The following is a 576,716-nucleotide window of genomic DNA, read 5'->3' as shown; positions in this document are numbered from 1 at the left end:
CTTTCTAGCCCAATTTTGAGTTTCCCATACTATTTTGGCACTTGCGGGTGTATGGTCTTAGCACGTCTTCTGCGCCACAATATTTCATCCATGATGTCTCATCCTGTGACGAGCTAGTCTCCATGCCATTTCCTTGCACTACACAGGTTGCCTCCAGAAGAAAGACATGGGGGCTGAATAGAGAAATTGAAAAACCAGTACCCCAGTGTATATGCAGTTGTAATGAAATATCAGTAACCAACCTGGCCAAGTGATGTCTCATCTGAATCTGCTGAAGGGACACAGATTTTGTGGCAAGTGCCTCCCACCCCAGCAGACTAATCATTGAACCTCTGGAAGGGTTGGTTTGATTCTTACATTGTGCAGCCATTAAGGCAGTTTCACTTTCAGCCTTTCCTGCAGTAATACAACACAGAATCTGCCCAGAGGTGTATCACCTCTAACAGACTGACTTTGTTGGAATTCAGAACAATGCACAAGAATGATTGCTGTAACTCCTCTACGAGAGGTTCACCACCCGAAACCTACCTCCACCAATACCTTAACATTTGAAATGTGAGCAAACTGGAAAGGGAACTACACAGCTGCATTGCTGGCAAGCACAATTTTTGTTCACTGTTAGATGATTTCCCCTGACCCATAACCAGAATCCAGCCTACACATTTCTGAGGTAGGCCTAGTATTCACCGCACAGGGCAGGAGCTCAAGAGGTACAAAAGTCTCTGCCGTGCTCAATGGTACCCATATTTTTCTTCATCTGCTGAAAACCACTTGTGCTGCTAGAGATGGGTAGCTTTTACTAATATGTGCATGGGCAAGGTGCCAGTGTGCCTCCAAAGGGAACAAAAGCTGCCCAGGTCGTGCTTTCAGAGCAACCCACTTGACAAATGGTGATTCGGAGACAACTGGGAACGAATACAGGATTGCCTTTCAGACCTACTGGTTATGACAAGAAGGCAGACAGGGTCAAGAATTATGTAAAAGAGACTCATCTCTGCCTTTAATTGAAACCTTAAAGGCTCCCATAGGTCCAGCTGGCTCCACTGAAATGTCATCTTCTGTTTCCCAACACAGTATCAGTGCCGCATCATTTATGGAGGTATATTTGTTTAAGAGCCATCCTCATTAAAATTCAATTACACTGAAGCTGTATAATCCCTCATTGTAATAACCTGCTAAAAAGCCCTTAACTACCACCTCACATGCCCATTTAGCAGGGAAATTAGCTCCGCAAAAAACATGGTCCTAATTCAGCAATTAGGGTGCAGTTTGCATCCGCCTATTGCAATAAGATTGGAAGGCAATTTACAAGGGAGTATCACTCATCGCAAACGATTAGAGCTGCATTTGCAAAGTGAACAGAATTCCCAGTGGGAGTGTGTATAGGAAAGGTCTGTTTGTGTTTCCAAAAAATAATCAATGATATAGATGATATCAAGAAGAGTGAGACTTTTTCCATAGTCTTATTTCTTAAGCTACTGTATTATTTTCCCATCACCTCAAATAGGTAAATAGGGCCTAAGCTACTCAACATGCATTTTTAAGGTGAAGTGGAACATAGTGGAAAGGGCACTTCCCTAGAAACTAGAGACAAATATCTTTTAACTTTGGAATGTACAGTTAGGCAGGTAAATCCATATCTAGAGTCCTAAATAAAAGGGCTGATTTTCAAGGGTTGTGAGCATTACAACTCTCATAAATTCATATTTAGATACAGATTTCACACTTGGCCCCTTTTCTTATAATGAGTCAAAGTAAACCCCTAGGAGATCTAAACTCCTTGAACTTGGGGAAAGTTTGGATTTGGATCTAAAGCCTGGGAGTCAGGCCCAGCTCCACTTGCTGCTTTCTAAGGAAACATCCAGCAGAACCAGGGTCAGAAAAAAGCAATACATTCTTTTAAGTTCCTTGGTGAAAGGGCTCTGGGTCTGGTTTGGCTACATATGGCTAAGGGAATTCTAGTTTCCATTTAGCCACAGTAGAGAATTGCTAATGCAGCAGCAGCTCAAGCTGTTACCTTGCCAATGTCTCCCAGACTTACTTTTTCAGGGACCACCCTTAAGGATTAGGCATGGGGTGGCCAACCTGTGGCTCTGGAGCCACATACGTCTCTTCAGAAGTTAATATGCGGCTCCTTGTATAGGCACCGGCTCCGGGGCTGGAGCTACAGGTGCCAACTTTCCAATGTGCTGGCGGGGCGGGGGAAGCGGGTGCTCACTGCTCAACCCCTGGCTCTGTCACAGGCCCTGCCACCACTCCACCCCTTCCCGCCCCTCCCCTGAGCCTGCTATGCCCTCGCTCCGCCCCCTCTGAGCCTCCTGCTCACCACGAAACAGCTGAGCGGGAGGTGCGGGAAGGGAGGGGGAGGCACTGATTGGTGGGGCTGCCGGTGGGTGGGAAGCGCTAGGAATGGCGGGTAGGGGAGCTGCTGCTGTATTACTGTGGCTCTTTGGCAATGTACATTGGTAAATTCTGGCTCCTTCTCAGGCTCAGGTTGGCCACCCTTGGATTAGACCATAGATCAGTCTCCAGACCTTTTAAACCTTTGGCCTCTTTGCTGAAACTAACTACAGTAATGACCTTATTTAGTTGATTTTTGTCCAATATCAACCAGACTGAGACCATGAACTCGTTTCATATAGACCACTGACCAGGCTCTGTGACTTGCACTACCTACCATACTGGGTCAGGCTTGAACTGGTGATCTAGTGATAAAAGCCAAGGGTCTATTTCCCGTTACTAAGTCCCAGTGCTATCAACTGTACCAGTGTTTCACGATGACTCATCCCAGTCCCTGAGATGTCCCTGACACAGTTTAGGAAGGCAGCAAGACGGTCCCTGGTATCAAAAAAGTTGAGAAACACTTAACTGTACTAACACATAATAAGTGTGATACACCGGAGCATTACAGTTCACAGCTAAAGTTCACTAGAAATAAAACTAGACGGTGTATTCCAAAAAAATTTTCAACAGCTGGAACATACTGGTACCCAACAGTCCATGCAAGAGAGAAATGGGTTTTGTGGATCTTGTTTTTAACATGTCACCCAAGATAAATCCAGCAGCAATTCTTTGAACCAGGCTAGGTTCAGTACTGACTCAGAGGCAACAGTGTTGACTAGGAGAAGTCCAAGGAACAATTAAGGCTCCAACTCTTGGGTCCAGCTAAGCTGTATGTGATCCAGGACTCGAGATGAGGAGGGCAAATGAGGCTTTATGGCATCTTTTCAATAGTCCAGGCCACAAAGGGGCCAGTGCACCAGCTGCCATAAGTTAAAGCCGACTCTCAACTGCTCAAACCTATACTAGCTTTTAACAGACCCCGATGACCCCAGCGCCTGTAAAAAGGTCATTGGAGTGCAGGACTCTCCAGCCACATGCCCCTAGTTCTAGCCCTAGCACAAACCCTCCACAGCAGGGTGGCCTAGAAGAGCTGGCATATACAGATGACTATGCAACCAGTGCAATGAAGTGGCAGAAGATCTGGCCTGTTGGTCAGACCCCACCCTTTCTTCTAGCTCTCTTTCCAGTTTATTTTCTGCTTCGTCCTTCCCCCTCCCTTGCTGCTGTTTTTGATGCTAAATGTTAATTGTTTTCACTATAGGGCACGTATGTCTCTTATTTGAATAACTGGCATGCCAGCTGTGTTTGTACAATTGCACCTGCTGTGCTGTATGTTATACAATGACATCTGTTATTACTGTCTCCAGTTTTCTTGGTAACACCTTTCAAGAACAGTTAAATTATAAACAAATTGTAACTTTCAAAAGAACAAAGAGTCAATGCATATACAAGCAGCTACCAGCACAATACTAGACAGGCAACCTAAATTAAGCCTGCAGCACAGTTAATTGCACACACTAAGTAACTGCATGCACAGATAAGATCATGTGCAAAAGGCTTATTTGGTGTAGGCTTACCTGTGTGTGACTGTGAAAATGAACATTCCACGGGCAGCTTCCACAACTACATCTGAAACTGTGACCTGGGTCCTACAGCATTTTCCTCAATATTGGCAGGCAAGGGGTTAATTTCCCTCCCCCTGAAAAGTTGAGCTGTGTTGCAAGGAGGGATTGGAACAAGCAGATGGGAAGTGACGCACCCTACCAGGATTCCTTTAGGGAGCCCAGCATTGTTTGCATGATTTACAGTTTCATTTAAAAGGGGTGGGGGGAGGGCGCTAACAGACCAAAACAAAACACAAAACTCATTAGCCCTTTTTGTTGCAGAGAAAGCCTTCCAAATGCCACCCCAAGACAGTGCTGCAGCAGACAAGCAGCAAACGATGGGCCAATGTATCCCTGGTGGGTCTCCACTGACTTCAACAACATTACACTGGGATGTTAATGAAGTCTAATGATGATGTAACACACTGAATAGTGCTACAAACCTCAGGGGCTGATCCAGAGAGATTAATGAGCCTGCTATTGCTCCCACCTCCAGGACTTGGCTGTCTAGCTCAAGGGCTAGAGACATATGCTCTTAGCTTTGAAAATCGGTAGGTGGGGGCCAGTTATAATAAATGTTATTCATTAGGCCTCTTTGATTATTTTCTCAGGAACATCGGGCTATTCCTGGATCCTGGGCAAAGCTTGCGTTGAGTACCAACACCACTTTTTCCCTCTCCTACACTGATCCTTAGTTGTAGCAACCAGTTCTTAGCAAACTCCCACATTGTTTTAGCCTTTCCGGCTGCCTGAAACACAAGCACAAAGAAATTATATACATTTGCCCACGGGAGCCAGTGGCTTGTGCGGGATTGGATTCCAGGCCACTGTCTCCCAACTGTGTTGTAAGCAGTCACTTTCAGTGTACATACTGCAAAGAAGAGTCTTGAGACAGGGACTCATACTTTGATACAATAGTAAAAATCCAGTCCCGCATTTGTCATGGCCGGGGGAGGGGGGAGCAGTCGTTACAGCCCATGAAATCCAGCTATGTCCTCTGAATTTAGTGAGCAAAGATCAGAGCGATAGAAAATAGAGGTGTTTGCACAACGACCCATCCCCAGCTGATGGGATAAGGGGAAGAAGAAGATAGAGGTGGAATAGTCATTAGAAGCCACCTAATCCATAACTTGTTGCCATCACCCAGGGATCAGGACAAAACTGTTCCTCACTGTATATTATTCTCCAGTACTTTAGCCAGTCTACAGTGTGCCAAGGAATGGGGCTTCCACTGAAACTCTTAGGTGAACTAGTCCACAGCCTAACAAATCTGAGCCTCATACTCAGCCTCAGTGTTCCCACCATTTGGGGTTTTCTCCCCTGGCACCTTGTCTTACCCAGCCATCGTGTGAGAGCTGATCCAGAAAGTGATTTCTTCCCAGCAAGATGAACCTCTGCCCAGGATCAAGGTGAGTAGAAGTGCTTTACCCAGACTCACTGAAGGCTCCTGAGGGCAGGCACTGAGCCAATCACAAACATTGAGCCGCACCTGCTGTGAAAGGGCACAGCTGATACCTCTGTGTGTCAGCTTTGTGCATGTGACATCTAGCTGTCACCATCTTCCACTGGACAGCCTGCAGCTGCCTTCCACAGCAGCCTCATTCCCATTGCTTTTAATGAAATGCCTGATGTGTTGCTAGGGGTGGGGCCTGGAAGGGGCAGGGCCACATCCTTATAAATGTTTTCCTCTGCAACGAACCACTTAAGGGAAAGGGATTTGGGCCTGACATTTTTTTGTCACCAGCTGCCTGGCTGCTTCCCTACCCAGAATGTTTCAACTCATTCTGTCCCACGGAATATTTTGCATTTCTAACTTTTTGTTTCCAAAGTGAAAAAAAAAATGGAAATGTGAAATTTTCTGCAGAATGGAGAATCTGGGTCCTGCACAGCTCTCGCTCAGACGTCACTATCTGTAACAGGCCCTTTAGCAGGAAGAAGCGGAAGTGCGGGTAGAAAATTCTGAAGTTTGCACTGGTGACAGCGCGGTGTACAGGTTGGAGCATGAAGAGAGAGAAAGCAGGATGCTGGCTCTTTTCTGTGGGGAGGTTCATTTAAAGAAAAAAAAACAATTGGGAGGCTTCCAGAACGGGCAGCCATAAGTGATCACATCAAACAAATGACCTTCCCACAGTGATTTATGGGCTAATCTCTCACCAATGGTTACCACCAGGGCAGCTTATCAGTGAGTGCCCAGTACAATTAGCGCTGCGCCATGAATCACTCCCAGAGCTGGCTCCTCTGGAGGAGGTTCACATGCAGTTTGTCATTACAGCAGATAAAGACTTTGCCTGCCCCTCTTCTCTCCGCTGCCCAGACAGTACCGCTGAAGGCTAGTGGAACTCCTGTTAGCAGGCTTCTCTGGCCTAAGCAGGACTCCATTCAGTTGCTAAGTGTGCGTTGGAAGGCCGGGTGGTGAGGGCACACATTGAGTAGGGGGCTCAGGACTCCATTGGCAGGGGGAGCTGTGAGGAATCAAGGAGAAAGGCACTGAATAACTATAGAGCAAGGAAAGGGGGGAAACTGAGGATCATGTAGCTGCCAAGGAGAAGGGGTAAGAAGGGACTTGTTGGAGGTGTGATGGGACTAGTGAAAACTCATCTACGCTCCCTTTCTATGCTGCCCCATATGAATAGGACAGGAGCAGCACCCCAATTAAATTACTGGCAGGCAAATTTATCAAAAACGGAGGAAGCGGATGCTTTCTTGTGCAGCCTGGAGCCAGCCTAGGGAATTCACTGTCACACATATATACAGTAGCTGGATTTTAGAAAGGTCCAAATAGTTTTTAGACCAACAATAAAAGTTGTAGTTCTGCATGTGAGCAGAATCCACTCTCCAGCTTCAAGGAATAAGCTGATCATTGCCAGGGCCAGGAGCAAGCTTCTCTCTCCTCTGTCCTCACAATTTGTATGCTGTCATATAACGGACTTCAATTATGGGCACTAGAATAGTACCTAGGCTGCAATCCCTGAGCCAGCAAGGAGACAGAGGCGTTCTTCCCCTCCCCAGAGGCTGGTATCTGTAGCAATTACTACCATTATGGTTCCCACAGAGGCATTTTCTGGGACCTTCTATGGCTTGGAAGATTATGTAGTTTTACTCTCATTCTGGGAAGCTCTGGGCTCCAAGGACTGTATTGGTGGAATATGGATCTGAACCTCCTAAGAGAATCTTTAGGCCTGGTCACTAGTCTGTCACTATAGAAATAGAGCCCAGATCTGCTTTAGCCACTAGGCCATGCATCCTCCCTTATCGATTATAAGGACTTCTTCTTTCACAAATAATTTCTCAGCGACCATCGGTGCCTAAAGCAGCAGAACTAAAACAAGCTCCCTTGCACAACACATTGAGTTGCAAATTATGTGGACTCCCTACTCAGACTCTACGCCACCAGCACTCCCAGCTATCTCCATGCCACCACTGATTTCCTGAGAAAACTACAATGCATTGGTGATCTTCCAGAAAACACAATCCTAGCCGCCATGGATGTGGAGGGTCTCTCCACAGACATCCCACACACAGATGGAATACAAGCTGTCAGGAACAGTATCCCTGATGATGCCACAGCACAACTGGTTGCTGAGCTCTGTGACTTTATCCTCACACACAATTATTTCAAATTTGGTGACAATATATACCTCCAGATCAGTGGCACAACTATGGACACCCGCATAGCCCCACAATATGCCAACATTTTTATGGCTGACCTGGAACAACGCTTCCTCAGCTCTCATCACTCACATCCCTTCTCTACCTACGCTACATTGATGACATCTTCATCATCTGGACCCATGGGAAGGAGACTCTGGAAGAATTCCACCACGATTTCAACAGCTTCCACCCTACCATCAACCTCAGCCTGGACCAATCTACACGGGAGGTCCACTTCCTGGACACCATGGTACAAAGTAGTGATGGTCACATTAACACCACCCTATACTGAAAACCCACCAACCGCTATGCCTACCTTCATGCCTCCAGCTTCCATCCCGGACACACCGCATGATTCATCATCTACAGCCAAGCACTGAGGTACAACCGCATTTGCTCCAACCCCTCAGACAGAGACCAACACCTACAAGATCTTCACCAAGCATTCTCAAAACTATGATATCCACACGAGGAAATAAGGAAACAAATCAACAGAGCCAGACGTATACCCAGAAGCCTCCTGCTGCAAGACAAGCACAAGAAAGAAACCAGCAGAGAACTCCACTGACCATCACGTACAGTCCTCAGCTAAAACCTCTCCAACGCATCATCAGTGATCTACAACCCATCCTGGACAACGATCCCTCACTTTCACAGGCCTTGGGAGGCAGGCCAGTCCTCGCCCACAGACAACCCGCCAACCTTAAGCATATTCTCACCAACAAACACACACGGAACCATAGTAACTCTAACTCAGGAACCAATCCATGCAACAAACCTCGATGCCAACTCTGCCCACATATTTACACCAGCGACACCATCACAGGACCTAACCAGATCAGCCACATCATCACCGATTCATTCACCTGCACGTGCACCAATGTGCCAGCAGTGCCCCTCTGCTATGTACATCAGCCAAACTGGACAGTCCCTACATAAAAGGATAAATGGACACAAGTCAGATATTAGAAATGGCAATATACAAAAACTTGTAGGAGAACACTTCAATCTCCCTGGACACACAATAGCAGATTTAAAGGTAGTCATCCTGCAGCAAAAAAAATTCAGGACCAGACTTCAAAGAGAAACTGCTGAGCTTCAGTTCGTTTGCAAATTTGACACCATCAGCTCAGGATTAAACAAAGATTGTGAATGGCTGGCCAACTACAAAAGCAGTTTTCTCCTCCCTTGGTGTTCATACCTCAGCTGCTAGAACAGGGCCTCATCCTCCCTGATTGGACAAACCTCATTATCTCTAGACTGATTCTTGCCTGCATATTTATACCTGCCTTTGGAAATTTCCACTACCTGCGTCTGACGAAGTGGGTATTCACCCACGAAAGCTTATGCTCCAATACGTGTTAGTCTATACGGTGCCACAGGACTCTTTGTCACTTTAAACAAAGTATTGATTTTTTAAAAGGTCAAAACATTTAATTTGGAAGATGGCTAAATGAACCATTTTGTGTTTTTCAACTATTATTTCATTTTTTATTCAGCCAATACTATTTGCTGAATTCAACCTGAATTTGTGAATAGTTTTGTTTGACTGAAAAATGCCTTTTTTTGGAGAATAAACTAGTTGCCAAAAATAACTCACCTTGCTCTAATAGTGACCTTTACACCATTGATCACGTCCACCGGAATAAGTACTTTCAACTCAGGCTTCTATCAATTAAGCTAAAGGAGTAATTTAGCAGATAGTAAGAGAAGGCTTTTATTCTCTATGTGGACCAGCTATTACGGGTACATAAAACATGTAGCCAGTGAGTTACATGGGCAGATAGTGGGAAAACACCTGGACATAGGCCACTTACTGGACAGTTTTGTGGAATTGTCTTTTCTTTTTCCTTGTTGGAGGAGGAAAACATTATCCATTTTCACTGCAAGGATCCACAATCACTGACCCTACACTGGGATCAAAAGAATGAACAATGTTGACTTGTTGCATTTCTGTGAATACTGACAAAGCAAAAATGTCTTTGTTGTTGTGGTTGCAAGTGGTAGAAACAGTTCAAAGGACAGTCAGTGCCCATAGCCCACTCAGTACAAAGCCTAGTCCAGCTCCATTTAGAGACAGCATAGAGAGTTGGCCAAATAAAAGGACTTGCATTTTCTTCCTTATCTAGAACTGAACAAATTCACGTCCTGATGTGGCAATGGCTGGCATCAGAGCTGGGCTGTTTGTACCTGTTTATTAGCAAGTTTTTTGTGAATACTTCCTGGGTTGTGTGTGATATTTGGGACAGCTCTGCTCAGTGCTATTCCAAAGTACAGAGAGCAAGGGGAACTCAGGCCTGAATGCACGAAAGGAGTTACATGCCTAAGTCCCTATTTTAGGCTCCACTCTGATTTACAAAAGTGCCATTGAGTCATATAGGTGCTTAAACACACTCAGTGCCTATGTGTTGGCAGTAGGAGTTCCCTATGCACCTATGTTTCTGCTTCTGAGCATGCACACTGCTGCCTCCCTCTAGGCATCTGGATACCTATTTCCCACCTCAGCCCCACTGTGGTTCACAAGCCACAGGGAGATCGGCATTTGGCTGCCTAACCGGTGTGCAAGGTCCCATTTAGTAGGCACTGTCAGAGCACACCTAGGAGATTGGGCCCCTTGGGCTGCTGCCACCTCATAACTTCTATCCTGCTGGTTAGACTACACACCTGGCATGTGAGGGTCCCCCAGTTCAAATCCCTCCTCCGGCTGAGGCGGGAGAAGGGATCTGAATTGGGATCTGCCACTTCTCAGGTAAGTGCCCAAGCCACAAGGCTATGGGAGATTGTGATGTGGGGCTCCCTGTTGAAGCTGTTGCACTGAGGATAAATGATTTAAGAATCATTTGGGGGTGAGGGGAGGCGGGGGAAGGGAGAGAGAGCCAGGATAAGAATGACTCTAGAGCAGGGATGGGCAAACTATGGCCCGCGGGCCGGATCCGGCCCTTCAGGGCTTTGGATCCGGCCCGCGGGATTACCCCTGGTGGTGCTGTGGGCCTGGCGCTGCTCTCTGAAGCAGCCCCCGGGCCGGGAGGCAAAGGGCTCCATGTGCGCACGCAGAGCCCTCTGCCCCCCGCGCCCCACCCAGGGGCCGCAGCACTTCCTGGAGTGGCGTGGGGACAGGGCAGGCATGCAGGGAGCCTGCCCTGGCCCTGGTGTGTGCCACTGCCACCCCGGAGCCACTTTAGGTAAGCGGCACCGGGCTGGAGCTCAAACCCCTCCTGCCCCCCGCCCCCCAACTTCCTGCCCTAAGCCCTCTGCCTGTACCTCGCACCCCTCCTGCACCCAACTCCCTGCCCAGAGCCCCTTTCTGCACTCCTGTGCATTCCAACCACCTGCCCTGAGCTCCCTGCTGCACCCTGCACCCCGTGCACCCCAACTCCCTGCCCTGAGTCCCATCCTGCACTCCGCACCCCTCCTGTACCCCAACCCCCTTCCCTGAGCCCCCTCTTACACTCTGCACCCCTTCTCTGCCCCAATCCCTTGTCCTGAGCCCCTTCCTCCACATCCCGCACTCCACCCGCCCTGCCCCGGCCCTGCATACAATTTCCTCACCCAGATGTGGCCCTCACCCCAAAAAGTTTGCCCACCCCTGCTCTAGAGCCTGGTGGTTAGCACACTCACCAAGGGTGTGTGAATCAGGGTCCAGTCCCCCTGCTCCAATTACTCTAATTACCCACAGTGCAGCCACCCCAATAGCAGAGACTGCAGCACCCCCATATGAGACTATCCCATAGCCCAATGGCTAGGGCACTCACCTGAGGGGTGGCCCAACAACAAAGAGAGGTGTCTCCCTGCAGCCTGGACTCAGGCACTTAAATCTGAGAGAGGGACGGGGCTCACCCACACCTCACCTCTCAGCAGCATCTCCCATTGGCTAGCGTAAGCCACTTCCTGCCTAGCGTGCTGGCTTTTATGAATTTCAGGCCAGGGTACAAGTCTCTCCCCATTCATTGTACAGGGACCCTATGCTCCCAACTCAGGCTCTACAAATCACAGCGATGGTTGAGGTGCCTTAAACTTAGGCACCGTACTACTCAGTGCCACAACACCTAACTCCTGCTGTGCATCTAGGCCGCAGCGCCTGCCCCTCAGAGGTGCTGAACCCTCTCAGATCCTTGTAGGATCCCATTATTATTCCACAACACCCGTCGTCTCCCATTATAATTCAGTACGATTGTAACAGATACTCAGCAGCTGGGGAGGAGCAATGACTGAAAGGCTGCTCCTAATGCCACTGAGGTGAATCGCTACAGCAGCTTTGTTGACATCACAACAGCTCCATTGAATTCACGGGGCCGCACGGCGCTGACTGAAGTGGGAATTTGGGCCCATAATGGCCAGACAATGTAGAAATCTGACGGCTTCTTTCTGAGCTTGTAACTTTCCAGGCTGGAAATCTCTGTGAAGGTGACAGAACTGCAGCCTCCAGACTTTAAATCAGTCACCGAGACAAATGGCAGGAGAGCTGATTTGAGGATGTCATGGTTTGAGGAGGGGAAATACAAATGAGGCACCTATCCACCGTTTAACAGTGTCAATGCGTTGCTCATGCAAGATTTCCATTGCCAGTTGACCTCTGGGCCTCAGCCCTAATTATACTCTTGTAACCCTTCTGCCGGGCCAAAACGATAGCAGCAAGGGCCAGGTTCAATACATAGGGGTCCCTTCCCCACAACATAATGCAAAACCCGCTCGAGCCCCCACCCAGTGACCTGGGAAAATCTTACACACACCCCTGGGCGCCTCGAGGAGGCAATACTTCCCCTCTCGCAAGCACAGAGTCTTGGTGTAGCAGAAAAGGTTTAATTACATGATAAACAACAAGCATTAAATTGGGAAAATACCTCAGCTAGAGTTCATAGGTCAAACCGTGAGCAAAGACCCACCCCAGCAAATTGGGCCATGTCCTTCTCTCGGGGCCCTTGAGTCCAGCAACCCCCAAATCACCCACAGTCCCAAAAGTCCCACAATCCAAAAGTCTCTGTCCCAGGTCAGTGCAGCCCCAGAGTTCAAGAGTCTCTCTGCAGAGGTCCCCCTCCCCAGCCTGGGTAGAAAGGGGCACCTTACGTGGTTTCGGGGCCAACTGCCCTGCCTCTTCGTGGGGTTCTGCTTCCACTAGTCATCCCCGCAAACAGCTCAGCTCCGCTTGCTCTGTGGGCTGCTCCGCTCTGCCAGCTGCTCTGGTCCACCAGCTGTCCTGTGATCCACTCCAGCCGTCCTTGCGAGCTGCTTGGCTCCACTCACCCAGTGGCTGCACAAACTGCTCCACTCCGCTCTGCCAGCTGCTCTGCTCCACAGTATTGCTTCAGGCTCCCCCACGCATTAGCACAGTACTCAGTGCTCTCAGCTCAGCAAGTCCAGCTCTTCAGTGATTTCAGCTCTTAGTGATTCCAGCTCATAGTAGGGGAGCCCCAGTGCCAGTGAGTTCAGCTCAGTAACCTGTATCTAGACTCTTAAGGGAATCAAAAAATTAACTCTGACATTCCACAGTGGAGAGAGGCATAGGTGGAACTGGTGCTTCTGGCTCACACAAGAAGCCTGCACCACCCAGTACAGATATCTGTCCCCAGCCTCTCTCTCTTGACTGGGTTTTGGAACCCATGTCCCTTGTCTAGCAAGTGCTATTTAGTTGACAATGAAACCCTCTATCATAAGACAGTTTTGTAGTTCCTCATTTACTTAATCGGGATGACAACATTTTATTGCTCCTGCCCCAATAACAATGACATTGGGGCTCCCACAGTTGTGAAAATAACCCTCCCAGGATGCTGTGCAGTATGATAAGTGGGGTGGGAGTGCCAATGCAAATAACTGAAATGCTAATGCGAATACTTGAAACTTCTTTCTGCACTCCCCATAATCTACCACCAGATGCCAGGGTAGAGCTCATCGTGACTCTGCTTACACTCTGGAGACAACAGGGCATCACCAGTTCTTCCCCAGTCACACAAACTGCATTTCAATGGCTGCTACGGCTTGTACCCCGGCTAGAGACATCTTACAGGAAGCAGAAAGAGTGTGCATGTAGTTTACATTCAAAACTAAAGCTGTACAGTTTGTGTCAGAGGAAAGTGATTCACACAACACGCTCCCTTATTAGCTCCCTATTGCCTCCAGTGCTTGCAAGCCAAGTTCTGATCTCCCATACCCCTTTACATTCCCACGGCAGTCAATGGATCTGTAGAGGTGAAATGGAGAGCAGAATATGGCCTGCTCACCTGCACTCATTTGAGGTTCTTGTGACATATTATGCTCATTACCCTGGCCAAATTTCAGTTGAGAAACTACAGGGCCCCAAATTCTCTCTGCATTTTGGGTATGGTATTCTTCTTCAATACGGTATTCTGTCTTTAAACACCTGCCATATTCCACCTCAGGGATGGCTGAATTCCAGGGCTGGTTGATGCACACTATGGGCTCCTTTAAGGTGCTGTGTACCTTAGAGTAAAAGGCCTTATTCCCTGTGTAATCTGAATTCCAGTGTTTGCTGTTTGCAATTTGATGTTTATTCCTCCATAGGGTTAGGAGAGGGTGGAGTTTGGTGGTGGTTCTCAAAGATGGTTTATTGATGGGTATCACTATTTGACAGGAAAAAGATGTTTGACTTAAGTGCTCTTCTAACCCCTGGATGGCAACGATCATCCTGTGCCACAGGGAGGGAGAAGACGTCATTTGTAATTGTGCTTCTGAAGCATGGCTCAGCGATTGATACGAAAATAAAATCAGCAAAATCCTGCAATTTATTATTTCTATTATAGCCATTCCTAGAGGGCCAAGCCAACACTAGAGCCCATTGTGCTAGGCACTGCACACACACATTACACATGCTAAGAGACAGCCTCTGCGCTCAAAGAACTTGCAGTCTAAATAGACAAGCCAGGTCGTGAATGGAAGCAATGAAATAATCATAATCCCCATTTTGCAGATGGGGAATTGAGGCACACAGAGATTAAATGTCTTGCCCAAAGTTACACAAAAAATCTGTGGCAGATCTAGGTATTGAATCCAGATATCCAGGGACCCAATCCAGTACCTTAACCATAAGAACAACCTTCCTCTTAAATATCTTTCCCCCTCTTCTTCACCCCCTTTCCTTTCTGCCCCCTTCATCTGACTGTTTGCTACCATTACCCCTTTCCTTAACCTCCACCCCTTTGTTTTCCTTTTTGTATCTTTCACGTCCTAGTCTCTCCTCTTTGCTTCCAGCCTGTTTCCCCTCTTCTGTTCTCTCCCCACCTTCCCCATCACCTCTGCATAGGAAAGCTTCTGCAGCATCTCCCTGCCAGCCACTAGCCAGTTCTCTCGCCATGTTGGCCACTCAAGATACACCTTCATCACTTTGAAGATCACAGAGCAAGGAGGTGACAAAAATACACATCTCAGGGGAGATTAGCTAGTGCCATTATCTTATTTGATAATATTTTTTTTTGGAAGAGAGTGACACTCAGTGTGGGCCTAAGTGAGCATTAAAGCGTGAAATTAATTTCTGTTTGTCAAATAAAGAGAAGGATGGGGCTATATAAGAACAAAGTGCCTTCACAGTGAAATCTCTTTAGAGTTCCCTGTGCTCTTTCTCATAGTCAGTGACAAGGCTCTTTGTGTTCCTGTGACTCTTCTTAAATACCAGAAGCTCCTGTCTGCATTCGTGCAGCAGCTCAAACCACATGAACCCCTCTGGTGTCTTCTGTTGACAATCAAAAGTCACTGTGAAAAGACAGAGTCTCAGGGGATGTCTACTTTGCAATCAGAGGTGTGATTGCAGCACAGGGAGACATTCCCTCGATAGCTTTACCCATGCTACCACGGCTAAAAATAGCAGTGCAGACCCAGTGGCAGGGGCTTCAGCCTGCGTGAGTAACACAAGTACATACCCAGAGTCCCCAGTGTGTTTGTCCAGGCTGTGCTGAAGCCCCTGCCATCACATCCAAACTGCTATTATTAGCTGTGCTAGCATGGGTATGTCTAGCCGTGCTGCCATTGCACCTTTGAATGCAGCATAGACATACCCTCCAATACGAAACCATCTATCCAGAGATTCAGGTCAATTCCTGGTACCTAGAACAAGTATTAAATATTCATGGGGAGGCAGGCCTAGATCAAACTCGCACATGATAACAGCCCCAAGCATTAGGAGTGTGACATTCCCCAGGGGAAAGTCTGAGCTGTTGAACAGCCATGTCCCCTCAGGTCTCCAACCCTGTGTGACTCTTACACTGCTTTGTTGTAAGAAGATTCACTCCTGGCCTGTTCTCACACAGCCTCTAGCATGTAACTTGCTCCTAGCTGCACGATATTGAGTGCTACTAGTTAGCCACTCATGAATTAAACTGGAGAGCCACACTAACAAGTTCTCTAGCCCCAGACTTTCCCCCCAGAAATGTGTGTCTTGTACTGTCCAGCACACTAATGAACAAAGGAAGCTTATAGAAATTCCGTCATTTCATCAAAGGAAAATGATACGCAACAGCCTTGTTGTCCCAAATAGCATTTCCCACACACTTCAACCAAACACACTGGTTAAGATAAAACAAGAAGATACATTTATTAAGTACAGAAAAATAGATTTTCAGTGATTGCAAGTAATGATGCACAAAAGTCAGGATTGGTTACAAAAGAAATAAAAGAATAAAATGCAAGCTGAATGCCCAACTTAACAAGCTAAGTGATCTTAAAAGCAAAAAGTTCTCTCTCCATAAGCTTACAGTAGTCTGTACTGGCTGAAAAGCCTTCAAGCCAGGACCTCTCCCCCAGTTCAAAGATGTTTCCTTTCTCTTTCAAGCTTTGTATCTGCCATGAGTAGAGATACAGGGAGAGGGATAATTTGTGTTTTGTGTGTTCTCCATTCTTATACCCTAATCCCCTCTGGGAGGATTATCTCCAACTATGGTTCAGGTGACAGGCGATCTGTTACACAGAACGCCCCCACCCCCACTGCGTCTTTGCCAATATATAAAGTCCTCGCTCACACCCGTCTTCCTGCTAAGGAATGGCCATTGACTAGGTGATTGTCCAATTGATTATGTTGATACCTGGCTGGGGGCATCGGTGTGTCTTTGTCTCTGAAGAACTGGTTTGGGACTGCCTTTCTAACTCTGGAACATGTTACAGCAATATTATGCAGCTGAAATATATAACTTAACAGACAATGTTGAGACACATATTTACCAGGATAATAATATTCAGCAGATTATGATGTTTCAAATGCTACCTCACAAGGCATACTTTGTACAAAATGTATCATGGTCTTGTAGTATAGAGTAGACCATCACAAGGAGTGTTTCAGTTCTCAGACAGGATATGGATCTGTATTTTGCAAATGGCCACTACCTTCATGATGGGACAAATCCCAATCTTGGATCTAAAGACTCTAGCCCTTTGAAACACTGGAAATCTGGATTGGGAATTGGCTTGTGAGGTTTGGGTCCATCTCTACAACATAGTCAAACTAAAGACCTTATGTCCTGCCCTAATGCTTGTGAATGGAGATGAGAGATTGCTCTGGGAACTTACTATGAATCCCTTTGCGGATACTGACTATGAGCTAAGGTAGACTCAGACTAAACCCTGATCCAAAGGGGGATATGCTGTGAAAGTGGCAGAGTTGGTCCTGTTTCTTCTGCCTGCAGAGGGAGTGAAATAGAGTGGTTAAAAAAAAAAACATTGCTGCAGAGATGAGACAAGTTGCTTGGCATCCACAAGATCAGCTGCAGCTGTTTCTCTGAAAATGATTTTGACAGCCTCTCCCACTACCCCCTGCCTATGGCCTCACTCATGCATTATGCACCAAAGTGGTCACCCCCGCATTTGGTTGGTGGGATGGCTGCTATTGCTACTGCTGCTGCTGCTTTGATGTCCTCCAGGGGCCCTAGTTTCATTTTCTTTTGCTCTGCTGATATATCAGTGATTCAGCAAGCCTGGCCTGGCAACGTGTGTTTATTTCCTTGTCAGTAGAAAATCACCAATCTCTAAATAAAAATCAATGCAGAAAACATTCTTTCATACTATATATATATAGTTTTCCCTTTCCTCTCCCTTTGAAGCTTCTGGGCATGTTTGCACCACACATGCTGAAGGAACTTTGCTAAGCTTGGCTACTGTTACCGCTGAGGATCCCTGATGAAACCTAACTGCATTTAAAAACAACACAGCCGTTGCTTCCACTAGAAAAAATCAATCTGTTGTATAGCGATCAATTGTTCCACCACTGACCGAGTCTGTCTGTGTCCACAGGGGCCATGCTATACCAGTTCAAGGCCACAAGCAAATTTGCCCTGTGTCTTCACTTACAATGACCTGCACCAATTGAAGTGCAAGCCCAGAGTTCCCTGCACTCCTCCCTGATATCACTGGGTAGGAATGGGAACACACTGGTATCCACTTTGGCGCTCACTTGATTGAACTTGTACCAGCTGAGGCTTTACCCCTACAAGTTATGGGGGTAGTTTCTATAGGTTGTTTACTGGGCAACAATTGTCTGATTGTTGTCAATCTGGGTGTGGACACATGGTGCCCTTCAACCAACTGAATGCCATTATAATTGATTGATTACTTGAGTCCAGGTAAGGCCATGGTCTGTGGGCTTACCCCCAAAATACATTGTTTGCCTCCAATAAAAGGAACCTGACAAACAGAAATCCAGCTGGGAAGATATCCTCTTTCCAGGGATTTGAGAGGGACTCTACCGGTCGTGCTGCAGAAAGGCTGGCTTGTGAATCAGCCTGGGAAATGCGTAAATGGAATAGAAATCCATCCAAAATGAGAGGGCAGGAAGGCATAATAAACAGAGGCAGGTTTGTCACCTAATACATTTAACTCTAAACTGGACATAAGCTCTAGAAAATCAATTGTAGGGAACAAACCTGCATTGGCCAGAGGAGAATTAGCTGACCAAACTGGCAGTATTTGCAATTTCTGTGGCTGCTTCTCCCTCACTGTGCTATCTGAGCACCTCACAAATACTAATGAATTAAGCTTTGCAAATGCCTCTGAAATGTGGGAAAGTATTATTATCTCCATGTTTCAGACATGGAAACGGAAGCACAGAGAGCTAAAGTGACTTTAGCCACAGTCAATAGCAGAAGTAAGCAGAGACCACCATGCTTTGGGGCTCCTGGTGGATAATCAACTGAACATGAGCTTTCAGTGGGATGCTCTGGCCAAAATGTGATCCTAGGATGGATAAACAGGGGACTCTCAAGCAGGAGTAAAGAGGTTATTTTACCTCATTTTTTGGCACTGGTGCTACCACTACTGGAATACTGTGGGTTTAGTGTCCACAATTCAAGAAGGATGTTGACAAACTGGAAGGGTTCAGAGAAGAGCCACAAGAACAATAAATGGATTAGAAAACGTGCCATATAGTGACAGACTCAAAGTGGCAGTGTGAGTGCCACTGAAAATCAGCTCGTGTGCTGCCTTCGGCACGCGTGCCATAGGTTGCCTACCCCTGGACTAGATAATCACAATGGTCCCTTCTGGCCTTGGAATCTATGAAACTTCTAACTCCCCATCTTGTGTCTGGACTGCAAGGTCATCCTTTCCTCCCCCACCCCACCCCCACTCTGTTAGGTCTTTTCCATCTCTAACTCTTGGGTTCCTACGATAGGTATTAAAGGAAAGAGTGGAATCCTAGGGCTATTGTTGCCATCTGCTTCCCTAGCCACAAGGCAATGCCAAGCCCTGTGCTGGAAGCTGCTGTTAAAAGACAGCCCACATATCGGAATATATGTTTTATGCAAGAGGCCTAGAGAGAATCTCCCCTGTCAAACCATCTGTTCCTGCTTCAGTGGCAGAGTGAGTGCTCTCCTCTGCTGGGAACGTCACATTGATTTCAAATCCTGGCACAAACAGCCCTTGTGAGTGATCAGAGACAGACAGCCATGCTCACATATAGAATGTGCAATGAGTGAACCATTAAGTCTTTCTTTTCTTTTCTTTTTTCTTTGGAGTCGATGCAAAAGCAATTAAGAAACGTGGCATAACTTTCCATCTGAAAAAAACATTTCTTGCATACATAAAGCAGATGAACTCCATCTCCCTCCAGGGCTTTATTGAGAAGGGGCCAGAGATTTCTCGTTATTAACTACAATTGCCTTGGCTGTGTGGACATTATCAATAAAGAGCCATATTCCCCCTGCAATCCTTCCCAGTGTAAGTGAACACAATGTGTTTTAAAAGATATGTGATATATTATTAGCATTAGCATTATTGTGGGGCTTCTGTCTTTGGCTTTGTGTTTAATCAAAAAGGAATTTTAGCAGGTTGTTTTTGAAATCCGCCTCCTTATAAAAAAGTGTTTCATGAAAAGTAGCTCTGATTGTAAACATGTCGCCTTTGAAAATATCCTTGGCAAGGTTAATAAAGCCAGCCATGTAATTCAATGCTATTCTTTCGGAGTCAGTACTGAGCCAATGCCCCGGTCATGGGGTTATCTTTTCAATGAGCTATTAAACCAAAGCCCGTGCCATTTCCAGCAAATTGCTGCTGGATTCCTATTGCTCGGTGGTAACTGATGCATATTTTACCTTGAAATGTCCTGCCTTGTGCAGTGTGATGGGGTATACAAACCTCACACAAGACAACAAGGGCTAAGAAGTTGCTTGGGGCTTAGCCAGCTCCACCCCACCACACCTGCAAGGCATGCATTGGCTGGCAGAGGAGCTTAAAAGGGGAGCAGAACAGCTCCCTTGGTGGCAGGCTAGGGAAGAGAATAGATCTTCAGCCCCCCATTCCTGAGGAAAGAGCTGACTGAAGGTAGGAGCTACCCAGATGACGCTGCCTGAAGGCCCCACCCAGAGGGAAGGGAGGGCCAGTGTCTGACACACACTGAGAGGGAGTCATTGCCCTCTATTTTTATTAATTCAGTTTATCTGTGTTAGTTCCCCCTTGCTTTTTGTTCCTGGACAGTCTGCCCTGGAAGAGGGGAGACTTACAGAGACCTGGCCGGAGGACCAAGGCACAGGGAAAGGTAGGTCGCTTGCAGAGATGGAGCATCTGTTAGCAGGAGACACCCAGAAGGAAGAGATCTCCTATGCCTGGCCCGGCCCCCCAAGGAGACACCAGTGGTGAGTCGTCCCTTCACCGCAGATATACTATAAACTCTCACTGCATTTCCAACTGTTGTGGTCTCAGAGGCCAGTCTACGGGGAGAACAGTGTCCCCTGGGACCCAAGCCTTTTGAACCCTCTGTCGGCTTTGGTAATGTCGAGCTTTGGCACGCCATGCCAGAGGTCCCACTAAGCAGAAGAGGCAGAGCCAAGATGTATACTTGCCTGTGTATGGGGACAGAGCACTGCTGCTGTAGCCCCCAAGTTAGTTCAGCACATATCTCCAGAAAGGTTGCCTTCCCCATCCTGAAATTCTCTCACCACTGCTGGGCCCAGGTCTGCAGAATAATTCTTTCCCAGCAACCCTCGCTGGTTTCCCAAGCCCAGAAACAGTGCTGCTGTGAAGCTGCTCCAGGAGCCAATCCTCCTCTATCAGTGGCTCGGTGTCTTTCTCTTCTTCCTCGTCCACCTCCCAGTCCCACTGGATCGTGGCTGAAGATCCTCCTGCTGCTGGAGGAGCTGCTGCTGCTGCCACATCAGATGCTTGGTGCAGCAGGCAAAGTCCTAAGCTGAATTCTCTTGGCTCTGAGTGAGGATATAGAGCCCAAACAGCCTCTGTATATTCAGAGTTGTCAGCATAGTGGCACAGAGCATTTGTTGGGTCCATGCTGGTAGGCAGCAATTCAAAACCTGTGCTAGCTCACCCAGAAAGGAAATACGGGATGGAGACAGATGAATCATGGGATTTTTTAAAAAATGGAACTAGCCAGGCTTCCACTGAGCATCCCACAATGCACAGTAAGAAAAATCCCAGAATGCACGTATAAATACCAACAAACCACGGTCATCAGGATCAAACCTAGGACCTCTGGAGCTAAATGCATGAGCCTCTACTGCATGAGCTAAAAGCCACGTGGCCCTTAGCTAAGGCTGTAGCGGACTCATTAATCTCTCTCTAAGTGGTCTTGGTGCCACTGGATGGGACAGAATACTACACCCAAGAGGTGTGTGGGTTACACACACTGCTCAGCAGCCAAGCAAAGGTGCATGGAATATCCTCCAAGAATGCCACACCTTCAGTTTGCAGCAAACCATCACCATATGTACACAGCAATGTGCATTGCCAGATGTCCTGTATGCATGCTGGTCCTGCAGCTTGCATAATGCGTGTTACCAGATATGCAGCAAAAAAGCTGAGGATTAACGCCCACGCCCCCCATGTAAACAAGCCCTGAGACTCAGGAGTGGGTTAACTCTTACTCCCTTGAAGCTAAATCAGGGCTTAATACAGCCCATATTGTTAAAGTTCCTAGATACTCAGAGTTTCCTTGTTTCCCTTCAGAGTGTTAGCCCATCAGTGTTTTCAGAATCCTCCATTTCCTGAATCCTATTTTCCTCCCAGGCCCTAACTCCAGATGCTTTAGGTTTCATCTAAATGTTCTAACCCATGACAAGGGGGTTCCATGCTCAGCCACAACTTGTTGTTTGTGGAGTGGCTTGGGGCAACATAGTTACAGAATCATGTTCAGGAAGTGAGTTATGGGTAGAATTGTAGCCCTGCTGGAGAGTAGTGTAGCAGGGACACTCCCATGGGTTCCATTTGGCTTCTGAACAGCCTTCTTCCAAGTCCTCTTCTCAGTTCTTGCTACTTGTTTCACCTACAAACTGAATAGTGAATACTCTATATTTTGTTTATATTTTACAAATATGTAACTTTTGGATAGTACAAAACTGAAACCCAAGCCAGTTCAGAGTAACATAACTATATAAAACGATCATCTCACTAACCAAATGACCTTAGACCATTGCAAAAGACTTTAGACTAAAACCAAAGCAAAACCACTCTGCAGTGCCCTCCTGTGATGCTAATGGTGCATGTCAGAACTAAGCTTCGAATGCTCAAATAAATTTGTTAGTCTCTAAAGTGCCACAAGGACTCTTGTTCTTTTCGCGGATACAGACTAACACGGCTGCTACTCTGAAACCTAAGCCTCCACAGTAATCCTCCTACAAGAATTAGCAAAGGCGGACAGGTTCTGTTGCTCCAGAGAGGTTGCAATTGCTTTCAGAAGGATTAATATTCACTTTACAGCACACCGGGTAAAGGTTTTAAGGAGATGTGTGGAAAGAGCAAATTTTGTTGAGTGAAAAATAAATTTGAGAGTGAGAGGATACAACAATGTCCAGAATGATCGATCCAAGCCCCCAAATGGTACTTTATATGACATTTTTGAAAAATGGTGGGTTTCCCATCATGATATGTTACATTAAGAAATTTCATTGTAAAAACAGATCTTCATCAAAACAAAACAAAATTGAAATTGAAAAACTGAGAGTTTTGTTTGAAGGTAGGATCAACACAGAATGAAATTCAACAAAATTTCACTCAAAAGGATCCTGTTAACTACCACACAGCAATAACAAAACCCCTCAGTCAAATAAATAACCCCCTCACACACACACACAATTTGAAATTTCACTGGTTCCTTGTGAGATTGGACTCATTTTAAAAAAATCAAATCAAAACAAAAATTTTTTGTGAATTGTCGTGTGACTCTTTTTCACATCACCCTTTTAAAAAGACATTGTCAAGTACAACTGGGCCCAAACCAGAGCCTTCCTTGAAACTAGTTGAGTCTGAGTGGGAACGTTTGCTGTGGCACAGTTATTCCATTGGTTGCATGGGTACAATTGCAACTGCCACCGAATTTAACAGATGTGTGCACAGGTGTGGGTTGGAGAGGTGAGGACAATAGCCAATCTCAGTGCAGGATCGGAAGCTAAATATGAAGCACAAAAAGTCTCTTTCCTGTTCGTGAAGCAATGTGTTGTGGTTCTGTGGCTCATTTACAAACTGCCTCCCCCTCTCTTAGCCGGTGGCCTCTCCTCTACCTCCCTAGGCTTCCGCCTCTTTTTACTGTGCATCATTTTATTTGTTATTTGCTATTTTGATATTCTATACATAGTTCCCTTTGCCTCATTTTAAGGCTTCAGTTCACAAAGGGAATTAGGTACCCAATGCCTTCTGGAAACCCCTCTTAATTTTACTCCTAGTGTCTCTTTATTTTGGTTTTATTTTCCCACCTTCTTTTTGCTCCTCTTTTATTTAAAAACATAGGAATGGCCATACTGGGTCAGACCAATGGTGCATCTAGTCCAGTATCCTGTCTTCTGACAGTGGCCAATGTCAGGTGCCCCAAAGGGAATGAACAGAACAGGGCAATTATTGAGTGATCCATCACTTGGCAGTCCCAGGTTCTGGCAGTTTCACTTACTTGTTAGCTGCTACCTTCTCTCTTTTCTTCTGTCTATGGTACTTATATTTCCCCCATTGCTGTAGCTCCTGAACACACCCTTGTGAGGTAGACAGTGCTATTTATATTGAGGCACAGAGAAGCAAAATGACTTGCCCAAGCTCACACAAAATTTGTGGCACAGCAGGGACTTGAACCCAGTTCCTAAGCTAGTGCTCTAAAAATTAGATCCTTCTTCCTCACCTGATCTGAGTGTTCCAAGGGAACTGAGCCACTGAATAAAACTTTTCATTTTCTTTTGGTGCCAGGTTATACTCCCTCAAATTTCACTTTATCTGCAGTTTGGTAAAGATGGCTACTTTGGAATCAGAATCATACAGACACACTCACTTTGGGCTCTTTCCAGTGTAAAATTCATGACATCCAAGAGTCAGATGGTGACCCCCTCACTCCTACAGATAAGCAGCTACATACATGCATAGTGCCATGGACTTCAGCAGACTACTTGCATGAGTACAGTGAGAAAGAGGAAGTCACAATGTGGCTCTTGGTGAAATTGTCCACATAGATCCATATGGGCAAGGCAGCTTCAACAGGAAGTGAACTGAACACACTTGGAGAAGCATTTAAACTACTATCTGCTTATCCAATCGAAACCTTCCACTCTCTCTAGGGTTCATGCATCATCAACCCTGCGCAGAGCCCTCCAGGTGCTATTGTCTACATAGAGTCTGGGCTTAGATTTTGAAAGCTGCCTAAAGGACAGACATTTTTGAAAACCCACACCCTAAAATTCCTCCTTTAGAGCTGTGCTGCAGAGTGAATTCTTTTGAATACCATCGAGTTTCTAGTCAGATGAAGAGCACTGAGTCCCTTCAGGGTAGGTGGAATGTTAAAACTCCAGGACTGTGCTAAACAGCCATCACTGCAAAGGTAACTAGGAAATGCTTGCAACTGCAGAGAAATAAACCTATTAAAAAAGCAAAGCTCTGCCTTAGAGGAAGAACTTAATCTCAGTCTCCTAGATCACAAGCTGCCTGCCTTCATTCCCCTGCTGGGAAGAGCGGATTCCCACAGCCTGCTGCATCTTCTGCCCTTTCAAATTTGCTTTACTGTATGCAGACAAAGCTCTTCTTCCACTAGGGAAAGAGATTTTTCTCCCATTTCCTTTCTCTCCCCCTCTCCTCCCAATCCTTTAATGAAAAATAGCATCTACAGATAAAACCTCGTTCTCTTGCTCTAAGAAGAAAAAGATGTTTTCTCTATGCAATTGGGAAACATTTTCTGTAGATGGCATCGGAGTGAGAAACATCTTTTGCAGAAAAAGAAAAAAAATCTATTGTGTTATTCTCCAAGGGTGAACTTCACCCCTGTGCAGAGGGTCAAAATGAGGTCTATGCACCACTTAAGTACGAGGTGTCAGCATCAATCCATGCTTGCCAACTATGTTGCCTAAACTTGAACCTCAAGAACCTCCTCTAAAGAGTAGTTTCAGCCTCCAAAGCCATCAGTCCTTGACTTCTCTACTGAAAATGCCAACAAGGGGCCTAACTAATACAGACTGGGTAGGTTTAGTAAGAACAACTAGAATGAGATTCTCTAGTGCATTCCACATAGGCCACTGAATAACTTCCAGCTGATTGTAACTAGTGACCTAGGGCTACAGTTGAACCACTGAACTAGTGAATAAGGATTCTGTAGCTTGTTACCAAGCTGTTGAGCAATCTAGGAACATGAACACTTCTAGCAGTGGCAATTAAAAACAAATATTTCTACCCATTGGCACAGCTTGGATTCTTTCCCTGTTCAAATAGCATCTGCAGCTTATAACAGAAAAGGGTCAGGAACTGGTGGATGAAAAAAGTGAAATACCCAGTTGAACTCAGAAACTTTACGGGTAGACTAGTGATGCTGGATGCACTTAGAAAGGTTTGCTTCAGCTCAGCATCCACAGGCTCATGCAAATGTATATAGACCTCATTCGGGTATGTTCTCATGGGAATTTTGGTGCTTCTTGGGTTTGGTAGAGTCTGAAAGTACCTCAAGGCCAGTGTCTCTGTTGCTGTATTTCAGCAATTTTGTCAGGGATGTTCAAAGGAGCCTACAAGAGTTAAGTGTCCAAATCCCATTGAATTTCCATGGGGTTTGATCACCTAATTTCCTTAGGCTCTTTTGAAAATTCGAGTCTTTGCTTCTGGTCCCACACGGACTCCACAAATGCAAAGTAACATGCAAAATTTAAACAAACAGAAAATAGCCTGGAACTAATTAGCTCACTCAATATTTTGAAATATCAGACAACTTGCATTTGGTTTGAGGTTGGGGCATAGATTCAGACTGATTTTTATTTTAGCCAAACTATTTCATCTGCCATTCATTTGGGAATAATAATAATTAATAATCCATCTTCCTTACCCATTGTTATTACCGCAATACCATTATTTGACATCACGGAAATGATCTACGATTATGCTCTCAATGCTTGATGTGAATGAAAGGGAGAGCTGCAGAAAACCCGTGCTAATGGCAAGTGGTAGCACAGGCTGAATATTTCATCTATTGTGTACTTGCAGACAAATCTCCTGCAAGCTTGAGTATTTGTATGTAGGAAAGAGGCGGTCTGCATTTGTGTGATTTTTTCAAAATATGTTTGGATAATTCCCACTGGTTGTTAGCGCAGAGCCTAGGATGCAGTAAATGAACTATAATTTCACATAGGAGATGAAACCTTTCACAGAAATTAATGACTGACTTTGGGGAAAAAAGAGATGTTACTCAGATAAGGAACAAATGTAAGACAGAATGACTCTCAACCCTACTTTAAACCAAAGCTACCTTGTTTTTAAAACTGGAACATGGTAAGAGCTGCAGAAAATATAACAAGGACAATTTGGAGTTCCCTCACAGCATTGAACACTTTCCTGATACATGTTACCTTAATTTACTTACAGGAAACACCCTACCCTCACATATTTGAAAGGCTAATTTTTTCCACCTAATAGTTAATTGCCCAAATACCCTATGTGCATATTAAAGGTCTGTTTGCAACTCACATGCAGTAACTTCTCCTTTAAGAGTCCCACGCAAAATACAGCATGCACAGAATTAGGGTTTGCCATTTGAAAATATTAGTCCTTAATGCATCCTAGTCCTTATATAGTCCTTAATGATACTGCAGAAATGGGGAGAATCCAATGTTGTGCTCAGATATCACACTGATGAGCAAGGGAGAGAATTCAAAGCCTCAGTTTCACATCTAAGCCAAAAGAGAGCACCACCACAGCACAATGCCTCTGCTCTTAACACCATACTGGGACATTGGCATAAAGGAAAGAATCCCAACTACTCACTCGCCGACACCACATCCTGCAGCATGCAGGTGTCCCTTAGGGTTCTCCCATTGAGCCAAACACTGACCCAACTTGACTCTTAGTTAGAGAGTAGGTGATTATAGTGAAAAGTCACTGTTCAACAGGGTTGGAGTTCCAGGCTGCAGACTAAGGGGTGAAACAGCTGCCCCATTGAAATCAGCGGTAAAGCTCCCATTGACTTCAGTGGGGCCATGATTTCACTCAAGATCTGCAATTTGACTTGCTAGATTACGGTGGTGGGATTTTCCTCCAATATTCCTATTGACTTCAGTGGGATCAGAGTTTGACCAACACTGGGTTCTTTTGAAAATCTTACTCTAATTTACAAAGTCTATCAGTGTTACAGGTTAGAAGTTGATTGGTCATTTGGGGAACTTGGAGGACATTAGGAAACACTGAGACTTAAGAAGCTCAACCTATTTCTTTTATCCAAGAGAAGGTTAAGAGGTGACTTGATCATGGTCTACAAATATGTACATGGGGAAGCCAACTCCGACCGAAGGCAGCTTTTTATTCTAGCAGAAAAAGGGATAATGGTTTCCAATTGTTGGAAGCTGAAGTTAGACAAATTCAGACTACAAATAAGTCAAAAAATGTTAACACTGAGGGTTCTGAACTGTTGGGACAACTTACCTAAGGACACAGTAGATTCTCCATCACTTGAAGTATGTAAGTTAGTGGTTCTCAACCAGGGGACCAGGGCCCCCTGGAGGGCCCTGAGGAGGTTTCAGGGAGTCCACCAAGCAAAGCTGGCATGAGACTTGCTGAGGCCCAGGTCAGAAAACCAAAGCACCACCGCATGGGGCTGAAGCCCGGGGCCCCGAGCCCTGCCACCTCGAGCTGAAGCTGAAGCCTGAGCAACTTAGTTTCATGGGGTGCCCTGTGATGTGGGCCCAGGGTAGTTGTCCTGCTTTCTACCCCCTAACATGGGTCCTGCCTTTTATATACAGAAGAACAGTTGTTGTGGCACAGCTGGGCTGTGGAGTTTTTATAGCATGTTGTGGGGGCCTCAGAAAGAAAAAGGTTGAGTATTGCTGGTCTAAGTCATAGAACCATAGGGTTAGAAGAGACTGCAAGGCTCATCTAGTCTAACCCCCTGCCAAGATGCAGGATTTGTTGTGTCTAACCAGAGGCTTGTGGCCCTGAGGATGTCGTGTGGGTCACAGAGCTGTACTGATTGGGCCACAAGCGGCCCGTGGGCTGCAGGTTGAGAACCGCTGGACCATCCAAGACAGATGGCTATCCGGACTCCTTTTGAAAACCTTTGTCGAAGGAGCTTCCACAACCTCCCTAGGCAGTCTGTTCCATTGCCTACTGTTCTCACAGCTAGGAAGTTTTTCCTGAGATTTAATCTAAATCAAGGCTGGATTACTTTCTAACCGACATGCTATGGCTCAAACAGAAGTTAGAGAAGTTTGGGCTTGATACAGAAATTGCTCTATGAAATTCTATGGCCTGTGTAATGCATGAGGTCAGCCTAAATAATAACAACAGTTCCTTTTGGCCCGAAAATCTATAAATCTCTTAGTCAATTAGGGGTGTGAAAATCTGGGGGAAAGTACTCAGAACTTTTTGAACCCCTCCAGAATAAGTGGACGTGGTATTCATTCTGAATTTGGGGCCAAGTTGTAACTTGATTTTCTTTTCTCTAAATTGCTTCACTCATCCCTAAAGAACATAGTTTGGATTCTGCATTATAGTCTTTAGTTTACTTTTATCCTACTTTAGAAATAGAACTTCAAGTAAATAAATCCTCTCTAGTTCCTGGTCCCCTCTTTAACCATCTAAAGGTTCTCTCAGTTCAGCTCCTGGGAGACAGTTTAGTATTCAGTATAATAATAATTCTAATATGGTATTTATATAGCGATTTATGTCTTCAAATCACTTTGCAAACATCCACTAATTAATTCAATTAACTAAAACAATTACTCTGTAAAGCCACCATACACTCTTCAGATCACCCATATGTTACAGTATATAATTGAGTGTTTTGCTACTAACTTTTTAAAACTAAAAATGTAAATCCAACTTAACAAATTCATTTAATACCTGGCTCACTTATTCTGCAGCAATTAAGTGCTCACATATTCCTGTCTAGCAGCTTAGGGGGGAAAAAAGCAATATTGGTTTAATGTATTAAAGGGAATGTAATTAAATATTTGTTCAGGGGTAATTGTGCATAAATTGCACAACAATTGAGTTTTATATAATTAGTACATCTTAATTAGTCACCATCTTTACGATCAATGTTTAATTTACTCACAATTGTTTTGCTTAAATGTAAATTAAACACTTCTTCGTGGGCCTTTTACTTAAACCCATTACCCAGCACTTTATATAGGAACTGATGCTTTTTGCTGTTATTAAATGTCTGCCTGCAGACGCTTATGGTCCCAAACACTCGTAATGTCTCAACTTACTTTTTTCACATCCAGCGAAATTTACTTTATTATTTCCAGGCTGAGAGACTGTGCTTAAGGCCAGATTTTTAAATATGATGAAAAATAGGTGAAACAGACACACACACTCAGCTAAGAGCAGAGGCCTTTTTGGTTACTATTGGAACAGAAAGGTTCATGAATTCATGATGCCAAAGGGAAATATAATGTTGAATAATGGAAGAGGAAGAAATGAATACGATCAAAGCAACTTTGTCCCATCTATGAGTCAAATCTCTGTCTCTCTAGCTAGGAGTGTGTTTTATTTTTTTAAAACAGGTGCATCAGAGCCACTGCCTGTGCTGACACAATCACACTGCTTTTTTTAGGTGCTAGCTCAAGCAAAGATAGCATATGTATGTCTGCCCAACCTGGGAATACCAGCAATTGTGTAGATGTAACCACAGGGAGATGGTAGCAGAGCTGAGCACAGAATTTAGGAATCTTGGCACCCAGTCCTTTGCTCTAACCACTTCTACTTGGTTATATTACATTCATCTGTGGCCAGTGTGCCATTCTAGACACAGAGACACAAGTGCATGCCCTCTAGTTTTTTGCATGGCGTATTAGCTGCTCAACCAGATTAATACTTGCAGGTAGTAAGATATCAGTGTGCCTGGCAAGACTCTCAGCTGATTGGCAAATGCAGTCTTCCGCTCAACAGAGAATGCGCCTACAGAGATTATGCACGTTGAAATCATAGCAACTCAGGAACATAGCATGAGACTGCCTGATCTGCAGTGTTGATCGTGAGGGGAGGCAGGGTAGGAGAGAACGGTGGCACTGGTGTGTGTTCATTGCACCTCTGCTCTCCACTTCGATTTGCTTCAGAGCTGAAACTGACAACTGGGGACATTCTACCCCCATAAAGATTTCTTGGCAGCTACTCACGTCTATATAATCCTCCAGCAGAAGCAGAGTCTGTGTCCAGCAGCAGCTTCCTGCTTTGAGAGCAGTAAGAGCCTTAGCAGTGGGGTGTTTGATGAGGGTGCTTGTTTGATAATGACTGAACAGATGAAGCAAGACAGTAGCCAACCAACCTTGGACATGAAGCATGAGAGAACTACTGGCATGAGAAGATGTTCACAGAATAAGAACCTAAAGCTAAAGAGAATAAGCATTCAGAGAGCTAAATTCTGGTATTTATTAATATTATTGATTATACTCTTACAGTGCCATAAACGTACATGGTGTTTTACAGACGAATTGATGACAAAGTGGAAGCTCTTCAGGGTGGGGACTTCAAAATAAAAGCTCCACGCACATTTTCCAGTGCTCGGCACCCAGGGTTGGGACTAAATATTTTAAAATGCTCAGCAACTAGCCCCTCCCATTGCAACACTTCGGCCAAAGTTTCAAAAGGGCTCAGCATCCACCAGCTTCTACTGCGACACTTTCAGGCAGATATTCAAAAGCGCTCAGCACCCAGCCTGCTGGTGCTTCTTGGAGAATCTAGCCCCAGCTGTGGGTGCTAAGCCCTTTTGAATATCTGGCTCTAAGCACATCTCGTTCAAAGTGATTTAGATGCAAAAGGCCCAGTCCTGCTTTCAAAGTCAGCTGGAGCTTTGGCCTTGACTTCAATGGGAACACAATCAATCATAAAATCAATATTCAAAAGCAATTAACCCAGGTAGTATTTTTAACAGACAGCACTTGTTTTAGAAAAAGGAGGACAGGGAGTGTGATGATAGCTGTCTATAAAATACTTGAGAGGGGAAGAAATGATTGAAGGTGATATTATGGAGATAAGTCAAAGGGGAATTTCCATAAATTGCCAATGGAAAAATTCAATGTTGTTCTAAAAAAGGGTGTTGAAAGCTCTTCACTACTCCTCACCACCAAGTGGAATTCAAATAAAACACATCCCCATAGAGGATAATCTTGCACTAGTGTCAGAGTGTAGATAGACTACATAATCCATGGCACACTCTCCAGCCCCCGCATCTAGGAGTCAGTCTATCAAGTATATGTATTTTCCTCTTTTATGAAGTATGCAGTCATTATATTGTCCTGTGTACTTTTAATCTCACGCTACGATTTCTGCAATATGTGAAATCACTTTCTATGCACTATATATTTCAAATCTCTTCACTTCCAGGTAGATTTGTGACTCTATATAAACTTTTATAGAGAGTGCTGGAGAAAACAAGACATACACACAAAATGTTCCTTTTATGTGGTGACCCAATGCCTCCCAAGTCTACCTATTTGATTTATCCTGCTGGGGCCAAATGTTTGATCACTTTCTCATCAGTGACTAGTAGTAGATATTTGAAGGCAAACATTTCCTATGCATCCTATGATGCTGATGATAACAGTAAAAGGACAAGTAGCCATTTAACTTTTTTTTGAGGACTGTGTTATGACAGCTCCTGTATGGTTTATCAGTAGAGGTTGAACTCAAGATCTTCAGCACCACAGCTACATCTTGAGCTGAAGGACTAATTCTATTAGCTGGTCACAGTAGCAGGCTGATGTTCTCTGGACCAGCCTACAGAGCGGGAGAGATAACGTGCGTCACATGTATGTTACAACTACCAGGAGTTTGTTTTACTACTCCCTGCCACCCACCCACAGGCACCGACTCCAGAGCTGGAGCACCCATGGGGAAAAATTAGTGGGTGCTCTGCACCCACTGGCAACCAAGCTCCCCTCCCCATCCCACCTCACCCACTCCTTTGGGTCCTCCCCTGAGCGTGCCGCGTCCCCACTCCTCCGCATGAGTAGAAGTCAGTGCATATGCGTAGGTGCTCTGGGACTCAAGTACCAACGGGGAAAAAAAGTGGGTGCTCAGTACACTCCAGACACAGCTTTTCGGTGCCATTGCCAATCAGCTGTTTGGCAGCTGGTGAGGAGCGCTTGGGGAGGGCAGAAAGCCAGCGAGCGGCCGCCTCAGAGGAGGAGGCGGAGTGGGGGCAGGAAGAGACAGTGAGGGCATGGTCTGGGGGAGGGGGCGGGAAGAGACGGGGCGGTGGCAGGGCCTTGGAGTGGGGGTGGAGCACCCACAGGAAAAAATAAAAGTCAGCACCTGTGCACCCACCCCAAAACACACACAAACAAAACCCTAATAGAACAAACTGAAGAGAAGAACCTTCTCTGTGGTGCTCTCTACATATTTATATAGCTCCCTCACTCTAGTATCTGAGTATCTCCCGAATATGGTTGGATTTATGCTCAAAACACTCCTCTGAGGTCCGGAGGTACCATTATATAGAGGGGAAAATGCAGCCCAGAGAGGCCAAGTGACCCTAAGGTCATATGGAAAGTCTATGACACAGCTAGGAACTGAGCTCAGATTTCCTCATTCCCAGGCCAGCCCAGATTTAGCCACACACCCATCCTCCTTCTCAGCTACCACAGATGTCTGAACCAGAGGGAAGCAGTACCATGTATAGCATTCTGAACATGGGCAGACAAACTAACATAGGCATAGTCTTCATCACTGCTTTTGCTTTCTGAATACTTAAAGAGGCGAGTGTAGACGTGGTGTGTTCAAATAAAAATGGAGGTATGTTTTTCTACACATGCCTGCATGCCATTTTGTTCATTATCTGTTCCACAATCTTTCTTACTCTGCAGTTTGCAACTGCATAGTAACATTTTACATTCTAGCGTTTCTTCTGATATTTGCATGCATCAGTGTCTGGTGACCCCTGACCCTCTGTTAAGGACTGTCCATCTCATGTAATGGCTGCACTTGTAATAACTATTCAAACTGCCGTATATAAGGAATAGAATAATCAAAATAATAAAATTCTTCTACTCTATCGTCTCTTCCATCTCAGGATCTCAAAGCACTTTATAAACATGAAGGAATTAACCTTAACCTGACCGTTTTAGGTTGGGCACAGAGCAAGGAGATTTGTCAGATGACCTCTAAGGCAGAGCTGGAATTTAGACTCATTTCCAGATTTCCAGCTCCAGATTTCACTAGTCTAGACATTGCTTCCTCCCTGGGGAAGGTACAGCTGCCTAAAGTGTCTGCTGATAAACCATTTTGTGCCTGTACCTCTTGTTTTGAATATTTCAACAAGTTTGACAAACTAAGACCAGTTGCCACTGATCAGGCAATGTTTTCCTAAATCAGTGATCACATTTAGCTAAAAAACATAAATCCATCAAGGGCTTGTTTTCCCAGGAGTTCACTGTTTGAAAATATAAATATAGAAATTAAACTAAGCTTTCTCTACTTGATGTTTTGTAAAGCCTTGATGAGGACTCTTAGGGCATTGCTAAAGTTTTGGTTTTTTTAAATTCTCATAGGAACTGTAGTTGGATCTATGGAAGCTCTGTATCAAAATGATCTTTTTCTCTATCACATTTCTTTAAAATGTTATAGATTATTTCTCCTTAGAACTTTTCTTTTTACAGAACATTTTTACAAGTTCATTTCCCATTTCAATTGCCTTCTGAAAGTAAAGAAAGCACAACAGAAAAAGTCAAGGCCAAATTCCATTTCAAAACTCATTGTGCCTATAGGTGTGCAGACACATGCAAGAGTATATTTATGCACAAGCTTTCACACCCATACAACTAATACCTCCCTGCTCCTTGGTAGTATCTTCTGCACCTGAGACATACTTTTTCAAGTCACGCAAGTGTCTGTGACCAAAGCATCCGTCACAGGAAGTGCTGATCGGTCCTGAGCAAGCTAAGTAGCTGTGGGGAATTGTTATTAAGGGTGAGCAGTTTGCACATTCCAGGAAACTGAGCCAAATGCCAATCATTGCTTAGAAGGGCAGTCTGGAGAAATAGGTCTAAGCAACTGTATCAGCCAGACTCAGCCACTGGGTTTCTGCGGAGGAGAGGCATCCTCAAGAGTTAGCAAATCCCCAAATAAGTCCCCAGTGATGGGTGAACCTCACAAATAGGGAATCTTGTCTCAGCTTTTTCATCTGAAAATTCACATAAGGGAAGATAGGAGATGCAGACGCCATGGTGATATAAGCACCTTAGAACAACTTAAAATAGGAGCAGTAGACATTAGTACATTATTTGTTATTGTTATTCCTTATTCAGCGTTTCCCTCTTTAAAAAGTTTCAGTTGCCTAATCAAAGAGGTGAAACAATACCATGTGACATGGGTGACCAGTCACAAAACATACTGATTAGCTGAAATGAAAAGTTTGGATTATCAGTAGGCTGATTAGCTTTGGGTTCAATGTTTTATGGAATTTCCTCAGTTTCACACATGATTACACACATGATCTGCCAGTCCTTTATGGTGCACAAGTATATTTTCCAAGTGTCATCAGGCTATTTTACCCTGTGGTGGCTACAATAATTAAACATGGCATGTTTTGCAGTGGTTAGAACAGGGGTCTGGCAGCCAGAACTCATGAGTTCAAGTACCTGCTGTGTGACGGTTGGCTCTATGCCTCTGTTTCCCCTATGTAAGGTGGGGATAATACAGGGGTATGGTGAGGCAACACATATAAAGTAAAAAGCCACCTGAAAAGCTGTGTCCTCAGCCATCAAAATCTGCTTTTCATAGAATATTAGGGTTGGAAGAGACTTCAGGAGGACATCTAATCCATCTAGAGGTCATCTAGTCCAATCCCCTGCTCAAAGCAGGACCAACACCAACACCAACTAAATCATCCCAGCCAGGGCTTTGTCAAGCCGGGCCTTAAAACCCTCTAAGGAAGGAGATTCCACCACCGCTCTAGGTAACCCATTCCAGTGCTTCACCACCCTCCTAGTGAAATAGTGTTTCCTAATATCCAACCTAGATTTCCCCCACTGCAACTTGAGACCATTACTCCTTGTTCTGTTATCTGCCACCACTGAGAACAGCCAAGCTCCATCCTCTTTGGAACCCCCCTTCAGGAAGTTGAAGGCTGCTGTCAAATCCCACCTCACTCTTCTCTTCTGCAAACTAAACAATCCCAGTTCCCTCAGCCTCTGCTCATAAGTCATGTGCCCCAGTCCCTTAATCATTTTCATTGCCCTCCACTGGACTCTCTCCAATTTGTCTACATCCCTTCTGTAGTGAGGGGACCAAAACTGGACATAGTACTCCAGGTATGGCCTCACCAGTGCCGATAGAGGGGAATAATCACTTCCTTCGAGCTGCTGGCAATGCTCCTACTAATACAGCCTAATAAGCCATTGGCCTTCTTGGCAACGAGGGCACACTGCTGACTCATATCCAGCTTCTCATCCACTGCAATCCCCAGGTCCTTTTCTGCAGAACTGCTGCTTAGCCATTCGGTCCCTATTCTGTAGCAGTGCATAGGATTCTTCCTTCCTTCCTTCCTCTGCACTTGTCCTTGTTGAACCTCATCAGATTTCTTTTGGCCCAATCCTCCAATTTGTCTGGGTCACTCTGGACCCTATCCCTACCCTCCAGTGTATCTACCTCTCCCCTCAGCTTAGTGTCATCTGCGAACTTGCTGAGGGTGCAATTCATCCCATCATCCAGATCATTAATAAAGATATTAAATTAAATCGGCCCCAGAACTGATCCCTGGTATACTCCGCTTGATACCAGCTGCCAACTAGACATCGAGCCATTGATCACTACCCATTGACCCCAACAATCTAGCTGGCTTTCTATCCACCTTATAGTCCATTCATCTAATTCATACTTCTTTAACTTGCTGGCAAGAATACTGTGGGGAGACCGTATCAAAAGCTTTGCTAAAGTCAAGATATATCACATCCACCACTTTCCCCATATCCACAGATCCAGTTATCTCATCATAGAAGCCAATCAGGTTGGTCGGGCATGACTTGCCCTTGGTGAATCCATGTTGGCTGTTCCTGATCACCTTCCTCTCTTCCAAGTGCTTCAAAATGGAATCCTTGAGGACCTGCTGCATGATTTTGCTGGGGACTGAAGTGAGGCTGACCGGTCTGTAGTTCCCTGGGTTCTCTTTCTTCCCTTTTTAAAATATGGGCCCCATGTTTGCCTTTTTCCAATCATCTGGGACCTCCCAGATTGCCATGAATTTTCAAAGATAATGGCCAATGGCTCTGCAATCACATCAGCCAACTCCCTCAGCACCCTTGGATGCATTAGATCTGGACCCATGGACTTGTGCATGTCCAGCTTTTCTAATTAGTCCTCAACCTGTTATTTCACCACTGAGGGCTGCTCACCTCCTCCCCATACTGTGTTTCCCAGTGCAGCAGTCTGGGACCTGACCTTGTCTGTGAAGACCGAGGCAAAAAAAGAATTGAGTACTTCAGCTTTTTCCACACCATCTATCACTATGTGGCCTCTCCCATTCACTTTCCCTGACCTTCTTGTTGCTAACATACCTGTAGAAACCCTTCTTGTTACCCTTCACATATCTTGCTAGCTGCAACTCCAGTTGTGCCTTGGACTTCCTGATTGCACCCCCGCATGCTCTAGCAATATTTTTATACTCCTCCCTAGTCATCTGTCCAAATTTCCACTTCTTGTAAGCTTCCTTTTTGAGTTTAAGATCACAGAAGATTTCACTGATAAGCCAAGCTGGTTGCCTGCCATATTTGCAATTCTTTCTATACATCGGGATGATTTGTTCCTGCGCCATCTTCTCCTTGAGCTGCTTGTTGCAGGTGGCCCTGTGCGCAGGTTGGCTCTGATCGTCCCTGCTGTCTGCCATAAAACAAATGATGCCACTTCTGCAGCTGAATAATGAAAGCAGAGGCACGATTGATAAGAAGATAAACTAGCTTAATTGGCTTTATTTCAACAAACATAAATTAATGAAATTAAACACCAGAGGGAGGGCAGCTGCTCTTTGAAGTAAGCCCGGGATTTCATTTTGCCACTCTCTGCAGCTTGCTGAAAATGATGAGACTTGTTGGACTATCTCTGGGAGGAGCCATCTGATCATGACAATAGTACCCCATCTTGGTGCTGACATATGGTCAACATCCCTAACTCCCTCAGCTCCCAGCCGGCCGGTAAGAAGAGATAGCCAATGGGATTAATTCCTCCATCACTGTGAAACCTAATCAACAAGAATCTAAACATGAAATTCTGCTGGTGAGGAAAAAGTGAGAAATCTGCCTCCTGCAGCTTGACTTGCAGAGATGTTGTTGACATTCTTGTGAACTCTAGACCAGAGTCAGGGAAGCTATTAGCGGCTCTGCCTGCAAATGCAACACTGCCCTTGCTTCTCCAGTGCTTCATTCTATTCAGTTTTAAAGCTGCCCCAAGAGATGGGATTTCCAGCACTGAAAGTTTCTCCTCATTCTTTTACATAGAGAACAATACATGCCCACTGAAAGCCTCCCATTAATGCCAACAGGCTCAGGAGCAGGCCTCCTACATACATCATTTCTTTTATATCTTATCCTACAGAAAACAAAAGCCATTCTGAGGGGAGATCTCTTGCCAGACATTGTGCTTTTTCTAGGCACCTAAAAGTTAGGTGTGATGATGCTTAGTGTCACCATGCCTAAATTCTTTTGTCAATCTAGTCCATGAACAGTGTTCAAGGCACTTGCAAGAGATCTGCTATATTCTGTGTCCCGCACCAACTGGCTGTGCTTAACAAGAGCTTTGGAGTGCTGCACCTAGACTCTTTGCCTGGGAAACTCAGCCCTACAAGGCACCACCCTCAGTATCACAATACACACGTTATTCACCGGTGTGTGTTAATACCAAAGACACACAAGGTGGCTAAGCTAACATTTCAGTGGCTCAGATCTTTAACACTGGAACATCTTGATTTCTTTGCATTTAAATTCTCAGCTTCACTGTAGAGTTTCACATTTAATTTCACTCTCTATGCCTCTTGCTAGGGGAAGCTTCCTGAATAGCCTGGGTGCTTTCCATTCCATTCCTTTCTGTGCTTCTGAAGCATATATGTTCTAGGGGACAGTGATGTCTATTGGCTAGAGCAGAGGCCTGGGAATCAAGTAGCATCCCTGCCTCTGCCCTTCCATCTAACCTTGGGCACACTAGTGAACTTCAGCAAAGTAGGGTTAAAGTGGGGATAGAGAGGGTTAATGAGCCTAAAATACTTGGAGATCCGTGGCTATAGTAAAACAATGTATTGTTATTATGTCTGGGCAAAGAAGATGGAACAGATCCTCCTTCATATGGACTAAGCTGACAGGACCACTGGGTTGTGTGCTTGGCCCTCAAATTCCTCATGCGCTTTCAAATATCCTCCCCCACAGCTGCCTGTATTTGCTACATTACCTGTAGCTGACCCCCAGTGGGAGCAAATCAGAAAGCAGCTGAGGATGCATAATAAAAGGAAAAACAGAAAGCTAATGGATTTAATTTCTCTCATACACAACTGGAGTTATAGGCAGTTACCAGCCTCACAGAGGGACAAATAAATGTGGTTGGACATACATTATTAAATGTAATTATATTGTTACTTATAGGTTCAATTAAATATCTTGGAAATTTTTTGTAACAATTCAAGTCACAGTATGTGCTGTGATGACATTAACCTTCAATAATCATCCTCCTTTCCCGTGGCACTGCAAGAATGACTACATTTATTAGTAATTAAATGATTAAATATGAAGAGCACAAACCCTATCATGAATCTTGGCATGTGGACACCTTTCAAGGACCGACTGGCAAAGAATCAAATGCACCTTGAAAGATCCACCCTGGGAATTTTACTGCTGCAGGGACTCTACAGCTGGGAGAGTGAATGGGTTTCTGGTTTTGTAAACTGAATGGTCTAAAACCAACCCAGCTAGTTTGTACTGCCACTCTGGAAAACGTTAAGCCTTTCATCACCCTGCTCCCAGCTAAACTGTGTTCATCTGCCCTGCAGAGATCAAGCTCTGTCCTAATCCTTCAAATAAAACATCTTACAGCAACTTCCATCTCTTTATCAGAGGGGTAGCCATGTTAGTCTAGATCTGTAAAATCAGCAGAGTCCTGTGGCACCTTACAGACTAACTGACGTATTGGAGCATGAGCTTTCGTGGGTGATGCATCCGACGAAGTGGGTATTCATCCACGAAAGCTCATGCTCCAACACGTCTGTTAGTCTATAAGGTGCCATGGGACTCTTTGCTGCTTCCATCTCTTTGTGAATCTCTTCACTGCTGAGCGCACCAGATGGGTTGAGCCATTCTCAGGGATTAGGGACACAGCTAACACTAGATTTTACTAGCAATCTTGGGAGAAAGCCTGTTCTCCTGAGGTTAAAACTTGACTTCCTGGCCACTGAATTGCTGATAGATTTGAACCAACATCTTCCCCTTTGGGTACTGATCCACTTTGACCTCCAAACATTCTGGAGATGTGTTTTCCAGAGATTTACACTACCACATAGAACTACAGACCGTGAAACTACAGACTGTAAAGTGCATTGAACAAGGCAAGCTGTGGTCACACCATGCAGTTCCCATGTAGTGAATAGCATCCTGGGCCCAGATTCTGTTTTCAGCCACACCTGGGGAAATCTGGAATCACTCCACTAAAGTCAGTGGAATGACTCCAGATTTACGTTAGCATACACTTGGAGCAAAAGTTGCCCTCAGGGAATTTACAGTTGCAACTGTCCAGTAACAGTCAGTTTTTACAGGAACTCAGGGTGTCTCAACGGTATTATTCACCCTGCAGGGCAGAAAATCCCATGCACGGCATGCTCCCATTCTGCTCTGTGTGCTGTACCTATTTCCAGAACTGCCGCAAACTGAAAATCAACAGTGAAAACTCTCTCCTCTCATTACAGACCCAAATGACAGGCTTTTAGAATGATTAGCTGGAAATTGCCTTTTCCATCAGATACAAGCCCAGAGGAAGAGGGGTGCCAAAGAGAAAGGAGATGCTGATATGAGCTTCTTTGTAATGCAAATGTAGGAACATGCTTTTTATCTTCAGACAAGTGCAAGTGCCTCACAAAGATTTTATTTAAGGCCTGTGTTCTCATGCATTACAAAAGTGAAGCAAAGAGACGTGCCAACTTTAATGAACTAGGGGCCGTATTATTAGTTTCAAGAAAGAGAGAGAAGGAAAGAGAATACACAAGCAATTTAACATCACGCTTATTAAGAATATGCCATGCATTATGAGCCCTAGGAAGGTGGTGGATTTCAGTCACATCTCTATTTAATCCCAGGACCTCAGGTAAACTGTACACACAGCAACAATTCCATCTCCATCAACACCCAAATCACTCTCCACAGCCTCCTTAAAGATCCTGCTTCAACACTTTTCCTCCCATTTCCATATCATAAAGCTGTGATTGTCGCAGGGGCAGCACAATGCGGTTCAAGGGAACGCAGCAGCATGGAAGGCGCTTGCCTCGTACTATGCTTGCACGAGGTTGTTAACAGCCATGTCATAAATATGGCACGTCACTTCTTCCTTTTGTGTGTTTTAACTCTAGCACATAATGATGTATAGCCCGGGCTATATGTAATGGGCTGGCTGCATGAAGGAGAAAGCAAAGCTTCACAAACAAATCAATTAAAAAAACCAGGTGATAGCATTCCCCCCAAACCTGACGACTGATGCCTGATGCAGAAGCCAAGTCTCGGGGAGGGGAGAACCCCAATGCTCCACAGTATGTGCTGTCATTACATAGATTTCTCCTGCACTTCTTCATCTCTGCCCAAGCAAGGGCCTTTATCAGGGCGGCTCCAGACAACAGCATGCCAAGCGCGTGCCTGGGGCGGCAAACCACGGGAGGCGCTCTGCTGGTCGCCGCGAGGGCGGCAGGCAGGTTGCCTTCGGCGGCATGCCTGCGGAGGGTCCGCTGGTCCCACGGCTTCGGCAGACCTCCCGCAGGCATGCTGCCGAATCCGCAGGACTGGGGACCTCCCGCAGGTAAGCCACCGAAGGCAGCCTGCCTGCCTGCAGTGCTTGGGGCAGCAAAATACCTAGAGCCGCCCCTGGCCTTTATTCCACCAAGCAGTGACTTCCATCTCCACCTGGGCATTAGAAGAGTGGTGCACTACTGAGAAGACCCAACAGGGGAGCTTCAGGATGCCGGCACTTTTCAGTTGCCTTCTCAGGTGAGGGTGGATATTGACAGACTGGTAGGGGCATTGCAGGAACCTTAGGTCACAACCATGGAGGAGATGGACTCATCTTCTATCTCCTCATCTGGGCAGAACCTCTGAGGAACAAGCAAAAAGGCCCAATGGTATGATGGAAAAACCCTGCATCCCAGCATACTAGGATGGCAACAAGAATTCTTAATTAAGTCGACAAAGTTCCAGGGGAGAATGATTCAAATGGGAGTATCCAAGAACATCCATTATGAATGTCCATACAAAACTAAGCTTCCAGCACTCCAAATATTGACATTCACTCTCATCTTCTGAAAGTTCTGGTATGTAGGCACAACAATACTATTCTCACCAGATGCCTTGAAACCCGGGTTTTAGGCCAAACCATTTCTTTCAAGAACAGCTCTACAACACATCCTTATGTGTTAAAATTGACCCTTTTCATCTCCTTCCTCCCCCATTTTGTCTCAGCAATTAAAACAAGACGAAAAATCTAAGGCCAAGATTTATAATAATAAATGCCTAAATGTAGACTAAGTCTACACTCTCAGTGGCCAGTATCACAGGTAAGGGAGTACCCTCGGTTTATACAATAGTATTATGGTATTTTCAATCTCAAATCCCTATGAATCTTGACCATTTTGTTTGCTTCAAGACTGTGCTAGGCAAGGAGCAGAAGTTTCCATTGGGCTGTGTACATTGATGCCCAGGTCCTTTTCCTGACTAATTGCAATTAATTTAGACACCAGCAATGAGTACAAGTAGCTTAATTTTTTCCTTCCAGCGTGCATTACCTTGCTTTTGTCCTGCCTGTGGTAATGTCCTGGACTACACACAAAGAGACAGATGTGCAGCCCAGCCTCAACTGGGCCTCAATTTTTGTAGGTTTAAAACTGTGCTCATTAACCAGGCACTTAGGTATTTAAATCACATTAACTATGGGTGCAAAATTGTGCCCCTCAATAATATGCACACGCACAGACAATTTGTGCCAGCAAAACTGGAGGCAAAGGTTTGAAAGTCTGGCCTACCTAGTCATATAACTGCTGGAAAACTGCTAACCAGTTATCTGCTACTCTGTTGTCTGGCCTTCCTCTGGAAGATACAAGGACAACCTCTTTCCAGCTCATTTTCTCCCTGAAGGCCTGACTCCTAGGGCTGTGTCCTGACTGCTTCTTCATGTTTTTTTGCAGCTGTACATGCTTGCACAAGTGGATGAATTTTGCAGCATTCACGTGCATTACTCCACTGACATAGTTACCATTCCCTTCCCCCCATCCCAATATTCTTCCAGCACTGAAGGGGCTAAATGAAAAACTTTATTGTTTGACAAGTGTGTTTCACAGCTTATTAGTGATGAGAATGCATCTTAACGTTTGATCTTTGAGCCTGCTGCGCTGAGCTAAATGAACCAGCTTTTCCCTTAACAGCTTCCTCCAAGCAGGAGCTTTTGCGAATTCCATCAATCCATACCCATGCCACAGAGAAGGCTGGGTTAGCAAACAAGAGGGGGATGTGTTCTGAAACTGCTGATTGACCATGAAAAGCACATGCGAGGTAGAAATAAATACTGTGGGATTTATAGTAAAGAGAAAATCATAGTTATCTCAAATGACTGGGTCAGGACAAATGAGCCTTTTCTCTCCCTTCACACATTTAAGAAGCACTAGATGTACATGACAAATGCTGGATTTAACACTCTCACTGAACTTCAGCACTGAATAATTCACGAGACCCAGCTCTGGGTCTGGTAGAGCATCTTTGCTAATCACCAAGGCTTATTTGGATATTGCCTGGTGAAACACACTTTAAAAATACATTAAAATGTAAAGACCTTCTGAAGAATTAAAATATCTGCAGGCAGTGTGTGGCTCCCGAGTAATCAGAGTGACCTTTGTCTTCTTCTGAATTCAGTCCTGGAGCCTCAAAAATCCCACCTGGTCTGTAGGGAGGGAGGCTGCGAGTTACAGGAGTTCATTGTTATTCAATGGAATTAATTCTGCAGGGCAAGAATCCCCTGCAGGGTGCGTGGAATTTGAAAGCTCTGGGACTGTACCTGAGCAAAGAAGAGAGCAAACAGCAAAATATATATAATTTGGCTGCTACGGATCTACCTGGAAATCAAGTTTATTTTGTCTTGTTCCTTCACGTTTTCTGGCATGTTCCTCCTTTGTTTTTTCTCACTGTCCTATTGCAAGCCCTCCCATGCTACAGAGGTGTGAAAACTGAGTGCATTCTTCTTTATTGTTTAAAAACATTAAGGGCTCACAAACGATGGAGCAGAACCCAAATCCTTTGCCCTTCATTTGCTGCTGCTCTGCCTCCTATGGATCATGGTTGTTGGAAACATAGTACATCCTTCTTTCCAAGTAGGGCAGTGGTTCCTAACCTTTTCCAGAGTCCCCCTTGCACTGGACTGATGGATTGATGAACCCCCCTCAGCTTCCACTCACACCAGGCCCTGGTGCTGTTGTCAGCAGCTCTGCAGTTATCTCTTTGTCTTATTGCATTTTTGCTCTCTGTCCTTTTTCCTTCTCTTTGATTTCTTTTCTTTTTTTTTTTCATTCTGGGTTGTTGTTTGTTTGGGGGGTTGGTTTTTGTTTTGTTTTTTGCTTCTTTCCCATGCCCCCCAAAGACTCCCTGTTGCTCAAGACAGATGCCCATTAGTATCCCCATAGGGTTGAGCCAGCTGTGGTTGGTGGCCGAGCTGAATGTTGTGAGAGAAGAGACACGTGGGTCAATGAGCAGCCCATGACACAAAGAGCTGTTACTGTGGCCAAATGTGCAAAGACCACTATGGGAGCAGGGAAGGAAGGAAGTGGCTTTCAAGAAACTTGCATCTTTTTGACCTCTCAGATGCAAGGGCAGGTCTGCAGTTCGGGGTGGGAAAGATGCGGTTCCCAGGAGCGGCGCCAGGGTTTCTGGCACCCTAGGCAGAATTCGGGGGGCGCCATTTTGTGCGCTCCCCACGGAGCGCTCAGGAGCTTCCCGTTCCACTCCCGTCGCGCCGCCGAAGAAGGACCCTCCGCCGAAATGCCGCAGGCGACAGCGGCAGTCATTGAGCTGCTCAATTGCCTGCCGCTGTTTTCCACGGCACGTCAGCAGAAGGTCCTTGTAGCAGGGTGGACCCTGCTCCTGCCCTGAAGGGGTTTAAAAGTGGCTTGGCAGGGCTTGAGAGCTGCTGCTTTAGGTTGGGCTGATTGGGGAAGTGGCTGCAGCTGGGGGCCACGCCCCAAACTGAGGAACAGGGCCTTATAAGAAGGCAGGGAAGCCAGAAGCCAGACAGTCTTCCTCTGCATGTAGAGGGAGATGGGCCTAGCTGCTGTGAACTAGAGACCAGATACCTGAGTGAAGCAGGGCTGGGGAAGGCTGAGGAGCTGGGAAGCTCCAGCCTAGAAAGCCCCAGGCTGCAGCCTAGCAGTGGGCCAAAGGTACTGGGGATTGCAGAGGGCAGCCCAGGGGTAGGACAAAGCAGCAGGTCCAAACCCTCCTTGCCTGTGATGAGTAGGCTGATACTGCTGTGGAGGCCAAGAATTAATTAATGAAGGTTTGAAGGGATCTTAATGTGGTACAGAGAGAATTGTGTGAAGAGTCATTACGACCTTGTAAACTGCAGTTTTGTTTTCTGTTCTAGTATTGAAGACAAATAAGATAGCGAATAGGCTTATGTATAAACAAATGCAAATGTTTACTTTTTACTGTCTCCAGGTTTGCTAGCCACTGTCTGTAACAAAGGTATAAATAATTGCTATGATTGTTTACTAATTGAGAGAGATCCGTCCGGGACAAGGGGCAACCCAGTTCCTGACACTCTCTCCCTCTTGTGTTCACTAGAGAAATAAATAAAGTATTTGGTTTTGCTGTACCCAAACAAAAAAGCGAGAACTTAGTTTTTCTTCGACAATTTGGGGGCTCGTCCGGGATGGCAACGCCCACGGACACACAGACGGCTGCTACGGATCGTTCCCCTTCGAACCCCATGGCGCCACAATAGAGGTAAGAGACCTTTTGAAATCTCTATTGGGGTATCGGAGGAGGACTGTCTGTGGGGGATGTCTGTTTCTGCTGGGCTCACGCCATCTGAACTTATTGACTGTGCAGCAGGATCAAATGCAGAGTGGTATTGGGGAGAGGCCCCAATAAGGTTAGTTTATAGCAGTACTAGGAACTGCTGAGTTGGCCAACAGGTAATGCATAGGTAAATGCATTAGAATGCACCGGTGCTGAGGGGTTTTTACCGCCTCAAGAGGGGTTGTCATACCGCCTCATGGTATTGGTCCGGACCAGGTAAAGATGCATCTTGGTTAAAAAAAAAAAAAAAATTTAAAAAAAGAGATAAAAAGGTTTAAAAAAGGGTTAAAAAGAGGAAAAGAGGCCTTGGTGTGTGTGTGTGTGTGTACACCAGTGTGAGTGATCGTTATCGGAAGACGCCCAGAGTACCCTGTGAAGCGGAAGCTAATGATCAGGACTGCTCTAACGCAAGCCCGGTAACTAGTGGATCTTTAGGAGATCCGACCCACGGTGGGCTGACTCAGCTTGGCATAGTCCGGCGAGGAAGCTGCCTGGGTCTAGGAGTGTGTGAACCCATCTTCCCTCCCCTTTCCCTTCTGTGTGGGCTACTGACAATCTGATCGTCTCCCTGGAAGCAATTAGAGTACGCGGCTTTATCTCCCAGAGACTAGCCGACGCTCTTTGCTGAAAGGAGGTGTAAGAGGGTCGTAGTCTTTCTTGTGAGTCTCTCCTGTATGTGAGTACCCTGTAGGGAGAGATCCTTAGATTCTGATCCGTTAGCGCGGACAGGGACCCCCTCAGTTGGTGTGACTGGAAAATGGGGGGGGAACAGTCTAAACTTTCCACCTTACCCCCTAAGGGTACCCCAGCATATTACATGTACATACATTATGGTCCTAAAACCTGCAGGTATTTAAATGATTGGAATCTGTACACGCGTGAAAATTCATTTAAACAATGCCCATTAGAAGGTACCTTTGAGTTAGATAAACTTACATACCTCAGAGAAACCCTTAAATCACACGCCTCTGCTGCGCAGTGCGAGCAGTTTCTGTCTTGGTGGGAGGAAGCAACAAAGAGACTCCATGAGTCTCGGGTGCGGAGTCTGAAGGACTCCCAAGAAAAATTAAAAACTGAAGTACAGGATTTAAAACTTAAATGTAAGACATCCAAATGTCTTCCTGCTCCGGTGCAGCCCTCTGCTTCTCTTTATCCCCAATTAGTTAAGCCTGAAAGTGAGGAGGAGACTGCAGAAGACATAGTGGATTTTTTTAGCAGCATTCCACAGCCGCAGCCAGTTCCTCCCCCGGCCCCCCCTTCTCGGAATATGCAGGCAGTGATTGTATCGCCGCCGCATGTATCAACTGCACAAGTTGTTCATTCTCCTTCTTCGGAAGAATTATCTTCTTCCCTACTGACTGACACCAGTAGTCCGGTTAACCCTGCTTCTGCTGCTAATAATGCCGGCTACTTTCTTAGAAGCACGACACAGGCACTCCAGGCTCCTTTAAGAGACTTGCCTGGAGCTGGAGCTGTAGGGGGGTTCGTTAAGGTACATGCCCCTTGGACACCTGGCGATCTTAAACACGCCCCAAACTGAGGAACAGGGCCTTATAAGAAGGCAGGGAAGCCAGACAGTCTTCCTCTGCATGTAGAGGGAGATGGGCCTAGCTGCTGTGAACTAGAGACCAGATACCTGAGTGAAGCAGGGCTGGGGAAGGCTGAGGAGCTGGGGAGCTCCAGCCTAGAAAGCCCCAGGCTGCAGCCTAGCAGTGGGCCAAAGGTACTGGGGGTTGCAGAGGGCAGCCCAGGGGTAGGACAAAGCAGCAGGTCCAAACCCTCCTTGCCTGTGATGAGTAGGCTAATACTGCAGTCTGCCCCAGGATGTGGGGCTAGACAATGACTGACAGTAGCCATATACTGAGGCAAGGTGGAGATAGAGGGTGGGGGTTCCCTAAGGAGGTGAGACCCTAAGAGAAAGGGCTTACTGCCAGGGGGCAGCACCCCATGTGAAAGGGCACCGGGTCCAGGGAGGGACACAGGGGCCAGAAGACAGGTGGATCACCAGCCTGCAGAGGGCGCTCCGAACGCTGGAACAGAGCTAATTCCCGGAGTCACCAGAAGGAGGCGCCGCAGGGGTGAGTACCGACCTGTTACACGTGGTGGAGAATGCGGGCATAGCGGTCCGCCCCTGATACAAGGGGCCAGGGCAAGGACTGAGGACTATTGCCTGGAGTAGAGACTGGAGACTGAACTAAAATGGTGGAGAAGAAAATGAAAAGAGACTATTACTGGAGAGCCTGTGTGGCCCGGCTTGCCGAGCAGCAAGCATGGCTGCTTCAGCTGCTGCGAGGGCGGGCACATGGACCTCAACAGGGGCCAGGCACCTTGGGCTGGAGGCCAGTGCCGGGGCCTAAAGACTGTTTCGCCTGTGGGCGACGGGGACATTTCAGAAGGGAGTGTCCCTACAAGACTCGAGTGCCCTCTGTGGAGTTAACAGGGGGGCTCCAAACTTGTTGGGAGCCAGGACACCTGAAGAGAGTGTGCCCTCATGGAGCTCCCAAGGCCCGGGCCAGCCCAGAAGTAAGGGCTAGGGCCCATACAACCAAGGCTAGGGCCGTGGCAGGGGGAAGGCGCCAAGGGTGCTTCCACTGCCACACCAAGGGCCACCTAAAGAGGCATTGCCCCCTGAAACAGAAAGGGGGAGTGCCTGAAACCAAGGTTCAGTCTGGGACTAACCGCCAGGAAGGGGTAGTCCAGACTGGGGCCCCTAAAGACAAGGGGGCTGGGGTAGAGAGGCCCCACCTTAAACAGGGAACCCACACAAGGGCCAAGAGGGCTGAGGTGGGAACCCAAACTGATGTGGGAATCCACGAAGGACCAGAGAGGTCTACGGTGGGGACCCAAACAATTGAGGAAGCAAGCAGGCTGCTCCAAGTGCTGGAGAGCCTGCGAACAGAAAGAGATTCTCTGCGGACCCAGCTGAGGAGAAAGCTGGGCCGGTAGAGAGCACCCCACCTGCCCCCCGGTGGAGGGGTTCTTGAGGTGGGGGGTGTGTAGCAGGGTGGACCCTGCTCCTGCCCTGAAGGGGTTTAAAAGTGGCCTGGCAGGGCTTGAGAGCTGCTGCTTTAGGTTGGGCTGATTGGGGAAGTGGCTGCAGCTGGGGGCCACGCCCCAAACTGAGGAACAGGGCCTTATAAGAAGGCAGGGAAGCCAGAAGCCAGACAGTCTTCCTCTGTATGTAGAGGGAGATGGGCCTAGCTGCTGTGAACTAGAGACCAGATACCTGAGTGAAGCAGGGCTGGGGAAGGCTGAGGAGCTGGGGAGCTCCAGCCTAGAAAGCCCCAGGCTGCAGCCTAGCAGTGGGCCAAAGGTACTGGGGGTTGCAGAGGGCAGCCCAGGGGTAGGACAAAGCAGCAGGTCCAAACCCTCCTTGCCTGTGATGAGTAGGCTGATACTGCAGTCTGCCCCAGGATGTGGGGCTAGACAATGACTGACAGTAGCCATATACTGAGGCAAGGTGGAGCTAGAGGGTGGGGGTTCCCTAAGGAGGTGAGACCCTAAGAGAAAGGGCTTACTGCCAGGGGGCAGCACCCCATGTGAAAGGGCACCGGGTCCAGGGAGGGACACAGGGGCCAGAAGACAGGTGGATCACAGCCTGCAGAGGGCGCTCCGAACGCTGGAACAGAGCTAATTCCCGGAGTCACCAGAAGGAGGCGCCGCAGGGGTGAGTACCGACCTGTTACAGTCCTACTTCGGCGGTGCGACGGGAGCGGAACTGGAAGCTCCCGTGCGCCCCGTGGGGAGCACACAAAATGCCGCCCCCTGAATCCTGGCGCCCTAGATGACCGCCTAGGGTCGCCTAATGGAAGCGCCGGCCATGGGTTTCCCCCACCATTACTGCTCTCCTGATGTGCTCCATAACTCTCCTCTTGGATTAGTCTAGTCTAGTGCCTACCCTCAAGCCCTTGCCAGCTTTGGAAACACTGATTTAGGGGATGGAAAGTCTTGTGCATGAGCACAGTTATACTACAGATAAAGCTTCATGGTGAAGTCCCTTCAGACAGCTTGGCCAGTGGCTGCATCTCCTGCCTGCTCTCAGACAGCCTCAAAGTACCAGCGCCAATGTCACAGTGATTTAAAAAAATATGGAAATGCAGGGATGTGGCTAGCAGTGCTACTTATGGTTGTGATGGGGAATGTGAACAAGAATATCCAGTTATTTGTGGAAGGGATATTAAACCTCATGCTTCAAGTCCTAAACCAATCTCTAACTATTAGAGACCAGGATGAGACCTACTGTGGGGAGCAGGATTATCCCACAGCTACTACTGCAGGGTTCTGACACCTTCCTTTGAAGCATCTAGTACTGGCTACTGTCAGAAACAGGATACTGAACTAGATGGGCTTTGGGTCTGATCCAATATGGCTGTTCCAATGAACTGGCTGGTCATCATTGCAAGGGGAAAGGGAGGGGAACCAATGAACTCCTATTCCCTTTGAGAAAACAACAACCTAGGACCTAGGCATCTTAAACAAAGGCTTATAAAGACAGTGGCTGTACATAAATAAATTTGTCATTTGACCTTTTAAGAGCTGGGAGTGGGAGATGATTAAGATTTGGTGTCTGTTTGTTTGAGAGGCAGAAGACATAGAGGCCTGTAATTTTTTGGCTAGCTCCTCAGAGCAGGACTTCAGAACAATCAAGTGACTGAAGAATCCAATCCACACTCATTGACGAGATTCTTTGGAAGCAGCTAGTCGGTACTATGTAGACAGCCTGCCAGTGTTCAATCAAGTTGGTAGCTCTTCCTCTTAACACTGAGCCCATCTCCATCTAGGCATCAGGGCTCTTACCGTCTCTGGACAGAAGAGAGAGAGTGCTACCACCAGAGTCAAAAACTCCTTGAAAAGTCACATTAAATGCACATGCATAGTATTGCTAGACCAAGTCCCGGGGGGATGCGGGGAGAAAACACCAGTCCCAGCAGCATTTTCTGACTGTGGAAACAATATTAGTAATATCTTCCAGTTCACCGATTGCCCCAGTGTCAGGAAATGCCTCTTTCTTCTTCTGAATAGTGGTATCCTTCTCCATGTGTCCTAAAGCCTCTCTGCCTGGCAATGCAGATTGAGTATGCAATTCAACAGGAGGAGGTTTTTTCCATTCAGGAGCTTCTCTTTCCACTGACTGAAACTGTGAACCATCAGTAAGTCAGACAGTTAAATTCAAAAGCAAATATCTAGATTCTAGAATCAATGGAATTGAATTCCCATCCCAGACAGATGGAGAAGAAGTGGAAACTGCTTTGTTCTCAATGCCGAGGTTGAGCCCCAAACTGGAGAGCGCTCTAACAAGGAGTTACAGCTCAGAATCAGGTATGCTCCTTGCAGCGGGGCAGTTACCCCACTCCAGCGCTGAAAACCAGCCCTGGGAAAGGGCTGCTCTGGGGAGCCAATAGGGTAGGCTGAGTGGGGAAGCAGCCACAGCTGGGGCCATGCACCAATCAGGCCACAGCTGGCCCTATAAAAGGGATGTGAGGCAGCAACTCAGAGAGTCTCTCTGTAATGGTGGAGAGAGACAGGCCTGGCTGCTTGGGAACTCAGCAGGGTACCTAGAGTGGAGGAGGGCTGGGGGAAGGCCAGAGGAGCTGGGGAGCTCCTGCCTGAGAAACCCCCAGGCTGCAGGCCTTGCTGAAGGCCCAGAGCAGGTACTGGGGTTACAGAGTGGGGAGACCCAGAGACTGCAGGGGTACTGCAGAGGGCAGAACTCTGATGTAGAGGGGCATTGGTGTCCAGGAGGGACACGGGGGCCAGCGGCAAGCGGGACATTGGCCAACAGAGGAGGCTCCGGAGATGGAGAGCTAATTCCCAGGATGACCAGCAGGAGGTGCTGTGCCGGTGAGTCGTCGCCTCGCCACACTCCTCCATAGAAAGCTCTCTCTTATAGCATTCTCTCCTTCTGCAAAAAGCTAATACTAATACCTTAGAATATTACAGGAACATAAAAATCTGTTGAAAGTACTATTGACCTAATGACAACAAACACTCACTCCTGTCTTTACTGCTCTTTGACTCATACAGTCTTAGAGTTTAAGGCCCGAAGGGACCATCAGATCATCTAGTCTGACCTCCTGTATATCATACGGCACCAACACCACCCAACACCCGCACACAAAACCCAACATCAAATTTGTTCATGGATGGTTATATCCATTTGTTCTTGTGCCAACATCATCCTTTAGCTTAAATAGCCCTTCACCTTCTTAAGTATTTACCCCTCTTTCCCCACTGTATTTATAGGAAACAATCATGTGCCCTCTCAGTCTTCTTTTTGCTAGACTAAACAAGCCAAGTGCTTCTAGTCTCCTGCCATAAGAAAGGCCCTCCCATTCCCCTGATCACCATACTAGTTCTCCTCTGCACCTGTTCCAGTTTGAATTAATCTTGAGTGAGTTAAGTAGTGGTGAAAAGTGATGGCTTATTCAAACCCTGGGAGACTGAAATCTCTTGTTCCCAAAGGAATGAGTCAAGACCATATTGTCTAAAATTCAAAAAAACTTCACTGCAGCCAGAACCCTCACACAGCAGCATCTGCCTTCACAAGAGCTGGAGACAAGCAGCACAACACAACAAAAGGACAATTTGTTTCTTCTCCCAGGCTCTCTCTCCAACCATACCCACCTGCCACCCAGCTAACAGCAGGGAAGTCCATTACACTATGCATGTGCAGAACAGTGGCAGCACCAGTATAACCTTTCCCTAGGGTGACCAGATGTCCCGATTTTATAGGGACAGTCCCAATTCTGGGTTTTTTTTCTTATATAGGCTCCTGTTAACCCCCACCCCCGTCCCAATTTTTCACACTTGCTGTCTGGTCACCCTACCTTTCCCCACACCAGTATGCTTCATCCCTAATCTGGATTTTATCTTCACAAATCCCCTCTGAAATAGGAAAGTACTTACTTATTCCCATTTTTTAGATGGGGACCTGAAGCACAGAGTAAGTCACTTGCCAAAGATCATACAGGAAATCTGTGGCACAGCAGGGATTTAAAACCAGGTCTCCCAAGTCCCAGGGTAGCACTTTGACCAATGAGCTGTCTCTAACCTGGAGGGACCCACCTCTAGAGGTAAGGAGGAATATTAAGAGGATCTTCGTGGCTCCTTCAGTCCATGATCATCTTAACTCTGCGGTTTTGTCCCATGCACCTCTGGCCACTAGGAATTAGAGTTTTAGACTGAGACCACTAAACTCATTTCACAAAGCTGACAAGCATTATTGTGAGCTGGTAATGAGTTTCAGCTCCTGTTGGCCTGGAATAGGTTTGAATCAGCAATCTAGAGATGAGAGACTCCAAATACCATTGCCAATTACCTGAATCACCCAGTCCTCCACACCTGCAGTGGCGTCAGAACTTTCTACGTGCAAGACTCCCATCCTCTATATGTTGAGCCATGCTGTGCATCGCTATAATGATACATATTATACACAGAATATAGGAACCTAGGAACTGCCATATTGGAACCAAACAAAGGGCCGTCTCTTCCAGAGTCTCTCCGATAGAGGCCAATGCTGCATTCTTCAGAGGAAGGCATAACAAGTCTCCATAGTACATCGGGTGGTGCAATTCTATACCACTGGCCAGAGGGGTAAAGTTAATAACTGCCCCCACATTTGTGGACCCTGATGCACCAATATTTACTAAAGGGAAATAACTAGCAGAGGAAAGGATGGTAGCAATATTCAACTAATTTTGCAAGCTAACTTCAGCTTAGTCTGAGTCCCTCAGAAAACTGACCAGAAAACTGGTCTCAGAAAACTGACCAGGTGGGAAAGTAAAGCTGATCTGGAATTTTTCAATTAAATATTTTTTTTTTTGGCCAAATAATTATGATTCACTGAAAAGGTGGCTCAGGCTATAAAAGAATATTGGGGAGGGGTGGGAGGGAGAAAGAGATTACTTCTCACCCTAGAATAGTCAGCAGCCTGGTGGTTAGGATGCTCACCTAGGAGATCAAGGTTTAAACCTCTCCTCTCTGTGATTTACAGCGGAGACTGAACCCAAGTCTCCTACTTTCTAGGGAAGCATCCGAACCACCAGGACAGTTGTTATTCTGGGGTGGGTAGCTCTCATTTTTTCTCATGAAAAATGTCACAAGATCTAGTTTTTGTTGTAATTTAGAACAAAAACCAGTGCTGAATCCTTGCATTTCTTTTACGAAGTGGAATTCTTGTTGTCCGGCCAGCCCTAGTGAAAAGTTTGGAGGAGTTCAAGCTAGCCCTTGAGGCGCTAAGGCAGCAAAATGGTCCATCAGGCAGTTATGTCATCAGTGATGAAGGGCAAAACCCTATCAGCTGATTGTGATTTCTTCAGCCCATTATTTATTTACACAGATAATTAATTCCTCTGCAGTACAAACATTTATCAACAACTCCATTAACCAACTCTTCCCTCTTAGTTCTTTGTGGGGCTAGTCATGCTGACAGCTTCAGTAACCACAGTCTAATTAAAGTAATTGTTGGCCCGCATTTCTTATTCTGTTTCATGTATAATTATACTCCGTGGGAAGTCTTGTGGGATTAGAAACAGACTTTTAATCTATTCCACATGAATCAAAAACAACTCCCGAGAAAACAGTTTAATAGCCATGTTTAACAGTGTGCCACTATATTTTCACTGGAGATTTCACAGGCTCAGTGCTATTCGCAGACGTTTTCAGCCTTACAGAGATGACAAAAGGCTTTAAAAGTGATTTTTTTTATTTCCTTAAGTTAATTAACTTGGTTTTTAAGAGAAATCTTGGACAAAGTATGTGGTGCAAGTGACAGCTGCTGCTCCTCCAGTGTTCTGGGCGGCTATAAACTCCTCTCTTTGCCTCACCACCCACTTTTGAAATGCGTCTCTGAATCCACCTGTCCTATGCTACCTGATGTGAACCAATTACCCATGCTAGCACTTGCTGTCACCAAACCTTCATTGCTTCTGCTTGTCTCTATTCCCATCTACTCTCACACCTTCTTATTCTGGCATCGACATCGCCATGACTGTGTGGCACTGCAAGATAGTTATACTGAAGATGGCACAAAAGAAAATTGTGCTTCTTTGAGATCTGCTGTCACTTCTGTCCATCCTCCTGGCTTGTTCAGAAAGCAGGAATTTGGGCCCAGAATAGAAAGATTCATATGAACAGAAGAGATCTGCGGTTAGCTATTATTGGTCTGTAGGGCTGGTCAAAATGGCCAAAAACTCACTCATGACATTTCAAAAGAAAACCATTGCTAATTTAATTAGGGTTTTTAATTCCTCAATATTTTGCGAGAGTACACATTACATGGTACATAGATTTTGTGCTGGCCCTCTACACCGTGGTGAATTTCATCCATTGCTAGTATTTAGTTGATTAGCAGATATTAATTCAAAGTTTGCGGATGGCCAGTACAGTCACATTATAATATTTCTGTTCCTTGATTGGATGACCTCACATTTGCAAAACTACTTCTGCATCCATACAAAAAGAGTTTCATTTAATGCCAATGTGAATGTAGTTCTATGAGTACAAAATTAATTGTTTGCTAACATTTGCATAAGGCAAACAAAACTTCGGTTGCATGCATCTGTGCAAGAACTGTATAATAAATTGCCCCATTTCTAATTCAGTGAATTGTTTGTGAACAAGTTTCTACTCTATTCAACCAGCTCCAGCTGGAACTACTTGTTAGAAGGTTGGAAATTTTTCAAGCGAGTTGAGCTTACACAGACAGTGGACATAGCATAGTTCTGAATGATTCAAGCCAAAAGGCACTATTTTGTAAATTTTCTTAAAGGGCCAGATACAGGAATCTTTCAGAACCACTGTATTTCAGAAACTTTTTTTATACGACGTCACTTTTCTATTTTTTTTATTTCATCATTCTTTATTGATCAACATATGTCCAATACTGAAAAATATCCTTACTTTAGCTTCACGTTGTTCATCCACAACAAAGACGCTATCCAAGAGACATGTTTCAGTTGTCTGTTACATTGCTTATCATTTGCTCCATCCTTTGTAAGCATACTCTGCTTCCTATGTTCACCTGCTACCCAGTTAGCCACAGCTAAACTGCACTCCTGCAGTACATTTATCCTCAGGTAACGCTCTGTAGCTTTAATCTTTTCCCATACCCCACAGTACATCACTCATTACCAGACATAAATTATAGCAGAGAGTTTCAAAAATTTAATTAGGCTTCTAAATCCATCTTTAGGCACCTAAATGAGTGGTGTAATCTTCAAAAATGCTGAACACGTTGCAGTTTCTGTTGTTTCCTATGAACACGGCTGGGTGCACAGCTCAGCACCTTTGGCAATTGGGCCACTTATTAAGATGCCTAAAGATGGATTTAGGCAACTTAAGGTCAAGATTTTAAAAAATTAATGCCTAAGATCTTAAACAAGTTATAGGGACACATGTTTATATGAGCACAGGTATATGGCCAATTAGAATATTCTATTCTGTATAGGTTCTTATACCATGCTCACTGTCATTTCTGGCAAGTATCAGAGGGGTAGCCGTGTTAGTCTGGTTCTGTAGAAGCAGCAAAGAATCCTGTGGCACCTTATAGACTAACAGACGTTTTGCAGCATGAGCTTTCGTGGGTGAATACCCACTTCTTCGGATGCTCATTTCTGAGCATCTTCCAGGAATGCTTTAAGCAACATGACTAAGCATCTTTCATGTGTTTGTTCTCTCATCTTCTTCCCAGGGGGAGAAGCATGTGCGGTGGAGTGTCTTGTTTTGCTAGGGTTTTTTTAAAAAGTAAATATATCTGTTGATATATATTTTACATTAGTGGAGACAAGGTCAAAAAATGTGCCTTGCCCTTGTAGAGGAAGGTGGTGAGTTTTGTGATGATCTTTAGTTTCTGGAGGATTCTTTCCACAGTCTCTGACTGGCCACTGGGAAAGTTCTGTCTCCCACGCAGACTTGCTTGACTCTTATTGCTGGGAGTTACACTGAGGAGCAGTGTTTTCATCCTTGGTCTTCGTCCTGGAGCTTGAGATAGCCTTTTAGTTATCCTGGGCCTAGACCATGGAGCTCTTTGAAGAGAAGGACCGAGATTTTCAATTTGACTCAATAGTCTATGGGAAGCCAGTGTACAGTGTAGAGGATGGGTTTGATGTGCTCACAGTAGCCTATGCTGCTGAAGACATGCTACAGCATTCGGTACTAGCTGGAGGTTTTTCAGTGCTGAAGACTTCATGCCCAGGTATATCACATTTCTGTAGTCCTGCTGAGAGGTGATGGAGGCATGAATAACTCAGGTCATACCATCATCTGCAGTGATGGGACAGTCTCCTAGACATCTGGAGATGACAGAAAGCATTATTATGGTCTTTATGGATGATACTAAGGAGCAGTGAGGAATCCAATAATATTCCTAGACTATGGATTGAATCGACCAATTGAAGATATGCATCTCCAACCAAAGGAGACTGCATCATAGCTGAAAACTCCAAAATACTTTCCTCTGTCCACCAGCACCACCTCTGTCTTGCTCAGGTTCAGCTTCAGCCAGCTATTCTTCATACTTGAGCTGATCTCTGTCAGGAATCAGGTCCTGCAGCAGAGCCAGTCTCTGGGCAACCTAACAAGGGCAGCTGGCCTGTAGTAGGCTGCCTGCATGGCTACACCACATGATTGGTTGGAAGAACCAGCAGACCAGCATTGAAGCCCAGCAGCAGCAGCTGTTCAGTCATTGGCTGATCCAAAACCAAGTGCTGCAAATTGTATGTGGTACCTTCATCACACCAGATTGCTGCTGGGGAAATGCCCATTACTGTAAAGCTGAAGCTTTCGGACTTAACCTTTTGGGCTAAAGTCATAGGAAAGCATGAAGCTGGAAACACTGAGCTAATATACAATGAATGCTGAGAATTAAGTGTTTGACATGTAGGGCAAAAACTAAAAATGCCTCATTTTAGTAGGGTTAAAGCACAAAGGATCTTCGTGAAAAGAAAGACCTAAAAGAGATTAAAATCTATAGCTTTGGGAAAATGCATTATAATTGGAAAATTATACCTCCTGAGGTAGATATGGAATTGTATAAAGTTAGTTAGTTAATTGTTCTGTTAGTTAAACAGAAATTAAAAGGTACAGTGCCAAAAGTGAAATCCGTGCAAGCTGCATGGAAACTTAAATGTATACCCCAAATTTAAAAACATAGTAAGAGAACCAAAAAAGTGCCACCGTGGCTAAACAACAAAGTAAAAGAAGCAGTGAAAAACAAAAATGCTTCCTTTAAAAAGTGGAAGTTAAATCCTAGTGAGGAAAATAGAAAGGAGCATAAACTCTGGCAAATGAAGTGTAAAAATATAATTAAGAAGTCCAAAAAAGAATTTGAAAGAAAGCTAGCCAAAGACTCAAAAAGTAATAGCAAAAAAATTTTTTTAAGTACATCAAAAGCAGGAAGCCTGCTAAACAACCAATGGAGCCACTGGACAATTGAGATGCTAAGGAGCATGCAAGGACGGTAAGGCCATTACGGAGAAACTAAATGAATTATTTGCATTGGTCTTCACTGTTGAGGATGTGAGGGAGATTCCCAAACCTGAGCCACTCATTTTAGGTGACAAATCTGAGGAACTATCCCAGATTGAGGTGTCATTAGAGGAGGTTTTGGAACAAGTTGATAAACTAAACAGTAATAAGTCACCAGGACCAGATGGTATTCACCAAAGAATTCTGAAGGAATGTGAAATTGCAGAACTACTAACTGTAGTCTGTAACCTATCATTTACATCAGCTTCTGTACCAAATGACTGGAGGATAGCTAATGTGATGCCAATTTCTAAAAAGGGCTCCAGAGGTGATCCTGGAAATTACATGCCGGTAAACCTGACTTCAGTACCAGGCAAACTGGTTGAAAATATAGCAAAGAACAAAATTGTCAGTCACATAGATGAAAATAATTTGTTGGGGGAAAAGTCAACATGTTTTTTGTAAAGGGAAATCATGCCTCACCAATCGACTGGAATTATTTGAGGGGGTCAACATGAGTGTGGACAAGGGCGATCCAGTGGATATAGTGTACTTAGACTTTCAGAAAACCTTTGACAAGGTCCCTCATCAAAGGCTCTTAAGCAAAGTAAGCTGTCATGGGATAAGAGGGAAGGTTCTCTCATGGATTGGTAACTGGTCAAAAGATAGGAAACAAACGGTAGGAATAAATGGTCAGTTTTCAGATGGAGAGAGGTAAATAGTGGTATCCCCCAAGGGACAGCACTGGGCCCAGTCCTATTCAACTTATTCATAAATGAACTGGAAAAAGGGGTAAACAGTGAGGTGGCAAAATTTGCAGATGATACAAAACTACTCAAGATAGTTAAGTCCCAAGCAGACTGTGAAGAGCTAAAAAGGAGTCTCACAAAACTGGGTGACTGGGCAAGAAAATGGCAGATGAAATTCAATGTTGATAAATGCAAAGTAATGCACATTGGAAAACATAATCCCAACTATACATATAAAATGATGGGGTCTTAATTAGTTGTTACCACTCAAGAAAGAGATCTTGGAGTCATCGTGGATAGTTCTCTGAAAACATCCACTCAATATGCAGCAGCAGTCAAAAAAGGAACAGAATATTGGGAATCATTAAGAAAAAGATAGATAAGACAGAAAATATCATATTGCTTCTATATAAATCCATGGTACGCCCACATCTTGAATACTGCATGCAGATGTGGTCACCCCATCTAAAAAAAAATAAAAGATATATTGGAATTGGAAAAGGTTCAGAAAAGGGCAACAAAAATTATTAGGGGTATGGAACGGCTGCCATATGAGGAGAGATTAATAAGACTGGGACTTTTCAGCTTGAAAAAGAGATGACTAAGGGGGGATATGATAGAGGTCTATAAAATCATGACTGGTGTGGAGAAAGTAAATAAGAAAGTGTTATTTACTTCTTCTCATAACACAAGAACTAGGCATCACCAAATAAAATTAATTGGCTGCAGGTTTAAAACAAACAAAAGGAAGTATTTTTTCACACAACACACAATCAAACTGTGGAACTCCTTGCCAGAGGATGTTAGAAGGCCAGAACTATAACAGGGTTCAAGAAAGAACTAGATAAATTCATGGGGGATAGGCCCATCAATGGCTATTAGCCAGGATGGGCAGGGATTGGTGTCCCCAGCCTCTGTTTGCCAGAAGCTGAGAATGGGCGGCAGGCAGGGGATGGATCACCTGATGACTACCTGTTCTGTTCGTTCCCTCTGGGGCACCTGGCATTGGCCACTGTCAGAAGACAGGATACAGGGCTAGATTGACCATTGGTCTGACCCATTAGGGCCATTCTTATGTTCCTAAGATATAGCAAATCAGTATATTTCTGACTAATGGGGATGCTACTGTCAAATATATACTGATGCCTCTTATATATAAAGATGTAAGAATAGGAGGAGGGGGAACAGCACTCTGCCTTCCTACACTGGGAATCAATAAAGCTGTAAGACTGTCAAACTTTGTAGCTGTTTTGATGGCTGAAATGGCAGGGATAATGCTGGCATTAAATTGTGTCATAGACGTGTGCCCAGTCACTGTGGCAATCCTATTTGATTCTTTATCTGGGCTACTGGTGATTAGAAACACCTCTTCAGATAACAGAAATTATATATTTTGTGTAATAATATTAACAGAATTGACACAGTTGGGTGTAATCAGGTTGTGACGGGTTGAATCGCAGAAACCTCCTTGGGAACTGCCAATTGATGTGCCAAGACTACTTATTCCCCTGCTTTCCCTGCCAACCTGGGATTCCAGCACCCTGTCTTGTTGAGCCAGACACACCAGTCTGCTCCAACACAGACCCAGGATCTGAACCATGTGCCCCAAAGCTGCAGACTTAACTGAAAGCAACTTAAGAAGTGTTCCTGTCTAGAACACTCAGATGCCCAACTCCCAATGGGGTCTAAACCCCAAATAAATCCGTTTTACCCTGTATAAAGCTTATGCAGGGTAAACTCATAAATTGTTCGCCCTCTATAACACTGATAAAGAGATATGCACAGCTGTTCCCCCGCCTCCAGGTATTAAGTAAAAAGTGATTTTATTAAATACAGAAAGTAGGATTTAAGTGGTTTCAAGTAATAGCAGACAGAACAAAGTGAATTGCCAAAGTAAACTAAAATAAAACATGCAAATCTAAGCCTAATACAGTAATAAAACTGAATATAGATAAAATCACACCCTCAGAGATGTTTCAATAAGTTTCTTTCACAGACTGGAGGCCTTCCTAGTCTGGGCACAATCCTTTCCCCTAGTACAGCCCTTGTTCCAGCTCAGGAGGTAGCTAGGGGATTCCTCATGATGGCTGCCCCCCTCTGTTCTGTTCCACCCACTTATATATCTCTTGCATAAGGCAGGAATCCTTTGTCCCTCTCTGGGGTCCCACCCCTCCTTCCCAATGGAAAAGCACCAGGTTAAAGATGGACTCCAGTTCAGGTGACATGATCACATGTCACTATAAGACTTCATTACCCCCTTGTCAGCACACATGGATACAGGAAGACTTGTAAGTAAAACAGAGCCATCTACAGTCAATTGTCCTGGTTAATGGGAGCCATCAAGATTCCAAACCACCATTAATGGCCCACCCTTTGCATAATTACAATAGGCCCTCAGAGTTATATTTCATATTTCTAGTTTCAGATACAAGAGTGATGCATTTATACAAATAGGATGACCACACTCAGTAGATTATAAGCTTTGTAATTATACCTTACAAGAGACCTTTTGGATGAAGCATATTTTAATTACATTATGTTCACAGTCATCAACATACTTTCATAAAATCATATAGAGTGCAACATGCAGGGGTAGTAAGCAATGAGCTGGAATACAAAATGGCAAAAAATGCTGTTAAAAACAAGCAAGTTGATTTAGAGATCCTGTAAAATGAACTGGAGTTTAAAAATCTAATTAAAAATGAGAGGTATGGAAGAAATTATGGGCAAAAGAAACAAAAGGGAAAAGATTCCATGAAATATGCCTAAGAGTTGAAAATGCTGATATACACCAAGACTGTGAGGGATAGAAAGCAGTGGCACCCAGTGGTGAGCTGCAGGCGGTTCGCACTGGTTCACGCGAACCGGTTGTTAAATTTAGAAACCCTTTTAGAACCGGTTGTAAAGGGCTTTTAAATTTAACAAAAGCTCCAGCAGCTCTCTGCCCTGCCCCCAGCCCCAGCTCACCTGGCTCCAGCTCTGCCTTTGCCTCCTCCTCTGAAGGCTCCCCCTCCGGGCTTCCCGCCAATCAGCTCTTAGCGCGGGAAGCCTGGGAGGGCTGAAAAGGAAGCAGCAGCTTCCTGCAGGTAAGCTGGGGGGGGGGGCACAAGGAGGGCTCTAGGCGCCGTGCGTCCCTGGCCCTGACCCCGACTCCGGGCGGCGCAGCTCCGGCCCGGCCCCTGGCTCCGACCCCAACCCCGGCCAGGCGGCGCAGCTCCGGGCCGGCCCCCAACCCTGATGGTGGCCGGGCGGCGCAGCTCCAGGCCGGCCCCCGGCTCTGACCCCGACTCCAGCCAGGCAGCGCGGCTCCGGGCCGGCCCCCGGCTCTGACCCCGATTTCGGGCTGGCCAGTGGCTCTGGCCCGGCCCCCAACTCCAGCCCAGCGCCTGTGGCTCCCAGCCCCGGCTTTGGGTGGCACGGCCCCCATCTCCAGGCAGCGTGGTAAGGGGGGGCAGGGAGCAGGGAGAGGGTATTGGATAGAGGGCTGGGGGTGGATTAGGGTCAGGACTGGGGGCGGTCAGAGGGCAGGGAACAGGGGGATTGAATGGGGGCAAGGGTCCTGGGGGGGCAGTCAGGAAGGAGCAGGGTTTGGATGGGGCGGTGGGAGGCAGTCAGGGGCAGGAGTTCCAGGGGCAGTCGGGACAGAGAGAAGGGGTGGTAGGATGGGGCAGGAGTCCCGGGGGGCCATCAGGAATAAGAAGAGGGGTTGGATGGGGTGGCAGGGGGCAGTTAGGGGACAGGGAAGGGGGGTGGATAGGGCAGGGGTCCTGGGGGGCGGGGCAGGAGTCCCGGGGGCGGGGGGGTCACGACCCCCTCGTGGGGTGAGGAGGAGGGAACCGGTTGTTAATATTTTGGCAGCTCATCACTGGTGGCACCATTTAGAATTATAACTGCCCATTGTGGATTAGATAGTAATTTGTTTCTAATTAAACATAAAGATGGATTATGTGGCATGCACAAGGTCCAGGAAATGGTTGCTCATCTCCTTTGGGAGTGCAAAGAGTGCACCATCAAAAGAGGGTATCTATATGAAAAACTGAGGCCTTAAAGTATCAAAATGTTCACTGAAACACCTAGTAAGAGCACCAGAAAAATAGGAGCCTATAAGAAAATATTGAAATTAAATTGCCATAAAACAGAAGAAGCAGCAGCTCAGGGTCTGTTTAAAGCAGGGGCAGCTCCAGGCCCCAGCACGCCAAGCGCGTGCTTGGGGCAGCAAGCCACTTGGGGCGCTCTGCCGGTCGCTGCAAGGGCGGCGGGCAGGTTGCCTTCAGCGGTTTGCCTGCGGAGGGTCCGCTGGTCCTGTGGCTTCGACGGCCCTCCTGCAGGCGTGCCTGCGGAGGGTCCGCTGGTCCCGCGGCTTCGGAGGACCTCCCGCAGGCATGCCTGCGGGAGGTCCTCCGAAGCCGCGGGACCAGCGGACCCTCCGCAGGCATGCTGCCAAAGGCAGCCTGCCTGCCGTGCTTGGGGCAGCAAAATCCCTAGAGCCGCCCCTGGTTCAAAGCATTTGCCCAAGGCTGTGATAGCTCCTGCTCCTTGTTCCCAGCCCCACTCCTACCTTGGACCCCGCCCTGCTCCTGCCTTGCTTTGCCTCACTCTAGGTAACTCAGTTCCCATCCTCGACTCCAATTCCTGAGCTCTGACTTCAGCTCTGACCCCTGCTCTGCCATTTGGCCTCTGACTCTGGTTCTGACCTTGGGCTCCAACTCCTAGCTCCTGCTCTGACCACTAGGCATGACTCCTGTTCTGCCCATTGGTGTGACTCCTGCTCTGACCACTAGGCACAATCACACATATTACGGTCACTGATAATCTCATCCAAGTACAGGACCATCTTGGTGGGAGTGGTGGTGTAGTATGTGAAGGACAGGTAGTTATGTATCATCTGCATATTGCTGTCACTTGAATGAATTCTTTAGACAATAATCACTTATAATTTACATTTACACAGCAGGATCCCAGTGTGCTTTACAAACAGGACTATTGTTACGCACTTCTGAAGGGCAACCACTTCTGGTGTAGAACATAGCTTAGCAACACTTCACAACAATACAAGACAGAATGCAAAGAAAGTAACAGAATGCCACTAGCCATCACCTTCAGCCCCCAACTAAAACCACTCTAGCGCATCAAGGATCTACAACCTATCCTGAAGGAAGATCTCTCACTCTCACAGACCTTCGGAGACAGGCCAATCCTCACTTACAGACAGCCCCTCAACCTGAAGCAAATACTCACCAGCAACTACACACGGCACAACAAAAACATTAACCCAGGAACCAATCCCTGCAACATACCTGGTTGCCACCTCTCTCTGCATATCTATTCAAGGGACACCATCATAGGACCTAACCACATCAGCCACACTATCAGGGACTCGTTCACCTACACATCTACCAATGTGATATATGTCATCATTTGCCAGCAATGCCCCTCTGCCATGTACATTGGCCAAATTGGACAGTCACTATGCAAAATAATAAATGGACACAAATCAGACATCAGAAATGGTAACATTCAAAAAGCAGTAGGAGAGCACTTCAATCTCCCTGGACACTCAGTAACAGATTTAAAAGTGGCAATACTTCAACAAAAAAACTTCAAAAACAGACTTCAACGAGAAACTGTGGAACTGGAATTAATTTGCAAACTGGACACCATAAAATTAGACCTGAATAAAGACTGGGAGTGGCTGAGTCACCACAAAAAGTAATTTTCCCTCTGTTGATATTCACCCCTTCTTCACAACTGTTGAGAAAAGGCCACTTCCACCTTAATTGAATTGCCCTCGTTAGCACTGACCTCCCACTTGGTAAGGGAACTCCCATCTTTTCATGTGCTGTAATATATATACTGCTTGCTGTATTTTTCACTCCATGCATCTGATGAAGTGGGTTTTAGCCCACAAAAGCTTAGGCCCAAATAAATTTGTTAGTCTCTAAGGTGCCACAAGGACTCCTCATTGTTTTGGCTGATACAGACTAACACAGCTGCTACTCTGAAAACAATGCTCTGTCCACTTAAAAATGGTGGGGGAAATTAGAGTGGCAGAATTGCCATAGAGTGCAATTGCCATAGCAGGAATATGGCCAGGGAACTGAGGCAAAGCCCCCACTTACAGTATATTGGGGAAAAGCACTTAGCTTGTGGGAGTCGACAAACTTGCAGACACAGGGTGCACTAGCTCCACTAGATGAGTAAATAAACTCTAGATTCCTTTCCTTCTCTACTCAGACTATTTTAATCATAGTCTGCTGCAGATAGCATATCATTCGTGCTCCTTTGTGTGCATTACCAAATCCCCAGTGCTCACACCTGACTTCCTGTCGTCCCTTTTAGAAATAGGGAGTGAATACCAGCATTTCAGTATTCATTGCACTGCCTGTGGAACCGGGAATTGGCAGGACAAGAGGCCAGACATTCTATGGAAAGACCAGGACCAGGGCAAGATAAGCAGTAACACATCTAATCCCCACACAGATTGATAGGTTTGTGGGGAAGGGCTATACTCTACAAGTGACTGCTTCAGTCTGTGTTAGCATTGCTAGTTAAATGTTGAGCCCCAAGAAGCTACTCGAGTCTGGAAACTGAATTCCCCCCTTCAACTGTAATGTCTTCATTTTCTTCAGTTTATCCAGGATTTCTTCTTTTTTCCCCCTGCATTTAGGAGTATAGGAGAGTGGAAGGGAATTTTGGAGTAGTGTTATTGTTTTTCAGCGGGATTGTGGATATGCTGGTTTGCTTACCAGGGCGAATACAGTACCGACTGCAATGTCTTCACAATATTTGTGGGAGTTAGCTCTGGGATTAATCTGACACCTTTTTATTTTCTGTGTTCAAGAATCACAGAGCAGTTTGGAACATGAATTAAGCCTCACCAGATGCCTGTGAAGAAAAATCCAGGAGTACTGATTCCCACTTCTGTGCCCCAACTATGAGACAACATTACCTTGGTACTCCACACTATTGATCCATATTGAACATTAGGGAGTTTCCTGGTCATTAAGGACCAGATTTTCAGATTAGGTACTGAGCTCTTTTGAAAATCTGATCCCACCTGCAAAGAGACTGGTCACTACACTGCATTAGTAACCTACAAGATGTGATCATTGGTGAACTGACCAAGTTGAGACTCTCCCACAGGAGGAGCTGATCCACCAAGGAGTTTTTAAATAATAGACAATGAAAAAAAGCAACTGTGAAATTTTAGACTAACTTTATAGACAAGAATATTGATGGTTCTGTTGTTTTAATGTGAGGATGACAGACTTGCTTGGTTTTGCTTGCAAAATAAGTTGGAAGATTAATATCACCCAAGCAGTGGAGTGATTGAGCCTGCAGCCTCATCATCTTTTTTATTCCTGAGCAGTTTATCTCCTCATACACACAACAGCAAATGCATTATTATCTAATTAGAGATCCCGGGGGGGAGAACCCACCCAAACCCGCCCTAACTTGGGCCAGATGTGTGTCCAAAGAATTTAGCTTCACTAGCAGATTTTGTCCAGTGGTTTCAGAAATCATTTCAGCACTGCAGTATGTGGGGGTAATTTGCCTGCTCTCCTCTGCTGATCCAGCTAGTGCTGTTGCCTGTTATCTGGATTCCAGGAGGAAAGAAAGGCATTGAGAAGGAGAAAGAAGAGTAATTGCCATGCACACTCCTCTGCTTCCCTACAATGCTGCAAAAATATTTTTGATTGTTATTAAAAATCATTCCTGGCTAAATTCTATAAGCATTTCACTTAGAGAAACAACTTTAGCCCAGAAGCCAAACTTAGATGAACAGCAAAAATTTGCAACTCTGAAGACAAAAGCATTAAAATCTTTCCATAAGACTTACCTTTGGAAACCTTTTTGGCATGTTTATACGTAGTTAATTAATCTAAATTAAATTGAGTGCCTCCCTCCCTTAGTGACCTTTGAAAATCCCTGTCTCCACACACGGCAGTACTGAACTACAGCACCTAAAAAAAAGTAATTTTCCCTCAGTTGATACTTATCCCTTCTTGTCAACTCTTGGAAATAGGCCACATCCACTCTGATTGAATTGGCCTCATTAGCACTGACACTTGGTAAGGCAACTCCCATCTTTTCATGTGCTGTATATTTATACCTGCCTACTGTATTTCAGTCCATGCATCTGATGAAGTGGGCTGTAGCCCACAAAAGCTGATGCCCAAATAAATGTGTTAGTCTCTAAGGTGCCACAAGGACTCCTCGTTGTTTTTGCTGTTACAGCCTAACATGGCTACCCCTCTGAAACGTGTCACTACTTAACCCCAGGGAGTTGTGCCAGCAACCTTATGAGATTTTTTTAACACATGAGGGTGTGGAAGCTGAGCCCTCAAACACTGTTGCGACTTAGCTGATACCACCCCTTCCTTAACAAGTAAGGCAAGAACTATCTGTAGCATCAAGTCTTTTGCCAGTTGCCATGCTCAGGAAGCCATCAAGCGCTCTCTCCCTCTCTGCTCAGGAGCCTAGCCTATTCTCACAGGACAGACGGGAAGATGGAGCAGCCCGAGCCCTTCAGCTCAGCATGGCTCCACTCCCTCTTCCCCGCTCCCCTCCTGTCAGCAGAGACAGCTCCTCCCCACTCCCTCCCTGCAGCACCCAGCCCAGGGGAAGAGGCTGAAGAACCCCGGGGAAGCAAATGGGATGGGAGACCCTGTTGCAGCCCCCTTCTGCCCTACCAGGCCTGGGAGAGGGGGGTGAAGAATCCCAGCAGGAGCAGGTGAGACTGGGGTAAGGAGGGCACAGCTGATGGGGGTCTGGAAGCTCGGGGGTCTAAGCAGTGGCTGGGGCTAGCGGGCAGATACATTTCAGTTTATTTTCCCACTGTTTACCGTCATTCCACGTATTTAATTTCAAAACTTTTCATTTACATTTAAGCACATTGGAGTTGGAGAGTGTTGATACACTTTGATTTACAATGGTACGCTTTTAATCAGGCGCTTAATCAGACACTTATGCGACATGAAGCGATCTGTAATTGACATTAGTTAACCCGATTGCATGCTGCACAGTACTTTTCCTAAGGAACATTTTACAAAAATAAAAAAAAGACGGTGCAAGGGAGTATCAAAATTTCAAGCAAGAAGAAAGGGTAATTAGATGGTCATTCATTTCTGGTGAGTTTAACTTCTATTTCTAATTTCATAGTTTTGCCAGAATTAATATTAATAGCATGCTAGTTTAATAGCACAACAGTGTATTTTATAACTCTTTCTTTGCAAGATTTCATCGGAATATTGTTTACCGGCACACTGACACTTTTGAGATTAATAAATAGAATCCAGCACACCACTCTTGAGAATGATGGGCTTGTGGCAGGCTCACTGGAGAGCAAACACTTGGAAAGCTCTTTGTCCCTTGAAAGAACCCTTTGACCAACCAAGATTTGGCCAGTGCCTTATCCAGCCATCCAGAAATGTAACTGAATACCAGTGCTTTAGGTAATTAAAGCCATAGCATCACTATATGCATTACTATGAGTTACATGCCAAAATTAAAATGGGTTTTGTTTGAACTTTCAATTGATATAGCACAGGTAAAAAAACAGCACTGAAACAATCAAGCTGCTTTAAGAACATGGTGTTTGGCATCAGGCCTGGATAGTGGTAACAGTCAACGGAAGGACTGAATATGTACAGAGGTGGCCCCCAAACTATAACAAGCCCAGGCCTCCATCAAAGTTAATCCAGCCCTGTGCACAGGGGTCAGTTTGAACAATTTGAGTCAGGCAAAGCAAATGCTGATAGGGCGGCATTCATTCTTCTACTTCCCTCCCACTCAAGTCCTATTGAAGTGGTGCATTGACCTTTTGCTGCTGTCTGCACGGGGGCAACTTTCACCTCAGGGGGAGGATTGTGTTGCATTTCAGAAAACTAATGCTGAATGTCACAAAGAATCCGAGCAACACAGGATTTCTAGAAGGGTTTTACTTTGTTAATAGAACTAAGCCCACTCACTTCCTCCCTGGAGGGAAATGGGTTAAAGACAGGGACAAAACAGAATGTGACTAGATGAAGGTTCTTTTCAGAATTTCACCTTGCCTAATGGGTCCATTTCCTTTACCAGTTCCAAAAAGGGGCTTAACTTAAGGCTTGTCTACATTTGAAACATTACAGCAGCACAGCTGGAGTGCTTCAGCTGCACTGCCATAGCGTAGACACTACCTACACGAACATGCGGGGGTTCTCCTGTCACTGTAGTTAATCCACGTCCCCAAGACTTGGTAGCTAGGTCAAGAGAATAATTCTTCCATCCACATAGCACTGTCTACACCAGGGGTTAGGTTGGCTCAAATATGTTGCTCAGAGGCATGGATTTTTCATACCCCTGAGCAATATGGATTTTTCATACCCCAACCTAACCTTTTAGTGTAGAGCGAGCCTTATGGGGTATGTCTATATTGCAATTAGATACCTGTGGCTGACCCGTGCCAGCTGACTCAGGCTAAGGGCCTGTTTAATTGCAGTGTAGGCGTTTAGGCTCAGGCTTCTCCAGCCCAAGCCCAAACCTCCACACTGCAGTTAAACAACCCCTTAACCCAAACTCCAGAGCCCGTGTCAGCTGGCACGGGCCAATCACAGGTGTCTAATTGCAGTATAGACATCACTTGATCTCTTAGGGTATGTTCCAATAAATGTCAGGTTCCCTGCTTGCTGTTTGCAGCGTTGTAGCCGTATTGGTCCCATGAATTTAGAGAGAAAAGGTGGGTGAGGTAATGTAACAGAACCTGGTCTTTTAAAAGATATTACCTCACCCACTTTGTCTCTCTAATGTTCCCTAATGACGAGCAAACCAGGCTGTTTAAAGGATACATATAAAATGTGTCATGGGATGACCTTATTTCCCCTTCTTAGTAGTCAGAATTGCTTGCTATACTGTCTGACAGCTCTACTGATGAAAATGTATGAGAAGAAGAGGTGAACTACATCAGATGCCTGGAAAATGTTACGCCACTCACAAGATCTGTGACATTAGAAGATTGACTTGTGTCGATGCTTCAGGCATTATAGAATCTTCAACAGAGGCTATGGCAGCTAAAAGAACAGATTCTGGCCACTCTGAATGGCACTGAAGTTAAGATGATGCACAAGACAGGTGCAACCTGACAGAAAGAGACTTCAAAGATCTATGCTGTTGTACTCATCGCTTTGAGCTGATAGGCAAGTTATTCATAGTACAGCAGTGATGCGTCACTAGGGTGACCAGATCACAACAGTAAAATATCGGGACACACTAGGGTGCCGTCATCCCTGCCCAAAGTCCACTCCCACTCCTCCCAGGCTCCGCCCCCACTCTGCCCCAGGTCCCGCCCCTTCTCTGCTAACCCCACCCCCTTCCTCATCCCCCGGCCCACCGCTGGCTTGCTGCGTCCCTCCTCAGTCCTCTACCCACTGCTCTCCTCTTCACCCCCCCACCTACCGCTCGCTCGCCACTCACCCCTACGGCACCTTCTCCTTTATCCAGTGGGTGCTCGCCTACCCCCTCACCTCTTCTCGCCCCTGCACCGCCCTCACTCTGCCTCCATTGCACCCGCTTCCCCCAAGTCTCCTCCCCTGAGCGCACTGCATTCCTGCTCCCTCCCAGAAAGTCCTAAGTGCCGCCAAACAGCTGTTAGGTGGTGGGAAGTGCTGGGAGGAAGTGGGAGGAGTGAGGACATGGTGTGCTGCCGGGAGAGAAGGAGGCAAGGAGGGGGAAGCTGGGCTGTAATTTGTTGATTTGGAAGGGATCTTGAGAAGTCATCGAATCCAATCTCTTTTGCTGAGGCAGGACCAAGTAAACCTAGACCATCCGTGACAGGTGTTTCTCTAACCAGTTCTTTAAAAACTCCAATGATGGGGATTCCACAACCTCCTTTGTGTACCAGGATAGTACTTAACTATCCCTTAGAGATAGAAAGTTTGCGCTATTACAATTAATATAAAAGTCAAAACAAAATTAATCAAAACAATAAAGTCAAAATAAATATTTCTGACATTGTCAAAAAGAGAATCAAAATGAAATGGTTTGACTTTTTCCCTTTGAAAATTTCGTCTAAATTGACATGGTCCCAGGAAAAAATGTCAGTTTTCAAGACATAGCATGTTCTGATGGGAAAAAAGGTTCCATCAAAAAAATTTCAAACAACTCTACTGGTTATTTTGCATGTCTCAATTTTTGGGAGCCCAGTTTGAGACATCATAAAGGAGCATGATCTTCAAAAAGTGCTGTGCATCTACCCCCTGAAAACCTAATCCTTTTAAGGCATCACCAGTGAGATACTCAAAATCACTAATCACTTTTGAAAATTTGTCAACATTTTGCACAAGGAAATCAGTATAACTGGAGAAGGAATTGGCACAACTGACTTAAAAAAATTACAGCCATTAAAGTAGCAATCATGGCTGGTGGATTTCTCTCTTTGCTGTTTCCTTTAACAGGTAATAAAAGTAATCTAAACTAGTTGAATAATGTAATAGACTGTATTGGGGAGGAGGTTTAATTCCCAGCCTTTAGGGCATGGCTACACTTGCAGATGTAGAGCGCTTTGAGTTAAACAAGCCTTTGTAGAGTGCAGTAGGGAAAGTGCTGCAGTCTGTCCACACTGACAGCTTCAAGCGCACTGGCATGGCCACATTTGTAGCACTTGCCATGGCATTGGGAGTGGTGCATTATGTGCAGCCATCCCAGCATGCAAGTGACTGCAATGTGCTTTTAAAATGGGGTCGGAGCGTGACAAGGAGTGTGTTGTGTGTATGTGGGGGGGGAGAGAGAGTGGGTTGGGGGGGTGAGAGCATGTCAGCATGCTGTCTTGTAAGTTCAGACAGCAGCAGACCTCCTTCTCCCCCCTGCATCTCTCTCTCTCACACACAGCATTCCACAGTAATGGCTTGCATGCCGGCTGTCAGAAATGGAGCTTTGAAAGGGCATTTCTGCATTCCTACAGGAGTTCAAAACAATGACAAGAGTGGCCACTTGACTTAAGGGGATTATGGGGCATTTCCAAAGGCCGATTACAGCGCAGTAATGCAACACCTCATTCAAACTGGCGCCGCAGCACTCCAGCAGGGGCGCAGCAAACATTATTCCACTCGCCGAGGTGCAGTACCAGCAGCGCTGTAGCTGCGGAGTCAGAGCGCTCTACGTGCCTTGCCAGTGTGGACGGGTAACGAGCTAGGGCACCCGGGGCTGTTTTATTGTGCTGTAACTCACAAGTGTAGCCAAGCCCTTACTTCTCCCAGAATTTTTAGATAAGTTAATGGAGGATAGGTCTATCAATGGCTATTAGCCAAGATGGGCAGAGATGCAACCCCGTGCTCTGGGTGCCCCCCTAAGTGTTTGACTGCCAGAGATTGGCACTAGATGACAGGATCACTTGATAATTGCTCTATTCTGTTCATTCCCTTTGAAGAATCTAGCATTGGTCTCTGTCAGAAGACAGGATGCTGGCCTAGCTGGACTATTGATCTGCCCCTGTATGGGCAGTCTTATGGTTTTTAAATTTGTCTTCTAGACTGTAAATTCTCTAGGACAGGGACCCTCTTGATGTCTGTATGTTGCATAGCACTGGGCATTTAGACAACATCAATATTGCTAACCCTAAGTGTTTAAAAATTATGAGTCAGGCTAAAAATCACAAGATTTTAAAAAACAAAAAAACAAAATATTGGGGGTGGAGGGATTTGCTTTCTGGCCTCTGAGTCTCCAGGGTGCCGTTAGGTCATGTTTTCAAGCTTTTTTTTCCTCACGAAGGCCATAAACTTTACCTTTTTGTTTTAGTCAATGCTGAAGTTTTCCTCTCATCACACAAATCTAGTAGCTAGGACTTTAAGAAAGGCTCCAGATATTGTGAGAGTCAAGATAAAATTGCAAGAGTTGGCAACACGTAACCAAAAAAATACAAATATCTCCATTATAGAACCATAATCAACTGCCTGAGATGGAGCATTAGCTTATTGGCTGCTGCAAAGTCTATATCCAAGCAATCTTTCACACAGAAACCCAGGCTATGCTTTTGGAACTGTGACTGATGGTTTAGCCATGCCTCTCCCAGAGTGTCATTTCATGAGTCTCAACGTTTAGCCGAGGTGGGCATCATTATTGCTTTCAATGGGCACAAAGAGATCTGAGGAGAAAGCAGCCCCTTAGCCACCGTGATTTCATACTGATTTCATTATGCAAGAGTGCTGCACAATCCCTGCAGGTGAATCACCCTGGTTTCCCACTCAAGCTGTTTCTAAATCAAATGTCATTCGCTGCAATACACAGACACAGCATCCAAATGGCAGCAGAGCACTGACAGCCTCACAGATATAAATATTTACCCACCATGGGAAAGATTACCTGTCTGGATGTTGATAACTTGCTGATTTGCCTTAGATGTGTATTGTGTGATGGTCATTTCCTCCCATCGTCCTGCAGTCCTACCACCTCTGGTTGTAATATCTTCAGATCTCAAAAGCTAAGTGGGGTTGTGAGAGCTCCAAGGGAAAATAAGGTGCTGCCAGAAGTGATGAGGTTTTGATTCAGTAGGTAGAACTCTTCCACATAAGTACCAAACTAGTACCCCAGCATGGTGCTGCTTGAAGTGCCATTTTTGGGTGAGACTCACTATTGAGATCCAAATTGCTTTAGAATATCATTGCTGGCTGGTCTCTCTGTAAAGAGCCTCTAACCACCCTTTTTTCTTTAGAAAATTCAGAATCCAAAGCTATCTGGTAGGACTTGAGCCCACCTGTAGTGAACAAGCAGCAACATGCACATCTATTAGTCATAGAACAGGGTTGGAAGGGACCTCAGGAGGTCATCTAGTCTAATGTGTGGCTCAAAACAGAACCAATCCCCAGACAGATTTTTACCCCATTTCCCTAAATGGCCCCCTCAAGGGCTGAACTCACAACCCTGGGTTTAGCAGGCCAATGCTCAAACCATTGAGCTATCCCTATCCCCAAAGGTAACATGAACCTTTAGAACATTTCAGTGGTGATTCTATGAAAACCCAAGGGCTGAAGGATCAAATTACTTAGGGGTTGTGGAATCTGCATTCCTGGAGGTTTTAAAGAACAGGTTGGACAAACACCTGGCAGGGATGGTCTAGGTCAGCATGGGGAGACCGACAGACTAGCTGCCCTCTGGAAGTCCCTTGTAGCCTTACGTTTCTCTGATTCTCTGATCCTTACTTAAGTAGTTACTGGATCTTGCCAAGACTTACTACTGAGAACAGTGTTTAAAGCTAATGAGCGTACCCCCACTAGTAAGCACCACACTTGGCTGAAAGCATTTGCAGGATCAGGCCCTAAGTGTGTAAGCTCCTCCAGGCAGGGAGCATGTATCCATTTGACTTTGTAGGGCCATGCACATCTGTAATGTTTAGAGCTGGTTGGAGTGGTTCCGATAAAACAGTTTTTCATTGGAATTTGCCAATTTGTCAAAATTGAAACATTCAGAAGCCGGGCAGCTTTCAAATCCTACCTGCTGGACAGTTTTCTGAGGCAAACTGCCTAGTTTCCGACTAGCTCACCCAACTAGCTGCTCTGCTGCCTGCCTGGTGGGCTGCTGGGGAGCCCAGGCTTCCAGGGCCTGTGGCTTCCCTACCATCCAATATGCAGATCCCCCTGGGGCTGCGGACCCCAGGGTTTCCAGGATATGCAGCTCTGGGGCAGCCAGCCAGGACCCAAAGGCTTTTCTTGCTGTGGAGAATTAAACCAAATTTTGAAATACTGAAATCCTCAGTTAAATGTAATTACCTTTCTCCACACAGCTCTAATATTGTTGTATAATAATAGCCCCATTGAACTCACTGGGAATTGGTTACTCACGCAAGTGAGTGTTATAAAACTGGGCCCTAATATAAGTCAGCCTTCTTCTGAAGAATATGAAACTGTGATGGGGTTGGGACTCACCACCGTGGCGCCTCCTGCTAGTCACTCCAGGAATTAGCTCAGTCCATAGGTGTCTCATCAGTCATCTGTTCTCTGTTGGTGTCCAGACCCGTGTTGCTCCCCGCTGGACAACATCCATTTCAGGCCATTACCCTCCGGCAGTGCACCCTAGTCCATCCTCACCCCCTTCCAACGGGGGTTAACAACAGACTTTCTCTGTGCCCCAGCCACAGTGGTCAACCACACCCCAAAGTCTAACCCCTTGTGTCAGAGGTCTGGTGCAGTCCACTACTGACACATCCAATGGCTGGGTGTCCATGCAAAGGGGACCCAGGCCCGCCCTCTACATTGGCTCCTGACCCAGGGACCCTTTGATGGCAGCCTTCCTGCCCTCCTTCTCTCCCCTTGTGCATTTCTCTCCCTGGGCCACTTCCCCTTCAACCCCTTTGCACTGGCTAGGGCCTGCAGCCTGGCAGGGGTAGCGGGCTGGAGTTCCCTTCAGCTCCCCAGAGCCTGTCCTGTCCTGTCCTGTCCCAGGTGCTAGTCTCCTCACACAGGAAACAGTCCTTCAACCTTTGAAGGCCTGGGAAAGACTGTCTGCTCCCTTCCTGGGCAGCCTTTATATAGGGCCTAGCCTAGCCCTGATTGGCTGACTCTAATCTCAGCCCTGATTGGTTCTCAGTAGGCCCTTTCCTGATTGGCTGCCAGCCTGCGCAGCCACTCTGGCCTACTCTAGCCCCCTCTCGCATGGGGGTGGGGCAGCCGCCCCACCAAAGAAACCATTTAAAATTAATCGAAAATAAGCAAAATTACTAACAACACTTCTATAATAAAGAGAAGATTCTAATGTGCAGAGAAAACCCTTTAATAAAAGCGACTGATTTGTATCTTTCTCCTCAAAAGGGAACATGTCTGTATGTTTAATGCCAACTATAACTGCATGTGATAAATTTAATCCTTTTATGTTAGACAGAGAAGGGCAAGAGATAATTAGTTTATCAGCCTTAGATACACTTGATGGTTATAAAATATGACAAAATGCCAAAACTTATCAGAAGAAGCTTTTAAAAAAAAGTAAAAAATGATGTTTCAAATCTTCAGGCCTAAAAGGTGTTCTTAAAAGAGTCATTCATTGTCAAGAAAGGCTGGGAAGGATCTAAGTATAAAATTAGATTTAATAAATGGAGGAGAGGGCTTAACGAAGAGATGAAAATATAACACATGATGTGATACATATGACAACACAAGATATTATGCCTACATAAGGGAGTGATAGATGATAATTAAATCAGAGACCAGTGCAGGATGGAGTCAGCCAGGAAAATCAAGAATCCCTGAGACACTCTTAAAGGGTTACTGAAAGAAAAGAATAAGGGATCATGGTTTGAGCTCGGAGATAGGAAAATATATGAACGTGAAGATAGGTAGCTCACAGCTGCCTTAGTAATGGAAAGGTTGTTGTGTAACTTTCAGCTCAAACTCTACTTCACCGATCAACTTTAGTTCACTCACTCACACAGAGAGAGAGAGAGAGAAAAATTGACTCAAATACAATATGTTGACTTATAATAAGAAACTTGTATAATGTTTGTAGTGAGAGCTCCTGGAACTGAAATGCTAATGGCCTGATTGTAGAGATTCCAGTCAGTTCCTGCCTAGACTGATAACAGGGGTGACTGTGTGAAATCAGCCATCATTTGAAAATTTAGGAAAGGGGTGTAGGAAGGTACTGGCACGTCCTCAGTAATTATTGACACTTCAAGGCCTGAGCAAGGTAGGGCAGCAGACCAGTGGACTTACTTCAGGAGTCACTCATGAACATCAAAGCCAGTTCCTGAAACACAGGAAGAGGAATTACCAAATGCAGGAGGAGCACAGACAACTCTACCCATTACAGCCATTGTATCCTAATTAACCTTACCATCTTCATTAAAGGTGATAAGAGCTCTGCCATAGTGAGGAGACTATGAGCCTGGCTCTTCTTGGGGTAGTCTATTGGGTCTCACTGGATTTAGACTCAGGTGACCTCGGTTAAGGTCCCACCTCGGCCACAGACTCCCTGAGTGATCCTGCCCAAGTCAGTTAATCTGTCTGGTGCCTCAATTCCCTATCTGTAAAATGAGAATAATACCTGCCTACTTCACAGATGTGCAGTGAGGATAAAATCCAGTGATGCCTCTGCTCAGCAATGGTGATGAGGGCCATATAAATACCTTCATCAGACAGATCCACTGCCTTGAACCTTGTGCAATCATTTATACCTGGGCAAGGTGAAAGCAATATGCTACTAACTCAGAAGCATGAGCATGGCACTAGAGAGTCATGCCCCGTGTGCCTGTGATAGCAAAGACAGGAAGTTCCCTTCTCTCATATGCAGATTCACAACCCATGCCATTTCCAAGATCCTTGGTGCACATCTCAGGTCACTGTAAGCCTGTGCTAAATTCAGCCTTGAACTGCACAACATTGCATGAAAAAATATGAACTTCTTGATGGAAATGTCCTGAACACATGAAATTACCCATCAGAGAACAATCTGGCAATGCCAGAGAGGAACATTGCAGCAACTGTAAAAGTGGGAAGGATTCCCAATTCCAGCTTACATTAATGCACAAAGCAGTACATAGCTAGTGTGCTTACTCTAGACCGAACAGCTTACAGTTTAAAAAAAAAAACACATTATAGCTGTCCCTACAGTATCTGTGTAATAGCAGAGGCTGTCATCTCAGACAGGGTTAAACAGTCTTCAAATGAAAGATAGAAGGAACTCATCTTGACAGATAAGGAGTGAATGAGACTTTGAGAAAGTACCAGGAAATAAACATAAAGAGAAAAGCCTTGAGCTCAGCTTAAAGAACTCTTAGTTGAAAAATCAGAGACTGAACAGAATCAGAGATAAAGAGATGAGAGGCAGAGATTCAGTGTTGCTTCTAGTAAAAGGTCAAAAGATTCATCCAGATGTACAATACTTTTGGGGGGTGGGTGGCTTCTTATTCCTTTTAAAATTTTAGATGGAAATTTTCTTTGGAAATTATTTGCTCCAAATATTGTAGATCATCACTTGGGTTAGCTAATAAATCTAATTGTGGAGAATCCAAACTCAAATAGCTGGATTTATATTCCCTCCACCACAAAAGCCTCATTGCCACCTTCATCAACAGTACTGATGTGAAAAGTAAGGCCATATCTACACTACCACTTATGTCAGCAAAATTTATGTCACTTAGGGGTGTGAAAAAACATCCCTCTGAGTGCCATAAGTTTCTTCGGCATAAGTGGTAGTGTGCACAGCGCTATGTCGGTGGGAGAGCTTCACCCGTCGACATAGCTACCACCACTCGTGGAGGTGGGTTTCTGATGTAGATAGGAGAGCTCTCTCCTGTCGGCATCAAGCAGCTACCCAAGCGATCTTACAGCGGCACAGCTGCATTGGTACAGCTGTAGCAATGTACAGCTGTAAGCTTGCTAGTGTACACGGCGTAAGGAGGCACCAACTTATACATCGACAAATATAGTGCGGCTATTGGAAGACGTTAATGAGAAAATGGACCACAGAGAGATTGCAGTGCCATTTCTAAACACAAAACTGGAGCAAATAAATATGCCCACCCACAATGTAGCAAAGGTGGTAACACTTTAAAAAATATCTACATTTCAGACCATTTGTGGTGGCATGTAGGGTATGTTTAGCTACATGTCACAGTGAAAAGGCTGCTGCATCCAGACTGCAGTATGTAGCTACACTCAGCAGTGAAAGGCTCTGGCAGTGGGAACAGGCTCCAGTAGCGGGGAGCTGCCAAAGACTTTCCCCAGTGTCTCCCCCCTGCCAGACACTTTCACTGCTGTGTTGCCTCAAGACCATGGTGAGGCATCATGGGAGATGTAGTCCAGCCAGGAGCCCAGCCCATAGAGGATAATGAGGACGAGGCACCCAACCTACTACTCCCATCAGGCACCGAGACTAGACTTCCAAATCAAAATATGTAGTTTTAACCCAAGTTTTGAGCTGAGAAATTTCGTTTTTCAATTATTTTATTTATTTATTTATTGCTGAAATTTTTTGGCTTTGATTTTTTGCAAAAAGTCAAAATTTTCCATGGTAGAGTTCAACAAAAATCATATTTTTTTCATTGACATTTTCTACAGAAAAGAGAACATTTTTTAACCAGTTCTATTACTATCCCAACTTTACCGATGAGAAACTGAGGCCCATAGAGAATAAGTGACTTGCCTACACTCACATAAGAAGTCTATGGCAGAGCTGTGACTTGAAACCAGATTTCTTGATTTATAGTCTAGTCCCTCAACAAGAAAGAAAGAAAGAACCAAAACCCATCATTAGACACTGCAAGCAGAAAACCACTTGATAATTGCACCATCCTTTTTAGCATTAGAGATCACTGTACTTTCAGATAGATAAATCTTTAGTACCTTGTACACTTCAAAGTCAGGTGGCATAATAAATTTATCCTAGGGTTCTAACAATAGAACCTACAAGATTAACGACCCTTCTCAGCCACTAAAGAGAGCAAAGCTCCAGATGGGCAAAGTTTTATTAAGATGGCTAATCTATCTGAGGAACAAATCTGCTTGGTTTTGTGCCCCTATCCCTCCTATGATTGTTAGCTGTGGTGTATGGGGAATTTAAGTGGTCCCCTGGACTCTGACAATATGTCTACACTATAGCTGCACAGCACAGCTATGGTGCTACTGCTGTGCTCCTGTAGTGCTGTAGTATAGACACTTCCTACAGTGACAGAAGGGTTTTTTCCATTGATCTAGTTAATCCCCCTCTCCAAGAGGTAGTAGCTTGGTCTTCTGTTGACCTAGCCGCATTTATATCAGGGTTAGGTCGCCCTAACTATCTCATTCAGAGTGCAAACATTTTCACAGCCCTCAGTGACTAGCTAGGTTGATCTAGTTTTTAAATATAGACCAGGCCTGGGTCAACTAGATCCCACAATCCCTTACAGAATATGAGGAATGAGAAGTGTGGGAACCTTGAACAGGACTGCCCAGAGGGGGAAGCAAGTGGGGCAATTTGCCCCAGACCCCGGGCCCCGCAGGGGCCCCACGAGCCTTGGCCCTGCGATGGTCTGGGTCTTCGGCCGCCGGGGGGGGCCTTCAGTGCTGCCGAAGACGTGGAGCAACTGAAAGCGCCCCCTGCCGCCGAAATGCCCCGCGAGCCCTGGCCCAGTGGCGGTCTGGGTCTTCAGCGGCATTTCAGTGGCGGAGGGCCCTTCAGTGCTGCCAAAGACGCAGAGCGACTGAAGGGCCCCCCACCGCCGAAATGCCACCGAAGACCCAGATCGCCGCCGGGTGAGTACAAGCACCGCAGCTCCCCCGCTTTGCCTCAGGCCCCCTGAATCCTCTGGGTGGCCCTGACCTTGAACTGGTTGTTAGGTGGCCAGGAGGCAACTCACCAAAGCCAGTAAATAATTTTCATCATATGCTAATTCCTCAGGGCTTGGCTACACTTACAAGTTGCAGCGCTGGGAGTTACAGCGCTGGTCATGCAGCTGTGTAGGGCCAGCGCTGGAGTGTGGCCACACTGACAGCTACCAGCGCTGCAGTGTGGCCACACTTGCAGCACTTTCCAGCGCTGTATTGAGAGGTGCATTGTGGGCAGCTATCCCACAGAGCACCTCGTCCCGTTTTGGCGCCGTTTTGGCGCTGAGTATTGTGGGAAGGGGAAGGAAGTGTGTGGGTCATTCCGCTTCCTGTTCCAACACCCCGTGGTGCATCGCTTCACATCCCAGCATTCTGTCTTTCCGGCAACGTTTGGCGCCATTGTGAGTGTCTTTCTGCTCTGTGTGTGAATCGCGATTTCTGTGGGAAATGGAGCCCGAGCTGCTGAGGACTGTGCTGATGAGTGTCGCCAGCACAACACGTTTGGCAGTCGAGCTATTCCTTCAGCTCCAAAGTGACAGTGAGGAGTCTGACGATGATATCGATATGGATTTGCCTGCCGCGTGTGACACTACAGTGCTTGTGGCATTCACGGAAATGCTCAGCACCGTTGAACGCCGCTTTTGGGCTCGGGAAACAAGCACTGACTGGTGGGATCACATCGTCATGGAAGTCTGGGATGACGAGCAGTGGCTGCAGAACTTTCGTATGAGAAAAGCCACTTTCATGGGACTGTGTGCTGAGCTCGCCCCCACCCTGCGGCGCAAGGACACAAGATTGAGAGCTGCCCTGACAGTGGAAAAGCGGGTGGCTATTGCAATCTGGAAGCTGGCAACTCCAGACAGCTACCGGTCGGTCGGGAACCAGTTTGGAGTGGGAAAGTCGACGGTTGGAATCGTTTTGATGCAAGTTTGCAAGGCAATTAATCGCATCCTGCTAAGAAAGACCGTGACTCTGGGGAGCGTGCAGGACATTGTGGATGGCTTTGCACAAATGGGTTTCCCTAACTGTGGAGGGGCGATAGATGGGACGCATATTCCTATTCTGCCCCCCCCCCCACCTGGCATCAGAGTATGTTAATTGTAAGGGGTATTTCTCTATGGTTCTCCAGGCGCTTGTGGATCACCGTGGGCGTTTCATTGACATTTACACAGGCTGGCCTGGAAAGGTGCATGATGCACGCATCTTTCGGAACAGTGGCCTGTTCAGGAAGATGCAGGCAGGGACTTTTTTCCCAGACAGGAAGATCACAGTAGGGGACGTCGAAATGCCCATTGTGATCCTTGGAGACCCCGCTTACCCGTTACTGCCTTGGCTCATGAAACCCGATACAGGGAAGCTTGACAGGAGCAAGGACCGGTTCAACTACAGGCTGAGCCAGTGCCGAATGACTGTGGAGTGTGCTTTTGGGCGTTTAAAAGCCCGCTGACGTTCCTTGTATGGGAAGCTAGACTTGGGGGAAAGCAGCATCCCCGCGGTTATATCCGCTTGCTGTACCCTCCATAATATTTGTGAAGGGAAGGGTGAAACATTCAGTCAGGCATGGACCACCGAGGTTCAAGTCCTGGAGGCTGAATATGCACAGCCAGAGAGCAGGGCTAATAGAGAGGCCCAGCACAGGGCTACAAGGATTAGGGATGCCTTGAGGGAAGAATTTGAGGCTGAAAGCCAACAGTAATGTTTGCTGCCTTGCATGGGAGTGAATTGCACTGTTTACACTGTTATTCTATTATCCCTAAAATGATTTGCAGTGCCTCTTTCTTTACTGGGCTAAAGTATCTTTCACTATCTGCTATAATAAAGACTGTTTTCAAAGCCAAGAATTGTTTTATTGAAAAGAAAAAAACTTCCTTGACAGACAGAAACACAACATTTCATGAACACAAGAGGGCAGGGGTGTGGGTTGGTGAACTGCACAGTCACAAGTTTGCATACGTCCTGTCTGGAGTGCTGTGCAATGAATCCTGCACTTCAGGGTGCATAAACTGCATGGTGATGGGGGTTGAGTGCAGAGGGTAAGGGTTGTAGTTAGCAGGGCTGGTTGGTGAACGTACAGGTGTTGGAGGCAGCTGGTGGTGGTAAGAACCTGGATGCTGGGGAAGGGGGGTTTGAACTGACATTGGTGCACAAGGCAAAAAGCTTTGGGACGGGGGGGTGGGGTGGAGTAGCACGGTAGTGCTCTGCTTGCATGGCAACGAGTGACTCGATAGAGTCCGCTTGGCGCGACAGGATGCTTAGCAGCTTCTCTGTGCTTTTCCTCTTGGCCACTGCATTTCTCTGCCGGGTCCTGCTTTCCCTCTGGCGGATCCTGCTCTCCTTCTCTCTCCACTCCTGCAAGTTTTTACTCTCTCTAGCAGAGTGAGCAATAACAGTTCTCAGCATGTCTTCCTTGCTCTTTCGGGGATTTTTTCTCAAATTCTGCAGCTTCTGTGCTGTGGTACATCTGGTCAGTCCAGCAGTCAAGGTCACTTTAGAAAAAAAGAATTGACAACATTTAACAGGGAAGCATTGTGTTCATTATCTCAAGACTGAAATTCCCACACACTGAAGGAGTTCTCAGTCCTCACTTTAGCATTCTTTTACCACACACATAACACAGCAGAAGCCACAAAATGGTGAGTGAGGGGTGCTTATAGAGGGAGAATTGGGGCTTGAGTGATAGAGGGGTGCTGGTTGCTTTGGGTAAGCTTCAGTGATAGAGGGTTTGAGTGAAGATGCAGCTGCAGGGGTGATCTTCACTATCTCCCTATCTCTCTATCACTAGCTTCACTAAAGAGTCTCCCAACATTTTTCACAGGAGTTAATCCTGGAAGATATCTCCTTGCTGCGAGTCACTAGGGAACAGCGGGAGGCTCTTCTACAGCAATGTGGATTCTGCCCTGGACCCTATGCGGGTTGCCTGTGTTCAGCGATGGTCCGTCCCCCCTCGCGGCACAGTGGCGCGGACGCGTTAGCCTGACTGGGACAAGGACAACAGTGGCTCTCCCTATAAACCTGCGCAGGCATATTGCCCACGCTCTGGCTGAAACTTTTGCTGAGATAACTGCAGACGATTACCGCGACGTGATAGACCACATCAATGGGCTATTCCACATCTAGGCTGGCATGCATACAGCCCGAACCCCCCTTCCTCTCCAGAAACATTTCCACCCAGAAAATAAAAGCCGCTTACCGGTAACCCGCTGCTCTGCTTGTCCTTCTGCAACTGCTGGCTGCTGCGATTGGGTACTTTCCTCCTGGCTTGAGAAGAGCTCCTGGCTGCATGCCTCAAGGGACTCTGGGGTGTCTTCTGGGGTGTCACTCGCGTATTCCTCCCCCCCCCGCCGCCGCCTCCGCCTCCTCCTCCTGTCCCCAACCCGGCTCAGAAGTGTCCATCGTGGTCCTGGGATTGGCAGTGGGGTCACCCCCAAGTATCGCGTCCATCTCCCTGTAAAAACGGCAGGTCGTGGGGGCACCTCCGGATCGGCGACTACCCTCGCGGGCTTTGTAATAGGCACTCCGCAGCTCTTTAACTTTCACCCTGCATTGTAGTGCGTCCCGATCATGGCCCCTATCCAGCATGGACCTTGATACCTGCTCAAAGATATCGTAATTCCTACGGCTGGAGCGCAGCTGGGACTGCACAGCTTCCTCCCCCCAAACACTAATGAGGTCCTGCAATTCGCCAGTGCTCCATGCTGGGGCTCGTTTGCCGCGTGGAGGCATGGTCACCTGTAAAGATTAACTGATTGCACTCCACACACACCTGGCTGCAGCAAACAGGAAGGAGATTTTTAAAATTCCCGGGGCATTTAAAGGGCGGGTCACCTGAGGCAAGAGCAGTAGAGTGCAAACTGATGAGCAGAGTGGCTGAACAGGAATTCTGGGATAACTCCTTATTCCCTGGAGGACAATTAAAGCGCTGGTGAGTGTCCACACCTGCTGAGCAGCGCTGGATCACCAGCGCTGCACTCCTTATACCCCAACCCTGACGGGTTTTCAGCCAGCGCTGCAACCAGGGAGTTGCAGCGCTGGTTGTGCCCTGCAAGTGTGGACGGGGTGTAATTGCAGCGCTGCAACTTGTAAGTGTAGCCAAGCCCTCAGAGTCCTTCTCACCAACTGCTACTTGTAGTATGGTCACCAGGATTTGTGAGGAATACGTGAACGTGTTTTGTACTAATGCTTTGCACTGTTTTATTTTAACTGTTTAATTGATTGTTTCTCTATATACTATGGCAAACTGATCATCAGATTATCAGTTATGAAAATTATCATTCTACCTCTCTACTTAATTTTACTATTACTACTAATACGCTGTATTTCTAGGATGACTCCCATTCAATGATCCTAATGTGCTTGTACAAATAATCACAACATCCCCGTGAAGTACTGTAACAAATGTGGAAATGGAAGCCCATAGAAGTGAAATGACTTGCCCATATTCAAATATCTAATCTGCAGCTGAGTTGGGAGTAGAAATTAGATCTCTTGAATCCCAGTCTTGTGCTTTAATCACTAGCTGTGCTTCCGTTATTTCATTTTTCTTTCTTTCCTTATCCTGAACTTTAATTGCTGGACACCATCATTTACTGCAGAAAGCCACATACCTGCACCAGTGCACCCACAATGGAACAGTTAATTGACTTTTGAATAAAGTGTTCCTCTTATCTGTTTAACTGTGTAGCTGTTTTCCTTTTCTCCCAGGCAGGTATATATCATCTCTGTGTTTTTGATATTCATAATTACTTTTACATCAAAATCAATGCAATATTTGTTGTGAGTATTTTGGCCCGTGGATAGAGCTTACCATTCAGAAGGTATTTGAATTTATATGGAATACTTTTATTGATTGTGAACTGAAAATATGATCAAGTTTCTGTCCTCGCTTGCTTGACAATGTCAGTGCTGGAAAACTATCAGACTTAAGAATCAAAGTAATTTGTCTATAAACAAAGCCCTGCGGCTCTCAGAGGATCACAGCATTATGGAGGTGGTTCATCTTGGAGCAACATAAAGTCTGGCTTTCTTCGTAAAGAGAGCAACTATTCATCCCCAGTACATTTGACAAGGAAAAAACTCACATTTTCTAGTCATCTTAGCCCATAGCACGCTGGCATTTTGCAGACTGCCTGCTGAATGAATGCTGAGGAGGACAGAGATAAATAACATGTCCACAAGATTTTAAATGGCTTCTGCTGTACAGAATTTCAGGAGTAGAAAAGAAAATTGAATTCCAGGCGGTTCCTTGGTAGGCAGGGCTGGAGCGCCAATTTTCTGTCTCAGTTTCATCTCTCTTGTGGCTAATGGAATGACGAATGAGCCTACATTTTCTCAGATTTTTAAAAAGATTTTCAGATTAAAATATTTTTTTTAAAAAGCTAAAGTTAAAATTCAGGGATTTCAATCATATTTTCCATTTTTTCTTTTATTTACTTAGATATCAGTCTTATACAAACTCAGCACAAAAGGATGCATATTTAAAGCTCTGGGCACGCTTGATGTACATGTAAAAACTCAGTAACAAAGGAATTACAAAACATGAACCATCCATAGCAGCAGCATTTTGTACTGTTCACACCCTAAGCCCATATCCACACTACAGAGTTAAGTTGACTTAAGTAACATCATTGATCACAAGCCACTTTAATTACATCAGTTGTGCACATTCACACAACCTCCTTGTGTCAGCAGAGTGCGTCCACAGTCGGTGCTCTTGCGTTGACAGAGAGAGCGCTGCATCATGGGTAGCTATCTCACTGTGCAATTCACCACCCTCTGCTACTGGGAGATCCGGGAACGGATCGCAATGCATCATGGGGTCATGCTCCTATGATGCAGTTCTTTCTGTCCCATTGTTCCAAGGACTTCCGACTTCATTTTGCACCACTTTTGAACAACCCCTGTAAACTGTGTTCCTGCCCTCTGTGCCTGAAAGAAAGGATCCTGAACTAGTGATCAGTCTGGTGATGAGCATTATGTACATAGCACAGCTGGTCCTGCAGTATTTTGTAAGCTGCAAAACAGAAAGGGATTCTGTGGTATTTGCCCTGCTGTGTGCAATGGAAAGAAACAATTCAAGATTGCTGCTGGCATTCACGGAGCAGCTTCACATGGTGGACCATCAGTACTGGGCTTGGGAAACAAGCACTGAGTGGTGGGATTGCACCGCAATGCATGTATGGGATGATGAGCAGCAGCTGCAGAACTTTCAGATGTACAAAGCCACCTTCCTGGAACTGTGTACGGTGCTTGCCCCTGCCCTGCGGTGCAAGGACACCAGAATGAGCGCTGCCCTCACTGTGGAAAAGCGAGTGGTAATTGCTGTGTGGAAGCTGGCAAATCCAGAAAGTCCACCATGGGGGTTGTGGTGATGCAAGTGTGTAGGGCCATTAATCGCTTCCTGCTATGAAGGACTGTGACTCTGGGTAATGTGTAGGAAATACTTGAGGCTTTGTGGCAATGGGATACCCTAACTGTTCCAGGGCGATATATAGCATGCATATCCCAGTTTTGGCCTCAGACCATCTTGCAACAGAGCACATCAACACGAAAGGACTACTGCTCCATGGTCTTAAAGGCGCTGGTGGATCACCGGGGGTTGTTTCACTGACATCAATGTGGATTGGTCAGGGAAGGTTCATGGTGCATGCATCTTTAGGAACACTGGGACTTTCTTTCCAGACCATAAGATTCCAAAGGGGGAGAAAGTGAAATTAGCAAAAGTCTTCCAGGTGTGCAGCTGGGGAGCTGTCATTTAGATTTTCCTGACTGAAAATTTAAATTTTTTTCCCAAGCTGAACTTTTTCTATGGAAAATGTTTGATTTTGCAAAAAGGGCACCTTCCATCAGGAAAAAGAAATGATGGAAAATTCCCAACCAACTCTACTTAAAACCTTCACTGGATTGTTCCAACTAGTCAGAAATCCCACTCAGCTGTCTTAGCCCTCCATTAATCACCACTTAAACAGATGAGCTTTGAGACGTCTGGAAGGCCAACTAATATAGGCTATTTTGGACCTTAATGGAGAGAGCATTCAACAGGAAAAGGGGCCTTGCTGAGAATCCGCTTCCAGCAGCTCTCTCCCTTTCATAACAAAGGGAGAATCAAGCTCCAGGTTCTCTTCTGGTCCCAAATGTGGCCAATACTTCATTAATTTTAACATCAGTTTAATGAAGTTTTTTGTCTTTGAACCTTTTTAGGTGTGACCGAAGATTACCTCTCTTGTGCTAACCTAAAGATTTCCAGATGCTGTATTCCAGTTGACTATTAAAACCTACCTTGTTTTGAAGAGGATGCTCAGTGTCAAAGCAAATGCCTGAAGTGCATATCTCCCTGCGAAAACAAAGGAACTCTCAGGAGTTTGAGTTCTGTTGGATTTGCTCCAAAGAGTCATGGAGAGAAACAGGGGTTGCTGGAGTCTGAAGGCTCAGTCGCAGAGTTTTTGAGGCTATAGGCCTGCCCTTGTGGAAAGTGTGGATCCTTGTGGTCCAGCAAACTAAAGGGTCCCAGGAGACTATACAAAGGCCAAGTCATAGCCCAGACACTGTGAATCTGTGACAACATGACTCATGATGGTATGTTTCACATAACTAGCAACAGTATACACAGAACACTGGAGAAACACTGGTAGCTCGCAATGATAAGAACCAGATGAGCTATGGGTGGTTGCTGCTTAGTACATTACAAACTGTGCTCCAAAAGGAGTGTTCAGACATTGAGGAAACTCTGGACCAAATCCCACTGCAAAAGTGGATCAGACTCAGCACACAACAGGCCCTAAATCATGCTTAGAACAAAACATTTAGATCAGCTGGAGTTCTTACAAAACCTCTATTGCTCTTGTAATAAAATCAATGTTCTTTTAATACTTGGCCAAGCTTCCTAAATGAGTAATATCCCCAATAGCTTCTCTCAAGTTTCCAGCCACTAGAAAGGAGTGGGAGGCAATCATAATCTTCTCACAATCATGGACTTGCAAAAAATTTAATCCCTGACAATAGGACTCAAGTGATCACTGAATACAATCATGCCTGAACCATTTCTTTATTTTAGTTTGCTCTAGAAGAGTGGATAATTTGTAATCCTGGCATGTCTGCAGTGGAGACTCTCCTCTCTGCTAGGTTGTTCCAAACTCCTACAATTCATTGGGGAGGTAGGAATTCACCCTGTAATCACCAACACAGAGACCTATCCCAGTGCCTTTATTAGCATGTACAGAATCTCAGTGTCATTGCAAAGAGCAGTCAGACAGTGGGAATACAACATAAATCCCAGATGCCTAAAAGTAACTCTAGCTCCCTCAGTCAAAAGCCATCTTGACCTGCCCTCCAGCTGGGGCTCCTTAGTTCGCGATTAAAGCACCTCCTTCCCTTTGGGCAGTGGTCGATTCTTACATGTGGTGCAGGATCAAAAGGACCACACACTTAAACTGCTCCCTGAGTCTGCCCCCAACCTTGGGCTCAGACTCTTGGCCTACCACGTCCTTGGAGCTGCAGCACATGCACTTTCCTGCAGCCTTCACAGAGCATTCTTGAAAGGCAACCCCTTACTTTATTTGGAGAGCCGGTAGCAGGAAGTAAGGACTGCATTTCCTGCCAAGCTTCTAGACAACCAAGGCTCAAGGAGGAGAATGCAGATGCCAGCTTCTCCTCTCTGCCCACCTACTAACCAATCAGGGATTTGAGGGCAAAGCCTGCAGTTGCAGGGTTGCTACTGAGTTTTGTAGTGGGGGCTCCACACATCTCCTCTCTTGAATACCCATCCCCAGAAATGCCTTATCTTAGCTAAAACCAATGTTATCCTATCTTCTTCTGCCCAGGCCTCTTCCTGATGCAAACGTAGTTCAAATTTCTGCAATGCCTTGGCAACTGTCTTCATCACAACTCTGCTTCCCACTAACATGTAACGCTTTTACATATAACACCATTAGAACAAAGAACTTGGTATAGTGCAATCAATAACTGTGCTGCCCTCTGCACTGCCGAATCAGTCAGGGAGGAGATACCCCTTTATTCTGTCTGTGAGAGCACTAGGGTTCCTCTAAACCCTCTCTCAGACCCAGGGCTATGAGAGAGCGAGAGCGAGAGCGAGATGGATTCTGCTCAGACAGACCATAAAGCCTCCTGGATCCCATCATTGTCTGGTTTCACGTAAAATAAAAATTATACTATTTTCCTTATTTTAAAAAATGTTTGCAATCAGATTTTTTTTCAAACAGCTGAGAAAAGGGGAGGGATTTGAGAGGGTTAGAGGAGGGGTGAGGGTTGGCAAAGAGAAAAATCTGAGGCTATTGAATTTTCTCCTGTGGGCAGGTATGGGGACAGAGTTTCACAAAACACAAAAAATGCCAAACCAACTGGCTGGAGGGAGGAAAGGCCAAACAGAAGGTGTATCCTCTGCCTGGATTTTGCCCAGCACTAAAAGATGCTATCAGGGGGCTTTCAGATTAGTCCTTCCCAGCAGACAGAGAAATTGACAGGTTGTTTTCCTCTCTGACAAACAATGCTGCTTTGCTCCATTCACATTTACTCTTTGGACTGCCTGCAGAAATCTTCCAGATTGTGTTAGCTGAAGGGTGGCAATCCACACCTTCCAGATTGTTCCTTGTCATTGCTGTGGGACCATGGAGCTGGCTTTAGACAAAACAACCCTCTCTGACAAGGCAACAGACTGCTGAGAAATTTAGGACCTACATTTAGGTGAAAAGGGGGGTTGACTGAAGGCATTATGAATAGAAATGTTTTGGAGGTTTTAAAAATTATTTTAATTCCTGCGCAAACAATTGATTTTTTACAAAAATTAAACATTTCCCTACACTCTTGGGAATCTAAACACAGTTAGATTGTTCTAGTCCATGAGACCCACAAAGTGAAACTGACTAGAACTAGAAAGTGAAACTGACCAGCCTAGTTTCATTGTCCTTGCTGAGCATTCTAATCTATTCAGATTCTTTAAACCACTCTCATCACCTTCATATCAACAAGGAAATGGAATAAGTAGTGACAAGTGAATTAGATGTTTAAAGTTCTTTCAGTGTTAATAATATACACTAGAGAGATGAGGTGGGTGAGGTAATATCTTTTATTGAACCAACTTCTGTTGGAGAGAGAGACAAGCTTTCAAGAAACACAGAGCTCTTCTTCAGCTCTATTGTGCGACATGCTGTACAGGCACACAATGAAAAAACAATCCTTGCTCCAAAGAGCTCACCATCTAGGTATGACAAGATGCAACAGCTCGCTGATACAACTAAGGGTTAAGGGGGGGGTGGCAATGAGGTAACAATAAAGTGATTGAGTTCTCCTCGGGTAAGCAGTGGTCTCAACTCACTACTTGCCTAGCTATTGTCAGCCAGGCAAATACTATTTAACTAGCTTCTTTAATAATGCAGATCAGAACATTATACATACCCCCACACACATTAGATGAACAAACTTATGCTTATGTGACTTTTGTCTTGACAGTTTGAGGGTGAAGTGTTTCTTTTTCTGGATATGCTGCTTTAGTTGTTGGAGCAGAGAGCATTTCCCTGAGTCTTGCTAAATATCGTTGATTCTGAAGATGGCTGTATGTGAACTATGAAAAAACACCCAAACCAGCCTGGATTTTTGAAGCCATAAGTGTTTATCTGTTTGTGTGTATAAGATGCACAGGGTAAATAGTAATTTATCATAAATAGCATCAGGCTTCTGAGTTTAAAGGTATTCTTCCCGCAACCTGCAACCCCAGGCTGAGTTACTGACAAGTAATAAGAGAATGTGTGAGTTCTTGTCCATTTTAGATACAATAAATCCTCAGCAATTCTGGTTTCCAGGTAGTGCATACAGCACCATGACAACCCCTATTCACAAATGCATGTCTTCTTTGACTGGAAGCTGTGCCCTTAATAAGACATGCTGTGGCAGATGTTGCTTTTGTCATGAGGAGAAAAGCTTCTTTGTCCAGATAAAGACAACGGAATCCTCCTCAATGAAGGCCCTGTCTGAAGGGAGCAGAGCCAAACTGAACTCCAGGGCTCCTAATGACACCTGAGAGTTCCTGCTTTCAGTGACAATGTGGCCATCATCATTATCTCCAGCTCTTCAAGCTCCTGGCTCCTCCAGCTGAGCAGACACTCCTGTGGCCAGGATGGGGTTCAGAAGGTAATTAGATCAACAGTCAATGGGAAGCACAGCCAAAAACTCTCCACTGAAAGGCTCAGACATCTGAGAGCCATAGCAGTGTGGAAATTAACAAAGAAAGAACAGGTTTCAGAGTAGCAGCCGTGTTAGTCTGTATCCGCAAAAAGAACAGGAGTACTTGTAGCACTTGCTTTCGTGGGCTACAGCCCACTTCTTCGGATGCATAGAATGGAACACACAGACAGGAGATATTTATACATACAGAGAACATGAAAAGGTGGAAGTACACATACCAACTATAAGAGTCCAATCAATTGAGATGAGCTATCAGCAGCAGGAGAGAAAAAAAAAGGATGAATTGAATCTATTTCCCCATGTTAAGTTCTCCTCACACCTTCTATGGGTCATCTCAATTATCACTTCAAAAGTTTTTTTTTTCTCCTGCTGCTGATAGCTCATCTCAATTGATTGGCCTCTTACAGTTGGTATGCGTACTTCCACCTTTTCATGTTCTCTGTGTGTATAAATATCTCCCGTCTGTGTGTTCCATTCTATGCATCCGGTGAAGTGGGCTGTAGCCCACGAAAGCTTATGCTGAAATAAATTTGTTAGTCTCTAAGGTGCCACAAGTACTCCTGTTCTTTTTAAAGAAAGGACAGAGAACTATCTGTCATCCTTCTCTCCCTAATAATAATAATAAATAATGAATAACCTACACAGGTATCACCTGTCATTCTGTATCATCTCTGCAACCATTACAGGCTTAAATTGATTTGAAAACTATGGGCTCATGGCTGATACATCTGGGCAGACCCAAGTGCAGGATCTAGCCCTACGGGTGAGACTTTGGCCAGCCCAGTACAAGTGGGAGAAGGATGCAAGAAACTTCTTGTGCCACTGTGTTGGGAGCTGTTTAGAATCCTGATAGGGGGCAGGGAGGGAAGAAAAAGCTATATGTTTGCTATGACCAGATGTTAAGGGGAAAATATCAGGACCGCCGGGGGGGGCATTTTTTTTGTTTTTTACACTCAACTGTCCGGGAGCTCGGCGGCAATTCGGCAGAGAGCCCTTCAGTTGCAGACGGTCTTCAGCGGTTTTTCGACGGGGGTAATAAATCTTGCCGCCAAAGACAGAAGCACCCGCTGCCAAAATACCACCGAAGACCGTCCACGACTGAAGGACTCTCCGCTGAATTGCCGCCGAAGACCAGGAAACAAAATATCGGGACAAATGGCATCCCGACTGTACTCTGGTCGGGACGTGGGACAAACTCCTCAAAATCGGGACAGTCCCGATTTTATCGGGACATCCGGTCACCCTAGTTCGCACCTATAAAATAGATACCTAAAGGAGAAATGAGGAGAGGTCCCTGCTTCTCTGTCTCCCCCTCGCTCTTCCCTCCCTACCACAAGCATTGTGGGAAGGAGCATGCACCCTCTTGAAAGGTAGTGCAGCAGGCCTGCCAGTGTACACTACCTGGGAGCCCCAAGAAGGAATTCAAGATATGTCAGCACAGGGGCTCCAGTAGCTTTGTGGCCCTTTCATACCATCTCTAATGAACCAAAGGGTGCCTAGACCAAATTCCAGCCCTATTTGGTGGTATCACTTCACATGCTACTGAAATGCAGCTACCTCTGGGGCCAAACATGGTAGTTGTTCAACAGTGCATAACAGCACAATACCACAGTTTAGACTGGGCAGTCAAAAACAACTTTCCAGTTGAACTGCCAAGGAAATTTTGGCAGGAAAAAAGTAACTACCAAATTGGTATTTGGCCAGGACTCTGGGGTTAATAGCGCTACCTTTCAGAGATTGCCATGGGAACTTTCAGGGTCACACGTGGTTAGCATCTGAGTCTAATACATCTCATCTGAAAGATAACACTACCGCTGGCAGCATGGCACACTCCAGGGCTGTGCTGAGGCACTGATACAATATTAGCTCAGAATGCCCCCTAGTGAATCAAATAATGAAAAAAAGCAACTAATTATATAATGAAATGCCAGCAGCCTTTGCCCTTTCCAATTATGTATTTTATAAACTTATCATAGTGGTTGCAGAAGTACCTTGTACGGGGAAGCGCTATAGGACTTCAGAGGGATGAAGCCAGCAGAATTCCATAGAAATTAAAAAAGCGCTCCATAGAAAGTACTATTAAGAACCTGTCAAATGGAGTAGAGACTTGTATATCCCCTGCTAAAAAAATTGTATAGGATTGTTTTAAAAATCCTACTAGGAAGGTTGTAATCCTCTATTAATCCTATAGGACTTTTCCATAGGAGCAATAAGAGGGAGGCAGGTTAGTAGCAGAATGGCAGAGAAAAGAAGTGAGTTTAGAAGAGGGATATGAAGGGGGGGAGGGGACGTTGTTTGACATACTGGAGAAGGAAGGTCAATTGAGGCATGTACCTTGGTGTGACCTTTAAGGCTTCTGTGCTACTTGCTTCCCTTTGATTTCTTGGCTGCCCTCTGGTGAACTGCCCACTGCCACCTATTGCAAGTCACCCTTCCTTGGAGTGGATTTAGAGTGACCAGATGTCCCAATTTTATAGGGACAGTCCCGATTTTTGAGTCTTTTTCTTATATAGGCTCCTATTACCCCCTACCCCTGTCTCGATTTTTCACATTTGTTCTCTGGTCACTGTAAGTGGATTCCACAAGCCTGGTCCCCCTAGACCAGAACAACAGTAGGTGCCTAGGTCCACAGATGCCCTTAAATTTTCTGGCACATTAGTGGTAGGTCACCCACTTGGGTTAACTCTCCACAATGACAGAGGACAGTTTGAATTCTGCAGAAAACCAGCAGGTCTTTTTGAAAAACAAGTTGTTTTTATCTAAAGAATTCAAAAGTAAAAAGAAAAATGACTAAACAAACTTTAGCACACATCTGCTTCTATCTAGGCTAGAGGCTATGAGTTAAGCTAGATAAGGCTATTTCATCTTAAAATATAGAAAATAAGGGACACATCTTCCATTCTTACAAGCCAAAGTCCTCTCTGACCTATTTGTTGGCAGCCTGGCATAGGGTCCTGGAGTGGAACACCCATAGCCTCTCAGGTGTGAACCTGGGTCTGTGTTCCTTTAAAAGCCTACTCTCCTTGCTGTCGAGAACCTACACGCCAGTTTTTGTGTCAGGAGCAAAAGTCATCCCCCAGCCCACCCCAGGGAAGAATAGATTTCCTTTTTCCTAATCCAGTTATGCCTTGTCTACACAGGGATGTTTTTTTTCAGTATGAGCTAAGGTGTGAATTACACAGGTATAATCCCTCTGCATGGGAAAGCTTATTCCAGTAGAAGAAGGCCTTTTTGCCATTTAGCTTAAATCTCTTGGGACGGGATTTAAACAAAATTTAAAAAAGCTACTCTTATACCAGAATAACAGTATCCACATGAGGGGTTACACCAATATAACTATACTTGTATAGCTATAGCAGTATAACTGGTAAAACTTTCCCATGTAGATAAAGCCAGCTATTTCAGTTAAATATCAAACTATAATTAATAGATTCATAGATTTATAGATTCTAAAGGACCTCTGTGATCATTTAGTCTGGCTGACTCCTGCATAACACAGGTCACAGAACTGCCCTGAAATAATTCTTGCTTGAGCTAGAGTATATCTTTTAGGGGGGAAATCCAACACTGTTTTTAAGAATTATCAGTGATGAGGGTTTGAGAATTGAAATTTGGCTTCTATTTGTCACTCTTAAGCAGAAGTGCAATGACTTAATGGGGTCAGAGATTCAACACAGGGATCTAGCTGCAGGTGAAAGAATTTCAAATGACCATTGAATAGCATGGCAGAGTTTAATGTCACCAGTAGAGGGCTATGTTCCCTGCCAGCAAAGCCATTGCCTCTTTAAGAGCTATGCAGTACTGTCTCTTTGTGCTAAGGAGAATCCCCCATTCCAACTTCCCTTTCCCTCCCTTTCTAACTGCCAGTAGAACAACAGTGTTTCAGAAGATGAAATATATGTTTTTTTTTCATTCTTGTTTTAAAGAAAAACAGGGCAGTCAGTCTTCAAACTACCAAACAGTAAGTGTCTGGCTGGAGTGCTTCTCCCTACTGACCTCCTTGAGAAAGAGAAAGAGAGAAAGTAAGTGAAGCAAGAATAGTTATAAAAAGGCTGAAAGGGAACAGTAAATGTGTTCCCTAGTTTGTCTGACTGCTGGAATACGAGCAGAATTACATGACTAGGCAGATACACCTGAATCACCCACATGCCCCATGCATATCACCCTGGGACCTTTAACTCTTGATCAGCTAGCTTCACTTGCAGTGGCATTGTGTGTTGTCAGTCACCCAGCATAACTTGTATAACTCCACCTATTGTGCATGCATTGTCACAGGAGATCCTACTCCAAAACATGACAAGACAGTCTTGGAAAATGTTCATCAACATGTAGCAGGCCAAGCACAAAAATCAGTCAAACCTGCTCTTCAGGGGGTTACTTTGACAGGTCAGTTAACTCTCTGCTTGTTAAAGAAGTATACTCGTCTACAGGTTCCCATTGCTAACAAGAATTCCCCACACCATCACCCTTTCTCTTTTCTGTTACACTGAGCTGTCACTTATACTAAAAGATTTCAGAACGATGGGACAAATTAAGCCCTGGTGTATCACCATGGAATTCAATGGAGAACTTTAGATAAGCAGAATGTAATTTGTGCTGGACACTGAGGCTCACACCCATACTCTTTCAAAAATGCTATGGATTCTTGAAGGATCACAAGTGGCCAGGACCTCAATTTTATGTCCCATCTGAGGTCCTCATGAGATGATATCACATCACTGTGTGATGACTTAGAATCATAGAACCATAGGGTTAGAACGGATCACAAGGGTCATCCAGTCTAACTCCCTGCCAAGTTGCAGGACTTGTTGTGCCTAAACCATCCCAGACAGATGGCTATCCAGCCTCCTTTTGAAAACCTTCAGTAAAGAAGGTTCCGCAACCTCCCTAAGCCAGTCTGTTCCATTGTCCTACTGTCCTTGCAGTTAGGAAGTTTTTCCTGAGATTTAATCTAAATCTGCTATGCTGTAGTTTGAACCCATTGCCTCTTGTCCTGCCCTCTGTGGCAAAAGAGAACAACTTTTCTCCATCTTTTGATGGCAGCCTTTCAAGTATCTGAAGACCACTATCATATACCCCCTTAATCTCCTCTTTTCCAAAGTAAACATACCCAGTTCCTTCAGCCTTTGCTCACATGGTTTGCATTCCAATCCTTTAATCATCTTTGTGACTTGCCTCTGGATCCTTTCCAGTTTTTCGACATCCTTTCTATATATTAGTGACCACAATTGGATACAGTACTCCGGCTGAGGCCTAACCAGTGTCAAGTAGAGTGGTACTATCACCTCCCGTGACTTGCATGCTATGCCTCTGTTAATGTACCCCAAAATTCCATTTGCTTTTTCTGCAGCAGCATCACACTGCTGAATCATGTTCAGGTTGTGATCCACTACAACTCCGAGATCCTTCTCAGCAGTGCTGCTGCCATGCCAGTTTTCCCCGATTCTGTATTTGTGCGTTGTGTTTTTCTTCCCTAAGTGTAGCACCTTACATTTGTCTTTGTTGAATTTTTATTTTGTTGTCTACAGCCCAGTTCTCCAATTTATCAAGATCCCTCTGAATTTTAGCTCTATCCTCCAAAATATTGTCACTCCCCCTAACTTTGTATCATCTCATGGTGTTGCAATGGAATAAGGTGATTTTCAAAGGGGAAGGAAGATTTCTCCGTAATATAAATTCCCAGAAGTGGCAGCCTTTATCCTATCATCCTATTTCCTAATGAGGATAAACAAGCTGCATGCCACATGTGAAATGCACAAAAAGAAAGAGAGGGAGAGAAGAGGTCCCATGGTCTTTCTGATATGGCGTGCATGATGACCATCCATCCATCCATGCAACCTACTGGCAAGGACCATTATTATCCATTATATGTTCCTTTCACAGCACATGCCCTGTATTTTATGGAAAAGAGGGAAAATCATCTCCTTACTCTGCCAAATCTCCTTTGCTTCCCTCTGGTCCTCACTAAAGATAATTGCAGGGGTGATACGTTCACAGCATTACTAATTATGCTCTGTGATACTAATTACACACTTCCTTTAGTATTCAGCACTAGCAAAAACAAAAAAGAGGGGCCTGATTCTGATTTCTCTTAAACTAGTGACACTCAGGAGTCACTCCACTGAAGTCAATGGAGTTGCACCAGTGTAAAAACAGGGTGAGATCAGAGCTTGGCCACTGATATCTACACGACATCTTAAGAAAGAATCGCTTTAATTTAGTTCCTGTATTTTGAGATCAGCAAACCTTTTCTTATAATGCAAATTTGTTGAAAGTACTTTAACCCTTTCCTTGCTGGACCTTCCATCACCAAATCTGTGGTATTTCCTCTGCTACCAATGATGCAATGAAATCAGTGATATGTTAGGAGGAACCAGATATGCCCAGCAGCCTAGGAGACAAGTTCTATCAGAATGAAGCAGCACAGAAAGTGGTTTCTGCCCAGACATGCCTGGCATAATCAACAGCACTGCAGCAGGTACATTCTGCCTGGATGTACCTTGCACGTTCAGTGGGACAATAGATATATTCTACTTGGGTATCCCTACTGTACACAGCAATATAGATAAGTCTTTATTACCCAGACATACTTGGTACATAGCAGGCATGTTCTACCTGGTTGTATCTAGGAAATTCAGAAGCATGTGGGGCAAAGTCCTCAGCTGGTGTAAATCAGTGTAACTCTGCCAATACATCAGCTGAGCATCTCCCCAAAATGTACTATATCCAAGCTGCATCGTACCCGAACACACCTGGTATCAATTTAAAATTCCACCTGTCCTGGGGGGAGGGGGCATTTTCTTTTACAGGAACTCAGTGCTAGTCAATGGAATTCAGGCTGCAAGGTAGAAATCTACTGCAGGCAGTGAGCAATTTTAAAGGACCAGGACTGTACATTCAGCATGGCAGGTATGTTCTGCACAAACTAACCTGGTACATTCACTAGCAAAACTAGGGTGTTCCCTCAGCATGTACCTAGTACATTCAGCAGCAGGTGTGTACCACCTGAATGGACCTGGTTCATTCAACTGTACAACAGATGCATCATAACTGGCTGTACCTGGCCCATCTGGCAGCAGTCTAGCCGTTAAATCCCTTATTACTAATGCTACATAATCAACTCATTGTGTAATTGCCAATCTATCACTCTGGCAGTACATTTTGCGGTGTGTATGTTTGTGTGTTTTCATATTTCAAATATGAAACCCTTTCTTTGGACCATTGTTGTGTTTTTTATGCCTAGGCCTAGTGATTAGGACTCTGAGAATTGAGACCCACACAATAGGCCAAAAAGCTGGCTTTGTGTTGCCTTCATAGAAATGTCTAATTACAGCAGAGAACACATGCCACCGTTGATGGCAACACATCCATATTAAAATGCCTTTGTCCTGCTCACAGTCCTATCATTTATCTAAATGACTATTATTTTCTCTTTTTTCCCCAAAGCTTTTATTAAATCTATGAGCAATTTCAAGCCATTAGCCCACAGATATCAGCTTTATTCAATGGGCATGCATTACTGGCAGAGAGGTTGTGTGCCTAGCTTAGTCTCTGGCACTAGTCATGTCAGAAGGCTCAAATCTAAGGGGCACGGTTCCTCTGCTTTTGATTGATGCCCTGCTCCCTGTTTTTCTGCCAAGTGAGGTTGTACTTCATGCCCGGCCAGTTCAGCTGTCACTTATTTCTGCACGGAACGTCTATCTTTTTCTGGGTGAATTTTAATTTTTAGGGTTTATTTTCACTGCTGTCAGGATTCTTTTTATGCTGGAGGGACTGCTCCTCAAAGCAAACTAAGTCAACAGGAATAGCTAAATAGAAAGTTATTAGGGGGTAGGTGCTATCGTCCCCTCTATGTTTCTCTGTTCTGCCTCCTCTGATTTTAATTGTTGGTGAGGTACGTACATCTGCAACCATAGCTCCTCAGGCCGTGATCTAGTCAGTCCTGATGTGCCAAAAAAGGCTTGGCCCATTCGGCACCTCATCTCTCACTCTGTGTTTGTCTATTTACACTGTAAGCTCTGCGGGGCAGACATTGCATCTTGCTAAGTATTTGCACAGCGCCTAGCACAATGGAGCCCCAGTCATAGCACTGCTGTAGTACAAATATTAAATAGTAATGTATGTCATTAAAGATCCTGTGGCACTTTTTGCAGAAGTGGGGACATTAGCGTCAGTTTTCAGGTGCATCTTTTTCCCAGCATTCACCCTGCACTTTCAGTTGGATACTGTTGGCTTCACTTCCTGCCCTAAACAGTTTTGCTATGTTAGTGTGCCCTGTTCAGTAGCTATCATGCTCTGCCTCAGAGGTGGCTGCATGTCAGTCACTGGTGTAATGATTGCTTTATTTATGGTTTATAACGTGATTGAGGCTCCTTTAGAATCAAAAGTTCTTTGGACGTGTAGAGCCAGATTGTCTCCTGGTAGAAACTGGCATAGCTCTGTGGAAGTCCATGTGTCTACACTGATAGATAGTACCTCTAAGGATCTGGCACATAATGTGTTGTTGTTAGTATAGAGTTAATAGTGGACACATGTCTGTGAGTGTATGTGGGCTCATAACATCATGGGATGACAGTGAGCAACAGACAGAATTCCCTTTTTAATAGGTTGTTAGGCACATGAGACTTACTAGTGACACCCCAAAGACAGCTCAAGAATAAACCTTCAGCAGGTGTATTGTATGTCAGGGTGTACTCTGTGTCTGATTCAGGGCACCACCCTGAGCCTCCTCAGTTCTCAGTCAGTAAAGCCAAGAATATCCCTGGAATGCCAAGATAGCAACAATAGCAAGAAACACCTTCAGGACATGCTTTGGGGCCCACCTATTTACTAAAGAATTCCTGCCATAATAGATTAAAGGACAACACTAGCGTGGGCAGGGAAAGGAGAAACAAAACCTATGTGTACTCCTAGAAGCTGGGATAGATGAAGAATAGAGTCCTGTATGGAGTCCACTCTGGATCATGGTCTGAGGGTCTTATTGATCTGTTCAGAGCTTAGATACTGTGATGCTTGGGGTTCTAGCAAATCCTAACATAGATTACATTGCGCTCCATATCTTTGTCTCCCTCATTTTTCTGAGGTTTCTGGAACCAAGGAACCTGCTCTCTTGGTAGAAATGTCATGGTGCCTCCCAACACCTACCCACAGCAGGAAAAGCTGGATCTTGATGTGAGTGGGACGAATGAGCTTCTCTAAGGTTTAGATAAAAGGCCTCACCCCAAACTGAGCCAGCAATGAATCACGGCTTGGCAGAGATAGATCATCAGCAAACAACTCGAAATAGAGAGGGCCACCCAGCAGCCACTGTCTGCTGAATTCTCTTTGCTCAAGGGGCATTTTTTGGTTGTTTTCCCCACCCCCCACTCCTTCCTAGAGATGTGTCAGAGAGGTGACTGATGGGGGCCTTTATCTCTGATAGAGGAGACATCCCTCCCCTCCCTTACATATGTTGTGTTATCCAAGTCAGATTAATGTCACTGTGCCCAGGATTCTACCACACTCTTATCTACCTGTTAACAGCAGCCTGGCCACTATATTCTACCTGCCCTGGGGGATGCAGTGAGTACCTGTGCAAATCATCCTGCAGGAAAGCTACAAGTCAAACCCTCCTGCCTTTGCTCAGGCACAGAGGTGACATATAACTGTTGATAGCAGGAGGGGGCACAATTTTGAACCCATTCCCCACAAATAAATAAATAAATAAATAAATAATATAAACTCTGACAGAAATCTGGAGGAGCATGTGACCCACATTTTACCACACACACATCACCTCTGCTCAGGCAACACTCTCACTGAAGTCACTGGGAGCATTGGCTGAATGAAAGTGAAGTAGAGAGCTAAAGATGTGGCTTTCCATGTTTATTCACAGCTGCATTCACTGAGATAGTCTCAGGGGAGACAGGTCTTCACCCTGAGGAGGGTTGCAGGGCAGAGCAGTCAGACACTCTGATGCCACAGTAAGTTCAGTGCAATTAAACATTCACTCTCTTCAGCATCTCCTGATCTCTTCTCTAAATCTCCACTGCCACACATCACTAATTGTTGCCTGGGCTATTACAACCTCTTCCTCTCTAGCCCCTGACTCTCCCTTTCCTTCCCACCAGTCTTTCCAAAATGCAACTACTGCATCCCCTCCACCTCCCGCTGCTAGGGCCATGTCAGTCTCCTCCTCAAGGGCCTGATCCTGCTCTCACTCTCCCTGACTTACACCTGTGTGAATAAGATCATGACCAGGTCCCAAATCTTTTCACTGGCTCTGCCTACATCCAGGGGTGGCTCTAGAAATTTCGCCGCCCCAAGCAGGGCGGCACGCCGCGGGGGGTGCTCTGGCGGTCGCCGGTCCCGCGGCTTCGGTGGAGCATCCGCAGGCATGCCTGCAGGAGGTCCACCGGAGCCACAGGACCAGCGCACCCTCCGCAGGCACGCCTGTGGGAGGTCCACCGGAGCCGCCTGCCACCCTCCCGGCGACAGGCAGAGCGCCCCCCACGGCATGCTGCCAAAAGTGCGCGCTTAGCGCGCTGGGGTCTGGAGCCGGCTCTGCCTACATCCCAGTTAAGTGGCTTGCTGTCACCTTTGATGCTTACCACTGCTCTGGCTCACCTACACCACTGCCCATATACCTCCTCTGCCCCCATTCTTTGCTCCATTAACTTTGCTGGGCTACATGCACCCTTGGCCTCCTACTCCTGCTCGCACCTCCTCTAACATAGCTTCTTGGGACTGCAGCAGCCTCCCTTTTCCAGAGCATCACAGCCTTGATCTTGCATCCAGTGAACTCAGTGGGAGTGTGTCATGGGCTTGAACGGCTTCCCCCTGTGAATTCTAAGGGAATGCCACCTCTCCAAAGCAAACCACCTGACTCTCTCACTGTACCAAGAGGGAATGGTGCGGACCAGAAGGGCTGGGGTTAGTGCTCACAGGTGCTATTTATTACCATAAACTATTTCTACTAGCCCGTGAATGTACTTGACACTTAATAGAATAAGACATGGTTCCCTGCCCCAAAGAGTTTGCAATCTAACACAGACTAGACAAAATACAGCTGTGCACTGTACAGCAGATCACCTACATTCTCCTTGTGTTCTACTAGAGACTCAGGGTTATGAACCAAAGCCCCATTTGCCAATGGCCCTTCCTCACTCTTCATCTGAATTAACATTGAATAGGTGGGTCGGGTCCCTAGCATGGAAGACAGGAGACCCGGATTCAATTCCCTGCTCTTCCACAGACTTCCTGTGAGACCTTAGGCAAGTTACTTAGGCCCAGATTCTCAAAGGGATTTAGGTGCCTCAGTTCTCATGTGTGAAACAGGGAAAACAGCACTTCCAGACCTCACACAGGTGGTGTGCGGCATTCAGATACTGTGGCTATAGGGGGCATGTAGTCACATGAAACAGATAGAATAGTGGCCTTTTTTAGAAAAATCAATCCTCTCTGCAATTTTGTTTTGACCTATTTTACAAGATTGAGGCAAATAGCTTTAGCAAGATTCAAGAGTGAATTAGACACTCACATGAGTAAGATTTGCATCAGTGTGACACTAGTTGGGATGAGATTACAAGGACTATCAATCATAGATTCAGGGACATTAGAGATACAAAACATCGATTTTGTACATCATCTAGCTCATTCCCTGGCCAGTGCAGAATTTTCCATACCATATATCCTCTGGCTTTTTCATCCATCCTACTTCTACAATCTTCATGGCTTCAGGCAGAAGATGATCTCCAGATGGGGTCATAAAGAAATGTCTCCTTACCGCACTTCTGATTTCCCAACTATGTCTGAATCAATTTATTAATTTCCAGCAAGAGGCTCTTCTATTTCTCTTCCAGTTTGGAGCAGATGGCCTCCTCTGAAAGCCAGCGACCTGAAGATATGCAATTTGTTTTCCTTGGGTCAGCCACTGATCTTGGGGAGGTGGGGAGGGGGGGGGAATAAAAATGCCCAAACATCAGCTTTACTAAGGGGGAAATGAGACTGTCTCAAGTGACTGGTTCAAATTTAACCAAAGTTGGAAACTCACCCTAGAGACCAATCAGTTGCTTTACAATGAAGCAGTGTGTGTTATGTTTTATGATATGCCCCTAGAGACTCCACCCAAGAATGAGGTCCCAGGCACCATGCAAACAAATATCAAGAGACAGAAACTGTTCCAAAGAACCTGTAGTCGAAACAGACAAAGGAAGAATTATTATCCCCACTTTATGGAGTCACAAGGCAACTACGTGACTTGCCTAAGGAATTGAACCCAGATGTCCTAAATCCCCGTCCAGTGCCCTACCCACAAGACTCTCTGTCACAGACTGTCTGGCCCTTTAAGGCGAGCCAGACTCGTCCTTGCCTGTGACCAGACAACTATCCCCCAGCTGAGTGTGATGGACATTTAATTATAATGACTGACCCCAGCTATGGGGATCTCAGACGGGGGACTGCTTAAACAGGTGTAAATGTTTAGCAGTGAGGATGATTAACCATTGGAACAGTTGACGAGGGATTGTGGTGGATTCTCCAGCTGTAACCATTTTAAAATCAGGATTGGATGGGGTTTTTTTTCCAACAGAGCTGCTCTAGGAATTATTTGGGGGCAGTTCTGTGGCCTGTGTTATGCAGGAGGTCAGACTAGATGATCACAGTGGTCCCTTCTGGCCTTGGAACGTATGAATCTATGAACAGAGCTGTGAACTCAGCTTAAGGGAGGAGGCCCAGATGAGAGGATCCAGGGGAGTTCCCTCTGTGGGAAGGGCCTGAGAAGTCAGACTGGAAGACCCATTGGGAGTAGGTCAGATTCTGGTGGAAGCCCTGAGCTAGAACTGTAATGTGCAGGGAGGTCCCTGAGGGAAGCTGCCAGCGTTCTTGGGGAGAGACGTAGTGAGAGACTCTTGCTGGGATGAAGCAGCATTGGACAAGTTCTGCCCAGCCTAGGATTGGGGAAAAAAGGTGAGAACTTCAGTGTAGCCCAAGAGGGGCAGAATAATTGTTAGTTTAGATATTTATTTGGACTCACTACTGGACCTTTTGTTTCTCAAAATGGTGCTTGGACTTTTAAGTGACCTAGTTGGAGGGTGAGGCCATGGAAGACTTGGCCAGAGAAAGGCCACAACATATATTGTATAAGTAGGTGCATTACCATATAGCAGTTTCATGCTTCCTTTGCAGGATCTGACATTCCCCAATGCAGGAGATAGCCTGTATAGTCTATCATTCTGTCTAGTTTGGTGAGACCACCCCCTTTCTGGTGATCAGAACTGTTTTCTCCCTAGAAATCTATCCATAACTCACTTTGCAAGTATTTGACATTTTCCCCCCCAGCAAAAGGTAACTGGGGGAGCGGGAGGGGGGGAATTTCACCAGTGGCTTTCAGTGATGCAAATTGTGACAGTCTGTGCAAAAAGTTCCCACATATTTGCACTGGCTGGAAATCTGCCTTCCCCCCCCGTGAAAACAGCTTGTGGTCACTCTCCAGGCTCTGGACAACATTGTCCCTGCCTCGAACTCTACTCCCGTTCTCTCATTTCCCATGAATCTGCTGCTCTTGCCTAGCACTGTATCCAGTCCTCTCTTCTAACTGCTACACCAATATTCTTCTCCTACTCTCAACTTTGTACTATGAGCAGGGGGTGCGGCATTAAAGGCAAGTACAGATCCCCTAACCCTATCCACCAATGGCTGAATTTTCAAAAGGACTTAGCTTCCTAACTTCTGTTTAGGTTTCTAATGTCCATTGAAATCAGTGGAAGTCAGGAGCCTAACTCCTTTTGAGCATTCAGCCAAAAGACCTTAGCTTCTCCTCCTTCAAATCCACTTGTATTGCTTAGCCTTCCTATGGTCAGCATCTCTGCAGTGCTGAGTGGCCGCACCTAGGCTCTTCCATTTATAATGACACATAGTTTCTTGTTCATTTGCAGATGCATTTCAAGCTGCTGGCGATGATCATCAATACCCTGAGGAAATTATCTGCCAGACCATCTTTTACCTCATGTTTCATCTCTGCAGTTCAGATCAGCTGGGAGCCGCATGTTGTGAGTATGGATGTTTAAACAGCTTCAGTCAGATCCATCTCAGGTGTATCTCCACCTTCAGCGGCAGGATTTTATACGCAGAGGGATCCCACCTTTGGAGTTCACTCTTCTTGGCAAGTCTGTTACAAGCCAGATCATCAGCAGCTGTAAATCAGCACAGTCACATTGACATTGGATCTGGCCCAAAGTCTAGCAGCTTACAGGTCGTGATGTCATATTCATCTGTTTAGTAAAGCTGCATTGGGAGGACCAAAATCTTGTTTTGTGAGAAATTCTGTGATTTCAAATTATGGTTTTGCTACACATTAGAACAAAAACAAAACAATTTTTTGGGAAAAACTTCATTTTGGGTCCATTGAAATATTTTGGTTCATGCTGACTTTTTACAATACATTATTCATTTTATATTATAATTTATAACACAAACTGAACTTCTAAACAAAAAGTTATTTTGAAATGAAAACTCAAAGCATTCCATTCTGACAGTGTCAAAGTGAACGTGATCAAAACACTTTGTTTGAGTCAAGGCGTTCCTGTGGAAAGTGTTTTGCTTTTGACAAAACGGCACATTCTGATTTTTTTTTTAAAGAAAGTCCATCAGATTTTTGACTGGCTCTACTATTTAGGTTTAGTGTTTGATTAACCTATTCTTTGTGGTGCTTTCATTACTGGAAACACCTGGTTTCTTTGGCAGCAAGTGCTATTGGGTTGTAATTGATTGTAAGCTCTTTCAAGCAGGAGCAATGTCCTTTCCCATTTTTCTGAGAAGTCATGCCACCCTAAACATAAAGCAGCACTGAGTAAATATGTAAGATGTCTCATGGCATTTTGCAGAGTACCAAATACTTCTCCTATTGTGTCAATCCTGCTGACTCTTAGTAGCACGTCTTTTGTGAGTAGTCCCAATCACTACTGCAGTAAGTGAGATTCAATATGCGTAAGGACTCAGAATAAATACTTTATGTTGCTTTACAAATGTGATAATAGAAATGGTTTGAAGCCACAAAGCAGAGATCTGGATTTAGCCATGAACTTCTTCAAAGATGGATCCAGGGTTTTGTTTCAGAAAACAAGCAAAAACACTTCCGCAATTACTTGTATTGTTAAATGAACCTTCTTTTATTGTGCATAGGTCTCTTTTGTTCTCTGTCCATGACAGTTGTAGTGAATGAGTTTACTCACAGGAATGTTCATGGAAATAGCAAATGTTGAGTATTATAGAATGCCTGGAGAAAGCGAATGCTGATTCACAATCCCAGGTATTCACACTGGCAACTTGATTCAAACTGTTATGCTTATCCAATCAGGGAGCAGAAACATACCATGTGATCCACCAGCCTTCTCAAAATAGCTTGAATTGCAACTATCAAATACAATGAGCTAAAGACTGAAAATTATTTGCACAAAGATATTTGATGAAAACGATTGAATAATTAATAAATCTGAGAAGATTGTGATCTTTTCAAGGACAATTCACGAGCAGACAACAATGTGATACTCATCAGAAATTATTTTGTAGATGTTATTTGTCCAGTTCTAAAAAATGTGAATAGCAAAAGAATACGTAATTCCAGTAATGGAACATTACTCTGCAATAAAACCCCAGCTATGGGCCAGATCCTCCGCTGATGTAAATTAACATAGTTCCGTTGAAGTCAGTGGGCCGTGACCTCAGCTAGTATTAATGCAGCTCCACTGAAATGAATGAAACTATGCAGATTTATGCCAGCTGAGAATTTGGCCCTATAAGTATTAAAGCAAAGATACTAAACAAGTAAAAATAAATATCTCTGTCATTTCACACCATCCAGAGAGCTTCACAGTATCACTTTCTCCATCTGTTGTTATCAAACACTAGAGAGAGGAACACATTTTGTCACTGAGTTTAAAGGCTGCAATTTATCCACTCACCTTTCTTGCCACCTACCCTGTTCCAGCTGGGTCACTGATTTACTAAACCACTGGTGCTCCCTTGCCAGCAGGTGCTATTTCCAGATGTGCTGAATATTCATGAGAGCAGCATGTTCACTGGAGCTAGTGCTTGGTTTCTAATTTATTTTCTTACATTTATTCCTCACACCTCTGGACCAGTTGCTGCTTGCAGATCTATTTTGAGGGGCTTTCTGCACTTGTGTCTTTGTGCATATGCTTCCGTTCCATGTGTGCTCCCTTATTTACTAGAACATTAATCAGTGACTGACTTCCTTAATCTTCCTCTTTATTAGTATATTTGCTTCCTGATCCCAGAGACAAGGTCAAGAGAATTCAGGTGCTACAGAATATGATGCTGAGAGTTGGTATGGGCTGCTCTTCGCTCTGAATTAGTAAAGAGCCTAAGCCTGAGGTGCCGTGTTGCTGGTCGTGCCATCTTTTGGATGAGAGGGAAAGACAAGGTCTAGACCATTTATGATCATCATAAATCTCATGGCATTCTTCACAAGTGTAGTGATCTAACCCTGGTTCATTAGCCGAAATTCCAGTGCAGTTGGAGTACGTAAAATCTGAAGACCTGAATCGGATGCATTATTCTGTTCCTCATCTAAACTGCTGTGAAGAGTTGCCAAGTGCTGTCACCTGCTGTATTCCAGCCCAGACAGGGCTTTCAATGGGGAATGAAGTGATCCAGGTATGTACAGTTTGTAATGTTTGAGCTCTCATAGGTGAACTGGGGGAATGTGGCGTAGATGAAATTCCTATGAAGTGGGTGCACAACAGTTAAAAGACTGTACTCAAAGAGTAGTTATCTATCAAACTGAGAGGGTGTATCTAGTGAATCCCATGGGGTCTGTCCTATTCTCTGTATTTTCATTAATTACTTGGATCATGGAGTGGGGTGTATGCTTATAAAATTTGCAGATGACACCATACAGGGAGGAGTCGCAAGCACTTTGGAGGACACGATTGGAATTCAAAATGACCTTGATGAATTTGAGAATTGGTCTGAAATCTGCAAGATGGAATTCAATAAAGACAAGTGCAAAATACTATACTTAAGAAGTACTGCAGAAAAGGATCTGGGGGTTAGAGCGGATCACAAATTGAATGAGGCAGTAATGTGATGCAGTTATGAAAACGGGTAATATCATTTAGGGTTTATTAACAGGAGTGTTGCATATAAGACCTGGGTGGCAACTGTCCTGCTCTACTCAGCACTGGTGAAGCCTCTGCAGGAGTGCTGTGTGCAATTCTGGGCACCACACTTTAGGAAAGATGTGGACAAATTGGAGAGGGTCCAGAGCACAGCAACAAAAATGATAAAAAGTTCAGAAAAACTGACCTAAGTCAGTTTTGATAAATCTTCAAAAATGATAACTGTTGTTATAAAGAGGATGCTGATCAATTGTTCTCCATCTCCACTAAAGGTAGGGCAAGGAGTAAGGGGCTTAATCTGCAGCAAGAAAGGTTTAGGTTAGACATTAGGAAAAACTTTCTAACTGTGAGGATAATTAGGGACAGGACTAGACTTACAAGGGAGGTTCTGGAATCCCTAACATTGGAGGGTTTTAAGGATGTGGGATGGTCTAGACTTACTTGGCTCTGTTTCAGTGCAGGGGGCTGGGCCAAATGACCTCTTGAGGTCCCTTTCAGCTCTACAGTTCTATGATTCTGTTTGTTGAGTGATCTTTAGTTGAAAGGTGCTAGATTAATATCAGTGTGATGGGCTAGATTAACCCCTTCTTGACGGGTGGTGGGATTAAGAACTCCTGTGGTCACAATCTGCCTCAACCCACCACACCAGTGTGGCTTGTCAGACTTAGGTGCAGGCCTGTAAAAGAGAAGAACTCAGTCCAGTCGAGGTGGCCGTCTGAAAGAAGCAAAGCTAGAGCTCCTTGGCCAGGACACTAGGGTACATGCTGATGAATGGCTTGGGAGAATTGCCAGCTTGAGCCTTCTGAGAAAAGAAGATGGGCTGGTTTGCTTCTTTTGTTGAAATGCCCGGGATTAACTATTGGCCTTTAGCTGTGAAGGAGGGTGGGAGCTCAGATTTCCTGTGGAGTCTTCCTGTCCTTTGTGTAAGGGAGGGGCTCAGCTGCTCATGGGCCTTGGAACTATTTTCCTTTCTATTTGAACAGTTTTATAGCCCCTGGAAGGGGGTGGAATGCTGTGATGGACAGTCAAGGGGCTACACCCCCGACCACAGGACTGGCCCACAGACCTGCTCCTGTGAGAATGATGTATGGGGTAAGTGAATTGCCTGCCTTAACCTCAACAGGTTGATCTTGAGACATAACCTTTGATAGTCACTGTTGTATAGAAAGAATCAAACCCTATATGGAGGATTGATAAGAGGTAGTCTGGAAAGATGGAGGGAGAACTAATTGAAAATGAGTAACTACAATTAAAAGAGGAAAAGACTCTGGCTGAGGGAAGAGAGAGAAAACAGCAAAGAGTACAGTCTAAGGCCCTGATTCTCTACTTTGGTTGATCTGTGCTTGGACATAGTAGGCATTGGTGGCTGCAGGGAGCTGATTTCAGCCCTTGATCCTTAGCTGCCTGGCTCTGGAAGAAATTTGACCAGTAAGGGACCTACTCGAAATTATACCACTGAGGTCTGGACCAGATATTATGCCAGAGGAGGATCCTCTTCCACCCACGGCACATTCTATTACTCTCCCTTTCCTCCCCTTGTGCTGGAGTAGGAGGTGGCAGAGCAGATTGGCTGTCTGCTTTTCCACTAGCAGAACGTTCCCCCACATGAGGAGGATGCTTTGTTAGCTACTTCTGGCCATTTTGAGGCCACTTTGTAAAGTGCCTCAAAGGCCCAGTCCTGAAACACTTCTTCTCAAGCATAGACCTGCTGACTTAAAGAGCTGCAGGACCGAGCCCTGTGGGAGCCAGAAAAGCAGTATTCAGGATCATATCCTTTAGTCCTTACACAGGAAAAGCGCCTATAGACTTGTAAAAGCTAATCCCATAAGAGTAGGGAAATAACCATAATAGTGAAAAGTTGTATTCTTGTCTCTGCACCATGGTTAAAACATCAAAGTTCCCCAGAACTAAGCTGAGGTCTGGTAGAATAGAGCCCTCCCCCCACCCCTGTTTTTTTTGTGGGTTGGTGGGGTGGAGATTCCCCCATTCTTTTCTGATATGATACTGGGGTTTGGTTGGTTGGTTTATAGAGTCATAGCAATTACAGATGGGAAAAGACCCGGCAGGGCATCCTGGGCCTTACCTCCTGCATGCTAACACAAGTTTGTTTTCTGTATTCCCTGGAGCTTTGATTTGGGGTAAAACCATTGAGATTTTCAAATGCAGATTACAGAGAGAATGTATAAATTACCAATAATGTGTCTGTGATTGCAATTACACGTGAATTTGTTCTGCAAACAGAGAGGTGGGGTGTGTGTGTGTGTGTGTGTGTGTGTGTGTGTACATTCTGTCCAATGATGTGGGGCCTTGGCCTTCGATGGAGTCTCAATACGTTGGTGCTCCTGTAATAGCACTACTACTACTAAATGCAGAAAAAGACAATAATACATGTGTGACACTCCCCAGGAGCACCCGGGGCTGTGAGGCACCTCACCACCACCTGCCCTTAGCGTGCAACTGTCTTGTTTGTCAACTCTGTCTGGTTACAGACTTTAAAACGTGATTCTAGTATGTATGCACAACTTTTAGAATGCCATCAGGACATATGTTTTACAATGATATTAACGACCAATGTGATACCAGCTTTCATATGATACCTTACAAGACACAATTTCTGGATAAATACCATGAAGGCAGTGTGTTAGGTGTAGTGAGTTTGTCTGTCATGTTGGGAGTTGCTGTTACAGACCAGGGAACTCTTTGCCAGTTGGCTCAAAGGGGCTCTGAGTGTCACGCCATGGGAGTTGCAGAGAGACCTCTTTCAAATAACACCCGTTTACATCTCCCAAATCCGGTTCTCTCATCCTCCTAGATATTTATGCTGTTAGCAACAAGCTTGCTCCATCTGCACTTTGTGGGAATAGCTATCACTTCAAACAAGGCATTAATGAAGATGCAGTAGAATTTGTCTTCCTGGAGGTTACTGTCTCACGCTCTTTGCATTGGCTTTCACTTCCAGAGAGAAATGCATCTTTAATAAAATGTCTAAACTTGTGAGCTTTGATGTAATTATTTTATTTGTGATCAATAATTTTATTTTTCACAACCATAGAGATCTTGCTTCTGAAACTTGTAATTCCCACGACAGCTTTGATAATGCTAATGTTGATGGATTATCTTGCAAATAATGCCCATTTATCTTCAAAGGACACCCTGCTGCAGCTGATTATGACATCGAAAACAAGTTCTTCCCACAAGACCTGACCGATAACCTTGATTATTGTACACCACAAGCACTGCTCAGACGTTCCACAGCACAGAGTACAGTAGCTGATAGACCTAATAACGTAGAAGAGACCAGCATGCTTCAAGGGAAGAAGGCTGTGATGCCTAGTAGTTAAAACGGTGAGCACAGGAAGACATGCAAGTGTTTACAACCTTGGAGCAAGATTTCTTATGGTGACTAGCTGATTGTTTGGTTTGTCATCAATAAGGCTATGATTTTGGCATGGAAATTTTTTGTAAATTTCATGGCAAATATGCAGGAAAAAATGATAAGTTGCAGAAAGGTTACTCACCAAATAATGTAAGAGGGGGTGGGGCTGGAGAGTGAGCCCACCTGTGCTTATCCTGAAGCAGTGGCTCCTGTCCCACAGGGTTGGGCCTGGCTCCCCACCCCAGGCATTCAACCTGGTGCACAGGATCCCAGTGCCACTCATTTTTGGCCTCTCTGCCCCTCCATATCAATCTACAGAGGGGCACCTGGGCCAAACCTGAGTGGCATTGCAACCCCATGTGCCAGGTTGCAACACCACTTGTATTTCATGGACTTTATTCAAATTAACATTTGCATGACCTCTGACAAAATTGTAGTCCTAGTCATCAGGCATTTTATCACACACTATAGGCAAGTAGCAAAGTAATACAAGAAGCCTCCTAGTCTTGGAAATATAGCGTATCTGTACTTCTAAGTGCAGGATTCTGGGAGATTGCACCATCTTGATTCATTATTAAAAAGAATGAAAGAGAAAGAGAGACCATCTATGTAATCAGAATCAGAGATGGATGAGAATGGGGAACAAGATAAGAGACACAACACATGACTTGTTGGGTGCAAATGATCATGACTTTATCACACATGTTATGTGCAAACAGAATAAAGCCTCAGCCAAAAATATATATTAATTACACTTGGGCCCAGATCCTCAAAGGTAGCAGGAATCTGTGGAATTCCTGTGGAACTTTTAAGAAGCACTGGACCAGCTATTTTTTTTTTTGTGGCTGCAGACGCTGTACAATATAATCTGCAGAACACAATCAGTCCTGTCTGACTGACAAAAAGGCACCATTTTACCACTTTGGAAAAGTAAAGGCAGCAAACAAGTCAGTTGTAACCATTGTAGCATTACTCTTCTAAACTTGATAAGTTTATGGAGGGGATGGTATGATGGGATAGCCTAATTTTGGCAATTAATTTGGCAATTGATCTTTGATTATCAGCAGGTAAGTATGCCCAGTGGTCTGTGATGGGATGTTAGATGGGGTGGGATCTGAGTTACTACAGAGAATTCTTTCCTGGGTGCTGGCTGATGAGTCTTGCCCATATGCTCAGGGTTTAGCTGATCACCATATTTGGAGTCAGGAAGAAATTTTCCTCCAGGGCAGATTAGCAGAGGCCCTGGAAGTTTTTCGCCTTCCTCTGCAGCATGGGTCGGGTCACTTGCTGGAGGATTCTCTGCACGGGTCACTTGCTGGAGGATTCTCTGCAGCTTGAGGTCTTCAAACCACAATTTGAGGACTTCAGTAACTCAGACATAGGTTAGGGGTTTGTTACAGGAGTGGATGGGTGAGATTCTGTGGCCTGCATTGTGCAGGAGGTCAGACTAGATGCTCATAATGGTCCCTTCTGACCTTAAAGTCTATGAGTCTATGAGTCTTCTATCCATCCTGGGGAAGATTTTGCTTCTATCTTGTTGACTGATATCTTAAGGAGCAAGAGAAGACCACAACAAGCTGACTTCACTTCCGTCCACACAACGACAGCGGAAATCTTTCCAGGGCATCAGCTTATCGAGAAGATATAAGACTTCAAGTATTCCATTCACACTGCATTTGTGGGTATCAAGGCCACATTTGACTCTGGCAGGGAATCGCTTTGGCTGATCTTGAATGACAGAGGCCTACCCAAGAAGCTCTGTAGAATGTTAAATCTCTTATATGATGACTCCTCAAGCTATATTCTTGTAAATGGGAAAAGAACCTTCTTTTTCTGAAATAGGTCAGGCATTTGTCAAGAATGCACTGTCTCCCCAGGACTCCACAATGCTGTCAGACTACATGCTTGACCTGACACTAAGTAAATATATTTTAGGAATATGCCTTGATTATAAGAACCTTACCAACTATCAATTTTGCCAATGACATAACTCTAGTTGTTGAATCAATGGACAAGCTGGTTGTGTTACTTAAAGCCCTGGAAAGCTTAGCAGCAAAAGTCAGCCTGAAAATTAATTGGGGTAAAACCACATTTCTTCTTGTCAATGATTTCAAACATACTGCAGGCTCTAGCATCTTAGTGGGTGCTAAGACCCTGTTGAGATTGTCAGTGATTTCACCTACCTTGCTCTGGCGAGAACATGGGCAGCAACGAGAAAGAACTTGAAGCCTGCACAGCAGAAGCATCATATGTAATGCGGTGCCTCATCAAGAATGTATTTTAAGTTTAAAACTGAGCACCCTGATAAGCAGGGAGACGGAGGATATATAATGCTTTGGTGGTCCCTATTCTCAGGTATGGGACTGAGCTCTCTCTGTGAAGACTAAAAGGAAGCTGGACACCATTCAGATGCAGCATCTCCAAATAATCAGAAGAATCAAAAGGTATGAAGTCAAGTTAAATGAAGAGATCCACTTCCCAACAAAACAGGTCCTATTCTCTCAAACAGTCATCCAGCTGGTATGGTCATCTGCTGCAAATGCCTGCCAACTTCCCTGCAAGAATCATCTTTGATTTTGACTCAGTGACAGTAGGATGGAAACTGCCCCCCACCCTCTCTAAACACCTAAAACATGATGGCTGGAGGGCATCAACAGACCCTTGCCCTTCTCAGACATCCTGCCTGGGTAATGTGCCTGATTTAACCCAGGACAGAACACCACAGAGGCATATAACTTTTTCAGTGTTCTCTATGCTGTCCAAGTGACAGTATGAGAACTAACTTACCCAGATCCTCAAAGATATGTAGGTGCCTACCTCCCACGGAAAGTTAGGCGCCTCTTTAAAACGGCCAGTTTCAAAAAGCTGAAAACAATTATGAGTCAAGTCAGCTGGTGGAAAGAAATTTAAACAGCAACTGGGAATGATAATTGGGAACTGTTTAAGAACATTTTACTAGATGCCCAAAATGCCACCATCAAGAAAGAAGGCTACACTGTTTGAAAAAAACCCTGTGAAAGCAGAAATACAAAATAAAGAGATGCATACCATATTAAAATTTATATCTCACAAATAGAAAAAAGGGAAAGTTGATAGCAATGAATATAAACTGAAAGCTAGAAATTGTAAAAAATTGATAAAGGGAGGCAAAAGGTCATAAGGAGAACTGTGGCTTGCAACGTTAAGGAAGCAAGGTGGTTTTTAAGTCTATTAGGAACAAAAGGAATCTTAACAATCATATTGATCCATTACTAGATTGACGTGTTAGAATTGTTTATAATAAGGCAGAAGTGTTCAATAAATATTTCTCTTCTTTATTTGGGAAAAAGCCATATGATATAGTCAAATCAGATGACAATGATGAAATACTTTCCATTCCAATAGTAACTTAGGAGAATGTTAAACTGCAGCTACTAAAATAAGACATTTTTAAATCTGCAGGTCAGGATAACTTGCACACAGTAATTAAAAAAAGCTGATACAGGTGCTCTCTGGACCATTAATGTTCATTTTTAATAAGTCTTGGAACACTAAAGTTCCAGATGACTGGACAAAAGATAATGTGAACTATTTTAAAAGGGTAAATGGAATACCCGAGTAATTATAGACACATCAGTCTGACTTTGATTCCAGGCAAAATAATGGAACAGCTGATACAAGACTTGATTAATACAGAATTAAAAGAGGGTTTATCCAAACATGAATTTATGGCAAATAGAGCCTGTCAAACTAACTTGGTATTTTTTTGATGAGACTAGAAGTTCAGTTGATAAAGGTAATTGTGTTGATATAATAGACTTCTGTAAGACATTTGACTTGATACTTCATGACATGTCAATGAAGAAACTAGAGCAATACAAAATCAATATGGTACATATTACATAGATTAAAAACTGGCTAACTGATTGCTCTCAAAATGTAATTGTAAATAGGGACTCATTGTTCAGTGGGTGTATTTTTAGTGGGGGGCCTGCAAGGGTTGGTTCTTGGCCCTACACTATTTAACACTTTTTATCAATGACCTGAATGAAATATAAAATCTTCACTGAGAAAGTTTGCAGGTGACTCCAAAATTGTGGGAGCTGTAAATAATGAAGAGGACAGGTCACTGATACAAAGCAATTTGGATCTCTTGGTAAGCTGGGAACAATCAAATAAAATGCATTTTAGTGTGGCCAAATGCAAGATCATACATCTAGGAACAAAGAACAAATTGCTCTAATTTCTTAATTGACATATCATGTAGTACCAAGTCAGATGCCTTACAGAGCCCTATTACACCAACACTATCCCCTTTACTAACTAAAATTGTCATCTCATCAAAGACCAACACTTACAGGACTAGGGACTGTTGTAATAATTGGGCCTATACATTTACCCAAGTTGAAAACTCAGTTCTGGAAAGTAAGTGAAAGTTTATACAATGTCACAATAAACTGTCATAACAAAGGTTGATCAGAAAAGGGGCAGAAGGGAGACAGAATGAATTAGTACAAATAAAAAGGCCTCCTGAAAACAAGAAAAGTGTGGAGTTAGAAACCAATGGACTGAAATTGGTGTTTCGGAAATTAACCTTAATTTGTGAACAAAATAATGAGAGGATGGGGCTCTGCTGCCCATCGCTTCCTTTGCGGGTTCTTAAAAAGAAAAGACTTTTGGGTGGGGAATGGGCAGAAGGAGTTGTGTGCCATTACAGCTGTCCGCCCCCTACACACACACTCACACTTTCTCCTCGGACCCTAGGATCTACCATAATTCCTATGGGCATTCATCATCCTGAGCCTGAGAGAGGCCCTGTCCAGACCAGACCAGTGAGAGGGACCTAAATGATGATGGCACCTTCACTGGCTTCAGCTGATTCTCAACCACCTCCTGGGATGTGGGACGTTGAGCTCTTCTCTCTCTCTCACCCTACCCCACTGTGTGTCCTTCTCCTTCCCCGCCTTATTTCTTCTCTCTCTCTCTTCTCTCTCGCTGTAAAATAAGAATCTGGTTTAGCCAGCCAAGACTCTGTTTTGCAAGACTGTTGTCAGCCTGTGACCAGAGAGGCAGCTAAAAGCAATGCCCTAAACAGTCCGATGCTGGTGCAAGTTTGCCAGGTCTCAGAGGGGTGGATCAGACCGTGTGCTGTGCCTGTTTCTCCAGCAGTGAGGTTTCATGTACGCAAAAAATAAACTGGAAGCCACTATAGACTCCAGAATATGGGTGAAATTCACCCCTGTGCGGAGGGCCAGCTCAAGGGCTTCACTTAAGTCCCACTTATGTTCTCAATGTTCAAAATGGTGCTTAGGCCTGGTCTACACTAAAACTTAGGTCGACCTAGCTACAGCACTCAAAAGTGTGAAAAATTCACACCTGTGAGAGACACAGTTGATCAGACCTAAACCATGGTATAGATACCACTAGGTTGATGGAAGAATTCTTTGTCAGACTAGCTACTGCATCTTGAAGGGGTGGATTAACGACAGTGATGGAAAAATCCCTTCCCTTGCTGTAGTGTCTACACTATGGCACTACAGGAGCATGGCTACAGTGCCATAGTGGTGCCTCTATAGGGTCTGTATTGTAGACAAGCCCTTAAATTCTGTGCTGGCCCTCTCCATAGAGGTGAATTTCACCCTGAGCCAAAATCCTGAATCGGTGCATAGGCCTCATGCTGGCCTTCTGCTCATGGGAGAATTTTACTCACTGTGAGAAAGTTTCAGAGTTGGCAGAAAAGAATGCGTAGCTGGGTTTTCTCTCTCTCTCTCTCTCTCCCTTTTTTTTTTTTTTTTTTTTTTGTCTTTCCTAACGTCTGCAAAATTTCAGGATTATTTCAAAACAGCAGCGGTGGTGGTGAAAGGGAATAAGAAATGAAAGTCATGTTTATTGCTTCCGACAAAAGCTTATTCCTCTTCCCTTTCCACGGTGGCATACACACTTTCTTGGTGCTTTGTCACCAGAAAATATAAACAGCAGTTTGTATTTCTTTCAGGGCTGTTGGTTTTGCTTTTTATGTTGTTGGGGTTTTTTTTGTTTTGTTTTGCATAGATCAGGATTTTTATCCATGCATTTCAACCTAGATCTGCAGGACTGCTTGTACTTCGGGGTCTAACAAATTTGAGGCCGTGAAAATCGCATCACAAACTGTGAAATCTGGTCTCCCCCATGAAATCTGGTCTCAAGCCGCCCAGCTCTGAAGGCAGAGCGGAGAGCGGCGGCTGCTGGCCGAGCACCCGGCTCTGAAGTCAGCACTGCTGCTAGCTAGCAGCGCAGAAGTAAGGGTGGCAATACCATGACCCCCCTACAATAGGCTTGCAACCCCCTTTTGGGTCAGGGCCCCCTGTTTGAGGAATGCTGCAGATAAATCACACATTTTTTGTGGGTTGGTCACGGCATAAGTTGCAAATATTGCAGATATGTTACGAATCGGCAAAATTTCCTATTTATGCCATGACCAACCCATGAAAAATGAGTGATTTCTCAGCAATTTAAGTAGACCGCTACTTATACTATAAAAACAGAGCAAGGAAAAGTTTAAGCAACTTCCTTTTAATCTGTGCAGAGCAATGATTCAGGCTGCCAGTAGGAGTGCGATTTAATACCATGACAAACTCCTTGAAACATCTAGTGTGACTTGTATTTAAATGGGAGCATCCTGATGCCAATGAACCAACTCCTGCTATGTAAATGAGGCCAAACTTTCTTTACAAATGAGACTACTACCATCCCTAGTACGGTGTCATCAGCACGGTTTGAACCCAGGACTTTCAGCACAGACCTCTATCACTTGAGCTAAAGGAGTAACTCAGCTGCTAGGAGTAGTAGACTGTAATCCTCTAGCAAACTAGCCATTAGCAGGGGGATGTGGCACACACTTTTCCAAAGTCTCCCAAGAGCATCCATGTGGGTAAGTGGGACGACTCCCTCTATACGTGTGAGAAATCCGCTGCACAGAACTTTCATATCCTGATGAACCCTTACACATTATGTGCTCAGTTTATGTCCCGGTGGTGCAAGAGAGTGCAGTGGGAGTGACATGATCCTGAACAGCTTCAATGATACCACTTAGTTCCCTCAAGTGATGGTGTTCCCTAGCTCACAGGTATTTTTAGAGACACACATGGAATGAGTCAGACCTAACCTGGGATGGTTCCCTGCACCAGCCTTAAAGAGCCTGTGACACAGTCTCTACTGCTCATGCTGTCACTCTGTGCATCATACTGACCTGAGATTCAGCTGTACCTCATTGTAAGTCCAAGATGGCAGAGAGAGCTCTTCTGGGCATCTATGCTATGCCGTACCAATATATCTATTTGCATGAATATCAGCTTCCCTTTGAACATTTGTATGAACAAAGCTTCACATGCATAAATGTTCATAGAAAGTAAGCTAGACAAGGGCAGACTAAAATTGTCTTGAAATCAATTTAATGTTAGTAGTAATGTTCATGGAAATATTTTTCACTCTTCACGTTGCTCTAATTTTTATGCAAAGTGTGCACTGAGCATTTTAAATCTTATCTATCTATCTAAGCCTATGTAAGGCAGGCATCAGCATAGGCTCTGAGTGCCTTGCATGATGGTGGGGATGGACAAGCCAAAGGAATTTATCATCTCTCCATCATTAATTTCTATGATTCCAATACAGCTAGGCAGCAATTTGCCCATGGTGGCAGCCTCTCAATGATGTGTTACTTCCTCTGGCTTAATATTTTCTTTGACAGGGCATTAGAGGAGACAGAGCAGAGATATGGTGTTGTTAAAGTAGAATGAAGTGATGTCTGGGAACAAGTTTAATCAAAACGCCCTCAGTTTGCCCAGTAAGAGTTCTGGAAAATCTTGTCAATTTCACCTAAAGAAGCGGGGGTCGGGGGGGGGACAGAAGAAGAGGAGGAGCAGGAGAGAGATGGCATCAGCATTCTCCCCTAGAGAACCGAATTGTGCTACTGCTGTCATTTAGGCAAGACACAGGAAAAGGGGAATACATGTTTTCTCTTTGACATAAATATGGATTAATTTAGCAAATGTGGTTATTGGCTTTTTTTGTTATTCCTCTGAGATTCCAGTGGCTTCCTAATGCTATCATATACTGTAGGAAACAACTTAGCAGAAAAAAGGGTATTCATGAAAGCTGATGGATATCAAATAAGGAAAAAGTCAATAGACTTATTCTCCTCTCACTCCCAGTTTTACAGTGCATTACTTCTATTGATTTCAATGGAATGTGGAAGGAGAATCCAGACGAATGGGTTGACACATCTGTCCTGAGATTCAGAATCCCTCTATTTCTTTTTTCTTTTTATTGGCTGCACTATTGTTTTGTTTTTTGTTTGTTTTTTCTTTTGAGTTATGGGGACATAAAGTCTCAGAGAAGCATCATAATTTTTATGCTGTCTCTTTTCAGTTTTCATTTACATTTTTATTCTCTTTTCTCTGAATAAAAATTGTTCCTCAAGGGTAACGGGAGAAACAGCAAATTCATCTCCCACAGTCACTGTGGTCACATGATTCTGATGATGTACTGTGGAGGCTCAACCAGAGGAAAACTGTGATGCATCATGGGAGAGGTTGTCCAGTCAGGGAACTCAGCCCAAAGAGGAGAACAGGGACATGAGGCTGAACTACAATTCCCATGAGGCACCTCAGCCACTCAGGGAGATGCAGATTAATGTGGACCTGACCTAAAACTAAATATTTTGAATAATTTCAACAAAAAGAAATGTTTCAATTCAGGTTGTGCCAATCCAACACAAAATATTTTTTCCCATTTTTCCAAAGGAAATTTTTTTAAAAAGTAAAAATCAAAAATTTCTGAGGAAAATTTAGATTTTGCAGAAACTGCATTTTCCATCAAAAACACATTTCAATGGAAAATTTCCAACATGTCATTTTCAACCTTTCCACAATGAGTAAGCTTCACTGCTGTGCACTGGGCCAGCACAAGGCTTGTGCACCACTTAAGCTCCTGGAGTGATACCTTCATGGAGTGCTGTATGAATGACCATACAGTACAGATGTGATAATGAACCTGATACTGTAGTTATGTGCCTCACTAGTGAAGCTCAATGCCTTGATTTAAGGGGATAGTGTTTCCAATAACATGAGACACAACATTACACTCTTACTTTTCCAAGATTGAGTTGAGGCATGCTGGTGGGGTGGAGTGGAAGACATCTTGAATGGCTGCCTACCTGTTAAGTATCAGGGGGTAGTCGTGTTAGTCTGTATCCACAAAAACAATGAGGAGTCCGGTGGCACCTTAAAGACTAACAGATTTATTTGAGCATAAGCTTTCCTGGGTAAAAATGAACCTTGCATCTGAAGAAGTGGGTTTTTTTACCCATGAAAGCTTATGCCCAAATAAATGTTAGTCTTTAAGGAGCCACCGGACTCCTTGTTGTTTTTGCCTACCTGTTGTATATGTTAATTCAGGACTCTAATCGCCAGTGAATCCAACCCTCATTAGCACTAACTTGGAAAGTTAAACAACAAATTTTAGTAACTTCCATTCGTTTCTAACTTTTATACAGATCACTTGTAAGCCAAAAAAGGTAACAAATGTGGACAAAACCTAATTAGACAAACATTACTGTATTGAGAATACTGTGAATCAACTTCATACAATCATTATTCCCTGACCTAGAACTGACCTGAACAATTTAAAAACAAATGCATTGGATTTTACTATTCAACATCCATTAATGCTCATGGAAGGCAGATGGCTACCCTTTTGATTAAGTACTCCCTTGAGATATACAAAGCACTCAGCGCACAGTTTTGCTTTGATACTGAAACAGTTTGCAGGCTTGTTTGTTTGTTTGTTTCATGCAAAATTTCATCTGGTTTCTTTGACTTTCACTGGAAGTATTATAATTGTGCACATTTTCATTATTTCTGTGAAATTTTTCACATTTTTAGCTTTTGAAAATGGAAATGCATTAAACTGCCCTTCAGTCTGGGTAAAGTGAGATTCTTGACTTTGGCTCTTGCATTTTCATTAACTTTCCTCTATGACTCTAAGCAAATCTGGCTTTTCAGGTCCAAATGCTGTCACGGAGACTGAAATAATGCTCATTATTATAGTCATCAGTCGACTCTATCTGAATTATTCCCTGAAGATGTTGCATGCTATATATGCCAACTGTCCCTCTCAGGAAGTGTGAGTTGGTGATGAATTCTGAGCAGGGTTTCTAATTCATTTTATTCCCTTTAATTTAACTTTTCTCTGCATTTCCAGCTTCAGAGCCACCTATTTTCCCTGCTCACTCTCTTCACTCACTGCACAACTTTACAGTACATCCTCTTTGTCTCTTCCAAAGATTCCCTATTTGGACGTTTCTCTTTCACAGAGGAAGCCCTGTACCATGTGTGTGGAACTTTTCCCCCCTCTCTCTCCCTCCTTCTGGGCTACTTTATAGACTCATAGAAGTTAGAGGGGGAACAGACCTACTAAGTCATTTCGTCCGTCTCCATGGGCCAATGCAGGGCTGATCCCTAAAGTACACTTACTAGTGTTTTAGCCAGCCTAGTTTTAAAGGTCCTGACCTATGACGCTTCCAACACTCCCATGGGTTGACAATGCCACAGCCCACTAGATCTTGCTGCAAATACATTTTCCTGGTAACCAGCCTAAAATTTGCCTGCTTTAATTTCTTCCCATTACTCCTAGTTATTTACCCTTGAGCTCACCCCCAAACAATTCCTCCATCTCCTTCATCTTTACACCCTCCAGAGAGTCCAGATATTTGTAAACTGTTATCGTCTCCCTGGTTATTGTTCCCATAACCAAGCTATATCTATTTAGTTCCTCTAGGATTGAATTGCCCCTGTGCTCAGGGGAGCCCAAGGATTGCTTACTTTTTAACACCTCCTCCCCCAACAGGAGTACACATTGCCCTGAAGAGGGCGGAACGTGAAGCCATCTACAGATGAGGACTCCTGAGGCATGATCCGCTCCATGTGGGTCTGCCCTGCCCCCTATTCAGGGCTGGGGCTATTTAGCACAATCTAACCATTCCCTTTAGCTCATGAGGCAATCCTTCCCGACCCCTTATTCATGTCCCTCAATTTAAACCTCACTCCCTTTAGCTTGTGATCAGTTCTCTCTGTAAAATATTTTGTGAAGTATTCTACCGTGTATTAAAAGTGCTACATAAAAACACAATAAATTATTGGTATCTAGCCCTAAGCATTTCAACGGAGACCAGAGATGTGTGTTTATCTTCGCCCACTGTGCTCCAAATGCTACAGAGCCCTGAAGTGAGGCCTCAGACTGCTGCTTCTTTGATCATGGGAAAAGCAGGACTGACTTGAAGTCTGTTGGTTTTGATCCATCTGGCTGAGATGCAGTGACTCAAAAACGATGGAGCTAAAACAGAATAGGAAACCTTGTAGTGGCAGAATCCATTGCAAGGAATTATATGACGGGATGTAAGGATGGTAGCAAACAAGAACAACTGATAAAGATTAGACAACTGGTGAGTTGTCATGATCGTGGTTGCTGCTGCTGATTGGTTGATTAGGTATTGTACACAGAGCAGACCAGATCCTCAGCTGGTATAAATCAACCTCATTCTATTGAACTCTGCCAATTTATACCACCTGAGCTCCAGCTCATTTTGGTACCTTGTCCTCTTTCCCCAATGCTGCACACTTGTTTGTCTCAACTGCCTTTCAGTCTTGTTTTTCAGATGGGAAGTTCTGTGGGGCAGGGACAGATATTTGGTATATGTTTATACAGCGCATACTGTTGTGACTTTATTGAGAATTTCCAAATATTTGGTATTTTCCTTAAAGCTTCCAGCTCCTGGAGTCATGGGAATACATGAGAGAAACAGCTTCCCTTTTTAAAAAAGCAAGTTTCTAACCCTCATGGTTGCAGAATAAAGCTTCAAAATGTGAGCTGAGTGCAGCCTAAAGGATCGAAACCAGAAGGCAAATAATAAACCCCCCAAATGCATTATTTGTTGAAATCTCATGATTTAAAACCAGTCTCATGATTTTTGAAAGCCTGGGGGTGGCAATGCCTAGCACAATGGGGCTCCGTCGTGACTGAGGCTCTAGGCACTCTTGTAGTGATAAATGATAACACCAATATATGGATCTGTTACATGAGGAAATATTTTGTGCACTCTGGGCATAATTCGCCCTTCTGCAAAGGACTAACAAAGGACCTAGGTGATATTTAAATCCCATCTAAGCCCTCTGAACGCAAAGGTGAAATCCTAGCCCCACTGAAGGCAATGAGAGTTTTGCCATTAACTTCAATGGGGACAGGATTTCACCCCTAGTGCCAAACTGGAAAGCTATTCCTCAGTCCCTCTGGCTATAAGCGGGACTAAAGTGGAACATACAAAGGGGTGAAGTTCACCCTATGCTTAAACCATCCTGATAAAACAGCACAGCTTCTTGGGAGTGAATTCTTTTAACGGGAAAGAAAAGTTTCCCGTTCGGCAGTACAGCAAGGCTGTCTGTTGAACAGGTTTCTTATTGCCCAATCAACAGCCAGTAATAGCTGAACCACATGTGGCCTTCATTTCTTTGCCATCTCCTTGAAAAAACACAGGTGTTCACCTAGCGGAAGGACGAGCTCTCTGTGTGCATGATCAAAGGTGGTTTGGAATAGGAAACAGCTTTGCAGCTTGATACACCAGACATCATTCGTGGCTTTTAAAGTTTTACTTAAAATCCCATAAACATGTGTTTGTTTTGCTGGGACAATGAGGTGCTGTTTCGCTACTGAAGGCTCAATTAACTAAGATTCTGTGCTGGTGCAATTGATGTAAATCAGGCTGTTCGACAGGCAGTGCAAATAAAGAAGCAGAATTGGCTCCAACCATTTAGCTGGTGCTAATTGAGATGAAATGGAAGGCAACACATTGACTTTAACATTCTCTGTGTAGACAGTTTAGTGCATTTTTTTTATTGCAAGAATTTATGGACTGTGCAATGATAGCACCAGTGAAAACATGACAATGTAATGGTGTGACGCATTGTAACGCTTTGCTTTTTATTGTAAAACAATTGGGAAAGATGGGAGGTGATGCACCATTACTTCCCACGTTTGTCAATGAACCTGTCCATGCTACTGTGTCTCCTAGAACTACTAAACAGTGGCAGGGCCAGGCCATAAGAAGACCCCGGGAGCGTGGGATGGGGGGTGTGGGGTTACAATTTGTGATAAGAGAATCTCAAGGGTCTAGATGTTTATCTGAACATGCTTGGTTTGAAAAACCTCTTGAAAATCTCAGGAGAACTGCTTTTCTCAGGATATTTAGCATTTCAATGTCTGCAAGAAACCTGGAGATGCATGTACATTAAGAAAAAAAAATTCTTTAATGTGATCAGCCTAGTGTCTAGTGGTCATGTGTCCACGCTGAAAAGCTCATCACCGGAACTGGCCCTTTTGTTGGCGTCCATCGGCAGAATGGCCTGTGAAGGCTGAATTTCCTTCTCAGTGACACAGACAGCCCCTCCAGACCACAGGAAAGGCACATTCGAACTCACTTTGGGCTAGCCTGGGAAAATGATGTTTTTTGTTAAGACACAGGAGGTCTGGGTTCAACTCCTAGCTCTCCTATAAATGGCCTGTGTGATCTGGGGCAAATCACTTAGTTACTTTATGCCTCAATTTCCTAGGCCTCTAGGATCAAGCTTCTGTAAGAGGACCATAATAGAATTTGTCATGGCTGAAATTAACCCCAGGCACTTGAAAAGATGTACTGTCACAGAGAAAATCTACGAGAACACACACCTATTGAACATTTCCATACTAATCCATGTACATGATCCCATTTTTCACATCAATAAGTACAATCTCAGAGGACGATGTAGATAAGAAAAACATTTGAAAGGTGTAACATGAAGGACAGATTGAATGAATTATTTAATTTCACCCAAGTGGGTAGAAGTAGATGTGATGGAATGAAACTAAAGAAAGAAAAGTATAGGTGAAGAAAAGTGAGCAGAAAACTCTTTTATTTAGTGCCAGGCATATACTTCAAAAATACAAAAAAAAAAAAAAGTGAAAAAGAAATACAAAAAAATTCCAGTGTTCTTACGAATACTCTTCACTGGCGTTCCGGGACCTTTTGTGATCATTTTCCACTGACTGAGTTTCACTAGCATAACTATTTCCTGCAAAATGCTTTTCTTTTATCTTGCACACTCAAATGTTTGTGGGAAACAATTTAAAAAATTGGCTTTCAGCAAGCATTTGCAATGGCACTTGAGTTACATTCCGCCAGTCAGGGAATGGAAACAATATAATGTGACGTGATCAAACCTAGTTAAGCAACACAACTCCCAGTTTGAAGTTTAGATAGCAAGTCATAGAATAAAAAAAATGAGTAAAAAATGATAAAATCATTCAAATAATGATTGAATCTAAAGAAACTGTGATGTGTGCAGAGACATTCTTTGATGTGGCAAAATACACTAAATCAGCTATGCATTGCAAAATATTTGCTCAGGAGTATCCTAATGGTGAGAATTATCAGACAGTGAAATAGTCTCTATCACAGGATGGAGTTTGGACCCAGATTCATATCTGGTTTTCTTTGAATCATGGGACTGGGTTTGGGAGACCCCAAGTGAAGCACAACAGCAAGGGTAGCATTATAACAAGGAAGGGTCACATAACTGGGTCAGATGACTGCCAGTGTCACTGCTATATAAAGAGCTGCCTTTCTCTCAGTCTGAGAGATCGCAGTTGGGGTGAGGCTTGCCGCAGTGATCAGGCCTGAGGCTTAGGAACACAGCCTATCAAGGTCTTAGCTGTAAGTAAACTGGGGAAATCCTGGGATAAGGACTTAAGAGAAAAGCTGCCTGAACCATGAAGGAAGTAGCCCTGAGGGAATAATGAGCCCGGAACAGATGTTTTTTTCATTAGTTCAGGCCTCAGAGTTGGAGCCTAGGAGGAGAGGCCAGGATCTAATACACCCCATATTATACATTATTGCCAACCCCAAGTGTTCAAAATCAACGAGCCAGGCCTCCAAAAACCATAATACTGACTTAAAAGTCATAAGATAAAAATAACAAACAGTTCTTTTAAAATGTTATTTTAAATATTTTTTAAGTCTTTAGAGGTCAAGTTTTCCAGCTTTTCTCTACAACCATGAAGGCTAAAAAATTACTTTAATTTGAAACAAAAACAAGCAAACAAAAGGGCTGAGATTCGGTGTAATCACTTGACTCTCCAGAAGGTTTAATAAAACCTCATATATCACTACCCTGCTCAAGGGCAATGCATTAGATGTGCCCCTGGGAGTGGGCTGTGAGGAACCCCTGCACTAAGAGGAGACAAAGAGTCCTGTGGCACCTTATAGACTAACAGACGTATTGGAGCATGAGCTTTCATGGGTGAATACCCACTTCGTCAGATGCATGTAGTGGAAATTTCCAGAGGCAGGTATAAATATGCAGGTTGAGACAAGAATCAGTCTAGAGATAATGAGGTTAGTTCAATCAGGGAGGATGAGGCCCTCTTCTAGCAGTTGAGGTGTGAACACCAAGGGAGGAAAAACTGCTTTTGTAGTTGGCTAGCCATTCACAATCTTTGTTTAATCCTGAGCTGATGGTGTCAAATTTGCAAATGAACTGAAGCTCAGCAGTTTCTCTTTGAAGTCTGGTCCTGAAGTTTTTTTGCTGCAGGATGGCTACCTTTAAATCTGCTATTGTGTGTCCAGGGAGATTGAAGTGTTCTCCTACAGGTTTTTGTATATTGCCATTCTTAATATCTGACTTGTGTCCATTTATCCTTTTATGTAGGGACTGTCCAGTTTGGCCGATGTACATAGCAGAGGGGCATTGCTGGCACATGATGGTATATATTACATTGGTGGACGTGCAGGTGAATGAACCGGTGATGTTGTGGCTGATCTGGTTAGGTCCTGTGATGGTGTCACTGGTGTAAATATGTGGGCAGAGTTGGCATCGAGATTTGTTGCCTGGATTGGTTCCTGAGTTAGAGTTACTGTGGTGTGGTGTGTGGTTGCTGGTGAGAATATGCTTAAGGTTGGCGGGTTGTCTGTGGGCGAGGACCGGCCTGCCTCCCAAGGCCTGTGAAAGCGAGGGATCGTTGTCCAAGATGGGTTGTAGATCACTGAAGATGCATTGGAGAGGTTTTAGCTGAGGACTGTAGGTGATGGCCAGTGGAGTTCTGTTGGTTTCTTTCTTGGGCTTGTCTTGCAGCAGGAGGCTTCTGGGTACACTTCTGGCTTTGTTGATTTGTTTCCTCATTTCCTTGTGCGGGTATCGTAGTTTTGAGAATGCTTGGTGAAGATCTTGTTGGTTAGGTCTTTGTCTGAGGGGTTGGAGCAAATGCGGTTGTACCGGTTCATTCACCTGTACGTCCACCAATGTAATATACACCATCATGAACCAGCAATGCCCCTCTGCTATGTACATTGGCCAAACTGGACAGTCTCTATGGAAAAGGATAAATGGACACATATCAGATATTAGGAATGGCAATATACAAAAACCTGTAGGAGAACACTTCAATCTCCCTGGACACACAAAAGCAGTTTCTCATCCCTTGGTGTTCACACTTCAACTGCTAGAAGAGGGCATCATCATCCTCCCTGATTGAACTAATCTCGTTATCTCTAGACTGATTCTGGCCTGCATATTTATACCTGCCTCTGGAAATTTCCACTACATGCATCTGACAAAGTGAGTATTCACCCACAAAAGCTTATGCTCCAATACATCTGTCAGTCTATAAAGTGCCACAGGACTCTATGTCACTTTTTACAGTTCCAGACTAACATAGCTACCCCTCTGATACTTAAGAGGAGACAGTGTCAGCAGAGACCTGCATCAAGGGCTGAAGGACTGCTCAAACTTGGGGAAAGGGTTGAGGGCCTACGTAAGCCTGACAAGGAGGGTAAAGGAGAGTTTGAGCCCAGGGAAAGGCTATGAACACTATTGATCCCTGAAGGGTGGACAGAAGACCAATCCCAGAGACAAGGGGAACTCTGCAAGGACTAAACTGCTGCTGCAAAAGCTAGAACAGTGTGTGTTTAGAGAGGGCTGGAAAGACCATTGAGGCCTTTGACAGAGGGTGACAAGACTTGAGCATGTGTTTTGTTTGGACTCTTCTGTTTATCCTTGGAAGTGGGGATTGATGTCTAAGCTGGAGGGCCAAATCACCCCAAATCACCAAACCACCCTACCACTAGAAGAATGATAGTAGACCTGAAGGGAAATGACAATGCAAAGCAGAGAAATAACAGTGCAAAGCAGGGAAAGTCAACACACGGACAACTGGGCAAATGGACACCAGAATATGACAAACTGGCCATGTAACTTTCTTCCAATGGAAACTTCATTTCTGGAGTAATGTAAAACTGAACTTGACAAAGAACTAGAGAACACATATGTTGTGCAGGGAATAATGCTGCATTGGCAGTGAGATAGATTAGACAGAACCTGTCTATTTTCTGTTTTCCATATCTATTTTCTATGGGACAAAATCTGTTTCTATTGAATTCAGTGTCAAAACTCTCATTGACTCCAGTAGGTTTAGGAGTTGACCCTCTGAGAATTAGTAACCTGAGACTTCATTATGTACCTGTTACTTCAACTACACAGCAACTGCCGAGTGACCCTTTCGAGGCACAATGGGAGTATATGGGATTGTGGCTGTATTTGTTCTTCAAAAAGTGCAGGTTATGTTTGAGGGTGAGGGAGGAAGAAGATTCAAAGAGCTGTATCCATCAAGAACTTGAGTGGAAAATAGGACAGACTTCCCTTTCTGAAACTGCCTCTGATAGCAGAGTTCTTTGAAAAAGTGTGCTTCCGCCTCTCTAGTCTTCAATGGAGATGGTATGTTTGAAAGCAAAGGGAGAAGCTGAAAGATCGTAGCAGTAGCAGTACCAGGGATCGTCGCATGTTTGAAGCTTTATTTCAAAAGTAACTTGACTCCAGTGGAATCCAAGACAGCTACTCCGCATAAGTGAACTGTCATAATCCAACATGGAAGAGTATCTTTTTGAGTGAGACTTTCTTTGCCCAAACACCCTTGTATGATGTCCTTGTTGTCTGTCATCAGGCACAGTTGCCTCTCTAGGATCCTTCTTGTCTCCAAATACTCACAGCTCCACTTTGGGCTGGATCCTACAAGGTATGAATGCCTTCACCTTCCATTTTTCCCATATATTGCCTTTGGTGGGAGTTGAGGGTGCTCAGAACCTTGCCAGCCTGGGGCCTTTAGGAAGGAGGGAGTGGGTTGTAGGCATCCTTGAGGCCCCTTGCCCCATGGATACTGCTATCTCCAGGAAGGTGAGGAAAGGAAGTCATGATCAGCCTCACTACCCAATCTTTCTAAGTCCAGAGCTTGGAAGAACAAACCCAATTCTTTTTGTTTTGTTGCATATTCCTATCAACAAAAAGTGTGTGGGGAAGAAAGGGGGTGGATAGGAGGAATAGCCACACTGTGCTCTGCCCACCTTCTATCCATCTATCGCACTGTCTTCTCCTTGTGTGTGAAAACTAAGGGTGACATTCTGTACAGGGGGACCAGGGCATAGCCTGTGCACCACTTAAATCAAATGTAGGCCTCGTAGTTAGGGTTTAAGTGGGACTGAAATGGTGTATAGGCCTGGTGTTGCCCTGCTCTCACCTTAAGGGAGGAGAAGCAGACAGTGACTGTGGGAGGGGGAGACAGAGTGATGCACAGAGACAAAGGACAAGTAAAGGAGAGAAGACCCAGGGAAGAAGAGTCAAGGCAAAAAAAGGAAGGAGAGGCAGAGAAATCCTGCTGTGAACTGGGCTAGTATCTTCATAATGAAACCATCTCCCCAAAGTCTTGAAGTCCCCCACACCTGGAGCCTACAACAGCAACGATCCTGTCTAGTGTTTCACAGGAGCATGGTGATGACGAGGATGATGATCCTTCTGAAGCATTTTTCATCTGTGAGGCACTTTGCAATCCTTCATGAACCTTCACCACATCCCTGGGAGATGTGATTTGCCCCACACAGCACAATGAGCAGGTGAGAGAGCCAGGATTCTTAGCTTTTATTTCTCCACAATGAACACATTCCATTGCTGTCTCCATTTAAAGGGTCACTGTCTTGTACACAGATACTTTGCTTTAATTTCTCTTGATGGGAAAGAAAGTCAAATGGCAGCAAGAGCTACTAGATGAGAGATGATTAAGCCCAGTACACGAATCTGTGACTTTTTAAATTGACATTGGTTCTGTCTGCTGGGATGATATGATGGTTAAGAAAATGTACAGATTACTTCTGTTAGATTCCTTTATTGAGAAATAGCAGATAAGGGGTATCTTGGCTACCAATAAAAGAATCAGCTTCAAAGCAATACCCAGGATAAAGGTCACACACACACCCCTGCCCCTGTTCTAGCAAAGTATTTAAACACATGCTATGTGTCAGATTTTAAGCTCACCAAGGCAGGGACTGTCTCTTTATCTGTTTGTATAGTGCCCATCACAGTGGGACCTTTGAGTGCTGCCATAACATGTTGAATAATATCATATCATATCATATCAATCATATCAACCGGGAGATCGGAGCTAAAACTAAGTAAATAAGTTCACAAAGTTCCCAGCTGTCTTACTGAATGATGATCCATTCCCTCCCCACTCTCATGCTTGTTGCCTTAGACACTTGGTAAATGTAGGATGAAGATTTTCATTATTTATTTGCAATATGTATCCTCTGGATTGTAGGCAGCAAAGGGACAACCTGAAAGGAGTAGAGGATCGACGTGGACAAGCATCACAAAGTATTCTGGCTTCTCTGAATCATTAGAGCCTGGATCACTGGGTAGAAATTCACAGCATTCTCCTTGGAAACATGTTTCTTTCCAGTCACTCCATTTCTTGCTTGCTGTAGTGACCAACTTCCCACTGCTTCAGAGGCTCCACTTATAGCAGTTCCCTTAGACCTTCACAGAGAGCTTCATTCCCATGCATGCATAGCCAAGAGCCAGTGCAGTGAGGGAGCTCCCAGAGCTATTGTTCTTACCTGTGCTGGATGAGAAGATCAGTCAGCTGCATCTCACTACATAGGAGCTTCCTGGTGCCTTGGTTGAGAAAGTTTTTAGAATCCACTTTGAATACACTCTTCCCCTTTGGGTCAAACATTTACGGTTTTCATTTTTTTCCTTCCTAACTTTTCCCTCATGATAAATTCCTCGCAATGTGTGACTGTTAAAGGAAAGGTATTAACATGCCATATATTAATATGCATCTTGGTTAATGGTGTTATCTTAGGTTATACTTACATCAGAGGCTGATTAACTGCTCACTGAAATCGGATTGTGGGAATATTAAGGAAGAAGCTTCTAGAGTGATATCACCTCCTTTTAATAAAAGTATCATTAACACTTCTTAATTCACTACAATATGTGGTTCCCTTAGCTGGAAGGTCTGACTCTTTTAAACAATTTATTGCCAGTGAAGGCCAAGCTGGTGCCCTTTATAAATCTATTTCATTAACATGATATACTTAATGAGAAAAAGGTTATTCTTCAGAGTCCAGACTTGGTGAACATATTAGCTTTAGAGACTGTTAGACCTTTTCTGTTCCTACAACTTTTAATATTAAATTCTCCATGGCACATCACCCTGATCCTGTTATAGTTTCTACTTAACAAACCCCCAAGCCAACAAAACTCAGATGTAAAAAGTAGACCTGAGAGTTTGCATCTAGTGGCAAAGTGTTGTGTATTTGGTTGTCATGGTTTTTGGTTCCTATGGTAACTGAGTGAGATTATTAGGGGATAGCTCAGCCAGCTTCAGCCGGCTGGGTGAGTTCTCTGAGTCTGTAAATAAAATGGTGGTTTTGTTAGCTGTCTGCTGTCTGGCCTCAAGTGATTTCTTCCTAAACTGGCTGCCCCCAAGGATATAACAAGTGGCGACGAGGATGGGATCCTGGTGCTGCTCCAGTAACAGAAGGAAGTAGAAGTCAAGGTACAAAACAAACAAATAAAAATACTGCTTGTTTGCACTGACTGTGAAAGTGAAACTAAAATCATGGCTACTCTGACCAGGCCACTGGAACCTTTTGATGAGAATATAGAGCAATGGCATGTGTATACTGAGCGTTTTGAGCTTTTTGGTATTGCAAATGACATTACAGAAACAAAGAAGGTGCCAATATTCTTAAGTGTTGTAGGGGCTAAAACCTACTCCCTGCTCCGCAGCTTACTACACCCTGTTAAGCCTGAGACTAAATCTTACAGTGACATTGTGGAAATCCTGGGGTCCCATTTCTCCCCAAAACCACTGGTAATTGCTGAAAGATATAGGTTCTACAAAAGAGACCAAAAGGAAGATGAAACAGTTGTACAATTTGTAGCCATTTTAAAAAAGCTAGCAGAACACTGTGAATTAAAGGAGATGTTAAATGATGCCCTGCTTGACAGGTTAGTGTGTGGCCTGTACAGTGAAGCTATACGGAAGCGCCTACTGACAGAGGCTCAGCTTACCTTACAGAAGGCTGTTGATATTGCTGTCTCCATGGAACTGGCTACAAGGGAGGCACAATACATCGGTGCATCCCCTAGGGTGAAAAAAGTGTCACAAGAACTGACCCACAAAACGGTGCAGAGTCAAGAATGTTACCACTGTGGTAAGCCGGGTCACCAGGCATCGGAATGCTGGTGTAAGGACCTGGTGTGTCGACACTGTGGCAAAAAGGGACACATTGAGTGTGCCTGTAAACAAAAGAAAAGGAGGCCTGTGGTCTGGCCGACAAAAAGAGGAACCTTGCATACCCTAGAGCAGACCCAGGATGATCAAGGTGACAGCTCAGCGCAAGAGAAAGTGCCACTGCATGTTTTGTCTTTGGCAGTGGGCTCACATGAATACTGGATAACCCCGTTATTGGATGGCAAACGTGTACGCATGGAACTGGACACCGGTGCAGCCGTCTCACTGATCTCCGAGACTGTGTATAAAGAAAAGCTACAGCATCTTCCGCTTAAGGCAACAAAAACTGTTCTGAAGACGTATACGGGAGAAGCTGTGCCTATGCTGGGCACTATTGATGTTAAGGTGGAGCTCAACGGACAGGTGGCTAAATTGCCACTGTTTGTGGTGAGAGGTAACTACCCAGCCTTAATGGGTAGGTCTTGGCTTGGGAAGATTCAACTGAACTGGGCAGAAGTGCACCGGATGACTAAAGAAGAAACCAGTCTAACCCCTATACTAAGGAAACATGCTGCTGTTTTTGGAGATGATTTGGGAAGTATGAAGGGAATCACTGTGACATTGAACATTAAACCTGACAGTCCACCAAAATATCTGAAAGCCCGAACTGTGCCATATGCCATCAGGCCAAAAGTTGAAGCAGACCTGGAGCGCCTGGTCACCAATGGAGTCCTAATACCAGTTACCCATAGCTCATGGGCCACTCCTATCGTTCCAATAGTGAAGAAAGATGGCTCTCTCCAGATTTGCGGTGATTTTAAAGTCACTGTCAACCCAGTGTTGTGTGCAGAGCAATACCCGCTTCCCCGCATCGATGACCAAAGTGTGTAGGTACTTAATTCCCATTGAAATCAATGGGAATAAGGTGCCTAGGTGCTTTTGAAAATCCCAGTAGGCACCTATCTGCATCTTTAAGTGCCTCCATACCTTTAAAAATCTAGCCTTAACTCTGCAACATACACAATCCCCGTTTCCTGGATCACTCAGGAGTTAATAACCAGTGATGGGAATAGGAAATGGTGAACCCATCCCGCTGAAATGAATATTCTCCTGTTTCGTGCCTTGTCTCTATCTTCCCTGACAGATGAACCCGAGGACAGTTTTTTGTAAAGGTCCCTCGGGAGATATGTGCTTTTTATGTTCAAAGCCTTCTGAATTTGTTAAGAAAGTGGAATTGTTGGGGTAAGCTGTGAGTCAAGCTTCCCCCAGGGTACTGGCAAAACTCTTGCATTTAATTAGGCCACAGCTGGGTCCAATGAAGTGTGGAAAGAATAGTTTCCTGACTCATCAGCTGCCTTTATTTTGTGTTCCATTCTCTCTTCTTCTCGATTGGACCCGTTCTTTTTTGCAGATGTTGTGCAGGTTGCACTCTAAGGGCTGGTCCACACTAAGAAGCGGGGTCGAACTAGGGTACGCAAATTCAGCTATGTGAATAGCGTAGCTGAATTCGAAGTACCCTAGTTCGAACTACTCACCCGTCCAGACGCCGCGGAATCGAAGTCCGCGGCTCCAAGGTCGACTCCGCCACCGCCTTTTGCAGTGGTGGAGTACCAGAGTTCGAACTATCGCTTCCGGAGTTCGAACTATCGCGTCCAGATTAGACGCGATAGTTCGAACTCCGAGAAGTCGAACTCACCGGGTCGACCCGGCTCGTAAGTGTAGACTAGCCCTAAGCTATTCTGCAGCACGAAGACTGGCTGGATACTTTGAACAATTGCTCTTTGTAAAGGGAGATGATTGCTTGAATGGTCGTGCCAGAGTGAGAGTCAATGGGCTGATCTGTTGCTACTTTTGTGGGGAGGGAGACATTTAAAACTATGACAAAAACTTGAAAACATTTTTTAAATTATTTGTTTTAATTAATTAATATTTCTTCTTTAGTACCAGCAGTTAAAGTTAGGGGGAGCACAGCAGAGGACTGCCAGAGCTCAGTGCCACCGTAGCCACACCTTCTTTCTCCCTGCCATCCCTCAAGACCTGGATCCTGCAAAGAGGGTGGTTAGTGCTTGTGCATGGAGGGATCATCGGGGAAGGAGTGTTTGTTAAACCAGCTTTATAATGCAGAAGTGCTGCAATGGACCCAGCATGGACGTTTGAGCTCCTATGTGAAAGAAAGAGAATATGTGCTGAAACAGGGATGTGTGTGTGAGGCAGATGAGATGTTTGTGCTGAAAATTCACTTAGATTATTTATTTTTGTAAGGCAGACACGTTGGTGGGTGCATTATAAGAATATAGATAAAACAGAATAGAGCGTTTGAGAGAAGAAAAAGTGTGTATATTACACCTCTCTCACAGAATCAAGCTGAAAACAACAATAAATTAAGCAACAAACTTTAAAAAGACCTTCATCAGACCCTGAATAGTATTTCTGAAAATGATTGATAAACAATTATTAGGCTGCTGTCACACCCCTAAAGTCGTATTTCATTCAGTCTACCCAGTGGACTGTATAAATCATTGGCTCATGACAGGAGAAATAAATAAGAGTCTCATTTCTCACACAGTGCAGGGTCTTCTTTTTCTCCTCTGTTTTTCCTCAGCTGCATCCACACTGGCTAACAAGCCAAGTGGGCTAGTCAGCTGCAAGCCAGAAAGAAGTGACTGATAAGACTTGGCAGCCTGGCTTGATAACCTGTCCCATATTCTTCTGGGCAGGCTCTCTGGAAGGACTCTTAATTGTTGTTCACAGGCACTGATTCCCCTGGGATAGCTCCCACTGTTATGGGATATAGAACCAGCCGCCAGGTGAAAATATTGACAGCTCTTCCAGGGGAGCCTGCAAAGAAACATGACATTTGGGGACTAATATTTATCGCTCGACAACAGCTGGCAAATTGTTCTCATCTGATTCGGCTGGCTGCTCCTCAGCGGAAATCAATAGCAGATTGGAGATATTTCACTCCATCTATTAGGTGCAATAAAAAAAATATATAACCATCATTAAAGCCAGGGATTGCATAAAAATCTCATTTGAATTTGGGCTGCATTCCATAACCCAAGTTATAGCCCAGACACTACGGTGTATCTGGGCAGTAGGTGTTTGTGACATCTAGCTGGAGAAACAGGTGATGAAGTATATTCAGTGAGATATCTAGGAAGCAGTTTCTGTGATTTTGGAACTGAACAGCTAACTTTCTTAATTTGCTAATGCACTGAGATTATTCCATGACATCACAGCCTGGTTACCATGCACAGACATGAGGTGGCAGCATAAAAGAAAGCACCGCATGAATAACAGGCTTTTTCTGTTATACATCGCAAGGATGTGCCCTATGAAACTTGTCCAGACTTCAGAAAAGGTTAATAATTGGCTATAGTAAGGTTTGGGGCTGAGGGGCAGGGTTCTTATTTCCACATTATGAACCATTTCAAAAAAATATCTGGAGAAACTCCTTTCTAGCTAAGATGTGATCTAATAAGCAACCCTAGGTCCTAGATTCCAGAAGCTCCTCCAGCCATTACATTGTCTTTCATGTAGTGACTGTACTCTATTATTTGTCATCTCCCTCCCAGTTGTAACAGAATGTGATAATTAGGAAAGGGCTTCATTAACCTCACAGTCGTATCTCGTCCAATGCAGAATGAAGGCCTTACTATATCGTAGTTATAATCAGAGTTGTATATCGAGGACCATATGTATTGAAAGAGCTGTTCTAGGGAGGGGAGAGACCTGGACCAGCAAAGGATTGCAGGTCAGGATGGAAATACATTAGTTGATGTGTGTGAGTTCCTGGAACTGGAATAGCAAGCAATGCTGTGGGTCAGGACTGAACTGCAGTGGCAGAGCTGTGTGGCAGGCTTGCCCGGATAGCAAGCATTGTGGCAGATCCAGTTTCAGAGGTTTAATTGGCTGACTGAACAAATCCTACCCATGTTATTCTAGGCCAAGGGTTCTCAAACTGGGGGTCGGGACCCCTGAGGAGGTCACAAGGTTATTACATGGGGGGGTCGTGAGCTGTCAGCCTCCACTCCAAATCCCGCTTTGCCTACAGTATTTATGATGGTGTTAAATATATAAAAACATGTTTTTAATTTATAAGGGGGGGTCGCACTAAGAGGCTTGCTATGTGAAAGGGGTCACCAGTACAAAAGTTTGAGAACCACTGTTCTAGGCATTAGGTAGTGCAATCAGTTCACATGAGTTCTGAATCTCGACACAAAACATTTCAAAAGAAGAAAGTGAGAGATACCTTCACTTCCATCCAAAATGTCAGATTAGTGCAAATGAACATTTTCAACAGTTGATAATTCAGATGGCTGAAGTCTCCCTTCAAATGATACACCTATTAATTTGCTTCAAACCTACTCATTTGCTCTCTGCATCCTTCCTCAGTGACTCACTGATGGCTAAGATTTAAAGGAAATTGATTTCAAGAGAGAGACATGGTGTTGGATTGAAACCAGTAGAACTGATGTGAATAATCAAAAAGGGAAAGCCAAAATATAATGGACCTGAATTTGTTTTGTCATCATCAGCTGCCCTGGACTCCCCAGGGAGTGACAATTATGGCAACTGATTTAGACCATTATTCAGTTTTTACCAAAAACTTCCCAAAAATGCCATGATGTAGTATTTGAATTTGTCCATGCCATGTGCTTCTCAGGGCTTGCCTTTAGACCTTACTGATGGTCCTTTGGGGGATTTTGTGCAAAAGTTCTGGCCAGCTGCAACATCCCAGCCAAATTCAATCAACCTGACCAAGAAATATTTTGAGGAGAACAATGTTGCTCTTAACAAAAAAAATGAAGAGAGGTTGGCTGGAAATATGGTTAGTTCTTTGATTTTGATGAATCACCAGATGTTCTTGATCAATCTGTTATCGGCAATTTTGTTTTCATTGTTTGATTTTGTAGGGGGAAGTCTGCACTTATTATGGCAGATTTGAAGTTTGTAACTTCAGCAAATAGTCAGACAGTAGTAGCCTGTGTCAGTAAACTTTACATGAAAATGTACTACATGCAAGGCTATGGCAACAGTGAATTCTGACTCAGCCTCTTACTGCACAAAGTTCAGACAAGAAGTAAAGCTGTCTGAAAAACCTGAATTGCTTTGTTTGTCTAGCCCACGTGTCTCATGCAATGAGTAATCCAGAAACACCTAATTTAAGGAAGGTCATAATTGGTGCTACTGCAGTTTCCAAGCATTCCAGTAAATGCTGGATGATGTCTGTGAAGAGGGCAAATGTGAACGCAGCCTCCCAATTACCATTGTTCTGGCAAGATGGTTTAGTATTTAGCTGCAGAGTGTTCAGAAGGCATGAAGTGTCCTAATGCAGCTTTTAGATCAGCAGTGGAAAAGCTGAAAAGCTGAAAACTCAAGCAGCCACTCAAGAAACTTAGGCAAATCCTTCACACAACACTCAAATTTCTTACGGAAGCCCTTCAGCTATTGTATGAAGCACAGAAGAAATTAGGATCCTATTCTTCTACAAACAGAACATTTTCTAACACAGAGGTGTATGGAATTCTGGTCAATGATGTCTCTGTGGAAATTTGTCCCAAAAGCACATCTGGGAAGATTCCAGAATAAACAGAACTTTTTATGTCTATTTTGCCAATCAGAGAGCAGTATACAGTCGGAGAAGCTTTCCAAACTTTTAATGCAGAGACATCAGAGAAGTGGGAATGTATTGTCGCTCATAATATCTACCCTGAAGCTTTTAAGAGGAAAGTCTGGAAAGTCATTGTGCTGTTTGACCCATCACAAAAGTGTGGCCTCTCCTGATAAACTTCATGATTATGTTTATATCATATCCTCCTCTGTGGCTTTTAATGAAGAAAGCGCTAAACTGGAAAGCAGGTTCCATGAGTACACAGCAATGCCTTCTCCAGACAATGGCAACATCACCTCACTGAATTTTGAAAAATTCACTCCACCGACTCCCCAGATTTGAGCGGTGCTGCTTCTCACATCCTCAGTGACCAGCCTCACTCAGCTGAGGTGGAGTCAATTTTCTAAATTTTCTAAATCTGGCTATATCTAAGATTGCAGGAGAATAGGCCTTTGGAAAAAAGACACTTTGAAAATACTGTTGCAAGACTGCTACCCCAGACTTTTGGCATTCACACTGAATCCCCTTATATCAAATGTAACTGTGCAAATCATGAACAGTAAACTGTCCACTTTTTAAACAGGCGTTTTATTTTTGTCACATGGGTTAGAGATAATGGTTTAATAAACAGTAAGCTCCTACTTTTCTCTATTTTTTTGCTTTTTTTCTGTCCTCCCACCCCGCAGTATTAACCCTGAGATTTACCTGGAAAACTGTGAAGTTAATTTGTTGCACTGATTTTCACCCATTCAAAATTTTTTAAATGAACACTTATAAATTCCCGGGAAATTAAATAAATAAAAATTGGAAATGAAGGGGTCTTACGCATTGCATTTGATTCCATTGGGATTTCCCAGGGCTGTAAGACATCTGCCCTGAGGGACTAGTTCTTTGAGTGAAATTTTCCCTTGTGCAGAGATCTGGAGAAAGCCTATGCACCAGTTAAATCCCATTTAAACCCTATTTTGAGGGATTAATTAGGACTAACATGGTGCCTAGGCAGGGCCTCTGCACAATGGCGAATTTTACCCTTTGTTAGCAATTAATGGGCTTGTTCACTTTCAGTGTGTATGAGTAGAGTTGGATAAGTTGCAAATTTTAACAAATACTGTAATCAACGTGTGATTCCATGAGAGGGGTTCCTTTGTAGAAGCCTGGCCCCATGCAGGATGTGAAGCAACACGGTCAGCTGGGCTGAGGATGGAGTTAGGATCTTCTGTGTACTAATCCCGGGCCTGCTGCTAATTTGCTACTTGGAAGTAAATTTATTTCTCTCTGTCTGATTGGATTGGGGGCAGCAGAGTGGGGAGGCAATAAAAAGGGGCTGGTTTGGGGCAGAAGAAAGAAAGAGATTACATCCGGGGAGGCAATAGAAGGAGAAGGTGGCTTGTGGGTAACAGGCTGGATTTCGGGGGCAGGAATGATGACAGTGGAATAAGTAACTTCTCCCTTTGTCCGCTCCGTATGTTTCTCTGTATTTTCCACTCTGTTTTGCAATCCTGACAGGGTTTTTTCTTCAACTGCTTGTTTCTCGTTGTTCGAGTTTTACCCATCAGAGCCTGTTCTGAGACACAGACTCCCTCGCTGTCTCCAAAACGTGAACCATTTGTCTTCGTAATCCAGTTAACCCCCATGTCTGCATTTGGTTCTTGATGTGACATTTCTGACATGACATGATGCAGGTATGACAAGCCAATCTAGGTCTCATTGTCATGATGCATCAAATCAGACCAGCCTGGGAGGTGGAAAGAAAACTCCCAAACCCCATATAACCTTTGCAGACGGAGAGGCCCCTCATCAATTTGATGGAGGTAGCTTGATTAGAAAGACAGCCCAGGGGATGACAGGAGAAGGGAGACCTGTCCCTAGCTCACTGGAATGTACCAGGATAGTCCCTTTTTTAAGCCCTGTCCCAGCCATCCCAACTTTTTTGGCAAAAGTGGGGACTTGTCCTGTTTGCTCTTGCCAACTTGATCATTTGACAAGAGCAAACGGGACAAATGCCCACTTTTGCAAAAAAAATTGGGGTGCAGAGGAACGTGCAGGCAGGGGGAGCGAGTGATGATGGGGGCAAGCAGGGCTTGGGTAAGCAGCGACGCCAGCCCCAGCCTTTCACAGGGGACAGTCAAGGCTTGGGTGAGCAGCAATGCCTGCCCTGCGTGGCGTAGGGGTGGGGGCTCAGATGAGCTTCTCGACCAGCCCTGCTATCCCCCCTTTGGGAAATATGGTCACCCTACCCAGGTTCTCTCAGGCAGGACTGATCTGCCCGAGCCCCACCGTAGGCAGGAGCAGCTCTGGGCAGCTCTAACCTGTGCCAGCAGGTCCTCAACAGCTCCTGCCTAGCTGGGGATTACCAGAATCCTTTCCCTGCTCCCTATGCTGGGGTGGGGGCTGGGGATGGTGATGCAAAGACTAGCTAGGCCTGTGAAAGCTCCCTCACATGAGGACAATTTATGTGCGTCTCAGATCTGGCTGCTTTCCAGTGTGATGCAAAGAGACTAGAATGCCAGAGAAAATCTGGCCCAAGTCATGCAGGTAACCTGCAACGGCTGTCTTGGACGCTAGCTCGAGGGAGCTAATTCTGGCTGCTCCTCCCTGTGATTCATTAGCTGCAGATGCACCTTCACAGAAGATAAACTTGTTGTTGGTGTCCTGGTGCCTGTTCCGTTGCTGAGCAGTGGCGTTGCTTCTGTGGCAAACATGAGACGTGGTAGAGGCTAAAGCCACAGGAGGATGGAAATGGGGAGGAGCGACCGCGACCACAGAGAATCAAAATGGACAGTACGAAGAGGAACTTTGCCAATGAGGGGCAAAATGCAGCATTCCCTAGACAGGCAACACTCCTCCAAGACAAGGCTTAGCTCACTCAAGGTAGGTTATGTCGCTTTTGAATCTTCTGTGGCATTAGGATGCACTCTGAATATTTGTCAGTGGGCTTGTGTAGTAGGTCTCTCTCTCTCTCTCTCTCTCTTCCTCCCTTCCTCTTGTTGTCCCCTTTTTCTTCACTCATGAAAGTCTTGAATCTCTCCAGACTTAGCAATATAACTAACTAAAAGGAATAAAACGGGGAACGGAGCTGGAGGCTCAGGTTTCAGGTTTATTTGATGTACACGATTACTCGGTGAAATGTATCTCTAATTTTGTTTACTCTCTGGCCTGCTATTTGAAATGAGGATGTAGCCTGGACAAAGTCATAGCAAATGCACTTTCGCTGCATACACCCTTACTGCCATTCTGGACTGCTTTACAAACATAGGCAGCCCTCCAGCTTTGGAAGCCTGCCATAACTTAAAGGAGCCTCCCATGATGCCTATGTTTCGTTGGAGGCTGTTTCGGACCATGGAGCATTGCAGAATTGGGAGGGTGCATACTTAGCTTTGAAGCCACCTTTGTCCCCAGAGCCCCACTTGGTCTGTCCTGGGAGCACAGCATAGAATCTTAGTCTCATAGTAAAAGGTCATCTCCTCCCACACTCCACAGGGAGTAAAAACCTTCCAGGGACTGAATCCAGTCTATCCGGGCATGCTACACTCAGCCAACACAGGCCTGACAATCCAGATCAGTGCTGCCTTCACTGTCACCTTTCGGAGCATTCCCTTGAGCCTGAACACACAGTACAGTGTGCGCTTGAGCAGAGCTGTCATGCACTTTTCATTTTGGTAAATACATTTAGAATGGATTTTCAAAATGAGCCTGAAATTTAGTTATTTCCAACATGAGAGAACCTTAAAGAGCCCCCGTGGGCCACTTCATTGGCTGAGCAGTGACAATTATAAACAATAACTGGAATCTAAATAGAAAAACAGGCAGGATTGTAAGTGCTTCCCATTTTTCAAGTGGATGGAAATGGGGAACAGATGAAGAGATTCAGTCTGATGAAAAAGGATGCTACAAAACTTGATGAAGAGGCAGCAGACTAAATATTTCTTTATTGCCTCGTCAAGGTACTTGTGTCTCGCTAAATAGTGCACAATGTTATTTAACATGTCTGTCATTCAAGCCTTTGCCTGAGAACAGATGAACAAATACAAAGTTGGGAAGGAGACCAAACTGAGTTGGTCTGAAAAGACTCTTTTGGAGTCTTTAAGCTGCTTCATGTAGCCACACAAAAAGGAAAAATAAAGGAGGGAAAGTTAAAGGACCATTTTGGCACCTGCCAAAGGATTCAGTTCAAGGCGGGTTCAGAATGTGAAAAGGGCTGTGTTTGATTCTAGTTCAAGTGTGAGGGATTGGTCGGGTGTGGCTCTGGAAATGTGGGTAGTTATTGGTCCTGTTCCAAAACTGTGACTTTTTCAGTTTGGCTTCAGTTGTGGAATGGGTGAAGAGCTCTGTTCTAGAACCTAGAGAAGGTTTTGTTCAGGTTTGGTACTAGCATTGTGGGAAGAGTTGGTTCCTGTTCGATTCTAAAACCTGGACAACTTCTGTTTCATTCCAACATTTATTTGCTCTTCTTTTCTATTGCAGCAGCAGTCTAAGGGCACCAGTCAGGGATAGGTGTCTCACTGCACAAGGGACTATACAAACAGCACAGGCCATCACCTGCCCCATCTAGTATTTGGAGAGTTCACAACAGTATCCTTATACTTACATTGGACTGTCTTCTTGTTCTGTGTTTGTACTGCACCTAGCACAATGGGGCCCGGACGATGATGGAGAATCCTAGGCACAAATGCAATCATAATAATTAACAGATGAATAAAGAAACAGAGCTAGATTCTATATTGTACCTCTCAGAAGGGTCAGCACAAAAGGTACAGCCTGAGGGCAAAGAGGCTTTAAAGCACCTTTGTGCCTGCTAGATTCTGGGCTGGGGTTAGAGTAGCCATCACTTTGTTCATCTGAAGAAGTGGGTTTTTTACTCACGAAAGCTGATGCCCAAATAAATCTGTTTAGTCTTTAAGGCACCACTGAACTCCTCGTTGTTTTTATGGACACAGACTAACACGGCTACCCCCTGATACTTGTCACTTTGTTAGAGCAGCCTAAATCTAACTTAATGGTAGCCTCCCTACCGCTGCCTATGGATTCCTCCACAGCCCAGAGCACTCAGAGCAGTGTGCAGGGAACAGAACCTGGCCCACAAACTGAGAAGAGAGGGAAAGGACAACGTGACAGTAGAAATGGGTGTGTTTGTGTTTGGGTTTGCTTGTGGAATTAGTCCCATATTTGATTCACATCAGTTCTAGAACCATGTTGCAGGTACTCTTGAAATGAGACCTATAAAGATGTTCAGGCAAGCAAGCAGGGTTGTCTGAATTTTCCAAACCAGTTCACCCATCCCGTCTTCCAATATCATTTGACTTTACAGTTCAGGCTGAAAGCAGATGTTTCATAAGGTTTGTGTGACTGTAACACACTATCAAACAGAGGCAGGTCTCTTTGCAAGTTTGACTTACAGTCCTGCTTCATCAGGCAAGAGTCACTCTTTGCTGTTGGGGGGGGGAAGGCTTTTAGAAACACTCCCTTCCCTAGTAGAGCTTGACAGTTTTAGAATTTAAATTTTAATTGTGCTGACATTTCCTAGGCAACTGTAGTTTGGCAGCCCTTGAGTAAAAACAAAACAAAAAAGAAATTGAAATTTGCATTTAGATGGGGAGAATTTTTTTTTCTGAAGAGCATAACAAGCAACAAACCATGATAACTTCCAGTTGTTGAGATAACACCAGCTTGGAATTATGCCAGCCATGATCAAATTATGGGATTCTCTCTTATTTAAATATATTCTCCCATTCTGGGCACAATATGTTCCTTTTTCTCAATTTTGTACCTTGCCTGTAGCAACTGGCAAGAGAAACAAATCAAATCAGTTCATTTTGTGCCAAATCTGAGGAATGAATTGCTTTCAGTAATGCACCTACACTCTTGGGCTGAGAGAAGAAAATTGTTGGCCCCATGACTTTTAAAGCTGTAGAGTGTTTATGCTATATTTTAAGAAGCAGTCAGCCATGTACAGGTACTTGAACTGTGCTGTCAAGGAAAACAACACACTTTGATGATGCCGCTTTAAGTGATTAAGTAGCTTGGTGGATAAATGCTTCAAAGCTAGTTTTCTCAGGATGCCATAAAGATTTCTACTGAGTCGGGACTAGGTGAATTGGAAATGGAATACAACGGAGTGGATGTGAACAGAGCATTTAAAAGTATATTTAGAATTGTGAAAGATGCCAGATGAAGACTTCAGGTCCATTTTTATCCCACAGCTTGTAATTTCACTTGTGTGTACAGATGGTAGAGTTCACCAACCCAAAACCCATTTACATTCATTGTGCACAAGTACATCTATTTTGGCACATGTAGATTCAATCACTTGTGGACACAAGTAGTAGTGCTCAGAAACTACATGTTCAAAACAGCATGGGTGGAAAGAGGCCATATTTTGGAGACGTGGCTCCAACAGCTGACAGTTCATAGGTATTTAAACATTTTGCCATCTTCTGACACTCAGTGTCATATCTTTACTCATCAAGATGATTGGCCCCAGATAAGGTACCTTTGCATCTCTGGAGCAGCATAAAGTAGGGTGACCAGATGTCCCGATTTTATAGGGACAGTTCTGATTTTTGGGTCTTTTTCTTATATAGGTTTCTATTACTCCCCCCACCCCCATCCCAATTTGCTGTCTGGTAACCTTAGCATAAAGGGACCTTAAAATAACCCAAAAAGGGCTGATGAAGATTCCTCTAGTGTGGAATGGAATGACCTCTGTTGATCCTCAGCTAGCAGAATGGTCCATAGGGGGACTTTTCTATCTGGTGCAAGTTGAAGCAACCCTGTGACTACTCCAACTCGCCATGGGGGTTGGTTCAGCTCCTTGGCTAGCCCAGGATCAGGGGAGGCCTAAGGACGGCTTAGAACCAACTTTGCCTTCCCTTCTTTCAGCTGTGCCAAACATAAATTTATGCTTGGCATGGCTGAGGATTGTATCCAGACTGAGAATGTTGCAATACTTTTTCTTGGATTGAACATACACATCAGAAATTAATGGTCTGTTATTAAGGTGAAGGTCTCAGTCACCAGTAGTGGTGAAACCCCTTAACTTGCCGTGCCAAACCAATGTCAGGCATTTATCGGTGTCATTTTTAACCTGAATGGGATGCAACCACTACTGGTCTTTCATACTCAGTGAGCTATACTTGTGCTTCACCACTCAGACATCATGAGTTAAGACATAAAGACCTATTGCAGAGTAAGTCCCAGGGCATAAGTGATAAATACTATCTCTGAACCTATCGGTCTCCTTGAATGTATCTGCACAGGCTTAAGACCGCTGATATTTTCTACCTGTTTGGAACAGCTAGTTCAGAGGGAAAAGAAAACTTCTGGCAGATAATAATTATAATATTTTGTAAACCTAAAAGGAACGGTGCGTACAATATTGGAAACGTATAGATAATTCTTTATAACAACTATATTATGCTGTGATTTATACCAGCTCCTTCCAAATATCCTAAAAACAGAACACTAATTTTCTCTGGAAAAAATCATTTTTGGCATGGGTTGTCCTTAACTAATATTTGCTCTGACCTCAGCAATGCTTAACTAAGGTATTGCACAAATAAAGTCATATGTTGCACTTTTAAAGTACTTCCCATCTGAAGGATTGTTTTACAGAGCGCGGTGTAGCTGAAAGCTTGTCTCTCTCACCAACAGAAGTTGGTCCAATAAAAGATACTACCTCACCCACCTTGTTTCTCAAACATTAATGAATTCAGTCCTACAATACTTCAGTATTACTTGAGGCACATGTGCCTTGAAATGACTTGTCCAAGGTCACACAGGAAGTCAGCTGCAGAGCTTGGAAAATAACCCAGCTCTCCTGATCCCCAGACCTGTCCCTTTTTCCCCCTGTAACAACATCTTCTAAAGAGCACCTAGATTCAAGGCTCTCTTGAAACACTTTTCTATATTGCAAGACTGTCCTTGCTCCAAAATGAGAACAGTCACTCATGGGAATCAAGGCTTATCTCAGTTTGTAAATAAGGATGAACTAAGTCCACCTTCCTATACTCCTACTTGCCTGTGAATGAAGCAAAAGTGTCTGTACATTGAAAGGTGTAACTGGCCTTTTTTTAAAACAGCAGTAATCATGGCTTTGAAATCACCAGGCATCATCACATCCCCATTCTCCTCAATGACAGGCACAATTTGATCTGCCCTCTCCCTGACCTCTGCTTTACTTTTCATATCTGCCTTATTTTCTGGTCACTACATTGGCTCCCTGTTGAAAAGAAGGTCAGTTTTAAAGTCCTGGTGCTAATCTGCAAAATTCTTGATGGTCTGGGGCTGTGCTATGTGATTGGCCTCTCCTTTGCTGACAATGATTTCCCCTGACAGATATGCTCCTCGGGAACAATGGAGTTGTCCAAGAACAATAAGACTCACAAGAGCTGGAGACAGAGCTTTCTTAGCGGCTGATTTATGTCTAGAGAATACACTGAGGAGATCAGAATTATCCCAAACCGAACCTCCTCTGTGTCAGAGACTGGGACCTATCTATTTCCCACAATAATTAAGGAAAATAAAATTGGATGCATAAAACTGTACATTTAAATACATCTAATAATTAAGATGTTCCGATACCTTGATGAAGAATGCAGGATAGATAGATAAGATACAAGGAATACCAAGTTCTATACACCAGGAGGCCAAGAAGATTTACTGTAGCTGGAATGAACAATTCCTTCATGTTCTAACTTACCTTTGCAGCTACAGTGAATCTTTTTGGCCTTGTGGCATATCGAATTTAATGTTCCTTGTATACTGTAAATCTATCATCCAAGTTACTTACATGGCCCTCATTTCCATGGAATCTGAGTGTCTCACAGTTTTTAATGTATTCATCCTCACAACACACCTGCACGGGAGGGAAGTATTGTTCCCATTTTACAGATGGAGAACTGAGCACAGAGAGACGAAGTGACTTGCCCAGTGTCACACAGGAAGTCTGTGGAGGAGTAGGCAATTAAATGCAGATCTTCCAAGTCCCAAGGTAGCACCCACTGAATCCTCCTTCTCTAAATGTGACTTTCAGTATCAAGACAGCTGGTTGCATATCTTTTAATTTGTCCACACAAATGTAGCATGTAGACTTTCCAGAAGTCTGCTTGCACCACTGCCATGGTTGTGACGCTGCTTTAAAATTGGGACAGTCTAGTTTGAGATGGAATAGTCACCCCACATAAAAGAGGTAATTTCTGGTCTTTATATCCAGCTTCAACATTCAGACCACATGTTGATTAAAGGCCTTTATTTGTATTTTTCTGTGTGGCAGAGGACACTTTGACGTATACACAAGCAGAACGGCTCTAGATCACCTGTCATGTTCTTTCTGTGATGGAACTGAAACTGCAGACTGAAGCCGGTCAACATTTTTCTCCATATTGTTGTTCTGGAGGAAAATACTATTTTGTCAAAATCAAAATATTTTGCAGGAATGTGTTGGTTTTGACAGACAAATTTTGAAACAATTTGAAATCGAAATGGAATATTTCATTTTGTTTTTTCTCATTTTGTTTTTATTTTATGTTATACATTATGAAATGTTTAATATTATATATTACATATTTTATATTTATACAGATTGTAGAATTTCAACATTATCAACATAAACATTTTGAGAAGTCGTTTGGATGTTTACAAAATGAAATCGTACAGAATTTCCACTTCGTACAAAAAATTTAAAAAAAATTGACTTTTCATCCTGAATCAAGATTAAAACAAATTTTGAAATGTCAGAGTTTTCCTCAGGATGGAAATTCCATTTTCTGACCAGCTCTAATGCAGATTCGGTGTTCACTCCTTTTTAAGGGATTCCTGTCTACATACAATTCTGCATAAGTAATATGAGCTTTTCTGTACTTTGCTTATTGTGAATCTACACATTCTGGCTACATTGACACAAATACTGTCACTATTACTGGCAGAGGAGTTCTCTTCTACAGCCTGAATAGCTTTTACTACACCCTCAATGCAAAAGAAGTGAGATGGGACAGAGAAAGGGTTGCAGGCCAAACTGGAAGGACTATCTACATTTAATATCTTTCCACGTTAATGAAACAACTGCTTGTCTTCCATAAACCAAGCACTGATTTCCCAGCAGTGTGCACTAAATGGTATGTGATCCTTTATGGAAAATGCCTACTAGGATGAACCCTCAGTGTTCTACAGAAATCACTCCAAAACCCAATAGCCTATAATGAGGAATGAGATCCTTTCTATACATTTTTGAACCACCTACAGAGTTCTACACCGGGGATAATTTTATTATATTCTAGAAGTTGGCTGAAGCAATCTAAAAATGATTGTTTCTATATTCAGTTTTGTAGGACTTCTCCATAAGGGGTTGTGGAGTGAAGATGCTTTTTGGTGGCATGGGGCAGCGACAAAGAATCCGACCACTGAAAGACCGACTACCTCGATGTCACCTTGATGTACATGTGCTGAAAAAAATTGTTAGAGGGCCACATTTGGAATGGTGCTGAGCATTTACTACTCCTTCACTTTAGCGGGAGGTATAGGTGCTCTGCAACTCTCAAAAATTCTGCCTAGGAAATTCCAATCCAATATCACAAGCAGCATGGGCTAGCTGTCCTGAGTATAAACCTGTCCAGACTCTATGAGTACATAACTCGGGGTGGCTAACGCATTTTGCCGCTTGCTGCTGCCCACGCTACCACAGATACACTACTAATATTAGCCCGCTAACTATGTCTACAAGAGCTGGGAATCACACCCTGAGATTGTAGTGCAGAAGTAGCCAAAGACAGTAGGAGAAAAAACAGGCATGTCAATCAGATGAGATGTTTTTAGAAGCTGAGTGAAGTTGCAAATATCATGCTCTATAGAACTGCAGTCTGCCTTAAAAAGGATGTATTTATTATAGAAAACCACTGCAAACTATAGACCGGCTTTCACACAGCTTGAGTTCCTGCCTTGTGTCTCTTGTTTGCCAGGGACCACACCCTGATTGGCACTCCATACAACACACAGATACTTAATGGCTAAATAATATACCCTAGGGCGAAAAAGGGTCAGGTACAGTTGTATGAGGGGAGAATGAACATAAATATAAGTGGTCTGATTCCCAGAAGTCCTGAGCACCCCAAGGTCCTGCTGAAGTCAGTAGATTTTTAAATTGTGACCCTGGCAAGTGGCTTTATAGGCAGAGGGATACAACAAATAGTTATATAAACTTTTTTAAAATTCTCTAAAACATGCCTCAAATACTTTTTTTCTCCACTATATAAGGAATATATAGACTACACCATGTGTACTCCCTCTCATATATAGATAGATTCACATCCATTGTTTTGCATGTGTAATGTAATTATTGGGGCTGCCCAGTGCTGGAGTACACTAAACCCTGAGGGTATGTCTACACAGCAGAGAAAAACGTATGGCTGGCTTGAGCCAGCCAGCTCGGGCTGTAGGGGCTGTTTCACTGCTGTGTAGATGTCTAGGCTTGGGCTGGAGCCTGGGCTGTCAGGCCTTGCAGGATGGGAGAGTCCCAGAGCCCCGGGCTCCAGCCCGAGCCCAGAAGTCTACACCGCAATTAAACAACCCCGCAGCCCGAGCCCATGTCTGCTAGCATAGGCCAGCTGGGGCTTGTTCTTTGCTGTGTTGACATACCCTAAAGTTCCAGTTGTGTGCCCGATGGCCCATGACTTGGAGATAAGCACTGAGCAACCCCAGTAATTACATCACGCATGCAAGAGTGTGGTAGCCCTGGTGGATCCCAACAACCTCTCAGACCCATGGCGAGGAGAAAGGGTATTTCACTTGGGCTGGCAGGAAAGGGAAAGGTTGCAGATACTCTATGTACAGAGCTTAAACAGGTACAGTTCAAAGTGAGCAATAGAGGTTCTTGTTTGGGTCCCTGGGCAGCCCAATCAAGAATAAGGGGTCTTCAGGCCTAGTGCTTGGGGTGCCCTCTCCAGTCTCTTTTCCAGCAAAAAGGAGCTTGAAGGTTTCCAGGCCAGGCTCAGTTCATGTCTTTCACTGGGGTCCCTCTGCATGGGCACTTTGCCCAGCTGCTGCTGCTCCCCTATAAGCCACACATACACCTGCATCCAGCTGTAGCATCTGGCACCCATAGCCTCTTCCGCACGCTGCACTGCATATGGTTGGGGGGGGTTCCTCTCTGCATCCAGTTTCTCTGCAGCTTCTGGATCTGTGTTTCCCAACCCAGCCGGCTACTCCCTGCTTCGGGACCCTCCCCCTACCTGCCCGGGAGGAAGTGCTGGTGGGAGTGGTAGTCCCCTGCTTAGCAGCTCTATCACAGTAAGATATTTGTTTCTCTGTATGAACAGCTGGAGTGTACTATTTCTATAGTCAGGATATTTTCTTTCAGATCAACTGCTATAAAGTCAAAATGGTCTTTCCTTATTTGAATTCAGAGCAGGTGCAGGATTATTGCATAGCTCCCTTTTAAAGGTCATGATATACCACATTAGCATTATGATGACACAGTCAGACATGAAGCATCTACAGAGCAAGTGTCAACCAGGAAAGGTTAAGGGTTTGCTTCCTACCCTGATACCCCATATTAATCCCATCTGGAGAGCAAGCCACCTCCAGACAGGGGGAGATGAAAGCTGGGAGAATGCACAGATTCCCCAGCACCTGCAGTCTGAGCTAGTTCAGGAGGCCAGACTATTTTCAAGCTGCCTTATTATTTTTTCCTGAAGAAACAGGCAAAATGATGGATTGCAGGAGGATGGGGGCATAATCAGTGTTTGCTCTGCATCTAATGAGACACTGCAACAATGAGGCTTATATTCAGCCTCATAAGAAGAAAGAGAGAGAATTGAATGAGGAATTTCAAAACTATGAAGGCTATCGTGAAAACTGATTGGTCCCTTTTTTACATGTTGTCCCACAATACTTGGGCAACAGGGATGCTCAGTGAAGTTAACATACTCTGAAAAATAATTGTTTTTGTGAAAACTAGGTGTGTAATTGCACATGGAATGTACATGTGCAATTGCATGGGTATTTTTGCTCATGCAGTCTCTAAGATTCCAATGGTTCCTGTAAATGGCCATTTATGTGTGCAGGTCCTTGTTTGGCAGTTGTGGTAAGGAAACACACATGTTATGTTTGATTTTTTTTGTGTGCCCCCAATTTAAAACCAAGGAAGCATGAATAAATGGTACATATCATCCTCTGAGATTCATGAGGTCACTGAGAGAGATACTGTGGCTACACATAAAAGGTTACTTTATTATGACCAGTAATACATAGCTATGCAAGTGAATATAGCAAGAAAAGATCAAATCTCAGACTCCAAGGCATGAGCTGACCACTGTACTGACCAGGAAGGAATTCTCCTGCTGAATGCACAGCATCGCAGAACTCATCAAGAGAAGCATTTGGAGGGTTTTGCCTTCCTCCAGAGCATTAGGTACTGGTCACTGCCAGACCAGTTTGTCTTAATCCAGTGTTCCCATGCAGTCCACAAAAGAAGTGTACTGCAAGAAAAAGTATGGCCTTACCTTTAAACAATCTAGTCCACATGTACAAAAAAAAAGGGGAGGGTGTACTTATCCCACTGGCAGAATCTTTGCCATGGTTTTTCTAGAGCTTAATTCCCACTGAATGGTAAGGAACCGTTTTGAGAGGTATCCAGGAAATCTCATCCTCCTGATCTTTCCAAGAAAGATGTTCCATGGGATCAGTGCAGCGTGAACAAGAAGAGTGAAGAAAAAAAGCCCCCTTAGAGGAGTTTGATTTTAATAAGAGGATGATGAAGTTAATTAAAGCTCAAAGCCCCTGAGCAAAGATAGGACGGGAGTTCTTTGGGGTTCCTTTTGCTTTGCTCCAGCTGTACCTTTCTCCAAGCCAAATGCAGGAGCCAAAACACCACAAACGGGCAGCTGTTCACTGGTTAGGCTGTTTTTTTGTCATTAAATGGCAGGAAATATAGTTTCAGAATCCTCTGCAGGGATTTAGCCCAGTAACTACACTGATTCTTAACGGGAATTACACAATTCAGCCCCTCTCTCCTCAACACATCTCTCCTAGCTGGGTTATTCATCTGTTTCATTCTCACCTGAAACACCTTTAACCATCTAAATATCACACACAATCTGTGCTGTCATTAAAAACAAAATCCTGCCTGCGTGCTCACAAATGGACACTTGTACATGCAAATCGGATAATTACTAATGGGCCAGCTCTTGAGTGTTGTTAAGAGGTGGAGTTCAGCGTGAGCTGCAGTTGCTCAAAACATCTTTTGGATTTGGCCTAATAATACTTTCTATAGCACCTTACATCCAAGCGTTCAGCTGGCATCTGAGGACCTCGAAACACAGGAGTGAAATGTGACCCACTCTTTCTTCCCCTCTAGTAGCTAGATCAACAACACTGTCCTTTCCTGGGTTACTCACAGACCTTGAAGCCCTCACTGTTCCTTACAGAATTCCTGCTGCCAGCAGCTTGATGGGCTGATGACTTTGCTTGGATGATAAAGATATTTCTTTTCCCTTTGGGTCTGATCCTACAATGTGCTGAGCACCTATTGAGAGGTGCTGAGTGTGCTTAACTCTCTCTGAAAATGAATTGGAGTAGAGAATGCTCATCTCTTCTCAAGAGGCACTTAGCACTTTGCAGAATCAATCCCATGTGCTGCTTTTAAACCAGTCAGTGTCATTAACTTCAGTGGAATCACTCCTTATTTACACCAGAATACTTGAGAAGAAAATCAGGCCCATGCTCCCCCCCCCATCTGTTTGCTAATATCAACCACTGTGTGTGTTTTCTGAATTATTTCTGCCATGGTAGCTCCATTGGCATGAGGTGCTGACCAAAGCCACCAGGCTGCATGTACCTGCCATGTTGTACATGCAATGACCAGATTTGGGCATGCAAAGCTGTGGTTTTGCTAGTGCACCCATGTATAGAAACATGGTGTTCACTGGGAGAGACACCTCAAATGGGAAGCACCATCTAACTATGGAGTGTTCCACTGGAAATCTTTGCAGGGTTGAAATTAATTTCTGCCAACAATCTTTCATCAAGGTCTTTCAGACTCACACTCAGAACAAGATGCCCAATAGGCTCTGTTTTTTGGGATACTTTCTAAATATTTAACATGAGAGGAAATGAATAGTCCTTGTAAATATCCTACAAGGTACTGACAGCCCTCAACTCCCTCTGTAGTCATCAAAGGGAGGAATGAAGTTCCGAATGTCTAGGTGCTTGGGTGAACGAGAAAATTAGGTGACCTTAAAGGGTTGCTAACAAGAGCAATCTGTTGCATGCCCCACTGTAAATGAAGTAGCCTGGAGAGCAGATTAGTTTGCAATCTGACACACAGCAAATCAGGCAGTTTGTCAATGTCCCTTTAAATATTAGAGGTGCTAGCATCTGAAAGCAATTAATGGTGACATTTTGTGGGAAACAACCCCATTAAAATGCATTGGGCTCCATTAGGTGTCTGGAGAGGGTGTGACCAATCTGCATGGATGAAATGGTGTTCACAACAGTTGGAGTGAAAAGAACAAAGGTAATTGAAGCCAATAAACTCTGTTTGCTTTGCCATACCCAAACATGGAAACCAGCCAACACCTCCACCACCACCAGACCCCAAAGCAAGAATGTGCCCCAAACTTAGAGAGGAGTGGGTCAAATGGTTAAGGAACATCTTAACCATAGCTGTAAATAAGGACACCTATGTTCCATTCACATCTCTATCACCCTCTGTGATGGGGCAAATCCCTTATTTTCCCTGTGCCTCCATTTCCCCATCTATAGAAGGGGGATAATGAGCTATGCCAGAAAGGGACTGAAAGGTTTAATTTGGGAATATTTGTGAAGCAATTTGAGATTGCGAAATAGGAGGCACTGTAGAAGTGCAGCATCTTGTTAGAAGACCCAACTCAAATCTTTAGCCTCAATCTTTAACCCAAAACCCAACTGCGACCAGACATCATCATCACCAATGAGGACCAGAAGAAGATCATCATGGTGGATGTCACAGTGCTGTTCAAGAACAGGACCCCGGCCTTCCACGATGCTCGAGCCAGAAAGGTAGAGAAATATGCCCCTCTGGCTGACACCTTGAGAGCTAAGGGTTACCAGGTCCAGACACACACCCTGATCGTCGGAGTGCAGAGAGAATGCAGAATCGGTCAATGCGACGCTTGGCTGATGCAGCAACTCATGGTGTCAGACTCCATCAGGTGGTCTAGGGACATCTACATAGAACACATCACCGGACATCGGCAATACCAGGAGGGATGAGCTGGAGTGCTGATGAGAAGTGCAGTCAGGAAAGTAACAAATCCTTTCCTCATAGATTGTATTTTCTAAATGGACGACCAACCTAATTCTCAATTACTGAGGGACACTCTCCACTCATTGATATATTTTGCTTTCCACAACGAAATCTCTGTACAACTTTTCATGAGTGATGTACCCGAGTATTTGGATTCTAATATCTAAACACTATACCCAGATGCACAGACACTCTTTTCCCAACCTATGTATTATATAGTTTTTTTAACATTAGCTTTAATAAAAAATTTATATCGGTGTATCCAGGTGAAAATGAATGGCTTGTGTTATACAGGAGGTCAGACTAAATGATCTGATGGTCACTTCAGATTGTAAACGCTATGAAACTTCATTTCAGCCCAGAATCTTTTATGAGATCTGGAAAAAAAAGAGAGTTAATTCCCCTCCCCAAACATTCTTCAAAATGTTCCCCGCTATGGATAAGGAAGGTGTGGGGAACTGTGCTCATTCTGAGGGCTTTCCCACATTCTTAGAACACACCTTGTTATGGACCCTGGATGAAAATGGGCACATTGTGAGGGGTATCTATACTCCTTAGAATCTGCTCCCACTCTGTACCTCTGGGGCATTTTATGGTATACGTCACATATCTCTCAGAACATGCAACCATAGTTTCCTTTGCAAGCAGCTGAAGTGGCTGACAGGAACATTCTGAGGCAGGGAACATTCTGCTCTCACAGCAGCCAGGAGAGGTGGCTGTCCTCAGATGGCAGTGTGTGTTGCTGCTCTTCAAGGGGCATAGCAGCAGATACATTTCCAGTGTGTCCATGGAAGCTCCAGGAGCCATTGTGATGACCTCAGGCAGAATGTCCCCTAGAGGCCCCACTGTGGGGACACTGCTTTGTACCACACCCTCTATGTGCCACTCTGTGCCTAATAGGCAGGTGTAAGCCCAGTCAGAGTTTTAACTTTCCTCAAGTCCATGAGGTGCTTTGGGATTCTATGAGGATTCTGGTGGTGGCAGCTAGATAAACAAGTTGGTCTTTAGAGGTGAGAGGGTGTTCTGAAAAGGGGTGGCCACTGGTTCTGGGTCTCTATCTGCCCATGTCCTCAAGGTTTTGGGGGGGAGAATAGATGACAGCGATCTAATCTCACCTGGTGCAGAGCCAATGTCCCCTGTATAAATAGTAAGACAAAATTAGATGAATGATCCAAACCTGGATGTAGTCTTCCAAACTTCTTGGTAGTTTGGGGCAAAGTTTCTTATTCCTGTGAGGAATGAACATTCACAATTCCCAAACCAAATCTCCAGTATGAAAGATGATCAGATAGCTTAATTTCAAAAATCAACCTGGCTAAAAGTGTTGCCATATTCTGGGAAATATTCTCCAACTTCTAAACACCTATTTTAAACTATATTGGTGTGATGCTGGCAGACCAGATGCCAGCTCATGCTAAAGCCCCAGGTCAATTCACTTGTGTATTAGTATAAATCAAAGGGGTTAGTCCCTGGGCCAATCCCGAGTAGTGTATTGGGGATCATGGGTAAAGGGCCAGCAGTGGAGGGGTCCCCGATGGAAAGGAAGAGGGTCATCTAATTTGCTTTACCTGTGGTCAGGAAGGCCATAGGTACAAAGATTGTTCCCAAATTCAGTGTGACTATGCCCAGGCCTGTGCCTCAGAAGACCCAGGGGAGCCCCTTGGACCAAAGGGGTATGTTTTCCCAGTCACAGTAGACAGCACCACAGCACTGGGCCTAGTGGATTCTGGCTTAGGACAGAAATTTGTACAGGAGCAATTGGTAGTTCCAGGGGCTCCAAAGGGTGCAGAACGGGCATATGTGGGCTGCATTCATGGAGATGTCCAGTCTTACCTCACAACCAATGTTAGATTGACCACAGGGGGGCCAAGATTGACAGTGGTAGTAGCACGACATCTCTCCTACCTGGTGGTTTGAGGACAAGATTGGGGCCCACAAGCCAGACTTTTGAGGGCAGCATCTAAGGTGGGACCAGAACCCGCTCTTGACATCCAGGGAGAATATAAACTAGAGGAAGTTCTTCCCTTTTCTGACCTTGAGCTGTTTGGTCCAAGGCCCAAGTCATGCTGGGAAGCCCTTGTAGCTCAACTGCTTCACGGGAAAATGGCATTGGGGTGCAGTACAATTTAGACTTCCCTAGGAACCATCCACGCTGGCTGGTCCTAACCCAACCCCAGGGGAAGCCATGCTGGCTTTGGACCAGGGGAGCCCAACTTTATTCAGAGTCAGAGGGAGGATCCAGTGTTCAGCCCATTATATGGCCAACTGTTCAGGATTCCCAGTAACCCCATTATGAAATACAGTGGGATCTCCTGATGAGGGTAACCTGAGACAAACAGATGGAGCCTATAGAACCCAGCTCCTAGTCATCAGGCTACACCAGAATCAGGTATTAAAACTGACCCATGACATACTTTGGTCAAGACAGCTGGGGGCTGGCCTCCCTCAGAAGCTTGAGTATGGGGTACACCCCGTATTGTATTTGAGCAGAAAGCTCCTTCCCTGTGAACAAAACTATGTGGTGATCAAAAAAGAGTGCCTGACAATAAAGTGGTTCTTTGAGGCCATGAGGTACTATTTCCTTGGAGCACCCTTCACCCTCATCTTCAACTATGCCCTGCTGCAGTGACTGCATGCTATGTGGGAGACGAACCCCAGATTGATATGATGGTACCTAGCCCTGTGGCCACATGTCTTCACAGTCCACCACAGGTTTGGAGCCACCCTTGTGAACATGGATATTTTTTTTTCCACAGGAAGGGGGAAGTTTGGTGAACAAAGAGTGTGTCCCCAACATCACTCAGAGGGGAGGCGTGTAACAGGGAGATCTGCCCCTTTAATGGCCTTGCGGTGGGGTGGATAAGTCGCAGCCAACCCTGTGGCAGAGAGAAGCCCAATAGACAGGTGCTCGGAATCAGCTGACACAGTTAACAGCACTTCATGATTGGCCAATGCTGTCATCTGGGTAAGGATACTATGAAGAAGAACCCAGCAGCTGGAGATCAGAAGATAGTAGAGAGCATTTGCTACTGTAAGAGCAGGAGGCTGAAGGCAGGTGAGCCCTGTGGATTTCCCCCTGGATTGGGGAAGACCCTGGAGTAGCTGCCAGAGGGCCCAGTCTGATCCCTTACCAAGATTGTTGGTTGTGTTACTTTTTGTACATTTTTCTGTCATTGTTGTGAAGACAATAAACAGAGCCCCAAAGAAAGGGACAGAAACTAAGCTGGGCATGGCTGACAGTTTGTTCCCAGCTAGTGATTAGGACCACATATGCACACAGCCCTTTTTCATCTATGCTTATCTTTCATCTATGCTTATGTTGCTTATGTTATGTGGCACATTAACCAATTCCCATATTTTAATCAATACCTGTTTACCTTTTACTTGTAAGAACTGATTTCTCATTACATTCTATCCAGACAAACCAAGGAAGCAATTTGCATTCCTACATAAGAATGGCCATACTGGGTCAGACCAAATGTCCATCAAGCCCAGTATCCTGTTCTCTGACAGTGGCCAATGGCAGATGCCTCAAAGGGAATGAACCGACAGGTTATCATCGAGTGATCCATGCCCTGTCACCCAATCCCAGCTTCTGGCAAACAGAGGCTAGGGACACCATTCCTGCCCATCCTGGCTAATAGGCATTGGTGGACCTATCTAGCTCTCTTTTGAGCCCTATTATAGTATCGGCCTTCATAACACCCTCTGGCAAGAAGAGGTTGACAGTGCATTGCGTGAAAAAAAATACTTTCTTGTGTTTGTTTTAAACCTGCTACCTATTAATTTCATTTGGTGGCTCCTTGTTCTTGTATTATAAGAAGGATCCTGGTTAATTGTTCTGTTTGTGAAAGCTCAGAGTTACAGATTTTAGATAGCCCTGTTTCAGATATGGTAGCTGACATTGCTACAGCAGTGCTATGGTTTCACAAACTGTATTTTTCCACTTTATCTTTGCAACTAAGTCAAAGACATTCAATTGATTCAGTTGTCCAATTGCAAAGCATGCTGGTCCAGTTTGGTCTACTAGTGTCATGAAGCACGATGGGTTTTAACTTAGTTTAGTCAACGGAGAGGAAAGAGGAAGTTATAAATAAGAATATTTTGTTATTCCGTACTAATGTTTGTGCAGCATGGCAGCATGCTTCTTTTAATTCCTTTAAAAAATATGAATTATCCCTTATCACTAATACTGTGCTAATGCCATGATTTTCAGTACACTGCTAATGTTAATATTTGAGAACTGGTAACCAAATATTGGTGAGACAATGGCTTGGATTGTCATCTGTCATCCTTGCAGCTGAATTTCAGCAAAGACAAGGCAAAGTCTCCCTTTACCCTTCTGCCCCCAAAATTTTGCACGATTTACCAGTGCATTTCCAAATGTGTAGGAGCGCTGCATCCAATGGTGTTGTATTACATATACCAACACCACGTCAGTGTCTTGCAAAACGTGATTGTATCCTCAATGCAGATAATAAGTAAGTTCAGATTTCATAAAGGAGGTAGGACACCTCTGTTGCTATGGTAGAATGTCTTTACAGACTTTCAGCTATAGGTCCTGCTATTTTGTGATTATTTCTATAAAGACAATTAAATCCTGAGGAGAGTTGTCACAATGCAGATTATCAACTCATCCGTTAGCAAGCAAGTCAAACAGGGCCATCACTGCAGTTAAGAACTTATATTCATATCAGGTTATTAGTATTCTGGGCACCGTGGGTATAAAATCAGGTAGATACTCAGTGGATTTCTGCTTTATACAACTGGAGCAGATACTGTATTCCTATTAGTAGCCACTTCTGTTTCTTAACATTATCAATTAGTTATCTTGGGAGTCTTTAATTATGAGATACACATAATGCACTACAAAGATTGTAAGAAAAAGAGTGTGTCAAAGTTAGACTCAGGACTCACAGTTTGTCAGACCACTCTGTTTTATTAGCACAGCGCTTCTGCTAATAACACCCAGATAATGTGAGCCCCATGCAAGACACAAACTATCTTATTTATACAGATAAAAGGATGAGAACTTAACAAGATAACAAAGGGAGCAGAATCAGATAAGTTTACCTGGGTTAGGCATGCATATTTTATTCCCTTACTAACTACTACCCATCTTCTGTTAATGTTTTGCCATTAGCACCATTGTTTATGCCTAATGTTTCTTTTCCTGGCACCTGTATTTCAACATTTCTTATTTCTGCTTAAAGGTACATACAACATTTCTTTAATCCATTCTTATTTTTACAATATAATTTATTCTACTTTCACAATCCCTCCTTTTGGTCAAGCTTACGCCATGACCAAAATTTTACTGGGTTTTACATATTAACCGTTTTTTTATCTCTTTGTTCATTAGCAATATTTAAAATTATTGTATTAGCACTCTGTTCTGGGGCAGTTACCTGAGTAGCATGCCTTACACAATTTTGGGTACAACAGGAGACTAACTGAAAACATACAAAAATTATTAGGATTTCAAACAGGATAGTTAGGGCTTCCTGAAACAACCAGTTTCCTATACCACAGAATACTTAGCCACTTCCATAAAGAACTTGGCTTTTTATGGGGAATATATGCGATTTGTTCTAAGTGGCTAGCGTGATCTATTACCTTATTGGTATCGTCAGGTATAAACACACAACATTGTTTTTTTTTTTTTAATGAGAGCACAGGTCCCTCCTTTGGCCGCCAGCACTATGTACAATGCCTGACGTTTTTGGAGGGCCACCTGTCGGACCGCCCCTGTTTCTTTGGCCAGGGCTCTTAAAACTTTCTCCAGTTTTATTTGCCATTATTTTAACTACTTCTTTTAACCTCAGGAGCCTTTTTGCCCGGTGTATTACTCCCCCAAGTGGGTTAAAGGAACTGCCAATAGTCTCTTCCCAGGTGTCATTACTGTTCCATATTGTATTAAACGGACGAGGTCCTCCAGTGAGGTCTGGGGAATTGAGTGGGATAGCCAGGACAGGAACATCAGTTTGACAGTGGGCTGAGATGTGGCTGCAGACCCAGCATTTAGAAATATTAAGGGTCTGAGCTATCCACACTTGCTGCTGGATAAAAGAATTGTCATTGTGGACTCCCCCGACCTTCAGACACCAACAGCCGAGGAACAGGCACCACATGTTGGAGGCAGGGCCCTTCTGGTTCTGACAACCTCAACTGAGGGAACTGTAGTCACAGTTTTATGTCCACCAGGCAGCAGGCGCTAGGCTCACTACTGCTTTTTCTTGGGCCTTGCTTTAGGTAGTCGTCTGCTTCTGGCAACCCTTACGAGAACGTAGATTGTAAGGTATTGCAGGCTGTTCCTCTACGTCATCTTCTGGAGTCAAAATTGACTCTGCGTGGTCCTGAGGTGATGATTGGTTCGCTGGGGTGGTGCATTCTTACACGGCAAAGCATGTATTCATGCTGCGGATGCCAGACAGTTTAACAGCAGTTTGGGTAGTAAGCAGTGCCTGATGATTCTTTGATACTCTAAGTCTTTTTGCTTCTTTTCTTGACTCTGGCTATAACAATGGCCTTCACACCTTATCTTTTCCTGATGCATTCATTCCTCATTCACACAAACAGATTGAGAATACAAACAGTAGTATTTTATATTGAGCAAAAAGGCATTGCAAATTAAACCTTGCTAAGTTTTACAATTAACCAAGACAATTTACATTGAGACCCAGGCCTTCAATGTTTCTCTAATTTACTTAACATAGACACAATAGAGAATCCTGTCTCTTACTACCTAAATCTTAAAACAAAGAGTTAGAGAGGGCCCAATTTGTAATGCATATGGGAAAACAGAATCTTATAGTCCCAGAGGGTCATTTCTTTCTGCTATTCAAAAAGGGTGGCTGGTAGGATGAAATCAAATTATACATTATAAAGTCCAGCTCCTACATATCCCCCTTTTGACACTAAGATTATCAATCGCCAGTGTCACTTCTTATGTAGTAAAATACTGAGAGGTGATTTGGGCCTGTGGCTTTAGCTGTGCATACATTTGTTTTATTTACCAGCATATTTTAAACATTTTAATTAAACACATACAATTTAAAACCAAAAACAATTAGGGGTAGTAACATTAGTATGCCAGTAGTTGTGGGAGACCATCCAGATAATATGAATGGTTCTGTTTCCCACATTGTTTTGTTACCTTTTTAAACAGATAATGGGTAACTGTTTGCCATTTAATGCCAAGACTGATAGAGAACTCAGCTAAATCAGTGCTTACAGTAAGCTGAGACTTTTTGGTTGTGGCAAATAGTAAATGTGATTATTGGTAAACACAGTACTTACATTACATGTACATTTGTCTACTGGTGGGTTGCTAACACTTTTATTCTTTTAAAACACTTCTTTCCAAGAATTAACACACACATTGCCCGTTATACAATACTTTGGCCTAATTATTAATTTTATCCCACATACAGGATCCTAGTGAGGTGTCTTTACTACAGAGCTTTGGAGCAACAGGCATGGATAAGCATACCCACTTTTGAGGAGTTCACGTGGTACAACCTCTAGTGTCCAATAGTTTCCCTTCCTCCCCAGCCCACTGGCTTGAGGTTTGAGGTAGCCAGAAGGATCCCAGGTGCAATCTGTGGAGTGGGCTAACTTTTCATTTTTTTTGCTTCCAGAGCCTGTTGGTGTGCAATTTTAACAACAATTTCTTCACTTAACAAATTTTGTCTTACCGTACTGGAGTCATACTGCATCCAGTTATATTGATAGGTATTAAACAATAATCTTTTCCTTTGATTTAACAGATGCATCAAAACCTTAATATTTTCTGATATTACCCAAAACATCTTATGTTCTAATTATCTGCATTTTAGTACATTTCATAGCTATTGCAGTATGTTTTTTTTTTAACTTATTTGTTTTTGTAATAGGTTGTTCTGTAGCTGGTATTAGCTGTTTCTGATTTTCTGAAAGACAAAAATAACATTTTTCTACCCCTTTCAGGGTGGCATTGATTGTTGCTTAAAATATTCCTTTCTTTTACAAATACCCTTGCTGATTGCAGGCAAAACAGAGGAATTACCCCCATATTTTCCTGTGGTTTTTTTGTTCTATAGGCAGGCCAGGTTTTAATGGGTTCTACTTTTTAAGAGTTATGGGGAAATTATTCCACTGTTGAGGTATACCACCTCATGAATTTAATAACTAAAGTTTTTCTTCTTATATAGCAGACCAAGTTTGTAATGTTTTTCCTGCTGTGTTAAGCTTTAAGTTTATTCACAGGTAATAGCTGAGAAGCATTATTACCATATTACCTTCAAGGTTTTTTCCAAAAATCATACACACTATACGTTGTTACAGGGGTACTTACTAACATTAAATTTATTTCAATGTTTAATATTAACAATAACATTTAGCATCAAATCTCTTAAAGGGATCTTGTTATACCATGTCTTTTATTTAGGCAATTTCTTTTGTGCTGGCAGTTTTTACCTTCCTTTATCAGTTAGGTAATTTGCATTAACACAGGCTTGGCTTGTGGATTCAAAGCCATTAGCAGAGCTCAGAGACTTTGTCTTAAAAGGGACACAATTAACTTCCACCAGAGTTTTAATTTCTTTCCACTTTCAACTCCTGCTTACAAAACACACAGAGATCTGAAAAAGAAAACAGTCTATTGCGGCTCTTTTTGGAGCCCTAATAGGATTTTAATTCAGTAGCATATTTCATTTGTATTTCTTTTACCCCTTTTTACAATATACACTGCACATGTCCTAGGGAAAAAGCACATTCCTTCTATATTACAACTTTTTTTTTTTTAAACATTAGCCATATCAATTTTTACATACGATGTAACTGTTTCTTTTTTCTTACAGAGTTTTCATGTACCCTTATCAAAAGTGACAGTCTGATTACACAGAGCCATTTTAAGGCTCAGTGTTTTTAACATTGCTTCTTTTTGTTTTGTGCACCTCACCTCTGCTGTTGCTTCAGAGGGGCACTGTTAAAATATTTTAATTCTTTCACTACAGCTCTTATCTGCTATTGTTACCAAAAAAAACAACAACCAACCAAACAAAAAGACTCCAGAATCTCTCCCTATTCTCCTGATTTTGACTGCCCTATTGCAGCCATGACTTGGTTTTTATTTAAAAAAACATTTTAAATTTTATAAAGAATCAAGTTACCCCTTAAGGGTTAAATGCTAAATCCCAAAGCCAAACAACACTAATTACCTGTGTCTTGCAAAAAGGTCTGTCAGTTTTGCAACTTTGAATTAAGAGTCAAATGAATTTTTAGTGGCATTAAAAACAAAAACAAAACTAATTTATCTTACACCTACAAAACAGGAGTTTTACAAACCAGATGTGCTGGTTTAGATTCTTAGAACTTTACATATTTCACAGACAACTAGATACATACACATTTTCTTTTCCTTAACATTCCTTTGCACTGCTTTGTTTTTACATAGCTCTATATATATTTGGATTATTTACAGGCATTCTTTTGGAAAAGGGCCCATTTTCCCTTCAGAATGGCTGCAAAGAAACCAAGAATTCTCTCTCTTTAACATGGTCCTTTTTAACATTTTCACAAAGTTTAACTGCTTAATTCTCTCCAGCCTTTGTAGAGTTAACTTTTCACTCTCTTTCCTTAAATCACTCGTTTATCTCCCAAAATAACACCTTTATCACCTCAGATTTCACCATTTTAAGTATTGTTCCAGGGGTTCATGCCTGCACTTACTGCTTTTCTTACTCCTTACACTATGCCCTTAGGGCTTCCAACCTGTTTTTCAGTTGTTTTTTTTTATCTGTTGCTTGCCTGCTTTTCTGGGCCCGATCCTGCTTTTTGTCCTTTTTACAATGAGATGGGAGTATTAAGGGGGTTGGATCGATCCGGGGTGGGTTTTCTGAGAACGGGGTAAAGGGGAGCGCTTGGTCTGGTGGTGGGAGAGGAGGCTTTTAATAAAGCTTTCAACTTATTATTTGAATATTTGAGAGAGGCGAGTTTTTGATTTTGTCCAGCTACGATTTGCCTCTTCCCACCACTGAATGAAACAATTAACCTCTTCTTTAGCCAATTTAGTTTTAGGTTGGCCGAGTTTGTCCTTTAAGATGTCCACTCGGTCTTTGTTCCAAGATTTTAACAGTGGCCACTGAGTTTTGGGATCCCCCTGAGTTAGCCTAGACCATTTTTCCAGAAATTTACAGGAGTCTGGACCCTTCTTACAGGAGTCTGGACCCATCCTAAATACATAAAATGAGCTGGCGTTCGTTTAGGGAACTGTCCCTACTTAGACGTCTGGTTACCCATACAGGAGGACTTCACACACCAATCGCACAAGAAGGAAATTCGGGTTTGTCAGAGCAATGCCCAGTGCAACACACAAAAGGAGCCCACAGGCTACTGCCTCAATTGCCCTTGCTTTCACACCCAGGGATTTACCCAAAGTGTGGTGCGGCTGCAATTGTGCAGATTCCACTCACTCAGACCGCAGGGACAGGAACCCCTTGGTTGGCCGATCCCCGGACGGAGATGGCACCCAGACTCAAACACTCCACAGGAAGACGGATAGACACAGAGACAGAACAGTCCTCAGTCCGGACAAAACACAGAAATAATTACCTGACCAGATTCCTGATGTCAGATCCCGGGATCCCTACCAGAACAGAGTGGGAACCAACAGGTTCAATGGCGTAGACTTCACTGTGGTCGTGCACCTTTCCGTTCTGGTGGAGGACCGCTCGGGCCAAATGCCCAGGTGCCGGCTTCCACGGTCGTCCTACAAAAACAGTCAGGAATCACACAGCCCCAGTGAAGACGGTTGCCATCTCGGTGGAACCTCCAAATTGTCAAAGTTAGACTCAGGACTCACAGTTTGTCAGACCACTCTGTTTTATTAGCACAGCGCTTCTGCTAATAACACCCAGATAATGTGAGCCCCATGCAAGACACAAACTATCTTATTTATACAGATAAAAGGATGAGAACTTAACAAGATAACAAAGGGAGCAGAATCAGATAAGTTTACCTGGGTTAGGCATGCATATTTTATTCCCTTACTAACTACTACCCATCTTCTGTTAATGTTTTGCCATTAGCACCATTGTTTATGCCTAATGTTTCTTTTCCTGGCACCTGTATTTCAACATTTCTTATTTCTGCTTAAAGGTACATACAACATTTCTTTAATCCATTCTTATTTTTACAATATAATTTATTCTACTTTCACAAGTGTGATCAAATGGTTAGGAGACCAGACTAGGACCCAGAAGACTTGGGGTCTCTTCCTTGGTTAGCTACTGACCTACTGTATGTCCTTGGATAAGTGACTTCACCTCCCTGTTTTCTCTCCTGTCCTTTCTCTATATTGTCTATTTTCAGTGTAAGTTCTTTGGGGCAGATACTAGTTCTTAGCATGTATTTGTCCAGCACCTGGTGAAATGGGATCCCTCTCTAAGCTGAGGCCTGTAGGCACTAGTAGTATACAAATACATACGTGAGGTCTTATTCTGGGTGATCCCTCCAGGTCGTGTTGAAGCCTATCAGTGTGATATTATGAGGGATGCTTGCACTGCCTTTGCCTTTTTTATGTGTTTTCTGTGGACAAAGCGTGACATGGTCAATTCAGTACCTTTCAGCAATGCTAACTTTACTTGAAAACTAAAATCATGGCATATGGTCTATTGATTTATGGTAAAGTAAATGATGACCATAGAGTAATAAGAGCTGTGGATTCTAGTTATGAAGTGAAGCCTGGGAGTTATTCTTTTTCTGAATAATTCTTTAGGAAGTTGTAAAATTTACCCTTTCAAAGGTGGCAGGGAAATAACAGACCACCCGGGAGACCAACTAATTAATCCATGTAATGAAAAGGACAGTGTGAAGATGAAATAAAAGAACCCAAGACTGGTCAAATGAAGGAGAGTCAAATATAAGACTAGCAGAAGGAACACAAGGTCAGAAAATTTTCTAAGTTATTGTAGTGTGGCTTGTAACTCACCTTGTGAATTTAGGGGCTGGTGTGCACTAATTATTTCTTTACAATGCCACTTGTGAAATGAAACAGCTCGGAACTGATAAAAGCGTGAACTCCAAATCCATTGTGGATCACTGAAGCATTTAATCCATGTTTTAATAATCTTCCCATTCCATCTGAACTCCAGCTGGCTTCTCACGGTAAAATCAATTAAATAGGTCTAGCCATTAATACTGACTCCTCTGCAGCATGGAAATGTTTGGAGCTGGCATTGGGGTTGGAATTCAACTTTCAGAGTTAGGGTTCCTTCTTGAATGGCTGGGAGGTGTTGAGTCAGTCCACTGAAGGCCAAGCACAGGGGCAGATGAAAGCAGTTTATGATGTCCCCTATCTGGAATCTGGACTTACTGTGCACACCACATTGGAGCAGGGGGACTGAAACCTACGCTTCGGTGGGAGGGAAAACAGGGAGATGAAGTCACTTATCCAAGGTCACACAGCAGGTCAGTAGCTAACCTAGGAAGAGATCTCAAGTCTTCTATATTCATTGGGCCAGAGAGAGTGTGAGAATGGCCTGCTCCAGAATTTCCCACATCCCTTCTTCACATCAAGTGGGAGGAATTTAATCCAGGTCTCGCATATCCCTGGATGCCCTAACCACTGGTCTTAAGGTTATAAAGTGGCACCACCACCTCCTCCTGCCATGTCGTGTTGGTTTAGACATGCTCAGAGCATGTCTACTGGATCAGGCCCTCAAGGGAAGATAGGCAGGGAATGCCTAGCTTGTGAATCCCTAACTGCTGAGTGTGGCAGTACTTAGATAGCTATGTGCAGGCCCAGCTGCTGAAATTTAGGTGCCTGGGACTTTAACAACAAACATTTAGACACACAGGGATTTCAGGCACCTAGAGTCCTAGGGGAGCATCTGAGCAGGAGTTTCATGAATGTCAATGGTACCTAAGTTTTGGACTTAGGCTCTTAAAATAGCAGTTAGTACCTAAGTCGCTTTGTGTATTTAGCCCTTTGACTAAAATGTTGCCAGGACCTTAAGGATGTAGATATAATCAAAGAACATATGCCCCACAAAGGGACAGGAATTAGAATTGTTAAATCCCCCAGTCCTGCTTGAAACTTTTTGGACTAATGTGCCTGTAGCAGCTCATGTGCAGTACACATCTGCCTTCTCTGAGATGGAATATATGGGGAATTGGAATGCAGCACAGCACCAGGTGCTCTGCTCCTACTGCATCCCTCATGACTTCTGTTGTCCCGGGACCACATTCAAGGTCACTTTCTTGGCGGGCTGAACGGATTGCGGCCACAGTGCCACCTTGCCAGATGGCAGAATCCTCATGTAGCGTATGGCGCCCATCTGCAGTAAGGTAAATACAGCCATGATAAATGGAAGATCATTGATCGACACAGATGGGCCTTTGCAGATTTCTCTTGATGGAGCCTCAGTGCTGGCTATTCCGTCCATTAATCAGAAAGATAGTTAATCTACTGCCCTGTCTGAAGAGGAGACCAAGAGAGAGAAAGACTACAACACAACTGTTAACTCCTTTCTCAAGACATTATTCTCACTTAACTCAATGGTTTAATGCAGGAGTTTGCTCTACTCTCTTGTTATGTGGGCCGTATAATTATTACAAACTGAAGCTCTGGATTATAGTGCCTATATCTTCTACTGAAATAGATCACTGATGCATGACTCAAATGTCTGTTCTTGGTTCTTATTGTACATCCTCTTGTGCCTTTAAGAAGCTTCCTCTAGCGGTCAGACAGTGATACCGGGAGTCAGCAGACCTGAATTCTATTTCCAGCTCTGCCTCTTATTTATCTTGTGACCACAGGCCTGTCCCTTAACCTCTTGGTACCTCATTTTACTAACTAAAAGTCAACTTCTATGTCAAGGGAGCATACGTGGCTGGAAAAGTGAGCACTCTTTGGGTTTAAAAATTGGACAGAGTTGTTTATCTTCCACCTCCTCCATCTAAGACAAAGGACAAAAGCAGAGACGCAAACAATGGCTTCTCTTTCTAAGGCACCTTAATTAGAAATACGCCAACAAGTGCATCCCGTGTACCACAAAGCCTTTTGTACTAAAGACCACTACCCCATTAACTTAACAACAGAGGGATGGGATAGTGGCCAGCGTGTGAATGGTAAGTGCATTTTAACAGCTGCATATCTCTGACATCTTGGAAAATCATCCATTTTGATGCCCTTATTTCAAAGTGGATCTGCCTGAACTTATTTATTGCTGCTCTAAGGAACACGTTTTTAGTCTACGCTCCATTTACATCAGCATGAAAGACACACACACACACACACACACACACACAAAGACAAAAATCCTACATGTTTAAATAATCTGAAGGATTGATTTCAACTGACAAAAAGCCAGGAAATTAACAACTAAGAGCTGACACTCCATGCATAATGTACTGTCAGGTTCTATTCTGTGTGTGCATGTGACTTTTCTTTTGTGGGTTCTTTAATGTTAATTTTAAAGAGGCACTTCAATATTAAACAAACTTGAAAGACAAGAAAATTAACAGAACTAGACAGTGTCCTTATAAGCAATAATAGCAATACCAGCAGCTACTATATATTATAATCCATTTTGACATAATGCTGTACATCAGTTTCCTAGGGCTATTTACTGTGACCTTTATAACTACAATGCTAATGACTTTGTACCTTACTCCCCTCCCTCCTGTATGATGACATTCTGCAGTAGACCATTTTTACTGGTTGAAAGGGACTATTTCATGATGGTATCATCAGAGGGTGCAGAAGAGACAGCAGGGAGTATAGGACTTGGACACATTATAAGGTACGAACCACGAAGGACAATCGCGCTTTGCATTTCTATAGGGACTTTCATCCAAGGATCTCAAAGTGCTGTGCAAACATTAATCAAGCCTGTGATGATAAAACAACCACTGCTGAATTTCCCAATAAAATGATAACAGAAGCTGGGGATGTGATGATTGTCTGCTGGTATTTGGAGGGTATTAATATGGAGGAGTGAGAATTTTCTAGAATGGTCCATGGGGCCATAACTTGAAGTAATAAGATGAAACTATAGCAAAGGAAAATAACAGAGTCTTCTATTCTACATAGATTCTCTACCTTCCTCATCACTGTAGTATCTTCCATGGCAGCTACACTCTTCTAGAACAATGGAGCTGCCCGCAGTCAGAGTAAGACTGGTAAGAACTAGAGACATGGCTTTCTTGATGGCTGCCCTGTGGCTATGAGACTGAAGAATCCCAAATTACCAGGAATCTCACTGCTTTCAGGCCAAAAATCCATCTCCTTGCCTTAGCTTTCCCTCAGCAACAACAAAGCAACCCAACAGACAAACGATATCCTCTTTCTGGCTGGGGATGAGAGCACCACCCAGCAGTGAACCATATGGTAGGCACTCCAACACCTCAGTGGCAGACAACAGATACCACTGCATAGCAAGATTTGGTCATAGTCTGGATTTGAGGAGTGAATAAGATAGAGGAGGATTCCCAGTTTTTAAGTGATGTATTTGTGATGGGTTCCTCCCCCGCCCCCAGGATGCCACCTGCAACTGGAGTTCTACTGAGCCCCCTGACCCACCAGCCTGGGCTCCCTCTCACACTGTACTACTGTGGTAAGCTGTGAAGCCTTCCAGCCTGCACTTTCACCAGCATTCACACAGGTAGGGACACACACAGCCAGAAGTGAAAGTAAGCTGGTACGCCCCGGTACAGTGTACCGGCAAGAGTCAGTGCGCCGTACCGGGGCAGCCCAGCTTCCCCAGGCGGAAATTTAAAGGGCCTGGGGCTCCCAGCAGTGGCTGGAGCTCCAGGCCCTTTAAATTGCAACCAGAGCCCCGCAGCTGGAGCCCTGGGGTAGCGGCAGCGGGGCTCTGGGGGTTATTTAAAGGGCCAGGGCTCCCACTGCCTCTACTGCCCTGGTTTAGATTAAAACATAAAATAAGTTATTAACTACAAAAGGGTAGATTTTAAGTGATTATAAGTGATAGTAAACAGATCAAAGCAGATTACCTAGAAAATAAACAGAACCGCAAACTGAGCTTAACACACTAGATAGGTAGGTTATGAATTAGCAAATTCTCACCCTCAGTGATAAACAGGCTGGCAGATTCTTAAGGAACAAGCTGCCTTAGCTTTGCAGCTTGGGTTTTCCAGGTTTTCATACACAGGCTAGAAATCCCTCTACCTTGGGATCATCACTTCCCACAGTTCAGTCTTGTTCCTCAGGTGTTTCCAGGTGTTATTATAGGGGGAGTGAGGTCCCCCCATTATGTCATTTTCCACCTTTTATATCTGGGAGGCAGGGATAGCTCAGTGGTTTGAGCATTGGCCTGCTAAACTCAGGGTTGTGAGTTTAATCCTTGAGAGGCCCATTTGGGGATTGGTCCTGCTTTGAGCAGGGGTTGGATTAGATGACTTCCTGAGGTCCCTTCCAACCCTAATAATCTATGATTCTTCCCACTTGCTGGAAAGCTCTTTTGCTGTGGCCTGGGTTAAACAATTCCCATTGTGTAGTGCGATCTCTGAGAGGTTTCTATTGTACACAGTCCCTGGTTAATCCTGGTGCTTGTGTGCATTTCCTCAACAAGCCATTAACATTGTTTGGCCTTTTTACTGTTGTACCTGAAAGACTGCTTGTGGGTGATTTCAGCCTCACAATAAGTTTCAGTAACGCATATATAGCCAAACTTCATAACTTCACATACAACAATAGCACATACAATCCAATGAGATATTACTGTCTAGCAGATCAAGACTTTTAGAATGATACTTCCCAAAGCATACTTTATACAAAACATATCCTAGTTACATGACAGTGGTGAATATTGGGGTGCCAGAGTATCACAGTAGTGTCTAAACTTATACCTGGGCCAATCTAGTGACCTTTTTCTGGTATCTCCAGAACTAAATACGATATTATAGTTGTTGTTTCACAAGTGCCATATAGAGAAGTCCAGGAGTTGATGCATGTGATATGCAACCCACATTCAAATTGCATTGACTTTTTGCCACTATATCTCATTGTAAGCTCATCTAATTTGCTGTCCACAGTCATTTCGATGTCTTTTTTGACATTGCTGCTTTCCACGTATCGCCCTCCAATTGAATATCTTAGATTTGAATGATTATTCACCAAAGAAATTAGCTTGCATATTTCCTGTCCATATTTCTATCCTCTGAATCCCTTTTATGATTTCTTTGTCCTCACTGGCATTTGTAATAGTTTCAGTGCACTTTCAAGTGTTAATTAAATTAAGATGTGTTTTTTCTCTCATCTTCCAAATACCACATCAGTTGTTCTAGAGATAATTATGATTAACTCTCACGGAGAATTATGACCTCAGGTGAGGAATAAGCATCTGATAGAGATAAACTGGTAAGAAGCAAAGATTCTGTTTTCATGCAAATAACTCTGGTTCATCTGAAAATAACAACCAACTTGTCTGTAAAATGAATGTTGTTCATTTTTCCCAGAAGGCATCATTTGCTCTACTAAGGGCACTAATAATTTCTCACATTTCTATACCACCATTCAACCCCAAATGCATTATAAATTATTCAAAGTTTTGGTCCTCATCCTCAAAATCTTCCAGAGATTTGGCCCAAGATACCTGAGAAATTGCCTCACTCTGTGTGATCATGACCTTCCAGAATAGCTGGAACAATACAATTGTCAACCTCAAGAATGGGATTTGTATGTGCAGGCCACAGAGCTTTCTTAGCAACCGGCCCACAAATATGGAACTCATTCTCAAAAGAGATCAGTCTCAGCAACCCCAGAGAGAAATGCAGACCCACTTCTTCAATCCAGTCTTCCCACAATAACACTACTACAAAACCCCAAACCAAACAAAACCTGCAAAATAAAGTTCAGTCCTCGCTGGAAGGAAAAAAGAGAAATATATTTTTCTGTGTATACTTCATAAGTTTAGGAGGCACTCACATACCATTGTAATGGGGCTGCATAGGAACTCAGATAGCGGAAGCTAGGTGAGTGAGTGAAGATTGTATTTTCTGGGTTTTCTGTTTTTTGTTGTTCTTATAGTTATTGTTTGCAAATTGTCCATGAGGAAAATCACTATTTTCTTGACTATGTTTGTCATTCAGAATAATTCTTGGACCATTGCTTATTCACAAACAATTGCTTGCAAGCATTCAGTATTCAAAATGTAAAGTGTTTTAATTGGATACATAGATCATGTGATTTCTATCTGTTCCTTGATTGGATGAATGTGACTCTTGGAATCAGGTTTTTGCTATGACTATACCATCAAAATCACTTCTGTAACACTCACATAAACTACAGTGTTTCCACAAACATCCTTCCTGCCCGTAAACTCCTTTGTTAGAAATATAGGAGGAGAGAAGGGGTGGGATCCCAGCCAAAGCAAATTCATTTAAAATATGAATGAATAGCCCTGGAATTTTTTGTTTTGTTTGTAGTATTTACAAAAATATCCTATGCCATTGAAATCAGAATTCCCTAAATTTATTTTTTTTTAATAATTCTCAAATGAACTCCAGCCTCTGACAAAATCAGCTGAAATTAATATTATTCAGTGACACTATTTGCAAGGTTAGGTTGAACTTTCCTGAATTATATTGTGTTTATGGTTCTGCAATAAGATAAATAAATTTGTATGACTTTCAGGACTCCCACAAGTATCAGTATCACATAAGTTTCCCTAGATTATATTGCACTGCAGGATGCTGGCAAGCATGTGATTTCAGGGATCCTTGTCAGTATGTATATGTATCTCATGAAGCTATCACAGTTAGCACAGGTTAGAGAACTAGTCAGGATGACCTACTGTTTCCAATAGGTGCTGGTTTTGCGATAGCTCTGGAAATGTGATTACAACAATGTGGCTGGGTTCTTTTTTGTCAATCTTGTTTGCAAGTAAGATGCTAATTGAGCCATGCTGAAGGAGATGCTTCTAAACTCCACTATCGATGTAAGTGAGATGTGAGTGGTTCTTTAGAGCAAGAGGAATCTTTGGTCTGGGGTTTAGCAGTCCTGGAGCTGGAGCCCCAGGAATAGCCAAGAAAGGGGAGAAGGATTGGGCTGTAGCTCATATTATTTATTTTGGGTTAATAAAGTTGAACTCCAGGAATGGGAGATTTTTGCCACTCTAGAGTGGGTGTGGACTGTGTTTTGGGACTAGCAGGCTGAGAACACTATCTGTTCACAGGGATCACTGATGAGCACATTGTGATGTTGATTTACCTACTCTCTGTCTTTAAATTAGGGCTGTCAAATTATTTTTAAAAATTGCAAGTAATCGTGATATTCAAAATATAGTTGTGATTAATCACAGTTTTAATTGCACTGCTAAATAATAATGGAATACCAATTTAAATTTATTACCAATATTTGTGGATGTTTTTCTACATTGTCAAATATATTGATTTCACTTACAACACAGAATACAAAGTGTACATTGCTCACTTTATATTATTTTTATTACAAATATTTGCACTGTACAAAATATAAAAAAATAGTATTTTTCAATTCCCCTCATACAAGTACTGTAGTGCAATCTCTTTATCGTGAAAAGTGCAGTTTATAAATGTAGATTATTTTTTTACATTACTGTACTCAAAAACAAAACAAAGTAAAATTTTAGAGCCTAGAAGTTGAAGCATAAAGGGGCATACAAATGTTTAGCGTATCTGGCACATAAATACCTTGCAACATCGGCTACAACAGTACCATGTGAATGCCTGTTGTCACTTTCAGGTGACATTATAAATAAGAAGTGGGCAGAATTATCGCCCATAAATGTAAACAAACTTGTTTGTCTTGGAAGTTGGCTGAACAAGCAGTAGGCCTGAGTGGACTTGTATGAGATGAATTGAAAAATACTATTTCATATTACAGTGCAAACATTTGTAATAAAAAAAATAATGTAAAGTAACCACTATACACTTTGTATTCTGTGTTGTAATTTAAATCAATATATTTAAAAATGTAGAAAAACATCCAAAATATGTATAATAAATGTAAATTGATATTGTAATATTGTTTAATAGTGCGATTAAAACTGTGATTAATAACAACTATTTTTAATCTAGTTAATTTATTTTGTATTAATCACATGCATCAGTTGGGATTAATTGACAGCCCTACCTAAAATGAATACAAATGTGAATTGATTTATCTTCATTTGGAAAATAAACTCCCCTCTCCCTCTGCTCACTTGGGCTCAGCCTCCAGGAATCTCTATTTTAATTCCAAAAGCACCAGAATCCGGCAGATCTGACCTGTCTGTGCACACACGGTATTATTAAAAGAGCTGTGTGGTCAGATGTGAGGGCTGGTTCACAAATCACCTCAGCAGGTGTCAGCCAGTTTTTTTCTGGTTAGTACTCCAGCACGAAGGCTGGTAAAGAACAAAGTATAGAAGGGTGGCCAGAGGAGGGTGGAAATCACATCCAGAAGCCCCCCCTCCATGGTAAGTTCAAGCAGAGCTGTAAAACTATCTTTAGCATGAGACACAAGCCTCCCAGGTGGAAGAGGAGGAATGAGACGAGATGCCAACTCCCCTGGGGCCTACTTATGTCTTGACTGCAGAGGACGACCACACTAGTTCCAGTTTGATAGGTCTGAAGGCTGTGGGAATAGTTACTTAAATAGTTAATAAAAGGCTTCCTCCCTCTTCAACCATCCCACTTGCTGTCACTTAGAGGACAGGAACTCAGATCATCCCTAAACAGGAGGAGCAGCAGCAGCATAGAAATGCTCCCAGTAAAAGCAATGAGTCTGATTCTTTTCCCATTTACATCAGTATGACTCCACTGGGCCAGATCCTCCACTGGAGTATATGGGCATAGCTCCATTGACTGAAGTAGAGCTCAGCCAATTTACATTAGCTGACAAGATGACACCCCCACCCCACCCTTGACTCCATTGGAGTTACTGTTAGCTTACATTGAGATAAGTGAGAGGAAGATCAGGCCCATGTTTTCTGTCATTGGAAGAGTATGTGGAGGACCCCTGGAGATAGTACTAACGCTGATCTCATCCTAACCAGCCCTCAGGTGACTTTTCAAAAGAATTAACAGAGATTTCCTTTGACTCTTCATTAATTTTGGCTTTTAAAATAAGATGAGCTGTTTCTCTTTTTGGGGGTGTTATTTCAGGCATCTTTCTTTGCTGACCTTTAGTCTCTTTCCTCCTGTGTGCAGATGAGGGCTAATTTTCTTCTCTGGCTGCTCTTTTAGAAACATGAGACTCCCAGGGAATCAGACAGTTTGGGGGATTAGACTTTCAGCCTCAGGTCACCAATTCAAATTAGGTCCATGTCGTTAAGCCACTGATCAACCTGCATGTAGTCGTGATTATTCACTAAAATGTACTTACTGATCTCAGTCCACTAACTACTGAATCGATGCCCATATCAGAGAAACCACCATCATGAGTAGGATTAGTAAACTGGTTTACTGTGTCAGCACTAGCATCAAGGACAGACTAAACCATGGAAATAGACCTGCTTCCTCATCTCCAGAGGCGCTTCCTGCAATCCAAGGCTGAGGAAGGCATTTTGGTGGGAGGGGTGTGTGTGTTGGGGAGAATAGACACTGACACTGTCCATTCTGCACCTGTCCTGAGGATACAAAGATGAGTCAATCCCCACCGCTGTCAATCCGGCATCATTTACCAGCACCAAATCCACTTAAAATAGAAAAGAGAAAACTGACTCTTTAAGCCGTGACGTCTGACCTCCGGATTAAACAGGAGTGCTAAGATGTGGGGGAGTGTTACCTGAAAGGAGGTGAAGATGAACAGGGACCATTATCTGAACCCTCAATTCAAGAAAAGAAATAGTACAGCAAACATAGTGAATATTAAAAAGTGGAATAATTACTTTTTCAAGGCCTGAACTACTATGATCATATATTTTGCATGTCCATTGTGCCATCCAGCCAAGGATCATAAACCCCTTTGCAAATATTAGTGAAGCCTCACATCCCCTTCAACATAGATATTACGATGCCCATGTTCCAGGTGACAAAAGTGAAGCATGGAACAGCAAGTGACATGGCAGAGGTTGCTCAGAAAGTCATTGGCAGAGCTAGAAATGGAACCCAGATTGCCACATTAAACCACCCAGCACTGCTCTGTCTCCTTGTGTATACCACTGTAAACAATTATGTCTGTGATGGAGCAATGAGACTTCACTGAACCAGGGGTTAGTTTTAACCCAGCTTCCCTTCCTCTTGCTTGCGTGATCAGGGGAAGAGAATGCCTTTGGGAAGACCCAAGGTCAAATGAAAAGCTGTGACGTTTTCTGTTTATGTTATTTTACTTTCTTACTATCCCTTGAGGAAAAATACCCTGCTGATGCAACAGCTATTTTTTTTCTGCTGAATCATTTCCCCCATCTTACAGTCCCTAAGGTCTCTGAATCATTCAATAATTCTTTGAATTTTAGATATAGGTTTCAAGGCACAGAATAAAATGCAAACCATTTACAAGAACTAAGGGAATGTAATGCAGGTATTGACTATTTATTACGTTTCCATCACATTCCACTTGATTCAAATCAGGGATGGGCAAACTGGTTTGGCTGAAATAAGAGGTCTCCCCTTCCCCTCCCATCTCTTCTTTAACTCTGGAAACTTTGCCCCCAAATTTAGATCAAGTTAATTGCTTTCCTAGGGGTCTTTCAGATTGCTGAGCCTCAGCATTTTCAGATTTCATCTCAAAATGGAAGCACTGAAATAGAGAGAGATAGGCTGTACTTGTAAGGATTCTAGCTCAGGTGAAAGGTGTGTGGGTAATTCAGATAAACAGTTACTCAAAAACTTTCAACATTTTCATGAAATTTTTCATCAACATTTTGAATTTCCACCAAAATACAGATGAATTGTTTTTTGCATTTTTTGTGTGAAAATGACCTTTTTGACCAATTCTACAGATAAATTTTTGACATTTCGGCTACCCTTATTAGGGAAAAAATTGGAATCAAACAGAATTCCTGGATTCTATTCCTGGCTCTTCTACAGACTCATTGTGTGACATTGGGCAAGTCACTTAACCTCTCTCTGCGTCATTTTCCCTGTCTGCAAAATGAGTATAATGATTCTTTCCCATTTCTGTACATTTTGAGACTGATAGACAACAAGTGCTATGTAATTTCTAAGACCATTATTCTACCTGGACTGTATCTCAGAGCTTTCTGAGTTTTGCCACTCACTGCTTCCTAACCTCTTAATGATGCCTGCGTGTATAACTATTATTATGTATTCATAATTATTTTATCGTGTCAGGGCTCAGAAGCCCTAGTCAGGATCATGACCTCATGTGACAAGCATGGTACATACATGGCAGAAGACCCAGCTCCTGCCCTGAAGAGATTGGAATCTAAATAAGCAAGACAGACAAACAATAGAACAAAAAGAAAAGTACATAGTTTGGGAGTTGCTTACCCAAACACATTTGATAAAGCAAAGCAGGCTGCTCAACTTGAGAAATAGAATATGAATACTCGAGTAGCATTTATAAAGGAATTTTGAAGCATACTAATGTCAGCAGTGTCACAGAATACTAAGCAAGGCTTTATATATTTTTTTAAAATATATATTAGTACTTGAGGTTTTATTATTTATAAGGCTCTCATATGGCCAGATAGCAGAACACCACATAATTTCCTATTCAGCCTCACCACTGAAGATGAAGGTGCCCTAATAGAATTGACTTGCTCATCGAGGTGGCAAAATGTTAATTAGTTTTCATAAAAGATTCAGCTATAGAATTTTAAGTGAGCACATTTGCTGCCAGGGTGCTGGGGAAACTCACTGTAACACAGCTAGCATTAGCATGTGACATTGGTGTTGCTAACAAAGACTGCATGCTGGTGGTATGGCCTGCTTGGTATCCAAAAGGGTGCAGTGCAAGAGAGCAACATAGAGAGAAGAGATGGGGTGCTACTGTTTGGGTGCAGCATCAATGCATATGCCAGCTGTATCCATTTCCCTAAGGCTAACAGGTGACGGTGAGGAGCTAACAGAGAGCCTCCTTTGCCAGACTCGGTCCTGGTGGTCATTGCGTTTGATGAAGAACTTCAGTAGGTCACCTGAAGCTACACAAGTGAGGATTTTATTGACCTGAGGCCCAGAGAGGGAAGCTCAAGTTGCACTTCTAGGAGCATTGGTCTGGAGACACCTCCCACCAGAGAGGAAGAGCACAGGATTAACCCTATTTAGATCCTACCACAAGAACGTATCTCAGGAGTAAGGTTGGTGGAGGGGAAGGGAGAAGAGAATTTGACACTTACAGCCAGATATCTGCTGGAGTAAATCATGATTTACACAAACTGAGGATTCTGCCTACACTAGCCAGCACATTCTACCATCTTTGATATGACAAAGTGTTGTGGGTCAATCCAACAGCCAGCTGGCGAAGTGGTCAGGCAGTGGCTCCAGAGTTCTTTTCAGTCTACTTGTTCTAGACGGGGCCCTGCTCAGATGTATACAGCAGACCTCTCCCTCTGCTGTATCCTTTCTTCTCCCCTTGGCGTTCTATCACGACACATGGGGTGGGGGGCAGGGAAGGGGAACCGGGCCCTCTCATTCCACCAGGTCCTGAACCAGGCTCCTAAAGGAATGTTGCAGTTCCTCGATTATTTGGTTCACCCCAAGTTACATTCCCTCCTGGATCACTTCCTGCCGGGCTGTGGCTCCTCTGTCTGGGGTGTGATCACAGTCTTTGCAGTATCAGTGTAGTTTGTCAGTGTTCCCTCCTTCAAGGCCTCTCTTGGGTTCCTAACGCAAAAGAAGATTGGGCAGAATATGCATCATCACTTCCAGAGTGACCTTTCAAATGATGTAGTCTCATAGACTCACAGACTTTAAGGCCAGAAGGGACCACTGTGGTCATTTACTCCAACCTCCTGCACATTACGGGCCACAAAACCTCATCCACCCACTCCTGAAATGGACCCCTAACCTCTGGCTGAGTTACTGAAGTCCTCAAATCGTGGTTTAAAGACTTGAATTTATAGAGAATTCACCACTTACACTAGTTTAAACCTGCAAGTGACCCATGCCCCATGCCCCATGCTGTAGAGGGAGGCAAAAAAAACCCTCCAGGGTCTCTGCCAATCTGACATAGGGGAAAATTCCTTCCCGATCCCAAATATGGCGATTAGACCCATAGCATGTGGGCAAGACCCAACAGGCAGATACCTGGAAAAGAATTCTCTGTAGTAACTCAGAGTCCTCCCGATCTAGTGTCCTGTGTCCAGCTGTTGGGGAGTTTTGCTACTGGCAGTTGCCAATGGACCACATGACATCATAGACAGTCCCATCATACCACTCCCTCCAAAAACTTGTCAAGCTGAGTCTTACAGCCAGTTAGGTTTTCTTCCCCTACTGCTCCCCTCGGAAGGTGGTTCCAGAACTTCACTCCTCTGATGGTTAGAAACCTTCACCTAATTTCGAGCCATTGTTTCCACAGCTCCAGGAGTCAGCCTGGCTTGCTGTTGCAGCTTTAACTCCTTCCCCCCTACCCTAGGCTACCAATGTGCTTTTAAACTGTCCCTTCACCAGGAGTATACCCTGCAGCTGCTGAGGGGCAGGGCCTCCTTGGCCCAGTACTGCCCCATGTCTTGTTCTGGTTTAGTGTGGGGTCTGTAAGCCCCATCACACAAAAGTTGTTATATAATTAACCCTGAATTTCCTGGCTTCTGCCATCTTAACCCCACCTTTTCATATTTTGTTACCCCCCTGTCTGCTGGATTCCGTTGACGCCCCTGCATGGCAGTAGAAGGCAGTGGTGTTCCTTGAAGTGCCGGTGTTCCTTAGAATGGCAGGAGTTCAGTGGCTCTGTGTTAGGCAAGTGGGACAGCACTGGGGATATGTATTTAGCCCCTTCATACCTCGTACCTTACGCAGCAAAAAAGCCGACAACAGATTTTGGGGACAGGTTATTTATTTTAATACCTAGCACAGCACAGACCAGTCTGTGAATGCTACAAGATCATCTGTTCTTCACAATAAAGCAGACAACAGCTCCCATTTCCCCTTTCAAATAAAACTAGTCTAGTAAAACAAGCAAGGAGACAAAAGCACCTGCCCTCCTGTTATCTTGGCCATCTGTGTGCTTTCATCTTGGCCACACTCCAGACGCTTAAGAAAGACATTCCCTGTGAAAAGTTAACAGTTAATGCAAATTCACCAGAGCCCTCCCCACCCTATCTCCTCCTTTTCTTTGCCCAGAAAGAGACAGAATAATTCACTCTGATGAAATTGCATGTGACAGTTTATGGTACTGATTCTTCCCAAGGCTAGAGGCAACCCAAAATGAGTCTGAATGGCTGCCTCTCATACCTATCTCATGTGCTCCTTGCCGCCAGTATGATGTATACGACTCTAAGAGAAGCGCTCCAGTTCCATGGTGATGAGCATAACATGAATGCTGAGGCTGAGAGACCCAGGAGGGTAGGAAACTGACTGATCCTTTGAAAACTCCTTCCTTCAAACAGGAGTCCAGTAGTGTTGGAGTTTGGTTTTCAATATTTCTAGAGAAGGGGGATTGAAGGAGGCATTAAAGCTCTCTTTGCTTCTGTCCCTTCACTCCCACCCTGTGTTGCATCCACCACCCTTCACAAAAGTATAAAAGACAGGATTCCTTCTGGACCTGATCCCCACAGCTTTTCCATTGACCTCAAGGGTGCTGTTGAATAAGACAAAGTATTACCCTTTCCCCTGAAAGTTGAGCAATATGCCTGCGTTATTCCTGGCCCAGGCCAGTGTGGTGTCAAGGAACTGAAAATTAAAACAGCAACTCCCATATGGCAGGGTGCAGCGCATAATACTAAACCACTGACCTCATAGCAACCTTTCCCTTGTAAGTATAATACAGCATTGTACCTGGACATGGTACTTCACAGACACATAAAAAGACAGGTCCCTGCCCTAAGAATCTGGTCATCTACAGACTAAATTGTGAGGTAAACCACAGTCCATTGTAGTGCGTCTTTGAAATTTGCTCTCCTCAAGTGTTTGTGCCAGGAAAACTCCAATGAAGGATCACTGGTGCAAAACAAATAGAAAGGATGGGAGCAAACCTGGCGTGGCCTACAAGCAATGTGCCAGAACTATGCAATTTAGAACAATATGGCTTCACATGGCACATTTTCCCCATGTTCCCTCTGTATGTTTATTTACCCTCCCAACTCCCACTGAATCAATGGGAGTCTTTCCATGGATTCTAACAAAGATTGGGTTGATTCCTTTGTAAGTTCCTGGGGGCAGAGACTGTCTTTCTCTCCATCTCTTAAGAGTTGTGCAGATGTGTGATCCTATAGAAACAATAGATAATATAGTTAGCAATGTTTCTGCTGGCTCAAGTGAGCTAACCCAGGGGCTGACAGATTCTTCTGAGGGGTAAAAATAAAGATGCCCTTTTCTTAAACTCAGCTTATGTCAGGGGTAAGAAACAGCCCAGGAGACCTTGTATTCTCGATATTCAACTCCAGAGCCTGAGGGTAAACACATTCTGCTTTTGCCTGGGTGTTTGTTTAGAAATGATTGCTGAGCACCAGCTTCCCACCCAGCTGCTACCTCATTATTATTCTGCATTCATTTGAGTGAAGCTTCCCACCCCCTTACCCCACCTGAGATGCATTTACTGGTGTTCATGAGTAACATCAGAGTTTGTTTTGCTGTGATTATTCTGTAGTGATTTATTGTTCTATAAAACTATAAATTATCCCCTGTCCTTTACCAATCAGAGGTATGGGCAGGAAAGAAACATACAAAGCAGCTGATCCTGCAAAGGTCTGAGAGCTGGCAGCGCCCATTCAGCATCTTGAAGGATCAGGCCCAGCAGGAGAAGAGTGAACATTTCAGCTGGTTGGGAGTGTTTTTTAAAAAAAAATGCTTTTTTTTTTTTGGTCAAAAAAAGCCAATATATTGAAATGGAACCTATTAGCATGAAAGGGTCAGTTTCAACGAATTTCCCATTTCAAAAAACTTTTGAAAAAAAGAGTTTCAAAATTGTCATAACATAGAATCATAGAATATCAGGGTTGGAAGGGACCTCAGGAGGTCATCTAGTCCAACCCCCTGCTCAAAGCAGGACCAATCCCCAGCTAAATCATCCCAGCCAGGGCTTTGTCAAGCTTGACCTTAAAAACCTCTAAGGAAGGAGATTCCACCACCTCCCTAGGTAACCCCTTCCAGTGCTTCACCACCCTCCTAGTGAAAAAGTTTTTCGTAATATCCAACCTAAACCTTCCCCACTGCAACTTGAGACCATTAGTCCTTGGTCTATCATCTGCTACCATTGAGAACAGTCTAACTCCATCCTCTTTGGAACCCCCTTTCAGCTAGTTGAAAGCAGCTATCAAATCCCCCCTCATTCTTCTTCTCTTCTGCAGACTAATTTTGATGTTTTCTAAATTAAAAATTTCCATTTTAGGGTCAAAATGACGGTTTGAAATTGAAGTTAATTTATAGTAAAAAAAAGTGAACAAAAATATTGAAAAGGTCAAAACAGAAACAGAGCATTTCATATTTATCACAACAAAAAGTTTTGAATGAGCTGATTTGAAATGGTCTTTGGTTTGTCGGTGTGCAAAACGTTTGAAATTTCAGCTTTTCACCCTGATCTGGGACAGAAAAAAATGACCAACATCTCCACAATTCTCTCTAGATGGGAAAACAGTTTCCTGCCCAGCTCTAATGAAACATCCCTTCTGCCTGTTGCCACTTCTTTGCCACTGAGACAGACTTGGAGAACTGAATCATCCAGATTGTTCAGTCTTCTCAGACCCCATCCAACAGCTATTCCTCCTCCTTGCATTCAGATTTATTATCATGTGGCACTGACTTTTATGGGACTTTAACGCTATTGCCTTGATTTAGATTCTTTCCAAATACCACAGTCTATTAAAAGCATCACTTCATCAAAGTCCACAATGTTAATTTACCAGGAAAATTCCCACAGGATTTTTTTTAAATATTTTTTTATTATGAAATCTAGCTTCAGCTTGAACTAACAGAAACTTAATTATAAATGGGAGCATAGCACTAATTAAATCACCCATTCCAGTGTTAAGGCCCGTTTGGCAGTAATACACAGTGGTAAATTGCCGTGTGGGCTACATTGCAGGAGATAAGCTCCCAGTATTAGTAAACTCTATTTTCTTCACTTCTCTTTCCCCTTCTCCCCACTTCATCACAATGAAGAGTGGAAGGCAAGTAATCCAGGAATCTCTGAGCCACTCGAAATTCTTTCTACAAACAATAGATATTGCAATTACAAAAGGAAGGCTAAAAATAAAGAGAAGTCCTTGTGGCACCTTAGAGACTAACACATTTATTTGGACATAAGCTTTCGTGGGCTAGAACCCACTTCATCAGATGCATGAAGTGAAAAATACAGGAGCAGGTATAAATACAGTAACTCCTCACTTAACGTCAGGGGTGGCTCTAGCAATTTCGCCGCCCCAAGCATGGCGGCACGCCGCGGGGGGCGCTCTGGTGGTCGCCGGTCCCGCGGCTCCGGTGGACCTCCTGCAGACGAGCCTGCGGAGGGTCCGCTGGTCCCGCGGCTCCGGTGGAGCATCCACAGGCATGCCTGCGGATGCTCCACCGGAGCCGCGGGACCAGCGGACCCTCCGCAGGCACGCCTGCGGGAGGTCCACCGGAGACGCCTGCCGCCCTCCCGGCGACAGGCAGAGCGCCCCCCGCGGCATGCCGCCCCAAGCACGCGCTTGGCGCACTGGGGTCTGGAGCTGGCCCTGCTTAACGTTGTAGTTATGTTCCTGAAAAAATGCAACTTTAAGGGAAACAATGTTAAGCAAATCCAATTTCCCCATAAGAATTAATATAAATGGGGCAGTTAGGTTCCAGGGCAGCTTCTCCTACTCTGCAAGCACCAGGGGCAAGGCGCTCAACCCTCAGCCCACCCACTCCACCCCTTCTCCCAAGCCTCCACCCTTGACCTGCCTCTTCTTCCCCCCACCTCCTCCCCCTTTACTTCATATGCTGCATTCTGGCTCCTCCCCCTTCCCTCCCCTCCCTTCTAAGTGCCGCAAGCCAGCTGATTGCCACCGTCGGGAGACAGGAGAGGGAGGGGGGAGGCACTCCGAGTCCTCACTCCTCCCCTCTCCCTCCTGCCTCCAAAACACTGCAAGCCAGCTGATTGCCACCAGCAGGAGGCAGGGGAGGGAAGGGGAAGGCACGCCGAGTCCTTGCTCCTCCCCCATACCTCCTGCCCGGGGCAATCAGCTGGCTCGTGGCATTCGGGAGGCAGGGGATGGAGGGGGAGCCTGCATGCCGAGTCCTCACTCCTTCCCCTCTCCCTCCTGCCTCCAAAACGCCACAAGCCAGCTGATTGCCATGGGCAGGAGGCAGGGGGAGGAGGGGGAAGGCACTGATCTGCGGAGTCTGCCGGCGGGCGGGAGGCGCTGGGAGAAAGCAGGCAGCCAAACAACGTAAGAGTGGAGCATTGCACAACTTTAAATGAGTATGTTCCCTAACTGATCAGCAACGTAACAACAAAACAACCTTAAGCAGGACGACTTTAAGTGAGGAGTTACTGTACATGAAAGGACAGGGGTACTTTACCAAGTGTGAGCTCAGTCTAATGAGATAAATCAATTAACAGCAGAATACCAAGGGAGGAAAAATAACTTTGGAAGTGGTAAGAAAGTGGCCCATTACAGACAGTTGACAAGAAGGTGTGAGTGACAGTAGGGAGAAATTAGTATTGGGGAAATTAAGTTTAGGTTTTGTAATGACTCAACCTTTATTCAGGCCTAATCTGATGGTATCCAGTTTGCACATCAATTCCAGTTCTGCAGCTTCACACTGGAGTCTGTTTTTTAAGTTTTTTGTTGTTGAAGAATTGCCACTTTTAGGTCTGTCACTGAGTATTAGAGAGGTTGAAGTGTTCTCCTACTGGTTTTTGAATGTTATGATTCCTGAAGTCAGATTTGTGTCCATTTATTCTTTTGCGTAGAGACTGTCTGGTTTGGCCAATGTACATGGCAGAGGGGCATTGCTGGCACATGATGGCATATATCACATTAGTAGATGTGCAGGTGAACGAGGATAAAAGGAAGAATAAAAAATCAGAACAGTTCCCAAGCCTCATTCTCCATATGGTACAATGTTTGGGAGTAACCTGATGTGCTCTGTGACTTGCCTGACCTGTATGTCCCCACTTGCTAATTGAGATGCTCTAGTCTGACCAGGGGGTTGGGGAAGGTGGCTGCATGCTAGCTTACACTCAAAATTGAGCCCAATTACCAACATCCCTGAAGGCTTGTTCTGGCAGCTAGAGATATCTGGCAGCTGTGCTCCAGTCACACCCCCAGCCATGCCTTTACATGCCACCTTGCTGCTTTTTTGGCACTGAGGGAATCCCTAACCATCCCATTTAGAAGGTGGCATGGGAAACAGGATTGCTGTCATTGGTAGCTAACGGTATGTGTACTTAGCACCTCCTGTGCCAGATGGACCTTCAGCCTCAACTATAGAAGACAAGGTCAAGGCTTTCATGTTACAAGTTATCACTGTTTAATCAAGTCATGTGCCCTGCACTGGTACCTCCTCAATTACTTCAGTGGGGTTATTTTAAGGAGGAGGGAGATAATCAGAGTCCAGAACAGTCTACCCTCCACTGGGGGAAGAGGTGACTTATACTCTTGGGTCTCGATCCAGAACCAGGATAATGGTGTCTAAATTCTAAGCACTAGCTGACTTGCATTAAGGTGTGATAAGCCAGAGAGAGGGGTGGCTAGGTAGCCACCATAGCAATCATTTTTTGCTAAGCAAAGGTGCGTTGGTCTCTATGATAGGCAGAGCACAGATGAAGAAATTTGAGCAATTCCTCTCTGGGATTAAATCAGAAGTTTTATGCTCAGTGTCTGTGACATTTATTATTTTTCCAAGACAGCTTATGTTCTGGTTTTGATTTCTAATAATTACAGCAAAAGAAACCCTCATTGCTGGGCAGGTTGCTGCAGTGTGTTCACCTCTTAAGCACCAACAGGTGGCCCGACCTTAAAATGAATTTAACCAGTGAACGGAGTCCACATCTAGTGGTCGGATTTGTTGTGTGTGCAGCAAAGTCTCAAACTGAGACCCTCATGATCAGGAAGCAGCATTTCAAACAGGACACCTAAATATGTTCCCATAATAAAATACCTCCATTTGGCAATGCTATAAGCCTTAGAAAAATCTCAGTTCACACGTCCTCAGTAGAGACTTGTTGGAGCTTCACAGCTAAACTCTGAAGATTCTGTCTGCAGGGCAACAGGGGCCAAGCAGGACTCCCCCTGCAATTTCAGCTCCCAGCTGCTGCTGGTGGAGTGGGGCTGGGCACCAGAACTGAGAGCTGGGAGCCTGTCTCTCCTGTACGCTCCATGCCCCCACTTCTGGAACTCAGGCAGTGTGGAGGAATGTAGCAGGGACCAGAACTGGACCAGTGTGTGAGGAGAAGTAGTAGATTGGGGTAAGGAGCCTGCGGGCAGGGAAGTGGAACTGGAGGCTGGTAGGAGGGGAAAGAGGGGGACTGGCTGGGCAAGGAAATTGAGGACAAGGAGCTGAGGAGATAGAGCAAGAAACTGAGCAAGGAGACTGAGACTGCAAGTCAGTGAGGGGAACAGGGGTATGGGGGAACAACTGGAGCTATTCTGTGGGGCACATCACTGTAGTATCTAAGTGGTTCATTAATAATAATTGATTTATCCTCCCAACAACCCTTGTGAGGTGTGAGGCTATTCTTATCTCCATTTTACAGAAGGAGAACGGCAGCACCTATCATATATGAAGCCCACAGAAGCATTTTCCCATTGAATTTTGACCTCCAAGCCCTCACCCTCTGCCGTGCTGGCAGGATCTGGTGCAGGCATGACACTGTGTAAGATACTCATACTTACTCATATTATATGGATATCAGAAATGTTCACTAAAATGGTGTTTTCCACATATAATCATCATCATCCTCTTACTTAGTACTTCTATAACTCTTTTCATCTATAGATCTCAAAGTGCTCTACACAGGAGTGGTCGCAGCATAATCCCCATTTTACAGATGGGGAAACTGAGGCATGGAGAGGTTAAATAATGTGACCTTGTAGACAGTGCAGAAGTCAAGTTAACTCAGCATAATTCCTCAGCCTATTGGAATGATGGCCTCAGCAGACAGAGAACCTGCACTATAGAAAACTGGGAACACTGGGGAGGAATTCAGTGGGACCAAGTTGTTTCCTATTGTCAGGGCACATGGATGTTCTAGAAGGGGAATTCAGTGATTTGCTGTCCATCTTTTTTGGTCAGCACTGGGGTGAAGCCCTAAGAAATGTGGGGGACAAGGAGGAAGCAAATGGAAGTTGCCTGATGTGACTGACTCTAACAATGCATATGGTTTGTGTGAAATATGTACATTCCTGTGGTGTGTCATTTTATCTCAGACCTCCGAGCTGGCTCCCTTCCTTTTGCCCATTCAGCATTTAGAGCATAATTCACATCCTTGCTCTGATGGCTGTGGAATGGATGTGTTTCTGGCCCCTGTTGCTGGGAAGAGATGAATCTTACAAATGGGCAAAAAATGTAAATTTGGCTCCTTAAATTACATTTCGCTGAAGTCTTCCAGTGAAGCTTACTGAGCTCCTCTGAAGTAACCTCATGCTGGTTTCCTAAGGGCCATTCACCTACAAAATGCAAGGCTGCAGAATTCACATGGATGCTGGGGATCGGGAGGGTGAAAGGCAGCTGCTACATCCTAACAGTTCTGCCAATCCTAGAACAGTGTCAGTTCTCCAGAGGCACAATGAGCTGCACCTGTTTGCAACATGTTCCACTGTTGTGCATTGTTATGGACTAATTCACAGTGATTGAGACCACATTGGTTCCAATTCTTATTTACAATTGTGGCCCTTTACCCTGCTGTGGGAGGGGAAGGGTGCCTTAAAGTGAATGTAAATGTAATTTGATCCCCCTTAAAGGGCCCGATACATTGCTCAGAACATTAGTGCAAAGGAGAATCAGGTCCATCATCTCTGGGGCTATACAGTAGGTTCTGAAAGCCTCCAGGATAACCAGTAGGGTTGCCCAGTGTGAGAATGCAACTGCCACAACTGGGAGGAAGCTGGAGGAATAAATCCCTACTTCTATTCAGGTTAAACTCCATTTATGAGAGGCATAACTCCAAGGGGAGCCCCTCTACAGCCCAAAAGATAGGGAAGGAGATGGTGTCTCAGTGCAATTCCCAGTAGGTTGGGGTCCTTAGCATAGAATCTATCATCAAAACTGCCCTATGTGTTGAGAAAGGCCAGGACTGAAAAAGTTAAGTTGACTGAACCCCTTTTCTGACCTATAAAAATCATCCTTCCAGGTCAGAGTATTATTGTTTGTGTACCTTAGTGCCTAGAGGCCCTATTTTTTTTAGGTGCAGTAAATGCACATATTCTAGACGTTCTCAGTGCATATCCCCCAAAAGCTTACAGTCTACATGGACAAGAGACACAAATGATGGGAGAAGGGAAGTAACGTTATCCCTGTTTTACAGATGGGGTCCTCAGACATTAAGTGACTTGCCCAAGATCTGTGATAGAACCAGGAACAGAACCTGAGGTTCTTGAGTTCCCACCCACCGCCTTAACAGCAAGACCTCCTTTTGCTGATAAAGCCACTAAATAATGTGACTAGAGTAGAACTAATTAAAATACATTAGAATTAATGAGGATTGCCTTCATAAAATGAACTGTGGGGGTTGGTTTTTTGGCTTGGTGTGGGTGGTGGTGGGGGCAGATGACTGGGGATTTGGAAAGAGAAGTTAATAAATGTGCCCAGTTCTTCTAAAAAACAAATCTGTGTATCTGCTAATTATTAGTTGTATATCTAAATACTGTCGTTTTCGTTGCTCACATGAGTTTCTAGTTTATATACTACAGAAGCTTCATGAAGAACATCATCATTTGAATGATCATTACAGGCATTTATACGGCACTTGTCATCATATCGAGATGCATTTTATATTACTGACATGAGGTCATTAAGAATTACAACTAGGAGCAGAAAAAAGTCATCATAGTTCTCTGCTACACCACACAGCTTTCAGGCAGAGGAGGTGGGTTTGGCCAGGTGGCTAAAAGACTAGTAGTTCATAGCTTATGAGCAGGTAGAAGCCCAGACATAGAGATGCATCTTGCAATTCTTTCTGAGCATGGCCAGGTGGGTGATTTAATATATTTCTGGTAGATGCTGAAGAGATACAGACCCATTATCCACAATGCCCTGCTGCCAGCTACCAGGGCCTTCATCCTGGGGCTAGTAATTTCCAGCATTCCAGATAAGTGTTGGCCATGTAACTGGAATAACTTGAGCACCCTCTCTGACCGCAACATCTCATCGGGCAAATGAGAAATACGGAGCTGTTACAGAGTGGTGCCCAATAGCAGATTTAAATTCCCGTGAGCCCTTGGAGCTCAGGACAAGCATTGCCTACCTAATGGTTGCCGAAAGAATATGTAATGTGCTGTGTATGCGTCTGTGCTGTTGCTTTTTAGCAGCTGGCCCACAGAGTGGCTAAGCGATCTGCTGTTAAACCATATAAAACAGAGTGTTAGAAACCTGCCTCTTTGGAGCTGATGGACCAGGAGTCTAATCCAAATTGTGTCTGTTGTCTGCAGTGCAAGATTGCTTTCACTGCCTCTTCCTGAATTTTGGCAAAAGGCCTTAGGGTATGTCTGCAGTGGAAGTAAAAGCCTCTGTCTGGCTCATGCCAGCTGACTCAGGCTTGCTGGGCCCCGGCTAGAGATAGGGCTAGAGCCTGGGCTCTAGGACCCTGCAAGGTGGAAGGGTTCCCAGAGCTCGGGCTGCAGCCCAAGCCTGAACAGCTACACGGTGGTTAAACAGCCCCTTAGCTCAAGCCTCACAAGCCGAAGTCAGCTAGCATGGGCCAGCCACAGGTGTCCAATTGCAGTGTAGATATCCCCTTAATGGCTGCTGCGGACCTGGTTCAGTGCTCTGAAGAGCATCAAGAAGTGTGTAACAGGCTATCACTCTCCCTGCCTCTGTTTCCCCTGGCAGGCTGCATTATTATTCACATAATGATCCTTCCCCTGCATCATGCTGGACTTTCTTCTTCTTCTTTTAAGCGTTCACTAGTTTTATCTTGCAGTCTTGCCACTGTATTAATTCTGCTGGCTGCTTGGGAGAGCATACAGCATGTCTCTCTTATCAAACTGTAGCACAACAGAAGCCCTCGGGTAAAGGCATTTGGCTCATAGGATCCAGTTTCTTTTTGACCGTGACTCAGCAGGATTTATGGTTAAATACATCAGGACTTGCTCTGGCACTTTTTATCTCATTACCACTGGCACTTTAGGCCAAAATTCAACCCTACCAGACTTGAAGGAAAGTGGCATCTGCTTATGAGAGGACTGACTTTGATCCCATATCCTCCAGATGATGAAATACCTCAAAAGAAATACAGCACAAATGCAGTTACAACAGACTAGCTAACAATGTTGTCTCCCGATCTAGTGACTAGCCTATATAAGAGGATAAGAATCTACTACTGCCACTATTAAGAGGAGATACACCTTCAGCTCAAGTAGTGGCAGCCTGTTCTTTTAGTGCTGCAAATCCCAAATTCAGTCCTTCCTGAGTATAACTGTACAATCAAAAGAGTTTTTCCTCAACCCTTAATGCTTATAACCACTTCTTTACCACTCCCCCAATATTTGCATCATCTACAGACTTTACAGTAATGGTTTTATGTTTTCTTCCATGATTTTTTTCATGTTTAAAAATGTTAAATAATGTAGAGCCAAGAACAGATCCCTGCTAGACCCCACTAGAACCACACCCACTCATTGATGGCTCCCTATTTACAATTATAGCTTGAGATTTAACAGTTAGCCAGTTTTTAATCCATTTCATGTGTGATATAGCAGGGCCAGGGAGCAGTGGGAGAGGGGAGATATATAAGCCCTAGGCAAATTAAGGTGTGGTTCTCTGTAGACTAGGGAGGGCTGCTACAGGTTAATTAGAGCACCTGTAGTCAATTAAGGCCCTGTCAGGAACCTCTGCTTCAGGCAGACAGGGTGTATAAGGAAGGAGAGAGGACTGGAGTTTAGAGGTGTGTTGCTGATAATTGAAAGACCAGAGCACTTGAGGAAGGGGTACTCTGTCCTAGCATCAAGGACCAAGGGTAACCCTACCCAAGGGGGAAGAGGGTAAGAAACTCATAGGGGTTGAGAGGGGCTGGGACTCAGAGTGAGGAGCAAACCCAGACCCCTTCCCTGCTTTTCTCCTCTACCACCTTCCTGGACCGCTAGTGGGGCTTTTGGTACCCCAAGAGCAGGGGCCAGAGGTGGTGTCCTAGCACCCCACCAAGAAAAGTGTGGGACCCACATGGCCATTTTGTATGTTACTTTTGTATCATGCTAGTTTCTTAATCAAAATGTTGTGTGATGCTAAGTCAAATGCCCTACTGAAGTCTAAATATATTGGACTGTCTTTTTCCTCTGTGTCTGTACAGCTCCTAGTACAGTGGAGTTCTAGTCCTTGACTAGGGCTTCTAGGTGCTACTGCAATACAAATAAGAAATGCTAATAAGCATAATCAACATTAATACCTTTGTCAACTAAACATCTAATCTTATTAAAAAGAGAAAATAGTTTCCATCAACTAATGTTGATTGGCATTAATTATATTACCTTCCTTAACTTCTTTATTAATTGAGTCCCTTATTAGGTGCTCCATTATTTCCATAGAGAAAATAGTAAAGGGAAGCACAAGCTCACAAGAAGTAACCTATGGCCAGCAGAGTTAAGGAAATAAAATGGAGATATTAAATATATTAGGAACAAAAGGAATCCTAACAATTGTATTGGTCCATTAATGGATGGAAATGGTAAAATTGTCAATAGCAATGCAGAAAAAGGAGAAATGTTCAATAAAGATTTCTGTTCTGTATTTGGGAAAAAGCATGCTGATGTATTCATTTCATATATGAGGTTTCGATATGGATACTGAAGACCCACCCCTCCCCAGATTAAAATTGTGCAAAATTGGTAGATTGCTGGACAAGATATGTGGTCTGAATCCATTAGAAACTGGAAGTTTAGCATACTGCAAAAATCCAGCAGAGAAAAGGCAAATTCTGGTCTCAGAAGTACTGCCTTGGAAGCAAAGTACTATTACTTACTATACTAGGTGGTGGAGATGGAGAAATTGACATTAGCTGAAGTTTGGCTTTTTTTTAATTATTAATTTAAAATTAGCACAGGAATATCCTCTATTCTAGACAGTTTGGCCATTTATCCTACTGCCTGTCGTTCCTGTAAGAACTTTCACAGTTGGCATCCATTTTCTATACTTGTACCCTCCTCAATTTGATGCAGTGTCTTTGTACATAAAATTAAAATCCATGGAAATGTCATTCCACCACAGCTTTAACAAAAAACCAGCACTTCCCTCTGAAGAGCAATGTATCAGTAGAGCTAGAGAAATTATTAAAAAGTAGTCACTTAAAAAAAAAAAGTAATTTCTTTAGAAAGCCATGATGCCTTTTGTCTGGAGCCTCAGCTGCAGCAGTGACATTAGAAGAACCCTAAAAATAATTTTCCTAAGTGTGCAGCAAGAGAAACAGTCATATGTAACTGCACATTGAGTCAAAGCAAATTGTATTTGAAAGTGCCCCACGGTGGTGAATGGAGGCCATTATACAACTGGGCCAGCAGCTAAACATGAACGGTAGATTGGAAATTAAGCCAAAGACTAATAGGGAGACTGAAGATGGTTGGTGCAGGTCTGAAAAGTTTGTAGACATAGAAATTGGGTCAGATATTATGAGGGCTTCCTATCTTCATGCTTCAAGCTAGAGGTTGAGAGCTTGTAGGGGGTTGGAAAGGAATTCTCCACCCTGTCCTCCATGGTATAGGTACACAATAAGTTCATGTTGGCTTTTTGGATCTAGGACAGACCATACTGTAGATGGACCAGTACTCTGATTTCATTATGGAATCTCATGTATTCCTAAGAGATGGTCATGTCTGATCATCTTGAAGTAGGGGAAAGTATTCAGCCACTGAGCTTCCTCAGTTATGAGGTATAGAATATCAGGGTTGGACGTGACCTCAGCAGGTCATCTAGTCCAACCTCCTGCTCAAAGCAGGACCAATCCCCAGACAGATTTTTACCCCGGTTCCCTAAATGTCCCCCTCAAGGATTTAACTCACAACTCTGGATTTAGCAGGCCAATGCTCAAACCACTGAGCTATCCCTTCCCACTTAGTATAGGAGCTGAAGGCATGAATTGTAAACTATGACTGATAACCAAATGGCCTAAGCAGAAAATATGGCTAGTAAGAGAAACTGGAAGTCTAATACTAGGAATGGTCAAAAAATAAATGGGTGAATAGGGAACTAGAATCAAGATTTAGAACATCAGCTTGATCAAAGGATTCTAGGCAAGACATCTATGCCAAGCAGATGGAAGAGTACACAACCAGTAACCAGATGAGTAACCTTTTATAGAGAAGAAATGTCAGCAAACACAGATCTAATAAATACAGACATCTGTCAGAACAAGTAGGGTGGATCCAAGATGGGAGAAACTAGGGTTACAGAGGAGAGACCTTTGAAGAATTAAGGGATGGGACATGGCTGATATTAATGTTGTACATCATTGCTGCATAGTAAGTCTCGTTCTAGCATTGAATGCTACTTAAGGTTTCTTTCTGAGGACATCCATGACTTCTGAACTCCGCACACACATTAATGATATTTCTAGTACTGCCCTGCTGTAGCTCGGCTTCATGCAGGAATTACCAAGTGAAATTCTATGGCCTGTGTGCTACAAAAGGTCAAATGAGAGAATTTGGCCTTAATATCTGTAAATCTATAATGGGAGTGACAGGTGAACTTACGTTGGTTGACCGGTGAACTTAGGACATTCTCTGAGGTAACAGTTTCTGTGGCAGTTCAGGATTGGAGTACAAGGTACCTGTTCGCTGCATGGCCAGTGAGATGGCTACAGGAATCAATCTGTGGGCATTCACAATGTCAGCTTTTGCACTTCATGAATGCTTAACTGTGCAATCTTTACATTACATGCAAAAAATGACATCAAGATACAGTTATAGCTTGTAGGAGCCAGAAAAAGACCACTAGGACCACACAGTCTGAACCCAGATGTTCTGCAGAACTAGTCACTCCATCATTCTCACTAATGTCTCAGCTACTCTTTTCTTCAATCTCTGCAGTGATGGCACCTCGACCACCTCCCTATCTTGCTGCCAAGGAAAGAATTCTGCAGTCACTCCCTAGGGAGTGGAGGAGTTGGCAAGGGATGGGGAGTTCTAGGAGGAGTGAGCCCTGGGATCCAGCCTGGGAATGCAGACTCAGGCAAGAACCCAAGAGGGGGTAAAGTAGATGCAGAGACAGCTCCAATGGTAAACCAGATTGGGGGTGGGGGCATAAAATAGGGAAGACAGGTAAGAAGAGGTCCAGGGAGATAGTGACAGGGTCTGGGAGTAAGTGAACGCTCGCATCTTTAGGAACTCTGGTCTGTGTTAACGGCTGGAGCAAGGGACTTACTTTCCAGACCAGACCAGAAAATGGTTAACCGTTGGGGATGTTGAAATGCCTATAGTTATCCTTGGGGACCCAGCCTACCCCTTAATGCCATGCCTCATGAAGCTGTACACAGGCACCCTGGACAGTAGGCAGGAGCTGTTCAACTATAGCCTGAGCAAGTGCAGAATGGTGGTAGAATGTGCCTTTGGACGTTTAAAAGTGCGCTGGCACAGTTTACTGACACGGTTAGACCTCGTTATTAGTGCTTGCTGTGTGCTCCACAATATCTGTGAGAATAAGGGGGAGATGTTTATGGTGGGATGGGAGGTTGAGGCAAATCACCTGGCCGCTGATTACACGCAGCCAGACACCAGGGCAATTAGAAGAGCACAGCAGTGCATGGTGCACATCAGAGAAGCTTTGAAAACCAGTTTCATGACTGGTCAGGGGGCTACGGTGTGCAAGTTCTGTTTGTTTCTCCTTGATAAAAACCTGCCCCCTGGGTTCACTCTACTTCCCTGTAAATAAACCGCCCTCCCCTCCCCCCTTTGATCACTGCTTGCAGTGGCAATAAAGTCATTGTTGTTCAAAATTCATGCATTCTTTATTACTTCATCACACAAATGGGGGGATAACTGCCAAGGTAGCCTGGGAGGGGTGGGGGAGGAGGGAAGGACAAGGCCACACTGCGCTTCAAAACTTTATTGAATGCCGGCTTTCTGTTGCTTGGGCAATCCTCTTGGGTGGAGTGGTTGGGTGGCCGGAGGCCCCCCACCGCGTTCTTGGGCGTCTGGGTGAGGAGGCTATGGAACTTGGGGAGGAAGGTGGTTGGTCACACAGGGGCTGCAGCGGCGGTCTGTGTTCCTCCTGCTGCCTGTCCTGCTCAACAATACGCTGGAGAATATGAGTTTGATCCTCGAGTAGCCTGAGCATTGCTTCCTGCTTCCTTTCATAATGCTGTCGCCACATCTCCTCTCGCTGGACCCTCCTGTCCTCTCGCACGTCCCTCCTGACCTCACATTCATTTTGTGCTTTCCTACACTCTGACATTGCCTCCACGCATTCTGCTGGGCTCTTTCAGTGTGGGAGGACTGCATGAGCTCAGAGAACATGTCAGTGTGAGTGCGTTTTTTTTCGCCTTCTAATCTTCACTAGCCTCTGGGATGGAGACGATACAGCGAGTGTTGAAACATTTGCAGCTGCTGGAGGGGAAAAAAAGAGGAGAGTAGTATTTAAAAAGACACATTTTAGAGAACAATGGGTACACTCTTCCAAGCTGAACCAAGCTGTTAACATTACATAGCACGTGTGCTTTCTTTACAAGGTCGCATTTTGACTCTTATATTGAGGGCCTGCCAGTTTGGTGTGAGAGATCACACACACAGGGCCGGTGGGCAACAGAATTCAGCTTGCAGGCAGACATGGTAAGCCACAGTCTTTTGGCTTCTTTAACCTTCATAACATGTGGGAATGGTTTCAAACAGCAGCACCCTCATGTCCCATACCACGCACCCATTGAGTTGGCCATTTAAAATGGGTTGGCCATTTAAAAGGAGGGGCTGCAGTTTTCGGGTTAACGTGCAGCACAAACCCAACTAAAGCCCTCCACCCCACCCTATTCTCTGGGATGATCGCTTCACCCCTCCCCCCATTGCGTGGCGCACAGCAGGGATGATTTCTGTTCAGTCACTGGCAAACAGCCCAGCAGGAACGTCCACCTCTTAATGTCCCCTTAATAAAATTCCCCTATTTCAAGCAGGTGACCATGAATGATATCACTCTCCTGAGGATAACACAGAGAGATAAAGAACGGCTGTTGCTCGAATGCCAGCAAACACCGGGACCGTATGCTGCCATGCTTTGTTATGCAATGATTCCAGACTACATGCTACTGGCCTGGCATGGTAAAGTGTCCTACCATGGAGGATGAAATAAGGCTGCCCTCCCCAGAAACCTTTTGCAAAGGCTTTGGGAGTACATCCAGGAGAGCTTCACTGAGATGTCCCTGGAGGATTTCCACTCCATCCCCATACATGTTAACAGACTTTTCCAGTAGCAGTACTGGCCGCGAATGCATCCCAAGTCTTCAGGGCAAATTAATCATTAAACACACTTGCTTTTAAACCATGTACAATATTTACAAAGGCACACTCACTAGAGGTGTCTTCTCTGCCTTCAAGGTCCTTGAGCCTGCCTTGGATGGGTTGGGAGGGTACTGGGTCCAGGGTGATTAACTGTCCCTGACTGTCAGGGAAAATGTTTTCTCCGCTTCCTTGCTGTGCACTAACTTCAACGTCCTCCTCCTCCTCCTCTTCCCCTAAATCCACATCCCTGTTGCATGAGAGTCCATTGACAGAGTCAAAGCACAGGGGTGGGGTAGTTGTAGGGGCACCCCCCAGAATGGCATGCAGCTCATCATAGAAGCAACATGTCTGGGGCTCTGTCCCGGAGCAGCCGTTTGCCTCTCTGTTTTTTTGGTAGGCTTGCCTCAGCAACTTAGGTTTCACACGGCACTGCTGCGGGTCCCTGTTATGGCCTCTATCCTTCATGCCCTTTGAGATTTTTTTCAAATATTCTGGCATTTCGTCTTTTGGAATGGAGTTTGGATAGCATGGATTCATCTCCTCATACAGTGATCAGATCCAGTACCTCCCGTTCGGTCCATGCTGGAGCTCTTTTGCGATTCTGGTACTCCATGGTCACCTGTGCTGATAAGCTCTGCATGGTCACCTGTGCTGATCAGCTCGCCATGCTGGCCAAACAGGAAATGAAATTCAAAATTTCACAGGGCTTTTCCTGTCTACCTGGCCAGCGCATCGGAGTTGAGAGTGCTGTCCAAAGCGGTCACAATGGAGTACTCTGGGATAGCTCCTGGAGGCCAATGCCATCGAACTGCGTCCACACTACCCCAAATTCGACCCAGCAAGGTCAATTTCAGCGCTAATCCCCTCATCGGGTAGGAGTTCCGAAATCGATTTTAAGAGCCCTTTAAGTCGACAGCAATGGCTTCGTCGTGTGGATGGGTGCAGGGTAAAATCGATCTAACGCTGCTAAATTTGACCTAAACTCGTAGTGTAGACCAAGGCTAGGAGTCACCCCAGTGGTGAGTAGTGAATCCTATGACACAGCCAGATTTCATATTGTGGTTATAGCCACGTCTCTCAGATCCAAAGAAGTGCAAAAGAAAACAAATGCTGATGGAGACTTCAGGGGATGTTAGAATCACGGACACACTATGATCATCAAACATATCCCATTATTGATTTGTAGTATTTTACAGTAGCCTGCATGGTGTCTTCCATCAAACTTATTCTCGTGATTTCACACTGCAAATATTTATATATTTTGCTGGTGAAGGCATTTATAGACTGACCATGCCTCTTCTAGCTGTTGTTTTTCTTCTTCTCTAGACTATATAAATTTAGCTCCCTCTGTCTCATCTTTCAGTCCTTGAATCACTTTTTTGATGGTTTTCTCTGTATTTTTTTATCAAACTAGGGTTTATCTCTGCATGAAATGGCCCCCAAAAGTGATCCATTCTGTCATCAACTTACAATTCTGCAATCTTGCAGGTCTTTCTTCATTTCACCCTGTCTGACACAACAACTAAATGTCGGGCTTGCATATACTGTTCTGCTTATCCAATCATTTGAAAATGCTTTTTTCTCCACATTGCCCTGCCAATGTACCTCCGCCCAGACCCAAAGAAATCATCTCTAAGGGCGAGAGACTAGTTCGTCATTCATATCCATTCAGTCTCCAGCATCTTTGCTGAAACTCCCAACTGGGGTGACAATTAGTGTAAATTATGATGGCCTCTTAAGTGACGAAGATAGAAATCTAGTAGATCTAGCTGGGAATTTTCCATCAATTATTTTTCAAGGAAAAATGCAGTTTCTGCAATATTGAGATGTAGTGTGGCCAGGGTGCCTGACCCATAAAATAGAATAGGGACATGATACCTATAACTACAGCTCCCATGTGGCATGACAATGAAACCCAATTTAATGTTGATCTGATTCAGAATTTTTTTTTGTTTGGAGTCAGTTCAACAAAGCAAAATGAAACATTCCTCTTTGGTAATATCAAAATGGTAGAAATGAAACAAAAGTTCTGAAATGAAATGTTCCATGAAACCATTTGATATTTCAACTTTTTACTCAAATTCAGGTGGGAGAAATATCAAAATATACAAATTTCCCAGCAGATAGAAATTCTGATTTTCTCTTAGGCCTGGTCTACACTAAGGGAGGGGGGGTTGAACTAAGGTACGCAAGTTCAGCTACGTGAATAGCGTAGCTGAACTCGAAGTACCCTAGTTCAAACTACTCACCCGTCCAGACGCCGCGGGATCGAAGTCCGCGGCTCCAAAGTCGACTCCGCCACCGCCGTTCGCAGTGGTGGAGTTCCGAAGTCGACCGGAGCGCGTGGGGAGTTCGAACTATCGCATCTTGATTAGACGCGATAGTTCGAACTCCGAGAAGTCGAACTCTCTGTGTCGACCCGCGCGGTAAGTATAGACCTACCCTTAGCTCTAGTATCTAGCCTAAGAGCCATAAACTGACTCATTTCATAAAGCCACTGCCCAGGCATTAGAATAGAATGCTTGTCTCCACTGACCTGTGCTGAGTTAGAATCTATGGTCTAGATATATTTTGCAATCTATTCTGCAGACATGCTGAAGTACTTACCAGACAGACATTGTGAAGTCTTGGCTAACACAGCGATGGAATTCCTTCCAGGAAGTGATTCATGATCCAGTGAAAGGCAACAAGTTAACTGAAAATAAATTTCAACACAACTTAGTTAACCTGTAGAACTCCCTGCCACAATAAAGTCACTGAAACCAAGAGTGTAGTAGGATTAAAAAGAGGATTACATGGTCATATGAATGAGAACACCCACATTTATATTTGATAGGGTACACAAAATGTAAGGAACATAATTAACCTTCCAGCATCAGAGCATAAGCCCAGCACATACTCCTTGGGTTACGAAGAAATTTACTTTACAAGCAGGCTATCCCATAATTTCCCATCATAAGGAATCTTGTATCTTCCTTTTGAACATCCAATAATGACCTCTTCAGAAAGAATCTGCTAATTCCACAGTCCACCACACTTCACTAGTGTTTTTCCTCATCGTCAATTTAAATTTTCCTTAGATCAGTTTCACCCCTTGCTCCTTGTTTCCCAAAAAACATTTTCCCCCCTCCTGGGCATTCACATCTTATCAGTATCTCCCTGCCTACTGTACACTGCAGCACGCTGCTCTGTTTTGCAACAGATTGCCTCTGGCAGAGCATTGGAAAGATGAGGAAGAATATGATATGGTAATTCTATTTAATCACAAACTGAAGCATCACCTGGGTTTTCACAGCACACAGGGCAGTAATTCCACCATGCAGATGCTCAGATACCAATGTAATAAGCTAGTTTGAACACCTATATGTTAGACATTAGAGGAAATAGGTGGCTAGATGGAGATATCCGGTTCAATCAATTAGTCACGGTAGCCAATTATTTCACATTTTATTTATTTAATTCAAGGCTCTGTAGTTCCCATTGAAATGTTTTTCACTAGTAAAAATGCCCCCCATTATTAAAACCAGTCAGTGGGCAGCCTGCACCATTCTCAGTGTCTGGCGGTGCAATGGTGTAGCAGGAGCTAAGATAGATTTAAGAAGGTGGCTTGTTCTGATATCTAAAAGGTATAGCATGACGTTGTAAATCCAGCTTTCTCCTTCCACAGACACTCCAATGTAGAGCAGCGGCGCTGTATATTTGAAATAGCCAGAAAATTGGCCCAGCTCATAATGATTTTACATTTATTGGCTGTGCTTCAGATTTATTTTGTGTTCACATGCAGGTGGGAAATACATAGTGTCGGGTCCACAGAGAGGTGGAGGCCAAATGTGCTGGGTGTGGGAGTGTAGCAGAGCGTTGCAAGGTGTTGGGGGACTGGAAGGGCAAGAACATGCTGACATCCCAGCTGCCCTCAACCCAGAAGCAGGAATAATGCAGCCAGAATCCCTTTCTTTTCTTCCTCCTTCTCCAGCCACTTTCCCTTTACCCGATCACTCAAGCAAATTAAAAGGGCATTAAAAATGCAGGTGGGAGATGAGATGATGACCAACGGGGTTGGCGGGGCGGGGAAGGATCTGAGCAATTAAAAATTAACCTGCACTCCAGCAAATAATTTCCCTATAAAACATAATTTGCATTTTCCCCTGCTGCTCTGGTAAATGAAATTTAAATATTTAACCAGAGTCCCGGTGTCACTGGGGCTGCAGCATGTGCCATCCCCCAATGGGAGAAGGAGAGCAAACATTTCACTAACAAGATGAGCAATGCTGCTTGTCATTCGCTCGGACTGGTCCACTCCTTACACAGCTTTGCAATCCACTCACCCTTCTGTTTGTGACAGATCTGTAAGCTGCAGACGGACACACAGGCAACTGCTAAGATGCTTCACGCATGAGGTGCATGGTACTTCCACTGATGCACCTTGTGTCATCCTCCAAAATGACAATGGGCCAATGGGCCATCAGCACAGCAAAAAATGTCCTGTGGCCCACTGCAGCCAGGACCAGCAGTAAAACTCTTGGGCTGTTCAATGCAAACTAGAGATCACAGAAACAGCAATGGGATAGCTCCACGAAGGGATGGATAGTCTCATTTTCAGAAGTGTCCGAGTACCCACAAATCCTATGGAAGTCAATGGGAGCTGCAGGTGCTCGGTACCTTTGAAAAACAATTCACCAGTGACTAGGTCCTAGTCCATAACCCTGCTACGGCTACTGCAGTATGATTCCGTAGAGATGTTTGATAGTCCTTTGTCTAGATGGTTTTTTCGATGTCCAAAGCAATGAATCTTCCACCAGTTCCCCAGGTAACTATTCCATAGGCTTCCTGATAGCCACCCTAAATGTCCCTTTTCTTAATTCATCCTATCTCGCCTACTTCTGCACCCTTAAATTCACCCTAGATAACGCCTTTGTTCCCTTGAGGTTTACACCATTCAGGTATATTTAGATTGTTTTATCGACACATTTAAGGCTTAGTTGCTCCCTGTCCCACCCTCCACCCCTCTGCAGGGGCCAAGCACAGACGCCCACTGAAGATTCCAACCATGTCAGAACTGGTTCTGCTATGGACTCGCAGTGGGGAGGGTCCTTCCCTTCTGATCCCTGTGGAAATCCCCAAGAAGTGTGAAGATTTGGTCCATGCCCCCTGTTATTTATTTACTGGGCCTAACCTATAGTCAGTGTGGCCTTAAGGAGCGTGCAGGTATATGTGAGGTATGCAGCTATTGCTAGCTGAGAACAACTTCAGGCAGCATTGGCCTGATGTCAGGATGGAAGGAACAAGTGGGTTAAACAACAGTGGAAAATCTTCCTCGGAAGCCCAAGTGAAGACGTTAAGAAGAAAAGCAAAGCAGTGAATGACCTTGCTTCCTTTGACATTTCTGAGTGATGTCTCCCTCTGGAGCCGTGGCCCAAAGCCTCCTGTCTGAATATGCCGAGCAACAAGGAGAAGAGATCAGCATGACGCTGTAGCCTGCAGGGCCACTCGTGGGGAGAGAGTTGTGCTTCTCTTCATCTTAGTCAACGTGGAGCCATGGCAAGGAAACTGTCAGGCTCTTTTAAGCCCATTTCAATCAGGGCCTATATCTTGCCTTGAGAGAGGGGCAGAGGGGACAGCCACAGCACTGATGTGAATTGTGTGATGCAGCTACCGTAGTGAGGTGGGGACAAGTTGGATGTAGCTGAGAAATGTCGCCCCAAGAAGATAGAAATGATCTTTAGTGTTTTATTCTATCTCTTCATAGACCCCTTTGGGAGCAGTATTAATGAGAAATGTTATCTAGCCCAGTAGACGTAAAAGGAAATCCATTTAAGAAGCCACCATCTGGATGGATCGTTCCACCTCCAGAGATGTCTCAGCTTCAGCGGCCCAGCTACGGTGCTGCAACTGTGCCAGGGTAGTGCTTGTAGCATGGAGGCTTCCTACATCGGAGGCAGGGTTCTTCCGTCAATGTAACTAATTCATCTCTCTGAGAAGCAGTACCTAGGTCAATGGAAGAATTCTTCCATCGACCTAGCTGCATCTACAGTGGGGGTTAGGTCAACCTAATTATGTCACGCAGGGTGTAAAATTTGTTCACAGCCCTGAGCACTGTAGCTAGATTGACCTAAGTTTTAGGTGTGGACCAGGCCTCAGAAAAAGTTAGCAGAACTTACAAATGCTTAAATGTGGAGGAACTGGATGACTCAGGGGACTGGGTGCTGCTTCAAATATCACCTGGGCTGAGTATACCAAAAGCTATAATTACCTGGTGGCTGTTCAGTGGCCTGTGGGAAATTAGTGGGTGTCTCTCAGTCCCATTCCTCCTGGGCTGATGGAATAATATGATTACTTGGCTCTTATACAGCACTTTTCAAATAACAATCCCCAAAGACTTTGTATACATCACATCTAGTTTTAACTGGCAGTGTCAGCAGAGAGATCAAGAACTGAATGGGCCTGAACACCCCTTTAACTCAGATCAGGTTTGAAGAGAGGATTGGGCCATACCAGCTCAATCATTGGTCGGGCTAGACTGATATTTTGCTTCCAGCACGGGCCAGTACTTAATGCTTTAAAGGGAGGAAAGGAATCGGCTTTGTACACCCAGCTAAAGAACATCTTATATATTAGAGCACTGCTCTGACTAAGGGCTATGCAGAAGATGCACCGCCCTAAGGAGAGTTCTGAGAGACATCAATTGCTTCTGGAATTCCTGGGGAGCACAGCTGCTGCACCATCCCTTAGAACCTACAGGAAACAACTTGTACTTCCTTCCTCAGCCAGCTCTACCAGCTAGTGCAGAAAAGGGTTGGCTCTGCTTCCTTCCAACCCCCTTTGGAGAGACTAGCACCTACAGAGGCAATAACCCAGCCCAGCCCTTTGTTGTGGGGAAGCACAAGAGTTGCATCTGTGGCTAGCCCCTGTGAGCGGTGTGAAAGGGCAGAGGGCTCTTTGCTCCCTCCACTCCTATGCATCCACTCAGGGGACCAGCCACAGTCTGGTGTCAATGCTTTACTGCTGTATTTAGGAGGGGGTGTCACTGATGTAACCCTGAAGCCAGATTTGCTTACCTGTATCGCGCAAGACTACAAATGGTTATAATCTAACCAAGCCCTTTTGAAAACCCAGCAACACAACCAACAAAGTGCCTGGGGGGTGGCATGAGTGAAGCTTTCAGTACCACTCTCCCTGCTCCGTGGATAAAGAGGAGACATTAGTCATCAGCCAATCCAGGACCATTTACTTTAACCTCATTTAACACTAATTTCTAATATGAGTTTTTCATTGTAATCAAACAAAGGTTTTTGGGGGGGGTTAATTAAAATAATTACAGGGACATTTCATTTAAATAAATTGCTCCCTGGAGTTCAGTTAATGCGGGTGTTAAAACAGGATGATGAAGATGATTATTATGGACTTTGAAAAGAGATTAATAGGCAAAGGGCACAGAGAGAAAATGGAAATGGGATACAGTGAATAGATTATCTGGATGATCTGCTACGTGGATTAATGGACTGAATCCTTTACACTGTATCTACAGTGTGGTTTGCGTATATCACCTTCAATAAAGCAGATGCACGGAGTCCCTTTTCCCGCTCTTTTACAAGTTACTGGGCTTGTTACAGGAATCACGACATGAAATCTATGGCCTTGTTATATAGGAGGTCAGACTAGATGACCACAATGGTCCCTTCTGGCCTTGGAATCTATGTATCTTCAAGATCCTGATAGTCTGAGGTTCTGTCTCACTCTTTGCATATGAAAGTCAATAAAGCATCACACAGTGCTGGAGTAGAAACCAGACCATTCCTTCTCACCAGAAAGCATCCCAAGTGAGATTCTGTTTTGGCTTCTAGTTGATCTTTGTCCCAGACTCAAACAATGCTGTCCCTCTCTAAACAAAGAAAACTGAGTGTTGCCCTTTGCTCCTCAATGGTCAAGGTTTCCCAGGAGAGTCAAACAATTGCAGAAAAGGAACACCTGAGTAAACAAGGTGGCTGCTCATCAGGGGATGCCAGGTGTGAGCAGTCTGGATAGCCCTGCAAACTGCAGCTGCCTTTTCAAAGTCTGGAGAGGGCCAGGCAAAACATTCCATTGATAAATGAACATTCTATGATGCTGTCTAGGGTGACTAGATGTCCCGATTTTATAGGGACAGTCCCGATATTTGAGGCTTTTTCTTATATAGGCTCCTATTACCCCCAACCCATGTCCCGATTTTTCACACTTGCTGTCTGGTCACCCTAATGCTATCTGATCCTGGAAAAGTGTGAGTCTTTGTTCTCCTCTCATGGCTGGTTTACATATGAGAATAAGTGTTTAGTACAGCTATCCATTAAGGGAGTTACTCCTTGTGAAAGGGTGTCCATCCCCCACAAGCCCAGATTGGGTTAATGTGGACCAGAAGGGGCCAATTAACCTCATATGATGCACCTGGAGGGAAGCCAGGGATTGATAAACACTAATTGCAGATTAATCCTATCTGGGAGAGGAGCTGGAATAGGATTAGAAACCAGGAAGTGAGCGCAAGAAGAGGGTGCAGGGAAGGAATCTGTAGTCACTACCTGAGGGAAAGGGAGTAGGCCAGGGATAAGGAGGTGATCCAGGGAGAGGTGATCCTGGGGTCTTGCCCTGGACTAGGAAGTCTGGCAAGAGGCCAAGAAGGGTGAAGTAGCACCAGATGGGGCAAGAGCTAATTCCCAGATTTAGCCACAAGGAGGGACCCCTTCACACTCCTTTAGCTCCTGAGGTACAGGCTCACGCTTTTAGTACTGTCAGTCCTCTGTCCAGTCCTTGCTAATGGTGAGGGTTGCACTTGCCTAGCACTGTTTATCGCATGGCATTGCTATTCAAACATGAAGCAGACTGTTTTGGGTTATGCCCCATTAGCAGGCAAAGGGATGGAATATTGGACTCTGACAGTTCCCTAGCATTCTGTGGCAGTTGGGAGATGAAACGGGGAGGTCTAGGTTGGATATTAGAAAACACTATTTCACTAGGAGGGTGGTGAAGCACTGGAAGGGGTTACCTAGGGAGGTGGTAGAATCTCCATCCTTAGAGGTTTTTAAGGCCTGGTTTGACAAAGCCCTGGCTGGGATGATTTAGTTGGTGTTGGTCCTGCTTTGAGCAGGGGATGGAACTAGATGACCTCCTGAGGTCTCTTCCAATCCTGATACTCTATGATTCTATGAAGGGATAGTTGGGGAGAGGAGGAGCATGTAGTCACAGCAGCAGGAAGGGAAAGACTCCCTGGGACCTGAGGGATGGGTGTGACAAGAACAGTGCGAGGGGAAATGAAATGGAGCTAATCTAACCTCTGTGTATGACTGAAATAGTCCCAACCTGGGAAACACTTTCACCACACTCAAACTCAGGAGAGAAAAACACTCTGAGAAATTGATGAAATCTCTGTATCCAAAGCTCTGAAGATCCACTTGCCAGCTAAAGGCTGTGACCTGACTCTCCAATGCTGCATTCCACTGCTCACGTGCATTACAAAAACATCTCCCAGCCCAGCCTCCTCTGCACTGTCCCGGCCTTGCTGAAGGCCCAGATCTGGAACCTCATCATTCTTGACCAATGTAGGTTACTGGGAGCTTAGTGCTCTCAGCCAAGCCATTCTCCCTTTCCCCCATCCTTCTGTTCTGGTGCCTTCTCACCACAGTAGAGATCAACATCTCCAATGGTGAGACTCAGAGGTTCTCTTTACCATCAGACTTGCTGCCATGGAACTGTGACTCTGAGAACTTGCCAGGGCTAGGAAATGCATTACAGCTTGGTTTGAAACACAAATTGTCCTTATGCTACTGCCAGTGACAGGAGAACTACAAGAGTTAGTGGGTACACCTAAGCATATTCTTTTCTGTGATAGCAACTTGTGCCAACTACCTCCTTATCTACAAATCAATAAAAAGAGCAACAAGGAGTGGGTATTCAATGTGTATGCCATAAGGAACAAATTTTCTCCAACTCATCTCTGTAAGTGTATATGTGCAACATATATCATTCAATATGCTGTATGTACTATACTCGGTGAGCCAGATAGTCAGACAGTTTAGGCATATATGTGGACACACAAAATGCTCTTCAGTTGCATGTTTAATCTGTGCATTTGCACATTGGGTAGTTGTACACACCAAGGGTAATCAGTGCAACTGGGCACATTGTGGTGTGTTTACAAACCTACAATATCAGGAAATTAGACCCTTTGTGTGTGTGTGTATAGTGCATATTTTATACACTGCATGCATGGTAGGGCATAGATGTCAGATCTTCTAAACTTCACTACATATACAGTATCTGTTGGGTGGTTGAATTGTAAGATGAAGTGGGTGGGTGTTTTCAATATGTATTTCAATTTATTTTATTAAATGTATCAACTACACAGACAACAGAATGTACTGGTGTATTTATGTCCACAGTGTACATAAAAGTAATCAACAGTCAAAGCAGCTCACAAATCAATGAAGCACTTTCCATAGACTCCAACTTCAATATATTGAGCCCAAAAGAGGCAATACATTATAAACAAGTTACATTTTCAAAGACAAAGATGGAAGTCTCCACTTCCCTATTATGAGGGCAAGGAGTGAACATAATAAGGTCAGATTTTCAAAATTACTAGGTGTGGCTGTACATATATATAATTTGCATACACAATTATAAGCACATGTGCAATTCCAGTGACTGCACATATAAATTGTGTCTAGAGCAGTGGTCTTCCACCTGTGGTTCACAGGCTCCTGGTGACTATGAAACTAAAGTTTCAGATCCCAGAAAAAGGCATTCTGTTTTTCTGATCAATCAAAAGTATGTGATTCCCCCTACCTACAAGGACAAAACCCGAAAGTGTTGTTGCTACCATAGAAGCCCACAGTTTAGCGCCCTTTTTCACACTGCATCAAATATTGTGCTAAGCATATGCAACATTTATAGTTGAATTCTGTTCAGTCAGTTTTCAGTCTAAGACTTCTATGCCAGGGGTCCGTGGACCACAGGTTGAATTTCCAAAGGGGTCCATGCTTCCATTCGAAATCTTTTAGGGGGTCTGCAAATGAAAAAAGGTTAAAAACCACTGGTCTAGAGCATAGATTCTTCTAAACCAACTCGAGTGGGTGGGTATTATAAAATATGTATGTAAGGGATTCCCTGCTTGCCTCTTTTTGAGTCTTGCTCACGCTGGGTAATTCCAAGAACTCCTCAACCATGATTTATTTGTGAAATTCCTTCAGGAGGTGAAGGCCCCAAAGCTGCAAACCAAGGAAAATACTGTGATAAAATATCGTAAAGGAGAAAAATAGAAAGGGGGGACAAAACCAGTCCCTAGCTACAGAATGATTGCATGGAGCTCAAGAAAGGATACCAATAAGGTAGTGGGAAGTAGTGGTTAAAGCAGGAGGCTGCGAGTCCAAATACCTGGATTTTTTCCCCACCTCCTCCACTGATTCCCTGTGTAGCTTTGGGCAAGTCATGAAACCTTTCTGTGCCTCTGTTAACCCTTCTCCACGATGGGGATAGTGATGCCGATCCAAAATGTAAAGAACATTGAGATCCTTGGAGAGAAACTGTCATATACTACGAGTAGAAAAGTATCATCATTAAACAAGATGGGCCAGATCCTGAGATAGTATAAATTGGAATAATTCAATTAAAGTCAATGGAGCTATGCCCATTTACACCAGCTGAGGACCTGGCCCTGGGATCTTAAATATATACCGTGTATATCCTAACTGAGTAAATGTATTCCTCTATCGGGAATACATAAGACTTGATCCACAGCTGATTGAAATCAGTACAAAAATATCTATTGACTTCCCCGAGGTTTGGATCAGGTCCTCAGGCCTCGATTCAGGAAAGTACTTAAGCAGGAACTTAACTTTGAGGACCTGATGAGTCCCAATGATGCCAATAAACCTACTTACATGCTTAAATTATGCACCTGCTTAAATACCTTGCTGATTTGGAGCCTTACTGCTTGATCCTGCTAGTTGCTGAGCAATCTGTCTCTGATACAGCAGAGCACAGTAAGCCCATGCTTAACTTTAAGTATATGCATGCTCCCACTGAAGTCAATGGGCCTATGCACTTGATTAAAATTAATTATGTTCTTAAATGCTTTGCTAAAGCAAGACCAAAATGCTCAGTACTTTGCAGGATTGAGCTCTTATGGAGTATGTGAGAATATTAATAATTTAGGTTATCTAGACGCACAGGGCCAAACCCTGCTCTCACTTACACTAATGTAAATCTAGAGTATCTCCACTGAAGTCAATGGAGTCACTCCAAATTTACACCAGCATGCCTGAGAGCAGAATTTGGCTCAGAGTGTATTAACTGTCTCTGGGGTGTTCTGTAATTTGAAGGATACCTTCACTCGAGCGTCTAAGTTTCTCACTGACGCTGCAGAACTATCTATTGTTTTGGGTAATCAGGAGATTATTTTCCATCTCTGTAATATTAATTTCTTGGCTTCTATCAGCATTGCCCGGGGGAACAATCTTTCATCCTTGTTACACAGATCACCTATTATTGATAAATTCCCTAATATGTATAGTGCTTTTCTGTCAGCCTTTGAATTGAATACATTTATGCAGCAGTTACTGTTTTAATCTTTAAAATATACCCCAAATGCCAGGACGCTATTTTTCTCATGACTTATCTAATATCTTTTGCTTTTTTTCCCTAGTAACAGTTTGAATTATCAGAGGCAAACACTGACTCGAAGGGCTCTCAGAGGCATCTAGTGGTTCAGAGGAGAAACTGCATTTCATGGCTGAATTTTGTTCATCCTTCTGTATGTTGTAATAGTAGCCCCTGGAGTCGGTGGCTAATGATCACTGCTATGTGACAGGGGTTTAACCTTTTCCAACCATAATCAATATCATGTGACTGGGAGCCAGGGGAAAAAGATCAGTCTCTTAACAGTTCTCCTATGTGCCAAACCTTTATTACACCTGTGAAACTACAGCTGCAAACACAACAGGCTGGAGGAGAACAGGGACTGCTCTGCATCCATTCATGGAGTGCCGCTGGTGCGTGTGGGGAGCAGACTGCACCTCAGTGGGGGGTAGTAGCTCCAGGGTGATATTAGGTGCATAAAGCAACAGCCTGTGTTTAGGAGGATGAGTGGGGTTTTAGAAGGGGATGCATGTAACTGTGGCAGCTATGCTCAACCTGCAATAATTCTGTCTTTGGGATACTGTTCATATCAGAGTTTATATCAGAGTCAGCAGCATTTTGTACTGTAATAGCTTCACTTTTAATGTATGCCATTAAATCATACAAGCAAATTGCATGATGGGCAGAATTCAGCATCATACCTCATGTCACCCTAATATGAGGTATGATGAGTTAAGAAGCAATCAAAGGATTCTGCCTATATGGCCCACTAAATCTATACATAAAAGACTCATTTAAGCCTTCCTTTTTAAGTGTTATTATTTGTATTTCATTAGCATCTAGAGGTTCCAAATGAGAGCCAGGCCAATTGTACTGGTCACTGTACGAGCACAATTTACAATCTAAAGGAACCTTAGGAGAAAGGAAAGGATATTTAGTAGTATGTAGCATGTGTGTGTGTGCGCGCGCGCACGCATGCACACACATCCATGCACCTGTCACTAGTTGGGATCACAATTGCTCAGATGTGTGCCATCTTATAACAGGTCTTGACCTTTCCTCTAAGGGGCCTGTGCTTTCGGCAAATCAGCCTTTTAGCCCCACCATTCAACAATCTTTCAAGCAGCCCATGGTCTGGTGACATCTGGGGTGACATCTAGAGGGTTACAACTGTGTGCCTTGAAAGACAATTCTTATTTCATTTAAATATTGCAGTCCAAGCCTCCCATGCTAGAGACTGTTCTCCACCACGTTAAACAGTAGCAAGGGGAGAGGGGAAAGGAATAATGGGCCCAAGCTTATGCAGACATCAGTGATCAGCCTTTCTCTTGATTGAAGATATCACAGAGAAACAACAACATTGAACAGACAGGGCAGACTGAATGCACTTCAAGAGAAAATTATTTCAGGTAGCAGAAACATTTAAAGGGATCAAAAGATACATATCGTAGGCTAGGGGGAGAAATGATGCTGGAAATGGAGACTTCTATTGAAAGGCATGATTTGATCCCTGGAAAGCTACTTAAGGAAGATAAAGCGATTTAAGATCAAGTTAGAGGATAGAAAGAATACAATGATTCAGAGGCACACCTGAATGCTGGATGTCCCTGACTGGATGGAAACAAGGCAGAAAAAAATCACATTTTTGCTACAACTTCAGGATCCCTCTCCTTGTAACTGCAGTGTAAGGAAGCAGCTGAGCTGCTGCTGGTGAGCTCAAACAAGATGTAATTTATTTTCATGTCACACAGAGCTGGGTTAATGCTTCAGAAAAATCCCCATGAATATTCATCCTTGTTTTGAAACAGATTCTTTTGTGTTCCGTTTCTGGGGACTCTTTTGTGTTCAGCTTTCCAGGACGCGTGTGCAATTGAACATTGCAAGGACAAATATACACAGAAAGCGAATTGTAAGCTTGTATGCGTAGATTCTCTCAGAAAGCCATTGTAAACTTCCTTTCTATGAGCCTTAGGTATTTCCTTCTCCCCCCGCCCCTGTTTAACAGGAAATTTCCTTCCACTGTACTCCTAACTCCTTCTACAATCCCTTACTTATGTGCCCCACTTCTTTCCATCTTCTCCCTGACCCATTTAGTTGACTACTACTCCCTGTGGGCACTAGCAGGAAGCAGTCCCAGCACTCAGGTGAGCAGAAAAGCTACAGCTGTCCCCTCCACAGGGACACAAGAGGTGGGGAATTTCCTTGTGTGCTCTTCTCCAGCATTTGTGCCAGCCCTAACTGATGCCTATATTGGAGGTAGGATAGCCTAGTAGGATGACTGTGAATGAAGACTTGGAAGCTCCTGTGTTCTAATCCTTGCTCTACCACTGACTGCTTTCCTTTGGGTCTTGAGTGAGTGGCATCCCATTCCATAACTCAGTTTGCCCATCTGTGAAATGGGGATATGTGATAGGGCATGTATGCCACACAGGCTCCAGAAGGGTTAAGGGGGGGCTGAAGAGGCCAGTTAACATACCAGGCTGCATCTGGAGGGAGAGCTAGGCTTACCTGAGGGTGAAGTCCAGAAAGGGAGAAGCTGGGGGAGAACTATAAACAGAGGAAGTTGAGAGCAGAAGAGAGCTGCAGAGAGAGAGAGTCTGCTCTCATTCCCTGGGATTATCCAGAGCAGAGAAACCCCAGCGAGAGGAGTTAGGGAGTTTCCCATCTCTGAGAGGGGCCTGGGGAAGGCAGACTGCAGAAGGCCAAGGGATGGAAGGTGGGCTCTGGAAAGGGGGCAAGGCACAGAGAGGCAGACCTGAACGATTGGTGTTCCAGGAGAGACAGGAACTAGGAGGATCTAAGGAGAAGCCAGAGGCCCAGGAACCAGAGCAGAAGGTGTGTTAAGCACAGGCTGAAGGGAAGCAGCCTGTGGGGCCTGGAGGTAGGAAGTGGCTCAGGGAAACAACAAATCTAAAGGAGCAGACCTAGATGCTTAATACAGGGTCCCTGGGCTAGAACCCAGAGCAGAGGGTTGGATGGAATTTCCCTACCAGTCCCCGAGAAGGGGCATACAAGCCCAAAGTAAGGACTACAGAGCCCAGGGTGGGGCTGAAAATGACGTCTCAAAAATGGGCTGAGGAATAGCCCAAAGGAGACAGAAGGATCTTTTGTGCTGGGACACTTTTTGGACTTTTAGTTGGACTTTCATTATCCCAGAAGGGGTGGGGAAATAAACCACGGCCTGGCTGGAGAGCCAGCTCATGGGAAGAGGTGGACCACTGGAGGATTAACATGGCTGTCAGCAAGGAGTACCAGAATGGGGAGAGAGACACCATACCATATCCAGCCACAAGGAGGAGCTCTGGCAGTGACTCCTCCCTTCAAGGATAACAATTTCACTTCAGAGTTGTTAGTTAATATCTGTCAAGCACTTTGAGCATATAAAGCATTGCATACCGGTAAATGCTAAATATCTAATAACAAAGAGTGTTCTCCCAATTAGGGCCCCGAATCCTTGGGAACCAAGAAAACTGTAGTTTTTCTCAAAAAATGTAGTTTTTTGTTTGGTTTTCTTTTTTAAGCTCATCTAGGTCTCTTCTTCTGCTGCAGTCCCAGCAACCAATGGAATTGATGATGGCCTCAGATCTGCAAGGCTAATCAGGACAATAAAGAAATTGTCTTGTTTTTTGTTGTTGTTGTTGTTTTGGTTTGTTTGGTTTGTTTGTTTTAGTTTTATTTTAATGGCATAAACTGTTTTGTGTGGATTTCTGACTTTCTTTGACGTCTCTGGAATATATAGAACTGCCGATAATAACACACAGCGTGGGATCATAAAATGATCCTGCACCAAAGGGAGACGATCTAATAAGTCCCCATTGCAGAATCTAAAGAGACTTCGGCATTGCTTGTCTGCTGAGTGACAGCGCCTGATGAAAGGCAAGTGGACCAGTTCCAGATTTCAATGCCCCCGCTCCATCAGAAGTTAGGTGCTTCAATTTTATCCTCTAGGGGATTTATACAGACCCTGCTTCCCTCCATCTTTCTCTTTGACAGAGAACCAGAACTAATGACTCTCTAGAATGGAAACTGGCCATATGAGTCCATTGAGCAAAGATTCTGTTCAGCCCAGGCTCAGAATTCCAGTGTCATTCCAAAGTGTAACAAGTTCATCCATCCACTAAAACCTTCCTTCCTTTCCCTCTTATAAGACAGTTGGATGGTTATTAGAATATTATTCTGTACCCTTTAGAAAACATCAAAAGCGAGGAGAGTTTTGTCCAGGGGCTAGAGCTAGGGGGACAGGGCATCAGAACTGCTCAGTTCTATCCCCGTTTATGCCACTGTCTTGCCATGTTACCTTGCAAATGAGACACTTAACCTCTGTTTCCTCTGCTCGGGAAGCGGGATGTAATTAATAATATCTACCTCACAGGGATGATATGTGCTGCGCTATGTAATGACTTAGCATTTGCAAAGCTCTTTGTGAGCCTCAGATGCACGTCTCGATAGAGATGCAATGTATTGTTATCTCACAGGATAAATAAGCATTCTGCAGAACCAATGCTGCCTGATTCATGGCATATTCAAAACCATGAAATGCGGGAATTGATACATCACTGTAATTCAGACAAAGGGAAATCTGTTTGCTTGATTGCACTACTAATAATATCATCAATGTCTTTTGCTGACACCTTAACCTGAGAGCAAAGCTCCAAATTGTGTCAGGAAAATCCAGGACTCCAAGATGGAAATAAATGAAATTCCATTTAGGATATAATGGATCGCAGCTTTATTCTGGTTTGAACCCACTGAAGAAACTCCATCATTCCGTTCCATGTGCATAGGGGCTTGGTGTCTCCAGTGGTCTCCCTATCCACAACTACTGTAATGTCCTGCCTTTGCATCTGTGAGTGAATGATTTCTCCCTCCAGCACCTGGTATATGGAGAGCATAAGGGACCTACAGGAGCTCTCCTTTAAGTCAGCTAGTAAAGGCTTAAGGTTTTTTAGAGCTGAGGAATGACAGTTCTAGTCCCGGCTCCCTGCATGTATGTAACATGTGTAACAGTTGTGTCCACTGTACTCAGCATGAGGATTCTTTACACTGTTTCTCCTTAATTATCTAGCTGTAACCCTTTGCCATAGTTCATCTGGTAGCAAGCTACCTTCTTGCCTTCCCTACTAGAATATTAGTCTGGCAGTGTTCCCTGTCCTGCCTGAAACAGATGGGCAGACTGGGGAACCCAAGTTCTCCTTACACTGTCCAACACACATGAGACTGCTCCCCAAATCCTATGTTTTAGGCTGGATCAGGAAATTGTTGCTAGTCTTGTATGTATGTAATATGTGTAGCTTATCAAATAATTTCCTCCCATTCGTCCCACCAAATAATAATAACTAGCTCCTATATAGTTCTCTTCCCCAGTAGATCTCAAACACCCACATTTGTAAAGGTATATAAAAGTTGCGGTGCTGAGAGTGACAACACCTAAATCCCATTTTCAAGTGTTTTAGGCTCCTAAGTGCCTAAATCCCTTTTGAAAATTGGACTTAGGGTCCTAAATTAGTTAGGTATTCCCACGGTGAGCACCACAACACCTAAATATCTTTACAAATCTGGGCCAAAGTGCTTTCAGAAGGATGTAAGTATCATTATCACTGTTTTACAGATGGGGAAACTGAGGCACAGAGTGGTTTAAAATCACTTTCAAAAGGTCACCCAGCAGGCAAAGTCAGGACTAACCCAGGTCTCCAGAGTCTCAGGCCCTAGCCACTGGGCCATACTTCCTTCTCCTCCTTCATCTCCTTTCTTTTAGGCCTGGTCTACACTAGGGGGGTGGGATTGATCTAAGATACACAACTTCAGCTATGAGAATAGCATAGCTGCAGTCGACATATTTTAGATTGACTTAGAATCACTTACTTTGCGTCCTCATGGTGCAGGATCAATGGCCGCCACTCCCCTGTCAACTTTGCTTCCGCCTCTCACCGAGTTGGAGTTCAGCAGTCGACGGGAGAGCAATTAGGGATCGATTTATCGCATCTACTCTACACGCGATAAATCAGTCCCCGATAGATCGATCATTACCCGCCGATCCGGTGGGTAGTGTAGACGTACCCTAAACGTCCAGATTCTTTCTGATGATTCTTTCTAATGTGATTTTAATACATAGGTTCCCCCGTGGGGGCTGGAAGAAGGATAATGAATCATTTGAGAGCCTATTTCCTTACCATGTGAATGAAGGTGCCTTTTTCAGACAGCCTGCTTGATACTATGGGTCAATAAAAGCTGAACCCACAAAAATGCATACAGCAGGTATACAGTGCATTAGAGCCAGCTAGATACTGCCCTAGACAATAATATATTTCTCTACTGGCCACAGAAAGATTATTGTTCAGGGCCATGGTTTCTTCCAGAAAAGTCACCCCCCCACACACACACATCCCAGATACTGTGCTAGAGCAAAGTAGGAGGAGAAGGAGGTTTTCGGGATATTTTCGCCATGATGTGGGATATAAGAATCCACTTGGTTTCCTTTTTCCTTCAGTGCACTGCCACTGCACAGACTGGCAATTAAAGGGTTAAACCTGAACACCCACAAATGACCCCAGCCACTGCAATAATGGAAGGAATCTTAAAACTTACTTAAGCCATCCGATGAAGTGGGCTGTAGCCCACAAAAGCTTATGCTCAAATAAATTTGTTAGTCTTTAAGGTGCCACAAGTACTCCTGTTCTTTTTGTGGATACAGACTAACACGGCTGCTACTCTGATACCTTAACTATGTAACTTTTTCCATAGGGCAGAGAAGTGAGCAAGGCAGATGGACCTTGGCCCAGGGTCAGCAAAGCATTTAGGACCATGCTTCACTTTAAGCATGTGCTTATATCTCACTGACTTCAATGGGAGAAAAATCATATGCTTAAGTTCTTTACTGAATCAAGGCCTTTGTCTGGAATCGAATTAATGGTACACTAGAGAAGGCAAAACCTTTTATTTCATGATGAGTTATGTATTGTTCAGAAAGTTGACATCAGTGGGATTTCTCATGTACTTAAAGTTACTAATGTGGGTAAGGATTTTTCTGAATCAGTGCCTGTAATTGCAGTTTTAGTGGAGGCTGGTTCCCCCCCAGCAACATTCTGTAAATTTACCGCTCTCTGATTCAAATGAATGCTAATATTGAAACCTTTACAAAACCTTCCCTTGAACCTGAGCACAGTGGTCTATAGTTAGTGGTTTTGCAAATGGCTAGATATTACTTTGAAAAGGTGTTTACCTTGGTAATACAGATTGTACCAAACTCTACTGAAGTAGAGTTACACCCGGGATGCCTTTGGCTCACAGTGACAATGAATAGGGCCGCAAGGTATTGTGGAATTGGGACCTGCTCAGGAAATGGTAGTAGCTAGTACTGCGTTCTGATCTCATGCTGGTTTTACACTAGAGTTACTCCATTAACTTCTTTGGAATTGCTTGTGATTTATACCAATTGTAGAGCGTGTGAGAGCAGAAACAAGCTCGTAATCTTCCATATTACTGACATAATAAACACTTATTTCTTTATCTAAGGGAAAGGTAACTGGCATTGAATTCATGCATTTTTGCACAGTATGATGGAATGACTAACAGAGACTAGATTTTGGTCAAAAAGGGCATAAAACAGCATGAGTTTAACAACATGGTGTTAAACATGAGTCACAATTAACCGAGGCAGTGAGTGATTAACACCGAACAAAATGGATGATATTTAGCTAGAAAAACATACTCAATATTTTTTCCTTTAGTGTAGTTCCTTTTTATTTACTTCTTGGAATAGGGACACAGAAAGGCCCAGCTGGAACACTGTGATGGTGTATTCCAACAGCACAAGGCTTGGGCTGAGTGACTATACATGTTACGTTGAAGCTGTGACTGTTTGAACTATACACCAACCTCCAGTCTGCATGTGCAATGAGTTGCCATTACTGTTAAGTCTGCTTGGAGAGCTTCAACAGATGGAACCAACCTGTAATATCTCCAGTTGACTGATGCCCCATTCTCAGATGGGCAACAACACGCTACACCCACTCAAAGGTCTTTTCAGATTCAGGGGAAGAATCACACTCCTGTGGTTGAGGGTGTGACCCCAAGGCTGATCTCTTGACAGCTCTTTGCTCTGGCATGCCCCTTTGGTACGACTTTGCTCACACCATCTCAGACAAGAGCGCTACTGGCCCTTTACCATGCATGGATGATCAGCAGCGCCAGGGAGCTGAACAGTATGTCCTTACAGAGAGGAAACATCCGTGGGAAAGAGAGTCTAACACAGTAAGCAAATTCAGGAGTCCATCACTGCACTTGCCTCCTTGTCTCCTGAATTGTATATCCTGGACAGGGCTCAACAGCTGCCTTCTGGCTTCTCCAGAGTTGCTGTGGCCATGCACTGGCTTGGCCTGGTTTCCCCACATGCTGTGACTCTGAGGCAGTGTCACAGACAATAACTCATGTGGTGGAAGAGTGCCCAGCACATAGGGTGACCAGATGTCCAGATTTTATAGGAACAGTCCCGATATTTGGAGCTTTTTTTATAGGGCTCCTATTACCCCCCACCCCCTGTCCCGACTTTTCACACTTGCTATCTGGTCACCCTACCAACACAACATTTGGAGAGCAGTTTACAATGTTTAGCCTCCCTTGCTACAGAGGCCATTGTCTGGTTACAGAACCTGGACATCAAGCTCTGACATCTGCATACGAGAGAGAGAGAGAGAGAGAGAGAGAGAAGTTTTCATTTTAAAAGGACCATAAGGTTATGTGGGGTGGGGGGTTGAGTTTATGATAACCTCTTGAACTCTCAAACGTGAAATATATCCCCTGTTGTGTGCTATACTGCGTGCCTGACACTTTTATTTCAAGGCAAAGAATATGGAAATCATTAACAAAACTATCAGACTAGTAAAGAAACACACAGACTTTGCAAACTCATATATAAAACAGTAGATTGGTCCAATTTTGATCCTACTAACCTTGACGTGTATTGCGGGGTGGCAGGGAGTTAAAGCTGAAGCTAGCTTCCCATTATAAGCCTGATTTTCACACCCACCCACCTACCTAGCTGATCTCCCTGAAATGTTGTATGCCCCACTTTGTCACAGAGGGAGCTGTGTATGGAACGTGGCTTGGAGGGGAAGGATGGCCCAGCGGCTAGAGCCCTAGTTTCGATCTTGGAGACCCAGATTCAACTCCCTGCTCCACCTGTGACACCTTGGCCAAGTCCCTCTTTGTATGTTAGTTCCCCATCCCTAAAATGGGAATAATAGCACTGCCCTACCTCAGAAGGGTGTTGTGAGGATAAAACTTTTTCAGTGACCAAATATTACTGTAATAGGAGCCACATAAGTACTGTTAACCCTTTTGACTCAACTAGCTAGTCAAATATTGAGAGTCAAGTATGTAGTTCCAGTTAGGAAAGGAAATTGGTCATAGTCCAGTATTTCTCTGATGCAGTTGTGCTCATTTACAAAGGACGTACAAAATCCTGTTTCTCTGAACTCAGAAGGAATCAAATAGTAGGAAAAAGCTTCTTTTGCCCACAACTCCGAAAGCACTCATTTCAGGCTGCATCCCTGAACCAAAATCTTCTCCCCTGGTTTCTTCCAGAGTCAGCCTTCAGACTCTCTCTCTCTCTTTCCCAGTTGCTGGGGTTTTGTTTTTTGTTTATTCCACCTTCACACACATACATACCCTCAACCCAAAACAATATTCAGGAAAAGCTCCTGGACGGGCTCACATATTTCTTTTGTCTTAGGTGGGGGCTAATTCTGACTGTTCCATTAATTGAAGGAAAAGTTTACCTTCAACCTCAGTGAGGTTTTAACTCAACCCATAACCTAGCTCATAACAACATCATAGGTAGAAGGGACTCCTACAAGTCCCAAATGATGTGTAATGGAGAGCTCCATGGGGTGTCAGAAAGTGCTGCAAAACAAGATGAGGAGTGGGAACTTGCAAAGATCCCCCTTGCATTGAGCCTGGCCTGAGCCACATCAATCAGTCCCCTTGTTTTGATAATGATTCTAGAAGCCAAACCCCATCAGTAATGAATGATAATAAAATGCAAACAACTGCCTCTGATAATCCTGTTATGGGCGTCTGTGTGTTCTGCTGCGATTAAGGTGAAAGAGAAAGTGATTAGAATGAGCTGCCAAAAGCAGAGGGTGGAAGGATACAAAACTTCAGAGTTAAACATAAACAGGAGGTGAAGTGAACTAGCCCCGCTGAGATGATATCGTGTATATGCTTTTGCCATGCTTATAAATAAAATATTTGCTTATTATTGCAATCACATGGTGTGCCGATCCCTGAGAATTTAACATAACGATGCAACTTGTGAGAGCAGAACAAAAGGTAATGTGCCGAGATGAGTAACGCAGGACGTGGCCTTCACAAGGCATGTGGAGAAAATAAGGATGCCAGAACACAGCTATTGTTTCTTTTGTTTATTTTAAATGGGGATTTGGGCACATAAAGGATTTCTGATGGGTTCTAACACAGTGGGCTGCATGATGGGAGATAAAAGTGTCTTCATTTATTAGTGTCACTGCAACGTGTCAGTGGTTTGAATTCTGTTTTTACCACCGATGCGCTGCATTGAGGTGTGATGTTTTTAAAACATTTTCAGATGATGCCGCTTTTCCCCCATAAACACAAGACAATTCTTGTTTGTCTGAATAATGTGAAGTGCCTCATTTAAACCCCATAAGCACCAGGGTATTAAAAGGCAGGTACTCTCACTTTAACTCATGACATTTTGAAAGGAAGGAGAAACTCAATAGTGTACATTAAGGATAGAGTGGGTGAGCATTTGATGAATGGATAGAATACAATATAATGTGATCCTGTGGAGTGTCTTTCATGTAAAACTCTGTCTCAAAGCACTTCACCATCTTCAATCACAGCAGAAGGAGGTGGAAATTAAGAGCCTGGTGAGAAAAGATGCATTTTCAGCTGACGAGAGAGAGAGAGAGAGAGAGAGAGAGAGAGAGAGAGAGATGATAAGTCTGTTTCAGAGGGCTGGGGCTGTGAAGGAGATGGCTCTTGCACTAAAAGTGATGAGATAGTTTAGAGAGACAGATTCTAGATTGAAGTGGGGGGAGAGGGAGAGACCATAAAGGAGTCTGGAAAGGCTTTTAAAACAGGAAGGCAAATCTGAATGGGCTCCTGAAATGTTGTGGCTGTTCTACAAAGCCCAGAGGCCTTTGCAATGTTCCTTAGCAGCTCCAGGCATCAGTGGGAGGGAGCACCCCAGAAGGCCAAATAAGACTCAGATGGTCAGCATTTCAACTTGGCAGCCTCCCTGAAGGTGCCAGTAAAGTGGGTGGGAGAGTGGCCTGCTAGTGCTCCCTGAAAACCACCAGGGTGAGGGGACAGGTGGAGGCTGTGCTTTGAATCTATGATAGCTTTCACATTTCAGATTTGTGTCCAGATCTTGAGCTCTGGAGACAAACACTTCCAATTCAGGGTTTTGTCCTCCAGCTACAAGCCCATCTTTATTTCAGTCAAACTACTGTATCAGTTGGGGGTGGGTACATAAAGAAAACAGAAACATTTTTGTGGTAGCTGACATAATAATCACTAGCTCTTGTAAAGCATTTTTCATCAGTAGATATCAAAGCGCTTTACAAAGGAAGTCAGTATCATTAGCCCCATTTTACAGATGGGGAAAACTGAGGCACAGAGAGGGCAGGGATTTACTCAAGGTCACCCAGCAGGACAGTGGCAGAGCCAGGAATAAAACCTAGATGTTCTATATCCCTGTGCAATGCTATATCCATGAGGAAATGCTGCCTCCCTTAATCCCACACACGCTCTCATATACATACACATTTTTTTCATGTACATACACACCCTAGGTACTTAAGACTGGAGCAACTCCTGTGGCTGCTTTCACAGCTGAGCTCCAAGCCATATACAGGAACTAGGGATGGGTCACCTGAGCACTGTGGAAATGACAGATTTGAAGGTAATTCTGGTCATTACAACAATCAAGCTTTCCAAGAGGAATGCACTCACAATCTGTTTTGCCTATATGGGATGGTCTCAGTCTTGACAACATTTTTATTTTCATGGATAACAAAGAACCTCCTAGCTTGTATTAAGAACTGGTGTAAAGAGGAGCACAAAGGAAGCCATTTGCAGCGCTCTACCACAGCAAACTTTATTGGTCCTCAAAATCCCTAAACAGTGCTACATAGTCTTGACCACCATCTACTGGCACATTTTCTGTTGTGTACACACACACACACACACACACACACACACACACACACACAAACAGCACTCACAACTCTCATAATATCTCTCTGCCGATAATGGAAAATTATGAATTGATAATTAACTACACAGGCTTTGAAATTACTAGGCAACTTTCCTGCTTTTCCATTCTGTGTGGCTTTGATAGTCCTCCTGAGATTTCTAGGCTGCTAAATTTTCTGCCATCTTCTTTGCCATCTCATGGAAGTCCCTAATAGGTGAAGTCCTTTCATTGCCATTTTCCCCTGTGTCTGCATCCGCATGGTGGGCCTCATTTAAACAACTGTGTGTTGGTTTGTCAGGAAATAACAATTGAGACAGTGGAGTTGTCCTTTCACTCACTGGAGGTGACCTTAGTCTTTGCATACCTGTCCTTGCCCTCCATCTCTTGTCTCTGTCAGATGCTGGTAGTACTGTCTCTGGCTGTCCAGGAGCTCTGTGGTTCCTCTGTCATAGTAGTATTTGGCTTGCTGTCACCACAGAGTTATTTGTTCTGTCACCTTTTCCACTGCTGCTGGCTTCAGAAGTTTATTTGCTATAGGCAGTAGAGTCTTTGTAATGGACGACATGAGGTGCTGTACAGGGCTGCTGCCCGTGCCTATTTTTAATGTATTTCTCCAGTCCAGTAATGCAGTTCGCGGTCTTTGTTATCTTAGTTTGCCTTTTCTAAATAGTTTCTTGGCAGTTTTGACAGCGGCTTCTCTTTTGCAATTAGACTGGCAACAGTGCAGAGAGCCTGTGATATGGTCAGGTTCCACTGATTCTGTAAACTGTGAAGTTTCCCAACCGGCCTGCGTAGTGAGGTTCATTACCTGCAAGAACAGTCTCTGGAACTCCATGCCAGGAAAACAGAGCTTGGCAGTATTCAGTGTCACAGGCTGCTCTTGTATTTAAGGGCTCTATTTCCCAATAATCCAAAGAGCAATTAACTGTCACAAAGATATGCGTGAGTTCCCGATATCCATAAATCCATGAGGCCTTGAAGAATCTCCAGTTTTCAGATATCCCCCTGCATCTGCAATGTGGCAGGGAGCAGCAGGTTGCTCACAGCCAAAGTGGCTCAGTGCCTTGGGTCAGTTGCCACAAAAAATAAAGGAATAAAAACTCTTTTACATCTGATACTGTATTAAAAGCTGATGTAAAGATCCATACAGGGGAAGTCCTTTGCAGTGCACAGTAACAACAACAAAAGTTACTGGTCCTACAAAATCCATCAGCAATGCTACATATTCTTGTGTGCCATATACTGGCACACCTTGTCTTAACTCTACTAGGGGTGTCGATTAATCACAGTTAGCTCACGCAATTAACTCAAAAATAGTAATCATGATTGATTGCACTGTTATACAATAGAATACCAATTGTAATTTATTAAATATTTTTGGATGTTTTTCTACATTTTCAAGTGTATTGATTTCTATTACAGCACAGAATACAAAGTGTACAGTGCTCACTTTATACTATTTTTATTACAAATATTTGCACTGTAAAAATGATAAACAAAAGAAATAGTATTTTTCAAGTCGCCTCATACAAGTACTGTAATGCAATCTTTTTATCATTAAAGTGAAATTTACAAACACAGATTATTTTTGTTACATAACTGCACTCAAAAGTAAAATTTTAGAGCCTACAAGTCCACTCAGTCCTACTTCTTGTTCAGCCAGTCACTAAGACGAACAAGTTTGTTTACATTTACGCGAGATACCACTGCCTGCTTCTTATTTATAATGTCACCTGAAAGTGAGAACAGGTGTTCGCATAACATTTTTGTAGCTAGCATAGCAAGGTATTTATGTCCCAGATATGCTAAACATTTATATGCCTCTTCATGCTTCAGCCACCATTCCAGAGGACGTGTCCATGCTGATGATGCTTGTTAAAAAAATAATGCATTAATTAAATTTGTGACTGAACTTCTTGGGGGAGAATTGTATGTCTCCTGTTCTGTCTTACCTGCATTCTGCCATATATGTCATGTTATAGCAGTATCGGATGATGACCCAGCACATGTTTGTTTTAAGAACACTTTCACAGCAGATTTGACAAAACGCAAAGAAGATACCAATGTGAGATTTCTAAAAATAGCTACTGCACTCAACCCAAGGTTTAAGAATCTGAAGTGCCCTCCAAAATCTGAGAGGGACAAGGTATGGAGCATGCTTTCAGAAGTCTTAAAAGAGCAACACTTAGATGTGGAAACTACAGAACCCGAACCATCAAAAAAGAAAATCAACCTTCTGCTGGTGGCATCTGACTCAGATGATCAAAATGAAATGTGTTGGTCCATTCTGCTTTGTATAGTTATCAAGTAGAACCCATATCAGCATGGACGCATGTCCCCTGGAATGGTGATTGAAGCATGAAGGGACATATGAATCTTTAGCACATCTGGTACGTAAATGTCTTGCGAAGTCAGCTACAACAGTGCCATGCGAACGCCTGTTCTCACTTTCAGGTGACATTGTAAACAAGAAGTGGGCAGCATTATCTCCTGAAAATGTAACCAAACTTGTTTGAGCAATTGGCTGAAGTAGGACTGAGTGGACTTGTAAACTCTAAAGTTATACATTGTTTTATTTTTGAATGCAGGTTTTTGTACATAATTCTACATTTATAAGTTCAACTTTCATGATAAAGAGATTGCACTACAGTACTTGTATTAGGTGAATTGAAAAATACTATTTCTTTTGTTTTTTACAGTGCAAATATTTGTAATAAAAAATAAATATAAAGTGAGCACTGTACACTTTGTATTCTGTGTTGTAAATCGCTTGACAGCGATGTACTCTTTACATATGCACAGACATAGAGCACTCTCCAGACAGCTTGCAAGTGACAATCCAAAGCAATTACATTAGAAAAAACCATCAGTAATTGATAGAAATAACTGGCAAACCCAAAATCTGGCCATGTGGTAATACTGGGAAGTGGTCAAACTGAGTAACAGTGTATTATGCCTTGCAGTGCTATTGGGCAAGGAGTTACAGTGCTGCATGAAATCAGTGGGAGTTAGGCACCTAAATACTTTTGAGATCTGAGCCCAGATCCTTTCATTCCTACACAGTCCTTAATCAGGTCACATTCCCACAGAAGTCAGTATACATTTTGCCAGAGCAAGGACTGCAGGATTTGGCTATCACTGAGCAATAATAATGTGCAAGTGGGCAATGAGCTACAGCATTACAGCAAGTACCGTAAGAGGGTATTTCTTGGCAGGGAGTAGCAGTACTAGCAGAAGCCTTTCTCATTACCGTCTTCAGCTTGTAATCTGATTGTCCTTTTCAAGTTCCGTGTGATAAGGATAATGGAGTTTATCATGGCACTAGTCATTCATTTATGTTCAAGGAGTTTTGACTGGGAAAAGCATACAAATAAACAAGACACAGTACAGATAAGCAATAAGTAACAATTTTCCATGCGGTTGCTCTGTACATATTTCCACTGCAAAGATTGCTGTAAGAAAGAAATATGTCAACAGGAAACAAATAAAAACCTGGAACACAAAACAAACACAACAGCTCCTCTAACCCTGGGATCTAAGTTCACGCCTCCTGAAAAGAAGAGATGTGCCAATGGTCATTATTTCCACACTATAGACTGGATGATCAGTGATAATAAATCTCTCCTTTCTATGGTTCCATGGCATGTTGGGAAGGGTAGTATGGGGCTACAGATCCTAAGGAAGGAAAGGACGTATACGTAAGTGAAGGAACAAGGTAACCGTCATACTTTAATTTACATAGAGAAAGTCATGAAAGCTCTGTGATTTGGACACATCAATTCTATCCGTTCCTCCCTACTCATAGCTCTACAGCTATATAATTTGGGCACCTGTTCATCCAACTTCTCCCAAATGCCTTGCATTCATTTATTTAAGGTAAGCATTAGCTTTTCCACTATTGACCTACCCTCTTCTTAGCTGCCATTGTCAAAGGTAGCACAGCTCAGAGTAAGGGGATGGTGCTACATTTAAAAAAAAAAAAAAGAGCCTGGAGGTCATCTCTCCAGTCTGTCTGGCATTTATACCACAGTCATCACTAGTATAGCAGTGTCATGGTCATCATGTATTTTGAGCTGGCCTGTCTTTAGTACCTCTCATGCAGGAGAGAAAATGAAGAAGGTGGTAGTATTTGGGGGGGAGGTTGTTTTGTTTGTTTGTATTATTGGTAAAACCAGAAATCAAACAACTGACTGCTAACAGTCTTAGTACCATCCCTCCTTTGGATCCAGAACATCTGTAATAGCAGGGCAGAGCCAGCAGAAAAGTTCAAAGGACCCTAACCTTCCTTCCTGTTTCCAGCTGTCAATGGGTACCAGAATGTCCATTTCTATAGCACAGATCCCTCCTGACCTAATATGCATTCAGCATAACGTTTTTATTTATTTATTTCTGGATGTGACATGGAGCGCCGCCTTAGGTATCTCCATATTATCAATCTATCTGCTTCAGAAAGTTGGAAGTCAGCCAGGACATCATGACTAACATACCTGCTCTTATGACAAATGCTATAGCTTCTTGGACAACCACAAGACATCATGACCTTTGCTTTAGACTGTAAGCTGTTTTGAGAGAGGGCCCCAATTTTCATACATATTCATATAGCACAATGAGGCCCATGAGCGCTTCTGCAATATAAACATTACATTACTGATACTGGGATTCTAAAAACAAAAATAGCACCTCCCACAGTGTGGTATTTCACATTGTCAGTGCTAACTCAGAGGGAGAATTGACACCTACTGAATCATCAGCACCATATCTTGCAGGGCCTAGATGCTCCTTAAAGGTTATCCGTACAAGTACAGCCCTAGCCCACCACTGCTTAACTTTTGAGATCTGAGAGGCTCACACCAAAAGCTAGCTAGGCTAAAGTGAAGCTAAAGACCCAAAACACCTATTCTTTACTTATTCTAATAAGATCAAGCACGGCCATGGAATTTCCTGCAGCCAGTCTGGATGTACACATTTGCATAGGTGATCTGACTGGCTAATTTTGTTCCAGATCTTGGTATTATTGATTTCTGAGGAAATAAATAAAAGAAATGTAACAATTCATTGCATTACCTTTTAAAGCCTAGCATGAACAAGGATCTCTCTCATGTGTGTAACAGTGTTGGATAATGCACCACAAAAATGTACATAAATTAAGATTGCAATTCCATCCTGACATTCTGGCAATTCAAGCTTTACTCTTGGGATTTATGGTGTCACTTACTAGAACCCCAACACAGTATGACAGAGTCATTAAAAATACCTAGTGATATATTATGTCATCCATTAGCTGCCTATTTTGGGTTTCTTGCCTTGACTTGTCTCATAAGTGTACATTAGAAGTTTTGATCAAAACAGATGGGCCTATCTTTCTCATGCCTTTTTCTAAGCATATCTCATGGGAGCTCTATGTATCTCTGTTCATCTTCATATAACTCTCTGACATAATTAACACTTTGAACATTGGCATTTTCCAGACTTTCAGCCGGATAAATGCTTAAGAGGACATAATGCATGCACACATTCTAAGCAGTCAATTGCCAAGGTTTGGAACAAAGTTATCTTATAGATAAACCAGTCTGTAAAGGATTCACACTAACTATGATTCATTCATTAAATGAGTTATTTCCAGACCTGAACAAAATTCAGCATCTCTTAGCACTGGAGAACTCACTGATGGGAAGGATGTAGCCTCAAAGTTAGGACTGACACTATCTCTATATCAAAATCAGTCTTATAGTAATAGGGTTTCCACTTTTCAGATTTTATTTTTTCAAGTCAAAATTTGTGATACTGCATTGTGAGTGATGCAAATGTGATCACCCTGTGACAGTGCATCAGTACACAATGGCAGTTGCATCATATTGTTGTGTGCTCAAGTAAAGACACCTAAAATAAACCTGGAAACAGGGCTTAAATTCAGCCAGAGCTGTGCGGAATGGAGCTCCGGTAAACATTGTTAAACCAGGGCAGAAGCCGAGAGCCCGCCTCCTGAGGAGCTGAAGCATAAGCATAAGCATAAGCCCCAGCACCTCCCATGGGGCTGAAGCCCTAAGCCCCAGTGCCTCGTGAGGAGGGCCTGGGAAATACTCTTTGAGAATTTAAGCCCTGCGTGGAAATCCAGATTGTTTTTACAGAACATAGGAAAGACTCCAACGGAGACAGTCCCATGTATTTCAGGATGGGTAGCAAGACACCCCACCTGATGGCCAAGCTTTATGCATGTAGCATCTTATGGTTTTTCTCAAGCTAAATGAGATTGCTCTGGGGAATTTCATGGCACAATATTTGCTCCTTTTTACTTGGTCTTTCTTCTTTTCTTTTGGAGGAATCAGAGGAGTGATAGAACTGTAGCTCTAGAACTGGGTAACTATTATTGCTATTAAGGGCAAAGCCACAGATCTAAGCCTAGTGCACACATCTAAGAACATAAGAAAGGCCATTCTGGGTTAGACCAATGGTGCAGCTACCCCTTTATCCTGTCTTCTGACTGGCCGGTACCAGATGCTTCAGAGGGAATGAACAGAACAGGGCAATTATTGAGTGATTCACCCCTACATTGTTGAGTCCCAGCTTCTGGCAGTCAGAGGTTTAGGACACCCAAAGCATGGGGTTGCATTCCTGACCATCTTGTCTAATAGCCTATCCTCCATGAACGTATCTAATTCTTTTCTGAAGCCAGCTATACTTTTGGCCTTCACAACATCCCTTGGCAATGAGTTCCACAGGTTGTCCATGCACTGTGTGAAGAAGTTCTTCCTTTTGTTTGTTTTAAACCTGCTGCCTCTTAATTTCAGTGGGTGAACCCTGGTTCTTGTGTTATGTGAAGGGGTTAAAAAGCACTTCCCTGTTCACTTTTTCCACACCATTCATGATTTTATAGGCCTCTATCACATCCCATCTTAGTCGTCTCTTTTCTAAGCTGAACAGCCCCAGTCTTTTAAAATCTCTCCTCACATAGAAGCTGTTCCATATCCATAATCATTTTTGTTGCCCTTCTCTGTATCTTTTCCAATTCTAATATATCTTTTTTGAGATCAGGCAACCACAACTTCATGCAGTATTCAAGGTATGGGAGTATTATGGATTTATTTAGTGACATTATGATATTTTCTGTCTTATTACCTATCCCTTTCCTAATGGTTTCTAACAGTCTGTTAGCTTTTTTGACAGCCGCTGCGCATTGAGCAGATGTTTTCAGAGAACTATCCACAATGACTCCAAGATCTCTTACTTGAGTGGTAACAGTTAATTTACACCCCATTTTGTATGTATAGTTGGGATTATGTTTTCCAATATGCAGTGCTTTGCATTTATCAACATTGAATTTCATCTGCCATTTTCTTGCCCAGTCACCCAGTTTTGTGAGATCCCTTTGTAACTCTTCTCAGTCAGCTTTAGATTTAACTATCTTGAGTAATTTAGTATCATCTGTAAACTTTGCCATCTCACTGTTTACCCTTTTTCCAGATCATTTTTGAATATGTTGAACAGCACTGATCCCAGTACAAATCCTTCAGGTACCCTTACCTCTCTCTCCTGTAAAAACCCATTTATTCCTACCCTTTGTTTTCCTATTTTTTAACCATTACTGATCTATAAAGGACCTTCCCTCTTATCCCACAACTACTTCTTTTGCTTAAGAGCCTTTGATGAGGGACCTTGCCAAAGGCTTTCTGAAAGTCCAGGCACACTATATCCACTGGATCACTCTTATCCACATTTGCTGTTACCTTCAAAGAATACTATTAGATTGGTGAGGCATGATTTCCCTTTACAAAAGCCATGTCGACTGTTCCCCTGTGTATTGTATTCCTCTATGTGTCTGATAATTCTGTTCTTTACTACAGTTTCAACCAGTTTGTCTGGTATTGAAATTAGTCTTACTGGACTGTAGTTGCCAGGATTGCCTGAGGAGCCTTTTCTAAAAATCAGCATTCTATTAGCTATCCACCAGTCATCTGGTTCAGAGGCTGATTTAAGCAGTAGGTTACATACCACAGTTAGTAGGGCCAGGTCTATGCTGTAGACCTATATTGGTATAACTATGTCACTCAGAGGTGTGAAAAATCCACACCCCCTGAGCAATATAGTTATATCAACCTAACCCCTGTGTAGACAGTGCTATGTAGATGGAAGAGCTTCTCTCATCAACATAGCTACTGCGTCTTGGGGAGATGGATTAACTACGCCGACGGGAGAAGCTCTCCTATCAGCATAGGAGCATCTTCACTAAAATACTACAGCAGTGCAGCTGCTCTGGTGCCTAAAGACAAGCCCTAGTTCTAGTTTCATACTTGAGTTTCTTCAGAACTCTTGGGTGAATGCCATCTGGTCCTGTCAACTTATTACTGTTCAGTTTATCAATTTGTTCCAAAGCCTCCTCTATTTACCTCTCAATCTGGGACAGTTCCTCAGATTTGTCACCTAAAAAGAATGGTTCAGGTGTGGGAATCTCCCCCACATCCTCTGTAGTGAAGACTGATACAGAGAATTAATTTAGTTGCTCCTCAAAGACCTTGTCTTCCTTGAGCATCTCAAGCATCCAGGGGCCCCACTGTTTGTCAGGCTTCCTGCTTCTGATATACTTTAAAAAATTACTATTAGTTTTTGTGTCTTTTGCTAGTTAATCTTCTAATTCTTTTTTGGCCTGACTAATTATACTTTTCCACTTGGTTTACCAGAGATTGTTCCTTTCTATTTTCCTCAGTAGGATTTGACTTCCAATTTTTAAAAGTTGTGAGTGTTTGGTTTTTTGTTTGTTTGTTTGTTTGTTTTGTCTCAAACTGCCTCCTTTACTCTGTTATTTAGCCATGGTGGCATTTTTGGTGGGGTGAGGGGGTCTGCTACTTTTTTTTTTTAATTTGGGGTATATCTATGGTGCCAGCCTCTATTATGGTGTTTTTAAAAATTTCCCCACACCCTGCATGGAATGAAATCTGGAATGAAGGTCCCTTGATAGAACATAATAGATTTTTTTGTTGAGATTGATAGGTCAATGGCTCCATCTAGCTGTAATTACTTGATTTTCTTTTTAATTAAAAAAACCCACCCCATGAGTTAATTTAGCACCTGAAAAACAGAGAGCTAATACCATTATCTAGAGGTGCAGGTGGCTCCCATACTAGCTCTATCTGTTTACCTCTAATCTGACCTACAGCTCCCCTACTATTCTAGTACTGGGCTGCATATGCTGGCTTTGTTATTGTAGGCTTGTTTTTGAGTTTTCTGCTGATGACACAGATATGTTATTGTAGGGTTAGTCCTGAGCGCTCAGTTATAAACACTCATTTATTATCATAGGATTGTTCATGAGCTCGTTATATACACTAATTTAACATTATAAGACTGATCGTGTGTGCTGAGCGACTGCCTTTGATTCTCCCCTCCCCTTAACAAGAAAATAGCAGTGAAGTATTTGAAGTGAGAACACAACATACAGACATATGCAAATTCAAAAGTACAATCAGCTACAAGGAGAGAAAGGCTAGTAATGTACTAAGGATGTTGGAGACACAACAGTGCAGACATAGAGAACCTTAGTTGCACTTAATACACTTCCCACAAACCAGCATAGGAGATGTGAAATCTGACATTTACAAACTGGATATTGCATGAACTCAGTAGCCCAGGATACAGTTAGAAACAGGGCATCAGAGCAGAGGCAACGCTCACTAAAGGTCTCTATGAGTGATTGATCATTTCACCAAAGAAGACATTACTGCATTTGGTGGAACAATGGAAATTTGACAGTTATGCTTTCTGTATGTGCATTTGGGGTGCAGTTCAGAGAGGTTTTTTTCCTTAAAGATGATATTTCGGGCATGTCACTTTCCTTCTCCTTCTGCGGACAGCAGTGCAAGATTCACTTCAGTCATGACACAAAATCACTTAGAGAGAGACCTATAAACAATAGGACCTTTTCTCACCATGTCATCATCAAAGTCAGTGCAGAGAGATTGAAATGCCAACTCACTCACAGTTAGAAATGTGCTTTTCCACAGTGTCATTAGCTCCCTCACACACAGGGCCGGCTCCAGACCCCAGCGCGCCAAGCGCGCGCTTGGGGTGGCATTTTGCCGGCAGGGCGGCAGGCGGCTCCGGCGGACCTTCCGCAGTCATGCCTGCGGATGCTCCACCGGAGCCACGGGACCAGCGCGCCCTCCGCAGGCACGTCTGCAAGAGGTCCCCCAGAGCCGCGGGACCGGCGACCGGCAGCGCGCCCCCCGCGGCATGCCGCCCTGCTTGGGGTGGCCAGATTCCTAGAGCTGCCCCTGCTCACACACCTCTGTCGTTTTGGGATTCAGAACATTTATTTCAGGATTTATTGGAACCAGAGGGAAGAGAAAGTGAGCAGAAGAGAGGCCATGATCCCAGCACCTCAAATCTCATGCTTCAGACCTAGAACGTGATTGCCACGATGTTCAAGAAGGAATTCCTCCCATCCCTCCCCTCACACGGTGTTCAATTAGTAAGTGATATGGCAGGCAGAGTTGTAGGAAAGAGATCTTTATTAAGCATGCTGAGAGACCAGCGTCCTGCTCTGAGGTGCTGTTTGGGTAGTAGTGCCAGTCCCCAGCTTGCATTCCTGAGCCTGTAGTGCCACATCAAGCTAGGGCCATCCTGAAACCTAGCTTTCTTCTCCAGTTCCACTTATCATGCTATACACATGGGGCCTGATCCAAAGCTCACTGAAGTAAATAAGAATCTTTTCCTGCCTTTAATGGGCTTTGGATCAGGCCCATAAACCAATGCCCAGCTGGCTGGCTGCATTATGGGGAGTTTATATCGTCCTTTGACTCATCTAGTACTAGCCTTTGCTATCAGGATACCTGGACGGGGGGTACAAAGGTCTTATCCCGTAGTGCTGATGTGTCCGTTATGGACGGAACTGAGGCAAATTCAAAATTTCCATCCTGTGGGAAATGTCAAGAGTGAGGCCATTAGGAAAAACCCCTTTCAAGCCTGTACAGATGATGAACTGTGCTCTGAAATCGTATCCCTCCTTTTCACAGTGTCTCAGCATGGAGGAGGACATAGGCTGCACATCCCATACTTCTCGGTTCTTCAGCGGAGAAAACGGGAGGCGCATCTGCAGGAGCATGGGCCTGGGTCCTTCCAATTTTGTCACTGCTAACAACAGCCACTCCCCTTCTTCCCCCTTAAATGACAGGTTCAAAATGTTGATTAAAGGAAACTCTTTTGTTTCCCCCCTCTACCCTAATCTCTTCCAATCATTTTCTCTCAACCCCCTCTCTGGTCCTCTCTCTCCCCTATCCCTTGCCCTTGATACTGTCTCCCTTTCCCATCTCCAACCTATTCCTCTTGGGATAGTAGCTAGAGCTCAGTTCCTGCTGAGAATATTTTGGATAGTGAGTTTGCAGGTGTCGCCTTCCAAATGCAGGTGAGCTGACAGCCCTACCATCCTGTCCCCAGCTCCAAATAGCTCCACTGTGCAGAACCCAAACCAAAACTGAACACACGGGGTTGTGTCTGGGAAACGGTGCAGTTTGACAACAACAATGCCCCATGTCAGTTGTGGAGACACCACTTCTCTGCTGCCGACCCCTGTCAGCATAAGTGGCAGACACCAACCAGGGAATGCAATCTTTCAGCACATCCTTACAAAAGCTCAGTTGGTGCTTCTGCTTATTATTACTCATATAACAGTAGTGCATGAAGACCCCACTGTACTGAACACTGTACATAGCCCCTGCCCCCAAAAGCTAATTAGACTGAAGGTAGGAGAGGAACCAGGCGCACAGACAAAAAGTGTCTTGCATCAGGTACACAGTGGGTGAGCAGTTGTACTAGAACAAGAAGTTAAAGAACCCAAGCTGCCTGGCTCTTTGGCCTGTCCATTAGACAAAGCTCTCTCCCACTGCCTTGCAATGATGGATTCTAAACTCCTAAATGTCTCTTCCTTTTTACAGACACATACACATACGTGTTGGAGAATGTGACAATGTGAAGAACAGGCAGAGAGGTGCTAGCAGCGAGTGAGACAGTACTTTAAACCTGTGCTTCAGCCTCAGGACTTGTTATCATTTGGGGCGCTGGGTAGAGCCAGGCTGCATAGAGTGCTAGAATTACAAAAAGGTGGTGGGGCCGGGTGGCTTTGGTTTTGTTTTTTCTTCACGTCGCATCAAAATCCATGTTTAGAATCAGCTTTTTGCACCTTCTGATTGTCAATGCCCACAACCTGCCACCTGGACTGTGCAAAGTCTTTTTTTAAATTTTCTTAAGTCGTGGCATCAGTGGTCCAGTCAAGGGTACAGAGAGAATTTGGGCAGCTCCTGCTTCCATTAAGGCCAGTACCAAAACGTTCCACTAACAGGAACAGGATTGGAGCCATAAAGCTCAACGCAGGGTTGCCTTGCACCTCATGACACTAGTGCAAAGTGACTGCAAATTGTGGCATCAGGTGCAGGGCAAGGTAATGGTGAATTGGGCACTACCAAATGTAGAGCATGTTTACACCAGGGTGAATCCAGAGTAACTCTGTGGCTAGGATGCTGGCTGAAGGCTCAGGATACGTGGGTTCTATTTCCAGCTATACCACTGACCTGCTGTGTGACTTTTGGTAAATCATTTTTCCTCTCTGTGTCTGTTTCCATTCCCACCCCTTTGTCCACCTTGTCTATTTAGACTGTACTCTCATCAGGGAAAGGACTATGTGTTTGTTCAGTTCCTAGCACAATGGGGCTTCAAACTCAGGCCCCTATGTAGCAAGGTATTGAGCACATCCCTCACTTTAAAAGTAAGGGAGAAGTCCTGTTGAAACCAATAGGACTCCTCATGTGTAAAGTTTAGTATTTAAGTACGTTGCTAATTGGGGCCTCTAGGCATTACTGTAAAACAAATAATAACTGAGATCAAAATCTGTCTGGATGTCTCTTTGCCTTCCTCAAGCCACTGCCTTTAGTCTCTCTCTTTTCTGAGTACCAAATTCACTGGCAAACTATAAAAATAAAAGGTAAAGACGTGGTTTGTCATGTGATGACAGATACAATCTGCTGTAAGTGTCACTGCAAGTTGACACCTCCTCTGCAGCTGACTTAATTCTTTCTCATACCTGCAGTTGCTCATTCCTGACAGCATATGTCTAATCAGTTGTGAGGGTCCCACCTCTGATCTCTCCACTGTTCCTCAGGCCAGTAAAATGCTCGAGTCAAATCAACAGAGGGGCCAGCAGGTGACCTCCCTCAGAGCTTCTGTGTTACAGCAGCTAGTAGGCCTCCATACAGAGGAAGCTTCTGCAGGAGTCTTACTGTACGTAAGCAAAAGGGGACACTGTTTGAAGGCATTTAGATCATTTTCCTAATACAGAGGACTGAGAGTTACAAAATCTATGTTCTGGGCCCAGCTCTGGTAGGGAGAGTGTCTAGTTGTTAAAGCAGGGGGACCGGAAATTAAAAGATATCATGTCACTGCCACACAAATATGGCGCAGTAGAACCTCAGAGTTATGACCACCAGAGTTACGAACTGACCAGTCAAGCACACATCTCATTTTATAGGCACCAACTCCATGGGTGCTCCAGCTTAGCACCCACCGACGACCAAGCTCCCCATCTTCCGTCCCAATCCCACCTGCCTGCAGCCCTGCCGATCAACTCCTCCCTCTCCCTCCCAGCGCCTCCTTCATGCCGCAGCGTGCATGAGGCACTGGGAGGGAGTCGGAGGAGTGGGGATTGGGCATGCTCGGGGGAAGGGGCAGAACAGAGTGGGAAAGAAGCAGGGTAGAGGCAAAGTGGGGGTGGGAAGAGGTGGGGCGGGGGGCTGGGAGAAGGGGTGGAGTTGGGGCGGCATTTGGGGCTGAACGGAGGTTGAGCAGCCCCAAGAAATATTAGAAGCCTCATTTGGAACTGGAAGAATGCTTATAGGAGAAGATTAGGAGTAGGAGCCAGGAAAGGAGAACAGAGGCAGAGATGGGCAAAAGGTGGGAGAGAGTAGAAGCAGAGGGAGGGATGAGAGGGGTAAGAGGAGTGGAGGGGTGTATATGTGCAAGGCGACCACATATGGACGATTTTAATTCTGCCATTTACTAATTTTGGAGTATTTGATTTTGCAACGTTAATATTCTTTAACATAGGGAGGTTGTTTGTTTTTGGAGGGGCTGAAGTTGGGGGAGGGTGTTGAATGTAGTTTTCTATGCTTTTTTTAAAAAAAAAACAACCCAATCAAACAGAAATGCTATCATTTAACTATATTGACCTCAACTTGGAAGTCCGGGCACTACCTAATAGTAACTTTGTCCTGTCTGCCTAAAGTGACTCTGGGGTTTGAACTGTATACAATGTTTTTCTTCACTTTCTTAAATAGGACTGTTGAGCCCTGTTAAACAGCTGCCACGTTCCATCCCAGAGGTGGCTGCAGTTCTGCGGGTGTTGTGATCCCTGTGTAGAGAGCTCTGGAATCTTTGGGGATGAATGGCACTAATCTGATCTGGGTGTCACATACATCAAAGTTCCGGGGTGGTCAGCTCTGGGCTTTTTGATTGTTCTGATTGGCTTCAACAGCAGCTTTGTAAACTGATGGCTGACACCAAGAGAAAATAAATGTCTCCTTTTCCCTTCTCCTTCTATACTCTCCCCTCATTCCCTCCTTCCCTGCCACAGTGTATGTGACAGCAGAGCTCAGCCGGACCTTTCCTTCCACATGAATTGCATGCAAAAACATCACGCTCAGAGAGATGAAGGACACACAGCGAGAGTGAGATGCAGACTGACAGGCCAGGGCTGCCAAACACTAGCTGCTAGCAAATACCTTTTGAAGCAGGGAGATTTCACTGAGATAAAGTTGTTCTCCCCATGCCCAGAAAGAAGCAAAAAAGTAAACAACAGCAACACAAAAACCGTTCAGCTCAAATTTGTTTTGCTGAGAGAATTCTTATAATGTTGATCTCAGGGATATGCAACTAGATTTCTGAAATGGAAGGGGATATTAGAAAAACAGGAGGGTGATGAGCCTTTTTAGCAGCTGCCTGGTATGCTCACTTTTTCCAGAGTTGATGCCACAAGGTAGTTTTTCACCACCTGACTTGTGCCCTTGGGCAAATTACTAAATCTCCACAAGCATAAAATGGGGCTAACGATATTTGTTTTGACGGCTTGGCTACACTTACAAATTTGCAGCGCTGCAGCAGGGTGTGAAAACACACCCTCTCCAGCGCTGCAAATTGCGGCGCTGCAAAGCGCCAGTGTGGTCAAAGCCCCAGCGCTGGGAGCGCGGCTCCCAGCGCTGTCCGTTATTCCCCACAGGGAGGTGGAGTATGGACAGCGCTGGGAGAGCTCTCTCCCAGCGCTGGCGCTTTGACTACACTTAGCGCTTCAACTGCTATGTGATAGTGCTTTGAAAGTGAAAAGTGATAGCTATTGGCAGTTAGCCAGCTCCCAGGTGTGTCCAGTAACAACTGAAGTCAATGGGAGCTGCGGGATCTCAGCTACCCTGTAAAACAAACCTAAGGTCTCTCAAGTTTGGCAGCCAAATCAGTAGTGGAACTTTAAAAAATGTTACACTATGGGTACGTCAGCACCGCAATTAAAACCCATGGCTGGCCCCGACTCAGGCTAAGGGGCGGTTTAATTGTGGTGTAGACGTGTGGGCTCAGGCTGGAGCCTGGGCTCTAGGACCCTGCAAGGTGGGAGGGTCCCAGAACTTGGGCTACAGCCCAGTCAGAATGTCTACCCCACAATTAAACAGCCCCTTAGCCTGAGCCCCATGAGCCTGAGTCAGCTGGCATGGGCCAGCGTGGGGTTTTAATTGCAATGTAGATAGACCCTCAGTGACTTGCCTGAGGTCAGAAAGGGGCTGTCAAAGTCAGGCCTCAGTGATTTCTGGTTCTTAGGGTATGTCTACACTGCAGTGTAAGCTTGAGCCCAGGCTCAAAGCTAACCCCTCTTACATCTAAACTGCAATTGCACTAATCCAGTGCTCAGAGCCAGGGTCCCCAGGACCTGCATGGCTGGAGGGTCCAAGCTCAAGCCAGGACCCAGGATCTGAGCCCTATTGCTTTGCAATGTTGCTGCAGGTCCCAGGAGTCAGCTGGAAGTATCTGACAATTCCATGGGACAACTTCTTCAATTGCCTGCAATCCACTCTATTGAATCTGCAATTGCCTGCAATCTATTCTATTCTAAACGGGCCTCCCCATCCCCCTCTTGGAGAACAGCAGCAGCTTAGGTCAGCATTAACCCATTCTCTTCTGATCATAGAATCATGGTTCTGCAAGCACAGTATAAGAAAGCCTCCTGGGTTTGCAATGGAGAGCGAACCCATCAAGCCTTTTACAAATCAAGCTGCTTCTTTGTAATATGCAGGAAGGGTAGTAAAGTTTTCCCAGAATGCACCACGGTCCTAGGGCTTGAGTGGCCACATTTCGGGGTGGGGGATGCTAGGGACCATGGGATATGGTTACTTTGACTCAGGGCTGCTCACTGCAGTGTGAACACCAGAGCCCTAGGTTGAGCACAGGTTAAAAACGTCTTAACTTAGGGTTTAAATACAATGTAGATGCTCAAGGCCGTGATCCCCAAACAAGGGTCAGTTGACCCAAGTCCCACTAACCCTGGGCTTACATTGCAGTGTAGACATACCCTCAGCCATGACTCTGTCTCTAAAGTCTTGAAGCCTGATTCTCCATGGCCTTGCAGTGTATTTAGTCATTTGCTATACAGTATTTGTGAAAAGTGAATGCAAAGGAGATGTAAAATGCTATCACTTTAGAATGGCAGTGTCTGAGACCCATTTTGCATTGGTGTTTATGCCTGTACAAGAAGCAAGGGAGTAGAGAATTGAGCCCCTGGTTGGAAACACAAAGAACTTTAACTAGACATTATCGTTTGCCCATCATGTTTGGAAGTGTAGCTCAGAAACTGGTCAGAGGGAGGGTGGAAGGAGGAGCAGAGAAAGGCCATAGAATCAACTGGCAAAAAGCTCTATTGCTAGCATTCTTTTGTAAGACCTGATTGCCCAAAATCAGCAATATTTGACTGGGCTGATCACAGTTCCTTTTTATGATTTATTAAAACTGAGGCTGGAGTGAGCAAGAGGGAACAGGATGTGGAATGCTGAAATGCAGAAGTGTCTCTCAGGGTCTTTCAGCATCTGCAAAAATCTTCCCTTTTGCTATAAATATCTGCAAAAACCAAAACTGCCAGCAGCTCATGGGAATGCCCTGATTTTTTTGGTTCTTTTTCATTTTGCAACCTTTTAACACTTTTTTTTAAATACTTTGAATACTGAGTAACTTTCTGGATTTGGCATTTGTTACAATTTCACCTGCCCTGAGAGGGGAACTGCAAGTGCTTTAACAGATAGGTTGAAAGGTGGTCTTGTTTCACTGAAACACCCCCTAAACAAGGAAAGCACTCGAAAACAAACCACTGCTTGCCTATACTAAGATCCTACCTATAAATGCAATCAATTTGCTGAGCCGTGTGGTTAGATGTTTGTTTGGCTGCATGTGTATGTTCTCCTTGTGTGCTGCCCCAGCTCTGTGCAATCAGCTGTCACAACAGACCTCGAGTGAACCATCCAATGACCACAAGATCTGTTAAGGTACGAAGGCACCAGGCCATGTTTATTGTTGACAAAGCACAGTAATAGCACCTGGCAGACTCTACAAGGATATTAAGACATATATGCCCATGACAATGGACGCAGCTTAATGAATGGCAGGACTTTCCATTCCCCCCTTGGCTGGACAAAGATACTCCCTCTGAGATACATTTTTATACTCTGGATGCAAACCAGTTAGAACTGCCTCTGACTTAATTAGTCACTGCCCCCTAACGTGGCTAGTCATTATCTTGTAGATGTTGGTTCCATTAAAACATTTTTATTATGTGCTGTCATCCTCACCTTATCTTTTAGGAGGGGTCAGTGTGTTTCTGTAATTCTTGGGGAATGTTTTTGTACCATCTTTGATATTGGGCTGTTCTGGTACCACTTGATATCGGGATGTGTTTGCATGAGTAGTCTGTGCTTAGCACTTCTTAGGAATGTGTGTTTTTGCAATATCAGCCCTGTTCTTGCCAGACTCTGTGAGCAGGTCCTGCCTCATACCAGGGCTCTGATACAAGGGCTTATGTTTCAGGCTCTCTTCCTACTACAAGTCAGTTACAACACAGTTACAATTTGTGATGTAGATAAAACTTTATTCAGACCTTGGACTTCTCCAATTTTTGCAGGCCTGGTGAAAGCCAGGATGGTGCTGCGGAGGCATTGTGATGTGGGGTGTGAGGAAGGGGCATTATAATTTACTTACATGATCATCCCTAGACAAAGGATGTGGAAGCTGTCAGTAATATTTTATAAAATGTGGTATGTTTGGCTGTTTGTTATTGCGTGGTTGTGACTATAGTTACAGGGAGTTATTTCCAACAGTAGTAGACAGTGGATAGGCCAGAAAGTGGACAATAACTCTTGATATTCCCCATTTGCAGATATAGAAAAGGAGAAAGCAGGTGTCAATCCCTTTGAAACTTACCTCTGACCATGCTGAATTCAACACCACTGACTTGGTACAAAGCGAGGGAAATCCAGGCAGGAAACTACAGCAAAGAACTTTGGAGTGGATAAAGCTGAACCTCTGGTGCTCGGGGAGAGTGAGACACTTTGAAAAAAGTCAGTTGTATGTCTTTGTGTTCCCGAAAGGAAGTCTTGCAGGACACCCAAATTCAGTTGGGCCTGCTGAGCAATCACCATTGGTACACGGGATGCTGCACCTCATCCACACACCCCTAAAGAGTGGGAGAATTGTGGAATTTCACCCCAGAGAGGTGAAGGCACAGGGCTTGTCACCTGGAGCAGATGCACTCAGAAACTGAGAGAGGTCAAAGGTGCAGATAGCACTGAACTGGGACCCTATATGCATCATCATGTTGTTATCAGTGAGGAAGGGGCCTTCTTATGCCCTTTCCAGGGAGCTATCCTGGAAAAGAAGGAAATGGTTCTGCATAAATGAGAAACCTAGTCCAGGTAGGAAGGTTCCTGGCCTTGTTTTGTCTCCCCTGTTTCTCTCCTCTATCCTTTCTGTTGTCTCTCACCCTCTGTCTCATTCCCACTTTGTAGAGTGGCTGTATGAAGATGGGCAAAAGCAAAGGTAGTTTCCATTTCGGAGTGTCGGATGGTAGTCGGATTCATTGACATTTAATGGCTATTGCAGGGGTCGGCAACCTCTGGCATGTGGCTCGCCAGGGTAAGCACCCTGGTGGGCCGGGCCAGTTTGTTTACCTGCCGCATCAGCAGATTCAGCGGACTGTGGCTCACTGGCCGCGGTTCGCTGTCCCAGGCCAATGGGGGCGGCAAGAAGTGGTGCGGGCGAGGGATGTGCTGGCTGCGGCTTCCCGCCACCCCCATTGGCCTGGGACAGCAAACCGTGGCCAGTGGGAGCCATGGTTAGCCAAACCTGCTGATGCGGCAGGTAAACAATATGTCTCAGTCCGCCAGGGTGCTTACCCTGGCAAGTCGTGTGCCATAGGTTGCCGACCCCTGGGCTATTGCAATGAGAGTCTGATTTCCCTCTCATTTACATTGGCTTTATACCAGCATAACTTTGAGTGTAGCAGAGTTACTCCTGACTTACCCCGGTGTAAGTGAGAGGAGATTCAGGCCCAAAGAGGAATAAAGGGAAGAGGCAGAGGAGATGAGGGGGAGGGGGAGAGGGCTGTGAGCTTCCCCCCACCCTAGCTCCAAGGGAAGATAATGGGAGGTCTTGCAAAATCCTACCCCATCCATGTCCTCTGCTGAAATGTGCTATTGTGACTCCCTATGGTACTTAGAGAACAGCAGACATTATCCCTGTGCCTACTACAAAAGAAAGTCCCCCAGAGAGGCTTTCACACCTTTCTCAAGTGGAGGAAGCAGACTATAATCACAAAAAACCAGTTCTTTAGTACTTTCTACGCTGATGCCAATTAACTCTACTGCACCTGTAGTGTAGATCAGAACAGTAACTCTGGGGTGTGCGTCGCAGTGAAGAATGCTATGAAATCCACGTATAACAGAGAAGTGTCATAAGTAATCTAGTCATATTTTACATATGAGCCAGTGCTTGATATCGAATCTCTAATAAAGTGACATTGTTTCTTTAAGGGATTGTTGAAGTTGCTGGCAGGTTACAGGTCCAGTTTAGTATCTGATATGTCCTCTACTGTGTTCTACCCTTGCAATAGTCAGAGAGTCTGTTCCATCTCTAACTGCTGTGGTCTCCTGTAGCATGTAGACGCTGGATAGACAGGCTACAGATGCTTTAGGTGTTGCTGGAGTCCAGGCATTATGCTTGGTGGGGAAAACAAACAAACAAAAAAACAGAAGCTGAATGTGTAAAGGGGACAACTGGCAGGAAAGCAACACAGCTGGATCTCCATGAATATCAGTCACCCATTTTTTTGCCATGTGAACATTATCCTATGCTGGTTTAGATCCAGAGACACCATAGTGGGGTGTTATTAAACTGTGATACTGCAATGTTTGTGTTGTCTGTGTACTCCACATTTGACTGCTAAGCACTCTCTAAGTGTGCAGAATTCAGCAGCCATTCTGTACTCAGAACATAATGCTGACTGCCAGAGGAGACACTATCCAGATGTACACAAACACTGTCCTCTCTCCTGGAGACTTTATATTAGTTCTTTCTTATTTTGTTGTTCTCTTAATTTAATAAAAACACTCAGATTTAAATAATTTTGTTTATTCATTATGTATGGAAAAAGATAACAGGACCAGGACTAGCCAACCTTTTCTTGTATTTTCTCGTAAGGGCTTATAAAGTACATTGATCCATGGACTCTGCCCTTCAAATGTTCATGTGCGTTGTAATACATCTTGGCTAACACATTGATTTATCTGGATAGCACAGTGCAAAGTGCAAAATGTCTCAGTGTACCAAGAGTGTAATTCATCTGTGAATTTGCAACCAGAAATCGCTTTGCTGAATTCTGCACTGTGGTCAATGGGTTAAATAAGAATTCAGCCAAAACTCAGAACAAAAGAAATAACTAAATAAAAAGAGGGTAGGTCAGAACTGAAACAAGAATCACATTCCTTGGAGTCAAGGCTTTAGAATGAGTAGATGCAGGAGATAAGTCACACACACTACACAGCTGTTCCTATAACTGAAAGCCTGGTGATATAGAAAAATTTCTACAAGGATTCCCGTCTGTTGAAATAAGGCAACTGTCCTGAATGTTAAGGACTGACTATTCATCCTGCAGTAAATGGATCAATATCATGCCTTGCAGTGACATGATATTGTACCAAGACATAATAACTTGTGGTTACAATGTGAGGGCGCAACATAACACAGCATCGTGGGATGAAGATGCAAACCTCACACCTTCAATTCCTTACTGAGTTCTGGGCATTTGGAAAGCCGTTGAAAGTCACAAGGAAAACAGTCTGTCTGAGGCCCTGGCTACCCAGAATAGTCTATTTGGTATAAGCTAGGTGTGATTTTTGAGCTAATATATTTGTACTGGTATAACCTGTCTGTAAACACTCTTGTTCCAGTATAAGAAGGGCTTTTTTTCTTTTTGTTTGAATGTTGCTTGGGAAGGAGCTTAAGCTAGACTGAAAAAAGACACACATCTCAGAATAAGAATACTCATAGGGGGTTATGTAGTAAGACTATACTTGTATAACAGGAAATACTTTCCCATGCAGACAGGCTCTAAGGCCTTAATCCTGCAAACATTAATATATATGCTTAACTTTTCTAACATGCACAGTCCCATCAAAATCAATGTAAGTATAGTTTAGCACCTGCGTGGGTGTTTGTAGTTAAGATAAAAATCAAACTGTAGGGGAAGAGCCACCATAAGGGAGAGGAAAATAGAGGCATCATGGAAAGAATTCACAAAACTGCTGGTGATTAGGCAAGCCATAACTTGCTCATTTACCTTTTTGCAGTTGCACACAACATCAAGCAGTTTATGTTTTAGTTAAACATTATCTTTATTATTGAAAATATTTGTTTGCTTAGTTTGGTGCAACATTATATTAAAGAAAAGCAAAAATAGGAATGAAAGGTACCAGCATATTATCATCAATTGAACCAGAATACTGCCATCAATTGGCTCAAATGTGTGCTTTTGTGTGCTCTATAAAGCGAAATGGAAGCATAATTATCTGTCAGTCTCCAACATGAAAGGTTTTTTTTTAAATTTAGAAGTATTGAGTATGTAAAATTTTGTTTTCCCTGTTTTTGCTAGAGAACACCTTGGAGGACCCAGAGAAATGGTCTGGGAGATTTCTCAGACCTTTTGAAGACTTTGAATCTTTAACAAAAATATATTTTCTTGCAACTGTTTCTCATACACTTGAGCTAACCAGGAATTAGTAAAAAAAAATTTTAAACAATCCGAATAAAAATCATGTTGTCCATTTTCTGATGGTATTTCTGATGCCAAAATCCCTACCAGTTCTCTGTTTGTTCAGAGTCTTCCAGCAGGCAAAACCTGAAACTGTACTTCTTTCAGGCATTCTCTTGACATCATGAAAAAGAAAATAAAGGCCTTTTTCCTGTCATTAGATCTGAGTTGGAGGATGTGATCGCATGAGCAGGACCAAATGTCCCAGCCCCAGTTCTCTTTTGCCTTTGCATGTCACTGTTTGTTTGTAATTTAATTAAAACACACACACAGGAAAAGTGCCCCAAACCACTCCTCTGTTAACTGTAGCAGCAGGCGTAAGGAGATCAAGGACCTGGTGGTTCTGCCGGAGCCGGGCGTCTAGGATTAATCCTCGCCTGCCAGCTACACAGCGATCCTTCCCTGCGGATTCAGCCTGGAACCACCTGCGTCCTCGAAGCAAGCGAGGAACTACAACTCCCAGCAGGCGGCACGGCGGCCTCAGCCGTCCCCACACTGCGATTGGCTGGTTGGGCCTCTTCCCCCCACGTGACTCAGGCCGGCCGCCGGTGCTGTTGTCCCGGGCAGAAGCAGCCCGGGGTTCGCCGCAGGTGGCGGCTCCGCGCGGGACGGGCTCAGCCAGGGCTTATGGCAGCGGCGCAGGGGGTTCGCGGGTGTCTCCTGCGGGGGCCCCTGCGTGCCCGGCCGGGCAGGAGCTGCAGCTCCGGGGCTCCTGTGCGGCAGCAGCAGCAGCAAGCGCTGGTGGCTGCCCCCGCCCCGGCTCACGTGAGTGGGGGGCAGCAGCCTGGGGGGTTAATGGGAGCCCCGGGGGAGTCACGTGGGCGGGCAGGTGTCTGGCTCAGTAGAGAGGTTGTGGGGGGCAGCTGGGGAGGAGGGAGTTAAATAGGGGGACTGGGGACAGGGCCGTCTCCAAGTTTTTTGCCGCCCCAAGCAAACAAATTTCCTGCGCCCCCCCCCACCTCTTCACCGCCCCATTCCACCCCCTTCCCCCAAATCCATGGCTCTGCCTTCTCCCCCGAGTGCGGTGCATTTCCCCTCCTACCCCTCCCAGGCAAGCCTGGGAGAAGCGGAGCAGTGCCATGCTCAGGGGAGGAGGCAGAGGTGAACTGGGGGGAGCGGTTCCTCTGTGCCCCCCCCCCCTCGGTTACTTCCTGCGGCCCTCCCTGCATCCCCCACCACCACAGCTCACCTCCGCTCAGGGCTGGCTCCCGGCTTTTTGCACCCCAAGTGCTGCCCCATTGGAAAGTGCAGCCCCAAGCACGTGCTTGGAGCACTGGTGCCTAGAGCCGGCTCTGACTGGGGAGGGGGGCTGGTGGGGTGGGAGTTACCTAGGGAGAGGGGGCCAGAGGGTGACTGGGTTTGAGGATCAGGTGGGTGCCAGCCCCTGGGGATTATATGCATAGGGAATAATGGGGCAGTGGTTATTTACAGGGAGGGTGCCAAGGAAGAGGGTGATTTGACGGCTAGGGATTACCTACCTTTTGGGGGTGGCTGAGGGAGCAGGGCCGGCTCCAGACCCCAGCGCGGCAAGCACGCCTGTGGGGCGGCCCTTTCCCGGGGGGGCGGCAGGCTGGGCCGGCGGACCTGCCGCAGTCATGACTGCGGAGGGGGCACTCGTCCCGCGGCTCCAGTGGACCTCCCGCAGGCATGACTGCGGACGGTTCGCTGGTCCCGCGGCTTGGCTGGACCTCCCGCAGGCATGACTGCGGCAGCTCAAGCGGAGCCGCCGGACCTGCGAACCGTCCGCAGCTGCGGGAGGTCCAGCCAAGCCGCGCGACCAGCGGACCCTCAGCAGTCATGCCTGCGGGAGGTCCGCTGCTCCCGCGGCTCCGGGGCGCCTCCCGCGCATGACTGCTTGGGGCGGCCAAAAAGGTAGAGCCGCCCCTGTGAGGGAGAAATGGGAGATCATACTTTACAGAGCAATTAACACTGGCACAAGGCCACCTCTGGGGTGAAGGTGGGGGGTGTCAACAGCTGAGCAGAAAGGAGGTGAGGGCTTTTAAACAAGATACTGGCACAACCACTTGCTCTTAGCGAATGTGCCAGGAGACTTTGAACATCAGGATAGAGGAGGTAGCCTTGTGAAAATGCCTATCACGATGAGCTGCAGGGTGCTAAGTCTGTCTTTCTTGGAAAGCTGAGTCGCACAGTCAGCTACTTTGAGGGGGAAGTTATCTAGAAGAAAGAAAAAGATTGGGTGGATTGTAGATAATTTTTTATAAATCTGTTAAAGGTGCTCCTATTTTGCCTTTTCTGTCCCCTTAATACTGAAATGGGCAACTATTGTTTGAACACTGATCTTGGTTTTAGATAGCACCTTTTTTTCCCCCTTAAAAGATCCTAAAGTGCTTTACAGACATATTGTGTACAGAAATCCTTGCTCTCACCAGTGAAAGGTAACCACATCTGGACTGGAATGTGGCAGCTGGCTAATGGGGGACAACAGTGCCACATGACAGTTCACAACTGGAAAGAAAGGTGAAAACCATATCCCTCTAATCTTATCTATATTTTTAAAAAAATTGAGGAAATATCTAAGAATAATGTTCACTATTATCGTGTGAGTTTATTCAAAAGGCAGGTCCTTGTGTAAAGGGTGACTTTTTAAAACTGCTGTCCAAGTAATGTTTTATAACTGGAAGTAATGTCACACAGCTTAAGCTCCAGACTTAAGTGTTGTGTTTAGTAATGTACTACTACTTTAAATTTGGTTTCATTCAACCTTTTCTGATTTCTGCTTAAATATTCCTCTGAAGTAATTGCGACTATAATATCCTAGTATTGGAGCTGAAATTGACTGAAAGCAATAGTGAAACTGAATAGTTTTTCAGTTGTCCAAGATGAGAAAAAAACTGATAGTTAAATGGTGTATGTGGTGAAAAGTAAATTAGATTTTTTTAAAATTCTTTCAGTATTTATAATTTACCATGTTACTAGTAAGGAATTCTGTGCACTTTAAAATGTTCAACGTGGATGTGTTAACTTGAAGCAAAAATACCTCCTCTACCTCTATTACAGGCTGTTTTTTGTCTCAATTGTAATAATAATACTTCTCTCTTAATTACAGTAATATTATTCTTTTGTTTAGTAATAATGAAATTCCATCTCCTTTATCCATTTTGTAGTGAACAGGTCATTCAGCAACAATGTTTTTCTGTTCTGGGTATACTGTACACTACTCAAAAGCACATTATCTGTAAATGCCAGAAGTGGCCATCTTTGTTGAAAATGGTCATCTGATGATCAACTGGATGTAACCCAAGAGGTCATGTGGACTTCCTAGTAGGAAGGCTGTTTGTTTACTTTGCACAGCTGCCTTGAAACTGAATTTCCTCAGCAAAAACATTGTCCTAACTAGGCCGCTCTCAATTTAACTGTTAAATGCCTCAAAAAATTAATTCCACCTCCTCAGTGCCAAACTGGGGGTGGAAGGGCACAACAGAACATGCAGAGTGTAAGTGTCTGGCACACTTCGGCAAAAATAGGACTTGACATACAGAATAATCACAAGTTTTACATGATTTATTGATTACATTCTCTCACATGGCAGCCCCTTAACAAGCAAAAAATAGACTGGGACTAGGTTCTGGTGCTGGTTTCTGGAAGTCAGTAATATTTTTAAATTGACAGTGAATTTAATACTTTTTACAAGAAATCAAACTGACAGTAAACAACTTACATGTCAGTAAAATTGGCTCAATTTAGAAAAATGGTTGTTTACTATGTGAACCATCAAAAACCAGACTTTTTAAATTATGTGACCACAAGCAGAGCTTTAAGTCTAAAATTGCTGTCCTAGAGACTGAGCAATTTTAAAATTGCTCAGTCAGGAATACCTTGCTCTTTTAAATGCTGCTTTGTAGGTTTCAGAGCAGAATATTGTCAGTCACCTCTTTTTGCGAGAAGGGGAAAGTACTTGAGCTATCTGGTGGGTAGATCTGTGACTTTTATGTGTATGGTGGTGGCAGTTGTATTGTGGTCTAAAATGTCATCTGAGTCGCCCTGTGACTTAAGCAGCCAATCAATGTCAGTTATGCCATCTAAAATGGAGTTCTGTATCCCCCTTTCTTCTCTCTCCTTTCTGGGGGTCAAATGGCAAGTTCCAAGTTCCTTCCACAAAATAATCATTCAGATGGGTCACCAGAATCAGTTGCTGCTTGCTGTAAATTATGCAGATATTCTAAATATGATAACATTTGCCTCTTGGCATGCCCCTCGGTAGGGTTGGAATATGGGGCTCCTTTCTGCCATCCACCTAAATGAGGAAGGAGGTGTTATCCCCTGAATACTACCCACTTGTGACACTGAAATGAGATGTTACACACAATACATGTTGCAGATCTGGGTGTTCCTTTGCTTGTTGCGTGAGGAATGAAGACGAGTGTTTAGGGAAAGGCTGGAAGTGGGAGGGATGTGTTGGGTGAGGCTGTCGCATGCAGCAATGTGGCCTGCTGTATCTTAGACAGACCCACCATGGGGTTGCCTAAGTAGCTCAAATTAAGTGAGATTTGGGCTTACCTTTTAAAGATTGGGTGGCATTTTTTACTTACTTGCAGCCTGTGGGGTTTTGCACTTAATTTGGGGGCCATTTTTCTCTGGGCTTTTTTTTTGTTTTTCTTGGACCAAGCGCTGCTCCCGCATGCAGCATGATGGTGCAAGCCCTGCCCCTATGCTGCTCTGTAGCCTCGCTCCCTCTGGGTTTGGATGGCTCTTTTTAGACCAGTTGTGCTTGTTTCTTCACCCCCAGCAAAATTCTCTACAAATACCTTTTAGTGATTTGTCAAGACCAAACGCTTGATAGTTTTTTGTTAGCATCTCAGAGAAGTCTGTTAAATCTTTATAGTCTCTGGAAAGTAAAGTGAAGAATGTCCAAGGGCTTCAGCCCTGGGCGGCAGGGCTCAGGTTACAGGCTCCCTGTCTGGGGCTGATCCCCTTGAGCTTCAGCTTTGTGCCTCTTCCACCTGGGGGGTGGGGCTCGGGCTTTGCCCTCCCCCCCCCCCCCACCCCCAGGACGGCGGGGCTCAAGCAGGCCCAGGCTTCAGTCCCTGCTCCTGGGGTCATGTAGTAATTTTTGTTGTCATAAGGGGGTCATGGTGCAATGAAGTTTGAGAACCCTGCGCTAGGCCATTTTGTGATATTCTTAATGGGTGTTAATATTTCTGGTGACAACTTTTCAAATTTTTTGGTATTTGTGGAAAAATTACTCTAGAAAGCACAATCTGATTAACTCTGCGGGGAGGGATAGCTCAGTGGTTTGAGCATTGGCCTGCTAAACCCAGGGTTGTGAGTTCAATCCTTGAGGGGGCCGCTTAGGGATCTGGGCAAAAATCAGTACTTGGTCCTGCTAGTGAAGGCAGGGGGCTGGACTTGATGACCTTTCAAGGTCCCTTCCAGTTCTAGGAGATAGGTATATCTCCAATTATATATATTATTATTATATTATACACATCCAGAGGCTTGACACCCTGTCACAGAGAGTTACAGGAATAGCTGTTCAATATATTTTTTTTAAATATTCAGTATGATCTTCTAACTTCTAAACATCTAATATAAAGTGTCAGATTGACAGCCCAGGAGTCTGAAGTCCTTTATTCACAGATCAGGTAGCAGTACAGTTAGTAGCAGGCTTCCCCAGCTCCTCTCTATCTGTGTGCCTCAACTGACCTTTCAGGTGGGATGAAAATAGTTCAGAGTCCATAACCATTTAATCCTTGGTCTTCCTACTGAGGCTATTGATCTGTGCCAGTGAGTGCTAACTGAAGAGGTGTGTTTTTTGGTAATATAGACAACCGTCCCACTAGAAATTGGAAAGAGAACTACCAAGCTCATCTCGCATGTCTGTGAACAACCATTAGTTAGTGGGAACTTGCTGTCAGCACCAGCCTAGGCTGGATTTGACCTAGAAACCTAAGTAGTTAAGGATGGATCACTTGATGATTACCCGTTCTGTTTATTCCCTCTGAGGCACCTGGCAATAGCCACTGTCAGAAGACAGGATACTGGGCTAGATGGACATTTGGGTCTGACCCAGTATGGCCATTCTTATGACTCTTCCCATTATCAATCCCCTGAACTGTATCCGGGTATAAGGATATGACAACAAGCTAATGAATAGGAACTTCTAGTAGTCAGGATGAAAACATGATCTTGGTTATTTTACACAAGCCTGTCTGCTACACACCAAGCAAAGATTGTAAATTATTTCCAACAAGACTTTTAAAGGGACCATATCAACATGAGTCTGCCGATCCATATGACATGAGTTAGTGGTGAATCTCTCAGTTTGCATCACTTGGGCAGAGGGAGCAGGACACTTGGAGTCATTCTTTCACTGGGGAAAGCCCTGGGTAGTAAGCTTTCCTCTCTGACCACTTTAAAGTGAATGAAATCTTTTATAACCTTGTGTAACACCAGCTTTTGCATGCTTGTGGTGGAGCAGCTTCTAGCACTCAAGCAACATTACAATAACAAACTGTTTTATGCAACTGAAGAAAAATCCAATTAAGGAAGCAGATCTTGATTTCAACAAGTATGTTTAAATAGCTAAAAGATTTATAAAACTACAGTAAAACCTGCTTTAGCGACCACCTCTGAAGAGAGACCACCAATCACAAGTGAGTACTTGCAGAGGCCATGGAACTTTCCCTCCTATAATTTAAATGTGAAGAAACGGTGAAGAGCAACCACCTGTCATCTGCAACCAGTGACATTTTCTTACTCCCTTCAGAGCTGGGTGCCCAGCCAGCAGCCACTGCTCTCCAGCTGCCTTCAGAACTGGGCGGCCAGAGAACAGCAGCTGCTGGCCAGGCACCCAGCTCGGAAGGCAGTGCTGCCGTCGGCAGCAGAGAAGTAAGGGTGGCAATACCATACATTTGAAGAGAGACCACCTCGCAGAAGTGGATGCTTGTAAGAACTCCCATGAGTTGTTGCTTTTGGTAGGTTTTGCTGTACATTGGGACCATGTCCTTGAAGAGAGAGAGTGCCACTTTCACATTTATAATAGGCAAAGGTTGCTGGTTATCTGCTAATATGTGAAACAAAGGATGTAATACAACCACAAAGTTAGCTGAGGGATGAGCAAAGGTTAAAAGTCTATAAACTTGGCTGTGTGCTCTCTTACTTATACTTTGTCTACATTAGGGAATTTTTTTTACCAGAAATTACCACCAGAGCTAATGGTGGTTCTTTTATCTCTGGTAGGTGCAGGCCTGGTGAAGCACTCCCTAATGTCAACAAGGTTACACAGAATTGGCAGACACAGCGTGTGGTCTGTCTGCACTACCCCCTGGGAGTTAAAGGTAGATTTACTCTACTGCCTGCTCAACTGGAAGCCGCCTTAGTAGTTACGATGGATGAATCATGTATAGGGTCTGAGCTGAGAGCTTGGCTGTGTCTTGATGAGTGTCTGTAGTTATCAGCTTTACCTGCTGGTAAATGCAAACAGAGAGGGCCAGGGTCCTATATTGACACCCGATACTGTTCTGTTGTTCAAACTGAATCTGGCATCCTTTTTAGTGTAGTAAGCAAACTTCAGATAGAAGCAGGCCTAGATTTCCTTCTGCCTGCTGAAAATGGACGACCGAAAGCAGTACTGGTAACTCAAGGTATGTCCACACTGCAATAAAAGACCTATGACACAGTTGCAGCGGGCCTAGGTCGGCTAATTTGGGCACAGGCTGCGAGACTAAAAATTGCTGTGTAGACGCTTGGGTTGGAGCCCTGGCTCGGAGACCCACACCCCTTGCCAAGTTTCTGAGCCTGGGCTCAAGCCTGAGCCCTGAAATCTGGAGAGTGGGGTGAGTCTACAAGCCTGGGCTCCAGCCCGAGCCCAGATGTCAACACTGCAAATTTTAGCCCTTCGGCCTGAGCCCTGGGAGCCTGACTCGACTGACCTGGGATCTGAGGCTCAGTGTGGTGAGTTGTTGTTTTTTTTTTTTAATTGCACTGTAGATGTACCCAAACAGGGCTAATGGGCCACTTCATGTAAGCAGACACTTACGCTTCGTGCCTCTTTTCAGACCTTACCAGTCCACTGGCCAAGTCGTATTGAAAGTCCTCTGGACTTTTGCCATTTAATTACAAGATCTCTGCAGGTGGAGAGCTGAAGTAAATTGAACAATGGTCTCTGGGAAGATTATGCTCCTACAAAAGGATTATCTTTCTGTCTCCCCCCCCCCCTTTTTTTTTTTAAAGGACTGCATTGTTAGAACAGCTGCCAATGACTCAAAATGGCCTCAGCTATTAGATGTCACCTCTCTGCACCTCCCACTGTTCTGCTGGCTGGCTGGCTGCACCCTGTTCCATCCCACATGCCGTACTCTGCCTGGCTGATCTGTTCAGGGAGTGCATCTCCTACCTGTCTTCCACCCCCAGGAGTAGCACACAGAAAATCTCCAAAAAACTTCTTGGGGAAATAGACAGCTGTATCTAGAGTATGGGAAATATTGTAAATATCTCTAAAAATAGTGCTAGGGTTCCCTTGTTTAAACTATCGAGTGACTAACGCTGCTGGCTACAGCCAGGCACAAGGTGGATTTGATTTAAATCACTAGTCAGGAAGACTCGATTTAATCATGGTTTTCTACATAAAAGTGCATTCTTGTTGGTTGTTATAACCTTAATACATATTCCTCACAACTCAGAGATAGATGTAGGTTTCATTTTTAGAAGGTACACGCTTTACATTTTTAAACAGTGATTTATTTTGAAAACTTTTCAGATTAGTTTTACAGCTATATCAGAAAATGAATGATTGTTTGGTTATTTCATTTACCAAAGGTAATTGAAGCAGATATTTATGAAGTCGTTGAATTGGAGATAGTTCATCTCCCAATAAGTTAATCCAGGGGTCGGCAACCTATGGCACGCGTGCCAAAGACGGCATGCAAGCCGATTTTTAATGGCATGCTGCTGCTTGCCGGAGTACCGGCCGCAGGCCCCACTCAGCCTGCTGCCGGGCTAGGTGAAGAGAACCCCAGACCAGCGGTGAGCTGAGCGGGCCGGCGGCGTAAGATCAACATTTTAATTTAATGAAGCTTCTTAAACATTTTGAAAACCTTGTTTATTTTACAATACAACAATAGTTTAGTTATATAATATATAGACTTCTAGAGAGAGACCTTCTAAAAAACATTAAAATGTATTACCGGCACGCGAAACCTTAAAGTGAATAAATGATGACTTGGCACACCACTTCTGAAAGGTTGTCGACCCCTGGGTTAATCATTAATATTTGGAGGATTTTCTTGCCATGCTATATTAGGAGGAGAACATCACCAGACAGACGTTTAACATTGTTTTATTTAACTAAATCAACAATGTTAAGTATTCTGGATTTTTTTCTTCAACAGCAAACATATAATATTTTAACAAAACAAGCACATGTCCCTTGGTTCTCACATTTATCTCCAGACTTCTTCTCCTTTGTCCAGTTCTATTCCTCTCCCAACAATCTTTTATTCACTGAACTTTTTGAAACTTTCCACTTTTAGAGAGAGGTAAGAGATTGACTCTGTGTACACAAATTTGCAGAGGGACAGTAGAGTTGAGGTCTGTTATTTCTCAAATATTTCTATATATTTCTTTATTTTAAACATTTTTGCTGTTAACAAGCACATTACCTCTGGAGACACAAATCCACAATTCGAGAACTGCAAAACTAAGCATTTCTGATGGTATCTTCTAGACTGAGCACTGAGTCCCATTGGGTAGATAGAAAAATTAACCTAAATAATCTGTACAGAAGCCTGTGGAATCCCATAAGATTGGGTCCCTAATCCATGAACTATTGGAACTAATTTACAAAACTTTTCTTAAACATTGTGAATATATTGTCTCATACTATAGAATTAGAATTTATAATCCCTATTCCATGATGAGATATCTTTGAGCTATAATGTATCTTAATTAAAACTATCTTTAGATAGGTTTTTTCCTCAAAAAGCATTTTATCAAAAACAGTTAAAAAAATTTTAATCATTGATTTTGTTTTTTTAATTTTTTTTTAAATCCACCCTGGCCAGGCATAATATGGGCTGGCTGTAAATCCTTGCTTCACCAGTACACCTCTACACTTGACCCCCTGGCATCCAACCTGTGCGGGCAGAGCAGTTCTGGAGCACTTTCAGGAGCAACTTTGGATAGCTCTTCTGTATAGGTTCTTATACCATGCTCATCAACCCAGTATCTGAGCTGCTTCCAGTAGCGCATTGAGTGATGGGACTAACATCTGCCACGTGGCTTGTTCTCTCATCCTCTCCATATCCTCCACATAATGCAGCCCTAGAGTCCAGTTGCTCATTTAATGTCTGAGGTTTACAGTCAGATCTTTACATTTAACCTTTAACACCTTACCCGTTATAACCTAACAAGGATAGCTAGAATGACTGGAACTGGCCACTGTAGTCACAGGACTTAAAATATTCCTTTTTTCTTTAACTTGCTAACACAAAATCTGTCTCCTTAAATGATTTTGTGATGTTGTGTCTGAAGAGCATTAATGGAAACAAAATGCATTGCATTTCAAAGAACCATTTCCACTGCATCTCATACACCTCATCCCATTATTCTAACCTTATTTCATTCCATTTAGATCATAGAATATCAGGGTTGGAAGGGATCTCAGGAGGTCATCTAGTCCAACCCCCTGCTCAAAGCAGGACCAATCCCCAACTAAATCATCCCAGCCAGGGCTTTGTCAAGACAGGCCTTAAAAACCTCTAAGGAAGGAGATTCCACTACCTCCCTAGGTAACCCATTCCAGTGCTTCACCACCCTCCTAGTGAAAAAGATTTTCCTAATATCCAACCTAAACCTCCCCCACTGCAGTGACTGCTTAGTGTCAATCATAATTATTCAATTGGTCTCCATAAAATCTTAATATAATTCCATTAATATCAGTGGAGAAATGTGAGCATCCACCACCAGATAAAAGCATATAGGTATTTTTTAAAAACCTCAAACACTTGGTAATTCTATAGCTCCTCTCATTTGAGCCTCTGAAAATCCTTATAAAAATGATTCTAGTATTATCCCTGTTTTACAGGTGGGGAAGTGGCAGTACAGTGGGGTTAAATAACTTGCCCAGCCATCCCATAGGTTAGTGGCAGAGCTGAAAGTAGAGTGAGATGAAAAAACTACTTGAAAATGTATATCTTGTGGTTTCAGTGCATCCAAGACTTCAGCTTTGGGGTTCATCTGAGCGTGCTTGTTCAGACTTTAAAAGTGTAAAAAGCTTTTTAAGGCAGTTGTTTATCCAGACTTGCTAGTATACTGCAGCATGCTGCTTAGGAGTAGTTTCACATGGGAACTGGTTGGGGATTAGCCCAAAGGCAGGGAGCGAACTGGCTGCGGTCACCATGTCTTTCTTCAGAGTCTCAAACCTCAGGCTCAGCTCTCCATGTTAATAGCAGACCATGGATCTCAGTTCCTTTGTGTCAAATTGTGGTTTCGCTTTCAAATTTTTTCACAGTAGCTATTTCTTTATCCAGAGGCTTCAATGATATGATAGACCATGGGATAGGAGGTGGAGGAGGGAGAAGTGGAGAGTGGCCACAGGGAATATGGGTGGGAAGCTGATTTATATAGTTTTACTCCCACCAGGGGCGGCTCTAGACATTTTGCCGCCCAAGCACGGCGTCATGCCGCCGAGCGGGGGGGGGGGGCGCTCTGCCGCTCGCCGGTCCCACGGCTCTGGTGGACCTCCTGCAGGCTCCTGCCGCCCTCCCGGCAACCAGCAGAGTGCCCCCCACGGCATGCCACCCCAAGCACACGCTTGGCATGCTGGGGCCTGGAGCCGCCCCTGACTCCCACTCAGAGGTGTGTTTAAATTTGGCAGAATTTACAAGCTTGATAGGCACCATTAATAGATTTATTCAAAAATGGAGAGATTTAGAAATGAAATTAATGAGGATATTGCGTTATTGTGAAGTGAAGAGGGAATCCCACAGACTTCTGAGGCCTGTACAACACAACATGCTCTCATTTACACTGGTGCATATCTGGAATAACTCCATTGATTTTAGCGGTGTCCAGCTTTACGCTGGTATAGTATTTTAGAATCCAGCCATATAATCTAGATGACGGAAAGCATGCTTGCATTTCTGAGGCATACCGGTGTAGTTTGAGCCTCTGAGAGAAAGCATTCTAATCTTCCACACAACGTATGTTGAACCTCCAGGCATGAGCAGAAGCAAAGTTTGTCAAATAGCTCTTTCTTAATTAGTTTGCTCTGGGACCAATCTATTCTATCTCTTTAATGTGTTAATTTAGATGTTGGCACTCTCTCTGCTTTTAAAATAAATATTTCTGGAGGGGTTTTCTGAAGTCTTAATCCCCATCCACAAACAAGTCTGGGTTTGTTCCCCAAGTAGCTAAGAGATAGGAGTAACCCACTCAGAGGCTCAGTGGTTGCAATTTCCTTACTTGGAAATAGATAAAAGACAAACTTTCCTTTAACTCTCTCTAACACCCCTCATTCTTTATTCTTAGGGACATTTTGCTGGACCATGGGTCTGTAGTTGATCTCCAGAGTGGAATCCTTGTCCCCTGCAGTAAAGATGGTCAGGTTATAAGCAGGGGGTTATTACACTGAGTAGGAAGCCAGCAGCTGCTGACACTTGGAAGCAGCTGACAGCATGATTTCCTACCAGCACCCCTCTGTGAAAGGGATGAGATGCAGAATTATTTATAACTAAGATGTTTTTCATCAAGCATCAGCTTCTCTTAATGGCCTAGTAAGCAAAGCGGTGGCCCTGGGGCTGCTGCTAAACTTTAACCCTAGTGCACTAAACATTGCATAGGGTTGCTAGTTTTGGTTGGACGTATTCCTGGGGGTTTCATCACCTGATATAATCTTTAATTAAAGATTAATCTTTAATTCCTGAAGGCTCCAGGCAATCCTAGGGGTTTGGCACCCTACTCGGGTGTTCTTTCTTCTTCTTTTTTTCCCCTTTCCACCTTTGTTAGCTGCTGCTTGATACGGTTTGTGTCTTGAGCAGCACTTGTTTGATGAAACTTAGAGTGGCCTATCCCACCCAGGCCGGGGAGTCTCTTCTTAGCTCTGCCCACGTTCGACCTCTGTTGTACAGTTCTCTGACCCCCTGCCCTTCCTGGTGTTTTACTTCCTTTAATTACACATGCATAGAGCCCTGCAAATCTGCAGATGTCCGCGGACCATTTTTGCAGCTCAGAGATAGGATGCAGATACAAATTTTGTATCCGCACACATGCAGGAACATAAAGCAGGGGTTTCAGATAGTGTTACAACCTGGAGTAACTAGTCCCAAATGTGTTATGCTTCTAGCACTTTTAGGCACACACAAAGAGAAGAGAACAGCATTGTGTTAGTTACAGCCTTGTCTAAAACACTGTCATGTTACTATTAGGGGTTTTAGCACTGTCTCCCTGACTAGTTACACAGGCCTTTCAGCTGGGAATTATGTTAGCCAAGCCATGTCCACAGGACAAGGCTTCTAACACAATTCAAACTGGAAAACCATACTAGTTGGCTGTTGCCAACAGATTTAAAAGACCGTTCAAAGTGGCCCAATTTGTTCTTATGTTGGACAGGGCCTTTTGCCTCATACTTGAACTTTCACAGGCAGAAGGCTAGCGATGTACTGTCAGTTCTAACTTTTAGTTCTTCTGCTAGGCAGCAAAATGCCTGGAAGGATCATGCCCAGGTTGATCAATTTGAGGACCACAATGAGGGCATCTGGATGACTATTTTGGGTGTATATCTTTCCCTCTGTCTTTACAGATTTCAAGAATCAAACTGTCCATGCAAAATATTTTGCAGAGCAGGCCTACAGCAACTGCTACACAAAATGGCTAATTTTATATGGTTCCTCCCCCTTTATCTTAAATATGCAGCAGAAGATGAGAGTCGGGGAACTCCTTAGCTGTTCCACTGAGACTCACTTTGGTCTTGGTCAAACTTGGCTTCTGTGTGCCTCTGTTTTCCCCTTCTGTAAAATGTGGATGATAATTTCCCTGTGAAGTTTAGACTCAGTTAACGTTTATACGGCGTGTTGAAGGCGAAAACAGCTACCATTTGTTTTATTGCTTTTTCTCCTCAGGAATTGCCAAGCACAAGAAGAAAAGGTTTCCTAACTGAACATGCTGCCCCTTTCTCTGCTTTCCTGACTGACAGCTTTGGCCGTCGGCACAACTACCTGCGGATCTCCCTGACTGAGAAATGTAACCTCAGATGTAAGTCTGTCTGTTTCTTCCCCCTCCATGTCCCAGTGAGGTTCATGTACGGCACAGGATATGGAGGTCCACCTGTAGGAACTAGAGCTGGGCAAAAAATTTCAATTAAAACTCTCTTTGGGTGAAAAAATACAGATTTGGTGACACCAATACTTTTGCCTCCCTCCAGACATAAGTGGCAAATTTGATTTACAGACCTGTCAAGTAGGTGTAAAGTTGTTTTTGGGATTAAGCCAGCAGCTTTGTCTCTGGGCTTGTTTGTTCATGCTACCTGTACTTCTGAAAGGCAAAACAATTGGCAATTATAGGCAATTGCTATGCAAAGTGCAGCCAAGTGCAGCGTTGGTTCCTTGCCAGCAGCTGATCCGACTCTTTGCTAATCCTTCCATTTGCCCATGTATTTCTTGATTGCTTATTCAGGTCAGTACTGTATGCCAGAGGAGGGAGTTCAACTGACCCCTAAATCAGAGCTGCTCACTACCCAGGAGATAATCACCCTTGCCAGGCTCTTTGTGAAGGAAGGTGTGGACAAGATCCGATTGACTGGTGGAGAACCCCTCATCCGACCTGACGTGGTTGATATTGTGGGTAAGTTTCTGGTCTGGTTTTATCCTCCTTTAGCAGTGCCACAAATCATGCAGCACAAAGATGTCTCGGCCTAATCAAATTGAGCAGCATGGCATACGGGCTATATTCGGAGGGAATGTTCCCTACCATGATCTGAGAACCCTATTTGTGCCTGTCTGACAAATGGGAGCTGTATGCCTTCAGTGGCAGGTTGAGACACTGTCTCTGCTAGTTCTTCAGTGCATTTCCTCTTTCTGACCAGTGTTGTATCCGTCTTGCCTTGATTCAGCTCGAACCAGCTGCACTTTATCCAGGAGCTGATATTTTTTTTCTTTTTTCCCCAAAGACATTCTGACATCTTGTTAGTAACAGTGGGTGCATCACTTGAGAATGAGATATGTAGTTGAGTGCAATGGGCACACCGTTGTCAGACCCCCTGGGCTCAGCAAACTAAATCCCAGTGGGCTTGTGTAGATATTGACAATAACAGAGGGAATAGTATGGATCCCCATGGGACTCTGCAGATAAGTGACTTTGGAGGCGGGCGGGGCAGTTACCTATTGCCACTCAGTCTGCTGGAGAGGAATGAATGGAATCACTGTAGGCTTGGGCCACCTACTCCTGCTACATTATGTAGCTGGGTTAGTAAGTGTGTCAACGGCAGCCAAAAGGTCAAGCAGTGTGAACACGGAAGTCTTGTCTCCATAGCCATAATGTCATTTAGTGCCAATGGAACTGTCTCTGTGCTGAGCCCTGATTGTGAGGCATCCAGGATGTTGGCCGATGTCATGTGTGGTTGTTTGAGCTTGGTGGTTAGTGTTCCTTCAGTTATTTTGTCTAGGAAGGGGAGTCTCTAGACCGGATGGTTGTAGGAGAGATCTTCAGGGTCCAGGGATGGCTTCTTGAGGATAGGGCAAACGATTGCATTTTTCAAAGAGTTTTGTAGGTGTGCTTGTCTGAAGGAGACATTGATTATTTCCATTGAGTGGGCATAGTTGTTCTTCGCTGGCTTTTATCAGCCAGGCAGGGCATGGATCCATTTCATGAGTTGTGGCTCTAACATTTTGTGGGGCTTCTTAAGTTTGTTCTGTGTGATGGGGCCAAACTGTGTCAGGGTGGGTAATAGAGCCTGGTTTGAGTGGCGTTTCATTTGTCCCTGTGCGCTCCATACATTTTCAATTTATCTTATCAGCAAAATATGATGACTCCTCTTCCCTGTGGTGGATGCTTGTGTCAGATATTTGGGCTATGCAGTCTGGATTGATTAGCTAGTTCATTATGCAAAATAGCTGTGCTGGCCTTGGTAGTAGAGGGGTAGAAGGCTCATTTTGCATCCATTACTGCTGTGGCGTAATCCTGTAAGAGTTGTCTGTGCTGCTGGAGGATGGATTCAGAATGTGGTTTGCACTCAGGCTTTCTGCCTGTGCACTTCGCCTGCTGTAGCTGGTCTGTGAACCTGAGTGATCATTTTGGTTCATGTCAGGGGCAGGTTGTGGCCATTGTGTTAATGGTACTGGATATTCCGTGATTGTACTGTTGGACTAACTCATTGGAGCCTTGGACATTGTATTTGTGTGGCTTGTTATCCTAGGGTGAATTGAAAACCTAGAGAATTCAGGGGTCTACACATATGCACTTTTTTTCTTCTTTTAGGTTGTCCTGTAACTTACTGTGCATGTGTCTGGTACCTAAAGACACGGTCCCCAAAATAAAGGGCTTGTAATTGACAATGGAGGAAATTTTCACTGAGGCAAGACAGGTGCACTGCTGTGTTTTCTGCAGACTTCCAAGGGACGTGCCAGAGGCACCATTACTGCAGCAGTTTGAGAACAGAGTTGTGGATGGGGAAGTGACTAGTCCTACAGATGAAGGCGAATAGACTTTTCAGGTCTTCATTGTTCACAACTTGGATATACTCAGTTTTGTGACTTAGCACTTCTGGGCAGAGGCTGCTCAAGATAATCTGCCGCCCAAGGCAAAACTTTAGTATGTTGCCCCTGGTCCAGAGAGCCTGCACTGCGGGACTGAAGAGGTGGCAGCTGGGGCACTTTCCATCAGAGCTGGAGGATCCTTTTCTCCTGGGACTTGCAGTGTGGGGAGGCAGCAAGGGGTTGGGGGAACTCTGGTTTGGGAGGTGGGGGAGCTGGGGAGTGGGCAGTGGGTTAGGTGTATGGGAGGAGGCTTTGGAGTAATGGGTGTCTGGGAAAGGCAGGGGGATTATGTCGGTGGTGGGTAGGGACTGAGTGCCTGCAGGAGGCAGGGGTACCCCAGTTCACTCTCAACCCTTTCTCCACTGTGCACCCCCTAGCTAGGAGCAGGTACCACTCCCCCCCTCCCACCTCCCCCCAACGTTCACCTGCCTAGTCCAATGAGATGGGAGACTCCTCCCTGCTGCTGCTTCCCACCATCAGATTTGGCACTCATGTAGTGCACATGCGAACGGGCCTCTCCAAACAGGGCCCAGCAGCTTGCCTGACCGAGTAGACTACATCAATGTAGTTTGCACCAGCAGGGTCTCTCCAGGGCAGTTAGAGCGCTCTGCAATTCACACCAGTTCTCCCAGAAATCTGCCACTGATTGACCTATAACTAGAGCGGCCTCTGCTTCTGGGGTGGAGTCTCTTTACTAGTAAAATGAGTGCTGATTGTGTGGGGAGTAAAAAAACAAGCAACAAGTCTGGTTTTGTTTCTGATAGCTTAATATGTCTGGCTAGGATGTTCTTTCTTGGCAATGCATCACTTAGCGGAGTTTCAGTTTTCAGCTGAGTCTTGTTTGCACTCCCTAGCCTTTGAGTGGAAGGCAGGATTCCGTGAAGGAAACATTTTGTTGAAGGGGAAGGTGAGAGGGGGAGTCTTTGTGATCAATTGGCATAAAAATATGGCTGAAGACAGGAAGAAGTTCAGTAGTTCTGCTTTGATGTAACTCTTAATAAAATTCTCTGAGTACTAGAGAATTCCTGTATTCAGTATTTTGCTGATTTTTTTGAAGAGGGAGCTGCAGGTACTTTGCTAAATGGATTAAGCAATTGGCTAGTTTTACTCTAGCTTAACAAGCCAAATAAATGTGTGTGATAGAGGAAAAAAATATGTATTTGGGCTATAAAATCTTTATTGCCATGAATCTGAGATGGCTGTGTTTAACTCGCAAGTGAGTTCTGCATGTTTTCTGAAACAAGTGGAAATAAAAATTTAATAGCAACCCTGGCATTATCACATATTTTGTTAATGCCTCATGTTTAGTCTACCTACTTCTTATTTTATTTGTTTCTTTGGCTTTTTTAATAGCCTTTTCCTCTTTGAAATACCTTGATATTTGTAGAAATAATGCAACTAATCTGGGCAGGTCTTAGTGACATTTACAAGGATGTTTGTATTAATAGTTTGAAATGTATTAGTACATCATAGTTTGACAAGTATATATGTTTGGGTGTTTTCATGACCACACGTGATATAAACTTTATCACTACAGCCATCTCTGGGATGCAAATACTGCCGGCGTTCTACCTCAGCAATACGAAATTATGGGTACATAAACTTTCCCCACTGTACATTTATTTGGAAATGTTACTGTTTGCTGCTGCTTATAAATGATATGCACCTTAGTACCAGGCTGCATTTTCCTGTATGGAGCATTGTGTGCTGTGACACTGTTTGAAAACAGTTTAACTGTTCAGTGGTGCTGTAAAATAACTCATCTTTTTTAAGTCGTTGGACACATAACATGGGAAAGCCTTGCATTCAGTTAATCAATAAACTCCTAATCTGTAGTCTTGTTGTTAATTGCAATAAATAAGTAAATGTTTCACAAATTACTGAAGCACTATTCACTTAACTCCAGTATGATTAGAAATTGAAACCCAGTAATAATCTGAATGTAATAGAACACAACTGTGTAAAACCACCAGTGACCAGTGTTAGATAAATGTCTGTCTTTAAGGGAGTTTAAATTCCAATTATTGCCCTTTTAACTGAAGCATAAATCATATCCTGCAGACATAAATTTGGAATGAGTATCTTAAAGTGGTCTTTGCAAGATGGTCATTTATAATATACCTTTACCTGTTAGACATGGTTCACATTTCTGAATTTTGCTATTTTGCTATTTAATAATCTGTGTTTAATCATTGATGATGTTCTTCGTTCATACTGGACAATGAAACCAGTTTGGTCCATTTCATTTCCTCTCGTTAGTTAATTCACTTTTTGGGTTTCATGTGTTAGTGCAGTGCTGTTTTGTTTCCATCATTGCAGGGAAATATTTACATTATTTCTTAACTGAACCTATGAAAACATTCCTAATTATTTTGGATTTTTAAACCCTTTTTGTGTCTCAGTCTACTTTAAGGCACCTTGCAAGTCCTAGACATGACTCACCTCCCTGAGATGCTTTCCTGAAGCAGCATGCAGTGCTTAGGGTGTTTTGGCAATATTGGTGCTCTGAATTTAACTTAGTTTTCACTGAATAAATGTTCTCTCTATATAAAGTGTAATATATCTGCTAATGATAAAACTCCTGAAGTCTGTAAGAGAGAGAGGAATAATCAGTACCACGTTCTGCTAAGACGCTGGGTCTGCACTTTTTTTTTTTCTTTTTTTCCCCACTGCAATAATATGGCTTGAAGCCAGTGTGGGAAACTAGGTTCTTTAATTTCTTATTTATCTACAGACCTGCTGCAACTCCTCAGATTATTTAGAAACTCACATACACCATGAGTCAGCAACTACAGCTTACTGCAGGTTGTGTCGGGTCCTTTTGCCTGCTCTGAGCACAAGTTCCTGATGTGACTAGTAAATGGGGTATAGATAAGGCTTTACCAGTTTCACAGCTGTGTAAGTGTCATGGTCTGTGAAATAAGCCTTTCTCCGTGAAATCTGATTTTCCCCTTGCTGCTAGGAGTGCCCCAGTCAAGGGTGTATGTGTGTGTGTAAGGGAGGCTCCTAGCTGCAAGTCCCAGCCAGGCTGGGGAGGGACAGGACTTGTATCACATACAGTGTTTTTTACTGGCTGACCGTTGAGTGGTCTCTGGCCTAGTCTACATTGTGGGTGGGGGATCGATCTAAATTACGCAACTTCAGCTACATGAATAACGTTGCTGAAGTCAACGTACTTAGATCTACTCACCACGGTGTCTTCACTGCCGTGAGTCGACGGCTGACGCTCTCCCATCGACTCTGCCCGCGCCTCTTGCTCCGGTGGAGTACTGGAGTCAATGGGAGAGCGCTTGGCGGTTGATTTATTGCATTTAGACTAGACGCGATAAATGGACCCCCGCTGGATCGATCGCTGCCTGTCAATCCTGCAGGTTATGTAGACAAGCCCTCTGTCAGTATGTCTACACTTAAAATGCTGTAGCACTTCAGTGTAGACCCTGCCTATGCCAAGGGGAGGGATTCTCCCACCAGTGTAGGTAGGTAGGTAATCCCCTCCCCAAGAGGCAGTAGCTCTCTTCCTAGCTCTGTCTCCACTGGGGTTAGGATGGCATAATTACTTCTCTCCAGGATGTGGATTTTTCACACCACTGAGCGATGTAAAATCCTAGCGTAGACCAGACCTGCGAAATTAGCTTGTGGGAGAAGGGAGTGGTGTCTCAGCTCTGTTCCCAGTGGACAGACATCCATAACACTAAAACTTCCTTTAGTCAGTGTGACATCCCAGGGTCCCCTAGAGCAGGAGTTGGTGCAGTGTGGGATATTGGGTGTTTATCAAAACCCAGAACAGGAGGGAACTTGCCTAAGAGGGCCTGTGCTTGAAGCTCTGCTGGCTAATAGCAGGATCCCTGCAATAAGACTTGTCCAAAAAACAAACAAATTTTGAGTCATCAAACAATTATACTCCTGTTAAGCAATGATTTTTATGGGTCTCATTGAAAACAGAACCTTTGTCTCTTCTTCCCTTTATTTATATAAAACAAATTGAATAGCAACCCTGGCATTATCGCGTTTTGTTAATGCCTCATGTTTAGTCTGCTCCTTGTTTTGCTTGTTTGTCTTTGGCTTTTTTAATAGCCGTTTCCTCTTTGAAATACCTTGATATTTCTAGAAATAATGCAATTAGTCTGGGCAGGTCTTAGTGACATTTACAAGGCTGTTTATATTACTACTTTGAACTGTATTAGTACATTTATATATATGCGTGTGTACACCCTCTCCTCTTCCCACTTCCCTTTGCTGACTGCAGCCACAATTAAATTCAGGGCCACCCAGAGGATTCAGGGGGCCTGGGGCAAAGCGGGGGAGCTGCGGCACTTGTACTCACCCAGCAGCAGTTCGGGTCTTCGGCGGCATTTCGGCAGCGGGGGGCCCTTCAGGCGCGCCGCGTCTTCGGCAGCACTGAAGGGTCCCCCGCTGCCAAAATGCCGCCGAAGACCCGGAACGACTGAAGGGCCCCCCGCTGCCAAAATGCCGCTGAAGACCTGGACCGCCACCGGGCCAGAGCTCTCGGGGCTCCCGAGGAGCTTGGGGCCTGGGGCAGATTGCCCCACTTGCCCCCCCTCTGGGCAGCCCTGATTAAATTTAGCAGGCATGCACTTTGATCTGGTTGTTGCTGTCCTGGAGCGTGCTGGTATGCAAACATGCAAGGTACTCCAAAGGACTGTTCTGGATTCCAATTTGTTAGAAACACCTTTTAAAATACTGTTGAGGGGCGAGAAGGGAGGGATTTTTCTTTAAGCTGCTAAGAGGTTTGTGCAGCTTTTTTACTAATATTTCCCCCCGAGGATCTCCAAGCTGATGCTGAGAACTGTAAGGGGTTACGGTCGGAGTATTTGCGAAATAAAGAATTGCCTTATTTACACAGCCCCATAAGAGTGCCCTGGCACTTTACAGACAAATAAATGTATTGTTCAGTGCATCTGAATGTTTTCCAAACAAGTTAGTCCTGCAAAACTAAATCAACTGTGTCTCAGTTGCATTATCTTTTAATACTGGTGATCTTCCCATCCAGTGGCTGAAAAACCAACTATGACCTTTGCTTTGAGATAGAAAGAACTTTGAGTGGTTCTTTGTTTTGTTATTAGATATTAGATGAGTTTTGCTAGGAAATAGCACCTTTTGACTTATCAATAGGAGGGTAGGGAGCCATTGAAAGAGAATATGCCATTTTCAGAGAGAATATTCTGACCATGAAGGGGCAACAAATGTAAAAGTGGTGGTCTTAATTTATTTACTGCTAAATGCTGCACTTCCCCCTCAGACTACTGAGTTAGGTAGTCTGATCTTCTTTCCCATTCCATTTGGCCACTTGGCTTTATTTGTATGCATTTAGCTGCTGATTTTTTTTTTCTCAAGTGATTACAGTAGGCATAAAAGCAGCCTTAATCTCTCTCTAATCGCTACTGAGTTTATTGGTCAAACAGTGCAGCATGACACAAGATAGCTGCAAACGTTTCACTGCTTAGCCTGCACAAATAAACAAGCAGGCAAGGATAGTGGCTGGTCGTGGTGAATTAACTACAGACACTAAGGATTAGTTCTCCCATCTCTAATTTCTGATCTCTGGATTCTGTCCAGTCTGTTTACTACTCTTTGCAATATCGTGCCCTCCATTAGAGTCTCCAGTGAATTGTCTAGTTGTGTATTCATTACACAAATAAAGAGGCACTGATAAGAACCACATTCTGCCCTAATTGGCTAAATTCAGCTGGTGCCATAATAGTTTAGTGCTGGAGTCTGTCCGGTTCAAGCTGCAGCATGAAAGTCTGATTGGACTCTGCTTAAACCTGTACTTACTAATCTTTCCAGCAGTGACATCTGTAGTGGCTCCTGTCACTTCTCTGTTGCTGGAAGCTTGGTGGTTGATCAATGGCTCCATGTCTAGTTGGCAGCCGGTATCAAGTGGAGTGCCCCAACGGTCGGTCCTGGGCCGGTTTTGTTCAATACCTTCATTAACGATCTGGAGGATGGTGTGGACTGCACCCTTAGCAAGTTTGCAGATGACACTAAACTGGGAGGAGTGGTAGGGATAGGATACAAAGGGACCTAAACAAATTAAAGGATTGGGCCAAAAGAAATCTGATGAGGTTCAACAAGGACAAGTGCAGAGTCCTGCACTTAAGATGGAAGAATCCCATGCACTGCTACAGATGAGGGACCGAATGGCTAGGCAGCAGTTCTGCAGAAAAGGACCTAAGGGTTACAGTGGTCAAGAAGCTGGATATGAGTCAACAGTGTGCCCTTGTTGCCAAGAAGGCTAACGGCATTTTGGGCTGTATAAGATGGGGCATTGCCAGCAGATTGAGGGACGTGATCATTCCCCTCTATTCAACATTGGTGAGCGTCATCTGGAGTAGTGCGTCCAGTTTTGGGCCCCACACTACAAGAAGGATGTGGAAAAATTGGAAAGAGTCCAGCGGAGGGCAACAAAAATTATTAGGGGGCTGGAGCACATGACTTATGAGGAGAGGCTGAGGGAACTGGGATTGTTTAGTCTGCAGAAGAGAAGAATGAGGGGGGGATTTGATAGCTGCTTTCAGCTACCTGAAAGGGGGTTCCAAAGAGGATGGATTTAGATTGTTCTCAGTGGCACCAGATGACAGAACAAGGAGTAATGGTCTCAAGTTGCAGTGGGGGAGGTTTAGGTTGGATATTAGGAAAAACTATTTCACTAGTAGGGTGGTGAAGCACTGGAATGGGTTACCTAGGGAGGTGGTGGAATCTCCTTCCTTAGAGGTTTTTAAGGCCCAGCTTGACAAAGCCCTGGCTGGGATGATTTAGTTGGGATTTGGTCCTGCTTTGAGCAGGGGGTTGGACTAGATGACCTCCTGAGGTCCCTTCCAACCCTGAGATTCTATGATTCTAGGATGTGTGTTCTGAGGACAGCTGATGGGCAAGAAAAGCATTTACATTGATGTACCTTCTTCTCCCAGGCTGGAAGCACAGCATGTTCCCCTACTGGCAAACGGACTGTGGTGCTAGCTAGTGCTTTTCCTACAACTGCTGGCAACCATGGCCAGGGCCAACGGTGGCCACCGCTTCTCTGGTAGCTCACTCCTGGTGTATGGGGAAGGTTTGAGACATCCAGAAAGGAAAATGAAGAGAAAGTTGGTTCTTAAAGAACATCGCTGTTGTCCCTCTGCTTCCAGCTCTCACAGTACTGGGCATACGTCTTCTAAGCCACAACCCCAGCCCCAAATACCTTCACGCGCCTCCCTTAGGGTATGTCTACAGCTCAAGCTGGAGGTGTTTGTTATTCCCAGCTCGATGAGACATACTCATACTAGGTCTCCTTGAGCTAACACGCTCAAAATCGAACGTGGCCGCAGCCTCGCAAGGGGCAGGAGCAGCTAGAGGCCCCGAGTGAATGCCCGTCAGAGACGCTAGGTATGTACGCAGGCCAGATAACTCCTCCCTCCACTTGCATTGCCACAGCTACATTCCATTGTTAGCACGCTAGCTCCATGAGGAACCGAAATAGAAGCTAGTGCTCACTCCTGGAGCTAACAGATGTATAAGGCAGGTAACATTTCATTTTTGCACCTTAAATAGGCAGATGTGTATCCAAATACAGACAGGACTTGTCGGCAGTAAACAATCTGAGGAACACTAAAGGTGTCGTTCCATTGGAGGTAGCAGTGGTGGGAGTGGCTGAGTACCTGGGGACCAGGTGGCCACCTGCTCTTTTACCACTATGCTTTTAGTAGAACTGCTCCAAGCAGGGTTAGATGCCATGGTGATAAAAATGCTCATACCCTATCCACACTAATGCTCCCTCTATTGATAACGCAATGGGTGGGAGACCTCCAGAAAGAGTCTAAGATAGACACAACCAAAGGGACTAAATCTATTGAATAAGATGCCACAGCTTTTTACACAGTCACTTTTTATTGCAGACCTGCACTTTAAGGAGACGAGAAAAGGATGTTTTTTGGAGAGGTATAAGCTGAACACTTTTACTAATCAAAATGACATATCTTAAATATAGTGGAAACCACCCACAGTGAATTGGGTTGTAGTGAAACAGATGGCAATCCCAAGTGATTCCAGTGTATCACCATTTTCAGGTTGCAATCCCAGTTAGGTAAATTCTCTGCTTAGCAAGGCTTTCTCTGTGCAGGGTAAGCAGATGACTTTGCTATACAATGGATCTAGTGTTTCAAACAAACTCTAAATACACTATAAGGCGTAAAAAACCCACTATAAAGAGAGGGAGTGAAAGGAAGTCTCAGGAGAGGAGAAGAAGAAACTGGAGTACTACAGGGAATTCAATTTTTAATGTCATAGTAACTTTTCTGCCAAATTGCCAATAACAACCTTCTGCATTTAACTCATCTGTGCAGATGTTTCAGGCTGGTTTCGTGTTATGTGAGCCCCATTGGTTGGACAGCATTGCCAAGTTTGGGAAAAGCCTCTTAACGTTGAGGGGCAGGTTGGATAATAAACCTCATCAAGTGAGGCAATGGGTAGTGTTCTACCCCTTCCTGGCTAGGAGCAGTTGGAATTAGCACCTCCGCTTCCTCACCCATGTGGCAGCCTTTTTACAGTAGACACTTGGAGCTACCCAATGGTCACCATGAAGCTCCTAGGACTGGTGCTAACGCTGGAACTGTGTAGCTCTAAATTGGAGATTAGCCATGTCTCAAGACCCTGCAAGTATTTTTACACATCCATTTTTTGGGAATGTTGCTGTTTCTGAGGCTTGAATTTGGGATGTTAATCTAATCTTTCCTTTTGTGTTTTTTAATAGCTTTCCCCTTGTGGGTCTTGCATTAGCACTGTTTGATCACTCCACTTAGTAATGCTTGTATTAATAGTAAGGACGAACTTTGAAGATTTCAGCCTTTAAGCTGTACTGTCTGAGTGTCTCTTTGCCTTCTTAAATTCCCTGTACAGTTTTGGCGACTACAGCATGCTTTGCTAGCTATCTTAAGTTGCTTGTATAATGTTACTTTGAGCTGTTAAAGTAGCTGCCATTTTCTCCCCTGAGATGTGGTTGTGTTTCAGTGGTGGGTGAACCAATTTTCAGCGAATGATATGCTATGGTGTGTAAAGCCTTTAGGACAAAAGGTGCTATGTAAGTGCAAGTAGTTCAGTATCTGGCTCCAGTCGGGGCCTCAAGAAAGCGGTGGTTAGCGACTGACCCATTAGCGTTGGAATTCAGCTTTCAAAACTGGGCAGCTGGGAGACAGGCCAGGTTAAATGAGTCCATGGGGCTTCCTTCAACATTAAAGCACGCATTTGCTGTAATATAGAGCGCAGTTAATCTATATCCAGAGCATTTTGATGAAGTTCTTGGAATCACTGTTGCTTGCCTCATTTTAGCTCCTTTAGTACCATTTGAGGCTGGCTTGTGCTGTAGTCTGTTTAATCTAGTAAGTGCCGCTCCAAAGACAATGAGGTACAGAAATGTGCTGGTTGTCAGCAGAGCCCATTTGGTAAGGGGTGAGCTCCCCTCTCTGACTATTTTATCTAGTGAATCGGTAAGTGGGTGAAGGGCCTTGGTGTATGGAGGGATTTGGGCTCTTGGCTGCATTTATGTGAAAATAACTTTCTCCTTTCCCTAGTGATCTAGAATGTTCTCTAGAGGTTCCTGTGCATCTTGTGGTTGAACTCTGGCCATTAAACACTCTCCTTTTCCCTGCTGTTTCCTAGGTCAGCTGTTCAAGCTAGAAGGGCTACAAACCATTGCTGTCACAACCAATGGGATCAACTTAGCTAGGCTGCTGCCACGGCTGAAGGAGGCAGGGCTGGATGCCATTAACATCAGCTTGGATACTCTGGTTCCGGCCAAATTTGAATTCATCGTCCGGAGGAAAGGTACAGAAATTCAAATAACATCTCACTGGTTATAGGATGACATTGCCTATCTTTTTATGTCTCTGTTTGTTCAGCCAGTCTCTCTCAAACTTCTGTTGGGAGAGAAGTGAAATTCCCTTCCTTAAGACCAGCCTAAAATATCTTCACTTGGCTTGAGCTTGATAGCTGGCCCTTTTCCCTTCTACTCAGCCTTCTTTCACATGTAAAACCCCTCATATGTAAAACTACCCCAAATGTAGTTATGAAACCTCCTACCTCAAGCTGTTATTCAACCATTCTCATGAATCATGAGAATGGGTGAATAACAGCTTGAGGTAGGAGGTTTCATAACTACATTTGTCAATTCTCAGCTCTACACTGTTCTCCTGTTCAGCATTTTCAGCCAGGAACAGAACCAATTGTCCACCATTAATAATCAAATGAAGGCATGAATGGCTGCCAGATTGTTCCCCTGTCACCCACAAAAACTGAAAATAATTCATTGAGATCAGAGGTGGTCAACCTACTCCTTGCCATAACCACATGTTACAACTGACAGGAGTTTTGTGACAGCCCCTGCTCCTTGCCTTTCTAACCATAAAGAAAAAGAAGATGGTCATGAGTCACTGAAACCCATTTGTGACTCCCAGCTTTAGAACCTATTATTCCCAAATACTGGATGATAATGAATACAGAATATATTCACTGTATGCCAGATTGGTTCATGATTTGTCTACGATTCACTAGCTCTGCTTCTTGTGCTGTCATTTGTTCTTCAACTCTATAAATATTTGTTTTCCTTGGAGTACAAGCCCTTCCACACACTTCCTACAGTGAATCCTGTTGAAGGACCCATCAAATGGGCAATCTTGTGTCTTCAGCAACCAATTTAAAATGTCCCCATATGATTTATTATACTGCTTCTATTGACTCCTTAAGATAAGTCCTGGTGGCCTGTGAAATGAGTTAATGGTTTAGTCCAGTTCCTAGTGGACAAATACCCTGCATTGAAATGTAGCTTCAGAACTGGCACTATTTGGAACTTTGTTGGCATTTCCAGCAGAGAAGTCAAGGACTAAATAGACCACAAAGACTGAAACTTGCTGTCAGCAGTAGGAGTGGTCTCCCCTGGTCATACTTGAGGCAGGCTTAAATGTGTAGTGAGACATTATGGACACAAGAGAAAACTATCCCATTGTGGAGGAAAGATAGGGAGTAGGGTAAGAGACCACCCTGACTTAACCAGGAGATCTTCAATGACCTGAAACTTTTTTTAAAAAGTCATACAAAAGCAGAAACTAGGTCAAATTACAAAAGATCAGTATTTTTAAACGAAACAAAAAACACAAGCATGTAGGGACACAAATGGAAAGGCCCAGCCACAAGATGAGATTAAACAAGCTAGGGATATAAAGGGTAACAAGAAAACATTTTTCAAAAACATTAGAAGCAAGAGGAAGACCAAGAACAGAGTTAGGTCCATTACCCAACAAGGAGGGAAAGGCAACAGAAAATGCAGCAATGGCCGAAGTGTTAAATGCCTTTTTTGTTCGTTTTCACCAAAAATGTTAGCAAAGGGAACATCTGTGTGAGTGCAGTAGGATCTGAGGCTAAAATAGGGAAATAAGTTAAGAATTTCTTAGACAAATTAGATGTCTTCAAGTCAGCAGTGTCTGACAAAATACATCCTAACATACTTGGGGAACTGGCTGAAGAGATCTGAGCCATTATTAGCCGCTATCTTTGAGAACTTGTGGAGGATGGGAGTGATCCCAGAGGGACTGGAAAAGGACAAATAGAGGACCTATCTGTAAAAAGAGGAATAAGGACAACCCAGGGAATATAGACCAGTCAGCTTAACTTCTGGTATCTGGAAAGATAATGGAGCAAATAATCAAACAATCAATTTGTAAACACCTAGAAGATAATAAGGTGATAAGTAACTGTCAACACGGATTTGTCAAGAACAAGTCATGTCAAACCAACCTAATAATCTTCTTTGACAGTCTAACAAACCTTGTGGATGTGGGGGGCGGGAGTTAATGTGATATATCTCACTTTAGTACACTTGAAATCCTATAGCGGCGCAGCAGAAAAGGTTCTGGAAGTTATAGTGGATCACAAACTAAATATAAGTCACAAATGTAACTCTGAAAAAAAGCAAAACTTCTTCTGGGATGTATTAGCAGGAGTGTCGTAAGCAAGCCACGAGAAGTAATTCTTCCACTCAGCACTGATAAAGCCTCAGCTGGAGTATTGTGTCCAGTTCTGGGCACCACACTTCAGGAAAGATGTGGACAAATTGGAGAAAGTCAGAGGAGAGCAACAAAAATGATTAAAGGTCTAGAAAACATGATCCATGAGGAAGGATTGAAAAAATTGGGTTTTAGTCTGCAGGTGAGAAGACTGAGAGGGACCTTGATAAGTTTTCAAGTACATAAAAGATTGTAAAAAGGAAAGTGATAAATTGTTCTCTTTATCTGGGGACACGAGAAGAAGCAATGGGCTTAAATTGCAGCAAGGAAGATTTAGGTTAGACATTGGGAAAAACTTCCTAACTATAATGGTTGCTAAGCTCTGGGACAAATTACATAAGGAGGTTGTGGAATCTCCATCATTGGCGGTTTTTAAAAACAGGTTAGACGAACACCTCTCAGGGATGGTCTAGAAACTCTAGATCATACTTACAGAGCCTGAGGTCACTGATGAGGGGGTATGAGTCCTATCACTTTTTTTCTAGCTAGTGAATCCAAATGTAAATTTCAGAGACCTAGGACAACAACAAATACAAAATGTGATGGTGGTGATATGTTAAACGTTCCTTTTGCATTAACCTTAATGCTCAACATGAAATTCAACCCAAATGTTCAGGTTTGGTAGATTCTCTCTCCCCCCCACCGCACCCCGAAATTTATCTTCACACTCATCTTGAATGCAACCCCCCACCACCACCACCCTTCAGTGTCTGTGCACCTATGTGGACTGCTAGCTTAGAGACAATGTCTCCCCTTAGCCACTAGATGGTGCTGCAGTACCAGTAAAGTCAAGAACAAGCTATTTAAAACTCTGCAGGGCTACAGAAAGGTAACTGTAACCTACTGAGCACTCGGCCATGGAGCCGAGGTTTCACTGTGTTCCCCAACCAGAATAAACCTAGAGCGTGGCATGATCGGTGTCTGACAGGTGAGGAAAGGTGGTCTCTCGCTTTCCCTTGATACTTGTTTGGTTAATCTGGCTCCTGATGAGGAAATTCACTGTGTTTGGATACAGATCTCAGTCATTAGCAATATGCTGCTTATAAACTACATCTCACTAAAACTTGTTGAGGGAAAGGCGTAATTATCTATGTTCTGGGGAAAAAAAATCTTTTAACCACAGAAAGGGAATCTGGAGAGTGCTGCTGAGCCCAAAGGTGCAGGGGAGAGCTGGGGAAATCCTCAGGGTTTTTAATAAAATGTATTAAAAAGGAAGGTAAGAGTAAAGTTACTAGTTTTCTAAGACTTTGGGTGAAGGAGAAATAGGGTGAAACCAATAACTCCAAAAGTGGGTTACTTTTAGTTTCATCCATTTAAAAAAAAAAAAAAGTACTTTTTGCATGATTTTAGACCAAGTTTTATAGTGAATGGAAGGAGTTCACCATAGGGATGAGTCCAGTTATAATGTGAAAGCACAGTGAGGCAGACACTTTAGGGCTTATTTTGGAGGAGGTATCCAGAGAAAGGGTTCTGGTTCTATAGGTTCAGGGTTTTTTCCAAGGCTTAGTAATCCTATTGCCTGGGAACTTTTACAGTGGTGATGCTGGAGTCTGAGGAATAAACTCCTACATTAGGGAGGGAGGGAGGATGGTGCAGTGGTTGGGATGTTGATCTGTGACTCGGGAGACCTGGTCTGCCATAGATTTCCTATGTGACCTTGGGAAAGTCACTTAGGCCCAGATCCTCAAAGGTATTTAGACACCAAACTCCCATTTCTTTTGAGGATCTGGGCCTTAGTCTGTCTGGGCCTTCCATTCTCTTTCGGGAACATGGAGATAATAGTATAGCCCTACCTCACAGATATGGAGGATAAATGCACTAAAGATTGTGAGATGCTCTGCTACTTCAGCAACAGGGGCCACAGAAGTAACTTAGATGCATGAAAATGAGGAACATGGTGCCTCAGCTCCTTCCTGCTCTCCACGCCCTATGGAATGAGCCAGTGGAGAATACCTGCACTTCGATGCTGACGGTTGAAATGAGTTGACAACCTGCCTCGCTTTTTCAGATCGCCCCTGGAGGCGATGCAATGACAGCCTCCCACAATCACACCCTTGAACTTGTGCCTTCAAACTACTTCTCCTGCAGGGTTGAAATCTGGGAGGTGGAATCCCAGCTGAGACCAATCCAAAAGGGATTGTGAGCATACATATTTGCCTGGATAGGACCCTGCCTCAGAGGGTCTGAGGGACTGAATGTGTGGGGCTGGAAATAAGAGGAGGAATTGAGAAGGACAGTTGTGTTTACATCACACGCTGTAACCCTGCTCAGATCACCCCTACCTGGCTGAGCCCAAGCGTGCCCTGACTCGGGCATGCCTGGTGTTTTTGATCTGCTGCTTGGGGCTGTGTTTTGATCATTGGCCTCTGGGGGTTCAGTTAAGGATCCCCTTTTGTCATTGCCAAAGTCACACTATCCCCTTTCCGTTCAGTCCTTCCGAGAGGTTGCTGGGCTTCCCAGTCCCTGTTCGTGACTCTGGGACATGTTTACAGGAGCGCGTTATGATCTCCCCTGCCATGTTTAGTCTGCAACTCGCTTAATGAGAATGAAACCCACCGTTGATGTCATGGGCTTCCTAGGTGCCAGCAAAGCAAACACTCGTGTGAGGAGGAGAAAGCAAACGGGTTCTGAATTCAAGCAGCTGATGTTTGCATCAGTTCTTTAGTTTATTAGCCCTGTGCTCTTCACCCCTACACCCACTTTCATCCTTCTGTTTTGCAGGACTGGCATTAAAGGAGCTGCAGTTGTGGGTCAGAAAAGATCAGTGGGACTGGCATCCTCTGCTTCCCTCCTGTGCACCCCTGTTTGGTGTGCCCACTCTGAACTAGCCAGGGTTAAAGCTCCCTGATCTTGTTCATGGCGTTCTTTGTGTATTGAGTACTGGAGAAAGGGACTGGAGGGCAGCCTTGGAGACAGAAAGGCACTTGCTTAGCATCCACAGGGTGCAGGGCACTTCCCAACCCAACAGCCCAGGACCCTATTGTGCTGGACATTGTACAAACCCAGAACAAAAATAAGACCTTGCCCCAAAGAGCTTACAATACTTAGTGTGTATGAACTCCTCTTCTGTGGGACCACTGCCTGGACTGCCAATGGGCGCGTGGAGGGACACTTGGTGCTTATTTTGATGTTTTTTTATGTCAACATGTGTCCCCTAGGAACTAGACTGATTACGATTCACGTTGTGGCCACCTGTTCACAGCAGGCAACAACTTTCTGCTGCTTGTTCTCTTCCTAACTTTAACAAAGAAACTGGATTATCACTTGGGGTGGGGTTGTAGGGAGAATGGGAAGGGAGTTCAGATTTCTCCAAGGCCCTTGGACTCATGAATTGTCTAGCTGCTTGGCAATTATTGAGTGGACTCACTGTCCGCAGGTGGGAGATGGGGTGGAGTTGCAATATGAGAGAATGAAGCTAAGCACTTCACTTGATGAGGTCACTGCAGTTTCTGATTCTTGTCTCATCCTTTCTGGAAGGTCGAAGGCCAAGCTGAACTGGTTTTGTAAAAGCTCTCTTTCAGTGTGCCCATTAAATTGACGGGTCAAATGATTCATAAAATGAGGATGCCATGAAAAGTCACCTTTCACCTTAAAACCAAAGTCAAAGCCATTAGCTTTTCCAGGAACCGATAAAAATCTGTGGTCAGGGACAAGTTGGGAATTTTGGCATTTTTGTCCATTTCTTGATTCATTTAGCAGCTTGTTGCAGAGTGGTCAACTTACAGAAAGTGACGTGCTGCAGTCTTAGCAGAGGCAAAAATGCAACAGACACCTCTCCTGATGGCCTCTTTTAACAATTATTTAGTGGGGGGGTTCCCCCTTAAATCTGGGAGCACTTTTTATAGATGCTCTCCCACATTGGTGAAACTGGGGGTAGTGATGGGCAAAGCTGAAGCACAGAGAAGTTAAGGGCCAGATTTTTGAAGGTATTAGGTGCCAAAAAAGCAAGGGTGCCACAAGCCTTTAAGCAACTCTGCATTTTTTGGGCACCCAAATATCTTAAAAAATCTGGTCTCAAGTGACTTGCCCAAGGTCACACTGAGTCTGCAGCAGAGTTCAAGATAGAACAAAAGTCTCTTGACTTCACTACCATCTACTGGACCAAGCTGTTTTGTCTCTGTTTTTGTCTGATACTTACTGACTTGCTCATATACATTTTTGTTAAGACTTAATTCTTGTTCCATTTTAGGCTTTCATAAGGTAATGGAAGGAATCAACAAAGCAGTTGAACTGGGGTACAATCCTGTTAAGGTAAGATCATTTGGTGTGTAGTGCCCTCGAACCCTGTGTTTTACTCTGACTTGATACTTTGCCTTTTTGGGGTTTGTTTTTTTCCTTCAGAGGTTGGCAATTTTTGTAAATATGAAAGACATTTCCCAGTAGCATTGCAGGGCTTTCCCAGGACATGAGGGTGATCCCACTGCTTCACCTTGTGTAGCTGACTCAGCCATTTTTCATTCAGAGCCTCAGGGTATTGAGATCTTACATGGGAACACCAGGCTCTCTGCACAATGGGTTCAGGCTCCTTCTCTCCCTCCAGGTGAACTGTGTAGTGATGAGAGGCCTCAATGAGGATGAGCTGTTGGACTTTGTGGCGCTCACGAAGAACCAGCCACTTGACGTGCGGTTCATCGAATACATGCCCTTCGACGGTGAGTACTCCTGGTCTGTAACTGCCTGTGCAGTTTTGCCTTCTCTCGGGGGGAGTGAATCTGGCTGACAAGTCTTTGCTACTTGGGCTTCTTTTCTGAAACCTGATCGCGTTGACTGTCTCCTGCAGGGTGCCTGAACCCCTATTTTAAACCTAAGAGAAGCTTTGTGTAAAGTAGCCACTGTAGTTTTCACTGCTGTGTCCAAGGACGCAGGGCAGGTGGATGGCAGGTCAGCGTGTAATGGGTGGGAAGTTGGGTGCCCTGCAATGGCCAGGGGCTGGCTTGTTGTATATTGGAGATGCCTTTCCTGCGAGGGAAATCTCATGGAAACGGAATGGTGTCACCGTTATAAGCCATGCTCCGCCTGTGAAACTTCCTTAGTTCCCTCCTCACATCTGTTTTCTATCACGGTACCTGTCCATGGAGTGGGCTGTTCTGCTTATAGTGAGTTGAGACATGGGGTGCGTCTATACAGCAAAGAAAAACCTGTGGCTGGCCAGTGTCCGCCAGTTTGGGCTGCAGGGCTGTTTCGCTGCTGTGTAGGCTTCTGGGCTCGGGCTGGAGCCCAGGCTCTAGGACGCTACTGGGTGGGAGAGTTCCAGAGCTCAGGCTCCAGCTCGAGCCCAGAAGTCTACACAGCAGCGAAACAGTCCTGCAGCCTGATCCCCACGAACCCAAATTGGCTGGCACGGGCCAGCCATGGGTTTTTGTTTGCTGTGTAGACATACCCATGGTGCCCTTCAGAAACCCCGGATTCTAGCCTCTTTGCTTCCTGTGCTCCAGAAAGAAAGTGTCCTCAGTGCTCACGGTATCAAAATTGCTCTTTGTTGGGGTGCACTTTTCCTGCTAACTCTTTCCAGAAAGGCCCTCCATCTCCCCCTTCCATTCCCACTTTTGGAAAACTGGGGCCATCTCCCCAAGTTATTCCATGTTGCAATAATTTATCTTCAGCTTCTGCATTAAACTGTGCCGGAACAAGGGCAGAAGCCACAAATCTGCACCAGAGCTAGCGGACGCAGAGCCCCTGGCTAGGACCCATGTTGCCACTTCATCGACACAGACAGTTGTTCTGATTGTCTGTCTACAGACCCTTGCCCTTCCTGACAAGTCCAGGTTGGTTCACCGTCCATTGCATCCTCTTACCCAAGGAGTCAAGGATTGCTAGAACAATCAATTGTAAGGGTCAATACGGGTCCTCACAGTTTGGGTGTTGAAAGGGGCAATTGAAATCCAGGTACCAAGGACTTTCTGTTCTTTCCTATTTTAAAAACTCCTGGGTGGCTAAATTTGTGCTGATTTAAAACCTAGGCAACAAATGGAACTTCAAGAAGATGGTGAGCTATAAGGAGATGCTGGATACAGTCAGGCAGAGATGGCCTGACTTGGAGAAGCTGCCCTGCGAGGCCTCCAGCACAGCCAAGGTGGGTGCAGGCTAAGTACACTGTGAAGGGAGACCCAATGCTTCAGCAAAGTGCACAACAACTTGTATTTGGAATGGTTGGAGCAAAGAGGATTAGCATGTGGCATAATGCTCCATAGCCACATATGTAATGATCCCAAGGTCCTTGATCAAACTGCATGCACGCAGCCTCGGTGAGCAACAGTCATTAACTTTACCCATGGAAATACCAGGCACCTACCAATTACCGGTACTTGTCTGTCAGGTGCGAGTGTCAGTGGGGTAGACACATTGGGGCTTATTTTGGGGGGTATCCAGAGAGAGGGTCCTGGTCGTGTTGCTCATAGGAGTTTCCAAGGTATGAGGAATACTTACTAAACCTGTATTCTCTAAAAATAGCCATATTTTTATTCCTATTTTAGTCTTGATTTAAACCTGGGATCTAGAGGTGACAGGTCTTAATCTCCCCTGATTCGGTATATACACCTCTACCTCGATATAATGCTGTCCTCGGGAGCCAAAAATTTTACTGTGTTATAGGTGAAACCACGTTATATTGAACTTGCTTTGATCCGCCGGAGCGCGCAGCCCCCCCCATCCCCCCGGAGCACTGCTTTAACACGTTATATCCGAGTTCGTGTTATATCAGGTCGCATTATATCGGGGTAGAGGTGTAATTAAAAATAAAAGAAAACCAAAACAGGCAGCCCTTAGACTCATTAAAAGTTGAGGAGTAGTCACTGATGCAATGTTTTTGTTTGTTTAAATCATTTTAATATAAAATAAGTTTACACCTTAACACAGGTTGTTGTCATCTCAAATTTAATTTTAACCAGGTTTATTTTTTTCAAAAGAAAAATGTACCTAATTTAAATTACAAATCCATTTAAAACATGTAAATATCATTGACTTGTATCTACCCTGATCTATTCTTCTGTCCCGGGGCTGCTTCAGGCTTACAAGGTACCAGATTTTCAGGGGCAGATCAGCTTTATTACGTCCATGTCAGAGCACTTCTGTGGATCCTGCAATCGGCTGAGGATAACTGCAGATGGGAACCTGAAGGTAGGCAATGAAACAAGACGCCCTTCACCGACTTAGAGCTGAAATAGGGGGTTGAATTACTTCTCTTAAATGGAACGGTGTTGGAGACGGAAGAGGCAGTAGTGGAGAGGAGAAGGGAAGGAAAATGAGGGTGAGATTTAAAGAGGGATGAAATGGAAGCGGGTGGTCAGCCATGGGAGCATTCAGATGCTGACTGTACTCTGTAAACTGCAATGTAAGGAGAGGAATTGATCCATTGTGTAGCACTCAGATTTAAAAGAATGTCAATGTGAAATACCCTGACTGTACAGAGGTCACAGTGACCCTGAGTGTACACCAACTGATTTCAAATGCAGAAAGTGAACAGGAGGAATAAAATTCCTTATTTTTACTTTCAAACAATCTTGTGTCACGTGGGACAATACCAAATTTAAAATAGAAATAAATATATTTCTGTCCAAGCGAAGTGACCATAACAGGGTTAAACCCACCCATTTTTCCATGTTTTTCCATATACCTTTCAAATACTCCTATGTTGAGATCCATTTGTCCATGTTCAGGACCCTTTGCTGACCAAAGAGTAGGTGTCCTCTAAGTTAGCTGAAGGTGGCACAATTGTACTAAAGCAACTTGCCCAGGAACAAAGTAATCCCGTGACAGGAATGGCAACTTGGTATTGGCATCAAATCAGTTTGTGTGCAGTCTCAGCAATTGCAATACACTTTAAAATCTAGAAGCAGTAGCTGTGGAACTTTTTAAAAAGCCTCCTGCTTGAATACTTCCTTCCTGGATTACCCCTGGGAACCAGATGGGGCATCTCTCAGCCCAGCCATGGTGCAAGAAGACATACAACAGCAGGAGAGATGAAGGAAGGGGAAAAAAATCTCATGACATCTCTGCCTGCCTGCTGTTTCCAGATGTTCCAGTTCTATATGCTCCTAAAATAAATGGCTAGCTGGTGGCTTTAGGAGTACTAGAATTAGAACTATAGACATTGTTCTCCCATAGACCAGGTTGTTTTTTTGCTGCCTGATGTTCAGGTAAACTGCTGAAGTAGTGGATCCTATTGGCTTCACAGCAAAACACTGTTTGGCTCCCAGACGTTGGACCTGTTCTGAACTGAATTTTGTGCATTGCGCCCCAGCAGGCCGCTGAATCTCGTTATCCAGTGGTCAGTCATCCAGACCCAGTACTGCAGTGAATTTCTAGGTTTATAGTCCATCCCATGAAATTCTGTTCCGTGCCACAGTTAAACGCTAGAAATCAACATTAGAAATGTTCATCCTTGAGAATGAGCTTGGAGATCTGGGTACTGTAGCGTTCGCCTTGTATATGTTCATTCAAAGGCCCTGTGCTCTTCCCTCCCCATTTAGGTTTTGTAAGGGTATAGAATCGCACAGCTTCCCTACTCTGCTGACTTAGAGACCCTCACGGCTTCAAGGAGCAATGCAGAGAAGACAGCAGGGTCATACCCTACAGAGACCCAGATGCATGGCTGGGAAGTGACTGTGCCTTTCTATTATTTGAATGCTTTGCTCAGTTTTCGCCCAGGATGCTGACATTGGTTGTAATGGGAATAGTGTTTCCCGGCTAGCTTTATTCACCGTCTCCCCTCCCCTTGGTTTATTGCAGGTGTGCCTTTTTGGGAACTCAGAAGTGTCCTTGAGGGATCACCTACGGTCCGGTGCCTCGGAGGACGAATTGGTTCAAATTATAGGCTCAGCAGTGGGCAGAAAAAAGAAACAGCATGCCGGTATGTTTCCTGCGTACAAGTAATAATGAGGGGTTAGGACAAATGATGCCCTTTTCTAAAATAGGATGGATGATTCGCAAGACCTGGTAGCAGGGAGGGAAAAGCTATTTTGTGGAATTACAGTGACTCAGGAGAGGAAACTCTGAGATTCCTACTTAATTAGGAGCTTTATCTGCCACTGGTCTTAGTGAGGCAACTGGTGACAGGTCAGTCTCAATGTTCCATGGTTACTCTGAAATTTGGGTACTTTTCTGAAGCTTTCTTACCCACTTCCTGAGCTGGGACCCAGGCTGCCTAGCCACCATGTGGATTTCTGGGGTTGTAAATAGAACTCTGAGCATGGCTGTACATGAGTGCCCTCCTCCTGGGTGCCCCCTTGTGGCCTTGAGGCAATTCTGCAAGTGGCCCCTCACCTCAGTTTCTCTCTTGAGTGATCCAAACTCCTCCACTTCAGGCACTACTTAAACAACACCTCTGCTTGGGGCCAGTAGATTACGACATAGTTCATAACAATAGTCCCAAAACACAATCCATATCACCCCAGTGCACACAGTCCTTGTTCGCACTATACCTCACGGTCTTCTGTCACAGCTAGGCTCCTTATCAGTCCCTCTGGTAGGATAGCCACCCCAACACTTCCTTCTGGGGTGCACCCCTGCTCTTCCTAGCAGGCAGCCCCATGGCCTCTCCGTGCAGCCTTGCCAGGGCAGCATCCCTCACTCCCTCTGGCCCTCTCACTGTTCCTCTGGGTCCGGCGCCTAAAGCCATCTGCTGCTCTCCTCTCCTTTGGTCCTCTCTGGCCCTTGGCTCTGAGCCAGCAAGCACTCCCTCTGCTGCTCCTCCTGCCTTCAGCCCTCTGACTTGGGGAGGTCAGCCAGCAACCCCTCTTGCTGTTCTCCTGCCTTCAGCCTTAATTCAGGAGAACCACTTTCTGTCTCTGGCAGCTTTTATCTCCGGCCCTTCTCCTGTCTGGTTATTACCATCGCTAGTGGCGACGCTGTAATTTTCAGTCAACCTACCTTCTTGTTGTTATGGGTGCAAACCTTTTCCCTTGCCTGCCTTTCCACTTTGCAGCATTCTGAGAGATCCACATTTTCTCATTAGAGTTAAACGAAGACCACAAGTACCGGAGCTAGGCTGCTGATCCATCTGGTCCAAGCTCTTGTTTCTGACTGTGACCAGTACTGATTCTTCAGAGCAAGCTGAGAGAAACTGCTAAGACACCGCTGGTTCTGCAGCACTGCCCTGGGGATGGGGAATGGTTCCATAACCCCTGTTGTGATGCATTTACACCCTGATGCTGGAGACTGGATTCTTCTTCTCTCAGCTGGCATACTTGCAAATGATTTTATTCACAAATCTTGTCCAGCTGCCTTTAAAAATTTAGCTGCTGAATGGAACTCTGACTGCCTGCGCAGTGAATTCTAGACACTGACTCCATGCTGCGAGGAAGTATTTCCCTTTTTGTTCTAAATACACTTGCCATTAATTTTATTGAGTGGCTCTTTAGTTCTCTTAGAAATCCCTAACCGTTGTCATTATCCTTCTCTGGACCTGGTAAATCTATCTGCAGGTGAGGTGACCAAAGCTGAGTGCTCCCTCTCAAACGAGGGGGTAAATCCAGGTTTTTTCAATGTCTGTCATTCCAATCCCCAGACACTCTGATGTTTTTCTTACCCTGCTGCTTCTGTGCACTGAGCAAACATCTTCATGTCCTGGGAGGAATCTGACACGTTCAGCACTCCTCAGTATATGAGCGTAGACTAATTTTCACTGTGCACAACTCTTACCCAAACACAATTGGTTCTGCCACCATGCTGTCCAGTAAATCTAAACTGTACGTCCATCTGGAGTCTTCACTAGCTTTTTTTTTTTTTTTTTTTTTACACTACTCGGAACAATTTGAAGTCATCAGCATATGCCAACTCAGTGTTCCCTGCTGCCTCCAGATCATTAGTCCCCATACCACTAATCTTGGGGTCTTTTGGTATTAGCCTGCCTTGTACTGGAAGCTATACAGGTGTATTGAGAGGTATACAGTTATATGTGTAACCTATTTACCTATATGGTGAAATACCATTGCTGCTGCTGAAATATGACAGTATGTCTAAGGTACTTAAATGGCCCCCGTCGCCATAGTAACTGAGTGTCTCGCAATCTTTTAATGTAGTTGTTGTTGCAAACCTTTGGAGGCCATAGAAAAACTATTATCCCCACGTTTATAGATGGGGAATTGAGGCACTGAGAGCCTACGTGACTTGCTCTCATAACACAGGAAGTGGCAGAGCAGGGAATTGAACCTTGGTATCCCAAGTCCTAGGCTAGTGCTCTAAGCACTGGACCATCCTTCTCCAGTCGGCCTGAATTATTTGACTGCTGTCACATGCAGAGAGTAAGTCTGGTTATAGGAGACTTTCTGGGAAAAGGCTCCACTGTATGATGGCAGCTCTGTACTTGGGCACTTGCATATTGTCCTCAGACCGTGTTTTACATTTTAATGAGTTAATTGGTATTTTCTTATTAATTTTGGGGGCTCTCCTTTTCCTAGTGTGTGGGTTAGGAATGACGGGGTGGGGGACAGCAGAAGAAAATTAAATAGAAGAAAACAAATGACTTATGATGTGTGTGTTTTAAAAAGAACTAGTAATTTTTACATGTACATTATTTTATTTCTAGGCATGTTTAACATTTCCCAGATGAAGAACCGGCCAATGATCCTGATCGGTGGGTGACAAATCAGTACGTAATACACACACCGTGGTTTTATTAGGTTTACATCTCTGGGGAGTGGAAAGAGTTGGGTTGGTTTTTTGTTTTGTTTTTTTTTTGGTTTTTTTTCCCTAAGCTGCATCTCTTTCTATTTTGCTTTGGGCAGAGATGAACTGATGTTAAGAAATGTGGTCATTTTTAAGTCTATCAACGAAAACAGGGGTGTGTGTGGGGAGGGAGAATGGTGACTCATCCATTAACTGCAGCCTGTCATCCTGCCATATGTGGAATGGATCATTTATATGGCTGTGGTCAATTTCCATTTTGAACTTTTTAAAAATGTATTAGCGGCAAAGGCCTTAACATGCAACTTTGAAAGCCTATGTCTCCTGTTTGCTTCCTTTGCATTAAGCACGACCAGGACAATGATGCTACAGCACTTCTGGGTGTTTCTTATAAAGCAGGATCTGGCTGAGATTTTGGTACCTTGAACAAATTGCAGCATAAACATTAAACTTAAAGGAGGCAGGCTTCACTTTATTGCTGGGGTAGAATTCCTTGATGGTGACACACTACTGGGGTCCCTGCACTCAGGTATTGTGGCATAGCTACCAAAGGAAAATCTTGCTCCTTCACCTCACCGCCCATATGCCCTGAATCTGGACAAGCGGGTTTCAAAAACCTGGCATTTAATTGAATTAATAGTGTGAGGACTCACTTGCATATACCATGGGGTGAAAATACCATTTACTAATTGCAGCCTAGTGGCTGTCAGGTATTTATATAGCACCCCTATCCATAGTGCCTGAATGTCTGAGTCCCTAATGCCTTGGACTAAAGCCTGGGGGGAGCAACGAGAGTGCATTATTATTTTTTTTTCCCTTGTCTTCCCAGGGCAGCATTTTCGAACCCACCCTTGGCTAGAATGCTTATCCCAGAGTTCTCTGGCATTGTCACAAGCACAAATCAGCTCTAATTCAGAGGGGAAACAGATTTCAAACCACTTACTCCTCTAATGAAATAGTCTAGTGGTCAGAATAAAGAACTGAGTCTCCTGGGTTTTATTCATTGCTGTTACTGATTTTTATGTGACACTGGCCAAGTAGGTTTGCCTTTTCTGTGCCTGTATCTCCCTGCATTTATAAGGAAGGGGCAGAAAGATGCTGGGTGGATTGCTTAGTGAATATTTGTAAAAGCATTTTGAGATCCTTGGATGGAAGGTGCTCTAAGTATCATTCCTTGCTAAGAAGCTCTGCTATATCCAGGGGGAAAACATTTTATTTCAAGCCCACTTCTTCTCTTCTGAGCGAAGCAGTAAATCAGCTATTATGCATATTGTGATTTGTAACTTGGTAACTCAAAGCTGGCAAGAATGGGCAACTGCAAGTACCTAGACTGGGAACCAACAATTGTATCGTTGGGAAGGTAACATTCCTTAGATTTGCAAATCTCCACTGCAGCTATTTTTGCAATACCTGTTCCTTTAATCAGTACTCTAGTAAACTCCACTCAGGTCGCTCTGCAACTGGATTCTGTGGAGTGTTGTATTAATATGGGCTTTTGCTTTTACATTTTTTTTGCCCTTCTCTTGGAAGAAAGGTTTCACTTAAGATTCTTCCAATTCTCATATCTTTGATACCATGCTGTCTTCTGCCATATGGCGTTTGTAGGTGAACAGCTTGAACTGTGCAGGCAGTTCCTGGTTTGCTTGGTTCTTTGGCTGTGTTGCCAGAGTTGCTCTACTACGTTCCAGAAAAGGGGGAAACAGGTACAATTACAGCAGCCTCACAGGCTGCAAAATGAGGGTGAGCTGGGTTTTTGAATGGGATGAAAAGTAAACTATTTTCCCTCCCAAACTAGACCCCCATCCACTGTCTTTATTAAGCTATCTGTGGGGCTTCTCTTTAATTTTAAAATAGCATTTGGAGGAGGAAGGGTGGGAGGTCTGGATGCAGAGATGGGATCTATCCAGCTTCTTTTGGAATAGCAGTCTGGTTACATGCAATGGTAGCAGAAGTCTGTCCTGTTCTTCCCCATCTTGAGAAGTAACCACTGGCATTCTCTGCATAAACAGTACAGCCTCTAGGACCGGAGCTGAGTCAAGGATGACACAATGTGATGTGCAGACCATGGGTACAGATGGAAAGCAGATTGGGGGATTTCCTAATTTGTGTGTTTAATTGCAGGGTTCAATTAAAGCTAGTGTGCGAACAGACAGGAGGTAGAGAGAACATGGAATTCATTTAACCAGATCTAATGCAATGGAAATGATTAATCTCTCTTGCTGGCCTAACAAGCTAAACCCATCTTCTTTTCTGAATTACCTAAGCCTTGACACCCTTTTATTTAATTTGGTCTGTCCCATGACTATTTTCTTAATAGAAATATTAAGAAGAGGCTCTTCTCCTCCCAGCTTCACCTTCGTGATGGGAGAGTCCTTATTCCTTCTCTTATCCGTCAGTTGGAAATTTTTCAGTGATGAAACCAAGTTTATCTTTGCAGATTCACTAATAAGGTACAAGCAAAACACTGCTGATCTACAGCAGTAGAAAGTTACTAGTGCATTGTACCCATCACAGGCATGAAAGTTCATGGTCTCGCTCTCTGCCTTTTTGTGTTATGTGAACAATGTGGGTGAGGACAGAGGTACCATTTAAAGGAAACTTGTATAAAAGAGGCAGCTTGTGCTGCACCCCTAAAGTGCATGACTGCAGCGTGCCTCATCACACTTACCCCCATCTTCTGAACTCATCTACTGTCAGTTAAACAGAAGTTTTACGTGCCTCCCAAATGTACTGACTGATGCTCCACTCCTGAGCAGCTTCATTCCTGTGGTACTGAGCTCTTAACTTACAGCCCAGCCTCCCCGCCCCAGTTCAGGCACTCTGCATGAGTTTACCTTCAGTCCTGCAGAGCTGAGGCCAGCAAGGGGACTGAAGGTCTCACTTACCTTAAATTCTTGATTTTTTTTTTAAATGAAGGTTCAAGATGCCCCAAGACCTATATGAAAACAAGCTTTGTCTCTGCTCTGTTGCACCATTAGTGTAGTGTCCATTACGAGATGGGCTGCAGCCGGTAGATCCCATTTCATGAGGTTTCTCTCTTAAAATCGGGTTAGTGCTAGTGAATGAGTTCTTGGTGACCCCCGCCACTCCTAGTTAATTACCTGTTAGAATCGTTCTTTTAGCCCCTCCCTCACTCGGTGACACCACAGATGTACAAACAAATTCAGCCCTAGTGTGAGAGGGCAGCTGCCTCTGCTTTCTCCATAGCTGAAGTTAGCCCCTTGTCTTGATTAAAAGCTAAAGACAGTTAAATTCTAGCTCTGAACCAAGATGCTCAGTGTGTGCCGCTCCCAGAGCTAGCTGAATGGCAGGGCTGTTGAGCGTAGCAGGGAAGAGGTTAAATAGACACGAATCTTCCGTTTGAAGGTTTTGCTAATCCAAGGCAGCAGACCTAGTACAGTGTGGTGAGGGGCTGTTTGCAATGTGGGCTGGGCTTGGGACTCTATCAGAAAGTAGCAAAGCAGGTAGGGACCTTGCCTTTCCCTTGGGGAAAAATAAAGCACAGTGTGTGTCACTCATGAGAGCTGCTCTGACTCCTCTGTGAACAGCTCTTGAACTTGCTGTTTCCCAAAGGAGTCCCGCTTCAAGGGGCTACAGAAGGGGTTTGCTGATCTGTGATCCACTAAACCTCTCCTGAGCCTCTGTATTGCTTAAAGGAATAGTGACAAGCATAAGGGAGATCTCCTTTTAAAAAAGCAGGTGGTTAAGACCTGGCCACTACTTGCATCTTTGGATTATAAAGTGAATCACTTCCATTGTGTATGTAACAGGCTCCTTCTGTCATGGTGCTTGGCAGTGGGTGCTGTGGAAATGCCAAAGTTGGGGTATTAGTGTGAGGGGCAAGAAGGACTACGTCCCAGTGGATTTAAATAAAGATCCAAATTAAGCTGGCAGAGGTCCTGGCCAGGGCAGAGGAAGTGGGTGTCAATGAGGGAATCTGAGCTCCCAGTGACTAAGCCTCAACGGCCATGCACATCATTAACTCGGTAAGAACTGGCAGCAATGAGGGAGGTTCCCAGCCTGGAGCCTGTCTAGGAACTTGCAGGCAATGCAGCTGGTGCTTGTCGGCCCAGCTGACCTCCAGGGCTGCAGCTAGGAGCAGAAACCAGGAAAGTGAAATGATCCTACTTTAAATAGCATGCTGGAAAAGGTGAGAGCGGCAGCCAGAGCTGGAGGGCAGGAAAGTGCACAGAGGGGAGTGAAAAAATTGTTTTTTAAAAATGAGCCTGGTATTCTTATTTGTTGAGGAAGACGTTTTTAATCACCCTGTCACAAGAAGAAGGCGGTAGACCCTGCCCCCTCCCCCAATTATTTTTTTCCAAAGATGAAGTCCAGGTAATTCCTTGGCTTCCTGTTCTCAAGCAGTGAGAGCAGTGTTCTGACTGCATCCTAGTTCAGATATATTTTAGCTTATCCTTCCAATTAGTAGCAATAGCTTGTGTCTCATTTCTATTTATCCTCCTCTTCAGAGGCAGCATTGAAGTCGACCCCACTACTGCAAGACGCCGTGCAGAATTCTCCAAGTTCAAAGCAATGGGGCCACAGACCTGGCCACTGGCTAACGCCAAGAGCAAGTTTATCCAAGCAGATGGGAAAAGCATTTAAGAAAAATGTGTTTACAGGACGGCATGCCTTGCCAGGATCTCACTCAGAGCAACAGCAGCTTGCAGCAGAAATTCTGCAAGCTCAGGCGCACAGCGTTTGCATCTTCCAAAAGAATTTGAGCTCTAGCTCGGACACACAGTGCCTTAGGACAGGAAGTCCTTCCATTCAGCACACCAGCCACACAGCTCTGGACAGTCACTCAGGGACTGCAGCTGGAAACCAGTCAGAAGAAAAGGGCCCAGGATCTCACTCCAAAGCCATAGGTTCTGGCTTGTGCGCCAGTGAACGGGGTCCCTCCAGCAGCCTGACTCACATTGACCAAGAGGGGCGGGCGGCCATGGTAGATGTTGGAAAGAAGCCCGATTCTGAAAGGACCGCTGTTGCCAGTGCTGTGGTTCGCCTGGGTGAGAAGGCATTTGGGATGGTGCGGCAGAACCAGCTGAAGAAAGGAGATGTGCTGGCAGTAGCCCAGATCGCAGGGATTCAGGGAGCCAAACTGACCAGCCAGCTGATCCCCCTGTGCCACAACATCCCTCTGAGCCATGTGGTCGTCTCTCTGAGCCTGGACGAGAGCAGATGGGCTGTGGTGATCCAGGCGCTCTGCCACAGCCAGGGTAAGACGGGTGTGGAGATGGAAGCGCTGACGGCCGCCAGCCTTGCTGCCCTGACTGTGTATGACATGTGCAAAGCAGTCACTCACGACATAGTCATCGAAGAGGTGAAGTTGGTGAGCAAGACGGGAGGGCAGAGGGGAGACTTCCAGCGAGGATAGCACTTATCAGGAGCATCCCCACGCGGGGAACTGAGGGTGCGGGCTGCTTTGGTGCCATATCTGCAGTAAGGCTGAGGAAGCAGCAGCAGGTATCCTATAAAAGAATGTGACTGAGTCTCTGACCGGCCAGGCCATCTCACTGCTGGGTGCTCCTCAGTTCAGCTCCCACTGGACAGGTCTCTGCCTGTGTCCACCATGACACTTAGCACCCTTGCCAGTAACCTCAGCAGAGGGGCCATGGGTCAAAACTGAGGCCCTTCAGCCCGGTGGTGCCAGGGAAGCTGCCCTGGCTGCTGTAACCCATCCAGTGCTTAGTCAGGCACTCTTCATCAGTACTGAATTCACTTGGCAAAGGAACACAATGAGGAGTAGTTTATTGTATCTTTGATCAATGACTGGGGCTTAAGAATTGCTCCTTTCTCCCCAAACTTAAACTCGGAAGAAACTTCAGAAGGAGACAATGGGGAGTCATTCTAGAGTCCTGGCCATTGAGCAAAGATTTTAATAATGGACAGAGGCCCATCAGCTGGAATTATTCAGCTCAAAGTCACCTAATCACACCCCTCACAACTGCTTGGGTCCTAAATGGGTCTGATCAGTACCACAGCAAGGGGATGGGAGCTTGTGTCCATGAATGGAAAATTAGATGTTGGTTGACTGATACCAAATAGCCCATGCCTAGTCCTGATTTCACTGAGGGGCATGATGCTGAATACAGAGGGCTACTGGGGTAGCGGGAACTGTAATTTGCACACCCTGAACCGCATTGCTGTAGTTCACTCGTGCCTGCCATTATAACCAACTCATTTGATGTCCCTGCATGCTCACAGGCGCGTTCTGAATCAATCTCAGTCCATCAAAGCCACTTCCCACAAGGCAATAGGCCTCCTTCCTTGCAGGGTCCTGAAGCGATGGCCTGCAGAGGAACATCAAAGCTTACTATGTTACCCCACTCCAGAGCAACCAGCAGGAAGCATGACCAAAACTGGGTAGCCATGACAGGCCTCCCCCAAAGAGTCAGTTTGGGCTATCAAATAATTGACTCAGTTTAAACTACTTTGTATGTTTTTGTACTCTAGCATGTTTATGGGCTGTGCCTAAGGGCCTCATTCTGCTCCTTAGAGAAGTCAGGGCCAGAACTCCTCAAAACATGAGCAGAATCAGGCCCTTAATTTCTGGGACTTGAAATCCAGCTGAGATTCCCACCAAGCTCCAGCAGATTCTGATTTGTTTTTTTAATCCACCTGCCTGCCGTGACTGTTTGTAGCCCCTGCTAATGGCATGTCATGGGATAACCTAGTCTGATGCTTGCTTCTTCTATTGACTTTGCATCCAGCCAGCAGAGGAAGCCCGAGCTAACTCTTCCATCAATAATGCTGCTGTTGCTGAACTCAGTGATTCTTTTGGCAAACAGGGTCATAAACATCCCTTTGCTGTGTTGACTCTGCTCCAGGGAAGGGGAGGAAATCCTTCAATATTTGTCAAAGCAACCCAGGAGAGGGGAAATTGGAATAGGCATTTAGAAGCCTGAAAAATCAGTCTTCTAAAAGTGAAGTCCTTGATGTTGCAGAGTCCTATGCTTTTTTGGTTGTTAAAGCCTGAACCTCTTGAGGCATGTGGCTAGACAAGGACCTCTGCTTTTTTTAAAAAGGAAAGTTTCTCTGCCATGAGGAGAACTAGGAAAACTTTGAAGTATGACCTTCATTCATCCTAAAAGCTCAAAGCCAGTGGGCAAACAGAGAACCCTGGGCAAGGGGGCTGGCACATGTAATGCTTTTTAAACATTTGGTGTTGGTTACACTCCGCACTTGAAACGGTCCCCTTGCGAAGGATGATCTGCAAAAGCAGGAGTTAATTTTGCATGTTTTTTGGAGTGGAGGGGACTAGACACAGTAAAATATACAGATTTGTCAGTCTAAATTGAAAAACAATTCTCCCTTTAGAATCTTGAACTCAAATTTTGAGAGTTTCTCCTGCTACAGTTGAGATCAGACACCTATGGCAGAGCAGGGATTCCAGCTCTCTCTGCCATCTTAAAGGCTAGTGCCACCCTGTGCTATGGCTGGAAAGACGCACAGAAGTCCCTAATTCAGATCTTGGCAGACCAAAAGCCTTTTTGCTTATAAGCCTTGTGTTTAAAAATGAAGTCATAGAGTCTTGTGTTGAGGAATACTTCAACAGTAACAGGTTGTTTTTTAAAAAAAAAAAAACCTACCCCAAATACTCTTAACCACTCTTTATTTTAACTTGCTCACCACTGCTATATTTTGGTTTTAAACAGTAACCTAAAAGCTTTACCTAAACCTCAAAGACCAGGAGCCCCTAACTTTAATTTATGGTGTGCTCCTATGGCTTAAGTTTCCTGTCCTTTAGATACCAGTGCTGCCGCCCCCTTTGATACACACAACAGAGGAAGTTTTAAAACCAGCCTTATTAACCTTGCTTTCCTATTAAACTAGAGCTTTCAAGTTACTTGAAAGAATTCTTTCCTTTGCCTTATGATTGATGATTATTGTTGGTACAGCTTGCTCCCTAAAGTTGTGTTTCAAGAAACATTTTATCCAGGGGTGAGACTATACACGACAGCATCAAGCACATCCCAGTCACTTCAAAGGAGATGAGTTCAGGTTTAGTGCAGCAGACTGGGACAGCAGGGTCAGATTTAAACCTTTAACTGCCCCTCCCCCTTTCCTCTATACCTGATTGCCCATCACTGTGTGCTTTCCAATCCCTTTTCTTACTAACTCACACCAGCACCATGGAAGCACTTTGGAGTTCACTGTAGAGTCACTCTGTGTTTTAAGCCATGTGACTTGTTCAGGTGTAGCTAGGAGTTTGAAATATATATTTTTTATGGCTGAGCCATTATCCACAACAGCCCAGTAATAGTAGTGTTGCCATGACCACTAAGTTCCAAATTCCACCACTAGATCTGCTTAGGGGATCCCATGAACCACATGGCACAAGTGGGTTCTAATACACTTTGCTCTAGAAGTATGTGGCAGTGTGTTTGTTTATATTGATCAGACCTTTCATGTAAAGATTACTTAAATTAGCACCTCTCTGAATATTCTACCTGAACACACCTTAATAGTAGATAAGTTACATAGCTATGGGACAGACGTGGTCACCGATGAATTGGGAGGGTAAGCAGTTCCAGGGGTATGTCTACACTGCACCTGGGAGTGAGCCTCCCAGTGCGGCTCGACAGACTTGTGCTAATGGGCTTCTAGCCATTGCAGCTCAGATTGGAATTTGGAGGCTCTACCCTGAGGTACACTTGAGAGCCTGACCTCCAGTCCAAGTCGCAACATCAAAGTGATGTCTGCGCAGCTAGTTTTTAGTGCACTAGCATGAGGCTGTAGTCCTGGGCTAGGATGCTTGCTCCCCATGTAGCTAGACCCTTACAGGTTGCGCTGGGTTTCAGCTACTGCGTGGGTGCTGAATTCCTGGCTAGTTCCTTTCCTGCTTCTCTCGAGCCCACACACCTATGTGAAGGGGAAAAGTCTTCCTTGTAGAGAACCACTGGCCAATATTAGCAACAATGCTTCCTCAGCCTGCACCGCATCGCTTCCCGCAGTCCCCAGTGGCCTGGAACAGCAAACTGCAGCTAGTGGGAGCTGCGCTCTGCCAAACCTGTGGCCGCTGCAGGTAAACAAACCATCCTGGCCCACCAATGGATTTCCCTGATGGGCCGTGTGCCAAAGGTTACTGATCTCTGCCATACAGCATGAAAGGCGTCATTTATCAAAAAGCATTTCAGGTACTTAGAAAACCAAACAGACTATGAGATGTGACTTACAGTTACTAAGAGCTCTTCTATCTGCACTGAGGCAATGAAAAGATACAAACACACTCTGGGTGCTCAAATACCATAATTCTGCTCACAAGGTCCTATTACCACATCAGACCATACTGATTACTTGCCATCATGGCAGAGAAGCTCTGCTAGTTTAAGACGAATATTGGTTAATGCACAGAAGATTCCCTCTGCAATCCCTCTTGCAGAGCTGGGGGATGAGGGGAGTCAGGCTTGGAAGCTAAGATACCACACTTAGGTGCCTAAATTCTTTTGAGGATCAGGGCCGAACTCCCACAGACATCAGTAGCAGTTGGGTGCTGAAATCCTAGGAGGATCTCGCCTTAGATACCATGGTGATAGGCAACCTTAAAACTAAGTAGAGTGGTTTCTACATGTCAGGACTGAAGCGAATTGGCTGAGCTAAATAGGGAAAGGACACCTACCTGCACTCTGCCTTTGCCTAGCTTGCTGTAGCCAAGTTGACTCTTACTTTCATGAGCACTTTTTGTCCATCATCTTTAAAAAAAAAAAAAAAAAAAGATACAGCCTGTTGTATGAGGTTTTAAAAACAACCACCTGTCCTGATTCAAGGGGTTGAGGAACGATGAGTTGTATTCAGTGAGAGAGAGAAGAAGGTTTAAACCAGAGATGATGGTGCATTTGGACACGTGGCTCCTCGGCTTCTGAAAATCTGCTATGGTGCAACAGTTGATTTAACAAGCCAGGACCCCCATAGAGACTTTTTGAATTTCACTATAATTCCTGTATCTTGGATAAGGAGGAAGTGAGGATTGTAAGGTTATCTGAATAGTTGGGGCAAATTGACAGCTCAGCTCTATGTTGGTGCCATAACATTTTCTTGTTACATAATCAAGCCTTGGAACTATGCAGTTATTCTGATATAGATAAGATGTTGAATTAAGCATGAGCGTCCATTTATTTTATGAGAATGTGTTGCCAAAGGGCACTGGATAATAGTGTGTGTGTGATGTTTGTACCCCTGCTCCAACACACACAGTGTGTTCTCAATTACGCACAAGTAAACTGGGTCAGTATTTTAGAGGCTTATTTTGCTCCAATACATTTTTAATAAAGACTAATTGTAATGGAAATGAGCCTCTTTGTGTAGGTTTATTTTTGAACAAACATTGTCAGTGTTTAAGCTTAAACTCCCTTTTAAAGTGTTCAGTGAGGGGGTCTCTCTTCAGGAGAAGCGGCCTCTTCTGAATTTTCTCTAGCTCAACAGGTCGACTTTGTCCCTGTGCCACGTTACAAGTTAGTACAATGGACAGACCGTGATCGCCAGTGATTCCTTCTATGGCGAGAGATGGAGAAGTTATCCATCTAACTTACTTGGGTGATGCTTAAAAGAAAATGTCAATTTACAAAAATCTTTAGAATTGAGCCAGGTCTAAGTGGATGTGCCAAAACTGAGCATCACATAACCTCAGTCATTCATCATTTCACTTCTTCCACCCTTCCTTGCCCCCAGTCTATCTGTGCCCATGTTTCTGTGGACACAGGAAATGGGAAAAGATTTGTGGCATTGCCTCTGGTGTCCCCTAGCATACTTACCCCTAGCTTGTCTTTGCTGTTTCATGTTGTGAGATATTCTTTGTTCAGGACTCGTTCAGCCTTCGTCCTTTGGGGCAGGTAACCAGCTAGCCACCATTCCCAGCTGGACGCTGACATGGACAGTTAGAGCTATAAATCACTGGCCAAGATTTTCATCAGTGGCTATTGTTTGTGGGTGCCTAACTTGAGACACCTTAAAGGGGCCTGACTTTCAGAGTAGAGCTCTTCCCCTCTGCCTCTCCCCCCAGAATAAGGCCCCTTTTAGATAGCTCAAGCTGGGCCTCCACAATCACTAATAGCTTTTGAAAATCTTGGCTCTGATAAGCCATTTAGGGCAAAATTCCACTCTGGGGTAACTCCACTTCAGACAATGACGTTTCACTCCAGATTTGGTTTTAACTAAGAGCAGAATCTGGCTCTTCCTCCCCACCCCACCATTGGCCTTTAACTAGCTTGTGGCTCCCTTTGGCTGGCTCAGCTATGGTAATGCAGGCCTGTGACAGTTTTGAAACTGCTGCAGATGTGTGCGTTTTGGCCAGGAAATAGGCTTGCTAATTAGTTAAATGGAAACAGTTTTGCTTCGCTCCACTTAACAGGACCTTGTTCCAAGAGAGGCTTAAGGTTGCAGTGAACATAAAAATAGCTGGAGGAATTACTGGTTGCAGTAGGCTACAGCACTAACCTTCCACTTCTGGAGACTCTAGTTCAAAAGCCTGGACTTAGGTCACCCACGAAAGTGGATTTGGTGCATCTATCAGCGTCACATTGCAAACCCACGACATAGCTGGCAATCTCTGCCCTAGATAGAGGCACAGGGCTGGGACAGCAAAGGGGTTTGATTGAACTGGTGAGTTATGTATGCACTACACCTACCCAGGGAGACTTCTCATCTTACTGCCTGTGACTGAGATGAGCAGCTGGCCAACTCTACCTCCATTCGTCCCTCACTGCTGGCAGTACCACATTTAAAACAGTTCAGTGATGTGTGCACAAGCTACCCTGAGGACCTGGGCCGAAGGCAGATAATGATACAGGGTGATTATAGTTGCACTAGCATGGTGTTTGGAGTAAGTGATAGACCATCACCTACTGGAGTTTTGAGGCATTGGTACTTGTAGGATGCTCTCGTGTGATCTTAATAAAACCTTAACACAAGCTAGAGCAAGAAGTTGATCAAACATATGACTGAGACTCAGATCTGGATTCACATTCTGGCTCTAGTTGACACTGACATTCTGCATGGCCCTAGGCAAATCACTTAATTTCACTGGGGCTCTGGGTATGTCTATACTGCACAATAAGCCTCTGACTCAGGTTTGAGCCCAAGCCCCGCTTCTGCCCACACACAAATCGGTCTGATTCAGTCAGCAGACACTCAGGACCCTGCTAAGGGGGTGGGTGACAGCCCGAGTCTCACTGTGACTCAGGTCCAAGCCCTGTCATTTTGTTGTGCAGACACAGGTCAGGCAGGGTTGCCAATTTTCTAGTCGCACAAAACTGAACTCCCTTGCCCTGTCCCACCCCTCCTGAGGCCCTGCCCCTTCTCCAAGGCCCCACCCCCACTCCATCCCTCCTCCCTCTGATGCATGCTCTCTCTCCCCACCCTCACTCACTCATTTTCATAGGCTGGCTCAGGGGTTGGGGGGTTGACAGAAATGAGTTCAGGATGAAGAAGGGGACCACGGGCTGAGGCAGTGGTTGGGGTGTGGGATCTCGGGTGGGGCCAGGGATGAGGGGTTTGGGGTGCAGGAGGGGACTCTGGGCTAGAGGGTAGAGCCGAGGGGTTCAGAGTATTGGAGGGGACTCTGGGCTGAGGCAGGGGGTTAGGGTATGGGCTCTGGGGTGGGGCCAGAAATGAGAGGTTCAGGGTGTGGGAGGGGACTCTGCACTGGGGCAGGGGGTTGGGGTGCAGGGGGGTGAGGGCTCTGGTGTGGGACCGGGGATGAGGGATTTGGGGTGCAGGGGGTGTGGGCTCATCCTCAGAGCTGGGGCAGGGGGGGCACAGGAGGGGGTGTCGGGGTGCAGGCTCTGGGCAGCACTTACCTCAAGCCGCTCCTGGAAGCATGGAGGTGCGGGCAGGGGTCTCCGCATGCTGTCCCCACCCCAAGTGCCAGCTTCGCAGTTCCCTTTGGCCAGGAACCACAGCCCATAGGCGCTGCGGGGGCAGCGTGCAGAGTTACCTGGCTGCGTAGGAGCCGGAGAGGGGACATGCCGCTGCTTCCAGGAACCACGTGGAGCTACGGCAGGCAGGGAGGCTGCCTTAGCCCTGCTGCGCCGCCAATCTGACTTCTAACAGCCCGGTCAGTGGCGCTGACCGGAGCTGCCAGGGTCCCTTTTCGACTGGGCTTTCCGATCGAAAACCAGACACCTGGGTCAAGCCACAAACCCGAGTCAGAAGGTCAGCATAGTGCTGTACGGAAGTGTTACCATGGCTGAGATACCTAGGTCCAGCAACTGTAATCCCACTTTTTACAATGCAGTGGGGATGCTCAAGCACAGGTTTGGCAATGGATTCCACACACCTGGATCCCACGGACCCAGCCATAGTGTTCAGTGTAGACACACCCTCGGTTTCCCCATGAGTGACACGAGGCCAATGCCCACTCCCTATGAGTTTTGTGAGGCTTCGTTCACTACTGTTTAACAAGCAGTTTTTTCAGATCCCTTGAGGGAACTAGCCATTAATGGCGTTAGCGATGCTACTCCTTCACGATCCGTGGTGCAAAAGTAAAACGGAAGAGGAAACAAAGATGATGTTTTACTGCACATACCCAGTAGGGATTATCCTCGAATTTCCAGGTGCCCACTTAACCCCAGAGCCACAGTTAGTAAATAAGTACTTAATATCTTGGACAACCAGAAACATCTTTCTTTTCCTCTTCATATACAAACACTCCCTCCAGCACATGTTAATACAGCTTTCCGGGCGCACAACCGACAGGACGCAAAGCCAGGAGAAGCAAAGGTTAAGGTTCCAACACCAGGAGGAGCTTGACTGCATGGCTTTTTGGGTGGAAAGGGGTAAGGGAGTTGGCTTAATTTAGGATTCTGTTTGGAAAAGGATATGCCATCAAATATACAACACGTGCAATGCCGCAGCATTACCGTTATCGGTGGAGCCATAGGCCAGGTCCTCAGCCAGCATAATCCATTGCTGTCAATGTGCAGATTTATACTGGCTGAGGACCTGGCAGGCAACTTTTGCTTCAGTGTGATTTCAACTGTGCAGTTTTAATGTTTCATTAATGCCACTTTCTTATCCTGAACTCCAGAAAGCTATTTTTAATGCAAGCCTCAGTTATCGTCTTCTAAAGAAAGCGCACACACACACACGGTCTTGACCCTGCAATAAGCTGCCCTTTCCCTTCCTGCATGTGATGCTGTATAGAAATGCTAGCGCTCTGTGTGGCTCATTTGGCTTGTGCAGATCAACTCCTGGGGCCATCCTCTGTGCCAAATCCAAGAAATAAGCAGAGCCGAGTGATGGGAATAATTTCTGCTGCCCTGGAAGCCTAGTTTCTCCTATTGCAGCTGGCAGTTGGAGAGGCTCCATTCTGCCAAAACTGAAACTTAATTGGGTTCAGTGGAAAAGACAAGCCGCGGCCAGGGCCTCCGTGATTCTGGGTTTACAGGAAACGTGGGCAACGCTGGCTTAGTCCCACTGGGAAAAAGAGAGGAGACGGTGGAGACGTCACTCACGTTTGGAAAAACGCCTCAGCCGAAGCCAAACGCTTTACACTGAGGCAGGCAGGGGCGGGGGCAGACTGGTTGCCTGGGAAGGGAAGGCGAGCCCAAGAAGCCAAGCGAAAGGCAGAACCAAGTCAGGTAGAAGGGCAAGAAACAGACGAGCCCGTCCCAGAGGCACATAGCCGGGGCCAGCATAGGGAAGACGAGACCCCCAGCAAAGCCAAGGAGTGTCTGGCACTGTTTTTCAGATTGGATGCTGCAGGTAGGCCCTAAAAACCAGCTCAGTAATGGCCCCATAGCTTGCAGCCATCCTGCTCTGGGCTATCAGAAAAGATACAGCAGAGGAAACATGTTTGCAATGGGAGCTCAGATACCAGTTTGAAATCTTCACACTAAAAGGTGAGAACAGCGACACATGAAGCAGCCCAGCTGCTTCACGAAGGGCAACTCATTGCATGACGTTTGTCAAGACACAAACATTTGGACCATGCTAGAGGTCCCTGGGGACTCTCTTCCCAGGGCTTGATCATGCTGCCACGAGCGGGGATGGTCTAACCACCTCTCTACGTGTCATGACGGCCCTGGGAGCTGCCTGTCCCATGGAAAAGGACATATGTTGTTGTGCAGGACACTGTGGATGTAAAGATACATGCAAGATGTCAGCCATTGGTAGTGTTTTCCAAGTGGCTGCAGTGCAGGGGATCACATATACAGTGCTACAGCAGGACCAGACTGAATAGCCAGCAGTCTTGCCCACCTAGTTATTTCTGCGTGGCTTTTTCTATCCTGCAGACTTTAGGAGTCTCTCTAAGGACCCTGCACGACAGGATGAAACCAGCAGGGCCGGGCCACATCCTGGGAAAGCATCTGGTCATGAGGCAGTTGCTGTCCTTTGTCCTGAATCATCTAGAGTTGTGGCCCCAAAGCCTAGGTGGCAGATGATCATCTCCCATATCCCTACACCAGGGAAAGAGGGATGGAAGAGATCTGCAGATCATCTTTGGCTTCAGGTTGGACTAGGATGTGTGGCTATGACTGATTGTGAGGGGGAGGTCTAACCATGGCTGTCCAAGTCCTGCAAGCCATGAAGTTCTCTTACTCTAAGCATGCAGCCTGCAGTGTGTTATTCCACATAAATAGAGATTTGGGGCCAAATTCAGCCCCGATCTAGCTCCACCAGGGGTCAATGGGAGTTTTACCAGTTTACTCCAGGGCTGAATTGGCCCATTGGTTATTTAACTACATAAGATCAGATGAGAACATAAGAATGGCCATACTGGGTCAGACCAATGGTCCATCTAGCCCAGTATCCTGTCTTCCAACAGTGGCCAATCTCAGATGCTTGAGAGGGAATGAACAGAACAGGGCAATTATCGAGTGATCCATCCCGTCATCCAGTCCCAACATCTGGCATGAGGCACTCAAGCTAACAGGACCCAGATTTGAAAGTAGGAGGCCTGGTTGCTGTGTTCTTAGCAGACGGTCGACCTCTAGATCTCACTCTGATTGAGCGCTTTAAAAGTATCCACATGCTCTGCAATTCACTTGACCTGCTGATCTGATGAAGCCAGAGTTGCAAAGCTCCTCTATTTGCTCCATGCTGGGTGAAGGGGGCTCCCATTCCTCAGATGATGGATTGCATTGTGATTTGTCAACACACACACAGAAGCATCGATAGGCACATTCGGTGCATTGAAACAAAGACAGAACCGAGCACAGGAATATGTGCTGAAAGCCCTCACCCACCCGGCTAGCAGGGACATTCCACAGAAACTACCAGGAATAATCTTGATAGTCCACCAGAGATGTCCCAGAATGCATCATTCTGGGATATGAGACACAGCAAGAGCATCAGCAATAACAGTGAGCCAACCCATGGGGTCTCAGGTGAATCAAGGATTTTCATATCTGCCCCCAGAGAACTCCATCTGGAGGGCATGATCTTCCACTTCTCTCCCTCTAGGGTGTTATTCTGTTATTTATGGATTTAAGGAACGCACGCTTGGGAGCGTGTGTGGACAAGGGCAGGCAGGGGTTGTGAAAGGAGAGGGAAAGAAAGGCCTTCCAGCCACTGTATCTCTATAAAGTAGTTCCACATGCAAGCGAACCAGGGCTTGCCTCACTGCTGAGTGTTATGCAGTGTGGTTTCAGCAGCCATTCCACCTCGACAAAGCTGTTATTTATTTACTTAAAGACTTGCATTCCATGGAAAAAGATGCCCCAAGATAGCTCTGTGTTTCTAAAATTAAACCCAGCTGGCTGGAATGGGGAGGGAGCAAGTCAGAGTGCCCCATTCAGCGAGCAGGGATGCAGGCTTGCAGTATGGCTGCCTCCTCCTCTGAAATATTTTTCCTCCTCAGAAATCCATTGGCAAGCCCAAATGAAAAGCCCTCTGTGCCCTCTAATGCTGAGACATATTAGAAAGGCAGCTCTTTTGAAAGCTGGGCTTTGGTTCGTACCATCCTCAAAAGCAGAAACATCCTAACTTGCTGTAACAAAACCAACACAGGATGAGCATATAAAGCAATTGCTTCTTTCTCAGCAGACCAGTTGAGGGCTTTGTCCCCCATGGATTTGTTACTTATGAATCCCTGGATGACCCAGAGTTTTAGTGCAATCAGGAAAAATCGTATGTGCAATTCACTGGGACATGCCACTTTTCTGACGTTGGTTTCCTAGCTAATCTAGCCAAAGCTTCTCTGTAGTTCCTATGTCCATAGTACAGGTTTCCTTAAAGCAGGCTCCATCTAGCTCTTGTAGTTGCAAAGTTTAATTTGCTAATCTACGTTACAAGCAGACTTTCAGGTTAACAATTAAAAAAAAAAAACCTAAATATCCCTCCACTTTTACTAAAATCCTCTCAGATGAGTATTAGCAAAATAATTAGAAAATCTTTATTTACGTTTCATCATTTATGCCATCTGTTTACTTTTGGCATTTTTCTGTTTAGCCAATGAGAATGAGCCAGTCTATTTTTCTCTTTTGTTTATCCTCAATTTCACCGTCTGGCGTCACGACCTCCCTCACTGCTGCAGTGTTTGGTTCAAGAACTTCATGGCCAACTGCAGACAAGGGGATTTCGTGTTTTAGACCAGGAATTGACCTATGCAGGGATCAGGAAGGAATTTGATCGCCACTCCCCGCACACCCATGTCCTAGCACTGGACAATTGGAATCGTGCTGTATTTTCCTCTGCCAAATAAATGCACAGAAGGGGGAAAACTTACTGGTAAAACTCCACAGCTTCTGTTATGAGTCTCCAGTGGCACTTACACAAGCCCTGGCACCCTTCTGCATGACATAGTGGGATCCTTACACTTCCACTGTGTGTGTCTCTCCCTCTCTCTCTGGGGGGAGCTGTACTTCCCACTACCAGCCACTAGAGGCTGCTGTAGTGCCTGTTCTCAATCCAGTGGCAAGGAGACTATACAACTAGGCCAGAGATACTGAGTGGTTGGGAGGGCCGGGGAGAAGGGGAGGTGAGCTGAGAGATTGAGAAGTGGGGAGCGGAGAACAGCGGGAAGAGAATAAGGCAGAGTCTAAAAAGGAACCAACTGGCTGGGGGCAGGGGAAGCACTCAGAAGATAGGACATACCAGGCAACGCTTGCTGTGCAACCTTCATTTGGTCCCTTTGTGCATACGCATTATGAGGCGTCATTAACTATTTGAGCACATGCTATTTTTTGCCTGTCAGCCTCATTCAGTGCACAGGCTGGACCTGCTCGAGGAGTGAATCAGGGCTATGGAGTAGAGGAGATGTGCATGTATCCCCAGCCTCATTGGTTGTAGTCGCTCCACGATGTGTATTGGCTGAGCCGGGAAGAGGCAGGCGAGCCCCATGGTTCAGACACTGCCCTGAGACCCAGCAGAACTGGACTGCCATTCTGCCCCGCCACAGAGTTCCTTACAAGTCACTTAAATCTGCATTTTCACTGAGTGTTCCTCATTTTCCTGGGTGCTTGGCCTTCGAAAGCCAGGATGTGATTTCCAGAAGTTCGGAGTGCTCCCAACGGCCACAGAAGGGGCTCAACACCTTGGACGAATCAAGCCCTGAGCAGGATACATCGGGCACCCAAATACTGAGGACAAATGATTGCAAATTTGAGTCTACATTTCTGTGCCTCGATTCCCCATTTGTTCAATGGGGATAATACCTTGGGGCATAGTGGAGATTAGTCCATTATTGTTTGTGAGGTACATAGATACTGTAGCCATCTGTGCCCCACAGAGCTTAAATAACATTTGTAAAGCACTTTGAAAGACTGATGGGAGATGCTATAGAAAGGCAGAGGATGGTACTAAGGGAATCCCTGCATTCCATTGGTCCATTCAGCCATAATTATAGTGATTTCTGTCCTAACTAGAGCTGGGTCCGAGCTACACAGGATTGAGCTGGGTCCAATCTCCTGATGCTTAAGGTTGTTTGGACCTAGGGCTTTGGGGAGGGTTAAAAAGTAAAGGGTAAAGCTGCTTTAATGTCAGACCCAATCCCTGTCCTCCTCCCCACCCCCACCCCATGGCAAGCTTGGGTTGTGCTGGGCGAGCACCCCTGACCTTGGCTGGGAGGAGATTGTTAAGCAATTGCCAACTCCCCATCAAAGAAGGAATCTTGTTTAGGAGAGAGGCTAAGATTGCAAGTTCGGAGTTTCTCTTTTTGACCCCACTGCAAGGCTGGGACATGCCTGCTGGTGGCTCCCAGTGCCGAGACTCAGATGCTGGGACAGAGCAAGCACCCCAGGACCATGGCCACAATCGGCTGTAGTTGTAACTTCATATCAGCACAGTTGGAGAGTGGCTTTTGTGGTGAAATGCTACATAGTCCCTTCAGTTCCAGATGCAGCTTTGACCCTCCAAGCTGGGGGCGGAGGGGGGGGCCGCACAGGCAGGGGCACAAGGACCCGGGACATCTTCACTGATTCAAAAGGAACTGGGGAGCTAAGAAGGGAGGAGGAGATCACCATAGAGGATGGGAGTGTTCCTCGTGTGCACTGGGAGAATTCTACCACAATGACACCCACTGAGCTGGGAGGCAGACTGGGCCACATTGCAAGCGCAGTTACAGCAGAGTAATGGAAACATAAGACTTGCCAAATCCCATCAGACAAGTGGTCACCTAGTCCAGTATCCTCTCTTTAGCAGTGGCTAGTACTGGAGGCTTGAGAGGAATGAACCAAATAACCTGCCCTTGGGGACAGTGTGTGCCTAACTCCCACACTCACGACAGAGTCACTCCATTGATGTACACAACGCATAGATGCCAACTTTCTCCGGCCCCGCACTGACTCCACCCCCTCCCCACCTCAATTCCAACCCCATCCCCAAAGTCCCCACCCTAACGCCGACCCCTCCCTGCCCCTATTGGATGCCTTCCCCAAATCCCCGTCCCAGCCCCGCCTCTTCCCCCAGCATGCTGCATTCCTCCTCCTCCCCCCTCCCTTCTTGCCCCATGAATCAGGTGTTTCATGGCGCAAGCACTGGGAGGAAAGGGGGAGAAGCAGGACACGGCAGCGCGCTCGTAGATGAGGCAGAGGCAAGCAGGAGCAGGGGGGTGGGGCAGGGCCACGGGGAGCTGCCTGTGGGTGCTGAGCACCCACCAATTTTTTTCCATGCGTGCGCCAGCCCCAGAGCACCCACGGAGTCAGCACACTATTTTCCCAGGAAACTTTAGGTCACATATGGTCCTGGGGTTTCAGTAGGGTCCCATTTTCATCCCTCACAATGAGAGCATGACTGGTCCCAGGCGAGGGCTGCTCCTTGGGTCTGTTTGAAGCTGATGTGACCTATCACTACTTTTACAGCCTGTGTCACAGCCAGAGGTCACCCCCATCCTCTGGCTGATCACACTGTAAGGCAAGCTGCCAAGAGGTGGAGCAGGACTGCTGAGAGATGCCAGTTGGATGTTGACCCCTTGTCCCAAGGTTACATAATGACAAAGAAGTGCCCAAAAGTATGAGCACGGCTGTGGGAATGAGATGGGAATGGTAGCACCCCAGGAAACAGCTGGAGTGCCAGATGACACCCTTATCCCTCTGACATCATTTCAAGGATTGGTGGGGAGCAGTAATTTTGTTATTCGTAAGGAAAGTAAAATATAGGGTCTGTCCCTAGAAACCCAACATCGGCTGACTAGCCAGAGTCTGTGCCTAACAGACCGAAGCAGGTCTCCCCTATCTAATGAAATCCCTGCTACCCAGACAAATCTGGTGTTGCCAAAGCTATTTGGACCACCCAAAACCCATTGTGAGCCACATGCTTGTGTTTTTTCTCAGCTGTATAGGGACAAGGATCAGGATTCTGGACAGACACAACCCTCTTCTATGCACATCCACAGAGTTACGGGCTTTAGCGTAGTGTAAGTAATTCACTGCCTGTATCCATATATATGCTGGTGATCCTCATGGCAACTCTATGCGCACCTTCCCAGGCTGATGCTTTCACTGACATAATCCCTAAAAACCTGTCAGGGATGAGACAATGCATAGGATTTGCCATATTAAGACAGATCAATGTGCCACCTACTCCTGTGTGACCCCTGCTCAATGTCACACAGGAAAGCATAAGTCCTTCATATATCATGCACCTGGATAATAATATGCTGTGAAGTATATTTCTTCCTGCCCCTAGCTTGTTTATCTGTGATTTTTTTCCCCTAGCTTGTATACTTAGAGATACTATTTTATTCATATGAATAGCAAATCCTTCATGGCAATTTTTGCCTCAGTAATATCCTGCAGCAGTGAGTCCCACAGCTGAATAATGTGGCATTTCCTTGTATTCATTTTAAATTAGTCACTATTTACTTTTGGTTTCAGCGCAAGGGTCCAATTCTCCATATGGCTGTAGGCCCATGCAGGCTCAGGGCCTTCACAGACACTCAAGGAAGGGGGACCCATCAGCATTCCATGGATCAGGCTCCAGTTTTCCCAAGAAAGCCTGTGCATTAATTTCAGCCTTCAGGGGACATAGCTAGATGTCACAGCTATTAGAAAAAATCAGGACTAGCTCTGATCCCACCATCCCTCACTAGGATTCTTCCATCAGTAATACGTGAAAAAGTAACAGCTGCTTTGCACTTGGAGATGCTGACTGCCACTAAATGCATTTGATGCTGCAGCATGACTCAGGCTGCAGTTTTCACCTAGTGTCCTCAAGGCACTTCTTGTTTCACATTGTATTTGCAGCAGCAGCGCTAAAGGAGATAGCAACAGCCCCTTGGGAGCTACATCTCTTTCTGGTTAGTATGAAGATTAGCCACACACAAAGGGGAAGAGAAGATGTGAGGTGAGAAAGAGCAAGAGAGGAGAAATCACTTGATAGCCCCCATCAAGCTTTAGGGGCTTTAGGCACTAACACAGGGGTCGGCAACCTTTCAGAAGTGGTGTGCCCAGCCCCAGTCTTCATTCATTCACTCTAATTTAAGGTTTCACGTGCCAGTAATACATTTTAACGTTTTTAGAAGGTCTCTTTTTAGAAGTCTATAATATACAACTAAACTATTGTATGTAAAGTAAATAAGGTTTTTAAAATGTATAAGCAGCTTCATTTAAAATTAAATTAAAATGCAGAGCCCCCTCCCCTCCAGACCGGTGGCCAGGACCCGGGCAGTGTGAGTGCCACTGAAAATCAGCTTGCGTGTCGCCTTCGGCACACATGCCATAGGTTGCCTACCCCTGCACTAACACAACACAGCTGTTCAATAATAGCAGCAATCCATAGATCGAATTGTAATCAACAGGCTAGCATGGTGAGGCATGTGAACAAGAGTGCCCTCTGCTGGATGAAATTGGACCAGCTCATGCATTGGTGAGTGAGTCACCTTATTCTGGCTACAGGTCTACAGAGAGCACGGAAACTTTAATGCTGCAAATGACTGTGGAAGCAGAGGCCTGTAGGGCAGGAGTGGAAGGGGAGCAGTTGTGCTCCCTTGGGTACACCAGGATGATGGTGTCAGTGGCTGGTGTGCAGCCCCACTTCCTTACCCCACAAGGTGAGGTGTGGTTGGAAAACCCAGAAGTCTCACATCTTTGCTGTCACCTGCAGCCTTTTCATGCTTTCCTCTTTCTGCAGCTGCGGCTGTAAGTGATCCCAGTAGCATGTGAATCTCAGTGCACAAGTCAAGCCCTCATTGGCCCCCTACCAGTGTCATCTCCCAGCAAGGGGTCCTCCAGTCCCTCAGCTCTGGGCAGGAGATGCAGTAAGTGAGATGGAACTCATTGTCTTCATGTTATGTTGCACCCTTTGATCGTGGCTGGAAAGGGCTTTTGGAGCTGGTCTTTTGGAGCTAAGCTTTCCCCTCGTTAATTAAACACATGAGGAAATCGGCCCTGGGAGAGCAGCACAAATATTTATCCTTACCACAGCAAGACTAGCCCTTTTGGAGGGCCCTTCTTGATGTTTCCTTTCAAACAGGCTTAGGAATGGGGCTGAGCCAGTGTCGACAAAGCCGGCGGTGTCATGGCTGGATTATTTATGATGTTTGAATTTTAGTTCCACACACCACCACCCAGAACACACAACCCCCCGGGCAGAAACCTGGCCCCAAACGGGCAGGAAGAGGCCAGGCTTGTCTGTCTGGAAGAAACCCTGAAAATAAAAGGGTGTTTTGGGATGGGGGTGGGGGGCAAGCTGGGGGTCAAGCCCAGATCTTGCTATTACATGGGAGGTCTCCTAAGGCAAACACTAGGAGACAGTGACTTCAGGAATGGTGGCTCTCAAACAGGGGCATAGCCTGTCTCCTTCCGGTGTCCATGTCCAGCCACAGGCCCTGAACACGGGGCAGCAGGAGATGGGATCCTCGCCCATCCCCACCCAAGAGTTGTATAATCGAGCCCAAAGGCTGACGAGGGGCCTCATTCAAGGCACGTGGGCCAGTGAGACGGTGCTTAAATTCTTCCCTGTTTAAAAGGCCGAGCTCCCCTCACAGGCCACGTCCCAGGGCAGCAGTATGAAGGGTTGCAGGGCTGCTGCCTGTTCTGTGCATACAGGGACATGGCAGAACAAACACTTAAACCAGAGAGGGCTTCAGCCTGTAGGGCAGGGGGTTCTCAACCGTCTCCTTTCTGAGCTCCCCCACAACATGCCATAAACACTCCAGGGTCCGGTCGGGGGAATGATCCGGGCTCCGGACCGGGGGTGGGGGCGCTCAGGCATAATGGCCGTGGGGCAAGGAGGGGCTAGCTCAGGGCTGTGGGCCGGTGGGAGAGGTAGCTCTGAGTGCAGGGAGGGGGTAGCTAGGGGCTGTGTGCAGGCGGGGGGGGGTAAACTTAGGGGGCAGGTAGAAGGTCAATAGGGGCTGTGTGTGGGCTGGGGGTAGCTCAGGATGCAGGGAGAGGGGTAGCTAGGGACTGTGTGCTGGGAGCCCCCCCCAGTCGCTGCTTCCCAAAGGCTCTGATGGCCCCCAAGCCAGGTCCCCTCACCCCGGCAGCTCTTACTGGCTGCATGGGGCTGGGAACTGAGAAGCTGCAACCCTGAGCACCAGCAGGAGATAGGGAACGCTGCAGCTGCCCGCTCCATGGCACCAGCCAGAGCAGCAGCTGCCTCACACTGCTCAGAGCCAGGCAGTTTGAGGGGGCAATACCCCCTATGTCCCCCAATTCTGCCCATGGGCTCCTGGCTTGAGGCCTGCATGTAAAAACCTCACAACCCCGAGAGGTCATGACCCCCAGTTTGAGAACCCCTGCTCTAAGGTACCTATATGGCCCCCACAACAGTAGTATGAGCACTTCACATCTTTATATGTTTATCCTCACAACACCCTCTGAGGCAGGGCTGTTATCCCCAATTTACAGACAGGTAACAGGCAGAGAGAGATTAGGTGACTTTCCCAAGGCAGTCTGTGACAGAGCGTGGAAAAGAACCCAAGTCCCTCAAACTGGCACCCTAAGTCGTGGGCCATCGTTCCCCACCCCCAACACAACATCCACCAGAGAAACGTTCTGCTCTTTTCTTGTAATGTTTAAGATTTCAATGCTTGTGTCCTTTGTTGTGCTAGACATGCCTTCCCCAGCCAAGCTCCAGCCCAGACAGAACCCATGTGGGATCCCCTGCACAGACCCAGTTAGCCAGCGGTCTCCAACGCTGAGGCATCAGCTGTGATATTGGGTGACAAGCAGCCCAGATACCCAGGGCAAGAACATGGGTGCCAGCAAATAATCACATAACACCACAGGAGAGCCCAACCTTCACATCTGCCGCTACCTTCTAGGAAGACACTGATGAGATTGAGCCAGGACTAACTAAAGGAAAGCAACTCCCTCCCCAACAGAACTCTGCCCAAACTGGGACTAACAGAGGAAAAAACATCTCAAAGTAAGGCAGCAAAAAGCTACTTCAAAATGCCCATTGGTTACTGCAGCAAGAAAATCATCTAGCACAACAGCCTTCAAACCACAGTTCAAGCCTCAAAAAGCCATTAGTCATGGTCTTTAGTGGCCCAAGCTCAGCTCCCAAAAACTCAGACAGCTCTTCCAGCCACCTCCATACCATCCTCTACTTGTCTGAGGATAAGAGACCCACCTGCGACTCAGGGGTGAGCCAGGGCTAAAGACAGGGAGAATGAAAGGCAGCACAGATTCCAGCGCCCTTCAGCTAGTGTACAGACCCCCTCCCCGCCAACCACTGGGACAGCTCATGCCTGGGTCTGATTTCATTTCTAGTATATGGCCCCTGTAGGGCAGAGGCACTTACCTCTATCCCCTGCACTGATCTGGAGAGAAGAGACCAGGACATCATGAGGAGAGGCTGGAAGATGTTCCTGTGCCAGGTCCTTTCCCTCCCAAACCAGATATCAGAATGTTTCAGCCCACAATCACAGTTGGAACAGAACATTTGTCTCTCTCTTTTTCTGTCGTGTAGACAATGCTGCACTTAATTAAAGCAGCTGGAACATGAGCCCTTCTAGGCTTGATGGCCACTGAGTAGAAAGATGTGGTTTGCCCTTTCCAACTATGCAGAGAGCTTGCCTGGCTGTTAGAGAATGGGGACAGGGAGGCTGGGTTCTGTTCCCAGCTCTGCCACTCACTTCCGGAGTGACCTTGGGAAAGAGTCTTTGCCCTGCGTACTTGCAGCTGTAAAACAGGGAGGGCAGGATGAGTTGAACACAGAAATCCAGAAAACATTTAACAAGCAGAAAATAAAATGCTAGCCCCAGAGAGCATGCTCTAGTCTGCTCCCTGCTAACTACACTGCCTGAGCCTGTTACCTCCTAGTAGGCCTAGAAAGAGCTCCCTGGTGGAAAATGTTAGCTCCTGATTGCTCCTGGCCTGGAGCCCTGGGTCATTATCCTAACTGCTTCCACCAGTGTGGGTGCAGAGCTGCAGGAGACAATAGCAGTGAGTTAACGCTGGGCCTACCAGATCCAACAGTCCCTGTGTTGCTTGAAATGCCTGGGACCTCACCTGAAGTTTCCTGTTGGAACGTACTGCGTTATTAGGTTATGAAACCAGATCCAAGGAGCCAAACACAAGCAGCTAGGGGGCTTACCATGTAGCCCAGAGCAGTTTAAGGATGAACATAGCCAACAAGCCATTCCTCCTCCCAGAGCAAGGGAGGTTTATGTGCAGACAGATGACAGCTGTGTGCATTTCACTGGGAGAAATCATGTGATGCAAATTAGATGCCCCCCTCAAGCCCCAGGGAGGCTCTCAGTGTTGCAGGGTGAGAGAACCCTAGCCTCTGACTAAGGCCTGGTCTACACTAGGCGTTTAAATCGGTTTTAGGAGCCTAAAACCGATTTAACGCCACAGCCGTCCACACTAGGAGGCACCTTATATCGATTTTAATGGCTCTTTAAATCGGTTTCTGTACTCCTGCCCGACGAGAGGAGTAGCGCTAATATCGGTATTAACATATCGGAATAGGGTTAGTGTGGCCGCAATCGACGGTATTGGCCTCCGGGAGCTATCCCACAGTGCACCACTGACCGCTCTGGACAGCATTCTCAACTCGGATGCACTGGCCAGGTAGACAGGAAAAGCCCCGCGAACTTTTGAAATTCATTTCCTGCTTCGACAGCGTGGAGAGCTCATCATCACAGGTGACCACGCACAGCTCATCAGCACAGTTAACAATGCAGTCTCCTGAGAATCGAAAAAGAGCCCCAGCATGGACCGCTCGGGAGGTAATGGATCTGATCGCTATATGGGGAGAGGATTCAGTGCTAACAGAACTGCGTTCCAAAAGACGAAATGAAAAAGTATTTGAAAGAATTTCTAAGGCTATGACGGATAAAGGCCACAGCAGGGACTCCGTGCAGTGCAGAGTGAAAGTTAAGGAGCTCAGACAAGCCTACCAGAAAACCAAAGAAGCAAACGGAAGGTCCGGGGCAGGTCGAAAAACATGCCGCTTCTATGATGACCTGCATGCAATTTTAGGGGGCTGCGCCACAAGTACCCCACCCCTGACCGTGGATTCCGAGGTGGGGGTTGTAATCTCTGCCATGTCAGACGGGGAAGATGAAGAGGAAGAAGAAGAGGAAGACCTCGCAGAGAGCACACAGCACTCCGTGACCCCCAGCAGCCAGGAGCTTTTTATCACCCTGACGGAATTACCCTGCTCCCAGCCCTCACAAGCAACTATTCCAGAGAATGACGCCATGGAAGGGAGCTCTGGTGAGTGTACCTTTGCAAATAGCAAACAGTGTTTTTTAAGCAAGCCTTTTTTAATGATTGATTTGCCCTGAGGACTTGGGACGCATTCGCAGACAGTATAGTTACTTAGAAAAGTTTGTTAACATGTCCGGGGATTGAGAGGAAATCCTCCAGGGACATCTCGATGAAGCGCTCCTGTAGGTACTCCAGAAGCCTTTGCAGAAGGTTTCTGGGCAAGGCATCCTTGTTCCGCCCACCATGGTAGGACACTTTACCATGCCATGCATGTAGCAAGTAATCAGGTATCATTGCGTGGCAAAGCATAGCGGCGTATGGTCCCGGTGACTGCTGGCATTCAAGAAGCATCCGCTCTTTATCTTGTTCTGTTATCCTCAGCAAAGTGATATCGTTCAGGATAACCTGGTTAGAAATCAGGAATTTAAGTAAGGGGGTGGCCATTTTTCTACTGGGTTCGTGGAATGCAGCAGCTTAAAAAAAACACTTTCCTGCACGTAGCGAAGCGGGGGGAGGGGAGGAGTGAAATGCCGATGATCTTTTCTGTTTGGTCATCGGCGAGGCGATCTTCCCCAAGCTACCGGACAAGCAGTGGGTGGGGGGGAGGGGGAAGGTTGTTGATTAGCAGGGAGCTAGCGTGGTATTAGCCATGCGTTGGGGGGGAGGGGTAAATCACTGAGACAGTGGCTTACCATGGCCGCATGCAAGCTGAATCCTGATGCCTGGACCTGTGTCTGAGATCTGTAACCCAAGAGCTGCAAGCAGGCACTATTAAGATGAAAAATGCGACCTTGTAGGGAAATCACATGTGCTATGTAAGGTGAATAGTGCTTTTCACTGTGAAAGAGTATAACCATTGTTCTGTAAAATGTATCTTTCTAAATATTTATCTCCCTCATGCAGCTGCAAATTTTTCAAGCGTCCCTCCTCCATCCCAAAGGCTAGCACAGATAAGGCGGAGGAAAAAGAAGACGCGAGATGAGATGTTCTCGGATATTATGGAAGTTACACGCAATGAAAGAGGTCATCTGAATGAGTGGAAGGACGTGGTTTCAAATTACAGGAAAGAGGCCAGTGAACGTGAGGACAGGAGGGACAACCGAGATGAGAGGTGGCGGCAGGAAGACCGGCAGGAAAATCAGCGGTTGCGGCAGGAAGATCAGCGGTGGCGGGATGCAACTCTGGGGCTGCTGCGTGATCAAACTGACATGCTCCGGCGTCTTGTGGAGCTTCAGGAACGGCAGCAGGATCACAGAGTGCCGCTGCAGCCCCTGTATAACCACCCTCCCCCCTCACCATGTTCCTTAGCCTCCTCACCCAGACGTGTAAGAACGCGTGGGGGGAGGCTCCGTGCACCCGCCCACTCCACCCCCGTGGACAGCCCAACCAGAAGGATGTCGTTACTCTGAATTTTTTTTTAATGGCCTTCTCCATCCCTCCTTTCCTCCTCCCAAAGCACACCCTTACTTCTCTCCCTCTTTTTATAATGAATCAATAAAGAATTCATGCTTTTTAAATGAGAGTGACTTTATTTGCATAAGTAAGCTGTACTCGAAGGGGGAGGGGGAGTTGCTTACAGGGACTGAGTCAATCAAGGGGGTTGGGTGTTCATCAACAAACACAGCAGTCACACTGTACCCTGGCCATTGATGAAGCTCGTTTTCAAAGCTTCTCTGATGCGCACCGCTTCCTGGTGTGCTCTTCTAATCTCCCTGGTGTCTGGCTGCGCGTAATCAGCGGCCAGGTGATTTGCCTCAGCCTCCCACCCCGCCATAAAGGTCTCCCCCTTACTCTCACAGAGATTGTGGAGAATACAGCAAGCAGCAATAACATAGGGGACATTGGTTTGGCTGAGGTCTGAGCGAGTCAGTAATGTGCGCCAGCGCGCCTTTAAACGGCCAAATGCACATTCCACCACCATTCTGCACTTGCTCAGCCTGTAATTGAACAGATCCTGACCACTGTCCAGGCTGCCTGTGTATGGCTTCATGAGCCATGGCATCAAGGGGTAGGCTGGGTCCCCCAGGATAACGACAGGCATTTCAACATCCCCAACTGTTATTTTCTGGTCTGGGAAGTAAGTCCCTTGCTGCAGCCGTTTAAACAGAGTAGTGCTTCTGAATACGCGAGCGTCATGAACCCTCCCTGGCCATCCCGCGTGGATGTTTGTGAAACGTCCCTTGTGATCCACCAGTGCTTGCAGCACCATTGAAAAGTACCCCTTCCGGTTTACGTACTGGGTGCCCTGGTGCTGCGGTGCCAAGATAGGGATATGGGTTCCATCTATCGCCCCCCCACAGTTAGGGAATCCCATTGCAGCAAAGCCATCCACTATGGCCTGCACGTTTCCCAGAGTCACAACCTTTCGTAGCAGCAGCTTAGTGATTGCTTTGGCTACTTGCATCACAGCAGCCCCCACAGTAGATTTTCCAACTCCAAATTGATTCCCGACTGACCGGTAGCTGTCTGGCGTTGCAAGCTTCCACAGGGCTATCGCCACTCGCTTCTCTACTGTGAGGGCTGCTCTCATCTTGGTATTATGGCGTTTCAGGGCAGGGGCAAGCAAGTCACAAAGTTCCATGAAAGTGCCCTTACGCATGCGAAAGTTTCGCAGCCACTGGGAATCGTCCCACACCTGCAACACAATGCGGTCCCACCAGTCAGTGCTTGTTTCCCGGGCCCAAAATCGGCGTTCAATGGATAGAATCTGCCCCATTACCATCAGGATCTCCAAAGCGCCGGGGCCCGCGGTTTGAGATAATTCTGTGTCCACGTCCTCATCACTGTCATCGCCGCGCTGCCGTATCCGCCTCTTACTCGCCTCGGTTCGAAGGTCCTGGTTCAGCATATACTGCACGAGAGTGCGCGAGGTGTTTAAAACATCCACGATTGCGGTATGGAGCTGAGCAGGGTCCATGCTTGCTGTGCTATGGCGTCTGCACGGTTCACCAAGCAAAAAAGGCGCGAAACGGTTGTCTGCCGCTGTCAGCGAGGGAGGGAGGGGTGAGGCTGTACCCAGAACCACCCGCGAAAATGATTTTTGCCCCATCAGGCACTGGGATCTCAACCCGGAAATGCCAAGGGGCGGGGGAGGCTGCGGGAACTATGGGATAGCTACGGGATAGCTACCCACAGTGCAACGCTTCAGAAATCGACGCTAGCCTCGGACCATGGACGCACACCACCGATTTAATGTGTTTAGTGTGGCCGCGCGCACTCGATTTTATAAAATCTGTTTTACAAAACCGGTTTATGCAAATTCGGAATAGTCCCGTAGTGTAGACGTACCGTAAGCAACAGCCTCATAATTTTCCATTTCTGCATCTTCCAACCTATTCCGCCTTTCACTCCCTTTCCTCCTTGAAGTACCCACCATTCATCCTCTGCCCTCCTGCTGCTGTGCCACTCTCCCTCCTCCTCCTCTGTGCCTCTTGCCCTCACAGTCTTCCCCACCTCCATCCTGAAAAGCTTCCTCCCCCTTGGTGAGGACCCTTTCCTTTCAGCTGGGGTCACTCCCTTGTCCTTGTCATCGCCATCAAGATGATGCTTAGCTAAGCAAGCGATCCTGTGACCTGGATCATAAGCCTTGTACTCCTTTCCCCTTCCTCTGACTGTTGCTGGGACTGTGGCCTGACAGCCTGGGAGCTCTCTGAGGCAGGATTAGCTTTGGGCATGGTGAGGAAAGGGAAGAGCACTCTTTAGGGACTCTGCCCATAATATCTTTGGCCCCGCCCCACAAAGGTATTTAGGCACCTAATTCCAGTTTTTAAGCTCCACTGTGATCTACAAAACTCCCTCTTGGCTGCTGCCTAGCCCTCTAGGCACCTAAACTCAGCTGCCACCTACATTTTCAGGGTAAAAGGGGCTGCCTGGGCGCATGTGCCCTGGTGTCTTTCTTTAGGTGCCCAGCCGCCTAGCTGCAGCCTAAGCCCTGAGGCAATACCCAAAGGGAGGCAGGGGGAAGAGAAAAAGGAGAAGCACCTGTCTCACATGTGGGGCCTAATCCAGGGGGAATGCTCATACCACGTCCAACAGATCAGACCCCATTCAAAATCTAGCAGCAGCACCGCCGCTCACCTTATAACTTTGAGCCCTGTAGTTAGGCTATTCGTGTTGGAGTCCCCTGTCCACTTCCCCCTCTCTACGCCAGAGGGATGGAAAGGGTTTGAACAGGGGTCCCCCACCTCTCAGGTGAGTGCTTGAACCACTGAGCTATGGGATATTTGGGGGGGCATCTCCCTCAGTCTCTCCTGTTGAAGCTGTTCCTTTGCAGATAACTAATGAAGAGGCCTTGGGCCAGAGACAGAATAGCGCTATAGTCCTGTGGAAGAGGGAGATCCCAGGTCCAGTTCTCCTGCTCCAATTATTAGTTAGCCAAAGTGAAACAGCTTCAACCGGAGAGACTGAGGGAGCCTCACATGAGAGTATACCATAGTTCAGGGGTTCAAGCACTCTCCTGAGAGGTGGGAAACTCCTGTTCATAATCCTTTCTATTCCCTTCTCTTCTTAAAGGGAGAACCTGGGTCTCTCCTACCCCAGGAACAAACTCCGAGCACTGGCCAATAATTATAAGGTGGGCAGTGACACCAGGTCTTCCTCCAGCTGTTTTGAGTGGAGGTAGACAGAGGCCTAATTTACTCTCATAAGAAACAACTTGGGTGCATAGCTGCAGAAGAGGGGCAGGCCTTAGGATACACCCTTCTTATCGGCATCTCCCACTGGCTAGCTTAGGCAGCTCCTCACCTTGTGCGCTGGCTTTTGGGGATATTAGTCTTAGGCCATGTCTACGTGGAACAGGGCGCTGGCTAGGAGAAACAAGCCAGGTCCCTGTTAGCCCTGTTCCAGGGGAAGAAGGGTAGTAGTTGGGCTGGCTGAGGGGCCATGCCCTAATTACCAGAGTGGGTCCACCTGTAGGCCTGGGTAGCCAGCCTGCCCTATAAAGCTGGCTAAGAGACAGGAAGCAGGGAGAGACAGGAAAGGGAGGAGTGTGGGCTCTAGATCCTTGCTGGCTGGAAAGTTAGTCTCCCAGAGTGTTGGTCTGTGTAAATAGCTGTACATAATAGGTGGTGGGAACAGACACAAACAATAAAAGGACATGGGTGCTGCACTTCAGTTGGTCTCTGACTGCGTTTGTGGAGGGGCTGGGAGAAGGCACTGCTACACTACGCTACAAAATGATATGGACTGAACTTATGTTGGCATATGGCCACTGCAGTTATTAAATCACTTGTGTGCATGCACACTTGGCTCCTGGTGTTAGCGGTGTGTGTCCTCACCAGGAGCTCTTGTATTGATTGTATCCTCAGGGTGAGGCATTGTGGGACAGCTCCTGGAGGCCAGTAACAGTCGACGTAAGCAACGCTGTCTATACTGACACGCATCGACCTAACTACATTGACTATAACTCTACACCACTCGGGGAAGCGGTGTTACTAAATCGGAGTAGAGGGGCACTTACGTCAGTGGGAGCCAAATTGAAGTGAAGACACTTCCACACCTAGGTCAACACAAGGCAGCTTATGTTGATCTAACCCTGTAGTGTAGGCCTGGGCACCTATTTCTCTCTGTTCATTGGAGAGGGTTGGCGCCTAACTCAGCTTTTGTGGCACCTGGTGTTGTTCCAGTGATTTTCTAGGTGCTGCAAAGTGAAGTGTTGCAATATTCAGCCTTGCAGCACCTTTGTGGCTCTGGGCCTTTAACTCTCTTCCCTCTCATGTATAGAATGGAACATGATAGGTCTTTGAAAGGGCTACCAACACAACAATCCTCCAAAGAGGAGACTGGATTGGGCTGGGCTGGTGGCTAGTACTCAGCAATGCCATGGGGGAAGCGTAAGTTCTAGTCCTGGTTTGTTGCTTGCTCCCAGCACCGAGATCCCTGCAGTGGCGGGGTAACAGAAAACAAGGCTGTACTCTCTCAACAGTGGGCAGTGGACACCTTGTGTAACCATTGGGCTCCAAAGAGTGTTCTCAGTCATGTCTTCTTGCCCAAAAAAGGTCAGTGGAGAGACAGTGCCTCCCAGGAAGGGGCCCAAAACTGGGATTCTTCCTGAGAACATCCTCCCCACACCTATCAATCAAATGTGCCCAGCTGACATCCAATAAAGCACATGGAAAATTAAACCATAAAATAATTCACTGCAACAAAGTGGGGGCAATATATCTTTAATTTTTTTTTAAGTATTACAGTATATTCTTATAAAAAGGTGCAGATAAAAAGGACACTACAGGTTTTTTACATTTAATTCATTTATAGTCTTAAACTGACCAAGAAATGAGGATACACTAAGGCATTACAGCAGCACCGGACCTCTCCCCAGCTCCTGCAGGCAGCACTGTGCCTTCTAATTTAGCATGTGGGGGAATCTAAAAGTGGCCAGCAAGTTTCAAGTTAACCTAATGCAAGGAAGTGAGACGGCTGGCTGAGATGAGGTCCTAGCAGGAGCAAGCACTGATCTGAAACATCTGACGTTTCCTTTCAGCATGTGATGTTTTTTTAGGAAGCCTTTCCAGATGGCGGTTAGAAGGGGGGACATTAGCTGGGCACAGAGGGCTTGCAGCTGGTGATAAGCCCTTCTAACAATGTACTGTATGGAATTTGTGGAACATGCTGTAGGCAACACAAAAGCAAACTAATGGAGTCAGATGCTGTTCCCAGTTATATTGGTGTAAATCCAGGGCAGACTGACCTGACCACACCGGATCTGGATTTATCCTGCTAACAGAAGAATCTGGCCGTAAAGATCTATAGCATGTTCCTCCAAGAATGAGAACAACATAGTGAAGGGCTTTATGACTCTCTGAAGTATCTTAAAAAGACACCACCATCAGAGAACCCATAGCCCCCGTTCTGCGCTGGCAAACACATGTAGCCCTACGAGTTCACAGGTGCTGTGTTAAGCAAAATGTGGACAGCTTTGTTTTTGCCACAAATCCCATAAGGATTAAGTAGCCTTAATCAAACTGCCCATTGGGATCAGTAGTTGGGTGGAGCCAATCCATGGAAGATGTGCAGGATTTAAACTTACATTAAAAAACAAAAAAAAAATCTAACCCTTACAGTTGTAAAGAAAATCTCCCCAATGTGCAAAAAAAAAAAAAAAAAGTGCTGTCTCCAAGAGACTGCAGCCAGAAAGGAATGATAGCTCAGAGTGGTGAGGACTGTCTCAGTAACTTGTTAACTCTGAAGCCTAATGATGATAATGTAAAGGACAACATTGTTCTGTGTTAAGCACTTTTGTAGAAGCATCTTGCTCCACTGGGATGATGGGCAGAACTGGGGATTGTGGGCAGAGTTTGAGGAGAGTGCTAATACCTTTTAGCCCACTGCTCAGAATTTGGATAAAATAAAATCACAATGTGCATGAAAGTAACAGAGCTGTAATTGGTCTAAAAGAAAAAGCTCAGGGGGGCATGGGCCAATGGGGATACAAAACCCCAGGGAACGCTCCCTTCCCCCCCCCCCCTCCAACTGCTGACATGCAGCCCAGCCCGGAATTGCCAAGCAGACCGGCTAGCTGGTGTAATGCCCTGGCACAGTCTCAATAGTCTTTGCTGTAGTGCGGTGCATACATGCAAACATAGCAAACTAAAATAAGGCAAAATAAATAGAGGTGTCAGATTTACAGCTTCCCCCTAGAGCTTCCTAAAAACCTTAATACTTTTTAAAAACATTTAACCAAAATAAAAAGAAATTACCCAGAAACAAAACTGCATACATCATGTACATCATGAACTGTACAACCCGTCTCCATTCCCCTCAAAGACACTTCGGACACACGCCTCCCACTCCACTACCCAGCTCAGAGTGCGAGCACACCTGGAGAGAGGAAACATTCCTCCAAAGAGGCTGACCGTCACAGAAATGCCCACCCCGTATCTTTCCCACAAGGGTCCTCACAACCTTTCTCGCTTCCTCGAACACCCCGAGCACATTACAGAAATGCTTCTGAAGAACACCCAAGCCATCTTCCCCTTGGGAAGTCTCTAGCCACTAAGCACTAGTCCTGCTGCTGCCGCCACTGGGGCTGGGTGTAGATTTGGTGCCTGGATCTTCAGTCAGCTGCCGAATGTGGACTGGCCTTTCTGCTCCCATGTTGTGGAGCTGCTTTGATGTCAATTGTCCTGGTCTCTGGAAATGTGACTGATAGCCAGGGAGGGACTTGACTAAGCACTTGTGCTAATAACTTTTCTGTGGCCCCTTGGGGCAACCCTCTTAACAATAATGGGCTTCCATGGGGATAATTAAGGGTGGACTTGGACCCTGGGGGCCAGATTTAAGGAGATAGAAGATTCACTCTTCTGTAGCAGTGAGACTCCAGGGGAGGGACTTGGCTCAAGGGGGGACAGGCAACATTACTCTCAGTTGGGCTGAAAACTCTGCCACGGATCCAGAGGAGCTGTGCTGGTGGGAAAAGCTGAGGAGAGTGCCAATTGGCACACACCTCTGTCTGTTCAGCCTATCCACTGTTGGGGCCGGGCTGGCCCCTTACAGCTGCCCCATTGCAGAAGAAGTTGAAGCTATGTTGCGTCACTGTAACCTGGTTCCCTGGTGGGGGAACTACTCACTGCCTGAGGCCTCTGCCAAGGTTTGCACCAGTATGACTCTAGGATTAACCAAATCCCAGCTCTACTGGCAATTGCCCCCGATAGGTTCTCCTGCGAGCTTGTCCTCTGCACCTTGCACATGCCCTGGCCTTCCTGATCTGTTCCCCATTGCCTTTCCTTCCCTGGGATTTGCTGGTGCATAGTGGGCCCATTGTCAGCATCCCTCTGGGGCTGGCAGGAAGGTCTTTGGGAAAGTGGCTGAATCCTTTTTGCTGGCGTAGGGTTTAAGTACTCAAAGAGCTGCTGGGAAGGCTTCAGGAGGTGCCTTGGTTAAACTAAGAAAGAGGTGATACTTAAAGTTGCCCTCCTGTGGGCTGCTGCTTTCCACCTGCCAACATGCTACCCCAGGGCTGTGTGTGAGCAGCTCCTGTAGGCGGCTGAATGGAAAGGTAGGAGACAGGAAGGTCTGTAGCCATGCCGGTGCTGTTCCCCTATTTTCCTTCCATGCACAACAAGCCAAAAGGGCCAGCTGCACGCTACAAACATCCCTACCCAGAAGGATCCTGGAGGTATCAGAGTGGGGTGGAGCAAGGCCTGGACAGCAGAGAGGCACTTGGGGGTTACCAAGGCAATGGCTGAGGAGATTTGGGCTCTAGCAGCAAGTCCGGGAGCTGTGAGATCAAGGGCAGGTCCACAGATGTGCAGGACTCCCGTGATTGCAGCTGATCCCCTTAAGGTGAACATGCCATTGGGTCCCCACAAGGGAAAAACTGAGGCTGCACCTACCCTGACTGTTTCAGGGAAACTCTTCCACAGCTGTAGCTTGGTGCATTCCACTGGTGCTTGCAATGGCAGGGGTGCTAGTGTGGACTGGCAGGGCTGAGCTAGGACCAGAGCAGGTGGAGATGGGACAGCTCCTGGGATACTGCAGGGCCGGGCTGAGCCAAGATACAGAGGAGCACAGGGGATGGAGGAGAAGCAGCAGAGCCCCTATGACATTGCAGGGCAAGTCTCAGCTGGGGGAGCAGATCCCAGGGATTGGGGAAGATGGGAAATTGGGAAAGCACTGCAAACTGAGCCCTCTCATTTAACTGTTCTCTCTCTCCCCCCCTTCAGTTCCAACACTTGTATCCTCTTCTTCAATGGAAATGGACATTTTATTTCAAATCTTGGGAAATGCTGGCTCCTAGACTCAGCCAAGGGAAAAAACAACCACCAACCAGAAGCCCAGAACGGAGCTCCTATGGGCTCTCACGGTCTCACAGCAAGCACCAGTCACTGTGTCAGCGATTACAGCCCATATCCTGTGAATTGTGGGGCCCTGCTAAAACAAACTCATTCACTGGAGAACAAAGACTAGGCAGGGCAGCACAACCTTCATTTTCCTGCCTTAGCCAGTTAGCGGCTCTCCAGAGAGCTGTGTTTAAACGGCACAAGGGAGTCGCACTGAGTCACAGCACCCCTAGGTCTAAAATCAAGATGGAATGTGGTCCCAGCAAGAAGGTGGGTTCCAGGGCAGGGCCAGCAGCTCTCCCGTCCCATGTGGCCAGCCACTTCGCATCCCACGAAAACATGTTAGCAAGCCTTTCTCCCTGTTGCCACCTGTCAGTGGTAGGAAATGCTGCCAACCTTCATGACTCAATGCAAGTGTGTCCAAGACCTCACCAGGGGCCTCCTCCCAAGAACATTTTGCTATGGGGTACGTGATCAGAGAAGGGGACCATGCTGAAGGCGCCTTATGATGGAGAAAGCAGCCTTGATCCAGCATCAGAGACTCAAACACCTGATGCTGAGAAAATGGAGCTGGAGTCGATCTATGGACTCCTGAAGGCTTTTCAGTCACAATAATCTAAATCCAGAGTACGGCCCACAGCTGCCTGGTACAGCCCTATGTGCTTTGTGCACCCGTCTGGGAGTTGGAAGATTTCACCGGCTCCCTTCGACTCTCTCGCACAGAGATCTCTGCAAATCTTGGGCTGGACTGTGCAATTCTGATCAATGGACAGTGGGCTTCTTTGTAACAACCTCCCCCTCTCTGCCTTTGCTACATTCATGGCAGTGCAAGGTGACTAGTGTGTCAGAAAGCCTAATGCAAGCCTGCTGGTGATAAGCACAGGGTGGGGAGATGCTAGCTCATAAATTCAAGGCTCTTCCCCTGAGCTGAGTTCTCTTTGATATCTCAACCCCTGTTGAATTTTCCTTATAAAATGGATTAGTCTTAGACTGGGGGCCAAGAGGGTACAACTCTAGTGAAACCATGGAGTCACACCTGCTTACACCAGGGCTGAAATCTGACCTTGGTACTAAACTGAATTAGTGAGTGAGCACTAAAACCAGGGAAGATAAACCAGGTTAAAAAATCCCAATATTTATAATCCTTAAAAAATCTCAGACTTGGAATTTGGAGACTACCAAACACTAAACTCAATGTATACCAATTTGGCACGTATTACGATCTCATATGGCTCTCACAGGGTGGGTTATATGGCATGCTTTAAAAAAATAGTGTTGGAATAGAGCACTGATCTAGTACGGGAGCAGCAAGAAGCTTGTGAATGTAATTTACAAACGACATTTTTAAAAAATCTATTTTGGATTTTTTTTAAAATTGCTTACAAATGTAAGGTTTTTTTCCCTTAAACTTTCAAAACCCAGTATGAAAATACAAAATCTCTCCCCTAAAAGGTGCCTGGGTCTGCCACAATGGACATTTCTGTTAACTGCTAATCCCCGAGGGGGAAGGGAATAATACTGAAGGAGAATGCATGCAGCTCTTGTAAGATACCAGCTCTTCACCATGAGTATTCTGCAGAGGTGCAGTGGTCTGGAATGTCATCAATAGGGAAATTCTAGGCTGGGAGACTCAAAATACAGTAAACAACATTACAGTTTTAAACTTTTTTTCTTATCTCCATAGTTTACATAATTATTTAACCTTCCAAAGAGTTCAGAGAACCTCCACAGTGTGTTTCCCCGATGTTGTCTGAATATAATACTGATCGGGCAGTGTGCCTGGGGCACGGAGTTTTGTCCTGCAGACTCAATGCTGAGCCTGAGATTAAGTGACATTTGGAGAAAAATAAAGCCAAGTAATTAAAGTGACGAACTGAGCTGTTTCTGACTTCCTCCAGATTCTACGAGATTTCCTGCTGTTTGTTTTTTAATACATATTTTGCAGAGGATGGGTCTCTTTCTCTCATCTAGTATCACATCCAGAATACTACTTTCTTTCTCCTCCTTTTTCTCTCCGTGGGAAGATAACCAAAAAGTTCACTTAAGGAAGACAAGACAAATGAAACCGTGACAACCTGCATAAGCTAGTCTCATTTCTAGAGTCGTGAAGGTGAACAGAAATAGCAACAAAATAGTCAGTGTCTTTCTTGTTGGCTTGTTTGTTTTTGGCTGTGTGCTTTACATTTTTATTTTTTTAATACAAAAATTCCTATTAATTAAACACTAATTTTCAAAGCCCTCGACCCATTCAGATCTGTGTCCTCCTGATTAATTCCTGTCTTGTTTATGGCACCTTCATTGCAAACACCATCTTCCAAGTGGAAAAGACCTTGGGGACCATGGCTGTCCTTTGACATCTTCACATATTATGATGTTTTATGGTTCCCGCAGGGGTTTGCTGAGAAGGCCAACTTCCTAGATGCAAGCTCTAGTTCGTTCCAATAAAGTTGTAGCTGGCACCAAGTGGAAAAAAAAATATCCCATTTCCATTGTCAGTGATCCCATTTGACTGTCTTTATTTAGGACCTTGTGATGATCCCATACAGTTCCCAATTTCCATTGGGTTGCACTAACAAAATGATGCAAAAGCACTATGAAATTATCAGCACTGGGTGGCTATTACCCTCCTACCCTTGGGCAATGGCAGTAGGCTCTAAGAGCATCTGGATCTGGCCCCGATCGGCTGTGGATTCATTTTCTAGACTCCAACGCAGAGCACCCATTCTAGAACATGTATTTCACTCTCTCCCAACTTTTCAGGTTCTAGAACATCCCTAGAAGCTTCAACGGGTTCCAGAAAACGGCTTTAACAAAAAAAAAAGAATTCAAAAAAGTTTTGTAAATGGTTTTATCAATTCTGATTATTGGATTTCGAGCCAGGACTCCGTCTCATTTCCAGACCCCGTCCTTCCCCTCTGAGCATCATTTGCTTTGGCTACTATAGGCCACAAAAGCACAAATAAAAATACACAGTACATGAGATCAAAAGCATTTTTCAGGTTCTCGTCAATGACTTTTTGTAAATCCAGTTCTGGAAAGGAACTCCATGGCAAACTTCCGAAGGCTGCTCCAGATCTCGAGAAAGCATCAGGTGTGTTCAGAACCAGCCTGAGACGTAATGGTCTTGCTTAGTCTCAACAGATGGAGAACACTACTTGTTTGTACTTTGGCACACAGCGAACGATCTTCCCCCAGCTGCCGAGTGGTCCACAAGGCCCAAGTGCTTCCTGTTGTCATCAATAGGCCTTTGCTGAGCTTGGAGGCAAGACTCCCAGAAGCAAATCGGCCAATGATCCAAATGGCCCAGTCTCAAACCCTGCTGGCTTCACAGAGGCACTTTTACAGCCATTCCACATTAGGCGCATGGGGGAGGTGTGGGAGGGGAGGAAAGTTGGTCATGAAAAGGTAACATCTCTAGCTACGGGCTGGGTGAGCCCTTGGGGGCAACCATCAGCCATTTGCTGTCACACACATTCATCTTTCTTCGTTTGTTCTTTGTCATCATCTTCTTTGGGTTTGTTCTATTTCTTTTAACGTCCCCTCCTTCCTTTTGTTGTTAATAATTTAGTTTGGTCACCGCCCGCTCCCGACTCGTCTCCAAGCCTTGGTTCCCTGAACGCTTACGGTTGCGCTTGAGCTTGGATAAGTCTTTGTCGAAGACCTCGCCCGACCTGAGGGCTGACACCAGGTCGTCGAACTCCCCACTCTCCTCGGAGATGCTGCCGGCCTTTGCTTTCTTTTGTCGCCTCTCTTTCTCCCTCTGCTCTTTCAGCTGTTGAGGAAGACACATGGATTTAGGCTTGGCTGGGGCTGGACAGAATATCGTATTGTTAAGGGACGTTGTCAAGCAGGCACTAAGATACTACGGTGATTGGCATAATGTGGAAAGCTAGATTACAGAGGGGGGCTCAGTCCTGAGCCCTGCTGCACACGGAGGAGAAAGGAGGCATAAGAAACCCCCTCAAACCCTATGCCTGAGCCTGTGTGGGGGATAGCAGCCATACTGGGCTGCTCCTCTATTCTCCTGTGCAGGTGGGTAAGGAGTGGGTGGAGCCTTGTCTACCCCTCCTTGCCCCCCAATGCCCCAGCCCTGCATTGAACCCAGCATTAAAGGGGGAAGCAAGTAATCTGCAGATACTTCCCTCCTGGAGCAAGGGAGAAGCGGAGACCAAACTCAGAGTTACAATTTGGTTCATGTCCTGCTCTTAGGGCAGTGGCAGCTAGATGCTACACCTTATTCAGACTGGGTTGGAAGGTTACAGTCCAGCCGATAGATGAAAAGAGGAGAGAGTATAGACAGATGTAGATTAGGCCCCAAACTAAGCACAGGGTGTGCTAATAAACCCAAATAGGAATAGAAATGTGGTTATTCAGTCAAACCATATGCATTGGGATGGAGTCAGTCTCTTACAGTGATGGGAACACAAAGTCAACAGAAAGATCCAGAAAGAGAAGCCAATTATAAACAAAAAGTGAAGACCACCAGCCAAATTGCACTGTCCAACTTGAAGAAGATGCAGAAAGTCAACTAACAGCATCAGTGATGAAAAAGGTCAATTATTATTATTATTTTTAAAGTTTACTAGCCGAGTTCTTCCCTAGGTGATGCCCTGCTTCCCTGGAGTGACACCAGCAAGGAGTCTGGCCATATGAGTTTGTCTCGCTAACATCCATCTAAGCTTCCCTGCACTGGCTCCTTGGGTTAGGACTGGTGATCTGTCCTACATGCACAGACCCCAACCGCGATGCTCTCATTCTCTGTGTCAGCCCCTGGGATGCAGGAGATGCACTCCATATATCAACTACAACCCTTCTCTGGGTCAGTGAAGGGGTCCTATTCACTACCTCGTCCCTGAAGCATGGTGGCTGATGGGAGGCATTCAGGAAAGTGGGTTACAACAGGGAAAGATTTTCTGGAAAGAAGGATCCCATCAAGTTTGAATACGGGACGTGGGGAAACATACCCCTCCTCCACCAACCTACACAGGAAATAAACCTAAATTGCAAGGTGCAACATCCCCTGCTATTCCAGTTCTGACCACACATAGCTTTTTCAGTGCCCCACACTCTTGGCCTGCAGCACCCCCTGCTATCCCAGCCCTGGGCTCCCCACACACAGCTTTGCCAGTGCCCCTCACCCCTGACCTGCAGTCTTCCCTCCCCCTCCCCCCTACGCCATCCTAGCCCTTGGCTCCCCACACATAGCTCTGCCCATGCCCCCCACCCCTGACCTGCAGCCCTCCTGCTATCCCAGGCTGTTGAGGCATTTCAGCGCTGCTGACCTACAATACCCACACTTTAACAATGAACCACTTCACTTTTAAATACTAAGCACTAATAAATCGATGCCAAGTACTGGCATTTTAAATCCCCTCGTACAGCACCTCCAAGGATGACGCTGAAGTCCTGGGATTTCTCCTTAATCTCCCCTCCACCTCTGAACCAAGCCAAACAGAGTAGTTTAAACATAAATAAATAAATAAATAAAAATAATAATTATAAAAGCTCAAAGCAGCAATCCTACTAAGCAAGCCCTGGGTCGCAGTAGCTGCTGGAATTAAAGTGCTGGCAGCACAAAAGGAGGTAGAGGAATGCTGAGCTGTTCTCAGGCCTCAGGAACGGGGGAGGTTAGTTCACCCCAACCCCCAGGGACCCACACATCGGCGTTCCAGCAGGAGAATCAATGATGCATGCACGTTCTCCCTGCCCTGTCAGGGCTGAAGGCAGCCTGAGTAACCAAGGCATTGAGGGCAGCTCGGGGAAAGGCTGCTGGTATCTGCAAGGCAGGCACCAGTGTGCTCCTGTGTCACAACACACTGTCCAGGGACAGGCACAGAACAGATGATAATCCAGTCTGAACGAAAGCAGCCCAGTTGGCAGGACTGAGGGGGATCTGGTGCCAAGTGCTTCAAAACAGGAATATCAGTCCTAAAGAAGGACTGTGCAGGGGAGGCTGCCCAATAGCCAGATGGCAACCTTCAGGTGTGGGGAGGGAGGCACCCAGATGTTAAGAAGGCAGCTTGGGGGCTGGGACAGCATGCCCTGGTTTGACAGGGCAGCACGACCTTTTCAGGGGAGAAGAGTGCAGAACAGATCCCTGGGGGCTGGAAGCCCCTCTTGTCGGCCCTGGGATTTCAAGGCAGCCACCAGATGTTTCCCCTGATGACTGAGAACGCTGTGTCAATAACAAGGCCTGCAGTGGGAGGGAAAGCACACAGCCAAGGAGCACTTTGGCAGGAGCGGGAGTGGGAGGACAAGCAGCCGGGAGAGGAGATGAGAAATGAGGGACAGGTGGAGGAGAGCCAGGCTTGCGGGAGCAAAGGAGACAGTGAGAGGTGGTGTCTGAAGCAGAGGCAGGGATGGAACATGAGCAGGAGAATCGTCTCACTTGGCCCCTGTTCTCTTGAGAACAAGGAAAGAGGCATCCCCTCCCCCATGCCTTTTCCCCCGGGTTCTCACCATGGCCTCCATGCGTGCCCTGCGCTCCTCCTCCTCTTTCTTCTTCCTCATATTCTCCAGATCTTGTTTGGCCTCTGTGAACGACTGCAGGAAGGTGTCGAAGATGCCAAAAAATTCATCTGGCTGCATCTTGCCCTCATTCTCTCCAAAATGCTTCAGTGCCTTGGCGTACTGTCAGACAGGGAGAAGAACAGAACACGAGCATGGCAATTAGAGGGGCTGTTCAAGGGGGTCAAGGAGATAAAGCTTAGGGATGGCTTTGCACCACACTCAAGCCCCTTCAGGTTCTTTTGTGGCCAATGGGAAATCACCTCCGCAATCCCCTGCTAGCTAAGGAAAACCCATTTGATCTCTCCCCTAAAGAAGATGCTCTCCTAACTAGCCAGTTGGCATTTGCAGGCAGATTTGGAGGGCACCAGTTAAGCACCCATATCAAAAAAAACAATACCCAGTGCCTGAGGGCCACGGAGTCATTTCAGAGAGCAGCTGCCCAGCCACACCTCAGCAACATCACTGTAGCCAATGGGGGGAATGAGTGCTAAACTGTGCCTGATCAAATCAGCCTCCTCCCCCACCTCTCCCCTCTGGGTCAATTGATAACATGGCTGGGGTTAAGGGACTCTTGCCGTAACATGACAGTCTGTTCCGTCATTGGCCTTTTGCGGTGTAATCCCTCACTGTGGAGACCGCTGAGCAAACATAAAAGCAGTTGCCTGGAAGAAACCAGGCTGCAAACAGACAGGGCAGGAGAGGAGGGTAAGGAAAGCAGCCAGCTTTCCCAGGCGGACTTAAAAGAGAGCGGAAACATCAGAAGTGGCCTGTATTTTACAAGGCGAATGCTGAGGCTATAGGAAGCATTTGGAGCCTGCCAACTGGCATGACTTCAGTAACAGGGCAGCCTTGATCTGGCAGTGGTGAAGTCACAGCAAAGCCTGGCTCTGGGTCATGAGCCCTGCAGCCCTGACACAGACACGCCATTAGCAGTACACGCACACATCATCATACTCATCCACTCGGACACAGCCATAAACTCGCACGCACCCATGTGCCCTGCTGCCGATACTCACACAGAGCCACACGCCCTCTCGACGATACTCTTGCTCCCAACACTGATCCATGCACACAGTAGCACCCATAGGCACTCTCAGCCAACACATACGTATCTACACACGCCCCAGTCAAACCACACCATGACTCTTGCAGGCTATCGATTCACTGCGTGTGATCATTACAGAGTGCTTCAGGTGCACACCCAATTAATACAAATGACAACAGTCCTGGACCATGGGGTGACAATCCAGCTGCCCATTCCCCACTTGAGTGTTTTTATAGAACGTGAGAGAGACCAGGAGCTGTGCCGTTTGTAGCCCAAACAGGAAATGAGTGAGAAACTCTGGGATCCAGCCTCAGAAGCCCCTGCAACTCTGATGGCTGCACTAGGACTGACATTGGGAGAGGAACAGCATAAGCACCACCACCCGACCTGCACTGAAGGGGAAAGAAATCCCTTAACAAAAATGGATGAAGAAACAGTTTCTTTCTGGCGCTGCCTGTGAAATTTTGCGATTCTCCCCACACTCCCTCTCTCCTTTGCTCTTCCTGCCAGGCTCGTGCAAAGCAGTTTGCAGCAATAGTCTAGTTCTTTTAAACAGTTGCTTTTTGGCAAAAAAACCCAAACAACAGAGAAATTCAGAGTAGCTGACATTAAACAAAACTTGCTGCAAGCAGCACAAGTTGCGAGCATGACAAGAGAATCAGAGACTGTAGGGTGCAAATCAGGCTGGCAATGGATGCCTGTTGTGTTGAGTTTAATCCCCATCTCTGGACATATACATTTAGAAAATGACGGTAGAGAGTAAGCATTATATGTTTTGGGGGACTCCAGCCCTTCCCCAGGGAGACATGCCAGAGGCTGTGGAGACAGCCCCTTTGGAACCTGAAAAAGAAGATCCGTTTGCTTAGTTCTCTCTTTTTACCATTAGAGGCCAATCAGCCAAGGGAGGCCAGGGGGAGGGGTGAAGAAAGAGGGGAGACCTCCGTAGTGCACAGACACTGCCATCGCGCACAGAACAAAGAGCCCAGAGCATTCTATGACCACAGAGGACAGACCTTGTCAGGGATTCCTTTCCCATTTAACTCATTGCCATGGTTTGCAGAGAACTAAAAAGTAAGGCACAAATCAAGACCAGCGACATTCCTTCCCCACACAAAACATGCACAAAAATGGTCACTCTCTTGTTCTAGGCAATTTCCTGACCTTTGAACTCCCACAAAATTTGCCGGAATGACTCTTATTTACTCAAAGGTGGGCCAGAATCCAAATTCTCAACTCTGTACAGCTTCTCACTAGTATCTAGATCACAAAGGATAAGAGGTTATTACTGCTGCCAGCAGGAAGAGTTGCTCTGTTAGATCAAGTGACAGAAGCTTGTGCTTTTAGCACTGGAGATCCTGGGTTTAGTCCCTGGCAACACCACACAATGGGCAGTCATTACATCTAGCCAAGGTCAGTGTTTGTCACAGAGGTTCTTGTAGGTAGGGATGGGAGCACCAGTGCAGAAATTTAATGAATCTTAATATTGCTCTGGATTATAGAACTTTGGGAAGGTGAGTGAGATGGTGCACAAATACTAAACTGGTTTAAACCAGTGGAGGGGAAATCCCACAGAGTACATAAGTACTGCCTAGTCCCCCCTTTCCTGGGCCTCTTGAATCCTGCCTACATATAACATGTGTAGTTCCCAAGTGCCATTCTTAATGCCCTCAAAAGTGGGGAACCTGCATGCACACACTCTACACTCCTGCTGCCATTTGCCCAACGGCTATCATGCACCAGCTACTCTTGCTTCATCAGCAGGGATGCTCTGGTCATTGCTCCTCCCACTAAATGGAGTCACAGAGTTCCACTGTCTCCTTAAAGGTACAATACCCTCGTTAAAGAAAAATAACTATTAGAGAGTCTTATAAATATAACTGGTTCTAGATTTTGAAGTAATGTTGAGGAAGGACTGTCCTGGATGCACTCTGACACCTCATGATGCCACATTTGTTTACTGTAAAGCAATGAAATATGAAATAGAAACATACAAGCTACAATTAATGAAAGGTAACAAATGAACTATGAAACAAAATTATCGTTTATTTAATTAAATGTTTTCTCTCTGGTTCCCACTCAGAAAAAGTGGTAGGAGCAGAGGAATATGAACCAGAAGAATGGATTCTAGACCCAACTCTGCCACTGATATGGCTTTCTGCTAGTCCAGCGGCAGTCATTAGGCGGACCACGGGCCAAATCCAGACTGCTAGACGCTTTTGAACGGACCCCAAAAAAATCTTAGTTTACTTATTTTCTATTATTATTTTCTCTGGAGTTTGGACCTTGACTATACCTTGACCACGAAATTTGGACCTTAACAAAAAATAATTTACTACCCCTGTGCTAGTCACTTTCCTGTCTGTGCTTCAGTTTCCCCATGTGTTACATGAGGATGGTAGATCCCTATCCTCTGCTTCATATGGGAGTTGCAAAGATTAGTTAGTTAATGTCTGCAGAGTACTCTAAATGCAAGTATCACTGAAGATGGGATGCTAAGGAAACCTCATGCTGTCTTCAGACCCTTTAAACACACCCCTCTATTTTAGGACTTTCCTCTACTTACCAACTGTATTGGTTTTGCAACAAGTGCTTCTCAGAACTTACCATCTCCACCCAGGACACTCCACTGTAAACACATTACTTTCCCAGTGCTCACCCTACAGTGCATGAGCAGCATGTGATGCATTGCCACAGCCTTTGCCTTAAAAGCAGCTTTGAAGTGTAAAATGGTCAGGATCATGTGCTGGGTGATTACCACTCAATGGGCCTCCTTGTTGAAGTGGAAATTTCTGATTGCCCGGCTTATCCCCGGCTGGCTGCCCATTAACTCTGCATGTGTGTGTGCGCCTCAGGCTGAGCCTGCTGTGTGCTCCTGGGCTGTCACAATTCTTTACAATAGCTGTCGGCCTTACCGAGAAATGACACGTTAATCTTATTTGAAATAGTGAATTACACACACCCTAGCGTCTGAGACAGCTCTGCTGCATTTCATGCCTCCTTGTGTCAACTCCAGTCCACAGAGACACTCCGGGAGGTTATTCTGGACTACAGGTGGCTCCTTCATTTAGTCCCCTCTACAGTGGGCACAGAGATCTGAAGATGGGTTTGCCATGAACTTCCTGCCCCCTCCGCTCATGGATAGGTGAACTATTCCCCAAGGTGCCATCGAGTCTTCATCATTTGGGCCCTGTTTGTGGCAAGTAATTGTGTGGTTCCTGATAGGCATAATGCTGCATTCTCAATGAATGGACACAAATACATTGATTGAGCTCGTATCACTTCCTCTAATGATCTCGTCAATGCTTCTATAAGTAGCATCATCCCTGCCCATTACTCGAATGAGAGCCCTCCACCGAAACCACAGTATGCTGCAGGAAGTAGTACTGGTGATTCAGCAGGTGGTACTTTTCTCTCTGACTTGGTCCCTCCTTTCCACCCCTCTGGTGTAGGAAAGTGCTATGCTGCTGCAAGTGACATCTTTGGGGTTAGGACTACATCCCAAGCTCTCATGACCAGACATCACTGATCAGATTGCTGACCAGGCTGAACCCACAAGAGCCAGAATGCTCCAGAAGACAGGCCACTGCCCTGGGAATCAGCATGTCTGAGTTGTATTCCCGATTCTGCCACTGATGCTTTTGGTGACCCTGGGCAAGTCAGCTAGGGTACAGCTACACAGCACTTAAATACTCACTGCTGGCCCAAGTCAGCAGCCTGAGGCTAAGGGGCTGTTCAGGGGTGTAGAGATTCGAGCTTGGGCTCTGGGACCTGTGAGTTCAAGTCAGCTAACCTGGGCCAGCCCTGGGTCTTTTATTCCACTGTAGACATACCATGAACCTCTTTGGCTCAGCTTCCTTTTGTGACATGAGAACAATGGTACTTATGGTAGACTCTGTCGCAAAGTGCTTTGAAATCCACAGATGAAAATCATTATGTAAGTACTAAGCATCATATTATTTTGTGATGTTCTGTGATGTCAGGCACTGGAACATGGATAGAAACTTGCTTATTACTTAAGGCATTTGGGGGAAGATACATGGGCAAAGCAAGATGGAAAATGTGGGTTTTTGGGTGGAGGGAGGATAACATGGGCTGGTATATATTTTTCATTAAAATAAATTCATTTCGACAACTTATCACCCCTCCATCTCATGATATAGCAGGTCTGTAGCTTGTTGCCAACTCTCCTCCCCCTGCCAAACTTTCCACTGAATTCCTCTCTTTGCCAAAGCAAATGCTTTAGACAGTTGTTTATTTTAAACAGTTGTTTCAACAAGGAGATGGAAAACGGGATGGCAGCACACGCTCGCAGCTGTGCCCGCCAATGAAACATCAAGTGGGCTGCAGAGACCCCATTGGAAGCAGCAGGAATGGGGGGGGAGGGGGAAGATGTATGTATAGGAGAAAAAACAGCAACAATGACAATTATCCTGGAGTCTCCAACCGTTCTTGAGGGACTAGCAATGGGAAGAATGAATTACACCACCTGCTCTGAGCAAAACTTAAAAGACTTCCCTAGTCAAGCAATACCAAAGTTGTTGCTACTAAGACTCCAATTCTGCAGCAAGGCAGTTCAACTAAATGCTACTCTGTTTTTTATGGGCCTGTCAGTGGAAAGACTCATCGATCTCCACTGAGGTTGGACCGGACCCTACGTCACCTTGAAACCTATTGATTATAAAGGATATTTGAGCTAGCTCCACAGTAGCCAATAGCAACCCTGCTCATGCAGTATAGACACCATGAGCATTTCTGATACATTGGATAACTTGTCCTGGGCCATCTGCATTTCTAATTTAGTGTAGGTCGGGTAGGTAATTTATTTACCAAATGGCTCTGTTTGAGATGGCGAGCTTTGGTATCTGTCCATGCCTCTTGGAATGTGCCCCAGCTTGACTCCCCCAATAGTCCATTAGTCTCAGCAGCTGACAGAAGTAACCAGTTCCAAAAATCCGAGGGAGGCCAACTTTTGTGTTTGAAATGGACATTCTGTCTTTGCCGCTTGGACTGAAGTATCCCTGTGCACCTTGTAGTTCTCTGCCATTAATGGCTATTATCTTAGCTGGATTTTCACTTTCCTCTGCTGCTCTTCAGAACAGTGCTACTATGTTTGTCAAATTTACAGGCATCCAGTGGATTCTGACCTCCCATCTCAATGCTGCTCAATATTAGTCCCCTGCTTGAGGTATCATTTCATAGTCAAGTCATAAAAAAAGACTGAGAATTGACAGGTTCCCACCTCCCTTTCATCTTAACCTTGCCAAGGTTATTTCTTTGTCTTTGTTATGCTCTTGTACTGGGCAACTGTAGGCAGCAGGATGCTTGCTGTTGATTTTATATCTATTCCAGTTTCTGCGCTGCAGACCCAGCTTGTGAATTCTAATCACTATGGTAGTGATCACATCTGAAATATACATAGTGTCTTTCTTCCAGAATGATCCAAAGTGTTTTACAAACAGATTTATTATAAACTATACACACAGGGTGAAGTTCACCCATGTGCAGAGAACAGATACAATGCCATTGTTTCACTTCAGTGTATCGTCAGCACTTATGTGGGACTTTAGTGGTACAGAGGCCTTATGGGGGTAAATGTCATCCCTAGCAAGTAGAAAAATAAAATTTACGCCATGGGAAGAACTTGTGAAAAAAGTTGCATTGATTTGGCCTCAGCATTTGAATTGTTTTCCCACAAAACCAAGAAGGGCAGTTTTTTCAGGTGACATTCACTCTTATCCTGTTTTTCCAATGAAGAAAGCAATTTTTTCATCTGGATCAAACTTGTGAAAATTGGTGACAAGTTTCAGAATAGAATTTCTCTCAATTCCTCCCACACCACACACATGAGAAATGGCAGAAAATATTATCCCTTGATCAAATCTGTGAATTTTCCTTAAAAACCCAACCCCTCACAGGTGTTACAGTGCACTGAAGGTGAAAAAGCCAGCAACAGAACAGTGCCCAGCACTCTGAATGAACCTATTAAGAGAGTTGGGGTAAACTTTTCAGCTTGATCTTAACCGAGCATCTGTTTTGTGCATGCACAGATGACAGTGGTTACAGCATTTCACTTGCAAAGTGAGACGCCAGTGTCTGAGAATCTGGCCCTTAAATTTAAAACCTCACTTCTTCACTGCGATAATTGGCATCAACGGGTCTTGTTGTCGTCTGTCTAAGCAAAGAAGCCAAAGACTGCATGGGCCGTGTGAGACTGAACTCCCCTTCCCAACACTAGATGTGGTGGCTCTGGGGTGCACTGGTGGGGCTGTGGGAGGAGACAGGGGGGAAGCTGCACTACCTGGGTTATACCCGCTCCATGGGTAAAGAGACAGCTCTGGTCGGCTATCTTCTATGTTATGGGTAAAATGTAAGGTGCTAGTTTGTATCTGAGAGACTGCCTCTCCCTCCATTCCCTGCTGGGTTCAGTGGAGCTATTGAGTGGCAGCCCCACTGCTGTAAGAGAGTGAAGGCGGCAGGCAGGATGTTCTCCACAAAGGACCTTCAGCTTTGGAACTCGTTCCATGCCCTTAGTCCCAAATAGCTTGAGTCTATTGCCCTCCAGGCCAGGCCAGGCTGTAAGGCCCGTTGTATCCCTTAGCAGTGAGGAAATGGGAAGACTTCAGTAGGAGCTTTTACTACTGGATCATTGTTGGTTGGCACTCTGCTGATTTGTCTACTGGAGTGGTCTCTTATCAATGAATATTAGAGAAGCAGAGAGGAGCAAAGGTTTGTAGGGCTCTTTTGGAGTGGATGTCTTATATAAATCTCAATAAATACAGAGCACATTTTGCCAGCACTAAAGACACCTAAAAATCACTTCTCAGGTTTGAAAAGATACTTTGTATTGTTTTAAATCCAAGCTCAGGAAAGATGGCTCTGCCTAACTCTTGGCAACCAATTAGCCAGTACTATATTTAGAACGATATTCAATCCCAGCTGTTAAAACCAGGACTTCATTATTAAAATCAGTGAGCCAGACCATTTCTTCCAGGGCTCATTAGGATTTTTTTTTAAGTCTTCCCCCCCACTCCCCATTTCATTCCTAGAAATCAAAAGGAACAGAATAGTGAGATCTCTGTGTGTTGTGTCCTACTTTTGCTGGGCAGTTGTAGCAGCAGTTTCCATGGCAGGGACAGAGCTCACGATTCAGCAAACACAGAGAGCCCATTGAGCATGGGAGCTGTTATGGGCTCTGGGAAGCACATCTGGTTTGTTGAGAATTTCCCGTTTTGAAAAAGGAGCAGGAGGAGAGAGGGGGAAAAAAAAAAAAAAAGAAGTGAACATGAGAAATAGCACAGTACTGGTAAGGACAGAGAGTTCTCTTTCAGGAGTCCAAGGCAGCTCAATGCCAGTGGGAGAACCAAAGCTCTAGATTCAGCAGAAGCTGGAAAGGCAGATGTTCAAGAATAGTAGGGGTGTGTTAGGAGAAGGTAATAGGGAATGGGGGAGAGGTTTCCTAAGTATGTTATAGTCATTAAAATAAAACGTCTCTTGTTAAATGCTTTATGTTGGCAAATGTGAAAAAACGTGAGCAACAAGTTCCAGACATATTGGTCCGGCTGCGGGGAGACACTCCAATTATCCTTAAAGCAACAGGATCCCCTTTTTCCTGCCCTGGCCTGATCAAGAAAATATATTGGTGCCTCAGAGTGAATGATTTTGTGTGTTTAACCCATTATTGACCCCAAGATAAACCGCCTTGTGCCAGTCAGTGCTTGTCAACTGAATGTACCTCTTCTGTGCTACAGCAGGTATAAGAGGGGAGGACAAAGGACATTTTTATAACGATAGGTAAAATGGTTTGGATACTGTAGGAACCAACCCCAAACTCATACTCAAAATTTATACTAAACTGAACGAGAGAGTCTTCTTGATGGTTGAAATGTCCGCTTACCTCTTGCCTTCCCCCAGCCGCTCTTTTCTTCACTCTTTTGTACCTCTGCAGCTTTTTGATCCCAGCCAAGAATAAAAGCCAGAGGTCCAAAATACCCCACAGAATGGGAGTTCTCTTAGGGAAGCCATACTACAACAGAAGTGGAGGGTCTGGAACATAAGCCACCCTTCCCTTGCTATCAGAGCCAAATAAGGACTTTTGTTCAATTTTGCCATAACAACCAACCAGCTCTTCTTGTGATTTCTGTGGTGTGTGCTGTGAAGCAAACTCCGCAACTTTGAAAAGCCAAGTTATCCCCATTGTGATGAAATGTTATGTCAGAGCGATGGCACAGCATGGTGACAGGACACTGTATTGTCCTGATCCTCCTCCAGCATCATACTTGTCTTCTGAAAACCAGGAGGCCTGGCAACCCAATTACTGATATTTTATTCACAGTTCAGCTTGACCCCTCACATTTCTCACTGCAAGCTACTGACACCAGCAATGGAAACGAACTGGTCCAAAGGAAATAACTTGTTCGCTTTGGACGGCCAACTGCTTTTAATATACCAGCCAACCAGGACAGCTTTGCCATTACATGCTGTTTATTTTAGGACTTGTTCTTTTTTAAATATTTTGATATCCTTATGAGCTTTTCATACATGTTCTTTCCCATTCAACCAGAAGATGGAGGGATTAATGCCAGCTTCTAGTCATCAGCAAAGAGCTGGCACCTCTTCAGAGGTCTACACTTCCCTTACTAGATTTTTTCAAAGAAGCAAATGCGAGCTGATGACAATAATAACTGAATATTGATACATTTATGGTACTTTTCAACATGAAGGATCCCAACGTTTCTTGCAGATGTATATATCTCCCACCGTTAGATCAGCAGAATTTAGCTACGTTTTGCCAGGAGACCAGATCTAACAACCCTATTCTTGAAAAACATGCTGTGGGATCTTTAAGAACCAAGGGAGATTGTGCTTCTGATGTCACCCAAAAGACATCACTCCCAATAACAGTATTTCCTAACACCATGTCACAAAACCCACCATTGCCATTTTCCCCCATACACACCATCTTCATCCATAAGCTCTAAAGAAGAAAAAGATTCAATGGGCAGAACCTAGAAGGGGATCTGGGTTGTAGCCGTTCAGTGAATGGGATAGAGAGACCAAAATCACCACATTTAATCTGAAACTCTTTGAATGTCAGGATGTTGCCTCCTGCCTCACCCTGCCCTCATTAGTGTCCCAGCATCTTAATCAGCTGCTTTCATTTCAGCTCCAGAGGCAGGTTTCTGTTCTCCAGGAGGTACTGATCGAAGATGGCCAAAATCTCTCAAGAGCTTGCAAGGTTCAGGCTCTGCCCCAGATTCATCCAGGAACCTGAGGCCCAGCCTAGACTTCACCCATGCCTGAGTGCTACCGCCATGGCCCACCTCTAGGGAGTAGAGGACTTCAGTCCCCAGGGCTGCCATTCTGGTACTTTTCACTGGGAAAAAAAATACACGACATGGGGGAAGGAAAGAAGCAGCTGTGTCTGCTGGTTAGGGGGTTTCCCTCCCTCCTTTTACACAGAGAAATATGAGGTACACAGTTTCCCCCTTGCTCTCACTTAGCCCACTCATCGGGATCCTGAGGAAGCAGAAGAGATGAGCTTCCTAGCTGTCAGTCAGTAATGAGCCACAGAAGGTGGGTCTGAAAGCTGCTGGCTGAAAGGTGCAGGTTCCAGTCAAGCACTTTCAGGGGCTTTCCTACCTTGTCCCTTGCCTCGTTCAGAAGGTCTTCTAGCTCCGAGAAGCTGAAACTGGCCACAGTGATGAAGTCACTCATGACAGGCACAAACCTGTCCCCTGCTTCCCGCATGCGTCTCTTCTGGTAGTCCAGTTCCTGGAAGAGAAGAAGTCAGAAGTGTTAAGTGGCAGCCAGCAATGGCTCCTCAGTGAGAAGAATGGGGCTGGGTAAGTCCAGTTGTTTTGGTTAACACAGACCACAATCTCTCCTCCAATTTACCCAGCAGCAACTACAGTTCAGAACCACCCCAACCTCTGGTTTCACCTACTCAAAGGCAGACTCTCCATGAGATGGAGGCAAATCTTACTTGTTGTCTGCTGGATCCTGCAATAGTAACAAAAGAGTTCCTTACTATCCATCTAATTTATTGTATTTCTAGGACACCTTTAGTATCTAAGTGCCACACAGCTGAGACACTACACACATACTTAAAATGGGAAATAACTGGAACTCAGATAACACGGTGTGGTAATGACAAGTAAATGCTGATTTATTTAATAGTGCAGTGGTATTGTGGATCATGGGGAAAGCCTTTCAGGAACCTGCCCTGTTCTGGAACTGGGCTGATGGCAGAAAGGATCTTCCAGAGAGCTGCTGAACCACACTGGTTCTACAGCAGCGAGGAAGGGCTGCATTGCCCCTAGCTCACAGGGGCATTTTGAGGCTTGTCAGCATTTGTCCCCAATTAATATTTGCAAAATACTTTGAGATCTTTGTACTAAAGACGTTATAGAAGAGCAAAGCGTTGTTAGTGTTCAGACACGGAGTTGTCTGGCCATGGGGTAGAGTAAATACAGTCTTAGGTGTTTGCCTTGGTCTTATTTTTAAAAGTTTTACAAAACACAACCGAGGTGCCAGGGTTTGGGCTTTTACTCTGGGATACTGCAGTATTTCTATCATCAGAGGTGAAGGATTTTGTTTTAAAAAAATCTGCTCAAAAGAATGATCATCAGGGAAATTTGCTGGCCCACTGGTTAGAGCACTAGCCTAGGAGACTCTCATTTAAGTCCCTGCTCTGCCACAGACTTCCCCTGTGTGACCTTGAGCAAGTCACTTAACCTCTCTGTGCCTTAATTCCCCAGCTGTACAATGGGGATAATAGCACTTCCTTGCCTCCCAGGGGTATTGAGAAGATAAATACATTAAAGATTGTGAGGTGGTCAGGCACTACAGTGATGGGGGCCATATAATGTTTCTTGGATGGATAGATAAAGGATACAATCAATCCATGAGGGCAGGGGACTGGAGTCGATGACCTCTCAAGGTCCCTTCCAGTCCTAGGGTCTATGGATCTATATCCTGTGTCACCAATAGCAAGGGGCGGGGAACTCAGTGTCAGAAGCAGGGAAGCATTTCCCATATAGCTGGGGTACTGGTTTCACAGTCAGAAGAAAAACTTTTATTTATAGAGTATTTGTTCAAAACGTACGTGCTTAGACATCAAAGCTCTCCTTCTGATGGCTGAGCCACCACTTCAGCTGGATATAAACCAATCCCCAGTCTTCAGCACAAGAGTTTGCATACACATACCACCTCCCTTGGGCATCTTTTCAGCACCACGGCTGCTTATTGATGGAGGTCCAGAAATGCCAATTGAAGTTTAAAAATTTAATCTCCAATGTATCCTGCATGATAAGCAGTGGCTGGCTGTCTCTTCAGATGTGTGATTTCCAAAAGCTGGACTAAACAATAAAGGGCTGTGTCCTGTTTTTAAATCACACCATAAAACCTGGGGAAGCGAAGGGTTATAAGTACCTTTAAGAGCAGCTGACTGCGAAATTATTTTTAGTCTTCTATTCTTATGGGGTCTTGAAGAATCTTCTCAACCAGTGGAGCCAGGATTGTGGTGAGAACACTTTGGAAGGTGATCAAAAGTTGCACCTTCTCCCCCACACCTGACAATGATCTTCTATTGTTGCTTTAGTGTTGCATTTTAAGTGCCAAAAAATGTGAAAGGAGCGAGACTGGAAGGTGCGGGCAGCCCAGACTGAAAGCATCATGCAAGGGGGGGGGGCAATGGTGACTGAATGGGAAGGGGATTTTGCCCCAGAAGTCCACATACGAGAGAGCAGAGGAGAAGTGGATGGAAGGACAAGAGAGCAAACAACCCACAAATAGAAAACCAAAGTAGGTACCTGCATTTCAAGGAGGGAATTGCCTAAGTCAGCCATATGTGGGGCTCCCTTCAAACCATGAATCCCATGTCCTTTTATGGGTGCTTCTGACCTCCAAACACCCACCCATAGCAGCAGCCTCTGTTACTAGTGCTTCCTCCTGACCCAATAATCCACACTGGGTCTGATGCTTTTAATCCAGGAGGAACTGATGACGACTCACTGAAGTTAGTAGGATGGCTCTGGGGACCAGTAATAGGACACAGAGCCCTCCTCCTCCTCCCTGATCTCCAGTTCAAATCCAGCCCAGGTGAAAAAGAGTCTAAAAGTCGTTACCCTCTGCAGGCTGTTTGATGATGTATAAGAAATAAGAGGTGGGTCTCATTCAAGTTCTTACCAGAGAAGTGTTCGAATCACAGACATCCTGCTTGCCACCAGTTGGTCCTTTTGTTGGCAATCTCAAGTCAGGGACCAAAAAATGAATTGGCAATAGAGACTGAGCTCTGCTCTCATGACTAGAGAGGGAGGGTCTCTACAGGCCAGAGTGAAGGCACACAGGAAGGGTCATGTGGGGGACGCTTGCACTTCTATGGCTGGTTATTGCACTGGTTGAGTGGCTACATTAGGTCTCCAGGATGCTAGTCTGGCACCTTCCACTAGCATTACACTGACATATTTTAAAACAAAGCCAAGTGCTTATCCTAAAGATAACAGGGCACCAAAAGGGTGGGAAGTTAGCGCCAATCAGCCTTACACCTATAACCAGGACTGAAAAGGTCACTGACAGCTACACAGAGCAAGGGTCTCATTGCGTTTCAAACATCTCAAATGCTGTCTTTTACCTCTATTTAATGCCATGATTGCCCTCATGTCCCACAGTCAGCAGAGAACACAGTCAGTGTAGGATTCTTGGCTTGCAAATCCAGGTAGAAGGAAGGGGGAATATGCAGCCATGCAGCTGTTAGATGAACGTAGGCAAGAGAGGATATAACAACCAGGGGCGGCTCTAGACATTTTGCCGCCCCAAGCACGGCGTCATGCCGCGGGGGGCGCTCTGCCGGTCGCCGGTCCACCGGAGCCGCGGGACCAGCGGACCCTCCACAAGCATGCCGCCGAAGGCAGCCTGCCTGCCGCCCTCCCGGCGACCAGCAGAGCGCCCCCCGTGGCATGCCGCCCCAAGCACGCGCTTGGCATGCTGGGGCCTGGAGCTGCCCCTGATAACAACAGTAAGACTTGGCACTTACACAGGACTTTACATGTTCAAAGCTCTATGCAAACATTAGCTAGCTAACCCTCCGAACACCCTGTGGTAGGTAAGAGTTATAATCCTCATTTCACAGATGGGAGGTAGAGAAGTTAAGTGACTTGTTGAAGGCCACACAGAAAGTCAGTGGCAGAGCCAAGATTAAAACCCAGGAGTTCCTGGCTCCAAGCCCTAAACTCAGTTCAACAGACCACACCGCCTCCCACTACACCATGCTGCCTCAGGATGACAGAGGGTATGTCTACACTGCAATAGGAAGGTGTGATTGCAGATATACCAGAGCTAGCTTTGATGAAAAACTGGGTTCTATAGAAATTACTCTGCAAACCTACAGAAATGAATAGAGGATGGGATCCTTTACACAGGTTTTCTGAACCATCCTACAGAATTCTACAAGTTGAAATGAAAGGGATAGCCTCTCTCTCAGATTTCTCCATAAGGAATTTGAAGATGCTCATGTAAAATCACACTGATTTCCTTGCAAAGTGACCTTTGTTGACGGAGAGTTATTGCAACTATGTAATTTGGGTTTACTGTTGAATTATTCCTTTATTTCTTTTTGCTGTATATTCTATCTAACCTCCAAATCCCAAGCTCCTTATCCTTCCCTCCCCCTTCCTTAATAAATATGCCACCTCAATGAATACCACTTGTTAGCTGCCTCCTGAATTCTACTCATTCTGCAAATGCCCTCATGGTGGGCAGGTATTGTTTATTTTTTTGGAGATTTCTAGGTGGAGGAACCATGTGCTGACATAAAAAGCTGAACCCAGGGATCATTTACACCAATGCCTCAGCTTTAGCTCCTATGATGTAAATACCTTGGGTCAGAGGGCTGCTTCATCCAAATACACCACCATGCATTAATCTGTTTTGCAAGAGTGTTCTGCAAAAGTTAACCAACAGCTGAGGAAACACAGGTAGCAGAAGTCCAGCTTTGGGGACTTTCAGCAGCAGTGGGAAGAAATGCCATTGCATGTTGTCTTACAGCTTCTCTGGGTAACATTTCATCCTGGGTCCCCTTTATCTAGTCCATGTCTTTCTTCTCTCAGCCAGGCAGCTGCTTGTGTTGCTGGCAGATGGGGCAGGTTATAATTGCCTAACATTTAGTGTATTCCCCACCTGTTTACTCCTGCCCCAGGGGGGCATGTGAGACACCTGCTAAGCAACCAGTGATTCCTCTGCACAAAGCAAAGAGAGGTTTATTTCATTTTTTGGTGTCTGCGCCATTTGTCAAACTGTGTCTCGCTCTGCGGACCAAGATCAAACGAGCCTTTTGTTAAGGCCGAAGTCTGCTAGGATCATCAGCAGAAGCTTTGCAGGACCAGCTTTTATTTATTTCTCCCGGCGAACGCATTGTGCTTAATGAGAAAAGAAAAGCCCCCTTCTTCTCTCGTAGAAAATATAGTGCCCCAGATCCCAAGTGGAACATTTTTAGTGTGGAGATTTGGAAATCTTGACATACTTACAACCTCAACGGCTTTCAATCCAGTCTTTATGTTGTTAACTTCCTTCTCCAGCTCCATCAGGCTGCAAGGGAGACAGAGACGCAGCAGTTAAAACAAAAAGGGCAGTGTTACACAGGAATACAGGAACTGCTGTAGCAGAACAGACCACTGGTCCATCAAGTCTGGGATCCTGCCTCTGGCACCAGCCATGCCAGATGCTGGGGACTGGGGGAAAGGCTATGTGCTGCCTTTTGTATGTGATGTAAAACCCAGGTCCCAACTGCTTGTGGTCAGATTAAAGATCCCATGGTATTTATGGAAAGGAGAAAAAGGTTTAAACTCAGAACTTCTGTCACAGGATGCAAGATACCGGCCCGTGAACTCAACCCAGCACTCTAGCATGGAGTGCTAGCCACAGGGCTGGTTTGTAATAATTGTGTGATTCACAGGCAACAAACTCAGCTTCAGCACACACATCACAATGGTCTGAAATCAGTTTCACACCCATTTTCTCCCCCACTTAACTACAGAATCCCATTAGGGACAAACTTATTACTAACCTATCCTTTTATCATGCACTATCTAAATACTGTTGTTGACTTTATCACATAGGAGCCCATATGAGCTAACATCCTAGGTTAGCACAATCTTACCCTAAAGATCACTAACAGACAAACTCCTAAACTGTAATGTTGTACTGATATCTCCTTAGCATACAAAAGTCAGAGTACTTTTCATTACTACTAGGAGATGAAGTCTGTCACCTCTAGATCACTGGCTAGAAATTGGTTGCAGGTTACTAGTGAGTGAAAAATTGTTTCTCAAACTCTCAACCAATTCCTTAGTGAAGAAGTGTCCATATCTGAAAACACAGTACTGGTGCTAATTAATGTCTATGTGAGAGCTTGGAGCACAGAACTTCTCTCTTTATAATCTGCTTTCATTTTCCCCTTGCTTTTCACAGGCTGTAGAAGTACCAGACCAAGCCAGTTCTTCATACAAGGAACAATGGCTGGGCAAATACTGAACACGGGTATTCTGGAACAGTGCTTTGGAAAAACTCCAAAATAGTGTTGAAGGTAGTTGAAACCTTTTTATTCGCTTTCCACAAATATCCACAGGAACTTTTTTGTTTATAACAAAAACTTTAGTGAAAAGTGAAAGTGTCCCAAACCCTTGTGCAAAAGTATGTCTGTACAAAGGTTTGCATGGCCATCTTGAAGATGGCTTAAACAGCCCGGGACTTATTTGCTGGGTTTTGTTTTGTTTTTTATGTTGTTTTTTTTAAAACAACCTCCAACTATCCAGCATGGAACATTATAATATAATGTAGGTTACCAATCACACAGCACAAGTAGTGAATTACAAACAGTCTAGTTACAGTGACTAGTTCAGGAGTATCAAGCAGGACATGTTTGCATAAAACTCTCAATGATTTTACAAATGACTGAGGCAGATTCTCAGCTGGTGTAAGTCAGCATGGCTGTCACTGGAACCAAGGCAATTAACACCAGCTGAGGAGCTAGTCCTTTCTTGGGAATACAGCAGCGGAAGCAAATCTATAAGCAACTAAATGCCTGATTGAAAGCCCACTGAAGTCAATGGAAATTTTTCCTTTGACTTCAACGGACTTTGAATCAAGTCGCAAGACTGACAGTAGCATTGGACTTACTTGACTTTTGCTGCTTCTGGAAGATGCTGCAGCTCAGAATGCATGTCTAGGATATCTGTGTAGTTCTTCTCAAAGATCATAATTAAGTAGTGCAACAGTGTAATATTCCTAAAATAAAAAGGACACAGATGAGAAAGGAAAGATGGTGGGGGTAATGCCAACCATTGCAAAGGGTTTGGTGATGGAATCTGGTAGGTCAAATGAGGTGAACTTCACATAAGGAATCAGCAACTCTGTTAATGAAATGAAAATATCACCAATTAAAAGAGACTATTCTCCCAAGAATCATTCCTTCCAAGAACTAAAGGGAGCTGGGACTTAGGGATGCCATAGGATCTGCATAGGACTTTCCAGATATGGAAACTCAGGCTCATCCAGGCCAAAGGAAAAAACTATCTAGGCAGTAGCTACATAGGGGATGAGTAACCTCAGAATGTGTATACAGGAAGCACATAGCAGTAGTTAAAACAAAGTTCAGGTTTATTGGTTTAATGTCTTTAAGATAGGGATCAATTCCAAGTGACTTCTTATGGCAATTACTCATTCTGTGACAGTCTGAAGCCATTCCCCTCAGAACTGTTGTCTCATCAGATCCCGGCAAAGGGGTGGGGGAGAGGGGGTACAGCCTAGTAAATACCTGCATGGGAGACATCCAAGGAGAACCTAAAGTGCTGCAGGGTGTTACTGATCAGTAGGTGACACTCTTTCCTCTGAGTCAGTACAGAACCTATGCCCTGGAATGGTGGCAGGAGACATGCTGTACTGTCGGAGGGACTGCATTTGGGATGAGATGTAAAACTGTGGCCCTGGCTTCTTGTGGCTGCTAAAGATTCCATGTCTCTTTTTGCAAAAGAAAGGATATTAAGCAGTTTCAATTAGCTGTGGAACATTAAATACAGGTAGCGTTGCTGTATGCAGTTAAACAGCTGACGAGTTCCACCCAAGATGTGACTGAATTGCAGTGCAGTATTAATTGCTTCTAAAGCACTTCAGAGTGAAAGCACCATTGAAATGTAAAGGTAAGACATCATTTGAAATTCTCTACAGTATGTCACCACAGGAAGCAAGATGCAGCATGGTAGCTTTCATTTACTTAGGGACTTTCAAGCCTACCTGTCTATGCTGGATTTAGTGTCTGCAATTTTGTTCAGGCTGGAGACTTTGAAGCCATACGCACTTCCCCTTTGGCCCTTGTTCATGTAATTGCCAAAAGCCAGGACAACTTCCAAGAGCTGCTTCAAGCGCTTGCTGCGGGTGAGCTCTTTGGAGGCCAGAAGAATGGCTTGAAAAGAAGTAAAAGATGACCCAAGGTTACATCACAGCAACTTTTCTGGAGGCATTTATCCTCTGATTCGAAGCATTCCAAAGCACAGCCCCAGGGATCCCCAGTCTCAAAGCGTCCAATCCTGGGGCCGATCATGGCCTCAACCAGGGCAATGTCATCTGAAAATGCTGAATGGAACATGCTCACATGCTCACTGTAATATCCAAGAAGGGAGCCTAGGAGCAGTTTAAATACCTGAATGAATCCTATCTTCCCCTCCTCAAAAAGAACACATTTACAGAAGAGCACCAGGGACTGTGTGTATCTGCTGTTACAGCCACAGCTGATGGGGAATTACAGGGGTTGGGGCTGTGAAGAAAGTCTGCCTTTAGAAAAAGGGCACACGGCATTGGTGGCTCCGTGGCAAAGGGTAACAGAGGGCAGCAGTTAAGACATATTCTGCAGTAACAACTTTATTGAACCTTCGCATGTAATGACAACGTTAGCTGGTGGTCTTGCCTTGTACTGACAAAGGGCTTGGCTACACTTGAGAGTTACAGCACTGGTGGCGGCTTTACAGCGCTGTAACTTACTCCCCGTCCACACTGGCAAGGCACAGACAGCGCTGTATCTCCCTGGCTACAGCGCTGGCTGTACTCCACCTCGACGAGAGGAATAAAGAGAACAGCACTGCTCTTGCAGTGCTGGGGTGCCAGTGTAAACAGTGATTAATCTTACTATGCTGTAACTGATCTCCGGAACCTTCCCATAATGCTTTTTAAGTAAAGATAACACTCTTTGTTTTGTTGTGATGCCTCTCTTTGTTTTGTTGTGAACTCAGGGCTCCCGGAGCTGCTTATCTAAAAAACAAACGCAGCTCCTGTTTGCTGTGAATGAGGCAGGCAGGGGGATGAATGTCCACAGCTAGTATTTGCTTGAGGAGAGAAGCAGCCCGGTGGGGGGGGGGCGTTTTGGAGCACCTGCTTATCTGGTCTGAAGGCTATTTGCATTTAGTGAATGAGAGAGGGGTGGGGGAAGGGGTCGAAACTTTTAAAATGATTGAAGGTTGGTGCTGTGTATCTTCAAGTCCTTAGAACTTGCAAGGCAGGGAGCTGACACAGTGTTAGCTCCAAAAATCCACTCTCTTTGTCTCCCCCACGCTCCCTGTCACACTCCACCCCACCCCCCTCTTTTGAAAAGCACATTGCAGCCACTTGGACACTGGGATAGCTGCCCATAATGCACCACTTCCAACACCACTGCAAATGCTACAAATGTGGCCACACTGCAGCACTTTCCCTACACAGCTGTACAAAGACAGCTTTAACTCCCAGCACTGTACAGCTGCAAGTGTAGCCAAACCCTGACTCTCCACAAACACAGCATGTGGGTAAATCACTCAGACATTCCCTTCCCCCCACCGACTCCCTGCAGAGGCCTTTGCCATACCTTCCACTTTAGGCTTGCATTCTGCCAGCCTCTCTGGAAACTTCTTCTTAAAGAATAACGCCTGCAGCCGCTGCTGGTAGTGATCGATCCTACATAAGGGGAAGCAGAGGGAAGTCATGAAGCTTGGGCTACCTAAGGAGGCAATGCTCAAACACAGATTCAGCACAGGCACAGTTCATTTTATACACAAAACTGATCCAGAGGTGGGATTACCAATGCAGCCTGCAGCATATAAAGGCCTATTGCTCCCAATGCCTGTCGGTCAGTGTAGGTGCTATTACTCAGACTGAGGAGTGTGGCATAAAGACACAGGCTTTGTACTTCTACCAGTCGCCCATGAGATATGGTTAGTTTCCAGTCTCTTTCAGAAAGATGCATTTTTATAGTAGACTCCAAATGGGGGTAAATGGAAAAGGAGTCCCACTCAGGAGAGGTGTCAGGTTGGGATAGGAAAAGGGACAGATCCCAGTGGGGGGAGGAGGGGGGAAATGTGACAGACAGATGGAAAAGGAGTGTGAGATGAGTCCCAACCAGGAGATCCAGCAGTTGAAAGCCAGATATGAACATCTGTGTATGTGAACAGTGTTGGATGGGTGGAACAAACATGTTCTGGTCAATTTAGAGATTCCCCCTAAATGGCACTCAGAGAGAGTCCTTACCACCAAGAAATGCTTATATAATGACTTGAAATGTCTTCACGTTGTGGATGTCTGGGCGCCCCAGGGTGTAATTCAGTGCAGAATCTGGCCCACAATATCTTGATTGTTTTCCATCAATGTCACATTATCCATTTTCTATCACAATTACAGCAGCTCCCAAGAAGCCCTCAGGGCATTTTCTCAGCATATGTTACACAGACCTGCTCATTTCATAGAGGAATCGATCAGCCCGGGCCATGCGGTCAATTTCGTGTTTATGTTCCTCCAGCAGGTCGATATCACTCTTCTCAGGAACAAACTTCAGCAGCTAGAACCACAGACACAAATCAAAAAGAAGCATGAGGGCTCCAGCGAGAGAGAGAGATACACCCGTGCAGATGGAGAGTGAGACCGCGTGCAAGAGAGTGAGTGAATTGTTGTGCTACTGTGAGGCAGAGCAGCTGCTTCCCTCAAGTGATTGAATTCTGCTCTCAGTTACACCAGTGTAAATCTAGAAAGAACTTCTTGCACTCCCACAGCAGATTTACATTGATGTAAATGAGAGTAGAATCTGCCCCTCCAAGTGGAGATTATCTATTCCACTCACTCTAAAGTACCACACAAAGCCCCAACTATCTCTCTCCTCCCCTGCCCTGCTCTGCAGAAACAATAAACAATATCTAAGCCACTGTATATGTGCCTGACACGGGCTGCTATTCATGTGCTGACCTTAAAAGCTCATACTTTGACAGATTTTTGACATATCTGGTGGGAGTCATGCTACAATCTAGTTATAAATATTGTCATGTGCACACCCCGGCCCACACTGCCTGCAAGAAACACCAAGCAGTGGATCTGCTTTTTATCATTGCTCTTATATTTTATCTAAAGAAACCAACAATTTGATATTGAGATGCAGAGCAGCTCAATCTCTGACACATCAGGGGAGCCGGGCACAGGCATGTAAAATTTTGTGTATAAAATTAAACATTAAGATCGAGCATAAAAAGGGACCATCTCTTATGGAGGGGTCAGAATAATAAAAAATAATAAGACAACGACGACTTTGCACTTTTTAATGCAAGGATCGCTAAGCACTGTCCAAATATGGGTAAGCATCATTTACCCCCATTTCACAGATGGGAAAACTCAGGCAAAGAGTGAACCAACAGCAGAATTGGTAATAGACCCAAAGGTCTCCAGTTTGCTGCTCTAATCACTAAACCAGAAATGAAGCAAAACAAAACAAAACAAAAGAAAAAGAGAGAGAAGAAGTAGGTTGAACAGGAGAGCAGAAGTAGAGGGAAAGTAGAAATTAAGAGAAAGAAAAACTATTACTGATAAAAAGTTATAACCACATATTCTCTAGATCAGAGAACTGAAGTTATAATGTAATAGAAAAACTTACTGAACCAAACTCTTCCAGGTGTGACTCCATCAAAATCAATGGAGTTACATCAAGGATGCATTTGGCACACTGGGCAAAATTCTCTTTTACATAAGCACAATTATGTCTCAGGGCCAAATTCAGACCTACTATAAGCGGAGGCATTTCCAGTGAAGTTGACTGAGCTGCATCCACTTATCCTAGGTCTTAAATGGGCCCAATGAGCTGCTCCAAGAGGAGAAACTGGCCCATTATCCTTAGACCAACCACTGTACGAAGTAATTGTGATTCTTCTCACCTGCTCCAGCATATCTTTGGCCAAGTCTTCTTGTTCATCCATCTTCAAGATCGCCCGTTTGATTTCGTCATTTGACAGCTTCAACCTTTCAATAGTGTTAATACTGCCCCATTAGTAATTTGAGGAATACCAAAAGCCCCCCAGAAAGCACAAGACATAAAAGGCCACATTGACAGCTTCAACACAGGGCCTCCTATGACACTCTTCCCCTCCACCCCCGCTTTGCTTGTCTAAAGAAGTCAGTCACCTTTGTTAAGATGATCTAATCAATTCTGGTGTACAAAGACTTTCCAGCTCATACTCCCCCCACCCCCCACTTCAGCTAATCGAAGTCACATCAAAAGCAGGAGGAAAACAACAACAATTGGCTTCTCATAGATCAGAATTCCTTTTATCTTCCCTCATCACAGACACCTTCCTTTTCAAACACTTTTACTCTTCACACCCGGAATCTACATACCATTGAATCCAACTATGAACCTAAGCTTCACCTCTGGGAATATTATTAAAGCATCTCCAAGGCCACTGAGTAATGGTGCTGAACCTTCCCCCTTCTGGATCAAGAAATAGATTTGTTTTGCGCAAGTGTCTTGGTTTTGCTTGAGAAATTCACTGTGCCAGCGTTCACAGCTGAAAAGGGAATTGACATCATGAATTTAGGCAGGTAGTGAGTTACACCCCTCAGCAGTGCTAGCCATGTCAAGATAGGAGCTCCTGTGCCAGACTGACAAGGTGGTAAAATTATCATCATCCTCTCTCCAGCCTCTGCCCTCTTCTTTAGAGGTCTGCAGTTAATGAGGCAATCAGTTACGGCAAAACAAGCAGGGCTCAGTGAATTGATCAAAGAGTCTTTTCACCTCTAGGTCACCAGTTCAAATCCGATGCAGACCAGCAGCAATCAAAACTTGTTACCATCTAATGGCTGCCAGCTGGCTTGTCTGAAATGGGCTTGGTGGTCCACAATCCAGTTCTTCGTGAACAGCTGTCCACATTACAAAGTCCACACACCACATTTGACATCCTCATTGGTTGTTCCAAGATGGAACGGACCACAAAGGGAACTGCCATCTTACTCCCAAAGAAAGTCTCTACATCAGGGGTGAAGCCTACAGACAAGGCAAGGCAAAGTGGGAGGGGGCATTACTTAACATTTAGCAGGGGGAAGAAAATAAAAAAATAAATGAGTCATGGGGTTGATGAATGCAGCAGAATGTTTTTGTCTTCAGTGCTGAGAAACATCATGGTAACATTTCATGCTGCTATTGCCATTTGGATGGGATCACGTTTTTGGAACTATGCAAAAGCAAATGTAAATGCTTTATTTTTACAGACAGGAAATATTACTAAATCTGAGAAATTTAAATCATTTTAACGTTGCCCAATATAATAAACAGCTGGGAACTAAAATATGAATCAGCAGACATTCAAAAGCTTTTTAAAAATTATGCCTCCTAACTAGCTTCAGCTATGCTGTTCCCAACTATTCACCCAGTCTGTTTTAGAAATGAAGCTACAGTAGAAATGGTGCACAGGGCCAACTGCCAGCACAAAAGGTAGAGAAACTAGATTTCCATACAAGGCATACAGTTGAGCCACAGTTAGAAGAGATGAGAGGATTAAAAGGCTTGGAAATGAAAGGTTGGAAAAAAACATTTTACTTCTAGGTTACAGGTTGACTCAAGCTCAACTCAACACAGGGGGAACTGGATGAAATTCTATGGCCTGAATTAAACTAGAGATCAGACTAGATGATCTAATGGTCTGACCCCTTCTGCTCTCAAAATCTATCAGTCTTAAAATCTGGGAGTCTATGAACTTGCTAGTGATCAAAACCTGTTACAATCTGATGGCTGAAGAGCCTAATGTGAAATGATTTGGTAGGTCTCTGCCTACTTTCTAGCAGATGCATACCCATTGTGACTACATAAATGTTATGGTTTTGTTTTTCTTGGGACTGCACCTTTACATTTCTAGGAGACTGCTCTCTGCAGGAGGTAGATGCCATATTGTGAGGCAGAGATCCTGCAGACTGTTACAGAGGAGACACGCACACCCTGCTCTCGCATGGAAATCTAACTTTGTCTTTACTCTGCTTTTCACCCTGACCTAAAATTGAAACAGTTCAGGCTGAGAGGATATGGAAAAACATAGCATTCATTACACAGAGCATCCTCTCCGATTGGCATCCGTTTCAACAAGGGGCCAAAAACTGAACAGACAGGTTTGAGGTACATTGGCAAAGACAGTGGGGGAAGCTCATGTTGCTGCTGGTCACTCTAATCTGTTCTGTGGCCTAACTGAAGACTTCAGTTTCCAACTCCATCGACCTGGAACCTTTCACCAGCACCAAAAATATTTGAGCGCCCCAAAATGACAGACAGCTACACAAACACTGATTTTTTTGATGCATCTGTGCCCAACCACAAGCAGGAAAATATCTGGCTTGGTTGACCCAGTCCATATTAGAGAGTGCCATAAAGCTTGCCCACTCATCTGCAGGGAGGCAGTTGAGCTTGGTCACTTGCAAGCCTGTAATGGGGTCATGAAGACTGCAAGTGGGCATCCCAGACTAATACAGATCCTATTAAATCTGATAGAAGGGACTCATCAAAATGGGGTTTATTTTTCTGTTGGAGCAGTAACTGCTTGTAACTCTTGAAATGTCAACAGCACAAACATGGATTCCCACAGTTAGAAGCCAGCTGAACAACTGGCACAAAGGGTTGTTAATCAAACGATTCTCGTTATATTTTCGAAACTCCCAATCAGCCCTGTAATAGATCTGAAAATCTCCAACAGTAACATGAAACAGATGTGGTGCATTTAAACAGAAACAGGTGAACTGATTAAACAGGAACCTAAAGCAGATGCGTAACATCTTTCCATTCAAGACTGAATAGAGGTTTCCCTGGCGTGTGGTACAGACACCAAATTAAAGTGTATTTATGGCCCAGAAAGTGACACTGTAGAAATTACAGCTCAGCATTGGAGAGCTATTCTCCAACATCAGTGACTTTCTTACCAAGTCTCCAGAGCCAAAGATTATTTATCCAACTGCCACAGTCCTCCAGACTCCAAATGGCATGTGTAATTCCAGCTGCGTCCTCTCTGCTTCATACATCTTCACTGACAACAGAGATCTTGGCTGCAAACCCAGCTGGTGACATGTGACTTAAAAAGGAATGCAGCACTCTCTTCTTCAGCTACAATAGGCTTTGTCTATAGTGCAGACAGTGCCCAAACCTGCATTCAATCCTGCCCCAGCCTTGGTCAGATGGAAAAGGACCTAAAGAGCAGTGGAAGGAATCCCACTCTCTTCTCCTTGCCCATCCCTCCCCGCATGGTGATGGAGCAAGGAGACCCAACTGTTTGTGGCTTCTCCTAGTGGCATTAAAGCTGAACAATTACCAAATAGCTTCTAATATGGTACTTAGCTTCCCTCCCTCTATCCCCTCTGGACACATAAATAATCCCTATTGACTCTGCAGAGTAATTCATCACTAATCTCCCCCAGACACCTCGGATGATTTAACGCCAGCTTCACTTGCAGACATCAAGTGGCTTATTGTTTGGTCCTCTCAGAGAAAGACGTCTGCCTGACTCAGAACATGCCCGGGAGACATGCCGTCGTTTCGCATCAATCTCCCTTACAGACATCCAGCACTTTCTAATTTTTCTTCCTTAAAGATATCCATTGATTCAAGCTGGTGTTATCCCTTCCCCCTCCGCTGCAAGACCATCACAGTACACCCATCATTCATCAGCCAACTCTCTCCAGAGAAGTAAAGAGCAACTCAATTTACTGCTCCACTCCTGGGCAAGTACTGTTAGGTCTTGCTCAGCTTTCAAAGAAGTGCAGTCACCTACTGCCAGGGTACCATGAAGTTATTCAAAGTACGTTAACTTTTCCTACCAAGAGGATGTCATTCCCACTCTTCCTCTCTCCCTGGGAAAATAAATCTCTCATCTTTGACCAAGATAGTTTACCTTTTCAAAAAGGATTCTCATGGTTCTTGTGACAGGAACTGAGATTGGCAGCCCCAGAGACCGACTAACTCTTTTTAACTCACAGGATAGGTATAGCAGCACTGAACTCCTCCTCCACACACACATTCTCACATGCCCCATTGAATCCTGACCTAGAGAGATGGCTGTAGGATAAGAAGGAAGCTCATGTGCCATCTGAAACTGAAACCACCAGCCAAGGCTGGCACATGGTATGTTTTTGGGATCCGGATATTTGTCTTAAAGGAAATGGAATGACTCCCTCTCCCCCACAACAGCCATCAAACTGCCATTCAATAATAGTGCCTGCTATTCACTGCCAAACCTGGCTGGATTTGAACCGGTGGCCACATCCCATGACTGATGTGCTGAGAAGGCAGTACCATTTGGCAGACTGGTGTGATACCCAACCGTAGAGTATGTCTACACTCCAATAAAAGATGTGCTGCATGGCCATAGCTGGCCTGAGACAGCTGACTTGGGCTCGCAGGGCACAGGCTGTGGTACTAAAAATTGCAGGGTAGATGTTTGGGTTGGGTGGAACTCTGGCTCAGAGACCCACCTCCCCTCACATGGTTTCAGAGCCCGGCCTCCAGCCCGAGCGCAAACATCTGCAGTTCACCTCAGTTACACTTGGGTGTATATCTATGGCACCTCTGTAGCACTCACCATGGTTCCTGGGGATGGGCACTGCTGACCAATTCCTGCACAGGAGCAACAGGCGTGAATGGCCCACTTGCATACAACAGTCCCAGTGCCATAGTCTTTGCCAAGGCTTCAGCTAGGCCAGCTGATGAGTGGCACACAAGTACATGCTTTCAGTACAGCGCTCCCTTAGTATGAAAAACGTTATTCGCAATAACTGCCTATGTCCATACTGATTCACAGAGATAAACAACATAAGACACCTGGCCTGCACAGGACAAACGCTACACGGAATTGTGCAAGGACACCATATTAAATCAGGGAATCCGAACACTTGGAACAGACAGAAAGAAAAGGTAAAGGAGAGCAGAGAAATTTCCAGCTGAGAGCTGAAAAGAGATGAAGAATTGATGAGGTCCAGAGGGACAGGCAGGCTGGGCTGTTCCAGGCCACAGAAGTCTGACCAGAGACCTCTGACCTGGTGGAAACTGGGGATATCAGGAATATTGTGAGGGAGGCTGATTTCTGATGTGGCAGAAACTGGTGCATGTCAGAAACATCACAGAAGAGGCTGTCCTTGGACCTGGTGGGAGCCAGGACACAGCAGAGAGAGTTGGTCTTGTAACCTGGCTCAAACGGGACATACTGGAGGTACTGTGCGAGAAAATGACCTTGTGAAACATTCAGAGCTGCATTTTGGATGCTTATCTGAGCCCTTTGCAGTTGGCTTATAGCTACCTGACATGGACTAGGGCTTGGATCTAGACTCATCAGGCTCCACAACATGAGTATTGCACCCACTGCACAGGAGAAAACCCCAAGGTTTCAGTGATGGTAAATGACCGGGAAAAAAAAAAGTTTTCACGAGGAAGAGGATGAGGAGGAAGGTGACACTGAAGGACATTTACCAACTAATTTCCTTGTCAACAGAAATCAACTAGCATTCCAATTTTCGTCCCCTTTAATTTATCCCAATTAATCCCTTCTGCCACAGTCTTGTTAAATATGAGAGAGATGGCTATTTCCCACTCCAGCTAGGTTTTGGCTTGTTGGGGCCTATGAAATATGAGCTCTGCCTGACCCTTTCTAACACTGTGTTAGTAAAACAAAATCATTCGAGTAGTGGAAAAAACCTCATACAGCTCTTTTACTTTAAAGGACACGACAGTTTAGTGTAAACAAAGAGGGAATAAACTACGGGGATGTATGCACACTTACAGTCAATTGGAAACAGCTGTTGGAAAGTACTACAGCAACCTGAGAGTTGGATCTGCAACTTTGGATTTTAGGATTGCACAAATGCACTCTGTTTGCTTAGCATCTTTTTAAAAAAAAAAAAAAACCAAAAAAACCCCCAAAAAAACCCACCACCACCCCCAAAACGAACACTTATTGTGTACGCCTGCGTGCGCATAAGATGTATTTCAAAGAGGGCAGGGAAAGCAACATGCTCATGAATGCCAATCCCCTTCCCTGATTGGAGAATTTCACTTTCAAAGGCTTGGTGGAGGCTGGGAGGGAAGGATAAAGAAGCCGGGGAAGGAAGGAAACAGCATAGGCATGATAAAATCCCTTGTAATTATTGTCTGCAATCAACCCGAAAAAGCCACATGCTGCACTTGGAAGTAAATCTGACTATAAACCGAGGAACAGAAAGGCATGAATTTAAAGGAACCTTTTGTCCTAAGATTTTTGCTTCTTTTGTCCTAAATGGGTATTGTGAGGTTGGGAGGGGATTATGGAGCTGTGGATTCTAAATAAAATAACAATTCTGGGGGACATTGTTAGGTCCTTACTCCGTCTTTACTCAGGGAAAGCGCCCATTGTATGTTATAAAATTTTTATTTTCTGAATCTAGGCTATTTAATGCACATGGAAAATGCTGGGTTGATAGCCCTGGAGATGGGTATTTCCTAGTTGCACAGAACACACCGCAAGCTTCCCTCGCTACTGCTCTATCCATTAGGCTCAAATCTAACCTCCTCAAAGAAAGAAATGAGAGTTCATTCTCCATTTTCCATTCAGTCCTTGGCCTCTCTATTAAGACAAGGGGGTCAGAATGTCGTTTACTGTGGGCACCACTTATCTCGAGATGTTGGTAATGGGGAACAAATCCCCATTTTGAATCCAAACTAGATCAGTAGCTACTCAAAGACATGCTCATTTGATGATGGCTTGGTGGACCATGTGAAATGAGCTGATGGTGCTCAGCCTAATTCCTAGAATACAAGTGTCCACATCTGAGAACCACTCCCCAAGGCCCACTTGCTAGCAGTTGGAGAAGAGAAGACTAGGCCTGGAGAATGACCACCACTCTCACTCTTTCAGAGACTTCCCCCAGGTCAGGTCTGAGGCATATGAGCAGGGCAGAACAAGGACTGGGGGGGGGGGGGGGAGGGGAGAAGCTAGTGCCCAAGCTGTTCTTGTTCTTTGGACAGAGACAAATTCAGTCCCTAGAGCTTCATCCTGGTGCCTTTAACCGGGTTACAGTTAACTTAAATGTATGGAAAAGAAAGATGCGCGAACAACCCAAATCTCTTGTTGACAACCCAAGTAACAGGCTCTCACCCTGAGATCTTCTCCCATCAATGTAAGATACATTCCACGTGCTTAAGAGCTAATCTGGGCCCCAGACACGTCAACAGATCTGTCAAATGGAATGAAAATCCTGCTGCCCCTAAACAACCCCCAGCCAGCCACAAATGACGTGCGCAGGCAACTATTGCAGACAGAAAACTGTAAACCGACCCTCTTCACTGGGAATGGGGGCGGAGGGTGTCTCGCTGACATGCCGACTAATGTCACATAAGTAACTTATGAGAACCTCAGTGGGTTTCACCAAGCAATGGAAAGAACAGGCTCCATTTCTGCTGGTCTGGCTGCAGCTTTGCTTTTAACTGTTAGCTTGCTGGAGTGGGGGGTGGTGGTGAGGAATCCAACACTTATTAACCTGCACCTCCTGCTGAGCAATGGAATGATTTTTTCTGAGTGCCCCGCCCCAAAAGCTGTCTCAGTTGACGACACTCCTCTCCTCTCCGGTGGCAAGGGGAGTCTTCTGCTGCTGTGCTTAGAGCTGAGCCAGACCTGTTGTTTAGCAACAGACCTGCAGCCTAGCCTAGAATGGTTGGCAAAGGACATGCAAGGTGTGCATATAGCCCAGATACACAGCATATGAGGACACACAGGTCATTGCAGGAGGTTATGGAGGATGAAAAAAACATCTGCTGGCACTTAACATCTAAAGTGTCTCCTGAGTGTGTCTCCCATTCACTGCCTTCCCCACAAAGGCAATAAAATTTTTTTTAAAAAGTGGGGGGCTGAAGAAAAATATATTGGATCTGCCAGCATCCTTCAGGGGTCTGATGTGCTCCCAAAGGGTTTCTCGGAGCAATATGCAGAGAAGAATGTGACAGAAAAACTGCTGCCAAATGGCATATATGGTGCACAGTGTGCACCATTATGGGACAGCCCGCGTATTGTTGCCTGCACAGTGGCCAAATTCCCCACATACACTTGTTTGTGCGCTTTTATGGCAGTTGAGAGTCTATCTACTTGCCTGTGTTTCAATATAGATCTGTGGAGTGCCTGTGTTTCGGATGACCAGGTGTGTTTGCAAACCTGTAAATACATTTGGGTCTCCAGGAGTGGATGCAATTCCACATAGGCAAGCGCTCATCTCTCGTCTGGGTGTGGATACATCTGCATCTGTGTGCATGGGCAGGTGTCCACGGTTGATCTCAGTATTTGGGTGTCTGTGTGTTGGGTCTATCTTTGCCTCTATGCACATTAACCATGCTATACACTGTGAGTTCATAGCTACTACACTTACTTGGAGAGGAGAATGACGCAATTCTGAGCCCTTCGGCCATCAATAACAGAAAGCTCTTTAACCTTCCGTGTGGACAAGTATAGGTCCTCAGTTGAGCCCATCTCTTTCTGCAAGTAAGAAGACACAAAAAATAATCAATGCCCTGTTTTTTCTTCCTTTTCTCTCTAGCCAACACCCACAGAATGAACCAAGTATATTGGGCAACAGTCCGGCCTAACCCACTAGCGCTGAACTTGTGGGGAGATTGATCCAGGAGGCAGAATAGGAGATAGGAAGTGCCAGAAATCAACTTCTAAAGGAGGAAGGACAGACAGATCTTCACCCCAGTTCACCAGTCAAACAAATGCTGATCATCATTAGTTGTGCAGGATCATCCTAGCTTCCAGGCATTGGGCCCATTCGGATCTCACTCCATCGTAAATCAGGAGTAACTCCATCAACAGAGTTACGCTGGTGTAAAACCAATATGAGAGCAGAACCAGGTGCATTATGGTGCAGTGCACATGTGTGTGTATATCCCCAGGAACACAGATCTATTCAGAAGCCTGAACGGCCTCCAGGAGGAAGTGCCTGCAGTAGAGGTTGCCTAGCAGGACGGAAAGGTTGCATCCCAGTTGGAGGCAGTTGGATAAGAGTCCTTATATTGTCTCTTAACTATTGAGTTCACCATTGGAACACAGGCCTGCCAAATTCCCATTGAGTGAGGGATGCCAAGAAACACAGAGAAACGACACGATGAGTGAGATCCCAGGAGTCAGTCAGCTGTACTCTCCACACAAAAACGGGAACCAACGCCAAGTGGATGTTCAGCAGGAGCATGCCCCGTGCTGTCTCAGAGCCAGATTCTCCAGTCCACTGAGGGCCAGAAACTGACCCTGGAGAATTCCCCCTTAGGAGAATCTCCACAGGTGTGACACTGGCAGAGGCAGCATAACCATCTCTGACGTCAGCTGCCCTCCAGACCCCAGCATAAGGAAAAGGAAAGGGTTGAGTCAGGGGGCAGGAAGGGGCATGCTGGAGCAGATTAGCACTAGTCCTGATCCTCCATTGGAGTCAGGTCTGTTAGGGAACTTATGCCAGCAGCTGAGTAGCCCTTCCCTGCAGCTCTAGCTTCTGCAGGGCAGCTGAGGATAAGAGAGCTGCAACCAGCTCCCTTCAGTTTTCATTGTCTGCTAGTAATGGAGAATTAACCAGGACTTGAGACCCAAAGATGCTTAGTGAGTCTGTTCTCCTCTCAAAGGGCTTGTGTGACTCTGAATATGGCTAGTGGAAGCTCTGCACAGGCATGTCTAAAATAGACTTTTTAAAAAAAATTTCATCTCCAAACTACTTTAAAAGCCCTAGGTAGTACTCTCACATGGCAGAGAAATAACTGATGTACCTGTTTTACAGGCAGCCATAAGGGTAAGGCTCCCATTGGGAGTATTTCCCTTGGGCTCTCATGAAAATCCCAACCTAAGAAACTTGCCTTGGGGAGTTGTTTCTACCACACAACCTTATCCTTTGTTGTCCCTTAACATGCTGAAAAATACTGAGCTGACCACAACCATGCATCAGCTTCCCCTGGTGGCCAAGATTCTTATAGGACTTTCTGGGAAGGGCAGTTCCCAGAGACTTGGTGACCAGGACTCATTATAGGACAGCAGGGACTAAACAGCAGAACAAACCCATTTTTGAAAGCTATACCTTCCTTTGAAGTGTTCTCTGCTCTGATTTTACTTAAGGTGCCTGTAGTGCGATGAGTAGACAAGTGAGCCTGAACTTCTTCACTTCATGTGCACACACACTTCTATCTCTCCTCCTGGTCTTTGAGGACTATGAGCCTCCCAGATAAGGTGGACTGAACCGGACTCCTCTCTCATCTACCTTCTCTGCTCTTCAATTGCCCTGAAGGGTCACTGTCAAATGACCTGAAACCTTCTTCCCAACTCAAGCCTCAACATCTTCCTGCCCCACAGACAGAAGCTTTTCTTTATTGACTGTTTTGTGGCTGGTGAAAGGGACCTGAAGTGACTTCAGTCTCTAGGCCAGTCATCTCCAACACAGGTGTGGGCAGGTCAGTGTAAACTTTCCCCACAGTGCCCTACTGTGGTGTGTCACACACTGAACTGCAGAAAGCATTGCTACGGTTGAGGACTTCACATTCTATGCCCCATTTGTTCCTTGGCACCTCTGCTAAAAATGGTCAAGAAGGGGACCAATGAGGGCAAGCTACACTGATGGGGTTTCCATGATGTGGTCACCTGTCAGTAGAAACCAGACCAAGACCTCCACATTTTGCACAATTGAGTGAAAGGATAATGCTAGTGTTCAGCTTCCTCCCACCCCGGATGAATGCAAGTAGGGGAGCTCCTTGTACCTCCTCCCCACCCAGGCAGGAGCTGGTGAAAATCGAGCACTAGATGAGCACAGGGGCCCTTATTTGCATGGTGCTGTGTGTTGTCTTTGGTCTGCATGCCACAGGAGAATCTTGCAAGCCAATAGTTTGTTTTTAGGAGGCAGACAGTGGTACTCACCTGTTTACAGGAGGAGGGGTTAGTTAGCAGGTCCTATGCAGGCAGCAGCCGCAAATAACAGAGAAGGAAACATGCCGAACATTAGCCACAGAGATAAAGATACCAAGTTTAACAAAGAGGCAGATTTTAGCCATACATAGTTTTCTAAGAGAATAAAATTATTTGCAAGTAACATAGGCTCAGATTGTGAAAAGGTATTTAAGCACTGCTCTGCTCATGGAAAGTCAATGGTACTTGGGCCTTGCGACGCTGAGTGGAGCAACACCTCAATACTTTTAATAATCTAGGACACAGTCCTTATCCAAAGAGCTGCCAAGGTTAACATTCCAGGCTCTGTTCTCCTCTCCTTATGCATATACATAGCTCCCCATTGTTAATCATAACTCATTGTGCTTCTAGAGCAACTTCCATCCAGGGATCTCAAGGCATTTTACAAACACTAAATAATTAAAGCTCACGACACCCTTCTGCAGTTGGTATTATCCCCATTTTATAGACAGGCAAACTAAAGCACAGAAAGCTCAAATGATTTAGTCAACATCATACAAACAGTCAGTGGCAGAGTCAGGAGAGGAGTCCAAGAGACCTGCCTCTTAGTCCAATGCTCGTCCACTGGACGCAACACTGCTTCTGCCCACAGCCACCAGCAGGAGATACATGTGCCAAGGGAGGGGAGAACAGATCCTTTTGTCTTTAAAAATAAAGAAGCAGTTTAACAAATGAAACTGGAAAAATATATTAAGACCATGTTAATAGCAGCAAAAGAAAGAAATGCCTTATTTACACGCTCACTTTCTGTTTCAAATGCAAAAGAGCAGAGATTTGCTTTGACATTTTTCTTCACAGATATTTGGATGAAGTTTAAAAGTCACGAACCCAGAGTAATCACATAGTTGGCCAGAGTGGAGCATTTCCAACAATAAAAAGGAAGAAAAGACCAAGTGTGAATCAACTGGAAAAGTTCTGATCAGATTTTAACTCATGAGGAACTTTGGTTGCTTGGCCTTAAAAAAGAAATGGTGAGGACTTATTGATTGGAATCCAGTTTGCATTGGAATGCATGTAGATGAAAAAGGAAATATCATCATTTAAAGGAGCAACAAAGGAATATTTAAAGAAAAAAAAATGTGTAAAACTGAAGCCAAAGCTGGAATACAGTCAATAACCTTTAGTACAAAAACATACCACGGTATTCTACACTAGTATATCTTACATCAGTGATACTGCAGTGTTATAAAGTACTATAGTATTTTTATAAGGATCAAAAGGACCATTCTCAGACTCCTGGAGGTCATTCTCGGAGGATGGCTCCATTCCAGTGGGAAGGGGTTAGGGTCAGGTTAGATTATGGTTGAACAGGCCAAACTGCTTTTCAGTGGTTGGTAATGCAGCTATAAATATTATGTTTCTAACTAAGAGTTGGCAGACAAGGACAGCCTCGGCTTTAGATTCTGGGGCCCAAAAGGAGGCAAGACTTTGGAAGACCTTTCCTAGCAATGACATCAAGATGTAAACATTGGAGCTTCATGTGTTGATGCAACATCACTGCACTGTGATGGTGTCTTGCTGCTATTATGGCTGCTAACATGTACAGATGGCAACTGTCTGTTTCAGCACTGATTCAGGGTTCCTCACAGCTGTGGTTATTGCAAATGCCTAAAGCCAGCCATGGACAAGGAATGGATTTCATGTACTTTAGTCTTATTAAATTGGATACTTATTGAGAAGTAAATACCTTAGGAGGATATTTTGGAGGTCTTTTCTCATGCAAATAATCTGCCTAATCTGAACATCCCAAGATTAGGACAGTTCTGGTCGGTCAGTAATCCTAGCAACACCTCTGAAATGTCAAGATATTTGCAGGGGCAGAATGAGTACCAAAGTGCAACATTCCCATCATATAATGGAACCTCGAAAGCTTCCAAGTTGGGATGCTCATCTACACACCGTTGGGTTAGTGAATCAGAAGAGTTCTGCTAATCCTGCTTTTATGATGGCTGGAGATACAGTGCCCAGGTTAGTTCTTTCACTGGAACCAGTTTGCCAATGCCTGACAATAGAAGTCTGATACCTAGTGTAGACTCAGTGGTACCGGCTAATGATGGGAAGGGAAGCCTTGACTAAACTCCTTATGTTTGTGCCATTAAATCAGACTATGCAAGTTATTTTAATATGTTTCTAATTCAACACTGGATGAAAAATTCTGAGACACGAGTGAGAGAACAAAGCCAGCTAAGTCTCACTTGGTAATTCTGCAACACTATAGGGGGCAATATTTAAGCGTCAAAATAGCTTCTAGCTATCATTTCCATGTCTGTCTTCAAACTCAGGAGCAATGGCCTGATTCTGTAGTGTTGCAAGAAAGTTTCCCCAAACACATTCCAAATGCTAGAGAAATCTGTGGGAGGGAAGGAGGTAGAAGTCCAGCCCCGTTCCTGCTGAATCTCATTCCTGGGAAGCAGACAGATTGTAGGTGACTTGCTTTCCAAGAATAGGAGGAGGGGGAAAAAGACCTTCTAATAAATGGCTGCTATTAGAGTATGATGTTAGTGTCATAATCTGTAACTCGGACAGTTTCTGTAACTCAGCCAGTTTGGCCAATATGTTGTTTGGAAAAAAGAGAAAGCAAAACACAGCTAATTCTGGTCACATAGCTCAATACTCTGTAGCTGCCCAGAGTTTTACCCTGGAGGAATAAGAAGGAAAAAAGGTAGAAAGAGATTAGGAGCACTGAATACAAAGTTCAAGAGCTTTACAGAAGCTAGCTGCTGCTCAGATTAAATTAGAGCATTACCTGCTGGGATCTGTAGTATCCAAGGGCTACACACTTGGATTAAATATCAAGGCAACAGCATGCTGTACTTTCACTAACAGTTCTCCACCCACCTCCCCACTCTTGTGCTTTTCTAGGGAGCTCTAAACTCTCAAGCAGAAGTAACCCCCTATTGGTTTCTCCCCACCCCCACTGGTGCCAGTGAAGGGTCCAGTTACTAATGTGTCCCACCCTGATCCAGAGTCTCAAGAAATTCAAGGCCTGCAGTGCTGGGGGGAGGGGGGGGAAGAGCCCCACCCTTACCTGGTGTCTTTGATAAGCAGAGAACATTTTTTCAAAATCCTCCAGATCCAGCACCCTGAAAGCCTTTAAGTCATCGATTTCATGCCAGATTGTGCCATGGATCTTCTCCTATAACCCAAAGAGAAAAATCATATGTTCAGGAGACAAATCACAGTGAAGGTAAGCACAAACCACAGTGTAGGTAAGCACATCCAATTCCAGCAAGGCAGACCCAACTATTGTATCCACTCAGCACAGCACAGGATGCTGCTGTCATTTTGGGGGCATGTTTTGTTTCTGTAAGACAGAGTTTTCTAGTCCAAAGAGAAACATTAATACAAATTAATGGGGCTGTTTTTTTAACCTGGGCATTTTGCAATTTGCATTACATCAATTCCCCTTTAAAAATGCCACTTTCCAAGACTAGACTACATCATCGCAGATACCACTCAAGATCCCATGGGTACGTTTCCTTCCAACAGTGGCAATTGCTGCAGATGAATATGGTCATGTTGCAGCAGGGGTTGTCGTCATAAGAAGGAAATTTAGCAAGGACTCTAATGTGTGGGAAATCCCAGACACAATTCTCTCCAGCTGCAGATTTCACAAGACCTTGCTGCAAACCTTAACTGGGTGTGGAATACACCCTGCATGGGTATCAAGGAGTCTTCAAGGTTTTCCTTCCAAGTGACTCTCTCCCAATCTTTAAAGGCAAATCATCTCCTATTGGATGGGCTCCCCTGTCCACACCAGAAGATACCCACAGGTCTCAAACAGATGTGATCCATATCCAACCTCTCAAACAGCAGCACTGACAGTCACAATGGTAAAGGCAGCATGATGTACGGCAGACTTCCCCCATCCGTGGTTAGCATGAAAAAGGGAGTCACCAACATGGGGGAGCCAGGTGCCCTCTCACAACTACATGCTCTTCACTGTCACAAGGAAGCTTTTGAAAGCCTTTGAATTTTACGGCCAGCTGTCATTCTAAGCTAGCAGAAGGATTATTGATGTTTCTTGCAGTCTCAGCAGAGGCACCATGGACTGAACAGCCCCTGGAGACTGAACTACCTTCTCCTCCCCATAAGTTGTCCCTCCAGGGCAATAGCACTCCAGTGAGGTGAAAAAAGATCAGACTACATAATAAGATAGAAATATGAAGGACCTGAAGGCACTGCAGAACAGCCCAGCAAGGAGGTCTTGTGGACAGGAAGTAAGGAAAGCCAATGAAACTGCCCCCAAGAGGATCTAACTCTCAAGTACCTAAGGTGCACCCATGCAGCAAAGTGTGTTAACACATCATTACAGGAACTAATTAGGAACAGGTTCCACTTCCCATTCACACTCATTAGAGGAGCAAGAGAAATGTAAGCCACAAGGCTCAAGGTGATGTGGGTACCAAAAAAAAAAAAGGGGGGGGGGGGGGCTGAAATGTCTGGAGGAAATTCCTAACAAGGTGGGAAGGTGCAAAGCAAAACCAACATCCTTCCTCTCTGGAGGCAGCTCATGGATGCATAAACAGAGAGAGGAAAACCAGTGTGAGTGAGGGAGAGCCCTGGAAAACCTACTGTATGGAGTAGAACCCAAAATCTAATAGGCTCACCAATAGTTTTGTGACTTTTTCTACATCCAGGGTGGTCCTTTCTGGCCACTGCAAAGTCATGATCATGGTCATGACATTTGGACCTTGCCACTAGAATGGGATGAACTGGCTGAAATAACAAGCAACCCAAACCTCAAGGTTTAGAAACCAAAGCTAATTTTCATGTTCTCCAATTCCTGGATTCCATTTCCAGTCTCAACCAGAAGCATCCAGACAAAGTTAGTTCTCATGCACTTTCCAGCCTGTTTTTGTAGAACCTGAAGTTCCAGACAAGCACCAAAACTTCTTGATGTTTCTCTGAGCTCTCAACCCTTTCTGAGTCACCCCATCACTAGCTGGATGTGTAGCTGTACTATTTGGGGTGGGGGAGTCTTTCTGGAAAAGCCCGAGACCCCATCAAAATGATAAGCACTGAGAGAAGTTGTGTGGCACATGTTGTGTAAAGTGAAAGTTCGGGTGTGACCAAAACAGCTGCTCAAACTCCGTTGATCTAAATACCAGGCTGGAAATCTGTAATGGGAGCAAGATTTCCTTGTGGCTAGAAGGATCATGGGAGGGAGGCGATTCTCACTGGATTTCTGATCTGCCTGGGAACAAGAACGACAAAGGGAGCATCGAAGCAAGTTTTCCCTGTCATGTGCTTCCCCAGAAAAAAATGAAAAAAGCAAACAGAAAGTTACCCCTACTTTTTCCGATTTCATAAGACATTCATGCCAGGTATTGTCTTATCTAAGCTGCTTTGCCCATCTCTTGGTTTTATATTACATGAACCTATAAAGACACATCCAAGGCTGGGACAGTCTATGTCATGAACAAAAGAACTTCAATCCCAGACAGCCCAGTTTAAGCGCTGAAGACGTATACCAGTTAAGGAAATCCCTTATGCAGAGAGGTGCGGGCAGAACAGCCTTCAGTACACAGAGTGCACACACAGAGGGGCTGTCCCTTCCATTCTTGTGTTGAGACCGACCCTTGAAAAGCTGCAGAGGGCTGCTAGACAATTTCTTCTGCTGCGCTCTTGCTGCTTGGCTGATAGTTTCTTGTCATTGGCCAGAGAGACTGAGCATTTTAAGAGAAACAGACTCACAGTGTGGTTGCTATGATAAATGATTCCCCCGGCTCCATAAAAATATTTATGGTCCCTAACTAGCAATATAAAAATAAAAAATTCTTTACTTCTTTTTTTAATTGTTACAAGTCTGCCAAGCTCTGTGGTTTTTCTGCTTTGCACAAGTCTTGGCCCACATTGAGAAACTAAACCCAGGAACTACATTTCCCAGGGTCCCCTAGTGATTAGCTAAGAAATGGTGGGAAGTGGTGTAGTTTGAGAAACATGAGATTAGTCAGGATGAGTCATAATGAAGCATTTGCTCTACTGAGATGGGCTTTTGGTGCATTATATTTATAACCTTCCTGCAGTCACTTCATTTCCGCACTTGCGTGTTTGAAATGCAGCACAGTCTGCTGAATGCCCGGAGGGTTATGAAGATGACAAAGCAAGGGGCTGCACAGGGCAGGAAGTCCATGCAGCCCTGTCCTCTGTTGGCTGCCAGCTGTTTCCAAGTCATCAAACTCCATCATGCATCAACATAACTTCAGAGCATGAGTGAGCCATGACTTCACTTTGGGAGGCTCCAGACACATTCAGGACTTTCTAGTTCTCCTAGAAGTCAAGAGAAACCTGTGAAAATTGTGCATGTCCAATGAATTTTAGGGCAGGCAACCACTAGATGCATGCAAACTATTCACAACTGAAAGGTGAAACTGCTTGAAATTTGATTTTTTTCACATTTCATTGCAAGCTTGAAAATGTGGTGAAAAATGGATCCCCCCCATAATAATGGATCCCTTTACCCATGTAAACAAACCTATTTGGGCTCATTTTGAGGAAAATGTAGCTTCAATTTTTTGGGGGGGGAGGGGAGGCATGTTTTTGACTGACAACAGCTACTTTGTCCCATTTCATTGCAAAGCAAAATCTAAGACACAAAGAACCACCTGAGACAACAGTGAACATTTCACGGGGAGATGTTGCAATCCTATCTCCCCATGTAGTTCTGTAACAGGGTGGCCACCTCCACAGTGCCCTCTCATGGCCTGGGGTGGCTCTGCAGCAGCCCTGTCTCAGTTTCCCATTTTCAGCCTGCTACAGCAGCTGCCGGAGGGGCTTGCTGTTGTAACTTGTGCCTCCAGCTAAAGCCTTAACACAAGTCCTTCCTTTCCTGGGAAATAGAGTTCCTTTGTTTGTTTTTGGTCCCAGTCTCAAACTAGTCCATGGCCTCCTTCCCAAAGGGTCGGTCTTCTCTCTAATTCTTCTGCCCACCCTCTCAGCTTGGCTTTCAGCCCTTCCCAAGCTCCTTCCTTTCCATCTTTCTTCTCAGCCCCTCCTGGGCTTCTCTGAGTTGCTGCCTGCTCTTTCCTGAAGAACTACCCCCAATGCCTGCCTATCTGAGGTCTTTCACAGGCCTCTGCCTGCCTTGTCCTTTCTTCTGGCCCTCACAACCTTTCTGCAGCCATCTGCTACCAACACTTCCCCTTTCTCCCCAGGCCACTCGGCTAGGTCAGGTTGAGTTACATGACTCACAGCTCACATGACCTTCATTTTCCCCACCTAGGGAGGAGAGCCGGCTGTGTCACAGATGGGGTGGAGACCCATCTCCCTTTAGAACGGTCAGTCCCCAGTGGCAGGATCCCCTCACTCTAGGACTCATTTGGGGATCACTCTTTTGGCTATGGCATTCATACTGGTTTAAGGAGCTCTCTACTGAAGAACGTCTCAGCACCTTGTGTGTCACTTTCTGTAAGGAAGAAAGAATCTCCGCTGATTTCAGTAGTAACTCATGAAGAATGTTCCCACGGAACAGAGCTCTCCAAGAAATTACAGTGTCCCCATCGAAGCAGGACACTCAAGGGTTCTACCCTGAGAATATTTGTGCAAAACCACTGTTTTTCCATCAATATTAATAACCTGCAATGAAGTGTATTTTTGCAATTTTCCCCCAGCAACTACAACTTTTCACAAGGAAATCCCACTGTGTTGTCACGAATCCACCACAAGTGGAAATTTGTCATTTTCACAGCAGCAACAGTTTCATGTTTTTGTGGAAAAATTCAACCTCAGGGGAACAATTCTTTTGGCTGATATGTGATTTTTTTTCACTCTATGTGAAAAGTTATTTGCACGACTCTTCACACAAGAGAGGTTGTGGTATATGCAGAATAAAAGCCTTCCTGATGGGGCAATCGCAGCACAGCTTCCACTGGGCTTGGCTGCTAGAGAGAGACTCCCTTTCAGCTCATTTGGTAGAGCTGATAGTAGCTGGCCAGCAGGTAACAGGAACAGAAGTAGACAAGTAAACCAGTTACTCTGGTAGCTTCAAATGAATATACTCGTACTTATTATGAAGATAAAGAGAAGAGAGAGTTCAAATCCACATCTGGAGTCAAACTTTCAGGGTGTTTAGATCTGGTTCATATTTTGAACTAATAGCAAATATCCAGTCCCAGCATGCCCTAGGCCTTGTGTAAACCCCAGGATGGAATGATCTGGTGGGGGAAGCAACCCCCATTTTCAGTCTAGGAGCAAAGAAGGAAATCTTCCAGGGAGTTCACAATGGCCACATTGCAGTGCTTAGTGTCTTTTCCCCATCCCTTTTAAAACCAGTAGCTTCCATCAAACAGTATTGTAGTATTGGGATGGAGCTGCGGCATGGAAGGCATTAACTAGAGCTCAGTCTATGGTATCAAAGTCTCTTTGACACCAGTCATCAATTCAGAACAAAGCTAATAGAGGTTGTGTGTCTCAGGGTGAATTAATGAGTCATTGTTCGTGAGCTGGTGCAGTTTCCTCAAAGCACAGACATCTTTCAGCTGAGTGCTGGGTGAGTTCCCTTTCCCGGAGTGCCCATGAAAATTGTGGGATGTGATTAATTATTGCCAAATACTTAGGCAACAAGAGTTAGAAAACAGCTCAGCATTCTCATAATGCACAATAGATGGGCACCTTCCTTTCCAAGCCAATGTTAATGCTGGTGAATGGGGCAGGATCTGCTGCCCTGGATATCACCCTCCTCTGTGGAGCCACAGAAGTGGTACAACACAGACCATACAATTTTCCGGCACATGAACACACAATGCCCCAGCCAACGTGGGCCTCTCAGGGCCCACAATAAGGGCATACGGAGATTTTACTCTGCACGGCCAATTCAGCACTTGGTTTCTGTGCTGAGCCCAGCAGCCTTTAAAAATAAGGGAACAAAAACAACCTTTGTGGCAAATTTACATTTCTCAAGACATTTGCAGAGGGCCTGCGATTTCCCCCTCCCCTCTCCATTTCCATTCACTCCACCACCCACAAAGGTGCTGACTGCTCCTTCTGGAGCCTGTCAACTCTCCTCCCTGTTTTGTCCAGAGGGGATGGGCTGCACCCAATAGAATTAGGAGCCCCAAACCTTGACCCTCATTCACTTCAAAACATGCTATGGTCCAAGAGATCACCAAGTCCCTTCATCAGCTCTTGGGGGAGGAAGGCAGGGCCACCTGGGGGGACAAGTGGGGCAATTTGCCCCAGGCCCCACAGGGGCCCCACGAGAGTTTTCAGGGGCTCCCATGAGAGTTTTCGGCAGACCTTCGGCAGCAGGTCCTTCAGTGCTGCCGAACACACCCGGATCGAGTGAAGGACCTGCTGCCAAAGACCCGGAGCTTCTTCCGCTCTCAGTCTTTCGATCTTCGGTGGCAATTCAGTGGCAAGGGGTCCTTCTGCTCCGGGTCTTCGGCGGCAGTTCAGCAGCGGGTCCTTCACTCACTCCGGGACCTGCTGCCGAAGTGCCCCGAAGACCCGGAGCGGAAGGACCTCCACGCCGAAGACCCCAGGCCCCCTGAATCCTCTGGGTGGCCCTAGAGGAAGGAAGGTCTTGCAGTTAAGGTGCAGGCTTGGAATCAGGAGATCTGGATTTTATCCTTGTTTCTGCCACAGATGCCACATGTAACCTTGTGCAAAGCACTTAAACTTTTTTTTGTCTTTTGCCTGTCTTGTTTATTTAGATCATAAGGGTAGGGCCTGTCTCCATGTGTATGTACAGTAGCTAGCATAACGGGTCCTGGATCTTGACTGGGGAATCAAGGTGCTACTGTGATACAAATAAACAAACCATTTCTATGCCCCAGCTTCCCCATTTGTAAAATAGAGATACCACCTCCTACAAGGTGGATTGATTGTGAGGCTTAATAAATTAGTATTTGAGGGGTGCTTAGAGACTACAGGAATGAGCACCATAGAAATGCCAACAAATAAGTAAAACTAAAGATGATCCCATTAAACCAGCCTTGCTCTGGCTTGACTCTGGGTTCTGAGGGTAGGATTAAAACCCATAAGTCACTCTCCACAGCAATGAGCAGAGAGGAAGTGCCCAGTAGCGGCTTGGGGAACCCACCAGCTCTGAGGGAGATAGCTCAAACATGTTCCTCTCCCTTGTAGTGAGGAACATCAACTTATGGGGGGGCACATTTTGTCACAGCAAACAACCGTCCCAGCTACCCTCCAACTGACAGCACCACAATCTCTGGGATCCACAGAAAGCTGACAAAGTCAAAACACGAACACCGACAAATGCTCCTATAGGAACATCCTGCCCCCTACACCTCCCCAAACTATTCCACATTCCCCAAAATAGCATCTTTTACCCACCTCACCGCCCAGCCCTTCAATTTTATTAGCACAGCTGCCTCCACTCCTAACCAGAGGGCAGGATAAGCCTGTGGTTACTGTGCACTAAACAGAAACACCTGTGCCTCTTGCTTTTTAAAAATATACGTATTGTTGTTATTTCTTTTCTTCAGCGCACTAAGTCCCATGTTCTAAAAAGGAAAATAAATCCCCACTCTTACATTCTCTCCCACACCCCCACGTGGCCCTGACAGACAAGCACAGACGGTGCAGCAAATATTTCACTTCGTTTTATTTTAAAGAAAAGGAGAGAGAGTGAATTCTTGTGGCATTCCAGAGGTCCCCAGACACTCATTCCGAATGCCTGAGTTGGGCCCCGGGTGAGTTTCAGTCTAAAAAAGAACGTGGGTTTCTAGGCAGCTGTCCAAATTCAACACAGACACTTTTTTTATCTGTGGAAAAAAAACACCCAAAAGAGAAGGGAAGAAAAAAAATCCAGCAAGATGGGGAAAAGCAGAGGGGTGGGAGTGGCTGCAGGGGTGGCAGAAAAGGAGCGAGCTGTGCAACAGTCAATTTGAATTCTTTTCCGCTTCTCACTGCCCCGTCTCTAAGGACTTCTCCTACCAAGAGGGATAGTAAAGGCAATAATCTGCAAGTCTAACTGTGAGAGGGGCAGAGGAGGGTTCACGTACAGACATGGCGACATAAGTGATGTCAGTGACAAGCTGCTGTCCCCTCTGAGAGGCTGGCCCCTGCCAGAGTAACGTAGGCTAATTTAGAAGTCAACTCCGCAACATCTGCCCTATGCTCTGCCCACAACATGCTAGCTGGTCACACAATAGGGATGCTCTTGTTCCCTGATTAGAGTTTGTAGGGAGGGGCTAGCTCTAGGCATGAGCCAAGGGGACACCTGGTTCTGGTTTATGACATAAGCTCCACTGTGGCTGCTCTCCTAGTTATAGATACACCTGGATCTGATGCAGGAAAGTCTAGGCTGTGCCTTGGTCATGATAATGCAGTCCACTGGGATGAGGTTCATTGCGGAAGCCCTAGACTAGGGCCTGCTGGGAATATACATGGTTCAGACCCACAGGGTTCCACTGTAGCCGTGCAACTTTCCGGAAGAAAATACAGTGCCCTCTTTTAGGGCAGCAACCTTGATCTGAAGAGAGACACGAAGGCATCGACTTCTCGCATCCTGAACAGCTCCCCACTGGCACCAGCCAACCTGTGGTAATTCCTGACTAGGGCAGATGGGGTGTTGAGGGTGCAGTGGTGTCTTACCTCGCTCAATTTGGCCCAGTTGAAGGATTTCAGTGGGTGGGAAGGCTGTGGGATAGATTTCTTCCTCAGGCTGGTCCCGCTGCTGCTGAAGGTGGTTGTAGGAGGGGGCATCATCCCCATGCTGAAAAAAGGAGGGGCTCCAGGTGGGGGAGGTGGCCCTCCCGGTGGAGGTGGCGGAGCAGGTGGAGGGGGACAGCCGGAGAATGGGAGTGGGGGTGGCAGCGGGGGCAAACACTCCATCATCAGAGAGGAGGGCAAAGCTAATGGGCCACCAGGAGGGGGTGGAGGAGGGTGTGTGAAGGAAATGCCACCACCTTGCTGGAAAACAAAAGAAGAAGCAAAAGATGTTTAAAATGTACAGTAACTCCATGTTGCCAACTGATGTGATTCTCTCTCATAATATTTGGTGTTTTTCTTAAAGCCCCAGATTGCAGAGTTTTGTGATAAGGGAGAATCTCAGCTTTCATTTGAAAGTCAGAAAGTAAGTTTCTAGCCCTTGTGGCAATAGAAACGAGCTTGAAAATATGACCCTTAAAATGCTCAAAACACAGAGTCAGTAAAAGAAGGCAAAATGTATTTTTCTTCTGATCCCATGAATTTTGGGGGGCTGACGCATGATTTTTGAAATACTGAATATATGCCAACTAACCTCACTAGTACAAAGACGGGAGGGAAACCCCTATCCATAGTGACTAGCTTCTAAGGGCTGCATTTGGGCTCCCGGAGGTTGAGGCATGCTGGGAGTGAGGAAGGTGCTGAACCAGGCAGGACATAGCTGCTGGAAAGGTTAGGCCTGCAGAGAAGCAGCTGCAGTCCCTCCAGAAGCACCACAAGGAGCATTTGTCACCTCCAATTTCCTATACCTGTATAACTGGTGATGTTTCCATTCCTCCAGCCATCTCTGGGGGTGAGGGGCAAACACGCTCCATTTGGGGGTTTCAACACAAATTATGGACATCTGCTGCATTGTGGGAAGGGACATGCACTCCTCAGCTTTTTGTGCATGGTTAAATGAAGAGGGTGACTACAACGAAAGAAGGGGACAGACTATCTATAGACATGTGGGCATTGACCCCTGTTTATTTTACCAGGGCACATACCCTGGACCCTAATGCAGGTCTATGCAGCCTTTATGCTGCAATCAGAGGTGAGATTGCAACATGGGCTGGCATATCTGTGCTAGCTTTAATTAAGCGAGAACAGCTACAAATAGCTGTGGAGATGCAGCAGACTGGGCAGCAGCACAGGCTAGCAATGCAAGTACACACCTATGAGTCTCAGTGTGCTTGTACAACCTATGCTGAAGCCCATGCTGCCCTGTCTTCATTGCTATTTTTAGCCATGCTAGCATGGGTAAAGCTAGTGCAGGTGTGTCTTATCCATGCTGCAATCAGACTTCCGATTGCAGCACAGACCTATCCTAAAGCCTCCAGCTTTGCAGCTATATACTCAGACTCCCTTGGGATGGGGGGCAGACACACAATTCATCGTTATTGTGCCTTTGCTCATTATTCATTTGCTTCTGTGGGATGAGAAGAAAAGTCTCAACCTCATACCGAGAACTCATTGAATTGAGCTACCAGGTCTGTCATTTGGTCCCGGGTCTGGCGCAGTTCCAACGATTCTTTCTGCAGCTTGTCCTTCATCTTGTTCAATGTCTTCATCATTTCATCTTTCTCTTGGGTCTTTATCTCACATTCTCTTTCCTTCTTTTCCAGTCTGCTCATCAGCTCTGCGTGTTCTACAGAGAGAATGAGGAAGCATGACTGATTAAACAAAACCCATGAAAGCTCTCTAAGGAGATGTAAGATAGATTGAGATAAATAATGCAAACTGGTGGTGGTGGGGAGTTATAACCAGGAGCAATGGGATGAAACTGGACCAAGGAATATGTAGACTGATTTTCAGCATATATTACTTGACAGATGCTTCTTCAGCTGTCGAATAATCACCTATGAAGCCTCATCACTTGAGCCATTTAAACTAGACTAGAGAAGGCATTGGGAAATATACTACTGGAACCAAACAAGCATTGTCCCATGGGGATATGGACTGGAGGATCAAAAAGGTCATCTCCATCTCTACTGTCTATCATTGTGTGGTTAAATCAGGACATCTCCCTCAGTTCTTCAAACAGAGATCACGTACCTTTTCTGAATTTCTCCGCCTGATCTCTCCACTGTTTCACTTCATTCTCATTCACCAGCCTGAAAGAGGAAACCAGTTTATTTATGGTCTATTCTGAGCCATCCAGCCCTGTGGGCAACTAGCCACAATGAAAGACAACTGGAAAAGACAACTTGCTGAATTGTATTATTTCCATACTGGGTCAGATCAGTGGTTTATCTAGTTTAGTATCCTGCTCCCCACAGTAACCAATACCTGATAATTGGCTCTTAATGTGCCTGCATTATTGTTTAATGCTATACATGGGGTAGTGGGGATCCTTCCTGATCCCTTTTGTGGTACGTGGATATCCTGGCAGTATGACATCTATTTACTTTTATCACAGCCCTCATGGCTACAATTATTACTACTGCTGGTCACAAATTATCCTGACCCTTTTTTAAGTGGTAGGTGGCCTTATTGCACTTTTGCAGTTGTGTTTTTGTTTCTTGGAGAGAGGCTGACTATATTTTAGATAATGTATCAATTGCCAGACAATGTCAATACCTCAGACTGCCATGGCCATTTCTCACTAGTGAAAGAAAATACTCAGGAGAAGGAGTGATTAGATAGGCAACAGAAGGAGCAACTATGAAAAAAGACCAGGTGCAAGGTCAACGATGAGGTCCCATGTTGGGATGGAGAGAAGGAAGTCAACTGTCAAGTGTATTTTTCAAAACAGCTAATGAGCACTTAGCTCTGGCTCACAGAAGGCACTGTATAATTTTTAATAGAATAGAATTTAGTTCTATATAGGAGTTTATATTCAAAGTATTGCAAAGCACTTTCCAGTGTCTAGACCAGAGGTTTTCCACCTACAGCTCATGGGCCGTGAGTGGCCCCCAGAGGTCACTGCCAATCAAACGGTTTGGCGTTGGAAGGTACAGTGCAGCACAAGGAGTGGGGGAACGGGAGGAGTTGAGTGGAAGAATGGCTCATGTGATCACCTCTCACATGAAGCAGCTCACAGAATGAAATAACTGGAGAATCATTGGCCAAAACTGATGTGGGTGAGGGAGGGAGCAGATATTTTATGAAGAGGTAAAAATTATTTATGCTGTTTGGCTGCTGATTTATTTTATGTTATTTGAAATCTTCCTGAATTAACCCAAAGCCATGGACAAAGAAGATCTAAGTAGAGCTGGTCAAGTTTCAGAAAACGTCAATGAAACTTTCATCAACACTTTGAAAAAAACAACAACACCATTTTGTTAATATTTCATGACTTTTCTTCCTTGATTTTCCACCAGCTCTATAGCTAACAGAACTCAAAGAGTACAGGAAAGTAAAACAGACCCTGGAAAATAAGGAACAGATTAAGCTATAGTTTGGAAAGCAATTAACTAGAAAATTTATAACAGATTACAATAAAATGTAACCTAGATGCAAGCTCCTCAGTGCAGGGACCTGGTATTTTGTTTAAAGTGCCATTTACAACTAAAGTGTTGGATAACACAATTAAGTAAGAATAATTAACACAATTTACATCTTAATGATGTTCTTGACATTGAAGTTGTCCAGTGGAGCTATATCTGGATCATCCCCTTTCTCATCCTGAAGAACGATTTGTTGTAGTATCCTGTCTAACAGCTGCCACTGCTGGAAATGTCCCCCATTCCGCTTATCTGCAGGGAGAAACACCAATGTACAAGGGTTACTATTAACATCTGAAGATGCTTGGAATCCCTGTATTCCCCAGACAACAGGCCAATGTTCCTTGCTTTCTTTCTACCCATCTTAACAAAACGGGGGGAAGAGGGAGTTTGTCTCATTGCAGGTAAATTATAGAACATCGGTCCTGGTTCTGCATGGTCTTGCGCCTTGTATTGTCATTTACACTTGAGCAACAAGGGTGTAAAATCCTATTAAATCAGACTAGTAGGAAAAGTACATTCAAATTCTATGATTTCTACTGCAGATCAGGTAAGTGTGTGTAGAAATGCACCTACAGAGCTGTCTCCATAGGTCAGAGTTGTGACTTTGCTACTTGCTGGGGGCTGATTTTTATTTTTTTATTTTTTGGGGGAGGGGGGGAAGTATCTAGATACCACAGTGACCAGGCATTTTACAAATATTTATATTCACAATTGGCATGCTCAGCTATCTGTAATTCAATTCAATACAACTTTGTGGACATAAGCTATAAAAATGTTACCAATGTGTTTATTAAAAAAAACAACAACAAAAACCTGATCCCTCTGGTATGCGTTGAAGAAGCCAGGATCCATCTTGGATAGAAATACACACAGTGTACACACAACAGCAGGTAATGAACTGCAGGATTGGCCCAATGGATTTCAAAGTCTGGCCCTTTAAAAGCTGTTTTTATTAAATACTTCAAAACGGCTGAACTGTGCCTCTAACCCAACAACATTCCTATCAAGTTTATCCCTCCTCTGGTAGCACATTCTGGGCTCACCCTGAGCCCCAAAGCGTATGTGCTGTTTTGTACCACATTAAAGAATTGACTGTGTCATACAACTGCTAGGTGGGTGACTGTACTTTTAAATCCAGCAGGCGCCCAACAATGCTCTGCATGTAGCCTCTTGGAAAGACATCAGGAGGGTTACCCCCACCTTCCTTGCTAAGCTTCTCAGTCTCACTGCTCAAGCCTGGGTGAAATTTACTAAAACCACTCCCCAGGACTCTTTCCTAAAAGGACTGGGTTAAACAGTTGTATAATGATCTTGGTAAAGGCTCTTTCCTGGCCACTACCGTTTGAAAGCATCAATCAGTAATTACCAATTGATTATTTAATCAAATAACTTTAAGAACCCATTCATATAATACCCTCCAAAAAGAAAATGCTGATTTAGTTTTCTGTTAGGGTCTGAGAGCCTGATGCATTGCCATGAGACAGCAGCCCAAAGACATGCTTATTGCAGAATTTCCCATCAATGAGCAACAAAGGTTTTATTTGTTTTTGTTTTTTTTAATTCCTTATTGCCTTGTGATAAAATTCAAAATGACACCCATTCCTGGGAGTTCCCAGACCCAGAGCACAAGAGTTCTGTCTCTCTCCTTTAAAACTTTTAATTTAAACCCCCCAAAAGCTTGGTTTGTCACAGGTTGGGAGGCCCCCAGCTTCTTAATTTTGTTTGCAAGTGCAGAGTGTCAAGATGCCACTTGTTAGCTTGCAACCTTCCAAAATCCGCTGGTTGGGGTCAGTGTCAAATCCTAGCTCCTTCACCCACAATGTCTGAACAAGCCTCTGCTGTATCAGAAAGAAAGTGCATTCCCTTCTGTGATCCATTGTCCCTTCCTTATATCAAGGCTCCCCACGCCCCTCTGCCCCAGGAAGCAGGGATGTACTCACAAGGCATCTGCAAGCAATGCTGAAGGACTGATAGCAAATAGGGATAGGCGTCCGTGTGCTTCAATCTCTTCTTGATCATCTCGAACATCTGAGAGGCGCTTTTTGTATCAATGTGAATCTGGAGTAGGCAGAGAAATAACGTGAGAGAGAGGAAGAGAAACATACACAGAGTGGAAGATGGATCCAGGAGTGAAAAAACTCTTTAACAAGAGCGATGAGCAGGAAAAAGCAAAAGACCGCAAAAAGCAGGAATCCCTTTGCAATGACCCAGCAGAGGGGCTTCAGGGAGAAGGGGGCTGGCAGACAGGTGGAGCTTTGGGATCAGCACTGCCACACTGGGTTGCAGTGGCCGTAAGGAACAGTTCCCAAAAGGGTTGGGAGGCTGGAAAGGTGGGACGACATGCCTCTGACCTTGCTCCACCAACTCTTCCCCTCCCTACAATGTATGTGCCCCTCCCCCACCCAATGTCTCCCTGTCTCCACAACCTCCCAGGTGACGACCTTCAGAAATGTACCCTGGGTTTCGTTATTGGAAAACTCAGAGATGGGTCTGAGCCACGCCCAGAGCTGAACTCTCTCAAAGTGAGGGCATATTTGGATCCAGAATTTTGGTTCAGGCCCATGACTATTGAGAATGAGTTCCCGCCACCCCTGCCCTCTTTTGTCCCTGAAAACTCTGCACAATGCAGAGAGGAAAACACCTTTGTCCAAGCCCTTTGGCAGGAGCCATGGCAGTGTTTAATGTTTTCATTGTTCACGTGTACTGCCCCCATTCTGTACATGAGAGACAGCAAAGAACATTCATCATCCCTTTAGCAGCCCTGGCTGTTCCTGGCTGACTGCTTGGGAAAGTCACAGGCTTTTGCATTCAGCAGCCAAAGCAGCTATTCAGCCTCTGGCAACTCCAGCTCCCACAAAGGCAACTCACCACATCAAACCGCTTGGCAAGTTCCAGATCATCCTCATTTCTCACCATCTCAAAGAAATCTAAGTGCCTAGGAAAGAGGAAAACAAATCCAACCAACTCACATGACAACTCTCACCTGGACCAAGCTGTGGCAGGGAGAGAAGAGGAACTCCATTTCCTGACAGAGGGTTGTGATAATGGCAGGTTTGATGAGGCAACCCCTTCTCCCTCCTCCCCCCACCCCCAAATGATGCGACTGTCCAGACACCTTGTAATATTTACACCGTAATGCTCAGAGGACAGGGCATTTAATGAGGCTTAATGACAAGCTGGGAGGTGTGGATTGCCTGGGGTTCAACAAGTTGTTAATCCCTATTTAAGTCCCTATGTCCAGGTGATTGCTGCTTTTAGAGCCTAAAAATGAAAATAAAATAGCATATGACAACATGCTGTATCTTGACTGACATAATATCACTCACTGCATAAGGGGGAAATCCACTTGCCCTGCTTGCTTGCCAGACTGCTGGAATAATCTCATTCTTCTTATGACATGTAGCATAGAGAATTTCAAGTATTCCATTAAACACAAGACATTTTGTCATAGTGCTTGGGGTCCTCAAACTGCGCTAGCCTCCAGGGCTCCATGCTCGCTTTGTCTAACCTTGCTCCATTGTAACTTGTGAGACCCAGTTGCCCCACTGACTTCCTGTTGAACATCCTTGGTTACTGGATAAAGAATCATCACTAGTCTAGTGGGCCAGATTCTCATTTCAAGTACAATGGTGTCAATCCAGAGTAACACTGCTGACTTCAGCCATTTGGCCAGCTTTCAACCAGCATAAGAGCACCAGCTGGCCCAGTAGTGCTAATACAATGGGGTATGTGTGTAAAAGGAGAGGCCCAGCAACATACTTCAATATTCTGAGTAAAGACTTGAGCCAGCTTTGCTATCCTTCAAGAGAGGCAATTGGATTTAACTTGGTATTTATACCAAGTGTCAGGCTGCAGCATGTCACGGTTTGATCCTTGGGAAGAAATCTCACTCACAGTATTCTCAGCCATATTGAGGTTTGAAGGAAACCCCAGTTTTGATGGGACAGCCTGCGTCTTGCAAATTAGATATAAAATGTAAGGGCTTGATCTGGCTGTCTTCCAATCCATGTAATTCCAGCAGAAACTGCTGCCATGCTCCAAGCCACCTGGTACCTCCAGAGAGTGGTTTGAACTAGGGTACGACGGGGGAGGGGGAAGAGGGAGTTGCACAGCAGTGGGGGCATTCCCTGTCCATGCAGCACAGGTGGACCACAGGAGGCAATTTGCTCCACAACACACCACCACACTCCATACCTCCAAAGGTTTGTGTTCTGCATTGCTTCACTTTATACTCTCATAAACTTCTACAGGCTCCTCAAGATCCTCAGGGATCTCGGTCAAATCACCTAGTTCTAAAAAGTTTATTTTGGCTTGTAATTTCTGAAGAGTCTAATTTAAGCTGCCTCAGTCAATGAAGCAAAGTACAGAACTTAAATTAAGTCACCAAAGCAGATGTGCCACACTGGAGAGCCTCTTTAATATCTTAACTTTTAAAATATGACTTAAAGAACCAGAACATTAGCCCTGTGTAATAGATGTTGATTTGATATATTTATTGAACTGTGGTTCTGTCTCTTTCCTATCAGGCTTGTGGGGTGGTGGTGTTTTGTGTTTGTTTTTACTGGTGATCATCTACTTCTTAGCAGCACAATTCTGGAACATTTTGTCCAAACATTTTCATGTGGCCTCCATAATCAATCTGCCAATTCTGAGGATGCTATTCCATTTTTTTGGGGCGGGAGGGGAGGGTGGCTTTTTAGGGAGAGACCCAACAGCAAGCTTGAATGGAAAAACTCAGTTGGAAGCTTTATTTCTGGAACATTTACTACTGCTCCATAATGGAGTATCTATTGTCAAATAGCATGACTCACCTGTCTAATGTTGCATTTTCATGTCCTCTTAGCTTGTCAATAACAGGTTGAATTCCCAGCATCAGAAACTCATATCGCAGGTGCAATCGGAATTCCAAATTGTCCTTACAGAAGGGGAGAAAAAAAAAACAACTCAGACTCCAAAAGATTTTTGACAGATTCACTTAAAGGTAAATTCCTACTTTGAATATCATCTCTTCTGCTTTTAAACATTCACAGGTAGACTCATGTCCCGTGTTCCCACTCAGAATCTCTCTCAACAATCCTGACCTTCCATCAAAAAAAGCAAGTTCAAACTGGGCCTTCGGTCAGTGTGTCATTCTAGGGTGACTGTGTATTCTGCTGTTCCCCCTTCAAAATAAAAGTCCTCATATAACTGCATCAGCTCCATGTATCCTTCTGGGAAGGGAGCCCTCAGAGACCTAACAATGCTCTATAAGTTGCTCAACAGGGGACAGAGGAAAAGCAAAGCAACCGGCATTTTCTCTATGAGCCAAGAGCTTAGGTCTCTTCCAAGTCTGGGTCACAAGCAAAAAGAATTTTGGAGGCTTCATTCAAGTTCCCATCTATGAACTTCACAAAACCACCACGCACACTGGCACATTTGGGAGTGTCTGCTCAGGAGGGGCTTCAAGGGGGAGTTGCAAGCAAAGTGTGAAGAAGACGTAAGTTAGGATTGATATGACCAGTCAAGCATCTTTTCCAAGAACTAAACCCACTCAATAACACTGTAAGACTTGCCCCTTGGTCTAATAGCCATTTCCAAAGCAAATAATTCAGTAGATGGAATTTCCAGGGTGGTGACTCACCTCGCCCGCGCCAGCATTCAGAACAGCATTGATAAAGGACATGATGGCCGTTTTGAGATTCACCTCATCCCGGTAGCGCCCCATGCTTCGGTCTAGCTCATTCAGCAATGTCTGAAACACAAGGGGTGAGGTGAGAGAGACTAACAACATTCATTGCTTTCCACTGCACAGCTCCCACATTAGCTCCTTGTGAACGGATGGCGAGCATAGTCAGACTGCCTTTGATGTGTCACATCTCTGCTTAGAGCGTAAGTGGTTCAGAGGAGGGGCCGCGTCTACCTGTACACATTCATTACAATTTGGGGCACTCCATGAAAAATAATTAATGATAAAATGCCCACTTGAGCCTGATGGAGAATCCCTGCCTAGTGCTTTGGAGGAAAGCAAATCTCCGCCCCCCCCTTTCCCATTAAAGTCCCTGTCAGTATGGTCCTTGCTATGTGGCAGAAGTAAGAGGACCTTCCCTAGCCCACATCTTCCAGTCAGTTTAACTCTGCATGTGCAAGACAGAATCTCCATGGTTAATGCATCTTGGCCCATTTAGATCAGTGGCATCCACGTAATTTTTCATTCTTTTCTTGAATCCTAGCACAGTGGATTCTGCCAGTGCCTCAGGGGACAGAGAATCCCAAACATTAACTACCCTCAGTGGAGAACCACCTCTGGAAGTGTATCATTGCACCAACCCCTTGGAGCGGTTTTAGTTTCCACTTGTTCCCTTGGTTCTGTTTAGTTGACATAAGGCAGATTTTTGCTCAAGTCTTCATACGCTTCTTTTAATGTATTTGTACACAACAGGAAGAGCCCTTGTGGTCACTCAGCTGCAAACTCTTTAGAGCGTAGAGGTGAGCTGCAGAGCTAAAGTGGAAGTGGAGTTAAACCCAGATTTCCACGCTGATGTCCCTCCCCCCTAAACAAGCTACAGAAGCATTTGGCACTCAAATATCTTTGAGCTAATCTTTATTAAATCTTCCTGCTTCGCAAGCGGTATCTCAGGGCACATCACTGTCATGGCATCCGGTATTTATGATGTTGTAGAGTGATGCATTCTGGGATATCACCAGTGGGTTTGGAAGCACCAAGAGATGTTATTGTGAGGCAGGGAAGAATTGAAACAAAGAACATAGTTAATGTGTTTTGGTGCCAAATGCTCCCTGCAGCCTCGTTAGGCTAAACTTCATTTGAACTCATGTTGTAGAGTTCCCCTTAAAAACTGATTAGAGTCATAAGTTATTCGTGTCATTCTACATGTATCCTTTCTCACCGATTCCAGGGCAAATGTGCTCAATTTGTAAATCCAAAAATGATTCTTCTGTCAAAGCGGCAAATTCCACATGGAAGAGGATAATTAAATTGTCCAGCTTCTGCCTCTCACATCACCAACACTAAACAAAAGCCCCACAATCAGAATTCAGTTGACAATTCTGCTGCTCATGCACTAGGGAGAATGCAATCCTGCTCAGTCTTCCAAAGGTATTTTGGCTGTACAGGGAGAAGAGAACTAAAACTAATGTAATACACTCAGTGGGTATGGCTAAAATACACACACGGAGCAGAGATGTTGAATAGGGAAGTTCATTTTTTACTTAGTGGCTTTTTGGACCCTGGCTACTGAAAGCTTTTCATTCCTAGCCAAGCCCTCCATGCCTGGGATCAGTTTAATAGGCGTAATCTGGTCACCTCCAGAAAAGTACATCGCTATGGAGATAAGGTGTCACATAATACATGCCTTGTATAATGGTCTACATCCCTTCTCTTATTTATTATACACCTTTCTGATCCAGCCTAGGACCCACTGACATCTGTTTCTGTAACTGAACGTAGCATATATACCTCCACGTTACTATGTGCTTGAATGTCTAAGCCCCTTCTACAGCCAGCATCTTCTCTACAGCTCAGTGGGCCGAGTAAGTCTGAGCTTTGTCTTCTGTGCCAGCTGCAAGCGACTCTGCTCCAGGCATTTGATCAACAATTACAATGTCTCCCCATTGCTCAAGTGGACACCCAACACCCACCTGTGCTCCCTAATCACAATAAATGGGCACCAGTCTTCAAACAGACCCAACAAAACCAAAGTTCTTGAGTTGTCCAAAAAGCAGAGGATAAACAGCAGAGAATTTAATTCTGTTACTTCAGATTTTGTGCCAAGATTTTGAGACTGAAATCCAAAGCCATAGGTCTCTGGAATGACGTGGGCAGGATTTCCCCAACCATTAAAACAGCAGCTCCAAAAGTAAGTTTTTTGTTTTGTTTTCCCCAAAACTTTGCACAAACCTGACCTCAGTCAGAATTCCCTTTGTTCAAAGTCAAGAAACATCAATTATTTGGAGACATCACTGAGCTGGAGCAGATATATGCTCATCCATGTCTACAATTATATTGTTGTGGTTTGGTAAGGACATGTGTGTGAGACAGACTAAATGTTAAGATTTATACAGTATAATTCCTACCCACTAGCCATCCAGCTCAAAGGACATCTGCTAAAGTTCTCTGTCCCTTTCCTGCAACGGAGCTGGGAATAGGATGTGAAAAGCAGTCAGGGAAGGGCAGGGCAGAACAGACTGAAGGGTAACAGCAACAAAAATGCTCATTGAGTGAGGTGAGCAACATTGCATCCTCTGCCATCAATATGATCTAGAAGGGAGCACTGTAAGGTCATGAAGTCCTTAAAGGGTCATAGTCTCTATCCCACATGGTGTGGCAGTTCTCCAATATCCCGACCCCTACTCAAGTCTTGACTTGAACATTTCCTGTGAAGATTTCACCACACCTCTGTGTACTAATTGATTTTATGGTTATAAAAGTTTTTCTTACTATTTAAGCAAAAACTTTTCTTGCTTAATTTTATTATTCCTCATCGCTGACATCCAATAAGGTTCCTTTAGTGAGCAGCAAACCTCAAAGCAGTTTGGATGAGCTCTGAGGGGTGGAAGCAAATCAAATGGGAATAAAGGATTCTACTTCATTTTAGATGTACTTCTTTTTGCTCCCTTTACTGTGTAATCTCAAATTGCTCAAATTTCCTTCTATGGGCACTGTTCCATACTGCTAATATTTAATACAAGCCAGGCGATGGGGCTCTGGAAGGAATGCCTGTTGAAAAGGCTTAGTTTAGGAAGAAGACTGAGCTGCCTATATTCCTTAACCTCAATGTTTCTAGTGATACTAAACATGAAAACCAGATACTGCTTCTACTCTTGTGATTCTAGACAGTGACTGGACAACAGCTCTCATCACCCAAGGAGACACTTGTTAACACTACATCTCCCATGTGCCACAGTAACTCTAAGGGCTTCTCTGCATTGTGAGCTACTGCTCGGCCAGCCGTGGTGCAAACCTACAGAGCACTAGATTGCTGAGTAGTAACGTCCTATATTGACTCCGCTACCACACAGTGGAAGTCCTGGAGTGTGGCTTAGTGTATTATGGCTTGACAGCGTAAGGCCAGGTGGCCTGGAATCACCAACAGTTGCTTTAATGAAGAGAGAAGCACTGGCCTATATCTGACAATGGGATTCACTCAGAACTGAAAGCAGGGTGACTTAGCATTTTGTCAGGTCTGTCAGATGTAAAGCTAGACAAGAAGGACATTAGTGTGTCCTAAAATATCTTCCCAGGCCAGAGAGGCATCACCACTTTGCAAAATGGTAAGACTGAATCAAAGCATGAGTGTGTTGTTAAGATGCACAAACGTTACAGTGCCCAGACACAATGAGTTTGTCCCACTGGAAAAACCTTGGAAGATGGCAACCATCATTATTATTAGTGCCAGCAATGCACTGGGCACATCATGGAAGAGTTATAAAACAATAATAGGGTCCTTGCCTCAAAGAGAATCAAATATAAATAAGGCAATGTATAAATGAGTACTTTCCGTATGCAGAACACTTATGATTCACAGATCTCAAAGCACTTTACAAAGGTAAGTCAGTGCCATTATCTCTATCTTATAGAGGGGGAAACTGAGGCACTGAGAGGTTAAGTGACTCACCGATGGTCACACACAGAAATAGCATCCACTAGTGGGACTGAATGCAGGAGAAAGGAAAGAAACCATGCGGTGAAGTTTAAAATTTGTCTTGTTCATTCATGATTTTTTCCTCCCCCAGAGTGTTTGTTGCTTTTTTTCCATATTATCTTTCTTCTTTTATGGAACAAGTTTATGGGGTGGTAGAAGAAGTATGTTCTAAAGAGGAACTGAATGTAGCAGAGGCACGTTCAGCCTGGAACAGGGAGGAGACAAAACATTTGCCACCATACACTATGGCCAAAGGTGCAAGGAGGAGCAAACTTTAAGAAAATAGATAGGGGTTCCACAGCCCAAACCTGAGTGTTAAATAGATTCATTTATATTTATTACTATTAGTATGACCTCTGTGTCCTCAGGTGTGCACTGCATTTATTCATGCCTGCTCTACGCAGATAGATCAGTTGGTTCTCATATATAGCACTGGTGGTGCTCTGCCCATGCCAGTGACCCAGATGAAGTTCAAACTCTCCCTGGAGGAACTTGCAGTCTAAGCCTGAGATTTTCAAAGTCACCTAGATGGTTTGATTGCCCAATTGCCATTAATTTTAATGGGTATTGGGTGTCCAGATCCCCTTGGTGGCTTTGAAAACCTCCACCTAACTGGCACTAGAGGCTGCAGCATCACACAAACTGGAAAAGACGCAGTCCCATAGAGGAGTGTGGACATTAGAGGTGGAATACTTCCCAAAGCTGGTTGGGTTTCAGGAGCATTATAAAAGAGGAAAGGATGGGGCTTGTCATATATTAATTAAAATGGTTCGGGCATAAAGGAAAGCATGAAAAAAGGTACAGAATGGGTAAAGGGACCGCTCAGCTCAGGAAAGAAGTTGGGGCAAACATGAGGGAATGGAAAGCGTATACTGAAGGAAACAAGAGATAAAGGCTGGCAAAAAAGGAAAAAGGAGAAACACAAACTCTATTAGCAGTAAAAGGAGTGAGAAAACCAGTGATGCATCTGGCAAGAGAAAGATGATCTTGACAGTGGCATTCTGGTCAAGCTGCAGAGTTGGGAGATGGGGGAAGCTGGAAGGGAGGAGGTTGCAATAGTGAAATAAGATGACTGAAGTCTTAGCAGCAGAGAGCATCAGAAGGGTGAAATCTGGAGATATGTGGCCTGATTCTCCTCCAAGACTAGTGTAAAAACCTCAGAACGGCCATACTGGGTCAGACCAGTGATTCACTTAGCCCAGTATCCTGTCTTCCGAGAGTGGCCAATGCCAGATGCTTCCAAGGGAATGAACAGAACAGGTAATCATCAAGGGCTAGTCTACACTTACCGTCCGGGTCGACGCGGTGAGTTCGACTTCTCGGAGTTCGAACTATCGCGTCTAATCTGGACGCGATAGTTCGAACTCCCCGCGCGCTCCGGTCGACTCCGGTACTCCACCACCGCAAACGGCGGTGGCGGAGTCGACCTTGGAGCCGCGGAGTTCGATCCCGCGGCGTCTGGACGGGTGAGTAGTTCGAACTAGGGTACTTCGAGTTCAGCTACGCTATTCCCGTAGCTGAACTTGCGTACCCTAGTTCGACCCCTGCCCTTAGTGTAGACCTGCCCTAAGTGATCCATTCCCTGTCGTCCAGTCCCAGGATCTAACAGTCAGGGACATAGGGACACTAAGAGCATGGGGTTGCATCCCTAACCATCTTGGCTAATAGCCACTGATGGACTTATCTAGTTCTTCTCTGAATCCAGTTATACTTTTGGCCTTCACAACATCCTCTGGCAACAAGTTCCACAGCTTTACTGTGCATTGTGTGAAGAAATATTTCCTTTTGTTTGTTTCAAACCTGCTGCCTATTAATTTCATTAACTGACTCCTGGCTCTCATGTGATGTAAATTGCTAAGACACACTTTCTTACTCACTTTCTCCACACCAGTCATGATTTTAAAAACCCTCTATATCCCCCACTAGTTGTCTCTTTTCCAAGTTGACTAGTCCCAGTCTTTTTAATCTCTTCTCATATGGAAGCTGTTGCATACCCCTAAATATTTGCATTGCCTTTCTCTGTATCTATTCCATATCGATAGATCTTTTTTGAAATGGGCAATCAGAAACTCATGCAATAACCAAGATCTGGGCATATCATGGATTTATATGGCAGCATGATGATAGTAACTATCTATCCCCTTCCTAATAGCTCCTAACATTGTTAGCTTATTTGACTGCCACTATACATTGAGCAGATGTTTTCAGAAAACTATCCACAATGACTCCAAGATCTCTTGCTTGAGTGGTAACAGCTAATTTAGACACGATCAATTTGTAAGTATAGTTGGGATTATGTTTTCCAACGTGCATTACTTTGCATTTATCAGCATTGAATTTCATCTGCCATTTTGTTGCCCAGTCACCAAGTTTTGTGACATCCCTTTGTAGCTCTTTGCAGTCAGCTTTGGACTCAACTACCTTGAATAATTTTGTATCATCTGCAAATTTTAGCACTTTACTGTTTGCCCCTTTTTCCAGATCATTTATGAATATGTTGAACACTGGCCCCCATACAGATCCCTGGGGGATACTACTATTTACCTCTCACCATTGTGAAAATTGACCATTTATTCCTACCCTTTGTTTCCTATCTTTTAACCAATCCATGAGAGGATCTTCCCTCTTATCCTAGGACTGCTTAGTTTGCTTAAGAGCCCTTGGTGAGGGACCTTATCAAAAGCTTTCAGAAAAAGTCCAAGTACACTATATCCACTCGATCATCCTTGTCTACATGGTTTTTGACCCCTCAAAGAATTCAAATAGATTTTTGAGGCATAATTTCCCTTTATAAAACCTGTGTTGACTCCTTCACCAACAAATAGTGTTCATCCATGTGTCTGACAGGCAAAATGCTTGAAACTGGTACTGAAGTTAGGCTTACTAACAGGGTTACCTCTGGAGCCTTTTTTTTTTTAAATCGGTATCACATTAACTATCCTCTAGTTATCTGGTACAGAAGCCGATTTAAGTAATAGGTTACATACCACAGTTAGTAGTTCTGCAATTTCATATTTGAGTTCTTTTAAAACTCTTGGGTGAACACCATCTGATAAATTAAACTGAAGTCACCAGGACCAATTTGTTCCAAAAATAAAATAAATCAGGAATTACTCCATGGAAGCCCATGAGTGTTACACCAGATTAGTACCAGTGTGAGGTCAGAGTCAGACCCATTGTAGATGGAATGATGTCTTGGTTACGAAGAGTCAGTAATTCAGGCTGTAGTTTCCACTAGGACCCAAATGTGAAATTTTCCAATTTAAACATGCTAACCCCTAGTTTTAGCAAAATACTTGTCTATATTTTCTACAAGGTCCCATAAAACAATCCATCTTCACACATGCATTTCAGTAGAATTTATAGTGGTGGAGCCAGATCCTCATTTGGTGTAAACTGGTGCAGCTACACTGATTTCAATGGAGTTAAAACAGTTGAGTCCAGACTATGGTTTGGATTCTGATCTTAATTCTACTGGTATAAAACAGGAGTAACTCTATTCAAGTCAAAAGAGTTAGAGCAACATAACCAAAGTACTTTGGTTATAGCAACGTTACTAAAGTAAGAAATTGGCCCAAAGTACCAACTTTCCCTTTGTAACCTCCCTCATACTTCTTCATTTGTTGGTGTCTGTGTGGTACTAGACTAGGCATTCCAGGTAGTAACAGTCATGCCTGGAAGACGAGAGATGCCTTAAGACTGAGCAGCAACCTGTAAACAAGAACACAATTTTATGTGGTTCAGAGTTAAATGTGTGATCTCCACACACTAATCCATGTCACTTAGGCACATGCAAGTGGGAAATAATCAGTGCTCCAATCTGAAGCTGTCAGTAGTGAGTTATGCAGAGGCTTAAGTTTTAGACAGCTGCCAATAAATAAAGCTGACCTTCACTTCCTCATTCTTGTGAGGAAGCAGGGGAAAAAGAAAATCCATTAAGGAATTCCACCAAGACAAGAAAAGAAACAGGGAGAAGGGAAAATAAAACTCTCTCACAGTTCTCTGGGAGAAAATGGTTCCAGCAACAGCTGTCGCACATTTACTCACTGACTCCTTGAATCATCTGCTATTGAGAGAGGTTGCCAAAGAAGATCAAGGAGAAAGAGAAACTCTGATATTCATTGCTGGTGCTATTGGGAAAATGCTAAATCCAAAACCAGTGAGCAGCTGAGATGGAGCATGAGGATTTCAACCAGAAGAGGGGTCAGGAAGTAACAAGAGGGGAAGGGGAAAAAGGAAATTATGCACCACTGCTGCCAGGATGGTGACTGGGGGAAAGCACATGTTGTGGAGTGGGAGGGAAAGGCCACTCTCAGAGTCACTGAATAGAGATCATGGTCTTCATTATTAGTGATAAATGTTTGTTCTTACAAGGAAGCCACGAAAAGTCAAGGAGGGAGGGACTAAATGGCTCAGGGGACTGGTAAAGTCATAGGGAGCTTTTCACTCCTATGTCACTGGTTTCAAGCTAACCTGAGTCAGTACTGGCCAAAAGGTGATAACCATCTGATGCCTTGTGTGAAACGAATTGTCAGGTCTCAATCCAGTCCCAGGTCTCCATACGACTCAACATGCAATCACAAGTGGCACCCCTCATGGCAGTTTCAGCAGAGAATCCTACAAAGCAAATAGCCCATGAACTCCTCTCTCATCCTTTCACTAGCTGGTCCCAGGCGGTGAGGGCTGAAGCACAGTAGTGAGGCAGTGAGTCAAGTCTTGCACAACTACTGCCTGTATTGTAACTTTCCTCTGTTCCTATCTAGGGCTGTCAATCCAGCACCTTTCACCAGCACAAAATTCCATTCTAAAGCAAAACAAAATCTAATGAGCATGCCAGAGTTTTAGATCTTTTTCATCTTTAAGTTACTCCGCAGGGCACACCAGTGAGATGTTTTCTAAAAGATCTGCTCTAGTTCAAACAGGAATTACTTCAGGGAAGTTCTATGGCCTGTGTTATGCAGGAGGTCAGACTAGAAGATCAGAGTTGTCCTTTCTGGCCTTAGAATCTATGACAAAGACTGAGCTCAGGCCAGGTTCCAGAGAAGCAAAATCTTCCCCACTTTCTATGGACCTAATAGTCCCATTTCTGTCAGCTTCCAAGCCTGAGATGCTGAAATCCTCCTCCTCTTTGGCTCATCTGCTGTTTCCTTAAATAGCCTATTGTCTCATCATCTATGTGAAAACAGAGCAGAGCCTTTGTGGGGTCCCAGACATCTTTTTCATGAGGCCAATCCACAATTTCATCTTTTGTCATGAACAATGGAGCCAGAGCAATTTGTTTCCACTCTGCATATTCAGAATATGCGTCTCCTGTTCCTCCTGTGTAGAGTTTGCTTTTGATTAGTTTTCACTACTCAGGAAGAATTCTAATGGCTTAATTGTGTTGATGCCAGATCCCTGTTTGGGGGAATTCTGAGTTGGTTTTATAGGCTCAGAGAGAATTTCTGAGGAGGGAGTTAGAGAGCAATGGATTGGAATCTAGCTAAACCAGGAAGCTTTAAACCCTTCAGAGAACTCATGCACTGAGAGATGCTATTAAATGCTCAGGTGATAGGAGACATTTCCCACCAAAATTGTCCTTGGAAGCCAAAGGAGATGTGAAGTATTGGCAAAGTCTTGGTTATAAAGCTGCAGATCCAAGACCCAGAGTGAACAGCTGCTCAGAAAGGGTGTTATTGTTTTATTGTATTAAATCCAGACTCAGTCCTCTATTATCTCCCAGGCAACTGTGCCTGAGGCACATACAGTAAAGGCACAAGCTGGCTTGTCTAGTGCCTCCTTGGGCTCAGCCACCTCACCTCCTTAGTGAAAGCTCCAGATCCCCCAGTAAAGCAGAGACATTCATATCCCTCTTCCTTGGCCTGGCTGTCAAGGAACTGCAAGACCACTCTGAGCCAAGGCCAGGACTAGAGGGTAACAGTGCTTCACACTTGAAAGATGAGATATGAAGCTTTATGTCACTGGCATTCTTAACTGAGAACCTTAAAGTGTGGCATCAGCTTCCTTCTTTGCCTTTCACTGAGCATGGCCCATGTTCACTTGGGATGCCGCCACTGATCCACTGAGAGACTTAAATGGGTGGAGGGTGGCAATGGTAGGTATTTGAAGACTTCTTCAGAGTTAAGCTAAGAACTGCTTGGGTTCAACTTGTTGGAGAGAATTCTGGAAAATGCCATTCCAGTTTCTGGACACAGGCTTTACAAAATTAGTAAGCAGGAGCATATCCCTGCTGCTAACCACATTTTTTTTTTTAAAAAAGAGGAAGCAAACACTTATCTTTCTTCCTCATGCCCCCTTCCCCCAATGCAAAAACATTTGACAAAGGCAATTATTTGTGCATTCCATTAATTCGTGGATGAGATAATAAGTGAGTTCCCCCAGGCTCACAAGAGCTTCTGTGAATCATTAGATGCAACTTCTCAAAGGCCCAGCTGTACAAGATGAGATGTGTTACCATACACTAGCCCAGCAATGATTTATCATCCCAGTCATTTACAGTTCGAGATAAATAAAAAGATATACACAGGAGGCGGCACTTGAGTTGACTTGGGATTGCTACAGCATATGGGTTTATTCAGCAGATCAGATCAGTCAAGTTGGGACAAAGAATTAAAATCTGATTGAAAGTTGCCAGGGCTGTGAATTACTGCCAAACACGCGAGGTCACCCCAAAGCGCCTCCAGTGTAAACAACCTCAAGCTTCAGAAAGGCTTCCTCAGTTAGGCTAATTACCAGAAAACGATAGAGATTTAAGGTTATCCTTTCTTTTTCTTACATGCAGACTACAGCACACTAACCATTGTACTCTCTCTGCATTTGGTTTCCATTCCTCAACTCCATCCTTTGCATCAGCGATTCCCAACCTCTTACTGGTACATTAGTCTTTTGGGGCTGAAGTCCTAGTCTCCCCAGCTCCCTATTGTCATTATGGTTGCATTAGCACTGAGACCTCAACGTGATAAGCTCTGCACAAACACATAGCGAGACAGTGAATGCACAGAATAGCTTACAATCTGAATAGACAAGGGAAAGGGTGGATGTGGAAACAGAAGCACAGAGATGAAGTGTCTTGGTCAAGGTCACAGAGTAGGTCAGTAGCAGAGCTGGGAAATAGACCCCAGGTCTCCTGATTCCTAGTTGTGTAACCTGGACAGTAAGCCACTTGACTCCCTGAGCCTCTGTACTGGGACTCACCTTGATGAGAAACAACCACATGAGCCTCTGTTGGCGACCAGTGACCATGTCCCACTTAGCTGTGCATGCTGCAAACTTCCACGGAGCTTGAACTACTTTTACAATCCCAAATTTAGAGCAGCCCAAGATCCACTGAAGCTTAGAGTATGCACAAGCTGAATGGACGGTCAGGGGCAATGGCTGATGTAAACAAGGTTTTAGGACCTAATTGTATATTACCCTCCTTATAGTAGCCAGGCAAAACTCAATGGAAACTTCACCCATGGAAGGAATTTTGGGTTGTACTATAAGAACGGTAAACTAGTACAGTGCCAATATGTTTAGAAACCATGGCTTAACACAGCTGCTCACAAGGTTTCTCCTCATCGAGATGGTTGTTTCATTAGGAAGAGGCAGGTCATGGCATCAGTTTATAATCTCCATAACCAGAAAGTCAGTAATCTATCTTTGAGTTCTTCCTCTATACTTTGAACAGGAAATATCTGTGTTAACTGTGGGGTAACAATTGGTAAATGTTGAGTTATTAATGGCTTTTGCTATAGATCATTTACTCCATACTTTCTGCATTATGACAGAATTAAGCTCCGGGGGCCTTTATGCTATTGGCACTTAAATAGTACGGTAACAGGCACCCAATAGATGACATCAGTCTAGGTTAGAGTGTGAGATTACTGAAAGCCTTTCATTAATACAGCAGGACTCGGTTTTAAGGTAAGGCACAGTAGCTTTAAATCAGCATTGATAGCAGTGACTGACTGTAGAATATGTGTGATAAATAATCTATGTGCGGGAGTTGACACTACTTTGGTTGATCCAAAGTCCAGGTGAGGAAAATGGACTTTATGCCTCTGACAAGGTTATACACTGTGTAGAAGTACAAACCACCCTTTTCAAAGATGCATGGTGTTCAGCATTGTTGGCTAAGCATGTTTATACCTGGAATCTTGTCCTCTCTGCAGCATAGACCTGGTAGTGAAGCATGGCCTGTAGGACCTTCTTATGGCCATCCGGCACCAGGCAGACAGCCCCGAGGATCTCCAGCACAGCGATTTTGGTCTTGATGTTCTCAGTCCGTAAGCTCTGGGAGATGATATTGATACTTTCTGGATGGGCCAGGACATGTGCCCGTCCCTGGGAGTTGTTCATCAGTGCCTTGATACACCCTATAACGGATGTGTGTATGCGGCTCTCTGAGGTCTCATAGTCCATGCTCTTCAGGAAGTTCAACAAACAGGTCAGGCCATCCAGCTCTATAAACCTGGTCACAAACCTGAAGGGAAAAGGAAGAAAACAGAATTAAGGCAAATTGTACTGTAGGCATCAAATTAATAGACTATGGAACTATGATGCTAAGAACAGAGCAATTGGTAGCCTAGATAACTCTAGATGATTCCAGACAACACGTCGCAAACAGATGGTCAGTCTTGTTGTCATGGTCATTTTCCAATTTAGGTAATTGCATTCTGTCTGCTTCAAATCCCACCTTTTGTTTCCCCTATCCTGTGTGCTTGGACAGTGTTACTGTATACTAACTACCACGTTCAACCCCAATGGCTACTGCATTTCAATGGCTGGTGAAAAGATTCCTATATACTGGCAAATCTATAGGGCCCACACCTATAGTCCTGGATCAGGCAAAACTCCAAAAATGGCTTGTATGATCTCTGCTGGCAGGAGATGTGCTTAAGGAGGGAGCAGACTCAATGACCACCAGGGTCTGGCATGAGGACACAAATAGACTAGATATGTACAGTGAATTTTCAGAAGGAACAGCATGGAATAAAGCAGTGTTGGAACAAGTTTTGGGTCACTTTTCAAGTCACTGGGGTTCTGTGTCAAACTTTCGTTATGAAACCAGGCAAAACATGCCTGGTTTTAGATAAAGATCATGCACTAATCTGAATGGATACAACATAGAAAAAGCCCAAGGAGGGGTCTATAGTTTCATTCAAACCAAAGATAAAAACACGATAGGTCAGTTCATCCCTGGAATTAATCCACTGAAGTTAACTGAGTCCATTGAAGTCAGTGAAACAATACTGGGAACAAATTCACCCCATTGGTTTTAGTTAAGTTTCACTGTGAGTTTCCAGTAGGCTTAATATTTTGGGGTCCTACGCAAAGTGAAGTGAACAGGATCCCATCCAGTTCCCTGTCCAACTTGTGAACTCTGAGCGGCTCCAACTGTGTGTGTCATTGCTTTCAGTTCTCGTCTCTGTGCACAAGAACACTCCTGAGCCTCAATTATGTATTAGTATACAATGCACATTAGAAATAGGTCAGCCAGTCCTGTGGTTGGTACTCCACTTTACCACACAGGAAATTTCATGGCCTATCTGAAAGTTGGGCCAGATATACTAGACAGTTTGCCAACTTTCAGCTTACTTGGACCAACAGTTCTGAGCAGAAACCAGGCAAAACCTGGTGATTTCAGATGAGTTTTTTCTCTGAGGTTTGTTCAAACCTGAACTTCAAAGCAAATTTTAGAAGGGACCAAACACACATGCACCAACAGTGAGAAGAGGGATTTCATTAACTCAGCTCAGCGAAACTGCCAAGTTTCACATTGCTCGGATCACAAATTACTTGTCTTTTGGGTGTACCATCCTAATTATCTATATAAGCCATGGGAAGAGAAGCCCCTCTCCCCCCAGGTAGATGGAAAGACCATACAGAGAGCACCAGGAATTCAGTAAGACACCGAACACCCTTTGTTATTCTAACTGGTTGCAAGAAAACTAACGGGTAGTTCAAGGTCTGTGACCCATTCAGTTGCTGGCCTCTCTGCCGAGACTGCAATTTTGGCAGTCATGGCTAACTGTGGTGGTGCTGTGTCTGTCATACATGTGTCCATTGAAAATTGGACTGAGACCAAAATCATTTTGTGCAGACTAGCAGATGGCCATGAAATGATCACTTTTAGATGTTTCACCAGCTGTGGCCCAGAAGGGCCTGAAATTTTTTCCATTTTCTACCCTGAATAGGATGGTACAACACATATCAGCTCTGAGTCCTAACGTATTTACTTCAAATCTATTTATTCATGATGACTCTTGCCAAGTTCCTTTGTGAATCCAAGGGCTTGCCAAACTCTTTACCAAAACCCAGTGGCAAAAGCATTGCCATCCTCATAGCTCCAGGGCTAAGGGGAGGCTAAGACTGACACCACCCTGAGGACACAGCATTCTCCAGTGGTTCAAAAAAAATCACTCAGAGCCTGGTCAGTCAAGGGTTTCTGAATTCCACTTCCAACTGGAGCACTGGCTATTGGGGCGAGACATACAAGTGACTGACTTTCATGTACCTCTGCCGGCCCAGCTCTGAAGAACAGGTGACAAATAATTTGTGAAAGGCACAGTGACATTCTCACAAGCACAATACCCAAATAAATCTAATGGCAGAGAAACACTGCTAGGATTCCTAGGGTGAGGTCACTCCAGCAGGAGGGTAGGTGCAGGAAAGAGATTGATGTCAGAGACCTTGATTAACGACGAAGTTTCAAACAATGTCGGGATTTTCCTGTATCCTATCTGGTCCAGAGAGCAAAATGCTAATCTCTGTTACTCAATAGGAAGCAAACTTGACTACCTCCCAATCTCAGCTGACATCAGATGTAGGAATAAAGCTATGATTGTCACCTTCCCTTGTCAAAACACTTAGTGCCCTGTCATCAGGAAAAAGCTATAAATTGTGTGTGCGTGTGTGAGAGAGTATATATCTATATCTATATATACATAGATAAATAGATAGATAGATATGGGGGAGTCCAGCTCATGAGCTAAATGTCATTCTCACTGTATTTATTTGGCTGGCATGATGCATGCAAGACAGAGATGGGAGAGTTCAGCTCCTAGGCTGAATGCCATTTATATCACCACATTTCCTTATTGCTTTTGTGCATGCGTGTACATAAGCGCATGCGTGCACACACACACACACACACACACACACGCTTGTGCATGTATGAGGCATCCAGTCAAGTTTCTAGGGAAGAGTGCCATCATCGTGTTATGTGTGTGTACAATTAGCCTCCCACATGCCCCATATGTTGCACGTGAGGGCTTTGTTTTACATGGAGATTTAAAGGTGTGATGTCACAACACGTTTGCTAATGTGCCCTGTGTAACACATTCTAAAGTTCCAGCGTAGACAAGGCAGCATGTGCTTTAAATAGGTGCCATATTGGTTGCATTAAACCCTAGGCTCACTGCAGGTTTTTGCTTGACCAGCATAACTCATGTTAAAAATAGGGTTCTACACTAGGGTTTTAAAACATTTTAATTTGAATATTAGCTAACATAGCCTAATAACACGCCTCTCATCCTAATGTAGACAGGGCCTATGTGGCAGTGACTTTCCCCATGGCTGTGTCTTATTCTATGATCTATCCCCGTACAGATTGTGCTGCAGCCTCACTGTGAGAAATGACAAAGCTTGGGAAAGACGGAAAGAACATAAACTCCGGGGGGGGGGAGGAGAAGGGGGGCGCGTGGGGAGGGCAGGATGTTCCCACCCTACTGACAGTCAAGGCGATGTTTCCCAGGCTAGCTAAAGCAGTGGCCTTTGGATCAGGAGGCATGTACAACTCTGACAAACCTTGGACCTCTGCCCTGCCTGAAATTCAAAGCAGAATAGGCTGCATTTGCTGGATAGATTAGTGATCAGCTAAAGTACACAGGAGTGACACATGACTAAACCAAGCCAAAATAAAGAGAGCCCGACCTCCATGTATTTTAAGACTGCATAAAATAGGGTTGGAGCAGGGTAGAAGAGTGATGACATTTATTGCTGATAATTCAGATTAAATAAGATCTTTCTCGCTTTGCCCTCAAACTTGAACCAAAACTCTCCCAAGATTCCAAAAAGTTGGGTTAACTTCTCGTGCCCCTCATCAACTTTCATTTTCACTGTGCTGCTGCACTTCCATATTCAAGTGCTGAAATACAAAGAGCAAAGCTGTTCTCTCACCAATTCTAGTAATAACCTTTGAGGAGCTTTAAATTAAAATCCGTTTCCTTACAATACATATTTTCTTGAATGTTATGGTTGTTCCTGAGCACTGGGATGCATGCAATGACTTATTTTTATACAGCTGCTACCGAGAACCACGCACCTATTTATTATTGTAGGGCTGCTCCTGAGCACTGAGACAGACACACTGGTTTATTATAAATGGAATGTCTATTGCACTTTCATCTAAAAGCAGAGTGCTTTAATGAATTAAGCCTCAGAAAGATGCCAGAGATGCAGGTGTGTATCTTTTCAAATTTTACAGATGGGGATCCCAGTTAAAGGGACTTGGTTCTATAGTATTAGAAAGTACATATCCACATGGGGATACTTTGTTCAGTGACTCCTCTTACAGAGATACCTATGGGTAAGCAATCAAAGCACCCCCATCAGTATCTTGTTCCCCTTGCAGAAAGATTCTGTTCATTCCATTTGATACAAGTTTCGGTTTTCATTTGCCATGTTGCTTGGGGATCTAATGAAAAGAAGGGCCTGGAAAATGGGATTCATGTCCAAATTCAACTAAAAAGACTGGTATCTTGAAGGTCTATGTCCAGATCCCTTCTGTAAGCAGCTCTGATGTAGCTGTGGCTCCTCCACCCCCATATCCTTTTCATCAAAGAAGGAATTGGCTTGCTGATCGGGCATTGGCACAAGGCCCGTTTGGCAGCTAACAAATTGAGTCATTGGAAATTAGTTGAGACACGGACTTAACTCAAAATTTGGCTTTGCTTAACTATGGGAAAAAAGGGTTCTAAGCCACCGTCAGCAGTTTAAGAGGGAACGTTTTATGCGACAGTTCATTGATGCTAGTGCAGATGCTTATTATAAACTAATTAAATGAATGCCTGTTGTCAGAGGGACCCAGCTGAAGCAGCTCAGGGCTAGTTGAGAAAGCCCTGAAAAATCTGATCATTGGCTGAAGACACTTCCTTTACCCCACTCACATTCCCCTCCCAGGAGATTGGGGAGTGGGATCTTATTGGAAAGGCCTTCTTGAAGGATAGAAGGAAACTCATTGGTGGCAGTGAATATATGTTTGAGCTGGACACTCAAGCCCATGGAGATGTCTCGCTCCACTGCTTGCTGCCATAAATGTACTCAGCTGACATGATGAAAGTCTGTCAATTTCACTGAGTACACTCCAAAATAGATCTGCACCAATGCAAAGGATTGATTCCATTCTTTCACAGCAGCTATTGACATGTGGATTGAAACACCAGCGCCTAGCCTAAGAGTGGAGAAATTGTGGCAAGCTGCCATGTTTCCTGTTTATCCTTAAAGTCAATTTGTACTGTATTGTGTTCTTTGCTGTGCAAATAGAATACAGGCAGTATTAGATGGTCACTTGCAAGCAGGTTGTCCACAGATGCCAACAACATCCTCCAAATCATTTCGCCACTTTCAGCTACACTGCCCTGAAACTCACCACAGAGGAGGTGCTGTATGTCTCAGTACAGCACTTCCTATGAAGTTCTGTCAAAACTGCCACAAAGGATTCTGGGTTACATTGGGTTACATTACATAAGTCAGATGACAAGGGGATGAATATGGATTCAAATCATGAACAAGTTTGAGAGCAACATTCCAGCAGGTCAATAAGTCAGTCTCCCTTCTCCACTTAAAAGCTGCATGCTCATCCAGTACCTGCACACTCATCCAGCCCGAGGAAGACCAAAGGCTAAAGTGATGGGCCAATTGCTTGCTGCCTCAAAAAGAAGATGTGAGTGCATAGAGGTTTCTTTACGTTCAGAGAGCAACACAAATTGATATGCTGGGAGATGTTTCACCAATTCTAATTGGTGGCTATACTTAGGAAAAACCCTGAGTAGCCCAGGGGCATTAGGTTTGTCAGGGTTCCTGTCTGGCTTATAATCAAGATAGGCCCAAATCACAATACCAGCTCTGCATCCAGATTCGCTTTCCTAAAGCTCAGATCTGAAGCCTCCTATCTGCCGGGGTCCCCACTCTAGTTATAATTAGAGAGGGTCCCAAACCAAAATCCAAGTCCTGAACATTCCTGAACTTGATTCCAAAACTAGAGCCAATTCTGAACTTTGCAAGTGGCCAGCCTCTCTCTCTAATGGGCGAAAATAAATCCCTGGATCCAAAAATCTCCATAGTTTGAGGGATTGAAACCTGAATCCAGAATTCCCAGCGTGTCACGAAGCACTCAGAATCATAGAGCTCTTTCAAGAGAGAGGCCTTGTAGGAAGGCTGCACTGGCAACATAGTCTGCTTTTTAGATGTTCCCTTCCCATCCCTGTAGAACAGAGAACAAGCGTCATAATAAAAGTTGTTTTTGCTCCTGGAAAGCAGGTAGCTAGCACCCTAGTGAATTCTTAATGGGGCCAGGATCAAGCAAAGCAAAGAACAGTGGGTTCTTTCTGCTCAGATTAACATTTCCCACACTCTGGATTTTTCCTGAGATAATGTGACATTAGCTGCTTTCTCATGCTGACCCCACTTGACATACATCGCAGATTATTAGAGTGTGTGAGGGGTGAGACTCAGATTTATGGATGACATGGTAAACAAGAAACACTTTGTTGCTCTCTTACAGGGTCACATTTTCAGGAGCTTTGAATGGACTATTCTTCCTCCCTCCATGCAGGAAAGCAAACAAATCCTGACAAGAGAGGACTGCCTTCCTGTTATAGTTACAACGATTTAGGATTTGCCATAATGAATGAAGACACTGGTCCATCAATGACTCCATCCTGCCTCCCCCAGGGACTAATACCTGATGCTTTGGAGGAAGCTGTGTACGCACGCACATGCACCATCCAGCCAGCTGTACAACTCTCTGCATAAAGGGAGAAAACCTCTTTTTCAATTATTGCTCCCAGCTGCTTGGTTTGGTTAATTGGAACATGCTCCAGAATTATTGCTGGTGTATAACTGCATCGATCACATTCAATTTGACCCTTTACTAAGTCCACACGTCTATATAATTCATGCTCACAAAAAAAGTTGCAACAACATGAAGAGCAGACATGCAAAACTCAGCCATTTGGCTTTGCAGGAACACGTGAGAAAGAGATTATTCTCAATTGCCATCCACCTGGGTTCCCAACTTTCTTGGAGGTGGCATTCACAAAGGTGGATGGTTTCAGTGGGAGTTAGTACCTTTGTGGTTTCTCTCTTGGTGTCACTTGGAGCTTTGGCTTCAGAACTCCCCATGGAACTGTCACACTTCACCAGGGTATATATTGAAGCCCCAGGAAATTGAGTGATATATCTGCATCCAAACCATGCAGAAGTCAATCTCAGGCTTATGTGAAATGTTCATGAACTTTTTGACCAATCCTTCTATTTCCTGAGATCACACCTGTTATGGATCTATTTTCTATACACTGTGCTTTCCAATGTAAAGTCTCTCTAAAGGTAGCCAGCTTGTAATTATTCAGTATTGCTGCACCCAACAAACAAAAGGTGACCTTAGATTTCTGAAGGTGAAATATACAGAAAAACAAACAAAAAAACCAACTTAAGAATACAAGCCTAGAAGACACCTCCTAGATCATAGAGTCCTCTGCTATCACAGACAAACCCATCATATAATCAAACATCTTGCTACATTCTCATAACTACATGCATCACAGGAACAAAACACCACACCAGCTGCATGTCAAATTACTTGGATGTTTCATACTTAGCATTTTGAGTTGCTCCAGATAAAGGATATTTGAATCCAACAAAGTTTGAGAGTTAATACTGACATGCCATCCTTAATTCAATAATATATGCGGGATACCGCACACCATGTGGTCTAGAATCTGATTACCACAATTTTCAAAGACCTTCTTCAGGTTTCTAACAATGCAACTTGTCTATGCTTTCCTGAGGCACATTCGTAACTCCTCACATGCACCTGGATAGAGTGTTTAGAGGTGAAGGTTGCAAGGACCCCTATCAAAATTATGAGCTACCAAAGGCTTTCTTTGAAGATGAAAACTGGGTACCTGCCCACAATCTGCTGAGGGTTCTCTCACTGCCACTGTTTCCTGTGTCAGATATAGCCCTGTGAAGGAGTGGGTGAAAGAGGAGATGAACAACAATTACCTCATGGGTTGAGTCCGCAGAGCTGTTTTCAAGTCTTCAACTATTTTATTTCTCATTTCTGTTTCTTCTTCATCAAAAGCGTATAGGGTCTGCATCTGTTTGGAAAGCAGAGAGATGGTTACAAAAGCCAGAGCTGCCTGATGATAGGTCAGAGAAAACAGACTGCTAGATAGCCCAGAGGTTGTCAATAAGAAATATTCTACCAAGTCACTTGGAGGTGCTTGCTGCTTCCAGCTGCAAAGCTGAGTCCAGCTGAGACTGCTTCTGTTCCTGTGGATTAGCAATAGTGTATAACCCAGTGTTCTCAGATTACTAGAGAAAGTCGCAGATGCCCTCACAAAATAATTGTTCCTGTGTCTTATCTGGGATGTTCACCGCAGTATGTCTGAACAAACAATTTAACTCTCAACATTCCTAACAGGTAGGTATTCGAGGGAAGTTATTATTCCCCTCTATTCAGCACTGGTGAGGCCACACCTGGAGTACTGCGTCCCGTTTTGGGTCCCTACTACAGAAAGGATGTGGACAAAGTGAAAAGAGTCCAGTGTAGGGCAACGAAAATGATTAGGGGGCTGGGGCACATGACTTATGAGGAGTGGTTGAGAGAACTGGTCTTATTTAGTCTGCAGAAGAGAAGAGTGAGGGGGCATTTGATAGGAGCCTTCAACTACCTGAAGGGGAGTTCCAAAGCGGATGGAGCTAGGCTATTCTCAGTAGTTGTAGATGACAGAACAAGGAGCAATGGTCTCAAGTTGCAGTGGAGGAGATCTAGGCTGGATATTAGGAAAAACTATTTCACTAGGAGGATGGTGAAGAACTGGAAGAGGTTACCTATGGAGGTGGTGGAATCTCCATCCTTAGAGGTGTTTAAGGCCTGGCTTGACAAAGCCCTGGCTGGGATGATTTAGTTGGGATTGGACTAGATGACTTCCTGAGGTCTCTTCCAACCCTAATCTTCTATGATTCTATAATTCTATTACTGTTCCAATTTTTAAGACAGATAGACCAAGGTACAAAGAGGATAAGACCTACATTTTCAGTTGTATTCACTAATTCTGGGTGGCAGAGTTTTTTGGGTGTCCAGGCCAAAGGCCAGTACTCCTGATCTAGTCCCACCCAGCTCTTCCGCTGACTTGCTGTATGACTTTGGGCAAGTCACTGAAACCCACACTTTCAAACTTGGATGCATAAAGCTAGACACCTAAATTCAGAGTCAGACACTTGAAATGGGTAGCCTGATGTTCATAGGTGCTAAGCACACATAGGTCTCAGTGAAGTCAATTGGATTTGTTTCGTGCTCAGCACCTCTGAGAATCAAGCCACTACATTTGAACATTTTGGCCTATATCTTTCTCAGCTTCCCTAATTGTAGAAGATGGATGATCATTCCTACCTTATTGATAGGGGTACCGTGGGGTTTCACAAAACAATATTAATACTAGGAGAACCTCAGCTCTCAACTCAGGGTCTTCTTGAATAAATACCTTGATCAAACAAATATTATCCAGCACCTACAATCATGACCCATTATAGCAGAATACTAGTGTCTTTATGATAATGGTTCAGCAAGGAAGTCCCAGAGAAAAAACCTTCTTTCACTAGATCATCTCTTAACTCTCCCCCTCCCCTTCTTCCCTAAACTCTTCTGTGTTGCAAACCATGCGGTGCCAATGCATGTCAAATCCTGAGGGTGGTCACTTGGCTAAGACCATGGCTGGTTTATGCTACACAGCTGGTACAGGGAGCTGTATTTAACTCTAGGGGTCCTCTTTCTGATCCACACTAAAGTCAAATTCACTCACTAACGGAGCAAGATATTTCCTGCCCTAATGGAATGGCAGAGCGCTACTGATGGAAAATGAGCTGACAACGTTTTATCTTCTGCCAGCATCTCCAACAGCCAGAAACATATACTGAAACACTCAAGCCAAGCCATATACAATCCCCTCTTCAAAAAAATAAATAGAAACCATGAAAATGCATTGTGGAATCTCAATAGCAGATTCTTGGGGCGGGTTTTGGTGCTTGATTTGTAGTTCCTTGGGTGAGGGCCCATATGGTCAACTTTTCTTGGCCCATAAACATTCCTTTGAAAGGCTCCCATTTTTACAATAGCTTACTTTCTCCTCTGACCCATTGCTGGAGAGAGGCACATGGATGGCAGGAGGGTTTTCAAAGGTATTTTGTTGAGAGTGGAAACAGCCTGTTTCCAAGTGAAACAAACATAAGTAATCCTGCTTTTGCAGCAGATGGTTAATTACAGAAAAACCCTTTCTGGAAGCTATGAGCAGCCAAGAGCCCTTCACTTCTCTCACAGCTACACAAGGCCAGGAACATGACTCCCTGTGCCTCCTCTAATAACAGAAGGGTCAGATGTCCATATCATGAAATTACAGTGTGAAAGTTACAGAAAACAGGATCACACTAGGAGAGAGGGACGGGAAACTATTGTGTTTGGGGATCACTGTTTGTGGCTGCATTTCATAGTTATGTTTGGTTGGGAAATAGATTTTCTGAACTAAAAACTGCATTAAAGGGATAATGTTGGCCTAGTTTAGGACTCCATGTTAGTAAATTTTGTTCCACAGACAAAAAGGAGGAGCAAACTGTTGCAGGTGCTTCAACCAGCCTGAGATACTCCATGCACAATTTCATACAGACTATTTTTGCATGTTCAGAAATGTTGATTTGAATGCATCAGGGAAATCTGACATCCAGCTACCTGGTCTGCATGGATTAGTCTGAGACTGCACATATGTGCAAAAAACTATATACAAGGAATTGTGTGTTCAAAATGACAGGCAACCTTAAAGGCTACTTTTGGAAATTTGGCTCAGTGTGAATAGAAATATTTTAATTTCAACTGTATTTTGTTTAAAATCCAAGGGAAAAAACTCCCCCATCCTCCTGTGCCCTGAAATACTAGAAATCCAAACACAGCAGCCTAATGCTAGTGCATGAGAGCCAGAAAGCAAAACTGACTAGAAGCGGAAAATGAACTGACCTGCCTAGTTTCATTTGCCAAGCTAAGTCAGATGGAATAAAGGAAATAAATAACAGAAATAGTACTAAAAAGTACCACCAACTGGATTTTCAGAATTTTACAGTTATGGTCCAAGTTCCTTATTTTGATCTCACCTGTACCATTTTTACAACTTGTTACTCAGCTGAGTTCAGTGAAATTACTTCCGATTTAAAAAAGTATAAGTGGATCAAAATCAGGCCCTATGTCATAATTAGAGTATGGCCATTTATTATTGTTAGTAGTCACATTAATATCTGGGCAATATCCCTTTAAAAACATTCAAAGAAATGAGCTCAGGTGGAATTCAAGCTGCCATGACATCTCTGGAACTGGATTAGGGATGATCCAAGAGCAGAAATTCTCAATTACAGAATTAAATTTTAAAAACCAAACAAACGTAAGATGCTCTAAGCAAACAACAGTTTAGAGCAGCATGAACCAGATGGGAGATGGAGTCATCTTCCACCTGTTAGATTCTGCTGAAAGATATATTTTCTTTTATGTCCCATGAAGCTGTTTTGCCCTGAGCAAATGATTTCTGAGCCAGAGAAAAGGGCCTGGTAACAGCTGTATTTATTAATCTTGACTCCATCTCATGCTCTCAACACAGCTATCATGCCAAAGAGCTGTATGTGCAGCTACTGTTCACCAGCAAGCCCTTCTGTACAAGTGCAAATATAGCCAAGATCATAAAAGCAACATGGTGGTGGTCAAAAGTAATCTTCCTTCTCCCCAGTAAACCGGGGATTGCATTTATTGAGGCTGCCAAGCAGACAGTGTCACAGAGAAAAAGAGACAAGTCTCTTGACATGTGCTAGAAATAGGGCAGCTGCTACATCCTACAAAGAGAAGTTTCATGACTTGACAAATCAGCCAAGATGACGACAACCCTGATATTTAGAATGGTGTACGATTTTGTGTCTGCAGATAATCACTGATATGATTTGTTGCACTTGTCAAATTACTGGATTTACAGGCACAAAATTACAGGTGTAGAACTGAAGGCCACTCTTCTAAGTTAGGTAGCATCAATGGTTAGCTCCCTTTCTTCCAGGGATTGACACAGAAGCTATTCCATTTTGAACTAGTTGGTATTGTCCTTCCAATTAGACCATCTGAAGGACAGCTCATACAATTATAATAGGGGGCATGACAGTCAATAAAGTTATACAGACAAACACAGTATAAAACTGGTGAGAGGATCATAGAAATGTCGGTCTGGAAGGGGCCTCGAGAGGTCATCAAGTCCAAGCTTCCCCACTGAGACAGCACCAAGTAAACCTAGACAAGGGGTGGGCAAACTTTTTGGCCTGTGGGCCCCATCTGGGTATGGAAATTGTATGGCGGGCCATGAATGCTCACAAAATTGGGGTTCAGGAGGGGATGAGGGCTCTGGCTGGGGGTGTGGGCTCTGGGGTGGGGCCAGAAATGAAGAGTTTAGGGTGCAGGAGGGGGCTCTGGGCTGGTGCAGATGGGGTGGAGTGCGGGGGGGGGTGAGGGATCAGGCTGAGGATGAGGAGTTGGAGGTGCAGGAGGGTGCTCCAGGCCAGGACAGAGGGGTTTGGAGGGCAGGAGGAGAATCAGGGCTGGGGCAGAGGGTTGGAGCATGGGGGCGTGCCTCAGGGGTGCAGGCTCTTGGAGGTGCTTACCTCAAGCAGCTCCTGAAAGCAGCAGCATGTCCCCCACTCCAGCTTCTACAAGGAGGCATGGCCAGGCGTCTCTGCTGCATGCTGCCTCGTCCGCATGCACCGCCCTTGCAGTTCCCATTGGCCATGGTTCCCGACCAATGGGAGCTGCAGGGGTGGTGCTTGGGGCAGGAGGAGTGTGCGGAGCCCCCTGGCTGCCCCTATGTGTAGGAGCCGAAGGAGGGACATGCTACTGCTTCCGGGAGCCATGTGGAGTGGCCCCTGACCCTGCTCCCCAGCTGGAGCACTGGAGCGGGAGCTCAAGGACCAGATTAAAATGACTGGCAGTCTGAGTCTGGCCCACGGGCCATAGTTTGCCCACCCCTGATCTAGACCATGCCTGTCTAACCTGTCCTTAAAAACCACCAATGATGGGGATTCAACAACATCCCTTGGAAGCCTATTCCAGAACTTAACTACCCTTAGGCCTGGGTCTACACTGGGGGGAGGAGGGAAGAGGGGGAATCAACCTAAGATATGCAACTTCAGCTACGAGAATAGTGTAGCTGAAGTCAATGCATCTTAGGTTGACTTACCTCACGTCCTCACAGCATGGGGCTCCCCCATCGACTCCATTTCCGCCTCTCGCCGCGGTGGAGTACAGGAGTCGACGGCAGAGCGATCAGGGATCGATTTATCGTGTCTACACTAGACATGATAAATTGATCCGTGATAGATCGATCACTACCCGCCGATCCGGCAGGTAGTGTAGATGTACCCTTAGAGGTAGAAAGTTTCTGTTAATATCTAACCTAAATCTCCCTTGCTGCAAATTAAGTCAATTAGCTCTTGTCCTACCTTCAGTGGACATGGAGAACAATCAATCACAGTCTTCTATAACAGGCCTTAACATATTTGAAGACAGTTATGTCCCCCTCAGTCTTATTTTCTTCACCCTAAACATGCTCAGGTTTTTTTTAACCTTTCCTCATAGGTCAGGCTTACTTGACCTTTTATCATTTTTGTTGCTTTCCTCTAGACTCTGTCCAATTTGTCCACATCTTTCTTAAAGCATGGCACTCCAAATTGAACACAGTACTCCAGCTGAGGCCTCACCAGTGCTGAATAGAGCAGGACAATTACCTCCTGTGTCTTACATACAACACTCCGGTTAATAAGCCCATGACTGATATAGCCTTTTTCACAACTGTGCATTGTTGTCTCATATTCAATTTGTTATCCACTATAACCCCCAGATCCTTTTTGGCAATACTACCACCTAGCCAGTGATTTCCCATTGTGTATTTGCGCATCTGATTTTTACTTTTTAAGTGAAGCATTTTGCACTTGTCTTTCTTGAATTTCATCTTGTTGATTTCAGACCAATTCTCCAATTTGTCAAGTTCTTTGTGAATTCTAATCCTATCCTCCAAGCGTTTGCTTATAAAATTTTCAGATGACATGAAGCCGGGAGGGATTGCATACTCTCTACTCCATTATCCAAGTCACTAATGAAAACATTTAATAGTACTGGACCCAAGACAGATTCCCTGCTGGATCCCACTAAATACATCCTCCCAGTTTGCAGTAAACCACTGATAACTACTCTGAGTATGATCTTTCAACCAGAGAACAGAATTGGGCCCAAAGTGTCCAGGTTGTTTAGCTGAAATAGAAAGCTGTGACCTCTAGTCCAGTAACAGAGTGCTTCCTAACATATTGATTTATGGTTGGGAATGGCCAGCACTGGGGAGTCAGGAACTGATCCAAAGCCTTTGAAGTCAATAGAAAGACTTTCACAGACTTCAGATGGGCTTTGGATCAGGCTCTCATTTTATCAATGAGTAGCCCATATCTAAGTTAGGCCCCTATAGCTAAGCAATTAGGGGCAACAAGGTATGAAGGTGCTGTTTAAAGGGTCACTGATTGATTTACAGTAGGTCCAAAACTTAAGTTTTGCAAAACCCAGGGTATAATATTTTAAAACAATAGAAAGGTGTCTAATGTTTTAAAAAATTCTAATAATATTTTTGTTTCAAGTTTAACATTCCCCTGCAGTATTTGCAATCTAAATATTGCATCATGTGCTAACACAGAGAGCCACTAAGTGAAACTGATTAGACACTGATTGGAAACAAAGTGAAACTGACTAATCATTTTTTTCAACACTTCACTCAGGGTGAAGAATGCAAAAAACAGCAGCATTCGCAGTGAAAGTGAAGGGGCCCTTAAAAAATTCTTTCCATTTTAAGAATCTCAGAGGTCCTATTAACACATTTGAGGACATTTCTTTTAAAATACCCTGATTCACTGCTATGCTACTCCAGTTTTACAGTGATGTAACTCTACTGAAAACAAATCAATGGAGCTAAACCTGCATAAAATTGAAGCAAATAAATGGTAAATGAGGTCCATTAATTTTAACCCAAGTAGCCCTTAAATATCTCCAGCGATAGGGTAAAACATAAGGCAAAAGGAAAATTTGTCAATCATTCTAGGGCCAGGGCATGTCAAAACAGCGTTACCGGAACCTGGTGTTTATTGATACTCAAACTGTGGTTAAAATCAGAAAAAGTAGGCCAAAGTCTGCTCTCAATCCCTGAAGCTGCTCCAGCTTTACATTCATTCCAGATTTACACCAGGATAAATTTAGGGACTGATCCAAAGCCACTAAACTATTGGAAAGCCTCCCAATAACTTCAAAGGGCTTTGGATCAAGCCCTCAGAGCAGAATTTAGTGCAGGGACACGGCAAGGTTCCATATTTCTTCCCCCTTAATGACTCTTCTAGAGTAAATTTGCCCAGTCTAGACATCAAAACACTAGTCTTTGCCAATCATGCAAACTCAGCCTCTTCTCTTAAAACCAAGCTGTGTTTTCCACTTCACCCCTCATCACCAACAAAGTCTGGAATCAGCAGTTAGATAGTAGTTTTTGATGAGTCATGACAGAATAGAAAGCAGCTCTTCTGTTACCTTCCTAGAGTGGCTCTGAAGCAGTAGTGAAACACTGACTGTGTCAGTAAACTTAACATGCATTACCAAGAAGAAAAATCAACAATCTATATAGTTATTTTTCAGCCCATAACAATGCTATGAAGGTGAATTGAAAAGCTTTCATAAATTAATTATAATGATAAAAACCCACCAACAACTCACACTGCCCAAGATGTTAACAGCTAAATTCATGCAGAACTGATGAGGGCAATCAATGGCTCTTGCATATAAATAACCAGAAGCAGAATTTGGCCATAAACCAGTAACAGACTATGAATTTTCAGAACACAAGAATTGCTATACCAGATCAGACCAGTGATCCATCTATCACATTATCTTGCCTCTCACAGTGGCCAGTGCTAGATGCTTCAGAGGAAGGTATAAGAACCACCCAGTAAATAATTATCGAGTAACATGCTGATAAGGGAGGTTTTCCCCTAAATTCTATCTGTAAGTGGTTAGTTTTATCCTGAAGCTTGAGTATTCATTGCCCTATATTTCTGTTTTTGTCCTGTCTCACATAATCAAAAATCAAGTTATCTATAAAAATGACTAACCCTTTATTTCATTATTATTACTACACTAAATTCTTATAGTCAGTAATGTATTGTGGCAGTAAGTTCCAGAGGTTCATTATACATTTGGGGAGGGGGGCATTTTCCTTTATCAGTTTTTCATTTATTGCCTTTCAAATTTCACAAATGTTCCTTGTTCTTCTATTGTGAGTGAGGGTAAACAGGAGCAGCTGTTTTATCTTCTCTAGGCATGTATAAAAACATGAATGGCATAGCATCTCTCCACTTATTTGTCTCTTTTCTGTGGGCCAAATCTTGTCACCTTTACTCACACTGAGTAGCACATCAATCTGCAAGTAATGCCACTAAAGTCAACATGACTACTTATAGAACAAGGTACTAGTCCGTGAGCACCCCTCCAGTCTAACCAGGCCTCACGGGAAGGGGGGGTGTTAGGGAGGGGCAATCCAGCTCTCTATCACCATCCCTCAAAATTCCCAACATAGAGGGAACGGCTGGAGCACCTCTGTGCTCCACCAAGCCCCCACTGGCTTAACTATCCCTTGTGGACCATTACCAAGGTTGCTCTGTGTCATATTACTACATCCTTCTCATGCCAATGTTGGTGCACAGGGCAGAAGCTAGCTTCTTCCAACCCTCTCAGCCATTAGCTGTTGCTTCCATCTGCTCTGTGGTGTTGAGATTACGGTTCTGCCATCCCTGCTAAGGCTTCTTCTTCTTAATGTTTCTATTGAGTGCCCTTGTTTCCTCACACCACTTGGTTTCCACTTGCTCTCAGCATCCTGTGTTGGCATGTGGGATACCTGCACTAATATGTCCAGCGCTTTCTTCTGATTCTGGTGGAAACAAGCTGCTGGTTAGATCTCTTCATTGGTAATAAACACTCTCCATCCAATGCCCAGAAGCCAGGGGGGCTGGCTTCCTCCTTTCCCCAAGAATGCTCAACCACTGCTCAACCCCAGGCTCTACCCCCATTCCACATGCCTTGAGTTTAGTGAAAGCTGTGGAGGCCTTTCCTATCCTTGATATCACTTCTTTCTGGAGATCTCTGTTGTGCCTGGGGCCAAGTTGGTCCTAAGATCAGGGAAGCGCAAAGGTGACAAAGGCATTTTTTGCCCTTCCCTTCAGGTTCTCCGTTGGACAGAGTTTGGTTAAACCCATGGGTCAGGGCCATGTTTTATTACTGGATTAGGAGCTTACATTTACATTTAATTTGTTTTTAAAGCTTTTCAGATCATCTTTAAGCACTGTTTAAAGAGAGGAGAGAGAGAAAATATATACACACACACACACTCACGTGTGTGTGCTCGCGCGCATGTGCATGTACACAGGAGCATAGGAGAAAACCCATTATTGATTTGCAAGACAAAAGCCAGAGCGACACCATCACGTCTCATTTCTGTAATTTGGCGTTTCCAGTGAAGAATCTGATTTCATCATTTTCAGTTCTGTGAATCACAGAAATAAGAGCTGAAAAAGGCCTGCATTTCATCAAATCCATCTCTCTGCCAGTGCAAGATTCTTCCCTACAGAGCATACTCCTCTCCCTTTGCCAGCTCAATTTTAAATGAATCAAGCAACTGGACTTTCACTACTCTCCTTAAGACACAGTTTCACAATCAAACAGACGCTGTTGTTAGGAAATCTTTCCTGGCGTATGCAGAGGTAACTTACTGCAGCCATGGAGTTGATGCGGTCAATATAGTAATCCGGCCAGCTGGTAGCAAGCTTATTAGGGTCTTCTTGTTCCTGAAACAGAAAATTAAACAAAGTTACATGAGCAGGCTTAAAGGATAAATAGTTTTCATTTGGTTGAAATCATCTGGAATTCTTGACCATCTTACTTCCTACCTATTTCCTTATAACACACATCTTTATAGATTTTATTACAAACCTCTTTGAAGGTATAATGCTAAAGCTATCCTGGTGATGGCAGAGAAGGAAAGATCATCCTTCAAATAGGATTACTGAAAACAGCATTACAGAACTGACTGAGACAAGGTTGTCCTTCAGTGACCAGACAACAATACTCCCCTCCTCACAGTATGCTGACAAAGCTTGCACTCAAAGGACAGAGCCTTCAGGGATAACTCAGTTACATTTTCAAGTCTTACATTTTACAGATTTTAGAAAATATTTTGCATTATTTCTGCTAATTGGATGGGCAAGATTCACCAATTACAGAGAAAAATGCCAAAAAGTCTGGAAATAGGCCAAATGACTGCTTCTTAGGAAGTTAAGAACAACCTCAAAGCATCCAGATGAACAGAACTCTAATCTGTGAATTACAGTGAAAGCTGCATCAAAGACCACCTCCAAGAATGGTCTTAATAATTTTAAAGTATCGCCATACATTTTGCAATTAAACTCACTTTTCAGTTGAAGGCCTACCTCTGCTGGGCAACCACATTTTACTGGTTCTTTGGGTGGTCACTTGAGAGGTTTCACTGCATCAGATTTTATTTTACTTTACTTTGTGAAGAGGCTAGGCAGATAGACTAGAAACCAGTAAGAAAATAATGATTGGTTTCTGGAGCCCTAATCTCCCACCACAAGATATAAGTAGTTTACATTAAAATCAATTGAAGTTCTATCTTGTGGTTGAAGAACTGTGTCCCTTGGAGTTATACTAAAGATGGATGAATAGAGATTATCTTTCTGCCTGTCTTGCTAATCTTCCTGACATTCTATTGTCCTGTATGTATAAACAATTATTCATAACAGGCTTAGCTTTAAAAGTTATACAGATGAACATTAAATAGCCAGATCGCATCAACTCTTTTAGTGCTGCTACATATTTATGTTGGTTGGAGAGAAGAAATATTTCTACATGTCCCCAAACTGGCCTGCCTTCAAAAGAACCTTAATACTTGTCAGACTCCTTTCAGGTTAAAATTAAATTATAGCATACACTGTAACAAATCCATGGAAAATGTCAGGCTTCAAATCTGGAATTCACAGCAACAGCAGGGGTAAAACTCAGATCTTCCTGCTCCAAGACCACAGGCTCCTATCACTTGAACTAAAGGAGAACCTCAATTAGCTGTTAGCAGTATACAGCCAATGACATAATTGAGCAGTTCTGCTTCTAGCCAGTAGAGGGCAGTAGTATATATACCTACCTCTAGAAATACATAAAGCCTGAGAGGCTGTCAAAATGGCAACAGGCATCAAATGCATTTTCTAGTTCCACAATTTATAACATATATACCACCTCCCCATCAGTGGGCTGTGTGGAAATTCATGCCACACATGCACACTTTTCCAGTGCAAGTTGGAAAGCCTTTGTTTTCCTTCTCTCCCTTTCCCTGATGAAAGCAGTAGGCTGACAGAGCTAAATCCTTGCTTACCAACAGAGAAGGAGCTATAGGACTCCCCATAAGTAATCAGCTAGATTTCTACACCTCATTTCATTGCAGACTGCCTTTTAACACCTACTCTCTACTAGATGCTGACAACTGTTTTGCACACAGCAGGCCTTAAGCTCCTATCCAAGAGTCAAAATATGACCTTGCTAAAGGAAAAAACAATGCAAAAACATGCAGTTGATAAATACAGCATTATTTTTAGAAAATAATCTTATCATGACCTGAGTAGCACAGGGGAGAGAGAGCGCTAATCTAGTGCTAGTTAAATAAAGGCCATTCCACTGGGCACCATGACATATACAGCAACCTATTTGTAAAGGGACATCAGGCCAAGACACCAATCTGCAGTGCAAGGTGCCTTGATCGGTCTTCCTGGAAGTTTCCTGTGTAAAGGAGTTTGAAAGAGCGAGTGACCCATGCTACAGTTGTTTCCTACATAAATGGGACAGTAAGTCTGTGAGAACAATATACACAGCATCTCCTTTGCCTATTCATTGAACTTCAGGCTAGGGAAGAGGAAACAAATTCAGATAAAGTGACAACTACTCAGATCCATTCTCCAAATCTCAAAGAATCCAAATAAAAAAAATCTAAGATTCTTAAAAAAGCAGAAGTGTTAGAATACCGTGAGAAATCCTGCTCTTACTAGATTTCCAGCCCAAACAATAGGCTAAAAGGGTTTAAGATAGGAAAAGCATCCAAATACTTGAGTAATTTCCTATCTGAACCCCTGAAGCTTTGGAGGTTTGACCAGTTGTATTAAAAAAAATCAAGAACTCTGACCTTCCTAAGGTAGGATTCTGTATTTTTGGTTGGCTGAGCAGATGGAGGTGTAGTCATTTTACTCTGTGATTTACTGTTTCCCTCCCACTACTTTCTACCCTTCTATATCCAGCATATATTGTGGTCCTAACCCTGAGACCAAAGCTTAACGCCTCTTCTATGATCATCCTGCTGCTTTTGAGCAAGGGCTGGGTGAGAACTGGTTTGGATGAAATAAACATTGATCTGAGGTTCAAAAAAAGTTTGGTTACATTTGTGTGTGTGAGAGAGAGACTGCATTTTCTGGTTCTGGTTCTGACCAAAAACAGAAGGTTCAAAATCCCATAAGGAAAGCTGTTCTGTTTATGGGCCTAATCTCAAGAGAAATTCCTCAGTCCTTATTCAGACAAAATTTTCATTGAAGTCAATGACTGTTTTGCTTGGAAAAGGTCTGAATAAACATTGACTAGGTGCTTCAAAATCTAGCCCTCTATTTCTGAAGTAGCAGAAAGCCAGTTCTTGCAAAAGCTACTTTTGCAAAATCAAGAGGTCTGGATAAGCATGCGGATGTTTATCTGAACTCCCAAAACATTGGTTAGTCCATCACTAATTTTAGCCAGCCACCTGGAGAAGATTTTCAAAGCATCAGTTTCTGACGTGAGATACCCAAGATCACGCTGATATTTACATCAGCCTCAGGAGCAGTACCATGATATATTACAATTGGAGACACCAGGGAAGATGGTTCATTGCCCAGATGATGCAAAAGTTCTCCGCAGTATGAAATCACAGCACCATACTTCTTCTCAGACAGCAGAATCTAAAATACGTTGATTTCGTAAAGACCCTCAAGATTCTGATCCTCAAATAAAACATTTCAAATTGCCTCTCAGCAACTTGCACTGATGTTGATGACAAAATCCTCTTCTTGCTCCAGAACATGCAGAAGGAAAAAAGTAGGGCCTGATACCCAAAGCCACATAGGCATCAATAACTGGAAACAATTACCCAGTTGTCTAAAGCAAAATGTCAGCCAAAGGAATCTATTAAAGTAAAGGCACCTTTTAGCTCCTTGAGTAGTGTAAATATTACATTAAAAAATAAGACGCCAGTCAGTGGGCTTCAGAAGCAACCATGTCATTCTTCACCAGAGCAACAGCTATGTAACTACTGTGAAAACACAGCCCTGATATCATACAAGCCTGTAATAAAGTCAAGGTATTATATAGGCATTGAAACTAATTTGGACTGAGTCCATCCCCATGGCGATAACTGGGACTTTTGAGTTGAACAGCTTTATCTAACATAAGATTTAATGGAATATGTCAAATACTTGGAATATTTGAACCAACTGCAAAAATAAAACTAAACAAAATATTCTAGCCACAGTTCATTTAATCCTGCAGGCCTTTTACAGAGTTCTTGGGGAATCAATCCGCTATACAGTCTTCATGGACACAGTCTCTTCAATGGCACAAAGACATTTGGTGGCATCAGCTCCTTGTGTGAAAGACATGCTCCATAGAAAAAACTAGAGTGACCAGACAGCAAGTGTGCAAAATCGGGACAGCTGGTGGGGGGGTAACAGGAGCCTCTATAAGAAAAAGACCCAAAAATCAGGACTGTCCCTATAGAATCGGGACATCTGGTCACCCTAGAAAAAATCCACCATGCCTGTAAGTACATCATTCCCCTCTGCTGGTGCTCCTTTGTAGAGAGGCACTCAAACACTAAGGTGATGGGTGCCCTATAAATGGATAAGAGTGAATAGGCCCTGAAGATTAAATGCCTAGCTTATCTGACAAATGTCTTTCAGGAGAGGGTTGAGTCATTTGGGAGAAGACTTCACAGCAGCTGCCAGCGCTGTACCTTTTTTGCAACTCGACTTCAGCATCTGGGGCTGTTGATCTGAAGTTTTACACTAAACACCAAATAGACTCACAACAACACATAGTATTTCTCCAGAGTATCTCCTTAGTATCCAAGCACTTCCCAAAGATGAATGGATTTATCCTCACACTACCCTTAGGAGGTAGGGAGTGATTTACCCCAGTTTTAAAAAAAGGGGAGAGAGGGCCAAGAAGAAAAGTTGAGGTGACAATCCAAACTCATCCAGGAAGTCAGTGGCACAGCTGGGAACAGAATTCTGATCACTTGATTTTCAGGCCAGTGCCCTTACAAGACCATCTTTCCTCTCCTATTACACTGACCTGATTTTCAGAGGTCTTGGAAACTCTCAGCTCCTTGGGAACTGCAGATGCTCAGCATCTCAGCAAATCAGGCCATGTGCACACTGGGCCATGGCACCATTTAACCACCCTTCAGGTGTAAATATCCTGTGCTGATGAGTCATGCTGTCTTAAGACACAGACTAAGGTACTGTTTGCCACTTACACAGCTGCCCAACACACTTAAGCACACTTCCCGATAAGTGGAAATAACAGACTACCTTTACCTGCTGCACTCTTTCCCCCAGTCCATTTGGTTGATAAGCATTATTTAAAGCAGCAGCAGGACAGGCAACTTACATAATGCCATCGAGTTTGGGTTTAAAATTTTTTTTACAAGTCCCTTATTCTGGGTGGTGAATTCTCGTTGACCTCAGTAGAAACAACATACAAAACAGATGGAAGAGAAGAAATCCAAATGGACAAACACATGAGTTACACGTTTCATTCCTATTTACTTATTGTAATCTGCAAGAAAGAGCAAACTGGTGCTTGGCATCAGTGTAAACCTGGAAAAACAGATTTGAAATCAATAAGGATATTTGAATTTACACTTGGGTAGCTGAAAACAGAATTTGACAAGACAGCTTCTGGTTAGTGCATTTCCCCTGCAACAGCTGATGGCATCATTCCATCCCAGACAGGAGGAAGCTGGATTCCTATACTCAGCACTAGCTGTCAACAGTGTCATCACTTAATGGCAGAAAAAGTCACAGACCTCTGAACTCAGGTGGTTAAAAAATGATTAGTTTTTGTTTTTAAAAGTGTAATTAAGGGTTTGCCATGTTGTTTACGCCTCCTTTCAAAAGCACCTAAAGGAAGTCAGGCTCACAACTCCAAATGAAAGTCAATGGAAGCTCAATTCCCACGAGATGTTTTTGAAAGCCTTATCTTAAAAGTACAATGAATACTTTGCACTCCTGTAGTGCCTTCCCCCCAACCATATCCCAGTGCTTTTCACAAGTTAATGAATTAAGCGTCACTGCAGCCTTCTCGGCTAGGTGAGTTTAGGTGGGCAAAATGAGGCAGAGAGAGTAAGTGATTCCCTTCAATCACACGGGAAATCTGTAACAGAGCCAGGAATAGAACCCACATTGGACTCCAACATCCTGTGTTTTTACCTAATAGACCATTTTCCTTTTTAATGTAACTGATTTTCTGAAAGTTCAAGCCTTTACAGTTCAACCTTTAGAAAAAAATCTTTGAATCCCAAATGAAATTCTTCCTTGAGCATTAAAAAGTCTGCTAGCTATTTCTCAGTTCTGTATCAGTAATAGAGCCTGCCTCAGTGGAGCAATTTGGTTAACAAATACAAAATGTGTCCGATCTCCCATGAGACAAAATATGAATTCATAACAGCAGCTGAAACAAATCCAGGATTCTTCAGACAGTTTACGCATCCGAAAAGCCAACCAGGTCCCAGGAGATAGTAAATTTTGAAACAGGACAGACCACAGGACTGAGCCATTCACTAGACAGATGTGGTTACTGCACTATTTCCTCGACTGCATGACTAGCACTGACAGGAGTATTCTTAAGGTGTTGTGGATGGTGCCATACACAAGCCGTCTAAGCACAATTCATCCAGAGCAAGACACAAATATTTCTTCTCTCCCTGGATTCAGGCTATCTGCAGATAAGAATCTTTGTGCTCCGAGAGCAGTCTGTTTTATCATGAGATACAAAAAAGAGAATATCCATTCATTAGCAGCTATACGGGCTAGAACACTGTTGAAATGTTCCAGTTCCATCTAGTAAAAAGTGATGCGCACGCACACTACCCAGTTCACTGCAGTATGAAATCAGAACATATTTACCCAGCCAGATCATTGTTTCATCTAGCCTGGTACCTCTCCTCCAGCCAGGCAGTATCAAGCCAGGCTGATCCAATTGGCTGAGTCTGCTGTCTCTGACTGTGGCTGCTAACTGATGTTTCAAGGACAGACTACTGCAAAGCTTACCATGCCATTAGTATGATTTATACTACAGCAGCGCCTCATTGTCTAGGGTTGCCAACTTTCTAATCGCACAAAACTGAACACCCTAGCCCCAACCCTTCCCTGAAACCCTGCCCCCTTCCCTCCCTCTTCCTCAGGGCTCTGCCCCCCACTCACTACATTCCCCCTCCCTCTGTGGCTCGCTCTCCCCCACCTTCACTCACTTTCACTGTGCTAGGGGAGGGGGTTGGGGTTCAGGAGGGGGTGATGGCTCCAACTGGGGGTGCAGGTTCTGGGGGGGACACCAGAAATGAGGCGTTCAGGGTGTGGGGGCTCTGGGCTGGGGCAGAGAGAGTTGGGGTATGGGAGAGGGTGAGGGCTCCGGCTAGGGGTGCAGGCTCTGGGGTGGGGCTGGGGATGAGGATGAGGAGTTTGGGATGCAGAAGAGGGCTCCAGGCTGGGGGATGGGGGCGAGGGATTCGGAGTGTGGGAAGGGGCTGCAGGTTGAGGCAAGAGGTTGGGGTGCAAGAGGGGGTCTGGGCTCTGGGGCTGGGCCAGGGATCAGGGGTTTGGCGTACAGGAGGGGGGTCCAGGTGGGGGGGGCACAGGGCTGGGGTTTGAGGCACAGGCTTACCTCAGGCAGCTCCCAGTCAGCAGCGCAATGTGGCTAAGACAGGCTCCCTGCCTCTTCCGGCACCGCACTGCACCCCAGAAGCAGCCAGCAGGTCCCTCCAGCTCCTAGGCTGGGAGGGCAGGAGGCTCTGTGCACTGCTCTTGCCCACAGGCACCGCCCCCCTGCATAGGAACCGGATCTGCTGGCCGCTTCTGGGGCGCAGCACGGTGGCAGGACAGGTAGGAACTAGCCTGCCTTAGACCCACAGCATCACCAACCGGACTTTTAACGGCCCAATCGGCAGTGCTGACCGGAGCTGCCAGGGTCCTTTTTCAACCAGGCATTTCAGTCAAAAACTGGACACCTGGCAACCCTTTCATGGTCCCCACTGAGACTGAAGCTGTGTTGTGCTGGGCATTGCACACAAACATAGGCGGAAACAGTCTCTACCCCAAAGGGCTCACAAGCTAATTAGACAAGACAGACAAAGGGTGGGAAAGGGAGGAATAAAAAGGACAAAGGTGAAGTGACCTACCCAAGGGGACACAGATCAATGGCAAAGACAGGACAAGAACCCAGGTCTTGAGTCCAGGGATCCACTGGACCCAGGATCAATCCTGAATTACAATCAGCAACAGAAAGAAGAACAAGCATTCAGCTCCCCAAGGAGCTTTCCTCTTAGGAACCTTTCCACAGTGCCAGGAGAAACATGCATGTCACCTAATCCCATGACTCTCCAGAGATTGAAAGGATTGGAGATTGTGCTCAGTCATTTTCCAGACAATGGTTTTCCCCATAATATCCTGGAAATTCACACATTAAACTGAATCCATATTATTTTTTCCAACTGCTTCTCAACATCCTATCCATCACATTTTCCAATATGTCTGATCCTGAGGTTGAGGGGGTTAGATATTTTTCACATTATATACCCACAACGGGCCTGATTCGGATCTCACTTAGCACTGGTGTAACTCCATTGACTTCAGATGAATTAGCCCTCATCAACATCTGTACAATGAGAGGAGAGTCGGGCCTGGGGGTGTTCTGATCAGGGCCGGCTCCAGCATTTTTGCCACCCCAAGTGGCAGGGGGAAAAATAAAAAGCCGTGATTGGCGGCACTTCGGCGGCAGCTTCATTCTTCAGCGGCAAGTCCTTCCCTCCAAGAGGTACTGAGGGACCCGCCGCCAAATTGCCACCGAAGACCCGGACGTGCCGTCCCTTTCCGTTGGCCGCCCCAAGCACCTGCTTGCAGTGCGGGTGCCTGGAGCTGGCCCTGGTTCTGGTCACCTCACAGGTAAAACCCATTAAACAACAAAATGTTTTCCCTCCTGCATCAGCAATGGGCTGGAATTCCAGACCTGTAGAGCAAGAACCCTTTGGGCACTTTATGTCTTCAGGTTACACAGTGTTTATTTAAATTGGGTGAAAAAAATGAACTGTCTAATGATAGCATTTAAAGCAAGTTTAAGCTTTACAATAACTGTATCTGGCACAGACCTTTCTATAGGTTGTTCCTGGATAAAATCCTATCTAGGAGAAGTTTAAATTATAGCAAGGCTGCACAGTACATTTTTTGTTTTGAAAACTCCCTCGTGTACCATTCTCCTTCCTTTCCTGTTGATGCTTTATCACCACCATCATTGGCACAGACAGATGTGAACTTGTTGGCAATGCTGACAGCATCAGCCACCTCTTATTTTTAGAGAGAGTGCAGATATGCTTGTCCAAATATAGAGCCCCTGCTGTCTGATATTGCCAGCATAAGCCACTGATTTATGGGTGCAGTGTAAGGACAAAAGGACATCTTCTCCCTGAGTTCATCAGTCTGATCAAATCAGGGCCGCCCGGGGGAGGAGGACAAGTGGGGCAATTTGCCCCAAGCCCTGGGCCCCACAGGGGGGCCCCCCGAGAGTTTTTCAGGACCCTGGAGCAGGATCCTTCACTTGCTCCGGGGGCCCCGGAAAACTCTTGCAGGGCCCGGACCCCCGGAGCTTCTTCTGCTCCGGGTCTTTGGCAGTAATTCGGCGGCGGGAACCACTGCCGCAGGTCTTCAGGGCACTTCGGCAGCGGGTCTCGGAGCGGAAGGAACCCCCCCCACCGAATTACCGCCGAAGCTGGGGCCCCCGCTGCCGAGGCCCCCAGGCCCCCTGAATCCTCTGGGTGGCTCTGGATCAAATAAATAATCTGGAGCTGAGACTTGAGAAATGTACCCAATTCTTCCAACCCTAAAGGGAAAGCTTACTCACACAGTTACACCAGTAACTCAATCCATGCCCCCACTGTGAGCCAGGTCCCTTTCTACATGGCCCTTTCTACATTCTCCTGTTGATTAGATTCCCTCAACTACTGTGGCCCAACAGCCTCAGTTTCCTACTGGCTGAACTCTGTCGCCACTGAATTGAATACCACCACATAAATGAATTCATGGCGGGCAGCCACCTGCCTCCAAATAAAACTATGAATGCTGCCCATTTCCCCCCCAAACCCAATAAAAATGTTAAGCAGCTCAATTCCCCCCTCCCCTCCTATTCAGTCAATTTATTATGGGGAAGGGGCAATATAAATTGATACTTTTTAGCCCCCTCCATTAGTCAATTTATGCTGATTCCACGCACAGAGTCTTGGGGCGTGTCAGGAGTCCTCTTCCATGATAGCAGGGGCATGGGGGATTGAGTTTTCCCTCCTCCTGGACCAAATCCCAGCCCACCCAAAACCAGGGAACAGTGGGCTGAGGAGCAGGGAGGCCCCAGTCAGCCTGGAGACCAAGGGTAGCAGCCTCCCTGCCTGCCATCCTAGCAGCAGCGGCAGCTCCAGGCCCCAGCACGCCAAGCGCGTGCTTGGGGCGGCATGCCACGGGGGCGCTCTGCCGGTCGCCGGGAGGGTGGCAGGCAGCTCCAGTGGACCTCCCGCAGGCGTGCCTGTGGCGGGTCCGCTGCTCCCGCAGCTCCGGTGGTCCACCAAAGCCACGGGACCAGCGGACCCCCGGAGCCGCCTGCCGCCCTCCTGGCAACCGGCAGAGTGCCCCCCATGGCATGCCGCCCTGCTTGGGGCGGTGAAATGTCTAGAGCCGCCCCTGCCTAGCAGAGTTTTCTCTGCCGGGTGGCGGATATTGCCACCACCCCAGACAAACCTTCTGTGGGGATAGCAGCACCTCACCCACCCAAGCCCACCTACACCTTCCCAATTCTCAACACCACTGCCAGTCCCTGCAACATCTAGCTGTTGCTTGGGAGTCTCAGCTCCAGTATTGACCCTGCTCAACTTGTGACAACTGACAGAGTCTTGGGCCAAAAGCGGTGTGCCTACAGGTCAGGAATTTGCTCCTCGAGTGGACTGCCTGCAACTCATCTTGTTCCTTTCAGCAGCGGCCTTTTCAATTGTGTGCCTAAACAGTTGGTATTTATGTCATTTTGGCTGAGAGAGAATTTCCTTTTTCAATTCTCTCCTCTTTCTTGGCATTCTTTCGGCAGCTCAGAGCAAAGCCAAAGCCAGTGTAACTGAACCTCCCAGCTGCCACATGCTTGCACTTGAAGTTTCTCTTTCTGTGCTGATTTGTTTATTTCTAGTGAACAACCTCTTATTTTCTTTTCCAAACTAAAAAAAAAATTCCCCTCAACTAAAAGAAAAAAAAATCCCTCCAAGATCCATGGCAATTACTCTGCCTGCTGAGCTGGTGATGGAAATCAGACTTCACTTCTCAAAAGGCAACACAAACTGTTCCCTGCGGGAATACATATGCACAGAACTGGCTAATGAAATGTTCTGACAGGCCCCTCTTAGCTATCTTGCCTCTCACAAAAATGCTGCTTTACGAAGACTTTCCATCCCCCTCTTCAACATGGTTCTCCCCTGGTCCCACTCTAGGCCATCTGGTCACAAGGAGAGTTGATGGAGTTTTGATGGTGATGATGGACTGGTCCATTCTGTCTCCCTTTCATGGGTGCCACCACGTATCAAATGAAATGCTGACTAGACTGTAGTCAGAGCTTTTGCAGTATGAAAGATGGGCTTGAGGTTAAGGCACTAAACTGGTACTCATGAGGATCTGGTTTCAATTCCCGGTTCTACCACAGACTTCTTGTCTGATCTTGGGGAAGTTACTTAATTCCTCTCTGCATCTGTTCCCCTTCTGTGAACCATAATACTTGCTTTCTCCCAGCCAGCATGTGTCTTGCCCATTTAGTTTGTTCACTCTTTGGGACAAGAGCTTTCTTTTACTATACAAGAGCTCAGCGCCCAACACTATGGGGCCCTCCATTTTGGTTTGGGCTTCTATATGCTGGTGTCTATAAGCTTAATAAAAATAATAATAAAAAAAAATCACAAGAGAACCTTCCAAAAGCAGGAAGCTGAGAAAGACTCCAGTTTGGTTTCTTTTTCTTACAGGCAGTAGATTCTGAAAACATTATTTAATTTGCTTGTTTCAGAATCCACAGCTTCTTATTTTAAATCATAATTGGATTTTTTTAAATGTATGCACTAGTTCAAGTACAGCTAATGGACTTGAAGCAGGAATTAATACAGGGAAGCCCTATGCCTGTGTTATGCATAGGGCCCTACCAAATTCATGGTCCATTTTGGTCAATTTCATGGTCATAGGATTTTAAAAATCATAAATTTCATGATTTCATCTATTTAAATCTGAAATTTCAGTGCAGAAATTGTAAGAGTCCTGACCCAAAAAGGAGTTGGGGTGGGGGGGAGTCGCAAGGTTATTGTAGGGGGGTTGCGGTACTGCTACCCTTACTTCTGCACTGCTGCTGGCGGCAGTGCTGCCTTCAGAGCTGGGCAGCTGGAGGGCAGAGGCTACTGTCTGGGATCTCAGCTCTGAAGGCAGAGCCACCACCAGCAGCAGCGCAGAAGTAAGGATGGCATGGTAAGGTATTGCCACCCTTACTTCTGCACTGCTGCTGGCGGGTCACTGCCTTCAGAGCTGGGAGCCTACCCAACAGCCGCCGCTCTCTGGCCGCCCAGCTCTGAAGGCAGTGCAGAAGGGTGGCAATACCACAACCCTCCTAAAAAAACCTTGTAATCCCCCTGCAACTCACTTTTGGGTCAGGATCCCCAGTTTGAGAAACGCTGGTCTCCCTCATGAAATCTGTATAGCGTGGGGGTAAAAAAAAAAAAAAATCTCACAAAAGACCAGATTTCTTGGTGGGAGACCAGATTTCATGGTCCATGACATGTTTTTCCATTGCCATGAATTTGGTAGGGCCTTAGTTATGCAAGAGGTCAGACTAGATCATAATGGTCCCTTCTGATATTAAAATCTATGAGTATATGGACTGAATGACTTTCGCTTTAAGTACTTGCTGTCCTTGGAAGATTAATGAGCATTCGGCAGAGTTCAGAACACTGGTAATAAATAGTGGGAGCTCTGTTCTGTACTAAATGGTTTTCCAGCATTCTAGGTGAACATTTTAATTTGTTTTTTTATTCTTTGTTCTTGCTCATATATTTGAGACTATCTGAAGGGTGAGATAGATATTTTATAATTATTATTACATACCATCAACAGGACAAAACTGAGCAACACATGAATTGTAGGGATTGATCCTGTTTTGGAAGTGGATAGACTACTAGATGACCTAACATCATAGCTGCCACTTACACACACAATCAGCATCTACACACAGTTCCCACACCACAGTTTCTGATATCCCACAGTTATTGGCTTTTACAGAAAGAAAAATACTAAAGCGACATATCCAATGGAGTAATTACTGATAAATACTGGCTTTTTAGTTGTGATCACTTGACAATTAAAGTGCTCCCATTGAAGTCAAGGGCCAAACTCCCATTGGTTTCAATGCAAGCCAAATCAGGAGATTCCACAAATGCCATTTTCAAAAGCAACCTCTGATTTTCACTGCTCAAACTTAGAACACTTTGACCATGATTTTCAGAAGTGCTAAATCACTTGCAACTCCTGCAGGCCCTTGATACAGCTGAAAAATCAGGCACAAGGTATCTCAAGTCAGGCGCCCAAAATTGTTATAATGGTCATTGTCATGATTTGGGCCTATGCTTTCAGAAAACTGCCCTGAAGAGCTAGAAAAACTATTTCTGCAGGGCTGCCAAACTTTTGGATTGGCAATGGCTGGGCTTAAAACAAAAAAGAAAAACTAAAAATCTCTCTCTCTTATGGAAAAAACCCATCTTTAGATTTAAAAAATAAATGTATAACTGAGGGCCTGACCCAAATAACCTATGCGCTCAAGATAAATAAATGAGCCTCCAAGTGCCAGTACTGCACCATGAAAACTGTGAGTCAAAGCCCAGAAAAAGAAAAAAGAAAAAAGGAAAGAAATAAAAACACTCTTATTGTTTCTGATGTCCCCTAGAATGGGATTGGCATTTTAGGAGTTCTTTTAAGAGCAGATTTTCTCCATTGGAATGTTGGCATTTCAGCTGAATGATGAGAGCAAATTCAATCTGTTCTTCCCCATCCCCTTCCCCACCAGCTAATCTATAAACTGTTGAAAGGGAGACTCAGAAAGGATCAGCTGAAGAAGAGTCTTCATCATCATGGCAAAGTATGTGCCTCTCAAATCAATCTGTAGCTAGGTCCTGGGTGGTCTGGCTGGATATTCAGTTTACATCCATCACTGATGATCCTATCACACCACTGAAGCTTTTGATGACCACTTCATTGTCAGCTGTATTGCAGCATTCCTTGGTAAACATGCTTTGTAATTCATTGGCCTTCCATCCTAATGATATGTCCGTACCAAGAAAGCCTCCAAAAAAAATCACATCAGTGCTGACAGACGTTTGCTAGGTTCAACTACAAATATCCTCATTTCTGATCCTGTCCTCCCACATAATACGGAGCAGCTGATGAAGACTATTAATCAAAAATGTCAATCTGCCACTCTTTAGCCTTCCTCAGCACTCACGTGTCACTGCCCTACAACAGAGTTGATATACCTGTAGTTCTTTAGATCCACAGCTTCATCACAAGTTTGATGTCACAACATTCCCACAGAGGCTACTAAAGACCCCAGAACATGGTAGTAGCTGCTGCTATACAAGCTTCTACATCTTTCAAGCCTTCTCCAGCTCGGTCTTTGACATTTCCCCAAGTATTTGATAGTTACCACCTGATCAGTGCCCTATCTGGATACTGGTTGGAAGCTGGAGCTGGAGGCTGCTTGATGGTAATGTCAGTGACTTAGTTTATCCAGGTTAATAACCAGACCAATGCGTCTCTCTTCTTGCCCAACCAGTTCAGCCATCAGCTGCAGCAATTCCCCACGTTGAGCCAACAAAACAATGCAATTGGTGCATTCAAGATCTCCCAGCGAATGGTGTAGAAGAGTGTGACACAACACTAAGTCTCCTGTAGCGAACTCTTCAAGTAAACATCTTTAACCATTTGCCCAGGAGGGCAAATTTTCACATCAGGAGGTTGTTATGGGAATCTAACAATTTGCTGACACAATGGTCTGATTCTTCTCACTTTCACGGATCTAAATCAAGAGTATACCTGGCTGAAGTCAATAAAGTTACACCAGTGAGAGAAGTGCATCAGGCCCAAGCACCCCTACACTGAGCCATAATGGAATGACATGGTGAATGTGTTATGTGAACTCCAAAAGTTATTCCTGCACCTTAACATTTTGTACACTAGGCTCACCAAGTTGAAATTGGGACAAATCCTTTTACTGCTCTGAGAATGCTATCCCAAAAGCTGAAGAAGAGAGGAAACAGATATTGATTTGTGTTGATTTTTTATTGGGCCTAACCATATTGCAGAAATTCTGACACCTGCAATACACAGCATATGTTGTACATTAACTTATGCCACTATTAACATCGTTATTTCTGTTTGAAGTGGCCCTGGAATGTCACCCATCATATAGTAATTGTGACCTCTTTGCTTTTCTTCTTGAAAATCTTCAACATTCTAGATGCAAGAGCTGGAGAAGTTATGGACCACCGATTCTTACTTGTACATTTCATTCCAATGAACAGATGAATTAGTGCTGCACATGTGGTCTTTTATATAGCAACAAAAGAACATATGAGGTGCTGTGACATCATCCTCCGATACGATGGACAGCCATACTATCCATGTTCTGTGCTTGTCATAGACCTGTATAGCTGAACTCATTGATTTATATTCCACTTTCAGTTACATCACGTAACTCTCTGGAGGCCATGTCGTGATATCTAGATTAGAGAGACTGGTGTGGCTCTGGAACAGTACTGGGCTAACAAATCATCTCAGCTAACTGGAGTATTAAATCATTCTGTTTAGGGGAAAAGCAGCAGATACTGGAAGGAAAATAGCAAGTTAACTCTAAGGATGTTGGCATTCTGAAAACTTCCAGCTAAAGAACGCAGCTGTTTCCAAAGGGCAACAGCTTCTCTTTGGTGACTTGCCAGTACCTTGAGATTTCTCTGAACAACAGTAACTGAAATGCAAGACTACTTTCAGAGAACCCTATTTTGTGAAATTCTGCATTTCAGACTTGGTTTTCAGTCAGTCTCCTAAACTGAATAAGCAATGCACCATTTTGGCTGAGAGTGACTGCAGAAGCCAGGCACTTGGAGGAGAATTAAGGGGAACTAGAAGTTGCAGTCTGTTTTAAGGAGACGATCTCCTTGTAATGGTTCAGGAGATGATGGATGAATCCCAGCTAGGGTGAATGCAAGACACACACACACACACAGTTTCACTCTTGCCAGAATTCTAGGTGGGGCTTCTGGGGACCTGCCTACAAGCAGTTTCTCCCCTAGTCTGGCCTATGGCCCCATGTGACATTCCTATTTAAAAACTTACAAGACTGAAGCATTAAGCCTCTGTAACAAATTTAGGAAGAGTCAGTGGGGAGACAACCTGGCACCTTTGGCACCAAAACATAAGCCCAAACTACTTCCGCTAAAGCAGTAACTAACTTGACCCGACACATGTAAGAGGCTCGTCTTGTCAGTAGCTGCTCCACACGTCAGATACAAGACATCATATACACTTAGCCAGTGTGTTACACTTGCACACTCAACCAGCTCCCCTGACTCTCAGTTGGGGCACAATCAACCAACTACCAGTAGCTCTTGCCTTAGCAGCAGGGCTACTCTGTATTTAGATCGTCCCACTAGTTGGAGAAAGGTAGCTCCATCTCCTTAAAAGGCACAATATTCATAATTAAGAGAAAGCGATTGCACTTCCATCAAGCTCTGCTTAACTGGGGTTCCTAATAAAGCGCTTCTCAAGTATTGTACCATATCAGATACTCATTAGAATTGCACCAGATACTGAGTGCTGAAGAACAAAGTTAAAGAAGGGCATTAGGGTATGTCTACACCTCAGTATAAGTCCAGGGTTAGTAGAACTTGAGTTAGCAGACTCTGGGTTCATTAGATGCTTGAGCATCTACACCAATCTGTAACCCCAGTGTAAGAATTGTTGAACCAGAGGTCCCAACCTGGGGCTTCAGCATCTACACTGCATTATGAGGCCTGACTCAAGCCACTCATATCTCAGATTTCCTAGTACCCTCCCAAAATGTGGCCACTCTAGCCCTTTGTTCATGATGCAGTGTGAGACAACGTGAGGTCCACCACCTTGACAAGGCGACCCATGGAATTGTGGGATACTTTTGGCGGACTCCCTTAGTACAAGTCCAGTGGTGCTGCATTTACACTGCAAAGCAATAGGGCTTGAACCTTGGGTCCTGGCTTGCCTCTGTCTTTGACCCTCCACCCCCATGGGGTCCTGGGATTCTGGGTTAATGTAATCTGTGTAGACAGAAGGGGGGTTAGGCTACAGCCCGAGTTCAAACCCTAGATTTACACTGCAATGTAGACATACCCTTAGAGGGGAGATTAAATACCCCTTACAAATATAAATCCACAATAAAAATATGTTTCAGATCCTAAGTAGGTAACAGATTCTATGAACAGACTTTCAAATAAAGTCTCCAAAAGAGAGTTGAAAACAATGTAACTGAAAGCTGTCATGACTGATTATGCACTGACCATGTGCTTGGCACTGTACAAACATAAAGGAAACCCTGGCTCCTGACCCAAGGGATTCATAATCCGAATCAGAAAGAAAAACAAAAGCAAAAACCCACATTCAGACAAGACAATGGTGAGACCTTCATCTGGCGTGTAGTGTCCCTACATGAGACCAGATGAAGGCCCAGTTTCTCTCTCTCTGCTTCTATAGAGAGTTTCCTTTCAGTGTCTCATGGAAGAGAGATGTTTGAGGGAGGGATCTAAAGGAAATGAACACTTTCCCTTGCTGCAAACAATGGTGTACCTAACACAAAGCTCCCTGTTCTGCCTTAAACATCAGCGATGAGATCAGCTGTAGCAAGAGAAACAGGGAGACAAGACCTCAGAGCCTGAGAAGAAACAGCCTTTCAGCTCACTTTTAAACTGAGAAATGAATACAAGTAATATTCTATCTGGTTTCTCAGCATCAGCCAATCAGGGTGCAAACACAGCTTGCTGGATCCTCCATCAGTTCACCAGGTTTCACCTAAGGGCTAAGGAGGACGGATTTCATTAACATCATTTTTCTCCACTCTTACCTACATATGTCAAAAGCTGCAAATACAGCTCCAATTTCATCAGCAGACACCAGAAAATAAAATAAAATGACATGCATGGCCCAGGACAAAATACTCTATGAATGTAGGCTGGGGCTTGGTTTAGAGCAGCAATTGCAGTTTGGACTGGAGTTGGAGCTGGATTTGGGACTCCGGCTAGAGCTGAGACTAAGGATGGATCTGGGCCTGGATGTGGGGGCAGAGGACAGAAGCCTCTAGCTCTACATCCAGCTGCACAATATCATGCTGCATTTTTATGGAGGATTTCTGCTGACAACACAAACCACAAGGGCAAAGCTCGAGTGGTAAAAGAAACTCTCTTTAAACATTTAGACATTCTCTTCATTAACGTTAGACGGACGGCATGGGTACAGACTGGGACTCTTTGCGACACTGCACTGAAAGGCTATAAAAAGCCAGCAGCAAATACTGTTTAAAACTAAAGGTCTGACCCTGTGAGGCACTAAGTGCCTTTCATTCCTAACAGTCAGCAAAGAGCACACAGCTCATTGCAGGATCCCTTCCCAAATTAACACCCCAGGATGATAGACTTTTACACCAGAAAGGCTGAGCAGCAATACTGAGATTTGAGAATATCTGCGGACTCTGCTACAAAATACCTCTATAGTCTTTGGGCAAGGTGTGCATATTGTAGAGGGGAAAACAGGATGTTTCCATGATATTGACTAGTTGTACTATAGGTGAAGTTTCTCTCAGAACATCTACGTTTATATATACACACACAACTAAGAATTAGTGGTGCTTAGCCCTTATACAGCAATTTACAGAAGAGAACTGTACAATGAATAACTTTCAGCCCTCACCAGTGAGGTTAGGCGGGCATCATTCTCTCCACTTTACAGATGGGGAAACTGAGACATAGGGACATGAAGTGACTTGATCAGTTCTATGCAGTAAATCAATGGCAGGACCAAGTTTAGAGTCAATAGGCTCCTTTCTCCTAATCTCAGGCTGACTCTACTAGACTACATCATTTCATATACATGAAGGATAGCAGTAAGGTAAAAAAAAAAAGTCACCCTCACTGAATCAGCAATGGACAGATAAATAAATGAATAGGAAAATATTATAAATAAAGGAATAAATGATCCATGAACAGTGCAGTCATGAGCAAATTCTGCTCTCTCTCAAACGCTATGTTTTTGGCAGGCACAGCATGGTTTCACAGAATGCCTCCTTGGCAGCTTTTTCAGGTGGCTTCTCAGTTACCCCTTTGTCACTGAAGAATGGCCTCTCCATCTCTAGAGGATTAGGTATCAATATGGGAAGTGTCACCACTTGGAGGATTAAAAGTGCTGCAGGCTCCCTCAGACATGAGTGCCTCCTTTGGCAGAGCTAGACTGGACTGGCTAATCCTTCAACACTCAAGCCCTGATTCTCTCCTCACTCCTCACCTGCTCTGGTATAAATCACAAACGAGTCTCTTGAAATCACAGGAGTTACTCCAGGACAAGTCTTCTTCCTGACACTTTTGCTTCAGCCAAGAACCAGCCTTTATCACAAAAAAGTCAAACAAACAAGGAAACAGCCCCAGCTAGTCAGCCAGCCAAGGAGAGTTTAACATATCTGTTGCTTTGAGAAACAGATTTGCTTTTTATTCTAGTTCAAAGCAAAAAATGAAAAGAAAAAAAATCCACTCAAGTGCCCAAAATATACTCACCTACCGCTGAAATTTGGTTAGTTGAAGGTTTACAAATTACTCTCTGGAGGCAGCAAGGGAAATGAAAGGAAAATAACCTCACTTGTGTATCTAGCAATAAGAAGTCTAAGAGCCTTGTGTTATTGAGACTGTGCAGAAGGCACTAGGATATTACTGGCACATTAAAACCTGATTGTGTGAAGTGCAGAATGTTCTAAATCAGTATGAGTTGAAGTTTCTCAGCAGTTCACACCGTCTGGCCCTTATAGAATCCTCATAAGAGCTGGCCAAGTAACAGTCAAATAATTTAACCAATGACTTTTTAAAATTAATAACTTTTTCAACCAAACACGTGCACATGGCTCTTCTGGTGAAGCAACAATACACAAATAAATGCAAAGCTGTACCACGGTCCTGCAAACTGTAAAATGCAGTTAATCGAGTGCCCTTTTTTATTCAAAATGATTTTAATTATTGGAATGAACAATTTTTTTTAATATGCAAATAAAATGTTCTAAAACCTGAAAAAAATTAATGCTAACATTTTTCTAAGCATTGGTGGTACCAGAAAGTTTACTGCTTAAAATATAATCTGATTGCACTGTACAGAGCCTGATCTGTAGTTCCCCTGCGAACAAGTAATTCCCAGGAAATTCAGCAGGGGTGTGCGTTTTATATGTGTAGGGATTACAGAATTGGGTCAATAGTCTTACAGCAGTCCTGACTTCCACTGATGTGCAGATGAGATGCACACAGTGAACAAAGGCAGCATATGCTATATGAATGAGTTGAGGGTATCATAAAATGCAATCAGTCAATACAAACATCCCCCTTTGACCCCAGTGGATGTTCACAGGAGAGAGAGAGAGAGAGAGAGAGCGAGCGCATGCGGACCTAAGGCAAGAGTTTGGTATTTGGGTCAGAAGAGCTTCAAGGGAGACTGAATCATGATTCATTTCAATACAAAGGAAAACAGTCCTGTGCGTTAGCATCAGCTCTGTATCGATCACCACATAACATTCTGAAGGAGTGGATACAAAGGCATGAGAAAGATGCAAATGTTTCATGCCAGGGTTGAGTGGGTCTTTGTCTACCTCCTGTGGTAGGTCCACAACAGAGTATAAGAGTTGACTAGAGCGATGAGGTAGAGGTTCTACTCCTTTAGCTCAAGGGGTCATGGGCAGCTCCATGTTTTTGTCGCCACAAGCACGGCAGTCAGGCGGCTTTCGGCGGCACACCTGCAGGCAGTACACTGGTAACATGGATTCGGCAGCATGCCTCTGAGCAGTCCGCCGGTCCCGCGCCTTTGACGTACCCACTGCCAATTTACCACTGAAACCGCAGGACTGGTGGACCTCCCACAGGCATGCCGCCAAAGGCAGCCTGACTGCTGCCTTCACTGCGATTGGCAGGCCGCCCCCCGTGGCTTGCTGCCCCAGGCATGCGCTTGGTGCGCTGGTGCCGCCTCTGCAAGGGGTGGAGTATCAGCATTTAGTACTACTAGAGGTCCTAGTTTCAAAAGGACCATGATAGCCAGAGGGGTTAGTTACTATAGAAATTTGCTAATCGGCAGTTATCTGAAATAAGAGACCGGCTCCAAAACCAAAATATTTGGATCCAGATTTGAATGTCTTCAAGTCCTGCAGTGCATGGGTTGGTGAAGTTTGGCTCAGGCCTCCCTTTTTTTTTTTTTTTTTAAGTTTGCCTTTCCCCATTTCTCAACAATGATACGACGTGAAAGACAGGCTGTAATGAGGTCTGAGTGTACCGCAATGACCTTTCACGAGCACCTTAGCAACCATCACCATAAATAATTAAATACAAACTACAATTGTCAAGACAAATTAACAAAGTGCCTCTAGTGATGCACGAGCCACATTTTTGTAAAGGGCATTTGTTTACGTAAGACAGTCAGTGGGTCCCACAGACTTTGAGGCAAATTTGGGAGCTTTGACCTTCCATTCATCTTAGACTGGAAATAGCATCTTGGATTAATGTATGCGAACAGTCCCCTCAATTTTTACTTCTTAACACTTAAATTTCAGAGTACACAACCTACTCAGAACTGACCGCTCACTCCTCCTGCAAGGCGTCGAATGCCCTCAACTCCTGATTAAGAGATTCCAAGGCCAGAAGGGGCCACTGTGATCATCTACTCTGACCTTCTGCATAACATAGACCATAGAACTTCCCCAAAATAATTCTTACAGCATCTCTGTCAGGCTGTCACAATACCTAAAACACTCCACCTTGATTTAAATGAAACTAATGGGAATGGAGAGCGCTCAGCACCTTGCAGGGTGAGACCTCCCTTGCAGGGCATATCCTGAGTTCCTGACAGGGTGCTTTAGATTAGAGAATTGAGCCCTTCATGTCTAATATTAGATTGTCCCTCCCACCAAGAATTTTCAACTTCTCTCTCTCCCTACTGGCAAACTTTTGTCAGTGTAGGATAGTCAGATTAGATTAGATACAGACAGCCAGAGAGAAGAAGATAGAGATCAGCACTGATATTCTGACAGTCCTTAGGGAGAGACAGGAGGGTCATGGAGGGAAAAGCAAAGAACATCAGATAATTGAGAGTATTTACAATGTAATTAAAGGTCACGTGGCATCAGGACCTTGTTTCAGTTAACAGGGAATTTCAGATACCTAGAGTTTGGATAAGTGACGTTGCACTGTACGTGCAGTATAAAGATTTTCCAGTGTGTGGCCCCTTTAACTCCGGACATCTTCAGAATTCTCATATCAAATCTACTGCCTTAAAAAAAAAGTGTAATGTAGTGAATCCAACCAACGTATTAAATACATTAAAGTCTGCAACTTCCTGCCAGGAGATGGAATGTGTGGCTGGCTGGTCCAGGAGATGGAATGTGTGGTTCTCTAAGATGACTACAAATAGATCCTCTCCCACTAGAGCTGAGAAAGCCAGATGAGTCTGCCAGCAAAAACGTAAGGCAGACATTAATCACAGAAGCCTGCACCTTCTCTCCACGTGCAAGCTCTATCCACCAGCAGGAAGGATAATGCAAGCCACCGAACAGAATAGGTGTATGGAATTCTCAGAGCCGAAGAGGTTCTTTGGTACTTCATGGATTACAGCTAGCATTCAGATACTAATACACTATCCATCATCAACAACTTTTCCTGGGTGGTAGGTTTCAGCTGAGAGCTGCTCATATGCAAAACATCTTTTTTGGTTTGAGGTTTTTTTTTTTTTTTTTTAATTCCATTGTAATTTTTGTGCCAAGAAAAGAGTCCAGATTGACAACCTCAGGTACTGAAGCCGTCAATGTATTCACAGAAAAAAAAAATAAGTTGCAGGCAGCAGCAGGGCAAATATGATCTCATAGACTCAGACTAAGGTCAGAAGGGACCATTATGATCATCTAGTCTGACGACCTGCACAATGCAGGCCACAGAATCCCACCCATCCACTTCTATAACAAACCCCTAGCCTATGTCTCAGTTATCGAAGTCCCCAAATTGCGGTTTGAAGACCTCAAGCTGCAGAGAATCCTCCAGAAAGTGACCCATGCCCCATGCTGCAGAGGAAGGCAAAAAACCTCCAGGGCCTCTGCCAATCTGCCCTGGAGGAAAATTCCTTCCCAACCCCAAATATGGTGATCAGTTAAACCCTGAGCATGTGGGCAAGACTCACCAGCCAGCACCCAGGAAAGAATTCTCTGTAGTAACTCAGATCCCAACCCATCTAACATCCCATGACAGACCACTGGGCATACTTACCCGCTGATAATCAAAGATCAATTGCCAAATTAATTGCCAAAATTAGGCTATCCCATCATACCATCCCCTCCATAAATTTATCAAGCTTAGTCTTAAAGCCAGATATGTCTTTTGCCCCCACTACTCCCCTTGGAAGGCTGTTCCAGAACTTCACTCCTCTAATGGTTAGAAACCTTCGTCTAATTTCAAGTCTAAACTTCCTAGTGTCCAGTTTATATCCATTTGTTCTTGTGTCCACATTGGTACTAAGATTAAATAATTCCTCTCCCTCCCTAATATTAATCCCTCTGATATATTTATAAAGAGCAATCATATCCCCCCTCAACCTTCTTTTGGTTAGGCTAAACAAGCCAAGCTCTTTCAGTCTCCTTTCATAAGACAGGTTTTCCATTCCTCGGATCATCCTAGTAGCCCGTCTCTGAACCTGTTACAGTTTGAATTCATCCTTCTTAAACATGGGAGACCAGAACTGCACACAGTATTCCAGATGAGGTCTCACCAGTGCCTTGTATAACGGTACTAACACCTCCTTATCTTTGCTGGAAATACCTCGCCTGATGCATCCTAAAACCGCATTAGCTTTTTTTACGGCCATATCACATTGGCAGCTCATAGTCATCCTGTGATCAACCAATACTCCGAGGTCCTTCTCCTCCTCTGTTACTTCCAACTGATGCGTCCCCAATTTATAACTAAAATTCTTGTTATTAATCCCTAAATGCATGACCTTGCACTTTTCACTATTAAATTTCATTCTATTACTATTACTCCAGTTTACAAGGACATCCAGATCTTCCTGTATGATATCCCGGTTTTTCTCTGTGTTAGCAATACCTCCCAACTTTGTGTCATCCGCAAACTTTATTAGCACATTCCCGCTTTTCGTGCCAAGGTCAGTAATAAAAAGGTTAAATAAAATTGGTCCCAAAACTGATCCCTGAGGAACTCCACTAGTAACCTCCTTCCAGCCTGACAGTTCACCTTTCAGTATGACCCATTGTAGTCTCCCCTTTAACCAGTTCCTTATCCACCTTTCAAATTTTCATATTTATCCCCATCTTTTCCAATTTAACTAATAATTCCCCATGTGGAACCATGTCAAATGCCTTACTGAAATCGAGGTAAATTAGATCCACTGCATTTCCTTTGTCTAAAAAATCTGTTACTTTCCCAAAGAAGGAGATCAGGTTGGTTTGGCACGATCTACCTTTTGTGAAACCATGTTGTATTTTGTCCCAATTATCATTGACCTCAATGTCCTTAACTACCCTCTCCTTCAAAAATTTTTCCAAGACCTTACATACTACAGATGTCAAACTAACAGGCCTATAGTTACTTGGATCACTTTTTTTTCCTTTCTTAAAAATAGGAACTGTTTTAGCAATTCTCCAGTCATACGGTACAACCCCTGAGTTTACCGATTCATTAAAAATTCTTGCTAATGGGCTTGCAATTTCATGTGCCAGTTCCTTTAATATTCTTGGATGAAGATTATCTGGGCCCTCCGATTTAGTCCCATTAAGCTGTTCAAGTTTGGCTTCTACCTCGGATGTGGTAATATCTACCCTCATATCCTCATTCCCAATTGTCATCCTTCCATTATCCCTAAGCTCCTCATTAGCCTTATTAAAGACCAAGGCAAAGTATTTATTTAGATATTGGGCCATGCCTAGATTATCTTTAACCTCCACTCCATCCTCAGTGTTTAGCGGTCCCACTTCTTTCTTTGTTTTCTTCTTATTTATATGGCTATAGAACCTTTTACTATTGGTTTTAATTCCCTTTGCAAGGTCCAACTCTACATGGCTTTTAGCCTGTCTCACTTCATCCCTACATGTTCTGACCTCAACAAGGTAGCTTTCCTTGCTAATCCCGCCCATCTTCCACTCCCTGTAGGCTTTCTGCTTTTTCTTAATCACCTCTCTGAGATGCTTACTCATCCAGCTTGGTCTACAACTCCTGCCTATGATTTTTTTCCCCCTTTCTTGGGATGCAGGCTTCTGATAGTTTCTGCAACTTTGACTTGAAGTAATTCCATGCCTCCTCTGCTTTTAGATCCACAAGTTCTTCAGTCCAATCCACTTGCCTAACTAATTTCCTTAATTCTTTAAAGTTAGCCCTTTTGAAATAAAAAACCCTAGTCCCAGATGTATTTTTGTTTTTCCTTCCATCTAGTTTGAACTGAATTAACTCATGATCACTCGAACCAAGGTTGTCCCCTACAACCATTTCTTCTATGGAGGTCCTCACTACTCACCAAAACCAAATCTAAAATGGCATCCCCCCTTGTTGGCTCTTCAACTACTTGATGAAAAAATCCATCAGCTATCACATCCAGAAAAATCTGAGCCCTATTACTACTACTAGCACTTGTCCTCCAGTCTATATCTGGGAAGTTAAAGTCTCCCATGATCACACAATTCCCATTAGTGTTTACTTCATTAAAAACATTAAAGAGGTCTCTATCCATCTCCAAATCAGATCCCGGCGGTCTGTAGCACACCCCAAGCACTATCTCAGGGGAGGCTCTAGTAGTTTTCTTTCCCAATGTGATTTTTGCCCAGACAGACTCTCTCTTATCCATTCCATCCCTTCTTATTTCTTTACAGTTAACCTCATCATTGACATACAATGCTACTCCACCACCTTTGCCTTTATTTCTGTCTTTCCTAAACAGCACATAGCCTTCAATACCTGTACTCCAGTCATGACTACTATTCCACCATGTTTCTGTTATCCCTATAATATCCAGTTTCACTTCCTGCACCAGTAGCTCTAGTTCCTCCATTTTGTTTCCTAGGCTCCTCGCATTAGTGTACAGACAGCTTAATTTTTGCCGTTTGGCTTCACTGACATTCTTTATCTGGTTAGGCACAGACATTCCACCACCAGTATCCCTATTAGACTGGTATCTACACTACCCTTCCTCCTTATGTCCATTCTTCTGCTCATGGCTGTATCCTCTCTTACTTTTTCTTCTTCCCTCTCGGTGTTAAATTCCGGCGTGGAGATTACCTGGACATCTCCCAACCATCTCCCCCAAATTCCTAGTTTAAAGCTCTCTTAATCAGTTGGGTGAGCCTCCATCCTAGAAGTCTATTTCCCTCCCTGCTCAGGTGAAGTCCATCCTGAGAGAACAGTCCTCTGTCCATGAATGCTTCCCAGTGGCCATACATCCCAAAGCCCTCCTTATAGCACCACTGCCTGAGCCATCTGTTGATCACCATCACTTGTCACACCTTTGTTGCCCTTCTCTAGGAACAGGCAGAATCTCACTGAAGATCACCTGAGCCTCGATTTCCTTAAGCGTCTTCCCCAGCCTGGCATAGTCTCCCTTGATACGTTCCAGCGAGAACCTAGCTGTATCATTCGTTCCCACATGAAGGATAATCAACGGATTCTTTCCCGCTCCCATTAAGATCCTTTTCAGCCTCAGGTCTACATCCCGTATCTTAGCACCTGGCAGACAGCACACCCTTCTGTTCTCCGGATCAGCTCTAGTTACAGGCCTGTCTATTCTTCTCAGTAGACCTGCCTTTCCCTGGTGACAGTATGATTCTCTGGTCTATCCCCTGCTCCCACTGGCTGCAAGTCCTCTCGATTCCTGTTCGCCCTTGCAATTCCTCCGCAACCCATCCTGGATTCTCCTGGGGCTCATATTTGGTGTTGTCTCCATTGACTCTTCCCCTCTTCCTGTAGGGCTAGCTGCTCTTCTCTTTTTCCTTGCCCTCTCACCTTCAGTGACCACCTGCTGTGTCCCTTCTTCATTTTCCAACTCTGCAAACCTGTTCTTGAGCTCTATTTCTCCTTCACTGGCCTGTCTTTTCCTCTGCCTGGTTCTCTTAGTTACATGCTTCCACCGTCCACTTTCCTCACTCAGCAGTCTTCCCTCAGAATTCTTTGGTCCTGCTTCCATCTGCAGGTCTGAGATTATCCCTTCAGCCGCCTCATTTCTTCGCTCCATCATCTGCTCGAACCCCCTTCTAAACTCAACCTGAGTTTCCACCTGCATCTCCAGTCCTCGGATCTTTTCTTCCATCAGCTCTATCAGGTGGCACTTCATGCAGACGAAACTCTTTTCAGGTACCCCGTCCAGGATCATGTACATGCCGCAGCTTCCACATCTGGTCATCCTCATTGTGTCTTTCACTGCTGCCTCTGTATCGGTCATAGCCTTCCCAAAAAACCTGCTCCTCCAACAGGACTCCCAGTGAAACTCCCCTGTTTACAGCTCTGTTTGCTGGGTGCTGTGCCGCTGCAGCTGTCTATGTCAGTTGGGTCATCTGCAGACTTTGAATTTGGACTCTTCAGTGCTAAAAGCATGAGTCTAGTGTTTGAGGCCACTCTACTCTCAGATATAATCAGAATGTTATCCTCTTGTGGACCAGCCTCCAGAAGACAAAAACCTAAGATCTCCTGGTGTGACTAAAACAAGCTTAAGTAGTAACACACACCAAAGCTGCTCTTTCCAGTCATTTCTCTTTAACCAACATGTGCTAGATCATCAGGGAAATGCTTCTTTACTTCTTGGGGACCAACACTAATATCCTGTGCTCTACTCCTGGAAGTAGGTCTCTCAAAGATTTCCCAAAGGTGGAAAAAAAAAATCCAGCCATCTCTCGCAACCCCCTATTTTTCTAGTGACAGAGGCCTGTGGGAATTAGTGTAGGTATCAGCTATAAGTCCTTATCCTTCTAGTCTCTCTCTTTGACAGCAATTTCAAAACCTTCCTGTTTATTTGAATGAGGAAGTTACCCCTAGAAACTCACATGAACTGATCTCTCTGTGTCAAATGGGATATACACCACCTTCTACTTGGTCTGGAGGGCCCTGAGATATCAAATTTTACAGCAACAACATAATTACATATATATAAAGATATCTTTAGAGGTTCCTAAAAATGTATTTTCCACTCTGAGCCTTCTATGATTAGATTCATGGTAACTAAAGTAATAAAAGATTTTTAAAATTCTATAAAAACCACTTCCAAAAACATTTTTTTTCCTGTAACATACATGGCATATGCAAAAATTCATTATGGTGTGGTAAGGCATAAAGGCTTTAACTGGTTCTGGATGCCCTTCATAAATCACCTATGCTTTCAACTACTCATAAGAAAGCTGTCCCAAACTCATGTCAATAAAGCCTTTATACCACTCCACCACATATTCTGTGTAGATCTAGATGGGTAAACTCCACACACACTTATACACAAACAGTTTATTATTTAGCTACTTAAATCAATCAAAAGATAGTACCTTCTTTTTGCTGCAGTAAATCTGCCACTTCTTCTCTGGCGGGAGTGCAAACATAGCCTCTCTGTTCTTATCCGTGAGATCCAGTTCATCCTGGGATTGTTAAATGAAACACACAGTCAGTTGCACTGATACCTGTCAATACTGTGGAAAGAACATGCATCAAGCATGCCCCACACCCTCAATTAAAGAAGCAGAGGACCTAGTGTCTCCCTGTAACAACTGATCTCTGTAAAGATTTGTGTTGCCTGCATCCCCTTCACCACTGATTAAGTTCACATATTCTGCTACAGGTTCCCCCAGTTAGAGCAGAACAGACCCAGGGAGGTGACGAGCAACCACAGTGTCTAACTTCCTTTGTGAATTATCATTACACCTGTGCTCACTTAGGTGGGAGCAATCACTGTATTTGATGAATAAGAAGTGACACGTCCCGATATAAGGTGATGCGTCATGAAAGTGTTGAAGTGAAAAAACCTCATTGCTCTGGCTAAAATAAGGCAGACACTAAACTTTCTCTGAGAAAAGTCTATATAGAGTCAATGCACCTCCTTCCAGGCCCAAAATACCAACCTGGATCCTGCCCAGCACCAGCTCAGCCCTGCCAATACACTTCAAGACTGACCTGCACCAACCCCCAACAGAACAACCCCAGAGACTGCCAGCTATGCCAAACTACCAGTGATTTTTAGGCCGGTTTTGAACCAGCAACCTAGAGCAAAAGGATCCATTTGCCATTACCACTCCCCTGCACCATCCAGTTCCCACCAAAAGACAAAAGGAACCCCCTCCTTTTGTTGGAAAAACCAACATATTCCAAAGAGACAAATTCACCATTGGTGTAACTGGGCAAATATCTTCATCTGTTGATGAGAGCAGCAAGTTTGGCACAGTATTTTTGAGAGAGAAAGGATTACCTTGTCATTAGTAAACTACACTGGATTCAGAAATTCAATTCCTAGTTCTACCACAGGTTTCCAGTGGGACTCTGGGCATGCCACTTGATCTCTGTGCCTCAGTTCCTCTTCTGCAAGGGGATGATAATACTCCCCTTTTCCCAGGCTATTTAGACGGCAAACTCTTCAGGGCAGGGACTGTCTTTTACTGTGTACGTTAAGCACTTAGCAAAATGGGGGTCCAATCTCAGTTAAAGTCCATAGGTTCTGGTGGGATATAAAGAATAATATTCCAAAGAGCACACCAACATATTTTGCTTTGTTTGGTCCAGCTGTGCTGATCATATAAGACAAGTGGCAGAGGTGTGTGCTTGAACAAGAGCAAGAGAGCGCACGTGTGTGGTACAAAGACCATCCATTCATGTCTTACAGTTTCAAACAAACAATGTTTCAGCCAGATTTGTGTGCAATATATATATTTGAAGGAGAAAGTGTTCAGGAGTCCTATAACAAGATGACATTGTGAGGCTAATAGAACTGTAAATGCAGCACCCATGCTAAGCTCGCCCAATGCAGGGACAATACCTCTTTAATTCAGCCCCACAATGGCTCATTTGGAAAGCCTTCAGTGCTGGGAAACTTGTGAAAACAGTGAGCTAAATTGCATACTGAGCCTGGTAGTGGCTGCTGACAGATTTAAAGGTCCACAGAGACTTCAGCAGCAGAAAGGTACAAAAGAAACGCAAACAGTAACAAGGCTAGGTCACTGCCAGCAGCAGAAGGTAGAATAAGCTGGGGGATTTTTATTCTTTTCAAAAATGTTTAAAAGAAAAAAAAAAGTTAGCTGTGCATGAAGAGCACAAGCCATGTGGAAATGTTTAGGGTGAGTTTCCAACCAAGGGGGCAGCCAAGCGAGACAAGGAGTTCTATAAGCAGCAACCAGAATCATATTCTTGGGTGGAGAGGGAGAGAGAAACTACATGTAAGGTCGTAAGACCAGCAAAGGAATGCTGTTGGAGGTCAAGTATGTGGGATGAGTGGGAGGGTCAGGGAGGAAATCAGAGTTTCCAGGTTTGGAAGAAGAGCTGCTGGGGCTGCAATTCACATGTGAAGTGAGCTGGCCAGTCTTAGCTAAGTCCTGAGAAAATCATCATTGCGAGAAACTGGAGGCTAATAAGAGAAACAGTAGGAGCTCTGTTACGAAGCTTAATTCATGTACAAGAGCAAGTTGAGAGATAGCTAGTTCCGTGTGGTTTTCACAGATGCTCCCCCCAATACCATACTGAATGACAGTACACTCAACCAGTAAAAAAGACAAGACAAACATGACATCAAAATACTCATTAAGTGAACACACCCTTAGGGCAGGATGCTGTAACTTGCCACTTCTGGAAGTTGCTTTTGTGGGTGTTGCATGCATCAGGCAAAGATTCATAGATTATAAGGCCTCAAGGGACCATTATGGTCATCTAGGCTGACCTCCTGGCCAAGGTGCATGCTGCTGTCTTTGCCCCACCTAGCATTCTACCATTTAATTATATATTTTGCATCCTAATAGCATGAGCTTCCTTACAGACAAGGTAGATAATGGGACGGTAGATGATGCAATGGATAAAAGCATGCACATGCAGGCAGCCCTCCCGACTGCAAACTAAGAAAGCAAACAAATAGCAAGAGTCATTGCCTTAGCTACAACCTTCATGCTTCAGGGCATAACTTGCTCACAAATTGAAGATCAGGAAGGAATCTGCTTCCATTGAACAGCATTTAGAGAGGGTGGGCTACTCCTTCCTCTGAAACAAGCAGCATTGACCATTGTCAGAAAGACAAATCCTAGATTCCAAGCTCACAGCCCAAATGGCAAGGTTGCAAGTGGGGGCACCTCCATAGTGGAGGAGGAAAACCTCCCGTACTGGATGCAGAGCAGCAGTGAAGCCACTCATTGACCTTCAATGCAGTGTGCAGTCACTCCTGTGGCAGCTGTGCTCTCCTTCAGTGAGGGAGGAAAGCCAGTGAAATTGCATAGTCATGGATATATCAGCTTTGCTTACCTTCCTCCCCTTGTCCAGCCACTCAAAAGCCCCTCATGTTGAAGCACACGGTGTTCTCTAAAGGTTCTCAAATCCTTTCTTTCTCTACCCCCTTTCTGCAGTGGCAGGGTGAAGGACTTCTATGACTGCAGAGGAAAGCACAGTATCTGACCCAGAGATAAGACACTGGACCACATGAACGATTTGCCTGTTCCAATATGGAATTCTCATGGAAGGAGACACCTCAGGTAACAAGCACCTCAGGCTCTGAAGAGATTTTGAAAGGTTATATCTGATGTGCTTGTGAACACATCACACTGGCCTGTTTTCAGAGTGGAACTAGTCACCGAGTGAGACTGCTGGCTCTAGTGCGAGTGCAGTGACAGTGGCCACCCACTAGAGGGGAAAAGGAACCAAAAAGGAGGAGGTGGGAGAGTGCAGAAGTAGTAGGGACCTTGAATAACGTCATCTAGAACAGGGACAGAGCTAGGTGAGGAAGCCCTCATGCCTGGATGCCCAGGGAGCATGTGGGGGAAGAAGAGAGGTTCTGTTGGAACAAAGGGGGAGGGAAAAACCCCTCTATCTGTTGTGGTGATTTCTCTACAGAAATGTAGTAACTCTTCTTCCATGTCTTGGATGGAGGGCTTGGTTCCAGAGATTCATGCCAACAGGCTCCTGTACAACACAACACAGCTCAGCTGCCTGGCTCTCAAAAGCATTTCAAGCTGCAAGTGCTCCAGTGAAATACAGATTAAAGAGACATTTGCCAGGACAGCCTCAGGGAGATGTAAATAAATAAATTAATTAATTAATTAAATTAAATAAAAAAGCCCAGTTACTATTCCTTACATTGCACTCAGTTTTCCATTTATTTTTTTTTTATTTTACTTACTGAGGGTGGGATACGTTCAGTTAATTTCCTTTTATGTTGGCCTTTTTACAGACAGACTGAATTTTGATGATACAACATTAAAATCTATTGGAGATGGATTTGAGGTTCAAATATTTCCAGTCCAGTTCTCTGGGCCAAAGGGGAAGATGGCCTGCATTCAAAATGGCTGCAACCCAGGAAAACAAGCGGGGGAGAAGAGGAGGAATGGGCAGGGAACATGAGTTTTTTTGTGGGATTAAAAACCATACTATGCCCCATGATTTGGCGAACAGTCAACAAATTGTGAAAGCTGGATCTGGTGCTTGGCCGCCATTGTTTTATGATGATATCATTTAAAGTCCAGCACAAGCAGAACAAAAGGGAATCTCTCACCAATAAAAGGCAGCACCTCTCTGAAAAAGTGTTACATTAAATTAATACAGAAAAAATAATGTGGGAGAAAATTAAAATACCCAATGGTTATCTTGAAGAATCTGGCTGTATATTAAGGACTGTGTTTAAGGATCCCTTCACCCATCTCTAAAATGTAGCCACCTCCGTGTGGAACATCGTAGGACCCACTAACTCTGCCCATCAGTGCTTTAGGACAGGAAGAATAATTCATTCAATTAGAACTGCAGGATTTAGGTGGGCAGAATTTCATATACTCTGAAACAGTGATCCTAATAAACTCCTGAGAGGTGTGTTGGAACAGTCTAACAATACTGTGTGTGGAATCCCTTCAGCACAGCAGGGCTCTCTTTTAAATCAAGTTCTTTGCTACTTATGTAGCTTTTTCTACTAACCCTTTCTGAATGTGCATGGGAAGGACTTAACATGGTGTACATGGGCTGACATTGAAGAGAATTACCAAAATGTGTCTCTCCTGCATTCTTGGCCATTATCTATTAACTCACCTGGAATCCTATGGGGAACAAACTGATTTGCAAGGTCTTATTACATTAGTACAGTCCAATACAAGATCCTCTTCCTCACCGAATTCAAATTAGTTTGTGCCAATATCGGACTAAGGCCAGTCCTGATTTTTTTTTAATAGATTTTAAGGCCAGAAGGGCCCTTATGACTATTTAATCTGACTACCTGCATAAGCACAGGCCATAGATTTCACCCAATGATTTCTGAATCCAAGAATTTCAAAACAGTTCCGCCTGTTGTGTCTTGTCACAACCTACTCTGCAACCTCTTTGGGGAGGGACTGTCTTTTTACCACTTATATGTACAGTGCCTAACATACTAGAGTCCCGATCCTTGACTGGTGTCAATAAGTGCTACTTCAATACAAATAACCAATGATGATAATAAATTGGACTGAAGGTGATACTTCTGCATTGTTTGCAGTTGTCATATTGAGGTATCTTCTTCTGCCATCAAAGAGAATATATCTCAAACTTGACCAGAAGATCTCAAGCGCTGTACTTAAACTTCTCAATACTCAGGGCGATCAATGCATTGGCAGTCAATTTAGCAGGTCTAGTGAAGACCCACTAAATCAACCTCAGATCGCTCTCCCATCGACTCCTGTACACCACTTGAACAAGAAGTGCAAGGGGAGTCAATAGGAGAGCATCTCCCAGCAACATTGCATAGCGTGGACCCTGCGGTAAGTAGATCCAAGTACATCGACTTCAGCTGTGTTATTCACGTAACTGAAGTTGCATAACAGATCAATCTTCCCCCGTAGTGTAGATAAGGCCTCAGATGGACACTGCAGCACTGTATGTTTAGCATTTCCAACCTTGGGTGGCATGAGAATAGGACATGTCCTCTGTACAGAATTCCATCACAGACAGTAAGTTCATCTCTACAGTCCTAGTATGCTTTTATGTGAGATGATATCTGGTCTTATTTTTGCTGGCTATCCATCTAATTCTTGCTCAGGCTCTTGTAAGTTGGGTCATTTTGTGTTTCTCATTTGAGCTTGTCAGATTTTGCTTCAGAAATGGGTAGTAATGTTATATGTATTTCAACCTCCTCTTCCTGCAGCTCCTGGCTTCCCCTGTTTAGAGGTGCTCTTGAAAGCATTCCTGCTAGAAGCAGCTCCTTTCCAGGTCTGTATTTCACCTTTGCAATGTCATGATCATTCTCTGAAGTCTTGGTGGTACTTTGCCCAATAGTTTCTGTAAGACAGCTTACAAAGGTTTATGGTCTTGTTTCTGCCTCAGCTGATTTCAGCCTGCAAACATACTTATGAACCCACTCACAACCAAAAATGATTGTCAGTGTTTCTTTTCCAATATGAGCATGGTTTTGTTACATTTTAGTCAGTGCTTAAGATGACCTGGGTGTTCATCTTGCAAAAGGACAACCAGCCCTCAACCTCTGAGAACTTGCACAGCAAACATCATGGAGCCAAATTCTCTGATGGTGTAGGTTGGCATAGCTGAACTGAGAATTCAATCCTTACTCTTTTTTGGTAAATTCAAAACAGGAAGACAGAGATTGCCATACTGGATCGGACCAGTGGTTCATCTGATCCAGTATCCTGTTGCCAACAGTGATCAATGTCAAAAGCTTCAGAGGAAAGCGCAGAAACCCTGCAGCAGAAAGTTTTGGAATAAGCTGTCCCCAGCACATGTTTGTTCCTAACTACCTGAGCTACAGACGGGGCCAGTGCAAGGATGTTTTGCGCCCTCACGCCCCTGTCCTGAGGCGCCCTCCCCCCACCGCAGCTCCCCCTCTCTGCCCTGAGGCACCACCCCCACAGCAGCTCCCCCCCTGCCCTGAGGCACCCCCCCCACCCCAGCTCACCCCTGCTACGAGCATGAGCACCCCGAGCACGCCGTGGCTGCTTCACTTCTCCCGCCTCCCAGGCTTGCGGCGCCAATCAGCTTAGGTGCCGCAAGCCTGGGAGGCGGGAGAAGTGAAGCAGCCACGGAGTCCTCGGGGAGGAGGCGGGGTAGGGGTGAGCTGGGGCGGGGAGTTCCCCTGCATGCCGCCCCCCCCCTTACTTGCTGCAGGCGGCCCTCCCCACGCTCCCCTGCCCCAGCTCCCTCCGCCTAATGCCAGCGGCAACCGGGGCGGCCGAAGATCCAGCCACCGCAGTTGCTGCCGAAGAAAATGGCGCCCCCCCAAATGCCAGCGCCCTAGGCGACCGCCCTGGTCGCCTAAATGGTTGCACCGGCCCTGGCTACAGAGTGGCTGGTGCTCTGAAGCAGATGAATGTCTCTCCCTTTCACAATATTTCCATACTAGTAATAGGGACTTTGTTTTTTAAATTCTGCAAAGCTTCTCTCTTGCTGTTCACTCCAGCCTCATTTGGCACTTTTCCATAGGCTGCATTCTAATCAGAACATGCAACTAAGAGAAATTAGGGATGAATTTGCTTAATTATGTTACTATGCCCATAGTGCTCTGTAAGGTCCCCTTGTTTCAGGGTCCTTCCATTTGGACAATTACCTCCACCTTTATTGCAAGCAAATCTGGGGCCAGTGGTTTGTTGACATTAACATTGTGACTTTCTGCCTGTGTGTGCACATTTTACTTAAAATGAACTCTCCCAATGTGCACACCCTCTCATTCACGCTTCCTACCCCTTTCCTCTCTCATACACACACATGCCTTTTCATTACCCTCTACCCCTCCTCTCTCATTGTCCCCTTATCTCTGTCCCACACAGAAAACAGGCTCTCTCTCTCACACACACACACTTTGCCACTCTCTGTCTTTCCCATTTCACAAGCACCAAGTTTATCTTAGTTACAAAGATCAGTGTAACCCCCTCTTCTGACCTCTCTCCCACTGCCATCCTGGGCTCAGAGTAGGATGGGCCTGCAGTGGATGTACCAAATGCTTTGCACTGGGATCCCAATTCCACAGCACACCAAACCAGAGCTGTTAACATGTAGATTTCTCATCACATAATTAGAGGGACCAATAAAAATTCCAAGCCTCTGACACTCCCAAACGGGATGGCAGAGCCTTGGTCCTGACCAAAAAAATTGCCTCACACACTGGGTTTATTTCATTTTGTAAAAGACAAACATGGATTCTAACACATCATAGGATCCAATCCAGTGTCCATTGGCCCTGGAACCCTGAGGAGCCAAGAGAGGGTTTGAGCTGGGGAGGTGGGGGTAAGCAATGCTGAAACGCAACCCAAGCCAAACCAGATAAAAAGCCCTTGTGTCTTTGGGATTGGAGAGGGAGGAGAAGCGGCAGAGAGATGAGGGAGGGGTTGTCAGCAGCATAGTGTGATCCTTTCCAATACAGGATCCAACCCAGTATAGCTGTTATGGTGTTAACAAGTGAACCGAGCAAGACCACATTGCTAACATGTGATTTATATTGCCTGACAGCTACATTTTGGCATGAGAAAATCCCAGGAACCTTTATTTTTTCAGCCCCCATTCTTTGTGCCAGCCCCATCTTGGCAAACTAAAAATGGGTTACACTGATGGCTTTCACATTCTCTCTGCACTTCTCCCTGCCGAGGAGAAAGAAAGAGCGAGAGAAGCCCCATCAAGGGCTCACAGTCAGCAATCCTGAAAGCCACTTCAGAGCCATCCAGGAGGAGATGAATAAAATAATCCCTCTTCAGATCTGATCCTGCCACAGAGAGCTACGAAATCATAGAAGTCAGAAATAGGGAAGATTTATTCGATCATTTTGTCCATCTCCAGGGGACAGTATAGGACTGTTCCTCCACAGTGTATTTTCCAGTGCTTTGTCCAATCTAGTTTGTCACACTGACAAATCAGAAGCAGTGTGCTAGAGAAATCCATGCTTGGAACATAAAGCGTCTGGCAGGATGTGTTGAAAATTGACGACTGAGTTTTCACTGACTGAGATTAAGTCAACTCCACGAGCTGGCTGGTGTTGTCAGATCAACATAATGCAAGAGAAATTCCATTCACCAAGCTCCACAGCAGGGAAACAATCGACAAGTATTACCTAGTGGATGTTCATACTCAGCAGGCAACACCACCGTCACCTACACTGGTGTGGATCCCTGCTTTTCCGCATGTGCAGGAGGCACATTCTATCTCCCACATGTGCAAGTACTGTGCGGTCTTAGTGCGTCACTAACCCATGTGAATGACTCCTCCACTCCATCTTAAACCCTCGTGATCAATAGCAGCTTCTTTAAAGGTACAATGAAATAACTCACTTGTGGGAGGAGACTGGGAAAGAAGCAATATTTTCTGTTTGATTGCCTGAAAGCAATGGGATGTGTGTTTGTGAACTCATTAACAAAGCAAATCTGGTCTTCCATACCTTTAATATGCATACAATGTGCATATGTATTTGCCGTGAGCATCTGTGTCAGCCCTATGCACATAATATCCACATACTACATATGGTACATGCCTGCACACATGTACAATGTGATGTCTTACATGTACATGCATGTGTTGTGTGTGCATATGGCATATATGTTCACACAACACACCAAGTGTGTGAAGGGGCACATCTAATCTGTAACCATCAGTGGGTTGACATAGATAAGACACTTGAGTGTGGCTCTCACTGTAACTCTGAAATGCAGATGCCTGTAGGTTCCCCCTCTTCCCGCCTCCCATTTCCTTTCCTGTCTTTGCAACAAATACTGCTCTGGAAGGCTCCTGGCTAGGGAGGCTGGTTATCCTCTCACTTCAACCTGTGAAAATCAGAAGTAACTTCATTTAAGTCAGTGTTACACTTGTGTGAAATTTGTGTACATGAGAGGAGAATCCAGGCCTGGGTGACTTTCTTCTTCCCTGCCACCTGGACTAGCTGTCCATTCCCAAAGCTCAGGACTAGAGCAGAGATCTCACATGCCAAGGAGAAAGCAGTTTGCTGCCAAAGAGGAATCTCAGTAGCCCACCCCCCACACTCTACTGCTGCTTCCTTTCTCCCTCATTAAGCATTGGTTAATCTCTTGTTTATTTCCTAGAGAAAAACTGGGTCCCACCCAGATCCTGCTTCTCAAAGCAGTATCCCAGCACATGCAATTAACAAGGTCCATTCCAACAGGCTGCTGGGGTCCCCTCCCCCAGAGACTTTAGACACCTGCCTTTGTGGCTCTTTAATCCACACAGAAGGAGCAAGCTGGTAACCAGGGCAGGCAGCTGAAGGGCAGCTGGGACAGTCAATATTAATTTACTACTTAAAATTTACATTAATTTACAACTGCAGAGAGAGAGACTGACTGTCTCCCTCGCCCCTATCTTTTGTATGTTTTTCACAATCTTGGGTTGTAAGCACTTTGGGGCAAGGCCCATGTTTACCTCCATATTTGGACCACACCAATCACTTCAGAGCCCTTTCTCAAAATTGGAGCCGCTGGGTGTTACCGTTAATATTAAATGCCATCATCAAGATGTGCTGTTTCAGCACAAGTGACCCTTCCCCACCCTTCCTCCTCCTCCCCTCGTTCCCCCTCTCCCCTCCCTGCTCCAGGTCTGTTTTTCAGGCCAGAGCCCTTCAGATGACACTCTGCCTGGGAAGCTAGGTGTGGGAAAGGTTATCAGGAAACAGCCATCTCAACTGCTACCTTTCCGGCTTCCCCACCCTACCCCCAGCCCCTAAGGTCTCTGCTCTTCTGTTTAATACGAATGAGTTCAGAGGCGATTCCTGTGCTAGAGCAATTCACAGCTCGGATTGTGCCAAAGCACAAAGGCACACACCTCTTTGATCGCTTCCTGCTCCAACACAGCTCAGCTGGCTCGCCTCACAGAACGTGGGCTGAGAAAGGCACAGCAAAAGAATCATTGCTGCCTGAGCCCCATGCGAAAGGCAGGCTGTGTTTCCAGGGGCGTGGGTACTGCCCTCTTCCCCCCTCAGCTCTATCCCCTTGTGTACATCCTATTTACCATACGCCTCTGCTGAGGCACACACACGCAAGACAAAGCCTTGGCTGACCTTTAATTCTCTGAGACAATATTATGTAAAAGGGTAGGAGAAACAGGGCTAATAAGATTTCCAGAGTGAAATTAAATCGTCAGCGTGCACTCTCGGAACTCAGGATCATAGGGCCAAACTTTGCTCTCTCACACAGGAAGAAACCCAAAGGAATTCTAATCCATCAGGGGAATGAAAGGAGTTACTCCACATTTACACAGGCATAAGTGAAATCAGAAGTTGGCACCAATTCTAGTCAGCTACACCAGATTTGCAACAATGTAACAGATCAGAATCTGGCCCTAATTCCTCTCAATTTAGTATAGTTATTCTGGATTGACACCAGCACTAATGGGAACACAATCCTTCTCTAACTCAATTAGTTCAGTCAATTTACTTTAGATTTTTATCAATGCAATAGAGAACAGAATTTTCCACACAGACTTTAATAGGATAGAGACCTGTTAAATCACATTTAATGTGTTACAATCTCTTCCCTGAATTAGTGAAGAATATATTTCCTAGGATTAGTGCAAAGTAGTTTTAATTGGTCCACACAATGACACTTCCTCCACCTTCCTTGGGGAACTATTCCCCAGGGTAAATACATTCATTGCCTGATGCATGTTGACTGAAAACAAAAAGTGCATTTTAAATCACCTACGTAAACACTATGGTGAAGGTGTGATGGTTGTCCGCAGTTAGCCACTCACACCCTTGTGTATCTCACTGATCAAAAACCCTGATAACTAGTATGACACCTACTGCACTGACATCATTTGAGCTAATAGAACACAAGCCAAAGATTTTTTTTCTTTAAACCGTTTAAAGATTAACAGGAAACCTCATAAAACCTGGGAAAAGGAACAGGAGAGGGTTGGGCATTTGGCCTTGTGGATCCTGTGCATTTCTTCAATGTAATTACTTTTCATTATTATTGTATCGAACATTTGTAATACAGACTCATCGCAGTGTAGATGAGGGAGCCAACAGTTTCATACTGACAGATTCATCCAGCTGTTGCTGTCAATGTTGAGATGTAACACTAAGGCCTGACCTCTCTTGGCCATTACAAATCCCATAGTCTTTTCCATGACTCAGGGGCATCCCTGGCCAAATTCCAAATTGGGTATTTACATTCTGCCTACACAAAATTCCTCTTCAGTTTCAGCTGAAGTGCCCCACTTAATAAATGGTTACATAACTTTGTTGCATATTGGTAAACGCACTGTCCCAGAGGTGGCTGCCCTGTAGTTCTGGGTAAGTGATTCTGTACATAGTCAGCAAAGAGTTTGGGGAGTCCTAAGGACGAAAAGGTGCTATAGAAATGTGAGTTGCTCTTATTACATTTGCACTTAGAGGCTCAGAATGGGGATCAGTGCCCCATTGCGTAAGGCTCTGTACACACAAAAAACAAAAGAAAGTCCCTGAGTCAAAGCGTTTACAGTCTGCACAAGAGTTTACACTCATCAGAATTGTTACTAATGAGAGCAAAGCAAAATCTATGAATACGAGACAGTGATGGAGATTTGCTGCTGAGATCCAGAATACAGTAGTTGATCAGGTGTGTTTCACTGTGCCTATAAGCTGCTTGTGCCTTGGCTCAGTCAGTCGTATGCAGAACTTGATGTAACGTTATCCTCATTTTATAGATGGGGATACCGAGACACATAAGTGAAGTGACTTGAACAAGGCCCCAGAGGGAGCCAGCGCCAGAGCTGGGAAGAGAACTCAGGAGTTCCTGGCTCTCAGCATTGCTCTTGATGGGTGTTCCCTTGTCAGGGACCGAGTTAGTTTCTGCCCTGATCCTCAGCAAGACTAAGGAGTGGGCCCTCACCGGCTCACATATTGAATTTCTGCAATGTTTCTGAAGCCGAAGCCCGAGCCCCGCCACGTGGGACCCTGGGCAATTGCTCTGGTTGCTACCCCCTAATGCTAGCCCTGCACAAGTTTTAAAGACCCGTCAGTACAAAATGCAAATAGGCGTCTACAGGAGTGGCCAAGCCCCAGGTGGAAACCATCAGTCTCTTTCCTTCCCCTGGACATAGCACCCCTAAGGCAGAGAAGCTGTTGAGGGGGCCTGGAGCGATGAGCAACATGGAAATTCCCCTCAAGGGTCTCTCTCCCCTTTCTGCACCAAGAACGCAGGTGGATTTTCCAGTTGGATTCCAGAAGAATGCAGCAGAATGGCTGCTGATTTGCTGCATCTGCTGATACCAAAATCTTTTTCCCCACCCGTCACAGAGGAAGGCACCAACCAGGCACTTATCCCAAAAAGATGGCACACTGCCCATTCTCCCCCAGATGTGATAGTACACAAAGATATTGAGGTATTATAGAGAATTACAGCACCTACCATGTACACACAAATACTGTATTGCATATCACTCAGGCCATAAGCTTTTCTGATCTCCGTTGTTAAGCAAGATGGGGAGACAGACAGAGATGAAAAGAGTGCAAGAGTAGTAGATTAATTAACTGGGAGTGGATTCAACAAATCAGATTCAATAAATTCTCTCCTACCTCTCTGCTCTCTACTTCAACTTGTTATTTGGTGGGTCCTCCTCCTGCATTGTCTCACTCCTCCATCGGGATCTCACTAAGTTCCATTCATTCCTCTTCTCCATTCACAACATGTCATTTACTTCCACAGCTTTGACCACCACCTGTATGCTGATGACTCTCAAATCTGCCTGAACGGCCTTTACACCGGCATCCAATCCCACATTTTAGCTTCTTTGTCCCTCTCTGACATCTTTGCCTGGGACCATCTTGGACTCTTCCTAATCTGAGTTCTTAGATCCAAGTTCTACATGGTTCTCATCTCCTCAGTAGTTGATGGTCTCCATCTCCTTCTCCCTTGCCTCTTGCCTCCTGGCCACAGTCAAATCCTGCCCCTTCTTCCTCTACAGCATTAAGATCAGACCTTTCCCTTCTATCCCTGCAACTAAACACACTCATCCACATGTTCAGCATTCCCCATGTCACTGCAACCCCCACATCGCCCCGCTCCAGTTAATGAAAACCACGGTTGCAAGGATCATCTTACTGGCCTATCATTCAGGCCACACCACTGCCACCCCTTTAGATCCATCCACCTGCTATCCCTTCAGCACCACATTGAAAGTGAGCACAAGAAAAAGCTGAAGTCCTACAAAACTCTGCCCCTCCCCTCCCTAATTATCTACGTCACTCCACACCCACTCCAATCCACCAACAAAGCCAGCCTCAATTCCCTGCTTGTCCATTTCTCCCCGTATCCCAAACACCTCCATGCATGCCCCTGCACATGGAATGCCCTGCATGAGCTGGTCCCCAAGACCATTACCCTCCTGCTACCCTGTCCTTTCTCCAACCTCTTCCTATTTTTGTCACCTTCTTTCATTGCATCACATCTGAAATTGGACTATAAACTCTTGAAGGTGAGGATCAGGTCTTATTTAAATTGTGAGGTGCCTCGCATTATTTTGAACTCTATAAAACACTAGAGAAAGACTTTTAGGAACAGCATAAACTGCTACATCCATACACAGGGTAGCTAGATCAGAGAGCAGACAAAAGAATATACTGTTGTATTGCCAGTGCTGCTCTGTTCCCATTGGAGTGGGCTGAGACGGGTATCTGAAGTCAGCAAGACTATAAGGAGTGGAACCGCATGGTAATAGAAGTTCATATATAGCATAACTTCAGGAAAAAAAACCAAAAAACCCAAGGAGATAGTTTGATTTGTACTCAAACTGGTGCTGAAAGACCCAGGCAAGAGGGAAAGAAAGCACGATAGGCTGACAGTGCCAGCCAGTATGTCCATCCTGCACTCTCAGTGTCTTATTTTAACATTTCTTTGCCACAAATTAGAGTCCTAATGGGATGCACAATTTTTACTGTATCAACATCACTGCAGTAAGAAATAGGCCACAGTGTAGCTTTATATGAACTTCTCGCTCTAACTAACGCAGCTCTTACCATAAGTGCACTTTCAGCTATGTCAGATCATGCAAGCGTTTTTGACTCAGTTGATAATGTATTAAAAAGACATTGTGGAAGGATGATTTCTTAGCAAATGCACCAACGCTAACAACAGCGGAGAGATCCTATCTTCTACACAACCTACAAGCATTCAATAGTGGACAGATGTCAAATCAGCTTCTTTGTACGTCACTCTCTGTTCTGAGAAAGTCATACCGATGGGAACTCATAGCAAAGCTTGCATTTCTACCAGTTGCTCTGTTCTCTACCCTCTTTTTGCTGGTGAACACACCTGCTCCCGTGCTGCTGAAATTCAGTAATATTCCATTGAAAACAATGGATTGCTAGGATGGATGAAGCGCTTTCCCTCAGCACAGTAGGGGCATCCTACACCTCAAACGTGTTTGCCACGGTGAGTGGGTCCTATCTGGGACAGTCTCTAGGCACAGTAGGTGCATCCCACCTGAAACATTTCCAAACATTTCATGAGCATAGTGTATGCATGCTACCCAGAACTTTAAGCAATATAGCAAATACTCTCTACCTGGGGCATTCAGTAGCAGCCAGCCACCATGGAACAAGCAAAACATCACATGGGCCAGATGCTCAGCTGGTGGAAGTTAGCATAGCTCTGTTGATTTCAGTAAAATAATATTGATTTACACTAGCTGATATCTGGCTACAAGTTCTGTGATAAGGTAGCATTCTAGCAACACATGCTGTGAGGTGAGCCATTCATGTGGTTTCTCTTTGCACTAACTGTGAACAGGAATTTCACAAACACATGGGTAATGTTGTGGCCGCTGGCTTCCCCACACCCAGGACCTGGAAACACAAGCATAGACCCTGATTTGTGCTTACTTATAGAAACGTGCACTCAAATCAGGACTTGCCCATGAGAATCAGGCTTTGTGCATGAGTTAAGCAGATGCACATGCTTTTGAAAGTCTGGCCCTGCAAGACCAGAACCTCAAAAAAGAGTAAGTCTGTCGGATAGGTTCATCAAGGATTACTGCACATCAGTGGCCAAGGCTTTTAACGGACTGCAACTGGGCAGTCCACCTCTCAAGCCCCCACTCATGGTCAGGTGTGCCTTTGCTGCACCCTGCTTCAGTTTCCCTCAGATTTCACACACAGGCTTCTCTCTGTGCAACCCAGGATCTGGGCTAATTAATATCGAAATTTCAAACAAAACTCAAAGACCCACAATAAAATTCAACCCAATCCCCTGCTTTTAGTTGATCTCTCCCAGCACTACCTGCCTGGAATCTCCTCCTCCTGGTGTGTCAAATTCTCCTGGCAGCCCCCTGCTTGCTGCAGCTCTTCTGCAGTCTCTGCCACAGCTTCCTTTTTATAAGGACCAGGTGCCTTCCCTTAAACCCATTTGGGCAACAGGGAATCAGTCACAGGTGCACTGGACCTCACCCTCTGTGAAAGGGGCCAGTCACTCTATGGCACTCCCATTGCAGTCTCTCACCATGTCTGGCTTTTCACTTTTTCTTCTCCATAAGACAGGAAAGAGAGGAAGTGTCTGAAGGGAGTGAGCCACACGGCACAAGCAAGAAGAGCCTTTGCCTTCAAAGTATTGCTCTCTTAACAGCTTCAAAAATCTGAATCAACAGCCCATCACATAGGCCAGTGATTTCAATGGAAATGAATCACATCTGACAGCAGTGTAGAAAGCTATAATCTGGCAGCTACAGTCTAACCCTTTGTGGTCTGGCTCCCCTCAGCTAGGAGGGTACTCCACTACTGCAGGGCCCTGCTGATCACCTCGGCCTTCAGAGGATCACCTCAGATAATGACTAAGACCCATGTCCTCTTCCTGGCCCCACCTGATATCTGAGAAATACAAGTTAATCTCTTTATTGGGATTTTTCTTACAGCCTCCACTGAAATGTTCCCATTTAACAGCCTCAGGGAAAGGAGGCAATAATTAGGAATGGGTAAAGTCTCTGTTGGTCCAAAGCCAGCAAGTCTCCTGCTCTACTGGAACCAGAGCTGCTCATATGTGAATGAAACGGAGGGGCCTCTCCAGATCTTGATTGCATTTGGCACAAGAGCACTTTCCTGGTTAATTAGGAACAGCGATTCAGTATATAAATGTATATCGGGAGTGGGCTCAGGCAGCGAAAAGGCCACATGTCTGGGAGGGGGAAGGGGGGAACAGAGGCATTTTAAAAGTATATTTTCAGTGAATTTTCTACTGATCAATGGCCCTGCTAACTGAAAGGCCTCTATTTAGCCACCAAAGTGGTGCTGTACGAGCGGGATCAATTTAAGCTATCCAAGGCTGGATTAACCCATCACTGGGCTCTAGGCAAACATATGTTTGTGGGCCCCTGCCTTCTAATATGAACCTGGGCACCAGGTTGTAATGCCACTTGCTCAAATTTGACCCAGCTACTCCTCAGTTATGACAGAGGATTGGCCAGGCCAAACTTGAATAAGTAGCACACGGGATTGCAGCAACACTCAGGATGCCCCTCTGTCATTACACGAGGGGTGGCCAGGCCAAATTGGGCTCCCCCGCCCCTGGAATTTGGGCCTTAAGCACATGCCTAGTTTTTTTATGCATGAATCTGACCCTGAAGCTACCCACAAACACCTCCCCAGAGTCAAGTAGGATCCTGATTTTCTGTTTTGCAGAAAACACTTCAAAAACTTGGAATATCCTTTCCAAAACAGAACTAAATCAAAAATTTTGAAGTTTCCGGCGAAATGAAATTCTGAAAAGATTTCATTTTGGGGGTAAATGCCACATTTTGTGTCAATAAAATACAAACATTGCATTCTGCTTTTGACTTTCTGTGTATGATAAAATGTAAATGTTCCACCTTATCCGAGCACTGTTCCTTTCCCGCCCTTGGAAAAGAAATTTTGTCACAAATCGACTCATTTCTGCAAAACGTGTCACTTTCAATGAAACAGCATTTTCTGAAAGGGAAATATTCAATTGGAAAAATTCTGCCCAGTGTATTTGTACACTTCCCCAGCCAGCATACCCCATCTGTGTCCTGGGTACCACCAGTACAGATAGGAGCCCTCAGTCTCCAGGACCCAGTCAGTTTTTCACATTTTTTCAGAGGTAGAGTGTCACCTAATACCATTTGCAGTGGTGGGTCTTGTTTTGCTCTTTCAAACATGGACCCTTGTCCTCTGGGAGCTGGACTGATCACAGCAAACTCCTTTAACACAGCCTACTGAACAGCCACCATGGCTTTGGGGGGGAAACAGCAACAGCATCACTAAGTCCTGGTCTACACTAGAAAATTAGGTTGGTTTAAATACATCGGTCAGGGATGTGAAAAATGCACACCCCGAGCGGTGTTGTTAAGCTGACCTAAGTCCCCAGGTAGACAGCACTAGGTTGATGGCAGAAATTCTTCCGTCGACCTAGCTAACACCTCTCGGGGAGGTGGATTATCTATGCCAGTGGGAGAAGCCCTCCCACTGGGATATGTAGCATCTATACTGAAGCACTACAGCATTTTAAGCATAGACATACCCTGAAGGAAAGATTATCAGCTTTTCCCTTTCTCTCCAATTCTCCTTATAATCTCCACTCAGTAACTTTCCTGTATTCGCTACAGGTTAGGGTTACCTGCTGACCGAGTTCCCCGGTCAGCCCCAGGTTCTGATATTGCTGGATTTGTCCTTCATCCTATAGGATTTTAAAAAAAACCAAAAAAAAAAAACAAAAAAAACAAACCTGAATTTCCTTTAAGGAGAGAAAAATCACTTTTGGCAGTAGGACACAATGCTGCATTGTGACAGAATGCAATGTTGACAGATATGCTGCACTGTAAATCAGGCACATTTTTCTCTTGTGAGACGAAATAGCAAATGTGGAAAGAACACATACTAAGCAGGTGAAGGCTAGATATAAAACACTGTACTCAGAGAGACTACATGATGGTAGCCAACGTAATACACAGTTATCAGAGTTAAGAAACTGTATAACAAACACAAAAGGTGGCAGTTAGGGACAGGTGAACCAGTCCAGTGAATATTAGAATTGTCACAAATGTTTGCCCATAAGGTAAATGATGCTGAATTAACTGCCCAGGAGATAGAGGTCCTACGCAGAACAGGTACAGTAGGGACAAGAGTAGTACATGCTTCCCATACTAATCTCCTGCAATGTGTCTGTCCTGGAGGATGAACATTAGTGGGAATTCAGGCTTCATGGCCCATTCATTCCTTTGTCTCTCTGACAAGACTGCCAACAAGAATGCCAACTGTGATGCCGGTTTCTGTGATGTGCCTACTGGGAACCGAGACCAACCAACTCATTTCACATCCTCCATGACACAGCCATCCAAATGTTACAATATTTAGTCACTGCCAACCTTGGGCTGCATCTAAATAGGTGACCTAGAAATGAAAACCTAAAAGACTGGATATGGGGCATGGAGGTTATCTACTCCCCTCCCCTCCCCATTGTTCATTCTTGTAATGGAGTAGAAACAGATGGAGGATTTCAAAGCGTGGTTTCTCGCTAAGTGCCCATTTGAGCCCCTTCCTATCTTGTCTAACCAAATAAAGGTAGGGAGAGGCTCACTACCCCCAAATAACCTAGGTCTCACCCTTGCACATATTCCTTAATTCTGAAAGGACTAGATTCCCTCAACTTCACCATGCATAGTCCCATCAAAGTACCTACTTGTGTGGGTTGCACAAACACAGCATCAACCTGAAGGGCTGAGAGAGCCAGCAATCTCCACCAGAAAGCCAGTAAACACCACACACACTGTGCGCCTACAGTTGGGAGGATGGCTTCAGAAACAGCAGTACCACCACACCTGGGAGATTGGGCCACCTGCTATGGCAGTCACCATGGGACAAACTGACTAACAGGGGCTTACACTTCAGTGACATCCTAGGACATTCCATGTTTAGAATCCAGTTTATCCAACCCAGATGAGAACTGAGTGAGTCAAGAGGCCACTGCAGGTGGAAATGGACCAGGAAAGTGTTAATTCAGGCTGTTTGATACCCTAGGATAGAGGCTCTTAACAGGAGCATCTCAGTGACCCTGTGATGCAGGGAGAGAAATAGTCATTCCACTCACTTCTAGGCTGGATGGCAAGAGCAGTGATCATAGGCAGAGAGGCAGGTTTCAGGCAGACTGGAAGTACTCAGGCAGAGTCCAGCCCGAGAGGCTTTTTGCACCTGTGTAGGGGAGAAAGAGCTTCTAGGCCCCTCTATGAGGCACAACACAACACAGTAGAGCTCTCTCCTAACTCAGAAACCAGGAGTTGTTTGAGGTGCCAAGGAAACCAGCACAAAGGGTGATGTGATGTGAAGTAACAGGAGAAGGAAAGAGGAGCTGGATTTTTGGTGATAGATGGAAGGGATGGTCAGTCCCTAGGTTACCAGGTAGTGCTGCACATCACTGTGTAGGTGAATCGAGCTTGCTTGCCAGTCACAGTTAATCTCATTCCCTGGGGCAGCAGGGGCAGCAGATGTTGGGTCCTGGGGAGAAAAGTTCAGTACTTGCCCCCCCCCACACACACACCTGGTCTTTCTGCAGCTGGGAATGCTGCAGAGGAAGAGAGACTGGATACCCAGTCTCTTGCTGCTCAGGCAGGGAACCCTGCTGGAGCAGTAATGGAGACACAGGTTCAATATCTATCTTGCTTACCACCTAGGCCAATGAGGGCCAGGAGTCAGACCGGGCCCTAGGGGAGAGAGCAAGCTACCCTCAACTAAGCAATGACCTACCTCTCCAGCTGATTAGGGAGCAATAGGGTCTGAAAAGTGGGGAGAAGTTTAGGAGGGAGTCCTCTGTATTCAAAAGGATGATGTGGGGTGGAACATAGAAGGAAAATGATGGAAAATCTTAAAATCTTCAGACACAGAGTGAATGGAAATTCTTTGTCTTAGAAAATGTCTGGAAGGTCAAAGCTGTTTCTATTGTTCCTTGGCACAATACCAACTTAATTAAACAGGACACACTCAGGGAGTTTAGGCCCAAAGTTGAGTTATGGATTTAAAAAACAAAACAAAAAACAAAAAAACGCAACATGGATAGAAATGTTTCATTAAATTAAAAAGTAAATTAGTTTTTTGTGGGGCCAGAGAGAGAAGATGGATTTAACCATTCCCGTTCCTACTGGAAACCCATCATACAACAGTATTGCATGCAAGAGAAACAGAAAGTGAACCTGAATTCCATCTAAATTCAGTGTCCAAGCTGAGGATGTATCACAGCCTCGCAATACCTATGAAGTTCAACAAGAAATTGAGGATGGGGGGGGGGAGGTTTAAGTGATTTCCCCTTGATTTGCACTAGATTTTAAAACAAATCTTCCAGATTTTCTGTAGTTCTTCTTCAGTCAATAAATCTGTGCAAAGGAAAATATATGCTCATAGCATGGCCACGTTTGCCAGCAGGCACACACTGGGGAGATCACCAGCAGCACTTCGTTACAAGGCAGCATGCACAATGCCAGCGGGGGATGGGGAGGAAGAGAGAAAGAGCAAGCACAAGAGAAGGTGGAGGAGAGTGAGCAAAAGCAATCTAGAACTGTAGGCCAGCGCCAGCGTTATCATTTATGGGGCACAAAACCACCCCAGAGGTGCGCCAGTATGCAGGGCCTCCCCTACTCTTGTTCTACCACCAGGAGAGGTGGAGGAGAGAATCTGGCCCCAGATGTTCCTTTCTCTCATGAGGCCAGTAGGGCCACAGAAAGAATTAGGACTGGCCCTTGAGATGCAAAGCTTAGCTGAACTAGGGAGGCCCCAGAAGCACAAGGACCAAAGTGGGTGTTTGCTTTGTGTCACAGACTGGTGCACTGGACATGGACATGTTACAACAACAACAACAACTGCTTCAGAACTTGTGCCTATCTCTGTGGGCAGATGGCTTGGTGAGTTAACATTCCCACTAGGAAACCATACATGCCATAGGCAGAGGCAGCGCCCACTGAGATCAGCTAGGTCTTTAATTTGCCCCCATGAGGGGATTGAAAAGCCTCCTTGCTTTCACTGAGAACCTGATTGGGGAGATGGGACCCCAAACATACCATCCAACTGCTAGAAAAAGTATCCCAACACATGCCAAACTCTGTCTCCCAATTTGAAAGACTGGGCTTCCAAAAAGCTAGCTGTTTGGAGATGAAGTGAAAATCATGAGAACAGCAGACACTCATCTGACTTACAATATCCCATTACATGGGCACCTGAGGGGATCCTTCACAGGAGATACTTCCCTCAGAGTCAGGTGGAATGTCCAGAATACTGAATATTTACTGGGCTGGAAAAAAGCCATGCTGAAAAATATCCTGTGAACTAAGGTTGGTTTTTCCATGTTGTCATCTAAAATGTGGGACAAGGTCCCAGATTTTAGCTGCACAAGGGGAGAACAGGCTTGGGCTTTTAAATGAGAGATAAATGCAATCAAGTGCAGGAATATTTTTCATTATACCCTTTTACAGAACAGATGGCACAGGCCAAGCCATACCCTCTGGGCATGCTCCAGGGAGCGCAATGCAATGTTTGTCTCACTAGAGATCTCAGACTGTCAGTGCCACCATTTCACTCAGGGATTTGGGTCAAAAGGCTCCACGGTCATATCTGTTTTTTGTCTCAAAGACCATAAAGGATAAACAGTGGGGTGGCTGGTATACAACACAGAGCCTTCCCAAGCACTTCCAGGTCGCTGATTTACACTGGCACATTTACAGACTGAACCTTTCTAATCCAATTAAAATCTCATCTCAGCCGTCAATACAAATGTGGTCTGTTCTATTTTAGTGTTTCAGAGAACATGCATTAGCCTGCAACTGTGGGTGAACCAGGTCTCCCGGGCAAATCCTGCAATCTACCAGCCTAGTTTCTATCACAGGCAACCACATTCAGAAATCCTTTGCTATTGTCCTCTCTACCTACCTACTTAGGAACTCATACAACTTCCCTCACTGTAGTATCTGAGCACCTTCCAAAATTAAGCAACACTTCCTTATCCTTCTGAAAGAGAGCACTTTTCTCCCACAACTAAGTCCCCCAAAAATTACGGTTCTAATAGTATTAAGAAATACACAGAAATGGATTTCATTTCTTTAGATTTCAATGGTTTCTTTTTTAAAAAGAAATACATGCCCATTTCAGGCTCTGGGCATATGTACAAATGGTACAACACACACACACACACACACACTGTAGTGGGGCAGTTGCCCTGCTTTGGCAGAGAAGGGGTTAATAGCAGCCCTTGGAGAGGCTGCGCAGAACCCAGCCAATCAGGGAAGGGCAGAAAGGCAGCCAATCAGGGCCAGGCTTAGCCCTATATAAAGGCTGCAGAGCAGAAGAGACAGGAGTCTCTCCCTCACCAGCAAGGGAGGAGGACTGGCTCCCAGGGATAGCACCTTAGATTGAGCAGTGCTGAGCAGGCTTAGGGGAGCAGGGGGAAAGCTCCAGCCTGATACCTGCTAGGGTAAGGCCCCTGAAAGGGCAGAGAAGGTGCAAGGGCCAGAGGGAAGTGGCCCAGGGAGTGCGAGCAGTAGAGGGGAGGACATGGCTGCTGCCAGAGGGTCTCTGGTCCAGGACCCAAAGCAGTGGGTGGGCCTGGGTCCCCCCCGCCCCTTCTTACACTGCACCTGGCCATGGAGGAACATGGCCCGATACAGACTATGGCTTGCCCTGAGACAAAGGGCTAGACTTTGGGGCTGCAGTTGGCCACGAGGGCAGGTGCAGATTGAGGAGTACTGACACCCCCACAGAAGGGGACAGATTCGAGTAGGGTACAGCCAGAGGGCTGCGTCCAGAAGAGGACTAAGCAAGCAAGGGAGCAACGCGGGTCCCAGACAGCACAGCAGAGCAGACAATGGGTGAGACACCACCTGCAGAGGGTGCTCCACAGCTGGACAGAGCTAATTCCTGGTGCAACCAGCAGGAGGCGCCACGGTGGTGAGTCTTCAGCCATTACACACACACACACACACACAGTGTGTGTGTGGGGGGGGAATTAAGGGTGTTTATGGGCCAATTTGTCATGGTATGAATCCTCTTCGCTCTAAGGATGAAACCAAACTTCTGAAGGACAACGAAGCCATCAATTCTCACTGGAAAGAACATTTTGAAGATCTCCTTAACCATAATTCTGTAGTTGCAGAGGAAGTCCTTGAGCAAATCCCTCACTGACCATTTAGGAATGAGCTCTGAGACCCTCCGAATTTTTATGAGGTACACAATGCCACCAAGCAGATGAACAACAAAGCAGCAAGTCTAGATGGGATCCCCGCTGAAATCTTTAAAGATGGTGGCCCAGAGCTAATTCGACCGCTTTACCTTCTTATCCTTAAAATCTGGATAGGAGATATCCAGTGAAACGAGGAATGCCCTGATTATTCGCTTTCTTGAAGAGGGTGACAAAGTGGATTGTGGAAATCATCACGGTATCTCCCTCCTAGCCATTGCCGACAAAGTTCTGGCATGGATGCTTGCAACCCGTCTTCTGCACTTGTCAGAAGAAATTTTACCGGAGTCAGAGTGATTTTCAACCATGTTGTGGAACTGCAGATATGATCTTCACAGCACAACAGCTGCAAGAAAAGTATCGGGAGCAAAACTGACCACTGTACAAGGCTTTTATTGATCTAACTAAAGCCTTTGATTCAGTGAATCACCGTGCCCTCTGGACTGTACTTTCTAAGATCGGATGTCCTGATAAATACATCAATGTCCTAAAATTGCTTCATAACATGAAAGCGACTGTTCTGAGCAGCACTAGCTCCCAGAGTGAACCTTTCAAAGTACAAACAGGAGTCAAACAGGGCTGTATCATCGCTTCAACCACATTTGCAGTTTTTTATTGCTGTCATTTTTTACCTAATTGCTGGGAAGTTTACAGATGGCGTTAAAATCGTTTACAGAATGGATGGAAAGCTGGTCAAGCTTAGCAGGCTGAAAGCCAAGGGTAAGATTTCCACAATATCTATTGAGGATCTTCAGTATGCTGATGACAACACAATCTTTGTCCTCTCTGAGAAAGATCTTCAAACTATCTTGAATGTGTTTGCCAATGCTTACGCATGTTTTGATTTCACTCTTAATATCAAGAAGACTGAAGTGCTCTATCAGCCCTCTCCAAATGAGGTATTACATGCCCTATCTATCAAAATCAATGGAGTGGCACTGTAGAACGTTGACCATTTCCTTTACCTTGGATGTCATCTTTCATCCAAGGCAGATATTGATGCAGAAATTCAGCATCGCCTGAGATGTGCCAGCATAGCTTCCCCCCCACCACCACCATTTACGGAACAGGGTTTTCGATCACGACATTTGAACAGACACCAAGCTTCTTGTTTATCAAGCTGTTATTCTCCCAACACTGTTGTCCAAGTTTCGGACCCATACAACCTATAGACACCACTTGAAAGTCCTTGAGAGGCACCATCAGTGCGGCCTTCGTAAGATTCTGAAGATCAAATGGAAAGACAGGCACCCCAATATTAGTGTTCTGGAAGAGGGAAAGACCACCAGTATCAAGGCAATGATCATCCGTCAGCAATTTTGCTGGACTGGTCACGTTGTCCAGATGCCAGCCATTGCCTCCCAAAACAGGTCCTGTTCGCTCAACTGAAAGAAGGGTACCGTGACATGGGTGGACAATGGAAGCGTTATAAGGACTTGCTGCAGGACAACCTAAAAAAAGTGTAACATTGACCCTGATGCTTGGGAGACACTTGCCCAGGATCGCTTAAAATGGAGTGAAGTCCTATGTGATGGTCCCCTGCACATTGAACTTGCTTGCCGACAAGCTGAAGAGGACAAGAGGCACAGGAGGAAGGAGAGACTGGCTTCCAGTCATGGTCAACAGTCTCCTGCTGAGCCTGAAAACATCTGCCCTCATTGTAACAGAACTTTTGGTTCAAAGATTGGCCTTATTAGCTACCTGGGGACCCATAACTCCCATGGAAGATGATCATACTCGGTAACAAGTGATCGCCCATCATTATATCTATATCATATATACACACAGTCTCCTCCCAGAAATGCTTCCTCCCCACCAGGAAAAACCTGGCAGAGCATCATAGACCCTGCAGTGGGACTTGAAGGTCAGCAGATCCAGGTTCTGGCAAACCAAGGTGGATAGCAAACACTTCAGGGACCTCCCATGGGGAAAATAGCTCTGTGCTTTGGTTGACTTCAGCCATCATAATATGACATTGATAGAAAGACAGGCTGAGCTAGCCAGGACCAGCCATTTAAAGATTTGTAGGTGAAAAATTAACAATAAATTGCACACAGAAATAAACGGCAGCTGATGTAGATCACAGGGCATTAGTGTAATGTGCTCCCCATAAGAAACATCAGCCAGCAAGCAGGCTGCCATATTCAGTGTTATCTGCAGTTTCCAATAGACTAAAGGGTAACCTCATATAAAGCACATTATAGTAACCCAGTCTCAAGCTGAGACAGGCCTGGGTCAGTGTGGTGATATCCACATCCAAAGGAAAAGGTTGCAACCTTCTGACTAACCATATATGATGCAAAAACATCTTGGCCACTGCAGCTGTTTGGTCATCCTGAAGCAGCTGAAGAGCCTTTTTGCCAACTATTTGACAATCAGGCATGTAACTCCAATTGAGGGAGCCAGTATCTTCTTTGCCAATACTACTGACTTTCCCCACCCACCAGCATAACCTACGTGTTATCTGTAGTCACACACATCTCACCCTTATCTAAATCACAGTCTTGCCCAGACACTGGATACGCTGGTCAACTGCATCACATGGGTCCCGCTGGGTGTCCTTTTCCTTCTGTAGACACCATAATACAGTGGTCCCCAACACAGTGCCCGCCAGGGCATCTATGTGCACCTGCATACCAGCTGGACAAGCATCCGCCGAAATGACGCCGAAAAATGGCGTCACCACCAAAATGCCGCTGATTTTCGGCGGCATTGCCTCTTGAAGTTGCCGCTTCTTGGCGGCATTTCAGTGGATGCTTGTCCACCGGCCACAGTCCTCGGTGGCTCATCGTCCAGTGCCCACCACCCAGAAAAGGTTGGGGACCACTGCCATAATACATATTGTCTCCATCTCCCCCCAGTGGCCTCACATACATGCTGAACAGGAAGGGGGGAGGGGAAAGGAGTGGCCATGAAGAACGGAATCCTCCAGCACACTACATTAGAGGAACCTTGGAGCAACTGAGAAATTGCTCAATACTGCCCCTTGTTTTCAACTGAAAAACTGCTTCCATTCCTGCTAAAACCTACAGCTGTGTCAACACCACCTCATGGCCCAAGGTATCAAAGGCAGATGACAGATGCAACAAAATTGCCATGGTTACTTGTTTCTCATCTGTCACCAGCAGGAAATCACTGACAACTACTATCTCCATTCCATACATGGGTCAAACCCCCAAATCTCCTGTAACAGTGCATTTTATCCCAAGGGCAGCCATAGGAAATTGATCTCTGGAGCAATGATCAGGGATCAAAGTACTGATGCCACGATAGCCTGATTTAGGGTTGGGAAGCAATTTCTCCCAAGGCATATTGGTAGGACTATCTGCCTAACCCTGTAAGAAAGAATCACTGTTGGTAGTGATTTAATCCCATTCATACCTGAAATAATATTGGTGTCCAAGTAATCGTCCATCTTCTCCCTTGGAATCTTAGCAAAGAACTATTCAAGGCAGCAGTTACACAGCCTTCTATTCAAGAGTGATTAACTAAACCCTACCACAACGTAGGAAAGTGGTCTACACAACTCACTGGAGGTTTTTTCCAGCTCCCAACAAGTTATGTTTCCTTCATCATCATGTATGGTTTGCATCATTACAGCACTTTAGAGCCCCAGTCATGGGCCAGGACCCCATTGTGCTAGGTGCCACACAAAACACAGAACAAAAAGAGTCCCTGCCCCAAAGAACTTGCATTACCCCACAGGAAAAAAACTCTCCCACACCCTGTAAAACAGGGGTCCCCAACCTTTTTAGGTCCAGGGACCGGTTTCGTTTGCCGGACCCTCCGCAGGCATGCCTGCGGGAGGTCCAGCTGAGCCGCGGGACCAGCGCTCCCTCCGCAGTCGTGCCTGCGGGAGGTCCGCTGCTCCCGGGGCTCAGCTGGAGCTTCCACAGGCACGCCTGCAGGAGGTCCACCGGCTCCAGTGGAGCTTCCGCAGGCATGCCTGCGGAAGCTCCAGCTGAGCCCCGGGAGCAGCGGACCTCCCGCAGGCACGACTGTGGAGGGAGCGCTCGTCCCGCGGCTCAGCTGGACCTCCCGCAGGCATGCCTGCGGAAGCTCCACTGGGTCGGTTCGCGGCCCGGTTTCTAAGAGGCCGCGGACCGGTACCGGGCCGCGGACCGGGGGTTGGGGACCCCTGCTGTAAAACATAAGGTCAATGGCAGAAACTCACCACAAGTTCGGAGAACCTAGCATTGAGCTCCTCCGCTGGTGGGATTGGGACAGAGAACTCCAGGAACTGGAGGGGGTTATTATCCTTGAGGTTGATTTCAGGGAGGTCGCTTCCCCCGAAGCAGCAAAGAAACCCCAAAGCATGACGATTCCTTTTCCGGGGAGCCATGGTCATGGTGTGAGATGCTATCTACTGATCATGATCTGCAAAGAAGACAGGAAGAGAAGCCATTAAATGACAATCTGCACCATCCAGCACAGGTTATTTGTGGTTATCACCATCAGTGTAACAGGAAGAGAACAAACTGATCGGTCATGCTAAGAAGCTAAATTAAAAAAAAAGTGAGCCATCTAGATGGACTGGTTAGTCAAGGCTTAATACATCACCACCACCTCCCATGGCTATATAGCGTCTTGCATCCCAAAGCTTCCCAAAAGGTTTGACAGAGTTAGGCTGGGACTTTCAAAGCAATCAGGATTCACTTAAGTCTGCTCCAATCAAAATCGGTGGGAGTTTTAACACTGACTCGAATTGGAGAGGAGTTAGGCCAAGGATAAGCCCTTTGGGAAAATCCCACTCAAACTGACATGCACAGCTGCTCAATTCATCCGCAGCTGACACAAACCCCCTCTGGGACAGAATGCAACAGTTTTTACCCCACACAGCAGACACCGATGATGGAGGAGATGGAAAGAGCAGAATACAATATTGCACAACAGTTTAGGACAGGAAGTGCCAAAGAATACTGAAGCAGTTGAAACAGCAGGGGACAATTCAGGTTAGCTAACCAGGAGCACAGGGTGCAGCAAAGGACTTTGGGAGGGGGCAGTCTTTTAGTTTTGGTAGATAAAAAAAACCGCTTTGGAAACCTTGAGAGTCCTGGAGGGGGCTTGGGTAAAAAAATCATCAGGCAGAATCACTGCTTAAAGACTGCTGCACACTCCCCCACAGGGACAGAGGTGGCTCTGCATAGGACTACTGTTCAAGAACTGCTACTTTAGCAGGGCAACAATCGGAGACACTTCAAACAAAATTGTAACTAGAACTACGCAAAATGTTTCATTCCACGTGGGGTTGTTTCAAACAACTGCTCTCCCTCCCCCACAAAAAAAATGGAAAATGTTCATGTTTTCAGAATTTTCCAATTGTTTTTGGCCAAACCCCCATTACTGGATTTTTTTTAAAAAAAATTGGTTTGTCAGAGTGGGTCCTTCTTGGTCAGGACTAAGGCATATTAGTTGTGAGGGGAGCTTGCAGTGCTGATGCTCACACTAAATCCGCTCTGGGGATAGACAGGACTCCAGTCTCCAACAGTTCTGGGGCCGTCAATTCAGCAAGTTCCATCAGAATTACACTCAGTGATGAAGAAACAAGGAATAGTAACTGACATTAACAGTCATAGGAAATTTCTATCTGTATTTATTTCCCCTTCTATATACTTGTGGTTTAACTCAGCATAATATCATACTGTTTTCTACCTGGCACACTGACCTAACTCCTTCCTCATTTCGCTGTGTAGGAAGGATGCACAGACTAAAGCACAGTTCACAATGGCAAAGAGGAGTGGGAGGAGTCAAACTAATTAGACAGCTATTTAGTAACCTCCCCTCTCCACCCCATATTCCTTCCAGAAGACAGATGTGCGGGGTCAGCAGTCTGCGGTATTGCCCTGGAGAAATCAAAAACAAAGATTCATGAGCCCTACATATCTGATTCACTGCAAGAATTTGCTTCTAGATACTATGCAGACACCTCAGGAAACTTGGAGTCATGCTGCCCTGTAATGAAAACATCTGATCCTCTGAGCTATTCTACAGTAAAACTAGTGGCCCCCAGCTCCCCTCATCTAATGGAATTAATCTCTGACCGCTGCTGGCTTGCTGGAGAATGGTTTTGTTTTGTCTTGTTCCTAAACAAGTCTGTTTATTGGACTAATACCTGTGTTATAACAGCCAAAGTTTTTCATCCATTCACTTGTGCACATTCTAACCTGAAACAGGTGTTTTGGCTGCTCACCAGAGATACTGAGATTTGGAGCTACAGTGGGAGATTCACCCTGATTGCACAAAAGGGCCCAGAACACAAGTTTATTGAAGTAAAGAAGGCTACAGCCCCAGACACACAAGTTGTAGGTACCAGCTGATATGCATGCCAGAACTTGGGAAGCACTAGTGTAACCAAATTTGCTGCCGAGTGCTTTTACACAGGCTGATATACACACCAGGTGCTGACCCACATATCAGGCACATGGGTTTGAAATGCTTAAAAACAGACCACAGTACAATAGCCTGGACTTTCATTTACACAAAGACCACTTTACACCACTCCAGCAATATAAAGGGGCCTTAATGTGAGTATAAACGGTTTAAAGGGCCCTAGTATAGTTGAGGATCTGACCTGAATCTTGGACTGATTCTTATCCTGGAGAATAACACTCACTCCCACTGTAAAAGATAAGAAATAATGAAGAGTGGGGGAGGTGGTCTGGTGAGCCCCCTGAGTTCTCTGTTGGAGACAACTGTTTAGCAGAATCAGACGGGTCTTTGTAGCTTAGGAGCCTGTCTACCTTATAGTGGAGAGAGTTTCCAGGACAGTGAATTTGTTATGAATGAATACAGATAATCTGGGTAAAAAAAGAAAAGAGTAAGATGGGCACCAGGATGCACTGCTCAGAAAAGTGATGTATTAACAGGTGCAATTCAAGATATCTTCCCCTCACACACAAAAACATCCCTGATGTCTGAAAGAGAGCCATATATATTCAGAGAAGAATCACAAACCTCGCCCATCAGGAAATGTTTAGTTGCCCACACATTGATCAGGAACATCCTCAGAATAACGAGTAGGGCCCTACCAAATTCATGGCCAGGAAAAACATGTCATGAACCATGAAATCTGGTCTTGTGTGCGCTTTTAGCCTATACTATACAGATTTCATGGGGAAGACCAGGGTTTCTCAAATTGGGGATCCTGACCCAAAAGGGAGTTGCAGGGGGTTCGCAAGGTTATTTTACGGCGGGGGACGAGGGGTGTCACTGTACTGCCACCCTTACTTCTGAACTGCCTTAGAGCTGGGCAACCAGAGAGCAGCGGCTGCTGGCTGGGTGCCCAGCTCTGAAGGCAGTGCCCCGCCAGCAGCAGCACAGAAGTAATGGTGGCAATATCTCAGCATGCCACCCTTACTTCTGCACTGCCTTCAGAGCTGGATGGCAGCAGAACGGCCCACCTCTGCAGGCAGTAGCGCAGAAGTAAGTGTGGCAATACCATACGATGCCATCCTCACTTCCACGCTGCTGCTGGCAGCAGCTCTGCCTTCAGAGCAGAGATCCCGGCCAGCAGTTGCTGCTCTCCAGCTGCCCAGCTCTGAAGGCAGCACCGCCACCAGCAGCAGTGCAGAAGTAAGGGTAGCAGTATCACAACCCCCCTGCACAGTAACCTTGTAACACCCCCCCACACACTCCTTTTTGGGTTAAGACCCCTACAATTACAACACCATGAAATTAGCTGAAATCAGGAAATTATTATTTTTAAAATCCTATGACGATGCAATTGACCAAAATGGACCATGAATTTGGTAGGGCCCTAATAATGAGGCCATTAATCTGTTTCTGCTTACTGCGCTTGGTTCAGAGTCTATGGTCTTGAGGTCTTCAGATTCTTATGGTAGGTGATTTTAGATTGCTAATTCCTGGGTGGGATGAGAAAGTAACTTGTGAGAATCATGAAACAGTAAACTGAACTGTGCTAAACTATGCTACAAAATCCAGACTCACGCTCATTGCACTACACCGGATTTTGGGTTTTGATAAAAATAAACTCAAAACTCAGCCTGTTTGTCAAACGTCCTCAGATTTAAAAAAAAACCTTCCAAGCATACCAGGGACTGATTTAAAATATTAACACAAAATGAAGTGTTTCATTTTAATTTGGGGCTGGGTTTTTGTTTTGTTTTTTTCCTTCCTTCCCCATTGGATATTTGGGCTTCTTTCAAACCTGAAATGCAAAATGAAACTGAGGGTGCAACTCCATGTGAATCAAATGAAAAGGTTTGATAGAAACCAAAAAGAATCAAGTTCCATACAACTCCACAAGCAAAAACAGCCAGTTAAATTCCATGTCAATGTCCTTCCAGAGTCAGACAGAGCTGAAAAGAGTGAATGCTAAGTTGAGCATATATAGCATTTCCCCCCCTGCACACTTTGCAAGTTCCCACGTTCTCACAAGACTTTGTTGTTTCAATCAAAGGACGACATTTCTCTATCTCTAACCCAGCACATACTGTTTTTGCAACTAAAATGATGAAGATGGAAAAATGATACCAATCTTCACTATGCCCTGAATGAGAAATACCGATGGGGGAAAACTTCAAAAAGGTTTGGAAATTTGTCTGAGTCAGTATACTTGGGCTGGAAATCATATGACAATAGGCTCATGATAGAGCAGCTTGCTTCCAGTCAGGCCAGGAATTTCATCAGAAAAAGTCTTAACTGGGGTTTCACCTGTTCCACTTCTGGGGGAAAATATGTACCAAGGTGCAGCAGAAATGAAGATTATGGAGGAGAAGGAAACTCATCACACAAGCTCCCCGCCTTCCCAGCAATGAGACTCCTCAGTAAAACTCAGCAGCCAGCATAGGGCACAACTTCTTGCTTGATTTCTCCTCCTCTCATTGCAGTGGCTTAGAAACCCAAGTACTATAAAGCCTACTCTGCAAAAAGTGTGCATGAAGGAGAATTCATCTACAGGCTGTGAGAGGATCAAAAAAATCTCTCATTCTGATCAAACAAAAATCAATAATAAAGTAAGTCAGAAGAAATCAGCACGTTACAGTTCAGTAATCAGACAGGTAAGGGCATCGATGAGCTCCTTCATGGACAGCAATAACGCAAAGCCACTTTTCTCATCACTTTTTAAAATAGAAAAGTACTTTGGGTCTGTTTCATGAATCAAGGGGTTATCCCCTGCTGGGGAGAGGAGGGATTGTTCACAACTAACATACCCTTTCTAGTTTATGTTTTAACTGCCAGATCTAGTCTTGACAGGACCCAGGCACGAGGGGTTTGAGGTGCTGGGATGGAAGGGGTGAGGGGTTTGGAAATGACTGATCTCAAACACAACACCCATTGTGAGCACCCCATCCAAACAGGAAGTCTCCTGCCAGCAGTCTGAAAGGAGGGATCTGTGCAGTCCATCGAAAGCTGCATATTTTGCCCTTTTAAGGGACTTGTTGTTTGACAGCTCAGGGGTTTATTTGTGTTTTTTTTAAGGGCTTCATTTTTTCCACTTAATCTGCAGAATAAACTGTATCTGGAGAGTAAATAAAGCCCTTTGCAAAGTCAGGCTTCTCTGGGGACAAGGCAGGGATAGGAGCAAAGGCAGGTGAAGTGAGCCACTGGATGCCAGATCAGCTGCAACACAGCTGGATGCTATCGCTGTACATTTGTCCTAACCTGCCCCAGGACCCTTTATCCTGTTTGTCTGCCAGAACAAGGCTGCCTGTGCTTTCATGGCGACTGAGTGTATGGGCTAGAAAAGTGACTTGTGGTGTCAGTTGCTCAGTGAGACTAACACACAGTGTCGTGTCAATCCAACAGCACTTCAGGAATATCCTGTATGGAAAACATACAATCAGCCTGTAGCATTGCATGCTTGGTGCAGTTTATGTGCCCCCACATTCTGCCACCTGGATTATCCTATCTACATCTCCCTTCCCCGTCCGAGGGCATTGGCTACTTCTTTCATGCAGTTGAGAGAAAAAGGCACAAGCCCTGGCAAGGGGTGCCCTGTATTGCACTTGTGGAATGCCCACATCCCCTTGCTGTCCGTGCCAAAGCTGTAATGGCTGTTATGTGCTTGTGGGATCGATAGAGCCAGCAGAGTCTGATGTTGGCTTTCAAGGCACATTCATAAGAACTTTGGAATCTCACTGGAAGAGACTAAGGGCCAGCCTAAATCTGAATCTAGTCTGACAGTGATCCACATTGGGAAAGGCAAAATACCCTCGCATAACAACCCATGTTGTGCAATACTGTACCAGCAAGGGAGAGGATGTGTTTCTCTCTCTCACTAGCTGGTGAGTAGCTTTATGCCCTACATGTTTTCACAAGAGCAACTCAAAAGAGAGGTTGCCCTTTTCCATTCCATTCCATTCCCTGAGGGCCTGCTCCTTGTTTGATGCCCTACATGATACTCCAGGCCAGAGATGGAGTTATAACAACAATTATACTTACTCCGCATCTCCTTAAAGCAGCCCCAAACTGTTAACCAAATTCTGATGCTCTCTCCTGCAGTGCAAGTTTGAGATACATCACTGAGGTCTGTAGAGTTTTTTCTCTTATTGGCACTGGTGTAACTGCACTGGAAACGTGGAACTATGCCTAGAGATCTCTTCACCAAAATCTGGGGACCATGGAGGTGTCCTTACCCAGATGGAAATTTGGCCAGGATACTGGGGTTACAAAAAGGGCCATGAGGTCTTTCATTATTAGCAGTGGCCAGGACTTCAGCTTTCCTCTCTCAACTAGAAGATAACACCTCTTGCAAGTGAATTCAGTGCTGGTGAGACATGCTAGACAGCCGTGGATACATATCTTCTATTGAGGAGATTCAGCCCAGGCACTAGCTGTACAAGCTTCCCCATGCTGAGATATCAATGCATCTCAGCTCTTATCTGCAGTGGCCACCCTTAGGCGATGAGAAGTCAATCTCCAGGCCTTCTCCGCTGACCAAGGAGGCAGTTACTAACCATTCTCATGGTGTTTTTTCTGATACAGATAGCTGTTCATGGGGAGCTGGGCATGAGACCACTCAGCACAGCTATAAAACTTTTATTGCCATTTGACAGAGAAGGCCTACAGAGCTCACATGAGTAACATGGTTATCCCAAACTTGTAGTAGTAAAAGCTTTCCGGCACCCCACTCCATCCCATAACCTATATTTAGAGCAGTAGCATTTTCCAGGTCCACATCCCAGCCCCACGCTAGAGTTCCACGCTGACTCAGAGGTGTGAAATGCCACCTACATGTTGTTATAACACTAACTGTAGACAGATGAGATGTCTGGAGGGTTTTAAAATATAGATTACTGGGGACTACAGAAAGAAACACTAAAAGTATTTTATAAAATGAATCAGGCAGAGAGGGTGCATGTGAATAGGGAGTACAGCCTCTCTCACACATGAGCTTGCCCGTCAGAGGGTACTGGGACCCTTAAATTTTTAATGATTGTTACAGCTGGTTTAAAAATGATGAAAAATGGCCCTTTTACACACAAAAAAATGGGTTCTCTTTCCTGGGCATTTCTTCAATAAAATCTCCAAAATGATTGTTTTTCCCCTCTCTTACTCTTTCCCTTTTTCAAAGCCAAATTGGAAAAGAGGAAGTAAATGAGGAAAAGGGGAAAATGATGGGACAAAATAGAAGGAAATAATTTCTCCCCACACTTTTCTCACTGAAGATGATTGCTAAAAAGTTTGTCAAAAAATATTAAACAAAAAGTTGTTCTCTCTCTAAATCTATGGAAACCAAAATTATTTTCAAATCTCCAACATACTGAGTGAAAACTATCTTCTTGACCATCTTAATGATTCTATACCCTTTGAGATTCTTGTATGGAAAGTACTATAAATACACCAAACATTTGCTAGTATTTGCTTCTAGACAGTTGTATTGAGAATCAATGGGAAAAATTCTCCCTGGAGGAGTCCCACTATCATGCCTGAAACACCCCTCCTCCTGTTCTTGGATGTGCAGTCTTGGCCTTTTTTACAACACAGAACATTGCTCACTGTCATTTGAGACGCCAGCTTCAGTCTTTGCTTTCACCCCACAGCCCAGTCTGTGATTCAGCTCAGGTCGGGAGCTGAGGTCTGGATCTTTGCCTGAGATCTAATTATAAAGATGTCTTCTTCCTCTGACAGAGAGTTCGTGTTCATTTCTAATCCACTTGGCTCAGTGACCAAACACAATTAACCAAATGCAATTTCCCCGACATTTATCAGATGGGTTAGCCACATGTGACTAGATACACTCCAACTGCCTGCAAGGGCCCTCTCTCTCTCTAGGGCAGCCACTAAATCTCCTCTTCATTCTGCTGGGAGGGAGGGAGACAGAAACATCCTTTTCTTGTTCTCAGAAATTATGTTCCACATGCAAAAGGTCCGAAACAGCCTGTGCTCACTCTGTATGAAAAGTCACAAACTTCAAGCAATGTGCTAACTCAGCAATTGTCATGTGCAAGAGGCTCACCATCATGTCTTTGCCCGCACTGTTCTGTCAGACAGCTCAGTTCAGATTAATGTAAAGAGAATTCTTTGTTAAGCTGCTAGCACTGCAAAGGCTGTGAGGGAGATTCCCATACCTGGGCTACTCTTTTTAGGTGACAAATCTGAGGAACTGTCCCAGATTGAGGGGTCAATAGAGGTGGTTTTGGAACAAATTGATAAACTAAAGAGTAATAAGTCCCTAGGACCAGATGGTATTCACCCAAGAGTTCTGTAGGAACTCAAATAAGAAATTGTAGAACTACTAACTATGGTATGTAACCTATCACTTAAATCCACTTCCGTACCAGATGACTGAAGGATAGCTAATGTGACACCACTTTTTAAAAAAAGGTTTCAGAAATGATCCTGACAATTATAGGCCGGTAAGCCTAACTTCAGTACAAGGAAAATTGGTTGAAACTATATTAAAAAACCAACACAGAATTACCAGACACATACGTGAACATGATTTGTTGGGGGAGAGTCAACATGGCTTTTGTAAAGGGAAACTATGCTTCACCAATCTACTAGAATTCTCTGAGGGGGTCAACAAGCATGTGGACAAGGATGATTCAGTGGACATAGTGTACTTGGCCAAATTTTAGAAAGCCTTGACAAGGTTCCCTCACCAAAGGCTCTTAAGCAAAGTAGGAGGACATAGGAGAAGAAAGAAGGTCCTCATGGATCAGTAACTGGTTAAAAGATAGGAAACAAAGGGTAGGAATAAATGGTCAGTTTTCAGAATGGAAAGAGGTAAATAGCTGGGTCCCCAGAGATCTGGGCTGGGACCAGCACTGTTCAACATATTCATGAGTGATCTGGAAATAAGGGTAAACAGTGAGATGTCAAAAATTTGCAGACAGTTAAGTCCAAAGCTGATTGTGATGAGTTACAAAGCGATCTCACAAAACTGGGTGACTAAGCAACAAAATGGCAGATGAAATTCAGTGTTGATAAATGCAGAGTAATGCACAATAGAAAACATAATTCCAACTATACATACAAAATGCTGGGGTCTAAATTAATTACTCAGATCTTGGAGGCATTGTGAATAGTTCTTTGAAAACATCCACTCAATGTGCAGTGGCAGTCAAAAAAGCGAACAATGTTAGGACCCATTAGCAAAGGGATAGATAAGATAGAAAACATCATAATGGCATTATATAAATCCCTGTTATGCCTACACCTTGAATACTGTGTGCCGTTCTGGTTGCCCCATCTCAAATAAAGATCTATTAGAATTAGAAAGGTACAGAGAAGCGCTTAGAGATATGGAACAGCTTCCGAATGAGGGGAGATTAAAAAGACCGACTGTTCAGTTTGGAAAAAGACGACTAAGGGGTGGATATGACAGAGGTCTATAAAATCATGATTAGTGTGAGAAAGTGAAAAAGGAAGTGTTATTTACTCCTTCACATAACAAGAACCGGGGGTCGCTCATTGTTTTAAACCTGCTGTCAATTTCAAACAAAAGGAAATACTATTTCACACAATACAGTCAACATGTGGAACTTGGGGGAATGTGGGAAAGAAAAGAAGAGTGAAACTTTGCTTTAAAAATATTGAAAAGCAAAGGAGGTTCATTACAGCAGCAGAGATGTATTTCCTAAGCTGGTCTGCAGAGCCTACAACTAGCTATACCATCAGAGAGCAAACCTTGGCTCTGAACATACTGCAGAAGTGTTACTTTTAAGTTGAATCATTGATTTTGCCTTCTCACCAAACAAAGTTAGACTCTCCCAGTGGAAAGAGAAGCCAGCCAACCAGCCTGCCCACCCAAACCTTTAGACCAGCTCTGCTGTATATGCTTTGTGCGAGTCCTTCATAAGCAAACTCACTCATCACTCTTCTCTTAAATAATTTTTCAGTGATGAATTTTTCTATTAAGGCACAGATCGTTGAGAACTTTACAGGTGCCATGGGATCTCTGACTTCTCACAGGCAGAGATTACATTTTACGTTACTGGGTAAACTATGAAATTTATGCCTGACCAGATATTGCCTGTGCAAGGTGGGCAAGAGCTGCTGTGGGATATGCAGATCTGCATACGAATATGGAACTACATCATCCAAAGTGCATGAAAATCTGTTTATTTTTTAATTCCGCAAGGGGCAGCCTATAGAGATGATGCTTGTTTATGTTATACATTTCACCACATTTCTGTAAGTAGGCCCCAAAAATCTATTTCCTAAAAATAGGCTTGACAATCAATAGTCAAGTGAGGCCTAGTAAAACGTGAATGAAGTAATAACTCAGACACAAATTAGAGATAAGTTAGGGCACCAACACATTTTTACAAGATGACCAGGGGATAACTGGTTTTAAAAAGTGTTTTAAATAAAGTATTAATGTTTTGGAAAAATGCCATCTATATTGATAGTTAATGGTATGGCATGTATGCAGATGTAAATTAAGATGATGCTTGATGTTAAATAGCCAATGAGAAAGCAGAAAATATTTAATTGTGGTAGCAGAAATATAGATATGGTAAAATATGTATGCAATGTTAATTAAGCAGTGTTATAATTGATTATAAAAAAGGTAACATGCTAATTTTAGATTAGGCAGGCCCACTCGCCATCAATGTCCTGTTAGAGAAAGGATTATACCCAGATTTCCGATTCAGGGACTGATCACCCCTGGATTTTGTCATTTCATTTTAGAGCGTGAGTATCAGTGCCTGTTTGCTTTAATTATTTTATCTAATAAAGTCTTCAATTTGATCACTCATGGTGTCATTCACAGTTCTCTGATAAATTAAGTTATTTTTACTGCCCTCGAGGTTCAATCAAATAATTCAGTTTGGTTTGTTTTATTCCTTATCATTAAATTGCTAATTAGGAATAAATCAAAGTTTACAAAGGATGCTAAAAATGTGGTGGCTGCTAATGACCATTGACATTAGGCTTTCAGTGCCCACAAATCTGATGCTGTTTTGACTCTGTCCTGAAGCCAGCTCACCAACTAAGAATAGACACACAGAGTTGCAAAACATTCTGAAAGACGTTGTCCGGGGGGCAGGGGAGGGGAGGGGAGAACACACCTTCTCTTGCTTTGTCAGCAAAACATGCAGGATTCTCATTCTCCTGTTGACTTTATCACCAATTCAGAATGTAGCCATAAAAATGCACACACATCTAGACTCAGGAACACGAAAAAGGAGGGGAAAGAATGGTGTTGTGGTTAAAGCAGAGAGAGTCAGGATTCTTGTATTCTCCATCCAACTCTGCCAAGAATTCTCTGTGGCCTTGGCCAACTCTCCTCCCTTTGCCTTGGTTTCCTCATCTATCTAATATGGATCATAATATTTCTCTACCTCACCGGCACAGCTGAGTGAACAATTCATCTGAGGAATTAAGTCTTTTCTCTACTGGTGAATTATTTTAATTTTTACAAATGTATTCATTGTTTATACTTGTTTGACATTATGCAACCTATGGGTCATGCACAAACTATTGAGTTCATCTACAGCTACAAGCTCAATCTTGGATCTACTGAGCCAGATCCTGCTCTCGGTTACAGCATGCAATTCCATGGACTTCAGCAGCTGTAAATTAGAGCTAATTTAATCCACAATAACAAAACTATTAAGAGGAAATTTACCTATCCACTTATCCAAGTAGAGACATGGTCCTCATCATCTTAGTGACAGTATGCCTACACCAGTGCTGGAAGGTATTGTTTACAGCTCAAGTTGACATGCTAGAGTGCTAAAATTAGCTACAGTGGCATGAGCATCAGCGTCCCCCCTTCCCCCCCCAAACAAAGTATGTACCTGGTGTAGCTCACAGGATCATACTCAGAACAGCTAACCAGTACCATGCCATTGTAGCTACATTTTTATTTTTAGTGCACTAGCTCAATCTGCTCTAATGCAGGTATGTCTATTCAAGCTGGAAATTACATCTTCCAGCTCCAGTGTAGACATACTCTGAGTATCAGAGATATCAGGGTTGGAGGAAGGAAGAGGTATTAGACTGAACAGCAGATATGGACAGAGAGCTAAGTTTCTTCTTGTAGTTATAACTGGACATGAAATTCTGTTTCTGTTCCCAGCCTAAATTATTGCATGTCTGTGTAAATTCATAGATTCCAAGGCCAGATGAGACCATTATGAACATCTAGTCTGACCTCCTGAATAACACAGGCCATAGAACTTCCCCAAAATAATTCCCAGAGCATAGATTTTAGAAAAGCACCAATCTTGATTTATAAATTGCCAGCGGTGGAGAATTCACCACGACCCTTGGTACATTGTTTCAGTGGTTAATTGTGCTCATTTCTAAAAATGTCCACCTTATTTCCAGTCTGAATTTGTCTAGCTTCAGCTTCCAGCCATTGGATTGTGTTGTACCTTTCTCTGCTAGAGAAGAGTCCATTATTAAATACTTGTTCCCCATGTAGATATTTATAGGCTGTAATCAAATCATCCCTTAAACTTTCTCTTTGCTATGCTAAATAGATTGAGCTCTTTGAATTCATGGTCACTATAAGGCAAGTTTTCCAATCCTTTAATAATTCTCATGGCTCTTTCTGCACCCTCTCCAATTTACCAACATCCTTCTTGAATGGTGAGCACCAGAACTGGACAAAGTATTCCTGCAGCAGTCACACAAGTGGCAAATAGAGGTAAAATAACCTCTCTACCCCCACTGAAGAGTCCCCTGTTTATGCATCCCAGGATCGCATTAGCTTTTTTGGCCAGTGTCACACTGGGAACTCATGTTCAGCTGATTATCCGCCACAACCCCAATGCTTTTCAGTCACTGCTTCCCAGGACAGGATGACAGACTCTAAGTATGGCCTACAGTCTTTGTTCCTAAATGTGAATATACATCTAGGCATATTAAAACACACATTATTTGCATGTGCCCAGTTTACCAAGCAATCCAGATTGCCCTGAATCAGTGACCTGTCCTCTTCATAATTTACCACTCTCCCAATTTGTGTGTCATCTGCAAACTATCAGTGATGATTTTAAGTTTTCTTTCAATCATTGATAAAAAATGTTAAATAGCGTAGGGCTAAGAACTGGGAAAACACCCACTTGATGATTCCCCATTTACAATTACATTTTGAGACCTAACCATTAGCCAGTTTAATCCATTTAGTATGTGCCATGTTAATTTTATCTCCTAGTTTTCAATCAAAATGTCATGCAGTACCAAGTCAAACACCTTACAGAAGTCTAAGTGTGTTACATCAATACTATTACCTTTATCAACCAAACTTGTATTCTCACCAAAAAATGCATGTCTTGCCACCACCCCAACGTCTATGGATCAAATTTTGATGTCACTTACAGGTGTTGGAGTCAATGGGATTGCATTCCTTCAAATGAGACACATTTATCAAAATTCATCCCTATCCTTCTTCCTTCCCCTCACTGTCATCACCACCACTATTTTTCCAGGTATCCAACCTTGGTATTCTTTCCCAATCTTCTATTTCTTTCTCATATCGGAGTCCTTGCTCTGCTACCAGAATCATTTTCCTTTCCCTCAATTTGGATCCACTTTACCCACTTCTTCAATCTCACCATTTTCTTTACATAAAATTCAAGTTCTCTCCATTTTTAGGTTCTCCAAAATGCCACCCTGATCTCCAGCACGGCCCTCAGCAACTCCTAAACCTTCTCCCATTCTTTGTTTCACCAAGCTTATTTTCTGACCTCTCTTTTTAACCTTCATCTCAATCCAGTCGTCTTGATTTCTTTCTTGCCAAGGCTTATGGCTAGAATAGCTTCCAGTTTCCACTTAAATGGACCTCAAACTCCAGCACTCCCCTTTCTCTTTCAAAAAAAGAAGCCTCTGAAAACTCACCTATTCCATAACACAATCTGTAAAGGCTGCACCCTATTCTACATTTGTTCTCTTTTTATTTTATCACACTCTATTGTCCCAGCTGGTGCCCTCAAGTTGCAAGTCCTCCAGGGGAGGGACTTTGTTACATATTTAACCCAGCTAAGTTACTGTACAGTGCCATGTAGACTTATGGCGCTACACAAATAATAAAAACCAGTAGGTTACCAGAATATAACCACCCAAGCTGGAATTTGGACAGGACATTAGGTTTCACACTCTTACAATGACAAGTTTGTTTGGGGCAGAGTTTAGCCATGTCCACCAGTTCTGTGTGAAGTTAGTTTATATAATGACTGAAAATGGAGAGCGTGAAATAATGGAATTCATGGAATGGTTTTCACAACCACATATGTGGCAGCAGTAACTTCACTAGATGGGTTACCATGGCACATTTCGTTGTTCTCTTTCAAGTCTCTGATTAGGGGAGGCCTCTGGGAGCCTGCCTACCAAAAAAACCAAACACCCCAAAAAAATCCCAATGATTTCACAGGTGCTGTCCAAGGGCCAGTCAGAAGCAAGGCCAGTCACTCCACCACGCAATCACTTCAGACCCGCTCCTTGATCACCAGACATTTGCACAGTTGCAAATGATCCCCTACCCAAAATGTTATTTTTAGGGCTGTCCAAAGAATACATTGAAACATTATGGCTATGATAGTCTCCACAGTCCAATCAATCTTGCAGCGACATCCAGAAGGATGCTGTGCTTGCAATTCAATGTGCTTTTTTTTTTTTGTGACTTTGCTATTCAATCGGTCTAGTCTAAGCCGCCTCTCTTGCAAGCCATAAATCAAAGTAGTCTAGCTTTGCTCAGCTTCACTAGTTTCCTACACCTCCTTCATATGGCACTATAATGCCCAGTCAAGCAATTTTACCAAAGAGAGGGGTGAAGGAAACAACTGGCCCTAGGAGCTAGAGTGGGTTATGAAGCTTTTCACTTGCTATAATGAATTTGTGTGCTAAAGACAAGACAACCTTGCAGAATAAATCTCTCTCACACACACCTAGGCAGCCAGGACTAGAGCCCTGCTCCTTCAGCCCCAAACACACAGGACCCTACCACTTCCAGTGAAGTCAGCTATAGGAGGTCTATGGTGGTATCACAAACGTACATGCAATTGCAATTACACCATATGGTGTTTGATCTCACTGGTTTGGTTCTGGCCCAGGTTAGCATTGTCTGTCAAAACAACCTCAACCAACCATCTCAGGAGAGAAGCCAAGGATCGAATGGTCGGCAAAACTGGCGGGGTGCAGTGCAGTGGAAGCTTGTCATGCTGCTGTCCTTGTTGTACTTCCATTGGGCAGAAAGGAAGCCAGTCTCAAGGCTGGCCAATCCTGATCTTTCACCAGCACCAACAAACATGGCCTTTTAAAGAAGGAATGAGCAGAGCCTTGTTCCCAAGAGCCTCCCTGCCTTGTCTGATTCATCTCGATCTTTCCATGCAATCACTGTCCAAATATTTCCAGATGTGATGCAACTATTTTGCGAAGGGATTTGGGAATCAAGATTGTATTTATTTGCTATCCTGGGTGCTTGAATCTTCCAGACAACATAAGCCACTGAGGGAATTAGGGCTTTTTGCTGGGAGAAGGAACATTTTGTAAGAATTGCCCATCTGCTCCAAAACAAACAAACAAATGGTAGCACTCCAGTTATATCTTCCCAAATGCCAACCCCTTCCATGCGAATTGTTGTTTTCTTTTCCAGACAATTATCAAAAGAATGTTTCATCCCTTTACACAATGTTATCCTTGCTTGACAGTGTTGTATTCCCATTACAATTCTAGATCCAGAATCGGTACTACTATAACAGCTCAGTAAAGACTGGTCTACACAGGGGATTTGCCCCAATTACGGCCATTGATAGCCAGCCACACATGTAGCTGGACCAGTTCATTCTCCAGTGTAGTCAAGCAAGTCTATTTGCCCCAGTGGTGCCTATCTTGATTTCAAGCACAGCCATGCTCCACTGGTGCAAGCAGCAGTTTTGCCTTTCTACCCTGACAGTTGTAGCCAGGGCAAGACCCCAATGTAAACAAGGCCTAAATTGCTATCTCCTTGTATGGTTGGTGCAGTATCCTAATAGCTAGTGTTCTACAATGCCACATGGAAAAGATGGGTCCAATTTGTGATCCCACTGCTTTCCCATTCTGGAATCACTTAGGGCTGAGTATGCTTCTGATGACGATTTGCAGAACTAAGAGCATGTCTACACTGCAGTTAAACACCCATGGCTGGCCAGCATTAGCTGACGGGCTCGTGGGGCTTGGGCAGTGGATCTGTTTAGCTGTGGTTTATACATTCAGGCTCAGGCTGGAGCCGGGGCTCTCAGAACTTGTGAAGAGGAAGGATCCCAGAGCCTGGACTCCAGCCTGAGCCCTAACATCTCCACCACAACTAAACAGCCTCGCAGTCAGAGACTGAGTCAGCTGACACGGGCCAACTGCAGGTATTTAATTGCAATGTAAACATACCCGAAGTTTTAAAAGTTGGTGGGTCTCAGTTCAGTTCTTAGCACAGATATCTACTCTAAAAAAATCCATTAGCATGAATGATACTACTTGGCAGTCATGGGCAGTTTAAGCCAAATGCACCAAAAACTAAACATAAATGGACACAAATCAGACATCAAGAAGAGTAACATTCAAAAATCAGTAGGAGGGCACTTCAATCTCCCTGGACACTCAATAACAGACTTAAAAGTTGCCATTCTAACAAAAAAAAAGAAAAAGCTACCCACCACCTTCACAAACAGACTTCAATGAGAAACTGCAGAACTGGAATGAATTTGTAAACTTGACACCATCAAATTAGGCCTGAATAAAGACTGGGAGTGCCTGGGTCACTATAAAAAAATAATTTTCCCTCTGTTGATACTCACCCCTTCTTGTCGACTGCTGGGAATGGGCCACAGCCACTTTGATTGAATTGGCCTCATTAGCACTGACCTCCGCACTTGGTAAGGCAACTCCCATCTTTTCACGTGCTGCATATTTATACCTCCGTACTGCGTTTTCCATTCCATGCATCTTATGAAGTGGGTTATATCCCAGGAAAGCTTATGCCCAAATAAATTTGTTAGTCTCAAAGGTGCCACAAGAATTCCTCATTGTTTTCACTGATACAGACTAACACGGCTACCCCTCTGAAACCTGAACATGTCTTGAGACTCTGAATTTCTTTCTTGACCCTAGCGATGGTTCCTCTAAATCAAAGTTGAAACACATTGACAGGGTGAGGTACAACCCACACTATACCTGTTTCAAGATAAAATGGAGGACTTCAGACTACAGGGCTGTCAATTTGGCACCAGCATTACATTCACTTTAAAAAGTTAAATTAAGAAGAGATCAAACACATTATTTTATTCCCAGTATTTTTATTTTCGTTAAGCATTTTGACAAGGGCTAATCTAGGTTCAATGCCCTGAAACCTCAACATTACGTAAGTAGGTTTGCACTTTGAGCCAGCAACTTGGTGAAAATGTTGACCTTTTAACCTAATGCGTCTTCATGAAGAATGAATGGCTGGAGTAAGTCTTGCCTGATGGATTGTTTGTTGTTTTCTGTGTACATTTTTTAGTAGTATCCAGATAAAATATATTTTCTGGCTGCCCTGATACTTTAAGGGGCAGGAGATTACAGACGACACTGAGGAGCTGGTTACAGCCCCTGGACTTGTATTCTTGGATTTTGGGGTCAGTGAGAGTGGTTATGGGGCGCTATGCCCTTAGTCTATGGGGAGAATGTTCAGAATGACACTGGTGTTGACTAGGAGGGTCTGAAAATAAACTGTGTTGTCTGGGAAAAGTCTGCCACTACTTGCATGAGCAGTGGCTGCCTTTGACAGATACTGTGCTGCACACAACCCATTGCTAAGATCAGAGAAGGGGAAAAGCAAGCCCTGGAATATCTGGGAAATGTACACTTGAGTCCAAGCTACACAGATTATTGTCCCCTCCTTATACAATGCAACGGTGGGGATCTACCTTACAAAGTGATGAGTGTCCTTAGCCCACATTGCTTAGAGCATATGCATGGCCCTTACATGTGTGGTGCATGTATATCCCATGCCAACAGCTTTGTTTTACTATGTCTGTCAGTTTTAAGGAATAGCCTGCCTTCAATTCATGACAAAATGTCATAGCTGCAAAGACCTTTTGTGGTTCATGAAGATTTGTGGTAGGAACAAAGTTTAAGAAGTAAAACATGTCTGGATAAAGGTTTTAGATCTGTGACTGACCAACAACCTGTGTTTTCCCAAATACAGGCCAGCTGATCATCCCAGGGATCCCCTATCCTGAGGAAGGAGCAGGAAGGTAACATGCAATATAAACTCAGTACCTTTCTCCTGATTCATCAGTGGCCACAGCACCTTGATAGCATGCCCAAAAGGTGGATCAGATATTTCCAGCTGCTGCCCCCAAAGTAGCATACATCTTGCAAGACAGATTCAAACTCTGATTCCTGTCAACCAACTCAGTGATACAGGACTGAATGAAGTCTATCACTTTCTATCTTGTTCCAGCTTCATGGCATCATTAACCTTTAACCCTTTTTGTTCTATGTCCTTTTTTGCCATGTCTATCCAATGCATCCTTTGTCTTCCTCTTTCTAGTTCCTTGCACTCTGGCATCATCATCATGTCTGGTATCCTTTCCAGGTTCATTCTGGAGACACGTCCAAACCATTGCAGTCGTCTTTCTCAAATCTTCTGTAACCGTGTTATTTCTTGCCCTAACTATTTTCTTATCACTCCAATTTTTATTCTCTGCAGTCTTGAAACTCTCAGGATTTCCCTCAGTCAGTTTATATCTGAGGTATTTTGTTTCATGGCTTTCCTCAGACTCCAGCATGCCCATCCATACAGCAGTATTAGCATGATCAAGATGTCTTTAGCCTTCCAGATCATGCAGAGCAGTGTCCAATTTTTCTTTTTATTCCACCTTCACGATTCCCATTCTTTGATACTAGTCTCCAAGGTACACAACATTTTCTCAATTTCTCTTGTTCTGTGTCAGTTTGATCTTTTCCTTTCTCTAGTCTTCAAATTGCCATATTTTGTCTTCTCTATACTGATCTTTTAATCAGAATTTCCTGCTTTCCCTGTCTATCTTACCAGTTATCCTCTATGAAACCGGCTTGGTCAATGTTGTGAGGTCACTATCATCTGCAAATCTAAAGTTATGCACTGTTCTATCACATAACATGACTCCTCTCTTTATCTCCCAGTGCTACAGCTATTTCAGCCATTACCAAGCTGAACAAATCTGGCGATAGCATGCGTCATCACTTTCATGTGGTCATCCAGAACCATTCCTTCAGCTTCTTGTCTACTCTCACTGCACTCATTGACTTGCTGTAGAGGTCATCCATCAGCTTGAGCAACGAATAAGTGAAGAACAGAGTAGATGAAGTGATCCTGGAGAAACTTCCCAGCACAAACAAGGGAGAGCAGATGCCAGAATTCTTAGAAGAAAAGATCTCTCCAGAAAGTTTGAAGGGGGGGGGGGGAAGGGTACTGAAAAGTGGCACCCTAACCACAAAGCTGCTGCAAGGAAGATGTGGTAAAGAAGATCCATAAGCTAGTCAACAAGATTTACAAACAAGTGTTAAGCGAGTGCAGGAAAGCGATGATAATACTGATCCATAAAAAGGGGGATAAGAATGAGTGCAAGAATTACAGAGGAATCCACTTATTGAGTCTGCTAGGAAAAGCATTCATTAAGACGTTGCACAGCAGAATGAAGACATCTACAGAAGCAGTGCTTGCAGAGAAACAGGCCAGATTTAGACCAGGACGAAGTTCAGTAGATCAGTTATTTGTGATAAGACATATCAGAAAGTACATAGATCACAACCAAACCTGTTACAACAACTTTATAGATGTCAAACAGGCTTTTGATAGCATTTGGCAGAGAGAGTTTAGCAAGTTAAGAGATTCAAACATGGCACCAGTCAGATATCAAGGGCTAGTCTACACTTACCTGCCAGTTCGACATGGAGAGTTCGACTTTTCGGAGTTCGAACTATCGCATCTAATAGACGCGATAGTTCGAACTCCAGAAGCACTCCGTTCGACTCCGGTACTCCACCACTGCAAACGGCGGTGGCGGAGTCGACCTTGGAGCCGCGGAGTTCGGTTCCGCGGCGTCTGGACGGGTGAGTACTTCGAACTAGGGTACTTCGAATTCAGCTACGCTATTCACGTAGCTGAATTTGCGTACCCTAGTTCGACCCCCGTTCTTAGTGTAGACCAGGCCCAAGAGAGTTTGTTTCCAGTCCCCCCACTTCTGCCACACACAAATTGTTTATCAGCCATCTGATCCAGGCATGTTCATTTCCATAATATTCCATTAGGACTTCTGAAGACGAGCTGCTTCATGCAACTAATACAGCACCCTGCCCACTGTTAGAAGTGGAAACATCCTATGGTAAGAATAACCCTCCAGTAATTTTCCTCTCCTGGTTCTTGTGTTTTATTCTATCTGAAGCTCTATTGCCATCTCCCCCTTTCCTTTTAGTGCTGCAAACAACTTTTCTGCATCATCTCCTGGCTTTGCAACATGGGATCATCTCACCTTTCCCTCTGCTTTTGTACAGCAGGAAACGGTCTGCAGGCTTCATATGTCTGTATCCAAGTCATCACCTAAAACAGCTTCTTTTGCCGCATTCTTCGCAAGTCCATGTAGAGTTTGCTAGAGTGCTACTGAAGCCTTGTGTTCATGTACAAGAAAAGTACAGCTCAGATAACAGCAGGGCAAGCTTCCCCTCTGCCCTCCAGAATTGGCAGTAACATTATGGCAGGTTGGCACCAATGTAGATGTGAACAAAGCTGGCCCACCGCCTGGAGGGGTAAGAGAGCAGCACTGTCTTTATGGCCTGTTCATTTGTTGGCTTTTCTGAAGACTCTGCTAAGTAGGGTCAGTGATGGGAGTGGAATGTGTGATACAAGACCACTCCCTGCCTGCTACAAAAGAGAGATAAGGCTGTCACTGACTTTTACTTGTCAGGCAGTAGAAAACCTCACCTGCAACACAAGATTTGCACTGTTAGGTTATTGCACTATGCCACCATGTAGCATCTTAAATAAGTTTAACCACGCTGGGAGCCTCCTGAAAGAGACCTTGGGGCTGAGTGCCAACAAGTCAGGTGAAGTCAGTCGGAGATGCAGGCTCTTAGCACAGCTAACGAATCAAGTCCCATGTGTATCAGAATAGAGATCTTTGGTTGCTTGTTTGAATATAGCCCAGGAACGAAGGTGGAAAGGCTCTCTCCCCATCCCACCCAGTCCCTATGCGCTGCTTCTGTCATAGAAGTGTGTCATGGGAAAAAGAAAAAAAGAAGTCTACTCCTCCTGAGCTCCACTGCTTAAAACGGAGAAGCTGACCACTGAGATGCGTCTCTACTTCCAAACACCTACAAAGTGGGGAAACTAGACGGTGGCCTATGCAAATGCTGATCCAACAATGCTGAGCTGCTCTTGTAGGTGACCTCTTCCAGAAGCTGAAAGTCTCCAATTGCTTGTGCTATCCACAGCTTGTTCTCAATAAATACAGCTCACATGGTCCACATCTGTGATCTAACCACATGACTATCAGCAGGGAAAACTCAGAGCTCTGGGTTCAAACTACTACCGCTATTTAACCATATTGGGCTCCAGTGAGGTCACCCCAACAGAATTAACCTGCCAGATCACGTGGTTTAAATTCATTGTCTGAATGGATTTTTTAAAATGTTTTTTTCAACAGGAAAATAGACTCAGAAGAAGAGGCTCCTCTGATAGGAGTGCTAAGAGCCAGCTAGGATATCCTGTTCATGCTGAGATTTCAAAAATGGGATCAGAGATTATATCATGGACAATGATTTCCTACACTCCTGAAAGGTCATACTCTAGAGAAAAGTGATTTATCTCCTGCAGAGCCTCCTGATGACAGCACTGACTCACCCTAATCCCCAGAGAGTATTTCATGAATAGACAGACATAGTACAGCATGTTCCCACAACTAAGGAGTTCCCCCACCTCTACTCCGATTGCCAACGCACCCCAACACGCTAACAGCATGCACCCTGCCACTTGCTTCCCAGCAGTCACCCTGTGGGAAGAGTCCTCACAAGGGGTGATCCCCATATTAGTCCAAGAAACTGCTGTGTAAAAGTGAGGGTGACATAACAGCGCCCTAGTTAAACAAGAATGATGTGTACAAGTATTGAGATTGGCCCCTCGGAGAGATGGAGCATTGATACTTCCATTTAAAAATCAGAGAAAGCAACCCTGACAGCACCTTGGAAACAAGATCTCTCAGCCTTCCTAAATGATCACTCAGCCCCAAGAAAGTGTTTCTGAGTTAGAAAAAGTATCTCTAAGGACCGAGGCTTGAGTTTAAGTTACTAAATATTTGAACCCAAGGAAGCCATTTATCATGGGGACTGAAGCAAAGGGTAAAATGGGAAGATCAACTTTCTGGCTGGAAGGCTGCCACGCTCTGTGGGGATATTATAGCAGGGCTTGTGTTGCAGAAGGGCCTCGGTGTGGTGGCAATGCGAGTAGTGGATCAACCAGCCCATGGCTCAAACCAGGAAATGACATCATGCCTTTGCAAGAAGATCTTCAAATATTTAAGCTGAGATGACTTCAGAGGGAATTGATCTCCATTTCTTATCAGAGACAAGAGGTCTTCAAAACTAGGTCTTGTGGGGAGGGAATGTTTTCCTGCCATAGTCAGTGATCCAAGAAAATAGATGCTCTGTAGGTTCTGGGGGATGTAGGAGGGGTCAGCAAAGAACCTACAGTTTCTCCCAGATCTATTTTGGGAGATGAGGAGATGTTGCTCAAAACATGTGGTTTGCAGTTCAACGGCAATAATTTCAGGATGAAATGGAGTTGCAGGTTGTAATGTGTCTAGCTTTTGGTGCTCAGATGAGCAGAGCAGCAAAGGCTTCCTCTATACATTCACCTCTCCACAGGTACGCGAGACTCCCACTAAACCTGACAGATGTACATGCCTCCTGGGACAAAAAAAAACAACACTTACCAAGCCGTTTATTCCTGGTATATGGCCTTTGATTGTCCCAGGCACACATTTGGGCCCAATTTCTTTATCCCACAAAGAGGGTGGGAAATGCTTTTGCAGGGATGGAAGTATTCCCTGTATTCCTGAGCACACTGCAACAACCAAAGCAGAGATCCCACTGCCACCACCCAGAACCCTGCAGAATCTATCCCAGTTATACACAAATCACAGCACCGGCTAGGGCACCAATCCCCTCCTAAACTAGCAGGTCTTTTCCAGTCCAAGCAAGTACCACTCTGTTCAAGCCATTTCTCCACCCCAGAAGGAAAAGCAGCAAGACAAAAGCAACTAGTACTGAGACTAAGCACAGAGGTGATGGTAGCTCTTTCTCCTGTTCAGAGAAGCTCTCTGTTAAGAATTAGCTATGTCTACATACAATGCTCACTCTTTGTTGGCCCTAAAACTATGTCCTTTGCCTTAATTTAGCAGAACTCAATGAAAGGGAGACCCAACTAAGGGGAGTCTCTCACGCTTGGGCAGAAGATACTGGGCATGTTTTAGTCAATGCCATGTAGCTCTCTTTGCTAGAATGGATGCTCTCAATAAAATTTCTCAACTTTAGTCTTGAGTAACTCCATTTAAGTTGCTGGGCATACACTGATGTGAGAGAAGAATGAGGCCCTGTGTGTCAGGGTATATCTGCATAGCAAAAGCTGGCCACCGGCAGGCCTATCCAAGCTAGTTTGAATCCAGCTAGCATGGGTCACAATAGCAGTGAAGACAGCATAGTGTGGGCTTCAGAGCAGCCTAGCAAGCAGAGTACACAGTCAGGGTTCCATGCTGAGTTTGTACCACTCACTCACACTGCACTGTCTTCAGTACTATTGTTACCCACACTAGCTGCATTCAAGCTAACTCAGGTATGCTAGCCCATGTCCAGGTTTTGCTGTGCAGACATACTTTTAGAAGGCTCCAACCACACTAGTCCCAGGAGAAGTCTCACTGTAGAGTGTCTCTCCATGTCACTGATTTTTCAGCCCTTTGCAAATGGCAATGCAATCCGCTTACCTCAATCAGGAGAGCAAAGCATAGCCAAGGTCACTGGAAAGCAAACGGTGCTTCTGTAACTCAGCCAATCACCAGATGGGTTCAGGCCTCCTCACCTCACCAAATCAGGGTTTTCACTATGCCCTCCCCACATTGCAGTAATCTTCAGCCTTATCTGAGCGAGGGACTGTGTGTAGCAACAGGAACGACAGCTACAGTTTTCACATACCTTTCCCTATCCCACAACCTTCCAAGAGAGGAGGTTTTATGCTGTGCTACCTGATCAGTGCTCACTTCAGAGAGGAGAACGAACATGTCAAGGGAAACTGGGAAGCAATTGAAGATACTCAGGTTTTCTCCCCACTAACTGCATGACCTCTTGGGGTCTGGTCTGTCAGTGTTCTATGGGTATCACTCATTTAGCTAGTTTTAAAAAGCTCTCTCGTGTGCTTTCCCCCTTATATCTAACGCTATACATTGATTTTGTCCCCCACGCCCCTCAAAAAAGCCCCAGGAACTGGAAAATGAAATCCATGCTACCAGCCTAGCGCTTCTCAAGCAAGCCCTACACAAAAAACAGTAATTGCAAGCAGCTCTACAAGGACAAACCAGGTACAAAGTCTGATATGCATCAGCAACCCTACAAAAAACAGACCAGTGTCTGCAGGCCGCATTCACGAGCAAGCCTACCACAACCAACCAGCTCTGGAGCTGGACATCCGCAATCCTACAACATACCTAGGGTGACCAGACAACCGTCCCGATATTTAGGTGTTTGTCCCGCGGTTGGGACGCATTTTGTCCCGATATTTTGCTCCATCTGCAGCACTCGCCTTTTTTTTTTTGCTCCGCCGGCTGACCCCTCCCCCCGCAATGTGTCCCGATATTTTCTCCCTCTCATCTGGTCATCCTAAACATACCCGCATTCACAATCTGGCATGCTCGCCAGCATGCTTGTGTGGAAAATGAAGAGTGTTGGTCAGCAAAGCTCCCAAGGCATCAGTAACAAATATCCATGAGTAGATATATGCATTTAAAGGTAGGTTGACAGCATCCCTTTAAGAAACCTCAAACCCAAACACTGAAAGATCTGCCAAACAAGCAGCTTCTTTGTGTGAGTGAGCTGCATGTTCCCGATTTACAGTGACAGGTGCTCCCACACTGTAAATGTTTACATGCTGGGGAAAGGGAAAAAAGGCAGTGCAGTTCAAAGGCAAAGACAAACAAGCAAACCTTTCATGCAGGTTTCCTGGACTATAAAGCACAAGCCAGCCCTCCCCATTTACAAACAATAAAACACTCAACCCCACTTAGCTTCCCCTTGTTAAAACAAAGGATCCGACTCCTCCCCCTTGCCCCCCATTGCCAGAGGGAAACCTGCAATTCCTTACACCCCACCCCCCCTCAAAACAAAACCCAAAGCAACAGCAAAAAAGCTCAGGAGCATAGGTGCCGAGTCTGTGGGTGCTCAGGGGCTCAAGCACCCACAGAGAAAAAAAAGGGGGTGCTCAACACCCACAGGGTTGGCTGTGGCTGCTGATCTGGTGGCCCTGAGGCTACCATCAGCTGTTCAGTGACTGGCCTTAAGCTTCCAGCAGCTCTTCAGTGGCTGCCCCACTGATCAGCTGTTGAGTGGGGCTGCTCTGCCGCTGGCTCCTCTTCCTCCTCCCCACCCTTAAGGCAGGAGGAGGAGGCAGAAAGGAGTGAGGGGGAGGCGCTCAGGGAAGGTAGTCTCAGAGGAGGGGGAGGAGCCAGTGTGGGACACCTACCAGCAAAACAGAAAGTCAACACCTGTACTCAGGAGCCAGAGGCAAATTTTAGCTGCCCCAACACAATGCAGCTACCTCCATCTGCTCCATTAAGAATATACAGGGCCGGATTTCTTGCCTTGGCCTGCACCCACTCAAGGAAGGACTCTTGAGGGCAGGGAGTGGTAGAAAATGCTACTCAAATCGTCAAGAGGAGATTTACCGAAATCATTTTGAGGGGTGTCAGGGGGTGAAGAACAAGCCCCAAACCCTGAAGATCTCAGGGGGACCCACAGGAGGCAGCCAGGGAAATCTGTGTTGAGACCCTGTACTGTCATGCCAACACTGTGGCTCTCCCCAGCTTCCTAACAACATAGTCTCATTGGAGCTACAGGCCCAAGACTTCCCCCAGGATGCTGGCTCTGGGAACCAATTCTCACCTCCTACCCCTATATGGGATTCTCCAGTGCAGAGAGGGCCACAGAAGAATGTGTGTGCCTCCCTCCCCTTGGGCTAACCTGTCCATAGCACCCCTCAGTCCAGGGGAGATTCTCCTCAGCAGATCCAGGGCAGGGATCTGTATAGTGCTGCAAAGATGATTTAACACACTCATATCTGGGGTGGAACCTAGATGGAGAAGAACCCTGATGCAGGTTATCTGGGCCACAGGCTGGTGCAACTCTGGTGAATTCAGCAGTTTTGTCAGAGTTTCTCATCCATTCAAACCTGAAATGGGAGCAAGACATGAGCCCCACAGAAAGCAGGCCCATAAGGGTATGTCTACACTGCAGCTAGGTGTCATCCTCACAGCCCAGGTGGACAGACTCATGCTAGTGGGGTTTGAGCTAGTGCACTAAAAATAGCAGTGTGAATGCGGAGGCTTGGGCAGCAGCCTAGGCTCTCAAACCTACCTGACACCCTGTGTCTGAGCTTTGGTGGCTAGCCTGAGTCTCCACCAGAGCCACAACGTTCACACTGCCATTTCTAGGGCCCTAGCTCGAGCCGGACTAACAAGTCTCTCTTCAGGCTGTCAGGCTCCAAACTGCAGTGCACACCTACCCTTTATGGCTTCAAATATACTGAGAGCACCAAGTTTCATGCAGCTCTGGCCCCATTCCCACTCACTACTCCCACATTTCCTTCTCTATTGAGAAGTTTTAGTTTTGCAGCGAGGGTCCATCGCTAGTAACATCCACATTTGTGTGGCAGAAGCAGTTATGTGTCCATGTTAGTTCTGCTAGTGTTAGAGGCTAGTGAACAAAGTACACGGGGGGGAAAAAAGGTTGGAGAGGAGGGGCTGGGGCGGTGTGGGGAGGGAGAAAATGGCCTTCAGCCTCCTGGAAATTCTCAGGGAATGTTGCTTCCTTCGCAAGCTTCTAAAAAGGTTTTACAAACATTGCATGGTAAAAACAAGAAAACCCCAACAAACCCTGGCTTAATAAAGAGGAACCGACAGCGTCTCAAAAGCCACGGTAAGCCAATTCTTGGAACCTCTGGCAGAGAGATTAGCCAGGACACACCCTTCATTCAGAAGTCAATAAATGAATCCTCAGCAGCTGGCAGAGAAAGAGGAGGAGGATGGGATGGTGTGAAGCAGCACAAATCAACTCCCTCCTCAAGCAAACAGCTGGTCTACAAAGGCTGGATTTGGTATAGGGTGGGAGAGAGAACGAAACATGCCCTGTGCATGTCACTAAGTGTCTATTCCAAAAAGGTTCTGATATGGCGCTCATCACTGTGGCATCAGAGCACTTTCTTGTAGTGCATTAAGCAACACCACTAACATCTGCTGTGTGTTTGTTCTCTCATTCTGTCCCCTGGGGTAGAGGTCTGTGCAGTGGAGTGTTTTGAATTTCTGTATATTATAGCAACGTGTGCGCGCGCGCATATGTTTATGTTACAGAAGGGAATGTCAAAGACATGTGCCATGCATTTAGATCGGAAGGAGGAAGCAGATATCCACAAGGAAGAGCCATCAGTCCAGAGTAATCCCTGGGGTAACACTACTAAGTAAACTGCATCCGAGATGAATTTAGCCCACTTTTTGTATTCCAGGGCTGGGAGGGGCTGCAGGTCAGGGGTGAGAGGCACTGGCAGAGCTGTGTGTGGGGAGCCCAGGGCTGGGATAGCAGGGGGGCGGCAGGTCAGGGGTGAGGGGCACAATATCAGCATTAATGGGAATCATACATTGAGAGAGGGGGTGTATAGACAAAAGCCTGTGTGGGTCTGATCAGCCATGACAGTCAGAGGGATGCAATCATCTGTCCCACTTGCACAGTGTTTGTCATTATGAAATACCTTCCTGGGACAGCTACACAGTATACAACGTTAAGGCCAAGTCAATTTTTAACTGTTCTTTTGATAGCTTCTTCAGGGGCTGTGTGAATAAAGCACTGCTCATTTTATCTTGAAAATGACAGCCCAGTGTACCTGAGCTGGATGGAGGTGGGTGCATATGCCCAACTATGGGCATGTGGCTCTTCAAAGAGAGCAAGCCTTCCCTGTGGGCATGTATTGGGGTCTTTTTGGCTTGCTTGTGAGCATACGGACAGAGAGAGGCATGTGTGTATGTTCATGTATGAGTGGTCAGGGGTGCTTGGTGCAGATCTAGATGGGGTATAGGCTGGAGTGACTATGTTTGGGCCTGTACTTGTGAGGATCAGTGGAGGAGGAGGATGGGGTGCAGAACTAAAGATCAAGGCATTAAAAGGGTGTTTTTGAAATATTTATCTAAAAAAAAAAAAAAAAAACCACCCAGGCCAGTCCAAATGTAGTGGTACTGAGCTGTTTCTAAGCCAGCCTCCCTGCTAGCAGGCCTAGGGAATTTTTAGGGAGCATGTCTGCAAGCAACAAAACACCAACTCCTCCAATTTCTTGTTTGCAGAAGGTAAGAGTGCACAAGCTGTTCCTCACACAGGCCGCTGGGTGCAGGCAGCTGCCCCACCCCCTTCCCAAGCCTAGTTATTAAACTACATGAAACATTGAGCACTAGAAACTCCTGGGGAAACTGCAGCTTTGGCAGCATTAGGAACCCTTCCAGAGTTAAAGGAAACCTCATGGGTACTAAACAATCTCATTTATATGAATATTTCCAACCCAGGCACCTCCCAAACATACAGTATCCAGGAGTCTTTGTAAAGCTGTGTCTCTGCAACAGCAACACCAGTCTTATTGCATCTCAGTACAATAAGTTTAACCTCTCAACTGCTGGTTCCCACATCAGCTCTGGTGTGATGGTGACAGAATACACAGGCCTGTTTTGAAGATCTGACACTCCCTGGGAAGATGTGAGGGGACATACCAGGTAAGCCAGGCAGCACTTGAGATGGACTCCATTCAGCAGTCTAGCCTTCATTTATCTCCATGGGTCCCACTAGCTGAGAAGAGATCCCTGGTATTGGAGATGAGCCCAAACTGCAAGGTTCAGAGCCAGATCTGATTTTTCCCAAAGTTCAGGGGGTTTCAGAGGCAGCCTGTTGATTCTGACCCATTTCTGTTCATCACTGATCCTGCTTCTGTTAAGTCAATGGGTGGCTCAACCACCCATGTCACTGGGCGCAGGATGAGGCCTTGGAAGCTCTAGGAGAGCCAATCAAGTGTCATCCCATCTTTTCCCTTAGGAAGCTTTTCAGGACAAATGCTTGGAAAGCAGATGAACGCAATTCTGGTGAGCAAAACCCTGTTAGAAGCCAAAGGAGGTACCCCAGCCTTTCCCAGAGTTCAAGCCCTGGTCCCTGAGGTCTGGGAGCAGTATGTTTGGCAGGGCTTTTCCGGAGCCTGCTATGTGGAAGATAAAGAATGTGAACAATTTCCTGCTCGGCGGCATGCAGCTCCCAAAACATCTGACAGTTTATGTACTGGAGATTGTCTCCACAGAAACCTGGCTTCAGAGACCAGAACACCCACAAGTGCCAACTTTCCAGTAATGAGAAGCTGATCTTCCTTTTCTTATTCTTTTCCCCCTCTTCTTTCCAGTCTCAGCCTCCTCCCAGGTGACTCCCCCTCCCCCGCCAAGCACCCTCAGCACCAAGGAAACCCACAGCCCCTCCCTCTAAACCAGACCTGAGGGATGCTCTATTAACGCCCGTATCAATGCTGCAGATAAGGTTGCTCTCAGGTCAGTAGGCGCTCAGAATCAAATATGCTCTCCACTCGACTGAGGCCACTCTTACTGGCTGGACACACAACACAGCACTGACGCATTGTTCTCCCACTCTCCCTTGCACAACCTCTAGAGAAAACCTGGGATGGAGTCTCTGGGGAGAGCTCTCTCTTTCAAATTGTTTCAAAAGCCAGCATCCATGCTTCCAGTCTATAGAACCTGGTTTTCATCAAGTCTTTGCAGCTAAAGGCAGGAAAGAACCATCATATTAGGTGATCCCACTCCCAAACAAGTGTGATGTCCCCAATAGGGGTATGGGCTCTGTCAGGGCATGCCATGGAGGGCCACAGCATTCTCTCTTCTCAGACCAGGCCCCACTATGCTGCTAGCACACTGGAGCTTTTCAGAGCATTTCCCATTTTCACCCCAGTGAAATTAGGTATTATCTCAGGGTCAGGCCTCTGGTGTGCAGAAACTGAGCCTACACAGTCCATATCAGAGCTCTCGTGGCCAAATAGAGTCAGGTCTCTGCAAAGAAAGAAAGATTTGGCACAACATGCATCAGATCCATCAGTTCCAAATACCCACCTTAAGGTGCCTGAAGAGGTGTAAGGGATAGTTTGGACTCTGCGCTATGCTTGGCCCTTCAGGGAATTCTTGCAAAGTGGGGCCTAATTCAGAGGAACATGCTTGTCAATGATATGCATTGTGTCCAATCACATGGCACAAATGGAGCATATTACTATATTTGAAAATTTCAACCAGGAAATCTTTTTTTTTTTAAATGCATTTATCTTATTGATCAGTTCCGCCACCCACCCTTGCTACTGCCACCTTACAAATGCAGGCTCACACATCTACTCTACAACCTTAGTATGACTGTTTGGTTCAAGACAGTCTCAAAAGTTAGATGTTTAGAGACATATTTTCCAAACAGCTTGACACTCACAGTCAGGGCCAAGTTTTCACAAAAAGTCCAGCTCCCATCAAGGAACCAAAGCAAGGAACAGATTTTCAGAAGAGCTGAGCATGGTGGGTAGAAATGTTAATACACACACACCCCCTTGCAAAAAAGTTCCAAAGTATATTTTTGTTCTGAAACAGGAAGCTTTGCGTGTTTCTAGGGATAAGTTAATTCCCCCCCTTTCTACTGCTTTTTTTCAAACTGCAGCAGAAAGCTTCAGAGACACAAAAAGAAAAAGAAAGTGAGAAAAACTCCACTTCTGGGCATCATTCATTTTACTGCATTCGGGGGGTGGGGGTGGGGGGAAACACAAGCCTAAAAAATTTGAAGTTTTTAGATTTTATGCAGGGCCACCCAGAGGATTCAGGGGGCCTGAGGTCTTCGGCGGTGGGGCCACCCCCCCCTCACCGAATTGTTTCCAAAGACCCAGGACTTCGGTGGTGGGTCCCGGGGCAGAAGGACCCCCCGCTGCAGGTCTTTGGGGCACTTCGGCGGCAGGTCCTGGAGCGGAAGGACCCCCCTGCCACCGAATTGCCACCAAAGACCCAGAGCAGAAGAAGCTCCGGGGGCCTGGGCCCTGCAAGAGTTTTCCGGAGCCCCCGGAGCAAGTGAAGGACCCCGCTCCAGGGGCCCCGAAAAACTCTCCTGTGGGCCCCTGTGGGGCCCAGGGCAAATTGCCCCACTTGCCCCGGGCCCCTGTGGGGCCCAGGGCAAATTGCCCCACTTGCCCCCCCGGGCTGCCCTGATTTTATGAAACAGCAGAAAACTTTGGAAAACTGGAAACTTTCTGCAAATGTTCCCAGTTTTGGAAGGAGGCCATTTTTGATTGAAAAATTAAAATGAAAAATTTCAGCCAGCTCTAGTGAGGAGTATGAGCCCTTTTGAAAAACTGGCCAGCAGCATCACAATGCAGATGCCTCATTTGCAGGTGCCGAGCATTTGGAAAAAAATCTGGTCCTACATGAATAACTAGTCTCTCTTATCTACACCAGCAGTTTCTCACCTTTGCAGTCCCACCATTGGTGATGGCAATGGTGGAAATACTAGTACAGGGCTCTGGAGTTTCACCATGTTGCCTAACCACCTCCTAGCTGGTGGAGCAGCACCAATAGCAGGGAAACAGTGGGTGATATGAAGAGAAACACCAGTGTAGACAAGAGAAGTGACCCTCTTCCATGGGCGTTAAGCGCTCTTCTACCTAAGCAATCAGCCAAAGCATTCTCTGCTAATTCACACTAGAGGGGATGCTGGTATGAAAAGACACAGATATACACCTTCACTGTTAAAAACATAGGCCTTATTTCCAGTCTGAATTTGTCAAGCTTCAGCTTCCAGCCACTGACACTGGATCTTGTTATACCTGTGTGTAGATTGAAGAGCCCTCTACCATCAAATGTCAGTTCTCCACGTAGGTACTTACAGACTGATAAGTCACCCCTTAACCTTCTCTTTGTTAAAGCCAAATAAATTGAGCTCGAGTCTTGCCAAGCAGTATAGAGAATTGGACAGTGGAAATGTTAACTCTAACCCTCACCTTCACTGACCTATGCTGCAAACTGCTACAGTTTGTGTTATAACACTTTGCACTTGGATAGCACCTTCTATCCAAAGATCTGAACCATGCTCAAAGTAGCAATGAACTATGATTCACAACAAACCTGTGAGGTACAAAATTATTATCCCCTATTTAACAGGCACAGAGCCTAGGTGCCTTACTCAAGGCCATATACCATGTCAGTGGCAGAGTCCAAGATAGTATCCGTATGTTCTGACTTGCAATCTTGTGCCGTAACCTCAAGTACCCTATGGAGCAGAAAACCCATCTAAAGAACACCCCCGGAGTTAGATGTAAGCAAAACCCACATGAAAACCTAAATGTAAGTGAAGCTCCAGCCTTCCCATGTATCACTTTCCTCTTGAAGATTTTTAGGGCTTGGGAGAAATTCCAAATAAATGATATTCCTATGCTTTGATCCTGCAGTTGCATCTGCTAGCATAAGCCCCTGTTCCTCTGTAACTTCAGTGGTACTGCATGCAGGTGCAGGGGTCTGCAATAGTGGATTCAATCACAGGATCAAAGCCTTCAATATTTATCTTACCCAACTTTTAAATTTTAAGTGTGAACCAAGTAGCTTCATTTAATTGTCATTTAAGCCTGCCCAATAAGTTTCCATTCCAATTTGGTACCTTAAACAATATTTTGTTTTCAAAATTATTTAAAAGTCACTTCTCCTCTCTTAGCTGCCAAGAGAGGAGGAATCTGGGACTTTGTCTTTCTTGCATTGATGAAATCACTTAACACCTGAAGCAATATATAAAGAATGCAACTCAGCCCTCAGGGCTTGGCAGATAAGAAACTGGTCCAGTTTCACCTTTAATAAATAATTCTAAGTAATTAATTTCCAATTTCAGATATAGATGGAAACCCAACCCATGCAGCACTGCAGAGAGGCACAATCCAGTGCATGTTGACCATGCACTAACACAGGAAGTCAGAAACAACTAGTATTGGATTATTCATTTAAAATCAGCAACACACAGAGTCAGGTCATCCCTTTCTGTGCACATAACCCACAGAAGGGAGGAAGTTACTATTAAACAGGCAAGGTTAAGGGCACAGAAAATTTAACCCACTCTCTGTATGCGGCATACAGTCCCTTCCATAACTAAGGTCCAAAGCAGTACTTAGAAGACATTGTGTGGTGACATGAGGGAGCAGCCAGTCAGTCTGGGAGCTAGACACCCAGGAGAACTAGCATTCTTAATAAAGGATCCCCTTTATATTCATTACAACACAGTCCTCTCTTCTCTACCACAAGAGACACTACAGAGGAGGGATTAGCAGCTGGCACTCAGAAGAACCAAAAGTTTTCTAACCATGCAGAGTCCATGTGGAGTCCTGTCTCCAATAACGTGAATCTCATGTTCTGTACTGAGTGCCAGCTCCTTCGTATTCCTGCAGTCTCCTTTTCCCAGCTCAGAGCCATCCTACCGCTGATGCTCCACACTGCCTCTACTCTCCCACTGAGTTAGTGGAAACTGTTGACTGGAAGTTAACAAGTAAGAGCATGATGTTGTTATCTGGAGCTCTCTCCTAAGAGCAGGGTGGATTTTCTAGTGCAGCAGGTCGTCTAGACCAGTTGATCCTTGGCTGTACTACCTCCAACCAGCCACATGTCCCGGCCTATCGGGACTGGCCTGGGCACTTGCTGCACACCACTTTCATGCACATCAACAACATTGCTCCCCTCTGCAGCACCTATAGGGAAGCACAGGCCCTATAATGAAAAGAGATGCTATTTATTCTGTATAAATTCATGAAGTTATATTTATTCTTATAAATGCTCTCTCCACTTACCTCCCATAAGCTGAATTTAGAGCTTTCCAACACTCAATTTCCACAAAGCAGGATTTCTGCTCATATGCAGGATTTCTCTCTGTTTATGGAGGTGCACCTGGGCCAGATGCAATTGTCCTAGACCATTGCTCTGCTTGCTGCACACACTCAGATATCCTGCATACACACAGACATCTCCATCCACACTCCAGCACACCACAGGATTTTCATAGAATATCACGGTTGGAAGGGACCTCAGGAGGTCATCTAGTCCAACCCCCTGCTCAAAGCAGGACCAATCCCCAACTAAATCATAGCAGCCAGGGCTTCATCAAGCCGGACCTTAAAAACCTAAGGAAGGAGATTCCACCACCTCCCTAGGAAACCCATTCCACTTCTTCACCACCCTCCTAGTGAAAAAGTTTTTCCCAATATCCAACCTAAACCTCCCACACTGTAACTTGAGACCATTACTCCTTGTTCTGTCATCAGGTACCACTGATAACAGTCTAGATCCATCCTCTTTGGAACCCCCTTTCAGGTAGTTGAAAGCAGCTATCAAATCCCCCCTCATTCTTCTCTTCTGCAGACTAAACAGTAGTGTGGGGCCCCAAACTGGATACAATATTCCAGATGAGGCCTCACCAATGTCGAATAGAGAGGAATGATCAGATTCCTCGATCTGCTGGCAATGCCCCTACTTATACAGCCCAAAATGCCATTAGCCTTCTTGGCAACAAGGGCATACTGACAACTCATATCCAGCTTCTCATCTACTGTAAACCCTAGGTCCTTTTCTGCAGAACTGCTGCCTAGCCATTCGGTTCCTAGTCTGTAGATTGCATGGGATTCTTCCATCCTAAGTGCAGGACTCTGCACTTGTCCTTGTTGAACCTTATCAGATTTCTTTTGGCCCAATCCTCTAATTTGTCTAGGTCCCTCTGTATCCTATCTCTACCCTCCTCCCAGTTTAGTGTCATCTGCAAACTTGTTGAGGGTTTTGTGCCAGTCCTCCCTTCAAGTTCACTTCCTTGTGTCTTACCAATGGCCCAAGAGTCAGGATTCCCAGTCATTTCCTGTCCCTTGGATTAGCATCCAAAGATGTCCTGTTTACATTTCAGGACTGTGGTGGAAATAAACATGTCATCAGGACATTCCATCAGCGGGATTCAAATACAGCCATGCTGGGCTTGATGCAGGATGCTGAACAAAATACAGTCTTCATTTTTATTTTATCTTTCTTCCTCAGCACCTTCCCCTTCCTTGTGTTTCAGCATTACCTCACAAGGACACCAGGAGGTGCCTGCTGGTTAGTCAGTCCATGTGAGAGAATTAACACAGTGGAAGGATCTCTACAGTTGAACCTTGCTAATTTCACCCATGACTGCAGGACCTATTGCAAAGTTACCAAATAGAGAGCGTTAGCAAGTAAGCAACAAAGATGATGAGGGAGCAAGGATACTGCAGAGCAAAATTGACAGTTTCTTTTGGAAATTATAATCTCAAAGCAATTTATACAGATGGTTTCAGTACCAGTCTCCCCATTTTACAGATGAGGAAATGGAGGCATGGACAAGCAGAGCAATTTTTCCAGTTGGTCCACACTACTTGACAGCTAAATTCTGCTCTCAGCCACACTGGAGGTAAGGTATAGCTGAGATTAAAAAGGAGTTATTCATGACTATACTTCATAATGCACTAGCCAATATACTGTAGGATATTTTGTTAAAACAACAATGTCTGAGTAATAGAGAGACCCCCACTACAGCATCTGCTACTAAATCTCTGCCAAGAGAGCTAAGTAGGTTATAAAATTTGCAGGCTAGTAAAGGGCCTATTAGCAATGTTCTACCATGTTATTATGATTGAAAAAACTCAGTACTTTGTGCTATACATTTACCCAATGCTTTACACACAGCAATTAGTTTCTTCATTCTAGTTAGGCAAATATAAATATTATGAAGGATCCTCTCGAGACACAAGCTGGAAGACTACCAAGAACAAACTAAACACTCCCAACGTGACATATTCCAGAACACACTGGGGGTCTCAGAATCATGGAAGCTGGAAATAGAAAAGGTCCACCAGCTAATGTAGTCCATCTCCCTGTGGCCAACACAGCATTGTTCCTTACAATGTGCTGTCTAGTGTTTGGTCCAGTCTAGATGTAAGTGATCTCATCATAGAAGTAGGGCCAGTTCCTTTGGGAGGACAACGGAGATTTTGCAGGTTAGAGTGAACATTTTAGTCCATGATGGTGTTGAATAAAACAGGAAATCAGAATGTCCTACTGTAGTTTTCATCTCAGGTGGAGGTGACTTTAAATATAGGAACATGCGCAGCGTGACACATCGGGAGATCAGCAGGCACAGAGGGGACTGCATGACCCCTTGCATTTGGAATGGAATATTGAGACATTCATCTCTAGATTACAGCCCAGGTTGGTGTTGATTTCAAGTCATTGCTACGTCACTACAGCAGGGGTTCTCAAACTTCATTGCACTATGACCCCCTTCTGAAAACAAAAATTACTACATGACCCCAGGATGGGGGACTGAAGCCTGAGCATCCCCCCCATCCCTGCCACCTTGGGGGGGGGAGGAGGGGACAAAGCCAAAGGGCTTCAGCCCCAGACAGTGGGGCTTGGGCTTCAGCCCCTGACCCCAGCAAGTCTAAGCCAGCCCCGGCAACCCAATTAAAACAGGGTTGTGACCCACTTTAGGGTCCTGACCCATAGTTTGAGAACCGCTTCACTACAGTCATTCAGTTTTGAGATGACAAAGGCATGGATATCTAAGGTGCCCATCAGTTTGGTATCTAGTTCACTGAAACACACACCACCTGGGATTAACCTTGAAGACCACCTGAACCTTTAGCTAGGGTGGAATGCTACTCACCACTTCCAAGAGGGGCAGACAAAGAGGAACACACGTGGTCTGTGCGCCACACTTTACACAGGCTGCCTATCTACAAAGCCTAGCTCTTTTCTTAAGTGGCCCAGATCCCTCTTACCTCCGAGACTGCCTCTGTCTTACCATGCTGCCTAGAGACTCAGAACACTGGCTTTCTTCCCCCAAACAGTAAAGAGAGCTCAGCAGAGCCCATGTAGGGTGCTCTCTTGCCTATGGAAACACATGCAGGCTTAAGCCTGGCCCCATTTAGACAATACTAGATTCAACTTTTTGTCCAAGGCTTTCCACTAACTGCAGGCTCTGGAATCCCTGGCATTTTGCCCATGGGCTGGATTTTCTCCATCTCTTCCTTTAAATTTAGCAAGCACAGGGCTAGAGTGGGGAGGAGAGGTTGGTGTCTTTGCTCCCTCTGTTTGGGAAGAGGTTATTTATTCTTGATCTAAACCATGTGCGCTCCTGCAGTATCTAGACAGGGGCTGTATAAATGCATGTAGTGACATGACAGCTGTTGGAGATCAATGAAAAATGAGTTTGCTGGGTTTCAGTCCTGATCCTAGCGGACAAGCAGCCACATCACATCATACCTCACAGCTGGCACTAATCAACATCGCAGTCAGCAGTTGCACCGGAATGGCCAGAGATTGAACTGCCCTCTCATCCCTTCAGGATGAGCCTGAGGCACATTAGCAGGATAGGGTGTGGGGAAGCTGACTCAGCCACTGCCCATGCTGTACCTGTTTCTCTAAAGAAACTTTCAAAAATACCATATTAACCAGGGGTAGGGGGGGAGCCATAATGGGCCTATGTTAAAAATAAAGAGCAAGTTCACTTCTGTGAGAGCAGCAGCAACAGAGCAGATGCCATTTCTAGTAATTCAAAGTGTCACTGAATAGCATCATTTTTATAAATACACTGAAAGCCGGACATGAAATAACTGGTTAACAGCTCCCTAATCACAAGGGCTTCCTCTGCTATACATTTTTCCTATTTATCCAATGGCTTCTGTTTTATATCTAGTTTGCTAATGGAAAGGGGGGGGGGGGGGAAATTGGCCTAAACTGATCCAACAGATGCACAGAACTGGGGCCTCAAACACAGGCTTCCTTTCTGCAGACACCAAAGAAAAGACATTTCAGCAGAATTCTTTCTTTGGAGAAAACTACCACAGAAACACATTCCCCTCTGTTTGGAGCCACTCAAAATAATTGCAGCGCAGATGCCAGGAGAGTATTTTGTGCTGCCTGCGTTCACAATTCCCAGTAAGGTGGTATCAAAACAGCAGATTAGGGACTTGATTTTTTTCCCTGTTAGTAGTATTATTATATGGAAGGAAAAACAAAACTAGCCTTGAAACATTTGTCCTTCGCGGATCACAAAGTGTTTTACACACACCACTGAAAGGTAGATTATCTTTTGAGACAACCTATCTTCTGGACTATCTGGGGCAGTTGGATTTTTAGAAGTATTCAGGTGCATTGTTTGTATTCATTATTACTATTCACTATGATAGTATGTACAAGTAGGGCTAGCTGCATTGCAAATCACCGGAGACTGGTCCTTTACATACTCAGTTATTGTGATTGCACATATTGTACGTGCAAATTCTGCATGCATATTTTGCAAACAGTGATACTACAAATCTTGGCTATGTCCACAGTGTAGAGATTTTAGGATGTAAGCCCTCCCCAAAAGACCTGACTGCCTCTATGGCTGAGCACATGGCAAATGCTCAGTAAAACAACAATCAGCATTGTTCGATCCATTTAAAGAAATTGCTGTGCGACACTTAAGTGACTCGTCCAAGTTCAAACAGCAAGTCAGCAGCACAACCGAGAAGAGAACAGAATTCTCCTGACTCCTAATAGTAGAACCACTAGGGAACAGCCCAGCCTCCAGACAGACACTTTCCCAAAGAGAAAAGGGGCTCAGAGATTAGTTAATCCCTTACCTCAGATTCACTCAGCAGGGCAGGGTGGCCAGCCTGGTGGCTCCACACTGTGCTGTCACCTGGATGATCTGAGGTCAGGTTTTGAGCTTCCCAGTTGGGGGTGGGAGGTGAGAGAGAGCAAGAACTGGAACTGTGATCCAACAGACACACTGAGCACTGCTGACAAGTTGTCAGGGGAGACATGTCCACACTCTCCTTGGCCACAAAAAAGATCACCATGATGCAGGGCCTCAGAAGATATGTTGGGGCTGGCTAAAGAGGAGAGTGAGGCCAATTTCAGTAGAAGTCCCAACAATTAGAGCTGAAATGAATTACATACCCGAGCAGTTCCACCTCAGAATGATCACCACTGATCACAAGGCCTCTGTTTCTCTCTCACACACACTTTTCAGAAGGGGTCCCAGCACTAACATACCTCCCACCAGATACGTTAGCAAATTTAGCCAACTCAAGGGACAGCAGCAGCATTCAGGCCTGAGACTTGCTGGCAGGAAACTGAGAACTCAAGTTAACATACCCAGACTGAGCTTTGCAGAGGATACCCCCTCCCCAAAACTCCCAAGCCTTCAAGGGCCTGTGAATAAGTCACACTGTTCATTGAAATAACAGTGGTACATTGTATATTGAGTAGCATAGTAACTCAAAAGAGCCGTTCCTCCCTCCTCCCCCGGCACCTTCCTTCATCTGCACCATGCGAGCTGAAGAGGAAGGGAGCAGCGAGGAACAAACAGCATGTATCATTGTGCTAGAATCACACATTCTGGCTTTGTGCTGTTGGCAGCCTGAGAAGCGAGATTACAGTACAACGGCGCACGCCCTGGAGTTCATTATTGCAGTTATAAAATCGGGACCTGTGCGTCACACAGAAAAGCAGGCAATGGGCTGGCAAGACCCCTTTCTAAATAGATTCCCGAGTCAGCTACTTTGAGGAGCATGTCAGACGCTAGCAAGTGATGCTGAGTCCTACCTGGGCAATGCTGCCACTGCATCACATGCCAGGTTTTGACCCACTTTTGTGTGTTGTAAATTTCATCTAAATGGAGTTAGTGCTGGCCATATTGACAACCCTGGAGACTGAAATCCTCCATTTACCCACAGGAAAAGGTCCCTTGTGGCCAACAGGAGTGCAAGTTATGTCACCTTCCACACACACACACACACAGCGCCCCCCCAGGGGCCTTAGCCTTTTTGCCATGGCACAACCCCAAACCATCCAATGCTCAGCCTCTGCTGAGATTAAGTATGACAGGTGTTTTTGTGATGCTGCCATTTGTCCAATGAGAACTGGATTGAGGCCCACCAAACTCATTTTACACAGACCACTGACCAGCCATCAAACCATAATGACTTTTGATCAGTGCCAAACTTGGGTATATTTGAACTAATTGCAAGCCAAGAACATGTCTGTTGCAAAAGACCCACCGCCTGGTGTTCTGGCCAAATAATGGCATGGCCACATTCTGCTGTACCAAAATTCCTCCTGCCATTTCAACTGGATACTCTATCTTCCTATCCCAAACAGCTGTGTAGTGTCTCTGTATGCTTTCAAACACCTCCTACTTTCTACCCTACAGGTAGCTGCAGATCAATGGTAGACCAAAAGATTTCTATTAAAATCTCCTTTGTGGAGTGCTTTTAGCATCATCAGGATGAAAGCCACTACAGGAATGTAAAACATACAAGAGCAGATAAAGCATGTGGAATTTCAGAAGCTAATCCTGCCCTTAGACTCTCTTAATTCAGAAAAGCAAGGGCTATAACAGAATTCTCCTGTTTTGTCAGAGCACATGGATTGCATCTCTACAACCCTCTTGGTTTATTCCTCACATGCAAGATTGCAGCATCTCTCACAGCTATCCAATAGGCCTCCATTGTTAACATTCTTTAACTCATTTCACCAATTGAGATTTTGCAGAGAAAAAAAAAAACCTCAGTCATCTGGTGGAAGAGCTGTAATGGTGTGATGACCCACAGGTAGGGATACAGGCATGTCTAGCACACCAGGTGTACATGCATTGCCTGAATGAATAGAACCTGGAACAAATCCTGTCCATTAACATCAGTGTACCTGAGACACCACAGCAGGGCCCATCTGCTTGTGAAAAATACTGTGGGATCTTGTGTAAATGAAAGTTGCATTTGACTCCATTGGGATTATATAGGTGTAAATCAGAGCAGCATTCAGCAGCAAGAGCAATTAAAAAAAAAGGATTGCTATCTATCCTATATAAAGCATCCCACAAACACTCAGCTAGTGATTCTAATAGGGTGGCATAGCTAAAAGCATAATGATGTCACATCAAAAGTGATATCTACAATAACTGATAAGATCCTAGATAACTGCTGCTGTTTCCAGCTTTTCTATCCACGCCTTAAATCCTCTATGTTTAAGTGCTGATGATCCAGATGCTGGAGTCTCAAAGTATGGGTTTGAGAAAAGTCCAACAGCCCATTTCTCCAGACCACCTAAAACTATGAGGAGAGCACAAAGCAGCCACTCAGTCATTGAGAGAATGGCCATAGCTTTGGCAACAGAAAACCTCACCACAGCCCCTTCCTCCATCATCACTGAGCACTGCCCCAGCCTAACCACCTCACTTCCGTCAGATAAAGTGAGGAGGGAACAGAGAGAATGCTCTGTCACTGGCAGAAGCAGTGCTTATGTTCACATACCATAGCCCTGTCCCACTGCACATTCCAGAGTGAGAATATTCCTGCTTAATTTGGTCCTGGCTTCTCCGCTAGAGAGCTGCAGGACCGATGTGGGGGTTGGGGACTGGTAATGGTATGTGTCTATCTGTGACCTTCAGGAAAAGAGATTAGCAGAAGATTCCCCCACTCCACCCCTCAAGCCTAGAAATCAACTGCGGTTCGGTTTGAATGAAAAATTTTGCTAAATAAAATGGAAAAGCAGACCGTTTTTCTACCACCTCTCCCCACTAGATGAGTGTGTTGGGATGGCTGTGTCCCAGGGACAATCCTCTTGGGCAGAGATTGAGGTAATCTCAAATCTCACTGAAAACTCACTTATGCAAAACTCACCAACACTAACTCAGCAGTAAAATGATGCCAACATCCTTTTCCAATGACATCCTCCCCCAAAAGAGAGAAACTCATTTAGTGCTATCCTCTACACCAAGTGCACTTGTGTCACTTTGCCATTTAAGGCTCCTTGGAGCAGAGACTGTTTCTTCCTGACTGGAGCTTAATAACAAAGTATAATAGTGAATCTGAGCAGGTGCATCTTCTATGGCTAGGCAACAAGCCTGGATAGCATATCAGATCTACTCCAACCCTAAATATACTCTTCTGCACTCACTGTGTTCTCAGTTACAGCAGTTGCTGAGTTATGAGGGATTAGCTTGCCTTGGAAATCATTATGTTCCCATTACCGTAGCAATGCTTTCCTACAACTCCCTGAATGCTAGATCACCTAAGATTGTGTTCCATTAACTCAGGATGGCACTAAGGTAACAGAATGGGCAAACTCACTCAATTAACCTGAGGTTAGACATGCATGAAATTCAGCAAACCAGCTTGGCAGTGCAGTTACATGTTGTGATAACATACAAGCTTGTCACATCAGGATCCCATGCGATCAGCATCCTGCACTCCAGTGATTTAACACTGGGGTACAGATGATAGGACACAACTAGTCTTACCAAAATGGCTTCTCTTTGTACTGCTGGGATAGGTTCTCAGACCACAAGCTCTTCATGTCCCGCCACTTACCTATGTGGCTGATTCTTTCCTGCGATCCTCACCCCAGAGGTGAGTTTCAGGGGCATGCTCTCTTCTAGGCTGGGGACTTAATCTAATCATCATCGCAATGCAACATGACATATGCTGATCCATATTGTGCAAAACATTTGGTCAAGAAACCTGAAACCAGACTGGTTGGTATTTCTGCCCAAAGAATCCAATTAACCCTAATAAAGAACTTCTTGCTTTGTGACTACAATGTAAACATACATTCCATTCTACAGGGCAATCTTTGATACCTCTCATACTATAAAAATCTACCTTTGTGTATTTTAAGACCAGGAGGGACTATTATGATCCTCTAGTTGGACCTCCTGCATAACAATAGCACCCAAGAATTTCTGCATAAAGGGTACAAATTGAGATTCGGCTATTCTGTTTCTTATAGGGGCGGGAGAATTTAGTGACCCCTGTATTGCACAAAAGTACTGATCTTTTGTCCTGACTTCTTCCTCAGCATTTAGAATCCAGAAGACATTTCCCAGCAAGCCAAAACAATTTTAAGGCAAGTCAGATTTTAGATCTGATCTGATCTTGGCTCCTTCCACAAAAAGATCTCAAAGTACTTTACAAATACTAATGAATTTAGCCTCATGCCATGATGTAAGAGAATCTTCCTCCTCTCTGAATTTCCCCATCTCTAAAACAGAGATAAGCCATGTGCCCACATAGAATGCTCTGGTGGTCAATATTCTGAGCTACGGCCCCTCGCTGTCAAAACTGAAAAGACACTTGACACCATTCACATGCAGCATCTCCAAATGAGTGATGTCATGCAGTCCCGGGGCGATGCTCCGGAACTGCTCCCCACAAAGCCAGTCAGGACTTTGGGGAACCTCCTCTCCCTCGGAGCAGACTGTCTTCAGGGCAAGCAGCTCACACGGCTTCACCTTCCTGGGTCTGACCTTGGAGCATTCAGCATCCTCTGCCCCTCCGTGCCCCACAGCGAGTCCACCCAGGTGGGATCCTGGGGAAGCCAGAGGGTCCTGCACGCACCCCCACTTCGCAGTCAGACGTGACTCTTAGCCAGCCAGTAAAACAGAGGTTTATTAGATGACAGGAACACAGTCTAAAACAGAGCTTGTAGGTACAGAGAACGGGACCCCTCAGCCAGGTCCATTCTGCCCTCACTTCCCATCCCCAGCCAGCTCCAAACTGACCACCCCCTCTCCAGTCCTTCTTTCTGGCCTTTGTCTCTTTCCCTGGCAAGGAGGTCACCTGATCTCTTTGTTCACCTTTAGCCATCCCCCTGCAGGGGGAAGGGCTCCAGCCATTTGTTGCCAGGAGACAGAGTGTCAGCCATTTATGCATGCTGAGGACTTAGGAAATGCATAGGGGAAACTGAGGCACCCACACAGCATTCAGAGGAAACATTAAGAACAGTCCACTTCATCACAAGTGAAAACATCAAATGATACAAATTCAAGTCAAATGAAGAGATACATTTTCTAACCACACAGGTCCAGCTCTCTCAGCCAGCCATTCAGCCAACACTCTAAGGTGGTATGGTCATCTCCGAATGCCTACCAACTTCCCTGTGAGACTCATCTTTGACTTTGACCCAATGAAAGCAAGATGAAAAGGACCCTCCAGAAGACCTAACATGATGGCTGGATGGCATCAACAGACATCTGTCCCTCACAGGCATCCTATTCTGTAACATGCCAGATCTGGCATCATGGAGGTGCATAATGCATTGAATGGCTTCTACCCTGTCCAAGGGACAGCACTAGAACTAACCAAAAAATCCAAAACCCCACATTCAAAGGATTAGATGTGTAGAGCCCAGGATAGAACACCAATGTGTTAGTAACAAGACTATCCTTCCTCCCTTTGGGACAGCAGGTCCCTTTAAACTACCTAGGGAACATGTAACTTTAAAACATCTTCATATAGTAAAGGGCAGAAGGGACCATTATGATCATCTAGTCTGACCTACTGCATAATACTGGCCAAAGGTTTTTACCAAGTGATAGAACACTGGGCCCTGATCTATTCACTTGTGACTGAAAGTGTGCCCCTGCCCCACCCTGGTGTGTTACATGTTCAAAGTGTACAAGAAAATGCATGTCTAACCTCTCATTCAAGTGCAGCAAAACAAACTCTCCTAGGTGCTTTCTAAAGGCACGTGCCCTTGGCAAACCCATAACATAACCTCAGCTCTGAAGCAGACAGGTTTCCCCTGGAGGCTCCTCTATACCTCAGCAATTGTTGCCTCCCAGTTCATTCATCATTGTCAGATGACTAAGACGCAGCTGATCAAATCCACCTAAACAGCCCAAGTGGCCTCCCCTGCACCATGGTAACCTCAGGAATTCTGTTTGCACTAGACCTTTCCTCTTCCCACCCCAGGCTTGTCTCTTGCACCAAAAGAACACACCTTAGCTACCACAGAACTAAACAATAGCCTTCCACAAATGTGTGACACCTTAGGCCCAGTTCTCCGCTCATTTAAACCAGAGCAGACTGTCTTCATTGGCATTACACACTATTTCTGAGGTCCCCTTACCTTGTAATTCACTTGAAGCCATAAATAAGCAAGGAATTTAGTTCAAAGCTGCCTTTTGGGGCCAAATCTTCATTCTATTAAAATCAATGTCAAAATTCCCATTGATTTCGATAGGACCAGGATTTTGCATTTAACTGCTCAAACCAAAAGCTTTCCTTTTACTTCCTGATATGAGCAGTCTGGGAAACTGAAATCATTCAATCCTTATTCAGTCTGCTTTACAATCATTCTCTCTTCCCTTACCCAGAAAGATGATTCACCTAACTGAAATCTACCAGAACCCCACTGTGCTTCATATGCTTTTGATCCAGTTTCTTCTCTCATTGGTGCCCAGAAGCTTCCTGACAACCTGGCACTAACATGCTTGTGTGAGCTCAAGTGTTTTTCCTCTCGGCAATGAGGTGGTCCCATACATTTGTATGGGGTTAAAGTCGGGCAGTTTCATACAGGGCTTTAGAGCTGTGCTCCGGCTCCGCTCTAGCTCCAGGCAAAAACCTACAGCTTTCTTTCTTTTCTGGAGATATCCTATCTCCTAGAATTGGAAGGGACCTTGAAAGGTCATTGAGTCCAGCCCCCTGCCTTCACTAGCAGGACCAAGTACTGATTTTTGCCCCAGATCCCTTAGTGGCCCCCTCAAGGATTGAACTCACAATCCTGGGTTTAGCAAGCCAGTGCTCAAACCACTGAGCTATCCCTCCCCCCACTGCTCCGGAGCTGCTCCGCACTCCAGCTCTGCTCCAAAGCCCTGGTTTCATAGTATAGTTGGAGACTGGTATCCAGTCACCATTACATGAGGTGACAGTTCCTACCTGATGACTTTACTGGGAGAGGTGAAGCAATGAGCCAAGAACAAAGTGAACCACAGACATGCGGGTGCCAGGTTTGAGGAGGGCAGCTCACTCAAAGAGGACTTCAGAAGCAAGGTACAAGAGGGCCCCATATACTACAGTGAAAAGTAGGGGCATGCACAGAAATTTAAATTCCACTGCTTTTGTGGGGGGAGGGTATATTCTGTGACCCTGCTATGGCCCCAGGCTGGAGGAGCTCCCTCTCCCTGCCAGAGCCATTGGGCCAGAGGAGCTCTGTGCCCCCATCAAATATTGGGGGCATGCCCCTGCTTGCACCCACTTTTTCATGCCCCTGGTGAAAAGGGTCTCCATTCTATCCAGGTTGTTATACTGTATTCCTCTCCAAGGCACCTGAGCACCAGCATCCACTTTCCTGCCCTTTGAGTAACAATATACCCAACGAGACCACCACTTCCAAGACAGCACTGCAGCGCCAAACATTTCCTGTGGGGTTGACAAATCTCAGAACCCCTATGGAAGCGGCCCATTTCCTACTGGATTACTTGGCTATTATACAGAATCATAGAAATGAAGGGCGGGACGGGACCTAGAGTAGTCAGTTACTCCCTTCTCCCGTGCTGAGGTAAAAGTATACTTTTACCACGTGGCCTGAAATACAGGTTTTGGCATATGCGAGTGTCTCCCTCCAGTAGCTGATCAGCATGGATAACAGCCTACTACCTACTCACAGCTAACTGAGTTATTTCCTCAGCTCAGGTAGTACAGGCTTATTTTTTGATGCTAAAGTCCTCAGATCTATTGATTCTGACAACCCAAGGCCTGCATATGTGTGGGGGTTGGGGACAGAGGGGCGCACACTGGTTTGTGACATTTGCTTTAGTGCCTTCTGACACAACTAGTATATTTTAATCTCCCATTCCCCACTTGCTGAGAATGTTTTTTAAACCATTTATATTTCACAGTGTCAGAGTTAATTACAGTCCTCCCTATTTTGGGACCCACCTCATATGACCTGTAATATTCCGCTGCAGATTTTGGTATGGGGTTTCTCAGTTCTGCTTTATCTCAGACGTGCTTTTGCAATGCATGAGCTACGTGCTGGAACAAAATGCAATAAAAAGCTTTAAATAAGGATTGTTGCTTGCACTGTCTTTCTTTATCTTCCTATCTGCATCATAAAAATGCAAAGACACCCCATATGGCCCATTGCAAAGGAATGAGTTTCCTGCAGGCACTGTGCTGTGTCACTCATTCATATACACAAGATGTACTGTACACAGCTATGGAGATCACAAAATCCCTCTACTAACAGGGAAAAAAACTCATATTTCATAGCTAGGATGTCATCACACGGCTTCATTTCACAACAGATCAGAATGGCTGAGTCAGGGCTTTTCCAAAAGGCTAAAATATCAAAATATTTTCTAACGCTTAAGATGCAAGATTTCTGTTTAAGACAGAGAAAAGCATGTTCCATCTGGAAAAAAAGAGCAAGATGGAAATGTTTGTAAGATGGTGTGTTGATGTAATAGCACTAGCAAAGAGGAGCAAGCATGCCGACACGTGAGAAATGACGTGTGTTGTGTACAGAAGAGTGTGCGTGTATGTCTGAGTGTACACGTGTTTCTGTGAATGTAAGCATACCAATGCATTTGCCAGCATGAGGGCGGGTATGCACCTGTGCAACACATGCCTCTTCTCTATATCTGAAGATAAGTTTAGAGGAGGAGTGCTGTAACTTCGCAATCAGGAAGGGAACAGGTTTCTCATATAACATGCCACCCTAGCTGCAAAAGCCATTCTCTTCTCTGCTGTTCCGTTTCATGTGCACATGGCACTTCCTGTAGGCATGACATCCTAGTCTATTTCCAGGACCAGCTCATTTGACTTTCAGCAATGGCAAGCTCACCAACATCTGCTTAACCCATAAAGACAGTGACCCTGAGAGAAACGCACATGCTTAGTCTGGGGAGAGCATCCTCCAAAGAAATCTTGGAAATCCATGAACTCCAGGGGAGTCAAAACCACTGTGCAGTATTATTAACCTGGGAGTTCTGACATTCATAGCATGATCCAATCATTTTCTGACAAAAACAGAGGATTAGGCACGCTTCACTGTACACAACAGAATTAACTGAAGCTTTGAAGCAATGCTGTGGGTCTTGGATGGCCTTCTTGTGTTTTTAAGCCACTGTCTGCTTCAGTTGGAACCCAAACAAACAGTCCTTTTCTGTGACATGTCTTCTTTCACAGGCATTAATTATTTTCCTGGAGCATTTTAGGCCATCTAAAAAAAGCAAAGGATTATTTTGTCTTCTGCCTGCCTGCGTCAGCTACCAATTTAAGAGTTTTCAAGGACCCTGAAACCACACAATCCAGACCCTCCAATTACCTTAAGCCATGGCACAGAATCCATACCCTCACCCTCACAGAACTTCAGTAGCATTCAAACGTCTTTTGATATGAATTCCAGGGGTGTAAATGAAGGCCAAATTTTGTAGCAACCAAATGTTGCTTCCAGCAGATGAGTGCTCTGCAGCTCATCTATGTAATGAATTTGCTGTCTCCATCCATTTCTTATTTGACGGGTGCCCACAACAGAAATAAAAATTCCACCAACACAACAGGCTCCGACCATTGACAGTGTCAGCAAAATGGGGAAGAGTTGAATGAGAAACAGACGTCCCTTGTTCTCTGTGGAGATGGTCACACTAAGGCTAAGTTGGATCCTTTTTGATGGGGACTGGAGGGCGAGTATTATTGTGCACTCATGGCTTTCCTCACCAAGGAAGTTACAGTAGGAAGATAACATCGGTCAGAAGCTGGGCTGATCCCAGCAACAACAAACAACAACAACAACAAAAACACAAGAAAAAAAATCCAAAGCAAACCAGTTAAAGAATTTTTTTCTCCCCTTCAGTTTGGATTGCTCTATACATTGCAAAACAAAATGCACTCAAACTACACCTATAAAAAGGTTGTATTTGACATCAGATTCATGATCACTGTTTAAAGTGTTACCAGAGTCCCTAGATAAAAATTCAGTCTGTCAGACAGTTGACTATAATTTATTCTTCCCTAAATCTATTTAACCACACACACTTGGGGGGTGGGTGGGGGAGTGAATGTTATCAAGGGATCAAGAGCCATTCCAAACACAAGAATAATCTTATCAACTTCTTCCAATTCACTGCATCTTTCAGTCACACGGGCAGCATTTTACTTGGCTCATTTTCCATGCAAGGCTCAGTTAAAAGAACACAATTCCATTTATTTTGAACCCTGTGGACTGCAAAGAATCCAGGCAATGTTTTTCAAGCCTAGATGCCATAGGGAGGGAAAAGTATCCCTGAGGCATGCTATTTTTAATGCCTCTCTTGCAGAGAGTCATCACTTCTATAGTAGATGACAACTTTGCGGCAGCCTCAGTAGTGAAAATATGAAAGCCACATAAGACAGCAATTGCCAGGCTCATGTCATGAAGACCACAGAGTCTCATCTTCTCTTTAAGACTTTTCATTTCAGTGGTCTGATGTAATGATGATTGTCAGAGACCTTTCCCATTAATAGTGCTGCAGGGAAAAGGGGGAAAGGACAGACCAAACAATTCTGCAGCTTATGTCCCTTTTAAGAGCTGCTCTTCCAGAAAAGCATAACCACACAAAAGGCAATGTTGTCAGTCTATGCCCCAGGTGACAGCAATGCAATAACTGGCCACTTCTTTTGCCCTGAAGAGTTCTGTCAGGACAGTGGGCAGATCAAAGGTCCATGATGTTACTGTTTGGAAGCTGCTGATAGATTTCTCTGCTCATCCAAGTCACTCCCTAAGTGGCACACTGGGAGAAAACTAGCTGGCTTATGCTCAGCTCAAACATAAAGAGAACGCCTGTTGGATTGAAGAAAGATTTGGCAGAGCTCAGGACTTCACTCCTCGGGATCTATTAAACATTTCAGATAGCAACAGGGTCAGAAATGCCTTTTCAGGTACAGCTGGCCAAGGGAGTTCAGCCCTTGTTCTCAAGCACAGAACTCATCGGTATATGTTACCTCCAGGCTACAGGAGTGCCATGCACTGTAGTTAGGGTGCTCGGGAGTCCACCTGAGATGTGCAGGTAGTTTAGAATACAGCTGTCTGCATCCATCAAATTGCAGATTCAAGAGAATGTTTGCAAAGAGCTGCCCTGCTGGTGGTTGGGAATGTCTGACATGCAGTATCAAAATGGATATAGGATCACATGTCAATCACATTCTATGGGTGCTTCTGTCCATTAAGATTGGAAACTTTTTGCTTCTTGATTTTCTCTCATCTGGGGATTAGTGGTTTTTTTGTTTTCCATTGTTTTATGTGTGGCAGAGTTGGGTCTATAATTTAATAAAACAAGAGATCCCAGGCAAAGAAAAACAATCAGGCTGGGGGGGGGGGAGGGGGAAAAAAGAGCCTTGCTAAAGTTTTGAAGTTTTGCTCTGTTCCATGAGTTTCAGGGAATGAAATCCTTAGCAATAAAAGTTAAAAATCCAGAATCTGCACAGTAATTAAGCTGTTCAAAAGAGGAAAATGCACAGAAGCCAATTTGAAATCTGAAAAGCCTGCCTCAGACAGAGTCTAAACAGAAAATAAAGGTTGTTCACCTCCTCCCCTCCCCAGACACCTTTTAAATATTTTTGTTTTGAGTACAAAAGCTTCTGCCTTGATAGCCATGGAAAGGGAGTCCCCCTGTTTATCCACAGAACAAACAGTCTGGTATTAAGAACTGCTTTTAGGGTGACCAAATAGCAAGTGTGAAAAATTGGGACGGGGTGGGGAGTAATAGGCACCTATATACAGGAGCACTGGCAGCCTTTTTGGCTCCCTAGGCGGCGGAAGGTCCCGCCCCCCAAATGGCACCGACGATGACCACGGCAGCAGCAGTTCCCACCCCCAAAATACTGCCGACAACCACGGCAGCCGAACATCTGGCCTCCATGGTCGCCACCCCCCAAATGTCAGCGCCCTAGGCGACCGCATAGGTCACCTAATGGGTTGTGCCGGCCCTGCCTATACATGAAAGCCCCAAATATTGGGACTGTCCCTATAAAATCGGGACATCTGGTCACCCTAGCTGCTTTCCCCACAGTACTTCAATCCTGTACTGGGAAAACCACTCTTAGGGTGAAGAAGCTACTTCATTCTAGGACTGTTCAGCCCTTGAACAGTTGAGATTTTCAACACGTGAGTCTTCTGTGTTGATGGGCTTTCAACACAAACACTCATCCACTAAGAGCTGGACTGAGGCCACCAAAGCTATTTCATAGAAACCACTGAATCCTTCTCTTCGTTTAATCACAGATGGTCTGGATTTGAACCAGCAACCTAGAAGTCAAAGGTGATAAAGCCAATTATCTATCCCCAAATCACTCAGGGACCCTGAGGTTTGTCTGGGAAGTTCTCTAGCACTAGGCATAAAGTTTTTGATTAATAATTGGTACTCCTAATCCTCTTCAGAGAGCTCTCTACCTCATTTCTAGAAAGGAGGCGGCATTAGGTAAGGGGGGCTGCATGTTGGCAAGGGTCAGCTTGCCTGCTCCCAAAGGTTATGCTACATCCCAGTCTTCATCTAGCCTTCATCCTAGTACACAAAGCCAGGAGCAAGCAAAAGATGGACACTCATCTTCTGAGTTCAGGAAACATGGAGAAAGAGAAAAAAAAATGTAGCATAAGATGAGAACAACCTTGGCTAGCTGCTCTTGCTATAGGAAAAATCCACAGGCTCCGATATTTGAGTGGCTATGTTGCCCCTTGGAAGCCTGGGGACAACAGAGAGCAGCTCCTCCACCTCCTGCCTGGCCCCTCAAAATGCCAAGGAATCTCATCCTCCTGGAGCTCCAGCACAGTCTTCCAAAGGGTCTCAGAAATGAGACAGTCTCCTGCTCCACACATGGTAGAGGATATCAAGCCAATGACTTGTGGGAGTAAAGGGGATGATCAGGGCCGTTTAAATTAGACTAAACTCTACAGGAAAGTAACCCACTGCCAGCAGAGAAGTGGCAGACCTGGTACAACTTGTCATCATGCACTGTATCCGCTCCACTCCCACCTCCCCGCAGGAGATAGAGCAGCAGGACAGAGCCACCCATTGCAGGGAACCGGGCTGTCTGCAGGGTGTTTTTGGGTTTTTTTTTTTTAAGTGACTGGAATAGGAAGTTTATTTAAACACCATAAAAAAGTCTCATCTTGGGGCAAACTTAATAGTTCATTAGGAATTAAACTTTAGCTCAGGAGGGAGGAAGGTCCTGGGAAAGCACATTCCTGCATCCCAGCGTTCGAAGTAGCATTCGCTGACTGTCCATGGCCTGGGAGGGAGGCAGAGAGAGCAGTAACTTAGAAACAAAGAGGGAGGGAGAAAATTTGCTAGGGAGAAAACTTTAATACAAGTTGCAAATTATTACGTCCCCCACTATCCAAACACATGCAGTAGATATCATCCCTTCTCATTGGGGCAACAATCCTGCAAAAAAAAAAGGGGGGGGCGGGTGAATGTGCCTTTCAAGCTCATTCACTGTGTCATAAGAACATAAGAATGGCCGTACCAGGTCAGACCAAAGGTCCATCTAGCCCAGTATCTGTCTACCGACAGTGGCCAATGCCAGGTGCCCCAGAGGGAGTGAACCTAACAGGCAATGATCAAGTGATCTCTCTCCTGCCATCCATCTCCATCCTCTGATGAACAGAGGCTAGGGACACCATTCTTACCCATCCTAGCTAATAGCCATTTATGGACTTAGCCACCATGAATTTATCCAGTCCCCTTTTAAACATTGTTATAGTCCTAGCCTTCACAACCTCCTCAGGTAAGGAGTTCCACAAGTTGACTGTGCGCTGCGTGAAGAAGAACTTCCTTTTATTTGTTTTAAACCTGCTGCCTATTAATTTCATTTGGTGACCCCTAGTTCTTGTATTATGGGAATATGTAGAGAACTTTTCCTTATCCACTTTCTCAACATCACTCATGATTTTATATACCTCTCTCATATCCCCCCTTAGTCTTCTCTTTTCCAAGCTGAAGAGTCCTAGCCTCTTTAACCTTTCCTCGTATGGGACCCTCTCCAAACCCCTAATCATTTTAGTTGCCCTTTTCTGAACCTTTTCTAGTGCTAGAATATCTTTTTTGAGGTGAGGAGGCCACATCTGTACACAGTATTCGAGATGTGGGCATACCATGGATTTATATAAGGGCAATAATATATTCTCAGTCTTATTTTCTATCCCCTTTTTAATGATTCCTAACATCCTGTTTGCTTTTTTGACCGCCTCTGCACACTGCGTGGACATCTTCAGAGAACTATCCACGATGACGCCAAGATCTTTTTCCTGACTCGTTGTAGCTAAATTAGCCCCCATCATGTTGTATGTATAGTTGGGGTTATTTTTTCCAATGTGCATTACTTTACATTTATCCACATTACATTTCATTTGTCATTTTGTTGCCCAATCACTTAGTTTTGTGAGATCTTTTTGAAGTTCTTCACAATCTGCTTTGGTCTTAACTATCTTGAGTAGTTTAGTATCATCTACAAACTTTGCCACCTCACTGTTTACCCCTTTCTCCAGATCATTTATGAATAAATTGAATAGGATTGGTCCTAGGACTGACCCCTGGGGAATACCACTAGTTACCCTTCTCCATTCTGAGAATTTACCATTAATTCCTACCCTTTTTAATGTTTAATGTTTAATGTTTAATGTTTTCAGTCCTCTGCTCCTGTCCTTTAACCAGTTCTCAGTCCATGAAAGGACCTTCCCTTTTATCCCATGACAGCTTAATTTACGTAAGAGCCTTTGGTGAGGGACCTTGTCAAAGGCTTTCTGGAAATCTAAGTACACTATGTCCACCGGATCCCCCTTGTCCACATGTTTGTTGACCCCTTCAAAGAACTGTAATAGATTAGTAAGACACGATTTCCCTTTACAGAAACCATGTTGATGATTGCTCAACAGTTTATGTTTTTCTATGTGTCTGACAATTTTGTTCTTTACGATTGTTTCAACTAATTTGCCCAGTACCGACGTTAGACTTACCGGTCTGTAATTGCCGGGATCACCCCTAGAGCCCTTTTTAAATATTGGCGTTACATTAGCTAACTTCCAGTCATTGGGTACCGAAGCCGATTTAAAGGACAGGTTACAAACCTTAGTTAATAGTTCCGCAACTTCACATTTGAGTTCTTTCAGAACTCTTGGGTGAATGCCATCTGGTCCCGGTGACTTGTTAATGTTGAGTTTATCAATTAATTCCAAAACCTCCTCTAGTGACACTTCAATCTGTGACAGTTCCTCAGATTTGTCACCTACAAAAGCCAGCTCAGGTTTGGGACTCTCTCTAACATCCTCAGCCGTGAAGACTGAAGCAAAGAATCCATTTAGTTTCTCCGCAATGACTTTATCGTCTTTAAGTGCTCCTTTTGTATTTTGATCGTCAAGGGGCCCCACTGGTTGTTTAGCAGGCTTCCTGCTTCTGATGTACTTAAAAAACATTTTGTTATTACCTTTAGAGTTTTTGGCTAGTCGTTCTTCAAACTCCTCTTTGGCTTTTCTTATTACACTCTTGCACTTAAGTTGGCAGTGTTTGTGCTCCTTTCTATTTGCCTCACTAGGATTTGATTTCCACCTTTTAAAGGAAGTCTTTTTATCTCTCACTGCTTCTTTTACATGGTTGTTAAGCCACGGTGGTTCTTTTTTAGTTCTTTTACTGTTTTTCTTAATTTGGGGTATACATTTAAGTTGGGCCTCTATTATGGTGTCTTTAAAAAGGGCCCATGCAACTTGCAGGGATTTCACTTTAGTCACTGTACCTTTTAACTTTTGCCTAACTAACCCCCTCATTTTTGTATAGTTCCCCCATTTTGAAATTAAATGCCACAGTGTTGGGCAGTTCAGGTGTTCTTCCCACCACAGGGATGTTGAATGTTATTGTATTATGGTCACTATTTCCAAGCGGTCCTGCTATAGTTACCTCTTGGACCAGCTCCTGCGCTCCACTCAGGATTAAATCTAGAGTTGCCTCTCCCCTTGTTGGTTCCCGTACCAGCTGCTCCATGAAGCAGTCATTTAAAGTATCTAGAAATTTTATCTCTGCATTTCGTCCTGAAGTGAAATGTTCCCAGTCAATATGGGGATAATTGAAATCCCCCACTATTATTGGGTTCTTAATTTTGATAGCCTCTCTAATTTCCCTTAGCATTTCATCATCACTATTACTGTCCTGGTCAGGTGGTCGATAATAGATCCCTAATGTTATATTTTTACTAGAGCATGACATTTCTATCCATAGAGATTCTATGGAACATGTGGATTCGCTTAAGATTTTTACTTCTTTTGAATCTACACTTTCTTTCACATATAGTGCCACTCCTCCCTCTGCACAACCTGTTCTGTCCTTCCAATATATTTTGTACCCCGGAATGATTGTGTCCCATTGATTGCTCTCAGTCCACCAGGTTTCTGTGATGCCTATTATACCAATATCCTCCTTTATCACAAGGCACTCTAGTTCACCCATCTTATTATTTAGACTTCTGGCATTTGTGTACAAGCACTTTAAAAACGTGTCCCTGTTTATTGGCCTGCCTTTTTCAGATGTGCCAGATTCTTTTTTATGTGACTGTTTATCATCTGATCCGGCCCTTACATTATACTCTTCAGTCCTCTGCTCCTGACTATAACCTGGAGATTCTCTATCATCAGACTCTCCCCTAAGAAAAGTCTGTCCGATACACATGCTCCTCTGCAGCAGTCGGCTTTCCCCCATCTCCTAGTTTAAAAACTGCTCTACAACCTTTTTAATGTTTAGTGCCAGCAGTCTGGTTCCACTTTGGTTTAGGTGGAGCCCATCTCTCCTGTATAGGCTCCTCCCATCTCTCCTGTATAGGCTCCTCCCATCCCAGAAGTTTCCCCAGTTCCTAATGAACGTGAACCCCTCCTCTCTACACCATCGTCTCATCCACGCATTGAGACTCTGAAGCTCCGCCTGCCTACCTGGCCCTGCACGTGGAACTGGGAGCATTTCTGAGAATGCCACCATAGAGGTCCTGGATTTCAGTCTCTTCCCTAGCAGCCTAAATTTGGCTTCCAGGACATCTCTCCTACCCTTCCCTATGTCACTGGTATCTACATGTACCACGACCACCGGCTCCTCCCCAGCACTACACATAAGTCTGTCTAGATGCCTCGAGAGATCCGCAACCTTCGCACCAGGCAGGCAAGTCACCATATGGTTCTCCTGGTCATCACAAACCCAGCTATCTATGTTTCTAATAATCGAATCTCCCATTACTAACACCTGCCTTTTCCTAGAAACTGGAGTTCCCTCCCCCGGAGAGGCAACCTCAGTGAGAGAGGCAACCCCAGCACCATCTGGAAGGAGGGTCCCAACTACGGGAAGGTTTCCCTCTGCTCCCATTGACTGCTCTGCTTCCCTGGGCCTTTCATCCTCCTCAACAGCGCAGGGGCTGTCTGACTGGAGGTGGGACAATTCTACAGTGTCCCGGAAAGCCTCATCAACATACCTCTCTGCCTTTCTTAGCTCCTCCAGTTCCGCCACCCTGGCCTCCAAAGCCCGTACATGGTCTCTGAGGGCCAGGAGCTCCTTGCACCGACTGCACACATACGCCACCCGCCCACAGGGCAGGTAATCATACATGCAACACTCAGCGCAATAAACTGGATAGCCCCCACTCTGCTGCTGGGCTTCTACCTGCATTGTCTCCTAGTTAATGGAAGGGTGGTTTACAGAAAGGGGTTTTGAAATGTGGTTTGGTTTATAGGTTTTAGGGGGACCACAGGGAAGGGGTTTAGGGCTCGCGAGGGACTCCCACTCCCTTCCCACTCCCCTTCTAAACTCCCTGTTCGCAAAGCTCCCCGGTCGCTTGTGCGCGCCTTTATAAAGCCCTGGCCTGAGTGAATGCCCCGCCCACTGATTAAGGCTCAGCCAATTACCAGAGGCTTCGAGCTTTCAAACCTGCCTCCAACTGCCAGCCAGAGCACACGGTCCCTCAAACAACCAAACAAACTGACAAACACAAGCTCAGCACACAGCAAGTAACCCCCAAACACGAACAAACACACACTACAGACAGTCACTTACCCCACAGATGCTGTATTAGCTCCTCCTTCACCTGGAGAACTCCCTTGCAAAACTCCCTGTCAGTGGCTGCATTATAGCTCCTTCCATCCTAGGGGCACTATAAATGTCAAGGAATTAAAAGCCTCTCAACCCCCCTCCCCCCACACCCAGGGCGGGTAGGCAAATGTTGTTAGATTGTTAGGTCTTTTGGGCAGGTCACATGTCCTGCTCCATGCTTGGGGAAGCACCACAAAGCACGTGGGATACTTATTATTCCCATTTAATGATGGATAGAGAAAGAGGATGAAATCCTAGCTGTACTGAAGTCAATGAGAGTTGTGGCCTGGATTTCACTCAGAGTGGTTAAGTGACTTGCCCAAAGTTACATAGTGAGACCATTTTAGAGCCATATAAAGCTCTCAGATGATACCACAGAGATGAACACAGGATAGATACATAGCAACCCAGAAGTCCCAATTCCCCTGCTCTAATCACTAGGTCGCATTGTCCTCCTGAAGCCAAGAAAAGAACCAAATAGTCCCAATTCCAAGTCCTCTATGTTCTCTGCCCTGTTGCTGAATAGCTGCTGAATGCAGTAAGGTAGCTTTGGTGGTAGTTTGCCATAGGAAACTTAAGGACAGATTACTGTCTACTGCCAGTCATGACTTCTGTGTGTGCATGAGGGAGTTAATTAAACTTTGGATTTATGAACAAAACAAGGAGGAGAGGGAAATGAGCCTTTTCTGGGCTGCCCGATGAACTGGAACGAGATGGTCTGGCCCACAAAGTGTTGCTAAGACAAACATTGTTTACCTCTTTAAAAAAAAAAAAAAGAGCAAAGTACAAGGAACTTTCCCTTCCCAGTTACAGAACACACCCTGAACTGGACTAAGTTCACAGACAGGTTAGGCAGGGTATAGTCCATATCAATAATGAAAGACCTAATAATCACAGGGCTGGGAGAGGCACCTGGAATCTGCCCTGATGCTTAACTTTCCTAGTTTTATCTATGTTAAACTGTCAATAATTAAGGAGAAAAAAGATCCAAGCAGAGCGGTACCTTGATGTCAAGAAGATCAGATTGGGAAATTGACACCATCCTGCACAACACTCACATAGCAACTTGCTCAGTATCCAGCATGACAATCATCAATGCTATATGAAGATAATTAAAATTATCCCCACAGCTACAGTCAGTGCAGCAACCCTGGGCTGTCAGGACCAAGCCCCTCCTATCAGCTGTTTGAATGTTAAGCCTGCAGAGCATTGATTCTAAAGCCAAATTATGTCCCTAGAAAACGCAAAGCTCCCACTGGCCTGCTGATCTAGGTATTTATAACATACCCATCACTGGGGTAGCTCAGCCTCTTGTAAATTTTTATTGAGCCATTGGAGTGGCTACAAAGACCTGAGTTCTGCCTTCTCTCCCACTCTGTAAGATGAGTTAGAAGTACTAGGAATTCATTTCATTTTTTGTATTCTTATTTCTCTCTACTCTTCCCTCTAACTGGAAGCATCTGGGTTCGCTGTAAAAAAAGACCTTACTGTTAACTTCAAGCTCTCAACTGCCTATTACTGGGGGATACTTGAGCTGAGGACCTCAATTCCAATCTCTCAGTCACCTGCCAGTACACATATGCACACTGAGGGCCTCCATGTTAGCTCTTAACACAGATGCCAGATCCTTGGTCCCCCACAGAGGTATGTCCAGGCAAAAGACAATGCTAGAATGCCAGATTCATCCAGCTGCTCTTAACTCACCAGGTGATGTAAACCACCTGTCTGCAGTCATTGTTTTACCCACTACAAAGAAAATCCCCTTGTAATCACTGAACTTTAATCATACATAACAAAAATGTACTAGGCCAATTCTTAGTCCCAACAAAGTCAATTGCAAAACTCTAGAGACATCAATAGAGACCAGATTCTTGCCAACCTTGTTGGATTGACAAAATTGTCTTTATCCACTCACCTTGACCTGTCCGTTTCTCAACCAAAAACAAAATTCAGTTGAGTCTCAAACAATCTGTGCACAGCATAAATTGAAAAAGTCCCTTCATAAGATCCACCAGCAATTCTCCACCCTGCACACTTGATAACAGCTGTGGCCATTCCGTCTGCAGCCTTGGCATGCAGTAAGCTTGCAGAAATGGCACTCTCGCCTCCTACGTTAAAGAGGAAGCTGTCTATCAATGCCTTGGTATTGTTACCAGGAAACAAGTCAGGAGGGAATGAGGAGAAAGCTGTGCCCACAATTTTCAGTGAATGAAACAAAGATAAGTGAATGAAACAAAGATAACAAAGTGGAAAGATAACATTAAGGTCTAACAAAAACAAGCAAAATGTGTTGACAAGATTTTATTCTTCAGAAATCAGCAGGCCTCCATATTTCAGCAGAGCATGAACAGAGGGACTGAAACCACCTGGAAAAACGCTCAGCAGTGCTAGCATTTCATAGCAAAATTGTCTGCAAATAAACCAGCATAACCACCACGGTTTAAGACTCCCCGTTATAATCTAAAGCATCATTGATAACTTTTACAAGCTGTGATTTTAACCCCCAGAGTGTCAGGTTAGGCTTCGGGCATTGAAACGGGTTTGGTGAGAGGTGAATGGAGATGATGCTCTTGCAATTAGCCAAGAGGACTGTTTGAGCACCCAAAACAGAACAGAAATTATCACGGTTCCTCCAAAGCTGCATGGCCGGCTGTTACGATTTATAATTTGTATTGTGGTAGCCTCTAGGAGCCCCAGTCATGGACCAGGCCCCCACTGTGCTAGGCACTGTACAAACATAGGACACACAAAAAGCCCCTACCCCAAAAGCTTACAATCTAAGGGCAGCTTCTCTTGCACCGGGAGGTATTTGCCTCCTGATCAGAAGAGCCTCAGAGGGGTCCTTTCTTGCTGCTGCTGCCGCCTGCAGCAGCACCTGCTCCTGCATTTCATTGCTCAGAAAGCATCAGGCCCTCCAAGTTCTTAGTCTGTTATATCTCCTTTCCGTCCCATCTGCCCACAGGACAGGACAGGACAGAACAGAACAGCACAGCAAAGTGAGGAATTTTCCAGCTCCAGCGAACTGAAACAAATGGCTCAATTCCTTCTATGGAAATTGCATCCCCTTAAGTATTTATTTCTGGTCCTGCCTGTCCTGTGTGAACCCTTTCCCCAGGATCCCAGAGGGGGAGAGAGAGAGACCGAACCCTGCTGCTATAACTCCAACACCCTTCAGCAGAAATCCAAGAGAGATCCTTGTATGTTATGACCCTCTCCTTCAATTTCCATGCAACATTTAAGGAGCCAGGAAAACAGAACAGCAAGGGACTGTTCACTGATATTTGATAGAGTCCCTGAGAAGCAACAGCAGCTGGACAGCTGAACTCAAGACTTGCAGGATCCTGGGAATTCCACTCCAGTACCTGTGGGAGCTCTAAGAGCCCCTCTCCCACCCACAAGTTCCTGGGAATTCCCTCAACACCTATCTCTATGAGCCTGTCTCCTGCAGACAAGATCCCAGGAAGTCTCGCTGTACCTGCTGAATTGAATCAGGCGAACTCTCGGATCTGAGCTTATCTATTTTAATCCTTTGTTACATATGAGGAAGGATGATCAGGGGGGAGAAGGGGACAAATCAAATCTAAGTCGTCCTGCCTCTGCAACAGACGTGCTGTGTGATCTTGAGTGAGACACTGCTTCTCTGTTCCTCTCCCACCCCCCACTAAATGGAGGTGACACTTCCACAACCCTCTCCTAAAAGGCAGGGGAAGTTGATCAGTGTTAGGCTGGGGAGGGATAGCTCAGTGGTTTGAGCATTGGCCTGCTAAACCTAGGGTTGTGAGTTCAATCGGTAAGGGGGCCATTGGGGGATTGGCCCTACTTTAAGCAGGGGGTGGGACTAGATCTCTTGAGGTCCCTTCCAACCCTATGATTCTATGACAGTGCTGTGTTTTGAGATCCTTCAAGTCCAGGCATTATTACAAGTATAATAAATTAGCCCATTTTATCCAAGGATTGTTGAGCTCTATCATCCCCATTTCACAGATGAGGAAACTGAGGAATAGATCAACTAACCCATTTATATCGTGAGACAGTGGCAGAGTCTGAAGAAGGCTATTTTTAATAGCATGTTCATCAATAACCAAATCCTATGTACTCTATAGGAACCGGTCCTGTGAGCCTCCAATGAACACGTATCAGAAGAGTCCTAGAGTTATCATAGCTAATGAACCTCTGTTGGAAGTACAGTTTAGGGAGCGCATGATGCATGAAGCTATTGCAGCTGCTGTATGCCCACCACATATAACCGTATGCACAGCAGAGGCAGTACAGGGGTCCAGAGTTCTCAGCTATTGAGGGATTTAAGAGAGTTTCAATGACACGTTCAATGACTAGCAGGCAATTTCTATTGGGAAGTGGCTGTGATCAGAAGTCAGATCCTTTGAGTTGCAGTGGTCTGGACTTTGGTAGATGCGCTATATGCATCTGTTGCCATTGAGGTGGAAGACCCCTCAGATACTCTAAAAATTATGCTGCCAAGTCAGCCTGACTTCCAGGGAGGGAGGCTGCATGGAAATGTGTCAAGGACAAGGCAAGCCATACCCAGCCTCCCCTGGCTTGCACATAGCGTGGGATCCTGTCAGCAGGAGGTTCCCACTATACGTCTTTGGCTGCAGTTCTCCCTCCGCCCGTGATTCTTCACTCTTCTCAGTGACTTCCCATCCACTCGGAAGGAGAACGATAGATTCCAGACATTCACTGAGTATTTCTTCATCTGGAGCTCTGTGAGCCACTTGCCTCATTCCTGCTGGGAAAGTGCCTGGAAGGTTGTTTTCTATTTTATTCCCCTGGCACTCTCAAAGACTTGTCTGTGATCTGGATTCCCTCCAAAGCCTCATCAGCTGGCTCCTTTCAAGTGGATTTTTAAACACAGGGATGAGCAAGCTGATGTGGATGAAATAACTGACCCACACCTCCACCAATCCCAGGAACATCCCCCACTCTTCTCTATCCCTAGCACCCCTCTCTCTAATTAAATCTTTCATGGTTATTTACATAATTTTCTCCATCCCCTTCAACGTTCTTACACTCTGTCCTTCCTGATCCCAGCTGGGGCTAGAATAGACAAGTCAAGGATGGGAGTGGGCATTTTTTGCTGTTTTTGTCTATGAGGGCATTCAGGAGCACTGAGGAGATCAAAAGCCCCCAGGCTGTAAAGCATCTTAACCTGAGGGCACAAGGCAGATGCCCTTAAGAGCAGGGAATGTGGTTGAGGCAGCAAGGTCTTCGTTGCACTTCCCTCTTCCTACCATCTTCATTTGATCTTAGACAACATATAGACAAAAGGTAACGGATGAAATGTAACAAGGTGGTTAGCACTCGAGCAGTGCAACATTTTTCAGCAAATAAACGTCCCCTGAAAAAAGTAGTTTTGATCGACCCAGAACTATGCATGAATCTAAGCTGAAAAGATTTTTCTTGGGTGTGTGTGTGGGGGGGGTCCCCTTTATAAGGTTTAGCCCAGTGATTAGGGTACTTGTCTAGGATGTAAAAGACTGAGGTTTGAATCACCAGTCTGGACCAGGGACTGGAACTCAGGTCTCCTGCACCCCATCCCACCATGAGTGCCCTAACCAGACTATAGGCTATGCTAGGGTGGGTTGCACACAGTTTCTCTTGTTAAAGCTAATCCATTTTGTATAAACACTTAAACATTCACTGTGCCAAAGAGTGTGTGAGAGTGACTCTATAGCCTGGGGATTAAGACACTCACCTGGGAGGAAGGAGATGTGGATTCAATCCTTCCTCTGAATCAGGCTAAAGGTTATAATGGTAGGGGGATGGGGGCAAAGAGATGGACCCAAACAGTTGCCGGCCTGAAATTAATTTTACTGATTTGCGGACAAATTCTTAAACACTTCCGGAACTGAACCAAATATTTTGCCTGATTTTTTGGTTTGCTGAATGAACAAAAATTATTCATGCAGCTCTAGTTGGCACATCATAGAATCTCAGGGTTGGAAGGGACCTCAGGAGGTCATCTAGTCCAACCCCCTGCTCAAAGCAGGATCAAACCCAACTGAATCATCCCAGCCAGGGCTTTGTGAAGCCTGACCTTAAAAACCTCTAGGGAAGGAGATTCCACCACCTCTCTAGGTAACCCATTCCAGTTCTTCACCACCCTACTAGTGAAAAAGTTTTTCCTAATGTCCAACCTAAACCTCCCCCTCTGCAACTTGAGACCATTACTCCTTGTTCTGTCATCTTCTACCACTGAGAACAGTCTAGATCCATCCTCTTTGGAACCCCCTTTCAGGTAGTTGAAAGCAGCTATCAAATCCCCCCCCATTCTTCTCTTCTGCAGGCTAAACAATCCCAGTTCCCTCAGCCTCTCCTCATAAGTCATGTGCTCCAGCCCCCTAATCATTTTTGTTGCCCTCTGTTGGACTCTCTCCAATTTATCCACATCCTTCTTGTAGTGTGGGGCCCAAAACTGGACACAGTACTCCAAATGAGGACTCACCAGTGCTGAATAGAGGGAAATGATCACATCCCTCGATCTGCTGGAAATGCCCCTACTTATACAACCCAAAATGCCATTAGCCTTCTTGGCAACAAGGGCACACTGTTGACTCATATTCAGCTTTTCGTCCACCATAACTCCTAGGTCCTTTTCTGCAGAACTGCTGCCCAGCCATTCGGTCCCTAGTCTGTAGCAGTGCATGGGATTCTTCCGTCCTAAATACAGGACTCTGCACTTGTCCTTGTTGAACCTCATCATATTTCTTTTGGCCCAATCCTCTAATTTGTCTAGGTCCCTCTGTATCCTATCCCTACCCTCCAGCGTATCAACCACTCCTCCCAGTTTAGTGTCATCTGCAAACTTGCTAAGGGTGCAGTCCACACCATCCTCCAGATCGTTAATGAAGATATTGAACAAAAAAGGCCCCAGCACCGACCCTTGGGGCACTCCACTTGATACCGGCTGCCAGCTAGACATGGAACCATTGATCACTACCCGTTGAGCCCGACCATCTAGCCAGTTTTCTATCCACCTTACCGTCCATTCATCCAGCCCATACTACTTTAACTTTCTGACAAGAATACTGTGGGAGACTGTATCAAAAGCTTTGCTAAAGTCCAGAAATAGCACATCCACTGCTTTCCCCTCATCCACAGAGCCGGTTATCTCATCATAGAAGGCAATTAGGTTAGTCAGGCATGACTTGCCCTTGGTGAATCCATGCTGACTGTTCCTGATCACTTTCCCCTCCTTTAAGTGGTTCAGAATTGATTCCTTGAGGACCTGTTCCATGATTTTTCCAGGGACTGAGGTGAGACTGACAGGCCTATAGTTCCCTGGATCTTCCTTCTCTTTTTTTAAAGATGGGCACTACATTAGCTTTTTTCCAGTCATCTGGGACCTCCCCCGATCGCCATGATTTTTCAAAGATAATGGCCAATGGCTCTGCAATCTCATCAGCCAACTCCTTTAGCACCCTCGGATGCAGTGCATCTGGTCCCATGGACTTGTGCTCGTCCAGCTTTTCTAAATAGTCCCGAACTACTTCTTTCTCCACAGAGAGCTGGTCACCTCCTCCCCATACTGTGCTGCAGAGTGCAGCTGTCTGGGAGCTAACCTTGTCTGTGAAGACAGAGGCAAAAAAAGCATTGAGTACACTAGCTTTCTCCACATCCTCTGTCACTAGGTTCCCTCCCTCATTCAGCAAGGGGCCCACACTTTCCTTGACTTTCTTCTTGTTGCTAACATACCTGAAGAAACCCTTCTTGTTACTCCTAACATCTCCGGCTAGCTGCAACTCCAAGTGTGATTTGGCCTTCCTAATTTCACTCCTGCATGCCTGAGCAATACTTTTATACTCCTCCCTGGTTATTTGTCCCATCTTCCACTTCTTGTAAGCTGTTTTTTTGTGTTTAAGATGAGCAAGGATTTCACTGTTAAGCCAAGCTGGTCGCCTGCCATATTTACTTGTCTTCCTACACATCGGGATGGTTTGTTCCTGCAACCTCAATAAGGATTCTTTAAAATACAGCCAGCTTTCCTCGACTCCTTTCCCCGTCATGTTATTCTCCCAGGGGACCTTGCCCATCAGTTCCCATCAGTTAACACCATAGAGTTTCCTTGGTTTGATTTTTACTAAGCACATCTTTGACATCTGGGCCAGAGTTTCCAGGTCTTTGGGGAGATTGGTTCATAGGAGACAGACATCGTACTTGGAACCTCCTCCATGGCCCAGTCTAAGGAGCCCAGTGCAACAAGATGAGGAGATGAGCCCCTTTCCAAATACCATGCAATTGGTAGGTAGTCCCAGAAGTCAGCAGCAAAGAGGAACCTCCACAGATTACATGGAATCTAGTCCACAGCTGTCAAAGGAGCTGAAGCAATGGGAAAATAAGTAAGAAACCAAAGAAAGCAAGTTATTAATGAAGAATCGTTGCTAAACAGGAAGATCTTATGGTTTCAAATGTTCAGATAGAGCTATGGCTATCATCAATCTTATTCCATTCCCACCTGAAACAGGGCTGGAACATCACTAGAAAGAAGTTTCTGAAACCATTAAAAAGCCATCAGGGAGCAATCCCTCCAGTACCATTCACTACCCCGAGAAATCCAGGGTAACACCTCCATAGTCCAAGAGGCCTCAAAAAAAACACTGCCTGAAAACCAGAGTGCCGTAACATAAGGAGTCAATTGTGAACTCTCTCCATAGCACATCAAACATGAGGCATTCATTCATTCCTGCAGAGTCAGCATTGATCTATAAGCTGCAGCTCTGTATTACACTTTCAGTATCATCCAGTTAAATCAGGAAAACATTTCCAGGGGACTGAAAGAACCAGATACAGTGAGTTGTGGATCTATTCTTGATCATATCATGGTATCAGGCACTGGGATAAAGGCTCAATAAGCCAAGTAGTACTGTAACTTTGCTTATATTCTCTCTCCATGCACATCACTATATTAATACAGTTCCCTGCAGATGCTCACAGACAACCAGATGCAGACAACTGTATGTTCCCATAGCCACACCCAGCCTCATACCAACATTCATCCAACCAGACCCCTATATAAACACTGCATGCAACACACCCTCATGCGTCCAGCTACAAAGTCATATCAAAGGTACTTAAAGGAGTTGCTCTGATGAATTTGTGGAAGCAGAGGTGAATGGAAATCTCCATTACAATATGTGGGCCTCATGCTGCCAAGCATTACAGCACAGTCTATTCCACTTAAGGGGCCATGGTGGTGGGTATATTAAAGGGGCGGGGGGAAGCAAGCAATAGGATAACAAGAAGATTTTAAGAAGTAAGCAAGAGGTGAACACTGATTTTCTTTTTGATTGCTCAGCCTTTAATCCATGTGTCTTATTAAAACTTTCATACTCCTAAGAGAAATCAATAATTCAGAGGTCTGGCAGAAAAGCCTGTGGCATCGTAAGCCCTCTGTGCTGGGATTCCATACTGATGAGGTTTGGTTTTGGTTCCCAGAATAAATGTGACAACATGCAAGTGTAAAGTGTTGCTCCTTTTAGTCAAGAATCTCAAAAGGACTTCAAAGATTAAACTAACTATACCTCTCGACTGCACCCCTGTAAGACAGGAAAGAGAGCGTGCGTCTCTGTCTGACAGATGAGCAGAGATGAAGGACCAGACTTTTGAAAGAGTTCAGCTACTGTTTAGGCATGAAAATAAGGGGCTAGATTTTCTAAAGAGCTCAGCGTGTTCAAACTGCTCTTTTGTCACAATGGCAGTTGCTGGGGGCTGAGCTCTGAGAAATCTGTCCCCAGTTGTCAATGCTAAGCACCTGCCAACCTGGAAGGGTTGGAACTCTGTTGAAAATCTGGCCCCGCATAACTTGCCCAAAGTAAAATAGCAGGGCAGTAGAGAACCAGAAATGGAGTCAAAAAACCCCAATCTTTATTCTCCTGTTCTTATCACTACACTGCTCTGAGAGTTTCACATCAGCTCTTTTCTGTCCAAACTAACTGAAGCATCTTAAAAATAAAACCACTAAAAAAAAAAAAAAAACTAGCCGTGGTTCATCTTTATTTTAATTCCACCTACTAAGAATAGCCAAATTAGCTTCCTGAAGTGTGACCCCGTCTGGTTGCCTTAGGCCCAACATTTACGTGCAAAATCTAAAATACATACAAGTGACATCATGATTTGTTTTTTCTTTTAATGAAAACTTTTTTTGTTTGGATATAAATATATCCCTGTAGTGTTTCCAACCTGAACAGTGCTTGTGTTAGTGAAAGACTGATAGTGAACTGACAAGTAGTAAAACTGACCAAGTTTGTTTCTCTTTCTAAACCGATGCAGCTAGTAAACAAGCAGCATAAAGAGTGAAAAGTAACTTCAATTTTAAAAATTCTTTCAGAACACTAGATAATTAAATCTATAATTTGTTGGGACTATATTATATTTAATAGGACAATGTTGGTTTTTTTTAGCTCAGAGACATAGGCCATAGTAAATACCTACAGGTATCAATGCATAATTTGCAAAAATGCTTTAAAGTAATAACTTTTAAATTTAAAAAAAGTCCTTCATAGACTGATCCTCAAGTTAGACACTATCCACAAAAATTCACAAATCACAGTCTTCCTAAAGGTCCCAAGGATTCCCAGTTGGTCCAAGGGAAGAATGGAGAACCTGGAAACAGATTTTGCAAAGCTTAAAGGAGTATGGAAAAAACTACATCAGGAGTTGGTAATGGGATACAGAAACTCTCCCCACCAGGTCAGTGGGCCAAAATCAGTTGCAATAATGACCATCTGATGGCTGTTCATATGAAATGAGTTTGAAGAGTCTGGTCATCTCCTAATGAATGAGACACTGTATGCAATATTATTTATTCTTTGTAATAAGGTAGCATCCAGGGCCTCAATCAGCATTAGCAAGGCACATTTAGGCAAGCAAAGCCCCTGATCTAAATATCCCACAATCTAATTACCATCACAATTGTAACTAATTGCCCTGTTGCTGGCAAAGGATAAAATTGAATAGGGAGATCGAAGGTGGCTCTCGGTACTGTAGATCGGGGGGAAACTGGTAAAGGGCAGGATGGTGGAAGTTAACCCTGTTATTGTCCAAGCTACACTGATTCTGTGGATAAACAGAGAAATTTGGTCTTCAGGGCTGTCTGTTTGGCACCTTCTACCAGAACTAAAAATTCACTTGAAGGAAAAATGAAAACAAAAGACCATGCTCACTTGTGAAGCTGCCCAGGATTTGGGAAAGGTAACTCCACTTCACTGGCTTTAACACTTAACTGATTAACATGGGAGCCAATAGAAGTATGCTGGCCCCAGTTCCTCACGCACCTTTCTTTTCAAGTGAATACTGCTGGGGGGTGGGGACAGGCACATCAAATCATGTCCCTTCTCTTTTTATTAAAGAATCAGATTGCTATCAAATATTGTTTGCCTACCAGTAGATAAAATTGCACCTTTAAAATGTTTTCCCAAAAAAAACCATTCATAAGCAAATGCTTAATTTCCAGTTTATGTTCTTTAGTCAGAATGTTTTAGTTCTAGTAAAATAAACTCCCAAGAAGTGGGAGGAGAAAAAACTCCTTCCCTTCCCTTGGTCGCATGCCTTTTACCTGCTAGCACATTGCAATAGTCTGGCAACTGCCTAAGTCAAGGGCAGTCAGAGCAAGGGTGAAGTGATATAGTATTTATAAAACTGCCTCTGTAAGGGAATTGGGGTTTATTTTTTTAATAAACTGAAAATGATAACACAAGAGCTTTTCATCTGGCATGTGCTTGGGCTTCATCAGCTGCTAGAAAAGATTGTCTCGGAGAGCTGAAATTACAGGGCTTCTCCATGCACTTTCAGTAGATTTCAGAACAAACAGCAATATGATCATGCCTCTTAGGCCTGGTCTACACTAGGCGATTAAACCGGTTTTAGGAGTGTAAAACCGATTTAACGCCACACCCGTCCACACTAGGAGGCACCTTATATCGATTTTAATGGCTCTTTAAATCGGTTTCTGTACTCCTCCCCGACGAGAGGAGTAGCGCTAATATCGGGATTAACATATCGGAATAGGGTTAGTGTGGCCGCAAATCGACAGTATTGGCCTCCGGGCGGTATCCCACAGTGCACCACTGACCGCTCTGGACAGCATTCTGAACTCGGATGCAGTGGCCAGGTAGACAGGAAAAGCCCCGCGAACTTTTGAATATTTCCTGTTTGCCCAGCGTGGCGCTCCGATCAGCACGTGTGGTGATGCAGTTAAAAATCAAAATAAAGAAAGAGCTCCCGCATGGACGATGCGGACGTGATCGCTGTAAGGGCAGGCAAATATGTTCTATCAGCGCTCCGTTACAGAAGACGAAATTCAAAATCATTTTTAAAAAATCTTCAGACAGACGCCATAGCAGGGACTCAGCGCACTGCTGCGTGACAAGCGTAATGGAAAGCCAAAGAATCAAATGGACGCTCATGGACTGGAGGACTCAAGCTATCCCACAGTTCCTGCAGTCTCTGAAAAGCATTTGCATTCTTGGCTGAGCTGCAAATGCTTCTAGGGTCAAAAACAGTGTCCGCGGTAGGTCAGGGCATAGCTAGGCAATTTACGCACCCCCCCCCACCCCCAGAAGTGAAAGGGAAAACAATCCTCTCTTGACTCTTTTACATGTCACCCTATCTTTACTGAATGCTGCAGATAGACGCGATGGTGCAGCACTCAACACCAACATCCTTGCTCCCCCCACGCTATGGATGGCTGATGGTACAATATGGCTGGTATGCGTCCTCATCATCAGCCTATTGGCACATGGGGCAGTGCAAAAGGACTGGTAACCATGCTGACTAGCATCAGTAAGGTCAATCAAGGGCGCCTGGTCCTAATTTTTCGTGGTAGATGGTACAGTATGGCTGATAACCATCGTCATCATAGCAACAGGGGGCTGAGCTCCATCAGCCCCCACCCTTCATGTGTAAAGAAAAGATTCAGTTGCCCCTGGACTAGCAGAGGGATGCTGGGCTCCTCTCCTATACACTCCTTACTATCCTGTCTGGACTATCATAGCAGCTGGAGGCTGCCTTCCACTCATATCTCACTAACAAGTCACTGTGTCTTATTCCTGCATTCTTTATTACTTCATCACACAAGTTGGGGGATAATGCTACGGTAGCCCAGGAAGGCTGGGGGAAGAAAGGAATCAACAGGTGGGGTTGTTGCAGGAGCACCCCCTGTGAATAGCATACAGCTCATAATTTCTGTGGGATCTGACACAGAGCAGCTGTGCTCTCTGGCTCTATGATACAGCGGTTCTCTGGTACACTTGCCCATATTCTAGGCAGGACTGATTCTATTTTTAGATACCAAAAAGGAGGGATTGACTCAGGGAGTCATTCCCAATTTTGGCTTTTGCACCCCTGGCTAAGAGCAGCCAGGGGCACTTATGACAGCAACAGATGGTGCAGTGCAAAAGGACTGGTAGCCACGATCATCTTATTACCAATTTATGGCATGGTAGATGGTACAATATGGCTGGTAACCATCTCTGCTATCATGCAAAAGCAAAAGCATGCTGCTGTGTAGCGCTGCTGAATCGCCTCTGTGAGCGTCATCTAGTACACATACGGTGACAGTCACAAAAGGCTAAACAGGCTCCATGATTGCCATACTATGGCATCTGCCAGGGCAATCCAGGGAAAAAAAGGCACGAAATGCTTGTCTGCCGTTGCTTTCCCAGCAGGAGTGACTGACGACATTTACCCAGAACCACCCACGACAATGATTTTTGCCGCATCAGGCACTGGGATCTCAACCCGGAAATTCCAAGAGGCGGGGGAGGCTGCAGGAACTATGGGATAGCTACGGAATAGCTATCCACAGTGCAATGCTCCAGAAATCGACGCTAGCCTCGGACCGTGGACGCACACCACCGATTTAATGTGTTTAGTGTGGCCGCGCACACTCGATTTTATACAATCTGTTTTGTTAAACCGGTTTATGTAAATTCAGAATAATCCCGTAGTATAGACGTACCCTTAGTAGCCAGAGCTAGGTAAAGTTACATGTCCCGATACATTTAGAAAGAAGCTGCAGAGCTAGACATAATGAGGCACGCATGCAACATTGTTTTATAGTTTAACCACCAGGTTGAAGCAATGCCTCTGACACCAATGGGAAAAGCTGAAGGGGAAAATCAGAAAGACGACTCTGCTTGTCCTTAGCCCACCTTTCTATGCATGGGTACTGCATTAGGCATCACATAATATGAGAGATGATTCAGGTGATCCCTGCTCACCCACCCACACCACTCAGCCTGCCAAAGACCAAATATGAGACCCAGGAGAAGAGACACAACAGTGCAGGCAGCTGAAAATGATGAGTGATGAAGGACTTAGTCATTAGTTACATTTTCTATATGCTCCTCTTCACACATCAGCAGTTCTGCCATAAACACCTTAAAAATAATAAACAGGACAGCATGAGAGGAAGGTAAATTGGAGTCTAAAAAAAGTTAAGCTCCCTCTTCCAATGATGGAATTGAGAGATGTGGTGCACTGACTCTCAGCAGCACCTCGGGCTTTTCCTTTTAATGGGGATGCTTTATAATCTCTGGTCTTTTGAAATTATCCAGTCACAAAAGGGAGAGGGGCTTCCAACAGGGTGTTTCCAGTTGGACCCAGAGACTCTGGAAATCACTCTGTCCTCCCTCCCCCACTTCATCACCTTGGTCCAAAATAGTCTCAACCTGATGACCTTCTGAACATGCTGCAAAGTCACCACTTATTTGACAGGGGTTTTTGATTTTATAAGACTGAGAATATATTATTGCCCTTATATAAATCCATGGTACGCCCACATCTCGAATACTGTGTACAGATGTGGTCTCCTCACCTCAAAAAAGATATTCTAGCACTAGAAAAGGTTCAGAAAAGGGCAACTAAAATGATTAGGGGTTTAGAGAGGGTCCCATACGAGGAAAGATTAAAGAGGCTAGGACTCTTCAGCTTGGAAAAGAGAAGACTAAGGGGGGAAATATGATAGAGGTATATAAAATCATGAGTGATGTTGAGAAAGTAGATAAGGAAAAGTTATTTACTTATTCCCATAATACAAGAACTAGGGGTCACCAAATGAAATTAATAGGCAGCAGGTTTAAAACAAATAAAAGGAAGTTCTTCTTCACGCAGCGCACAGTCAACTTGTGGAACTCCTTACCTGAGGAGGTTGTGAAGGCTAGGACTATAACAATGTTTAAAAGGGGACTGGATAAATTCATGGTGGCTAAGTCCATAAATGGCTATTAGCTAGGATGGGTAAGAATGGTGTCCCTAGCCTCTGTTCATCAGAGGATGGAGATGGATGGCAGGAGAGAGATCACTTGATCATTGCCTGTTAGGTTCACTCCCTCTGGGGCACCTGGCATTGGCTACTGTCGGTAGACAGATACTGGGCTAGATGGACCTTTGGTCTGACCTGGTACGGCCGTTCTTATGTTCTGTTCTTATGGTGGATTTTTTTTTGGCGCAGGGGCGGGGGGAGAAAGAGAGAGAAAGAGGAGTTTGGTAGTATGTTCCTGGAATAGAGAAGGAGTAGGGAAGAGAGGGACTTTCCTGTTGCTTTGATTTATTGGCTGGCTGAGTTCATAGTTACTTGACTAGGATTATTTAATGATGCTGGGTGGTCATCATTGTGTCCCTGTAAATTTAGTTAAATGTTAGGGCGGCTAAAAGCTTTGTGTGTGACTAGTTTTCATTGTTGCTTAACTAACAAAATGATAAAAAAAAACAATCATATGTCCACAGACACTGAAGTCCTTGGGGAAACTGTACAGATGTGAGACGAGGAACGGAACTCGGAACCATAGGCTCTGCCAGTAGAGGTGACTAAATACCAGCTGCACTATACCAGCCAGTAGATGGCATAATGAACCCCACAGAGGACACAGACATATGTAAGCACTGGCAGGTCTGATATAATCCATCTGGAAGGGTCAGTCAGGACTAGCTGCATTTGGGTATCTTCAGAAAAGTTATTCTTGGGAGAACCTAACCTTCACTCTCTTAACCTCACTGCCTCCAAATCCTTTTAATCTCATCTCCTGGCCTTCATCATCTCTCAGGTCAATATGGTCTTGTAGCAGCACATGCCAATTATACATTAAATTCAGGATGGTCCCCGAAAGTGTACCAGCAATTGGATGCTCCATCCGCTATGAATTTTCCAGACACTCTTGGGGCAAAGGTGCATTCACACAAGCCACACAGGGCATCAATACACATATAAGCAGGCCTGACAACCCCATCCAGTAGATGGTAGTGCTGCAGATTCATAGAAACAGATGTTGGGCTGGAAGGGACCTCAAATGTGCATGTGTTACAATGTTTAAAATTAGAACAGTCTAAATCCCATGTTTCTATTCTTCACTCACTCCTCTTTATATTCATAAAGCACTCTTTGTGCAAGGATAAAAGGGACTTGCCCAAACTGATATAAATAGAGAAACCCAAATCAAACCAATCCCATTCAGTTTTATAAACTGATAGCAGATCTTAAAGAGCAGAGCAAGATGCTATTGATATACTGGCTCCAAGAGGAGGAAGTGAGCTACTTGTATCAGGAACTTGCAAAGAGAGCAACCTGGTAAATAAGAAATCAAGAGATCATATGAACAGCAGAGAGCAAAGCCAGATCCAACGCTGTTAGGTAAGCACCAAAAACCTTACAGTTCTCTTACTGCTCTCCAGGAAGCCAAGGTTCTTCTCAGTGAAGGGCTGCTATGGAAAAATATAGTAAGCAGACAATGAAGAAGTTAGCATCTCCCATAAAGAGCTTAAACTGGAAGACCTGCAAAACAAAGCCTACCAGTCACTGAGCAAAAGTGAACCATAATTAGGAACTGAACTGCAGCAACTAGCATAGTAGTGACAGGTCTCAGTCTGACAAGGTGATGCCAGTGACAGCTTAATTGGATGTTATGAAGCCTGAACTCTTGTCTGACAACTCCAAGGTCATGGGCATCCTTTGAAGGGTTCAGAAGAGTATTATGCTGTTACAGAAAGAGTTCAGCATGGGTGACCCTAGAGGCATCAAAACTGGGGGGGGCGGGGAGAAACATTCAAAGCGGCCCAGTTTTATCTGTGCCAAGTTTAAGAAAACAGAAAGGGCATCTCCAAATTTCAGAACTCACACACATATAGTAAATAAAGACGATGCAATGCAGGTGCCAGGGTAAGATGCGATCCCATAGGCCTGCTCTGCACTAGAAAATTAGGTCTGTTTAACTATGTCAGTGGTGTGAAAAATCCACACACGCGAGCTGCATAGTTAAACTGACCTAAAATCCCTGTGTAGACAGCACTAGGTCGACACAAGAATTCTTCCATCTCTCAGGGAAGGTAGATTACCTACACTGATGGGAGAACCCCTACCATCGGCAAAGACAGTGTCCACACTGAAGACTGACGGGCACAGCTGTGGCACTGTAGCATTTTAAGGGTAGAGAAGCCCAGTGCCTAGTGCAAAATAAAGCAAACCTTAAAGTAGAGTCCTATGGAACATAAAGTAGTATCTGGGGTCAATTACTCTGGACTGTTTCAATTCTAGGGATAAATTGGGGACATCAGCCTGAGGATTTAGTAAACTGGAAAACAATAACTGGATGAAAATCATCTACAGGTACTAATCAGTCAGTCATGTTGACCAAGAGAGTATTCAGGGAGATGCAGCTGACAACCATTTAACCTAATCAGCAGAGGGGGGAGAGCGAGAAGTCAAGTTGTTACCCACACCCACAGCAAGGGAACAGCCTGGCTGCTAGCAGGAAGGTCAGCAGGAGGCAAATTCACCCCAGTGTTCGATAGCTTTATCCACATTCTCAACTAAACTTGCTGCACCAACCACTAAGTTTCATGAGCAGAAAAAGAAAGTTGCTGCTGCACAGAGGTGAATCAATAGTCCTAAACAGTAAAGCCACCAAGACAACATTTTCTCCAGGGCATCCTAGCAGCCAATCAATCAGGGTTTCTTTCCTGCTCAGGGATTAGTCAAGTAACCTACCATTTGACCTAGTATTTGTGGCAGCCCCTTCACCTCCCTGAGAAGGCTCAAGTATCCTACACAATGACAGAAGGACAGCAACACCTCCAGCTAAGTAATGCAATCAGGCAAATTGTTTAAAGGGGAGTGATAAAAGAAACTAGATCACTGAAATGCAAAGTGAGCAGCACCTAGACAACTGACCTGTGCCCACTAGAGGAAGCAGCAAATCAGCATTATCTTTTAAAGAGAGAAAGAATGAACAAGAACATTTAGGGGAAAATCCTACCTTGGAAACTACATCATGAACCCACTTCTCATCCATGGATGACTGACTACCTGCCTAGTGTCTGAAAACCCACTACCCCAAGGACATGCTCTCCCCTAATGACTCTCTCAGAGCCTCTTGCAGTTCAGCCATGTGACTGTGGCTCATGTGCACCACTGCCCCAGCACACAGAACAGTGCACTGAAACAGTCAATGAAGTGTGGTCACAGGGTGTCTGAATGAGCAGATTTCATACAGTCGTTCACCCTGTTTTAATCCGCTTTTCCCATAATGGCTTACATTGAGGATTCAGAGACTGTAAATCCACCCCCACATCAGGTAGCAAGAGTGAAAGTTAAGAACCCCAGACTGTCATGCAGCTCAAGACAGACCAGTACAAAAGGCACAATCCCAATACAGACACTTTGATTACCTTTGAACTTGATATGGCAGCTCAGACCCTTCTCTATCTAAGACAACCGTATTAGTTTAATAATATTTTGGACCTATCTAGTGCCGGTCACATGAGGATCTCAGACTTACAGTCGCACCCCTATAAGGTAGCTTAGTATTTTTAAACCCCATCCGTGTATATATGGTATTTTATGATATGCTCTAACCCTTATTGTATAGAGGGGTAAAATAAGACTCAGAATGGTTAAGAGACTTGTTCAGAACAATGCAGCATAACTGGTACAGCTGGGATCAGAACCTATTCTCAATGGCCACTCCCACCCCCCTGGTCTCCCCAATCCTAATCACTTGACAATATTTGGTTAAAACATGGAAATGGTATTGGGGAGTCAGGACTCCTCGGTTCTAAGTCTCCATTCCCTGCACTAAATCACTTGACCATATTTGAGACAAACTGTTTTCAGACTCAGTGCTGAAATTCCTACCTGCAACTTGGTTAACATTGAATTAGACCTTCTTGAAAGAAGCATGTGTCAGATATTCTAACAAACCTTTTAGATTTGGCATCATCCTTCCTTTTTCTTACCCACGCTGAATCTACGTATGCAGCACAACACACAAAGTGCGACCACCATTCAACATTTTGCACATTTGCTTTAGTAGCTGGTGTGTAGCACTATTTCTCTGCAGTGCTCAAAAAGCTGTGTCAGTGGGTAAAACACAAGAACACACATCAATTAAACATTTAACTTCTTTCAGCCATAAGTCTGGAATCTCATTTTTATAAGCAGGCTCAGATTTGATTGACAGAAGTTTTATTCTTGTAACAATTCAAATCATTAACCTACTTTTGTCCCCTGAAACGCAAAAAATCAGGCCACTGAATAGATGCACCTACCTTTGGATGCTATACTGTAGAGGTTGCTGCATAGATGTATCATTTTTTACAAGTTTATCACCATTAAGTGGTTCACAAATGAGTTTTACCAACTTCCCTGGCCAGTTTACTGTGAATTACAACCAAATGCAGCAACACCGCCCTCTGTCTGCCACTGAGAAAATTGGCATTTTATGTCATTGCCTACCCTTCCAGATCTACCAATACATTTTATCTGAAATGAATCAACATCTATTCACCACTTGCTTAAAAGTATTTCAAAATCTGATGGCCTTTAAAGAGGTTGTTGACAGCAATCTATCCCTACTACACAGTCAACTGCAATTTTTTTAAATTGCCAAACTTGAAGTGTTTAACCTTTTAAAGTAAATGACAAGTCACTTTATTTCAAATACCTTGATTTTTTATTTTATTTTTTTCAGATCACCCTCTTGAATCATCCTCACTACAAAAGCCAATTAGAGCTCTTACCAGCTTCCTCCCCACTACACAGAAGCACTTGCTGGCTTTCCCCTTCCAGCCCCTGCAGCCAAGTGTTAATGTGGAAAAGGGATTTTAAAATAGAAAGAAGAATGCTCGAGATCTACTTTACATTTTTATTTTCCCCTCATGTTTTCCCAGCTGCTCTATTCAGAAGACAATATAAAAAAACCCCAACTGCCTGCAAAGAATATTAAAAATAAAAAGAGACTTGAAAGCTGCAGTCCAAAGAGGAGGATGTGACTTTAGTTTGACTTACCAATTTTATCCAGCTGTATGTTTTCCTACTTGATTTTTACAGCAGCTGAGCTCAGTGCTCAGGAACGTCCATCCTGTGTCAGAGAGCCAGGCAGGAGTACTGATCTCCACGCTGGATGTTACTGCATGAGCTGCAGATGGGGTGGCTGCGTGTGTGTACACTGTGTTCGGATAAAGATCAAGAACTGTTTCCCATTCCACAGCCCAGCTACAGTGCTACAAGCTTTAGGAGGCAGGGCCTTCCTCTGCTACTGTGCTACACTTTCTTAAAGAGACAAGCTCCAGTTTGACAGGCAATACCAATGAACGGGCTCTTGAAAAAACCCGAATGGGATGGTGTTTGGAGCAGGAGAGGTGGGAGTTGTATTCTCATTGTCTGAGACCTGGCTGATATCCATCAGGATATGAAATAGTTTCCTACATGCTTCATTAACAACAACAAGATTTTAGTCTTCCACACAGCCTTTCATTCAAGGCTATCAGAGTATTTTTCAAAGGTGGGTAGGAATTATTATACAGACAATTTGCTCAACATCACCTGGCAAATCTGTGGCAGAGATGGGACTAGAATGCAGGGGTCCCAACTCCAGATACCTGATCTAAACACTAGAGCACACATACACACACCCCTGAGTTAAGAATGGCTGAATATATACATACATGTTATCCAATTATCCAATCAGGGATGGCTGCAAGTGACTCACATTACATTGTCCTTAAAAGTATTTACTCCCTTCTAGGGCAGAGAGTATATTTTAACAAATGCAAACCTATAATTTCCCCGTTTCTTCACTCTCTCACTCATTCTGAAAATAACTTTAGTCTGGTAGCAATCCACTGTTTCCAAGGGATTTTTACTCCCCAGCTTCCCATTCAGGAGATGTGCGTGTTTGAAGTGTACCGTACCTTAACATGGAAGGAGTTGCTCCCTCTGTTGATTAGGGGGCAAAGCTGAGAGTCCAACCCCAGTGGAAGTTACAGAGTAACACACATTTCCAAATAGAGATTATGTTTGTCCTTCCTTTCTTTTGTTCTTTTCCTTAATCACAAATAAGTAATCCAGCCTGAAAGTAGAGCGTTTGCTCTTTGTATACAGAAAACATGGACTCTTTGTACAATAGCTAAATAATAAAAAAAACCAACAACAACCAAAACACATTACAAGAAAAAACTACATTCAAAAATTTCTGATCAAGCCATAAAAAGGCAGGACATATTACAATGAAAGAAAAAGCAATATCACCTGAAAAAAAAGCAATACCTTCAAAGGAACCAGTTTCCCTTTGTCTCATCTAACTAATTCACAGCTGCCCTGTGCCTTGCGCAGTCATTTGCTTTAGCACACACTGGACGTACAATACGACTATTGCAGTGTGTTAGCATTTCACACCCATTTTGCAAATGGTGACAATTACAAAAGGTGCAGGGCACTAGCGACCCAGACTCAGACCCTTCACAAATGGGTTCAGTGGATGCCAGATAACCAGAGGGAAGGTATGTTCTTGCACCGTGAGTGGAGAAGCTATCCAAGCACACTATGAAATTATGAACTTCGGCACTAATAGCCAAGTGTTAAGCCACCAGGGCCCCATCATCGTTCTTCTAGCATGAGCTCTGCTACCAGCCTTGGCTGCATGCCGGAGAAAGTGTATATGATTTATACATTAAATTAGCGTCAGTTACTCAGAGGGGAAAAAGCCTTCCCACATCCCAGTCTCCACACCAGTGTGTTAGTCCTCTCTTCCCACTCACATCCTTGTCCGTTACTTTTCCCACTCCCAATGCCATTAGTCCCCTTCTCCCAGCCCCTCAGCTCTCCCTCCTCCAAGCTAGGCACTTTTCAGCAGCTGCGGCTCTTCCCCTTTCCCTACCAGCTGTTTAGTGTGCCCAGCTCAAGACTCCTCCCCTAGCTCCTTTTGAGCTCTCATTGGAGGTAAGTGGAGGGAAGGGAGGGGAAGTGAGAGCATGAAAGGCACCGATTGACTAACAAGGGGAGAAGGCAGGGAGACCCAAGGTACAGGGCAGAGGGCCTGGAGCCAGAGATTTAGAAGGAAGGCTGGAAAAAACCTGAAGCTTCTGACTAAAGTCATGGGTTAGGCAGGTTTGTGTGCTACTAACAGTCTCCCTTCTCATCTTGGCACCTTGTACCGTACCTATGCTGTGTGTTTACAAAAGAAATTGCATCTCAGTCTGCTCCTTACGAGAAGGAAACAAGAGACCACAGGGACCCGACTAGGTTATCCCAATCCCCCACTGGACTCTCAGTTCAGCACACAGCTGTGTGAAATAGGTACAGAGCGCTTGACTAAGAGATGGCAGAGCAGGAACATTGCCATGTGCAAATATTTGATGGAGATGGACACCAAAGATAAAGAATTACAGTACTGAAGGGGGTAATCTCCCATGAGAAGGGATGGAGGCTCCACTACAAGGCACTTTTACAACTAGACTGGGCAAAACACCAGAAACTGTCCTGTAAGAGACAATCCTGAACTATCCCCAGTGAGAGGGACTGGATGATCTGGTAGGGCTTCTCCATTTCTAACATTTATGCGCCTAAACATGGATTTGAGCATCCAAATGTGGGATTTGGCTGTTCTATTAATAGATCATGGTCTGGTGATTAGACCAGGACTCATGGGTTCTATTCCTGGCTTTAAGGGGGAAAAGGCATTTAATGGTTAGAGAAAAGGACTGGGACTTAAAGGTTCTGCTTTCTGTTTCCAGCTTTACCACTAACTCAACGTATGACACTGGGGGAAAAAAAAAATCTAACTGCTCTGTGACTCAGTTTCCCCAACTATAATACATACCTTAAAACTAACCTACATCACTGGGGTATTGTGAGGATGAGTTAATTCATATTTGTAAAGTGCTTTCACAGCCTTGGAGGAAAGCAGCTACAGAAGACAAAGTTTGGCTATTAAGAGCTCCTGCTGCCTCCCTGAAGACCAAGAAGTATTCTGTTTAGCAAGACGACGACCAATCCTACAGCCCTTACTCCCAGGAGTATCCTCACTGATATTTGTCAACACACAAGCAGTAACCATATACTTTCAGGAGGAATGACTTATTTTAGATTAAGAGGCAATAATAAAACCTACGAAAGGAATCTCTGAGCAAGAGCACAGTGTGCGTGTCTCCCTCTAACATGCAACTCACAAACTCTGTCTCAGAACATGGCAGCCACCTCTGCAGATAAGCAGCTCCCTTAGAAATTTAAGGGCGCAGTATAAAACAAATGAGGTCAACAAAGAAATCAAGGAACTACTTAGGTTCTGCAGGATTGGGTCCAAAACTAGACATTTTCAGGCTCTGTACTATGATAACAGAATTATGTTATTAGTCATGTAATTTAAGGATAACAGAATGTGAATGAAATCATAGGCCCATTCATTGACTTCAGTGGCATCAGGATTTAAACCCATATTCCTTACTTTTTCAGCTGTTCCTGATGCTTCCCAGCCTGAAATCACAATCCTGTATTGAGGGCATTATGATCATTTCCTTAGTAATCAGGTTTGATGGCTCAAACAAGGTGTTATTACTCCAGATAGGGAAGAAGCAACAGGATCATATCAAATGTCAAAGAAGTAAAAGTTCTGTTGGATCCATAGCAAAAGGAAAGGAAGAGTCAGGGAGAATAGACATTTTAAGATGATCAGTTATGCCACACACAAAAATAATTCCACATTGAATGCTCTGCAAAGGTTTCTGTGAAATGTCACACTGCCTTTGGAGATCTAAATTGTTTGTTCAATCCAGTCTCAAAACAAAGGGACAGGGGCATTACTAATCTGAGAACAAAGGTGCCCATTGTGAATGGAGCTTCAGTGCCAGGCTCCCTGCTCCAACCATCAAGAAGATTAAACACTACAGCTCTACAGACAGGGCTGAGTGCCATGCCTCACACTATCGCTCACAGGCTGCTACCAGGCTCAGTGATCCTCTTACTGCTCAATCACTGCAGGCTACAAAACTAGCAAGTCTTTATTTTAATCTCTTCTCTGCAGAGACTGATTCTGCACATCCCCCTTCTAAAATGGCATGCAGCGCTATGAGTGTCTCCTGGCTATGATGTGCTGAATACATGCAGAAAGATTGGTACTGTCAATGCGCATGGCAATGCCAATGAGGATGACATTGTGTTTCACCATATTGCCACCAGAAGTATCAGTTCCCTTGGGAAGGGCAGCATGGAGAAATATATTGACAATACAGACATTGGTATAGCTTCATTTAGGTAGCTGAACTCTTCTTTTTTTATTAGAAGAGTTGGGGCCAATCCAAAACCCAGATCTAAGGGTTTGATCCTGCTCCCATTGACTTTAATGGTGCAGGATCAGGGTCAAAATACCCCTGAATTTGGGAGGCTTGAATTCCAGGTTCAAACTTGTCACCTTGACCCATCTCGCTAAGGGATCAAACCTCAACCTCAGACCTGAGCACCCTTTAAAGAAGTTGGGATTGGGAGCTGGACTCAGCTATTCTAGAAGATGGAAAGTTAAAGCATTAACAAAACTGGTAGGTTTGTAGTTTTCCAGTTGGCCAATAACGGTGTGCATCAGCCACTGTCCCAGAGCATACTTCTAATGAAGTTAGCTTGAAATGGAGATGGATTTGTTGGTTTACTTCCTTTTTAGAGCATCTGCAGTACCACTGACACTGGCATGCTGTGGGGAGAGGGTTTATTAGTTAACTGCTGCTGCTAGAGGAGTAAATGTTATTTGTTGTTGTTTCAGGTCCAGTATGAAGTGAGGAGGTTTGCTTAGTTTCTCAATGAATATTTAAAAAATAATATTCAGAGCTGAAAGTCCCTCCAGATTAGTAACAGATGTAAAGTAATTCAAAAAGTGCTGGGCCTCAACAACTGGACAGCATCCTTTGTTCAAAGCCAGTCAATATAATAGCTACCTAATTACTTGTAGCAGTCCTCACAGTACTACAAAGGGAGGCTCTCAGCTGCTCCAACACAAAGATACTAGCCTAAATATTGCTCTGCTAAATTAAAGTCTGCTTTGGAATCACAGAAGGGCCTGAACCACAACACTCAGCTCCAGACCTGAATGTTCCCAAAGTTGGGGGACATTTCAATCCAGGGTTAGGGATTGGCCAGTCATAGAAGTTCAGGCCAAGCCAAACACCAAGTTCAGATCTGAATCCAAAAGGTTGGTTGGATCTGGGGTATTGGTTTGGGCCTTCTTGTAGATGGCACATTGCAGCTTCCTCTCTTTAAGTTCTAGTCTCCCCGTTCCACACTTATCTCCTCCTCCCTTCCCAGACCCCCTTTAAAACCTCTTATTCTGTAGCTATTTAGATTCTGTAAGTGGACTGTGTGAGCTAAGACAGCTGAGCCTGGAGTGAGGGGAAAGCAGAGCTGGCACTACTAGAGCAGCTGGGAAAGGGGTTGAAAGGCAGCCTTTTATTTTTAGCCAGCAGAAAAAAAAGTTTCCAAGCTATTGGAGGAATGAAGCTGGGGGTGACCTAGCTGGGAGTGAGGGAAAACTAAATCTTTCTAAAAGTAAATTGTCTCCTTAGTTGCTTCCTGTAACTGGGCCCACCACCTCCCATGCACCCCTTCATGGTATAGGGGCATACTACAGGCAGATTGACTCAGTTTCCCCTGTTGGACTGTTCAAATGGAAGCTGCCTTTAGGTTTTTCCTTGGTCAAAAATAGTCCACTGTAGGGATCAGGTTTATACATATACTGCAAATAACACTCAACATCCCCAAACCAAGTCCACATAACACAAGATTTCTCTTCCTCCTGCCTGCCCAAGGCCTTTCCAGTCTCTCCCAAGCTCCCCAGATCTCCTCAGTAGGCACCATTTCTTACTCACCACAGCTTTCTACACTTCCCCCTTCACTGTAGCCAGCTGCTGCCCTTTATAGGGAATTGCCTGATTCAACCCAGGTGTGCCTCAGTCCATAATCAGGGTTGGCTTGCCCCAGCCCCAAAGGGGCAAGCCTCCCTGGTATGCTTCCCTTGTAGCTGAATTACAGTTGCTCAGACTTTACTTTTGCCTCAATGTTAGTGAAGCACAGATCATTGCTTTGTGAAACAGAGCACCGCTCTAATGACCCCCTTATTGCTGTGTGCTTGTTTCATTTATACATTCTCCTCCCTCCTAGAAAAAGAGAGTGGTGTTGGGATTTGGACTCCTAAGTGCCTAAATCCCTTTTGAAAATGAGATTTAGGCTCCTAAATCATTTAAGTATTGTAATACTGAACCCAGCAATTCCTAAATACCTTTAAAACTCTGGGCCTAAGAGACTAATGCAGTTCCCAGCTATGCACACACAGTGCCTAGTGACTTCCAGGGATATCCCCACAGTATATGTGAAGAAGGAAGTGAAACCTAATGTACATGAACACAGAACATAAAAATGTCATACTGGGTCAGACCAGTGGTCCATCTTAGCCCAGTATCCTGTCTTCCGACAGTGGCCAATGCCAGATACTTTCAAGGGAATGAACAGAAGAGGGCAATCATCGAGTGATCTGTCCACTGTCATTCAGTCCCAGCATCTGGCAGTCAAGTCAAATCAACAAATCCATGAAAACAAGAAGCAACAGCCTATGAAGTGTTTGAGGGCATCTCACTACAGAACCAGAGAAAAATAATTTATCCCTGGATTGGAGGACATTCCTAGTCTTGGCTCAAACAGTGGGGAAGATCCATTGGTCTGGCTGAGCTCCACTGGAGGGGGAAGAAAAGATGGCTTTAAGCTGCCTTTGTTCCTCCCTGGTCAGGGGCAGCTTTGGCCTAGAGTGTGACTCGAGGCTGCTGTAAACTATACCCAGCTGTCTATGACCTCTAAGATGCTGTTCAAACAACCAGGGAACTTAGAGGTGCTCCAGCCACATGTCCTATTCTTTGACCTTACCCTCCACCATACTGGGGGCAGGGCATGGGAATGTAGTAGAGCTACTTACCATCCGCACACCACCCAGGAATTCCTCTCCAGTCACAGGGAATTCCCAAGTAGCCAGATCTATGAGGGTTCTATCTGCTTTGCATCATCTGAGAGTAACTGGAGCAGGTTCCTGGCCCAGTAACTTATTCTCTGATCTTTGGCACGCCACTTAAAAATCTCTGTAAAATGGGTACAACAATACCTGCCTATGTCCCTATTTTTTGTAAATGTTAGAAGGATTAATTAGTGAATGTGGATACAGTGTGCAATGTAAATTCTAAATACTAATATTCTGTAGCGTTTACAGGCAATTTAAGTGGCAGAACTGATCCCTTAGTAAGAGGCTGTGATCTATTAGGAAAGAATCTGATCTTATTATAGCAATGGATGATAAATGACATTTATTCTCAAACCACTCTGCTGCCAAGCTCTTCATCAGTTTTTGCTATTGTGCCATATTTAACCCACCCTGATTTTCCTGGACATGGCATGACTTCCCATCACACAGAAAATGTCCTACTCTGTGACACACACTTCCCTGAAGAACACTTGGCTTTCCTTACAGGAATTCCTGTATACTTAGGAGCCCTGGAAATGTGACAACGTTCCTACGGAAAGGTGGTTCCATGCTCTTAGGCACGGGGTGCTGAGTTGTTCACTTGAAAAACTGCTTGATCTCGAGGGGCGGATGGGAGGAGAAAGGAGGGGTTTAAAGCAGCTTTGCTATACTTGCCAGGATGACTTTTAGTGCATTAGGAATGATGCAGTGAGGCGCTAAGTGGTACACAAGTGATTAACAGTGAGACTACGTAGCTCCAGAAACAAAAACCTACATTAATATTTGGTAAAGGGGCTGACTGAGGCCCGGTCAACATTTAAAATTTAGATCGACACCCCAGCGTTGCTCAGGGGTGTGAAAAATTCACAGCTCTAAGTGCCATAGCTATGCTGGCCTAGCCCCCTGGGGTAGAGGTGGCTGGGCTGATGGAAGAATCCCTCTGTCAATCTAACTACCCCCACTCAGAGGGGTTTAGTTCCTACAGTGACAAAGAAAAACCCTTCCATCACTGTAGGAAGTGTCCACACTACGGAACTACAGTGGCATTGCTACAGCGCCATAGCTGTGCCGCTGTAGTGCCTGTAGTGTAGACACAACCTGAGATAAAAAGAGAGGCACACCCAGACCCTGCAAGACTTAGTTCCATCAGTGGTCATGTGAGCCAGTAGGAGATTCAGTATGTTTCAGGAGAGCAGCACACTTTTATCTAGGAGAGGGGCCCTGATTCTCTACTCTGGTAGACCAGTTTTATACCACTGTACCTCTGTTGAAATCAACAGTTACACTGGCTTAAAATTCAGATAAGAGAGTGAGAATCAGGGCCTAGATTCGCACTCATCTGTGGAGTAGATGCCTGGAACATTATTAGCACGTGGAATACTACCCATGCAGGAGGAGAAATCAATTGCCTGAGAGAAGATCCATGTTGTCAATCATGATGAATGACTTACCTTTGGTAAAGCACTTTAAGGATGTATCATGCATATTATCAATAGGGATGGAAAGTAAACATGTCCCTTTACCACTCATGGAAACTAGATGAAAACTATTAGCAATTGGAGCTGTGAACCAAGTCTAGTATTTGTGTTTCAAGGAGCTGAGTTTGGCCCCTTGTGTTTAATCGTATTAATTAGTCATGTTTTGGGTTTTTTAATCCCTGTAGGAGCATGATGGGGTAAAAAGAACACAAAGGGCATGACCATGCTCCTTCTGAAGCCTTTAGGAGCTTTACTGCCCAGTTCAGTGGGGTCATGATTAAGCCTGAGTTCTGAGGCCTCATTCACCATTGCCTACACCTTGTGCAGTCATTCACACCTGTGTAATGTCAGTACCATCCTGGTCTGGTAGCATTTTACACCCACGTTGCACGGTGTAAATGACATCTCAAGATGCAGGAATCATAGAGTCAGTCCCTTTCCCTTCACAATGTTTCTGTTCCTGGATGATGGAGACAGCATGAGAAGAGCAGATCTCCTGTTATTTCAGCCCCTTAGAAGACTCCTGCAAACACCATAAAAACATAAATGCCAATACAAATTCCAAGACTTTAGCATTGATTACAGTTTACGCAGAATTTGAGTGCACAGCCCTATTAACAACACAGAGCCTCCTCCCTACAAACCAAAGCCTTGTAGGATTTTAAATTTAATTGAGGAAGAAGATGGAGGAGAGGCAGCTCTTGTCCCAAGGAGTTAAGAGAGTGTTTTGTTTGCACTGGAGTCCATGGTGAGTCAAAACAAGAAAAATAGTAACTCCACAGAATCAAGCAAGGTATTGAGCTATCGCTTCCAATCAGCCAGAAAGGATCTTCTCTTCTTATTCCTTAACTTAAAAGAGAAAGTTCAACCTAAAAGCCTTCCCATCTTCACTACAATTATTACCAAGACTAACTTACAAAACTTGTCCTCAGACCTAGCTACAACAGGGCTAAAAATTGTAGAGTAGATCCTAACTGCTGGGATATGGTTAGACCCTGTCCACACTACAACTTTTAAGCCTGCTGTAACCGGGTGAATGGAAAACCATCTTGTAATGAGTCCCCATATTTGGTTATAGTAGACAAGATGTTCACTGCAGATAATATAATACACATTTAAGAAAACAAATAAATAAATAACTTCCCCTACTGCCCTCCCCTCAAAAAAAGCAAATCAGAACTAACCTGGGTGATCCCTACAGATCCTGTTTTCCTCTCCTCACTCTCTTTGTTTGGGGTCTGTATGTTAAGTTCAGGACTGCATGGCATCAGTGTAAGAAAGACCCACCTTCAGATGATTTAGTGCAGCTTTTGTGACAGTGGTGGTGTTCTGCTGGAGAAATAATTACAAATAACTAGGTCCCCCTAGTGTTCTGTTGCTGTGGAAAGTACACTGATTCACTTGCTTCCAAGAGAAGTTACAAAAATCACATTTCTGTCTAGGTTATCATATGACCCGCATCACTGCAGTGAGGGGCTTGATCCTGCAAGGTTCTGATCAGTTTGGCCCTGATCCAGCAGCTTACTTAAGCATGTGCTTAACTTTACATGTTTTAATAATTCCATTGATTTTAATGGGACTATTCATGTATTTAAAGTTAAGCATATGCTTAAATGTATTGCTGGTTTGGGCCTGACAGCCTAGCACACTGCAGGATCAAGCCCTATCTGAGCACCTCAGCAATATCATCAAGATCTTTACAGTAGCTACAGTGACAACCTTTTATTAAATCCATTTAGCCACCAACCTTCGGTATGGTGAAACTATCTTAAATACTGAGAGGAAGAAAAAAATAATCTGCATGAAAAGTTTAACATAGACAACGTTGTTTATTTAATAGATGGGTGCAGAAAAGTTGGCTCTGTCTGTCTGTCTTAGCTTTATAGGTATCAGCTACTTTAGACAGATGAATGCTTGTATCCATTATTCAAGAGAAGCCCCAAAGTTCTGTTACAAATTATTTTTTTTATTAATCAGTTTATTCTGTTAAAAAAAAGAAGCCAAATCATTCTGCTCCAAGACATTCCCTGAATGCTGCTGCACTATTGCCATTCTTAGAAATACCATCAGTGTGACCTTCTCCTTGTTCTGTTCCCATGGTATCTCACTAAACAGTTTTAAGAGAAACTTCATTAAAGTCGTAGGAGTCTGTTCTCTCATGGGTGCATTCACACAATTCTCAATAATGTTAACCTTTTGGAGACTGCAGACACATAGGGCCTGATTCTCCCCTTTATTACCCCAGCTCTACACTGGTATAACTCCATTGATTTTAGTGGAGTTATATCAATGCAGTGGAAAACCAAGCCCATTTTTGTTCACTTCTGTGAGAATTCGGTGCTAGTGAAAGATGCCACATTAAAAACTCTAGAGACAGAAGTCCTCTATTTAACCTCAAAACTGATACAGTACAGACAGCAACGCTACCAGTTCCCCTCCAAATCACCCCACCACACTTCCTCATCTTGCCCTTTAGTGGCTTCCCCTCAGGTAAAATAACAGAGTAGTTACATGGCCAATTTAGTCCTGGGCCTCTGTACAATTGACAGTAGTGATGACAGCTTTTGTGAGGTGGACATTGGGCCAATGGAAACTGGTCTAAGATGCATTAGCTGCTGCTACCTCAATCCTAAGGTACACTGAAGAGCCATAAGGTAGCAGGGCTCATCCAATCTATCATCAGGCCCTTCCACTGCCTCCATTTGCCCTTCATGAGCTCCCCAATAACCACACACAGGGACCCATGTCATTCAAGTGCACCTCTTTCTTGGGATTCTATAATTTATTAAAACCACATCACAGTTCAAATGTCAGCTTGAACCAAAGCCAGTCTTTTCTCAACTCTACAGTTTCTTCAGCCCTTTGCTGGCTCAATAGTTCCATCCCATTCTGAGGTCCTGCTGCCTGGTATTCCTTTCACCACATTGACATATAAGCCATATAAATCTCTTAAGGCTTCTGGCCCCTGCCCCTCATGGCAGATAGCTCCAGCCAGGCTTTTCCAGCTGATTGGTGTAGAAAGTGACTTCCCAGGTCTTCTCTAACCCTAAGTTTCCTACAGATTTATCTCCCAAGCTCTCACCATTCCTCCCCACAGACACTCTGCAAAACTCTCCCCAACACACTCGCAGGCCCAGATCCTCAAAGGTATGTAGGCACCCAACTGCTATTAATTTCAATAAGCATTAAACGCTCTTAAAACCCTTAGCCTCACTGACTGAATTCAGGCTGCCCTTATATTCCTCAGCAGGTCTGATTCCTACTCATGTACTTCTATCACATGACACCTGGACTGAGAGGTAAACTAGTCATATTGAGGTTGAACCCAACACTCGCTTAAAGGCTCAGCTCATTTTGTGACACACAAAAGGGCAAAGAAAAGGACAGCAAAGACACAAAATGCAGATTCTGTCACTGTGGATTGTGGTGGTGCCTAAAACTTGAGCTTAGATGTTTAAGTCTGGGGGATGGGTACCTAAATACATTTCTGGATCCAGCCTGAGTGCCTGAGCCATTCAATTCACTTATATTTATTAAAACCACATATGTGATCAAAATAATCATCATGTAAAGCCCTGTGGGTCACACTACAGATTTCAAACTATTATACAGACTGGCTTTATACTCCACTTGGTGTTGAAACTAAGCCCTGTCTTGACTAGTGACATTGTTCCCATAGTAGTAATGTACTTCAAAGGTGGTGGGAGGAAGGGATAGCCAAGAAAAAAGAAAAAATGGTATAAATAAGATCTTTCATGATGTGAGGGGAGTCAAAGCATTTTATTGGCATTTATTTGGGATGACCTGCATAACCCACCCATGATTCAACCACTTATGAGTAATGTGGTCACCCCAAACACATTGAAGTAAAAACTTTATAGCACCTTACACCTGCATTCATTCACTCACTCTCTGTCTCATTGGTATAAAAACACATTCCCTATTTTAATAGCAAGAGTTAAAATCCTCTGTTTAGATTTTCAACTAGAGCAATATCCATTAGTATTTCTATTGCTGAATCTAGCTGGCTGCAAAGACTACACTACCTTTTTTAAAGAGACACTCACTGCTTATTGAGACATTTCATTTAGAACCAAACTTCTGTGGGAGGAGGTATGATCTGGTATTAGATCACACTAGAGAGGTTCTATACCCAGTTCTGCCACTGACTCTAAGCATGACCTTGGGCTAATCACACAGGGATAACTTTTCAGAAGGGCAAGAGTAATTTGCACCTGCAAAATGTGTGCCAGCATTTTTATATCCACAGCTGAATTGTGAATGCAAATCTGAGTACTTGTACTCCCAGCTATCAAGCTGCGAGGGAAACCTGGGTACTTAGTGGTGAAAATATTCACATTTGTGCTCACTATTAATTTTGTGGTTAGACTCATAGACTTTAAGGTTAGAAGGGACCATTATGATCATCTAGTCTGACCTCCTGCACAACGCAGGCCACAGAATCTCACCCACCCACTCCTGTAACAAACCCCTAACCTATGTCTGAGTTATTGAAGTCCGCAAATCGTGGTTTAAAGACCTCAAGGTGCAGAGAATCCTCCAGCAAGTGACCCATGCTGCAGAGGAAGGCAAAAAAACCTTCAAGGCCTCTGCCAATCTGCCCTGGAGGAAAATTCCTTCCCAACCCCAAATGTGGCGATCAGTTAAACCCTGAGCATGTGGGCAAGACTCACCAGCCAGCACCCAGGAAAGAATTCTATGTAGTAACTCAGATCCCACCCCATCTAACATCCCATCACATATTTACCTGCTAATAATCAAAGATCAATGAATTGCCAAAATTAGGCAGGCAATTACCATCGCCTCCATAAACTTATCAAGCTTAGTCTTGAAGCCAGATATGTCTTTTGTCCCCACTACTCCCCTTGGAAGGCTGTTCTAGAACTTCACTCCTCTAATGGTTAGAAACCTTCATTTAATTTCAGGTCTAAACTTCCTAGTGTCCAGTTTATATCCATTTGTTCATGTCCACATTGGTACTAAACTTAAATAATTCCTCTCCCTCCCTGATATTTATCCCTCTGATATATTTATAAAGAGCAATCATATCTCCCCTCAGCCTTCTTTTGGTTAGGCTAAACAAGCCAAGCTCTTTGAGACTCCTTTCATAAGACAGGTTTTCCATTCCTCAGATCATCCTAGTAGCCCTTCTCTGTACCTGTTACATCATTGATATACAATGCTACTCCACCGCCTTTGGCTTTATTTCTGTCTTTCCTAAACAGCACATAGCCTTCAATACCTGTACTCCAGTCATGACTACTATTCCACCATGTCTCTGTTATCCCTATAATATCTGGTTTGAAGTCTGCAAACACCAGTAGCTCTAGTTCCTCCATTTTGTTACCTAGGCTCCTCGCATTAGTGTTGCAAAATGTGGGTTCAAATTGTCCCTCTGCCTCAAAAACAATGACACTTGGCCTCAACTCTTCTAAAAATATACCCCTAATTCTCTCTTCCTCTGTTTTCCCCATAGGTAAAATGGGGCTAATACATTGTAATACACTTTGAGATCTTTGGGTAGAATGTGCTTTGTATAAATGTAAATTGTACATTATACAATACTCTCTGTATTTCTCTTCTTCAGATTTTCTTCATTATTGGGGATATTTGCATGAAAACAGTAACCTTGTTTCTTAAAAGTTCATTTGTTTTTGTTTTGTATTCTTGAATTGAAGTCAGAGTCTTTTATTTGTGACAGCATAGTAATTGCCACAGCACCCATTCATAATGCTATAAAGAGAAGGTACTGATGACTTTTCAGCCAAGTGTTGATGAGGAGGAAGGTACAGGAAGGTCCATTAACAGTAGAGACACCAAAGTCAGAGCTTCATATTTGACCTTCTTCCTATCCTGCCCCTTTACTGAAATTCCCAGATCCAACCCACCCGTGTCATTGCCAAGGAGCCTGATCCCTTGTCCATATCTAATCCAGATCTGAATTCAAAGGCTATCTCTTTGGCTTGCCTCTTCCTAACAGTACTAATTTCCGGTACAGTGCACTGGCCATAAGTACAATATATAAAGAATATTTTTGTTCCACTGTCCAAGACATTAAGTTGATCTCCCATCTCTTAATCCACCTCATCCCAGCTCAGCTACATTTCTATTCCCTGCCCCTTTGCTATGATGGAGGACTTGCCTCCTGGTCATCCAGCCCCTTCCTAAAGCCTGTGCTCCTTGAATGGGTTCCTGTTGTACAAAGTCTTCTGGGAAGCCTCTTCTTGTAGCCTTCACTGTTGGGATCAATTTCTGGTGAGCAAGGGTGTTCTAGGTCTAGCTATCCCCTATCCCACTTCCCACACCCAACAGATGGATTTTCAGAGGAGAGAGCTTTTCTATTTGGCCAGCTTCTTACTGCATCAAAATTCCCGCATGCCCCGAGTCAGTGCATATCTGCTAACACTTCAGTTGGTCTTCCATTCAGCCTATGGTTGAAGCTGTCTCTGCAAAACGTAAGGGTAAGATTGTGCCTGACTTTGCATAAATGCACATGGTTGGGGAGAGGGCCCAAGGACCCTTCCATTCACTCCCATGCCTCTGCAGAGGAGCCACTCACAATCCTGGTCTTTGCTTTCCCAGGTAGTCTAGTACTGGCAGAGGCATTAGATTCTGTAAAGGAGATAGAAGGGGCGGAACAAATGTGGGACCAAGGTCCCACCTCTCCAGCAGAGCACCAGCCAGAAGAGGTAGGCTGTGCTTTGTAACAGGGGCTAGCAGTAGGCATGGCTTTCAAAGGCATTGTGCCTGCCTAAACTGCTACTGGTACAGTAGGCCTCCGCATCCTTAGCAGCCGCACCACTATGGCATTGTGTCTTAAATCCACAGTCAGTTCTAAGTGATTTGCTTGGGAGGATTGGCAGGGAGGCAGGAGGCGGAGAGGATTAATGTCCAACTTCTTCACTTGATGCAAATGCCAGTCCCCTTGAGTGTTAATTAAACCTTCCTCTGCACAGACATACTTTGCTTAAGAAGCATTTACCTTTCCTTTTTTTATAACCTTAAGAAAATTTGGGTGGAATGCAAATTGTTTTGTTTTCCATCTTCCTGTGACGGCAGCAATTTATTTATAGCCAGAAACCAGAGGACAGTTCTCACGTGGCTGCTGAAAATTAAAACAGCATGTGGGGTTTTGTTTTGTTTGCTTTTATGCCTTTGCAGTTCCAATCTCTCTCTGAGTTCCCTAAATCCTTGTTATTGTAACCAGAGCCACATTTCACATTGCTACAATTCCGGGGTTATGTAAATTCTCAGGGCTTTAAAGGAAAGGGCCTGCACACTCTGTGCTGGGCCATGGGGAAGTTGACACAAACAGTTATGGCTGACATATAGGGATGAGCAAAGGTATTCAGATAAACTAAGAAAGGACAGGAAATTTAGGTCAAAACTCCACAGTGAACCTGAACTGAACCTCTTTCTGAAAGGCACAAAAGTTGCATTTACTTTATCCCAGCATTTTCATTTTTGCACATCTCTGTATAGCAAGGGAACCTTTGGTTAGAGGTTTTAGAAACTCTTCATTCGGTCTCTATTAGTTTCTACTGGTCTGTACTGGTTTCTACTGGAGGAGCAGTAATCACAAGAACCAACAGACCTTTTTATATACGAGCATCATTTTTACAGTCATCATGAAATACGTACAGTACACTGAATATATTTACAGTCATCATGAAGACCTTTATTTTATATTAAACGAAAATCAAAACCAGAACAAAATCTTAATGAAAGAGCAAGAGAGAGAGCACAGTGTGTGTGTCTCCTCTGCAGCAGGCTGCATCTCAACACAAGGGCAGCTGCATTTGCAGCAAGTATGGGGAGGGTATCTTCTCTTTTTAAAGGTGCAGTACATACCACTCATCTGTGTGCTCCTGAGTAACAAATTTGCAATCCTGACTCTATCTGTGAATTTCCATATGGCCAGGGGCAAGGCAATACCTGTCTCGGACTCCATTTCACTAAAATACAGATAATAACACCTGCCTCTGAGGAATTCCCGGAGGCTTGGCAGAAGCTCATCTCAGACCTCAACGTTTGGAAAAAATCAGATAAATATAAAAGATGTATAACCCATCTTTCTGCCCCTGCCCCCGCTCCAGCTCTGAACCATGTTGAACTTGTTGTCCAGAGAAACCCAAACCAAACACTCCAGACTTGTGTGATTTTCTTTGTAAGGCATAGTGCCTCCTGGTTGCTGAAGGATAGTAGTGAGAGCAGTGGGGATTGCTACATCTTCAAAAAGGTCTGGCCAGGGCCTCCCAGCACTCTCCTGCCAACACTGGCCAACGTGCAGGGAGTGAGGGGACTGACTTGTCACCTCTAGGGCCATTCAGTGTTCTACGCAGCTCTAGCCAAAAGTATGTCTGCCATTAGGGGACAGGACTTCTTGCATCCTCTCCCCATCTAATGCATATACAGTAACTCCTCACTTAATGTTGTAGTTATGTTCCTGAAAAATGCAACTTTAAGTGAAACAAATGTTAAACAAATCCAATTTCCCCATAAGATCTAATGTAAATGCAGGGGGTTAGGTTCCAAGGAAATTTTGGGAGGGCAGACAAAAGGCATTATATACTGTACAGTACTGTACTGTACTGTGGTAGGGAGGTGCCCCTGGCTTACCCCTGGGGCTCAGGGCTGAGGGTGAGGGGTCTGGGAAGGAGTTAGGGTGCAGGAGAGCGCTCAGGGTGGGGGTGAGGGAGGAGGCTCAGAGCTGGGGCAGGCAGGAGGTGCAGAGCACTTACCTGGGGCAGCTCCTGTTTGGTGCAGGGGGTGTGCAGGTGGCTCTGCGCAGCACAGCGCCGCCCCCATGGCCGCGATTCATGGGAGCTGCCCCCCCTCCGGGAGGCAGGCCCACCCAGAATGCAGGGGCTGCAGGGCCCTGGGCTAAGGGGGTCCCGGGGCCCTGGCCTGCAGCTCTAAAGCCGCTTTTGGAATGCGGCCCTGCGAGCATGGGCTGGAAGACTCAGGAGGAGCAGGGGCAGCTGCGCAGCCAGCGGCCAGAGAGAAGCAGCACTTTCCCCTTCAAAGCACCGCTTCTCTCCGGCCACTGGCTGCACGGCTGCTCCTGCTCCTCCTGAGTCCTCCAGCCTGTGGAGGAGCAGGGGCAGCCGGAGGAGCAGAGGCAGCTGCGCAGCCAGAGGCCGGAAAGAAGCGACGCTTTCCTCTTCAAAGCCGGCCAGAGAAGAAGAACTTGTGCAATGCTCCCTTGTAAAGTCAGCCAAATGACGTTATAAGGGAGAATTGCACAACTTTAAACGAGTATGTTCCCTAATGGAGCAGCGATGTAACTTCGAAGCAACGTTAAGCGGGAGGACGTTAACTGAGGAGTTACTGTACAAAAAGCCACTCAAGATAACTTCCCTAGCATAGTCAACCAAGAAGCAGTGCATTTTAAAAGTGTGATGTACTGCAGAGCCCCACAGTCACACTCAGTGATCAGCTGGGTCACTGCTGAACCTCTGCTTAGGACTTTCAAACAGTTTCCTGGTGTTCATTAAATGGCCAGTACAATGGGAGGAGAGCTCTTATTAACGGATAAAGGTTCCTACTTAGCTGATAGCCAGTCCTGCTGCACAGATGATGGTAGCTGCTATTGTTATGAAAAAATAGCAATTTTAAAAAATAAAATCTAATGACCTACTTCAAGACTTGCTGTTAAACAAGCTCCCTGCATGGCTCCAGAGGCTCTATCAGTTTTTCATGTGTAATTGCTTATTCAATGGGAACCAAGACCTGCTGCAGTCTAGTTCTGGCTCTGATCTGGACTATCTGGCAAGTGACTGAATCTTTCTGTGCCTCCCACAACTCCATTTGAAGTGAATTGGAAGTATGGGTGCTCTGCGTCTCTGAAAATTAAGCCTGAAGGGCCCAATCCAATCCCCAGTGAGATCAGTAGAAGAGTTCCCATTGAATTCAGTGAATCCCGATCAGGTTATGAGGTGTTTAAAACTGGGACCCCAAACTGAGGCGCCCCAAACAAATAGATATTTTTGAAAATGTAGTCCTTAATGACTAGCCCAGGGTGGCACAGCAAGACACAGACAGATGGAAACACAAATCAAGAGATTGTCACCTTCCAAAATCTTTGGGTAGAGACAATTTAAGAAGGGCCTGTGCGGAGCCATGAAGAAGGTAGTAGAAGGCTTACTTTGACCCTAAATTAAAGGATTCCCAAAATCATATACACAGATTAATCTATGTCTAACCTTTATTACTACACACCTACATAAGTCTGGCTATTGATCAGTTTTTTAGCTACCCAAATATTTTACTTTAACCAGGCATGGATTCCTTCCTTCCTTCTGAAGTACTGTGAGGAAATCTAAGTGTGTGTTATACAAGATGCGGTTTCCACTAGTCTAGGAAAGCCTCTTGAACCAACTATTTTAACCAGATGACTGGTTGCACATCAACTAGAACTCAAAAACACCATAGGACATGATGGTTCAATTCCAAATTTGCCTCCTACCATCCTCTTCTGCAGATTTCAGTCTCTTATTTGAAATTCTCAGGAAAGGGTTCAGAGTTTAGATGTGTGTAGACATCTAAATCATCAATACCACTTCCTGCTTCATGCTGAGTTTTTAATCACAGGTCTCCCATCCAAGCACTGACCACGTTGCTTAGCTTATAGAATTTAATAAGAAAGCAACTGGGAGTTGTTGGCTACAGCAGCAGCCTAGCCCTCACCTGCAGCCCATTAGTTTCCATATCGGAATTTACAAATATCTTGTACAGTTGCATACACCATGATCGATGTTGCTTGGTTCAGAATAGTCAGCCAGGCAAACGCAGGCAAAGAGGCTGCTTTCAGACCTGTGACACAGTCTGCCCACAGGAGACCTTTTGCAGCTCCCTGGTACAATTCAAGTGAGCCAGAATCATAAAATGTTGATATTTTCACACAGAACAGACTGTACAACAGAGAAGCCTGAAGAAACGGGCCTATAGGGAAATCTCCCCACAGATATCAGACATTTATGATGAGTTTGAAATTTAAAGGCCCGTGCTGGCCCAGCAGTTGAGTGTAGCAGCTCTGCTTAGGCTCGGGTTAGATGGCCAGTCCGACACTACCAGGGCAGCACCTTCAGCTGCTGGGTAGGAAGGGATGGGCAGAACAAGTGGCTGTGGTTGGGAAGGTGAAGGCTATGTAGTAAGGGAAGTGGAAGCAGTGTTCCAGCAGGGTTATGGAGAGCCCTTTCCTGAAAAATTTCCTCTAGTAATTCAGTATCGCAGCATCTCCTGAGCTGCTACTTTTTCTCCCTGGTGCCATCACCTACACCCATAAAACTCAAGCAGGACAATGACAATTTCTGCTATAGGCATGATGAAAATGACCCAAACTAAGGAGAGGTGAGAGTGTACCTCTGAGGATGGGGGAAAGTCTGCCAAAAGATCACTGGAAGTAACAGATATGCAGAAACTAAAATAATGCAATGACTAATACATGCTTGTGTTGAATATTTAAAAGTGAGTGCTCTCTTTTAAGGAACATGCAAACAGACTGTGGAACAAACTCCTCAAGTCCTGGTACTGCTGACTAGAACCAGTACTGCATTCTCTGTTACCCTGAAGTTCTCAGGGATGCTGTTCAGAAGCAGTGTTGTTCTTACCTACCCGAAGACCCAGAACTACCAGCCCAATCTAGCATTGCATCTCTATGACATTCAGTGGCTTTAAAAAACTTTTCTGGGCACTACAGAGCTGTGAGTTGCTTCTTATGAACCCAGAACCTGGAAGGGGGTGATAAGAATTGGGCTAGACTATGTACAACAAATGTAGAAACTTAGCCAGGCTTGTGGTTCTTTGGGTCATTCAGTTTAAATATAAAAGTTGGAAAACATGGCTTCCACATTCATGCTGTGTGAGCTGATCTATTAACAAGAAAAAGAACCAGTTTGGGAGCACTGAACCCAATCCTCATGGAAGAGTCCATTATTAACTAAAGGACATTGGCAGTTGATGGCAATGTAGATTTTGCAGTGATCATTCAGCAGAAGCGAAGTCAAGATTCAGGATAACACAACTTCAGTGGAAATTGAGAGCACTCATCCTCCCTCAGGAGGTACAGCACCTCACAGGACCTGGTTCTAAGTTTCCAAACCCATGCTAGTTTGTTTGTGGTTTAGGTTAATTTTTATTTTTTTGTCTAAAAAAGTACATTAACTGATTCAAGTGGAAAAGAAAGTCCCAAGGCCCCTTGATATGCCAGTCAATAATAGTTGAATTCTATTGGCCAATTGCACCATAGGAATCTGGAAGTCCTCCTAACACTGTTGGCCCTGGTACTGAAGTGCCCAGAAACAACTATTCCTGGTGCAGTTTTATCAGAGTTTAGGGACATACTTCCCAATAGGCCAGTTAGGTCAAAGCTCAGGGCAACATCCAAGAGTGAAAAGAAAGAGAAACAAAAGGAAATACACAGGATTTTTCACAACCTGTTTCTATTTTGATTTGTCTTGGTCACATGTCACTGTGGCCTACTGGGAGCTCTCTAATCACTTGGACTTTGTGTCCAATGCATTCTGCTGTTTACTTAGAGTACTTTCCCTTTGGGCTAGCCACAGGGAGTGGGGGCAAGTTAACTTCCTGCTGTCACGTGAAGTAGGCAAGGATACAACATTTTCAGTCTTACCCCAGTGCAATTGACAGGCATGAATTAACCATCTCTTTTTTGAGTCAGTGCATTGTACAGAGCTGGATTATCATGTCCCTGCTCCATAACATTCTGGACAGACATTAGAGACCATATTTCAGCCCAGCTTTGTGTGAGCCTCCATTTTTGTACATGAAAATAATCGCAGGTGCAGCAAATGTCACTTAGTTGTCTAAGTCCTTGATTGTTCTTGCAAATCCAAGGCTAAAGGACCTGAAATATAGCAGAGATTATTGTGCTGCCATTTGCGCCTGCAAAAATGGAGCCCAATGATTGAAAACTTAGCTCCGAGACTCAAGGTGCTACACTCTACACATGTGCATTTTATGAAAGGTGCAAGGATGTTATGTGGAAGCGATAACATTTCATAATGTTTTCATTTAGTTCTTTCTCAGACAAGTAGAAGCTTGGTCTGAATAAGGGCTGAGTAAAATCAAAGTTAGAGCCTCTGGAGATGGCCCATTGGGTGTGAGTATTAACATCGTCTTTGTGATTAAATACAGGAGATGATGAAGTGAATTGTTCCTTATAAAATTTTGCCTCCATTTAAAGCAAAAAAATGTGTCATGCAGGGCAGTTGGACATTTAGACCTGAACACGTGTCCCTCAAAAAATGCATAAAGCTATTCTAGATAGGCCCAGGCACAGTTGGAAAATTATTCATGGGTTCCCTGAGAAAAATGTCACTTACTCAGAAAGTGCATCTGCTCTTCTCCCCAAAGCTTAACAGTGCTGAGTGCTAAAGACTTTGCTACACTCACATAGGCTAGCTGCCTGACTCCTGCTGACGATGAAAGGTTAAGGTCAAGCTTTGTACTTCTGTCACCAGCAACATAGTTCAGGACCTCTGCACCAGAGCCACAGGGATTCACTCATCGGGACATCTGACCCGCAGGGCAGTAAAAATATGGAAAGAAGCAATGAAGACATGTTCATATCTCAGTAGGGCACAGCTGGAGAACAGTCTGTATTGGCAGGGCCCTTATGTTGTTATAACTTCCTCCCTGTATAATAGTGTCAAAGGAGGCTGACAGATCAGAAAATAGGCAAGAACCACAACTGACTGTCTCACCATGCATTCAGCTGCTGGCATCACAGTTTAATTGGTTCCCGCTGTATACGTGGCTTTGAAAGTAGCAAAGGACTAAAGTCTCCTTATGTTTGGTTAAGATGTTGCTTTTTTTAATCTGATGTGCAGACAACAAAGGAGTCTCCTGCATGGAGGGGGTCAGGATTCTGCTGAGGTGGATTAAAGCAGGGGACTCACATCCTAGGCATCCAGACAACACGGCCAGCAGTGAGTCAGTGAGAAATCAAGACCCCATTTGCACTAACATACTACCCTGTTGCTGAGAATGTTCATCAGGGGAACTAAATCTTAAATCACCCTCTCTACAGAGGTGTCAACAATTGTTTTGTCCTGTTTACTCTAGCAAATAAACCAATTTCAGCCAATTGGGGCAGATCCATTACTGATGATAATTGTCAACAATGGACCAGTTTCCTAGTGTAGACAAGAATCTATCTAAAGGGCATAGGGGGAGCAGATAGGAAAGATAAAAAATCAGCAGGGGAAAAGGAATGGATGGTAACATGCGTTGAAAGTGATGAATATGGAATCCCAGTGAAGGGGAGCTAGAGGGGGGAGGTGATTTGTTTTCTTGGGGGGACAGTGTGATTTTGTGGATCTATGCCATATTTAGTCATAATGTGTATCTACCAGCTGTTAGGCTAAGAACAGTACTGCCAGGAAGTTTCCATTATAATCTCCTATTTCAGTTGTTCATAACTTTGGCAACCAAAACACACCTCGCTACTCCCTACTTAAAGTAATTTGAAAAATATAGTTCTCTAAACCATATCTTCTTTCTTTATCCTCCCTCAACCTCAGGTGTAGAGGGCAGCCATAAGTTTCTGCCATTTATTTCAATCAAGTTGGTCTGCTCCGGCTTCTGAGTGTCATGTTGATAGATTTGGCTTCTTTCCCTATTCTGCATAATGTTTCTCTCGGTTGCCATCTTTTTCTCTTTCCAGGTGGTGTCCAAATTATCACTCACTGTGGACGTTGTGTTGGTGGCATCCCTAAATTGTGTCCTAAATATGTCCATCGTCATCTTCTTCCCATATTTGATGCTTTAGATTGGTTTGTTCTACTTAGAATTTCTAATGTTGCAAGAAACCCTTTCCAATGGACTTCGAAGATCTTCTGCAGGCATTTCATTTGGAGTGAGTTGATCTGCTTATCAACTTATGTTCTAGACTTTGTGACTCTGCTTCATACAGGAGAACAGATATGATGCCAGTGTTAAAAAAAAATATTTTTGTGTCAGTGCCCATCATGCTCATTTTTCTAATCTTGACAAGTTTATGAAAGTAGTTTGCTGCTTTTGATATTTGTTGCCTGACATCTAGCATGGTGCCACCAATATTGCACATCTCAATTCCTAGATAGTGAAAATGACTTATTTCTTCTAGCATTTCTTTATCTACTCTAATGGTTCATTTTTGGGACACTGATATATTGATGACGAACAACCAACTTGTTTTGCTGTATTTGCCAAAACTAGGTCTTTTCTTCCAGGTTTCCTGGAAACACATCTTCAGTCCAGGTCTTAAAAATTAAATGGTATCAGTGTAGCTTGACTCAAAGAGGCTGGACATTTTCCCACAAGTCTCTGAGTAAATTTTAACCTGTCAGGACTTCATAGCTCATACATGCAGACTAACAAACAGCTAAAAGCTTTTTTCTCTCCCTTCAAACAAAAAACAAAAAAGATCTAGGTTTGTTAGCTGTCATGAATCAACAGAAGCACACGCTAAAAATGCTCCTTTGTTTACAGTCAACTTTTTAAAAAATCCACCAAGGACAGAGAATTGACAGGAGCTTCTGGGGCTCAAAGCTCAGCTTGACACTAAGTTCAAATAAAAGCTGAACTGGGCAGGAACATGCGTCGCCAGCGTTTGAGTCATCTTGGGACTCAGTTAAGAGAAAAATTCTTCTTGAACAAAAACAAATGTGAACTTCAAAGCTTGTGACAAGAAATGTCGACTTTAGAGATTATTGCTTTGAGGCCAGCAAATCCAGAAAGTAAGCAAGCTTTTGCTATTTAGGGAAGGAGTTCATTCCCTTTTGGTGGCAATGTGTGATGGACCATAGAAAATTTATCTAAAGCATTTCCCAGCCTCTTGAGGTTACCTCTCTTTCTCCCTTTCTACTCCTTCCAGTCAAGTCTTAGCCGCTGTTCCTTACCTGACCCCCAGCTCCAGTTTCCATAAGGTCCTCTGACCCCAGACCTGATTCCCTCTTCCTACCTTAACAAGTCTCTCCGTTCCCCTTTCTGTGACTCCAGGGAAACCCCTACCTTTGATTGCAACTCACCAAAAGGGCCTCAAGTCTTGCTTTCTCTCTGTAAGGCTCTGAGTAGCTTCTCTATTCAAATCCCACAGACTTCTGGATTTCTCTGGGTCAGATGCACTGCCCAACCTCCCTCCAACACTCCAAAATTCATGAGGTCAGAAGGCAATATCTGACACAGCAGAGATCACCACACATGCCAGGAACTCAGTGATTAGATACCAAGGTGACAGACACTTTGCATATTAGCAGGACTCTAACATGGACCACAAAGCAAACACTACATGGGAGTTACAAATTCTACCGGAAAAACCGTTGTGAGAAGCTATTACATGACCATTCAAGAGATCAATGAGAAAGGAGGACTGACATCCAAAAGCTCTTGGGATTTCTCTAAGCTTGGACACTGACTCACTGGACCCAATTCTTCTATTACTTACATTGCTGTAAATCAGGAGTAACTCCATTGACTTCAATGGGGTTATATCAGTCTAAAACTGGTGTAAGAAGAATCAAACTCACTTTGTAGGTTTGGCATTGTCACTTAAGGCAGCATGTACAAAAGTAGCTTGTAATTTTTGGTGTCACAGTCTGTGTGCCTAAGTGTCTTAAATTGGGGCCCAAAAATAGAGAGACCCATAATTTGGTCCTCAATTTCTCTGGGCCAAATTCTGCTGCTATTTGAACTTTATAATAGAAATGTGAAGTAAGTTCATTGAAGTCTCTGGGGTTACTAAAGATTTTCACTAGTGTAAAGGTGAGCAGGTCTGTGCCTCAGTTCACCCATTTTTTCAACTGGAGACAATGGGCCAGATCCTCAGCTGGTGTAAATTGGAACTCAATTGCCACTATGGCAATTTACACCAGCTAATGTTCTGGCCCAATCATATTAACCTACTGAGCTTTCAGGGGCATTGTGAGACACAGTTAATGTCTGTACAGCACTTAGAGGTTAACGACCCTGATATCACTTACACCATTGTAAATGAGGAGTGAGTCTGTTGAAGTCAATAGAGTTACATTGGTATAAAACTGATGTATATGAAAAAAGAATCAGGTCCAATACATGTTATTACAATGAGTTCTATCACGACCAACCTACTGGAATGGCAGCACATCAAAGGAGCCACATTTTTGGGAAGGAGAGTAGAGAGAGGAAAAAGCCTGAAGAGATACCACTGTCCATTTGTAGTTGGATAAAAAACATGAAAACAAACATATGAATTGTTTCATTTGATTAAAAACAGAGCAGTCAGTTTTTGTTTGGTTTAGGAACATGCTGCTTTTGCCTTGGTGGGTCAGATCTCCATAGGACTGGCCTGAGTTTGAAAATTCACACTAATTAAAGAGCTGAAAGCCAAATCTCCCACACATCTTCACCCTTAGTGTCAGGAAATGGGGTCCTCCCATTTCTCAACAATTAGGACATGTGGCTGCCCTAAAATGGCTTGATATGCTCTTACGATTCCACAAAAGCCCCTGGGAATCTTCCAATAGCCGTGGGAGAAGGATCAGAAACAGAAATGCTCCATCTGGAGGATGACTACATGAGACCGCTACATGAGAACTCCAGCAGGATCTCACTCTCTGCCTGAAGAAAAAGAGTGGATTAGAAAGTTTACAGTCAGTGTTCCTTGACTACAAGTCCAGTCTTGCTGGAAAGATTTTCCACTGATTTCAATGAAAGCAGGATCATATCCCAGAGATACAGAAAACTCAGCTAAGGTAAACTGCAGGTATAGCACCAGCAAGCAAAACATTACAGAGAAACAAGATGTCAAAAGGTTAAACTGCTTACTCAGCTTTGTAAGATCACGTGATTGGATTTATGGCACACAATGAAGATATTTTAAAACTTCAGGGTCACACAATGATTGGCATGAAGATTTTATCAAGAAATTGTCCTGCTGCACCCTGAAGCCAGAACCCAACAAAGAAACCAACACTGTCCTTTTAGTACAGCATTTGCTTTCTCCTGCCTTCCAAAATTTTCTCTCCATTTTAGGGTTAGTGTCTGTCAATGAAGCAACCAAGGGCAGGCTCTCTCTGCTGAAGTAATCTGATCCATATTGGGGATCACATTTATATACAGCTCACCCACTCATTTTGAGGCACCATACTTGTCTCCTATAATGTCAGCGGCTCCCCTTCCCATTTCCCCCCAGCAGCTGTGCATGTCACTGCCTCCCCGGGGACCATTATGGACAATCTCTTTTCCCTCTAGCCTCTTCCAAGCTTTCAAACCTCTACAGGGAGAGTTGCTCGCAGGCCAGCTGCTCAGGCGGGAGTGTATGGAAAGAAAAGAGACATGATCAGCTCTTCCTCATTAGTTCCTGGATGTGAAGTTCTCTCCTCCATCCCCTGCCAGCTCCAGCTCCAGCAGCCCAGTATGGTACAGAAGTGCTTCAGTGCCAGCCTGAATCACTGCTAAGCCACCTGAAATTGTCTGTCTAGTCATTGTTACCCTCATTAATTGTGTCAGTGTTTACTGGAGAAAACATTTTCAGCTCCTAACAACTTGTAAAACCCTTTTTAAAGGGTTTTTCTTCATGTTGCCAGTCAGCCAGTGCAATTAGGCTGTTGTGAAGAAATGCTTCTTGGAAAAGCAGCTGCCTAGTTACTGGAAATAAAACCCAATGAAAAATAAATAGGGAAGGTTGAATGCTGCTGTGCTACGCCAGCATAAACCCAGCGCTCATTAGAAGTCACTAGATTTAACTCCAGATTTACACCAGGGTAAATGACAGCAGGATTTGGCCCTCAGCACACGCAAAATTGTGTGGTTTTTTTCAATACAATTTAATTTCCTTCAGCTCAGGCAAACTTGTATTGCATGGCATGGCATAGCTCAGCTGGATTAGCCCTTGAACATCTGTCCATTGATACAGGGCCCCATTTCATTAGCTGGTGGAGGCATTACACCACCCACTCAAGTACAGAGGGAGATTGCTGCAGCTATTCTACATACAGAAACTCGGATCTATCTGATTTAGCTTAAAAGAGCCAAAAGACATTTTTTTCAGCTTCTCCTCATCCAATTCTATCCCCGCCCTCACCCACTCTCCCACCCAAAAGAAGAAATGTATTTGCAGACTTATTGCATTACAGAAACAGCAGCCCAGTTAGCACTGACTTGAAAAAGCCTTTTTTGTGGTTGCTTGTTTGTTGACGCCAATTTCTGACATCGCTGACATGGTACAATTCACACCGCTTCTGCTACTCATCCCAAGTCATTAAACAGCATTGCCTTTCCTTACAACACCTGCACTGATCAAACTCCCTCTCAGTTGGAAAGGAGTTTGTCTTTTTCAAATCTCTTGTAATGAGGTCAGTGTCACCAAACATGTATGTACCAAACTCTCCTGTCTGTCCGGGCAAGGAAATCTAAAACCCTTTATTCACTTCAAAGCGTCATGGGTCTGGTTAAAAAGAAGACATAATCTAAGTAGAGGAGATCACATTGAACAACTCAGTCTGGAGTTGGCAGCGTCCAGGTCTGTTCAGAACAGCTATTCATACCGCAGATGGAGAATATTGTGAGTGAATCTGTGTATATACAGAAGTGGCTAATTTAATTACACTAACAACAGTGAGTACAGCATGTTCTTCAATTTTCGTTAAAAATAAGTACATAAAATCTTTGTCCTATAGTGAATATGCCTTTTTTTTAATAGAGATGGCTTCACAAATTGCTTGAGAATCCTTTGGGTTATAAAGGTAGAAAAAAACTGTTTTCATTGGGATTCAGAATGCTGCTCTATGCGGTCAATCCCTTAAACTGTTATCCCTTGGGACACACCTGCTTCCTCTCCTTTCTACAGTGAGTCTTTCCTTGCTGCAGTAGCTGCCTTCCTCAGGGATGCCTCAGAAAAGGGCACAGTTAGTTTTCTGACTAGAGAGTTCTCAATTCCTTCCTTCTATATAATTACCAAACTCCCCCAGAGAGCCAAGGTTATACAGCACTGAGGTGCTTAGTATTCAGGACTTCATAAGTGTTATCTAATAAGCATTTAAGTATCTGCTCCCCTGAGAAGCCCGACAAACAGGATTGGACAGAACTTCTCCATCCACTGTCATGGAGCCAGGAAACTGCTTTGCTTCTGACACTGAAAGAGGAATCTCTCACTGCTGAGTGTTAGAAATGCAAGGGTTAAAAATACATTACACAGTGTGAAAATCTGAAGAAAGCTGTATCTTGTCTGGGGTTTATTTGGGGTTTAACTGTCCTGCTACCAGAACATTTCAATCCCCAATTCATTTGGTAGCTTTCCAAAAATCTCTCTCTCACATGCACACATGCAGCGTGAATGCTGTCAGCCCGTCTGTACACTTGAGAGAAACAAACAGCCAAACCTGAATCATCTGAGCTCTCAAACTGTCTCCAGATTGTTTTAGAAAAGAAAGGGAAGCAGAGCTTGCCTGAGCTTTTTTCATAAAGAAATTAGAAGAGGTGCTGCAGCAGCCGCACTTACATTGTAGTCCCCATGTCTCTGCGCAGTTCCCCCCTTTCTGCAGTCCTATAATCCACACAGAGCAGTGCTTGTCCTTCTCCTTTAGCTCTCTGCACAGTACTGTACTCGGCTTGGAACTGCTGCTGTTTTCACTTTCAGACCAGCCTCCCTCTCCGAAGCCTCTGACGTCAGGCAGCCTCTAAGAGATATTTATGGCATGAATGGTTTAAAGTTTCTCTAGGTAGCATTTGGATTGCAGTTCTTTGGAATTTCTAGTTTTCACACTTATATGGAAAACCTCCCAAAGGGGAGGGTGGGAGTCTGGGAGGGGTATAGATGTGGGAGGTAGGGGGTGGAACAGTAGGAGGCAGACAATGAAGGCAACTGTTTCAGACTCTGGCAAAAGAAAACTCTTGCTCCTTTCTGCCTTCTGTAAATACATCCAGGTCCAGGAGGCAAAAATCTTCCATACAGGGCCCCATTTGCAATAGTGGTTTTTCTGAGGGTGCCTCAATTGCAGTGTGCAATCCACAG

The 576,716-nt window shown here is 44.7% G+C and overlaps 2 protein-coding genes across 7 annotated transcripts; one reads left to right on the top strand and one right to left on the bottom strand.

Moving 5' to 3' along the window:
* The first annotated feature begins 245,694 nt into the window (after nt 1-245,694).
* Nucleotides 245,695-295,873, top strand: MOCS1 (molybdenum cofactor synthesis 1). Of its 3 annotated transcripts, none has more exons than XM_045010172.1 (11): nt 245,695-245,960; nt 259,274-259,406; nt 259,827-259,994; nt 271,559-271,723; nt 278,147-278,208; nt 278,498-278,609; nt 279,918-280,030; nt 280,963-281,073; nt 282,685-282,805; nt 285,482-285,529; nt 290,049-295,873. In XM_045010172.1, the coding sequence occupies exons 1-11, from the start codon at nt 245,823-245,825 to the stop codon at nt 290,954-290,956; spliced, it is 2,079 nt and encodes a 692-aa protein (XP_044866107.1). In that variant the 5' UTR covers nt 245,695-245,822; the 3' UTR covers nt 290,957-295,873. The 3 variants fall into 3 exon arrangements, with proteins under 3 accessions (XP_044866107.1, XP_044866109.1, XP_044866108.1); XM_045010174.1 differs by having other exon boundaries at nt 245,696-245,960; nt 285,482-285,544; nt 290,049-290,180; XM_045010173.1 differs by lacking the exon at nt 245,695-245,960 and adding an exon at nt 252,402-252,493.
* Nucleotides 295,874-318,771: 22,898 nt separating this feature from the next.
* DAAM2 (dishevelled associated activator of morphogenesis 2) lies at nt 318,772-576,304 on the bottom strand. 4 transcript variants are annotated; one of them, XM_045009137.1, is made up of 26 exons: nt 576,204-576,304; nt 469,511-469,713; nt 441,538-441,627; nt 413,073-413,147; nt 403,218-403,312; nt 395,079-395,412; nt 382,931-383,041; nt 382,122-382,225; nt 380,179-380,245; nt 379,251-379,368; nt 377,421-377,559; nt 375,917-375,975; nt 375,325-375,509; nt 373,769-374,086; nt 365,238-365,345; nt 362,162-362,194; nt 359,646-359,752; nt 351,167-351,251; nt 349,703-349,809; nt 348,844-348,932; nt 347,244-347,412; nt 346,131-346,238; nt 344,480-344,540; nt 339,597-339,728; nt 328,862-329,032; nt 318,772-326,174 (listed from the first exon to the last, which is right to left on the bottom strand). In XM_045009137.1, the coding sequence occupies exons 2-26, from the start codon at nt 469,682-469,684 to the stop codon at nt 325,959-325,961; spliced, it is 3,255 nt and encodes a 1,084-aa protein (XP_044865072.1). In that variant the 5' UTR covers nt 469,685-469,713; nt 576,204-576,304; the 3' UTR covers nt 318,772-325,958. The 4 variants fall into 4 exon arrangements, with proteins under 4 accessions (XP_044865072.1, XP_044865070.1, XP_044865071.1 ...); XM_045009135.1 differs by lacking the exon at nt 576,204-576,304 and adding an exon at nt 547,247-547,429; XM_045009136.1 differs by lacking the exon at nt 576,204-576,304 and adding an exon at nt 473,127-473,199.
* Nucleotides 576,305-576,716: the final 412 nt, after the last annotated feature.

The sequence above is a fragment of the Mauremys mutica genome, chromosome 3 (assembly GCF_020497125.1).
Source record: "Mauremys mutica isolate MM-2020 ecotype Southern chromosome 3, ASM2049712v1, whole genome shotgun sequence".
Classification (NCBI taxonomy): Eukaryota; Metazoa; Chordata; order Testudines; family Geoemydidae; genus Mauremys; species Mauremys mutica.
The sequence above is the reverse complement of the archived record's forward strand: the minus strand, read 5'-3'. Positions and strand labels throughout refer to the sequence as shown.

Bases quoted from the DNA above. Each gene is read 5' to 3' on its own strand.
- MOCS1 (XM_045010172.1), top strand. From the start codon at position 245,823: ATGGCAGCGGCGCAGGGGGTTCGCGGGTGTCTCCTGCGGGGGCCCCTG. The intron at 281,074-282,684 runs GTAGGCAATGAA...GGTTTATTGCAG, and splicing joins CTGCAGATGGGAACCTGAAG to GTGTGCCTTTTTGGGAACTC. The intron at 282,806-285,481 runs GTATGTTTCCTG...TTTTATTTCTAG, and splicing joins AAAAAAGAAACAGCATGCCG to GCATGTTTAACATTTCCCAG.
- DAAM2 (XM_045009137.1), bottom strand. From the start codon at position 469,684: ATGACCATGGCTCCCCGGAAAAGGAATCGTCATGCTTTGGGGTTTCTT. The intron at 382,226-382,930 runs GTGAGTCACCAC...CCCTTCTGTAAG, and splicing joins TGAATGCTGGCGCGGGCGAG to GACAATTTGGAATTCCGATT. The intron at 359,753-362,161 runs GTGAGTACCACT...TCTTACTTGCAG, and splicing joins ACCCCTCCTCCTGTAAACAG to AAAGAGATGGGCTCAACTGA.